The sequence below is a fragment of the Brachycentrus maculatus genome, unplaced genomic scaffold (assembly GCF_059751285.1).
Source record: "Brachycentrus maculatus isolate JH-2025_06_01 unplaced genomic scaffold, ASM5975128v1 h1tg000050l, whole genome shotgun sequence".
NCBI classification, from domain to species: domain Eukaryota; kingdom Metazoa; phylum Arthropoda; class Insecta; order Trichoptera; family Brachycentridae; genus Brachycentrus; species Brachycentrus maculatus.
In genome coordinates this window covers 2,390,040-2,966,755 of record NW_028280804.1, presented here as the reverse complement: position 1 = coordinate 2,966,755, position 576,716 = coordinate 2,390,040, and the positions used below count along the sequence as shown (strand labels likewise).

Sequence of the window (576,716 nt, the reverse complement as noted above, 5' to 3'; positions counted from 1 at the left end):
TATATATATATATATATATAAATATATATATATATATATATATATATATATATATATATATATATATAAATTATACTTACACCGCGGTCCTGACCTTCATAATATCCTTTAAATATATGTATGTACAAAAAAATTTACATACATAGATGAAGAAGATATGGAAGTCTGGGCATTTACAGGGATCACAACCGTCATAGGCTTGGTTAAGTGATTACACAGTACAACTGAGCCTAAGACGGTCTTAAGCCCTGTAAATATCCGATTTTCTATGTTCTTCTTCATCTACGTAGGGATGTCAAAAAAATAAAAAAAAAATACTCTTGATTGGAGATAATCTAAATTTGCGAACAAGTATTTGGACGCACTCAAAATTATGTAAAAAAATATGTGTAAAATTTTGTTCGGTTTTACTTTACTTAAAATGTTATTATAAAATGCCTACCGGGAACAGCCTTACTTATTATCCTGATACTTAAAAGGGGAATATTTTAATCGAATATAGGGCTAAGTCTTCTCGTAATGTAGGGCATGTAGCTCAAAAATGTATTTTTAGGAATGATGCTTGATTTTTCTAGCGTGTTCACTACAACCCGAAATCGACAATGAGTGTAAAAATCTTATCATTGTTAAGACATACATAGATATTATTTTTTGACATCTCAACATAGATGAAGAAGAATATGGATGTCTGGGCATTTACGGAGCTTACGACCATCAAAGGCCTGGCTTAAGTGATCACTTTGACACGTGTAACATTCACCAATTATGAAAAATAATTCCTTTAATTGGAGATAATGTAGATTTGTGAACAAGGATTTGGACACACTCAAAATGTTGTAAAGAAATACAAATATTACGATTTTTATTTTTTAACATCCGTACTCAGTTTACGCAGTACGTCTTGTTTAATGATTTTCTTTAAAAAAATATGTAGAGAGACGTTTCAAATTTTTATTCGTCGAATATCTATCCTCAAACTGGTCATGTCTTATGGTATGAAGTTACTGCGACATATATTTCTATTTATTAACATCAAAAAATGAACTAGAGTATTGAATAAAATAAAACACATTAATTGGGTTATTAATTCATTTAACTTCTTTATATGTTTGGGCAGTTAATGAGTGTCAAATTGCTCAAAGTTATTCACATATTTGCCACTTGGTCTCCCCCGAGACTGATGAATGGCTGTAGGAAGTGGACCGGGCAGGTGTAAGCACATTGTGTGATTGATCGCTCCGCTTCCGATTGTAAGATTGAAAAGAATATTTAAAAAAAAAGACTAGGTCTGGATTAAAATAATTGATGGTTTGACGGATCGTTTAAATTGCGATTTTTCAGATAAATGTTTTATATTTATGTAGACACTGACATCTCTTGTGTAGTTGTTTTGGTAAAACAAATCAACTACAATTGTTTCATTTGAAATAATTTCATTGTGCCGCCTACTTTCAAAATCCGCCAGTTCCAATTTCATAAGGTTTTAAAGTATATGCTCTATCGGAATGCCAATTGTGGGTTTTATTGTTTAAAATATTTTAAAATACTTGAATGTGGTCAGGTTAGGGGTCGTAACAATCGGCGGGTATGTATGAGGAGATGCATGAACGTGGAAGAGGCGAAGAATGTTTGCAAGGACAGAGTGGTGTGGTGCTCTATTCTCTCTGCCTACCCCTGCGGGAAAGCGGCGTGATGGTTAGTTAGTTAGTTTTTTTTTAAAAATATTTTATACTTGAAAACCCTGCTTAAAAATACTTAAAAACAGCGTTGTATTTCAAATTCTGCTATATTCATGGAACTTGCCTTCTGACCCACATCGGCCAATCAGAGAGCGAGGATAAGTCAAAAATTAAGATGACGTCATTATCGGTTCGTGTCTCGTTTTTTTTTTTTTTAATACTGTTAATTATTTTCTAAAAAATGGGAAAATTCTCTATTTCATAACATTTTATCTAAAGATAGACAAATCTTTTTAACGTAAATGTTACTCGGAGAATTTTGCATTTTTTGTTAAATCAACTTACATGGATCTGGCGGATTTTTAAAGTAGGCGACACAATTATTCAATAGTATTATCTAGTATTATTTACAGTTGTATAGCATATGGAAGCGTAACATGGACTATTGGGCAGGCAGAACGGGGTCGTTTGGAGGCGTTAGAGATGAGGTGCTACAGGCGCTGTTAGTGTTTCATTGATCATGCAAGGTACAACGAGATATTGAGTAGGGCTTGGGTGTCTAGATGCTTACTAAGTAAAACAGCACAAAAACTAGCCAAATGGATAGAATATTATATAATATAAAAAAAACAGGCCTGCTTCTTACGATTGCGGAAGGTACGTGCGAAGGAACAAACCACAGAGGACGACCCGCTTAACCTATATGAACCAAATTATCTCCGACATGCGTTGCAGCGGGTACGCCGAGTTGAAGAGACGAGCGGAGGATATAGCTGGGTGGAGATTGACCATGAAGGAAGCAAGCTAATAATGACTAAGATTGTAACACATGAAGAAAACTATCTGGAGGCTTGCTTAATCAATGTATGTCTTTCAATCCAGCAGACGTATTCATCTTATGGGTATTGAAATTATCCAATATCTCGCCCTACCTCCGAGATTTACACAGGCTGAAATGTCCAGAATTGTGTTAGACAGTGTTTAAATTTGCATAATAAATAAATAATATAATACATTTGGATCGGAGAGTCTTCACCTCGGAGGTTCCAAGTCGAGATTTTGTTCTAGAAGTATCTGCTCTTGCCTCAATCCCATAAGTGGCTATTGGTCGAACACATCTTGTATATTTTCATTTTACTTTCTATTCTCATGTGTTTGTTCCTCCACACCGAGTTTCTGAGGCATCCGGATATAACTGCATCCTTATTAATTTGTTTCTGGGTCTCACCATAGAGGTCGCCGTAGCAATTTTCAAATTCATTCATTCAATCTTTTTCACATTCAACTTAATGTTTTCACTTTGTGTAATACGACTTAAAAGCACTTTTTCATAACTACCGGTATCGGAAAAACCGTTCCATAATCAGGTCAACTATAGACTAAAACTCTTTAACCTCTCGTTAGTCTGGCTGTTTGTGATGTATTTTTCATATTATTTTTTGATTCGGCATTAACTTTGTAGAATGACATGATTATTTTATTAAAATTAAACACTTGAATAAAACAATGTACTTTTCACATTTACCTTCTCTATCCTTACTATCCTACCAGCAGACAGACTCTTAAAGTAGAGGTTTTGCATGTAATTCATTGAAGTATATCAGCACTTAGAATATAATTACATGCATGTGAAATATAGATGGCAAAGATACTTTTAAAAAATGTAAAGCTCTCTTGTAATGTCTAATGTAAATTAGCCAAATATCATTATTTTTATAATATATATTTGAAGCACTTACTTTGTGATTTTCCATTTTATAATTAAAATGTAACTTATTATTTTTTGACATCTCATCAAAGATGAAGAAGAATATGGAAGTCTGGGCATTTACGGGGCTTACGACCGTCATAGGCTGGTTTGAGTGATCACTTTACACACGTGTAACATTCACCAATTCTACCCATTATTGACAACCACACTACTCAAATTCATGGAAGTTCTATATATATGAACCAATTTAGAAACCTTGTTCATGAATCACTAGAATTTCACTAGAGACATCTATTGGTGAGATGTAAAGAAGCTTTTTATTGAGCAGAAACTCTTATATTAGTATGTTGTAAATAAATTATCTGGTCAAATTATAAGCTTAATAATAAAAATGAAAATGGTATTTTCTGGCGTTTCTCATGTGTGTGATTATAATCCAGGATTCGGATCTCACATACTAATATAAGAGTTTCTGCTCAATAAAAAGCTTCTTTACATCTCACCAATAGATGTCTCTAGTGAAATTCTAGTGATTCATGAACAAGGTTTCTAAATTGGTTCATATATATAGAACTTCCAAGAATTTGAGTAGTGTGGTTGTCAATAATGGGTAGAATTGGTGAATGTTACACGTGTGTAAAGTGATCACTCAAACCAGCCTATGACGGTCGTAAGCCCCGTAAATGCCCAGACTTCCATATTCTTCTTCATCTTTGATGAGATGTCAAAAAATAATATGAAAATAACTCCTGTAATTGGAGATAATCCAGATTTTGTGAACAAGTATTTGGACACACTCAAAATGTTGTAAAATGTAACTTTGTTTTAAAATTTTCAATTTATTATTATTTTAATTACATTGTATTACATTTTAATAATATTTTTATTTTTATTCTTTTTTGATCACCAACGTGTAATTAAAATTCAAGATAACTCAGCTCCAATCAAATGTAATGCCCCACTAACCATTACGCACAGATAAGCGAAAAACGAAGGGAAGTGAAAATAAATATTTTATAATTATTACTTGTTAAACATAATAATAACCTTCTAACTCATTACAATACAAAAGCACAAATTTGTTGCTCTGAAGCCGTATCTAATTGCGTGAAATTAAAAAAAAATAACACATCAACATCCAGCGATGTTTAATTATATGCTTATTATTTATGAAATAAGACGAATGAAATACGAGTAAAGATAAGAATCTGCGATTTTCGACTGCGGTTGGCGAATAACATAATTAGGCTTTAATTATAATACTGATATGCAGTCATTGCTTTAAAAAAATTGATAGCCAACATGCTTATGAGAGAAAAAAAACACGTAGTAAAGAGCATTTAAGATTACCTATAATATTTTCAATACATAGGCACATGGATATTGTCTGCATAACTTCAAAATACTTCTGGATTATGAACGTGTGTTAAACTCTATCGTATTAGGAGTTACACTTGGATGGCTTGACTCTGGCCAACGTCTGTACACGACGGATTTTTCAGTTCTTTAGACACGTTGCGCGTGGCAATGTGGATAGCCTGGAACGACTGATTGTGATTGGTAGCCCGGAGAGGAAGAGAGGGAGAGAAAGATCCTCCACACGATGGACCGATCAAGTAAATACAGCAGCAGCCACCTCGGTGGTTGGAGCGCTACGTGCAGCGCAGTCTAGGGATAACTGGAGAAGAGTCATTGCTTCCACAAGGGTCACAACCCTCAGTTACGAGCAGTAAGACGGAGAAGAAGAGAATCTAAAGACTCTAGACAACTTTTAGAATTGCATTCTGACCATTACCTGGCTATGGAAATTGTGATAAAATTAGGAGAAAACGCCAGTTGGTATTACGAGAGATTAATCTTAAAGTACCCTATATAGAAAGTATAAAATATACCACTCGCCTTATCGCTACGGATAACTTTGTGAAATACCACTCAAAAACTCTACTTCAAAACTACCAGTTTCCATCAATAACTATCCAAATTTTTGTTTACAAATCTGAGTGTCAACGAGGTCTTCCAGGCGGTCTTCTTCCTTCTGGGAACTCTTGAAGAGGAATTCGGGCCAGTCTATTTTCTTGCATTCTATTGACACGGGCATTCCAGCATCATAAAATTAAACCCTTATCCGCGCCCCAGTGGTGCATAGGGCACTGCATCATATAAACGCAGTGTTGTCTTGATCGCAAACACATGAAGGAAAGGTGATCAGCCCTCCGCTTCAGGTACCAGTCCAGCGTAATATTTAATAAATATTAGAGTGAAAAAATCACTTAATATTTATTTGACCTCCCTGGGAATCGATCCTGGGACCTCCAGAACGGTAGCCAAGCATGCTGACCTAATACTAATTAATGACTACATTCTCCGGACTACACATTTTCCGAATTTCCATGATCCTTCTTTGATCTCTTAACGTCATCATTTATGAAGTTCTTAGAAGAGATTTGTTTCTCGCTGTGTCTGCTCTGGTGTTTATCCCATATGTGGCAATCGGTCTTACATATCGCTCACTCCTTTCAAGAACGTTATAAATCAAAAATCGTTAATTTTGAGTTGTGCATATTTTCGAAATGTCCAGAAAATGTACTATATCCCAGCAAAAAAGGCATATTTTAAACTTAATATTTACCCGCTACAGGGCAGAAAGAGTTGTTTTTGCAGTTTGAAGAAAAGGTATTGTTTTATTACTTTTTTAAATGTACTAAATATTTTTGAAATGGAGAAAAAACCTTCAGGTTTTACCTTAAAAGATCTGTTGCACACTAAAAAGTTTAATAAGTAGCTTGATATTTATTTTAAATTTCAATAATAATCCTGAAAAATCAAGTTTTTTGATTTATGAAGTTCTTGAAAGGAGTGTATATGTTTTGTATATTCTTACGGAAAAATTGGCGGTGTCCATTATTGTATGCAACTTTTAAATCCCTCATGGATGCATGTTTTAAGTACGTTTTGATTTGCTCTGAATAGGCGTATGCATACCAAGTAGACATATCGGACACCGCTGAATCATTCGGACAGGATTTTGAGTGACACTTTAACAGTCGTGACACTCGGCTGGAGTAGGTTTTCAGTTCGGGCTATCTCTATCTACGAATCGCTCAAATCGTACGACCCGTTGTTTTACATTCTACCTGATTGATCCGCATCTGATCACATATATACTGAATCGGGAATTCGGTGTTACAGGCTCTGTATTCTGTGTGTTTGGAGATACCGAGATCTCTAATCTCTGTTATAGGAAGAGTGAAAAAAACGAATGCAGTCGTGGACTTATCGAGGTGAATTTATTACATCATTCGAATTTCTTATAACGAACATGGGGGAGATAAGAGATCAATTTAACGATATTTGTTTAAATCTGTACTAGGTATTTTATTTACAGCGCTTAAATTAATATCAAGCTATAAACCCATTGAATTAATGATTTATGCAGGGGTAATTTTTTTAATAGTAACACGTTTTGTAAAGTGACATCTCCATTTGATCATATTTTGAAGTTCTCAAAAACATGTAAATAAATGAGATTTAAGTTTTTTATCGAAAATTTTCGGTCGAACTGAATTTTTTAAAATAAAATAAGGACTATAGTTTTTTCCACATATATTTTATTTGACCAGTGGCCAGATTTAGTTGTTACCGACATCATCAGATTGGTGGGAGATTGGATACGTTCCACGTTATATACACAATAAGGCAGGTGTTGAAAACCATGATTTAATATATTTTTTTGACAAAATGAATTAAAATTGAATGAATACATGTAGTGAATTATTCATAATAATTACATACAGGTTATGGTAAAGGTTTTAAGTATAATTTTATTTCAATTTATTTTAGAATTGAATTTTTGTTTATAAATTTAATGTACAAGCACTCTAATTATAAACTTTACACAGTATCACTTGTTTGTTTTTTTTGTTGGTATGAAGATATTGCTTTTAGTAATAAGTCCGCAACTGTACCTATATTCTGTACTTAAATAAAAAAAAATTGTTCAATGTGATCGCTTAAACCACCCTACGATAGGTCGAAAGCTTTGTAAATATTTACTTCCAAGTTATCTTCAAAAAAATAGTTTTTATTATAAAATTTTCAGAAATATATTGTATTTAGAAAATATTCGAGCTCCTCTAATAAATTAATTAAGGGCGTATTTAAATATTTTTTAATCATATTAATTTACGTATCATTGATAAAATGTGATTAGGGAACCGTTCATAAATATACAGCAAATTATATTTATTTTACTGCAAACATTTGCCAAAAAAATAATGCGAGTTAATGATCTTCTTAGCGGGATACCTCTCTGGTAGGAATACATTATCGGTTGAAATTTTTAAAATATGTATATTATGCTTAATTAAGGTTTTTTGATTTTGGGCACATCGTTGTAAGCAAACAAGTATGTACAAAATAAAATACAAATGCGTATAAAAAAAACATATTTTTTAATTGCCGTAAATTTTTGGTATATCGCTCACTCCTTTCAACAAAGTCTTGTATAAAAAAACCTTATTTTTCAGGAGATCGTTTTAAAAGCTTAATATGATAAAATGTATTAAAAATAAATATCAAGCCACTTATTGAACTTTTTAGTGTGCAACAGACCTTTTTAGGTAAAACCTGAAGGTTTTTTCTCCATTTGAAAAATATTTAGAATATTTAACAAAAATTATTAAGCAATACCTTTTCTTCAAAAAGCAAAAACATCAGTTTTTGCCCTGTAGCGGGTAAATTTTAAGCTAAAAATATGCAGCTTTTGCTGGGATATAGCGCATTTTCTGGGCATTCCAAAAACATGCATAACTGAAAATTTACGATTATTGATATATGACGTTGTTGAAAGGAGTGACGATATGTAATTGCAACCCGTGATATCGGCATGGGAAAAGTCAAAAAACATTATTGTAATTTGTAATTACATATCGCTCACTCCTTTCAAGAACGTCATAAATCGAAAATCGTAAATTTTCAGTTGTGCGTGTGTGCGGAATGCCCAGAAAATGTACTTTATCCCAGCAAAAGAGGCATATTTTAAACTTAATATTTACCCGCTACAGGGCAGAAAGTTTTGTTTTTGCATTTTGAATAAAATGTATTGTTTACTTTTTTTTTTTTTAAATATACTAAATATTTTTCAAATGGAGAAAAAACCTTCAGATTTTATCTAAAAAGATCTGTTGCACAGTAAAAAGTTCAAAAAGTGGCTTGATATTTATTTTTAATACATTGTATTATATTTTTAAACTTTAAAAACGTTCTCCTGAAAAATCAAGTATTTTGATTTATGTCGTTCTTGAAAGGAGTGCGCGATATGTGTACTTGCAAAAAACTGCATGAAAAAAATGTTTATGAGAAGCAATCAAATTCGTCATGGCCGAATAATGCGATCTGTCTACCCACTTCCATTATCCAATTATGAATAGCTTTTTTATACTTAATTAAGCATTTAAATGAATATGGTTTTTCATAAAAAAATTTACAAGGGTTTTTTTAAATTTCTAAATTCAGTCACATCACCCCACTACTTCACCAACTGCACTGGTTAAGCTTTCCCGAAAGGGTTGAGTATAAATTCTGTCTACTCATGTATTAATCAAAACATGATACTATAATATAGCATAAGTATGTAAAAGAGCTGTGTATTCCAGACGATTTGGTTAATAGACGTCTCACGGAACGTAAGGAACGCCAGGGCTAATATGCGAGATCGAAGATGTCGTTAGGTAGGGAAGGTAGCGAAGGAGAAAATGGTATGCGCATGTAAGGAGAATGGAACCAACTAGACTGCCCCCCCACATTGCACTGTATGGCCAACCCCAAGGTAGACGACTTCCGAGTAGACCACCAAAGAGATGGATCGACAGCTAGGAATAGACATCACAGGAGGTTAATCCCTCTTAAAAACAGATCACAAAGCCTACACCAAGCAGAAGAAAAAGGTGCTATTTATATATTTTTTTTATATCATTAATTGATTAGGTAGTCCCTTTGTGGTAAAATCTATACATTTTTTTAAAGTTTTACTTAGTAAATACCAATATATTATAAGAGCTATACCCTTATTATTATAAGGGTTAGGTTCATGTTAAGTTTCTTTTTCTTCTTCTACTTCTTACTGTATTTAGATTCACTGAGTGATTAGCCCCCTGCGACTTCGATTCCCAGCTATCGACCCATCTCTTTATTGGTCTGCCCGGGAGTCGTCTACCATGGGGTTGGCCGTACAGTGCGATGTGGGGGAGTCTGGATGGTTCCATTCTCCTCACATGCGCATACCATTGTCTCCTTCGTTGCCTTCCCCACCTAACGACATCTTCGATCTCGCATATTTCCCTGATCCTGGCATTTCTTATTCTATCTCGAAGACTCATGCTTCTTAGAGTCTTCATTTCATGTTAAGTTTGCTTCTAGCAATCTCAGCCATCATTGAGGCGCTACCCCCATAGAGGTACCTCTCACACGTACATATCGCTCACTCCTTTCAACAACGCCATAAATCAAAAAACTTGATTATTCAGGAAATCGTTTTTAAAGTTTACGAATATAATAAAGTATATTCAAAATAAATATCAAGCCACTTATTGAACTTTTTAATGTGCAACAGATCTTTTTAGGTAAAACCTGAAGGTTTTTTCTCCATTTGAAAAATAATTAATATATTAAAAAAATAAATTAATAATACCTTTTCTTCAAAATGCAAAAACAACACTTTCTGCCCTGTAGCTGGTAAATATTAAATTAAAAATATGCCGCTTTTGCTGGAATATAGTACACTTTTTGGGCATTCCGAAAACATGCACAACTGAAAATTGACAATTTATGATTTATGACGTTGTTGAAAGGAGTGAGCGATATGTAGCTGGTACGTTGTGCGTTTGTTGGTTTGTGTACCTTGTATGCTGCGTCCGTGATTGGCCTCCCGCGCCCCACATTGTCCGGCGTGTCAGGCCGGATTAGTTCCACCGGCGGCCCCCCGCGGCCGGGCCTCGGCCCCCGCTGGGAGCCCCTCCATTGTGGACCGGTCACCGGCCAGGAAATGTTAAGCACTTCGACCAAATTTAAGAAATTATAAAATTAATTTATAATTGTACTCACTTTAGTTTATTTGGATGCAAATTTAGTGATAAGTGCTGTTTTGCGTTAAGCCCCAACATACGTAAAATCAGAACATAATTTTCTTTAAAATCAGGTAATATTTGACATTATTGTTTTTTTTTCTTAAATCAGCTTTTTTCATTAAAAAAATAAGTTTTTATTAAGAAAAATAAGTTGTTGAAAGGTTGAAGTGAGTTGAAAAAATATATACATTTTTTAATATATATTCTAAAAAACATTTTTTTTTATTTATTCTAAAAAAACGGGCGTTTAGTGACGACCGGATGTCAGTGCAGCCGGACGCTTAATGAATTATATTATTGCGAGTAAGGCCTCAAAATGACATTTTAAGGTATAAAACCGTTGTCATTCAACGAATTATTATACGAAGGAAGATAGAAATCTGGATGGCTTAGGTGAACACTTTATACACTTATGTAACGCTCGCTATTCTAGTCATCATATGTAAGACATTGCATTATTTTTTTAAAGTATTATATATGCTCTGTTGCAGGATTTCTTTCGTATGTTGGTTGCTATCTTGATAGATATGGAAATTTGTCGAGATAATTTGTAAAATACTAATTTGTTTTCAAAGAAATATATAAAATAAAACTAATTGAAGTAAAAAATCAGAAAGCCACATCCCTCTTTATTATGTTATTCGCCTCTTCCACATTCATGCATCCCATCTTATATACCCGCCGATTATTTCGACTCCTGACCTGGAGGCTTTCAAGTATTTGAAATACCTGATCATGTTTTTCTCGGTCTTCCACTGCTCCTTTTCCAACTATGTACATTTGCTTAATAAATTTGATTTACCGTTCTTTCCCCACTCATTCGTTCCATATGATATAAAATATATTTAAATCAAATATATTATAGGCAATTTAAATTAAATAAAAATATTTTCTTGAATGTTTTCCGCAGATACTTTATGGCACATTTTATAAACTTTATAAAATAAATTAACTTTTTTTTTACCACTTTTTTTAATACAATTTAACCTACCGGTTTCAACAATAGCCTTGTCATCATCAGGGTTTATTTTAATTCAAAAACATTAAAAATATTAAAATACTCTCACCAAAAACTTCCACACACTCCGAATACATTTAGGATTTTTACGGAGTGTGTGGAAGTTTTTGGTGAGAGTATTTTGATATTGTTAATGTTTTTGAATTAAAATAAACCCTGATGATGACAAGGTTCTTGTTGAAATCGGTAGGTTAAATTGTATTAATAAAAAAGTGGTGAAAATAAAGTTAATTTATTTTATAAAGTAAATAAAAATATTCTGAAGCCCTGGAGAGGGATCATGGCGATTAGCGGCGTGAAGTTAGTTACGTATGCAAGAATAGTGGAGGTGGAATGGCCATTAATCGGGCCATTCTTCCATTAACGGCCAAATTTAAAATGTAATTATTTGTGAAATGTCAATCTCCTCGTTTAATATTGTGTATATTTCCGTTCATTAATCCGTTCCTTGAAATTGGGAATTCCGCTGAACTTTGGTGCCAGTGATTTGTGATTTTGTACCACACCACTGCCTGCTAGACAGGTAGATACCCCTCCCAGCGGGTAAGGAAGAAATATAGACAGCTATGTATGCCCACTTAGCAAAATGTGGTTGAAACTAATTAATTGTGATATTTTTTTCTGTTGTAGGTACATTATCTGATTTAATTAAAAAAAATGTAATTGATGTTCTGATTGGTATTATGTATGTTAAATTTCAAAGTTTTTCACCTAAAAAAAATACATTTTCATTATTACCCAGCATACGTTAAATAGCAACTTGATTTTCTTTAAATCCTTTTATTATTATTTTTTCTTTAAAATTTGACGTAATTGATTTGTTTTCTTTAAGCATTTTTTAAATTAAAATTGTTTTTATTCGAAATATGTACGTAGGTACTTAGTTTAAAAGAAAAGAGTTATTGAAAGGTAAGCAGTTAACAAAATATACAAATATTTATTTAACACATTCTAAAAAACAAAAAAATGTACCTATTCTAAAAAAAATCGGTAGTGATGTGACGACCAGCTAAGTTTCTGGTAATATCTTTCCATTTTAATTTAAATTTAACTTGGTAAATACCACTGTTTCTTAAAATCCATTGTGACACGTGTTTCTATGCATTTCGCATCATTTGTGTATATGAAAATGATGCGGAATGCATCGAAACACGTGTCACAATAGATTTTAAGAAAAATGGTATTTCTTCTAACCATTACACGTACCCAATGGTGCGTAGGCCACTGCATTGTATCATATCGACGCGTATTATTTTGATCGTTAATTGCACGCAAGCAACATGATCAGCCCTACGCTTCGGGTACTAGTCAAGGGTGATATTAAATAAAATGTAAAGTGAAAACCACCCACATTAATTTTGACCCCCCTGGGATCTCTAGCACCGTAGCCAGATACTCTAATCACTATACTACAGAAGCGGACAAAGTGTGGTATTTACCATGTAAAATTTCAATTAAAAATGCTTTCATTTGATACAGAGGACATTTGCTATGTATGTATTAGGAGATAATAGCATTGAGGATGATTATAAAAATGTGGCTTATCATGCATCTAAATATTTTGAATGTTGTCAATACAGTCTTTTTGTTGCGGGTTTTTAATTAATTGTAATGCCCGTTTTGGCGAATCCAGTAATATGGTGATCGACCTTAAGAGGAAGAAAAACGTATCGGGAGAACATAACTTTGGGAGAGCTTTATGTAGGTATTTATCATTCCATGTAGACACCGACCGGGCCACGCTCGTGTTCCAAACAGACTAAAAGGTGAGAAACTAAATGGACACAGGCTCCTTGTTTCCGAGGGAACAAGCGACACCACAACACCAACCCTTGTACGAATATCCACAGTTCTCGTGTTACTCAGGCCGTCGATAATGTACGAGAAACAAACAACTCGTGGTATTTAATACGGATAACTCCTCACTTACATGCCCTCCTGGAGCTGAATTCGAATTATTGCTTTGATGCAACTATCGGAATGCGTTTACAAATTTTGCATATGTTGCTATTTCACATATAAATACATAATTGGTTTTTATTTTTACTGAAAACAGTATATAAGAAAATATTTGTTATACAAAAGTTGAAACATTATTATCACAGGAAGTTTATTTATTTATTTATATTTCATCGTACGCATAATAACGAATTACAATATTGAGTTTTCCCGTACCGCGGGCACATTTTACAATACCTTACTTATTTATAAAACTTATATATATATATATATATATATATATATATATATATATATATATATATATATATATATATATATATATATATATATATATATATATATATATATATATATATATAATTTCAGTTTTACTTAGTATTTTACTTTTTATTTCTAGTGTACTGAAGTACAGTATCTACTCAATGAATTAGGGCCACCCATTATTTTTTTGAATACTCTGAAATCTTTTGGATTATTATATTTATTTTACATAAATACTTTAAGTTTTCTATTGACATCTAATATCATGTATATTACCTTCAATAATATGTAAAATATACCTGGATAATTTAAGCCTTTATAAAATTTCAAACCCTTTTTCTGAGAAAGGTCCCTAATTAGCACAGGTAGACAGATAGTTGAAAGTTCAAAAAATAGTCCTATCTCATTTATTAGTGAAGTTTCTTCAGTTCTGGTTGTTGCTTTGTTTAGAGAGGTTATATAGCTATCGTGTCTTGTGAAAAAAACTTAATTTTTAATTTTAGTTCATAAATTATAATTTTTTTTTGTAAACACAAGTGTTTTTTTTGAAAAGGACAAAATGGGAAAAAGTAAAGACATTTCTGAGGAAAAAAAGTCTAGTGTTATAGTGCTACTGAAATTAGGAATACTATCTAATAGAGAAATTTCAAAAAAAGAAAACGTTTCTCGTCAAACAGTGGACAGAATTTCAAAATCAATAAAAAATCAGTCACCCGCCACCAGCAATCGGCGAAAGAACTGTCGTAGGATTAGAAAAACAACACCGAGGACTGATCGAAAAATCGTTCAAAGTGCCTTAGAAAACCGTAGTGCATCAGCAAAAACATTAAAAATAAAATTGGAAGAAGAGGGTATAAATATATCGGTATCAACACTGAGGCGACGTCTTTACGAAGTAAATCTGAAATGCAGGCGCCCTGTAAAAGTACCAAAATTGACACCACGAATGAAAGCGGATCGATTAAAATGGGCCAGGCTACATCGAAATTACTCGGTAGATGATTGGAAAAAGGTATTTATTTAAATGTAATTTTCAACATATCATTTTAGTAAATAAACTTATATATTTGAATTAAACTTAAATTTTCATTATTTTTCAGGTCATCTTTAGTGATGAGTGCCGGTTAGAAGCCGTGACAGAGAGCCGTCGATTCGTCAGGAGAACACCAATGGAACGTTACAATGAGGCCTGTGTGGTAAAAGTTATCAAACACCCCCTGCAACAATGATATGGCCATGTATTATTAACAATTTACCTGGGCCGTTGTTTTTCGTGGAAGGAACAATGAACCAAAATTCCTATAAGCAGGTCCTCGAACGAATTTTATTGCCTTTCTACCATACACTCGACCCAACAGAAGGTCCATACACCTTCATGCAGGATGGGGCACCTTGCCACCGGGCTAAATCAATAATAATTTTTTTTTCTAACAAAAATCTGCCTTTGCTCCCCTGGCCTGGAAATTCTCCGGACCTTAATCCTATAGAAAACGTATGGAGCATGTTAAAAAATAAGGTATACTCATTTCCAAATCTGACAGTAGACTGTCTAAAAAAAAATATTCAAAAAATTTGGTCAGAAGACGAAGAAATAAAAAACATGATAAAACAGTGCATTTTAAGTATGCCAAAAAGAATTGAGGCAGTTATTTCTGCCAAAGGTGGAAATACTAAATACTAACTATATTTATATGAAAGTGTATGCATAATTTAAGCGTAATAAAGTGTTCATGTGTAAATAAAATTCAAGGTTGTTTTATTCAAGGTTTTCTCTGAGTTATTCCTGTTTGAATTGAGAAATTGCGCGAAATTCTGCGTGGCCCTAATTCATTGAGTAGATACTGTAGTAGTATTTACCAAGTAAAACTAAAATTATAAATGGATAAATATTACCACAAAGTGACAAATAAATTGAAAATAAAAGAAAATTGTTTGTGACATGCTATCAAATACGACATGGCCGAATGATGCGATTTATTTCAGATCTACCTACAATAATAAATATTTTTTAAGGAAAATAAATTTTCTTAAGGAAAATTATTTAAAAGGGCAATGACGCGTATATTAATCAAATGTTTCTTTTTTCATTACGATTTTTCCAAATTTAAATAAGTGATTTTAAATATAATATTATCATGTAAATTATACAAAAAAGGTAAAGAATTTTCTAGTTTGAAATTGTTGTATTGGATTTAGCAGTTATCCATAAATATTTATGTACGTAGGGCAAAGATGAACTCCCGTCATGTGCACTGTTGGTCCAGTTTATTGGCCATCAGTCGGCAGTTTGGGCAGGAGCCGAGGGTGAAATAAAGTGGTCGTTACACTCTTTTAATGTCGGTCACAGGGCGCCGTGTAATTATTACGTTCAACATTACTCCTTGCCGCTTCTGCTCCCCTGGTATTCCTGTAAGGGTGGTTTCCAGTTCCCGACCCAGCGGACGTAAAATCCCGGGTGATGAGCCATAAACGGGTAATGCCTAGTTAAAGAGGATTTTTATGCTCACCTTTACGAGCTAGAAAGGATGTTAGCCCGCCGAATGATTCAGGATGGAAAAATAATTATCCAATGTAACGTTACTATGTTCTACGCACTCTTTGTTCTACGATTCCCTCCTTGTTAGGTTTGGAAATCATAAAATTTATTTCTTACGTATTTCAAAATTGATACGTCAAAATAAATACTGCTAATGAAAATAAATTAATATAATAGATTTTTTTATATTTCTACACTGCCAAAGTCATTGTTTTATAAATATAATAAACAATAAAAAATATGTACATGACATATTATAGTTCGCAGTAAAGCGCCCTTGAAGTAGTATTATACGAAAATGGAGCTTTATAAATTATCCTGTTTTTGAACTTATTATTATCATTATTGTAGTATGAATGATACAAACATATAAGGTATAACATATGTATATATATTAAAATCTTATTAATAATTGTGTAAATCATATATAATACATATGATAAAAAGCAAACGTTTAAAGAAAAACAGTACCTAATGTAAACAGTAAATTTAGTAAAACATAGTAAAAGTGAGAACAATGATCATACAAAAGTACAGTTATTAATTATATATCCAATCATTTAATATCATGATTATTTTTAAAATAATTAATGTGACAGCTGTTTCACTTTTGCGAGTGTCAAAAAAGCATTTTCACGTATTTAAGTGTAAAATTGGTTAAAGGCTAATAAATAACACATTGATGCTAAGGAATCAGCTGTTTAAAAAAAATGTTTTCCTAAATTATAATATCTTTCAATTTATGTCAGTAAAAAAGTTGTAAATTCGACTCAATTGATTGAGCGTGGGTGCTCTTAGGTAAAAATAAATTAATTGAAATTTTCTCCATGAGTTTTCATGACATCATTTTTTTTTATACTCTATGTATTGTAGAACGATTCCAACACAACTTGCCAGACTCCAGCTATTTTACGGGAGAATTGGTTTTTCATCAAGATATGTCAAGAAAATTATAATGATAATCCAAATAAAATTCTTATGAGTTTTATAAGAATTTTCCACTGTTTTTTCAATATTTAAATTTATATTTTTTAATTCAATGTTTATTTGAATAATTTCAAAAGTAATATTATATTTCCATATAAATAGTTTGTAGACATACGAGTATGATTTTTTTAGTCATTAACTATTAAGGCGGCTAGTTAATTCATTAATTCACTAACCATGTCGTTAAATTGGATCAAAAATATCTTTAATGAACCTTTAATGATTAGTTACATTTGTATAATGTAATTAAGGCAATAGAATTATTAAAATTGAAAATATGAATGAGAAATAAGGAAGTTTCGTATATTTTATCAAACTCCTTACCTTTCAATAACTCTTTTCTTTTCAAACCATGTATTTATTTCGAAGAAAAACTATTTATTTCAATACAAAATCGGTGTTTTAAGAAAAAATTCAATCACGTCAAATGTTATATGGGTTTAGAGAAAATTAAGTTGCGATTTATCGTTTATAGCACTATTTAGTTAGTTTAAATTTTACGTAAAATATATGTACCTGCCTATTTACAAATACACATATTAATAAATTTTAAAAAATTAGATTTTTTTATCCGTCATATGCATCTTTTTATTATTTTAAAATCTACTTTTTTCAATCAAGAAAATGTAATTTATTTTATTTTTTGTAGTTTACATGAAATACACTTCATACAGAATCCTCGGTGACATCTACCAGGGTAACAGAAAGCGGCGGGGGTAACAGCCGTAGATAAGCCGCCGTGAAATTGTATCGTGACAGTTCGCAAATTTGAATTCATCCCAGACGACATGTTCTCCGTGTAGCGGGCTCATGCCATCAGAGAGGATTTGAGGATATTTTAAATGTTTTTTTCCTCCTGGATGTGTAAGCGCATACACTCCTGGGATCAACGACATGTTAGAATGTGTTCTGAGCTAATTTATTACATAATGATTCAAGTAAACGGTTGTTTTTGTGACGGCAGTATTAAAAAATATCTTTTCAAGGATATCACTGTTGTTTACATTTAGTGTGTTCAAATGCAAATTGTACCCAGATACTGGCTTAAATCCCAAAAAGGAGTTTATGAAGGTTTTAGCCCTAATTATTTTACAAAAATAAAAACAGATGAATGTAATTAAATTTGTATGTGAAATGTGAATCGTTCCTATCAAACGGAGAATGAAAATAACTAAATTTTTTACAGTCTACAATAAATGTTAAGTTTCCTGTAAATGCCCAGGTTTCTGTATTTTCAAATTTACTTCTCAAAATTACTTCTATGATTTTGTCGAGTTATAAAAAATGTGTAGCAATTATAAAAATAAAATCAATTTTACAAAAGTAAAACCATTACATTTAACTATACCATGTAAGTCAAAATAAAGGAAACTTTATATGAGTATGTTGGTACCCACCTGTTTTCTACATACATAGGAATTTTTAGATTTTTTAAGGATGATATTCATAACACTATGATTTCTTAGGTAATGAAACTGAGTACCCAAATACTAAAGTATTATATTAAATTTGAATACAACATTTTAAGTATGTCCAAATACTTGTACACAAAATCTGGATTATCTCCAATTACAGGAGTTATTTTCATATTATTTTTTGACATCTCATCAAAGATGAAGAAGAATATGGAAGAATATATATGTACATATACTAATATAAGAGTTTCTGCTTAATAAAAAGCTTCTTTACATCTCACCAATAGATGTCTTTAGTGAAGTTCTAGTGATTCAAGAACAAGGTTTCTAAATTGGTTGATATATACAGAACTTCCAAGAATTTGAGTGGTGTAGTTGTCAATAATGGGTAGAATTGGTGAATGTTACACGTGTGTTAAGTGATCACTTAAACCAGCCTATGACGATCGTCAGCCCCGTAAATGCCCAGACTTACATATGTTTTTTAAATTTGAATATTTATACGTAAGTCAAATAGACTTTAAATGTTTCATTATCATTATCCAGTGTCAAATTTTGAATTTTTTTAAAAACATTACATGGGATTTATGGGAGACAAGGCTAGCTTTTCTAAATGTGACTAGATTTATTTAGAAAACGAGTGATGTATGGTATTATATTACTATATCTAAACCGCAAGTTTATTTAATACAATCACAAAATAATAGTCCGAGTATATACGCATTTGTACGTATTCACTAGACGCTGGACTGCATTCCAGTACACAAGTGTGATATGCATAGTAAATCTATACTTATTTATTTATAAATGCGAGGGAATCTCTCAGAATAGAAGATTTATCTGTAATACGAACATATATGGTCGTTGTTAATTAAGTTAAGCCGCAGGTATCAATGTGTTAAGTCGTACCAAATGGGGAATTACATTCATTTATAACCATAACGAATAAGGTAATGTTAATTCTCTATGGGATTGCAAATAGATTCGGTGTGTTTGATCTTATATACAAGAAGTTTTGAGGCTTAGTGTATGTGTAATATATTTTTATATAATTATGTTTGTTGTATGGTAAAATTAGCATGTTTTTTCCTTTTACATCAATTGGTCCAGCAGTCACTTTGTGGTAATAACTACCAATTTTTTGTTATAATTTTACTTCATTTTTTGACGCCTTAAAATAGATGAAGAAGAATATAAAAGCCATAACATTTACAGGGCTTACGACACTCATAGGCTTGGTTAAGTGATCACTTTACACACGTGTAATATTTACCCATGATTGAAAACCACACTGCTCAAATTTTTTAAATTTCTAGATATATTGATCAGACTCGTAACAAAGTATCCGCGAGTTCACAATAGCCATCTATGATGGGACGACGATAGCTTTATTAGGCAGAGACTCTTTCCATTTGTTTGTGAGGTCCGAATCCTGAATTGTGTTCACATACTTGAGAAACGCTTGAAAATATGATTTTCAATTTATTTTTGCTTTTAATTTGACCAGTTAATTTATTTATAACATTTTGAGTGAGTCCAAATACTTTTTACAAATGTGGACTATTTCCAATTATGAATTATTTTTGATTTTTTTTTTATTTTGACATCTCAAAATAGATCAAGAAAAATATGGGAACTTACATATTCTTATATTAGTTAGTATTTACATTTCTATTTACGTGGTTGGTCAAATTTTGTATTATATTTATAGTGAAAAAGTAGAATACTTTTAGTAAAGATTATAAAAAAATATAAGTAATACTTATAACTAAAAATCTTTTGGCTGTAACTGCTAATCGCAAAACATAAAGCCACCTTATATCTACCCAAGCTCTTTTGCCTAGCGGTAGATTTTCTTAAGTAGATCGTGTTTTAGTATTAATCAGTATTGGAAAAGAAGTGGTTAGTTTAAAAACCAGTAGACATCATAATTAAGATATAATAAAATTTTTACAGTGATTTTAATGCAGAGTTTTATTTTAATTATAAAATATAAAATCACAAAGTTATTACTTAAAATGCAAATCATAAAATATAAGTATTTTTAATTGAGAACTAATGAATTGTTAGTAAAGGTACCTCGTATATGATATTTGAGAAAACACAATTACCTATTAGAATGTAAAACCAAAGCTCATTAAGTTACGCATTAAATAATCTGAATTGAATAGGATTACGTAACATAGAAGGTTCTCTCTATAAGGCTTGAATATGTAAATAGTGACCAGTCACTCTAGGTTGAGGCTTTGTCATTAGTATAATAGTAATGCCCCGCTGGTGAAGTCTCCTCAATCACGTGATACCCGATCCGTCAAGATGATTGACTTTCACTCACGACAAAACACTATAATATTACTTAAGTTGTATTAAAACCGTTATGCTCCAGCTACGATTATACTTCGTTCATGTTGACTGAGCAATGAAACGATTTTTTAAAGCACATTTTTTAAATAATTATTTTAAGGAAGAATGACAACTACTTACATATTACATATATTGAAAGCAAAATACAATTGCGATATTATTGTATATCTTCTCATACCTACCTTGTAATGAATTAAAAATAATAATAATATACTACTACTACTATTACTACTACCATCACGCCGTTTCCCCGCAGGGTAAGCAGAAAGGATGGAACGCCACACCGTTCTGTCCTGACATACACTCCTCGCCTCCTTCACATCCAAACATCTAGTCATACATGCCCTCCGATTAAGCAGACTTTTGACACCGCCAGATTTTAGGTTCTGATTGATCTGATCGTGCCAAGTCTTTTTCGGTCGTCCACGTTCTGTTTTCCTTCTCACATTCGCCACACATATTTTCTTAGTCATTCTCTCGTTATCCATTCGCTCCACATGTCCATACCACAGTAAAGAATTATTCCTAATCTTTTCAATTATTCCTTATTCAGCCTTACATTCATTTCTTATATCTTCGTTTTTAATTCTGTCATACAATGATTTTCCACATATTCGTCTGAGGGAGCGCATTTCAACAGCGTTATGTGTTAGTTAGTTAATACTCGTATATATTGTTGTAAACATACACATTAGTGTGTAACATAATAAATATATTTGGTATCTATCTCTAATTTATACAATCTGAGATGGTTTTAAAAATGGATTTTTAAATGTGTGTGATTGCCGCGAGTGTATACTGGCTGTGAATGGAGTGTAATGCGTCACCTGACGCTGCACACTGCAAGCTGATTATTTATTTGAAAGGAACCTTTCTCCGCCATTTTGGCGGTGCACGGTACTCTTATCTTTTGTTTTACTTTCAATACTCATGTACTCTGTTAAAGTTATCTTTTTAGACCTGCACACCATATAATTATTGCTTTCCCAGAGAAAGAGAACGTCAAGTCATGATGTCATAGCTCCGAAAACGATTTTAATCTCGAGGTAAAAAATACATACATAAGAATACAAGTTAAATAATGATTATTTTTATATTTTTTTTACTACTTTCCATCAATTATATAATGTTATTTCGTAAACATTCATACCTTTTTCTGTACATTTTGATTTCTTTTAGTTATATTGATATCGGTTGACGAAGCCTCATTATTCGATAACGTGTATTTAATATAATAAATATTATGTAATGTATCAAAGAAAAAAATGCAAATTGTACAAAATGTTTTTTTGATGTTGTATTTCTTGCTAAAGGTTTTTTTTGTACTGTCGTCTGTTTATTATTTTAAACACTGTATATAATGAAACAACAACCATGTAGTTTTTTTCACTTTCACTTAATTTATTTGACCAGTGACCGGATTTCGTCGTTAACGACATCACCAGACTGGTCTATCCAGTTGTTGTTCTCATATTTAAAATGCAGTTTTTCCAAGAAATGTCAGTACTAAACCAATGTATTCAATAACACTGTTTAATGTCATTACATGCAACATATGAAAAAAATAAACATTGAAGTGTTTTTAAATATGTTTTAATTTAAAAAAGTAAAAAAACAATCAATGTAACAGTATACATATCACAATCATCACAGATTAAAAACACATTTCTCATTTCAGATTAAAAATATAACAACAACAACACTATAACAAAGTCAACAACGTGGAGTTACGTGCTTACGAAGCGAGCGTGAATATCCAGCAATGGAAGGGATGCATTGGTGTAACTTGAAATCGGGTGAAAGGGTATATTTATATTTACAGAATTTAAAGCACGACCCCAATGTAGTCAAGAAGGTGAAATGGGTTTGGCTAGATGGCTCGAAAAGTGATCAGCCATGAAATAAGAAGGAAAGGTGATTTTTCTTAGTGCTTCCATCCTCCGGATGAGTGTCCGCCACCACCATGTCCTCCCTGATGATGGAAGATGTGCTTGTAGACTGGGACATGAACTGGGTATGGTTTGGGCACTGGGATCTCGATTTTCTTCTCAACTTCCACTGGGTATGGCTTCTCGACTTCATAAGGAACGGGCTTCTCGACACTGTAAGGCACTCGCTTCTCAATTATCTGGGGTACGACCTGCAAGTCAAAAATATTTTATTTAAAATACATTTTAAATAAAGTTTCAATATAATAAAAAACAGACTTCGTTTTTAACCAATTTTGTTTTTGGTACTATTATTGCAACCGGTTTCGACAAATCCCTCATCTTCTTCATAACAAGGCAAGGTATTTATCGAAACTGATTGGATTAATTGGTACCAAAATAAAAGTGGTTAAATGCAACGTTTGTGCTTTAATAATTTTACAAAATGTGCCACAAAGTACCTGAAAAAAACAATGTATGATAAAACTTTAAAGTAACGGATTAAATTCAGATATTATAGAAATTCATGATTGAACAACTTCATTCTTTTCATAATTGAACAACCATATTAAGATATTTTCATTTTGAAATTGGTATATATATTTTTATGACAAGGACCATCAATTAGGATTGTCGTAAGGTGTTGAAATTTCTGATCAGTAATTATAGCAGGTACCTTTATATAAATATGTGAAATTCCCTGTTTGTTATTTGTACTTATAATGTTGAAAATTTCAATCTATTTTGTATTTAAATACATACAAAATATTATTATGAAATACATATTTACTAAATAGTAACATACGTATGAATTGAGTTTTGAAAGTGAAAATTCATAAATTTTCATTTAAACTAAGTTGGGAATTAAACTGAGGCGATCTTAATTGGAAGCTAATCGTAGATGTCATTAAAAGAAAATCTTACTTTTCTCAATGATTGTCATAGGTAAATTTATAAAATGAACTATGATATATTTTTTCAAATGTTATAGGAAATCATATTAATTCTCGTATATTGTCATTTCATTACTTTGTGGAATAAAATAATGATTTAGAAATAGAAGAAATTAATTAAAAAACGCTTGTGCAAAACCGTTTTTTGAGTTAATTTTTGTAAACACGACAGTTTCGAGAACTACGGATGTTCTCATCAACAGGTAAAATAAGTATTTTTTTTATTTTTATTTAAATAAAAAAAATTATCCTTTGAAGATTTTTTATTTTTTTTTTTAAAATCAAAACAAAGTTGAATTCATAGTTCAATAAATTGCTAATTTTTTTTAACTCTGGGAAAATTTATGAGATTGCAGATTTGCAACATTATATGTTATTATGGACATGAAATAAAGATGACAGATGATTTTCAAGAAAAACCTGTAGGATTCAACACACTGACACTGTTATGAATGAAATCTAGTTATAATTCTCAATTTTCTAGTTCATCCAGTTTGTTTTGCCCAGTACATCAGTGTGCGTGAGACCAATTCATAATCCATACATACTCCTATAGTTTATTGGTTCAAACTTTTCTGTTTTTTCCTCGAATCTAATAACAGCAGCGACTATTTAAGCTGAATTTGAGATACTCTGATAGAATGTGTATTAAACGTTGTGGATATTATTAGCAATCGAGTTCCCTAAGGCTTAATATACGATAAATCGCAAATTAATCATCTTTAAACCAAGATAACATTTGACGTAAATGATTTTTTTACTTAAAATACCATTTTTGAATTGAAAATAAAAGTTTTTCTTTGTTATTGAAAAGCAAGAAATATTATTAAAAAACTTTAAAATATATTTTAAATATATTTTCTAAAAGAAAGTAAAATTTCAATACACTTTTTTTTAAATCGCACGCGGTACTCAAAAATTCTGAATTGAAATACAGGGAATTCCCCCTTAATTGGAACTTATATACAACATTTTGAGTGTGTCCAAATACTTGTTCACAAAATCTGGATTATCTCCAATTACAGGAGTTATTTTCATATTATTTTTTGACATCTCATCAAAGATGAAGAAGAATATGGAAGTCTGGGCATTTACGGGGCTTACGACCGTCATAGGCTGGTTTAAGTGATCACTTTACACACGTGTAACATTCACCAATTCTACCCATTTTTGACAACCACACTACTCAAATTCTTGGAAGTTCTATATATATGAACCAATTTAGAAACCTTGTGCATGAATCACTAGAACTTCACTAGATACAATTTACATCTCACCATTGGATGTCTCTAGTGAAGTTCTAGTGATTCATGAACAAGGTTTCTAAATTGGTTCATATATATAGAACTTCCAAGAATTTGAGTAGTGTGGTTGTCAAAAATGGGTAGAATTGGTGAATGTTACACGTGTGTAAAGTGATCACTTAAACCAGCCTATGACGGTCGTAAGCCCCGTAAATGCCCAGACTTCCATATTCTTCTTCATCTTTGATGAGATGTCAAAAAAAAATAAAATAAAAAAAATAATATGGAACTTATATTACATACATTAAAAATCAGTCTCAGCTAAATAAAGCCTACTCAAATCAACCTTAAACACTGCTGCGAACTCGCGCATGAAGCTACGTGTGAATTGTATCATACATACATTTTTAGTGTGTTCAAAAACTTGTCCAAAAACTTTTTCCGGGTTTCTCCACTTGACATGAGACTCGTGATATATAAGATGTAGGAGTTCTAAACATTCGAGTAGTGAGGTTGTCAATCATGATTATAATGGTGAATGCTACACGTGCATAAAGTAATAACTTAAAATAGCCTACGACAGGTCGTAAGACCTGTAAATACCCAGACTTCCGTATTCTTCTTCATCTTTGTTGCGACGACGAAATTGAACTTATCTACTAGAGTGAACAAGTCACGCAACAGACTTTTCCTTGTCGGGGGCTACCAGGAGCGCAGCCTACGTAGGAGATTGCAGACAATCCACGCCTGACTTGTAAAATATCCAGCCTTCACATGTCAAAATGGATCTACTAGAGTGACCAAATCACGATAGCAGACAGACTCTTCCTAGCGCGGGCTACCAGGAGCGCAATCTGCGCAGGAGATCGAAGATAATCCAGTGTAGAAGATTATGAGATAATAAGACTTGTAAATTATCCAGACTTCATGTCAAAATGTATCTACATACAACACAGAGAGACCAAATCACGAGAGCAGACAGACTCTTGCTAGCGCGGGCTACCAGGAGCGCAGTCTGGGCAGGAGATTGAAGAGAATCCACGCCTGACCTATGTAGAAGATTGAGAGTTAGGTTTACCTTGTAGACGGGCACGTGGATGGGCTGGTCGACGGTGACGTGCACGGGGTAGGGCTGGGGGATGGGCACCTTGACGTACTGCGGCACGGCCACGGCCACCGGGTGCGGGATGGGCACGCCGATGTGCTTGGTCACGGGCACCTGGTACGTGTGCGAGCTCTCCGAGTGCGTGTTGGACACCTCGTGGCTGGGCGCGCCCAGCGCGGCGCAGCACGACACCGCGAGGATCGCTAGTTTCTGCAAATATACCAACATTCATTTATAGATTTGGCGATTAATTTGTAGAACTCCATTTTAATTTACGTATTAAATGTTGAATCAAACACTGATTTTTGGAGTCTACTGAGTTGTATTTTATTGTTAAAAAACTTCGAATGTAAAATTCACTAAATAAAACGATCACGAAAACTGTCAATTTTAAATAAATGCATTTTAGAATGGCTTTATTGCAACGATATGTCTTACTGTTTTAGAGATAATTTATGTATACCTGTTAATTTTTTTTTTAATGTTGCCTTCTTTGCAAAATGGTTTTCCTTTTAACTCTACATAAATAATTAGTATTTTTAAATAAAGATGAATTAATATTAAAACCCTATTACAATTTTACTTTTTTTTTAAGTCGGTAAAATGTAATCATGATGTTTGATAATGTCCAATAATGAGCTATACAATAATATTAAGAAGTTTGATAGAAATGCACTTATTGGTCTATGATATTAATATAGACATCACTAAGCGTCAAGTTTATGCTACAGAAATGGTGTTATGCTGGTTTTCACCTTGTTTTATATCGGAAAAAGTAAACACATTTTCTATTTTTCTTTTGTGTTAATCATACATTTTTGACAATGTCCACTGTGTAGTTGTACAAAAATAGAAACAAGATTGATATGATTTCATTTGTTGGTTTAAAATTATAATATAGACATCACTTAGCGTCAAGTTGTTACAAAAATGGTGTTATGCTAGTTTTCACTTTGTTTTATATTGGAAAAGTAAACATAATTACTGCATTTCTTTTATGTTAAATATATGTATTTATTTCATATGTACTACTACAGTTGACAAAAATACAGAAATGTCAAGTGTAACGAGTGATGATTAAAAACACATGTTCTACTTACAAATGCGTAAACCATGATTGATCTCTGATTGCAAGATCTTCACTGTGAGAGTACGATACGAGACTGGTAGCACTGAACTGGTTTAGTGAGAACTGTCTCTGCTGCGATAGGCGATAGATTGATGCTGTCGAAAGAGAGGCGGCCGCTTATAAAGGCGATGGGACAATCTCTTCTCGGTAGAAAGGCAAGAGAGAAGGTATTCCTGCCGACAGACGCACCCGCGGGCAGGCAAGAGCCGAGAAGCGAGAAAAGGCAAACTCGAGAAGCTAGAATAGTGAAGAGCGGGCCGTATCAGGGTTAAATGCCTAGATCTGCCAACAAAATAGTACTGCTTGGTACTTAACCCCTTCTTAACCCCACTGTCGTTTTAGGATGCCGTAAAATTTATTTGTATAAGTATTTATTTTGTAAAACTAAATTACTAGATATATTTTTTTAAAGGAGTAAATAATATTGTTGTTTTCCATTTTTGACATTTCAATATTGATGAAGAAGAATATGGGGTTTGGGTATTTACAGGGTTTACGATATGTTATAGACTAGTTGAGTGATTACTTTACACACATTCACCATTCTACCCATTATTGATAACCAACCACATTACTCAAATTTATGGAAGTCGTACATATACTCGCATGATCAATCTCATGACGTTCCATGATCGAGTTCACAACAGTAATTATAGATTTTCATCATAAATAGTACAAGATGAAACCTGATGAATTTCATCACATCAATTCTTTGTATAAACTAAAAAAGGTAATTTAGTATATGTGTATCAATTAAAAGTATATAACAATAAATCTCATTATATTGTAATATGATTATATATTTGCGTACAGTACTTTTAAATAAAGTATGGACAGTAATTACAGTCATGTTTTTGATGCGAAATAATCTTTTCTACCACATTTCACTCGGTTTGCTGACTTTTATTAAACTCGTGAAATTTAACTAGAATCTATGAATCAATTTATAAAATAATGATCCTTTCAAAATTTGTGAATAGCACGTAAAATTAATTGAATATTTAGTAATAAGAAAAATAATGCATTGCTATTTTAATATATACAGCACCATTTTCACAAAATATCGCTTAATATTTTACTAAATAATAATAATAATATGTAGATGATTTAATACATATTCTATAATTATTTCATCTTTTTCATCTAATTTCGCTCCCCAGGTGGAGCATATGGCTAGTACAAGCCACCCTGCTAAACGCCATTTTCTTAGCTTCCTCACAAGTCAGTCTACCATTCTGAAATACCCCACGGAGTACAGTCGGTCAATGGTTATCAGGGGTCTTTCGGGGCGCCGAAGTCTTCGGGGTTAAATGAATAAACATGAAGGATTAAAGATTTCACCCTCTTAAAAATGTAGATTACTTAGTAAAAAAAACTGCATTTTTTTGTACACGTACTTTCACCAGTATAATTAAAACTATAGGTACACTGGTATTATAACATGGTGATGGAAGGTACACACTAGCTAGTTTTAACTTACATGCCCCGCTGACAGTGATAGGGATTTGAAAGCATGGGGACGACAACGAAGGCGATACTAGAATGATCATGTCAACAGAATGTCAGATGACAGACTTCCACGTATCGCCCTTTAAGGAATCCCTGAAGGACGCAGACCCCCAGGCAGACCTCCAAAAAGGTGGAAAGATAGCTGGGAGTCAACATCCCAAGAGCTACAAGAGGAGGCACAAACAGATCCTTAGGATCTAGAAAAAGAAGAAGAAGAAGAAGAAAACCTCTCTCTAACCCTTTTGCATAGGGCACTGCATCGTATAACAGCAGTAGGTACTCACTATCATGATCCTTAAATACACGAAGGAATGTTTATCAGGCCTGCCCTTCAGGTGCCAATCAACGGTAACATTAAATAAATATTAGACTGACAAATCACTAATATTTATTTTAAGCCTACTGGGAATTGAACCCGGGACCTATAGTGCGGTAGCTTAACGCGCTAACAAATACACTATGCTACACAAACGTAGATGATTAAAAAATCCATTTTACTATTTGATAAAAAGGTTGTCATTCTTGTATAATTAGTAACATATATTATGTGTATATATATGTATATTCACAATAATTCATTTTATTGAATTATATGCATGTTTCTCCTGGATATCACACTTCCGGTCAAAATTTCTTAAAGCGAAACGTGGTTTGGTCAAAAAACGTATTAAATATATTATGTAACTTAAAATTGGTACGCGGAGAATGTTTTATCATCTCTTTAATAGGTAGTAAGTTCAGGAGAATGCAATCTTTTGTACGTGAATCGACAATATGAAGATAATTTTATAGTCGTGGTTCTGTAAAATAATCCCTTTTATGGTATATCTGCAATAGTAAATTATTCGCCAAAAATAAGACGATTTTATAAAATAATAAAATATTGGATGTTAAAAAACAAAACAAACGAACCTCTTCCCATGCATTATTTTTAGGTATATTTCGTTCAAGTTTTACTAGGTAAATATCACCACAAATTTCTTAAAATCTACTGTGACACGGTGTTTGAAAATGATGAGAGTTCACGCACTCGTGGAAGCCTGGGTATAACTGACATCAATAGTAAGGTAGAGAAAAGGCAACTGAGATGTTATGGGCACATAGGACGTAGAAAACCTGAACATATTGTAAACCAGCCGAATTCCATGGATCTTCCTAGAAAGACATCAGGATGGCCAAAAACTTCATGGATGCTATAGAAAGATAACATGATTCAAAGGCATGGCCTCGGTGACGTTGTATATGATAGAAAAACCTACAACCTGAGAACGAGCAGAGCTGACCGCAACAGTCACAAAGACGATAAGTTGGGATGGAGCCAGAATGAAGAAGAAGACTATTTTATTGTATAATATTATTGAAGATTTGTCATTTTATGGTTTGCGATCTCTGCCTTGAGAGTAAACAACGATAATAATATATAACTTTATAGCTGTGTCTAGTTGAGAGCAATGAACTGTCAATATGGGAATCCCCGCTTGGAGCATAGACACCATAACCGAAAAACATCTTTCTTTTTAATTACATACTTATTATTTCAAAATTAACCAAGATACTTAAAAATATGCACTGATAGGGCTTCTGTTGTCTTTTCATAATCTAATCTTCAAAATAAAATATGTATTATTTAATAATTTGAAAATAAAGTTAGTATTTATTTATTTAATTGATTTATCGGATTAAGTAGAGGTTATTCGGTTGGATAAAAAATATTTTCTCAACAATTTTGACAAATCAAAACTAATCCCATATAATATGTTTTTGTTGGCCCTTGCCCTCTTCAAAGTGGTGCATGGGACACCTCTTCGGATTGTCGCGGTGTTCACTTGATCGTTGATTATATGAAAGCAGGATAATCAGTTCTGCGCTCCAGATCTATGACAGAAGAGAAGAATACATTTGATACACATGAACTTAGTGAAGAAAAAGAAAAGGAATACTATTTATTTAAAAAATCGTGTTGAGTGGAAGAATGACTAAGAAAGTATATTTTGAGAATGTGAACGGGAGAACAGAACGAGGACGGCCGAAAAAGACTTAACACGACTAGATTAATCAGAACCTAAAATCTAAGTGTTTAAAGTCTACGTAATCGAAAGGTATGTATGACGTAAAGGGCATGTGAAGGAAACTTGCAGTGTTTGCCAAGAAAAAGGACTGTTGCTTTCCATTCTCTCTGCCTATACCTGCAAGGAAATGGCGTGATGGTAGTAGTAGTAGTAGTAGCCGTACCAACTATGGCACCCGGGGTTACATTCCTGTACTCGAAAAAAAACTAGGAATAAAAATATAATCAACTGGATATCAAAAGGGTACCGGTCAAAATCTCATTTTTTTGTCAATAAGAAAACCGACTGAAAATACAAAAAATGTAAAAATCGTAATTTAAAAAAAAAAAATTCTTACAACATGGCACATCACAAATAGTACTCAGGTACGTTGCGGTCAAGGTATCCCGCATCGGTGAAAGTCATTGCCGAGGCCAATTCTGTTGACGGTGTTAAAATTTCTCACAGTTTAAACATAATTTGCGGTTGTCAAAATTATAATAATAGCAATTTAACAAGCCGTCAAAATAATCTCGCGGTCACTATTTCCTGACAAATAAGCTTTGGGAAAAACAGGGCCAGCGTTGGCGCCAGGAGCGTAGATAGCGAGTGTTTTTGCCTAGAATTTTCACCCATAAATACATGAAATTATAGTAACTTTAAACGTAAAGAGTAAATCCACTCACGAGTAGGCATAGGCTATAAAACTTAAAAATTGAAATCTGAGTAGGGTCATGATAAGCGGTGTTGCATAAGCCGTAGCTAGAGTCACTTGGACGTTAGGTAATTCTAAAAAAGGAGCGTAGATTTTTTCAGCTAGTTAGGAAATTTATTTGAGTACTTATTAGGGATTTTATTTTGGGTATTTTTCAAAATTAAAAAAATATTTTTTCACAACTTAATTTTTACGTTTGAAAAAAATCAACTAAAAATATTAAGGGGCCCACTTTATTTTTTATTGAAAGAGTTTACATAATTTAAAAGTTGTACAGCTGAACAATAATTACAAAATAAAAGCAATAAAAATTGTTTAAAAAAACTTAACCCCTTGTGAAAAAACAAGTCTAACTATAATAGTAAACAAAAACAATATTTTTTTTTTAAATATAAAGATTCCAATTCCAATCAAAATAAAATTCAAATAAAATCCTAAATCAAAGGGATTTAACCTTAAGTTAAGTTCCGTTGTTTATCTTATGTAACGTAAACAAATCGAAACACGCGAGCATTCCTCGGGTTGGCGCCATATGACATAATATTACAATATTGATTACAGATATAACAAAAAATATATAATTTAAAAATCAATTAAAAACATATAGTATTTTTTTTAAAAAAGCTGCATTCGTCAGAATTGGCCATCCTTATGCCAAATAAAACAAGAATCAATTCTTGAAATTCTACAATCGAAAATTAACACCTGTATTGGATAATATGTAGTTTACTTTTACCAAAATGGACAAAAAAGAGATTGCCAACGAAATCGGTGTTAAATAAATTATCAAAAAAAGAATATCAACACCGAAAATAGTCAGCTTCTACAAAAATATTTCGTAATCGTACAATAATTAAAAATAGCGACCCTTTCATTTTGCATTCACAACTGAACTTGATTATTACATAACACTTTCTTCGTTTTTTGGTGCTTGACTTGTTATTACGTTTTTGCAGTGAAAGGATTTCCATACAACAACGCACACAACTGCGAGATGATTAACTACGCATGTATGCAAGCAATATGTACGACTATCAGAGACAGGGCTGTGCCAAATTCACACCGGAACCAATATAAACCGGTTAATCAAAAAATATTATCAATTATTTTTTATCTTTGACTGGAAACACTTTGTGAGACCTCGTAAGAAACACCGATATCCGTAGCATGTGTAAGGTAGAAGATATCGCGAGGTGGGGACGACAACGAAGGCGATACTGGAATTAGCAAGTAAACAGAATGTCAGAAGACAGACTTCCACGTAACGCCGTTCAAGGAAACCCTGAAGGAAGTAGACTCCCAGGCAGATCTCCAAAAAGTGGAGAGATAGCAGGCAGTCAATATCTCAAGAGCGACATGCGGAGGTACACTCAGATCCTGAGGATCTATAAAAAGAACAAGAAGAGGATTTAAAAAAATGTTTTTGTGATGGATTACGTCACGGATTCCTGAGTCAGAATTTCTGGGTTTACCCACCACAATTTGATACTTATTTTTATGAATGAGCCGCTAGGCTCACAGAAATAAATAAAAGTATTTTTTTGTAAATAATAGCATAGTAACATATATGGTATAGTATCAACACAACTACAACAACATAAATGGTAACAACGTAAAAATAACCCTTTTCAAAAAATATATATATTTACATAAACAGAGACTTGCTTCGATTCATCGATATTTTTATTGTTCTATCCATGCGTATCGATAAATGATTGTTTATCTTTCATCATTATGATAGTTTACCTCCGATAGAAAATATCACTAAAAAAGGAAGACTACATGCTACCACAGGACTAATTTTCAAGAATTCTTTAAGGATATAATTTTTAATTATTATTTCTGTAGTTTATTGTGTAACTCAAATATAATTGTATTTTTGATACTAAAATAGACTAATAATATAATAATTTTATAATTCATTAAAATCATGTTGTTTTTTTTTTTTTAAAAAGAGAATTAGTTTTTTTTTAATTATCGAACCGATTCAATGCAATATTAGAAAACATAATCGATAAATTGTTTCTGAAATATCTACAATACATGTATTTTTGTAATTAATTTTTATTTTTTTGAATAATTAAATCAGGTATTTCTTTATAATGTTGTCATTTTATGAGGCCTATTAAGAGATCAAGAGAATAATTAAAAAAAAAACAACATTTCGCCTACTTACTTTCGTTTCTAGCGTACCAGTAATTTTGAAAACCCTGTATTATAAATGATTATTATCCAATATTGCATTCATTGACAGCTGTTTTTGGAGGGGGTATAATGGAGTAGTAACCAGTTTGCACGAGTATTACACATTTGTTTCATACTATCTCTTGAACTGTTCACACAACTCATAGCTTGGTATCCTTTCTTTGGCCGGATTTAATAAGTTTTTTTAAAAATTTTAATAACAAATAGTTATCCTGTACGTCAGTATATATTTTTTCATTCCATGCAATCGCCCACGGAATGAAAAAATACATATTTAAATTAAGTGTACTGTTTGCGAGGTACTAAGATCATTTAGCCCATGACAGTTGTAGCTTGAGACATCTATCAACCATTTTTTCATTAATTGATTCGGCAGTCACTGTGTGGTAAAATCTATCCATTTTTAATGAATGTTATACTTAGTATATACCACTATTGAAACGGCGTGATGGCTATGTAAAAAAAAATATTTTTATAAAAAAGAAACTCACCAAAACGTTACATTTCCATTATAAATAATTTTAAATAGGTAATCAGGAATTTTTGCTTGTAAAATTGTTATGTTTTGGGGCGATTTAATGATGTCACATTGGTTTCACACAGGATTTGTCACTTTTGTCGCGACTTTAATTAATATTTTGATAGAATACAGTAAGCAGAACCGATTGGCATTTAAATATTTTTTGTGCAATATTGGAAATGTAACTTTTTGGTGAGGATCTCCACATATTGCTCACTCCTTTCAAGAACGTCATAAATCAAAAATCGTCAATTTTCAGTTGTGTATGTTTTCGAAATGCCCAGAAAATGTACTATATCCCAGCAAAAGAGGCATATTTTAAACTTAATATTTACCCGCTACAGGGCAGAAAGTATTGTTTTTGCATTTTGAAGAAAAGGTTTGATTATTTTTTTTGAAATGTTTAATTATTTTTTTTAAATATACTAAATATTTTTCAAAAAACCTTCCTAAAAAATCTGTTGGACAATGAATAGTTCAGTAAGTGGCTTGATGTTTATTTTTAATACATTGTATTATATTTTTAAACTTTAAAAACGTTCTCCTGAAAATTTTGTATTTTTTTATTTATAACGTTCTTGAAAGGAGTGAGCGATATGTTTGACATAATTGAAAATGAAAACAGCTTTCATACGATTAGTTACTGTAGGTATACAGAGTTCTTCGTTGTATTTTGAACGATTTGGTTGGTATATTCACAAAATTTCCCACCAGCTTCGATGTTTCTTCTCCATTCTGTATAAATTATTCATATCGTTGGCATGTATGGAGCTCCCGACCGATGTTTTAACCTTTATTTTGTATTATTTGTCTACCTCCATGTTGCGTCTTGAACTTTATAGTGTGTAACCCGACTTTATTTTATTTATTGTGTTGTGTAAAGGTGCCGCCACAAGATACACCTGCTCACTCCTTACAACCCTACCTACCGACTGCAGGTCACATCACCCAAGATGCCCAATCCGAATAGGCACGAACAACCATGTGTAACATACGTGTGTTAATGATCCAATACATTTGAATGAGCCTACAGGCGTCTTTGTTATATATTTACATTACATTTAAGGTCTAAAAGTAACTAACTAACCATCGCGTCACTTCCCCGCAGGGGTAGGCAGATCTATCTTTGCAATTCGTCAGAGAGATCGCATTTCGACTGCATTCAGTCTACTTTAATCCTTCTTTTGCCAACTCCACGCTTCACTTCCAAACATTCATCAACATATAGGTACACTCTCACACACATAGGTACACACTCACACAAACATACACAATATCGTGGGTAAACTGGCAAAAAACGTTAACTCGAAAATGTGCAATTTCGACTAATGATGCAGTATTACTGCGACTAATGTTTTCAACGTTCTTTAAATTGGCAAAATATACTAAGTAGTTTGAAATGTCACATTTATGTGGTTTATAAGTTAATTCAACTTAAAGTTTAATAGTGGGTATTTTATTCAGGCTAAAAGCTTTAAATAACAGGGATTATTCAAACAGGTATTTTAGACTTAGCGTTTTTTGCCAGTATCTCCACGATATATGGTTATATATACGTCCCGTTTTGAACGGGATCGTCCCGTTTTAAGATAGCCTGTCCCTGTATAAAACAACAATTTTTTTTCTTCATATTTGTATTATTTATTCCTCTTTTTTTCTTTATTAAGATTCCTTTCCTTTTTATTAATACATAAAAAAAATATAAAAAATACGTGTTTAACTTGAATATACATACTATGTCCGCCTCCGTGGTGTATTGGTCAGCGTGTTAAGCTACCATGCTGGAGGTCCCGGGTTCGATTCCCTGGGGGGTAAAAATAAATATTAGTGATTATACTTCATTCTTCAAACTCTTATCCGCACCCCAATGGTGCATAGGGCACTACATCATATAAACGCAGTGTTATCTTGATCGTTAACACATGAAGGAAAGGTGATCAGCCCTCCGCTTCAGGTACCAGTCCAGGGTAATATTGAATAAATATTAGAGTGAAAAATCACTTATGTTTATTTGACACCCCCCCTGCGAATCGAACCCGGGACCTCCAGAACGGTAGCCGAGCGCGCTGACCATTGCACTATGGAGGCAGACAAGTGATTATACACTGTGATATTACACTGTAATATTACACTGCAGACAGTGATTATACACTGTAATATTTATTTAATATTACCCTGGACTGGTTCCTGAACCGCAAGAGTGATCACCTTGCTTTCATGTGAGTAATGATCAAGATAACACTGCGTCAATTCGATGCAGTGCCCTATGCACCATTGGGTGCGGATGAGGGTTATAAGTAAAGTAATAATACATACTATTACGTAAAAATTGGTAGATGTCCCGTTTTGAGGACAAAAAAAAATGGTCAGTTTATATATGGTACTTGTTTATAACAATATTTTTTATTTATTCTTCATGTTATATGATATTATTCATTTCCGAGCACATTTATAAATTTGTATTGTAGCTGTATGAGACCAATAGCTGTATCAGACCAAAATATTCGAATACGTATTAAAATAATTATCTATCGACCTAATATAATTTGCCCTGAAGTGCAATGGTGCATGGTCAAGTTTAACGCATTTTTCGAATTATATTTCTTTAATGAAGGGAATATGGCGTCCTTCGCCGTGAAATGATTTATGTAGAAGCGTGATTTATGGGCACCCAAATAAACACATAAATTACGGTGATTGGTTTGCCTCGGGGAATACAATACTAGAGCTTTGATTTTTCTCCAATAGATGTAGCTAGAAAAATATATATTTGTGAACGGCCTTTAAATTGTGGTTCAGAAATATGCTATATAGCTGTGCCTCGATCCTACATATCGCTCACTCCTTTCAAGAACGTCATAAATCAAAAATCGTCAATTTTCAGTTGTGCATGTTTTCGGAATGCCCAGATAATGTACTATATCCCAGCAAAATCGGCATATTTTTAACTTAATATTTACCCGCTACAGGGCAGAAAATGTTGTTTTTGCATTTTGAAGAAAAGGCATTGTTTAATTATTTTTTTTAAATAAACTTAATACTTTTCAAATGGAGAAAAAACTTTCAGGTTTTACATAAAACGATCTGTTGCGCAGTAAAAAATTCAATAAGTGGCTTGATATTTATTTTTAATACATTTTATTATATTCTTAAACTTTAAAAACGATCTCCTGAAAAACCACGTTTTTTTAATATATATGGCGTTGTTGAAAGGAGTGAGCGATATAGCATACGCTTATCGTTTTGTATTGCACATAATTTTAAATTTAAGTTTTACTTGGTACATACCATTTATTGTTAAAATCTATTGTGACATGTGTTTCGATGCATTACGCATCATATTAAGACCGGTGATGATGCGGAATGCATCGAAACACGTGTCACAATAGATTTTAAGAAAAAGACGTATTTACCTAATTAAACTTAAATTAAAAATGTAAAGATATTACCACAAAGTTAATGATGTAATTCATGTTATTAGATTTAAGTTTTGTACTAACATTTCAGCATTTTACATAATAAATAACAAATACAGATATAGTTTTTTCCACGTTTATTTTATTTAACCAGTTACAGGATTTCGTCGTTACCGACATTATCAGACTGGTGGTAAGTTAGGCAAAATTCTATCTTATATACATAACAAACCAAGGGTTGAAAACCATGATTTTACTGTATTTGTTCCGACAAAATGAAATTATGTTGAATGAATTTAAGTAGTGTATTATAATAATAATTACAAACGTGCAATAAAATGAGTTGTCAACCAATGGTTCCAGATACACGCACATATTATTAACATAAAAATATTTTTATTATAAATTTTAAATAACATTTTTATAATAAAAATCACTCTGAAAACCCTTACCATATATATATATATATATATATATATATATATATATATATATATATATATATATATATATATATATATATATATATATATATATATATATATATATATATATATATATATATATATATATATATTTATATAATATATAAAACCCTTACCACACCCCAATGGTGCATAGGGCACTGCTTCGTATAAACGCAGTATTATCTCGATCGATTACACATGAAGGAAAGGTGATCAGCCCTCCACTTCAGGTACCAGTCCAGTGAAATATTGAATAAATATTAGAGTGAAAAAATCACTTATATTTACTAACTCCCCCTGGGAATCGAACCCGGGACCTCCAGAACGGTAGCCGAGCATGCTGACCATTACACTACGGAGGCGGATACGGAACTTATTTGTAATTATTATTAAATGGTAATATACTACTAAAATTCATTTTTTCAGAAACATTATATAGAATCATTGTTTTTAACCCTAGCCTTGTTGTGTATATAGCATTTTTGTCTAACCAGTGTGGTGATGCCAGTAACGACAAAACCCGGTCACTAACAATTAAATAAATGTATTTTTTACACAAATAAAATAAATGTTGTTTTTTTTAAATTTTTAAATTGTATTATTTATTGTATATAGTTACGTAAGTTTTTTAAAAATAATAATTTAATCAATTTTCTAGACATTTCTACAATACAATCTATTTTCTCCAATAAAGAGACTTAGCTATTGTGCTTGGAGAGGGACTTACACCTATTAACCTGTCCGGGAGTATGGCCGTACATGTACGGCCATACCAAACTTTTCTCAAAGGAGTTTGGACGTACATGTACGGCCGATACAAAATATGATTTATGACACGATTTATATCAAAACATGTTAAAAACATGATTTATCGGTATTTCGATAATTTTGATATAAATCATGTTTACTGGGGTAAATATCTTTGTTTATTCAAGAAAACATGTTGTTTATAGCATCGACTATAATATAAAAATTTAAAAGTAAAAAAAAAAACACCAAAACAAATTCACTCCTCAGATACAGTTTTGTCCGGAGAAACTCACACCCAGACAGGTTAATTATTGTATATATTTGTGGGTGATTTAATAAAAAAATATTTTTTGCGTGTTATCATAGAATTTTATACTTTTTATTATATTTTATTCGATACTTTATTTAAAAAGTCCAAATAGGTATTTACCACGATATTGTAGATCGGAATTATAAAAGAAGAGATGTTAATTTTCCGATAGCGATGAAATACTTTTTTGTTGTTTGGTTTCACTCAATCTAGCTGCCCGTTTCGTGCGCGGAAGTATTTCCGTGTCCGCTGAAGGCATTTTTTCACCCGATATCACCCCTTCCTTATCTGCTTAAACACGACATCCTGAAGGTTCGCCTAATTTCAACATGACCATGGAAGAAAAAAAAACATAAAAGATTAGGTAAGATAACAAGGTCTAAACAAACAGAGGAGGATTTCGGTGGCGGTAGAAGTGTGTAAATCAGAGGTAGTCAGTCAGTGATTGAAATTGGGGCAGTGCATTTTACTTCAAAAATGGTAATAATATTAATCATTTCGATAATTTATAAAGCGCCAGTTTCGTAAAATACTCCTCAAGGGCGCTTATAAAGACTTAATTAATAATAATATAATGATGCTAACGATAAATAAATAATAAAAAATAAAAATATGTATAAATGAAATCGTTATAATATAAATTGAAAAGATCTGCTTTAATTTCTAATTATGAAATTCTCTCGTGAAAAAAAATAAGAACTACTCTTACCCCCTCTTCAACCTTCAAAATCCCAAGGACCCAAGTCTAAAATTTAGAATTAGCTTCACATACGGTGTTTGAAAATGATGCGGAATGCATCGAAACACGTGTCACAGTAGATTTTAAGAAATAGTGGTATTTACTAAGTAAAACATTAATTAAAAATGAATAATTTCACCAAATAATCAATCAAACACACTCAATCTGCTTCATTTTGCTCTTTTAAAGATAACTCAAGAGTTCAGCGATGGAGACCATGGGATTTGAAAAAAGGAACAGGCTGGTCTCAAAAAAGATGAGCAGATGACATTGTCCCTGTGGCTAGTATTAAGTGGATTGAAAAAGCCCAAACAAGAGAAGACCGAAAAAAATAGAAGAGGCATAGAGAAAATTAGAAGTGAAGAGACGGCTGACGAATAAGAAAAAGAAGAAGAAAGGTAAATCGACGTTTATCGCAAAATTTTCATTTCTACTACTACCACTACAATCACGCCGTTTCGAGAGGATGGAACGCCACAATCTTCTGTCCTGACATACACTCCTCGATTCTCCTTATTTTGAAATAACCGTTTAATTTTGAATTACCCGAGATATCTGCGTCAACTTGTCACATTGATATGAGTGGGTGTGTGTACCTACTACCCATATAAGTAGAGCTAACATTATTTAATTCCATAACGCATTGCTTGCATATCACAGATTATGTTGCGCATGTTTAAAGTGACTTGTCGCCAAGGCAAGTTAACGCATGCACCTTTATTGCACTAAAATGTATTTTGTTCACTGTTCTAACGCATGATTGGTCCCTACGAGCGTAGTCTGTCTCACTCATGTCATCGTCCCAAGGAATGGAAAGATTCTCATATCATGATAGTACAGAATTATGTGCAAACTAAAATATGCACGGTAACTCATTTCCGCTTGCACGGAGGCATAGAAGATAGCTTTGAAAATACCCAGACTTCCATATTCTTCTTCATCTATGTTGGGTTATCAAAAATATAAAGAGTTTTTCTTCTATTTTTTTTTTTGAAAATATGTGTTTCCTGAAAATAAAAATAATGTTACTTACTCTAATATATGCAGGGGCGTGCATTCCATATATGCAGAAAAGCAGTGCTTATACTAACTTACCCGCGTGACATATAAAAACACTATTAGTACCCTATCCTACCTTACTAAGTAGTACCAGCTTACATTACCACCTACCTCTACTGCCTACCCTTGTAAGTAGTACCTAGTAAGTGTGTAATCAATAATAAGTAAATATTTTAGTAGATATCAGAATTTAACCAACATATGTTAAAAATGTAAAATACATTTCTACATATATGTATCTACGAAAAAAGATAATAAATTACAGTGTCAAAAATAAGGTTTGAACTAAATAACGCAACGTGTTTTCATTTGAATTCAATATTTAAAATGGTAATTTTTATACCTATGGTAAATAGATCCGTTTTGAAACACCTGTTTTTTATTATTTAAATAAGAATTCCGTATAATACAGTTAGTGTGAAGTTACCCTCCTACTGAGGCAACGTTGAATTTTTGTATTGATTAATCAGTATTTTTATTTCTTTCCTCACGCGATCCAAATCGGTAAAGAGCCGACATTTCGAGTTGAAAAATCTCATCCGGAGTCCATTTTACATGGTTTTTGATAAGGAAATATCAGAGATGGATTCGTGGTGACCTTCTAGAAATCAGTTTTGGTGGTGAGAATATTACAAAAATAACTCAAAAACGTTACGATAAAAGATGGCTTTGATTAATTTATTGACTAAGATACGTATTTGAATATTCATGTATTAATTTTAAATCAAACACAGATTTTTTGAGTCTACTAAGTTATAATAGATTTATATTATCCACTGACACTTCGCGTTGGAATTGCATTTTAATATATTATTAGATTAAAACCAATATTTTTAGCTTTTCCACTTTATTTTAAATAAAGTGGAAAAGCTAAAAATATTGGTTTTAATCTAATAATATATACTAAGTTGTATTTTATTAACAAAAACACATAAAAAAAATATATTGTGACAATTGTTTCGCCTTGTTAGGGCATTATCAATCGAATGTTTGATTTAAAATTAATACATAAATTAAAATGGAGTTCTACAAATCAAACGCCAAATCAATAAATATTTGAATATTATTTATTTATTTATTCTCTCTCTAGGGATGATATATCAATATATTTAAGTATATTTATTTTTTATATATTTTCAATATATTTTTTTATTGGAAGGGACAAGGTGGAAAGTGAATTAATTAAAGTCCAGGTGTAATTATCACATTGAAAAACCTTAAACTAAGAAATTATTTTTGTATCTCCTGTATGTTATGTTTATAATCTAATCATTAAAAAAATATATATGTTAAAAACTAAAAAAAAAAAAAATATATAAACTTTGTATTACCATGTTAGTATTCGACTCAACACAGGCCATGCCTAAAGAGCCGTAATACGTATAATAAATGTGTATATGAAATGAATATGTATATTGAATGTATCTATGTATTATGAAAATAAATAAATAAATAAATAAATAAATTTAAGTGTCTCAACTTGAGACAATGCATCAATCGTTTTTTTTTACAGGATGTCTGAGAATTCTAAGGCTTGCGATTTACGATTTAGTGTTTAGGTGCTGGCTTAGGTGATCACTTTTAACACTTGTGTGACATTCGCCATCCTACGTAATATTAAACATCAAAAGTGTAAGTTATAATATAATTAATACGAATTGTTTATTTAATGCATAAGAGGGTATAAATATTCATACTAAGATTCCTTCGTATAGAACTGATAGCTGGAAAGTGTAAACCTTACACGGTAATAAATTGATAATATTATGCATATTTCTATAAATAAAATATTTCCTTATATTTACAATTTACTTATAACCAGCGGTGTGCGTTTCATATAGGCACATAAGCAGTGCCTACTTTGCTTTAGTAGAAAATACCTATATGGAAAACCATGATGGTGTAGAAAATGTATGTTCAACTATTAAAAATATATTTTTTTAAATTACTTTTCAGCAAATAAGACTACAAAGCCACAAAATAAAACTTGAATAAAGGTAGTCGTCTGTGGCATCAATTAAAACACTGTTTTTCCTTCTGCCTGCTCTGATTAAAAGCTACATATATACATAGCGTTGATATTAGAAACATTTATATGGGTAGGTATATTATAAGTATAATCAATCATATTCACAATTTCAGTTTTACGTAAGGCCTTACTCGCAAGAATATGATTCATTAAGCAGCCGGTCGTCACTTCACGTCCAATTTTTTTTAGAATAAATATTGGAATTTTTTAAAATTTATATTGAATTTTTTCAACTCATTACCTTTCAATTACTCTTTTCTTTCCAAAACCTTATTATTAATTAGAAAAAAAAATCAATAAAAAGTTATTAAAAAAAAAACAATTACGTCAAATGTTCCTCGGTTTAAAGAAAATTGAGCTGCGATTCCAAGTATGTTGGGCCTGTATATATCATGTATATCTATCCACATGTGAATATCAAATTGTATGGAAAGCTACAGAACTAAAAATTAGTGTAAATCGAAAATCGCCCTTGAAGTGATTTCTTACGAAAACGGCGCTATATCAATTGGTCATATTTATTATTAGGTATTATCATTAGCAAAAATGAAAAAGCAGGCAAAAGATAAATTTGTTCTCAGACAACATTACTCATATAGGCCCTTCAAGCACTTCAAATGAAGAACGAACAGTCAAAACAAAATTGAAAAAAAGGAACATCATTCATGCATTTGGCAGTTCGTTTCAAAGTGGCAAAAAGGGTGATTTTCTGGTGAACTGATTCATAATAAGTTCTAAGGTAAATACTTACATTTATGTAGTGGTGTATCTACTGTATCTGAGGGTACCTATCCAACGGTGAGTGGTAAGTGGAGAGTTAGATAAGACAAACAAATATTAAAATGAGATGATTCAATCAAATCATAATAATAATTATGCATCAAATTTATTTCTGTGAAAGAAAAGGGCCTGTTCTCCCCTTAACATTCTCAAGATAGAAAAAGGTTCTGCTAGCTTGCTTTTTTCGACCATAGATGTCTCATATGAAGTTTTTCCCGAAATAAAGAATTATGATGAAATGAAGCATATATAAAACTTTTGGAAATTTTAGTACCTAACGCGACCGATAATCATGGGTAGAATGGTGAATGTTAAACAGTGAATAATGTGAATACTTAAACCAGCCAGTGACAGATCCTATAAATATTTTAAATATAATTTTTTCATTTGTATTGAGATATCAGTAAAAGAATCTATTGAAACATTTATTTTAAGTATGTATTTGAAATACTTGATCATGCCAAGTTTTTCTCGGTTTTTCTCTGCTCTATTACCAAGCACATTCGCTGTTATTATTTTTATTTTTATTCCTTACCAGCCGGTTAAAAAAAAACTATTAACAGATTTTATAAATTATTTGATTAATATTTTGTTATACCCGGGTTTTACCCTAAAATCTAAAAATTCAGTTGACTAGTAGATATAAATAGTTAAATTACTTTTTGTTCATTAAATAGGTTCATTTGTGTGATAACAAGACGGAAATATTCATGATGGTTTTAATTTGTTTATAATGTGGTAAATCATTATAATTTGAAGCTGGTGAAAGAAGGAAACCTGTGGCTCACTTCAGGGTGGCACGCGGACCAATCTGTCAACAGGATACGCTGTTGTGGGTGGGGCTCAGCCACCGCCGACCAATCGGATCGCAGGCCATGTTGGTGTGTGGGTGGGGCGACATTGGAGCCGCCGATTTATAGACGTCTCTTTCTATCCCGAGAGAGTTTAGATGAATCTTTTTACTGCTGTCTTTATCGTGCTTGCAGTGTGACCAAGCTTGAACATTTTTATGGGACGATAAGATGTAAAAAAAAAAAATCGAACAATAACTTATAAATAAATATTTTTTGTAAAGCATTGAATGAAGTTTTCGACTAATAAAATGCAGTTTTATTTCAGTTGTACCTACTTTAATACATATTGTAGGTCGGAAGATATTGATTTGCATCAGCAAATCCACCCATGTACTTAATTATCGTAGAAAACGAAAACAGATAGTAAAAACAAACTAAAAATATATGTTATCCTTACAAAATAGAGCTATTTTTAACTGCTTCTGCATATGTATTCAATACTTCAATTTATTTTTTCAAATTTGTTATTTTCAAATGAATAACTTCCAAAACCTCTTTTTCAAAGGCTTCTCATAAGATACGATATTAGGTAAATATAGAGAAAGTAGATATGAAAATTACACTACCAATATAAAGATGTAATGAAAATAATATTTATTTTTCAATATAGATGTAAAAAGGACCATCCTTTAAAGTTTGTTTTATTTTATTTTTCTTACATAAATGTAGTTCCACAGACATTTTCTTTTTTTCTTCATAATATATGTTTTCATTGATTTTTTCAACAAAAAATTGAGTGTTTGATTACAAATCTGTAAAAAATCTCATATAGACCACGGACGGTTGCATTTTACATTACATACTACATATTCAATGAAAAAAAATCCTGTCTGAATCGTTTTTTCTGCGTCATCGAATAAACCAGTTATTAATAAGCCATAAGTATACCGTGTACAATATTTTCATTTTAAGTCTAAACCTCTAGAGAAGCTTAATGAGCTTGAAAAGCTCTCTTTGCACGAATTATATTAGTACTAGTGAGTCTTTTTGCCTAGAATTTTTGCTCAGGAATAACATGAAGGAACATACCATAAAACTTGTAAAATTGAAGCTTTAGTAGGGCCATGATGAGAGGTGTTTCATAAGCTGTAGCTAGATTTCAGAATCTTTAAGACATTCGTATTTTAAAAATAAAACAACGATAACGACATTAATTTTCCATTTATCGTAAAAGTATATCTTTTCATTTTTCTCCAGTTATTAGTTGTTACTTCAGTTCAGCCTCATGACAATATAATAATACCAAAGCTGTTTTTAACATTATTATATTTCGATTAAATGTCATTTATTATTTTTTTCATTTCCAGACGATTATTTTCGAAATGCATTCTCGTTTCCCGTTTCCCGTTCGGAGTATGGTGACCCCAGTGCAGCAGTGGGCGGGCAGTGCTGGAAATGGGAGTAGTGCGAAATCAATGAAGCTTCATAAGAGCGCTCTCACACGCAGCTTAATTTACTAGCTAACGAAATCTGGAATGATGATGATGAAAAATAAATGATGACGAATGCTTTGTTTCCTTAAGATTATATCCCCAACCGCGGATAGTAAAATGAAGAAAGATTTAAATAAAAAAATAAATGAGTCTTATTTTTGTTTCAACCGACTTATCAACGAGGCCATATTACGGACAAGTGGGGGCCATAATGAGGCGATGTTTTGTAAAAAATGGATCTTTATAATTTAGCCAAATATTATTTTATTATTATTATACTATTTTTTAATGGATAATTTATACAGTGGCTTCATACTTACTGTCCTACCTGCAGACAAGCATCTCAAATCCAAATTCCTAAAAATAAAATAAAAAATATTAAAAATAAAAATCGTTAAATAAATTTTGTGATTAAAATTGGGAAAAGAAAATTGTGGAAATTATTTTTACAAAAAAAAGATTAACAAATCGTAGTCGTACAGGAGAAAGTGACCAACTAACAAAATGCAAAATATTCAGGAGGGCCATTTAAGTAACTTTTACTTGGCAAGAAAATAAACATCAATGCAGTCAGTCATTTTTAACAGTCAATATATTATACTTCCAAGTTAAAAATCCTTTGGTTTTTTTCAGGAGATAAGCCAGTAAGATAACAGTCAATGATCATGTGTTTGTAAAAAATGCACTTGGTCACTTTCTCTTGTATGACTACGAAATTAAAATTACTAGTACAATATCTTCAATAAGTAGGTAGGTACCTACCCAAGTATGTTCGGATTGTGTTTGAGTAATTAATATTTTTTTATTGTAAAACATTTTTTTTTTAAATGATTGATTTCATATTTAAAAAATAAAAAAAAAACAAAAAAAAAACATTTGATGATTAAGCATTATAATTATCATCAGTTCCTTTAGTACTGCTACCAACACGACGCTTCCCCGCAGGGGTAGGCAGAGAGAATCGAACGCCACACCACTCTGTCTTCGCAAACATTCTTTGCCTCTTCTACATTCATGCATCTCCTCATACACACCCGACGATTATTACGACTCCTGACCCGGCCGCTTTCAAGTATTTGACAGACCTGATTGTGCCAGGTTTTCCTCGGTCTTCCTCTGCTTCTTTTTCCAACTACATTCGCCTCATAAATTAGGCACTATATGGGAAGAAAAGGAAAATATCGGTAATGGCAAGGGAATTTGAACTTACGTACGCGTACTCTTACTAGCTTGTTTAGGTTGTATAGGTACTGCTTATATTTTATCCGCTTCCGTAGTGTAGTGGTAAGCGCGTTTAGCAGCTGCGTTTAGATGCTGAAAGTCCCGAGCTTGATTCCTAGGGGGGTCAAAATAAATATAAGCGATTTTCACCGACATATTTATTTGATTTGCCCCTGGACTGGTATAAGAAGCGTAGGACTAATCACCTTGCCTTCAAGCAATTTTTATATTCATAACTCAAATTTCGATACCCATCCTACAGATAAAAAAAATAGAAGACATTAAAATTTAAAAAAATATTAAAATTAAATGCTTTTTATATATGTTAATAGAAAAAAAACAAACACAAACAAAATTAATAATTCAACTGTTATATAAATAATAAACAATGAGTGAATGTAAGTCCCTCTCCAAGCACAAGGGCTTAATCTCTTTTTTGAAGAGTAACAGCATAACTGTATTAAAATAAAAAATCAAACACACACAGAATTAATAATTTAGCTGCTATATATTTATAAGTATAAATAATAAACAATAAGTGTAAGTCCCTCTCCAAGCACAAGGGCTTAGTCTCTTTTTTGAAGGGGAACAGCATAACTATAGTATTAAGGTATATTAAAGTAGAAATGTCTAGCTCATGAATTAAATTATAATATTTTATTGTTACCAATTAAATAAAAAATAACTTTCAAGTATTGCTGGACAGTGCATAGACCTTCGGCTGTCCAAACTTAAAACACAATAAGGAACATTTTTTGTCAAAGGTTTTTTTTGCATTTTTGGACTAAATAGATTCTACTTAATCCAAAAATAGAAAAAAAGTTCGTCAAAAAATGTCCGTTACTGTGTTTTGAGTTTGGACAGCCGAGCAGTTCACAGAATAGCACCGATATATATCTCAGAGCTCTGGTATAGGTACTGAGACAGTAAATGGACAAATAAAACTTAAAAGTGCTGTAAATTATAAATCGCCCTTGAGGCGATTTTTTAACTTGGCCATATCTATTACTAATTAACCATCAAGATAACACTGCGTTGAAAGGATGCGTGCTCTATGCACCTTTGGGTGCGGATAAGGGTTAGAAGAAGAATATATAAAAGTAAGTAGGTACCCAAGATTCTTTTGAGGGTTGATTTAACTAACCATCTTTTACACTATTTTATAGACACGTTTCTTCAACGTAGTTGACCTTGTACTATTCAGCCTTTGGTAAATAAATATGTCATTTTTACTGACTATATTTCATGACGGAAAGCACAATAACACTCATAAATTATCATCTTTATATCTGTAAATCTGGCCTTATTATTCATTCATCTTTTGAATAAGGCCTGATTTACATTGAGTCGGTAACTATCTTCAAACACGAGGCAAGTTAGTGCTGACTTGGTACTGTAATCGTGTACATTGATTTCACTTCAGTACGAACGCGTCAGTGCTGATATCAATATTCTCAGTGTTTATTTTCAAAGTCAGTCGACATCGTCTAAACATCAAATCAGTAGTTAGTCAGTCGCTGACTTAGCGTTGTAGGATGTTCAACTTTGTCCACGGTACTGTGAATCCACCTCTTTATTCAAACTCACTTCTTTTTAGATAAATATATATTTTCTTCCGTGAACTCATCTAATAGCAGATATGAAACATTTCTTAACAAATAATTGATATAAAATTAAAATAAAAAAGTAGATATAAAATTCTGCCATTTTCGAGAATCCATTTGTCTTCACGGACTTTAATAGCGTGTGGACTTTTTATTTTAGATAGTAATAATAAAACCATTATCCGCACCCCAATGGTGCATAGGGCACTGCGTCATATAAACGCAGTGTTATCTTGATGGTTTACACATGATGGAAAGGTGTTCAGCCCTCCGCTTCAGGTACCCAGTCCAGGGTAATATTGAATAAATATGGCAGTGAAAAAATCACTTATATTTATTTTACCCCCCTTGGAAATCGAACCCGGGACCTCCAGAACGGTAGCCGAGCGTGCTGACCATTACACTACGGAGGCGGACAAAAGATTTTTAATAGAGTTGCATTTATTATTTAACTTGCTTATTATATACAAGGTTTATAGATTAAGTGTATTTTTGTTTCTTCTAGCTAATGACATGTTTTTATTTTGATCTGTGTTGGGAACAGGAAGGATAAACTAGTGTCGGTCAATCAGGAACATTTCAGAATTTGCTCATTGCTGGACTGATGACTACGTCTAAATCAGTTCTCGGCGCCAGTACTGACGCCAGTAACTGACTCAATGTAAATCCACCTTAATAGACAATTAACTGAAGGTCGACGTAAATTACCAACAAACGACATCGTCACAGAGTAAAATAAATATGTGAATAGGTAGGTACTTGTTCACGCTTTGATTAAGATATTATTTGGAGAAGTTAGTTGTTACTATTTGGCGTCGCCAGACAATGTAAACAGCAAACGCGCTCACTTGGGCAATACAGTAAAACCTCGATATAACGGACTAATTGTGGGGAAGGGGTGTCCGTTAAAACCGAAAGTCCTTTATATAAAAATATATAGGTTTAAAATAAATTTTAAAAACTTGTTTTTGAAAATATGAACACTATATTTAGATATAAATAAACAATACAAGACACTAGCAAAATTCAATTTATTGTCTTCGGAAACTTGTCGTGAAGTCAAGTGACGTTGATGTTTGATATCGAGGTGCTTGCTTTCGGTAATCCTGTTTTAAAAAGGGAATCACGTTTTGTTTGCCCGTTTGAAATTTTGAGACTTAATTTGTGATTATCATGGCTGCTGAAAAACATGCGGCGACATTTAAATTTAAGCATGTATAATATTTATAAAAGTGTCTCAACTTGATGTGAAACATTTATATGGAAGTCTGAGCTTCTCAGGGCTTGCAACCTGGCATTTGTCCGCCTCCATGTTGTAATGGCTAGCGTGCTTAGCTGGAGGTCCCGGGCTCGATTCCGGGGGGAGGGAGTAAAAATCAGTGGCATGCACAGAGCTTTTAATCACAGTAGGCAGCAGGGTTGGGTAAGGATAAAGCATAGTAAGCACTGGTCATGTTTCTATATGGAACGCGCGTAATCTAGAGTAGGCACTGCTTTTCTGCCTATATAGAAAGCACGCCTCTGGTGAAAATAATATAAGTGATTTTACAATCTATTTATTTAATATAACCCTGGATTCGTCCCTGAAACGCAGGAGTGATCACCTTGCCTTCATGTACCTTACTATGTAACGATCGAGATTATACAGAGTCAATACGATGCAGCGCCCTATGCACCATTGGGTACGGATAAGGGTTAGAAGGAGAATATAATATCAACATGATGTTTTAATTATTTCACATATGGCCGGATGTTAATGATATTCGAAGTTCGTTAAATAGAGGTCCGTTATATTGAGGTTTTACTGTACAATGAATGGGTGCGCGGGCGTACAAGATACACAAATGTTTCATAGTAAAGATAATATGATATACGAGTAGCTCAGTGGCTGGAGTCGCGGAGGTCGGTAGTAATGAGGAAGTTCGATGTTTGCGTTTCGCACGCCCCAGCGACTGCGGGTACGATGGCTCCCATGCGTCCTCCTTCCGGTGGGCTGTATGCTGTATCCTCGGGCGTCCTCGCCACACAACCTTATCAGAAACTAGACCCGAAGACTTATCCACGTGTCCATAAATATAGCGGCTACCAGGTCTACTAAAGTTTCTAACTAGGAAAAAAATATTATAATTTTAAATTTAAAATATGGACATATCGCTCACTCCTTTCAACGTCATATATCAAAAATCGCCAATCGTTAGTTGTGTACGTTTTCGTAATGCCCAGAAAATGTACTATATCCCAGCAAAAGCGGCAAATTATTAACTTAATATATACCCGCTACAGGTCAGAAAGTGTTGTTTTTGCATTTTGAAGAAAAGGTATTATTTAATTATTTTTTTAAATATACAAAATATTTTTCAAATAGAGAAAAAACCTTCAGATTTTACCAAAAAGATCTGTTGCACAGTAAAAAGTTCAATAAGTGGCTTTATATTTATTTTTAATACATTGTGTTATATTTTTAAACTTTAAAAACGATTTCCTGAAAAATCAAGTTTTTTGATTTATGACGTTCTTGAAAGGAGTGAGCGATATGAACCAACCTACCTACATTCAAAAATGAGTGAAGAAAGAACAGATTCATGGGAGAAATGAAGTCCGAATCAGAAGTAGAGGAAGATCGAGAAAAACTTGGCATGATCAAGTATTTCAAATACTTGCAAGTAGGTCGAAAAAAAAACGCATATGATTAATATTGTGTGCAAATTTTTATGTTGTAAGTGTGTGTACCATAGTGCTATGGTAGTGACGTTTAGTATTTTTATTAATTGATTCGGCAGTCACTTTGTGGTAAAATCTATCCATTTTGAATTCATGTTTTACTTAGTAAATACCACTATTTTTTAAAATCTACTGTGACCACTGAAAAAATAAAATAAAAAACAAAAAAAGAAACAGCTACTACCCCCTCTTCAACCTTCAACGTCCCAAGGATTCAACTCTAAAATTTAGAATTAGCTTCACATACGGTGTTTGAAAATGATGCGGAATGCATCGAAACACGTGTCACAGTAGATTTTAAGAAATAGTCGTATTTACCAAGCAAAACATTAATTCAAAATAATTCATGTTCCCTGATTCTTGTTTTGAATTTTCTGGAAGTCATACCAATGTACGAACTTATGCAGTGGCAGTTATTATTATAAAATATTATTTTTAGTTTGGTAGTGTGATTTAAATATAAAAGTTTAATTTATCATCATTTTCATTATGATGAACGATGACAGACATTAAAAATATTATGAAATCCGTATTGTCGCGATGAAAGACACGGTAAGATGTTGCTGAATATACGTCTCAGTGCGTAGGAGGCAATTCACACGGCTTCATCTTCATCACAAGACAGAATATACAATAAATAAAACTAATTGTCATGGAACCCAATTTATTTTCATTAACGGCTGAATATTTTGATATAAGATTTAAAATTCAATATTATAAATATGATATACTGTATTTTGATAAAAACCCGCACATCTTTATTAGATATTCAATCGTTGTGATTTCTTTATAGATTTGGCATTTAATTTGTAGAATAGAACGCCACACCATTCTGTCTTTGCAAACATTCTTCGCATCTTCCACGATCGTGCAACATGCACAACTGAAAATTGACGATTTTTGAAATATGACGTTGTTGAAAGGAGCGAGCGATATGTATGATTTCTATTTTATTTATTTCCATTAAATCAGACTGAGCATAGAAACGGGTAGCCAGGTATAGATACTATACAACAAAAATGTATGAATATGTTAGCCTCTATTTTTTAGCCAAATTTAATTCAACTTAATAAATAAAAATTATCTAGATTGGTATGTAGATATTGTATAAATGATGTGTTATATCGTTTTTTTCGTAATAAATCATGAAATAGAAATCTAAAAAAAACGCTTTTATGCACCACATGCTGCTGTATCTATAGTAATAGTAGAATGTTAGTTTTTAATCAATGTTTTACTTAGTAAATATCAAGTAAAACATTAATTAAAAATGTATAAATTTTACCAAAAAGTGACTGCCGAATCAATTAATGAAAGAATGTAAATTTTTATGTAATGTTTATATGTTTTTGGTAAGGGAATGTAATTAATTATGAGTATTTTAATGTTTTACAATTTAATAAACCCTGATGATAACAAAATTCCTGTCGAAACCGGTAGGTTAAAGTGTACTAATAATAAAAAAGTGGTTAAAACAAAGTTATTTAATTTTATAAAGTTTATAAAATGTGCCACAAAGTATCTGCGAAAAAAAAATTCAAGAAATGTGCTTAAGTTGTCATTAAAAAAAATAAATCTGGTAGTCAAATAATTGCTTAGCTTTGCAAACCAGTGCGCTGCTATTTCCTATCGCTTTGGTGTAATCTGCAGCCTACAATGAGAACGTACTATGTACAGTACTGCCTCGTATGACATGCGAGAGGGCTGTAAAACCTACAACTTATTGTGCGGCCATAATTCACGCGTAAAACGGTATTATTGTTAAGTCACTTCTTATCGTGGCGTTTGAATTATGGCCCCCCGTTAACGACTTTATTACCCCTCGATAAACATGTCAATATATTGTCAATCGAAGGTTTTTATACCCGTTCCTGAGTAGATATAAATATACACGTCACAGGAGCGTGTGTCGGATAAAGGATTCCACCGAATGGCACCAGGTAAGTGTAATTAAATCAAACATTGGGTAGTGGAGGTGTCATGCGATAAGGAGTGACATGAAAGTAAATTATTCGGCTGATTTTAGGACCCAATGTCCCCTGTCCTTCATTATATCTTTATTCTTTATAGGGTTTCCTATAAATAGCTTTACAAATGGACGTAATTACGAAATTTATCACCCAATTAATTTGATTGCAATCCCGTTCTAATTAAATAATTTATGTAGATGTTCGCTTGTTGAAAATCTAAAATCTACTGAAGTAATTCAGCGACTTTGCAATTTCGATATAACATGACACTAGGCAGGCACCGTGGCGTAGTCGGATAGACGCTCATCTGCAAATTAGCGTTGCTGGCTCGATTCCCGCCAATTGCAAAATAAATTAAATAAATATTTTTTTTTCAATTGGTCTGGGTGTTTGTGGTGTTTTTTCACATCTACCTTTCCTATCCCTTCCTACGTAACAAACAAAAAAAAATTTCTTCCAAAATGGCAGAGTCATCTGTTGAACGTAAATGCAAACACGCAACACTAGACATTTTTCAGCAGCGGCTGTCACATAGAAATTTTGTTTCATAGATTTTGAAAAAATATTTTCATTGCTACACAAGCATTGAGATGTGGAAGATTAGAAATATGTGTTTTCTATTTGATTTATTTTCCATTCTGACTGAGACACAGCAACACGCGGCCGGGAACAGCCAGCAAGTAAATAAATAAATAAATAAAAATTACGGTGAATTAAAAATGTCAATTTAAATCACATACGTAGCTATTTCTTTTTTTTTGTATTTTATGTGTACCTACATACATACCTACACGTATTTTATTTTATCGATCAAAACTAAATCTTTCATTTATTGACGTAACATTTAACATGGTAATTTATCATTCCACTTCCAGTTGTCTGATTTATGTTCTAGTGACATATATTTATTCTTGTAAGGGAAGTATCAAATGCCAGTTTCAATAAAATGCCTCATATAAACTAATATATTTTAAAATAATAAAAAGTATTCTTATTCAGTAATACTTATTTTTTGTCCAAGGCTGAAAACAGAAACATACAAATTCAGAACGCGACCGGTCGCGCTAGAGGCAAGAGGTGTCTCCGCGCACATATTTTTTAGAGTATCCTGAAAATATTAAGTTTTTTAAAAATAAATTTGTATTTTTTTTAAGCTCCGTACCTTTCAATAACTGTTTTTTTTTCAAAACTGTATATTTATTTCGATGAAATCATATTTTTTTCAATATAAAAACGGTGTTTTAAGCAAAAAATATGTCAAATGTTTTCTGGGCTTGAAGAAAATTGATTTCGGATTTATCGTACGTTGGGCCAAAAAAAAAATGTAAATAATTATTATTGTTCAAATTCTAAAATCTCCTAAGGTTATCCAACATCCATCGCTTGATTACTTGTTCCACGGGTTTCCAATATTTTCTTTGAAAAAAAAATACATACAGTAAGAAATGTTTGCTGTGTATTTCCACTCGTTTCCACTTAACCAGACCTAGACATAGGAAAATGAAGGAGAAAATCATATTAAAACAGGCGTGTATTCGAACGCCACATTGTGTCCAAATTGCAAAGAAATCGGAAAATGACTTGAGGAGGTTTGATATTTTGAACAAACCAATATTTGCATTTTTTCAATAATTGATTCGGCAATCAATTTGTATTAAAATCTATCGATTTATAATTTTAGTTTTAGATGTTAAATACCACTATTTCTTAAAATATATTGTAACACATGTTTCGATCCATTTCGCATCATTATCAAACAACATATGTGAAACACGTATCATAAAAGATTTTAAGACATAGTGGTCATAAAAGATTTAAGAAAAAGTGGTATTTACCAAGTAAAACTTAAATTAAAATTTCACATTTTTATTTATACAGATATTAAACAAATGTTTCATTTGTAAAGGAAAATCTGTTGTAATGCATTTAAAATATTTTCTGTTTTCAATGAAGGTTGCAATTCTAGGAAAGTGTCAATCAAATTACAAAATAGACAGACGGTTTGCATAAAAAATCTCGGAGATATTCTAATTATATTTATTGTTTATTGGACACCTGTCCATCACTAGCGCTGCACTCAGAGGCCAACTGATAGTAGATTGTCAATAAATCATGCACAAATTGCACCAGGAGATGAAGTCGGTCATTACCATCGGCGCCCAACCTGTGGTTCGAGATGTTATTGATATCGCTCACTTCTTTCAAGAACGTCATATATCAAAAGTCGTCAATTTTCAGTTGTGCATGTTTTCGGAAAACCCAGAAAATGTACTATATCCCAGCAAAAGCGGCATTTTTAACTTAATATTTACCCGTTACAGGGCAGAATGTGTTGATTTTGCATTTTGAAGAAAAGGTATTGTTTAATTATTTTTTTAAATATACTTAATATTTTTCAAATGGAGAAAAAACATTCAGGTTTTACCTAAAAAGATCTGTTCACAGCGAAAAGTTTAATAAGTGGCTTATTATTTATTTTGAATACATTTCATTATATTTTTAAACCTTAAAAACTTCTCCTGAAAAATCAAGTATTTTGATATATAACGTTGTTGAAAGGAGTGAGCGATATCTCTACGCAGATGATGAATTGTTGGGACGACAATATGGAAGCTCAGGAATTTCCCTGAAGACCGTTAAATTTTACTCTTTTTTTACCGAACATATAACTTTGATTTTGTTATATGGCGGTGTAACTGTATTTTTAATAAGTTTGATGAAAAATTTATTAACTTTAAGAATGACACACAAATCTACACCTCTTCCGCATTCATGCATCTCCTCATATATACCCGCCGATTATTACGACACTTGACCTGACAACTTTCAAGTATTATTAATATTTGTAACATTTACATTATGCTTAGTATTTTATTTACTATTTTATTTTTATTATTTTATTTATTCCATGTATCATAATTATTATTATTTAAAATTATACGAGCCGTATTAAATGTTAAAATTACTGGTAATTCTAAAGCGCCCTAAAGGTGATTTTTCACGAAAACGACCCTGTGTAAATTGTCCATTACTGCAATTATTATTTTTGACATGTCATTAATTGGTTTACGCGATCGCCTTATACACTGTGTGACATTCACCATTCTATCCATGATAGTTTGCAAATTTCGCAAGATGTATGTACCTACTCGTACATGTAAGTTACAAATACTGAGTGACAGAGACTTTTCACATTTTCAATTCATATTTCAGTGTTACCTCATACTTTTGTGGTTACTTGATTAACATAAAATTATTTATCTTTTCTGGTTTTATGTATCTTTCTAGCTTAAGCTTTTTTTTTTTAATTTCTGTATAATGTTCAAATACATCAGAAGCTAGAAATACGCCACAAGCAAAACAGGTTGGGAAACTCTGGTATTCTAATACACCGAATGATTTGGGTCGTAGACGTTTCCACGTTATGTTTAAAAAAATACATAAGACAAACCACATTATGAAGAATATGTTCCCGAATGAATTTTATTTGCATTTAAATTAATTTATTAATTATGTAACATTATGTTTTACCTTCACACACATTTCTTACAGAACTGCAGAGTACCTATACAACAAACGAACGATAAAATGCATGTAACAGGTGCAATTACACGTTTAATTAATTTTGTAAAAGATGAAGAATATTTATTGATTATTATCATATTCTAAAGACGCCTGGTTTGTTCATTACATATAGGCAGGGGCGTGCATCCCATATAAATAGGTAGAAAAGCAGTGCACATCCTAACTTACCCGCGTGACATATAAAAATGCAACCAGTAACCACCCTATCTTGCTAAGTAGTCCAGATTACCTTGCTACCCCTCTACTGCCTACCCTAGTAAGTAGTACCTAGCTTACAGTACATAGGCAGCCTATATTGATACAAAATACATCTGTACATAATCCTTAATATTGGTTTTAGTCTCTATAGGGCCAGTCAATAACGATCACAAAGCATGCAATTTATGCATGCATGGTTTATATAAATAATAATTATAATATGATTTCGGATGATTTATATTGTGATCTTTTCGTATAATATTCTCAGAGGCGCTTCGCTGTGATTAAAATGGGAAAACTAATATTATTGAAATGATTTGGTAAACGAACGAGTTTTTTTGGTGATAAAACAGTGTAACCTAGGTCAATTGTATCCTAATACTGTATACGTGCCTTAACTTGAGATAAAAAAATATTTCAAAGATGGATGTCTATAATACGATCAGGCTTACGACCTGGTAGCTAATTCTCAACTAATGGCTCAACAATCAGTCATACTTCCGAATCTATAAACTAAGAACTAGGATATGAAAGAAATCCGCCAGCATTGTATATATGGGACATGCAAGTTACTTTTTTTTAATGAATGAATAGTGAGCGTTACACCAGTATATAAAGTGATCACTTAAACCAGGCAAATTTTAAGCCGTAAGTCTTTAGATGCTTAGATTTCTACTTCCTTCTAATAAAAAAACGATATATACATATTTTATATCAAGTTGAGACACCTATGTATAATATTGATATGTCATTCGGAGTGTGAATAACCCAGTATCTGACAAAATAAGTAATACTTGAAAAATGTGTACTTATTACACACTATATGAACTGTAATTTTACTTAATTTATTAAATACATTTATATGTCCTAGGTAGTCAATATACCATAACAAACTGTGTATGTGTACGTATAAGCAGATAGCTAACCAGTATAGTATGTAAAGAGATTCGTTTCAGTTTAACATACACCAAAGGGTGAATCGAATATTTGTGGCATATGCATGTAGGATGATTTTCCTAAGTATTTTTCCATTACTAATATTTTATCAAGCCCTAATTTATATAATCCACAATAAATATCGCATTTTTTTATTTGAATGTCCCACTATGTCGGGATCCGACCGGCCGTAAGAGGCTCCCAAATATTCGGTGGCATAATTCGTTAAGTATGCACTTTACTGAGCAAACGTTTCATTTATGGAGGTGTTTAGGTGACGTTAACAGTCTGTCTACCTTATCACTAGCCACTCTTGAACATATGTCGTCATTTTATTATATTTGATGAATAAACAATTGAACGTTTAGCTCCGTGCGGTATGGTAAATGGTGACTCCCGTACAGAGAGAACCGACACAAGGTGGTCCGAACTCTCCAATTGTGTAATTATTTAATAAATACTTTATTTTTCAAATAAATTTTATGTTCGAGAAATATTTATAATTTTTTTTTATCTATTTTTCATCATTAATTATTGTTATTTAGCCTAACTTCACGTAACCTAACCTAACCTAACCTAGCCACGCTACAGCGCCTGCCTAATACAAATTTCCAAAATTTGAGTTATGTATTGTAGTTGTCAATCATGGATAGAATGACGAATATAACACAGTGTATAGTGATCACTTAAGCCTGCGAATTACATGTCATAAGCCCTTTAAATACCTAGATTTACATATAACCATCTTATTAAAAATTTCTTAATGTACGTTTAGACATGAATAAAGATATTGATTGAGAATTAATATAAGAAATTATATTTATATGCAAACTATCAGGCTCTATGTAGCGAGATAATAAAACTAATGCTTAAGTAAGTGTTTATTGGGAGTGTCTTATGACAGAGCTAATGAAGAAATGCCTAACCCCTGTACCAAAATAGGTTCATCCCAAAATAATTGATTAACTTATCTATGGAGCAGACGTTGTAAAATCATAAAAAAACATCATACTACATTAAAAAAAATTCTAGCTGGTTCCTAGTTCGGGGGATATATCTACCTTTCGTCTACTTTGCAAACTCCTTGTTATATCTAAAATATTAGAGGAAGTTCTTGCCCACAGAATTATAACATATCGTAGTCATTCAAGAGAAAGTGGCCAAGTGCATTTTTTTACAAAAACGTGATCATTGACTATTTGATCTTACTGGCTTGATATTGCCCTTAAATTCATTCACCGTGAAGCGCCCTTGAGGTATTTTTTTACGAAAATGGCGCTATATAAGTTATCCAATTTTAATATTATTATTAAAAATTCCCAAAGGATTTTAAACTTAGTAGCATAATATATTGACTTGTTAAAAATGACTAACTGCATTGATGTTTATTTTTTTTGCCAAGCAAAAGTAACTTAAATGGCCCTTCTGAACGTTTTGTTAGTTGGTCACTTTCTCCTGTACCACTACGATATATTGAAAGCAAAATACAATTGCAATATTTTTGTATATCTTCTCATACCTACCTCGTAATGGATTTAAAAAATAATAATACAAATAACTTATATATGGATATTGATTTAAAATTAATCGAATTTACACTAAAAATAAACTATATTCATTATTCTAACGATTATGTTATGTTTTAATGCATTCATTAACAATTTGAATACGAAATATTTGTATTCAAATTTGTTGGGATGATAGGTCAACGATGGCCTACACGTGTATTAGAAATACCAGACGTATAAGCGCCGATTTATTATAATTAAATTTAAATTTGATTGGATATAATTTGCAACGGGAGGTCATTGATACAACACATTCGTTACGTCAGTCGTCTTATTTATTTTAGGAAACATCTCGTTAATATTAGAGGTGAAAATTTCATTTATGGCCGATGGAAGATAACGTTGCCAAACGTAATAAAATATTAATTTATAAATATTTACGTGTTCGAGGGTGAAACGTGATACGTGATGGCTAAGAGTGATATTTATTTGAAATAATTTATCCAATTTGGTGACGTTTATTTGGTGAATCATATTTGATATTGAAAGAAAAATACATTTTTAGTCATTGTTTTCCCATTTTTTTTTGGTGACATAATATACTAGTATTTTCTGTCGAGAGTTCTTACAATATATTGTTACCATGTTACCGATATCACGTTACAAGCATGTTTCAATTATTTATTTGAATTTTTTTAATATTGATTTCGAATACAATATTATACTTTAAATACTAACTTAAAAGTGGGCAGATCGAGATTATCGAAGGGTATATGTTCGCTTTGTCCGCAAACTTCGTAGGTTATTCCTTTTTTTTTTAAATCTCATAAAAGTTTTAATTCAATTTCAAATCTTATTTTTTTTACTTATAATATTTCATGAAAGCTATTTCCATATTATTTTTTAACAACTTATCAAAGATGAAGAAGAATATGGAAGTCTGGGCATTTACGGGGCTGACGACCGTCATAGGCTGGTTTAAGTGATCACTTTATATACGTGTAACATTCACCAATTCTACCCATTATTGACAACCACACTACTCAAATTCTTGGAAGTTCTGTATATATGAACCAATTTGAAGAAAAACTTCCAAGAATTTGAGTAGTGTGGTTGTCAATAATGGGTAGAATTGGTCTATGTTACACGTGTGTAAAGTGATCACTTAAACCAGCCTATGACGGTCATCAGCCCCGTAAATGCCCAGACTTCCATATTCTTCTTCATCTTTGATGAGATGTGAAAAAATAATATGAAAATAACTCCTGTAATTGGAGATAATCCAGATTTTGTGAACAAGTATTTGGACACACTCAAAATGTTGTAAAGCTATTTCTATAATGTAATCTCATTACAACACCCCAATTAATTCATGTAGCTACATACATAATACAAAGAACCAAATTACCATCTGTATCTGTATAAGCGCGCTTGAGGTAGTTTTTTTTACGAAAATTTCGCTATATAAATCATCCAAGAATATTATTACTATCACAAATCTGTATAAAATTTTTATATGAAGGTATCTTTTTTCTTTATAAAATTTATAAAATAAATAACTTTTTTTTAACCACTTTTTATTGGTACACTTTATTCAACCGGTTTTGACAAGAACCTTGTCATCATCAGGGTTTATGTACTAAATTCTAAAACATAGAAATACTCATAGTTAGGTTGAAGTTAATTATCTCTTACGATACCAAAAGTTCCACGCACTCCGTACACCATATACTCCGTACATCTTTTTTCGTTTTTACCTGCATTCAATAATTTGTTCATAATATTATTTTTATTAATTCAAGAAACTGCCTTTAAGTAGTCATTTTGCCGATCTTCAGACCAGTCAATGGGTTCCGTAAAACAAGAAATATAATATTTATTAATGAAATTAGCATAAATTTATACGAAAACATGTCTGGCGTCCTTATGAGAGATTAACTAAAGTCACTGTATTTTTTTCTTATTTTAAAATTTTTTATTTAATATTTTCAAAACAGTTTTTTTTAACTAAATTCATTTTATAGACATTTCTATTTTACAATTTTAAAATCGATAACGCTGTTCTATCCAATAAAGAGACTAGACCATAGTTAAAATGTAACTTTGTTTTAAAATCACTATAATTATTTTATTATAACTTATATAATTATAATGTCTACCGGTTTCGAAGCTAACCGCTTCTTTATCAAGACTGATTAATACAATTAAATAGTATTAATCAGTCTTGATAAAGAAGCGGTTAGCTTTGAAACCGGTAGACATTACAATTAAGTTATAATAAAATATTAATAGTGATTTTAAAACCAAGTTACATTTTAATTATAAAATGGAAAATCACAAAGTTAGTGCTTCAAATATTAATTATAGACAAGACTATATTATATTTTACGTTTAATTTTTTGCGACGTGGAAGTGGCGATGATTCTTTGCAAATACAGATTGGTGTGGTGTACATTCTATTCTATCTACCTACCCCTAAGGGCAGCGACGAGACTAACAGTCGAACCCTAACGTCGAAGTTAGTTAATTTTATTAAGTTAGTTTTATGAAGTAAGTTAGCCCTAACGTCGAAGTTAGTTAATTTTATCAAGTTAGTTTTATAAAGTTAGTTAGCCCTAACGTCGAAGTTAGTTAATTTTATGAAGTTAGTTAGCCCTAACGTCGAAGTTAGTTATTTTTTTATTTAATTTTTACTTGGAAAATACCACCATTTATTAAAATCGATTCATATTCAAACACCGTAGGCACTGAATGCAAAACATGTTACATTAGATATGTATTTAAGAATTAGTGGTATTTACCAGGTAAAATTTAATTTAAAAATGGATGGCGATATTACCACAATGTCACTGCCGAATCAATTAATGAAATTAGTTTTATTTTTCCTTTTAGGTAATGATTTGGTAATATGCAACATTTTGAGTGTATCCAAATACTTGTTCACAAATTTGGATTATCTCCAATTATAGGAGTTATTTTTTTATATTAATTATTCATTCATGTTAATTATTGATTCAAGAACAATGTTTCTAAATTGGTTTATATAATATATTATTAGATTAAAACCAATATTTTTAGCTTTTCCTCTTTATTTTTATTTGACCAGCGACCGGGTTTCGTCGTTACCGACAGCATCAGACTGGTCTGATGATGTCGGTAACGACGAAACCCGGTCGCTGGTCAAATAAAAATAAAGTGGAATAGCTAAAAATATTGGTTTTAATCTAATAATATATTCAAATGCAATTCCATCACAGTGTTAGTGGATAATATAAATCTATTAAAAAATTGGTTCATATAAATAGAACTTCCAAGAATTTGAGTGGTGTGGTTGTCAGTAATAGGTAGAATTGGCTAATGTTACACGTGTGTAAAGTGCTCACTTAAACCAGCCTATGACGGTCGTCAGCCCCGTAAACGCTCAGACTTCCATATTCTTCTTTATCTTTGATGTGATGTCAAAAAATAATATGAAAAATTATATGCAGTTCAACTTTCCTTGAAAAAAAGCAAATTCTACCTTTTTTAAATTACTTACACATTTTGCCTCATGTTGGCTCATCAACCCCATACCCTGGAAGCCGTTCTCTCTCCTCGTCGGTATAAATATTCCACCTTCGGCTCCTCGACAGCGCTCTTCGGCATAAATAAAGTGAAGCGTCCTTTCTCATGTCGGCTTCACTAATTACTTTCGGAATATCTTGTCCGTAACTTGTCATGTTTATTGGTATTTTAATGGACCAAGGTTCGCTATGGTCAATAAGCGTACTTTGGTGGGTGGTACCAGTTATTGAACGCGTTTTAAAATTATCATTTTGGACCACCTTATTATTTTTTCACTATAATATTTATTCAATATTTTTATTATGTTTTTATTTACTATGACTTTGATGACTTTGTCCGCATCCGTAGTGTAATGGTTAGTGTGTTAGCTACCGTGCTGGAGGTCCCGGGTTCGATTCCCAAGAGCGTCAAAATATATATATTAGTGATTTTTCAGTGTAATATTTATTTAATATGACCCTGGACTGGTACCTAAAGCGGAGGGCTGGTCACCTTTGCTTCATGTGTAAACGTTCAAGATAACACTGCGTTTATATGAAGCAGTGCCCTATGCACCATTGGGGTGCGGATAAGGGTTCATTATTATTGTTTGATTAGTTGCACCTGGCCATGCGTTGCTAAGGCTCAGTCTGGTTAAATGAAAAAGAAAAAATATATAGAAATCACACACTAATGCTTTTGAAGTAATAAAATAAAATAAAAACTATGAAACAGCAATGCAATCGAAGGATTAAAAAAAAACAGCTGTCAAGAAGCACGTTGTCTGCCATGAGTAATGTTAAGTATGGCGCGTGTTTTTCTTACGTCCAATAGAGGGGGCTGCTTTTACAATACAAAATCTGTTTTGAATATAAAAAATATCAGTCACAGAATATAAATATTTCACAATATAAAATATTTTAGAAGCTACCAAGAAGCACGCTGTCATGTATGTCAATATATATTTTTAATAATATAGACCCAAGACTTATATTTGAAATTTGAAGATACGTACATAAAGGGTACAATTTATGCAATTTTTATTTTGATTGAATTAAAAAAGGGGATTATTTTAAATTATTACCATTTATATAAATCTTTATACGGCTGAATTTTTACAAAACTGTATCTCAAATTTGTTTTTTTTTTTTAAAATCGTGTAAATATTAATGATTATGTTATATCAATAACATTATAATCAAGCTCCTTTATTGTAGTACTTTACGAAAATGGCGCTGTATACATAATTTAAAAATGTGATTATTTCTTACTATTATTATGTTATATTATAACTGTTGCTGTTTTTTTTAATTTAAATTATTTATGAACGCTTTTGTCTATAACCAGAAAACATCCCTTGTTATTTTTGTTATTGAAAACAGAAAACGGACTGACTCCTTAATCAGTCATTATTGTAAATAAGGCATCGGCAGAAGAATAGGCGACTTCTGAAAGGTTCCTTATTCAATAAAAAATATGCATGTATAAATTCAGGTACAGAGAATATATGCATCGAAATTCCACATTCATGCTGAGTATTTATTTTCATTAATTGATTTATTAATTGATTCTGCAGCCGCTTTGTGGTAATATTTATCCATTTTATACAAAATTAAACTTTTTCATCTTTTTACTTTTTTTATATATTTTTTTTTGTGATTTCTGTTAAAGTCAAGTATTTGTAGTTTATATTAACACTTTTAATCTAGTTTTGCTTCTTATAATATCTATTGTATTCTTGCCAGTGCCCTTTATTGTGACCTAAATGTAATGTATATCCACACACAGGCTATGCCTTTGTGGGATCTTTTTTTATATTTATATTATATATTTTTTGTACTTGTATATTTGATATTATGTAAAATACAAAATAATTTAAAATAAAGAAATAAAACTTGTTAATGGTTAATACTATTTATTCAAATGTTTTATGACACGTGTTTTGATGCATTCAACATCATTATGAAACACCAGTGTTCAAAAAAATATGTTTTTAAAAAAAAGTATGATTTTAATAAAACTGGTATTTACTAAGTTTAAGTTTAATATGAAACAAAGTATTTAACTCCCAATTTCTCTTTTGTTAAGAAATAATTTATCCTGTATAATTATTAAACGATATTTCGATTAAATAGGAAGAAAGAAATTCAGAGTGAATGGTGCACTAAAATCAGTTTTAGCAAATAAAAATTTATCAGCGGAAGCTAAACTGGCAGTACAAAATGGAGTTCTGGTTCCAACCCTTATGTATGGAAGCGAAGCATGGAGTTGGCAAAAGAAGGATGAAAGCAGACCGAATGCAGTCGAAATGCGATCCCTCAGACGAATGTGTGGCAAAACGATGTTTGATAGATGTTCGAATGATGAAATAAGGAAAGAATGTAAGGCTGAGATAAGCATTATCGATAAAATTAAGAAAGGTGTGTTGAGATGGTTTGGACATGTGGAGCGTATGAGTGAAGAAAGAACGGTTAAACAAATTTATGAGGCGAATGTAGTTGGAAAAAGAAGCAGAGGACGACCGAGGAAAACTTGGCACAATCAGGTATGTCAAATACTTGAAAGCGGCCGGGTCAGGAGTCGTAATAATCGTCGGGTATGTATGAGGAGATGCATGAATGTAGAAGAGGCAAAGAAGGTTTGCAAGGACAGAGTGGTTTGGCGTTCGATTCTCTCTGCCTACCCCTGCGGGGAAGCGGCGTGATGGTTAGTTAGTTAGTTAGTTAAAGAAATAACAGTTTTTCTCAATTTGCAATGGGCACTGTATATTTTTTTTTAATAAGCTTTATTTTTTTATTATTACGTTTTAGTGTCTATTATCAAAACATTTAAGTACAATTTATAGAGAGCATTGATGATACGGTGTTTTGATTGAACAGTATTTTATAAAATAAAATTAAGAAGATTAAAAAAAAACATATATTTGTGTTTACAAAAAATAAAAAAGATTATTTCACTCTCGCAGGTTCTGACTTGCTGGAAGAGATTTCCATGCCTTCGGTCTGCAGCAGCAAAGGCACGCTCGCCAAATCTAGTGCGCTGGTTGCGAACTGGTAAAATCGTCTTGAATGCACAGCTCTTTCAGATTCTCTGGAGCCTTGTTATGTATTGATTCACACATAAGCAGTGGTACTGTTACAATAATCTACTCTAGATACTGCAAATGCTTTTACGAATTGACGGGAAATATCACCTGGCGAATTCTTGCAAATGCTCTTAATTTGCCATGAGGATAGATTGCACACATCGCTCACTTCTTTCAACAACGTCATATATGAAAAAACACGATTATTCAGGAGATCGTTTTTAAAGTTTCAAAATATAATACATACTATGTATTAAAAATAAATATCAAGCCACTTATTGAACTTTTACTGTGCAACAGATTATTTTAGGTAAAACCTGAATGTTTTTTCTGCATTTGAAAAATATTTAGAATGTTTAAAAAAAATAATTAAACAATACCATTTCTTCAAAATAGAAAAAACAACACTTTCTGCCCTGTAGCGGGTAAATATTAAGTTAAAAATATGCCTCTTTTTCTGGGATACATTACATTTTCTGAGCATTCCGAAAATATGCACAACTGAAAATTGACGATTTTTGAATTATGACGTTCTTGAAAGGAGTGAGTGACATGTCAAAAAAAATACGACCAACATGACTTTCTACCCTTCCTTATACGGTGTACGTTATTATAAAAGAAATTAAAGTTTCATATGCACCAAACACATACCATTGTTTACGATCAAAGCAATAAAATTTCGTATTCGGGAAAATAAAAACACAAAACGAATAAAACTGGGAAATGTGCCATACTATTTAAAATAAAATGTTTATTATTATGCAAGAATTCCATATAAGTTATAATAATATACACTTATGTAAGCTCCTTTGATATTAAAATCCTTGATTTTTATTAGTGTAATTAATAAAAAAAGCACTTAAAACATATCCAATTTTATGATATCCTACAAAATACATAAATGTAACATTGCGGTAAACAAAAAAAAATATTTCGACTCCTGACCCGGCCGCTTTCAAGTATTTGACATATCTGATCGTGCCAAGTGTTCCTCGGTCTTCTTCTGCTCCTTTTTTCAACTACATTCACCTCATAATTTAGTTCATTCCTTACTCATTCGTTCCACGTTTACTAACCATCTTAACACGCCTTTTTTCATTTTATCGATGATGCGTATCTCAGCCTTTCATTCTTTGCTTATTTCACCATTTGAACATCTATCATATAACGTTTTGCCACACATTTCTCTCGAACGTCTCATAAAATGCGTTCCCTCAGACAAATGTAAAAAAAATGTTGCATGACAGAATTAAAAATGATAATACGATTTTTAGAAATAAATGTAAGGGATAATTGAAATGAATAAAAAAATCATTACGGTGGTATTTACATATGGAAAAAATGGATAACGATAGAATTACTCAGAAAGTATATTAACCATACATTTGTCTGAGGGATCGCATTTCTATTGCATTGTTGTAATCGTGGTTCTCTTATTTTTGTGGATCACGGCACAATACCCCTTTGTGTCAAAATGTACTTGACAATTAGAGTTTGGACATTAAAAAAAAGAGTCATATAATGGAAAGCCTTCCTTCGAGGAAGTGCTATTTTAAAATCATAAAACAATTCTTCTCATTACGTCCCATATGACCATTTGATCTGCTTGGGTTATGGACTCGAAAAATGTCCACAGATGTCGCCAGGCGTCATGCTGTGCAAGTCTCATTCCAAATGCGTTTTGTTTTCTCCAATTTTATATTTGTGTATTTTTTGTGTTAGGATTTTTTTCGATGGGAAGCATAGACTAGGGAAGACAAGGAGAGTGAATAGTGTAACGGCGGGGTGGAACGGTCGAGTGACAGGGGATGGAGAGAAAAAATATACAAGCCTAGATATGTTATTCATATTTATACTTTTAATATGGTTTGCTAATTCCCTACCCAAACCCATTTTTTGTGGTGATCAACATCAGTTTATGACTACTACCATCACGCCGTTTCAGAGTAGGCAGAGAGAATGGAACGCCACACTCTGTCCTGACATACAGTCTTCGCTTCCTTCACATCCGTACATCTAGTCATACACACGTACCCTCCGATTACGCAGACTCTTGACACCACCAGATTTTAGGTTCTGATTGATCTGATCGTGTCAAGTCAAACCAAACATGTTTTGAAAAATTCTTTTCATCTTTATACATATTTGAAATTATCAATCTTTTTAGATTATATCAGGTGAATATTAATTATAAATATAAGTACAAACAAGTAATGCTTTTTATCCAGTTTTATTGTAATTTGGGAAATAAGATTTTTTTTAAATACTTGACAAAAAAAGTATATTATATGTATACGTAAACTTATATATTATATGTATTACAAATATTGTTTTCATGATAATTTCTAGATATGTATATATATATATATATATATATATATATATATATATATATATATATATATATATATATATATATATATATATATATATATATATATATATATATTTTTATATAATAAAATTACAACTATATAGTAGGTTTTTTAAATAAATTTTATTTGAGCAGTTATAGTAAAATAAAACTGGTCAAATAAAATTTATATGGATAAATCTTTGTACATAGTCATTATTTTACTATTTAAAATGCATTTCATCAAAAAATGTCAGTACATTTACATTTAGACCTGAAGATTGAAGCTTAGCTTCCAAAACAAGTTATAAAATAAACTCAACTGGTAAAAAACAAGTGTTTTCTTTCATAATATCATTAAAATACCCTCCCTTTCATTAAAAAGTCCATTTCCTTTTTACCTGAGAGGCAAAGTTCATGAATTGGTGTTAAAAAAAATAATTCATTAGTAATAAAAGTTATAAGTTTTTTTTAAATACTGGTGAAGAATACCTGCGTTATTTTTTTCTCTTCGCAGAAACGTGTAGAAATAAAGTGTTATAATTATCATTACTTTTATGCTCTACAAAATTAAAAGATTAGTACTCCATAATATAACTAAGTTGTATTTAACTAATTTGTATATAACCGCAAATTTCAACTAACACTCTAAGACTATTGAACCGTTTTGAACTTATAGTGAGTAATAATATGAAACCTATTTTTGAAAGGGAAATGTGGTTGGTTGTATTTTACAAAAATGGTGCTCTATAAATTATCCAATATTATTATATTTTGTTATTGGTCCAAGTCAATGACAAAAGCCTTTATGTGAATAACAATACGTTGCTGGCTTGTAAAAGGTTCGGGGTTCGGTATCTCTATACTTGATTTCTTACACTTTTCACATTTTGTAGACTTTGGATATTACGAGTACATTATTCATTTTATTTCTTATAGTTATTATGAACATTTTTCAGTTACTATTTGTTTTAATTTATTATTTAGTCCGCCTCCGTATTGTAATGGTCAGCACGCTCTGCTCCGTTCTGTAGGTTCCGGGTTCGATTCCCAAGGGGGTAAAATAAAATATAAGTGATTTTTTCACTGTTTTATTTATTCAATATTACCCTGGACTGGTACCTGAAGCGGAGGGCTGATCACCTTTCCTTCATGGGTAAACGATCAAGATATCACTGCGTTTATATGAGGCAGTGCCCTATGCACCATTGGGGTATAATATGCACGTATAAGGGTTTTATTATTATTATATATTATATTAAATTATTTTATATAATACACTCATATTTTTTATCAAATAAAACGTAGGGTATTATCACATTTTTAAGAAAGATATGTCTTTCATAATAAAGTGAAATGCTGCGGATCTGACATATAATTACTATATCGTTAATACTATTACTATATTTATTTATTTCATTGAAATGTTGTTTTACCTTCGTGAAATGTTAGCATTTTATGCCATTTAATATTTTTTCGCATTTCGTGTTTATTGCATGTCTTACATTTCTCTACTTTCGACAATTGAGCGTTTCTGTAAATATGTTTTAAAAAATATATTATATGTAGGTACTTGTTTTTGTACATCCTGTGTTTGTTTGCAGTCTCATTTTTGTAATCTACTGTCACAAACATTTCAATTCATTTACATATTTTTTTGTTAGTGATACCTTATTTTTGATATTCCTGTGCTTGCTCACAATGACACATGTAAAAGATGACACATTTTCTGTAAAATGACCATATTATTAGAAATAATACAATGAAGAATGTAAACATAGTTAAATTTACTTAAAATAAATTATGTGAAAACTTTAAATGAATAAAAATATACAACGTAAAAAAATATTATGCATAGATGCTTGTACTTTTTAAGATGAAATAAGATTACGATTGGAATAAATTCCAGAGTGATAATCTAGAATTGTAGAATGATCCTATTAATCGAAGGTACGCAATCTTTCCGCCTGTTTTCTGGTGAATTGTCGAATCATTTCCAACCAAAGCAGCAGCCTTTTTATTTGCTTCGAATGTTTTAATCGCTCGTCAAGTTGGACAAATGACGACTGCGTCTGACGACTACGACGCGCGACGCTTCATCAATGCAACAATTGCATGTTACCCTGTTACCGATCCAATCGTCTCTGGGATTTGTAAATAGGAACTGATTTGGTAGTTACTTTGGTGGACTCGGTGGTTATTGATGCTGAGGTTTGGTGTAAGTTTCAAACGTTTTGTTCAGTAAATTCCTAACAAGGTACGGTTTTTTTCAAAACCGATCCAGTGGCGTAGATCTGTTTTGTTTAATTAGTGATTTTTTTCTCTCCGTTGTTTTCGCCATAAGCAAATCAATTTTCTATTCTTTTCCGCTTTTATGAGTAAAATATGAGGAAAATATTAAGGAAACACACAAAATTAAGACATGCTCAAAGTATACTAAAAATGGATGACGAGTACTTTTGAAATTCTTTGATATACCGAATCAAAGAAATATTTGACTAAAATTACATTTAGATGTAGCCATATATTACTACAAATAAAATATATATATATATATATATATATATATATATATATATATATATATATATATATATATATATATATGTATATATATATATATACATATATATATATATATATATATATATATATATATATAAATATATATAAATATATATATATATATATATATATATATATATATATATATATATATATATATATATATATATATATATATATATATATATATATATATATATAAATATAAATATATATATATATATATATATATATATATATATATATATATATATATATATATATATATATATATATATATATATATATATATATATATATACATATATATATTTAATAAACTATAAAAATAACTAACGCGTGAGCAGGGCCTAATTAAAAATTGTAGGCACCATTGTGCCGCCACTGTCCTAGGATATTTCTCCCACATACTTCACTCGAAGGGACGGACGGACAGAAGAAAAAAATATCGGGTCCCCGGTGACTTTAACACATTATCTCTCGAGGGACAAAGCCAGCCATTGTGCTCCGAGAAACTTAAATTTCTCTCCACCTTTTCAGCCAAATGTTTGTTATTTAGCTTTGAATTCTTTAGTGTGACCCGAATCCAGGCATTTGTCTAATTTTTATAGCCATCTACCTACGGCCGATTGTTACGTTTTAGGGAAATATGCCGGACACCGGCGCTGGGTACATTCTTCGCATTTTAAAAATACACCAGGACCCATTGATTGGAAAACTACCCTAAATTTTTATACATGCATATTAAAATGTCGAGTTGTGGTCCCGTGATTAGTGTCGCGGACTCTAAAGTCAGAGTTTCTCGGTTCGAACCCACTCTAGCACAATTTGATGCCTATTTCTAATAATGAGCCGCTTAGGCTTACAGAAATAGTACGAAATTGAAATATTTGTGTAAATAATAAAAACACAAATATTTCACAATTTTTGTTTAAAAAAAAATTATTGTTAGTATTAATGTCTATCTTTAATATTCTTCTTCATATAACATAAATTGAGATGTAAAAATGATCATATAATTTATATGTATTCAATTTTAAAATCAAACACTGATTTTTAGAGTCTACTAAATTGTATTTTATTACAAAAAATACATAAACATAATTTTTGATAATTGTTTTGCCTCGTTATGGTATTTTCATACAAATTTATAAATCAAATGGTAAATTTTAAAACCGATTTTTATAGTGTACTAAATTGTATGTTATTATTTAAATAAAAACACTTAGAAATAAATTTATGACAATTGTTTCGCCTTGTTATGCCATTTTCAAACTTTTGTCACATTTAATATAAAAAAATATAATATTTATATTAAAATAGAGTTCTACATTTCAAACGCCAAATCTGTTAAAAATTATCATTTTATGTTGTATTATGGTCAGTTTTTAAAGTAATTTTTAATACTGTTTTATTGTTTCATGACATGCGTTTATCGTACACTTAACATCGGAAAAAGTATTCTGCAAGTACATACATTGAGGTATAAACGTAAATTAATTAAATAAGCATTATCAACAGCAAAAATCGCACATGATTAATATATTTAAGAATTAGAGCAACATTTTTCTGCTGAAGTAGCCACGAAGAAACAACCGCCATTTTATTTATGCTAGTTGCACGGCACCACACTGGGCTTATTACTTTTTCAATTTATCCTTCATGAATAATTCATTTTATATAAATAATAGCAATAAACCTGATATATCAACTTTAGGAAATTCGATAATTAATTTGAACCACCACATAGGGTATTATAATTTAATTAATGCATACGAACATGCGATATTACGCAATATGCATGAACAACTTAAAGTTCTCAGAAGCCTAATGTACTCGAGAGATTGTGCAGTTCCGCAAAATATAATAATTAATGAAATTGACATAAAGAGTGATGATTTAAATTTATCCGATGGTTTAAATTTCAGTCTCTGAATTCCAAACGAAAACGGTCAAAAATTTGTAATATACCTTTAAACATGTGTATGTATATGTATGTGTATGTATGTATATTTATAAATATATTCTTATTTTAATCTTGTTACGCAGAGAAAATCCTTTAACCACTCAAATTTTTCTTAATGTTTAATTTTCTTGTCACAATTTTTTTATGTGCTTATAGCAACAAAAATTCAATTTAGTAGACTTTGAAAATCAGTGTTGTTTATAACATATACATAATGTATAAATCAAAATGAAGTTCTACAATTTAAAAGCCAAATTAAAATTGCCTGTTACCTACTAGCTGAGGAAACGCATTTCAGACGAAAGTGTGTAAAACCATTTTATAAAGAATAAAAAAAAGTTTTAAAAAAAAAATGCATTTTTTGTCACCTATCAAAAGGGATATACTCATAAAAAACACGTATTTGAATGCAACGTTGTGTCAAAATTTTACAGCAATCGATTTCGGATATTTAAGATTTTGAACAAACGAATTTTAATTTACGTACAAAGTGTCGGCAACGTGTGACGTATGATGTAATTTGGCAATTAATAAAAATATGTCAAAAGTCCATGGAGTTTTAAAGATGTAAAGAAGTAACAGAATGAAAGATTATGTAAGTATGGAATGCCTGGAAACACTGAGAGAATTCCTATATCTTATACGATGCACTATATACATGATAAATACGTAATATGTAGGTACTTACTACCCGATCTACATATGTAATATTCTGTAATAATTGGACTTACCTAGATTCAATTCATAACCGGATACAGCTTTTTTCACTCGAATAATTAATATTTGAATCAATTTGACTAAACTCACATAGTTTTATCATATTTGACTTTTACCTCAAGAATAAATCAAATTTAGTGATGTCGCTCGCAAATCAGACCATAGACACACATCAATAAGGACTCAACACGATTTCTAGCTAACCAACTAACTACAAAACACCATTCTTTTAAATTCCTATAGCTTTGTACACTAAATTAAACCTCAATCATAAATAAAAAAAGTCAGGCAAATTATAGACTGGACGTGTGAAGATAGCGGGGTAAATGGCGCATTTGGCTGATTCTCATCTATCACCTTACAGACCGATTTGTATCTCCGTTAAACAGACTATATTATGCTATATCATCTGCCTCCTACGTCCATCAATTACTTCCCAGTGGGGGACTGGACCAAACGTCACGGAGCACTGAATGATCTCTCAGTCCTGCGTCCAAAATCTTATAACAAGACCTCAAAAATTGACCGGATCATAAAGAAAACATCCTAACTTACACTAAGCTCGTAATAAAACGTAAACGAGGTACTGAGGACTTTTCTGCATGGGTGTCGTAAATCTGTCTGTTGTTCATGGCGAAGATCATGAAACATGACCAGTTTTTTTTCTCTTAAATCATGATTTGAATTTATCATACAATACTTGTGATGTTTGTGAGGGCATTGCTCTCTGAAGTCAGATCGTTTGGAGTATCATTAATGATACTCACTGATACGATAATTTGTTTGGTGAAGTTTTGAATGATTGTCAATTTTGAAGTTACGGTAGTGAGTTCATATAGTAAAGGAGGAACTGCCTTCCAATGATTTATGTGGTTTGAACTATTAACATTTTTCTGACAACTTATTTCACGGGGGAAGGAAATGATAGCATTTTCTACAGTCAATAATTTATTCGACATACTTTTCTGTTTTGACTATATAGCACAACTAATTATTGGCGAAAAATTTCAAAAATTACCTTATTTATGCAACTAATTTTTATAATCGTCAACATATAATAACAATGAACCACCTTTTGCGATTATTAAAATACATTTTAACCATAAATAATAATAGGAGAAATATGAGATATCCAAGACGTCGTTGGGTGGGGAGAATGGAACAATCCATACTCACCCACATTGCACTGCATGACCAACCTCAAAGTAGACGACTCCCGGGCGAATCACTAAAGATATGGTTTGACAGCAGGGAAGCAACATCGCATGAAGCTGAACCTTCTTAAAAACAGGTTACAGGGTCTACACATAGCAGAAGAAGAAGAAGAAGAGATCTAATGCATAGGTAAGAAAAAATGTGTGAAGTAAATGATAAAAACACTTTCCTTACAAGTAGTATATGTTAACAATCGGATAACTTTTTCTTTTAATAGAATTCTCTTTTTAATAGATTTTTTCTGTAGTTGTTGGAAGAGAGGATGGAACGCCACATTCGTCTGTCTTGGCATACAGCACTTCCATGGACATATTTTTATTTGCAGCAATCAGAAAGTCTTTCCAGATTTTTTCTAATATGTAACAGTCGTGACGAAAAGTATGTGACGAATTATTTTGAAAATCTGTTATTGATAGTGATGATTATTAAGTATTAATTAGCCTTAAATGAAATTAAAAAAAGGTAAAATAATTCTCGATGATTTAAAATCAGATACAATATAAAACGGTTTGAAAAAGAGCAAATTAATGCAATGAAAATGTGCATTTTCATAATATGCTCTTGAACTAGACCATATTAAATTTCAAGAATTAAAGAATTGTTATGAATTCCATTCCTCAATTCGCTTGACAAGGAATTTCCTGCCAAATTTTTCAAAGAGATTGAGCTGTCAGAAACAATATGGGAGTAGTTGGTTCTAATTGGTAATTTGGTGAAACATTTCAACATTATGTATAACAACGTGTTTAAAGCGAAATTACCATACATACACCATAAATTTATATTATACTCACTACAAGACTCGTACGTTCTTAAGACGCGAGTCCGCACTTTAGGTGCTACTAAAAACTATTTTTTTTAATTATATGAAATGTATGGATACATATTATAGATGCATAAATAAACTAACATGTTAGGAGTCTGCTTACCTCTGCGGGGAAGCGGCGTGATAGTCAGATAATTAGTTATAATTACGAGTCGGAATAATCGGTGGGTAAGGATGAAGAGTTGCACGAATGTGGAAGAGTCGATGATTGTTTTTAAGTGATAACAGATTGGTGTGGCGTTCTATTCTCTCTGCCTACCCCTGTGTGTAAGGCGTTAGTTAGTTAGTTAATGAGAAAAGTAGATTTTAATAATAAAATGATGCAGATAGCGGGAAGGTAATCATTCTTTTATATATGAATTTGTATTTATTCATCATACATTTTTACAAAATTTTATACACTACAGATATTTATAGTCCGCCTCCGTAGTGTAATGGTCAGCATGCTCGCCTACCGTTCTGGAGGTCCCGGGTTCGATTCCCAGGGGGGTTTAATAAATATAAGTGATTTTTTCACTCTAATATTTATTCAATATTACACTGGACTGGTACCTGAAGTGGAGGGCTGATCACCTTTCCTTCATGTGTAATCGATCGAGATAACACTGCGTTTATATGAAGCAGTGCCCTATGCTCCATTGGGGTGCGGTAAGGGAATTATATATATAGATATTTAAAATGTAAAATTTTTACGATAATTAAAAAAAGTTGATTAAATTAAATTTCATTTAAACAGCAATATAACAGTTTATACATAAGAACGCCTTGAATGTAGTATTAATGATATAGCGCTATATAAATCACACATCTTAATTATTATTATTACAAGTAATTCAAATAATATTAAAAATTATAAATAATACTAATTTTGGTTAGCGCATTATTACGGAAAACATCTTTTCATTGGCAAAACTGTTGACATAGACAAAATAATCATAAAATAAAAGAATACATTCAAACTTCAGGGTTGCATTCGAGTCGCTTGACACACGAAACCTTGATTGAGAATCGTCGTAAAAAAATAAGAAGTGGGAAGAATTTATCGTAGAAGAAGTAATATATGGGACTGGGGAGTCGTGTGTACGAGAAGATGAAATGAGGATTTGTTTTGAACAGGAAAGATTAACGCAGGGTCCGTTGGGAAGACACGTCTCAACATTCGAAAGTAAACACCAAAAACATCTGGCCATTAGTAGCGATCGTCAACTTTTAACTGTGCCTTAGATTTTTTTTTTACATTTAAAATATTGTTGTTCATACGTGTATGTTTTATTAGTCATTGGCCAAGATTCGTCTTGGTATTTTTACTAATATAATAAATTGCAAGTTAATTCGTTTGAAGTTAATATATTAATATTTTTAAGGTTTGAAAATATTTTTTTGTGAATATGAAACGAAAATTTTAAGTCACAGCCGCTGTCAAGAAGCACGCAGCCCGGCATGAGTGATGTTTAACATTGCTTGTTTGCTGCTACGTTCAATAGATGACGCTGCCATTGCGGACAAAAAAGAGCATAAAAAACATGCTTTCGTCTGTCACAGGTAAAAATAACTCGGCTGTCCAAACTTGAAACGGACATTTTTCTATAGTACGTTTTTTTTTACATTTTTGTACTAAGTAGAATCTTCTTAGTCCAAAAATGAAAAATAACGTACTACAAAAAAAGGTCCCTTACTGTGTTTTGAGTTTGGACAGCCGAACTCTCACTGGTAATTTTAGGAATTCGTGTTCCAATGTGAAGACGATTCTGAAATGCCCATATCAATAGAATGCATTAAAATAAACAAATCTGAATTGTTCTTCAAGAGAAATCAGATGGAAGAAGACTTCCTGGAAGGCCTCCAAAGGGATGGCGTGACAGTTGGCAGTTCGCATCACTGGAGACGCATAACGGAACAGACAGATGAGGATCTATAAGAAGGAAGAAGAAATAAGAAAAAAGACTTCCAGGAAAAGAAGTCTAGAAAGCTATCCTCTCATTTTGTTTTTTTTTGAGGTCAAAGGATCTTGCATCCCCTATGTCGCTGCGACCATATTAGGTCTATTGCGACCTCTCTCTGTATTTCAGCTCACTGCCAAGACCTAAGTGAGTCATGTAACTCACGACCTGTCTTGGCGATAGGAACTTCACCTTCTCAGAGTCCAGTAGAGGTCCTCCAAGGATGTGACTTTGTTTGTGAGCGAGTGCGTCACAATTGTAGAGAATGTGGATTGGCGTTTCGTTATCCTCCATACAAAATCTGCATACTGGGGAGTCGTGAAGTCCAATTTTTGTCATGTGTTTCCTCAGTCTGCAGTGTTCTGTCAAGGTCCTGGTTAGGATCTTTATTGGTTCTTTGCTAAGATTTTTGTTAAAGTAGAATAAAGCAAAAAAGATGTTTTGGTTATACACAAGATAAGAAAATGTTTTCCATCGCTGGCATTTCTTGGGGAAGGTTGTGCTTCAAATTAAATATGGGTTTTTGTTTTGAGAGAGGAATCCTTTTGCAATTTAGGGTGTTGCAGTGTAAAATGGAACTGCCATCGGTAGAGGACTTAGCAGTAGGTTGATTAATGTGCAGGATAACATATGCCATAGTTCCATTTCAAAATTCTGACGAACATTCACTGAATGTTCGTCAGAATTTTCGCTGAATGACATTCACTGAATGACGAATCGAGGTATATTGTGAACCTCTTTTCTAAGATAAAATAAACGAATATTTTGCTTGTATGTTACTTCAGTGCTATATATTGAGTGTGTCCAAATACTTGTTCACGAATCTGGTTTTCTCTTCTCTATAAAGGAGTTATTTTACATTTTTGACAAATCAATAAGGATGAAGAAGAATATGGATGTCTGGATATTTACATGGATTGTGACCTGTCATAGCCTGGTTAAGTGATCACTTCACACACGTACAACATTCACTATTCTACCCATGATTGACAACCAAACTACTAATTTTTTTGGAAGTCGTACATAGTCGTACGTATCAATCTCTTGACGTCCCATGAATAATTTAACGACAGAGATCAAACAGAGATTGATCATATATCTGATCGTTCTGTTCTCCCGCTCACATTCGCCAAATATATTCTCTTAGCCATTCTCTCGTTATCCATTCGCTCCACATGTCCATACCACCTTAAAGAACTCTTCCTATTAATAGTAGTAACATAAGTAGCTAAATTTAAAGTATGCGATATTCTTTTACATATTACGTATGTTATATACGTATCCCGCTAGCCCCAGAGATAAGCGTTCAAAATTCCGTAGAAGTTGTTATGTATTCATCCATCTTATTTAACCTTTTGGGAGTGACGTTGCGCGGGTCATCTCCGTCCGCAATCTGACCCCGGGTGGAAAGAGTTAAACACGCATACGCGTATGTATCAATCTCTAATCTCTACTATACACTTTTTTTATTTCTATGGGAAAAGTGTTAAACGGCGAACCGGTAGGTGATGGGAATATGTATTTATTTCCGTTTATTTATTTGTCAAATCCGACGGTTGATTTATGATCAGCCGTAGAGCTTGAGTTGTGCAATTACTGTCATTATAAATTTATCATTTTGAAGGTTACTACTACCTACTATATTTATTTGTGATATATTTGACAAGGCCACGTAGAAAAATAAATGAGCTAAAAATAAATTAACACATATCTTGGTATAATAAAACCACAAATAAATAGTTTTTTTAACGTCTATTTTATTTGATTGGTAAATGGTGTTCGCCATTACCGACATCATCAGATTTGTGGGAGTCTAGATACCATTCTAGCCTCCCACCAGTTTGTTTTAGTTCGTTTTGCTCTAGTAAATGTTCCCAATATATGATTAAAAATCTATACTAACATTTTTCTAGGATATGTGAAACTTTATCTGGAATTACCATAAATAAAAAATCTTTCCTACCAGGCTTATACAATATATATATATATATATATATATATATATATATATATATATATATATATATATATATATATATATATATATATATATATATATATATATATATATATATATATATATATATATATATATATATATATATATATATATATATATATATATATATATATATATATATATATATATATATATATATATATATATATATATATAAATATATATACATATATATATATATATATATATATATATATATATATATATATATACATATTTATATATACACATATACATACATACATATAAGGCGCATATTTATACAATATAGTCATAAAATGTAGAGCTTGAAGGGGAGGGTGAATAAACATTTTATTGTATTTAAATTAAAAACCATAAAAGAGGGTATTTTTACTATTGAAATTCTAAATAACACCGGACGAAATATTTCACTAAATCCAATCAAATTAATATACAAAATAACAATAAAACAGAAAAATAAAAGCACGTTTAAAAAAATGACCGCTATTAAACAAATTTGATCGTAATGATACACTGCCAGAGAGGTGGTTTTGGGTTTGATGGTATTTTTAGGGGCCCCCATGATATACTGCCTGTCCGGGCCCCCGCTGGGGACCACCAGGGCCCGTGGCTTGACGGACAGACGTACAAAATTATTTTAATAAACACCTTCACAAAACTCTAAACCGATCCTTTTTTACAGTCAGCATAGAGACCAATTTTGACAGACCGAGCGAGGAATATTGGTGACCCGCTTGACTGGATGTTTGAATTTGTCGGATGGTAAAGTAATCCCTATTGACTGTAATTATAATACCCAGAATGGAGAACAATTAGTGTGAAGTTCGAAATGAAATTAGGAGAATTCGTGAATTCCGGGAAGGTTCAAAATGGGATAACAAAAACAAAGCTTCAAGCCGGATTCATAATGCGACCGTAAAACTTGAAAATATGAATAGAATCAATTCATAATACAATATTTAAAAAAATAGTTTTCGAGTAAAAGTTTCGATACAATTAAATTTAATACACATAATAGATTTTACTTTGTTAAAAGTCCTACGATTTTATCCTCAATTGTTTATCCTTTATTACATCTCTTGTTCGGTCTTGTTCTCTTGTTCTGTCGGCGGGTATGTATGAGGAGATGCATGAACGTGGAAGAGGCGAAGAATGTTTGCAAAGACAGAGTGGTGTGGCGTTCTATTCTCTCTGCCTACCCTTTCGGGGAAGCGGCGTGATGTTTAGTTAGTTAGTTAGTTACATCTCTTGTTGGCGAGAGGACTGCTCTACTGAAACTTGTCGTGCAAATTTACCACCATAAAATAGGTTTACTTCAAAATTAAATCTGAAATTAATCTGAAATTGAAATTATTTTGTGAATTTAAATTCATTGTAAATTAAAACGTATACATTAATATCTGATCATTAAATTGCACAAACAATTATTTAACGGAGGTTGGTAGTTGGTGAAAACGTTTACATGGGAGATAAATAAGTAATACAGATACATCAATTGTATGCGGAAAAAAAAACTTGCGATGGTTTTCTTGCCGCTGTGATCCTTTAGTTCTATATGGATGTAGAATACAAAGACCTAAATATGTATTTTTTATGTTAACTCTAATGGAAATGCATGTACAGGCATACCTACATACATCTTATACATATATTTATTTTATATTATATGTATGATCACACAAAAAATCATGTCAAGTACCTACATATGTAATGAATAGTGGCGTGCGTATCTAGGTTCGTAAACAGTACGTACCCTACTGGAGAAAGTACAGAAAACTTTGATCGTGAAGGAAATATGTTTAAAAAAATACTAATTAAAAAAACAACTCATTTTCTCGTTTATCTTATGTGATAAAAAACCCCATTACTTAATGTTTGAGACATGCAGGAAGGTGTGTATCTTTAAAAAAAATTACATTCATAATAGATTTATATTATCCACTGACACTTTGTGATGGAATTGCATTTTTAATATATTATTAGATTAAAACCAATATTTTTAGCTTTCCCACTTTATTTATTTATTTATTTATTTTTATTTATTATTATTTTTTATTTGACCAGCGACCGGGTTTCGTCGTTACCGACATCATCAACCAGTCTGATGATGTCGGTAACGACGAAACACGATCACTGGTCAAATAAAAAAAAATATATAATAAAAAAAAAAAAAGTGGAAAAACTAAAAATATTGGTTTTAATCTAATAATATATTAAAAATGCAATTCCATCACAAAGTGTCAGTGGATAATATAAATCTATTATGAATGTAATTTTTAAAGTTCTAAGGCTTACTTGTTATGAACATTATTATTATTAGCATAAAATAAGCATCTCAAAAACAGCAATTATTAGCATAGATATAAAAACAATATTTGTTAGATTTAAATAAAAAAACACACCGGAAAGAGTCAAGGATTATGTCTGTTTGGGACACAATATTATACTAGGCAGAGATAACCAAACAACAGGGATTAATACAAAAATAATCCTCGATTGGGCTGCATTCGGTAACATATAAAATATCATTAAAAAAACTCGATCCAGTTCGCTTGATAAGACAGGTGTTTAAAATGTGTATCTTCCCAGTGATGGCTTACGGAGTCGAAACAATGACAATGACAGTCTGCCAACAAACTACGTTTCGCAATAAAACGAGTTATACTATAGGAGTCACCCTTAAAGATCGATTATATTAGTACGAAATCACCCAAAGAGTTGACATTACTAAAATCATCTCTGAATGAAAGTGGGAATGGATAGAATATAGGTTGGTGATGTGGAGACCGCAAGCGTCAACAAGACCTTGAAATAAGTTGACCAAAAAAGTGAAGAAACTATCAAGTATCATGTATTTTATTTTACGTGTAGATAGAAGTTGCATTTATTATTTTCCTTGCTTATAATGTACAACGTTTATATTATAGATCAATTAGCGTATTTTTGTTTCTTCTACCGAAAAACATGTTTTATTTTAATCTATGTTGGGAACAGGAAGGACAAACTAGTGAAAGTCAATCAGGAACTTCTCAGCATTTGCTCATAGCTGGGAGAAAACCACGTAAAACTCCTCAGGAGAAGCCGGACTGTTAACTATCGTCAACAGGCCTTCAATTCAACTAGAAGAGGGTTCGGCATTTTGTGCCCTAGCTTGGTTTACAGTACCAATGTCCTTCTGTATTTTTATCATGTATTATACCACCACTCGTGAGAGTTTCTTATGAACTAACACGGATCTGATGTCGGATAGGTCCTCACCCAGGTTGTTTTTGAAAGCTGAAACGGGGATAAAGCATCAACAGGTGAAGAACACCTTGAGGTGTCTCATCACACGTAAAGCGTCGATCTTAGAGAGCTTGAAACGATGCAGGTAGCTCATGAACCCACAGTGACCCGTAAGGATTTGGGTGAGCTCAAAGTCAGTTTTCTACACTCTCCTGAAATAAAAGGCAAGAACCACAATTAGAAGTAGGATGGCTGCAGAAACTACTGGACAGAAGGAAATGGAAGACTTCGAAAGAAGTTATCGATGAATACGGGCTGAAGAATAATAAAATTTTAAAATTAATTCATAAATCATTTATTTTAAATAAACCCTCGATTTAATTATATTTATTTAATACAAAAAATGTTAACGCAACATGGTAAGTATAATGGTTATTATATTACGCGATAAATAATATAAAACTGACAATTAAGCACTTCTATGAGAAAAAATATACTTTACGTCGTTATGCAACATAAAAATCTAATAAAAAACACTACACGCTGAGAATTTGTATTATTTTTATTTTGTTATGTCCAGTTAATTTTATTTATAAACAACTTTTAATTTCGATTAAATTTTTTATAGTGTATCCTCATTTGATCACGATAAAAAGTCTTCATTATTTCGAGCTAGTAGTAACCTAACCTAACCTAAACTTTTATGATTATTTTTTAAATATACATTTATTTGGATCGAGTTTTATAAAATTGTGCGTGCACCTTTTGTTATATAAAGTAAAATATTTCATTTAAGTAATTCAAAATTTTTATTTTTATTATTATTGTTATAAAAATTATTATTAATATATAATAATTATTATCACTAAAGTAGCCAAACGCGCTTACCACTACACTACTGGGGCGGACAACGTAAATCATAACAACTTTAATTGATCATAAATCACAAAAAATCAAGATTATTTTTGAAAAGGCGGTACACAACAGAGTCCTGGCTCCAACCCTAATGTATGCAAGTGACGTATGGAGTTGGCAAAATAAGAATGAATTAAGACTGAATGCAGTCGAAAGGCGATCCCACACACGAATGTGTATCTAAACGATGTATGATGGTTGTTAAAATGGCGAAATAAGGAAAGAAGGGAAGGCTAAGATAAGCATCGATGATAAAATTAAGAAAGGTATGTCAAGATGGCTTGGACATGTGGAACGAGTGAGGAAAGAACTGTAAAACAAATTTATGAGATGAATGTATTTGTAAAAAGTAGCAAAGGAAGCCCGAGGAAAACTTGGCACAATCAGGTATAATAATAACAAATTTGAGTAATATTTATTTTTATTTTTTAATTTTCGCCATTTTCGTAAAATACTACCTCAGGAGCGCTTGTACATACGAGTAGATACGAGTATGCGCAGGCATTTCAAATACTTGAAAGCGTCCGAGTCAGAAGTCGAAACAATCGGCGTGTATGTATGAGGAGATGCATGAATGTGGAAGAGGCAACGAATATTTGCAAAGACAGAGTGTTATGGTGTTTTATTCACACACAGTGATGGTTACTTGGTTAGTTAGGTTTGAATGACTATCGTTCTCACTCATCGACCAAATTTTCTCATCTCTTTTCTGAAGAATAGATGCTAAGAATCGAAGTCTCATTCACGTGTAACTTACACTTCATGTGTTATTCAGTGGCTGTAAATACAAATAACAATTATTTGTTACGCGATGTGTACCATTTCACGGTGTTGGATGGGACTTGAACCCGGCGTGATTCAAGCTACAATGGTGGTGGTTTCAGACCAAATAAAGGAGCCAAGTGGCGTGAAGGATTAGCCCGTAGGAGGCTGACACCGCTCTCTAAGGATTTGATTTGATCTGATAAACATTTGAATTACTTTTAATGCTTTGGTGATCATTTATCTCTTTAATATTTAATAAAGTGATCACCAAGGCATCAAAGTAATTCAAAGGTTTATCAAATTTGCTGAGAAGTTCCTGATTGGCCCACACTAGATTATCCCTCCTGTTCCCAACACAGATTCAAATAAAACATATTTAATTAGCGAGAAGAAAGAAAAATCCACTAAATGATCTATAAACCTTGTACATAATAAGCAAGGTAAATAATAAATGAAATTCCCATCTAAAAAAAAATACTAGTACATTATTTATTCAATTATTTCGATTTCATACTATTTCTGTCAGCCTAAGCGGCTCGACATTTATATTATTAGAAATAGGTATCAAATTGTGGTAGACTGGGTTCGAACCGAGAAACTCTGACTTAAGAGTCCTCGATGCTAACCACGGGACCACTACCACCGTTGTACTTTACGCTTTATGATGTTATGTAAATTTATTTATATCTGAATGCTCAAATACTTTTTAAAGTCTGACACAGTTGCGTTTTTATTAATTTTGTGCGAGATATTGACTAAGATACTATATTTGGATAATGTGAACGGAAGACGGCCGAAAAACTGTATAGACCTTCTTCTAGCTAATTTAATATGTTTTTATTTGAATGTACTAGTATTGCCACGTTACATTATACCCATTATCTGGTTATATGGAGGCATAATACCCAACACTTGAGCCCCATACAGCTACACTGGCTTACAGTCCTATATCACCTGCTGTAAAAGTTATTACACATTTTTCTATAAGTCCCTTGTCGTAAATCATGCTATCTCCTATCTGATCTTCTATTTTCATTACCTGGTTAGCGTTATTCGGGCACTCACAACTTTTAGGACAACACAAAAGCGTATCAATGTGAAATTGTAAAGATAAATACTTACGAATGTTTTAAAAGCTTACTGAAATTTAATATGAAGATGCATAACTTTATTAAATATTTTCCATAAATAAGTAAGTTTGATAAATTATGCATACTATTTATCTACTTCATGTAATTTATATTAAGGAATTAAATTTATGTATTAATTTTTAAATCAAACATAGATTTTTGATTTCATTAATTGATTCGGCAGTCACTTTGTGGTAAAATCTTTTCATTTTTAATTAATGTTTTACATAGTAAATACCAATATTTCTTAAAATCTATTGTGACACGTGTTTCGATGCATTCCGCATCATTTTGAAAACACAAAAGCGTCTCATTTTAATTGTCAAATTAAATACTGACGAATGTTTTCAAAGCTTACTGAAATTTAATATGAAGATGCATAAGTTAATTAAATTTTATTTAATAATTTCCATAAATAAGTTAGTTTGATAAAATATGCATAGTATTTATCTACTTCATGTAATATTTATTAAGGAATTAAATTTATGTATTAATTTTTAAATCAAACATAGATTTTTGATTTCATTAATTGATTCGGCAGTCACTTTGTGGTAAAATCTTTTCATTTTTAATTAATGTTTTACATAGTAAATACCAATATTTCTTAAAATCTATTGTGACACGTGTTTCGATGCATTCCGCATCATTTTGAAAACACAAAAGCGTCTCATTTTAATTGTCAAATTAAATACTGACGAATGTTTTCAAAGCTTACTGAAATTTAATATGAAGATGCATAAGTTAATTAAATTTTATTTAATAATTTCCATAAATAAGTTAGTTTGATAAAATATGCATAGTATTTATCTACTTCATGTAATATTTATTAAGGAATTAAATTTATGTATTAATTTTTAAATCAAACATAGATTTTTGATTTCATTAATTGATTCGGCAGTCACTTTGTGGTAAAATCTTTTCATTTTTAATTAATGTTTTACATAGTAAATACCAATATTTCTTAAAATCTATTGTGACACGTGTTTCGATGCATTCCGCATCATTTTGAAAACACAAAAGCGTCTCAATGTGAAATTGTCAAATTAAATACTGACGAATGTTTTCAAAGCTTACTGAAATTTAATATGAAGATGCATAAGTTAATTAAATTTTATTTAATAATTTCCATAAATAAGTTAGTTTGATAAAATATGCATAGTATTTATCTACTTCATGTAATATTTATTAAGGAATTAAATTTATGTATTAATTTTTAAATCAAACATAGATTTTTGATTTCATTAATTGATTCGGCAGTCACTTTGTGGTAAAATCTTTTCATTTTTAATTAATGTTTTACATAGTAAATACCAACATTTCTTAAAATCTACTGTGACACGTGTTTCGATGCATTCCGCATCATTTTCAAACACCGTACGGTGTGATTTAGAAATTCCATAAATTAGTCTCGCTGCAACGTTTAACACTGATTGCAGTCGAGTCATTAACATCATGAAAATGATTATAAATGCTTGCAATCTTTAACAATTATTTAATTAATATGTAAATCCTTATCTTCTAGGATTATGTATTTTTACATTCATAAAACTTTGGGACTACCTGAAAATACTTAATTGTTAAAAATACATAAACAATTCATTGTTACAATCATACTTATGTAGACATGTATACCGTGGGATAATTTTCCTTTTTTCTTAAGTAAATATGAAAAATGTTGTATCATCTAGTGCTAATGAACAAAATAACAAATTTATTTAGGTAATTTGTATAGGTACAGAAGAATTAAAGCTTGTTATGTTCATTTGTGCCTGAGAAAGTGAATAATTATTAAATTATTTACAATCCCAACTAACTAACCATCGCATCGTTTATTTGTAGAGATGGTTGGAGATGATAGAATGTAAAACCATTGTCTTTAAAAAAAAAACAATAATTTTGAACAAATCAGAATAATAAAAAGATATATGGTAGATGTTCAAATCGACGTGTCCTACGTCAAGTACCTACTCTTACTACATCTTTGTCAATTTTGAGATATTTGGTGTATGTTATGAACTGACTGTTATCTACAAATATAAAAACAAAAAAAATACAGTAAATTACGCTTAGTTCTCAGGCGTTTAAGACGTTATCTACATTGAATTTTCGAAATGAACTTAACTCCTAAAACTCCTACTTAATTTTCACAAGGCATGAAGTTTTAAAACGATTTAATACATTATTTTATCGTGTTTTTGAATGTATAATACTAGTTTAGAATTTCAGATAAAACCGTTAATTAATAAATAAAAAAAACGTTGAAAAAATCTTCTTAGCTCTCTCCTGTAAGTAACAGATTTGCAGATAGACTACTGTACGTAGGGGCCGTCAAAATTATGTAACAAAGAAAGAATGCAAGGCTGGATTAACATTATTGATCAAATTAAGAAAAGTATGCTGAGATGGCTTGTACATATGGAACTAATGAGTGAGGAAAGAAGCGGCGATTTGTGAGTCGAATGTCGTTGGAAATAGAAGCAGAGGAAGACTGTGGAAAGCTTAACAAGTGGTCACACCAGGAGTTGGAATAATTTGACGATTATTCCAAGTTCTTGCCTGACCACGGCCAATTATTTGGAACACTTGATCATGGTAGGTTTTCCTCAGTTTTCCTCTACTCCTACTTCCAGCTACATTCGCATAATAAATTACTGTTCTTTCTTTACCCATTTGATTCACATGCACAAACCAGCAAAAGTATCGTGGAACGAATGATTAAGATAAAAACAGTAAAACAATTTTATGGAGCGAATGCAGTTGGAAATAGGAACAGAGGAAGAATGAGGAAAACTTTACCCCAGAGAAAGAATGAGAAAAACACTACCCCTGTGGAGAAGCAGCGTGGTAGTTAGTTAGTTGGTTACATAGTTATCAGACCCACGTTTTAATAATTTTAAACATTCGATTATTAGATTAAATCACCTTTCCATCATGTGTTAACAATCAAGATAACACTGCGTTTATATGATGCAGTGCCCATCGGGTGCGGAGAAGGATTTGAAGAAAAAGAAGAATATTTTTATCTAAGTAAGTAGTTTTACCTCTACACGTTAGTACCAAAGCTAATCAAACCAAATAAGCCTGGTCTATCTTATCCATACAGTTTATATGCGTAATACTTCATCATCCCAGTTAATAAAGATATATTTATCTATAAGCATCGCATTACCGTGGATAGTGTATATGGTGGGTAACCCACATTCCTTACCCTTGTGACCTCACAGAAAACATTATGTTTACAAAGGTTGTAAAAAGTTATTACCAATCTAATAAAAGCTCTTTTTACGAGGGAGTATAAAACATTAAATCTCGCAAAGCTATGTAGTGGAGTAAACTCAGGAATACGTATAAGTCACGAGTAGATGGATCTATATCATCCTTATTATGTGTATGTGCATGTTTTGCACCTATGCGTTATAGCTAAATAATTTTTACATTACGTTTGAAGGTATGTAAGTAATATATATATATATATATATATATATATATATATATATATATATATATATATATATATATATATATATATATATATATATATATATATATATATATATATATATATATATATATATTTATATATATATATATATATATATATTTATATATATATATATATATATATATTTATACTATATATATATATATATATATATAGATAAGAAATCACGGAAATTTAAAGGTATCTAAACTTGATATTAAATATGTATGTATCTTTCTTCCCTTTTTTAAGAAAGATGATGGAAGTCTGAGCATCCTAGAGCTTACGATATATGAATGTTCGACAATGGGTAGAATGGTGAATGTTACACAAGTGTATAAAATAATCGCTAAAGCCAGACAAAGGCAACTTTGTGAACCCTGGGATGCTTAGACTTCCATCTTCTTTCATCAAAAGGGAAGAATGATACATTTTTGTAATCAAGTTGACACACCTTTAAATTTACTTTATTTAGAAGTAATGTGTCTGGGTCAGGGGTGTGCTGTATTTTTTTTACTAGGGGATCGCGGGTGGATGAAAAAAATATCTTAAGAGAAGGATTTAAAAAATACTTAATATGCACATAAAATATCATTCATAAACGCTAAGTCATTGATAAAATTTATTTTATTTTCGACATCTCATCAAAGATGAAGAAAAATATGGAAGTCTGGGCATTTACGGGGCTGACGACCGTCATATGCTGGTTTAAGTGATCACTTTACACACGTGTAACATTCACCAATTCTACCTATTATTGACAACCACACTACTCAAATTCTTGGAAGTTCCTTATATATGAACTAATTTAGAAACCTTGTTCTTGAATAACTAGAACTTCACTAGAGACATCTATTGGTGAGATGTAAAGAAGCTTTTTATTAAGCAGAAACTCTTATATTAGTATGTGAGGTCCGAATTCTGGATTACAATCACACTCATGAGAAACGCCAGAAAATACCATTTTCATTTTTATTATTTAAGCTTATAATTTGACCAGATAATTTATTTACAACATTTTGAGTGTGTCCAAATAATTATTTGGACACACTCAAAATGTTGTAGATAAAATATATATTGGCCATTCGTTTCGCCATTCTTTTCAAGCATTCCGGAGAAATTTTGAAAGGCAACCAAGTTTTACGTTTCATAATACATTTAAACCAGCCACTGAAATTTCATTTATGTACTTACTGATTTATCAGAGAATATTGATTCCTCTTGATTTAACAAGTCCAGGTCAAATTTAACAAGGAGTTCACGCGAGCCCCTCCGAGCCCCATACAGTCCACCGCTGGTCTGGATTCCCTTCAAAGTGTTCACCTCCGCGACGCACACACTTATCCTAACGGTGTTTCCACTCTTGGAAACAGTCCTGGAACGCTTCTTTAGTGATGTCCTTCAGCTCCTTCGTCGCATTTGCCTTAATCTCGGGATTTGTCTCAAATCTTCTTCCTTTCAAAGGTCTACGATCCGCTAGCAGATGTAAATTTATAGATTCGTAAACATATTTCATTGTGGAGATGTGTCAGAATCGGGCCTTGGTAGTATTACGTCACATATTATATAAAGTTCCACCGAGATACTGATTAGATTGTAAAGAGATGATATTGGAGATTTATCTGTATGGAAATGAGGAGAGAAATGGATACAATGGTGAAGGGTCGAGAAGCCTCCATTGTATGGTACGAGTAACATATCGCGAGAAAACTGAAAAAAAAGCTATATCACTATTTCCAAAGCGTATCTTTAATACGGTTAATAATTTTTATTAATTCTTCTTTAATATTTTTATTCTTATTCATGTATGTTCACCTCCGTAGTGTAGTGATCAGCGCGTTTGGCTACCGTGCTGGAGGTCCCGGGCTTAAATCCCAGGGGGGTCAACATAAATATGGGTAATTTTCACTCTAATATTTACTTAATATCACCCTGGACTGGTACAAGAAGCGCAGGGCTGATCACATACCCTTCATGAAATTAACAATCAAGATAACACTGGGTTACTACGATACAATGCCCTATGCACTATGGGGTGCCGATAAGGGTTAAAAAAATCATATATATTTTTCAGGTACATTTTAACAGTATGTTTTCTAGGAATGAAAAGATTGATAAAGATATACGAATGAGAGTGAATGCTGAGAATAGAATGACTGTTTCTGAGATTGACATACGTAAAAAATTGCATTAGTTACGTATGTATGTGTGTTAAATAAAAAAAATCACCAATAAACGAAGTAGTTTATGAAATAATATTTCGTTGAAGAGATTGGAAGAGATACGTGACACCGTTTGATTTCACCTGTCCTCGTATAGAGCTCAGTCCCGCAATAATAAATAAATCCCCCTGTCCCCACGTCCCGCCCAGCTAAGGGCCCTGACGATTTGGGGCCCGGCGACAGAAAGATTTATACAAGATGCCCCGAGATATTTGCCTAATCCAGAGCGAAGGCAGGGGAGAATTGAGATTTTTAATTCAAAATTTACTTGTCAAATACCATTTTTTGTTGAAATGTTAAAATATAATGCTACACGTTTTTCGATGCATTCCCCATCAGTTTCAAACACTGTCATTTATTAACGTGAAGCTTATGTGAAGCTTAGTCTAAATAGAAAATAAAATCTAAAAAGACATAGTGATATTTACCAAGTAAAACTTAATTTAAAAATGGATTGATATTAATACAACAATAGTAATAATCATTTTATTTTCAGAAATTTTTACGAAGGTAGCTTGGATAAAAAATCTTCACATATTCTGGAAAACAAAAATACGTTTTCCTTACACAAGGACACTTCATCCCCGGAAACAAATATAAAAAACTGCAACTCTTTGCAAATGGATAAGGATGCACATTTAATGAGTGATACCATAAAGCCAAGCGAAAAATGTAAAGAACATTTTAGAAATAATGTTTCCTTTTTGAACAGTGAGAATATGTCGCCTAGTAAATCAACAGATTCGATTATAATCAACTACCTTTCAAGAGATTTATAAAATCATCCAAGCAATATAGCCAGACATCTCAGTCATCTCAGTTTATATTAAATCATCATTGATGTTTTATTTGTTGTTTAAGCATTCACTTTGTGGTAAGACTTGATGAAATTGTAAATGAAAAATTGTAAATGTAGAACTTCCAAGCATTTGAGTAGTGTGGTTGTCAATAATGGGTAAAATTGGTGAATGTTCCACGTGTGCAAAGTGATCACTTAAACCAGCCTATGACGGTCGTCAGCCTCGTAAATGCCCAGACTTCCATATTCTTCTTCATCTTTGATGAGATGTCAAAAAATAATATGAAAATAACTCCTGTAATTGGAGATAATCCAGATTTTGTGAACAAGTATTTGGACACACTCAAAATGTTGTAAATAAATTATCTGGTCAAATTATAAGCTTAATAATAAAAATGAAAATGGTATTTTCTGGCGTTTCTCATGTGTGTGATTATAATCCAGGATTCGGATCTCACATACTAATATAAGAGTTTCTGCTTAGTAAAAAGCTTCTTTACATCTCACCAATAGATGTCTCTAGTGAAGTTCTAGTGATTCAAGAACAAGGTTTCTAAATTGGTTCATATATATAGAACTTCCAAGAATTTGAGTAGTGTGGTTGTCAATAATGGGTAGAATTGGTGAATGTAACACGTGTGTAAAGTGATCACTTAAACAAGCCTATGACGGTCGTCAGCCCCGTAAATGCCCAGACTTCCATATTTTTCTTCATCTTTGATGAGATGTCAAAAAATAATATGAAAATAACTCCTGTAATTGGAGATAATCCAGATTTTGTGAACAAGTATTTGGACACACTCAAAATGTTGTATGTAAATGAAGACACTTGTTTTTTACCACTTGAGTTATATTTATTTTAACGACTACTTTTGTAAGGTATTAATTGTTCCTAGTTGGATATTTAACTATATTGTATTAAATGTTGAAATTGCTGTATATTGTACAGCTCTCTTGAAGTGATTACTCAAGAAAACTAACTAACTAGCCATCACGCCGCTTCCCCGCAGGGGTAGGCAGAGAGAATCGAACGCCACACCACTCTGTCTTTGCAAACATTCTTTGCCTCTCCTACATTCATGCATCTCCTCATACATACCCGACGATTATTACGACTCCTGACCCGGCCGCTTTCAAGTATTTGACATACCTGATTGTGCCAAGTTTTCCTCGGTCGTCCTCTGCTTCTTTTTCCAACTACATTCGCTCCATAAATTTGTTTAACCGTTCTTTCTTCGCTCATACGCTCCACATGTCCAAACCATCTCAACACACCTTTCTTAATTTTATCGATAATGCTTATCTCAGCCTTACATTCTTTCCTTATTTCATCATTAGAACATCTATCAAACATCGTTTTGCCACACATTCGTCTGAGCGATCGCATTTCGACTGCATTCAGTCTGCTTTCATCCTTCTTTTGCCAACTCCATGCTTCGCTTCCATACATAAGGGTTGGAACCAGAACTCCATTATGTACTGCCAGTTTAGCTTCCGCTGATAGATTTTTATTTGCTAAAACTGATTTTAGTGCACCATTCACTCTGTTCCCAGCATTCACTCTCCTTTCTATGTCTTTATCAATCTTTCCATCCCTAGAAAACATACTACCCAAATATATGAAATCATCTACCTACCTCAAGAAAATTGCCCTGTATAAATTATCCAATAAATAAATAATTGTCCCCATTTAGTAAAATACTCCCTCAAATGCTTTTTGCTGTGATGAGAGAAAAAATGGAAACGATACAGTAAAGAAATATTTCTTTCTTTTCTAAAAAACATCGTCATAAAATGTTAGCTATGCGCTCCAGAGCGATCTATTTAAAAAAAATGTTTTTATTTGATATTTGTTAAAAATGCAGGGTTTCAAGGTTCACATGATATTAACTTAATTTTAATTTATGAAAAAAAACATAGCCTGAATGATCAAATGTTATAACAATAAACTAAAAATGGAACAGGAGAAATCGCTCATTCCTTTCAACAACGTCATATATAAAAAAAAAACTTGATTTTTCAGGAGATCGTTTTTAAAGTTTAAAAATATTATAAAATGTAATAAAAATAAATATGAAGCCACTTTTTTAACTTTTCACTGTACAACACATCTTTTTAAGTAAAACCTGAATGTTTTTTCTCCATTTGTAAAATATTTAGTAGGTTTATTTAAAAAAAAAATTAAACAATACCTTTTATTCAAAATGAAAAAATAACACTTCTGCCCTGTAGCGGGTAAATATTAATTTCATTAATTGACTCGGCAGTAACTTTGTGGTAAAATCAATCCATTTTTAATTAATGTTTTACTTAAAAATATGCCGCTTTTGCTGGGATATAGTATATTTTCTGGGCATCCCAAATAAATGCACAACTGAAAATTGTCTATTTTTGATGTATGACGTTTTTGAAAGGAGTGAGCGATATATTCATCAGATTAATAATTTAAGAAATTGAAATGAATGTACGTATGGTATTTTTTTAAAACGCATTAAACAGTTAAAATGTCAGTTACAACAGTGAGTCAGGGGAGCAGGCATGACGATAGAATCTAAGTTATTGTAAATCATTTTTGTAGAAAGCCCCATCTGATCCGCTTCTGCAGCCGAGTGACGTGTCCAGAGCTTTCATTTGAATCTCGGGCCAGCATCTCTTGGCGGTCAATTTAATGTAAATGAAGGGGTATTTATTGCGAGGAGCGCAGTCGGGCCCAGAACAATGGGCAAGCCGGTTGACAACACCTGACATATCCAACTCCTTGCGAAGGAGATTTGACAACTGCCCCAGCATCTTGACTCTGATCAGATGCAATGGATTGCAGCCGACTTCGCTTGATTTGTAGCTCAACTTTTCGACTGGCGAGCGCATGCAAATCAGTGATGAGCATAATCGACTAATGGAAACGTTCGATCGTGATAACCGAATAATAAAATAATATTTGATTTATTTCTGAAGTAGCACATTTATTACTAGCAAAGCCTAGTCCCTAGTCCCAAAGTCAATTTTAAAACCAAATTGAAAAATATCCAGATCGCTTTCTCGCATTATTCTAGAGTGGATAATTTACAGAAAGGTGTGGCGTTCTATTCTCTCTGCGTACCCCTGCGGGAAGGCGGGGTGTAGTTAAATCAACTAACTAATAGTTAGATAATTTATCAAAATATTTCCAAAACGTGTTATATTTTCAAAAACTAATTCAAACATTTATCAATGATTCAGAGTCTGTACGTATTTAATGATGTGTTATGACATTTTTAATTAGTAGATTAAAATTAATCATTAAATAAAGAATTATGTTTCATTTTCCTTACCAAATCTCATCGAGGACGACCGAAAAAGAAAAAGGCACGATCAGATCTCAAATCAATCTGGCAGTGTGGCATTCCATCCTCTCTGCCTACCCCTGCGGGGAAACGGCGTGATGGTAGCAGTAGCAGTAGTAGTCAAAACATGTTAAAAATGAATTAAGATAATCGAATTGTTCAACTTAATAGTTTATTTTTTGGATACTATTTCAATGGCTAAAATAATCGATCTACACGATCATTCAACTCGCATCACTAATGCAAATCGCCGACTCTTAAATCCCTTCATGTCCATTACTCCGCGAATCCGGAATTCATCGGTTTGCTAGAATGCCCAAGCGCTAAAATCGCGTATCCGAGATGATACTTTACTTTTTTTCTCCTGACGATTTGAATAGAAATGAAACAGTTCTATCAATAACGATATGGAATTCTTCCTAATACGGAAGACGAGGTTTCCCACTAGCGGTTGGTTGTTAGCGGAGGATATGCATGGGACATCTGTGTTTCTCTAGAGCCACATATGATTAGGCTGACTATTCCGGTGGTCTGAGCCTTATGCGGAAGAAATTTAGGAATGTAGCGTATTATTATTGCATTGATATGTTGGGAGAGACTTCTGTCGACGTAGAGATTGAGATGCATTACCCTGACTGTGGGAAAGATTGCCTACGATGTTGGGTGAACCAATACGTACATAACATACGTATAAACTAATCTAACCTAACTCTGATTTTTTGTTGATGTAAGGTTAATTTAATTTAGGTATTGATGATGGTACCGTCAAATACCTCTCTAATTATACACTCCCAATGGTTCATAGGCCACTGCATCGGGTGACATAATTTCGACTTGCAACATACGTACTGCATCGTATCGTTTGTGATATAATGTATGTAATATGAACCTTAGAGGCCTGCAATTAGGTCCAATACACGATGAATCGCTACTTAATTTTCTATAAACCCAGGTAACATTTTAGGGGAATTTACTAGATACTACCATCATGCCGTTTCCCCGTAGGGGTAGGCAGAGAGGATGGAACGCCACATTGTTCTGTCCTGATATACACTCCTCGCTTCCTTGACATCCATAATACATCTAGTCATACTTGCCCTCCGTTCACGCAGACTTTTGACATCACAAGATTTTAGGTTCTGATTGATCAGATCGTGCCAAGTCTTTTTCGGCCATCCTCGTTCTGTTATCCCGCTCACATTTGCCACATATACTTTCTTAGTCATTCTCTCGTTATCCATTCGCTCCACATGTCCATACCACCTTAAATAACTCTTCTTTCCATTATCCCTAGTTCAGCCGTACATGCCTCTCAGATATCTTCGTTTTTAATTCGTTTTATTTCCCTGTTTTTACAAAACCTAGATGTTAGATTGATTGAATTATCGTCAACTTCTTCTGTCCATTATACACTCCATGGTGCATAGAGCATCCGGTGACACAATGTGGACTTGCATCATACTGCCTCGTATCGTACGTGACATAATGTATGACATATGAACCTTAGTGGCCTGCATTGAAAAAATAAGTATTTTCTTCGAAATAAATATATGGTGAAAAGAAAAGAGTTATTGAAAGGTAAGGAGTTAATTTTTTTTTCAATATAAGGTAAGTGGCTATAATACTGACCTAGTTTTTGTCTTAAGCCGGTCCATATTTTTAAAATATTTATTTAATATTAAAACGGCTTGATAATTTTTTAAATTTATTTTTATTTTTTAATGGGATAGTTTTATCCTTACAAAGTTAAAAAAATAATAGTCAAAAGTCAAGTGCATATATTAAAATCCACGCAATAAACAGTTAAAGGCTTTGTATTCAATACTGACCTATTCGAAATGGATTATTTCATAATACTGACTGCTGTTGCCCCTATTACTGACTATGAGTGAAAAAGACAACTCAATTCATATTTTAATATATTTTACCATATGTTAACTGGAGTAAGATATAAGTATTCGTAATGGAAATAAAAGTACTTATGTGACAATTTATTATTTATTAAAAAAAAACATATTGGTTAAACAAAATGTATTGTTAATGTATTTTTTTAAGCTCACTATAAATAAGTAATTCTGGAATGGAATAATTTCCTCTAGCATTTAGTCACACCGGTTCTGGAATTGTTTTTATGATTCCTTCTGAAGTATACTATTTAGTATCCTGTTTTTCTGGCACTTCCAGTTCAGGCATACCACGACCTTGATCAAAGCGGAACCATCCTTTTTGGGATTTATTACAATTCCTAAAAAATTCCCCTTCCTACTTTACAATACAGGACTCATTTTATTTTAGTTTTTACGAGGAAGATTTTTTGAAGACCCTTGGTGATTTTCAGTTTTTTTTTCTTCTTTTCTGCCACTTTATCTTCTGGCACACAGAGACTGCTTAACCTTTCCTGTCCAGAGTAAAAAAAAAACAATCCGCGGGTTCCGAAGGGGGTACTGGCAATACCCCAAGTAAAATGCTAAAAATACAGGTTTTTCACAAATTCGGCTAATGTCAAAATGTTTACCATGCCATTGTTATTCTATTTTTTCCATTTAAATTTGAATTTTCTGCAATAAACAATAATTTTCAAAAAAACATAGTTGTGAAGAAGTTCTCTACGGAAATGACATTCAATTTCGCCCAATGTTTAAGCATCACTGGACACTAGGCGCTTCGGCCGGAAACGATGCAAGCGAGAGGGGGTGAGGAGAGAAAGAGAGAGAGAGAAGCATACTACTCGGTATATACTAGCGGGTTTCTAATTTGTCGTATATTATGGTGAAAAAAAAAACAAAGAATGGTAAAAAAATCAGATAGCGAGAAACAATACAAAAATGACATTACGTTGTATGAACAGTTTGGACTTGGGTTTGGGAATATCTGTCCATCTGTAGCCTGATTTGGAAGTGAACGAATTTTCTTCATTTCTACTGTTGTCTACCATATGTACGGGCTTGACGCTGTTTTAGAGTCAGATTCATCAAGTTCTTGGATTATATAGTTATCTGAGTCGGCGTCGGAAGCATAATCTTTATTTTCTAACCCTAAATGGAATTCATCATCATTTATATACATACATCAGTGTCCGTATAGCTCAGAAGTTGCTCAATCATATCATCTGTCAATTATTTTCCACTCATTGTTAGGGTAAAGTAAATATTAAAATTATGACAATTTAATTAGTGTAAAAAGGTAGATATTTATAAAATAAATATGAAAATGCAATTGCACCAAGAAATTTCAGTAGATAATTTAAATTAATAATAATTCTTATTGGAAACGAAAAAAAACACTCTGTATTTGCCAAATAACGCTTGCGTTCGAGAACACGATTCACACGCGTGCAAATTTGGGGATCTACCGCCGATGGTTAAACTGTGGAGATAGATACAGCGCTAGTAAAGAAATTGATATCCCCTTCGGAACGGGACAGTTAAACGCTGTTAGAACATTTAAGATCGTGGGATTTGGAGGTTTACAAGGAGTAACCTCATTTGGGTGTGCAACATTAGAGCATGATGGTAGTGTGCCTGATATGTATATACATATATATATATATATATATATATATATATATATATATATATATATATATATATATATATATATATATATATATATATATATATATATATATATATATATATATATATATATATATATATATATATATATATATATATATATATATATATATATATATATATATATTTATATTTATATTCTACTAACCCTTATCCGCACCCGATGGTGCACTGCATCTGCACTGATGTTGTATTGACGCAGTGTTATCTCGATAGTTACTTACATGAAGGCAAGGTGATCACTCATGCGAGTATAGTGGAATCAGTTTATGTTTGATAATAAACAAAGTTTTTTTTGTTGATATTATGTTAAAAAAGAAAAAATGAATTGTATTTTAACATAAGAAAAATCACAAAAAGATGGCTCAGAACGAAACTCCTTTTCTGAAATAGTATGTGTTTATAATACTGATCTAGATTCGTTTCTATTACTGACCGCTGAAACTATTTATTATAATTATAAAACCAAGCAAAAATATATAGGTCAGAATTAGGCCCCCATAATCCAAAAACTGTATGCTATCCAAAACAAGCAAGAAATTTACGTATTTAAGAATTTTCACAAATTTATGTAAACTTTAAAAATGCTCTCGTCTTACTCATTACTGACCTATAGGTCAGTAAAGGAAACTAATGAAATTTCGGGTGAATATAATACTGACAACTTTTATTTTATAAATGTATTGTATTAATCATATGGTTATTTCACAAATACTTTGTTTTTTGTAAATTCAATACACTAAACTAACTAACACATATAAAATATTAGTAAATATCAATCATATAAAAATAATACACCTTTAAAATAAAACTTGAAAGATTAGGCTTGTCTGTTAAGGATTTTCCGTGTGCGCGCGCTACTTGCCAGATGTCCAAACTATAACTGATATTTCAAATATGAAAAATCAAAATATTGACTGTAAAACATTGTCATCACATAACACAAGCATGGCTGCAGTGTTGGTAATATTAAAAATTAGTAATAATTGAACCAGTGTCTTATTATCTGTTGTTTCTTTGAAATAGGTCAGCAATAGGGGCTAGGTCAGTTTTATAGACACTTACCTTATATTCTAAATACAGTCGAATTCCAATATATGTCCTTAAAAAAATGCACGTGAAAACACGTGTGGCCTCTTGCGCAGCCGATCGCCTACTGAACATGAGAACCCACTTAACATTGAAATTTTTCAAGTTATATTCTAAATGAAATTATAGTAACCTTAAACGTACAGAGTAAATCTACTTACGAGTAGGCATAGGCCGTGAAACTTAAAAAGTTGAAGCCTGAGTAGGGTCATGATAAGCAGTGTTGCATAAGCCGTAGCTAGATTTCAGAGTACTTTGACGTTAGGTAATTGAAAAAATATATATTCTAGACAAAAACATTGTTATAAAATCACTACAAATCTTATTTTTTTACATCTCAACATAGATGACATCGACGATATTGCAAGGTACCTATCGGTAAGTGTGGTGGACGAATACAGCCATGGGGTTGTCACATCTGGCTACCATCCCCCAACCCTGTGTCCCGATACATTTAAGGTTTTCCCGCGCGTACAGATATTTAATTGAAACCGCGACTGCCGAACACAGTCGGGAAATTTATTGCCGAAGGTCCTCTAATTTGTATTCAAATTTAGTAAAGAGGGCCAAGCAAAGAAAAATGGAAAAATGAGAGGGTGCCTTACAAGGGTCCGCAGCTGGAAACACAGCCAGCCTTGTTCCGAGCTTTGAATGAGGCGATAAATAAAGGGTACAGGTTCGAGTCCCCGCTACTGACGTCTCGCGGCCGCCGCGACACTTCGCAATCTGCGCAGGACACGAATCCTTTGGTTCACTTTTAAATTGTCTCATATTTGAATGGGTACCTCATTTATAACTTCTCTTTATATCATTAATTGATTTGGCATTTACTTTGTGAAATGACATATTGCTTATTTTAAATATTAAAAACTTGTTTTTGTAATCGCCTGTGGATGAAAACATCTGTAGTTCTCGAAACTAGTCGTGTGTAATGAAATAAAACTCAATAAGTGGCATAATAATAAATTTGGATAACTTATATAGCCCAATTTTCGTAAAATACTACCTCAAGGGCGCTCCACTATGGATGAATTGGGGAAAATATTATGGTGGAAATGATTTAGCAAACAAATGTGTTTTTAGTTTTTTTTTTTTAAAGATCATCTCACTCTCACTATTTCTAAACCATTGCATTGGTGGAAGAGCATTCCACACCATCGGCCCCGCAACAGTAAAGGCACGTTCGCCAAACGGTATAATACAAGTGTTTAATTTTTATAATAATTCGTATCCTTCTTCCTTGCCTTCCTTGTTTCCATCAATTTATAGTTTAATTAACATGTAATTGTTGAATGAATGCTGTAATTATTTCGTCATTCTGTGGTTAAAACCCAACATACGATAAATCGCAACTTAATTTTCTTTATACCCAGGCATTTTTTTAAAATTTGATTTGATTCATTTGATTTAAAAAAAAATTATTATGTACTCATATACTTTTGAAAAGAAAAGAGTTATTAAAAGGTAAGGGGTTAAAAAAAGTGGTACATTTTCTATTAAAAAAATCAAATTCCAATAAAAGAGTATATTCTTTAAAAAATTGTACTCAGAAACATATCCGACTTCTAGCGCGGCCATTCGCGCTCTGAAATGCGTCGTTTGAGATCTCAGCCTTGATTGTAATTTATATATTTTTTGTTTATACTTATGTACCGAATATTTTTATTCTATATGTTTACTAAAGATAAGAAATCCGGAAATGGTGGGTCTTGAGTTTAGATCGAAACTCAGTGGAAATTCTAGATAAATCTCAGCTTCGGGGGTTAGTTTTTCCACTCCGCGATACTTGCAACATATTCGTCGTTTTATTCATATCAACTACTTTACTAGATTCAAACGAACTTAAATACACATATTTTAAATTAACGTCCATTTTTATTTTAGTACCTCTTATCAACAGTTTAAATCATAGACAGTCTTAAAATATGAATCATTTGTAACACATGTGGGTAACTTTCCTATTCATTTTATTGTGTTATAGGTTTATTGATATAATGTGCTCAGAGTCTAAAAATTACTATGACTCATTACATGGAGTAAATGCTACATTGTTAAGATCGTCAACAAATTTTAAAGATTAAATGATAACACTTTTATATGTTAGTATCATGACTTCTCTGTATACTCGGTTACATAAAAAAAAATCGTGAAAAGTGTAAGCATGTAGGTACCTACCTCCATGAATGTTTAATTTTGACAAAGTTTCATATTTACCAACGACGCTTGAGGTTTGATAAAGATATTTTTTACTATATCTAATTGAAGATATAAACTACTAAAAACACAATACAATTACAATAAACACAGTAAATTTATGTGTACCTACTGGCCAAACTTTCCTTTGTTTAAAAAAAATAATGAAATATGATTTTTCTCTTGCAAAAAACATAATTGCAAACCTAATTAATAAGGCATATGATACCGTTATATCAATGCCAAAATCGCTAATTCTTGTTCTCCAGTTTTTATTAAAAAAGTAAAAAACGATAAAATAAGGAAAATGAATTCGTTGCTGGCTTGAATTGAAATGATTATAAATGATCAAATGACTATAATTATCACAAAACGTATTAAAGAGATTAATTTTGTTAATGGATCATCCAAGGGTGAGATCGAGGGTCGAAGAGGTGTCGGAAGATTATATAGAATATCCTGGCTCCATAACATACACGAGTGAACAGGAGTACAGAACGTCAAGGAGCTATTTTGGACTTCCCAAAGTAGGAACAAAGACTAATTTCTCATAATTTATAGTCAACTTTGGGGGGATCCGACATGAAACGTAAAAAAGAAGAATGGATCATTGGACTATTATATTTTTATTATTTAAAAAAATATATACATAAAAAACGGTTTTAAGTGTAAAAATGTGTTTTTTTTCTTCATTTCATAGTATAGGTACTTATTATAATTACAAGTCCAAAAACACATATTTAAGTCATGGCCTGTGTGTGGGTGTAAAAAGAATACAAGTAGATATCAGAAATATAAATAGACTCAAAGTGCTAATATAAACTACAAGTATTTTATTTTAACAAAAAACATAAAATCAAAAATATGAAAATGAAAAAAAAATTATAAGAAAAGAGTCGTAAGTTTAAAAGAAGAAGCTATGTACATCTGTTTTTTTTTTTTAATAAATTATTTAAGCAAAATTTCAAATCGAAACAAGTTTAAATAATGTCTGTCACACAGTCTTTGTGGAATGAATTGAACAATGAAAAACGAATGTTGTTGTTAAATCCTCATATATGTATTTAAGAAATGACAGTACGCATTCATGCCGTGCACTAAACGTGGTTATTTGTAATTTATTAGACCTCAGCTTTCATTCAGTTTCGCAAGTTCCAAAGTATTCATTGCGAGCTTTCTTCAGTCTCGGATTATCTTTACGACAGTCGAGTTCCCAACCCGCGAATAGTTCCGCTATCGCGCCAGAGATGGCAGTCTCGGTACCGCGGCGAGCCGTTCGTTTCCCGCCTACTTTACGATTGTTCTGAATTATTACCGTTGACGAGCGCTATTAAAATGACAGCGTTCTGCATCCGACCCGTGCAGCCGTGATTTATAACGAGAAAGATACTTATCTCCGTCCATTTTTTAATATTTCATCAAATACACATGTAAATTGTAGAATTGCCGGTTATTTATGCGCTGGGCGGTCCAGGCGAGATCTAAATACTAAATAGGCTTTCTAAGGCGAATCCGATAGAACGACGTTATCAAATCCGTCCGCTGGGTGTATACTAAGGTGTGATTTGTCTCTTCTTTGTTGCCAGGTTGCCTATTCTAGGAACGTAGTAATTAAAATAAATTATGTTAACCTGACAACACCGAGGTGGGCGCTGCAACGTGAGTTATGTTCCTATCCACACATTTATCTCGATACTTAGCCAAGTACTCGTGGATTATATTTTATCTCGGCTAATTTGTCCGAGTAAACCAAACATTTTAATTTCCACATGCCGGAAGGATTATTAACCGCTAAAACTATGCCGGCACACGGTAGGTAGGTACATATTCACTTACTAACCTTAATTCCTAGGTGTAAATATGTTTTTCTTCTTCATCAAAACTCTTAATTTCCTAACGTCTAAGTAACTCGGAAAACTATAATGCTACGCCTTATGCAACACTGCTTATCATAGCCCTACTTAAGCTTCAACTTTATAAGTTTTAATTGTTGAATACCATTTCTTCTATTTAATTTTTACTTAGTATGGATAGGATGGGTTTTACCACAAAGTGACTGCCGAATCAATTAATGAAACCATTTCTTGTGTTGGAAATAGTGATATTTACCAATTAAAACTATATAAATAGAGTATTGTGTATTTTCGAAACACAATCACAAAGGAGTAGGATCAGGTAAGAAGTTGAGGGGAGGGAATCGAGAGGCAGGGATGATATGATAAGTAGTCAGGGATCCGATTAAATTATGTTAAATTACCATCCATTTTTAATTTCAGTATTACTAGGTGAAGTCCGCATCATTTTAATTTTTAAACACTGTTGTTTTACAATAGATTTAAAGAAATAGTGGTATTTACCGAGAAAAACTTTAAAAAAAAATATAGAAATTTTTCATGAGACTATTTGTTTCTTACGTTCCTATGGTTCAAAATAAACCTTCATACATTTTCTTTCAATATTATGCGGACACATAGTAAAACATAAATATTAATGTTAAAAATACCTAATTGGTCTGATTTATTCGGTAAAAGTTACCTTAACATTTAAAGCGTTGCCCTATCTACCTGATATACGTTTGTATACCTACATATATATCTAACTTGACAAATAAATAAATTGGATAAGCCCGAGTTAAAAAAAATGCAAACTGAAATGAGATCCGAGGTGTGTTGTGCGACGACACTAAAGGTCAAACGGTGATAGTCATCTTTGTCATCTCACAATTCATTGGACAATGGAAATTCGGAAATACGAGAATAATGCGAAAATTATGCGCTTGTTGATAAAGATGTTAGAAAAATACTCAAAAATAAAGATAACTTATTGCTAACGTGGGTGCTGTATTTTGACTTAAAACGTATTTTTTTAAATAGCAAATTTGTGAACTTCTGAACAAGGTAAGCGAGTATATAGGTACCTACATTAATTTATTCATAACATTTTCAATGTGTCCAAGTACTTATTCACAAATCTGGGTTTCATCTTCTTAGGAGATATTTTTACATTTTTTGACATCTTAACGTAAGAAGAATATTGATGTCAGGGTATTAACAGTTTTAATTTAATGCCCGAATTTAACACTATTCAAGTATTTTCATCACCCATTTTTCATAATACATAAAAAATACATAGAAAAATACGTTATAAGTAAATATACAGCACCCAGCTGTATATTTAATTGAAACGTATTTTTTTAAATAGCAAATTTGTGAACTTCTGAACAAGGTGTGTGAGTAAGTAGATAGGTACATTAATTTAATCACTACATTTTCAGTGTGTCCAAATACTTATTCACAAATCTGGGTTTTCTCCTCTTTGGAGCTATTTTTACATTTTTTGACATCTTGACGTAAATGAAGTAGAATATGGAACTCAGGGTATTTACAGTGTTAATTTGATGCCCGAATTTTACACAATTCAAGTATTTTTATCACCCATATTTCACAGGATACCGCATGCATAATGGGGCTTTTAAAAAATGGAGATTAATGAAAATATAATTGTGGTAATCTTAAACTACCAATATAACGAGATTAAGATATATTTTTTGAAACAGGTGCAACATTCATTATTCTGCCCATGATTGATAACCACACTACTCAAATTATTTGAACTCATAGAAACATGCTCAATCTCTTATATGTAGGTATTAATATTTATATATTTTTTTATTCTTGGAATATTAAGTACATATAGTATACCTTATATATACAAATATACCTTATATAACGATATATAATGCCTACTTCTGTTAAGCGGATGACAAAACAGTATTTTTTTTGCACATTAGTTCAATTGTTTAGGTACTTACGGATTTTGTTATTTGCGAAATGATATTTTGAAATAAATCAATAAAATAGTTTCATCAAAGAACTTATTTAAAAAATCAATTATTTTTATTGTCAAAGTTAATTAATATTAACGGCGTAATGAACACTTAATTTGTGGCCTTTAAATGGAAGTAGGTACGATTATTTTTAGTATTAAATTCCACGAAACATTTCTTTTGTATGTAATTTTTTAAATGTAATTCGATTATCGATTCGGTTTGAGTCAGATTTATGTTTAAAAAAAAGTTTAGTGTATATGAGTGGAAGTGTTTAATTAGTTATTTAAATGTTTTATTTTTATTTCAAGAAATTTGTATTTTTGAAAATGTTATATGATAAAAGTATTTATTTGATTACTACTGCATTTTCCAAAGGGAGCTGTAATGTAATACGCAAGTACATCATATAGCAAAAATTACCTTAAAATATGGCCAATTTTTGAATAATCACTTCAGGCGTCCTAGTGGTATTTTTTTTTATAAAAACAGAGCTTATTGAAGTGTCGGTTTTAATTATTTCATTCACATATACCTACTTGTAGCTTTAACCTTGATAGGATAATAGTAATACCACCATATGTTAGTCAGTTGGTACTTACTACATAAAAACAACAACATGAAAAAGGGAACTTTCCCACATCCAACATACAGGATTCATTTTAAACTTGTGATATATTACGGGGAAGTTATTGATCACTAACATCGTTAATTGAATATAAAATACCTACGTAACGGTATTGTTATTTACCTAAGTCAAATATAAATTTAGTCACCAATTTCCATGAATTATATCTATGAAGGAAGCACTAGCTAGCTACATAATTTATCTACATATGTATTGAAAATTACTACTTCCTCTGCTTGTTTCATTCTCTACAATACCTGCATTTATCTATTATCTATTTACCATTTACTAAAATGGGTAAGTATTGATAAACTTTATCAAGAACGGTGATAATTTATGCAATAAGTAAAGAGATGTGTCAGTATATACAAAATGTTATTGGTAGAAGTTTTTAACTGCTTCATTTATATTTTTATCTTTTTTCTGTTATTTTTGCACCTACCTACCTATTTCTGAAATGCCATTAAGAGGACAGAAAAAAATACACAGAAAAAAAACATATCGAAATTATCTTTCCAGGAAAGGTTATTTTTTCACACAACAGCTTGGATGGTGATAGATAATATGGGGGTGTACCTATAGACCTAGGTACATATGTATGCATCGAATCGTATAATTGTTTTCATCTTCTATTATATTTTAAACATAAAATACTCTTCACAAATATCCGCCTCCATAGTGTAATGGTAAGCTCGCTCGGCTACCGCACTGGAGGTCCCGTGTTCGATTCCCAGGGGGAGGTCAAATAAATATAAGTGTTTTTTCACCCTACTATTTATTCAATATTACCCTGGACTGGTACCTGAAGCGGAGTGCTGATCACCTTTCCTTCACGTGTTAACAATCAAGATAACACTGCGTTTATATCATGCAGTCCCCTATGCACCATCGGGTGCGGATAAGGAAATATATCACGTTACTTTAATATTGATTCCTTTAATAAACAAGTTTTTTTTAAACCTAAAATCACAAATTTATAAATGTATCTATATATTTTTTAAATACAGTAATCTAATCAGAGACAAATAACATTTTTGTGGAATATAGAAGTCTGGTTATTTAAAGGGCTTACGACCCTTCATCGGATGTATTAAGTGATTAACTTACATACAATTTAACACTCATTATTATGCCCATGATTAAACATAAAAGGGTTGTTAACAATATATTTATATGTAAACCTTTTTCACTTCCTTTACCTAACAGTTGACATTTATGATTCTTCTATTTTTTCTGAAATAAAAAAAACTTTGTGGCCGATATTGAAGATTGGTAGGATATTTAAAAAAAACTCTTCTTTGCATAAATATATAATATAATATTAATAAACATTTTAATTAATTTATTAATTACTTGATATTAGTTACATAAAAACCAATACATATTATCAGTATATTAATGTATGAACAAATATTAAAATAAAAGTTTGTAATTTTTTTCAAAGAAAACGGTTGTTTTGCTAGTATTTATGATTAAATATCTTTAATTTTCAAATTTGTGACATACATATCGCTCACTCCTTTAAACAACGTCATATATAAAAAAACTTGATTTTTCAGAGAGTTTGTAAAATTTAAAAATATAATAAAATTTATTAAAAATAAAGACACTTATTGAACTTTTTATTGTGCAACAGATCTTTTAAAACCTGAATGTTTTTTCTCCATTTGAAAAATATTTAGTATATTTTACAAAAATAATTAAACAATACTTTTTCTTCAAAATGCAAAAACAACTTTTCTACCCTGTAGCGGGTAAATATTATGTGAAAAATATGCCGCTTTTGCTGGGACATAGTATAGTTTCTGGGCATTCCAAAAACATGCAAAACTGAGACGATTTTTGAAATATGACGTTGTTGAAACGAGTGAGCGATATGTGTACCTACTACACATTTTACACATAACACATATGGGTTGTATTCTTCCATTAATTGAATACATTCCTTTTTCTTTCTGGGATATATGTATTATATATGCACAGGCACCAAAAAAATGTAAGCCCACGACAAAACGAATAAATTCAGTGTCGTAATTTCTATGACCGAATTTCTCAAGAAATTTTACTTAATTAGCCATGATCTTCTCATTAAAAAAATCAATAATTTATTACACATTTTTCAATAATTTCATTGGTCATCCAATTACTTGTTTTATTTTAGTAATTAATATTTTACAGAAAAAGTAATAAATTTGTTGTTTAATAAATTTTCGAATCTTATAAAAGCTTGTTAGACTACACTTTGGTAGTTTTTGGCTAAAATAATTATACATTTCATTATATTTTATATATCTTCTTTTTTGTGTAAACAAGTTATAATGAAATAAATTACTCACATTTTATTAACTACGTTTTCAAGAAATTATTTAAGAAATAATTATTAATTACTATAACTCACTTTGTGAAAGCAATGCCATCTTATTTATGTATTATCGCGGTAAATAGGTAGATAATACATATGTATTTATGGATTTGGCGTTCAATTTGAAGAACTCAAACACATATTTTTCAGTAAACTAAATTATATTGGATTGTTTAAAAAAAACACAAAAATTAATTTGTGACAATTGTTTCACCTTGTTATGGCATTTTTAAACGAACGGCATGCCATAACAAGGCGAAACAATTGATACGAATGTAATTTTATGTGTTTTTTAAAACAATAAAATACCATTTAGTACACCCAAAAAATTATTATTTGATTTTAACATTTAATATATAGATACTACATACTTTGTTTTTCTATCGAAATGTACTACGAAAACGTTGCAAGTCACATTTATTCTGAAAATCTGTCATTTATAGGTATAACTTTGTATACTTGTAACTATATACGTAAGAGTAATTAATATTGGCGAAAAAAGTGGAAAGAACAGGCTGAGGCCAATATTCAGCAGTGTATTAAATATTAAATCGAACACAAATCGCTCACTCCTTTCAAGAACGTCATAAATAAAAAAAACTTGATTTTTCAGGAGAACGTTTTTAAAGTTTAAAAATATAACACAATGTATTAAAAATAAATATCAAGCCACTTATTGAACTTTTTACTGTGCACCAAACTTTTTAGGTAAAACCTGAAGGTTTTTTCTCCATTTGAAAAATATTTAGTTTATTAAAAAAAAATAATTGAACGCTACCTTTTCTTCAAATGCAAAAACAACATTTTCTGCCCTGTAGCGGGTAAATATTAAGTTAAAAATATGCCTCTTTTGCTGGGATATAGTACATTTTCTGGGCATTCCGAAAACACGCACAACTGAAAATTGACGATTTTTGATTTATGACGTTCTTGAAAGGAGTGAGCGAAATGTGAAACTTCACATTCGTTTGAAAATGCTATAACTAGGCGAAACAATTGTCACAAAATTGATGTTTATGTGTTTTTTAACAGTGACTCAAAAAAGTATTTGATTTAACATTTAATATTATACGTAAATCAAAATGGAGTTTTAAAAATCAAACGCTTAATATATAAATGAGTATTATCATATTCACAGTATTTGTAACCTTCTTAGCGTTCATCTCGGTAGATACCAAGGTACGTAAGTAGGTAGGTACCTAGGTGTAAAAAGATAATGAATCTTATTTAGTTTTGTGATCTTCCGTGACCATATTCTGGCAGATGTAACGATGTGCTAACTCGCCAGTTAGCGGGAAGGTGTGAAGCCAACTAGCTACTTACCTTATAGGACATTGGATAGTTCTTTCTACCTGCCAGAAGTCTACCTGCTTAGATATTACACATACCTACCACCTATAGACGTAACGTGTGAATATGTATCTATATATATGATAGGTAGGTTCGATACTTACTTTAGTTATTATTGTTCCAGGTGATTTACTTAATCTAGGTAGAGGAGAGTAGCCATGATTGAACCAGTGCTTTGATTGGACCACATAAGTATAAAATGTAGACATCAATAATGTTTCTTTTAATACGTTTAAGAGAAATATTGTTGATATCTATTTGACTAGTTGACAAAGAGAATTTCTATTATTTGATAAAAACATGTAATTTAAGTTTATTATATAGTTATACTTTTATGTATTATGACAGTTTTTTTTTATTTTTAGATTACCTAAGTGAAAAACAGTAATTTGAATATGATTTTTTAAATTTTTATTATATTATGTTATTTTTGTTAAATATTCTGTTGGTTTTCCAATAAATAAATAAATAAAAAGTACCGAATACATTATATTAATTCATTTATTAATGATGAGAGTGTGTATCTATGATGATGATAATATATAACAATACTCGAGTAAAAATAAAAACGAATATAACCCAACATCACAAGAAGAAGAAAAAATATTATTTACAACCACTGTAATGGTTTTCACTTAAGATAACAACTTTTTTTGTTCCTAGTTTTTGTTGCAGAAATTTTAGTTGCTATCATTGTGCGACCGTTAACTTGTATCATTGAACCGGTCCAATCATAGGAACAACTTTCCACCATGTATATTTATTCTGACTTTTATATAATCCTTTTTAACTAATATTAAAATATAATGTTTTTAAATCCGCCGTAATTGGACCACGTGAGTGATATATGGGTAAATTCTAATCCTAGTTATGAAGATATATTGGTTCAATCATGGAGGCTGTGGTCCAATGAAGGGAACGTAAAAATTCTATATTTTCGAAAATGGTTTATTTTATTGTAGATAAGTGCCTACCTACTATTACTTGAACTATAAATTATAAATAATGCAGGTACAAGAAAGATTGTTTTTATTTAATCAATAATGCTTGATGAGTAAAACTATCACAAGTTAGGCGGTTTGATGATGGCGAATTTTCCCTACGTACACGAAACGCGAAGTGAAGATTTTAATAAGCCAAATGGGTAGCTACATAGGTAGGTAGGTACTTACCTGTCAATATGGATAAAACAGGTAAGTAAGGTAGGTAGATGGCGATATAGTTTGTTTATTTGTTAGGTATATAAATATTTATTAATACCTACAAATTTATGTATCTACGTTCCTACATATATTAGGTAATTTTTAAAAGAATATTTCAAACCTTAAAAATAATGTTGATAATTTTTTTTATTAATATTTCTTTTGTATGTTATATATAGATCATCATTTACTGCATCTCTGCCCACATTTTTATCGCCGTTATTTTTTTGTGGTTAATTATAGTAATTTTAATTTCATTTTATAATAATTATATATGGCCGGCTTAGTATTGTACCCATCACTTAGTCAAGCTGGAATTTTATTATTGTATTTTTTAAGTATATAGTTGGATTCGTAAAAGGTGAACTAATCGAATCGTTGAAAAAATAAACGACACACGCAGCTTAAAACACTATGGATAGGAAAATAATGTAAATATTGGAATGTGCGATAGTGAAGTATGATATGCAGTTCTAACCTAAGTGGTCAGGTAAGGAGTCGAAATAATCGACGGATATGAGGAGATGAACGTGGAAGAGGCGAAAAATATTTGCAAAGACAGAGTGGTGTGGCGTTCTATTCTCTCTGCCTACCCCTGCGGGGAAGCGGCGTGATGGGTAGTAGGCTTAAGTACGATATGGCAGAAGATCGTCCTTCGGCTCGGGGTAGGAAGTCACGGAGGAAGGAATCCCTCCTCGCATATACAAATCATAAATATGCATCGCGATGGCGCCGAGCGTGTCGGAGCCGAGAGCGGCGCAGGGCTCCGGCCGCCGCGGCCGCCGGCGGGCGACTGGCGCGGCGGGGGCGGGGCGCGGCGGGGCCCGCCGCCATTGGTGCCCGCGGGCCCGCCCCGCCTCGCGAGCCGGCGCCCCGCCCCGCGCGCGGCCTCCCGCCAGTACACATCCGACCGCCGAGCGCGCTGGCTGGCTCGCGTGCCGCTCTGTCCCAGGTCTCCGGTCTCCCCGCGCGCGTCCCGCGACTCCGCGATCCCGCGCCACCGCGATCCCGCGAACCCGCGATCCCGAGATCCCGCGTTAGCGCGTTCCCGAGTTCCCCGTCTCGCGGACCCGCCGCCAGGGTCCAGGCGCCATGCGGCTGCTCAGCATGCAGGCGGCCGCCAGATAGCCGCCCCGGGAGCGACTGACCCGCGACAATCCCTCGTATACGCAACAGTGATCTTTAGCCATAGTCCCCTAGATATTAATTCGGCCCTACGAGAGTAGAATGTGGTATTCCGCACGCCAGTGATACCCCGCGATAGACCTTTTCTACCTATTCATAAGTGATCCATATCCACCAGTGTATACTTGAAAAAGCCTATATTTACGTCTGTGATAGCTTCCCCATACAAACAGAACCATCGTTCGATATTGTAACTGTCATTGTAGTGTTTTAGGATATTGCCGCGAGCGTACCGATAGCGCGCTCCGCTGTGTTGTGTAGTGACCCCAGTGAAGTGAAGGCAGGAGAGGGTGTTCATTAGGTTACAGTGAGCTTCCAGTCGTGGCCAGCGAGGCGGCCCTCCCCGCCGCGGCAAGAGCTCTAATGGCTCAGCCGAGGGTATGTAGCTCCAGACTACCAGAGTAGGGCCATCGGGTCTGACGGGACCGTAGTCGTGGCCGTCATAACCCAGTCGGACTGTAGCAAACATGCTGACCATCATAACATGACCAGACTTTACGTTACTCTAAGCATCAGTTAGGGATCTTTTAGCCATAGAACGACGTTAACAATACCATCAAACCACAGCCAGTACAAAATGCGTTAGTATGTGAAAATATGTACAAACGTTACATTTATCGTACATCCCAATATATACAAGTAGCTAAGTAGACTTTAAAAACACGCGTTCTTGTTGATACAATTCATCTTACTGCAAGTAATTTTAACTTAAATACGGCTTATGCAACACAACAAATTCATTCACACGGGTCTATTAACGCGTACCTAGTCGATTTTTACTATCAAGGTTGTTATACATGACATAAATAAAATTAAGAGTGAAAAAAGTGTAAACATCGAATGAAAGCCACGCTTGTTAGGACCAACTCGATAAAATCGCAATAATAATGACAACATTTCTATCGAATAGACGTTTACAACATCTAGTTTAAAAACTTGAATCTAAATCGTAAATATAAAAAAATGAAATAGTGCGATCACTCAACTCAAAACTATGCGATAACGGTAAATCACAAAACACAAAATTTCAGTGAGTTACACCGATAAGAGTAAAAAGGTGTATGTACTTATCTGGAAAGTTATGATTTTAACAATGCCATTTTTACCTGACCAGGTACCTACATTCCTATGTGGGTATAACACGGCGTTAACTTTAAATATCGTAAATTTATTTTTATACCACATTTAAACTCACTATTATCATATATCATATATCTTTGGATCAATTGACTAAAAAAACATATCATACAATTTTGTAGTTTTGGAAAAAAGGATTTAGCCTTAAATAATATTACCTAAGTGCCTATGTTAATATATATTACAGGTCTATTTTTATGCAAAAGGTAGTTTATTTATTGTGAATTCTGGTAAATAACGTTTTAATAAAATAACGAAAGCTTATAATTTGCCATAATAATAGTATAATCTTACCATACTAAGAGAATCACTAATAAAATTTATAGCCTCTGATAAAGATCACCAAACTAACTAAATTTTAAATTGGTGTGTATCATATGGTATATACTTAAAAGATATAAGTTTATCTAATGCAAAGTGTGTGTTTTTTTACAAAAAAAATAATGCCTTGCAATAAGAAGGGATTTTTCTAACACAGATCTTTTGCATACAAGTAATACAATAATGTTTTACACACGGTATTAGAAATTATATTAAATGCATCTTTAATACATGCATATTTTAATATTAATAGTCATATTTACAAAGTAAAAGGTAAAATTAAATATGACGGATATTACCACAAATTGACTGCCGAATTAAATAATGAAATAAATGAGCCAAATTACTATAAGATACATAAATACTTACATTTTACTTAAGAAGAAGTCCATACTAAATACTTAAAACTAGTAACACTCCCCTAATGCAATAAATTCATACTTTTTTTAAATCTTAAAACTAAAAATACCATATTATTGTATAGCATAATATATCTATAATAAATATATTTCATTTAAACCCTCATCCGCACCCCAATGATGCATAGGGCACTGCGTCATATAAACGCAGTGTTATCTTGATCGTTTACACATGAAGGAAAGGTGATCAGCCCACCGCTTCAGGTACCAGTCCAGGGTAATAATATTGAATAAATATTTCAGTGAAAAAATCACTTATATTTATTTTACCCCCTTGGGAATCGAACCCGGGACCTCCAGAACGGTAGCCGAGCGTGCTGGCCATTACACTACGGAGGCGGACAAATAATAAATATATACCTAGCTTTATTTTGTACGATAAATATTAAAATATTTTTTCAAATAACTTAAGAACTTTCATAAGTGTAGCGACTTAGGAATGGCTATCCGACGGATACTAAAAATATAACATAACAAAAATCCGATCGAAGAAACTAAACGAGAGAACTAATATACCACATTTCTATGAATGCTTTAACAAAAAAACACTACCCACCTTTTCAATACAGATAAACGCGATTTCCTGGAATCTTTGAATAAATACAAGATCGCAATAATAAACAGGTAGAATAGAAGAAACTTTTTGAACGCCCCTGGGTCAAGTAAATACCTTACTTTTAAATATACCTTTAATAGCTAGAAAAAGATTTACCCTAGCGTGGGTTGATTCGAAAATTTCTAGCCCGTGAGACCATTGGTCCATTAATTAGTTTTTTTCTGCATATAGATCTTTTATTTAGACTTTGGTCCAGCGTTTAGCTAATCTTAATGGTTAAATTTATTAATTTAATCAACCAATTATAAACTAAATCCTTGTAAACCTAGCTAGATAGACCTCTACCTAACTTGTATTAAAATATATTTGTATATAAAAACATAGGTAACGTTTTTCTCGCTTGAATCAAAGTCGAACTAAATAATACACACAAAAAACAGATTTTTTAACTTAGAAAAATACTTTTTTAAATTGTTCATTGTACACCAAACGTATTTAAAAAAAAATAAGTACAGATAAGTATTATACCTTATATTAATCCCATATTAAACTAATGAACTCTATCGAATAGCTATTTCACCTAGCGACGGCTTTTTAGAGTTGTTGTAATGTAAGGAATATGAAAAAATAAATGGTAATTTAAGTACCTAAATATAAAATAATTTGTAAGAACGACAATAATATGTTCCTACCTACTTATTTATTATCTTACTTAATACCTCCCCAAATAAGATTATTAAAAAAAAAACGCTAGATATTTTTTACAGGAGTAGATTGTTTTCTTTATGATATTTCAAGTTTTATTGGAAATTTAAAACCCGGCGTTCACTCTTTTAAACGTTAATACGAGATTATATTATTGCCTCTCTCCTTAGTGATGTTTGGCGTGTTAGGCTACCATGCAAGAGGTCCCGGGTTTGATTCCCAGGCCGGTCAAATAAATAAATAAAAAAATACTCCAATAGTTATTTAATTTAACTCGGACAGTTATCTGTAGCGCTGGATTTATTTATTACCTTACCTTTATAGAATAAACTATCAAATAAATATTGTGTCAATTTGATGCGGTGCCCTATGCACCACTGGAGGCGGATAAGGGTCAGTAATAATAGTGCAAGTGCAAGATTAATATTTTTGACTTCATTTAAATAACGGCCTACTTGACATTGCATCAATTTGATGAAGTGCTCTATGCACCATTGGGTGCGAAGAACGGTCGATACTATAAGTATATTTTTGTACATAGTTATGTCAAGACTGTTTACATTTTTCAGTTTAGTAATATATATCTTAAGATCAATTCTTCACATGAAATTTGTTAATGGCACTATTTATTCCGTATCAAATAAAAAGAGATTATTAGATTTAAGTTTTGTACTGATATTTCTTAATGATGTCGGTAACGTCAAAACGCGGTCACTGGTCAAATAAGATAAAAGGGAAAAAAACATATACATGTTTGCTGTTTTATTATAAAAACAAAAATAAATTATAAGGAAAAACATTAAATAGGCAGGTAGGTATGTTAAATTAAATACTAGAAATAAAAAAGGAGAAAGATTAGAACAGGAAATGTATCTAAGAATGCTAAAAGAACTTGGAGATGTTGAACAAATAGTAGACACTTGGGTATTTCACTGTGAGGAGATAAGCCCGCAGTAATGCCTCGATCACGACGGAGTCAAATACATTTTTATTCTGAATTTCGCGGTACCCTAGCTTAAAAATTTAATAGTTTCTTTGGATTAGAGTGCCTTAATGTGATTACGTCATTCCGCGATCGCTGATACCTTAGAATTAATTATAATTACTATGCACAAAAGCTCTCGAATATCTGGCAAATCTAGAAAATTGTAAAACGAACACACTCATTACTCTTCGCTAAGCCTTGTTGCCTTAATCAGTGAAATATTCAAAACGAGTAAGCGTACAGGTTATTTTTAATACACATATTTTATTCACGTTATTGCCAAAATATGTTAATGTAACGATAGTCCGAAAACACCATATTTCAATACGTACGAATAAAATCAATCACATTGTTTGGTCAAAAAATACGCGTTTATAAGCGACGTCTTAGGTAATACGTCCTCGAAGACTTTTAAAAATACTAGATAATACCTAGACATTTTAAAATCTGTTAATGTATACCTATAAATGATTTATACACAAGTAAGTAGGTAGGTGTACAATAGAAATGACGCAAAATCAATAAAATTCATAGGTACCTACTATTATTTTATTTTTAAAGTATCTATTCACAAAAATTGTTATTTGTAGGTACATAGGTAGATATGATTATAACTATGTAGATATTTACCTTTAATAAAGAAAAAATAAAGGAATTTTGATTATAATTAAGTTCACATAAAAAATATAACGTGAGATACAATTTTAATTCAAGTTTTACTCAGGAAATACCAGTATTTCTTAAAATATATTGAGGCACGTGTTTTTATGCATTACACATCATTTTCAAACACCGTATGTGAAGCTAATTCTTGGGACGTTGGTGGTAGATTTTAAGAAGTAGTGGTATTTATTAAGTAAAACATGTTTTAAAATTGATATATTTTACCACAAAGTGACTGCCGAATCAATTAAAGAAATGAGAAATTGTTAATAAGAAAAATATAAAGCACCTTTGAGACGATATTTTGTAAGAATGGTACTGTATAAATTATCCAAATATTATTATTATTAGTACTTATAGCATAACACCTTTGTAGGTAAGAAAATTAATTGAAAAGATTGAAGTAATTTGTTATTTAACCGAAACTAAAAAACAGTATTTTAGTTATCAACGTCTACGTACATTTATGAAAATCTTTTCATTTGTTCAAATGAATTAAACAAGCGTCGGTATTTTTAAACGTAAAAATGTACTTAAAAGGTGAAACAATTGTCACAAATATATCATCATAGTTCATTAAATCCCATAATAAAACTGTTTTACTTGAACAACGTATTTACATGAATTGAAACAGTTAAATAATAAATAATAAATAAACTGAAATCAGTTTTAAATTAAATTCGTAATTTTAAAAACAAGACGTAATAAATTAACCCTTACCTAAATATGTATAGGGCATATCTACCATAAATATCTTTGAGTTGATTTTTTTCAGTCTATCCGTGATTACAAATATTTTGCTGCCAATGAAAACCATGACCATATAAAAAAAAACATATATTTTCGTACAATAAAGTGCCATTCTTACTTTCGACAATAGTGCCGTCGGTAATTCTAACATAGTAAAATGATCCAATCATTCAATAATAAATATCAGTATAAATAGTATACAGTATCTTGTGTATGTGTGTGAATATGTGATTTTAAAATAAATTCCTTGATTCACGGAAAACCTTAGTATATTCGGACATAAAAAATACGAAATAGGCTTATTCAAAACAATTATTATTCACGAATAAAATTATAAATAACGCGGTTTACAGAAAATTAAAAAGTGATATTGCTAAGTGATTGTTTAAATCTTGCTAGATTTATATGAAGAAATTCATATCCTGTCTTGTTTTTCCGAAACGAATAATTAGCAGATGTCTAAAGATAATTTATGTATATACATATAAGTAAAGTCGTTTTAATATCATTTTGTACACATCCCTGTTTGGAAATTGTTAAATTGTTAACAAGTGTAACTTTTTATCACTGTCTTTTTTTTTAACAAAGCATCAAACTCTCATATTGGAAGGGATTAGTTTAAAAAATATATATATCTGAAAACCCATTACGACAAAATTCAGTATACTGTAAAATAAACGTATATCGTTTAATAAAATCATAAAATAAATAAATTAGATTGAAATCTGTAGTGGTAACGTTGGCATATAAGCAAATAAAAAAAATCTGGCTCAATAAGAATTCACTATTATTTCTTGTAATACTCTCAAACCAACACATAAAAACTAAAAACGTACTCATCCTACCATGCGCTAAAATATGTTTAATAATTTTTATCGATAGGTTAGTACCTACCTACCTACAAAATAAATAAATAAAAATATTTGATCGGTGCGTACCTATATCTGCTCTTTCAATAAGTCAGACAGGCAACATGTGATAAGTTATAAAATATGACCTATCCAGATTTTTATTACCTATGAGCACTAATTTAGAGTTGCGAGTCATACCTACTCGTCACACGTCATTTTGAATCCCATAAATGCTCTATAACCATAAACGTCATTCATTGTTTATGGTGTTTACTTTTTCATTCAAGTGTTACAAAAATTGATTCTATATATATATATATATATATATATGTATATATATATATATATATATATATATATATATATATATGTATAGATATATATATATATATATATATATATATATATATATATATATATATATATATATATATATATATATATATATATATATATATATATATATATATATATATATATATATATATATATATATGTATTTTATTTTATAAATGTAAATATGAGTACATTAATTCATACGTTTATAAATAATTACCCTCAAAGTCCTTATTTTTAGAGGCTTGTCTGAAGGTAGGATAGTAAGGATAGGGAAGGTGTTGATGTGAAAAATACAATTTAAATATCCATACCAATTGGAAATAAATATTTCTCTTATTTATTTTGTTATTGGCCGGAATAGAACCCGTGACGCCAGTTTCGCAGTCGAGCGTCTACCTATCAATGCTACGGTGCCTAACATTTATATGTAATATTTAATACATAACAGTCAATAATTAGTTAAATAACCTACCTACATTTATCCTGTAAAATAGTCGTATAAATATTATAGAGTAATACAATGTAGCTACATGGAATACCTTCAGATACCACTTATGAAATTGTAAGGCATTATTGCTATGATTTTATTTTTGAAATTTAAAAGGAGATACATGTACATTAGATATTAACGGAAATCAAAATACCAACTACTTGTATAGATGTTTTAACCATTTTTTTAATGACTGTAACATAAATTTTTAATTTAGGGTATTTTTTATTCTTAATGAATACTGATAAAAGCGTTGGATAATTTATAGAGCACCTTATTTTTTAAATAGTAGCTTCTATCTTAAAAAAAACATATGTTTTGATTTTAGATCTTCCGTCGTACCTACTAAATGTATTACTTACTTACATGTATCTTCCTATGACCATAACACATATGTAGAAAATTAGTTACATTACCAAATGCATCTAGAAAAAAATAACTCACTCAATGCGTTAGTTATTTCAGATTACTTCATTTTGGGGTCTATTTTAAAAATTTCTACCGCTAGCCAAATCATGAATACCTAAAATGCAAATATTTACAGCATATGCAAATTTGAGAATTAGTTGTAAATCAGTTAGTTTTTCTTCTAGAGAAATACTTACAAGGAAAATACATTTTTAAATTTTAATATCTTACCCATGGATTTTTTTCTAGATTTATTTTTGATATTGTCATCCAGATCTGTGTGTGTATACGTTATAACTAAGTTCGTATATAGTACATATTTATAAATAATTATAAAAAATGTGCGCTCATAAGACGATATTGTGTGAAAATAGCGATACATTATATAAGGTTTAATATTATTATATTAAGAAAAAAAGTCATAATTAGAACTAAAAAAACTAACTAACAATCGTTGTTTTTTTAACCGAACAGTAGGTATAGTAAATATAAAAGGGTGGATGGGTAAATTAAAAATCACGCATTTCCAAGAAACGTCGATAAGTTTCAGCGTATAATGCGAGGAGTTAGATAGTTAAATGACTTGTGTAAGTACAGTAATACAGCGTTATGTATGAAATTATCGCACTATATTATGAAAGTTCGGAGTTTAAGCTCGCTACGTGAGTGCTTTCTTAGCGAAACGAAACGCGTCGGTAAGCGCGGATTGTAATTATTGGGTTCTCTGCAAAGATTAACCGGAAACTTTTCGCCTTCTTCTGTAAGCTCTGTTATTCTAAAACCATTCCAAACACTTACCATGCCCGTTCTGTCAATATATGGCATTGTGTGACCCAACAATACACTCATTTACTTACGTTCAAACACTCGAAATATTTGTATTTGATGACTAAATTTGTACTAAATTTTCTATCTTTATGTCGGTTATTTTTTGCTTTAACTAAATTTATTTCACTAATTGTTCGGCAGTTACTTTGAGATAATATTAATTTATTTTTAATTTAGGCTTTACTTAGTAAATACCACTAAATATAATGGTATTTACCATATAAAACTTAAATTTAAAAAACATCCATACATTTATTTTTCTGTATGCATTATTGTGTGTTTACATTTATCAGCACACCTAAATAAAGAACTGAAAATACGCATATTGTATTAAATCTGTCACTTTTCACGAGTATGTAGATTCTTTACCTATGTGGGTAATTTGGGTTGTTGCTATTTCCTACGTTATGTTTTAGATACATTTAAAAAGGTGGTTTTTTATGCATTAAATACATTTTTACTCACCTTTCTTTTGTCGCGTTGTCGTTCCATAATACATGTCGCGAACTCTTAAGTCAGTGTTCCATAATTTGACCCTACTGAATGAACCACAACTTGATTCCTTTTTTATTTAAAATAATGAGTCGCTTGATCAATGTTTCTATATTTAGATGCAGTTTTAGTATAAAAATGCAGGACATTACTAGATATACGCTTATACATACTCTGCATAAAACGTATATAGATTTTTTCTTAGTCAGAATTTTTAAAATCGTCATATAAAATTTACAGTATTTATTTATTTTGTAGCCTGTTGTGTGAATAGTGATTTTTGTTCAAAACAAAAATATCAGTAATAAAAGCAAGCAAAAATAAAAGCCTTTGATATTTATATATATATATATATATATATATATATATATATATATATATATATATATATATATATATATATATATATATATATATATATCTATATATATATAAATATATAAATATGTATACCCAAAAGATACTTAATGCAATAGGTACTGACGCTTTTGAGTTACACGTAGTTGAGGTACAAACGTATCTTATCATACGTAGTTCTAAAAAAATGCTTTCATCATGGGAATTGACTTATCTCAATATCTTTCGTTTCTAAAATAAATGTTTTTATTTTATTCAACATTCAACAAATTTAAATTATACTAGAAAAGTACTCAGAAAAAAATAAAAACTTTTATTGATATTTGAACACCTAGTTATTGAGATGAAATTGGTATTTTTTATCGTTTGCTTACGATCCGCCATTGGCGGGTTCAGGAGATATAATGTGCTATTCCATCAATGATTGACAACTACAATATATTTACAAGTGACGGCTTACATTTTTGGTACAAATTATTGTACAATACTGCCATCTACTGTTGATAATTTCCGTATTAAGCAAGTCGAGTTGAAACCTTTATTTATGTATTATATATAGATTATTTTTCGAATTATTTAGTTGGGGGTTTAGTTTAGAAGGGGTTTAATAAATATAAGTGATTTTTTCACTCTAATATTTATTCAATATTACACTGGACTGGTACCTGAAGTGGAGGGCTGATCACCTTTCCTTCATGTGTAAACGATCGAGATGACACTGCGTTTATATGAAGCAGTGCCCTATGCACCATTGGGCTGCGGTAAGGGTTTTATATTATACATATTTAGTTAAGAAAAAAAAACTAATAACGCATTTGTTTGCAATCTCCGTTTCCCCAATAAAATTACAGTGAAGCGCCCTCGCGGTAGTTTTTTACGAAAATGACGCATTATAAATTATCTAAATATATTATTATGTATATAATTTTTCCACATATATTTCATTTGACCAGTAACATAATATACTATTATGTGTAAAAAAATGTAAAACAGCAAAATGATTCACAGTAATACATATTTGTTCTCGATCCCATACCGTACTGAATATTTTCTGAATTCGAATAAAGTTTCTATGATGGAAAATTTACCAATGTTCACAAATAATATCGATGGAAATGTATTGTAAATAATTACAATCACGCAGGCTCTTACGATCGAGAGGCCAATAAAACAGGTAACGAATACATACCTCTCAGAGTAATCAAATCAGTTTACGACTTGAAACAAATTCGATGTCAGTTTGCCTGGCTGATACGTGTCTCGCTGTACTGATCACGCCAAATTCTAAACTCCCTTTTCTTACAGGCAGAATTTCTATACCATCAATAAATAAATCATACCCATTGTACAATTCAATACTGCAAATATAATAATAATAAAATAAATGTATTTTTACATTTTTTTATTATCTTTATGACCGCATTTCAGCCCGTCAGGCCGCACTCAACGTCAACGTATAACAAAAAAATCCAGAACTCTGAATATTTAAAATACGTCATTTTTATATGAAATTTATTTTCTGTATACTTTAGGTATTCTTCTTTGCCTGTCTCTAATGAAGCGGTTAGTGCATTTTGCTATCGTACTGAAGGTCCCGGGTTCATTCCACGGTGAAGGTTGGCAATCATCTTGGCAATTTTTACTTTGTTTAACAGCGATTTCTACGTGATGTTTTTTTTACGTGATTTTCATCACGATGTTCACAAAAATCATATTTAGTTATGTTGTATATGGGTATGGATATCTATGTGATTTATTTATTGAGTTTACATTTACGTTGTAGAATGCCATAGTAATCCCATAAACTGTCAGTTTGATAATGTCCTTGCAAGGCGGCATAGTTGTCACAAAGTAAACATATATTTATAACATGATCGCATGTTTTCCAATCAATGTCGATCAATTAGCCTTAGTTGATAGTTTTATGAAATGGAACAACTTCGTTTTAACCACTTTTTTTTATAAAAAGTGGTTAAAAAAAGTTGTTTTATTTTATAAAGTTTATAAAATGTGCTACAAAGTAACTGCGAAAAATTCAAGAAATTAGTTGATAGTATTTTCGAGTGATATTATTTGCATTACTTGCAATTCTTTAATTTGGAAAAGTTTTGTGATGATTTATACCGATAATAAAAGAGTTTATCTAGTTAAAAGATCCTTTACCATGACTTAAACAATACCAATTATCCGACGAATTACTAGACCTCGTCTTCATTGACCAAAACAATCATCCATCTAGCTTTAATGTTCGAAATTGCACCCGCATCTCTGTTGAGTTTAGACGGATGTATTCGGTAGAGCTTTCCAAATCAATTACTTGACTTTAGTGGGCCAGACTGATAATATGGTATGCCTCGGTGACAGAGTACAGAACAGATAACATACACCGCCGTATTTCATTATTTGAACATAATAATTTAAACATATTTCAAATAACTGTACCATAAAGAAGTATTTTACCTCGTTCTTATTTTTTTGCTTTGCTTATTTTTAGTAACAAAAGTAATCGCGTATTTTTAAGAATAATATTTTCGAGAATCTCGTATCCCATTTGCATACGAATTAAACATGTTGGTGGTTTATTACTAAATCGCTCGATAATGTTACACATATTTTGTTTTAACGCGGTTCCTAACTGTTGTGTACGCGGCTAGATGTTGTGCGTCCGTATGTAATCTAGTAGTATACCAAAGTATATAATAGAGGGTTAGAGCTAATGCCGATTCCACGAAAGCGCCTGAATAATGTATTCATTTCGGTAAAATATGCAGATCGAGAGATATTTCTACATTTTACTCGGATATTATCGTCTCTCGTACATTTTTGGATGTTATGAATTTTTCAATGATTGTAAGAAACAATTAAATCGTTTCTGTCGGAATACAGCGCTTTTAATGGCTCGGCGATGTAGCTATTGTTAACATTCGGAAGATTTAGACACACTGATACGGCTATATACATTTTGGGAGAATTTTTCTGGTATTCCTCTGTAATTAGTCCGGCGCTCATGTCTGTATACGAACAATATATGCGGGAAGTGCGCGGTGAGTGGCTAGCATGTTCTGGTCCCCTGGAAACCATCGGGAGAATATTATTGTGTTCAGTCCGTGACTCGCGAGTAATCGAGTTAAGATAATTATTTCTATATAATGGTTCCTTTGCATTTAATTTAATTGATATTTATACATATACTTACTCACATAGGTGCCTACGGATTTTGAACTTAACGTTATTTATTAGTTAGCTCTTGCCCTTTAGACATGTATACCTACCAATCTACCATCACCGTGAGAACATAAAAAGAATACGAAATATAGTTCTCATAGCACTACTGGTTTCAACGTCTTAATTTCGAGTACAGTTTTATAAACTTACACTAAAATAAAGCTCCTCGGATTTTATTTAGCAAGTTGGGGATTAACCGGTTTAAAGTAAGGATTATTTTTCAACTTTCATGTTTAATTAATGCAAAGTACCAGGAGAAGATAATGTACATACGGTCGCAGCTGATTATCGACCGCGCTGACCGATCAATAAAGGAAAACTGGTGTAGGAACGTAGTACGTTTTGTGTAACCCCCGCTGTCTCCTGCCGACCTGGTACCGCGCGGGGGCGATGCTCCGCTCTGGTGTCATCATCAATCATGGCGGCTGTCCCTCTCACCCTCGATTGACCCCAAAACTGAAAACTCACCAAGGCTCTTCGAAAACGTAAAATCGATTTCATAACCAAAAAATATCTCGTTTGTTTACACAACATCCGATCATATGCATCGCTAAGTTTATCAAAATAATTTAATTGGTTTATTCACTATTTAATGAGAATACCGACGGATTTCTGATTTATGCTACGTTGTATTGGATATATTAGATTATAGTAAGATATTATATTTGTATTCCTTACATGTCTTCTCACACCGTCGTTCGCTTATTATTTCCTGATACGGATATCTCATGGTCTTAATTTAATATTATCGTGTATTTTTCTCGTGAAAGCCCATGTATGGTTGTATATCATAGTAAAATGATTACCTAACGCATACAACAATGCATACGTATATGCAATTAAATATAAATCGTATGCCTAATGATGATGGTAACAGCTCGAGGCAATTAGGGGTTTAATTATTACAAGTTTATGAGACGTTGTCCTGATTACCCACCTGGGATCTAGTTTTACATACTCTTACATATTTTCTAGACATTCATACATAAAAAATCTAAAGCTTTCCCTCGACATACCTTGTTTAGAGTCAACATGTAATTAAAAATGCGATATTCAGCTTAATGAACATCTATGGAAAGCATAAAAAAGTTAATTATTTAATTCTGACAATCAGGAAAATTGGTACAATATTTAATTTAAAAATAATAACGAATTCACCAATTTTAAAAATAAAAGCATTTCAATAGTGAATCCCGTTTCTTTTCATTAATAAGCAATTAAATATCAGGAGGATTGGATAATATTACCTTTATATAAAAAAAAACTTGATACATTGAGGTAGTTTGCAATCGTAAATCGTATTTATAAAAATAAAAAATCTACCGTCACATCGTGTTAAGGACACATTAAAAACCGGACCTAACTCTTGATTAATTTGACGTCATCGAATCTCTCGGTACTTCGTTTAAGAAGCGAGTCAATTTTTCAATAGAGTTTATTTATTAAGATGCGCAATAAATCAAAAATTGATATTAATATTATAAAAACTTAATACGTTACATTAACATAATATTCAATATTATATTATATGATTTCCTCTATGTTGAAAATTAACATAAGCGTTCGTAGGTATAAAAATGTACCACGAAAACAGGATGCTAAAAGTTGTAATTATTAAATTAATTTAATATTGGTTTAAAATAGGAATGCTCAATTTTAGTTTTATATAACATAATTCTACCATACATATCATTTAATAAATCTATCACTGATTTAACATATTAATACTGTTACTTTTCCTATTATCGTTTTTATAGTATTGCATTTTTTATCATAATCATAAAAATTACACAACACAACAACTACATAGATCACGAGTATCAAGGTAACCATACCATATAAGTTGAATATAATCAAAAAGTTTTATTTTTTAATTTTTTATACTTAATCTGGAATATTTTTCGCGGTAACGAAATGTGTTTTACATTTGTCTTATCGCGTTTTTATATTTCGCAATAGAATTAATTCTGTCATTCAGCCATACTTTAGATTTATATAAAATGATAAAATCAAACACTGATTTCATGAGTTTTTTTAACAGTAAAATTCAATTTAGTAGACTCAAAAAAACATTGTTTGATTTTAACATTTAGTATGTAAATTAAAATGGAGATCTAGAAATTAAACGCCGAATCTCTAAACATAATTTAGTAGTTTAAGAAGGATTCTTATTGATGAAAGGTTTTTTCAAACTTTTGAAGGTAAGGTAACGCATTTCGAACACTACCCTCTTAATCCAAATAACGACGAAGATTAAGAATAAATATCTAAGAATATTGCCGTGTGTGTTCTTATCTCAGTCCATCTCAGGTAATCAAATATTTAAATTATGAGACAATCAAGCATGCAAATTCTGTAACTTGTTTCTGCAATTGTCTGACTGCTTGTCATTAGGACATTTTGAGGTGGGTGCACCAGTCACTGCCATTTGATAAAAGTGATATATTTCTTACTAAACAACACATCCCACAAAAAATACAAATATTTTTTTAACGCATAAGATCATCAGAAAAGATTTCAGGGATTTTAAAAATTATATTTGATCAATATAACACTGCGTTTATAAGACACAGTGCCCTATACACCATTGGGGTGCGGATAAGGGTTTTATTTTATTATATATTATCAACACTGGAATGCCCCCTGCGTACAGTACAGTGAAATAAGTAATTTTTTTAAATAATCCTTCACAGTTAATTATTTTTAAACTTATTTTTGTCATCCATATTGAAATTTATTTTTTATCGGGACGTGAACTAAGCTAGCCGGGACACCGGGATATTGTCGGAAAATCGGGACTGTCCTGGTCAAACCAGGACTTGTAGCAAGTCTTTATATATATATATATATATATATATATATATATATATATATATATATATATATATATATATATATATATATATATATATATATATATATATATATTTATATATATATATATATATATATATATATATATATATATATATATATATATATATATATATATATATATATAATAAACGTGTGTTTTATTTAATAAGAACGTTACTATTTTAATTTAATAAATTTAGTAGATACATTTTAATTTCGTCATAAGTGATCCAATCAAAGTGTTACAAAGTCAATTCCGTTAATAACATTATTTTAAACTTATATCTTTTAGCATTTTTTTTAAATAATAAAGTAGTCATTACTTAATGTAAAAAAATCCTATTCGATTATTTAAAGACGTCTTATATTTTTTTCTACTATGTCAGATAACTAGTTTCTCCGATATGATAAAATTTTATAGTCATTCAAAAATAAATCGCCTGTACATCCTCTGCAAAATAATTTCCAAAAATCCACATTTGTAAATGTTGAAATTATCTTTGGTCTTAATGGCGGGAATTAACATAAATATCGAATAATTTCTTGCATTGAGGAGCCACAAAAGGAGACAATGTTATTATATATTTCTGAATACACAACATAAATAAGAAAAAAAATTGTATTTTCGGCTACGTTGATATTTGAATAACTTAACAGACAAATAATAAAGTTTGTTCATATAATTTTTTGGTAGGTATTTTCCTGCATAATAAATACACAAGGCCGACGAAAGAAATTATATCAGACAGTAAATATATTTTTTATGTATTTTTAAGTATTTTACAATACAACCATTTATTTCCAATCCCACTCTATTAGTGCATAAGGCACTAATTCAACTAAACATTATATTGGCTTTTATAAAAAGTACCCGCTAAAATAAGTAGCTCAGTAAATAAACAATAAAAAGCATTAAAAGTTAGTATGAAAATAAATATGTGTAATACCTTGAAATATTCATTCGAAAAATTTACACATTCGAAAGTAAAGTAAGGTTTCAACGTAAAGCAGTAGTTTAATGATGAAAATGAAATTTTAAATGATATAAACAATAAAGATAAATACAATATCCGAAATTTGAGTAGTGTGATTGTCAATCAGGGGTAGAATTGCGAATGTTAGACGTCTTAAAAATGATCGCTTCACCAACTTATAACAGATTATGAGCCCTATAAATATCCAGACTCCCATATTCTTCTTCATCTATGTTGAGATATCATTTAAGAAAATATAACTCCTACGTGAACAAAACTCAAATTTATGAACAAAGATTTGGGCACACTCTAAATATAATAATAAACCCTTATCCGCACCCCAATGGTGCATAGGGCACTGCGTCATATAAGCGCAGTGTTATCTTGATCGTTTACACATGAAGGAAAGGTGATCAGCCCTCCGCTTCAGGTACCAGTCCAGGGTAATATTGAATAAATATGACAGTGAAACAATCACTTTTATTTATTTTAACCCCCTTGGGAATCGAACCCGGGACCTCCAGAACGGTAGCCAAGCGTGCTGAACATTACACTACGGAGGCGGACACTCTAAATATTGCGACGAAAATATCTTCCAATCAATGACTATAAATACTTGAAAATTATAATAAATTTATAGGGTATAGTCATAATTTATATATTTGTATATATATATATATATATATATATATATATATATATATATATATATATATATATATATATATATATATATATATATATATATTTATACATTGAAATATGTTGCACACATTAATGTAGTTCAGAAGCTTACCATAATTAACTTTTTATCCAGAAAAAACTAGAAAAAAATGTACCGCCCACTTTCGCGCCTCGGACTTAACATAATAACAGTAAGTCCGGTGTACCAGGAGATAATAAAAGGGTACTGGAGATTGAAGATATAATAATCGTCAGATGTGTTTACTTTCCGAAGAGGATAGCCAGGAGTGGAGGGTAGGGTAGGTACCCACTAAGATATCGATTTATTGTGGCCCGTTTTTTAACCGTTCAGAATTGCCACATCATCGAAATTGATGGCGTGGTGGTTTTGTTATAACTTTTTTAAAAGCCGTCATCCTTTTAAAAGTGCTCGAAGGTAGACTCCAAGTGGTCCGTTGAAAGCGGGCGATTGAAATCTAGGAGATTTACATCGGTAATACATTTATTTGGTATTTTTATCTGTTAGCTGAAACGCCACGTCAGTTCCTACTCTCCGGATTCCGTAACCTAACTTTACCTAACATAACAAGCCCACATTACAAATTATACTATCATGTTTTGAGCATTATCATTAGCAATTTAAAGCAACAAAAAATCGCTAATCAATCGATTCTATATACTTGTATTGTCGTTTTTTTTGGCATTTGATTGCAGGTCTAAGTTTTTAATAAATATATATTTTACAATTTAATCGAAGCTTCTTTGAAGTAGTATTTTACAAAAATAGCGCTACAGAACATATTATCTAAAACAATGTTTTAATCTTTTAGTACATATAATGTTTTTAACTTGAGTTTCATGGATATATCTTAATCTATCTGGTTAAAAATATATTTATGTATAGATAATTTTTAGGAATTATTTGAAAAAAATCATATCACAATGTTCAGTGCTTATTTGGAATTCATAAAACAATAAATAAAAATTATTAACATCAAATTATGACCTAAAAATTACACTTTTTTTTTCTTTCAGGAACTATGAAAATGTAGCGTTTAGCATTCCTATCACATCTGTTATCTTCACATTTTAATGTAATAAATTACAGAATTGCAAACTGTTTTTAATCATTTTTAAGTTGATTTCGTTAAAGAAATTATAGGTCTAAAAAATAGGGGTTTTGAAATTAATTTATCGGATTCATATAATGATAATCATAATCATATAAATATCCACCTATTTTTATACTAAAAATCCATCTGATTTAGTCGTGTTCAAAAACACAGATGAAAAAGACCTGTGTTCAAAAAGATTTTCGCGAATAAATAAATGAAAATGAAAACACATTAACGAAACTATGAATTTAACCAAATTTTACAAGGCACTTAACTACATATAAATACCTACGCCTGTTAAATATAGGAAAATAATTTTCCTTATTTCAATTTGGTAATTTAAATAATTTTATTTATTAGCAGTCGATTTTCGACAGTCTCTTTAGGTATTATGATTATATGTAAGAATGATTATTAATCATATGTTATTATTTGTGAAATACGGTTGTTTATTTGTAGTGAGAGGAATTTCAGGTAAACGGCCGTCATTTTGGTTTAGAAATTCCCAACCTGTTGCCGTAAAACTAAAATATTAGTATATTTTTAACACCTCGAATGATAATTGGCCCCCGTAAGATATATCATACGACGAGAGAACGTTATGCAAGAATCCAACAAAATAACTTCTCCTTTATTGTGTATAATGGCGTCTATTATTTATCTGACAGGAATGAATTCTCAGCTGGATTTGATTTATAAACCACATTTGCGTACCGCACATGTTTATATTTTTTTCATTTCGGTACTTTGGACAAAAATTATATCTTGGAGAGCGATTTGCATTCAGGCCGTGGGATAATATTATCTAAGTAGGACCTATTCGGTTATAAAGTATTTAAGAGCTTTTGAAACTAGAAATAAAAAAGTAATAACCAATTAAGTATAAACTTAAACATCTACGTTTTTAAATAGTTTTCTTAAAAAATCTATTGTGACACGTGTTTTGATGCATTCCGCATCATTATTATCTACGATATAATAGATTCTTTTATCTATCAATAATAACAAGTAATGTTTCAAAATCATATAATTTTCATATAATATTTTATGAGTAATAAGGTATTTTTTATTTGTAAATTTAAAATTAAAACCATTTTACCTGTGCCTATTAAAGTTATTATAATTTTATTTAAAAAATCAACTAGTATTACCAACATTCACACTTAAACAAAATTATAATTTAATTTCTATCTGTGTCGTTCATTGCTTCACCTCTTTCTAAAAAAAATAATCTGCTATTGAAAAATAAATGTTATACAAGTGATGCTGATTTATAATTTTAACATATTTAAATAATTTAAAGATATATGCAAGTATGGTTTGTTTTGTCAGGATTTAAAATTTATTAGTGTTTTAGCGCAGTGGGAAGGCACTCGATTGCAAAACTGAAACCAAACCTCCCGATCACAAAATATGTAGTAGAAAAGTTTATTTTCAAACGTACTTAAAAAATAAGTATTGTGGCTGCATTTGTGTAAATTTAGTAATCTTAATAGTAAAATTTCTTGCCAAGAATTTATACAACATTAATATATTAAATACTTGATATGTATGAAAATTAATTAATGTGGACCCAATAAGATTTCATAAAGTATTATAATCAATTGAGAATTATTTACTTTAAAGTTTTTTTTAAACTTTGTCTTCTTAACTAATTTACATTATAAATAACAGTTTTACTATTCGTATTTTATTTTGAGAAGGTTAAAATTTTATCTGTTTCGTCAACACCTTGCCTTTTTCATAACTACCTCAATATCTTTTTTATGAAAGAAATAACTTAGTGAAGCAACATTACAGCAAGAAGAACATTCAATAGGCACTTATGGCAAACAAAAAACATGTTCTTCTAGCAGCCAATTTACATAATATTTAATCGATAAAATAATATAAATAATATGATGAACAGTTTTTATATCAAGCTGCTCATTGAAAATACGTATAAGCTTGTACATACTTCTGAAGGAACGATCTGAATCCTGTTATTTACTCACATGTAGTGTCGTATCGTATCCTTTTCTCTGAAAATGGTATGTTAATTTCTGACAACGAGATAGTGGACCAAAAGATTTATTTAATGTAAATTCACACTGCAGATTTCATTGCGTAGGAACACCAAGGTGTTGGGTGACTTAAACTTATTATTCAATTTATGACATTATACGTTCATACATAATGATAATATTATACGTATTATTTATTCTCATGTATGCATTTGAATCGTACTGGTTGTTGGTTTTCAAAATAGTGGAAGATTTTCTACTCCCACCTATATATCATGTAAATTCTTAATTGATTTTTGGTGCATACGACCTAATTGACCACGTTTCAATCGATGGACAAGACATCTCGTTAATTAATAACTTATAACATATGTTTCTGTATTTATTCACCTGTTTATAAGATTGAATTTGTAGCTATAAGTACCAGTATATCTGAATGTCTCAAGTGAAGTAAAATTTTATATTGATATTGATCATTTTAATAATGATCGACAGCAACATTTTATACTAACGATGACCCTTATTATTTTATTGCTATGCCCATTTCTTTGCTGAATGCAAGACTTATGATATTTCTGTCGATAGCTTTTCTTATGTCTATTCTTCTGATAAGTTTTGTTAAATGTGCTTGTACCTCTGGTGATTCTGTTGATTACTGTAAGCAATTTTGTTGATGCCACCCGCTTGAGCATTGCTGACGTATCTTGCTGTTGGTTCTTGTACTTGTTGGCGACTCTCGCTGAATGTTTGACTATGCTGGTACGTTGGAATATTTGTTTACTGAGTGTAACAGCAAAGGCACGCTCGCCAATTTTAGTTCACTAGTTACTAGCTGGTAAGATCACTTCATCAGATCAGATCTATGGTAGTTGTTACAGCCAATCCAATTCCAATTCGTCTAGAGTACACGAGTCTTTAAGATGCACTTGGAATTTAGAGTGGAATTCCTTAATTCTACTCATGAATCTTGTTGACTATGTTTATGGCTGTCGATATGTCTGCTCATGACCATGCAAGGCTCATTATGATGGTCTTGGGATTTAGGGTCTACTTCTCCCTTTTCAACTTTAACCATTTGTCCTGCACTGCTGGATATAGGCCTCTTGGCTGCTATGGCTTTTGTTGTGTCTTATCATGGTCATACATGGCTCTTTCACATGCTCTTGGAATAAATGGTGAAATTCTTTAATTCTGCTGATTAATCTTGCTTACTATGGTAATGGTTGCTGTTATGTCTTCTCATGAAATTTGAGGGTCTTCTTCTTCTTCATCTTTAGCCTTCTGTCCTCCACTGCTGGACATAGGCATCTTGGCTGCTATGGCTGCTGTTGTATCTGCTCATGACCATGTTTACTCTCATCCCGTCCTCTCGCTGACGACAGTCTCTGGTTGCAGTACGATGACGGCCTGCACGGCGGCTACATGGAGGGCGGGCCGGGCGGCATGTACGAGCCGCACCGCGCGGCCGCCATGCCTCTGGGCGCGCACCACGTGCCGCACGTGCCGCACCCCGCCGCCGCCATGCACTACGCGCCCTCCAACCACGTGTCGCCGGTGCCCAACCACGTCATGGCGGCCGAGCCCCACGTGCACAAGAGGGACAAGGACGCGATATACGGGTGAGTCTGCGATGGGTAATGCTTCGAACCAAACGTGCGCGAGACGTAGAGTAAAATCAACTTGACGCCGTCCACAATTCTAAATCTTATTCTTCATATTTTTTTTTATTTTTCCTCTCCTTGGCTTCCTCCCAGCTGAGTTAAGTCGGTGAATGGTCTCTCGGGGTTGGAAGAAGAGACGTGATGGCTTAATGCTCTCAGGTTGCATTCCAAGGACTAAAATTCACTAATTCGTAAAAACAAATTAAAATAACGACATTCGTGATCAGAATTGAACTTTTTGCATTCATTTTGATTTTACTCTATATCTTCTTGTGTATAGGATACAAAGTTCCATTTCAAATGTGTATACTTCATAAAACACTGTTTTTTGTAAACGTCTCTTCTTAATTCTAATAATTTATTACTAGAGTAGATTTCGGAGAGATGGTTATGATAAAAGTGGTTACAAACAAAGTTTGATTTTTCATTTAATAAAGTTTATAAAATGTGCCACAAAGCATATTATTTATTGATTTGGCAACTTAGTAGAATGACATGTTTATTATTAAAAAAAATATTTGTAGAATACCACTCATTGAGTTTTATTTCACTACGCACAACTAGTTTAGAAAACTACAGATGTTCTCATCGACAGGTGAATAGTGAAGTTTTACTATTCACCTATCGATGGAAAGAAATGTAGTTTTTAAAATAGTCGTTTGTAATGCAATAAAACTCATTTCATGGTATTATACAATTTTTTTAAGTAATCCACAAAGTATCAGCAAAAAACATTCAAAAAATTATTCTAGTTGGGGGTCACTTCCATATAAACTGACGTCGCGGCGTCGTATACAAATCTATGTGAAGATCCTCAGCCTGGTCTGATTTCAATGCCATTATTTATTTAAAATATTTTTTACCGTTTTTGCACCATATAAGTATAAAAGGTAAATCTACGGATAAAGGACTCTTACACATTTACTGCAGCGCTTTCAAATATGCATTGTGTGGAAAAAAAGGATAGAGCAGTGCAGTTCAGCCGCTCCACTCCACCACACTTTGGCTCCATATATACTGGTTACAGTTGTTCCACATTAAGTTTTTTTTTCAATGCCATTATTAAGAATACCTTACTGTTGTTTTTCTTTCAGCCACCCTCTATTCCCCCTGCTCGCTCTCATATTTGAAAAGTGCGAGTTGGCTACGTGCACACCACGTGACCCCGGAGTGGCAGGAGGAGACGTCTGCTCCTCGGAGTCCTTCAACGAAGACATAGCCGTTTTCAGCAAACAGGTACACTTCAATTTATATATTATGTATATTAAAAGCATTGTTAATTTTGGGGTACGTTAATATTACATTCTCCTTACCATTCATCGTTCACTTTTTGTAAAAGTGGTATTACACAAAGTGAATTGTTGGGTAATATACCCAAAATTAAACAAAGTTTATTTGGTTGAATTCTACATTTATTTATGTATATGTTAATACGTGACGCGTTTCGTTTTCTTAGGACATGGTTTTGGATAAAAAAAATGGTTTTGATAATGTCCTAAGAAGACGAAACGCGTCACGTATTAACATATACATAAATAAATGTAGAATTCAACCACATAAACCTTGTTTAATTTTGGATATATTATCCAACAATTCAATATGGAATTTTACCAACTGTCTGCTTCCATACATTAAAATTGCCACCAGGATTCTATTGTGTGCTGTCTGTTTAGCTTTCTTTTATTTTTAAATTAAAACTAACAATGTTCAATTAAAATCATAAGATTAAGTACTCTTTTGGTCACTATTACCTTTATACTAAGTAATATATTTACCATGATATATACATGGTATTTATTCTTGAATTAACTTTCATCTAACGAATGTGTTTTGATGCAAAATTTAATATCCTACCAAATTGCATAATCCAATTTAATTTAAAATATACGTTCACTGTTCCATGTACATACGGTCTCTTGATTCAATAGCTTACTCTTTATCTTGCGATTATGCACTTTTATTACGAATCAAATAAATATTTTTACGCTTATTCCTATCAACGTAAAACTGGGTGCTGATATACGAAAATGTAATAAAGATAAGTTATTATCATACAATTCGTAGTAGCTTGTGTATTAATAATAACTTAATATGTATAAATATACATATGCATCCATGGTAAACCTTGCTTGGTGCAAGTAAATATTGTCCAAGCCCTATCCACATCCAATTGGTAGTTAGGTAATTATTCTAATTTGATGAATGTACAATTTTAATTTATAATATCACATACGTAAAATCATAACTGTCAAATGTATACTCTCGTAATGAAAAAAAGCATGAGGTAACAATCATATCGCTCACTCCTTTCAAGAACGTCATAAATCAAAAATGGTCATTTTTCAGTTGTGCATGTTTTTGGAATACCCAGAAAATGTACTATATCCCAGCAAAAGAGGCATATTTTTAACTTAATATTTACCCGCTACAGGGCAGAAAGTGTTGTTTTTGCATTTTGAAAAAAAGGTATTGTTTAATTATTTTTTTTAAATATACTAAATATTTTTCAAATGGAGAAAAAACCTTCAGATTGTACCTAAAAGATTTGTTGTACAGTAAAAAGTTACACAAGTGGCTTGACATTTATTTTTAATGCATTGTGCTATATTTTTAAACTTTAAAAACGTTCTCCTGAAATATCACGTTTTTTGATTAATGACGTTCTTGAAAGGAGTGAGCGATATGTAATTATTTTAATTTTCAAATTATCATTATAATGTATTTTTTCGTATATTATTTTCATATCAGTGTATTTACAGTATCGTATTTATGAAATAATTTTTTTTTCTCACCTGTAACATTATGAAATCCAAAAGTCATTAGGATTTAAATCGTTTATAGGCTTACCCAATCTTAATCCTCTCGCTGTTCAATTTTTAATCACCTTTATGTTACATTTCGAATAACATGATAGTGAATTTTTCTCGAAAAATATTAATCAATATTTGATTATAACTTTTGAGGTATATATAGCCTGTTGATTGTCTTTGAGTAGCGTCTAATTTATCACTCTATATGATATATTTGATTAATAATTGGTGTCCATCATGTTGTGTTTGGCAAAACGTATATTAAATGACAGCAAATTGTAATGTATTGCATTTATGGAATTCACTTATAACATATATTTACATGAATCATTTCTTCCCAGAGAAACATAAGAAGTGTAAAACTAACACTAGTCTGTACGATTTTACTTACATCAATCAATACGTTTTGTACATACAATAAATAAGGACGGAAATTCTAGTTAGTAAATTCACTATTCCTGAAAATCTATTATGACACGTGTTTCGACACATTCAATATCACTTTCAAACACCTGATTATGATTGTTTATGCATCTCACCAAATACAATTCAAGTTCAAAGTTTAAAACAGATGATATTACCACAATGTGACAAATATTTTGCATTACGATATTTTTTTGAACATTGCACACATTTCGTAAACCCTGAAAACATTGTGTATATATATATATATATATATATATATATATATATATATATATATATATATATATATATATATATATATATATATATATATATATATAATATCCTTTATTATATATACTCATTTGGGTTACTTATCTGTGATGTAAATTTGATAACTATTTTTATTTATGATGTAATAAAAATAGTAATTACAAATTATAAAAAATACATATATGTATTGATAAAAACATTTTATAAAGGTAAGTATTCTTATGCTTGATCGCTTTTTAATACTGCTTTTTTGATTGCAGATAAATAATATTACTCTTTGTAACAAAGATCATTAAAATAATTTTTCGTATTAGATACATACTGATAATACTCATATGAACATATTTTAAATTAATAAATTAGTAATGATATAGAAAACAAAAATATTTTAAAACTATTTACTTCCATGTTTTTATTTTATTTTATTTCGCTTTGACGCCAATTTCAAAAATTCACTTTTCAAATTTTTGTGTCTATAAAAGTAGTTATATTTACTGTATAAATACGTATATACATACAAAAACCTTTAAAAAACGCTTTTCCACATAATATTTTTTTATCCCTTAATAACTTCAAAAACCAAATCAGTGATCTTTAATGTCTACTGATAACTCATTATTATGAAGAAATTATATTTTTTCTTACTCACAACTTTTTTCAAACATATGTATTAAGCTCAAATCTTACACGTATCATCAGTTTGTTTGTGGTTGGAAGATATTGCTTCGTAGTATTAATTCCATAAAATATTAATTAAAAATATTATTCCATAGAATATTAATTCCATAAAAATTCAATAAATAAACTTCGATAAAAAATAAAGAATTTTTGTTTTGTACCGATGACCGGCGAGATAAGAACGCACTTGTCATATAAAGGTAAACACTCCTAAAACCGTTCCATGCATATAAAAATATTAGCGAAAAGTATTAAAATAATAAGATATTCACGAGAAATACAGCATATCACCAATTAACCAAGTAAATTTTGAATTAAAAATAATTAAATATATTACCTACAACAAAGTGACTACCAAATCGATTGATGAAACGATGATTAATGCATCGAAACAAATAAAATTGTAAGAATATAGATATTTTTACCGAGATTTAAACAATCAAAAATAGATAAATTTAAAACGAAATAAAGAACGAATACTTAGTATTCAGCATCATTAGTGAGTTTACCAAGTAAATTTTGATTTAAAAATTTAAAGATATTTGCCACAATGACTGCAAAATAAATTATTGGAACGATGCTGGATTCATCGAAACACGCGCCATGTAACATTTTAAGAAATATTGATATTTACCAAGATTTTTTAAACTTAAAAATGGAAAAATTTAAAATAAAATATATAAGCCTGAATGCTTCTAATAAGGTACATTATGGACGAAATAATAATTCTTTAACCATTATATTTTTTGGTAATTATTTTGTGAAGTATTTTATTTTATTACTCTATACATATCGGTTGGACGGTTATGGTAGCGAAAGAGGATATTACGCGATACAAGGCACCCATGCAATATTTACCTGTACCCATCGCGATATTGTATCGATTCATACAATAAACATATGCTACACTGCTAAATCCGTAGATAGCATTTAATTCCTTTGGTAAAGATAAATTTAAATTCTAATTTTCCGATACCGATCTATACTGTACTAAATGGCTTGAATTAAACATGATTGCACTAAGCCCCAAAGATTAAAGTAAAAATAGATTATATTTCTTCATTACTATCTTCTAGATTTCAGATATTTTTTTTTAAATCCCAAACACGTGATAAGTATAATTATCATTTAAGAAATATTGTAAATAATAATAATGATGTTCAGTTTATATAGCGCCATTTTCGTAAAACATCACATGAAGGGCGCTTTACAATTAGCAGTAATTTCAGCATTCAAAAGGACATATGTAGGTACACAGTTATTTTTTTATAGTATTATATCGCGCACTCCTTTCAAGAACGTCATAAATCAAAAAACTTGATTTTTCAGGAGAACGTTTTTTTAAGTTTAAAAATATACTACAACGTAAAAATAATAAATATCAAGCCACTTATTGAACTTTTTACTGTGCAACAGATCTTTTTAGGTAAATCCTGAAGGTTTATTCTCCATTTGAAAATTATAAATTATATTTGAAAAAATAATTAAACAATACCATTTCTTCAAAATGCAAAAACAAAACTTTCTGCCCTATAGCGGGTAAATATTAGGTTAAAAATATGCCGCTTTTACTGGGATATAGTACATTTTCTGGGCATTCCAAAAACATTCACAACTGAATATTTACGATTTTTGATTTATGACGTTCTTGAAAGGAGTGAGCGATATATCAAGATATAAAATTATAAACTAATTTTTAAAATAAGGTAACAGTTACAACGTAGTATAATAAAATCCGAGTATTTGAAATGTTCGGTGCAAAAAAATATATAATATTATATAATAACGAATGTAATCCCGAAACAAATATTTGCTTTTTTATGAGAGTATGCTTTTGCTTACAAGATGCAATCAAGAAATACATTTTAACCAAACTATGTTTCCTTCAGTATCCAATGTTGGCGAATTCGTTAACCTTAAAAAAATTAAAGTAGCCCTTAAGTAAATAATGATAACTAACTAACTAACTAACTAACCATCACGCCGCTTCCCCGCAGGGGTAGGCAGAGAGAATCGAACGCCAAACCACTCGGTCTTTGCAAACATTCTTTGCCTCTTCCACATTCATGCATCTCCTCATACATACCCGACGATTATTACGACTCCTGACCCGGCCGCTTTCAAGTATTTGACAAACCTGATTATGCCAAGTTTTCCTCGGTCGTTCTCTGCTTCTTTTTCCAACTACATTCGCCTCATAAATTTGTTTAACCGTTCTTTCTTCACTCATACGCTCCACATGTCCAAACCATCTCAACACACCTTTCTTAATTTTATCGATAATGCTTATCTCAGCCTTACATTCTTTCCTTATTTCATCATTCGAACATCTATCAAACATCGTTTTGCCACACATTCGTCTGAGCGATCGCATTTCGACTGCATTCAGTCTGCTTTCATCCTTCTTTTGCCAACTCCATGCTTCGCTTCCATACATAAGGGTTGGAACCAGAACTCCATTGTGTACTGCCAGTTTAGCTTCCGCTGATAGATTTTTATTTGCTAAAACTGATTTTAGTGCACCATTCACTCTGTTCCCAGCATTCACTCTCCTTTCTATGTCTTTATCAATCTTTCCATCCCTAGAAAACATACTACCCAAATATATGAAATCATCTACCTGTTCCAAAATCTCCCCATTTACCAATATTTCACACTCAGATCTACATTCATCTCTTTCAAAAACCAAAAAAAAAAAGTAAATAATGATAACTTGGATAATTTATATAGCATCTAAATAGTATAAATGGCTTACTTAAAAATACGTTTTTTTAAACGTTGACAAAATCATCAAAAATTAATTAAAATACCGTTTGATAATTTTACTTAAATTTATATCCATGCCTTCCGATTCGTTTAGTATACAATATGTATTTGACGACGCTAAGAAAAGAAAACGAAGTAAAAAAAAAGTTGTTTGGATTTCAAAAGATATGGGCGTATGATTTCATGATCTTTTGTTAGAGACGAAAAATAATCTAATGACATTGAAGCCATTTGCTACAATTATTTGTTTATAAAAATATGTGCAAATATTTTTCTTTTGTTTGAGACTTTTATTTGTTCAGTCTGTTAAATGTGTGCGAGTTAGAATGAACTGCGTGAGACCAGACCATTGCAGTAAATATTTGCTTAAAATTTCTGATCAATTTTCTGCGTTTTTCATTTGAAAAACACAATTGCTACTGGGGCAAATAATTTACTCAACAGAAAACCAAACATTCCGATGGAATGACCAATTGTGATAGAAAAAGAATTTTACAGTTACAACCGTACTATGGAATTATTTAAATTCACTTATGCGATACTTAAAATGATGTATCGATTTACACGTTAGACTAATCGTAAATTATATGAAGACAATATCTTACAAGTCATTTGTCAATTTATATACGCTTTGTTAATAACTTCATAATGTACATGTATTATAATTTAAGTATTGTACGAATCTGTATAAATAATTAAAAACATAGGTAAGTTATTTATCGATTGCTTTGAAAATTTAACACAGCGTTGCATTCAAATACGCTCGTGTTAATTTATATCTTTTTAAATAATAAAATTGTTTTTATTCTTTTGTTGAAAATTTTATATCTCCTAAAGTCTGACAGGTCAAATGTAATAACAGCTTTCTAACTGCAATGGCAGCGTCATCTATTGAACGTAACAGCATTTCATGCATCATCAATTTTCAGAAATTGCTCATTGCGTAGAGCGGGCTTCTTGCTTACTACTCTCACTAAGCATTTTCAATATTTTACGAAGCTTTTTAAAAAAATTTGGTTTCTTAAAATCTGTGTATTCTATTTTACTTCCTTTCTATTTTATCAGAATGAGCCACAGCAACAGAAAGTATGTAATAATTAATTAATAAAGTAGATTTCACGCTTCGAAATCAGTGTAAATTAACTTAAATGTAATGATTAACAATTGACTTAATTTTTTTTATAATTGTGGAAAGAACACAAATGGTCGTTTTTCATCCTTCAAAGAGCCGCGAGAAATTGCACGTACATATTAAAACTATTATCGTATTGTGTTGAAAGGTATCACAAAACAATATCGTGCAGTCGACCCCTTCGTCGTATGTAATTGAAAAATAATGGAGCAAAATTAGCAATCAATTTGAAGCATATGCATCACTCGTCGCTCCCCATATTGGCTCTCTATCGCTGCCAGCGATCACAAACCTTGCCTTAAGTTAAGTTTAAACCAACAATCGCCACTTCTCCAAGCCCGAAGTCAAAAACTGTTCAACAGCCGCAAAATTCTAAACAATCCCAACACCATTTCGCGAACGTTTGTTTATAGGGAGACCATCCTTCGAAGCCCGAAACCAGATAAGCGAATTTAACCCCTATTATCTGGAGTAAAGCGCCCAAAATAGCATGTGATGATAGTGAATGAATTCTACATTAGAAGTCCCTATTGAGCAGCCGGCACTGCACATGCGTGTATTGGTGCGTACATAAAATGAACGTAAACATTTAAAAGGTTTAAATAATGAATAAGTAAGCAAATTTAAACCCTCCGTTAGAGGAGGGTTGGCTCCCCATCGTTCCTGTTGAATCATTTTTGTTACAGGGTTGCCAGGTAGAGGTTTTAATAACTTACACTATTTTTTTAAAATCAAAAATTGAATTCAATATAAATATAATTCAATACATAAAAATTGAATGGAAAACAAATTATTTATAAATATAGCGTTTAATTTATAGAACTCCATTTTGATTATATTATTTATTTAGGCAGAGAGGGTGGAATGCCACTCTGCTCTGTCGTGACATACACTCCTAGCTTCCTTCACATCCATACATCCATAAATGCTCTGCGATGTTTAATATTTATTTTAATTACAACATTTGATAAAAATAAATTAACCATTACCTACCTCTTTCTGAAGTGGTAGGTATTGGTCATATAACGCCAAATTACTGCCTATGCAAACATGTCTCTCAGCCTTTCATAATATGAATAAACTCGTCATCTTCCACCCTTTTGTCTAACTATTGTAAAAAAACAATTCGGTATGTGTACATATAAATTATTTTAAATCATTCTTTAAATATCTAATCAAATTGCTTCAATCATCCATTTTATCAAAAAAAAAATACTAACATCATCAAGTAATAAACAATCACGAGGCTTTCCTGATGTTTTGGTAGCCCTAGCAAATGCCTGTGCACTGTATGTGAAGGTATGTAAACCTCCGTGTACCCCTAATGTATGTAACACCGTTCACCATATACAATGCGATCTGTAGGGATGCTGTATGTATTGCGATGACCTTTTTGTTTGGGTTGGCAGGTAATATAGTATTAAGCTCCTTCTCGCCGTAGGCATCTGCTTTTATGCTATCTTCTGACTTTGTTCAAAATTATTTTAACACAGTTTTAATGTTTGTGAAATATGGGTTCTGATAAAAACGTGCTTAGCATACTAGCTTTGGCACTTATAGCCTAGAAAGCCTGGGTCCTATGAGAAAACATGTAAGGCACGAATTTTCGATCTATTTTCGATTATTTAATTTCATACATCCACTTATTTTGAGAGACTTAGTTTTTAGCTGCCATTTTTAAAAACGTTTTATGTCATGTGTCGATAATGTGTAAGTATCAACACAACGGTAAAACAGTACAAATATTGAATATTACACCATTATCAAAATAAAACTAACAGTATCCAGTTCAAGTCATCAAATATTTTTGCCTCTCTTGCACTACCGACAAAATGTTCAAATATTAATTTCCAATAACATTGACTATTTTGTCTTGTTAGCAGAACTCGGACCTATTTTCTATTAATATGAACAGAAGGTTTTGCAAAATAAATCGGAAAATTTATACATACATGTGTGGTATGATCGTGCTTGGTGCATTCATGTTGAAATATGCAAATACACGTCACCGAGAATCCCTGTTTCATATTCATAAACGTGGAAATTCTGTAGAACTTTCTGCATATAGTGATGAGGTGACTCCACTACCATACTATTTTAATCCTTTAATTTAGTCCTTTTACTGCTATAGTAAACACCATGCAATGATACCTTCTGAGTTGTAATTGGATAGCTATTTAATTATTTTTCTTGGTATCAGGATAGCAAATGTATTTGATGAATGAACTTGGTGTATTATTATTGGTCATTATATTTTCACATGTGTGGAAGAACAATTATTCATATACGGTATTTATTATTTCGAGAAACTTGTAGCGAAAAACAGTGTTTGATAGATGTTCGAATGATGAAATAAGGAAAGAATGTAAGGCTGAGATAAGCATTATCGATAACATTAAGAAAGGTGTGTTGAGATGGTTTGGATATGTGGAACGTATGAGTGAAGAAAGAACGGTTAGACAAATTTATGAGGCAAATGTAGTTGGAAAAAGACGCAGAGGACGACCGAGGAAAACTTGGCACAATCAGGTATGTCAAATACTTGAAAGCGGCCGGGTCAGGAGTCGTAATAATCGTCGGGTATGTATGAGGAGATGCATGAATGTAGAAGAGGCAAAGAATGTTTGCACAGACAGAGTGGTGTGGCGTTCGATTCTCTCTGCCTACCCTTGCGGGGAAGCGGCGTGATGGTTAGTTAGTTAGAAACTTGTGGCGTACCGATTAACACTCTATATTCAAAGAATATTATTTTCGAGAATGATACTTTTTTATGTAAATTATTTATTGATGCGTGTCGTCAGTTCTTCACATTGAAATCTTCCAAATGTGGTTCTTTTTACACTTGCATTGTTGAAGTCAGTCATCACGCGAGATTCCATCGCACATGCCAGCATGCAGACGCAGACGATGAGAAAAATAAGAGAACGTAAAAAGCACAAAGATCCTTTTGTTGGGCCGCTCGTGTATAGGATACAACAGCTTTTCTCTGGTCCTTGCGCACAGCTTCTATACACCCCATACCTACACGTGTGCAGTGACAAACAGGCTTTATTGGACAAATTACGCTCGGATCTTACTAAAAGCAGGTATATCCGAGAAAATCCACGGAATTTGGATGTCAAAAACGTCAAGGTAATGTAACCTCAAATAGCTTACATAAAAACATTAATTTATTTAAGGAATATATGTACATATATGTACATTTTTATGTTTTTACTGCATTTGAGTTTACTCAAAAAATGTTTCGTAATCAGTAACATTTATTTCATAAACCTCGAGTAGAGTAATAGCGAGTGTTTTTGCTTAGAATTTTCACTTATGAATCACAAGAAATAGTTACTTTAAACATAAAGAGTAAATCCTCTCGCGAGTAGGTAAATGCTATAAAACTTATAAAGTTGAAGCCTAAGAAGGACCATTATAAGCGGTGTTGCATAAGCTGTAGTCACTTGCACGTTAGGTTATTCAAAATAAACTAATAAATTAGAATAACCACTTCATTTTCTGCTTAAAGCATTGAGGATTCTTTCGCTTTATTACTGAGCATAGAGTTATGTACGGTGATTAAAGCAATAGTCAGTATTAATAGCTTTCTTCGTGGCATTTTTCTCCTGGATTATAATAATTCAGCGCACGCAATAAATTCATATCGCAATTAAAACTCTCCTTACGCAGAGCAGCTCAGGCAGCGCATAATAAACGCGAGACGGGGAATCTTTTTACTCTACATCTTCAAGTATGACAGTTCAAGTATATTGATTCATTGCACCGGCCAGCGTTAATGATGATGGCGACATTACCCTCCCCACTGCCGCGATGCCCTTAATGGGATCCAAATATTCGCGTCGGTATATTCATCTTATTTATGAAGCCTGCCGAGGTATTATGACAACTTGTAGAGGTCTTCAATAATTTTCACACGGCCTTCGATGCAAGTTTTATACAAGAAGGCGACTCCTACTATACATATCGCTCACTCCTTTCAAGAACGTCATAAATCAAAATACTTGATTTTTCAGGAGAACGATTTTAAAGTTTGAAAATAAAACACAATGTATTAAAAATAAATATCAAGCCACTTATTGAACTTTTAACCGTGCAACAGATCTTTTTAGGTAAAACCTGAAGGTTTTTTCTACATTTGAAAAATATTTAATTTATTTATAAAAATAATTAAACAATACATTTTCTTCAAAATGCAAAAACAACATTTTCTGCCCTGTAGCGGGTAAATATTAAGTTAAAAATATGCATCTTTTGCTGGGATATAGTACATTTTCTGGGCATTCCGAAAACATGCACAACTGAAAATTGTCGTATTTTGATTTATGACGTTCTTGAAAGGAGTGAGCGATATATACATACGTCATGTCAGCCATTAGCGATTGAATTTACGTGTAGGCAATATGAGAGCATGTTGATTCGTTCATTCAATGCTAAATTAGCTTTGTGATGGGTTTGTGTCGAGAAAAAAAATTATAACTTGTCAAAGGGAATAGAATGTCGATGAATAATAGGTGATTAGGAAATGCGATGGCTTTTTCTGAACATTTTCTGCAAATGCCTAGGCACTGTTCCGTGTATGTCTGCTGTGCTGGTCGGGGTCATGGAGGCGTCTGTCTATCGGCCAACGTCGGGTCGGAAATAGCTGACTAACTGAACTAGCTAACTGTTAATCCCTTTCGCTGTCTACACTGGGGCACTTCTGGAAACTTGGTGACAGTGACAGGGACATTGAAAGCTATAAAATATAAATTCACAGATCGCGTTACAATTTTTTTATTTTCCTTATTTTTTTCAAATTAGTTCTTGAAAAAAAAAATTGCTTCGCAAGAGGGGTAGGCAGAGAGGATGGAATGACACACTCTTCAATCTTCATATACATCTTCACATCCACACATCTAATCACACATGACCTCCGATTACGCAGACTTTTGGCATCACCAGATTTAAGGTTCTGATTGATATGGTCACGCCAAGTCTTTTTTGGTCGTCATCGTCCTGTTCTCTCGTTCACATCTGCCAAATATTAGTTATTCTCTCGTTATTTATTCGCTCCACACGTCCACACCACCTTAGACTTTATCCAGACGTTTAATACTTATGAAATGTAAATTTCATATTAAACATTTATTCGCTCCACATGTCCACACCCCCTCAGACTTTAACCAGAGGTTTATATTTTAAAATATAAATTATTACATTTGATTTCTAACAAATTAACCATTACCTCGTGACCTCCGATTACGCAGACTTTCGACACCACCAGATTTTAGGTTCTGATTGATCTGATCGTGCCAAGCTTTCAATACTAAAATGCTAAATTAGCTTCATAGCCAGAGTGATCAAAAGCAGTATCTCTTAAGTTGATAACGTCGACTCGTTTGGTAGTGCGTTTGGGTAGTGAGCAGTATGCAGCATTCATATCTACCTGTAAAGTGAGTAGCTAGCGAGTATCAGCCCGGCGCCGCCCGGGTCCCTCCGGAGCCCTCATTAGCCGAGGCGCACTCGGTTGGCTAATTAATTGCACACATGCGCACCACGCCTCCCGTTTTAACACTGTACTGCGCATTCCTCGGCAGGACGACCTTTCTCGGCTCGCGATGCGCTCACTCTTTGTTTTGCGCGATTGCGCCGATCGGCTTTTTACCCGCGGTTTAAATCGCTCATAAAAATTAACATCGGAATAACTTCGCGACAGTATCGCGAAGATCTCAACTTATGTCTTCATGTACTCCTGTTATTGTTTTATAGTTCTTCTTCCATTCCTCGCTGTTTTCCATTTTAAAACTATATTAAACGGAGCTATTTATTATGATAAACAAAAATGTTCTAGACAATTTAAGGCGGGATTATCGATAGCCCGCAACTTAATTTTCTTCAAACCCAGGAAATATTTTGCGTAATTGAATTTTATTCTTAAAACGCCGATTATCTATTGAAGAAATAAGTTTTATATGAAATAAATATATGGTTTTGAAAAGAAAATATGGGTAGAATTAGTGAATGTTACACGTGTGGAATGTGATCACATAACCAAGCGATCGTAAGCCCTGTAAATGCCCAGACTTCCATATACTTCTTCGTCCATATTGAAATGTAGGCAGGGGTAGGCAGAGAGAATAGAGCGCCACACCACTCTGTCCTTGCAAACATTCTTCGCCTTTTCCACGTTCATGCATCTCCTCATACATACCCGCCGATTGTTACGACTCCTAACCTGACCACTTTCAAGTATTTGGCATACCTGATCGTGCCATGTTTTTCTCGGTCTTCCTCTGCTTCTTTTCCCACTAACATTCGTCTCATAAATTTGTTTTACCGTTCTTTCCTCACTCATTCGTTCTACATGTCCAAACCGTCTCAACACACCTTTCTTAATTTTATCGATAATGCTTATCTCAGCTTTGCATTCCTTCCTTATTTCACTATTCGCATATCTATCATACATCGTTTTGTCGCACATTCTTCTGAGAGATCGCATTTCAGTCTACTTTCATCCTTCGTTTGCCAACTTCATGTTTCACTTCCATACATTAGAGTTGGAACCAGGACTCCGTTGTGCACTGCCAGTTTAGCTTCCGCTGATAGGTTTTTATTTGCTATAACTGATTTCAGTGGGGGCTTGAATTGTATATTTGAGATTACACTCTTAAAATGAGATAAACTAGCAAAGGCGATCGCAGTTGAATAAACGTACCAGCGATACGCGATGCCAGTGATATAAGGAATTTGGACTCTTGCGAAGTTGTCGTTAAACATCCAACGTGCTCTGTGGAGCTGTTAGGATATCTAGCGCGTCGTGAAGAGCAATAAGTAAGCAGGGAATTGAAAATGCAATTAAGGACCGCGCTGCTATCGGCGGCTTCCACGACCAGTCGTTACAAATAAGTGTTAATGATATCATTACCGGGCACTGAGTGACTCGCGCTACACTTCATCTCTCTCAGGAGCCTTGTTTATAGGCGTCGGGCGCGTATTGCGGCCGCGAAAACTACTAACTTCGCACTCGCGCAAACAACTGGGTGGCAAGCGAAATATAATTATTATTTTTACAGTAAAACGTCGATATAACGGATCCCTATTTAACGAACTTTGAATGTAACGGATGAAAAATCCGGTCAGTAAATATTATACGCATTTTCGTAATTTTAGAGAGCTGATTATAAAAAAAAAACAAACTTCAAAAGTGCTAACAAAACTTCCTTTCTTCAATTTATCATTTTCATATTACATACATAAGTCATATATATATATATAATATTCTCGATGATCAATTTCCATTTCTCATTTTGGGACATGGGATAAAGGTTAAGGAGACTGAAACACATATAAGAATGTTTAGGCAGTATTGCCGAAAGAGCGTGTTGGTATCAAACAGCAACATCACTTCGCGACAAGTGTCCGAACACAATAAATAAAATTTTGTATTATTCAAAATACAGTGTTCATATTTAAAACCTATTTAACGAACACCCCCTCTCAATAAGTCCGTTATAACGAGGGTTTACTGTACTTAAAACGAACTTTCTGCCCCTTTAACATATAAGATGTACACCTGCAAAATATCGTATCCAATACACATCTTTATTTTTTAATAATATATATTACACTTATGTACTTCTGAAATGAATGAAGTCATAAATTTTCGACATACTTCATGTAAATGCTTGAGATTATTTTTTATATTTTTTTATTTCTGTATTTTACAGAACTGTTATATCAAGTCATTCACATATACGAGGATGATAAACTAAGTAGGTACTTGTACTGCTCCAATGAAAAAAATCACATTTGTAAATTTGTGAAAATACCTGGAAGAGGGACAGTAGGGAGAAAAGGGGCAAAGGACACATCATGATAGCAATGACGACTTACATTTTTAGTTATCTCAGCGCTGACAATGTCCAGTTGGGCATATCGCATAAATAATGAATTGAAAATGTGTTTTTTCCATTAAATTCACAATTTGACCAATTAATGCAGCCACCTAATGAGTTGGCAGTTTTCTATTGTGTTTGAAATGAAGAAAAATATGATTAGGGAAACGATATACTAATAAGACGTCCTTCCGGTACAGACAAAATAATTAATATTATAGGCACATAGAAAGGTAAGACGACGCTACCGGGTAATGCAAATAAACTCCTTAATATGAGTCAACTTCAGTCAGTCTACGAAACACATCTTGAAAACATTACTTGGCTATTTATTTTTGGTATCGTTATTTTTACGCGAGGTTCAGTTACGAGTATCACTGAAGTAAATAAACGATTTTAACAGCCGTCGGAAATTATCTGCACCTGATAAAATTCACAGGACAATTTCTTCTTATTTTTGTAGATCCTAAGGATCTTTTTGTGCCTAAGGATAATTTGATTTTATGAAATGACGAATGTGTAGAAAATCATTGTATGACAGAATTTAAAACGAAGATATAAGAAATTAATGTAAGGCTGAAAAATGGATAGTTGAAAATAGGAGTTCTTTAATGTGGTATGGACATGTGTAGCGAATAAATTACGAGAGAATGACTAGAAAATATATGTGGTGAATATGAGCAACAGAACGAGGACGGCCGAAAAAGACTTGGCACGATCAGATCAATCTAAATCTAAAATCTGATGGTGTCAAAAGTCTGCGTAATGGGATGGCGTGTATGATTAGATGTATGGATGTGAAGGAGGCGTGGAGTGTATGTCAGGACAGAAGAGTGTGGCGTTCCATCCTCTCTGCCTCCCTACGGGGAAACGGCGTGATGGTAGTAGTAGTAAATTCAATTACGTCCAACGTTACCTGGGTTTAAAGAAAATTAAGTATCGATTCATCGTGTATTGGACCTAATTGGACCTAATGAACCTTGGAGTTCATATGACATACATTATATCACATACGATACGATGCAGTAGGTATTATACAAGTCGAAATTATGTCACCCGATGCAGTGGCCTATGAACCATTAGAAATGTATAAAGGACAGAGGGAGTTGACGATACCATTATCAATACCTTAATTAAATTAACCTAACAAAAAATAAACAGAGTTAGGTTAGATTAGGTTTTGTCAGGATAGCAGAGTGTGGCGTTCCATGGTCTCTGCCTACTTGGCGTGTTGGTAGAAGTAGAAGTAGTAGATAATATGATTGGTAGGAATGCGTTCTTGAGAAATGAGAAAAGGTCATTAATGATTAACAAAAAACCCTTTCCACGTGGTGGGAAATGGTGCCTAAATCGGAACACGCTGTATCACAGAGGCTTTGACTTTTACGATCTCCGAGGATTTAATGCCGTCCGATCGACTGGTGTTAAACATATACGGCTTAATTAAGGGTTATTTATTGGTGGGATGATTGATTCTACGTGTGAAAGAGGAACATCATACCGAGCCTCGCCACACGTCGTAGATCTTTTTTTCTCGATAATTTATTATCCTTAAAAACAACACGTTAATTATTACACATAACATAATTGCACCGTAATTGAAAACAAAATTTGAAAAGTAATAATAATGCTTAAGTTCCATCCAGATTTTGTGAACAAGTATTTGGACACACTCAAAATGTTGTAAATAAATTATCTGGTCAAATTATAAGCTTAATAATAAAAATGAAAATGGTATTTTCTGGCGTTTCTCATGTGTGGGATTATAATCCGGGATTCAGATCTCACATACTAATATAAGAGTTTCTGTTCTCTCAGAAGAATTAGCAGTAACACAATGTATAATGCATATTGCTCACTCCTTTCAACAATGTCATATATCAAAAAACTTGATTTTTCAGGAGATCGTCTTTAAAGTTTAAAAATATAGTGAAATGTATTAAAAATAAATATCAAGCCACTTATTAAACTTTTTACTGTGTAACAGATCTTTTTAAGTAAAACCTGAAGGTTTTTTCTCCATTTAAAAAATATTTAGTATATTTAAAAAAAATATTTAACAATACCCTTTCTTCGAAATGCAACAACACTTTCTGCCCTGTAGCGGGTTAATATTAAGTTAAAAATATGCCGCTTTTGCTGGGATATAGTACATTTTCTGGGCATCCCGAAAACATGCATTACTGAAAATTTACGATTTTAAAATATGACGTTGTTGAAAAGAATTAGCGATATGCGAATAGTGACACACGAAAAGAATGCAGGGCTGAGATAAGCATAATGGATAAAATGATGAATGGTATGTTGAGATGGTTTGGGCACGTGGAACGAATGAGTGAAGAATCACAGTTAAACATATAAGACAAATGTAATTGAAAATAGAAGCAAAAGAAGACTGAGGATACTTTGCATAATCACGTATTTCAAATAATCATGTTGTCATGTAGTCATGAGTTTGAATTCATAATTTGGTTGGTTGGAAGATATTGCTTTTTAGCGAGAAGCTCGCTAATGTACTTATTTATTTTCTGTACATGAAGTTTCAATAAATAAATAAATTTACGGCGGGTATGTATAAGGAGATGCTTGTATGTGGAAGTAGTGAAGAATGTTTCCTAAGATAGAGTGGTGTGGCGTTCTACTCTCTCTGCCTACCCCTGCCGGAAGCGGCGTGATGATTAGTCATAATAACGTTCAACTCTGTGATGTTGTTTTATTATTTGATTCGTATCAAAGATTTTTATGAGTTAGGTACGATAAACTTTCCATACTAATTCTAGCGCTCAGTTCACACAAACCGCCTTATGCAGAATAGAGATGTACCTACATACATATATTTCCGAGGCATTAATTTAATATACGCGTCCGTGTCAGTTCGTACAACCGACTTGAAGACTTGCTTATGTATTTAAATCACGAATTGATGGACAAGACGGTGCGTCGAACTTGCGACTCCTCTGTCGCATGTCGCAAATATACACAGACTGAAATCTTCACTACCCGCTTCCGAATAAACGTTTAGGTAAAAAGTGACATTATAAAAGTTCCAATTTGTTGACTGGCAAATTTTCTTGGAATTGAAACAAGCGACAGTATCGCTCGCTAAGGAACATTTTCTTTATCTGCAGTTTCAGGGGAAGAAAACCAGTTGTTATATTCTCAGAAGGACATAATTTGTTCTAAAGAATGGTCTCTGTGTCTTCGTAAGAGTTTTGCTCATAAAATTTGCAAAGCTGGTTTAAAACGTAAATTGAATTCTTAAAAAATCTCATATAATAATAATATTAACATATTTTATGTATGCTTCTGATCCTTATACTCCTCATCCAATGGTGCATAGGGCTCTGCATCGAATTGATAAAATGTTAATTAATCGTTTATTGTATGAAGGCAAGGTAATCGGTCTTACGTCTCACGTACCAATCGAGGGTTATATTAAATAAAAAACTACAGTGAACAAAAAATACTATGCCCAAATACTTGTTTACAAATCTGGGTTTTGGAGATTTAAAGTTATTTGTACATTTTTTGACATCTCAACATACATGAAAAAGAATATGGAAGTCTGTGTATTAACTGGGCTTATGACCTGTCATAGAATGGTTAAGTGATCACTTAACACACGTGAAACATTCACCGTTCTACCCATGATAGAGAACCACACTAATAAAAATTTTGGAACTCCTAGATATATCAATTTTATCATGACACAGTATCTACATGTGAGTTCACAACAGCCATCTATGTTGAATTGAGAAAGCTTTATTAAGCAAAGACCCTTTTTATTTGTACGTTTGTAAATTCCGGATTATTTTTACATAACTAGGAAACGCCTGAACACATGATTTAATTTTTTTTATAGAGCTTATACTTTGACCAGTCATTTTTATTCACAACATTTTAAGTGTGTTCAAATACTATTTTATGTATGCACATGTTAAATATAATAATCTTTATGAATTTTGTTGTAATATTTCGTGGATTAAATTTTAAAGTCCCTCGCTTCATATGAGTTATGTTCGGCAAAGAGTTGTTGACTCCTCCCTGGCGACTGGAAGCGATCAGTGTGAAGGCGTTTTGGTCTTGTGTCTTCTGTCACCATCTAGTCACTAGTCACTGGTCCAGCCAGCCAGCTAGGAGGAATGTGTTTTTTGTCCCGAGCCGAGGTGTATTGTCTGCCTGTAGATGGTATTATCCAGGGTCGGTGGGGTTTTTACTCACTTGACATGTTTAGCAAGCAAAAACTCACCGTAGCACGCCGCGGCGCAAAGATACTATCAGGATACTCGTATATAAGGAAATCAGACACTTTTCTAAGGCCGACTCGGCATTATAAATTAACTAATTAGCGATCTCTAGAGAATATGATGATTCAATGCACACGTAATGAGAAAGCGTAGGTAGTTAAATAAATTCCAATTGTATCATGAATGCAATTACAATCGATTTTGTACAATGTTTCATCCGTTTAGATATAAGTTTTGTACTGACATTTCTTGGTAGAACTGCATTTTGTATAATAAAAAAAAAGCTTTAATATGATTTTTTATTTTTGATAAATTGATAAAGTACTACCTCAAGAACCCTTTACTGTGAATGAATTGGGAAAAAGATGATCATGGAAATGATTTAGCAAACAAATGTGTTTTTACTTTTTTTCTAAAGATCATCTCACTCTCACTATTTCCAATCACTGGTTACATTTTTTTTGACATTTTAACAAATATGAAGAAGAATATGGAAGTATGTGCATTTACCGGGCTTACGACCGTCATAGGCTGGTTGGTTTAAGTGTTCACTTTACAAACGTAAAATTCACCAATTCCACCTATGATTGACAACCACACTACTCAAATTCTTAAAACTTCTAGATATATTAATCAAACTTGAAACACAGTATGTGAGACTTCATTAGAGACATCTATGGTGGGATGATGGAAGCTTCTATAAATTATCTGGGTGATCTCCTAATTCGATATAATCCAGATTTGTGAATAAGTATTTATACTTACTCAAAATGTTGTAACTATACAGTTGTTTTTTCGTATAAACATTAGCTATTTATTAGAATACCGTTTTCAACTGACCATCACGCCGTTTCTCCGCAGGTGTAGCAAAAGGGAATAGAACGCCATTCCACTCTGTATTTGCAAACATTATTCGCCTCTTTTAAATTTATGTAATTCACGTAACTCCTCATACATATTTCGTCTATTGGCTTGTCCACTTTCAAGTGTTTGAAATACTTGATCATGCCACTTTTTCTGCTCTTTTTTTTTAATTACCTAACGTCCAAGTGACTCTGAAATCTATCTACGGCTTATGCAACACCGTTTATCATGTCCCTACTCAGGCTTCAACTTTATAAGTTTCATTTCATAGCCTATGCCTACTTGTAAGTGGATTTACTCTTTATGTTTAAAGTTACTATAATTTCATGTAATTCATGAGTGAAAACTCTAGGCAAAAACACTAGCTCTTTTTCTGCTCCTTTTTTCAACTACATTCGACTCTTTCATTTGTTTTACCCTTTTTTCTTGCTCATTTGTTTTTATCGGTTAGAGATTATGTAAAAAAGAATACGCGTTCTTAAGAGAAAAGAAGTAGTGTAAGTAGGTTAGTTCAGTCCATTAGATGAACAATGAAACCCATTCAGGAAATGCAAAGGAATGACAATTTATCTAAGATAAAAGCTTTCACTTCCCGTCGCCGATAAGCCCTTGCTTAAAGAAATATCCAAAATTAGTAAGTGGGACTTTTATTCGGGTGTTCCCGATCAATGGCTGTTTTATCTGCCTTTCATCTTTGTCTGATCTCCTTTCATCGCCATAACAGGAAAGTAGGAATGAATAATGCCTTTTGTCAATCGCTGCCCATTTCCTTAGCAGTTTGCTCGTGTAGGTCGATCGACTGAATGCCCATACACGCATTATATTGCACAAATATTGCATCCGTATACCTGATCGGGGGAACACAATAACGCTATGGCAGTTGTGAAACGGGCTTTATAAACCTAACCCTGCTACTCCATACCTCTAAAATATATTTCTTTATTAAATAAAATTAAATAAATTCTTATTCTTACCCTCATTCACACTCAATGGTCCATAGGGTACTGCATAAAATTTGTGAAATGCTAAGTTAATCGTTAGTCATATGAAGGCAATATAATCAGTCTTACGATACAGGTATCAGTCCAAGGTAAATCAATATAATAATAGTAATAAGTGTGATAAATAAATATAAGACTGATTTTTTAAAGCCTCCTCTCCTTTAAGAATGTTTTAGGCTCTTACAAACAGAAAAAATTGTAATAACAATAAAAAAGGATATGAGGAGATGGAGGTAGGAGAAAAAACGATATTTAACTGACAATAAGGAAAACGTAAAATAAACTATTCGATCTACATTAATTAAATCATATTGAAATGTGGACTGTAGAAATTATTGTTACCTTAAATGTACGTACAACTATGAAATGAGGATCACTTACACATAAACACATATATGTATACTTATATATATATATATATATATATATATATATATATATATATATATATATATATATATATATATATATATATATATATATATATATATATATATAATATATATATACTTATCAGGAAAACCTGGCACAATCAGGTATGTCAAATACTTGAAAGCGGCCGGGTCAGGAGTAGTAATAATCGTTGGGTATGTATTTGGAGATGCATGAATGTAGATGAGGCGAATGGCGTTCTATTCTCTCTGCCCTACCCTTGCGGAGAAACGGCGTGATGGTTAATTAATTTAGTTAGTTAGTAATAAGAAGAAAAAAAACAGTGTTTTTAAAGGTACGCACAGTATTTTTCTGTTCTCTAAAACTATCTGGTTTTTTAGTAGCTGAACGCGCTATGTTGCTCGTACGCATGATGTAAAATCACACAATTGTCCCTTTAATAGGATCCAGGCGATTTGGCATACAAAGGACAATCCTCTGCGAAAAGAGCAGTCCTTTATAAAGGGCTGGAGACCACATGGGGTCACATGGCACTGTGCGACAATTGCTCGCGGAACGGCGCTACGGGGGAACCTCGTGCCCCGCTTAGCGCGAGTCAAAACAATACTCATTTCGGCGTTAGATTTTTATTATTACCTTCAACTTGCAATGGCGAACGGCACGTGGAATATAAATGTTCAAATTATTAGGTGTGGTCCTTGTTGTCGGTTTAAATCATACGAATATCCAGAACAACGACTTGTGTGTTTACTGCAGTCAAAACATACTCATTGGCGTGAATAAAATTACTGTACAAGTAAATTTTATTTTATATTTTTAAACATTTTAATTTTAAAGGTGTCTCAACTTAAAATGCGAGTATTATTCTTCCCTTTTTATGAAAAAAGATAAAGGTCTGAGCAACCAAGTGCTTCTGATCTGGCATTTGGCTGAAACACGTTTCACAATAGATTTCAACAAATAGTTGTATTTACCAAGGCAAACATGCCAAATTTATGACTCTAGTTGCGAGTTGGAGTCAATTGCTATAGCTTTATGTGTATTCTACCTAAAACTGCATATTATTTGAATCCAAAAATATATCATTTGTATGTAATTTACTTAACAGTAATTTCATCACAAAAACGATGCCATATAAAAATAAATTGTCACGATTATAGTATTATCTATTTTTATGTATCAACAATAGCAATGCAAGATTATCATCTACTTAAATTTTAGCATCTCAACATAGATGAAGAAGAATATGGTAGTCTCGGTTATAGTCTGGCTAGTCGCGTGGTTAGTTTCGCGGACTCCTGAGTCAGAGCTTCTCGGTTCGAACCCCTTCTACCACAATTTGATACTTAGGCTCACAAAAATATGTAGTATGAAATTGAAGAAATCTTTTCAAAGACAGAATGGTATGGCGTTCTATTCTCTCTGCGTACTCCTGCGGAAAACGGCGTGATGGTTAGTTAGTTTATCATAATGATTTACTTAAACGTTTTTGTGGACATTATTACGTATGTACGTACCTATGTGCATGTGCCAGATTTCAATATAAAGACGTTTGTCTTGCGATTGTGCAGTGCTTGTAAAAATTAAAACGCCTTTGTTATGAGTTAAACCACATTAAGATCCCACAATATGTGCCCCTTCCCCTCCGATTCCGCGTACTTAAGCTTTCCGTTATGTCGATGATTTACAACTTTGAAAGAATCTGGAAGAACAAAAAAAGGCCTTGTATATTTTAAAGGAAAAAGGCCGTGAAACATAAAACCCTATCCTTTCAAAGCGCATGAACCAAATCCGAGAAAGGGAACAAAAAATGTGAAAAGATTTTGAATGTATATGGCTCCGGCTTGCGATAGGGCTGCCATCCGTCTCGTGTCTAATGTTTCAGACAGATTTCGGAAATGTTTCATTTTATTTTATCTACGAAAGGAGACTTTAATAATCGTAGAATTTCATTTCAGAGCAATAGTAACATCATTTTGAGTCTACAGTATTGACAATTTCCATTTAAAGTGCCAACGTTTAAAAAATAACATCTAATTTAATATTATAGGTGTCTGAACTTGTGATGAAACATCTATCGTTATTATATGAATGAAGATGGAAGTCGGAGCATTCCTGGGCGTATTTGGCTGGTTTATTAAATATTTCAGAGACAATAATTCAGATAAATAAAACTGAATTGTTCTTATTTAATAAAACCTACATTTCGTTTTTGAAAGCTATTGTAAATAACACCTGTTTTAATGTTAAAGATTGCAAAATAGTGTATTTCCCTACATATTTTGAAAATACACATGAGTTCAAATAACATGCTATGATACAAGTACAAATATGTAGATATTCTGTACGTTGCACACCAATTAGTAAAGTGTATATTTTTGTGGCAGAAAACGTGTTTTAAGTTAGTATTTCCATCTCAGACTGGAGTGTTTTTAATGAAAAAATGCGTATTTTTAGACCTTCCTAGAGTCCCTCATGTTTCGACGACTTATTCGGAATATTGCCACCAGCCGAACAAAACAAACGAAATATTTAAAAACTTATTTTCTCCGCATTCAAAAGAGGCAACCAAATCAGTGACTATCTTTTTTATAAATGTGTTTTGGAGTATGTTGGAAAGAGACGCGAACGGTTTCCTGTTTCGTTCTGGAATGGGATACTCGCGGAGTTATCCCATATAATCCCGTCCGGACCGTTTCTGTACCAGGATATCAGGGAGGATGACGGCTCTCCGGCATATCTGAGCCCGTTATAATCTGCTTTTTGGTTATATGCTGGAAAGGTTATCCTAATACGAGAAGCGTACAGGGACGGATTTGTTTTGTTTTTATTTGTAATAAATAATCTTAGAAGTGACGACAGACTTGAACTCTAGCACTGCGCATGCTTTCCATATGCATCCAGATCTCGTTATTACAGTAATACCAAACCTTTTTTTCTATCATGGTTAAGGTTCTTAGTTCCATACTTTGTACCCATAATCCAGCTAATCAACTTCTTCATGACTATAATTAATTCCTTACAAAATAAAATTAATTAAACGTTATGCTTATTTGTTTGTATTGAAAAATTTTTGAGGTGTGACAGTATGTTAATTATCTTAAATAATTTAATGAATTTTTTAAACAAATTCAAGCTTATGAACAGTATTAAACGTAGAATTGAAAGGTAGTCGGTCCTACAAACAGTACTACGACAGTAAATGGACCTTGATATTACTAAATAATATCACATTAGTGTGTAGATATATACTAAATGTATCATATTATAATCGTAAACCCTTGATATAACATTTTCTGAAAAAAACCGTGTCGCCCTTGATATAATATATTCTGGTAAAAAAATAAGGAACGAAAATAAAAATGATTTAGTAAATAAATTGTTACAAAAAAATGTTACAATAATGAAGTTAAAATTCTATGTAGGATTGCATATTTTTTTCATATAAATTTCTACTAATAGGTAATATTTTAAAGATTGCAAAGCACAGCAGAAAAATATAATCTATTTTTTCAAAAATGCTTTTATTTTTTAAAAATATACAAGTATGTTTAGTTTTGCTAAACGTTCCTTCATGTTTTTATTAAGTTTCGTGGCATTATCTCTTCTTTCCATCTATTTTAGATTACATCTTTTAATTTAGTTAAGTTTTCACGGTCAGAAGCCATTTGTGTCTTCACTAAGCTTGAGGAATCAACCGGCTTTGGGAACAGCTGCATTTTTAGACTATTCTACCCACACCAACACACACACACCGCGTCCATTCGAACACCCACATACTCTTTCATGCACACATACATGTGCGTTATGTAGATCCGTATATTCAGCAAAACAATACACACTTTTTGCACCATCCTTTAAACCATAGTTTCCCAAATTGACTGGGCTCCGACTCATCTAACAAAAATTAACAATCTTGGAACCCACCTACTAGATGTCTTAGAGAAAAGAGGGCATAAATATTGATAATATTTCAAGTTTATCACTTTTAAATTCATGTATACAGTGGCGAGGGTACTCAATATTCGCTCGCGACCCATGGTTTGGGAAACCATGCTTTAAACCATAACAAATACGAAAAGGGTTTCCTAAACCGCTTGAATTGATAAACCTCATCAATGATTTTAAAATATCTTTGAGCAATTTTTGCAGCCTGTGCAAATAAGCAAAAAATGATTTTCTTTTAACCGCGAATTTTTTTTAACGGGTACATTTTCTTTTCCTCTTTTGACGAATTTTCCTATTTGCCCGGTTCTTGATATCGAAGCGGGTTCGTCGCCAACACACGCAAACAATCTGTCCGATCGTTGTTCACTGAATCTCGAAGCGTCACACGTGACACGCGCCTGCTTTACGATTTTGACAGTTATGCTTTCGTATACACGGATCACTTTCGTGACACCCGTTGTGTAGTTGATTCGATGTTTTGGTCGGGCTCGATTACACAGACAGCCAATGGTGTTGGCTTTAATTGATTCGGTTCTTTTTCGAATCTGAAGATGCGCAGTCGACTGGTTTTGTAATGCTTTTATTTTATTTTTCATTGAGACTTTTTCTACTGATAATAAATAAAATATAATAATAACTAAAATAAAAGTGGATACTTTAATAATAAAAAATAGCCAAAGTAAAAATATCTTATTTATACTTTATATGTATAGCGGTTTTATTCATAAACGTATGTGAAGTACTGAACATTTTTATTATTTGGAATACTATTGTACCTATTATTTTTTGACATCTCATCAAAGATGAAGAAGAATATGGAAGTCTGGGCATTTACGGGGCTGACGACTGTCATAGGCTGGTTTAAGTGATCACTTTACACACGTGTAACATTCACCAATTCTACCCATTATTGACAACCACACTACTCAAATTCTTGGAAGTTCTATATATATGAACCAATTTAGAAACCTTGTTCTTGAATCGCTAGAACTTCACTAGAGACATCTATTGGTGAGATGTAAAGAAGCTTTTTATTAAGCAGAAACTCTTATATTAGTATGTGAGATCCGAATCCTGGATTATAATCACACACATGAGAAACGCCATAAAATATCATTTTCATTTTTATTATTAAGCTTATAATTTGACCAGATAATTTATTTACAACATTTTGAGTGTGTCCAAATACTTGTTTTTCAAAATCTGGATTATCTCCAATTACAGGAGTTATAATCATATTATTTTTTGACATCTCATCAAAGATGAAGAAGAATACCTATTAACTATTGTACTATTATACTATTGTACCTATTAACAAATGTAAAATTTATTTTTGCAAAATTTCAATCAAATCGCTCGTTCTTTTGTTTACACTGTACAACTATATAAAAAAATTGGGTACTCAAAAATAAAACCAAAACAAATAACCTTATCATTTAGACATCTCAATATATAATAGATGAAGAATATGAAAGTACCATTGGATAGTATTGATTAGTACCTATATTCGAAAACTTTATTTAACTTTTAAAGTTGATTTACCGATTTAGGTACTTATCCTCTTGAGGTAGTATTTTACGAAAATGGCGCTTTATAAATTTTTCAAATTCATTAATATTCTTATAATTATTTTTCCAAATGTAATTTTACAATGTGCACAGGTAGGTAGGTATCTCTCTATCCATTCCATACATTAATTTTATTCGGGGTAGACTGTTTGCCTGGCATAATATTCTGCGACAACACACCGTTGGGTTGGTACCGTAAAAATATTATCTTAGCTTCACACCGAATTCGGGAATATCTTCGAAATGTTCATATCCGTTACGGGAACAAGGTTCCGATGAGCACATTTTTTACAGCGTTTTATATGGGTGTATCCGGTACAAACAGCCAAGTCCGCGACGTAGGCATTCCCCGTTTTCCCTCAAGATAACTTTTAATATCAACAAACATTTTTATGGTGTTGTTGAAGTTTTATCATGCCATCTTGGCCTTAGAAAAGTATTATTTTTTGTTGTTCACCCCATCACCTGCCACGGTGCCATTTTTTGTCCGACACTGCCCCGACTCGAGTTTTATTCCTATCGATTTCAAGGGCTGGATGGAGTCACTCCAATATCCGATTTCTTCAATCGATATCCTTTCATCTTGACAAATTATTTTAATTACTTACACCCCTGTTTGCGCTTGCATAGATAAAATACAGTATGGATGAATCGTACCCAAGTTACAAATTGTATTTATATATATATATACAGTATCTACTCAATGAATTAGGGCCACGCAGAATTTCGCGCAATTTCTCAATTCAAACAGGAATAACTCAGAGAAAACCTTGAATAAAACAACATTGAATTTTATTTACACAAGAACACTTTATTACGCTTAAATTATGCATATATTTTCATATAAATATAGTTAGTATTTATTATTTCCACCTTTGGCAGAAATAACTGCCTCAATTCTTTTTGGCATACTTAAAATGCACTGTTTTATCGTGTTTTTTATTTCTTCGTCTTCTGACCTAATTTTTTGAATTTTTTTTTAGACAGTCTACTGTCGGATTTGGGAATGAGTATACCTTATTTTTTAACATGCTCCATACGTTTTCTATAGGATTAAGGTCCGGAGAATTTCCAGGCCAGGGGAGCAAAGGCAGATTTTTGTTAGACAAAATTTTTATTATTGATTTAGCCCGGTGGCAAGGTGCCCCATCCTGCATGAAGGTGTATGGACCTTCTGTTGGGTCGAGTGTATGGTAGAAGGGCAATAAAATTCGTTCGAGGACCTGCTTATAGGAATTTTGGTTCATTGTTCCTTCCACGAAAAACAACGGCCCAGGTAAATTGTTAATAATACATGACCATATCATTGTTGCAGGGGGGTGTTTGATAACTTTAACCACACAGGCCTCATTGTAACGTTCCATTGGTGTTCTCCTGACGAATCGACGGCTCTCTGTCACGGCTTCTAACCGGCACTCATCACTAAAGATGACCTGAAAAATAATGAAAATTTAAGTTTAATTCAAATATATAAGTTTATTGACTAAAATGATATGTTGAAAATTCAATTTAAATAAATACCTTTTTCCAATCATCTACCGAGTAATTTCGATGTAGCCTGGCCCATTTTAATCGATCCGCTTTCATTCGTGGTGTCAATTTTGGTACTTTTACAGGGCGCCTGCATTTCAGATTTACTTCGTAAAGACGTCGCCTCAGTGTTGATACCGATATATTTATACCCTCTTCTTCCAATTTTATTTTTAATGTTTTTGCTGATGCACTTCGGTTTTCTAAGGCACTTTGAACGATTTTTTGATCAGTCCTCGGTGTTGTTTTTCTAATCTTACGACAGTTCTTTCGCTGATTGCTGGTGGCGGGTGACTGATTTTTTATTGATTTTGAAATTTTGTCCACTGTTTGACGAGAAACGTTTTCTTTTTTTGAAATTTCTCTATTAGATAGTATTCCTAATTTCAGTAGCACTATAACACTAGACTTTTTTTCCTCAGAAATGTCTTTACTTTTTCCCATTTTGTCCTTTTCAAAAAAAACACTTGTGTTTACAAAAAAAAATTATACTTTATGAACTAAAATTAAAAATTAAGTTTTTTTCACAAGACACGATAACTGTATAACCTCTCTGAACAAAACAACAATCAGAACTCAAGAAACTTCACTAATAAATGAGATAGCGCTTTTTTTTGAACTTTCAACTATCTGTCTACCTGTGCTAATTAGGGACCTTTCTCAGAAAAAGGGTTTAAAATTTTGTAAACGCTTAAATAATCCAGGTATATTTTACATATTATTGAAGGTAATATACATGATATTAGATGTCAATAAAAAACTTAAAGTATTTATGTAAAATAAATGTAATAATCCAAAAGATTTCAGAGTATTCAAAAAAATAATGGGTGGCCCTAATTCATTGAGTAGATACTGTATATATATATATATATATATATATATATATATATATATATATATATATATATATATATATATATATATATATATATATATATATATATATATATATATATATATATATATATATATATATATATTTATATATATATAAATATAAATATATATATATATATATATATATATATATATATATATATATATATATATATATATATATATATATATATGTGTTTATATATTGTATGATCGTCGTTTTATATTTAAATATGTCATCAAACCCTTATCCGCACCCCAATGGTGCATAGGGCACTGCATATAAATGCAGTGTTATCTTGATCGTTAACACATGAAGGAAAGGTGATCAGCCATCCGCTTCAGGTACCAGTCCAGGGTGATATTGAATAAATATTAGAGTGAAAAAATTACTAATATTTATTTGACCCTCCCCCTGGGAATCGAACCCGGGACCTCCAGAATGATAGTCGAGCGTGCTGACCATTACACTATGGAGGCGGACAAAAATATGTAGGTATCATATAAATTAGTTAAACGATACCGATTGTGATTTATTTTCAATTCTTTGAAGATTGATATGCAGAATTATGTAAATCATTTGCTCGGTACTTAATATTAATAAGGAAAATATATGCAATATTAAAATTTTATCTTCTTTTTTTATTTTTTAAAAGGTACATAAATAAAATTGGAAAAATGTTAAGTACCCTTGAGACGATATTTAAAAAAATGGTGCCTACAAACTAGCCAGATATTATTATTATCCATACATAATATGAGACCAGTAATTTAAAATAATAAAAAGATTCTACTGGTGATTTCAATTTAATTATTTTCAAACGTAAATACCTGGAGAGTGTATATTTTACGAATTTGTTTAAATTGTGTTAAGATAGCGCATTTCCTAGCTCAGAAGTGAACTTAAAGTTGCTTCTACATACTGTAAAATTTATTGGGGTTGTAAAGGTGCAATAAAAACATTAAATTTCGACACTTTTAAAGTGGCATCAATTGACTGGGGTAACTAATATAATATAATAATATATCTACATGCCCTCGGGGCATTCCAGCCGAAACAAAAATGCCCTCCTCCGTTTCTCCTTCCTTAAGTGACAGTTTTATGACGAGCAATACAAATGCTGTTTTTGCTTTTTTTTATTTGCAGGGCAATATACATTTATGAGCATTTAGGTAAAATAACACAAAAAAAGCTCACTTCCTTGTTTCAAATTTATGACCACGGTCTCTAGAATGGCCATATGCAGATATTCGGACACCTTACCTCATTTGCTTCTAAATAAAAATTAAAAGAAATTCAAGTATGCATTTAATTTTCATAATATTTTACAGTAAACAATTACTGTCCATTCTTCTACTTCTAAACCTCATCTGAACCCAGTGGTGCATAGGGCACTACATAGTATTTTATAATTATCATAAATCGTTAAATACATGAAGGAAATCGTGGATCCCATCCCTACGTTTCTGGTACCAGGGTATCATTAAATAAATATTAGAGTGTGTAATAACTTATTTTGATCCCTTTGAAAAGCGAACCCGAGAGTCTAGTACCAAACGCTGTGACCACTACACTACTGGGATGAATTATTGTCAACGTGTTTTATTTATTTTACATAGAAGCGAATTTAGTAAATACAGAAAACCTATTTCATATTTACATTAATGATACTTGAATGTATGATAACTTAATTATAAAATTCAGTCATTTAGGCGAGTGTAAGATTTACAATGTGGCAATAACACAATTCATCATATTATTTTTTGTGTCATCTCCGACTTTCCGTCTTTTGACGCGTATTTTTCAATGTCACACTTGTCGTCTCTCTCTGCCATGGGTAGGTTGGCGAGAAGGCGATAATGGGAAATAAGCGAGGGATGTCATAAAGCAATAAATAACTACGAGATTAAAAAACAGATTACTCCGAGACAGACATAATCATCTAAACTCATTCTCTCCTTGTGTCTTGGAATCGTTAAAGACCAGCTCTTTGTGCTCGATAAGCATCTCTGTGTCGAGGTGATATTGCGCGTCTGGGGAAATATTCACAAATGTTGCCTCAAATAACTGGTTTTACTCCGTATTTATATATTTATTTATTTAAACTTCATACACAGAAAATAAATAAGTAACCAACCAACTAAAAACAGACTAGTGATATTGGTTAAAACGTTTGATACCATATACCTATAGCTGTTTGCAATCAGAGGGTAGATAGTAGGTACCTACTTGAACATTGAAATAAAACATAAATTACAAATTGATGATTATAAGGCAAAGGAAGAAGGCAGTTTATGGAAGGAGCTAGAGGGAAAATTAAGGGAAGAGGTTTGATGGACAGTTAGGAATATGACCAAAGATAGTAATGTCTCAGACTTTTCTTTAAAGTTATTAGAGAAGGTACATTTTTCACAAGGAGAGGTAATTCATTCCATAGTCAGGCCGTTTGGAGAGAGAAGGAATTACTAAAGAATGTGTTATGGCGAGGATGGAAAGTGTTCTCACTTCTTCTAGTATTTCATATACGATCACGGGATTAACTCAAATACATTATCGTCTCTAAGATTTTGATTATTTTTTGCTGGAAACCAATTATTTACAGGTATAGGAATTTTTAAAGGGATAACTCGGCTTTGGAAAACCATCCATCTAATAAATTGTGAAAAAATGTCACCGACCCTCTAAAAAGATGCCCTGTTTAGATCTCTAGATCGCTCGATAGGGCCCCGGTCCTAAATTGCTCCACTCGGCCCGCCTCTGCGTCTGTCCGAAGCACACTTCAATGATCTCCAATTGAAATTTATAATTTAAAATGTCAATGAGTGGTAATTTAGTTTTAGGCAATGTCAATAGACCTTTAGCAGTTTAAATTGATACATTTTGGATATAAAAAAGAGTGCTGCGAGGGTGCCGTTCCAATAGCCAAAGTTCGGTACCACAAACTAAGCTAGGATACAAAATGCCGAAATTTCTTCTTCGACGGAAGGTCTGTTGACGACAGTCAATAGTCCAGCTTCTCCTGAGGAGTTTTACGTGGTTTCCACCCAGCTATGAGCAAATGCTGAGAAGTTCCTGATTGGCCCACACTAGATAATGCCTCTTGTTCCCAACAGAGATTCAAATAAAACATCTTTAGAAGAAACAAATATCCACTAATTGATCTATAAAACTTGTACGTTATAAGCAAATAATAATGCAACTCCCATCTAAAAAATATATTTAAAAAAATAGGCAAAGTTCGGCTGTTGGAACGGCACATATATTCTGCTTGAATGGAGAAATGTCTCGCTGGCAGTTTCCATTGCACGTCACAGTAATAAACTTGATTGTATACATATCGAAGCTGGTGTAAGTCGGTACTCCTAATCGAGCAGGTTCAATGGTCCCGGGGTGGAGAGGGGGTCGCCATGTTTACCTTCCCCTCCCCCTCCCCCTCCCCTGCCCGTGCCCGCTTCCGGCGCCCTTGCCCCCCGTTGGCGAACCTCCTCCTCTGTTTTGTTAACCTGTCAAAAGCAGAACGCGGCGGTCGTTTTCCGGGAGTTTTTTGAGTTATTATACTCTCTCCCGCGTACTCACACTAGTGTATAAATACTTAAAGTAATAATAACACAGCCGCGGGCATTTAGTGCCATGTCTGGTTGCGTACAAGTTGCGCTAGTCTGGCCGGCCCGAAGTCGAGCCCTAATGTGAGTCAGCGTAATGATTGTGATAAGTATAAGAATACGGGAACCACCGCCACCGTTTCCCTCATCATGCTCGCCGGGTATAATCGTTAGAAATTATTTTCCCCCTTTCTTCCAGTCCTGTGTAGATTTTCGATAAAAGGCGAAATACTTACGACTTCGATACTGACGGTTTAATGGTAGATAAACAAATAAAGCTCGCGTGTATACGTACACGCCAGTGTCGTGTATACATACAATAGTGTTAGCAGGGCGCGGACGGCTCTTCACGGAAGAGCTTTACGCTATACGCTCGCCGAGGTGAATGAAAACTTCCAACTTTTAGCCATTTTAACGAAAAATCGATTCTTGTTGGCCGTGAATTACGCGAAGACACCATTAGATAATCACCTATATTTAAAACCTTGTCAGCATGAAACATACAATATATACTTGGTTGGGGTCAATAATATGTTATGTTGTAGTACTTAATTAACCTCTTATTCTTCCTTTCTTTATCAAACTTTTCGTCTTTGTAGACTGTTAGGATCAGCTCTCCTCATCCTCAGGTTGTAGGTCATTCTATCATATACAACGTCACCTAGGTCATGCTTTCGAGTCTTATTATCTTTCTATAGCATCCCTTAATTTTTGGTGTTCCTCTAGATGTCTTTCCAGGATGATCCATGAAGTTTACAATATGTTCAGGTTCTCTACATCCTATGTGCCAATACCGTTTTACTTGCCTTTCATCTACCTTACTATTGATATCAATTACACCCAGGCTTCCACGAATACGCGAACTCTTTATTTTATCTCTTAGGGACACTCCAGCTGACCATCTAAGCATTCTCATTTCAGCAGTTTCTAGAACATAATTAACCCACTGTTAAAATGTGCGTCTAAACTCTGCGGTTGTAGGCAGATCAAAAAGATCTTACTAAGTAGGTCGTTCATTAGATTTCGCCGGCCTTTTTTAAAGCAACAGATAGATTTTCCAATCAGGCTGAGTTGGAAATATTAATAACAAACTCATAAAAGGCCCTCAGGACTCTTGTTTCATCCCATCTGCCTGGCCGTTAAACAATGGGGGAATTAATTAAGTCGCTTTTTAGACAGCCCGAATTAATAAATGTGAAAAGGATATAGAATATTTATACTATTTTAAAATATTAATGTCAAAGGATGCGAGTATCTTGTTCATCTATAAAAAAGGCTTACAACAATAATTTTAATTATTCATTTCTAAATTTGTAACAATATTAGTTTATGAGGTATTATAAGTGTCGATTGCTCCATAGTGTAGTTGTTACGGAAATTTTATGGAAAAAAATAAACCATTTCGTATTTATAATAAATCGATATGGAAAAAAATTAATAGACTTACCGAAGTTATTTAAAAAAAATTGTGTTATATTAATGCCGCGATATTTTTAGGAGTTAGAACATGAATTGGTGTAGAACATCACGCGGCACACATGAGTAAAACTAGAGAAAAATGGTTTGAATCGTTTAAAATGTATATTGCTTTGCAATATTTCATGTGTATTTAATTTATATATTTTTAAATGTTGATGCTTTTTTGGGTAGTTTTGTAGGCACATTACAAATAAGACACGTGCGATCTCACATGTTTAAAATTTGTACATTTTTTATCAAATATTTCAGAGAAGATTAGTTTTTTTTTAAATATTCAATTTCAGGTACAATATTGGCATGAGAGTCTTCCTAAGCCATTTCTTATGACCAGATAAAAAAATAAAAGTAATTAATAATTATTTTTAAGACCGGGTTCACGCAGGCCCTGGCACGCATACACGACCTTGATCCGAAATCTAAAGACGCCGTTGAAGAGTTCCAATAAATCATCAGTTGAATAAATTAATATCCAACTCTCTCGGCTCGAAGCAAGTGGCATTCTGCCTTCGAAGTTGTTAGATACAAGTCTACGTGTCTCCATTGTGTCCATTCGCCCAATGACGGGCGAGGAATATTAAGTAAATATGCACAATTTGTAGAGGTATCAACTACACTCGTTAAACTTTTACGATGCATTAAAATTAAAAGTGGCTTTAAATGTAAACATCAACTTGTGGGATCGGATTGTTTTCACCGAGTATTACAGTCGGATTTTTATTGATATTACGCTGTATATTTGGTGATTTGAATACAGTGATTGTAAATAAAAAAAATGTCCATGGAAATTTGTTTTTATTTCATCAAACACATAATTATATATTACAATAGTGTGCCCTCACCGAGTTATCCCATGCCGAGGGCACATTTTGCTATATGTATTTATTCATAAAATTATTCAGTTTTCAATTTTCAATTCAAACCCTTATCCGCACCCCAATGGTGCATAGGGCACTGCATTATACAAACACAGTGTTATCTTGATCGTTTACACACGAAGGATAGGTGATCAGCTCTCCGCTTCAGGTCAGTCCAGGGTAATATTGAATAAATATTAGAGTGAAAAAATCACTTATATTTATTTGACCCCCCCTCTGCAAATTGAACCCGGGACCTCCAGAACGGTAGCCGAGCGTGCTGACCATTACACTACGGAGTCAGACAAAAACACTTCGGCTGTTGCTAAAATTTTATTAAAGAAAATAATTTTCATGACATGCAATGAAATACGTCATGGCCCAATGAAGCGAACTATTTCAAATCTACCCATTTCCATTTTACATTTATGAATGGTTCTTTTCTTCATCTATGCGTGTCATGTCAGATTCTCCTGATGTCGAGTATCACTCGAAAGTGATTGTTCTTATCTTAAGCTGCTCTAAACGGTCCTGATCCTCGTGCAATCTCGTATATTCCTTAGTCAGAAGATATGTCTTATGCTCATACATCGCATTTATTCTCTTTTAGTTTAATTAATATTTTAATGACTTTATGGATAATGGAAGCAGGTTGTACAACTTTACTGCATAAAAATACTTATGTTCCAATGTCTTAGCATTCTTCTTGTACATATTTACATACCTAATATTACTTATTTACATTTTTATTCATGAAGTTTGATTGAATAACATTTTTAACCATTAAATGATTAATGCCATACATACTTTGGTACCTTAAAATTTAAATTAATAACGTGTTAAGAAATCTACAAAATTCGACAGGTGCTTCCTAGGTTCCACACCTTTCCAACTACCGAATATCTGTCAGAGACTTATCTGATTTTCAAGTTATAAAAAAATAAAAATTGAAGTTTTTGCCGCGAGGAATGCTCTTATCATCTGGGATCAATAAAACTATACGATGTTAATTTTTTAATAATAACCATTTGATTAATATTGCCACTTCACGCAATTATAAAAATTCGCCATAAAAAAGTTATAATCGAGTGCCGTCAATAAACTCCACTCGACGTCATATATTAAATTCTAGTTTCCACAGATTTGTGAAAACGTTTCTTTATGGGTCGTTAATATAATAAAATAATAACGTGAATAATGATCCATTCGGAAACCGTTTAATATCCACACATGTTTTACAAAACCAAACTCAATTTCACAGTCCAAGTAAGTTCAATTCGATGAACGAATATGTAATTGGTTATCCAATTAAATACAATTATCGTGAGTCGTGCTAATTTTGTATTTTAGCAGGTTTGCTTTAAAATCACTAGCCTTATGGTTTATGCTTGATGTCTAATTAAAAAAGATGTATTTTCATATTAAATGTAACCTCCTCAGCATTTTTTGTCTGTTATATGTAGATAAAGTACATTTGTATTGAAAAAATACGGGAATAATTTTTTTATTTAGCCATGGCTACACATTTCTTTGAGGTTCTGTGTTTAATTTATTCAATTACTGAAATTATCAACTGCACACTTTTAAATTACATGTTTTACGAATTATATGTAATTCCAACTGATAACAAAAAGTTTTTAAACTTCAGTCTTGTGTTATTCTTTATAACTGTTTTTTTTATAATACATATGTATTTAGTAAAGAAATCGAAGTTTACATACGATGGGATTATTTCGTTTTTAATGATGTGATTTTTTAAACGCATGAAAGCCTTTTTTCAATGTATCAAAAAGTTGATAAATACATAATGAACAACTATGTCTCCGTAGACAAATAATATAATAATAAAACCCTTATCCGCACCCCAATGGTGCATAGGGCACTGCTTCATATAAACGCAGTGTTATCTTGATCGTTTACACATGAAGGAAAGGTGATCAGCCCTCCGCTTCAGGTACCAGTCCAAGGTAATATTGAATAAATATGACAGTAACTTATATTTATTTTACCCCCCCTTGGGAATCGAGCCCGGTACCTCCAGAACGGTAGCCGAGCGTGCTGACCATTACACTACGGAGGCGGACAAAATATAATAATGACAAATAATGAGCAAAATAAAAATAGCGTGTATTAGACATATTTTCGATATATGATTACCAAGACTTTTACATGACTTACATTTTAGTACCATAATATCAAGTACAAAATATGTAATCAAATAAAAAAAAAAAATGTATTGTTTTTAGTACCTACTTATGGGGAACGAGGATACACTAGGGTTTAATTAAAGTAGAATTTTCATAAGTCAAATTTTTATTATAATTTTTATGTGAAACAAAATTTCATCGCAACAGGAATATACAGTTTATTATTTCTTTTTTGCTTTAACCGACAATGTTAAAAAAATAAAAAAAAATTATATAAATTTAATTATTTTTTTTCCAAAACATGTTACACACATAAGTTATATATTATATTCCCGATGAGTAATTTGTATTTATCATTTTGCATTTTTATTGCATTCAATTTTTTTGGTAAAATTTGTCGCATCTGGCACATCTAAAAAAGATATGAAATTTCCAATATTGTGTGCATTTGCAAAAAGTAGACAGCAAATCGCTCACTCCTTTCAAGAAAGTCATAAATCAAAAATCGTCAATTTTGAGTTATGCATGTTTTCAGAATGCCTAGAAAATGTACTATACCCCAGAAAAAGAGGCATATTTTTAACTTAATATTTACCCGCTACAGGGCAGAAAATGTTGTTTTTTTCATTTTGAAGAAAAGGTATTGTTAATTTTTTTTTTTTAATAAACTAAATATTTTTCAAATGGAGAAAAAACCTTCAGGTTTTACCTAAAAATATCTGTTGCTCAGAAAAAAGTTCAATAAGTGGCTTGATATTTATTTTTAATACATTGTGTTATATTTTTAAACTTAAAAAACGTTCTCCTGAAAAATCAAGTTTTTTGATTTATGACGTTCTTGAAAGGAGTGAGCGAAATGTAAAGAAACACAAAATCAATCTGTATTTATCTCTCATATTTGGTTGGTTTTAATATATAGCAGTTATAATAATTAAAATATAGGTGGCATAAAAAGTATTTTGCCTATTCTCTGTGATGGAAGTTGGGCAGACCCGGCGGAATTCGGCGGCCAACCGGTACTAACTCAGATACCCATTAGTATACAAGTATAAAGGTATACCAACCTGCCTACAGGGTGAACAGGAGAGCTCCCGGCTCATGTTAATACATTCTCAGAGGCAGAGACGTGATGTTATTCGAACGCCTCCTATAAAAATTAATTTAAACCACCTATGGGGGCTATTCTATCGACCGCGGTTAAGACTTTAACACCCGTTAAAATTTTATCTATATCAGCCAAATAATATCACGAGCATTAAAAAATGTATGTGTGGAAGCGAATAATGGTGTTGGCAAAAGAATGATAAAAGCAGACTGAAATGCGATCCCTCAGACGAATGTGCGGCAGAACGATGTATGATAGATGTTCGAATGGTGAGAAAAGGAAAGAATGCAAGGCTGAGATAAGCATTATCGACAAAATTAAGAAAGGCGTGTTGAGCTGGTTTGGAAACGTGAAATGTATACGTGAGGAAAGAACGGTTAAACAAATTTATGAGGCAAATGCAGTTGAAAAAATAAGCAAAAGAAGACCGAGGAAAACTTGGTACAATCAGGTAAGTCAAATACTTGAAAGGGTCACGAGTCGAAATAATCGGCGGGTATGTATGAAGAGGCGAAGAATATTTTCTATTCTCTCTGCTTACCCCAGCGGGGAAGCGGCGTGATGGTTAGTTAGTTATTTAAAATGTAGTTAATGATGCATTAAAAATGCATATTTCTTCTCGAGCTCTTTTCAAAACACTTTTAAACTTTTATTAAAATATAACGTACTTATCATTAAAATCACCTTACGTTAACAGTGCTATCTTACATAGTCTAAGCCGTGATTAAACTATAAACATTATATTTTTATCGGAGCAGATGTGTCCGCCACTTTCCGCGTTTTGGCAAGTCATGCCGTGAGCTATTATTACTGACCACAAAAATCTTGTTCGGTGTTAATCTGTTAAATTTTTAATTTGTTTGCTGTGGAAGCACGATGGGATCGCATTTGCGATACATACTTAACGTCTGATACCGATAACTGAGAAACGGTATCGATTTCTATCAATATGAAGATGTAAAAATATTATATCTACAATTAAACTGATTTCTGTGTAGATAAAAATACAAATAAAAATGAATAATTAATTAAATAAAAATGAAAATGGTATTTTCTGGCGTTTCTCATGTGTGTGATTATAATCCAGGATTCGGACCTCACATACTAATATAAGAGTTTCTGCTTAGTAAAAAGCTTCTTTACATCTCACCAATAGATGTCTCTAGTGAAGTTCTAGTGATTCAAGAACAAGGTTTCTAAATTGGTTCATATATATAGAACTTCCAAGAATTTGAGTAGTGTGGTTGTCAATAATGGGTAGAATTGGTGAATGTTACACGTGTGTAAAGTGATCACCTAAACCAGCCGATGACGGTCGTCAGCCCCGTAAATGCCCAGACTTCCATATTCTTCTTCATCTTTGATGAGATGTTAAAAAATAATATGAAAATAACTCCTGTAATTGGAGATAATCCAGATTTTGTGAACAAGTATTTGGACACACTCAAAATGTTGTAGATAAAAATACGTTTATAAGATTATTATTTTAAAATAACTTTACCGCATTCTTCAATCCGTAAAATTTTATACGCCTGCATTTTTGTATTTATTTTTTAAATGTAAAATGTCATGACGATGCTGTCATTTTTAAGGAATAAGAAAATGTTTCAGTTTGTCTCGAAGTTAAGATTCAAATTATTGTAATATTTTATGTCCTGATTGTTGAAGAAGTGTCCAAGACCTTGCCATGCCTTTTATATAATTGTTTTTTTTTTAAAATTAATTATATGCATATAAGATAACAGTTCTAGACCACAGAAAATTGGGTATTGGATTAAAATGTTTTTAAAGGATCAGAGATGATGTAAATTAAGTGAAGTAGCTCGAGATGAAGGAAATAACTGCTTCGTGGAAAAGGAAATAGAGGAGTAATATAGGGAAACGGGAAAAAAATCAATGACTGGAATAAACGACGCTGCACACGAATATTATTAAAAGATATGTATTTTTTTACATAGTAATGTGTACTCTCTTGGTGATAAATTTGACACCATGACCACCTGTTTTATGAGAATAAGGGATAACAGAAGACATTTTATTTTATTATATAATAATAATAGTAATATTAATAATAATTTTGGATGACTTATAAACCACCATTTTCGTAAAATACTATCTCAAGGGCGCCTATAAAGACGTGGACATATGATGATGATAATGATAGATAAAAAAATGTCCTCAATCAGTCAAGCACATAATCTAAACCAGTTAACAAAGATCTTTCTTGTGCTCTAAATATGACTAAAAATCAAAACAATTTTGTCGTTTTTTAATAGGAACGATTTTTGGTTTATTTATACACAATAATTTAATTTAATTTTGAAAATGTCAGTCAAGTCCGCCATGGAAGAGGATTCCAATTTCCAAAGATGGTCCTGAGATAAGAATTTCGGATGTGGAGAGTTGATGGTTTGTGGTGACTTGCGCCGGCTTAGTGGATCATTCACATAAACGAATTTTTAAGGAAAAAATGCCCACGGCGATTATGGAATTTAGGTATTATATTTATAGTGTTGCTGTTCACCCATAATGGGTTTTTCTGCGACTGTCCGGTGTTGAGCTAACCCTTCCACAAATTCTTTTGTCCGATGCAATTTTAAATGGATCCTCTAGAAGCTTAAGAAGCAGATTATAATTTATACTTTTGGACGAATCCCTTCGGAAATTGGGCTCAGGTAGAATCTAGTTAAACCCTTTTGATGTGCATATGTTTTTTTTACAATCCCACGTATTTAAGTTTCATTTATTTATTTTTTATTCCTATGCAACGTACTTTTTTTATTCAGCTGAATTTCTTATTTACTTTGATTTGTGAAATATCACAAGAAAACAAATAAAAATATGTATTGAACAGTTGGCAATTACTGTTACAATTTTTTATATGGAATTCTCGACATTTTGCAGTCAAACGATATTTTTTTACGAATGATTTATTGGCACTACTAATTCAAGTACCCAAAGGATAGTTAAACTTCCACCTAAATTTTATTATTTTGTCCAAGAACAAACAATGCAAAATATAATATCACAGCAAAGCGCCCTTAAAGTAGTATTTTATAAAAATGGAGCCATGTATATATATTATCCAATATTAAAATAATATCATGTAAATAGTTCTTTCACAAATCTTATGTCGGTACATTTATTACGACGATGTAAATTTATTGTTTTAAAATGTTTCTAATAACTTAATAACTCACCTGTAATATGATACCATAACTTTTAATTATCAATGTGATTTTTTAAGTGTTTACCATCAATGAATTATTTTTCATTATTCAATCATCGCCGAATGATTGAAGATATTAGTTATAATTACCGCAAGCCTATCAGTCAGCTGATCGCAACGGGCCACGTGTTGTAGGTACCCTCTGCCGAATACTGGCGGTACGTGTTATATGAGGTTTTTTTTAAATTTATTATTCATGATATAATGATTTGAAGCCCGGTCCCATACTCCTGCAGAAGCCGTCCGCACCCATAAAGGCGAGGAGCCGACCTAATGAAATGTTATAAAACTCATTAAGTGGGAGGGCGAACCGGTGGAAAGCCGCTACACACTATTCAACTAAAGTAAGCACACTAAAAAACACAACCTTGCCTTAATAATGCTCCACGTTAATTTTGTCAACAGAATATTCATCCCGATCCCCGCCTTATCGAGCCTCGCATAAGCCCCATAATTCCGTGCACTCGAACCGATTAATATTCGAATAAAATTTTCATCTTAGAACCCTGTGAATTCAGAGTACGCTTCTTTTTTTATAAAATGTATTTATAAAATTATAAGGTCCGGCGGGGACAAGGCCGGTACGCGTTACGGCGCAAGTTTCCGGGGTTTATTCACGCGATTATGCGACTTATTTCTACTGCGGCCACGGGTCATATTAGCTCGGAGAGATGGAGGAATTTGGCTCGGCTTGGAAATAATTATCGAGGTATTACGGGCCTGCCTTTTAATGGTATAATAAAAAGCGTTTTGTCCGAGAAACGAATTTTGGAGGAAATTAAATCGGTAGGCGACCGTTCGACCAGCCTTGGCACACGACTGTAATCAGATGAATTATGGTCCTCTAGATGATGAGTCGAGGGTCGAGGAGCGGGAGCCCTCATCATTACACGGGAGGCAGGCAGCACAGGTGCCATCTCCGCTACCTGACAATCCCTAACCATTATAGGACTCATCACGGAGGAGGAGTAAGCGGTGTTTTGTGTCCCTCAATTTATGTGACCCGAAGCGTCATTTATTTATAAACTTTGCCACTTACCGGGTGTTATTTCGGTATCCGCAGCTCTAAATTCGTAATGACAGTGGTTAAGATTTTTTACGATCTTGTTCTCGAAGTGATAAATCACATAGGTACTTAAAAATCAAAACAATATTTTATATACCAGATCGGGAAAGGGGCACATGCATGCTAATATTTTAATTACATAATCTATGTATCCGCTTATTGAATTATAACCTGTTTATCCAAATTGGGCATAATAGCTCACTCTATTAAATTACACATAATAACAAACATAATTGTGTACATTTTATAAAACCCCATGTTTGCGATATATTGATTACTTCAAGGACATGTGTTATTTCAATTCCTGGTTCAAGTGTTTTTTGGTGTTGATGTTTTCCATGGTAAATGTAATGATTTATGTTAAAACTGCATTTAAGAGACTTGTTTTTATATATCACATACTGTTTTTAATTTTAACAAATAACAAGTGATAAGTCTAATTTAAAATATATTTAAAAAACGCATATTTTTTATTCGGTGGATATACGCGCTTTTGATATGTGGATTAGATAAAAGACAACGGAAAATATATCACAGCTCTTGTTATTGTTTAATATTTGCGTTTTCTGTTCGAATATACCAGCTAAGGAGTATGACAGTTGTTTTCATTATGTGTACAATTCGATTTAGAATCATAGCAAGGGATGTTTCAGTATTGGAGTGCCTGTGTGGCATGTTGCACAAAACCCTATTGATGTCTTTCACGCTGGCGTGCCTTTCTATAAGAGCTATTCCTATAGTATTCTTCTGCATTAGTCTCGCGCGCTGTATTGTACAGTTCGTTCAAATGTATAAAAACTGGGCATTCTTGACTAAGAGCTCTAGAGATAATAATAATAATCAAACCTGTTAGTAAACAAATAAACAACACAGGGCGTCTCGAGACATCCTTGAAATTACTTTTAATTTTAACGATGTACTTACCGAAATTATTGTGTAATTGAAGCATCATGTTTATATACTCTGAGTAGAGGTTTTTTTCTCTTCGTATTTTTTTTATTTTCATTTGTTTTACTGTTGATACTGGTGTATTGGCATGATGATAGAAGTTTGATACCTACTATTAAAGTTTATAAGTTGAAATTTTAAGTACATAATTATTTGTTTGATACAATTTGAGCTATAACCGTAAATTTAAAGATAAATATGGGATTACAGCTTTACATCAGTATTTGTTGTTGTTGCATGCATCGGTTTAGAAAATTAAAGGGATTTTTTTTTCGTTTATGCTCACTGTACTGTGTAACACCCCCAGAAATGGTCCATCCCTTCCAGTTTGCTCACAATGTGGTATCACAAAAAAGGGAGAATGTTTGAAAAACTCACCGGGAAGAAAGCTACCACACAATGTCAGCACAACGAATAGGTGATGCTCTTTTCCAGGTACATTCATCGGCAACTACCTGCTCCTTCTGGCCTTCTCCCGACGTGTGAATCCTCGTAAATTTATAGTTTATGCGTTATGATTATTATCAGATTTAATATGTTTGACGCTGATTGAAATAACGTTCTTGTATAACTTGTTTCGGATTGTTTAAAATGCCAAAACAGTTATAGACATTAGATTTTTTACACGCGGAAAGTATGCTACGCTTTGTTCCATCTGTATGTACTTAGTACAATTACTATCAGAAAAGGCCATCAGACTATTTTGAGAAGATCATTATAAAAGTTTGTTTCGGTTTTATTTTCAAATTGAGCACGCATATCAAAGTATGTCCTCCATTGTTCGTAAACAACCGCGCTAATGAGTTTCCTCCCGTGTACCGTGTAGGTACCGTGTTCGAGTACCTGTGTCTAGGTCCGAACAACAAAGCTCGCGCAATCAGAGCCACGTTTAATGTGGCCGAGAGAAGACAAAAAACCCGAATTTGATACGAGTAGGTGGCGCATTAAGAGACCTATAGCATTCCAGGTAAACTAAATAATGCGTAGGAGGTTCCACAGCGTCGAGACGATTACCTTCCCGCGCTCCGCTGGGCGACCCCCTTCGAAATTACTGTAATTTGGTCATAGCAAGGGAAAACAGAGGCCAAATTGTCAAAAATATAGATAAAGGCGGAACAATGGCTGCCGGCACTAAATAATGACCCCTAAATGGGGCTATCTTGGAAGTTGTGTGAGGTTGACCGCTTGTTTGCTTTTTGGTGACAATGATTATTTTTTTCTTTCAAAGCAATGTACATTTTATGGTTGTTCGATAAATGTAAATATCTTTCGTTTTTCTAAATATTTTTTTAGATAATATACAATACTTATTCTCTGAAATCGATTTTAATACATTTATATTCGACACCTCTAGTGTAGTATTTTTGCATTAATAATATGACAAATTAAATCTGTTTTATTGCATTTTTTTAACAAGATTTTTTTCTTTTCAGATACGTCAAGAAAAGCCCTATTACATAGCAGACCCTGAAGTTGACTCACTTGTAAGTATATTTTCACAATTCTTATTTGAATTTAAGTATCATCGCCCTTCTTATGTTGTCCCATTACCTTTTAAAATTAGCTTTACTTTAAAATTTCACATCCTGAATCCTGCGATATTTTACGTAACCGTTCTTATACACTTACTATGTCACCGATAGTTTTGGTTTCAAATACAGTATTAGTGTTGTAATTTCATGGAAACATTATATGTATTATGTATAAATACATAAAGAAACGTCATGGGGCGAATATTGTTTCGACCACCCGCGCAGTCGAAGCTATTTCGACACGGATACTTAGCCGAATTCGACCAATAAAACTAATGTCGTTTGGTTACGATTTGAAGAGAAAAACGGTGCCCAAAAAATAAACGCATGCGATTTCATTCGCCCGAGCCCGACTGGCGACGCGAAACACTAAACTGTAGGCAGGATATTAACAAATCAGTTTTTTCTAAGGGGAGATATTTGATTTTAATAACCTGTTTTTATGGTACACTATTATTGATATTACCGATATGCGAATTCTTCAGCGGAAGACATTACGAAGATGTTAGATTACAAAATAAACCGAGTTCTCAAAACGTAATGAAATTGTTACCATCCAAACAGGTTCTCCGTGCGATAGTTGCGTGTGTTTTCAAACAGAAGATAGGATTTTATTAATATTATCTGATGTTTTTTATTAGCGTTGAAAGAATACTTTATCTCATATGAGCACTTTAAAACATTATCTCCGATACTTTACACAAGAACCCACAGTTGTGAATCAACTTACGAAATACATTAAATTCTATATTATTTTCTGATCGAAATCGTTATATTTTTTAAAGTTCTTGTATTTCAATTTTAATGTGACATTTACATTCGATTCAAATAAATTTGCATACTCGAAACTGAATGACGCCATCGATTAGAATGTTTAATATATTTTTTGTTGTGTATAATATACCATCATTAATATTTCCAGTATTTGTTGAGAAATCTTTTATACATTATACGGAAATCTCGCAACTCGTTCGTTATGGACCGGGATGATAAATATTTTTTTAATCTTGCCATTTGAACCTGAAGTGGGTATTAGGAGAACATAACACGTTGTGGTGATGCACAAAATGCACAACCTTACCGTACTTCTGCAAAGCAGCGTATCGTCGTTAAAATTTGGCGCTCGCTTATTTTATTTTCCGAGCTTTATTGTTTGGGCCTCTAAATGTTGAGCAGTTGTTGGTTTTTCACGGGTCAAGATTACCGTAACCCATTAAGCTTCTTGGCGGTATTCTTCACTGGTCTTCACATATTTGAGTCGGTGGCCCTTTCCCGACACTTTATTGTCCTTTTACATACATAACATAAGTAATGAACCCGATCAATTACGGATAATTTTATTTGTAAAAAAAAGATCTTTACAATTTTTACTATGTCAGAAAATTGTTTATACATGATGGGAAGATCTGAACTTAAAATAACGGAAGAGGAAGTCACCCATACATATGTAAGGTTCGAACAAATAACACGGCTTATCAGGAGTCAAGCAGTCGCGAGGAGAGCAAATATTAAATCCAAACTACGTCCTATTTTTTTCGTTCTCAAGATTGTTGTACACAAGCCTAAGATCTCCCATTTTGTTGTGGCCCTAATAACACAAACTGTGGTTTATCGATGTTTGATGCCGTATCCTTAGCAGTTGTGTACACAGAACAGTCTCTGTATAATATTTTAACAGACACGGTAAACAGTAAAGTTGTAAGCATACTACTTTTGTTTACAAACACGTCCTTGACTATATCGATAAATACGGTTTAATACATTTCATTTTTAATATTATCTCGTGTCAAAAAAAACATCTGTAATTTCGGAAGATTAGATTTTTGTAAGTATTTGTGACGATAAGAAAATGTTATATCATTTTTGTATCATCAGCGCGATACGTACTAACCTACAGTATATAAATACGCGATAAGCTATATCTCCCGAACTACTGTTTACTTTTTTATATTGATGGCAACATATTGAAGTGCGTGGAAGCAACTACCTGAATTTATTACACGATCCATATTTATATATTTTTTATCTTTACTTAGCTTCTCACTGCTAGTACTTTCTTCGTGACATTCACCTACATTTGATGTGTGGTGTCAATATAGGTCATTGTTAAAATTGCATAACATACATTTATATAAAGCGTTCAATATAACAAATTTCAAATATATGATTTTCTGGAAAAGAAGAGAAAATGTTGAATACACCTTACGCTCATCAGTTTTGTCCAACATATACAAGAAAACTATACAATTACTCTAGACTAAGATACTCAATTAAGTTAAACATTTTTTTTACCAATTTTAATTGCGTATTTCCATATTTAATTAAATGCATCGGTGCATTTGTAATAAATAATAATTTGCTCATTCAACAACTTCAATGTTTCCGTCCACAAAGTGGTTGCTTTTGAAAATCTACTGAAACGGAGAGGCGGGAAGTATTTTAATATTAGGTATGTGCGAGTGTGGAAGGTATGCATACGTTATAGCAGGTTTCGTGAACCTGTGGTTACGTGCCGGGGTATGTAGATATAGCGATACCCGTAGTATGCACAGAAGAGTGGTGCACTGGCTCCCGAGGTACGGAATTCACGCAGGTCGGTTCGCCGTATGAATATTCATGGAAAGTGCGAAAAAACGGCTAATTTGCGGCGGACAATTCGTCGCAGGGAGAAAATCCGTAATGAGGTGTCTAGGAATGCCAGAGATGTATTAAAATGGGTAATTTGTTTTGATTTATCATTCGTCGGAGCACTTGGCTATGTGTTATGTTTAATTAGACTGGATGTGTGCGTGTTCTGATGAATTTCATCGCGCCAGCTGTAAATGGATAAGTTGGCTGTATGATTTATTAGGAGAGCGCGTTATGATTTATGGTGTAAAATGGGCCGGCGAGGGAAGGCGATCTGGGGTCACGCGAATCAGAGGATTCTATCGCTTTTGTCACTTCATCTGCCTCGAGAGCAATGCTTCGGGAAGTTTCTCCGACTCCGAAGTCCCCCTGAATCAGCCATCTTTATTTATTACGTTTATTAAATGTCTTAACACCAATTTCGTGAAAATACTTAAAATTTATATTTTTCCAGATGGTACAAGCAATCCAAGTCCTGCGGTTTCATCTCTTAGAATTAGAAAAGGTAAGAGAATAATTTTATTTTATTTTTTAATAGTATTCTGTATTGCATGATTTTACATTTAAAATAAGTTCAATCACACATCGAGATGAGAGTATCGAGATGAAAGTCGTTAATAAATCAGCCATTGTTTACGTAACTAATATAATTCCAGAACAACTAAGTCCTGTTATTGGGCTATAAACTATACCCTAAATATGAATTGTACACGGCGCAATAATTTATTAGGATTCACTGTGTTTTGAAATGAATCAACGAGTACGCGTTTCAAATTACATTTTAAAGTGCTCACAGGAGCGGAAAGCAAATTCGCATTGACAGCTTTTGTTCAAAATATAATAACATTATTTATTGCGAAATTTAATAATGCCCTTTCAATGTTTGGAAAATTATTCACAATACAGGGTCTTGTTTTAGTCGTGAATTAAGTAATGAAGGCCTGGGACTATTATTACGGCTACGAAAGCAATATAACAACGACTGTTATAGTATAAAAATATTAATATACGGGATAAGAATTGCGAGAGGAGTGTAAAAATGTTCATTAAGAAATACAAAACTGTATGAAGGTAATAAAATTATACACTCGGGTCGTTAAAATTAAAATAGAAAACCATAAAAATCATTATCATATCATAATTGGGTATCTTATGTATTAAATTATAAACTTGTATAATAATGAGATCTCGGGTCGGAATATTCTCGGTCAGTTCGGCTACACTTTAGGATTGATGGAATATATTTACAGTGTTGAAGGTTACGGAGGGAGCTTCAAACGCATCTCACTGTCCGTCCGACGTCCGTTACTTTCGGGAGCACGAAAAAACTCGCTACAGAAACACCTGTTTGACATCCTCGCTCCCCGCGAAACACGAATTTCTGGTAAAAACCTAACACTCCGATCGGACAGTGTTCATTCTTAGCGAATTCCTTCCCCGTGTAACAGTAACTCGTTCCTGGATTAGAGGAAACATTTTGAATAAGAGGAATTGTCTCCTGACGTGTGACGGGAGCAACTCATGGACTGACAGGGGATGACAGCGATGCCGAGTGATTGTTTGTGCTCCAAGCCCGAGCCGACATGACTCCACTTCTTCGACTCTTCATTTTTCACATCACATCTCTCGGCCTTTCAACGCATTTTGATTATCCCATCCTCACTTCATCGCAAACTCAAAATATAATCAATTAATCGCGTATTATAATAAAAACAATATTTGGTGACAAACCGCTTTGTACGAGTGTTGCGATAACAAATGTAAAATATGTCAATTATATTATGATCCCGTGTTTTTGCCGAGAGCCGTTTAAGTGACAGACTCTCCGAGAATTTGTTACTCGTGTAATTAAACCATCAGTTAGTCCTCTCGCTAATTAAATGATTGTAATTACTAGTCACAGCCATGTTTTAAAAATGCAGTCGTCAAACAAGGAGATAAAGTACAATAGGACTGTTTCGTGTCTCTCTGCTATTACTCAAATGGGCGCAAATTAATTAAATGCTTGTTTGCGTGTTTTGTGATTTCCCCGATACTGTCAAAGAAAAGAAGTCACTTTAATATTCGGGATTCTCATCAGACACGGTGCATTTTTATGGCTCGGGATAATAAATTTTTAATTATTTTTGCTTTTTTATACGCATACCATTGAGAAATTCTTCCTGGTTCATATAAATTGGATAGTAAATTTAAGTGCGTAAAATATAATTGGCACGTAGCTGATTTACAAGCCAGATGAACACGTGACCCTTGCATCCGAAAGAATTCGATGTGATTCGTCTGCCCGGGTATCCGGAGCGCATAACAAGTGTCAGATAGACTCGCGCACCTCAACACTCCACCCGATCACTTGACACCCGTCCTTCCGCCAAGATGCCAAACACTTCTTCCTTCCGAGGCGCTGATTGACGATGCGCCGACGCGACGTCTGAAAAACTTTCCCGCTCACCAATGAGCACCTGTTAACTTAGATTTCAACACAATTAGTGCTCTTTTCATCATTGCATTCACGTGACTTTCAGGACTATTGTTACCACATATGACTAAACATAATACTAAGTAATTTTTCACAAATTGAGAATTCACATGCTTCAGTTTTAGAGCATAATAATGCTGCTCTCAAAATATATACATATTTTAAACGCGCTTTTTGGATTTCCGTACGTACACCAAGGTATATTGACCGTCATTTTGTGGATTTTTATGGGCCATCACGATTTACATATTTATGTAATTTTGTTTATCGAGTCGTGAGCTGTTATCAACCATTGGTTAATTTTTTTTTATTAAAACATATTATAACGTGAATATCCTTTTCTACATATTTTTTTTAATAACATATAATAAATAATTGATTTGTGTATTGTTTCTTTTAGTTATAGTTTTAATGTTTGAATACAAATGCTAAGAAACTAGTCATTCATAGTTTAGTTATCTTACATAGTGAATAATTAAATCAATTAGGAATCTGTTTCATTTTGTATGAACTATACATACATTATATAAATCGTTATAATTTATTTAATGTACCTAGAGACTTTCTTGTTTCGTTTTATTTGTGAAAACAATAATAATGGTGTATTTTAAAATACCATTTAGCACTTTTTTATTCATATCAAAAATCTGAAATGGTATGCAGCAGTGGGTAACTATAACAATTTCAATTCAGTTGACGATGTGTCTGAACCGGTTTACTTATACGAGTATGTCCGTCGTCCACCTTTGCCTCATAGTAGCGACACTTTGGAACTCGTACGATCGCGGAGTGATATAAAACTTAAATATTATATATTATTTATACCACATGATAGATACCCTTTGATTTTTCTGCCTCCGTGGTGTAATGGTCAGCACACTCGGCTACGGTATTGGAGGTCCCGGGTTCGATTACCAGGGAGGGGGGGCAAATAAATGTAAGAGAATTTTCACTCTAATATTTATTAAATGTCACCCTGCATTGGTACCTGAAGTAGAGGGCTGATCACCTTTCCTTTATATAAGTAACGATTAAGATATCACGATTACAATTAAGATAGAAGAAGAATAATTATCTCAACATACATAGATTAAAAATAATACATAAGTCTGAGCATTTACATGGCTTACGTCCTGTCATTAGGTTATTTAAGTGATCACTTTATAAACTGTGTAGCATTCACCATTCTACCCAACATTGAATACCACGCATTTAAAATTTCGGATGTTATATTGTAGTTAAGTTTCTGATGGAAAGAATTTTCCATATTCTTCTTTTTCTTTGTTGAGATATCAATAATAAAAAAAAACTTGATATGTCGCGTTAATTCTTCAGTTTTAATTTAAATAGTATTCAGTTACGAGAGGCAATATTTTTTGCTGTACAGAATATCGAATTGTTTTTCAATTTCAAGTTCATCAAACCTGGCCGAGTGATGTGATCGATATATAATATATTCACCTATATAGTGTGTATCGATCGCGCAGATACCCCGAGGACACAAAACCATTTCGGTTAAATATTCCGTGAATTATCTCCCCCACCACTTAACAAAATGTCGGACCGGGTATATTTAATTCGATCATAGTTATAAAGAGTGTAATTTTAAATTCAAATGACGTGTTTCGTGATACCTATAAGTCTTTTTCTCTCCTTTTATTCGGAGGAATGTTGGGCATCGGCCAATAAGGATCCGGAGAACATAATGACTCCGAGGTATTTTGCCCCGGAGGTAAGAGCGCGTATAACAGACTGATGCTATAGCGTATAGCGTACGAATGGGGGTTTAGTATGCTTGAGAATATTTTTAGAATAACATCAGATTACCTATATACTCTTAGAAACTATATTAATAGATCGAATGCAATGTACCTACCACCGATTCTATAACAAATTGAGAAAGTAAAGCATGCATGATTCATGTATTATATTCATGATTCATGTATTATATATTCCTGGTCAGACCAGTCTGATGATGTCGGTAACGACGAAACCCGGTCGCTGGTCAAATAAAAATAAAGTGGAAAAGCTAACAATATTCGTTTTAATCTAATAATATATTAAAAATGCAAATCCATCACGAAGTGTCAGTGGATAATATAAATCTATACTGACATTTCTTGGTGGAACTGCATTTTATAGAATAAAATAACACTATTTAGTTTTTTTCACACTAATTTTATTTGACCAGCAAAACAGACTGGTGATGTCGATGATCAGTCTGATGATGTCAGTTACGACGAAAATTATTTGCTGGTCAAATAAAATTCATGCGGAAAAAACTTCACAGTTGTTATTTTATTCTATCAAGTATTGCATATTTTTGTGTGCCCACTTCTTGAGGCATATATTAAAATATTCTTGGTATTCTGCGTTCCGTGTACCTTTCAATAAAAGAGCAAATCAATAATATTTTACTACTCTTATGCGAGTAAACTCTCTGGGTAATATATTATAGGATATGTATACATACACAATATCCATCTAGAGAAAAGGGAATATTAATGACCAAGTTGAAAAGTATGAAGATATTTGAATAAAATGAAAATGGCGCTCTCGTTTTGAATATAGTCCCATAATTCTGGCATCGAAACGACATGGCATGGGCATGTTGGGCATGTGGCAGTTGTCGCACTGTGGGTTAAATGGCAACTATTGATTGTTTTCAATTTTGTCTGAGAAACACACAATTTTTGTTATATCTACGATTAAAACTTAACTCGGTAAATATCAGTTATTATAATAGATACTATATTGGCACGCGTTTAGGTTGAGATTTAAAAATTGCGCACTTGGAAGGGGTTATAGATTTTTCAATAATTTTAAAGACTATACTTATTTAGTTTTTTTTGTTATTCATAGAGGCATCAGGACGCTACAAGCATTTATATTTTTCTTATATACCTTAATTACGATTTACAATGAATGTAAATTAAATTACACGAATTTGCACATACATTCTTTTCAATTACAATTTTGAAAAAATGTTTTTCTTTGTTTTTAAAATATGCAGATACAATGCCTATTTTGAATTTGAGATACATCAATATAATACACGGAGAATGAAGGAACTGAAAACGTTATACAATTTTGAAAACTGTTATATATGTAGGCAAAAATATTAAGGTGAAACGGTAGAAGTAACTGAATAATTAAATGAATAAAATAAAATAAAATAAACTTTGAAGTAAATTATAAATAAGGTTTTTACGAAACATAAATGTTAAAAAAAACTGAGTGCTCATTGTAACTAAAAGAAACGTAGATTACTTCATTTTTTTGTTCATAATTTGTTCTTCCCAAAATGGTCGTTTGGCCCACAGTGCAGCGCGGCAAGCGACCCAGCACCATCCGACGGATGCGCCCCGACCCACTCTATGCTGCCAGCCGATATTAACATAATACTTATACGCGAGTTTCATTCTATTGGACAAAATTTATCCTGGGCTCTCTTTATGGGAATTTTATGTTAATTCTCTTTTTATAAAATCCTCACTATCAAACGACCAACTAGCTATTGATCAAACTTGGGTACATCAAAATGACGCAACTGTCGTGTTATACGGAATAGGTACCGCCTTTTAAAGATATCTGAACTAGTTAGCGACTAAATTTACGCACGACCCAACGTGCTCGAACGGAGTCTTACGACTTTTATGATTCTGGTATTGCCTACTTATCATAGAAACTAGTTAAACGCTTATCCAATAAGTGACTTATGTTCTCGACGATAACTGCCCAGTGAATTGCCGTCATTCGAGCTAATAAAAGTCGTTCGAAATTTCGTTAATCATTTTTAAGATGTTAAGAATAATAAAGTAGGTACCGCTGTGCGGCGATCGGACGAGTATTTTTCTCACCTACCGGATTGATATTGGATACGTAATCGGAGCCGTCCCGCGGAATGGCCGAAGATTACCGGAGCGCTCAGTGAGTCGTCTTCTCAGGATGTGCAAGGATGCACAACCGCGAACTCTCCTCCGAGGATGAGATGCTGAATAAATGGAAGTTAATTTCCCTGCAGCACGACCGAGTGCGGAATCCAGCCGGCCAGGAGTGCAGCGGCGGGTGCATGCGCATTTTACATAATGCGATCACGGCGTATTCCGCAAACTAATGAATTCAGAATTGGAGCCACCACCGATAGGTTAAGTGCCGTCAAGCGGTGTTGCCCATTCATGGAAAATGCAAATTGTGTATTTATGTATGGCGGGCATTTTGATGTCGCAGTCGTGAGCGCCTCGTTTATTTAATATCATGACTCTAAATGGCAATCCATATTATGATAAATTGTAACCGGAGAACATGAAATGTGCCCGCGCTCCGTGTGAGACATGGCTTTGTATTGTGAACACTGCGGCGACACCATCCGAATCTTTTCCGCTCTTCCTCTTTGTAGAAAATCTTAACGAGTTACGTTAACTGCGAACATACTAGCGCTTATTTATCTACACCGGTACGTACGACTAGGCATCTCAATAGCCGTTTTTTGTGATTCGTGATTGTTATTATGACTGATGAGATAGTTGTGCCACGAGCAACTCTGAAGTAATCAGAGCCAACAAAGAGAATATCACAATGAAAATACAAAATGTTTTTAATAAAACGATCCCTCGTAACGGATTAGGCCGTTCTCCGTTATGAATTTGGCATATCTTTCTGGTGGATACATTACCAAACAGGAAATTTGATCCTTTGACCAAAAGTTGACCGCAAAATAATACGACCCACACGCAGACTGTCACTAAATACACCTGAAACTTATTCACCTACCTACCCGTGTGTGTAGGTATACATGTATGTAGGTAGATACACACAGTGGGCTATTATCACGGAACTCGGTTATACCTGTAGAGTGAAACTTCCTACCAAACAAAAATATCGATATTGATATTGTATGAAACACACTATAATTTCGATCTATTCAATTAAAACGACAAAATATATGCAGGTACAGACCCAATATACGATTGTTGAATATCGATAAAATTTACGCTTTTCGTAGTTTATCTAAGGGAAAACACACAAATGAGAAAACATGATGACCATAGAGATGTTTCCTTATACCCGGCATTACACACAGAACGTATACAACTCTTCACAGTTTAAAGGTTCCAGTTACCACAATTTGTATGCAAAAGTAATACGTGTTCTGACCGCTAAACTATGGTTGAAAATGACAACCTTTCTTATTTGCATCACCTTGTTACCCGTCGCATGTGGTTATTACATGAGCTTCGAGTGGATACAAACCCACAATTATTTTAATATTTTACATGCAGTTTTACCGATTACAATGTTGGGTAAAATATTAATTGCTCAATGATTCATGTTCCAGTGAGTTTGCAATAGTATTAATGCTTGCCATCTGCATATTTTTTAAGCATTATATATGAAGATATCAACCAATTTAATCGACTGCGTGATTGAACTTATTTTGCTTGTGTATTAATAACTATTCTACCATAATTATGTTTTCAATGTATGTTTTTGTTAGATACTGTTTGTGTCGTCCAGATGGTTACTTCAAAATATTATTTACCAATTTAAAAAAAAACAGTTTGAAATCAATATGTACTTGAGCAGAATCTTTTTATTCCAATTAGCCATCTGCATCTTTAAAACGGTCAGATTTCAACTTCAACTTAAACTACCAAGAACTTGTAATATTGTTGTAATTTATAAATAATAATACCATCCACAATCAATAATTATTACAAAAAATAATTTAAGTGTGTTCTGCAACAGCTGTAGAATTCACAACTGTCTTAATTTGAGAAACCTCCTTTTTATCTCTAAAGTCCTAATTTTTCATCATCATCTGACAATGTACCTCAAGAAAGGATTGAACTGGTTTTGATGTTATTGTGCATTCAGAAATCAAATAAAATATAGGAACCAATATGTGATCGCGCCAAAGGTAAGTTTTTCGTTCCTGAGCTGCTGGCGATTGCTCCATCTTCATCTACACCCAAAAGGTAAGACTATCCGAGGTAGGAGATACCATGCGCTATTCATCAGTCGCGAAACATGAAGTAAAACGATATCCTGCTCGTAAATTGAAAGAAATACGTAGTTCTTTTTTATTTGAATTCTGAATGGACAATTATACTTTACGTACATTTCTGCCAATCGCGTCTGGCATCGTTTCCATTACGTTTTTCAAAATGATCACGATCGGTTTTTAAAATATCGGTTAAAAAATCAAACGTCGATACTCAGTTCCGGTTTCGTTCCGCTACGAGACGTTGATAAAACTGATTTCGGAATCAAATTATTCAGAAGAAAAGACAGCGATACGAAAATTGTCGCTTTAGGTAGAACCGTAATCAAAGGGCGCTTTTTGTTTATAAAATTTGCACCGGGCAAATGAAGCGCTTTCGTGATCAGTTTGAACGGCGAAGTCCGAGACGATGTCGCGCGCTGAGTTGCGTTCACACGGGCTAGTTCGTACGCGGTCGCGATCCGCGCTCCGCGCTCCGAGCCCTGTCCGCGGTCGCGTACGGACGCGTGTGAAGCAGCCCAGGGGCTGTCCCGAGTCGTGGCTTGTCTGACCGCAGCCGTGTGTCCGCAGGTGCACGAGCTATGCGACAACTTCTGCCACCGGTACATCAGCTGTCTGAAGGGCAAGATGCCCATCGACCTGGTGATAGACGAGCGGGACAGCGCGCGGCCGGGCGAGGGCTCCACCAACGGGGAGGGCGGCGGTCGCAGTAACGCCGACTCTACCTCCCACACGGACGGCGCGAGCACCCCCGACGTAGTGAGTACCCCCTTCAGCACTCCCCAACTCCTCACGACCAGTTACAATCACGTGGTGCACCCGTGCTCCTAATGTGGCCCTAGTAACCCCCCTCCGGTATCCGCCGTAGCGTCGTGCGCCCCTGTTCCTTTACTCGAGGCCAACTTGCAAAAACGAAGTCTGAACGGGGGTGCTGCTCGCACTTTCAATTATTTCTCACTATTTTTATACTGCTTTTGTAAATTTATTATCATCGACGTGAAAAGTGTTACCCTATTTGTCTTTCCCCTACACCTATTCCTCGTTTCCTTCTTCCTCCACTCCAATACCTACATAGCATAAGATGTTTGAAGTATACGACTTGTTTTTAAGAAATAAAAGAAACACCTTTCCTAGACCGTCCCAAATACATCTCTGACATGCGATACGATTATGGAGTTTTGAAAATGTCTGTTGGTAAGTACTTAAACATGATTGTATGTAATTTAATTCTCATGCGGTTTGCATATTTTCAGAATCATTCGCATATCGGAGATCCCCATCCCCCTTTTCACTCGATGATGTAAATATTGTAAACCATTGTTTTGTTATTCCGTCAAAATCTTCGTTTTTGCAATTGGCCCATCCCTCCACTGTTGGACGTAATATAACCGGGAACATTGCAGATCGCTATCACTGCTACCAGTGACAAGTAATGCACGAAGCGTCACAGTGGACTCTCGATATTCCTTACCGCAAAGTATCCCTACTCCTTCTACTAACTTTTGACTATTGACTATTGTAGTGATTGTATTAACTTATTCTTGCTCATGTTGGTTGTAGCTGGCACTGTATTTATACTGATCTAATATTTCTTTATTTATCTTTTTGTTGTTGTTACCTCTTATTGTGTTATTGGTTGTTCATGTGTATAAACGTTGACGATATATGATTTTATAAATATTACCGATAGGAATGTGCATATTTACATTATTGATTGGAAATAATTCGCAAACTGCAGTTTGCCTACACTAACGATAAGTCGCTTCGCGTTCCATGTAAAGTAAGATGCGACCCTGTGGCCTGCAGGTTAGCGGGCGCACCAGCCGCCACCCGACACTTCCGGGTGGTGCTGTTTAGGAACCTTTGTCGCGTAGAGTAAAAATGGAAAATTAGAATAATTGTCAATTAACCGATAATGTTTCAATGATACCTGTCCCGTGTCTGCCTACCGGGAGCAATTTGGCGGGAAGCCATTTGCGCCTTTATCGAATGATGATACAAAAAATGTATACGAAAATTAATAAGGGTTCAAAAATATTAACTATTTTACATATTTCACGTAATATTCTTGCTTAACATAATTATGGTAAATGTAAATTTAAAAATAATATTTTTTTCTATAAAGAAAAATATTGTAAATCTGAGTGTTTACAACCGTATACGTAAAATGAGACAATGATAATATATTAAGGCATAAGTACTTAACCGTAAGTTGTATTATAATATTTTACACATTTTGATCTCATTTAAGATTTCTGCATTTAGCACTAGGACAAATTAAATTACGTATTTAAAAAGATGCGTTTTGTTTCTCTAAATTTTGAATGTTTTCACAAGAAAATAAATATAATATATTACCATGGCTACCCAAATTAGGCAGTTTACTGTCTACTGCATTCAAAAATTAATATTCAGATACTTAAATACAAATAAAACTGAATTTTACACAGTTTTGTCCGATGATCATATGAGAAATGAGGATGACAAAAGCATTTTATTAAAATACGTAATTGACAAGTATACGAGAAATATTTTTAATATGCAATTTAAGACAAATAATAAATTTGAGTTAAAGCAAACGTCTGGAAAAATGTATACAAGTATAGTTAATACTGGTAAAAAAGCCAGAAAAATACACATAAAATATTTAATTTGTTAACTCTATCTACGTTTAGTGTGTATCGATTAAGAGAACGTATAATTTAACTGCATTTATGTATAATATGATAATGTATCGGTAGGTGAACGTAAATGGGCATTTTGTGGCACATAAGTGACGATATGATTTGTGATTCAATCAGAATATAAAATTATTGGTTTAACTAAAATTCTCCAAACTGTTCATCAAAGTTTTGTTTATAATTTTTTGTCGCTTATAAAATAGAGCTTGAGTTGTGTTTAAAACAAATACCTGTTGAAGATGTTTCTAAAAAATCTTCTTCATTTTGTTTAATTTTGTTAAGGACAATGGATCCATTTAAGGAAGTATTGTATATTATTATAAAATAGGCTTTAATGATAATGTTCGTGATACATTTACCCGTAACGGTTCTTATTTTTCTTTTATACTTGGTTTAATTTGGATGTATGAAGGATGTGGATGAATTTTAATAATGAATAAACGTTATGTTTCAATGTAAATTATACATGTGTTTTCATTCCATTCAAATGGTTGATTTCATACATTGTTATACTGCTCATTGCTGTCTACCTAACTGGCAGGACATTGGGATTCCTCGCCTCCAGTGACATGCTAGTAGCTGCGTATTACCCTAATTCGATTGTTATGGTCGTGTCAAACTGGGAAACACTAGGGAACTGGACTAATATGAATTTAATAACGATTTAATACATGTACAATCAGGCTTATGTACGAAAAAATCACCTAATTAGTTTTGTGTAAATCTATTTTAGATGATGGAATACAACATTCAAATAACAGTTTCTTGTCACGATACAAGGAAGGGAAATGAAAAAAAATGCCAAAAATGGATTCAAGGCGAAAGTTCGAAAATGATATTAACTTCTTATTCTCACGCAAATACCGGGTGATTTGCATAGAATTTCTATTTCATTTGCAATCCGCATGATATAATATCGAAAAAGACTCGGAGAGAAGGGCCCTGTATGAAATTCAGGCACCTCGAAATAACAATTAGAAACTCATGCATATTTAGTTACTAATAACGAGCTTTAAGCTCCGCGAGAAAACACCAGAAAATCACGTTCATAAAAAAATATTTTTACGATATCAATTAACGTTTGAAATATGAGACTCGAAAGAAAATAATTTATATTCGAACGCACTTAAGTGAGGAAAAGTTACCCCTTTTGGCTTAAAATGTAAAACACCAAAGTGCTAACGAAAGTAAAGAATCGTATTCTCCTTTTAATGCTGCTTTAATTTTACGATAAGAAGAGGGCGAAATTAATTTTTTCCCTAAAATATAAAACATGAAAGTAACTGCGGGTATATACTGCCACCTGGTGGTGAAATTGTTATCAGCGGAAACCCCCGGATTGGGGAATATATTCCTTGCGGGGCGGTTTTGGGGTTGGAATACTTCCCTTAAGCCGAGTTCTGATTGGACTCTTTTTTCATAACAAAAAACCCTCTTTCGAGGAAGGGATTTGGTTACTACTAAAAATACTGCAGACATATTGAAAAATATCCCGCTCTCAATTAATATTGGTAAAAAAGTGAGATTCATAAATTTATATACTCGTAAATATATTTCAACGTGATTTTTAAAATTTTTAAAATGCTTTAAGACTATGAAATTTCCCACTTATTTTAGGCAGTGAGGATGAATCGTATGTCCTGAAATTTAACAGTTAGTCTGAAAAGTTCGTAGGCTAAAATAGTAAAAAACATTTTTCTGGTTAAATATGATTTTTTTATTTCATACAGTTGCCTTCGAGGGCATTACAACGATTATAGTGGTCACACAATTTTGCGATACCATTTTTTTTAATACTAATAATTTCCCTTTAGCCTTATAATAAGCCTCAGTTTCGGCGATTATTCTTAGTTTTATCAATTTCCATATTTTTTATCATAAGCATTTAATTTTCAGATGTGTTTATTCTTGATGTAATAAGATTATTGATTTGCCAAATCTCGTACACACTTCTTTTCTTAATTTTAATAAAAGTACTTTTGTGTCGGGTTGTGGTCTCATGGTTAGTGTCGTGGACTCTTAAGTCAGAGTTCCTCGGTTTGAACCCACTCTACCACAATTAAATACCTATTTCTAATAAAGAGCCGCTTAGGCCCACAGAAATAGTATTAAACAAATATTTATCTTTTTTAATAAAAAAAACATTGAAAAATCCAAATATTAACCTCAGCCTTAAAAATATATTTTTGTTTCTCAATTTTTAGTCTAATACCGTATACTCTCAAAAGACACGCGTTTAAAAACAAAATAACTTGTAAAATAAAGTTTTAAAATATTCACAGTATATTGAAAAAACATCCCCAGTCAGAACTCTTCTTTAACACCGGGGAAGAACCCTGGCTCTGAATACATCCGAGACACGCTCTTCTTCCTCTGTCTAGAACGCATAACTTTTAGACGTAACCGTTTTTAAAATTGATTTTTTATGGTGCGTCTTGAGAATTCTAGAGCAGACGGAAATATTTGCGCCGCTGTATCACACGAGGGGGAAACTTTTTCTACGCGGATTTTATATTTTATTTTCCATTTCCATCAAGTTTTGATTTTATGGTCCAGGGATTTTTCGAGAGTAGTAAACCTTATTCTTATTGTTAGAAAAAGACGATTTTTACCAATGTTATGGATAGACACCACCCTTTTCATCAATACACCTCACTAACTTTCAAAAATATATAGAACATTTTAAATGTGTCCAAATACTTATTCACAAATCTGGATTATCTCCAATTAGAAGTTTTTTTCTTAAAACATTTTTTTTGACATTGATGAAGAAGAATATGGAAGTCTGGGCATTTACGGAGTTTACAACCGTTCAAAGGCTTGGTTAGAATTAGTTAGTTAGAATACCCAGACTTTCATATCTTTCTTCATCTATGTTGAGATATATAAAGGTAAAAATAACTCGTAAGTGGCGAAACGTAGATTTATGAACAAGGATTTGGAAGTACCCAAAAATGTGATTTATTTTTATTTTATTATTTATTTATTTAACATGACGAATATGTACCTCGATTGATAAGGTGAAATTTATTGCTTATGAAATATTGATAAGAAATACAGGCAATGACTTAGTTATATAAAAATAATGAGAAGAAAGTACAAACAGTGCAAATTATATGTAAGTCTTCCTGTTTCTTCAATATGTTTGGTGATTAACCTAACGATGTTAATTTCTAGGAAAGTTTACACGAATTTCTAGAAATATTTCAGAGATGTGTTAAAGGTACCTAGTAGACAATCAGTGTCATTATATCGCCATTATCATATGAAAGTTTGAAGAAATCAATCAATTTAGGAAATAGTCCATTTGACAAAGTTATATTACAAACAAATTGAAGTAGCATTATTACTAAGCGAGTCATATATCATACATAATCTAGTGTGTTGTTTTATTATTTAATATTTGTTAGAAACAAATTGAAGCTGATTCTTAACTCCATTTTAAAATCCGTATTTTTTTGTTATAAATGATTAAATAAAGATTCTCGGAATTATTCGTACATTAACAATTATAACAGATGCCAAGTTTCAATTTAAAGTCAACGATGTCCAAGACGTGTTCGGAATAAAGAATCCGAGAAATTCATCAATGTAATGGATTGTAAAAGACAAAAGCTAACTTATTACTGTACGAACATTAAAATACACAACACGGAATTTCATGGGTGAACGAGGATATACAGTATTAAAAATTACCTCCCCGTACATGGGCATAAAGATACGGGGCCGTTTAACGTAATCAAATATTCACGGCGGGTGTTGTTTAAACCTGCCGAAAATCCTATCCATTAATACTTTTATCAGGGGGGGCCATTCATTAACGATCGGAAAGGCAATTAAACCGGACCCCAAGCGAGCCAAGGGAAGATTTTGCATTGGAAATGAGTGAGGGTTGGCCGGTAGAGCCACCGCAGGGTCCGCACCCCCGCGACCCCAGATGCACCCTCTGAGCTAGAAGTGATAATACAACGACGGATTCACCCAATCGGCAATAATGCCATGTTTTGCATACAATTATATTTTAATTTGACGACACGTCCAAAGCTCCCTACGATATTTTATAGGCGCTGAAATTTGCTTAGAAACTGGGAATAAGTTCGTTACAATGTAAGATGGATGTGTCACATATTAAAAATACCATGTAATATTATAAAGAAATCAAAGTAATTGGATTATATTATTACATGAAGAAGACGTTAAGTCATAAATTCAACATTTTTACAAAACAATATAGAATGTGTTTTTCTTTTTCAAATTACAGAGCTCTATTTTCATGGGATACTACCTCAAGGAGGTTCAATTAGTCTGTAAAAGAAAAATCCATGATCAAGCAGAAATGGATAATTATGTATAATATTTGACATTCTTTTAGTATCTCAATGAAAACATTACAATGAAAATAATCTCACCCTTTTAAATCTCACAATGTAACTATTACATTCGTGATAACTGTAAAATATTAATGAGAATATTGAGTTCATTGTGATATTTTTAGTCTTAAAAAAATTAGATCAGACAGAGATTTTAATAATTTAGTTAATTTTTGAAAAGCTTATAGGCAATTAAATCCGTAACACTAAATTGAACGATGTATTATTTAACTCCATATTCTAAGAAATCAAAATATGTATCTAAATATCGAATTAAAGTCATTTAAATACAATGTTTTAGAATATACTATCAAGTATTTATGCAGTGAAAACAGTGCTATTTAGAATCTTTCGTATTCTCAACTCATATATGTAAGTGCTCGAATATGGCAAAATTAATATAACATGACGAGACGCAGCGAAATGTACATTTCCAACCTTTTCAGACAGTCAACGGCTCGTTTATAATTCCTTGATTGGTCATTTACTTCTGATCGGCCATTAGGTAATTCTCCGACTACCCCCTTCCGGCCTGACCAACTAATTTCGTCGATGTAAGTAGTACGATTTGTACAGGTGGTTGGCTTATGAGCGGGCGAGGATTAGTGCCTCTGAGTTCAATTGCTCGAAACGGCTTAGCCATTCCGCCCCTCCCGGTACTGCCGGCACATACACCTCAGATGGGTTGATGAACAATAATCTGGAAAGGCTTACTGTGAAATTAAAGACCGTAGATGAATCTAATTGTGACTACAGGTATGGATATGTTTAAACGATTTCCAGGTCATTTTTTTAATCATAGCTATCTGCAATCACAAGCGTTTTCTTGGTACCAGAAAAAATATTAATCGTACAGTGTATATTTTGAGTTATTTTAAAATTAAAAGGAACATTATGATCAATTTCGCCATGTGTTTTCGAAATTGTGTTTTGGTACGTAAATATGTTTAGATCGAAGTGATATAATGTCATTTTTATAAGGTCTTATAATGGTTTACTTTTCCAATGGTACATTTTGGTTTTTCCATATAACATGTCTTTGAAAATACTGTAGATAATATGTCAAAATCTCTTAATTGTAAATTTACCTTGCATATATTATCGGAGTAAAAAAAAACTAAGGACATTAAACAAGTATAGTTCGCATTACTTTGATAACGTGCCATGAGTAAATAATGGTAGTAGTTACAAATTTGTCTCATTTTTTAAAATATCCTCTCTATATTTAAAAAAAAATCATTTGTATTTTATATATTCTCGTTTATGGTTCAGTTTCCGCTGGCTAGAAAGCCGCTTCTTCCAAATAAGCCATCTCGGTCCGTATTCCCACGCAGAAGCAATAATAACACAGGTTTGAATTTCATTATAATTGGACGAGCAACCATTATAGCACCCTATTTTTCACATTCGGAATCCTCTCCGAAAATTACTCTCGGCTTTCCCGCTATCTGTATAGACGCACACAGCCCCGTGACGGACACACTCTCCCGATATTATATCTTCAAATCCTATTAGGAGATTTGCACACCGACCGTTTCCCTAATTTAAATACCTCCTCCCTCTGCGATTCCTACGGAGGCGAGAGGGTGCATTAATCCACCCCTGGACATTTCCGAACCCCGTTTTGACTTTTCGTGATTTCGTTAAGCAAATATTATGACGACTTTTGCTTAACGATCGCCGTTAAAAGCAGGCGGTAATGAGCCTTATGACGCACAAAGAAATTTCGGATTCGTAATTAACTATTTTTGCTTATTATTCTTAATTACGCGACTAATCTAAGCAATACCTTATTTAGAGCGCCGATCTAACAACTACGTAACAAAAACACCCTGAAAAAGATCTCTGTAATAGTCCTCGAAACCCAGTTTACTAAAAAAGTATTCAATCAATAATCAACCAGTGATTGTGAAAATTTTCATTCATATTTACCGATTTAACTATTCTCAACGTTCTCTTTAAACTATGGCGCGTTTTCTTGTATATAATTAATAAATTCAGACAGAACTCTGCATTCCGTTTGTTTAACTGTGAGTATTACACACCGTCTTATTAAAAACTCAATAAATTGTTAATAATACCGTGGAGAAACATCTTACTGTTCCCATACTTAAGATTAAAGTAACATTGTATTTTTATAACTGAACAACAGTATGATGATACTAATCTTAATTAGCTCAGAAAAAAACTATGGCACTGAGAAAAATTTGCATACATACCTCTTAATTTCGGTCTTGTAACTATTTGAATACGCGATGCGTGTAGATTTTAATGTTATACTTATTGTACAATTTAAGTAGTATAGTTGATACAGTGGAATTCGTGAAAATGATTACGGCTTAAAGTTATGAAGAGCTTAACACGCAAGAATGTTCCCGTAAACAATGCAATACACCTTCTTTTTTAAATAAGATTCGTCATTTTACTTATGGGAATTTACTTACACCTAGCGGCGATATTGTAAAATCAAAGGGATTAAAAAAATACAATAAAGCAATTTTCAATATACAATTTTGATGAGAGCATTTGCCATATATTATATGTAGATACATGTTCTCAAAACTAAAACTTAATTTAAACATTATTTCAATTACATTATTTACTTTATTCAATCCAGGTAGTTGGCATAGATGTTATGATGTGTGATCATATGTATAGATTATATTCACTATGCATGGTCCTATACATATACCAATAATAGTATTTCCGACATTTTAATAATATATAATGTAGCTGTTCAGCCGCCGTAACAAAATGATCACTGTCTTCATGTGGCAAGTCATGTAAATGTATCCAATTGACATATAATGCCTCCATAATGACCCCTTCTATGTACTAGGTATGTTCCTAACACCACCTCTGCTATCCTCGGACCTTCTCAGAGTAAATCAGATAAGGTCCCCCAAACAATACGGTTACAATTCTAAAATCATCCTAATAACCGAGTTCATCGTTTGGAACTTTTATTTATGAACTTTTTAACCACTCAGATAGTACGTTTGTGAAATAATAAGTATGGTTTTTCAATTTTATTGTAATTAATGTATGCGCGTACAGGTAGGTCGAATTTCAGCCAATCCGGAGCCCAGAAGTAGCGGGCGGTCACCTCTCCGTTCGTCTCTCATATATTATTATACCCTGTGCATACAAATAATTGCTGTTGTAAAATTCGGTCTAGTGATTCAGATAATTCTGTACACCGTCTTTACAATAATGATATGTAAAATGGGGACTACGGCGGGCCGTATCAAAATTATACCACAGGGCGATCAAGAACGCTTTGCCGGCTATAATACCGAGGAAAATACTCGTGGGTAGCTGGTAGCTAGTGGCTGGTACACACATAAAAATAATGAATCGTTGTATGCCGCATCAAATATGCCATTACATTTCATGCGGTAATGAATAATTTAAATTAATTGTATATTATTTTATATAATGCTCCCGTTTTTAATACCTTCGTTTTTACATCCCAAATGCTTACGGGTTGGATACAACTTTGATATTAAATATATTATATATATATATATATATATATATATATATATACAAATATATATATGTATATATATATATATATATATATATATATATATATATATATATATATACAAATATATATATGTATATATATATATATATATATATATATATATATATATATATATATATATATATATATATATATGTATATATATATATATATAAATATATTTGTATAAATATATATATTAAGTACTGTTTCGGCAATGTACTTTGAAATACAGTGTTTAATTTCAAGATGTGGAATAATATCTGTGTGCGAAACAATAAGCCTTATGAGTTAACGGGGTTCGAATGGCTTGTTATTCCCATAAACTCTTGTGCTGTAACTTAACGTTAAAATAAAACACAATGAAATAAGGGAAACTAAAATACCGACATCTTGAATTTCGTAATTAATTTTGAACACGAAGCAGATCTTTGGTTGGGTGTAGTCCTCTTTACATTTGAGTGATTTCAAACGTAAAACATGGCCGAGTAATTTTATCCAGGGCAATTTATCTATTACGAGTGTGTTTTAAATACCAGAATTATTTATTTAAAACTAGGCGGTGGAATTTAACATAATTGTTGGATTTCAGTAATTAAGGATGTGCTTATTCTGTTTAATTAATCTCGCTCTTCTATGCTAGAACTATTTTAATATAGCGGAAGTGCGTAGTTCGGTATTATGTTAAGAACAGAGCTTTCGAATTTAATTGCTAAAAAAACTTGATATTACAAATAGTACACCCAGATATATACACGAGAATACTAGCTTCATTATGTACATACTAGCACCTATCAGTAAATTTTAATATTAACTTAATTTTATCAAAATATTCTCAAATAATGAAAAACGTGTAATAATAATTTATATGAATTGATAGTTATAAAATATTTTTAAGAAAGAAATATTTTAGGATTTATTTAATTTTATAACTTACAATTTTGTGGATTTATTGTTGAGGGCCATCACAGAGTAATATTTTCATAGATATCTTTTACTTAAAACTCTTGACTAAAGAATGATATATTTAAAAAAAAAACATGCTGAACGTATAGTAAATTTCACAAGCGTTTTACTGTTAAACACCTATAATTTTTATTTGTAAAGCTATATGTAAATATACTAACAATAATTAGTTTTAAATATGATGTATTCAATGGGTACACATCCATTTTTTTATTCCATTGGTCAAAAAACAAGTGGATGTGTACATAATATTTTTATTTATTCAACAGTATAAATATATATTGTTGATGTTTCGATTTGATGAAATAAAATCACCGTTACAATTTATAATTTAATATCTATAAATTTATCTTATATTTTCCAAATAATAATAACAACACGTAGCTGAAAGCAATACTCCGGTACACACCTGTACATGTATATTATTTACTTAAAATTAAATTATTAATAAAGGGGTAGCTGTGTTCCTGTATCCTGCCATTGCGCTGGTGGGGCGGTAGTAGGACCTGTTTCCGGTTGCGAGCATCGCGTTTCCGGGTACGCCATTTTGGCGGAAAGCAGGAATCCCCGGATCTGTGTGTTAAGATAAACGGCGGAATAATAGAATGAGTGATGACACAGAAAATTTTATTAGACTAAAAATAACAGTCGAATAAATTAACGAAATTATAATTTGTTCAGAAGAGTAGTTATCAGAAATAATTTGGTTATTTTGACTATGTAGTTTGAAAATTAAGTAGATCGAGGCTGTGCGGATATCTTTTTTTATAAATAATCCTTGTAACTTTTGAAATAAACTTTTTTACTAAACTGATCCTATTTTAAGCCACAAGTTATGTTTTTTCTTACTGTTTTTAGTTTTTTAAAGTAGGTGATGCCAATGTCCGATTCACCCCGTCAACCCTGGGGAATCAAATAATAAAAAGGGCAATTTGGATGGCAGGTTAAATTTAAGTCGAAACAAATATTTACTGATACAAAAAATGTAAAACTTAAATTTAAAAATAATGTTTTACAAAAAAAACTATTTTGTATAAAATTAAAAAAAAAACAGAAAAAGAAAACTTGGTTCGCATTAAAAAAAATATTATAAATAAACAATTATTAAATATTTTATCACAGATAAAAAAATAGCTTGGTGAGAGACGTTATACTACGGTATTCGTAGCAAACAAACGAAAGTATGCAAAACTATACAATGATTTCAAGAACAAACGTCAATTAATTTGTTTCATCTGAAATAGGAGAATTAAATGATTAAAGAGAATATAACCGTTCGGGGAAACATTCACTTCGGCAATAAACATAAGGCAAATTTAGCAAGGCAGAATCCTCGAAGAAAAGGGTTTTCGCTGATAGTCGTTTTACAAGCAATTTCAGCTCAATAAAATGATAATGTCGGAACAATAAAACGCCGTGCGCGGTTTTCGCGTTGGTGAATCTCCTTCGAGGCAATGAAGGGGTGAATCTCTAAATGCCCGTCCTCGAGGGATGAGCGGGGCGCTGTAGGGATGGTACGACAGAACCACGGAGTGGAAAGGTGTACTAAGAAATAAAAGTGAAATATCTAGAAATAAATTGAAATGGTGAATACGTATGAAATATTTATTTCTACAAAATGTTTTTTAGGATTTTAAGTAAAGCAAAAATCTGTACATTTTTTTTCTTATATCGTAGTCGTAAAGGAGAAAGTGACTAACTACCAAAACGTAAAATGCTCAGGAGGGTCATTTAAGTCACTTTTTCTTGGCAAGAAAATAAACACCAATGCAGTTAGTCATTTTTAACAAATCAATATACTATACTTCCAAGTTTAAATCCTTTGGCATTTTTTTCATGGCAATATTAAGCTAGTAAGATATCAAATAGTCAATGATCACGTTTTTGCAAAAAATACACTCGGTCACTTTCTCCTGTATGACTACGATATATGGAATTCAACAAGATGGCCGAGAATCAACACAGGATCGTCGTTCTATGAAATAGAAAAATGTTAGCAAACAGTACTTATACTGCATAGTGAATTTACAACTACTTAGTTTTTTTCCACATTTATTTGACCAGCGACCGAGTTTCGTCGTAACCAACCAGTCTGATGACGTCGGTTACGGTGAAACCCGGTTGCTGTTCAAATAAAATTTACGTGGAAAAAATTATGTAGTTGTTTTTTTTTTTTAAATATATAAAGTACCTTTACAGCAATAAATGTCAGTTTAAAACTTAAGCAAAAAAGTTAACACATAAGTCAATTGCAAATTCGATTTCAAATATTTTTTTAATTAATACTTAAAACTAAGTAATAAAATAAAATTTATTTAAAAAATGCATTTTATATCAATTGAAAAACTAAAATTCTTGCGAATCTACAAAATATTTAAAATGTAAATTGAATTTTATCTCCTGTTTATTGGTAGTTGACGTTTTCTTTCCTTAAATCTTTTTCAGCATTCTGAAAGCTTTTCTTTCAATTGGATTCGGTGCAGTCTAAAGCCTTCTTTACTAGGGGAAGCTGCAGGAGCCGTAAAGACGACAATCTCGCCTTTAGAATTCAAACCATGTCTTCCCGAATGTTCGACAGACTCCATCAAATTACCAATTGCAGATCATTGAATTTCCAGACACTTTTATCTTACTCTCGGTTTGCGGAGGTTTGATAGACTTCGTTTATCGTAAAATAAACCCAAGGTGTACGTGTTTTTTCTTTCCTTCGATGGCTCTAAGCTAATCATAAATATTTTATTGGTATAAAATAATCATCGTTACTTTTTACACAGTTTTACAAAACAACACACCCGGTTTAAATGAATTATAAATATTTACAATACCTGTGTTAGTGCGTGTATAAACATAATTAAGATAACCACGAGCTCTGCGGTGTAAATATTATATGGCAACATATATTGATTATAAAAAATGAGATTTTTGGGCATACATTACTCACATAGTAATTGTATCGGACGTTTTGGTTCAGGTAAATTCAGCTTTGTATATTTTCATGCAATCAAAATAAATTACTTGGACGTTAAAATTATAGAGAATTTCGAACACTTCTATGAATCATTTACACCTTAATTGAGTCAGCTTTGGCCAAAGGAGGTTTCTAGTGTTGTTAGATGCCTCTGATAGTGATTTTCGAGGTAAATTATTTCTTAATTAGATACGTATTGTAAATTTAGAGTTGGCGAAGCAATTAAAAACATACGAAAGCTTTTTTTATGATTTAAATATTTCATTACACGAGATTTGGCCAGGGGAACATGAGAGGTGTGGCCTCGTCAATCCATGGGGTGTTTATTGGCCTGGCCGAGTACGCTGAGCAATGATAATAAGAGAACAATCGTAAGACGTCTGCGCGCCGCGAATATTTGATTTGGCCATAATGTTTCCCGCTCGCACCAGGAGCGCACTTTGCTGAAAGAGGTGTTACCTCGACTCGACCTTGTATAACCACCGCCCCTTATTACATTGCAGTTATTGTCTATTGTTTTATCATTTTGCTCACCTCACTATAAAGTACAGGAATATTTAAGGGTGGTCCTTACTGAACCGTACTACATACTGTACATATGATGTAACGGCAACCGCATGTACCTAAAGCGTTTTAGTTTATACACGTGGGTATGTTGTATATAGTCAAACCAAAATGGTGTCCTGTCGGGTTTAGTGAAGCTATGTATAGAGCTTTTCCTCTTGAATATTAAACGCCTTATACAAAGCATGATTTAATACTCACTCGCTGCAAACCGGATTCGATCGCGTTGTCTACAGAATGTTTAAAGTGATAATAAAATCACGGAGCATTCGATAAAATGATCGATGCTCCGCGGATAAGCATTTAAATAATTTATAGAGCCATCTTCACCGTGGGGTTGTCTCCCCTCCGTCGGCCGACCACGCCTTATCCACATAATAATGAAATCTGTCTATTGAAAGGAGCCCACAAGTTAGGCGGTGATTTTCCCAGCCGTGTGTTCTGCATACTTTCCGTCCGATGAATATTAATGGTCGCCCATTTCTGTTTACATTTTGGTCTTTCGTGGGAAACCGCTCAAATATAGCCACACACGGATGGATGGATATTTGTAATTTTGTCACATATGAAGCGGGGGGCTCCCGTATTCCGGCGATGGTTCAAACCACCCACGGATTTTGATCAATCTGATTGTCAGAACACGGAGACCGACGTAATTGATAATGTCTCCGAACGGAGTGTGGCATGGACACAATGACTAGGATTGGACAGGTGGTTCCGGCTGGTCCGAGGACCAACCAGACCGACCAGCTGGCGTGATTGACTTTTACTGCCGAGTATTAAACCTAGTCAAATTCCTGACGGCCAAATATGTATTTTTATTCACCTTTTTACGACTTATTCAACGGTTTTTGGAAAATAATACGACTCATTTAAGGACGCAGTAAATTATATATATTTATTTGGGTAATAAATGCATTTTCATTTATTATTTCCTTCGAAAGGCAAATATTTCATTTTCTCATTTATAACTAACTACAGAGACATCGGAATTTAATACAACCCTAGATTTTTTAGTTCGTAATACAACTTTAGCTTTTTTTCATACATTTTAAATACTTTTTAATATCCTATATCTGATTCAAATATGCGTATCTCGAGTAAACTAAGGATATTTTTCTTTCATTATAAGCGTATTAGTGACCGCTCATGACCCATGCCTTTTTTCCATAAAGTGTAGAATTGATGTGAGACAGCAGTTAGATGTGACTGATTTAATATTCCTCCCTATCTGGGTGAGAATAGTATAAAATATCACATATATTTCCTGACACGAAATAAAATCTATTAAAATTCTTACATAAATAAGAATTGACCATTTTATAGGGCATAATAAATTATTATACAGTGTATGATGTTAGTACCTACTATTATTATACATGAAAGGCTTTTGTTTGAATAGCATGTTACCTAAACTTGTTCAAATATAAACTATACTACGATTTAAAATATATAAAATTATGATTAATTTATAAATTATAACTTTATCAACGTAAGATTTATTACGTATAATCAAACTTTTCGCGTGAATTCAAAAGGAAATAGTAAAAATAGAAAGAAATTTATTTCAAGATAATAATTTAAGCATATTGGTATAGTATTATTTTTATAAATGTGTACATATGTCGTTATAAACCTAACCTAACCTAACCAAAAGGGTATGTACGCGTACGTTTCCTATTCGAATTTAAAATAAAATTATTGCTTTACTAGATCGTAAAAATGTATCAATCCAATTTGCATACAAAGAAAGTGTTAGACTCAAAGAACGCCAAAATGTTTTTGCATCATATTATTAATTTTTTCACTCATGGTTGACATGACAAGTAATTTATTTGCGAACGAATAAGAGACATAATTTAAAAATGATTTTCTTCGGGGTATTAATGTAACATGACGAATTGGTCCCGATCCTCGAAATATTGTCATCCTCGTCTCGTCGCGGGCTCGAGGCGGCGGGGGGAAGTCGGGCAATAAATAAACCGCAAAGAGATTAATGTTCTGCGACGCATTTACTCCGCTGGCAGCCCCGCAGTTCATTATCTCTGGGCAGAGATGCAGCGGGGAACGGTACTCACTCATCCCCTAATGCGGGACCATGCACCGAGGAAGGAGACGTCACCGGCCTTGCAACAGTGTTGACATAAAATCAGACTTCCTTCAGTCAACGCGTGAAAGACATCCCTATATTGTAGGCTCTCAATTGGACTCGCGGGATGCACTGAAAAATGGACTGGATCGATCAGTCATGCCGACACCTATTAGTGAGGTTTGACAATCCGAAAGCTTTTATCAGCATTTAACATTAAAAACATTGACATTAGGAAGACATATAAGAAAATATCAAAATAAAACTGTTTATAATAATTGTCATTATGTAAATAGGTAAAATAAAACATTTACTGCACTTAAAAATGCTTGAAAAATGACATTTCAACTATTTTAAATTTAGGTTTGGTTTCTAAGTAGTTGAGGTATTCCGCCTCCGTGCCAGAGGTCCCGGGTTGGATTCCTAGGGGCGGTGAAAATGAAGTGAAAATATTAATGATTTTACACGATAATATTTATTTTACACCCTGGACTGGTTCCCGAAGCGCAGGAGTGATCACCTTGCCTTCATGTAAGTAACGATCAAGGTATCACTGCATCAATACGATGCACTGCCCTAAGCACCATTGGGCGGGGATAAGTGTTAGAAGAATTCTAAGTAGGTACCCTTGAGATAAAATGTTGTATTGATTCACCGCTTTATAATGTATCCATTAAGACTATTCCATATGTTTCTAGAATAATTTTTATTAGGTACACTGACAGAATGCAAAACTTCTCAATTCATTTTAAAGAATTAGCAGTTAAAGATTTTTATCTTGGTTAGAAGTAGCATCGTGGTAATTATCGCATTCGCGAAAACACTGATATTTAGGACAGTAGGTGACGTACATATTTATTGTGATTTATGTATATATATATATATATATATATATATATATATATATATATATATATATATATATATATATATATATATATATATATATATATATATATATATATATATATATATACATATATATATATATATACATATATATGTATATATAATATACTCGGTATTTCCAAGACGGGCAATAAATTCTTTTAACGTTTGTCCGTAAATTAGATTTGTGACAAGACACCTCGGTGGTGTGGTATTGGCCAAGAATCCGTAGGCAGAGATCGCGAGAGCTCGTAATATCTCGTTTATTTTCAAATTAATATCATAGAGGTATTTATATTCCTCGGATAGATTTTTGCCGGATGAGAGTGTCACCTTTGTCGCTTCTTAACTCCGCCGTGATGGATACCGCGCCGCGGAGAGACCTTATTAGTTATGTTGTCCCTGTTAAATGCACCAAAACTCGGGGCAATTAATCAGTTTTTTTCACTAGTGTCGTTACGATTTGGAAGTAGCTTATCTCGTGATATATGCTTCACAATTTATTAAAGTAGCACCCGACTTGACGCAAGTGTATTTTTCAATGTACGGTTTACAAATTTTCTTTCAGTTAGATATTCAAGCTCGCATCTTTAATATTTCATCGCTAAACTTAATGAATCGTTCTTTTGCTGACCGCCCTAGATCTCGGTGAAGACAGATTTCTTCAATATTTCACAATAAAAATACCAATTCCTGTATTAAACGCACTACAAAATACTATTTTCATGTTGATTTCTAATTTTACTACTAATTGTTTTAGTGGATTAAATAAGTCGACGTATAAAAATACTAATTTCTGTATTAAACGTTCTACAAAATACTATTTTCATGATAATTTCTAATTAAACTTCTAATTGTTTTAGTAGGTTGAATAAGTCGATGTATATGCATGCACGTTTTTTCTTCAATATTTAAATATTTCACGAAAAAAATACTTATTTCTGTATTAAACGTTCTACAAAATACTATTTTCGTGATAATTTCTTATTAAACTACTAATTGTTTTAGTAGGTTGAATTAGTGGACGTATTTTTTCTTCAATATTTCAATATTTCACGATAAAAATACTAATTCCTGTATTAAACGCACTATAAAATACTATTTTCATGAGGATTTAAAATTAAACTACTAATTGTTTTAGTAGGTTGAATAAGTCGACGTATATGTATGCACCTTATTCAAATAAATTCAGTTTTATTGTCGGAATGACAGTTTTATTGGTCCGCTTTAAAGTTTCTAGACATTGTTGAGCGAACCGATATGTATTTTAGTGGATAAATTCAATTAATGAATTTAAAATGTATTGTTTTTCCGGGGCAATTACCGACCTATTGTTGTATCACAATCAATGGTATAATGCGATATTTTCGACAGATAGAAAACGGAAACAAATTTATATCTGAAAACTTCCTCATTGAAATTTCTAGAAAAAATTAAATTAAATTACACCCACATTTTCAATTTTTTACTATGATTTGAAATAAAGGATTTGAAGCACATTTATACAGAAGTAAATAAGTTTTATAATATTAGTAAATAGGTGTCTACGATGGGGTGAACCTTCCACCAGTAGAATATAGTGAGAATGAGATGATCTTTAGAAAAAAACAACACATTTGTTTGCTGAATCATTTCCACTTCTTCTTTTCCCCAATTCATTCACTTTGAAGCGCCCTAGAAACATTTTTTTACGAAATGGCGCTGTATAAATTATCCAAATTTATTGTTTTAACTAACTAACTAACTAACCATCACGCCGCTTCCCCGCAGGGGTAGGCAGAGAGAATAGAACGCCACACCACTCTGTCTTTGCAAACATTCTTCGCCTCTTCCACGTTCATTGTTATTGTTATAATTATTTATTGAGATCATTTAGTTCCACAAGGTAAACGGTAAATACATATACAAAAAATTGTAATGCGATCGTTGGATACCACTTAGAGCTGTGACGATATTTAATAAACAGAATGACAGGAAGACAATAAGACCAATGAATTGATTATGTCATATGTTGGATCCCAATTTAGGCCCGACCATCGCTTGTTCGGATTCATGGTCGCCCATGGACGGGCACATGAACAGGGACATGGGACAGCGCGAGAGCGGCAAAGTGGTAGAGTGGACAGTGACCCCCTTTGGTGTAATAAGATCAATCGGACTAGTGAGATGACATCAATGTAATGCGTGGGCCATACATGTTCCTGCCTCAAGTGTCGTGTTAGCGAGACTTTATCTCCGCACACTACACACAATAACGGCGTAATTTCGTTATGGCTCTGTGCACCCACACAGCGAATGGAAAAACTAATAAAATGATATTCTACAAGATCGCGGTTCCGTTTTTATTTTAGCGATCTCAACATGCCCAAAAGTTTACCCGATAGAACGACAAATTGATTTCTGTTTATGTGTTTATTTGTATCGTTTTTGTGTCGGTTAAATATGTAATTTCCCGATTAAAAATGTCTGGGAGTCATTTCTCGCAGCCAATCACTCGAAAATACGCATTTTTTATCAGCCGGCAAAACGCCACTCATCTCCTCGAAAAGAAGAGGGATGGAATAATAATGAGTCGAGAAAAAAGTCAAAGAAAACTGTGAACGACGCGACGGTACAAATAAGGGGATAATTGGATCGGACGGGCGATCAGACCCCTGCAGCGAGAGGTTGACTGAATATTCCCTTGCATCTTTCTGTACATCCACTTAGCACTGCATCCAGCTGTGCATGTTTCCAATTGGTATTTTCTCTTTTCTTCGACGCTTTGAATACCTACTGGAAGTATAAAAAGCCTTCCTATCCGTCTAGCACAATCGTACCTGCGCCTGTACTTCGAATGACCATTAAACTTGTAACTCCTTTAAATTAATTGCGTGCACGCGGTTGGTTCGATCCTAACATGGAAAGAAAACATACAACCAAATTACAACCGATAAAAACCGTATCCATCCAACCTCCGAGCATCATTGTATTACTTCTTATAGAAGTTGTTTCGCTACAAACTGCTTCATTTCGTCTTCCTCCGCAATAAACCTAAACGGAAATAGCCGCGGGGCACCCCTCCAATTTATCCATTATTTCATCTCGATTCGAGGATTCCGGATGTAATTTTCCCCGTTGACTGTACTGAGATTTTCCGGATCTACAGATGTAACTGTTGTTACGATTTGTCGGGAAACTGCCCACAGCGGGAGACGGCTGTAGGGGTGCAGTTGAGTTTTACGATGTCGTTCATTTTACGTTTCACTCGTGACAAATTTTATACGAGTCCTCGGTATCCGATTAAATAATCGTAATAAGGTTCCTTACACTAAATAAGACGAGGGACTTTTTTTAAAAATGGGAGTTGCATTTATTATTTACCTTGCTAATTATAAAGATCAATTTGTGAATTTTTTCTTCTATCTAAGAAATTTTATTTTTATATATGTTGGAAACAGAAGGATAAACTAATGTGGTCTAATCAGGAACTTCCCAGAATTTGCACATTGCTGAAAGAAAACCACGTAAAACTCCTCAGGAGAAGCCGGGCTGTTTACTGTCGTCAATAGGTCTTTCGTTCCACTAGAAGAGGGTTCGGCATTTTGTGTCCTAGCTTGGCTTATGGTACCAGTGTTCTTCACTACATTTTTCATGTATGATACTACTTTTTGTGAGAGTTTCTAATGAACTATCGCGGATCCGATGTCGGATAGGCCTCACTCAGGCTTCTGCAACGCGCCTCAAGCTGTTGTCTTTGAAAACATGAGGGATTGAATGCTGCTTTGAATATGAGATCTCCGCTTTACCTGAACTTGTTTCTGAACAAGATTTTTTTATAATTAAAAGCAATGACTTTTGTATTATAATAAAATTGAATGGAGATTTCAAGATTTCCAGTTTCTTTATAACCAGTGACTAATTTTGTCGGTCTCACCGATGTCATAATTTTATGATGTTCATATTTACATACATAGATATATAGGTAGGTACATTAAAACCTGAAACACTATGATATGCAATGAAACGCGCATATTAGCAGCCATCCAATTTTCTGTTAAAGTATAATATAATTTCCGAGATACATAAAAGATAATGCCTAAAGTAATAGAAGCGGTTTATCCTTATAATAACGTGGTCTTCTGTATATTACTACAATATATACTCACGAAACATTCGTATGTAAATAACTAATATTTTGTCGCTTGACATAAGTATGATGAGTATTATATTATCAGCATGCAGATCGAAATTACTCACGTCGTTGCTTACGTCAACATTTTCATCTACGACTCGTGTATAAATAATGTTCATGTTTGCATACATGTGAAGGTGTAATGTTCTAAATGTTCACACATATATATCTTCTTCTTCTTCCTAGCTACATCCCAACATCGTCTTTGTAGACTGCTGAGGTCAGCTCTCCTCGTCTTTAGGTTGTAGGTTCTTCTGTCGTGGACACGTCACCTATGCCATGTCTTCGAATCATGTTCTTTCTTTGCAGCATTTATGAATTATTTGGTCTTCCTCTAGATATCTTTCTAGGAAGATCCATCCAAAAATGTATATAAGTGAGTAAATAAAAGCATCCGAGTGTTGATCAATGCAAAATTATAAATGCACCAGATCTTTATTTTGTATAATAGAATCCGTAATAAAATATCTCAACCTTAAAGCAATCTTGTTTCGCCTCAATCAAGAGCACGAGAAATGAAAAACGAGTTGACAAATGAGTAAATCAATCGCGTTGTCATTTACTCATAGCCAGGGTACAATAAGATCCTCGGAGGTATACAGACGATGTGGTGCTGCTTGTATGATAATGTATCGTGTGATCGTGAGGGGTCGCCGCGGGGAACAATACCTCCTCTCTCTTGGTTCGTCTGTAGTACCTCAGTTCGGATGAACCAGCGTCACAGCGGGACAGCAAAGTGATGAAATGAAATCATACTTGCGAGAGGCACCTTCCAACAGCGGCCTAAGAACCTATTAACTTTAAATATTGTGCTTGGAATACTATTCTATCCAGAATTCCTTAACATTTTTTGGTATGAAAATTATTTATTGATTATTGGTATGAATATTAGACATACACCTTTCTATTTGGTTTATATTATGTTGACAAAAATATTCTTTGTTGAATACCACAACCATTTATCCCATTAGACTTCATACCCTACACCATTAGATATAAGATATATTTATTTGAGTGTAGGTACATCCAGAAAATTTAGAAAAAATATATTTGTACATACATAAATAAGTTGTTTGGAAATAATCTCATGTACATCAATAAAGGTTTTAGCTTTGAATATTCTCAAAAATGTCAACAAATGAAAGTATGTGAATAGCATCAAAAGGATTATAAATTATACTAGAAATTAATATTTCCTTTGAATGAGCTTATTGGTCTCTTTTAATAAAAACCTATTTATTGATAATGTTTGTGTATGGCAAAGTTAGACGTAGTTATTTACGAACAAGCGAATAGTACCTTATCTAGTTTTTGGTATATTTTTGGTTTATACGAAGGGTTTAATTTGATTAAAATCCTAATTTTTTTGTCAATATTAGAATACGGCTGAAAACATTTCAGCATTAGATGAAGTATCTAGTGGAACATATAAGTCGTTCGATGTTTTTGGAGTCCTGGAATGTCACGTAAATCGTGAATTAATTGACATTTCGTCACTTAAAGTTTAATAATGGGTAACAGATCATTCAAGAAGATCCTGGGAGATCCTGGTGGGTAGATGGTTCCTTTCCCCTGATGTCGGGAACTGAAGGAAGGCGACTGCTGAACAGCCATCTGATGGATCGAGGAACATGATTGTATTGTCGCGAGAGAATGTGTGCTGAGATGAGAATGTGGTTATGTGTGATAGCGAACTATGTAAATACGTTATTTTTATGATGTTGACATTTTGAAATATGTAAAAATGTTCCGTACCTTTATTCGAGTGTGTGTGAACCTGGTTCAGTTACAGCCGTTCTTAATGGCGCTGAGAAATCGAAACGACTAGACATAAATATTCATTAATTGATAGCGCAAAGTTAATGTGCCTTGTATCGAATTTATTACAAAAATAAACATACACTTTCTTTCGCTAGATTTGGTTACCGATCTTATTGACGAATAGCAAATATCAACATAGCTATTCCTATATTTACACGTTCATAAATTACTTAAGTGGTTTTATTACCTCCCATGTAGGTACTAAAGCGGTACAATACTCATGCATCAACTTATGTTACGAGTATTCGTGAAGTATGTAGGTACTTGAGCAAAAAGTACTCCGTTACGAGTATCTCGTATAAAGAAACATAAATCTAAAAAACAACGCTTTATTCTTATCGAATCCTAATAATATTGTCGTTGAGCATTCGGACTCTAGAATCTTCAATGGGCGTGCTTTCCTTTCAGCTGTATAAAGTATAAACGGCGAGCAATTATAAATAGGCCGGCGGTATGATAATCACATTCGCGCACCCATCTTGATTATCTCACAATAGTTTACCAGGATGACAGCGGACCGAGGAGATGTTTCGCTGGAAATGTAAACTAGCCAGGCTCCACAAACAATTAAGTCTTGACAAACAGCAGAAGAACCAGCGGAGTTGTTGGTGCCGACCTCGGCCATTCCGGCTGCGAGAGGAATTCTACTCAGCCGCCCACGATGAAGCTTTTTTTGCCCGAGCACTTCGCTTGTGCAAGATGAAACATTCTGCGGGATTGTTTAGAAGCGAGATCCAAAATGGATCAACTGAATACGAAATATTATCATTAAATTATTATAAATAGTCTAGCCTGCTCTCGTGTGTTTATATACGCAATTCGTGACAATTTCCTTGGCGACGTTTGACATTCCTCGTATAACAAATAGTATTCATATTTTTGCCAACTGGTATGTTATTTTGAAATCTCGTTTACTTAAGTTTTCCATTAAAAATACCAGTATAAGTTATTTTAACAATATAAATTACACTTTTCCACCATTTGCTAGGTTAAAATAAGACCCTCGAAGCTTCGTGTAGCAAAGTATATAATGCAGTCCCTGTTAATTGATTATAAAAATTACCAAATATCTCGGGTAGAAGGTACACTTTGTCAGTCGAAATTGTTATAGTTTAGCAGTACCTAATAAGGTTAACCTCGCCGACTCCCAACTCGTGTATCGGTAACAACAATGGCCGACGATAACGTCCCACGTCCAATGACAGACAACCGTTTTGACCCGCTCTCGTGTAATGATGCAACGATCGGACTGGATCAGTGCATCCTACACTGGCCTAACACGAAAACCCGCGGCCGTAAAGAATCCCCAGGATTTGAATGATGGACTTCGCGGTGCAACAAAGGCTCGGTGGCTCGGGAGATAGTGCGACCCCTGCTGGCTTCAAGACGGGTTGAAGGAATACTCGCCTGGCCTAGGGAGCGGTCGGCCTTTTTACTGTCCATAGAACTCGCTCTGTTCGCTGCTAACAAGACAGAATATCGGACCAAACACTACTCAGAAGTAACCTTTAAAAACATATTTTCTAGCTTGCGTCATCGAAACATTTGCAATCGAAAACTGGATAGCAGTGATATAGTGTTGTATAATTCATACTACCAATGATTAATTGTGTGATGTCTTTAGCTACTGGAAAGAAATATTAAAAGAGTTTCATCCGTATACAAAAATGTAAAAAAATATGTCTGTTATAATTTACATGTTCTTGATTAAAATCGCTTTTATTATAGAACTATTGATACAAATGTACCCTATGTTAATGGTAACGATGCTTATAAATACCACGAAGACAGTGATCTTATTCTCAAAAGAGTTATCAGCGAAAAACCTTTTGAAGATTGATATCGTTTGAAATGATTGCCCCTGACATTTCAGAAATGTGGATAAGATTTATATATACCGCACACAAATCGATTAGTGGTATTAAGTTGTTAAATGGTTAATTTATTTGTTTGGCAAAATAAATATTTAAAAATTTGATTTTCCTGATTCAAACAAAAAAGTTTTTGTAAATAAGGCAATTAATTTCAACAACAAACGATAACTATTGTGTTATTCATTTGGGAACAGCCATTCTTCCATCAGATGAAGTTACGTGTATCGGTATGTACATTATTGACTACAATATTGTCCTAAAAACATGCACTGTCTATGAAGAGGTGTTCCACTTTGACGGACGTCGGTCTATGAGTGTGTTGTTAGTTGCCAGTTGCTAGCTTAATTGCGCCATCCACGGGGAGTCGAGTCTGCCCGCGGCATCGCGTCTCCTGTATCGTAACCAATCACTTTTTTCTTCGCGAGATGGATGGGGAGCATTACAGATCTGTATGGGGCATTTGTTGACCTGTCTGCAGAGTCTGCTAGTGTGGCCACCTAGGTAGACGCGGAGACGAGAGGAAAACATGTCTCTCGACTAACTGAATACACAATATCCACCCGCTGAGTGTCTTGCTAACTCGGCTTCGACATCGGCTACCGCTTGTGAATCTTGCGATCTTCGCCTAGTTTTTAGAAAAATAAAATATTATCGCGATGATAAGTTTGTGTAATTAGATTTGACAAAACTTGTTAATTTAATTTAATAAGTAATCATCAAGTGTCAAACTGTAATTTTGGAATGGAGAAACCGTGTTTCAACGTCTGATAATATACTTGTTATTTGAAATGTTTTCGTCTGTACCGATGTCTTGATTTATTAGCTTTTGTCTCATCCCGGCTGTCGTACATTTCGCCATTAAGTAAATATGTAAAGCGTTATATCCGAAGGGGTAGCCGGTGACATCGGACCAGCCAGTCGCATTCGCATTTCGCGGCCATTCTCCCGAGATGTCGCCATCCCCGTCGCACGATCTATTTCTGTCAGCCGAAGACGACGAGTATGTGAGTTAGCGTCATGTTGTCAAAAATGCTGGCACTTCCCTGACAGTAAACACTAAATTAATTTGGCACAGCCGCGTATCGGATGCCCGGTACCCGTGTAGCCGCGTATCCCATTGGCGCGCATTCGGTTGTTTATTCAATCGGTCGGGGAAAAAGTAGCCATCGCAAAAATATTCCTATCATCCGTTTTGTAGCGCCCTTTGATCTGACTTATCGGAAGGTTGATATTGTAGATTTGATTACCATTTCAAATATCGTATATTTACAAAAATAATATCAGAATGATGTGAATATCCAAAGTATAATATAGGAATGTCCGCCTCCGTAGTGTAATGGTCAGCGCGCTCGGCTACCGTTCTGGAGGTCCCGGGTTCGATTTCCAGAGGGGGTCTAATAAATATATATGATTTTTTCACAATAATATTGATTCAATATTACCCTGGACTGGTACCTGAAGCGGAGGGCTGATCACCTTTCCTTCGTGTGTTAACGATCAAGATAACACTGCGTTAATATGATGCAGTGTCCTATGCACCCTTGGGGTGCGGATAAGGGTTCGAATGAAAAATAATATAGGAATATGAATATTTTTATGTAAAAAAAGTTTAAAAAAATGTAAACGCGATTTCAAGAAAATAAATCAGACATAATTGATATTAGGACCATCGCTCACGGGTCTTAATTTCAATTATATGTCTGATTGCTTTTGCAGACTGAAAGCCATCCGATGTCGAGTTGAATTATGTACAAAAGTGAGTATTGTTCTTGTGGAAGAGCAGGTTGCGGACTGTATGCGGCAGCGGGAGTATGGAGATACGACTTGTGTGTGTGTGCGTGAAGTCAGTTCTGGCGGCGGAATGCAAATTGTCTCATCGCAGGAGCTATTTTGGACGTCAGATCTCAGTCGCGGTCGAGATGCACTCTTGGGACGGGAAAAAATAAAATCAACCGCGCGGAGACAGCCATCGAACACGAGAAAAAAAATCTCCGAAGGAAAACCAAAATGAGAAGCGGTTCAGATGTATCCTCGGCGGAGACGAGTCGAGATTTCGAGACTCGATTATGTTAAAAGTATTAGATCGACTTTCAAAATGATCGCAGCCATAAAAATTCATTTCGCGCATAAAGATTTTTTTCTTGAGATTTTATTCCTTTAGGGTACCGTGTGAGATTTTATCTTATTTCGAAAGTTGACATAAACACTATCTTCGCGAATGATCTTAAATGATACATCTGATTAATATTACATACGGTCGAAGCTCTTCAAATAAAATAAACGGATAATCTCGAAATAATTTTCATCGCATTTATAGCGTCTTGCCATTCAGCAAATGTTGAAGCCGTATAAAGATTCGAAATAAAGAAATAAATTTACATTAAAGAAGTAATTTCGATCGTTTTTGCGATTGTCTTCGAGGGGCAGCCGAATACCGCGTGCATTCGCTCGATTCCCGAGGGCGATATTCGTCCCTTTTTGCGAGAAGTCTTCAAGCAGACGGAACGGAATTCCATTGAGCGGATCTCTCGTTGCTCCTCGCCGAGAGGAATGATACGAGGATAAAATGGATGGCAGCTTTTCGGCTATAGGACATTCTTCTAGGAATAGATGTGACACCGGCGTTAATTATATATTCCTCCACTTTTCACTTTCCCCTGTCACGAATATAGAATTCTTCGCTTCACAAAATGACAATCTTCACAAAGAATGACAAGCCGAGACTATAACGCGACCAAATAGAATACGAGCGAATGATTAATAGTGATACGGATAGGTACTATATTATCGTGTTTAAGAAGTATAATTATTTCGCTCGGCGATGAAGACAAAGAGTCGGAAAGATCGAGACGAAAAAATTGTAAAACGAAGGTTGCTCGGTAATTATCACCGTTGCCAGATAAAAAGGGCAGAGGTGTCGCGAGTCCAGTTCATCTTGTCCGGCAGCATCCCTCGGATAGACACACCTAACTGTATTTCGGTAAAAAGTGTCACTCGAATAGTCGGGTCGGACCGAAGCATGCGACCAGGCGCGCAGCATTCTTCGGAGATCGGTCGGGAGCTCTCATTAGCACCCGCCGCATTATAATGTGACCCAAGCTGCGCTGCCGATGGCAATAAATTAACGCGGATGTCACCAGAGACGAAGTCCTCACATTCTAATGCAGATGTGTGTACGAACACTTTGATTCGTCATAATAAGTCTTCCCTTTACGACGTTACCCTATTCATAGAGGATCAGAAAAACAGATCATCGGATGTGTCTCTGGAAAACATTTACTCGAGCTTTCGAATTTATAACTGCGCGTGACTGTTTTGACGGAGATTATTAAATTGTATTAAGTGTTCCGCGTGTGCAATTGAATAGGTTTTCTTTCCTCGGCATTAACGTTATCTTACATAAAGCTGAAATGTCGACATGCCACAATAATTAAGCTGACAGAGAATTTTGGCACAGGCGTGACCCAAATTTTCGATGCCAAATAACAAGCGCGACTGCTTCGTACACGTCAATGGTTAAATTTGTTCCTAAGTCAAATGTGGATCTAGTTAGGTTGGTAAAATATCGAGTAGGTATATTAACTGTCATTTTTATGAATTAACTATAAATATATATGTGCATCAAGTTAAATTTCATCTTAAATCAAATGGAAGGTAACTAACTACCTATTATATTTTTTGACTATGTTAAAAAAAACTCTAATACGGGGATTGCGTCATTTTAATGCTACACTCGTGGGAAAATCTTAATAAAAATGTTGCGGCTGAGAAACTAGATCGAGAATAATAATTTAAAATATGTAGACTCTGATATGATATATCGTATAGGTACAAAGTTATGTATTTTAGGTATGTGAATTTTTACATCTTGAACGTGCGCAATACTGTGTCGAAATAGCTGTGACATTTCGAAATAGTGCACATTTTGTATCGGTATTCTGTGTTACTGCTAAGTTAAAGCAAATAGGTAGATAAATAATCATTCTCTCGCTCCGCTGCATGCGTTCCTCAGTTGAGATGGACAGGCCAAATGTTCCGACTGACGTTGGTTCTCTATTGCATTTTTCGTTGACATCTGAGTAATCGTGTTATTAATTCAAGTAATAACGCGCCGGTCGCTCGTTAAGCTTAATAAGAGGTAAGGATTATCGTACGAGGAATTGTGAATTACCTCAATAATAATTGATTTTTATTAAACGCAGAGAGGTAATGTAGTAAATTTGTTGTATTTATTACAATCGTGATGAAGGTCGAGAAATTAATTAGCGGTGCCCGAGAGCGCATCGCACACTTAAGAACCAATTGCATTCTCGGTACTTTGACTTGCGCATTACACAAGAGTAAAGTGTTGACCGATGCCAGGGTATCGGCGCAATTAGAGTGTTTTATTCAGCCCTAACCTTCCAACTACGTGTAATATATTATAGCGCTGACATCGTCTAGTTCTTGTACGATTTAATGTTTCAATTCTAAATTAGAAACACCCAGTTCATCCTTAAGTGTGAATAGACCGCTGTTGTTATGTGGCCATTGACCATATCACCCTTAAATGCGTCAAAATTCTAACATTTAGGTATATTCGGTTTCCACGATATATTTTGGACAGCCCGTTTAATAAAACACATCAAAATAACAATAAAACACACGCTTTATTAGCGTATAAAACATGTCGTAATTTTAGTTTATTGTGGTCCAACTTCGGTGTCGAATTTACACTGCTCTTTCTCACATTCAAATCGTATGACAACATCCATAAATTGTGTCTAGTCTTCCAGTTCTACCACTTACTGTTAATAGACCCACGTGCGTGCTCATACATCAAGCTGATTCTGGGTTGGGAGATGAAACATGACTGACAGTTATCACGGCTACACGCTGAATTGATGAAAAAATTATTACACCAGCATTATCTCAAACGAACTATCGATCGAATATGTTATATTAAACATGCTTGATTTTTTTAAGGAATCAAAGTGTCACAATGCGCATTTAATAAACAAACTAGGTGACAGATATTATAATCGATGGGCAGCTTCGAGAATATTATTTTTAAATAGTTATAACTGGTCTATCACCACAATCTAAAACACATAACTTACCTACCTACGTGTCGAAGCTAACGAGACATTGTGTAGAATACTGCCGCGTTGTGTCGGCAGTATCGGTTCGTTGGACGTGATGTTGGGCTTTTACTCGAGATAAATCTATCTGCCTGCTAAAATTAAAATATTTACTTCCCGAGAAATGTTAATACACGTCGGTAGGTATGTTCGCTTATTTTGAGCGGGAAAAGAAATTAATTTGGAGCGAGTGCTTTCGAGTTGATATATGGAAATGTGTCATCAAACATTTTCAGTCGTATTAAGTGACGTTGTCAGAAGCTGGCGAGTGCCTCAGTCCATATACTGAAGATTTTTAGGAGATAAATCTCTTCAGACGTGCGTATGGATCCGGGAGAAGAATTCCGACAAGATATAAGAAAATTCCTTTTAGAACTACGGCTATTGAAATGAAAACAGCGGGAATGTTACGAAGTAAACTCTGTACGAATGTATTACTTTTTTTGTATTTTTATTAAACTTCTTATACATTATAAACATATACATTTGCTGGCTTATTGTTAAATATTAATATTTTCAAACTAACCAAAAACAGACTAGTGATAGTGATGGAAAATAAAGGGCAGATAGTGCTCGTAGATAAGAATAAAGGAAGAGAAAAAAACAAACGCAAATAACAAATAATTGAAGTATGAATGAACAAATAATCACAACAGTATATTTTAATGAGATTTTAAATTAATGAAAAATAATGTAAATGATCTAGGATCGGGTAAGAAGTTGAGAGGGAGTGGTGGAGATATTAAGAAAGAGATGATATGATGGACAGTTAGGGTTCCACGGATGGATATGCTTCAGGCGTTTCTTGAAAATCATCAGATATGATGCATTTTTGAAATGAAGAAAAAAAACTTTCAATTGTCTGAATGACGTAGGTACTAATGAAATGTGATTTTCCTCCTAAGAAAAACGAAGGTACATAAAGTTGACAAGATATTTAGGTGCCTTGGGGTTGTGAAGAATATTATAAAGTAGAGAAAGAGATCGTATAAATCAATTTAGGACGGAAACTTTTTGATTCCTCCTCTTTGTGATAATATGCTCAAAAATAAGTTAGATTCGTGTCACAAAACGCGTATTTCCCGTAATAGGAATGATTTATACTCGAAGGAGAATACCTAAACAAATCCGATCGGTAAACAAAAAATAAAATAAAAAAGTCAGGTGACCGCTTTTTACTATAAAATTTTATGTGTTATCAGAACAGGTTGGATTCGGAGACATGTTTTATTTTATTTTTGTAACGAGCGAGGGATACCTTTTGAAAGTTTCAAAGGAGACTATTCTCACTTGGACGGTCATGATATATTCCAGCGATTGTTCAGCTTGGAATTTATGAAGGATCAAGTTAGTCATAAGTCCTTTTTTTACCTTTTTTATTTTCTTCTTTTTATTCATCTGCGGCCATTGGAGTATCCTTTTACTTTGAGGGTGGAAGACGACCCAGGACAGATATTTATTTATTTATTTATTTATATCTCTGGAAAGTATTAACTGTCTTTTGCCTTGAATAAGTTGGTCATAGAAATACATAAAACATTAGAGATTGCTTCAGAATAACGTACCAATTTTATTAAAATCCCCATTCTTCCACAATATTTTTTTAAATATATGTATTTTATACTCAAATTAAAAAAAAATTGCATTTAAAATATTTAGTAAAATATTTGGAAAATATGAAAAAATAATGTTTTAACATATTAATAGATATTATATAAACGCCTTTGGGGTAGTGTTTTACGAAAATGGCGCAGTACAAATTATCCAAAAATATTATTATTATTAAGTAAACATTTAGATCAACTTAAATAATAAAAAAATAAAATGGGATAACTTATATAGCGCAATAAAATACTACCTCAAGGGCGCTTCACTGTGAATGAATTGGGGAGAATATTTTGGTGGAAAAGATTTAGCAAACAAATGTGTTTTTAGTTTTTTTCTAAAGATCATCTCACTCTCACTATTTCTAACCATTGGTGGAAGAGCATTCCACGCCAGTCCCGCAACAGCAAAGGCACGCTCGCCAAATTTATTGCGCTGGTTGCGAGCTGGTAAGATCACCTAAATAATAATTCATCAAAAATATATAGACTGGTACATAGTACCTATCAGAAAGGTTGACGTATTATTAATATGGTCGATAATCATATAAATGGAAGGTATTTATAAGCCCTGCTGCTCAGATTCTTGGACCTAGGAGTGTAATGTTACTGTAAGTGTAAATTAATGTAAGTGAAAAACATTACTAGAGCACACGGTGTTACATACCCGTACTTGTACTAGCTCGTGTAACTTGGACACAATTATTATGTACGGAAAATATAGATAACTTGAGTTTCGTGAAGTTTTACATCAAGCCTCTAATATAAATATAAATTTCATACATAGTGATTTTATGTATGAATTAATTTAAAACATAATTCTTATAAATTTTCTTTATCTTTCTATTATGACTAAGAATAATATTTTTATTTATTTATGGTTCACAAACAATGACAAACATATTACAATAAATGAAATACAGTGCAATACAAATTGTTTGAATGTTTTTCATCAATTAGATGGGAACACAACAAGCTTACAGAAACAATAAAGGTGCAGGTTACATACATATATAAAGAATAGAAATTTAGTTGTAAAAAAGGGTAATAACAATTTAACGTAATGAAATAAAAAAAAATAGTAAAAATTAAAGGTGAAATTAATCTATGCTTTGAACATTTATTTCCAATAAATATTTTATAAGAATACACATTTATTTTAAAAACATATATTCAGTGTTTTGACTCCTTAGTATTCCTCTCATATAATATAAATTCATGTCCATTTGTGAGTTAAATGTACAAAATGATTTTTTTTACATTCTTTTTATATTGCTTTAAGAGCTCACAGAATTTTTAGCCCTAACAAGGCTACCCAAAAAAACTTTATAAATAGAATGAAAAAAGGTATTCTCTGTCGAATCGCTACTTATCTTTTTTACAAATCTCTAGATCATATATTTGAACATAAGAGAACGCATTCAGTTTAGGCTTGCTATGCTCTATGGCACTTCCCTGTATTTTGTTTAATTCCTCTCCTATTTATTTTCACATTTGCGCTATAGGTTTATAGTTCAAAATATGTTAAAATATTTTAACAATAACTGACAATTTGAAAATATTATAAGTTAATTATTATGATAACTAAAGCTCTGTTCTTTTTCAAATTTAGTGTAATCTATAGAAATGAAAATTTAATTATTAGTTTATTCAAAATCTAAAATCTTATTCACCGATTGCTTTGAAATTTTGAGAAAACGTTGCATTCAAATTTGAATGCAAAATTTAAATGCAATAATACACTGCGACCGGTAAAAACAAGTTATTTGAAAAACAGTTTTTCCGTAATGGCAGCGCCATCTGTTCAACGTTGTAGCAGAATACGCAATACTAGACAGCTTACCGCTTTACAGTTGCTGTCATTTAGCATTTTCTGCATTTTATCAATGCTTTATTTCATATATTTTTAATATTTTCAGTACCTATCTCATAAAAATTGTGAAATTAAACTAGAAAATAAGTTTTTTTTATTTTATTTAACCAGACTGAGCCGTAGTCAGGTATGTAAATAAATATTTCCTTCGTTTCTATAGTAGAACCTACCTACTAAACGCAGATAAATCAACCGGGGAAGGTGTTCCATTTCAAAGCATACAGATTTGAGGGTTGCACGCTGCTCCTTTGACTCGAACGTACAAAGGTGTATTGCCCTCACGCGTGCGTCTACCTATCCCAGAAGACTCTTCTCGCGCCTGAGTACATCCAGCAGCGTCTCTGTGACCCTTACCCGAAGAGAAGAATGCTGTTGACTCTGCAATATCTCCCATCTAAATCTAGATATAAAGAACTCCAAACAGAATTAGGAGCGGAAGACTCAGGTGCGCCTATTATTTTTTGCTTATCGCACTCGGTTATTTGGTCGGTGAATGCTATTAAGATTCGGTACGCGATCAAATACCGCGGGAAATTATACCAGAACACGACCAAATATATCGGATCGAGTTTTATTTAATTCCTCTGACTAAATTACGATGTTAGGTTCATAAATATTTCTTTATAGACCGATTAATACGACTCCCGGATAAACCTGTTCGTAATTTCATAAAAAAACGAGTTTTTTCCGAATTTGAATCGCCGAGTATTTTACGTTTCACTAAAAAGTGAAACAATGTTCCGTACGCACGCAAAGGTAACGACACGAGACCCATGCCGCGTTACAATTTGGAACCGAAGGCGTCCGGGGTCATTCCGACGTAAACGTAAGATGACTGTTACGTATAAATCGGAATGAATATTTGATCGTATCTATCTCTCGAAGTATTCCGGAACCGAGGCTACGGAACCCGGTAAATAAATAATATCCCTGTGTATCTACAATATATCTATAAGGTGAGATCCCTCACGCCGACTTGCGTAAATTGTTTCTACATCCCCCGCCTCAGACCTTCCCGAGATCCGCCATTCGGAGACTAAACCCGAAAATTCCTTTTATTAAATTTCCTCGTGTATCGCTCGTTTATATATTTAGGCTTCATAAATTTTTCCTACGCGTGCCGTATTGGAACATCGCTTGTTTACCGAACGAAATTTGTATCGACGACTCCTCGATCTAGCGACGCAGGGCCGACGCATTCCGCCCCCGCCAGAGCGCGGTACACAACCACTTATGCAATATTCAAACCCTCACGCTATTGGTATTTTTTCAGACCTCGGTCGCGAACCGTCGCGTTTGCTTTATCGCTAGAACCGCAAGATCTTAAGTCCCGAGCGTTTATATTTGACGTACGTCGATCCGTTTCGTTGATACGAAGGGGGTTTCGACCTTCTGACATTCGAGGGGTGGGAGAAGATTTTAGTGATGTAATATGAGGGTAGCGTGGGGCTAAATTGGGACCAATTACCAGTAAAACTCTCTGCTAAGCCACAATCCCTGGACTCCCCTCCGCGCGAGGAGCGCTGGCGCTGGCTCCATTACCAGATTCCAGAGGCGTAACACCACTTGCGCTCAATGTCTTCAACTTACTTATATTTTTACTAGCAGTATTGAATAACGTAACTTCACAAACTAAAACCAAATGTTGGTTTTTAACCACTTATTAGTGGTTAAAAATAATATTTTTATTTTATTTTATAAAGTTTTATAAAATGTACTACAAAGTTAATGCAAGAAAAATAATTCAATAAACTTTCCTACAGAAAAACGGATTACATCCTACAGCGTGTCATAAATAAGGCTTTTTTTAAGTATAACAGTTAATTCAATTCTAAACTGCATATGTAGTTACATACGTGGATATTATAAAAAGAAACGCATAAAAAGGGTAAATGTAACCATTACATTACTAGCAAAGATAATGAATGGAATGAGAGTTAGTATCAAATTATATACCTTACATAATTCTACATTCTAATTTCATTAATTTATATTGTATTTTTTGTCACACTCTTCATAACGATGATTTATTTTTTTATAACCCTTATCCGCACCTAATGGTGCATAGGGCACTGCATCAAATTGACGCAGTGTTATCTTGACCATTACTTACATGTAGGGAAGGTGATCACTCTTGCGCTTCTGGAACCAGTCCAGGGTAATATTAAATAAATATTACGGTGTTAAATCACTAATATTTATTTTTACCTCCCCCCCTGGGAATCGAACCCGGGACCTCCAGCACGGTAGCTAAACACGCTCACCATTACACCACGGACTAAAAATACGGACTAAAAGGCGGACGCTAAAAATAACTAACCATGTTTAAAACATGTTATATTCTATAGGTGTTTGCATATTTTTAAGAATTTTAACGTGTGTAAAGGATTTAGGTAGGTACTTAAATAATGAATCAATAAGTTTTTTTTGAGAAGGAGTAAATATTTAGATCGTATTACTCCGGTGGTTGGTGTTTAAAAATATGAAATATAAAAACAATTTCTCTGTCATGTCTCTCCGTACCGCGAGAGAGAAAATAAACAACGCGAACCCTTACCGCATTCAGTATTTCGAGGATAGTTAGACGAATGCATGCGGTGGATATAAAAATAAATATGACTACCGAATGCCAGGGGAGCAGAGGTACGCGGCGATGCAGGAGAGAGGTTGTCGCAGGAGTAACAGCACTGGAATCGCTCCTAATGGTACATCTGGGGCTACTGAATGTCGTCTCATCTCCGATGGTGCATTTTTAAGTAAAAGTTATGACCAAGCTCTGCACCTTCCCAAATCTTAAATGGAGTTAATACTGAGTTATTTTGCCGTAACAACCTTAAGAACTTATAATTTGTGTCCTGAGTAGGAGCTGATTCCTTAAAAATTGACATTATAATCAGATTTCACAAATAATAATAATCGTGACTGTACAATAATAATTTTACAGGAATATTTATTCACGTTAACAGGTGTTTCGGCTTAAAAATACAAATATCTCCCAAATACTGACGTAATAATGTTGCCCTTATTTCACCTTGTACATTCATATATAATATTTTATTAATACTATAAAGGACATCCCGCAGTCAACATGTAATTTTATAATCATTAAAAAAATTAAACTTAAATATTAACCAATAGCTTTTACCATATATGTTAATTATCTTGAAATCATTTTATTATTTCACTTCATACATATATTTAAAAAAATCTTAAAAAAATTTCCATACTAAGGTGCTAGTGTCATGTTTTTATATACACACATATATATGTATATATATATATATATATATATATATATATATATATATATATATATATATATATATATATATATATATACATATATATGTGTGTATATAAAAACATGACACTAGCACCTTAGTGTTATGTTTTTATATACACACATATACACCATATATGTTAATTATCTTGAAATCATTTTATTATTTCACTTCATACATATATTTAAAAAAATCTTAAAAAAATTTCCATACTAAGGTGCTAGTGTCATGTTTTTATATACACACATATATATGTATATATATATATATATATATATATATATATATATATATATATATATATATATATATATATATATATATATATATATATAAATATATATATACATATATATAAATATATATATATATATATATATATATATATATATATATATATATATATATATATATATATATATAAATATATATATATATATATATATATATATATATATTTATATATATATATATATATATTTATATATATATATATATATATATATATATATATATATATATATATATATATATATATATATATATATATATGTATATATATATATATATATATATATATATATATATTTATATATTTATATATTTATATATATATATATATATATATATATATATATATATATATATATATATATATATATATATATATATATATATAAATATAATATATTTGTGTATTTTTTAAATAAATGTTTAATATGTTTTGTAAAAGTCTGAGAAAATCATTTAAATATCCAAATAGAATTTGGTAACATAAAATAATTTTGTAGTTAAAACACCATTTATATGTAGTAAAAAAATTTGAGAGTCCATCACAGCAAAAAAATGAGGGGATAGGTCAAAAAAATATTGTGTTTTTTTTTTATCTGTCCAAAAATAAATAAATTTTATAATAATTCGCGTGACGGACGTGGAGTATGAAATTTTAGATAGCAAATGAACGGTTTACGCGTTCAGAATAAATATTTGGTTTAGGCAGTGAGAAAGCCAAGGGCAAGGGCTCAGGAGAATGCATTAGGCCATCGGGCGGCCCTGCAATATTACGTCACCAGACGACATCTGATCTGGCATTATCGCCACGTGACCTCTAGATGATCATGTACACGACCCATCAAACACATTTTTCTGCAATTAATTTGCAACTAGAAGCTTGGATGCTTATTTTTTTAATTTCATGAAAATCACCCCTCTTTTTCCGATGTTTATCATGTGTGTTACTTCTACGTATGTAATTTTACGAAAGTGGATATAACAGAAACAGAACGATGCAAATGTTACGGCCCTTTTTCGGTTTTCAATCTGTATTCTCATACGGGCCCGGAAACTTTTTGGAAAACAAACTTTATTGTAAAGTAGAATATTGAGAGATATTCGAAAAACTTTCTTGGGGTTGAAAGAAAATATTGTAAGTTATTTAATAAAAACATTTCTTGTTTAGTTTTCGTTCTTTACTACGCTCTTCGCGATAAAATATTGATAAGAATAATTACATCTTGCATTAAGGTTTTAATATAGTTTCCATTTAGTACGTAGCATAAGATTGATAACAGCGACTAGAGACGATATTAAAAAAAAAGCGCTATGTAAATTAGCCACATATTATTATTATTTTGGTTTTGAATATACTCTCGTTTAGTGGAAACCAAATCACGTGAATGTAGCGTTATCTTGAAGTCAACTAGTGAAGCAAAGGAAATTGCACTAACTACTTTTATATGTTAATGCAGTTAAAAATTAAACACATTTTTGTTGTTGGAATGGTACCCACATATATATTTATTAGTTACCAAAATACTGAGGCAATTTATCTGTGAAATTTTCATTTTATTTGTGTCTTAGCCATTGCTGCTAGTATTTGGCATTCTTTCCCCATATCGTTTCCCGTATGGCAATAATGTGAGCTCTATCACTTAAGTCATCTTATCATATCACATCAAATATATGTATTCCACTTCTCTCTCAAATCTGAGGCCCAGGACTGATCACCTTTCCTTATTAGAATTAATGATTATGTTAACACAGGGTCGATACGATAGGGTGCCCTATGAACCATAAAAAGTACCTGCTACTTGTTATACGCCCAATAAATAATTATTTTTATTATTAATAATAATTCACGTATAATATACGTAATTTGACTACTTATCTGATGGAAACTCTAAAGTTACTTATGTATATTAGGAAAGCTATTTCCGATATTGAAATTAAGCTATTCTGTGCGTGGACCGTATATAGAAGGGGGAATAGTTCTGCGCGAAGGAAAGGTTTAATGGATTGTCAGACCTCGGGGACCATTAAAATGATATACAGCTTGCTTACTTTTCACTTTTTCGTCTGATTTTTGTTTTGCGCGCTAGCCATTCTTTGGACGTAAACAATATCTATAATATCCATATTTCTCATCTTCCGGATGTCGTATGATCAGCATTGAGATTTTTTTTTCCGCATTTATTTAAATAATTTATTTTTTCGCAAAACCATAAGTTAAGATTAAGTGTCGTATACAAAGGTAATTAAAAAATAAAATATTTCGCGGTAGTTAGAAATGATTGATTTGTAAAGTGTTTTGAGGAAGTTATGATACCAACTAACGTTTTCTACAAAAATAATCGAAACAAACATCAAAGAATCTGCTCTCCCATTATTTCGACACTCTAAAACTTTGAACTGATAAATAAATGTGACACTTTTATTTCTGAGAGCTTATTAGATTTGTAGCGATGTATCGGGCGCGCATGAGAGTGGAAGAGCGCACTGACGTCTGCAGATGGCGGCCGATACGTGACGGGGGACGCCCATACGATATAGCGATAGAAACACTCGCCAATACCACCCAAAGAGCTCGAGACGATTCTGCTCTCCTGTGACGCTGTAGTAATGAAGATGTCAGTTTTGCAGCATCCGCGAGGTTGACAAGGCAGTTAAAATTTTCTCATAAATATATTCCTGACACAAAACCGACGGAGGCGGTCAGCAAAACAAGGCATTATTTTTTTCATATTTTAGTAAGATTTGTGATGGTATTATTACAATAAAGATAGAACAAAACTTTGTCGTCCAGCCGCCATTCTCCTAAAACACTTAGCTTATTATTAACGACTCCCCCAATTTCTAACTTTGCTCTCGTCTGCTTTCATTCTTCATTTTTCATGCCTGATTTATCTTTTCACTTTTGCTTAGTTATCGGGCGTTTTACGAGAGAAATAATTAACTTTTCAATATAATTCTTAATTATAAATGCTTTTCAAATATCGTAGTCGTACAGGAGAAAGTGACCAACTAACAAAACGTAAAATTTTCAGGAGGACCATTTCAGTCACTTTTGCTTGGCAAGAAAATATACACAAATGCAGTTAGTCATTTTTAACAAATCAATATACATACTATACTTCCAAGTTTAAAATCCTTTGGCATTTTTTTCAAACCATATTAAGCTAGTAAGATATCAAATAGTCGATGATCACGTTTTTGTAAAAAATGCACTTTGTCACTTTCTCTTGTATGACTACTATATGAATATATTTTACTTACATACATACTTGCAAATTAATTAACATCGTTAAAATTTCGGAATTCGTGATGAATATTTACTAATTTTATATTTATATCGATTGTTTTAATTATTTACAAATTATTGTAAGACTTTGATGGAACTCGGATAAGCCCTAGTCTTAGAAACGTCATTCTGAACATATTCTGTTTCCTGCTTGGTTAAGCCTTCGGAGACGCGAGCTTTTGGGCTTAAAGTCGGGGCTCGATGGAAAACAATGAAAGTTCTTGCTAACAAAAACAATCATTTGCGAAACCACTTCGAAACTTATAACTTATATAACCAACACGTTTCCTTATACCCACGGCTTTTACTCGGTCTGATTCGATGTATAAGTATATAAAATTATAGGTTATTCCTAAATCAATTATGTGTGGCAAAACATTGTTCGAATGACGAAATAAGGAAAGAATGCAGGACTGCAAATTTCTTAATTTTATCGATAATACTGATATAAGTACTATCGATAAAATTAAGAAAGGTGTGTTGAGATGGTTTGGACATATGGATCGTATGAGCGAGGAAAGAACGCTTAAACAAATTTATGAGGCGAATGTAGTTGGAAAAAGAAGCAGAGGAAGACCGAGGAAAACTTGGCGCAATCAGGTATGTCAAATACTTGAAAACTTGAGTCGTAATAATCGTCGGGTATGTATGAGGAGATGCATGAATGTAGAAGAGGCGAAGAATGTTTGCAAAGACAGAGCGGTGTGGGGTTCGATTATCTCTGCCTACCCCTGCGGGGAAGCGGCGTGATGGTTAGTTAGTTAGTTAGTTTTTATAAATAAATTATAGAGGATGCTTGAAATTCATCAATAAATAATAATCGAGCATATTTAAAAATAATCTCGGTGGGTGTGTGTTTATTTATATAGTGAACGAATTATATCTGGTCCACCCTGATCAAGGGAGTTAAACGGGAGAACAGAAAACACAATCCTCACCCTTTATACTTGAAGCGCTCAGCTGTCAAACCGAAAGCGAGCTGTCAAATTCACGTGTTAAGTGTGCAGTATGAATGTTATTAGGGTAGCATGTAATGCGCGGAGGTTGATTATTTGTTCTGCGGCATGCGAATTGTTTGCACAGTGAATGCATTGTACTGACTAGGTAGTGTATACGTCACACATACTCGCTTATGTTTGCCTAGTACAAACATTCAAAATAATTGTGAAAATTCTGAAAAAAATCAAATAAACTCTAAAAAGCTCGTTTTCACTCTCTCTACCTTTGTCTCAACAACGAACATTTTAAATAATATTATGTTTTTCAGTATTGTTTACTGCCTTAAATATTCATACATCAAAACGGAAAATGGTTTAAAAAATAATCTCAATTGTTAACTACTTTTGTAAAACTCTCCTTATCATTTATCGTTCACTTTGTGTAATACCACTTTAAAAACCACTAGTTCGTGACTACCGGTTTCTGAACAATCATTCCATTATCAGGTCAAATGTAGATTAAAATGAAATTGTAACGGTCTGACATTTGAACATAAATAAAATACAAATATAAATTTTGTATTTATACATATACATATACATTTATATAAATATATATATATATATATATATATATATATATATATATATATATATATATATATATATATATATATATATATATATATATATATATATATATATATATATATACAAATAAACGTTGTCTGTGTCAAACACCTCTCTTCATTCCTTATTTCCAATACGACGGCCGATATACATAAACACTCGATAGTCGCTAATAACAAAGAATAATTCATCAGTGAGCACAATTAATCCCTCACCACATACGCTCACTGTTTGAGAGCTTTAGCAGTGTACGACAACAAACATACAAAGACTGTTTGTTGTTCCCTCTTCTTCCCACCGCAAGCAACTAGTCCCCAGCCCCGGGGCCCCCTCGGCCCCCTCGGCCCCTTGGCCCCCTTTTATTCCGAGCCCTCCCTCACAACAATTCCTGTTCTATTTTGAAAACAGCCCGAGGTACACCGCCAAAACAATGCTCAGTCAATAGTCATTGAAGGGCCCCAACAATGCGAACGCCTATCTATGCAACATACCTCGTCATGTGACGCTCCGCGGGCGAGCGAAACTGCCTCTTCGACCCTCGAATACGAAGGGATGCTGGGCTAAATTTGCGTGTATGTGTTTCCCTCCTTCCTCCGTTTTCACCGGGGGCCGGATGAGTTTTCTCACTGGCAATTTCACTCTTTGTTCTTAACTGCCCGTATCCAGAAAGCCAGGGCCGGCGCACGCGCGCCACGCGCGCTCCTGATTCGGCACGCGGCCTGGCGAGCGCGCGATATGGGGCCCGCAATAATAATTACCATTTCAATCCCGTGTGATTATTATGGTGGATTTAACTGCGGAACATGCCAGGATTAGTGACCTCGTTGCACGTTTCAAAAAATATATTATTATCATTACAATGAATGTTTAAAGGCCCTCGAGATTAAATCTCGTTCGCGTCAATAATTTCAACTAGCGACAAAATTAAAATAAACATTATTTTTTAACATCTCATCAAAGATGAAGAAGAATATGAAAGTCTGGGCATTTACGGGGCTGACGACCGTCATAGGCTAGTTTAAGTGATCACTTTACACACGTGTAATATTCACCAATTCTACCCATGATTGACAACCACACTACTTAAATTCTTGGAACTTCTGTATATTATATTTGAACCAATTTAGAAAAATTGTTCTTGAATCACTAGAACTTCACTAAGACATCTATCTATTGGTGAGATGAAGAAAAGCTTTTTTACTAAGCAGAAACTCATACGATTCGTAAACGATGTAGCTATGAGATATAAAAAAAATTATATGAACAATAACTCCTATAATTGAAGATAATCCAGATTTGTGCACAAGTATTCGGACATACTCAAAATGTTGTAATTAAAAAACACGTTACCCACGTAAAACGTCATATTTAATCGTGGGTATGGGCCAGGCGACCGGAACGGATTTCAAATAAGTACCTCGATATATCTATATTGAGTTTTCTGTGTCAGGATTTATCCATTGGTTTCCTTGTTTGGCTTTCTCTCTTTCAAGTCGATATAACAATAAGCCCCGCCATAGAACGGTGAACTAAATTAATGGTAATGGAAAAGTCAGATTTTCTCCGCCCGCGCCCGTATTTTTCTATTTCAACCCGTGAGTGAGGGTAGCTTCCTACCCACCTACAAAATACACACAGATACACGAGTATGTGCATACATATACCTCTAGAAACATACGAAGTTATCTATCTGGGTACCACAATACGTTCAAAGAAAAAAAAATATCATTAATTGATTCAATAGACACTCTGTGGTAATATATATCCATTTTTAATTTAAGATTTAATTGATAAATATTACAATTTTTATAAATCTATTCCGACACGTATTTAGATGCATTCCACATCATATTCAAACTTCTTATTAACTAAAATGAGTCTAAATTTTAGTGGTCTTTACCAAGTTAAACTAAACTAACTAACTAACCACCCCGCCGTCATCATCGCCGCTTCCCGCAGGGGTAGGCAGAGAGAATCGAACGCCACACCGCTCTGTCTTTGCAAACATTCCTCGCCTCTTCTACATTCATGCATCTTCTCATACATACCCGACGATTATTACGACTCCTGACCCGGCCGCTTTCAAGTATTTGACATACCTGAGTGTACCAGGTTTTCCTCGGTCAAACTTAAATTTGAAAATAGTTTTCAAATGTATGTTTTTGCTTTTTCGACTCTACCTTTGCAATTTGCGACTGCTTTTTTATATGCAATAAATAATATATTCGTATTCTTCGTTAATCTAGATACAATTGTATAATTCGTTTTGATAAGATTTACTTGTAATAATATAATAGGGGAAGAAAAGTTTTTCTCATCTGTAATACGTATTCGTACACAGTTGACACCATATTTACACGAGGGAAGATTTGATGTGAATCGCCATGATTATTTTTAAAGAAATTTTGATAGATATTCAGGAATTGTCGTGTTTTTATATTGTTTGTCTTTGTTTAAGTGTGGATTTTAAAGGAAAAATGTTATACTCGTGTGAAAAAGTGTAAACGCATTGAAATACGTTTTTTGAAAACTAAATTAAGTTTTCGTTGAGTTGACTTGTTGTATATATATTACACATATAAATGGAGTTACACTGGACGTAGGTATCAAATCGAAATTTCGCCCAAGAAGGGCATTTGGAGGAATTCCGCCCACAAATACACAATGGCCATTAATTCCCTGGATGAGAATACACAGATGTATCTGTGGAGAAACAGAGCTCTAATCAAATATCTGGACAGGATGAGGACAGATCCCCCTTTTTGTTCCCAGAAGAGGCGGCGTAAGACGAATGGCTCTGTAACAATACAAACAGCCCGAAATCTCCCTTCTACTGCTTCATAGAAAGTGTTATTTGTTTGTTGTTGATCGCCAAATTCAATAAAATCCCCGACGCCATTAGCTATTTTAAGAACTCAAATCGTTAGCTCCAAATCAAAGGGTACAGATGAAGCACGGGAATACACATATATACAATATATATATATATATATATATATATATATATATATATATATATATATATATATATATATATATATATATATATATATATATATATATATATATATATATATATATATATATATATATATATATATATATATATATATATATATATATATATATATTTATATATATATACACAAACATTTTTTGCTTATTCACATAGCTAATATTCTTAATCAGAGTATTTTAATCCAGGTTAATTCGCTTACTGATAAAAATAAATTAAATATTTTTTAATACGCCATCTATCACTTCATTATATTAACATTCATTAAGGTAATTTCGTTCATTTAATGCATTGTGCCAACAGTTTTTTTAGGTGTGCCTTTTACTTTTAACAACGCGAAGGTCGATTCGCGAGGTGCGAATGGCCATTGTAAGTCTCATTTCAGTAGGTGTGATTACGGTTGATAATACTTAGCTTAGTGAAGTATGAAATAGTAGCCCGGCTAGATAAGACCTAATCCCCGAAAGTAACGTCTGCGATAATAAGTGAGCGAGTCCGCGAGTAAATATGGTGATATACGAAGAATAATTATATTCAAAAGTTATATTCATTTTTAATAATGTTCTGATTATAAAGCCAAAACCTTCATAAACTGGGGAGAAAAACGAGGCAACTATGTGTTTTCAGCGCTCGTCTAAACTTTTTCTTGCCTGTGTGAAATCATAAAGCATTATTATACCGAAATAACGAACCGCTGAGCTCATCTTCTCTCCTGGTAATTCTAGGTGCTGCTAGCACACATCCCAGACACCTCGTAACAAATTTCTCACCGTATTTTTTACAATATTTTTCATGAAAGTCGGATGGGAATTCCCACAGGAGCTCTACCTAGTTATCTCGAGGCCCGAGATAGAAAAATAAAGTATAATGTCGCCATTACCCTTAGCTATCTACGGCTCTGTCGCCCCGTTCCGCGGGAATACTGTTACTTGTTATTTCTTCGAGCGTCGCCAGTCTGATGCGAGCGTATCTATAACAGGAAATTGTGATAAACTGCTCCCGCCGCGAGGGGCCGAACGCACAACTGGTGACATGGTGTAATTTTAAAACCTGAAATTTGACTTTCAGAGTGTTGCTTACGTGCCTTTATTTTTTAACCCCAGCTCATCCCTTCCGACAAAACTTGTTATTACTTTTCTACATTACTCCTTTGTGAAGGTATTATAATATCGTGCCAGTACTGAATAACTTGGATGGCTTACACGACTAAATTTCTAGTTGAAAAATTTACCTTCAAATTTTTGAAAAACATTTCTAACGTGTAACAAACAATAAATAATTTGTAATTCATTTGAAAATACATATGTTATTTAGGCCAAGGGTTTTTTATGTAAGAAATTCTCGTACATTGTCAAATAAGCAATCATGTATTTATGACTATAAAAATTTATGTCAAAAATTTACCCTCAAAATTTGAACTACATTTCAAACACGTGACAAACAATAAATAGTCTCTATATTTTTTAAAATATTTACATTTACATAATTAAGTAAAAAATTATTTTGAGTATGTAATACTCTACTCGAACATTGACAAACGAGTAATCATATTTACGTCTATAGCCTGTAGCACTAGTTTACACAGTATGAACATATATGTATGTTATATGAACATCTTATCGTCTTATCCTCTCCGAATTGACAAATCACATTGTTACCGACGACAGCTAAGAGAGGTTCAAAACGTGTAATGTCATGCGATAATCGCGAAATGTCAATCATCTACAACCTTTTAAAACATGCATATGCTCTACTCCTGTATATTCCGTTTATTTATTTACTATTTTAACCACCTGTATCGAATGCAATATATATTTTTGATAAAGGAAAATCTAATATTAGGACAAACCCTTATACCAACCCTTTAAGAGTAAAATGTGAATGTAAAGTTGTAGATTTTTGATATCTCAACATAAATGAAGAAGAATATGGATGTCAGGGTATTTACAGGGCTTATAGGCTGGTTTAAGTCACTTTACACACGTGTAACATTCACCAATTCTACACATGATTGGCCACCAAAATACTCAAAACCCCTAGATACCCTACCGACACATCTATGTTGGAAAAGGGCTTTTATTAAGCACATCTCTTTCTATTTGTATGTAAGATCCGAATCTTGGATTAAATTCACTCAATAAATTAAATTCATCATTTAAGAAATAGTGGTATTTACTCAGTAAAACTTTAATTAAAAATGGATAGATTTTACCACAAAGTGACTGCCGAGTCAATTAATGAAATTAAATTCACATACGAGTATTTGAGCCCCGCCTGAAAACACGATTTTTAATATTTTATGTAGCTTATAATTTGACCAGTTATTTTATATGCAACATTTTCAGTGTTTAAAAATTCTTGTTCACTTCGGATACAACATAATCCAGATTTGTGAACAAGTATTTGGACACACTCAAAATGTTGTTCGTAAAGTTAAATGCTACAATAAAAAAATACCCGAAAACGATTGATGGCAGTATTGTGCTACGAATATAATATAATCGTTGTGATTCAATGCGTTTAATTCTATTCACTGTATTGTTAATATTTAATTAACAATAGTTCAAGTGCACATTGACTAAATGTATGACTTTTCTGACAAAGGTTTTTTTTAAACCCTACCCTCACCCACGCCCTAGGTCCGAATAGTCCAGGGTAGAGAAGTTTCGCAGGTATTGCGTTCGGTTTCCTGCTATCGGCAGCAGAACAAAGCGTAGTAGAACCAACTGGAAGGGCTCCGATTAAAGGGTTGCTGTAATGTTCGTTGATTCGGGGAGAAAGGACCGCGTGCCGCATATCGAATTTCGCACCAGGTGATCGCTGTAACCCATTGTACGATATCTTCGCTTTGTACACTGAGGTACGCTCGGTTACAATACCGGCATTATTTTCGAGGATTCGTATGTACCCGCTCTTGGTTCTAATTTTACAGAAAGCTCCGGTCAAAACTGAACAAAATAATGTTTTACATTATTTTTGACATCTCACCATAGATGAAGAAGAGTATGCAAGTCTGAGCTTTTACAGAGCTTACGTGTAACATACACATATTCTATTTGTAGATTTGGCGTTCAATTTGTAGAACTCCATTTTAATTCATGTATTAAATTTTAAATCAAACACTGGTTTTTAAGTCCACTAAGTTGTATTTTATTGTTAAAAAAACACATTTGTGACAGTTGTTTCGCCTAGTTATGACATTTTCAAACGAAATACAACATAGAAGACTCAAAAAATCAGTTTTTGATTTAATATTTTATACATGAATTCACCAATTCTACCCATGATTGAGTACTTAAATTCATGAAACTTCTAAACACTCTAAACACTCGTCTCATCATAGATGTCACTAGAGACATCTATGATGAGACGAGGAAAGTTTTTATTAAGCATTAACTCTTTCATTTGTATGTAGGCTCCGAATCCTGGATTATATTCACATACTTGAGAAACGCAGGAAATCATCATTTTGTATGTAAAATAATATTGCATCGGGACCATTTTTCCTTTCACGTGATTACATACCATTGCATCACCGCAGTAGGTCAATGGCATTCGGGTAAAAATCTAGGGAATGCCTCGAAATATTTATAATGTTGTAAAATGAGGTTTATTTCTCACAATAAAGTCGTAAAGTACTAATTTCACCAGTCGCCGTACAATGTGATGATAAGCTACGAAGCTATATAGACAGCTTTACGGCGGTCATAAATTATTTTTTTATACTAGTCCGTTTTATGCTGCCTTGATATTGATAACAGGTAGTTAAATGCTGTACACTTACGTGATATTACGTATGAAGATATATTTTGATATTCAAAATTTATAAATCAGGGGATGGAAAATCTCAAGAGACATTGTGACGGTGTGACATTTATTCAAAATAATCTGACGTTTAGATAATCTAGAAAAAATAAATAAATAAAAATAGCAATCAATAAAGACTTACCCATAAAAATCAACCAATTAAATTAAACCATAAGTCCACTTTAAAAATATTCCCATTTTGATTTATTTGCCCTCTAACTCTATTTCAAATTTTAGTTTTGTATAAATGTCAGACCGTAACAATTTTACTTTAGTCTACATTTGACCTGATGATGGAATGATCATTCTGGTAGTCACAAAGTAGTGTTTTTTAAAGTGGTATTGCACAAAGTAAACGATGAATGATAGTGGGATTGTTAAATACTATTGAGCCTGATGATATGATATGACCATCCATTATAAGCTTTTCAATGAACTTCCTAAATATTATATTAATAATAATAGAACCCTTATCCGCACCCCAATGGTGCATAGGGCACTGTGTCATACAAACGCAGTGTGATCTTGAAGGAAAGGTGATCAGTCCTCCGCTTCAGGTACCAGTCCATGGTAATTTTAAAAAATCACTTATATTTATTTTACCCCCCTTGGGAATCGAACCCGGGACCTCCAGAACGGTAGCCGAGTGTGCTGACCGTTACACTACGGAGGTGGACCACTACACTATTTTAAATGTTAAATTAATATATTTAAAATAAATATCAAGTAAAATATTTTATTTACATCAATAACGACATTCGTTTATTGAATTTAAGAATTTTGTGTCCAAAATATGTGAAATGCACGGTGGTTTTCGGGTTTATCGTAATGCGTGCCTTATCTTAGTTTATAGGCGATAACTGATAAAAAATCAACAGTCATATGAAAACATTTTTTATGACTCCTAAACTTGAGCTTCATCGAGCAGGTAGTTTTTACATGATCAAATTTGTAACATTTTTTAACGCCAGCTAGCCGTGTTGCATTTTTTTTTCATTTTATACTTATGATGATATGCACTACACATAAATAAATATATTTGTATAATTATAAAAAAAATACAGGGTATCTATGTATGAGAATTTTAATCGATATGCTGACGGTAGTACAGTAAAATTAATCGTCTTTGTCTATTAAATTTCAAAAATATAATGCATTCTTCACGATGCATTTTTCCAATTTTTTAATTCTTTGTATCTCATTTTTTTTCAACTACATTTCCTTATAAATTTGTTTAACTGTTCTTTCCTCAGTCATATAGTACGTTCCACATGTCCACACCAATACACCTTCCTTAATTTTATCGATAATTAGTTAGATAGTTATAATATAGTATATCTAAGATCAGAAATAAACTGATAAGTTAATTATTTTATAGCGTGCAGACGTTTGGTTATTGGAAATGTTTACATATTATTATGATGTAGGATCTACGTATGTTAAATTATACGCAGAACACCTCATATTGGTTCTGCAAGCAGAATAAACACATTATCTGTTGCGCGGGCTCTTGTTGTACGATATCTATTATGGCGGGATTAACGTGTCACTACCACATTACTGATATACAGTACCCAGTACTCATCTTGTTTTACGGACACATTTAGCGCAAACATCGAATAATTATATTATCCTCCGGTCTCACGGATCGAGACGGCTTTGGGTGAAAGTTAATCGTTTTCGCATTAAAATAATTGCAATAGCAAGCAGGGCTGACTGAATGAACTATATTTCTCGATGGAACGAATCAATACCGAGTTAAGATACTTAATAACTCGAACGAATAATTGAACAATGCATATGTAGGCTGCGGAAAGGTAAAACGGTTTAAGCCTTCAACAAAAAAGTCTTTTCATACTATGAATATTCGGAAAATATCACCGTTATACATTAAAAATATACTCTTACAGCCTACATTCTGATGTTATTTAAATTCAACTAATTATAGCTTGATGAAAATGTGCCCTTTTATAAAATCATAGGAATTGAAAAAAAATCTAGATATCATTCTCTCTGAAGGTATAAAACCGGTTTAAAATAACAGAAACATATTTGTTCTTACCTTTTAAAATTTTGATAAAAATTATTCAATTAAATGAGTATAAAAATATACGATGATGTATTTTTTGTATAATTGTGTTGTAGCTAAAAACTCATTAAAAATTGTAAAAAAAATCAGTCAAAAAAATACCTGCTGTGACAAAAAAGCAAAGCATCACGTAATTTATATTTAAAAAATCTTTAAAGAACCTGCGAAAAAAGTCTAGCGAAAATGACCAAAAAATGGTATTGAATTTATTGTTTAAAAATTACATTTCTAATGATGTTGTTGTTGCAAGATATATGGACTGAAGCATTTATGATTCTATTTGGTTTTTCATATAAAAACGCGATGTTTGTATAACATGTAGTTAGCTCTACATTTTGATGTGGCCTTTTCTAGTTATTTTACATAAAGGGGGGTAGAGACGAAAAATCATATTTCTATAGACAACGGACCCCGTTTTCCCTGCTTATCTCCAATTTTAATCCAGGATCCGTTACACCGTCTACAGGCAAGCCATGTTTGCGCACGTCTATTGTTGTATCGCCTTTTTACATATGTTGATACATGTGTTTGCATAAGAGATAAAAAAATAACAATTTCCCTAACCCAATGTGTCCGCGCGAGCGTGAAGAGCGCCCAAATTTAATGTAACCAACCGTTATCGGCGATACTTACTATTTTTGCCAATGACATAATCAGGTGCCTGGGGCTAATTTGAACATGAAATGTAGTAGCTGTTGATCTAATCGCTTAAATATTGAGTTTTCACATCGTAATTCCGTAATCCTTCGATATCTGTATTTATACGTTGGAATTAGGGAGATAATGTATACAAGATTATTAATATTGATTTTATGGTCTAAAAATCTTAAGATAATGTTATTATATTGATAAAATAAGTGATAAGTGGGATTATATTTACAAAAAATACATGTCTTAACAATACACTGAAAAGTATTTTTTACGCATTATTTTAATTAAAGATCATAATTATTTTTTTTACCCAACCAAAAAAATATTACGGAGGTAGGTACCTAATTTGTTTATACATGCAATATTGACAATAATTACGTTTAATATAAAAAAAGAACTTCAATACATTTTTGTTTTAGATTTTCTTTTAAAATACTAAACGTTTTCAAAGAACGAATTATTTTATTAGTCTGATTAAACATTTAAAAAAAAAAATAACTAAATAACGTCAGGAGAACGAATTATAATCTTGCAGTCCTTATTTTTTTGTGCCATAATATGCTGTATAACAATGTCTAACAAACTAGACCTTCTAAACGTTTTTATTTTAAATCATTAGTCAAGTGCATACCATTGATAGTCTTAGCTCTACTTTATTTTCTAAAAAGTAAGGACATTGACACAAATTATTATAGTTTTTCCATCTACCATATCTGATAAATTTTCATGTAATATATATTTTTTTAAACTAATATCGGTTTAGTATTTTCCTAATACGATAGTAAAATATGTATCCCTAGTTATCAAATAAAAACTAAATTAATAGATATGCAAAGTACCTAATGAAATATGCCATTTAGAGTCCTAACGTTAACTGATCGAGTGACAAAATGACATAGTTGTGATTAAATAGCACTGATTGTGACATGTTTTTTTGACAAAATGATAAGTAAGACTTCTTTGATTTGATCAATCATCGTGTTGGAATCAGAGGTACTTGTTACATGACAGATATAACACGTATTTATAATAGATACATATTGTTCTTTATCGTCGATAAGAATTCGACTAAATAATAAATACGATATTGTAATATTTTAAAGTTTATTTGCGCCTAAAAAACGATGAGTTAATCAAATTAATAAATACTTTGAACGAAAAATAAAACAAGAAATTATATTAAAATAAGTACCTAATAAAATCAATAGATACATTTATTAATTTTTAAATCAAATAAAGATTTTTTGAGTCTACTAAGCTGTATTTTATAAACAAAAACACATAAAAAATTAATATTCAACGTCAGTCTATTTGATCTTCACATCCGTTTGAAAATGCCATAACTAGGCGAAACAATTGACACAATATTAAATTTTATGTGTTTTTTTTAATAAAATACAACTTAGTAGACTCAAAAAATCTGTGTTTGATTTACAAATTAGTACATCAATTAAAATTGAGTTCTACAAATTAAACGCCAAATCAATAAATAAAATCGATAGAGTATGTCATTTTATTACCGCTGCAGAGTAATTATGAAAGTCGTATGATTTTAAAACTTCAAATACTTCAGTATATGCATTGTCTGAACATGATTAGAGTTTAACCTTTTTACGAGGAGTCTACACAAAACAGGATTAAGCGAATCTTCCTTTACCTCATGTATTCTATCCTCATCTATTTTAAATCATCGTTCTTTCTAACAAATTATCATCTCACTCGTAATTCCAAAACACAGCCAAAAATCGTTTTGTTTAACAATTGGGGAGTCCTCCAATTTTTCTTCACTTTTGATCACTTAAGAAAATTGAGTTAGTTCCATATTTCCTTTTTAGACCTAATACTTGCTGTTTTTTCTAAATTTCCTGCCAATATTGGATGAAAACATATCATTTTCCTTTTTGAAAATGTCAAACACAAGCGAAACGTATAAAAATAATTGCGAAAACTGACAAGTGGATGACGAGTGATATTTCAGAGATGCTTTTCTGTTTTTCTTGTTTTTTTTTTTTTAATTTTCCGATAATCACTTTTGTGCATACAATAAAGAGTCTTTAATTCAATTTAAAAACATTATTTCAACTATGTATTTAATATGAAATATAACATAAATTAGTAATGAAAAGTTGTTTTTCACGTTCATCATAATCACATAAATAGTGCATTTTGATAATTTGCGTCAAATATAAACAAATTAATTAATATTATACTGTACGTATCACCAAAATATAGAGATTTTTTATGCAGATGTGTACGTAGTAAAATTAAAGTTTTAAGTGTTTCCGGTATTTTCCTTTAAAAATGGCGTATTGTGATTTAGACTTTAGTTCGGATAGGTAGTCACGATTGTAGGCCAACGTTTAAATGTATATATGGATATATAATTTGAATATGGACTTCATTTGACAAGGACGAGTCATCAATTACGGTGACGTCGGACATTTTGTACGTTCATTCATAAAGACGTTATTTGTGTCATCAGTGAATGGATCCATGTCATTCATACTTGTTGGCAACTTTGATTGAATGCGGAGCTGTGCGCCGATACAAAATAATATATTCTACATGGTTTTTCGCTTCTCACGATTTTTTCTCTTCTCATTTCTGCTGCTTATTTGGACGTACCAGAAAATGGTGCCCAATCCCTTGGTGAGTATCCAGAATTATTACCTGCTAACAATTAGGCTTTATAGGAACTCTTTATTTTTTAATAGTTTATTTTTTTACTTTCTTTCATTTATTTCCGTTTCTGTCTGCTTTAAGGTGTTAAAAATATTATTGCATTGCCTGAAAATATTGAAATATTGCCTGTGTAAATATTATACGATGTAGGTTTAATTTAAATGTTAGAAAATACTCATATATACAATATCCTTTGGGTATGTACATACCTATTATTATTAAAATAACTCAACTATGTAGCTTTTTGTACTTCGATTATAAAAGTGAAAAACGCCATAAAGTTTTTGTTCTATCTTATAAAATGCAGTTCTACCAAGAAATATCAGGATAAAACATAAATAAATATGAAAATTATTTCAAATTATGTACCATTTCTTACAGAAATGCTATGAAGATATAAAAATGTTCTATAATTTGATCATTACTATTTTAGAAAATCGGCGCAGCAAAAATGTCAAGATAATTGCAAACCAAACGCATGTTATTAAACGACCTTCAATGATTATTAGACAGTCATTTCTTTCATTAGGTACCGTAATGACCTACTGCAGTTCTTCAGTGAACTTAATATACTCAACGGAAATATTTCTGAGACAATGCATTTTGTAATTGACCATAATTTTCTTTTAAAGACAGCAATATGTTTACGCTCTCGTGACTCACACCGAAGCGCATTATTAAACAAATTATTGGCTTATCACATGGGATTGTCCTAATTTTATTGAGAAAAGTATTTGAAACTGATAATAAATATCTAAAAAATAGCACATAATTTTATTAGGATAAATAAATGTAATTCTTAATAAGAAAAGATCTAAAATTTGATAAATTATTGGCTTATAACATAGGATTATACTATTTTGATTGAGAAAAGCATTGAAAACTCAAAATGAGAAATTTTGAGCAAAAAACAGCCCATCTATCAATTTATTTGCCTACTTTAATTAATAATTTATATTTGAAGCACTAACTTTGTTATTATCCATTTTATAATTGAAATGTAACTTTGTTTTAAAATCACTATGATTTTTTTATAGTGATTTAAAAACAAAGTTACATTTTAAGTAAAAATTAATTTAATTCTGAATAAGTAAAGACCTAAGATATGACAAACTATTGGCTTATAACATGGAATTGTCCTATTTCAATTGAAAAAATAATTTAATACTGGCAATGATATCTTGGGCAAAAAATAGTGCATCATTTTATTTGGATAATTTTATTTAATTCTGAAGAAAAGACTTAAATTTTTACAAATTATTGGCTTATAACACAGAGATATTATAAAATAGAGGGATTGTCCTATTTTAATTGAGAAAAGCATTTATAACTCATAATGAGATATCTCGGGCAAAAAATAGCGTATGATTTTATTTGGATAAATTAATTTAATTCTGAATAAGAAAAGATCTAAGATTTGATGGGCGTTCCTACCCCGCACCTCCATCTGTCAAACTTCATTTCGCAATATCTTTTGAAAGTCAGGTAGCTGGCAACATCGATATATTTTTTGCCGGGATTTGCATTCATGGAAGGTACCCGCTTCTCCGTGTTTCTCGGTATTTGGTGTTTATCTAAGGCGAAGTGAAGTTAATAAAGTCGCCGGTTCCCGCCAGGCGTCTATGGTTTTCGATTTTAAAAATAGAACCCCCGTGGCTACGCGCCCTGTCACTCAAAAATAACCAAGGATTTCCTAGGAAAAGAATATTGGTTTTAAATGCAACATCGTTTTAACGAGCCCGGAGCGCTTTGTGCACGCTCACATATTTTCTCTTTTATGACATTTTTTGAATGCCTCAAATATAAACCTTTTAAAACTTTTCACGAAATGGCCACCTGTAAATTCACAAAACAAATGTGCGTTTTGTTCGCGCAGAAACCAGATATATAATATATTTTATTATATTTAGGAACAGCCAAAAATATGGATACGTGTTCTTAAGTACAAATGTACATTATTTATTTATTTCAAGTGTAAAAATTGTACATCTTTAAAAAAACTGTAACACAAAAAAAATCATTTTAATTGATACCATTACTCTTTGCCTTAATAAGGGAATATTTATACTATAATTTTAAATGTTTGTATGTATAAGTAATAAATATAAGAATAAAAACTCAAATTATACAAACAGAATTATAGGCGTAGCCGAGTACAGTATTATTAAATTTAATAAGAAACCAATACAGTTCCAATCCATCAAAACGATATTGCCTATATTTTTTTGATTAATCCTTTTGTTCAACACCAGATTCAAGGAAAATCACTTTTAATTCGTAATTGTGTAATCAATTCCGTACCGTCGAAGCAGTTCATAAAAATAACACATTTAATTATGCGGTTAGGTTCATTTAGCATTTTTTCTTCAATTGGCTATTGTAGTAGGTGCGTTTAGTGCCAAGAAAAACGAAACATTGCATCGAAAATAAATATGCTTTGTTTTGTTTTCACCAGACATCTATCAAGATACAAAGAAATCCATTTAAACCAAATGAAAAAAGAAACGTTTGATGTTTGGTCGATGCTTGCCTTAAAGAAACTAATTCCAGCATTCCTCCGCAAGTTTGATGGTTGTCTCGGATTAAAGCTTATTTTCGGCTCTTATCTCAGCCTCCAGACATAAGTGAATGCTGAGATTTGACTTCCACATTTCTTATTACAATGTAAAGAATTTACAATGTACGTGAGTATTAGCGTTTGGCAGTTACTCCCCTAGCTAATATCGAATATATCGAAAATTTTCTGTTGTGCATGTTTTCGGAATGCCCAGAAAATTTACTATATCCCAGCTAAAGCGGCATATTTTTAACTTAATATTTACCCGCTACAGGGCAGAAAGTGTTCTTTTTGCATTTTGAAGAAAAGGTATGGTTTAATTATTTTTTTAAAATACTAAATATTTTTCAAATGGAGAAAAAACCTTAATAAAAGTTCAATAAGTGGCTTGATATTTATTTTTAATACATTTCATTTTATTCTTAAACTTTAAAAACGATCTCCTGAAAAGTCAAGTTTTTTGATTTATGACGTTGTTGAAAGGAGTGAGCGATATCTTTACTGCATTCTCGAATGAAATTTATTCGTCAAAGATTAACACCGATTTAAAAAAAAAAATGGGGATTTTAAAATGATAAAATGTCAATAACGTTAGCCTATTTTCATGTCAAGAATTTGAAAAATACAAGCCATCTATTTCACAATTCAAATACAACTATGTAATAAACAAACATAAATCATTAATTGATTCGGTAGTGACTTTTTGTTAACGTCAATCCATTTTTAATTTTAGTTATAACTACTTGGTAAATACCACTATTTCTTAAAATCTATTGTGACACGTATTTCGATGCATTCCCAGGGGTTTCTCAAACCATGTAAAACATTAATTAAAAAAAATAATACACATGCAAACCGCAACTAAATGATGCTAGATTTACAAAATACTATAAAATATTCTTAACTTTCATTCAATTTACAATTATTTTATTCTATATCAATAGTGAACAATGCTTCTCCTTTGTATGAAACAACGTTAGTTTTAATTATATTACACATTGTTTGACATGGTGTATGTGACTGAATTCTTATCCCGTTTCATTGACATTTAAATTAAGTCGAAAGGATTTAAGTGACTCCATTTTTTCTTTGTTACTCCTACAGCAATAACTCACTAATAATGATATCACGTTCAACAATACAATTCAAGTGTTAAAATACTTATAAATATTTAGTAGCCGTTTCACAAAATTAAACAAGAAGTAAAAACGTTTTAAGTTTTAAGTAAAAACATCTTGTTTAATTTTGATATTAAAAATACAGAGTAACACAAATTTGTTTGTACTACTCTACTCTATATTAAATATATCGTTTTCAAGTATTATATTTATTACATTAAAATAATAGGATAATTAATTTGCATTACTGTTATAATTTTTTGTATTATTTTAAATATTTTTTGTTGTTACAAATCCCCAACTTTTAAGTGACATTTTTGTAAATACATTTTTTTATCATTTACAGAAAATATTACATAAAATTGTTATACATCCTTGAGGTGAATTTTGGAAACCGATTACAATTATATTTAAAAATATGCTAAGTAAACAACTCGTATCACGTTTTAAAATTATGTAGATTAGTAGATTTTGACAAACTAAAGGGATGTTCAAACAAATATTTCTTAAAAACCAATACAAATTACAACCTTAAAATAAAAATATGATCAAGACTGTCTATATTTATAATTGTATATACGGTTAGGTACTTGAAACAAGAAAACACTGCCTGATTTTCAAATAATACATCATGTATTAAGTAGTATAATGTAGCATGTAGTAGGTAGATACACATGTATGTACGTACGTGACGGGAATTCTTCACGGTTGTCTCTTGCGTTATGGGGGTGTCGACCGCCATAGAAAAAATCCAGACCGTAGAATATTTTTAGGGAATTAACACCACATGTAGTGAAATGGAATTACCGACAGAAGTGGGAATTGTCGGTACATATTGGGGATGCTTTTGCCCACATGTGCTGCTCGCCTTCATGCTGAGATGTGAACTGTCAATCAAATACGCCGAGGGAATGTATTCTGAATTTTGAGCTATTTCGCCCATACACATTCGCCGGAATCGAGGCAAAATTCTCAAAATAACTCAGTTGATTTACCCAGCTTAGCATTTTGTTTAAAACGAATATATCAAGACGAATTGTGGTTATGTTTAGGTAGGGTTTAGATGTAATTCTCATTATATATATTATAACTCCATTTCCGCTACACAACTTATATCGTGGATTAAGATTTTCGTAAGGTATTTTGATATAATTTAGATAACTCAATCATTTTAACACTTTTTCTATGGTTTAATTAATTTAAAAAAAGGCAGTTTGGGAATAAGATTTAAAAATAAAATGATTTCTTTCCATTCTTGATTCCTGTAGTTTATGATGTAAAAATATCATTTTAATTTCTGAAAATATAAAAAAAAACACGCGATAACCATAATAAAAATTGTGTGAATTAATATTTATTAAATTTATTCGCTTACTACTTTTATAGAAAAATACTAAATCAAAATTTAAAAATAAGTAACGGACTTTGTCATTTTTTACACATACTTTTATAGTTCTTGGTCATAAAATACAATAGATCTCTATTTTTAATAACTTAAATACACGTTTATAAAATAACAAATAAAACTAAAAGTCAAATTTTTCATTCCTCACAAGTTTGTTAAAATCGATAGTTATTTATAGTAAAACTTTCTTATTCGAGTAAATTAGAGCATTGACCTTTAAATTTAATTAATTTCAATATTCATTTTTACAATATTATTACTTAATAGTTATAACTGTTTATATTAGCGATTATAGTGTACTTAATTATGCTAAAACGGCTATTATTTTATTAACGATTTTTCCGTGTACATTTTATTACCAATTTATGTGTTAATAAATATTTATAATCGGCACTGATGCGTTACTTTAGGTGAGTTTCATGGGCCTACCTACAATATTAATTTACAAATAAAAATAAAAAAGACACAAATTATAAATAAATGATATAAAGGAAAATAAAAACATCTCTTTACATACATAAGTATCATCATACGTAAGTAACTACAATAAAATCGATCATGAAAAATATATTTCTTGGCGTGGTATCTCTAGTGAGGAATACATTATAAATACAAGTATATTTATAACTATTTGTAAAATATAAACTATGTGTATAAAAATAAAACCAAGGATTTCTATAAGTATTGAAAATTGATTAATGTGACACTTTGTATGTTCATTTAATTATTTAATTTATATAAGCGTCTGAACGGCTTTGAAGATTAAACATATTGAGCAAAAGACAATAGAACAAATAAAAAAATAGCGTAAGGTTTTATATATTAAAAGGTTAAAAATTATCCAGCTTTGCTTTTTTTAAAAATATTCTAATAATTAATGTGAATTTCGCATCTCAAAAAATTTTGTACACGCTTGCAGATTTAGAGTAAAATTGTTGGAATAACTAACTAACTAACTAACTAACCATTACGCCGCTTCCCCGCAGGGGTAGGCAGAGAGAATCGAACGCCACACCACTCTGTCTTTGCAAACATTCTTTGCCTCTTCTACATTCATGCATCTCCTCATACATACCCGACGATTATTACGACTCCTGACCCGGCCGCTTTCAAGTATTTGACATACCTGATTGTGCCAAGTTTTCCTCGGTCGTCCTCTGCTTCTTTTTCCAACTACATTCGCCTCATAAATTTGTTTGACCGTTCTTTCTTCACTCATACGCTCCACATGTCCAAACCATCTCAACACACCTTTCTTAATTTTATCGATAATGCTTATCTCAGCCTTACATTCTTTCCTTATTTCATCATTCGAATATCTATCAAACATCTTTTTGCCACACGAGGGATCGCATTTCGACTGCATTCAGTCTGCTTTCATCCTTCTTTTGCCAACTCCATGTTTCGCTTCCATACATAAGGGTTGGAACCAGAACTCCATTGTGTACTGCCAGCTTAGCTTTAGATTGTTGGAATATGGATATATAATCATCTTAGCTAATAATTTACTCATTATAAATTATTTTTGCTATTAAAAACTAAATAACATTATCTGTAATTAAAATGTTCGAATTCAAAGAGAGTTAATTACCAGTTATGTGTTTATTCGAGAATATTTGTTAAGTAGATACGAAGATAATTATTTGATCTAATAGCAATTCACCAAGTAACGCTGTGTTTTCCAGTTACTGTTTGAGCATTGAAGCGCAGATCAAACATTGTAATACCGTAATTACTGCTGTGAAGCTCAGTAGAACTAATACATGTTTATTTTAAAATAAAATGTATCGAATTATTTAGCGGCAGCTGTCATACGAAGGGGTGCTCACAGATTGCTAACGCTTTGGTCAGTACTAATAACAAGGTAGAAGAATTCCAAATGTATTCACGTTAACATCAGGAAAAATAAACAACTGAAACATTGTTATTAATCACATTTATTTTTAGTTCTATTCTCCAATCTGTTTCGATAAGTAGTACCTTGATGGAGAAAAGTAGCAACTAAAAATGATTAAAAACTATGTAAGTTTCAATTTAATTTTATTAATTTTTAAAAATGTTTCACAAAGCGTCTGAAAAAACATTAAAGATATGCATGTGTGTATGTATACACACATTACCAAAGATGATTTTTTTAAAATTTTTACACAAAAGTTTACTAAATTCCAAAATTTACAAAATAAATTTTTAATGGTTTATGACTTTTTTCTAGTAAAATATCAACATTCAGCCACTATAAAAGAGCTGAAAAATATTTTCGGCTGTATAATATGATGCTTTATTTATTTTAATTATTTTATATTATCCTCAAATTATCAATAAATAAAAAAATGTCACAGTAGATTTTAAGAAATAGTGATATTTAAAGTAAAACATTAATTGAAAAAAACAAGTGTAAAAATATGTTTGAAATCATGTTTTACACATTTTCTCAAATTTTGAAAACGTGATTTCGGAAATGTCCAATTTATTTACGAGTATGCATTTCATGGACTTTCCTGGATAACCACGATTCATACCATATTGGTGTAATGATTTTTTTTATATTTTTATTGATTAATTTATAACAACGATCTATATTCCATGACAGGTGGTAAAACATCATATCAATGCAATGGCACTGCGACATTTGTTCCTGTAACGTGTAATATTATTTTAATTTCATAAACAATTCCGTCACAGCAGTTCCACGGTTCATTTAGCTGAGTAAATAATAATAAACCTGGCCGGTCCCTTAGGTCGTTAGCAGCCGACACTCGCCGCGTTACATTTATTATAATACGATTATGTTCAAACATTTGCAACGGAAGTGACCAGTACACGAGAAGTGTAAAGAACACACGTGAGTGCTCACTCGGGGACCTGCCTTCTTTATTTTATAACGCTCTTTTAATATTTGACGATCTACATAATTTATAAACACTGACCAAGGAATCGATAATATTTATTTGTATTTTTTTTAATATATGTAGTTACAAAAATAGCACAAATTAATTTATTAACTAGACATTTCTACTTATAAAATATCATAAACTATATACAGTATTATAGTTACGCTGATCTCTCAAAAAAATGTCTAAGCTGTTGTGCTTGGAGAACGACATACACTCAATATTTATTGTACAAGGATTACAATAGTCTTTTTTCTGAATTCTTTTTTTTTCTCTTCAATATATCATGCTTTTTTATATTGTAGTATCCTCCATTTCTTAAAATTCTAAAATCAATTTGGAATCTTAATGATGTACTTTTTTACGTTTAATTTTTTATCATTTTTTAGTTTGTTCTTCAATAACTGCTATTATAAGAAATCTACATTGGCAAAAAAATATTTAAATGAATGTAGTTGTATTTTCTAATTTAGTATATATGTATTATTTAGTACATATTTAGGAAAAGATCATCTTTGAGATCCCAAAACGATTTTGCAAAAACAGTCACATAATTTCAATTTCAATTTCATTCATAAGTATAAAAAATTAATAATGAGCGTCCCTCTCCAAGCACAAGAGTGTATTCTTTTTATTGGAGGGGAACATCGTTACTAGTATTAAGATATATTAATTGTAGAAATGTCTAACAAATGAATTTAATTACAATACTATTTTATTGTAACTATATTAAAATATTAAATAAATAAATATATAATCAACACACACTTTCTTCGCGTTGATAAAGCAATCTGATTTATCTTCAGTGGCCATAAAAAATACGCCTTAAAAACACCTAATAATCGTCCCTTGGTTCTACCTAAGAGTTTGAAACACAAAATGATCGTGTTCCTAAAGTGCAATGATTACACGTTACCCAAAATTACTATTTTCTATGATGGTTTATTAAAAGCTCCTGACGAAGTGATTATATTTAATACGATATAGTAAGGCCGCTCGTAAATTTGAATTGTTGGCTTTTACTTAGTTGACGAGGGTGTCATTAGGACGTTTCGGACATTTTTTATCCGACAAAAACAGGTGTGCTTTTTGTGTGATCCGAATTTAAGGTGACTTAAAATATCGGACTTCGTTGTCCATCTGTCGTATCGAGGGAAGTTGAATAAAAATTTATTTCAATTTATTGATCAAATTAAGTTTGGTCATAAATTATTTCAACATTAACTTTTTTCAATCGAGTTTTTTCGAGGAATAAAATGAACGGAAAAGAAGGATATTTTAGAAAACGAAATATGTACATATGAATATTTGGATATTAACAGAGCTTGCGACCAGTTATTAGTTGTTTATAAAAAAACGTTTTCCATTTTTACGCTTTATATTAATAATTCATTATTGATGATAATTTATATATTTTTGTGTTCAGTATCAAAAATATTTAGAGTGTTTTATATAAGTACATATCTGTACAAAACTCCTAGATTAAACCACATATGGGTTATCATAAAGATTTTATAGATAACTCAATAAAGATGTAGATGTTTTTGAGACATGGAAATCTTGGTATTTAGAAGCTTTACGACTTGTCATTGGATGGTTTAAAAAGATCACTTTATACTCCCATATTCTTAGGTTGAAGTCATCGGACCAGTTGTACAAACATACTGATCTACAATACATAGATAACATATATATGTATTAAGCAATGCGAATAAGCCGGATTTAGTCGGCATCAGGAATATAAGCTTCTTGGTGTTGATGATGCACTTATGAGATTAGTTAGTCAGTTAGATTATCAAGCGTTTAAATCTGCTCACATATTAAGCTTTATGACGACACTATAACTTGTTTAAAGTGAAAATCCAACGGACATTAAGGTACGTTCCGTTAAGGCCCAGTATTCGTTAAGTCGCAACATAATTTTCTTTAAATCCAGGTAACTTTTTATGTATTTTTTTAACTCCTTACCTTTCAATGCCTGTTTTCTTTACAAAACCTTATTTTTATCATATTTTAGTGTTTCCAAATACTTGTTTACAAGTCTGAATTATCTCTAATTAGGAGTTATTTTTTACATTATTTTTTTGACATCTCAACAAAGATGAAGGAGTGTATTGAAGTCTGAGCATTTACGGGGCTTACGACCGTCGTAGGCTGGTTTAAATGCTCACTCGTTATACGTGAACATTCACCAATTCTACCCATGATTGACAACCACACTCCTTAAATTCTTAGAACTTATAGATATATTGATAAAAAATCCCTTATTTTTTTCAATATTTTTCTATACAAAAACGAAAAAAATCTATTGCTTTTAATGTTACCTGGGTTTACAGAAAATTAAGTTGCGACTTGACGAATACTGGGCCTTAAGACAATAATTACGCGCAGCACTCCGATGCCAAATGTAATTTTAATAGTCGCGTCAGTTCATCGCCTTTCCTCTAGGCATGGCTACAAACGTACCAAGTACTCATAGTAATTTACATAATGACCAAAATATAAATAGCGAACGCTTTGTGTTAACACCTGTGTCCTTTCACGTTGGAGATATTGATCAATAGCAAATGGTTTTATTATTCTCTTTGTGAGGCGATTTACCGATGAAACCAGTGTATTTCACTTGGTCGCTGGTAATCATACAATACCTTAACTCAAATTCATTCATCGTCAAGTATATTTTCTACCCAGTCATCCAGTTAAGCGCATTCATAGAAAAATACAAAATAATCACACTTATTAATGTTGGTACCTACTTAAACGATTTACAAATGATTTAAAACTGTAGCTAGCTTTTGTTACTTAATTTGCCTAGCACCTAAGCTACATTATTCAATTCGGTCGTAATACAATAAACCTTATCTTTATTGTTAGAAAATTACGATTTTTAGACACCATCTTGTTCATGAATATACTCTCTAACTTTAAAAATATATAGAATTGTAGTTTGTACATTTGATTAACATCGTTTTCGAAATAGCATCAATATTTATACGTAGGTATCAGAAAAATAATTACATTAAATGATTCGGCTGTCACTTTGTGGAAATATCTATTAAAATTTGCTAGGTAAATACAATTATTTCTTAAAATCTATTACGCTCGTGTTCCGATGCATTTAACGTCATTATCAAACATCGTTTATGAAGCTTTTCCTTTATTTGAGAGTTGTGCTGTGGGGACGTTGAAGTATGAGGAGGAGCATAAAATTTGAATAAAAATAATAAAAATAAATAAATAAATTTACCACTGAGAATTAGACGAACCTTGAATATTTTGGTGTTGTTTTTTTGGTATTTTGTTTGAATGTTTTGCAAAACACTTGCTTAATAAAATGCCTAAGGTAAGAATGATGATATAATATGATACACTTTTTATTTTATTTCTGTTTAATACAATGGCGTTGTAATAATAATGTAAAAATACCTAAAAAACATATTAAGCTGAAAATTGATAGTCTATTTCTTATCTAATATAAAAATATCTGTATTTGCACTTTTTTCCTGTAATTTAGCTGAAAATATATAAATATTTCCCAAATAAATATTGATAATACTCGACCATTTTTGCATTTACTCGTAAGCAAATAATTTCCAATAAAAGATAAAGAATTTTCACTACTCCGTGCTGTTTTTAACACTTTTATACCCATCTGGTAATAAATTATGACTTCTCTTCTTGCGGATCGTTTCCATTATGCATTATTGAGATACGATTCGTTTACTTCTCTATTCCAGTGCACTTTGAGGCTGTTCATTAAAAGTGCACATTCTTTCACTGCACTCAAAACAATAGCAATTGAATACTGGTATTTTTCACCTTGTGGGTCTTACTTGATTAGCTCGAGTTTTGCATAAAATTGTAATTGACTACTTTTTCTTTTGTTAGATTTCTCTCGTTATTTCAATATTGATCCACATGTCTTCATTTGTCGATTTATGGGATAATTAGAAGAATAATTTCTCTGCTTTATTAAAAAAGTATTTTTTCCTCACGATATGTACTAAATTAACTAGTTGATAATTAAACTGGTTAATAATTTTATTTTAACGTTAGAAAACTTATTGCTTTTATTGGGAGATAATGCTAGCGATAATTAGAATTTTAAGAACGATTTATTTTTTTTCGGTGGAAAGATTTTTTGTTGTTATCTCTTGTTAAGCTCAAATCATGTAATTGTTATTTAATTATGTCATAATTATATCATTTTTGTTACAATAATAAAAAAATTACAAAAATTCTTTATTGACTACAACAAAGTATAAAAAAAATAAACCAAGAACTAAAAAATACAATCAGGCAACTATAAAAAAGTTTTTTTTTTAAATAAGGTGTTTGAAAATGGTGAGAAATTCATCGAAATATGTGTCTCAATAGGTGTCAAGATAAAGTGGTATTTACAAATTAAAACATTAATTAAAAATGCATAAATATTACCACAAAGTGACTGCAGAATCAATCAATGAAATTGTAAGTAAGTTGTTTGGAATTGAAAGCAGTGAATATGTAGAATTTATTAAAACTATAAGGAAATATTCATATTATGTTGATCGCTTCGTTATCCAATTTGTGTACCCCGCAGTAGCGTCACTTCGTTCATACATACATCAAATTACATTACTACATAGGTGGATGCATATAATACACCACCCCTTGCTCGAATTTGACTCGATAATGTAATGATCGCGCCGCAAAGTGAAGTGTCGTGTATCCGTCCCGAGGAGCGGGGGATCGAATCCCGGACGGGAACAGCGCCATTAGATCAGCCGGGAGATGAGTGGCACACCCTCGTAACCGACAAATGAAACACATGTTATAAAATATTCACAAAAAACATCGCGCCTCAGATAAATCGAATACTAGCAATACGTATACAAAATGGGTGTTTCTATCTTTTTATGCATTCATGACAAATCTAGAAAAATCTGACAACGTATATTTCAGAAATAATATGCAAAAATATACATTTTTATTTTCATGAATTGATTCGGCAGTCACTTTGTGGTAATATCTATACATTATTGATTTGTGCTTTACTCGGTAAAAACCACTATTTCTTTAAAAAAATGTGACACGTGTATCGATGCATTTCGCATCATTTACGGTGTTTAAAATGATATGGAATGCATTGGAACACGTGTCATAATAGATTCAAAGAAATAGTGGTATTTACCAAACAAAACTTAAATTAAAAATGGATAGATATTTCCACAAAGTGACTGCCGAAACTATTATGAAATCAAATAAGATTATGAGTGTGTCCAAATGCTTGTTTACAAATTTGGATTCCTCCACTTAGGAGTTATTTTGAAATAAATAGCTTTCCTCAATCCAACTTAGATGGTTGTTATATACTCATATGCACTGTATTACGAGATTGATCAATATATCTAAGAGTTCAAAAAAATTGAGTAATGTGGTCGTCAATCGCGGGTAGATGATGAATGTTGCTTTTGTGCAAAGTGATCACTTAACCAGATCGTAAGCCCATATTCTTCTATATTCCATATCTATATTTTATATTCTTCTATGTTCCATATTCTTCTTCATCTTTGTTAAAATGTCAACATGTTAATTATCAGTTTTTTTTATGCTTAGTTTCTGATACCCTTAGCTTGGTACCAGCTATATTCCCTGAACCCCCCAATGTTCTCTTCGCTGCTGGTGTCGAGAATAGCACTTTCATTCTCTATACACTTGCACCTACATGTGCGACATCTGTCTTTACAAACGCAGACTTTTTAAGATGAGATGCATTTGTCTATGCATATTTCAGATTACGTTGCTGACGCTGCGTAACCGCCGCCCTGTATGGGATATTCCCATTCCGCAAAGGAAATTTGATTTGTGGTTGAGAAACCTTCCCCTTACTACCCTTTGTTTCACGAACCGAACCTTTGATGCGAAAATAAGGATGAAATATTTTATGATATTTACACCTTCATTCCTCACAGAAATAGTATGAAATTGAAATATTTGTGTAAAAATAAAAAAAATGTTTGCGATTATGTAAGTACAATCTGTATTTATATAATTCGTCAAAATGATAGTTTTATTTTATTGAAATAATATCTGAATGTAATTCGTTTTAGTAAATAGCTTGACATGACACATCATCAAACTCACAAGTTTCGGGATCATTTTTGTAAAAAAAAAAGCCCTGGCTATATCTTACAACCATCAAAAATAATTATTAGAAATAAAAACGAAAAAAAATTTGAGTTTTTCATGATTAAACACATTTTGGAATAAGTTTTTCTACAAACATTTCCTAACATATTTGTTTCCATGTGAATGAAATATAAATATCGAAACAATCATTACAATCTGAATAAATAATTCTCATTTGATTGATTCTTGAACGGATTAATAAAATTTAGATGTTAATAATAATAATAATAAAACCCTTATCCGCACCCGAAAAGAGAAGATAATATTTTTTTAAAGTACTTAACTCTAATATAATAAGGTTGAAGCATGGTTGCCAGGAAAGATTTTCAAATATATAAAAGAAAAGTGATGTGAAAGTAATAATAATAATAATAAAGCCCCTATCCGCACCCCAATGGTGCATAGGGCACTGTGTCATATTAACGCAGTGTTATCTCAATCGTTTACACACGAAGGAAAGGTGATCAGCCCTCCGCTTCAGGTACCAGTCCATGGTAATACTGAATAAATATTACAGTGAAAAAATCACTTATATTTATTTTGCCCCCCTTGAGAATCGAACCCGGGACCTCCAGAACGGTAGCGGAGCGTGCTGACCATTACACTACGGAGGCGGACATTTAGATGTTACGACGGATTAATTATGCATGGAAAAATAATGAATTTGAGAAATTGAAATGAGGTAGGCCTTATGATATCAATAAAGTAGTATAACAATAAAATCATATACGTTAGTGGTGTAAAAGTTATAAGGAACCGGTTATCACATTACGTCCAGTTGCTCCTTCCTGGAATGCATTTAAAAGCGTTAATTACACATTCTTTATTAAGTACAAGTAAAAAATGCTTTAATTAAACACCCTACTTTTATCATCGACAATACATACTTATAAAAACTTATTCGAAATACTTTATTGTAAATAACTTATACTAAATGTAAAAAAAAAACTCTCTCATCGATACAGGTATCATTAATAGGAATAATTTTACTATGATCTTTATATGTACGTATATAAAAAGTCGTAAAATAAATGAATAATAAAATGTAGGATCCTGGTAATAAAATTAGCTAGTGCCTTCATTTTGTTGAACTGGAATGATTTTCAATTAGTCATTAATTACAATTGCATACTAGGAATAATTTAGTGAATAAACGTCTGCCCCTTGTTAAAATTCTTTTCTGGAATTTATAATCGAATATAAAAACGTATTAAGAGTTTAATTGTTAATCATCAAATTATTAAGTAAATATGTGCCCTTTTTGAAATATTTTAATACTCAATATAATATATTCAATCAGTCGAATTTATCATTTTTTTTAAATGTAGACATTACAAATTAATTTAAAAAAATCTAAATAAACAAATACGTAAATATTCGTTAGTTAAATATATTCAATGCTTTAAATATATTCACCGATTGCTTTGAAATTTTGACACAACGTTGTATTCGAATACGCACGTGTTTTTGAGTGATATTTTCTATCATTGGCATTAAACCAAACTGAGCCATAGCAACGCGTGGCAGAGTACAGCTAATTAAATAAATAAAACTGAATAGTCCATATTAAAAACACAGAAGTTACGTTGAGCTGAGCTTATTCCAAACATCATTCCTAAGTTAATGGTATCATATATTATTAGTTTACAACAATAGTTCTTTTAAATTAAAAAAAAATAGATACTTTATTAATATAATAATATTACATATTTTTAATTTTGTGAAATAATATCAGACGGCATAAATAATTAAGCAATAAATCATTAAAAAACGATCAACGAAAACATTTCGGTAAATTGCTATCAAGGTTAAAATGATTATAGTATTTAAATTTTTAAGCACCATTTAATTGAAAAATAATTTAAAATATGGGGAAATGGAAGCAATTTTTATTATATCAAAATTTAATTAGTGTTGAATATATATACTTATTAATTATCAAAAAAAATTGAGTCAGAATGTAAATTATATTAATGATAGGTATGCTAAGACAGTCGACGTATCTATTAATAATATAGTTTGTTATTGCACATGCAAATTTGATATCGTACATATTTAGTACGTAAAATACAAAACAAGCAGAAATATTAAATTTCTCATTTTATTCAATGAACAATTTTTTTTTTTTAAATATCAATATTTAATAATAATTGTATATGTTTTAATAACTTTCTCGTTTTTAAATCTCTCATATATATTTATTGCGATATTTTGTATGTTTCATACTAAAAAAATCAAATGTATCTAATAAATCTAACCATATAATTCCCACACATTCAGAATATCCAGGAAAAGTACCTATCTTACGTATGGATTAGGTCATTATTGACATCAGGACACGAATTGATTATTTATATTAAAAATTAACACTTGTATAATACCACTTAAGGAGTTTTAATTTATTGCACTCGACTAGTTTCGAAAACTACAGTTGTTTTCATCTACAGATAAATAGTAAAACCTGTAAAATAGTAATGGATTCACCTGTAGATAAAAACAACTGTAGTTTTCAAAACTAGTCGGGTGTAATGAAATAAAATTCCATTAATTGATTCGGCAGTCACTTTGTGGTAAAATCTATCCATTTTTAATTAATGTTTTACTTAGTAAATACCACTATTTCTTAAAATCTACTGTGACACGTGTTTCGATGCATTCCGCATCATTTTCATATACGGTGTTTGAAAATGATGCGGAATGCATCGAAACACGTGTCACAGTAGATTTTAAGAAATAGTGGTATTTACTAAGTAAAACATTAATTAAAAATGAAATAAAATTCATTAGATGGTTTTACAACAAGTGTTTACATTTTTATAAATAATCAACATGTCATTCCACAAAGTTAATATCGAATCAATAAATAATATCATCACGGATTTATAAAAATGTAATCATGCTATTCAAAGTACGTCATTTTGTATACAAGTTTCCTTTATATGTAGTAGCCATTTGAGTATGCGGTAGCCAATCGTTAGTCTTTACGAGCCGGGGTAGGCTGACCCACATCCGACACCTGGGACGGTGGTACCTCGTATCGTGGTATCCTGGTATCGTGGTATCGTGGTATCGAGGTGGTTGACCAGATCCACCACCGACCGGTATTTTTTCATCACCTCCAGTAGCCGGCGAGCACCATTCTAGGCTGTAAAACGCGTACTGTCTTCCCATGTATGATTTTTTTTAATAATAAAGAAGATATAATACTTTTTAATTAAGGCCCGGCCTCTTTCGCGTAGGTACAACCGGTTCATTAAATCCCTTTCATAAATATTATACTCATTTATTGAAAATTATTACATGTACAATGTTGCCGGGTTATTTATATAAAACAATCTCTTGCAACCAACCAAAAAACTGTCTGCAACATATATGGTTGATTTATGTATTAAATGTTAAATCAAACACCGTTTTTTACAGTCCACTAAGTTGCATTTTATTGTTAAAATAATGTTTGTAATCGTTTGAAAATGCCATATCTACGGGAAACAATTGTCACAAAATTAATTTTTAGTTTGTTTTTTTTAAACAATAAAATACAACTTTGTAGACTCAAAAAAAATCAGTGTTTGATTTAATATTTAATACATTAATTAACGTGTACTCTACAAATTAAACGCCAAACCTATAAATAAATGTATGCTTGATGTTTGCACATTTTTAGTCGTTTGAATTACTAGACGGATATTGGTAATAAAAATTAATATAACCGATAAATGCGTTTAAATAATTTCAAGATTATAGTGTGATTAAGGAAAATATATTTAATTTTATTATTTAACGATAGATAGAAACAGTTTAAACACATATTTATTAGGTTGTTTAATAGACAATATTAAAACATTTATAACATTGAACGTTAAGACTGTAAAGTTATTAGTGTTTCATAATATTTATAATACATAATTAAAACTTGTGTGTTTGAACTCACCTTAACATTTCACATTTGCGACTAGAGTATCACAACTCAAAATTCGTGATTTTTCCGAAGGCGCATTTGAAACGTTACATCTTTGTTAAGTAGTCATAAAAAATACACGTGTGGTTAAGTTTTGATAATTATTATTAACAGCGTTATATAAAGTAATTATCGTGTTAATAATTATTCGTCCGCCTCCGTAGTGTAATGGTCAGCACGCCCGGCTACCGTTCTGGAGGTCCCGGGTTCGATTCCCAAGGGGGGTAAAATAAATATAAGTGATTTTTTCACTGTAATATTTATTTAATATTACCCTGGACTGGTACCTGAAGCGGAGGGTTGATCACCTTTCCTTCATGTTTAAACGATCAAGATAACACTGCGTTTATATGACGCAGTACTCTATGCACCATTGGGTGCGGATAAGGGTTTTATTATTTTTATTATTATTATTATTCGAACATAAGTTCATATTGTCAAGTTTTTTTCCTAAAAAAATGGTTGTATACTATAACTCTGCGAAACAATTCGGTTGACTGTAAAGTCCGTTAGACCAAGAAAAAAGAATAATAATTTCATTTTATACGGCTATAAAATCGTAAACGATTAATACCCATAATGGAAGATAGCAAACGATAAGGCATCTGCTGCACAAATGTAGACCTTATGTAAATTGCACCGAAGGAATTAAATTATCGGGCGATACGGCCGCCCCTTAAACACCATTGAAAACTGATGAAGTAGACTACCGTATCGTATAAAAACTCTTAATGAAGCACTCGGCTACCGGATTTGAGGCGTTTTGAATAATAATTTCAGTAAGAATTCCTCATGTGTTATTTTTGGATTAATTAATAATGAAAATGATCGATGGACGGATCGCTGCTGTAACAGAAGCTCAAGTACGGAAGGTACATAATATAGAAATATTTTCTAGACGGCACAGAAAAAACACCTATAAATTTTTACATCGTTCCTTCATAAGGCTGTATCACGAATGAAATACTTTGGCGTATTATATGAGTACGTTTATTTTGCAAACATAATAGTTACCTGTTTAAAAGTACATACATAAATAAAGATATCTGGGTGTTTTCTTCATACTCATCTCAAACTCGTATATATTTTTGTAATAAACAAAACTAAATCCTAAGTATAATTTAAAAGTACATCCATCAAGTAAAAGTTCCGGAATACACTTATTTTCCGGAACTTAATACAATTTTAATATCCTACAAATTAAAAACTGATTTTAAAAATAATCCTGTAATGTTAACCTATTCAAAAAGGTGTGTTGTGATGGTTTGGGCATGTGAATCGAAGAAAGAACAGTAAAACAAATTTATGAGGCGAATGTGGTTGGTAATAGAAGCAAAAGAAGATCAAGAAAAACTTGGCAAAATCAAGTATTTCAAATACTTGTGCGTGGTCAGGCAGAATTATACAATATATTAATAATCGGCGGGTATGTACAAGGAAATACATGAACGTGGAAGAGGCTAAGATTGTTTGCAAGTACAGATTGGTGTGGCATTTTATTCTCTCTACCTACTCTTGCGGCGAGGCGGAATGATAGTGATTTAGTTAATTAGCTATTAACATTTAATGAAAAAAAATGGAATCAAATAAATGCATTATATTTATTACGATAGATATTTCTTATGTTTTTCTTCTTTTTAATAATAATAAAAATTACAAAAGCGATAATAACAACTTTTTATTTCAAAAATATAATGCGATAGTAAAAAAATATTAAAAATGTTTTTTTATTGTAATTCTAAAGGTTTAAACAATTCTTGTGACGCCACCAGTGTACTACTAGGAACAGAATGTAATGTATGCTAAGCACGTGTGTCCTTGTGTAAGACCTTGTGCTTTAGAATGGTCTGTTCTGTATCATAAGTACCTACCCACTACCCACACATCCAAGTACATAAGTACTTACTTTCTCGTATGTGTATTTTTACATATATGCAACATAATAAGAAAAAAATTGTTCAAAAAAAAAACTTTTAAAGATTTTACATACGGGTAAAAAGTATTGTATAATAATTAAAACAATATTTTTCATGATGTGATATAGCTATATATATATTTTTCATAGTATATCCCAAAAAAAATAAGATGAGAAATTTGAAAAAAATTATAATTAAAACACTTGTTTCTAACCACTTGAAGATACTTCCATCCACGGGTTTGAAGAACTAACTATCTAGTTTACATATTCTCGATCCAATACGGTGCCCTATGCACCATTTGGTCGCAGGGAGGTCAGTGAGAAAAGGAACGTATATAAAAAAAAATACAAAAAATAATCATCTACCCTCTTGAGTTTTTTTCAGTCAGAATCTTAGATCATTTGTTTTTATGTATCAAAATTTCAATCGAATTAAGATAAAATTTTAATTTGGAGACAGATATTTGTTTTTACTACTCCGTTTGTTTTCTTTTTACTCTAGCAACATTAATTTTTATCTTTATCGTCTATTTTCCATGGCGTTTTCGTTTTAGGTTTTAGAATGTTAATGCCATTTTAAGGATTTACCATCAACTAACACGTCGTTTTTGACATTTTCAACGTATACGAAGTGCTAATGCAAATCATGATTTATTTATTGTTTAATAACCATTATTTACTTATACTTTAATTCGTGACATGGTAGTCGGACCATGTTTCAGAGTTAGGCGCCAGCTTGTTTATAATAACATGTCGAAGTTGCCATATTAATAAAATATTTAGCTGTTTTAAATACGAGGATAACTTAATCCTATTCAAACAATGGATTCGTTGAGAGTTGATACTCGCCAAAGACGTTAGTATAATAGTGGACAACTGAGAAAACGTTATTGGAAGTTTCTTAAGAGTAAAAGAGACTGCTGCACACGATTATTTATTGTTGTTAAATACTGAAGTTATAAAATTCAAAACGTGTAACTCGATAGTAATTTATTATTCCTTACTCGATAACTGGAAGGTTATTTAAATATGATTAAAGGGTTGATGTGACATTTTATCATTTCATTTTATTTGTTTTTACAAAATAAAACGAATTTTAGCCATAACAAAGAGAATATATTTTAAAAATTTTAATATGTAATAGGGGTACAAAAGTTTAAAAAAAAAAAAATAATTAATTTTCTCGACAATTCTACTTTTAAAATCATAAAATTAATAACGCAGTAATTTTCCAATAAAGAGACTTAGCTCTTGTGCTTGGAGAGGGACTTAAACTTATTATTTATTTTATGTATTAAATATTATTCAAACACTGATAGTTTGAGTCCACTAAGTTGTGTCTTATTGTTAAAAAAAAAAAAATTGCAACAATTATTTCTCCTAGTTATGGCATTTTCAAACGAATGTGAAGATTAAATGATTAATTACTTACTTATTGTTTATTGTTTATGTCTGTTGTTTTTGACTGAAGAACATGGGTAGAATTGGTGAATGTTACACGTGTGTAAAGTGATCACTTAACCAAGCCTATGACTGTCGTAAGCCCTGTAAATACCCACACTTCCTTATTATTCTTCATCTAGGTTGAGATATCAAAGAAATGTAACCCTTAATTAATTTTGAACGTTTTCCTTCCAGCGGCCGCCCTCATCATCCCTCTCATACGGAGGTCCCACGAATGAAGATGTCCGTTCACCCGGATCAGGTGGAACCCCTGGACCCCTCACGCACCACCCCCCGCAGACGCTCGACGCTCCCGATCCAGGTTTGTTCTGAATTCAACCACATCATTCCACTATATCATGCATTCCATCGATTAATTCTAGGAGAAATAGTATGCAGTTGATCTTTTCAATTGAAGCAAAAAGACAACTTTCCGAAATTTGAGTAATGGCTGTCAATCATGAGTAGAATGTTACAGTGTATAAAATTATCACTTCAACTAGCCTTCATCAAAGCCTTTTTTTTAAAAATTATATATGTTTAATTATTTCAAAAAAATCTTCATATAAATTACTTCAAAGGAAAAGAAATCCAGCGTTTGTAAAAGCAAAAATTCGGACCCACTTAAGGCTGAGATCTCGAATGTTCAAATTGAGAACGCGACCGCCCACTCAAGGGCCTAGACGTCTTTCCGCGAAATTAAAAAAATATATATTTAAATATCGGTATTTGACGTTTTTTTTCTTAAATATGTGTTTAAAACTCTTTTCTTTTTAACAATAAATATTTCATTCTAGGAAAAACTTATTCTTTCAATACAAAAACGGTGTAAATTAATTGAATGAAAACGCTGAATGAAAAATTCAATTGCATCACATTTACCTGGGTTTATGGAAAATCAAGTTGTTTACTTTATAAAATAAAACAACTTTGTTTTAACCACTTTTTATTGGTACACTTTATCCAACCGGTTTCGACTAGAACCTTGTCATCATCAGGGTCTATGTAACGTTTAGAATTCAGTACATAAACCCTGTGATGACAAGGTTCTTGTCGAAACTGGTTGGATAAAGTGTACCAATAAAAAGTGGTTAAAACAAAGTTGATTTATTTTATAAAGTTTATAAAATGTGCCACAAAGTATCTGAAAAACATTCAATAAATCAAGTTGCGATTTATCATATATACAGTCTCGATACAACAAAATTGTATCTTTGTTTAAAAATATTGATTCAAGTAAATGGGAATAATTAGACGTCCTGGAATTAATCGATTCTCCCGGTGTGCGTCGAGACGTGCACAATTTGACATGCATTGCCATATCTTTCTCAACGCCATTCTCACATCTAATACATAATTCCCGATATGATGTGTTTGATGGATGTGACGACTCTGAGGTGAGGTGTGCACTGTTGCATTAATGCAGGGTAATATCGGTGGTAGTTACCGTGTCAGGGTTGCCACAAACGAACGGTTGAAACGGTTTCTATAATAAGAAAAATCAACACAAAAATCATCTACTCAATACAATTAATGCATTAATACATAATAATAAGTCTTTAGTTAGGTAAAGTTAGGTTTAACTTGGTAAATACCACAAATAGTAAAACTTAAATTAATTTAAAATGGACAGATATTACAAAGTGACTGCTGAATCAATTAATGAAAAGAAAGTTTTTTCTTTGAAACTGGTGGACGAATTAAGTTTAAATTATCTATACATATATGTAACTTAATTGATCCCAAAACGGCTTATAAATAAAAAAAATGTTATTGATAAACCGTTTTCGGATCAATTAATTTTATTTGCTTATTTAAGATTTACACTGACACTGCATCTAAAGTTAATAATATACACACATACATATATGTCCAATAAAAAAAATATTGCACAAAAAAACAAAAAGATGAATTTTGTATACCTACAAATAATAATTCTTGTGGAAGGTAATTTTTTTAAAAATATTTAGATATGCAAGATTTTGTCAGAACTATGTATGAACAATGTTGGCATATTAAATTATTTTAATGGTAACGGGCCAGTAAAGCATAATGCATTTTTTAAATTAATCAATATCGTTTGAAAAAATTATTAGAGCCTTTAAGTAAAATTCTCATAATGACTCTCACCCACACTCTACATTTAATGATGCATATGCCACTCCTTTAGATCGATGCAGTGTTGTCAATCTTCAGTAGATCATCAATTATATTGAGGAATAGAGATCTCTTCTGCTCTTGGATCTTGGGTAACATTAAATTTTTTTTGACTATATAATAACTTCCATTAATGTAGATGCACTAATTTTCTAAGCATAATACTAAACGCACATACCACTATACTAGATAAAATTGTAGGTGTAATGAAAAATATATGTTTTATACTGGTAAATTTTGGTGAGGCCCTGGAGAGACGCATACACTCCTCCATTGTGTGCAAATCGATGTATTGTTGGTAGTCGTGCTGAAATGATGCATCTAGAATTTCTATGGCAGCGCGAATAATGCTCCCTTTGCAATCAAACCTGCGAAATATAGCATTCGTAAATCGTCTCCTAATAATGTATTCACTCGCGACTTTTATGATTCGTTTAAAAAAGTTGAAGTGAAGATATCAATCTTAGTTGAACGGGATTAATATGTAACCGGTTGTATGGCGCATTTGTAATTTTTGTTTAATTTTTAATACAGTATAAAATACTACGTATTCTATCATAATGAACGATTTTTTTTATATAAATAGTATAAAATAGAAAAAATACTTAATTTTGTTTGTTAAATAGTTGTAATTTTAATAATAATAACAATTATTTGGACAATTTATATGGCGCCATTTTCGTAAAATACTATCTCAAGAGCGCTTAATATTGAAACTCTGAAGGAAAGCTAGTAATATTTGTATGAATTCTTTTCGTTTTGAGTTGTTTTCAATATATTATTTTCATGCAAAATTTTCTTTTTAAACATATAAAAAGGATTTTTTTCTCAAAGCTTGTATTAGAATATCATCAACATTATATCCACCACAAATCTAAAATTATTCATGACGGGCCAGGCTAAAAAATCAAGGAAAAATAATATAAAACGTATTTCGCGCGACCTCTGACAGAAATACAAAAAAAAACAGTGGCGAATAAAGCGTTCCATTCATAGAATATCAAATATTTCCACAGCGATTATTCCATGCACAACGGCAAACAGTCTCGCCACATACCTAGAGAGAAACAAAAGAAGTTAATAAACAAATTGTTTGTACAACAATGTTTGATATGTACATACGTTATGGCAAACTTGCGACAATGCTCAATTTCAATTAGACATTATTTTGACAGCTGTGAATCTGGTTCGCCTGAGTAATGACAGCGTAACGTAATCAAATAACACCTCAATTTGACAGACATTTTAAAAATATGTGTTTGTTTCGTAATAATTCCACGCGTCTTATAACCAGGCGGGTTGTTTGTTTTGCTTATGCGATACCATATCATTTTAGTGTCAGAAAAACAATCGATTTTATCAGTTGTATGATTGATGCTCAGGCAAGGGAGGTTCCCACTGAGGTAATCAAATTGTGGCGACATTGTAAATTGGTGAAATTACCACGATTTTATTGCCGTATGTATCCCTGATTACTGTACAATATAACTTCGGCATTGTTGTGATATCCAACCTTCTGAATACCTGTCTAATAATGTCACTTTAAATATTCTAAATTTATTCTAATCAGTTCATAATCAAACTCACCGCAACACCTAAAAAAATATTTCGTTATTACTTACAAATTTTATTGAATTATCTATTTTAAAAAAATAATTACGCGTGTCGTGATATTGAATAATTTTATTCCGACATAATGATGACATATTCGAGTGGCAGGTTATCAGTCAGTACACTAGCCGCTAGCCGTGATAAGATGTACAAGATTTATGGGAAATTTGGCAAATTATATGACCGACCAACGAAAGGAATGCTCGCGATATTTATGAACCCATTTATGTCAACAAGAATTAGCCGATCTGACTTATGACCACGAACGCATATAAATTATTTTTACTCGGTAGCTGTCATTTATTAGTATTTGTTTGAAAACATCGTTCAGATTATTGTTGCTTCACGAAATATAACTGAAACAATTGTTTCACACTATTGACGCACGTCACCTTTAATTATTTCATATAAACTAGAACAAAAAATGTTCTAAGAGAAACATTATAAAGATTCTTTCCGCTTTCTTTTAGCTGTTCAGTATGGAATAAAAACACAACTAGGCTGTTAAAATAATAATAATAAAAAAATATATATAATTAAATTTACAAAGTACCATTTTCTTATAATACTACCTCAAGACTAGTTCTCGACATTGTCATTTTGTCGATGCAAAAAATGAGAATTAAATAAGGTTTTTAAGGCTTGTGATAATAACGATGCATTTTATATGTATATATATATATATATATGTATATATATATTTATATATAAGGATACTGAACAGTGCTCCTTTCGATATATTAAGCATTCAAATATATTAAATCAAGATACGGTCTTAATCTTTGTTATCAGGCTTGCAGTTCATTTTGGTTATACTGTATGTATTAATGCATACTAAAATATATTTTGGTATATGTAAATACCAATTATACGCGCAATTCATATTGTACTTGCATTACAATGTATATTATTTTTAATATTGACCGTCAACTGTCTTTCTCTTATCCTGAGCCAGCGTAATTTTAATAATGTTCTTTATTCGTGTAAGTACATAAAACTGTCATCATATTCTTGCTTCTTTGATTTGTGGGTTCATAAATGTTTAATAATGATAAATAGAACTAGGAGACTCGACGATTATTTCGAGGTTATCGCCACAAAGGTGCAAACGGCGACATATTTCTTGGAATGTTATATCATAGAACACGCAATACTGATTCTATTTTCATAAAAGAACATGTTAAAAAATATATGTGATATGTGGATATGGATAGATGTAAAAAAAATATTTCCTGATTCTCTGATAGGAATTTGAAACAAGTGACATGCTGTGCTTTGCACCGAATATCGGCGTATTTTTCCTGAAATTTTCTCGTAAACTTACCTACGAAACGGTTTCCAAAAGTGACCTTTATGATAAAAGTTATTTATTTGTCATTTCAGCAGTACTTAACAATTTCAATATCAATCAGATTTATACTTTTATCTACATACATAAAATTATTTCGATCCTTGCCCACTGAGCACTGAGTCGATTTGATGCAGTAACTTGATGATTACTCTCACGAAGGCAAAATGATCATCCTACACTTCAGATATAAGCCTAGGATAGTATTAAATAAAGATTACAGCTAAATTAGTATTTTGTCCTGCCTGTGAATCGAACCCATAAAATAAATGCAATACTGCCACTGAGAAGTGAAACATTTTAGATTCTAAAAACAGTTGATGTTATACATTACTTTCTTTTCATTTATTGACGATTTTATTATTTAATGATTAGAAAGTGGTTATGTGGAATTAAAATGAAGAATAGCTCTATAAATAAAGAGTTTTTTTATTCATCAATTTCCATTAATTCATACTCTAAGAACGAAAAAGTGGTATTAACCAAAAACCTTAATTAAAAATGGATTAATATCATCACAAAAAGACTGCCGAATCGATTTATGAAAAATGTTTAATATTATTTAGACTTCCAAAATAATATTTTTTGTGTATTACCATGAGCTTTTGAAAGTCGAATACTGGTAAAAAAAATTGTTAAATGTATTTCATAAAATAAATATATGAAAATTATTAAATTTTAAAGAATAAAAAAAATGTAGGTAAAAGATTCTCCAGTTCCTACTTGAACGAACCCGTTTAGCTGTCTCAAGTCTAGACATAATTTATTATATCGGGGAGGCCCGGTTCATTTATTTTAATAAATTATAAACGATTCAATTACATTTATTTTCGCAATAAATAATTAGTCCTCTTCCGAAGCATTGTGATTCAAATGAATTATCGGTCACAAACGTCAATTAAAAAAATAAATGTCACTATCGGGAGTCAAACCTTGATCCGTGACTGGGTCGCCAACCGATGGTTTATCATTGTTTACTCCATTTGCGTCATTAAAATGACATTTTTAGAGGATGATAATTACTCCACGGCGGCGATAACTCTAAAAATGTTTACTATCAGAAATAACTATATTATTAGTTTGAACTAAAAAAAATTAAAAAAAATAAATTCAATGAAAGGAAATAGTGATTGGTAGTTTAATCATTTATAGATAAATAAAAATCATACTCTCTGACAAGAGTTAAAATTTAAAAAATATGAACATGCATTTATCGTTCATTACATAGTGAAAAGTAATATCTCATAAACCACTTAATGACATCATTACAAGGGAGTCAAAAACGGAATGATATCTTGATTTTTACTTCATATTATGGCATACTTATATATTAATGTAAAAAATAAAGAAATATCTCAAATGTCATGGTTTTATGCAGGTTTTTGACTCCTCTATTTTTTTTCAGTTGACTACATGATGTTGCTTTTTCATGAGCTATTTTTTCTGTATGTATTATTCAATTTCCGCAAAATTAATTCATTTTATAATTGCTTTGATAGTTATTATATTTCGCTTGGTACAAAGAAACTCTCAAGTTTAATTCTTTAATAATTATTAAGATTTAAAAACTTATTCGAATATTTTTGTAATTTTACAAAAAAAAGTAATACAATTTAAACACGCAATACAGATGAAATGTGTTTTTTTTGCTTCTACTACGAAATTCTCACGTTATATAAAATATATAATCATGTTTTTTAGTATATTATATACCAGATTCAATTTAATATCCGATGGCTGGTAGTTTGATTCGGTTTGTAGTTGTATTGTTCTTATATTTCGGATAGATATTATGCAAATTTCATAATGGAATAACCCTTTATAACGCTGGCAAGTATTCAAATTTCCGTGTTGCGGGTGTGGGAACGCCAATTATAAATTGTTTTATTCATTTACTGTTTCGACTGCAGGGCAAAGTATTTCGTAATATGATTATGGAGCAAGGACCTCCCTCATCCTCTCACACATCTCACGTATACCTCTGAGAATATCCGCCCTCCGTCGGCTCATCAAATTATTTGATAATTTCATAATAATTATGTAACGCTACTAGGGCCGCATGAGATTCCCCAGGCAAGGCAACTCTCTCCTTGCTGCTGTGAATTGAAAATCGCATTAATATTTACCCCGGCGCAGTCATGTCTCCCTGGTAACCACCCTCGGGAATAAGGCATTCCTATTCCGTGGTAAAATGTTTCCGCGAATGCCGAACAGTTTACTGCCTTATTCAAATCAGAAATAAGATATATAATCCCGTGTATTCTCCATTCGACATGTGCCCTTACGCTTTGGGATACGAGGGTGAGAGTGCGGACCACTTCAGCTAAACGAAATACGGTAAATGAATAATTGGCGCTTAAACAAAAATCATACCGCATGAATTTTGTATGGGAATAAGTGAGGTGGTATGTCGGGACAGTGGGTGAGAGAAGAGAGGCGATCTGTGTAGTCAGGCAGGTACGTTATGACATCATCATTTCAATTTCATAATATGTATATATATATATATATATATATATATATATATATATATATATATATATATATATATATATATATATATATATATATATATATATATATATATATATATATATATATATATATTTTTATTTATATTTATATATATATATATATATATATATATATATATATATATATATATATATATTTATATATATATACACATATATATATATATATATATATATATATATATATATATATATATATATATATATATATATATATATATATATATATATATATATATATAAATATATATGCAATTGTTATCAAATTGTAAGCAAATCTGATTTGAGTAACAGATTTTGAATATTATGAATATAATATAAACTTGGATATAAGGAATACAACAGACAATAAGGAAATGAATTTTTTTTTTGTAGGTACATACAAGTAAAGATAATTTTAAAATGGTGACATCACATTGACATATCGTAGTAGCATACAAGTATATAATATGTGTATAGATATTTGATTTTAGGGATGATATTTCCGATAATATTGTGACTACATTTGTTTTAAAGAGAAAGTATAGAAATGTGTGTGTGGTTAATTGAAAAAAGGTTTATACTTTGGTTTCACGTTTAGTCAAATAAATTATCGAATTACTATAACTTTCCATTATTCAGTTATCAAAGTACGGAGATATAGCGCTTCGACTAATATTTCTACCCCAGACTTTCAGAAGTACCAACGGAAAATATCGAATTATAACTGGATGACTTTTATTTAATAAAACCGCTTTTTGTACCGGGGTTCTTTCCATACTGTGGCATTATTTGGGGGGTAACCAAGTGCCCACTTCATGTTTCAATTGACAGTTCCCGTATTATTATGTGACTTCATATCAGCTTTGAGGAAGGAGCGAGTTGAATATTCAATTTGTCATATCACGCGTGGATGTTCGCGATATTGAAAAAAATATTTAAATCGATACGTTTGATCGTCATTGATTTACAGCGCTGTAACCGGGAAAGTTGTCAATGAGCTCACAACATTCAATAAAAATATTTAGCATTACCGATTACATCAGAAATTTATGTATACTTAAGATTTTTTAAAATTATATTAGTTTAAGCGTAATATATTGTTTTTTTTATATTATTATTTTTATTTATTTATTTTTTTAAATTATTTTTTGACATCTCATCAAAGATGAAGAAGAATATGGAAGTCTGAGCTGACGACCGTCATGGGCTGGTTTAAGTGATCACTTTACACACGTGTAACATTCACCAATTCTACCTATTATTGACAACCATACTACTTAAATTCTTGGAAGTTCTATATATATGAACCAATTTAGAAACCTTGTTCTTGAATCACTAGAACTTCACTAGAGACATCTATTGGTGAGATGTAAAGAAGCTTTTTACTATGCAGAAACTCTTATATTAGTATGTGAGGTCCGAATCCTGGATTATAATCACACACATGAGAAACGCCAGAAAATACCATTTTCATTTTTATTATTAAGCTTATAATTTGACCAGATAATTTATTTACAACATTCTGAGTGTCCAAATACTTGTTCACAAAATCTAGATTATCTCCAATTACAGGAGTTATTTTCATATTATTTTTTGACATCTCATCAAAGATGAAGAAGAATATGGAAGTCTGGGCATTTACGGGGCTGACGACCGTCATAGGCCGGTTTAATATATTGTAATATGACCTTCATTCATTACTACTACAAAAGATAAGTGTATCTATAAATAAATAAAAATACTATTTATTGATCCGGCATTAACTTTGTGGAATGACATGTTGATTATTTAAAATTAAATACTGGAATATACCACTTGATAAATTTTATTTATATATACGACTAGTTTCGAAAACCTACAGATGTTTTCATCTTCTGGTAAAAATTAAAATTTAAATCAGTTTTAATTTTTACCAGAATATGAAAACATCTGTAAGTTTTCTAAACTAGTCGTATATATAAATAAAACTCGTATATATAAATAAAGTGGTATATTCAAGAGTTTAATTTTTTTTAAATAAAAACAGTATGTAAATTGAATGAAAAACTATAATTGAATAACGTATATTTACTCTCGACTCTTATCCGCACCGAATGGTGTATAAGGTATCAATTCGATGCAGTGTTACCTTGATCGTTAAGTTAATGAAATCTAGGTTTTCGATAAGTCTTTTGCCCCAGATTATATTATATTGGAAAGGTAAAGATGAATTTTGAAGGACATGTCTTTTATGGGAGATGAAAAGTAGGTAGGATGGTAAGAAGAAGAAAAATGTCATATGTAAATTTAACAAGCGCGTAATTTTGATGTACGTAAAAACCAACTAACTAACCATCGCACCGCTTCTCCGTAAGGGAAGGGTCAATCTTCAACAATCTTCGTCTCTTCTTCTTTCATGCATCCCCTCATACTTACTCACCGATTATTCCTTGAATTGACATTTTTATTTCAAATACTTTTTATTTTGGCAAAGCACCCACAAAGAAATTGGATGAGTTATTTTTTTTTAATTTAAGTTAACCACTATTTTTAAATCTACTGTGACACGTGTTTCGATACATTCCGCATCATTTTCCGAATTTCATTGCGGTGTTTGAAAATGTTGCGGAATCCATCGAAACACGTGTCATAATAGATTTCAAGAAACAGTGATATTTACTAAGTAAAACTTAAATAAATAAAAAAATTGTCTCATCCAATTTCTATAAAAATTATTCATCAGATATCAGGAGAGCAGATTATATCGTTATTGTTTGTGTGGTGGTACGTGTTTCGTTTTCAATTTTAAAGTATTCATTAGCCTTGGATGGGCGAGTAATGGTGGTAGGTAGCCAGCTACCTCCCCGATAGTCGTAGTTACTAGATACTATGTAGATACCAGTACCTACCCCCCGTGACTGCAGTCGAGGGGTGAAGAGGTATTCAGTGGTGTTAGATAGGAATAATTTTTAATCAAATAATTTCCCCCTTTTGGTTTTCGAGTGGGGAGAGAGGGGGTTGCTGGTTTCAGGACGCGGACACTTTGAATCATGCGTTCTCAATGTTTTCGAGACACATTTTTGGCAAAGCGACCAGCTTTTTCAATGCTTTGCCTTGAAATCTACACGTCACATTGAAAATGGATCCATTTTAATTTTGAACATTCTGAAAAATGTCTTCTTTTAAAGCGGTCGCAAATATTTTCATGAAACTAATATGACCCATTTGAGAGATAAACTATTTTTTTTAAATCATAAATTTTTCAAGATTTCTTTCACATGCATCAATGACATAAAATCTGCGTTGAGTAATGTGGACATGTTTAAAGAGTTGGTGCAGCATTCGCGATAAAGTTAGTAAAAATCGTGTTTTTGTTATAACAGTTCATTTAATATACAATTAAGTAAAGTGAAGAACCTATATATGAGAAGTTTGAATAAATAAAATAAACAAAAATGCAAAACGTTTGAGAGTATTCGATTTACTTAACTCAAAACGCATGTGAATAGTGAATGGTAATTCGTCAAAAGCGGGGGACCAGTTGTCCTCAAACTAGCGCAACAATCGGAATACGGTCGTAACATGTCAAGCAAAAAATTGCAACAAAGGGATGACGTTTTTCCCCATTCATCTCCCGGCATTATAACATGTCGGCCCAAACTTGCGTTGGCAGGGATGCATACAAGAATATCATTTTTTTACCCGTCAGATGTAAGTTGACAATAACCATTCACGGTTGATTAAAACGTTTTGTCGTTCGGGTCTGCACCTTTTTGGCTCATTTTGTAGCTCGACTTATTCACAATTTCAGTTTTGATTCCTGTTATTGTTATTCCGTTTGTCGGCCGTTCATTATGCGCTTTAATACGTTTATTTGTATGTCTGAATATTATTTTGTTATTCCTAGCTCTTAATTGCACACCTTGACTTTGAAATATACATTGTTATATTAAAAGTCACCGTTTTTTTTAAATATATTTTTGCCTTTTAAGTCACGACTGTAAGGATTTATTATAACTAACTAACTAACTAACCATCACGCCGCTTCCCCGCAGGGGTAGGCAGAGAGAATCGAACGCCACACCACTCTGTCTTTGCAAACATTCTTTGCCTCTTCTACATTCATGCATCTCCTCATACATACCCGACGATTATTACGACTCCTGATTCAGCCGCTTTCCAGTATTTGACATACCTGATTGTGCCAAGTTTTCCTCGGTCGTCCTCTGCTTCTTTTTCCAACTACATTCGCCTCATAAATTTGTTTAACCGTTCTTTCTTACCAGAACCACCTTAACACACCTTTCTTAATTTTATCGATAATGCTTATCTCAGCCTTACATTCTTTCCTTATTTCATCATTCGAACATCTATCAAACATCGTTTTGCCACACATTCGTCTGAGGGATCACATTTCGACTGCATTCAGTCTGCTTTCATCCTTCTTTTGCCAACTCCATGCTTCGCTTCCATGCATAAGGGATTTATTATTAAGTCTCTTAAACACATCATTAAAATAAGTATTTTTATTTTCACTAGGTATTTCTGTATTTAAGGTATCCGAACTTTGATTAAATCAACTCTGTTTGAAATTTAAATTTTACTCGGTAAATACTAGTTTTTACTTTTTATAATAGTAGTATTAAAGGAGCAAAATTTAAATTTCAAATGCATTGATAATACCAGAAAGTAATTACGGAGTCAATCAATAATATTATTTAAATCCGTCTTGTTTTTATGAAATGTACAATTTCAGATAGACCTTTATGCCAAAAAATCTTTTTAAATAAATTATTTAAATTATTTTCATCTTAAACTCACCTATGTAAGTTATTTTTTTACTTTTTGTATAAAAATAATTACAAATGATCTGTTTTATTACATTTTCATTTAATTAAAAATATTATCGAATTGTTATATTTATGTATATCATATAAAACTGCAGTCAAATTATGATAATATGGAAAAATAAAATAAAATAATGCAATATTATAAATAACATATGTATTTTAAGTATGCATTTTTATGTATGCAAGGGGCTTCGCCTAAGGCACACTATTTGAAACATTAAAAACAATTTATAACTAAAATCAAAACCACAAAATTCGAAAACAGATAAATAATAAAATAAGTCCTTTTATTTGTTCACTCTCAGTATGTTGTTGAATCCAACATCACAACACGACATAAAACATCCACCTCTATAGAGAATTCGTCATATGACGTCACGACCCCCGCACCCGAGCTAGGGGAGTGTGGGGTGTTAAGTGTATCACACAACCAGCGTTATAATATCAAATAATTTGATAATGTATGAATAGGAAAAATGCGCAACTATAAAATAGGGGCAATTTTTTGCCAGCGTACCTTTGGCGTTTTGTTACGCGCAGGGTTTCGTATGTTGTATGAATAATATTATAATGGATTTAAAAAATATATTTTTTTAACAAAGATAGTTTTTTAGTTTAGTTTTTTTGTCATGAAGATTTTTTTGATTTTATCAATGTTTTTTATTTAAAAAAAATAAGAAGTCAAGTTTTTTTAATCTGCCATTTTGTGCCACCTTGTTAAACATTTTTACATACTTTTAAAAAGTTTCATTTTGAAATCGAAATCAATATAATTTTTTGAACGCAACAGTATTTAACGAATATGGTGCTATACATATTATATTGTCAATATTTTTACGATTAGAACTCAAAGGGGGAATATAGTATACTTTGCAATCAAATATTTTTGTTTAAATTGAAAATACTACCTGATTTGAATCTAATCATATAGTTTTCTTTTAGTTATTTCATTTCACAATTTAGTATATTGATGAATGTTAATTTTACAAAAGGATGTTAATCCTGCCAAATGAGTGTTTTATACGATTATTTCAACAAAATTTTAGATTGCAACAAGTTTAAATAATTTATTTCCTTATCATATTATCATAATGAAATGCATTGAAGTTTTAAAACTTTGAAAAATTTGTGGTTTGCCGTGAGTTTATGTTTATGCGGGGTCTATGTTTTAATTTGAATTTAAAATATAAATGTACAAAACCTAACATGTGTGGTTTTTAATTTTCACTACACTTCACTAAAAATACATTTGAAGTTAATGAATTTGATAAAAATCAATATCAGGTAAGGCAAGGGGTCTACAAGATAAAAGAGTTTGGGAAGCTCTGATTTAAAGTAAAGGCTTTTAAGTACACTGTTCAATCATTAGTTAGGTCTATTAAATTTTTAAAGACATATATGTTGGCGCATAAAAATATATACGCCTTGAGGTAGTTCTGTTGGAATTGTAAAAAACATGTACCATATCGCTCACTCCTTTCAACAACGTCATATATCAAAAAACTTGATTTTCAGGAGATCGTTTAAGAATATAGTAAAATGTTTTAAAAATAAATATTAAGTTACTTATTGATCTTTTTACTATGCAATAGATCTTTTTAGGTAAAACCTGAAGGTTTTTTCTCATTTTGAAAAATATTTTGTATATTTAAACAATAATTAAACAATACCTTTTCTTCAACATGCATAAACAACACTTTTGGCCCTGTAGCAGGTAAATATTAAGTTAAAATTAATTAATTAATATTAATTAAAATTAATAAAATATGCCGCTTTTGCTGGGATATTGTACATTTTCTGGGCAGTCCGAAAACATGCACAACTGAAAATTGGCGATTTTTGATATATGACGTTGTTCAAAGGAGTGAGCGATATGTAAGCACCGGGCTCAGTAGGTACCTAACCGTAAAACAAAGATTTTTTGTTGTAGCCTAGAAATTCACGCTGTGATTTCAATACGGCGATTGTTTTCCAATCAGAGTCGAATTAAAACCAGCCACGAACGAAACCAGTCGGATTAATTGTAAATAGTATTTCGGGTTCACGCCGCGGTCGGTTTTGGGTTCGGTATCGCTCGTGATCTATCGCGTTCCATCACGCGAGATCGTACGAGATCACGAATCAAATGGGAAAATTATACGCAGATGAAGGCTTATACGATTCGCTATTAGGACGATTCAAGAACACGATATATTCAATTTGTCAGTCTGATCGGATGGAACTGCATCAGGTTTGTGTATTTGTATTTTTTCATTTAATGAGCAATTATTAACAACATTTTGAGTGCGTCCAAATACTTAAATACAAAATCTGGATTATCTCCAATTACAGGAGTTATTTTCACATTATTTTTTGACATCTCATTAAAGATGAAGAAGAATATGGAAGTCTGGGCATTTACGAGGCTGACGACCGTGATAGGCTGGTTTAAGTGATCACTTTACACAGTGTAACATTCACCAATTCTACCCATTATTGACAACCACACTACTCAAATTCTTGGAAGTTCTATATATATGAACCAATTTTGAAACATTATTCTTGAATCACTAGAATTTCACTAGAGACATTAAAACGAAAAAAATAATCCATTATGAGAGTACTAGTGAGAAATTTTCAAAATTAATATCTTCTTATCATTAATGCATCAGATGCTTCGCATATACCTATAGAAACCTTTGAGAAGTTAAAACAACTTTTTTGACCTCATTAACATAGCCATATTTTGAACGTAACAGCAGTACGTATTTTTTTTCTCTATTTAACCAAATAACCATAGCAACGCCTAGCTAGGTATAGCTTGCATCACATAAAAATATTATAAAGAAAAATTCTACACACAGATTCATCGATTTTTTTATCGTTGCTCAGTTGAGTTTTGACCTATAAAAATAATATCGAGGATATACTCATGTGTGCATGATTATCTTTTGACACATATAAACGTGTATAAATGTCCATCAATATTTTTAATATTTGAAGCATATCCTTCAAAATTATTATGAAAAGTAAAAGCTTAAAATTTACGTGATATAAGGCATTTAAAAAAAATGCTAGTACCAAAACGGGTCGACCAAAACACATGCGATAAACATTTTGTGTAGTTGTTAGTGTGTAAACAGTGTCATGGTAGAGACGTTTAGTATTGTTTGCATACTGGTGTGGTGATTGTCCTGACGAAGAGATGGGTACGTTTTAAAACCAGTAGACAACAATTGCAGCTATTGGGTATATATACCTTTCTTTTTAAATTGTATAAATTCGTTCAAGTCAAACAATTATCTTTACATACTGGCTGTATGTCAATAATATATATTTTTTCACACTTAAATTATTGTCCTTATAACTGTCAACCTCCTCTATCAATACAAGGAGAGCATAAGCTCGACATAGCGTGTACCGCAGAGTGCGTATTGAATCCAGCGCAGTGTCCGTAATTATTGGGAAATATTTTCATCAAACAACTTAGGGACCGGTGGTGCGAGATTTTAATAAAGTTTTCTCCCGAGCAGTGAATCAGGACATAGCCTGTTGAAGATGCCTCATCCAATTCTCTTCCGCCCTGTCGCACACTTCACTCCTCATTACCTTCATACCGGCCCGTTCAGCTAGCGTCGATAAATAGATACACCCGACTCACGAGCTACCCACTAGATCTTCTCAATACTTCGTACTTATGCACAAACGCCATCTTATATTATAACAAAAGTTTCTCGGTGGAGCTAATGAAGTTACCAACGGTGGAGATTTCATGTTTGAGAATGTTACTAGTATCTTTTTAGAAATAATATTGTGAAATTGATGTTTTTGAAATTTGTGGAAATATTTATTTTTCAACTTATCGGCATATACTTATTATTTACACAGTAAAACGCATAAGTACGAATGAATAAAGAAAGTATTAATGATATTTTAAAAATAATTCAATTTACTCTTCATATTTTTAATTTAAAATCCACTTGGTGAATACTTTTTCTTTAAATATATCGTAACATGTGTTTCGATACTGATGCAGAATACATAGAAACATGTGTTACAATGGATTTTAAGAAATAGTGGTAAAATTCAAGTGAAATTTTGATTATAAATGGCTAGATATTACCTCAAAGTGACCGTCGAATTAATTAAAAAAAGTTTTTTTCTTGCATATATTGGTTTATGTATGTACTCATTTAATACTAAAGTCCACTTACTATAATATTTAGTTTTGGTCATTATTTCCTTATTGATTTGATAATTTAGACATTTTTTCATATGCAGTCAGTTTCTTCAACTCGTAAAGTATCATCAAATGAATCTCGTTCAAATTGAGAGTAATTGTGACATATTTGAGTCAGTTACCGAGCAAACACTTCAACTGTAGAGAATAAAAGAATATTATTTTATTTATCATCCCTCGCAAATAGTATTCCGTGCGGATTTATATATCACCCTAGTGAAAATATTCCATCAGCTGAGAGCGGGGACGGGAGCATTCCTTACTACCCTTGCTGGGGTTCTATCATCCCTCTGTGAGGCATCACAATAAAATAAAAATACCATAAAAATGATTTGTGTGACGAATGGACGAAAGGAATTCTCCGCCAAGCAAACTTTGTGCGCTTGTGTGTGAGAAGAGAATGTAAAGGGGGGTGAAACGCTTTCAGGACACATGTACTAAGGGATGAAGCATATTGTTCGTTATTTATGGATTGTTTGTTGTTTTAATTGCGCTTTGAATAGTACTTTTGGTATGAAATATAAACATGATCCCAATCCCAAGCACAACGAAAAGTTTTTCCCAGCACTAAACTGATGCCGCTGGCGTAAACCTAGTTGTAGATTAGTTTTTCTCTAGTCATAAATAAATTATGACACTTAATATCATAAACAATATCTTCGAAGAAAAATAAAAACTTTTGACTACTATTGTTAGAATACTTTAAGTTTTAGGATAAATGTTAATTAAACTTATTGCAAAATAGGACTGTTAAACGCATTTAAAAACTTACATAATATTAGTACTGAATGCAATGTAGTAAATAATTCGTCGCTTATTTGCACTCAACATTCGCGCGATGGAAATATTCGCTGGTAGATTTATCGAGGTTACCAGGGTAGCAGATAGCTCCGGGAGTGTTTTCTTCGCCAGGCGAGCAGAACCGTCCGCGGCTCCCTCCCTGTCCGGACGCAGTTCTACTCTTCATTCACCTCCTGCATTTCCTGTTTCCCTCTTCCAAAACGTCACGTTACGCCGCATTTGTTGCGGACTTTGTACGTTTCCGCCTTTTTCTCCACTGGCTTGTATCGTGTTGCGTGTTTTTGATATTAGATGTTCTTTTCCCGACTTATTTTATCAGGCGGGGCGAATCTTCGAGGATTTTAAGGGATTTAGCGATTTCCGAATATACTGCCCGCAGTTTTATCGTTTCCAATGCCGGAAATATTTCCCATTTGTATAAACTTATGTAGTATAGGCCCACCATCCCTACTCAAATAAAAAATGTATGTAGGAGTAAAACCAACACTTTATTTTCGTATGAATATATACATGAAAATGTAAAAAATTCGACAAAAATATTTTAGGTGGTATATGCATGTGGAGCGAATGGATAACAAGAGAATGACTAGAAAAGTATATTTGGCGAATGTGAACAGAATGAGGACGACTAAAAAAGACTTGACACGACCAGATCAATCAAAACCTAAAATCTTATGTGTCAAATGTCTACGTAATCGGAGGGCATGTATGACTAAATGTATGAATATGAAGGAAGCTAGGATTGTATATCAGGACAGAAGATTGCGGCGTTCCATCCTGTCTGCCTACCCCTGCAGAGAAACGGTGTGATGGTTGTAGTAGTAATAGTTTATACAAATACATAAAAACATACTAACAATCGCTTTGTAATCAACCATGACAGCACTCTTGAGTATATAAATTATGATCTTTGCCAATTTTCCAATTTGTATATATTGTATTATAATTGTATTTCAACGGTTTTATTCTTTTTTGTTTCAGGTAAGCTTTCAGTCTATAAGAAGTTATTCTGAGTCAAAAGTGAATGCTAGAGGTAAGTTTCTTTAGATTTGATTAAGGTAAATACTTGCCACGATAAGCTCCTAAGTTTCCGAGATTTCGACTCCCGCTGCAAAATTACTAAAGTGGGTGTCAGTCATAGAATTCAGTCTAACGCCTTCACTTCTCAATTTGTGATTGTACCATTGTAGTAAGAAGCTGCCTGATATCATCAACAAGCGAGGAAACTTGGGACATATTCGAGAAAACTTAGTTCAAAGAAAGGGGTGAGGTCTTAAAACGGTGCTTCTCTATTTCTAATTAGAGTCAGCCATTATGATAATTATTAAATTCTGGATGAAAGTTATTAGGAGAATCGAAATATATCGTGATCGAATAAAATATAAAAGTTAGATTATCGTTGTTTTTATTGCAAGAAAAATTGAAAGTATATCTACAAAATACAGACAGGTAAACAACTATTCATTCCAAATTTATTTGATATTAAAATGTAAAAACACGTTTCATATGGTATTTTGTATTTTATCCACTATTAATGATATAAACGTTTTTAAACAGGAGTGAGATTTATCAATGTAAAAATAACATTCGATTTGTTTTTTTTGGGTGTTTTATATATGTTTCCTGTAATGCTAGTTTCTTTTATCGTAAAGGTTATATGTAGCTTTTCTGAGGACAAAAATAATAGAATTTTAAAAAACCACTCATATTCATATATTCAAAATTATGTGTAATATGAAGTATGGCATTTTATGGTCTCTGCCTACCCCAATAATCTAGGTACTTCGTTAAAAATGTACCCACCCTTTCTTGGAAAAGAGTTTGTATCTCTTTTACGCTGTCATCTTCCCCTAGAGAGAATTTTTCACTTGTTTAATTTTTAATAACAGATAAAACCCGCAATTTTCCGAAATGCACCGAGAATAATTTGCATTACAAGCCGCCCGCGCGTTCTGGCCGCCATAACACGGGCCGTAATAATAAACTTAAAGTGTTATCTCGTTGTAAGGAGTTTAGGGCGGGGGCGGGGGGCGGACAAAGGATGAAAGGAACTTTGTCCAAGTTTAGGCGGATTCCAAGATGACAATGCCTCCCGCTGACACAATGCCAGTGTCGCTCATTGTCGGACGGCCACGGATGCGTGATCTTGATTCCCACACTGTCGTCTGAAGTGACACTCGCCGACACCTAGCCTTACCTTAGGCCAATGCAGCGTTTAGCCTTGCCTTGCACTATTTCAGAATTTTTCGTACCGCTTTGAGGCATCCATCGTCTAGACTCTAGACCATATCATCAGAGATATACGTTACTATTTTATTTTCAATACCTACCATCCAGGAGTCCTTTATGCCGAGATCTCGAGCATTCAAATCACTGGGATAGACGTCTTTTTACTGTCTTTTTTTTTAAAGAACATGTATCGGAATTTGACTTTTTTTTAAAGAATAAATATTGAAAAAATATTTTTACTCTTTGGTTTTCAAAACAATATATTTAATTCGAAGAAAAACCCATTTTTTCAATACAATCAATAAAAAAACTTAATTTCGTCATTTGTTACCTGGGTGTAGTGAAAAATAAGTAGCGATTTATCGTAATTTTGTCCTAACACATAGACTTTTTAAGAAGAAAAAGTATCTGTTGTAGAAAATTGCAAACATGCGAGATACTAGTGATCTAATCCAGTTCACAACGCGTAAAAGTGAACGCTTGATTATTAAATTGTCATTGACAGCAATAACTGAACATATGTAGATAATAACATTATTGACACCTTCAACAACTCTGTTAAATTTACACAACACGTGGAAGGTAATATAATAAACTACACATTTTATACTCGGTCCCGATTACTTCGGGAATAAAATCCAAGCGTCGAATAAATTCTACAAGCAAAGAATAAAACCCCAAACCGTAATACGTGCGTAGGAAACTCCCCTTTTATCCATAGCTGCCTTATTTTTTTGGCTTATTTATTTATTTAAATCAGAGGAGCGACCGACCGCCTAATAGACGTTGCTTTGTGCTGATACAGAGGCTAATTTTAAAGGTTGACAAGGTTTTTTCATCTCCTTGATCTAAGAAACGTGACCGATTTGATGCAATTAAAAGCTAAATCGAAAAATTTAAACCACATCGATTTTGACTTCTTTCAAGTCAGATTCGCTTTGATGTCGAGTAATGGAGAGGACTGAGCGTTAATTAGTGATTCTACCTGCAAACATAATATTTTCTTCGGTTATTAATGTCAAAAAATGCTCGTTAACTTTTATGAACTTTTTTGTATTTGCTTTTTTAAAAGGTACCAAAATAGACTCGAACCTTCTAGTATCTTATGCAACAGGGGAGAAAAGTAATGAAGTGCTTAATAATAAAATACTGTAAATTAGGTTCTTTGAAAAATGAAAAAAAAAGTTTAAATTGTCTCAAGCGCTACTTGGCGTGTTATGAATTTCAAATGAACTCGAAAATGTTTCACCGAGGAGGTGTTACGAAGGTAGAATATTCGCTAGTAAAATTTACATATTAGAAAAAGTGAATTATGTATTGTTTTACTTGTAGCGAACAACATTTGCAGGCGTGTGTGATCATAATTTAATTTTTTAATCGGTTGATAATTGCGAGACTTTTTTCCATGAATTCGGACATCGTTTCAACTTTCGCGACACAAAATTTTGGAGAGAAAAAAACTTTTAATGAAATCGCCGGAACTTTAGGATGTATCACGGTATGTATTTTTGTTTCTCGGTTGGCGATTTATCTATAAAATATTTCCCGACAAGTTTGTAAAGTGTGAGTTCTTACTTCTCACTTTGCTGACCTGACACAAACACACAACTTTTACTTTCCTCCAGATAAAATTGTCGTGTCGACAGTTTTTTCTGTTTTCTCGCAGAGTGAAGTATGTACGGCAGAAACAAGCCAAGTAGAAGTTCCATTATGTATTAGGCTCGCAGGAGACAGCGGAAGATAGTAAACGGGGAAACCGGAGTGTAAGGATGCCATTTGTTTTTATCAAGCTACCCTACCTATCTTGCTGCTACCCTGATCCCCATGGGAGACTCAACGCTTCGTTTTTCGAAACCTTTTTTTCCTCATTCCCTCAGTGATCCCCCTTTTTGGTAACAATGAAGAAGAATGGCGTTTTAGTGTGTTCATAGAAAACTCTTCTTTTATTTCATTTCTGATAAGATGGGCAATTTTCTCCTCGCCATTATAATGTGAGATCTTCATAAATTCCATTAAATAACAATCGATTCCAACTTTAAGGCCGAAACCCTGTCCCTTTTCGGAATAGATTTTCTACATTGTTTTATTACAGTTAGGTACACTTAAAATTCTAAAAAAACACTCTTTCGCTCAATTTACGTAGTTATATTCAAATTATCGACTTTCTTTCGGATGGCGGTATTTCATTTACATATAAATATCACGCATTTCACTCGGGTAGCGCACGATCATAGCGTGTCACGAAATATTAAGAGGGAGGCTTTAAAGAAAAAAATCATAAAAACAAACTTAATTCGATAGTGTACTAATAATGATGCCCGGATTCGGAATTAGAACGCGTAGGAATTTTTAAACTACACCCTTTCCTAGCGCTAGTGGGAAAATGTGTGTATTATAGTTAGATACGCGAGTCCGTACATCGGGCGGGAGGCAGTGGGCGGGCGGGAGGGAGAGGGCGGTCAAATCGCCACTCCTATGGGCGGCAGAGCGTAAAAGCAGCACCGAGTAGGAAACTTCTTCCTAACAAGCAACCGGAGATGGGTGTGAAGTCTGGCGAGAATGAAAATAAGAAAGTGGAAGAAGCGCGGAATAACGAGGGACCGGGACGCGGAAAACAACACGAGGAGATTTATGGCTCTTGGAGGCCGCGGGAAGATATTCTACTCGGATCGTGTGACGTCACTGGATACCGTGCCACTCGCGGCATCGGGTACTCGAGATGAGAGCTCCACGTGACAGATTACGGTCCAACCTTTAATAAAGTTTGTAACGTAATATGTAAAACACGTTACTATATATGCTAAATATCTTCAAACCCTTATCCACACCCAGTGGTGCATAGGGAACTGCATCATATTAACGCAGTGTTATCTTGATCGTTAACACATGAAGGAAAGGTGATCAGCTCTCCGCTTCAGATACCAGTCCAGGGTAATATTTAATAAATATTACAGTGAAAAAATCACATATATTTATTTGACCACCCCTGGGAATCGAACCCGGGACCTCCAGAACGGCAGCCGAGCGTGCTGACCATTACACTACGGAGGTGGAGGGTGGTATGCTAATTATACGCACAGATAATAAAATTTACCTTTCTGAATTTATTATATCGTCCAACACACCGGCATTTTATTATTGAATAGCGAACTGTGTTTTATTTTAATCGAAAGAGTATTTGAGGCAGTCATCCAAAATTAAATTGAAAAAACGGTACCAGGAGAACAGGAAAGCAGAGGAGGAGGTGAAGGAAGCGAGATACTAGAGTCTCCAGTCGTGATAAATCACCTTCGGGAAATTAAAAGCAGAGGCAAAAACAATGCGTCGCGGTGCGAAATGAAGTGGAATAATGCGAACAGTACCAGCGCCGGGGTTGTCAAACACGATACGGGAGGGCCTATACTAATATTGGAAATTCTTTTATTCGTTTCTAAATCTTTTTTCGTCATATTAAAAATCTAATTTATTTTTTAAAAATACCAAAAGCTAGTGATTTAAAAAAATGGTTTAATACTGAGATATTTTTTGGGTTAATTATACGATAAATCTTAAATGAACATCGAGCTTAATTGCTAGTATCGTATGTGTAGGTGTTACATAATTACGATATATGTTATATATTTCAATTAAGAATGCGTATGTAATCTGTCGAAACCTATCATAGAAATCAATCGTCACAAAGTTATCGAAATTTCCAATATAAATTAAAGTATATATTAAAATAAGTCATTGATTTAAAGAGTCTACTTAATTTTTATTTTTTATTTTTGGAGTTTTATAAATTAAATGCCTAATCTTTGAATAAAATAAACTTTATTATTAAATTACGGTAGGCAATATAAGATACTCACCATTAACCGTTAATTTTAAATATTAAATTTAAAAAAAGGAAGAATACTATAAAGATTGTATTCATATTTGTATAAAAACGGTCCCGTTATTAAAAATAGGAATCATGTGGTGGTAGAGTGGGCTAAAACATAGAAAGTATGCTCAGATTTAGCGACATTAATCCGACAGTAGGTAGATAGTAAATATAGCCACGCAAAAAAATGTGTTTTTTTTTATCTGAAAAAGAATTTAACATAACCACTTAGTTTTAAAGGTCATTCATTCGGATAATTTCTTTATTCTATCCGTTTATTTTGCTATCTTTTTTGTCAAAATTCCGCAAAGTTAGGGCATAAATTCACAAAATCTAAAAAGTTAAAACTGGCAAATGAAAGAAAAACTTCACCTTACCTCTCGACCCACGTAAAACGAGTCACGAGATGGATCAGATACAAGAACAGCGTCGGGTAAATTAGGTGCCAGTTTTTAATTTATTTTTGCGTTATCTTTCTGTACCCCACCCCCACTCCCCTCACGGGGTAGTCAGCATCCCCCATCTTTGACTAAAGCCCGCTAAACTCGAGGGACCTAAAATCGCATCAATCAAGATAAAAAAAACGGCTAAATAAATATCCTCCATCTTGGACCGTTTTGATAATTATCTGGCTTTAAAATGGGGATTTAGCGCCCGAGTTTATTTCGGATAACAGAAAATGAACTCGGTATTCATTGTTTGTTTATCGAACTTTCTAATTTGTATTATTTTATTTTATTTTTTTAAATTAATAAAACAAAATTCGATATCAAATTGCGAATGCACTAAAAAAATTGAAAATATAATTTACCAATAAACATTCATTAATTTTGCTATACGTTGAATAAAAACATAAATTAAATAATATTCGGAAGAAAATAATAGAAAAATGAATGGCAAAATATAAATATTTTTTAAAATATTTTTTAGAGGGGGGTTGTTAATATAATGTATTATAGTTTAATTTGTTTCACTTTCTGTTTTTATGATATTAAAATGACATTTACACATTTTACTATTGTTACAATTTATATGTATACTCGTATTTTAAAGTCTGTATTACATATATATTTTAATTTATGTATTTTTCAATTTATATTTAGGTGCGTTCATGTGTATAAATGTGAGAATATGTATTTGTCGTAAAGTGAGTTTTCTAAAAAACTCATAGGAATATTAAAGGCACGTATATATATAAAATACAATTTTTTTGTCAAATAATATTTTTATTAGAACTCTTAAGGACCCCAACTACATTAAACAATGTTAAACTTCTATTTAAGCATATCAACTCATAGTTCGATTGATTGCTGTTCATCCAGTATTTTAAAAAAACGTAGTTAAAATTAGAATATTATCTACGAATAATTACGATGTATAATCTTATGAATATTTATTTATTGATTTATTTTTTAATTTGTAGAACTCTTTTAATTTATGTATTAATTTTTTAATTAAACAAATAATTTTTGAGTTTATCAAAGTGTATTTTATTAAAAAACACAATTAAAAAAAAAAAAATTATAGCATAAAAGTATCTAGAATCACATTGATGTTCAGATTTACACAGTTCTCTCACATGCTGATCTGAACTCCTATTGTCAGACTGGCCAAGTTCCATGAAGATACGAGTAAGTATGCCAACAGTCATGTAAGTTGAATGAAATCACAAGACGTTTTACTGTTATCGTTGTGAAATGGTTTATTTCCGTTGCCATTTCTGTTGACCCTTTGGTCCCGAAGGATTTCATTACATTGGTATTTTAAAAAAGTCGGGCTCACTCGGTAGCGATGTACTCCCAGCCGTAAAGATGGCGTTTCTCATCATTATTTTGCACTTTTACGATCCTCATCGCCAAGAGAATGGAAAGAAAAACCTATGCATAAATGTTGCTTCCAAAGCTTAACCCATTGACGTCGATTGTGACCTAATCCTTTCACATGGCATAATTTTTTTTTATTTGAAAACAAATTTGCAAATATTTGTTGCCTCTTCGATACTAAAAGTAACATACGAAAAGTTATCCATTCGCATGTAAATAAATTTCATACAAATTTTATTTAATTTAAAAAACAGCAATTGTTTGGATAACAGTGCAATTAGTTATACATAAGTTAAATGTAACATAAACAGTAGTGAAAAATCAATGCAAGAGAAAGAAACTATGATTTGTTGCTAAATACAATGTATTAAATCGAAGAAGAACTTAGCGGAACAACATGGTGTTTTAAATATAATATAAAATGCTTGTTAATGAGAACATATGTAGTTCTCGAAACTAGCCGTGTTTATATTAACAAAACCAAAAGCGATTTTATACAGGTAAAAATACAAATTGTTTGTATGTTCACCTGTGATTGGGAACATTTATACGTATAGTTCTCGAAACTAGTCATGTTAGATTAATAAGCTTTAAAGTGGTCTTATTCGGGTAAAAATACAAACTATTAGTATTTACACATGTTGATAAGAGCAGTTCTCGAAACTGGTCGTGTTTACATTTATAAACTCAAAAGAGATCTTTTATTGTTTTATTTATATATTTCAATAATCTGTTACTTTTTTAAATATTATTTGTATTTTCTATATCGTAGGGTACGTAAACGAAAAAAGTTCGAACTCAAAAATATTTGGAAAAAATAACCAAATTAAATTTTTATGACAAATATCAGAATAACACGTTTTTAGTGTCAAATAAAGAAAACAGTTTCATAAGAAATTTTTTTCCTAACACTAGAATTAGAATGAAATAAATCCTCATTGAGATGAAACCACAAGTTAATTATTCGCGGTTTGAAATCTCGCCGCATATAGTGGTTAGTACGTTAACGCGTTTTGCGGTGGTCTCGATTAAAAGAATGAACTGAAGTAAGAAGATAAAAATGCAATTATTTCTACACATCATAAATTTTTGTACTTCCGATGCCCGTGAGGCAGAAACGCGTGCGAATCATTTAACACTTCCAAGTTTATTCATCCCACTCAATTTCCGTGCAAATATATTATAATTTTTACTTTTATCTATTGGGTATGTCGCCTGCATCGGTTACATTTTACTTATCTTTTATACGTTTGGCGTTTAGTTATTAGAACTCCATTTTAATTTTTGTATTAAATGTTAGATCAAACGCTGATTATTTGAGTCTACTAAGTTGTATTTTATTGTTAAAAAAACACATAAAAATCAATTTTGTGACAATTGTTGCACCTAGTTATGGCATTTTCAAACGAATATCTGAATGACATTCGTTTGACAGATACACCCACACACACACACACACACACACACATATATATATATATATATATATATATATATATATATATATATATATATATATATATATATATATATATATATATATAAATATATATATATATATATATATATATATATATATATATATATATATATATATATATATATATATATATATATATATATATATATATATATATATATATATATGTATATATATATATATTTATATATTTATATATTTATATATGTATATATACCAATTTCATCGTTGTAACTCCGATGGGAGTTATGTTTTAACGACCCTTTAAAATTTTAACCAACGTCAAAGAATAGCTACCGACTCGGTTATACTTAAGTTAATATTTAACATAATGACTCTATTAAAATAACCAGCTCCAAATTACTTTATTCACATCAAAAATAATATTTTAATTGGTTGTTACCAGTCGAATAAGTTTACCGTTAGCACACATAATTTATAATAAAATAAATTACATCAACACTCTTTTCGCTTCTAATTAAATATGATTGAATACCACACGTAATGAATTATTGATTCACGTCATACTTTGTAAACAAACCTTTTGCGTGTTTCTTTCGTTTACTATAATAGAAATTACACCATATTGTCACATAACAACAATACTACTTTGCAGTACAGTGAAACCTTGATATAACGGACTAATTAAGGGGAGTGGGTGTCCATTAAAACCGAATGTCCGTTATTTCAAATTAGGATTAAAAAAAATTTTAAAAACTTATTTTTAAATGTGAACACTGTGTTTAGATGCAAATAAATAATGAAAAACACAAAAAAATATTTATTGTCTTCGGACATTCGTCGTACAGTGATGTTGCTTTTTGATATCGACACGCTTGCTCTCGGTAATCCTGCTTTGAAAAGCGAATTAAGTTTTGTTTGCACTTTTGAAGTTTTCTGTTTTTATTGTTTTTTTTTTATAATCAACTCTCTTATATTTTGAAAATTTGTATAATATTGTAAAAACTTATTTTTCTGACTAATTGTCAATAATTTTATTAGATCGTCGAGATGTGATTACTAACTTACCACTGATAGATTTTTTGGCAGTGTTGTTGTTGCTAAGGCTAGGTGCAGTTTACAATAAGAACGGCATTATATCTCAATCTCCGAGGTCCGTCATATCGAGGTTTTACTGTATTAAATGTTTAAATCAAATAATTTCCGTTTTGAACAGACATACATTTTTTTTGTAAAACAAACGTTTTTTTTTAAGCCTCACATTTTAAATCGCTTAAGAAAAATAAGTACCAAATTAACGAGTCCGATTTCTTTTACTGTATACAATGTCGATGAAATTCTGCTCTGTCGGTAATGAATCTAGAGAAAAAATTTAGTCGGCCATACCGAGCCACGTATATATGAAGTTCTTAATTAAACACCTTCATTAAGATGCACAAAAATGTATGCCGAGATCCATATCAACAATGTTTTATTTTTTTAATAAGGTGTACCATTTCATTTTCCGACTCGCGTTACATGGAGTATGATTTTTTCCAATCAGCTATTTATATTATGTAAAGGCAAATATGCACATGTGTCTAACAGGCATTAATTAAGTTGTTACACACGTTTTATCAATCCTGACTAGAATACAAAGTACGTTAATTACTCTATGGGAAGTCATTGACGCGATGCTGTGATAAATTGAGTCACTGATTTCTCCAGAAAAATGGAATCATGTATGTATCAATGGAAAATATGTGTTGGCAAAAAATAAACAAGACAATGTATTATATTACAAATTATTATCTTCATTTGATCGAATCCTATATGATACGAGTTGGTACATATTAGATATGCACCATTGAGTTGCGATTAAGGATAAGAAAAAGAAAATGTATTTATGGGATTTCGGCATATTTAAGAATCTAAGAATATGCAAGTCTGGGCATTTACGGGGCAGGCACCCTAAATGCCCAGACTTCCGTATTATTCTTAATCTTTGATGAGAGGTCAAAAAATAACATGAAAATTAACTCCCATAATTGAAGATAATCCATTTTATTTATTGTTTCGGCATTAACTTTGTGGTAAGACATGTTACAATGATTAAAGAAAACACTTCGTTTTTTACCACTTGAGTTTTTTATAGACTACATGTTTCAGAAGTTAAACTTCCATCATTCAGGTCTGTATAGTAACTAAAATATAAAATATAAAATTGTTCTATAAATAAGGAGAGGGGAAAGTAAGGGGAAGGGGTTAGTTAAGGGACGGAGTTTGAAAACAAAGGAAAAATGGAAAGCAATGGTGAAGAATTTTGAAACAATATATTATTTAATAAATTATTATTAGAATTCAGGTTTTTTTGGATTTCTAAATTTTATTATACAAATAATAATTTACATAAAATCCTCGAAAACTCAAAATCTAAAATTGATTTATTACATAAAAGTGGTGTTTATGAAATTTCTTGTGGAGATTGTGATAAAAAATATATTGGCCAAACTGCGAGAAATTTAAAGATTAGAATTAAAGAACATCATAGCGGTCTTGTTAGTAATTATTTTTCGGAATTTGCAAATCATATAATAGATACTAATCACTCATTTCACTCTCATAAATTAAAATTATTACACCTTGTTCCATATAAAGGCCAAATTATGAATTATCTTGATTGTTATTATCTTGATATAAGTGTTTTCTTTAATCATTGAAGATAATCCAGATTTGTGAATAAGTATTTGGACACACTTAAAATGTTGTAAATATAATATTGTATGTTTGATATACAATGTTGAAGCAATAATTTATCGGAGTCATGCTCGTTATTGTACCCGTTAATAATATACACAAATAATACATGAATTATCACAGTAATTGCTCCAGTCTTCCACACATTCATTAGCGCGGTATTTTCTTTGTTAAATCTCACATTTATTCTTTGGCTGATACGCCCGCGAGATTTATTTTATACTATAAATATAATAAGTCAATCTTAATTATTTGCTTAATATAAAATATAATATTAAAATGTAATTCTCTTAATGATTTTTTTTACCAGAGATATTTATTTAGGAAAATATTTTTCAACTAAATTTTATTTTGTAACAATAATGTGCAGTAAATAAGTTTTTTTTCATAAAATAAGTAAAAGTGTGCCATTGAGGCTTTCCGAAAAATAGTTTTCCAATACAAATGTAAGTATTAGTGTAGAATTATATGCATAAAAAAATAACACATTTTTTAAAATACATTATTTATCTTCTGTTTAATCAAAGCATCAAATTCATAAAAATGAGGTAGTTAAATAATCTGAATTCTTTTGCAAAAAAAAATGATACTTGTAATTTTTTTAACTTAATATAGCCATTAGTGAACGGATATTGCTTGCACATAAGTAAAGACGAAATGAAAAAAATATAAATTACAACAAAATGTATAATTTTATGAATTAAGGTAGGCAAAGGAGTAGGATCAAGGAAGAAAGGATAATAGGAAAGAATGCAAAGGGAGTGTTTTAAGGAAATATAAAGATGAATTTTTCATGCATTTTTTTAAGATTATAAGAGATTTCGCAATTTTATCGTGTGAAGAGGTAATTCTTTTCGTGATCATACATAATACCATTAAAAATAATGTAATATGTGCATTTACCGTACGTATTAAAATGCAGTTTGCGAGATAAATTGTCTTTCCATGTAAAACACTCTCCCATCATAATAACGGAGGCTGCTTGCTGGCTGCTTTGTTATTTTGCCACACTAGCCTTTCGTTACTTTAATCGCAAACAATGGCACATCTTCCTCATTACTGCTCGCTCAATTGTTCCACTTGTCTCAGGTATAATTCCTGCGAGGTGTTATTGTCCAGCTTTGTTCAGCAACAAGAGAGCGTAATCACCCACAACTCATTCTGCGCTGTTGCGAATTTCTCCTACAATACAACATAAACTATTACCCACGCGCAATAATTATCCCGGAGAGCATGCTCACTATACACTACGCGCTACTAAACCAACACGTGAATAAATGTAAGGAAGGCGTCGTACAGAAACAGGGAGGTAATAGTACTATTCCCTTTTTTATCTTAGTCGGATTATGGTACCGTGGTTATTGTCGGGGATTCTTGAGTAAGAGTTTCTGGGTCGATGCCACATTTTCATAAGTATTTTTAATAATGAGCCGCTAAGGCTCAGAGAAATAGTATGAAATATAAGTATATTTGTAAAAAATAAAATCACAAATATGTATCATTTTAATAAAGTAAATCAAAGGACTCAAACTACAATCTCTCAAACGAATGTGTTTCAAAACGATGCATTACAGATGTTCGAATGGTGAAATAAGGAAAGAATAAAAAAGCTGTTTTATCTTTACCACCACAATCCACAATTCATACTGGGTATAAAACTACGATTTCTTTAACCAATGTGTATCAAAATGTGGCATGACAGATGTTCAAATGGTGAAAAAAAAAATTAACATTGATAACCCATTTTCTTTCTCTAAACAAAGTCCTATATTTGGGGTTGGCTCAATTTCCACGCCAATGTTATGGATTGTTCTTCAATAACTTATAAAATCATATTCAAATAATTGTCAGTTTTTTTAAGAGCACAGCATTTTCCATTCAACATCTCAAAGTTTATATTTCAGATTTTGCTATTGGAAATGATGTAAATATTTTGCCCTTTTTCAGCGTTCAATGAAATTTGTGTCGTAAATATAATGTGTTTTCCGATAGTTATAACATTATGTTACAAACGCCCAAGTAAATATAATCGCAGTGTGTGAAAAATAAAGTATCTTTATGTTAATTTATAACATTTCAACAAAGCAGATATGTATTCAAAAGACACCACATAAGTGTAAAGCAATGTGTGTTTTTTTCACAGTTAACAAATATTAATTTATTAATTTTATTTTGGATCATGACTCGACACAATACACACAGCATGATTATCTCTACAATATTATAACAAGTGTTTGAGATTGTCGATATTGAATTGAAAACATTTTAAAATCAATAAAAATCAACCAGTACAGTATAAAAAAGGAATATATTGTACATACTTTTAATCTACAACATTTTGAGTGTGTCCAAATACTTGTTCACAAAATCTGGATTATCTCCAATTACAGGAGTTATTTTCATATTATTTTTTGATATCTCATCAAAGATGAAGAAGAATATGGAAGTCTGGGCATTTCCATATTCTTCTTCATCTTTGATGAGATGTCAAAAAATAATATGAAAACAACTCCTGTAATTGGAGATTATCCAGATTTTGTGAACAAGTATTTGGACACACTCAAAATGTTGTAAATAAATTATCTGGTCAAATTATAAGCTTAATAATAAAAATGAAAATGGTATTTTCTGGCGTTTCTCATGTGTGTGATTATAATCCAGGATTCGGATCTCACATACTAATATAAGAGTTTCTGCTTAATAAAAAGCTTCTTTACATCTCACCAATAGATGTCTCTAGTGAAGTTCTAGTGATTCATGAACAAGGTTTCTAAATTGGTTCATATATATAGAACTTCCAAGAATTTGAGTAGTGTGGTTGTCAATAATGGGTAGAATTGGTGAATGTTACACGTGTGTAAAGTGATCACTTAAACCAGCCTATGACGGTCGTAAGCCCCGTAAATGCCCATATTCTTCTTCATCTTTGATGAGATGTCAAAAAATAATACTTTTAATCTGTTAGCCATATAAACAAATATCTATAATAATTCCGTTGTGGTAAAAACATCAAGAAGCTCCATTTAGTATAAATACTGCATGTTTCAGTAGTAATATTGTAAGAAGAACAATGAGTTGAATATCTTGAGTTCTTGGGTTTTCTGAAGTGTAAAATTATGTTTCGAATAGACAGGACAAAAGAGATTTTTATGGTAAGGTCATGGAGGAATTTCCAGTACACGCCGCAGTCGAAAAACCGCAGTGAATAAGTATGCATATTTTTCTAAATTTACGATTTTCGTTCATTGTTTCTTCACGATGTGACGCGGTATTTAATCACCATTTTCACTTCATGTCCATTTTCACTTCATATTTCACTTCATGATAACCAGAAAATTCAACTTGTCATCGGTTTACCTCTGATCATCGCAATACCGCAAAACACAGCAAATTCCATCACTCATCATTGTGAAATTCTCATTTGTATCGATGGATGTCCCCTGTGTATAATTACAAACGGTCTTACAAGATTCTTTAATGTACTTCCGTGACATTGTTTTATTATCAGCGTGACTTTAAACTGGTAAATTGTGAGATCAATTTATTTAACAATACCTTAGACTAGTATCTAGAGGTTTGTTTGTATATTATGTGTAAGGTACCGAGTGTATTAACGTATAAATTAATTAAACTTTCGTCACTCTACGTTCTCGGAGATTCAAATTAAAGCGTGTGTCCCTCGAGTGGCGTGGAAATTCTATAACGAAATTTTCGATTCGTCTCGCGTACCGTACATTTTATTACATCGAATACCTCCTCCGGAGTTCTGTTATCCTGGTACAGTGTCCGCCCCACACCACCCCGGGTTACATTGTTACACAAACAAGTAACCGAGAGGCATTTCAATATTAAAATACCAAACCTCCCGTCCGCCTTATAAGCAGATCTGACAGACTTACACAAGACGCTTAAGTACACAAATTCCCCTTTCATTTTCAATGAATGTTATCACTGCGATAGCGCAGCGGAGGCGTACACTTTTCTTTTGGCTACAACCTACGAGTCTTTAAGTATTCTCACTTAAGTAAACTTAAGTAAACCTATAACTTAAAAAAAAATCAAATACGAATTTACAATATTTTGAATGTGCCCAAATACTTGTACACAAAATCTGGATTATCTCCAAATACAGGAGTTATTTTCATATTATTTTTTGACATCTCATTAAAGATGAAGAAGAATATGGAAGTCTGGGCATTTACGGGGCTGATCTCACCAATAGATGTCTCTAGTGAAGTTCTAGTGATTCAAGAACAAGCTTTCTAAATTGGTTATATATAGAACTTCCAAGAATTTGAGTGGTGTGGTTGTCTATAATGGGTAGAATTGGTGAATGTTACACGTGTGTAAAGTGATCACTTAAACCAGCCTTTGACGGTCGTCAGCCCCGTAAATTCCCAGACTTTCATATTCTTCTTCATCTTTGATGCGATGTCGAAAAATAATATAAAAATGCATATTATTTAAAAATAATATATTTTGCAATAAAATCTAACGCCAAATTATAGAAACAATCAAAACGCACTTACGCCAACGTTTGACGAGGTTATTACGAGATTTTAAGTTGCCGTAAGTTCAGAAGTACCCGACCATTTGCCGTGACTGGCGCGTAAAATGTTTACGGTGATGGGCGGTAAAGGAGAAAAGTCTAGTTGGTGAATTTTTTTATGCGCCCGTTTTATGGCGGGGTAAACGGGACCCTCACGGCGCCCCGAGGAGGCATTGGAGGTAATGCCCGACCCGCACTTTGGGGACCTCTCCGCAGACGGGGAGGAGGGAAAAATATTTAAGACCCTTGCGAAAATCGGGTACTTAAGTGATTTCAGTGCTGAGGTGAAAATATTTTTTATACAAATCAAATGGCACAACTCTTGATACCTTGCATAATTATTTTACTATTTTACATGTTTGTAACATAATTTTAGAAAACATGTACTATTTATCAAATTTGACACTCTAAAATTCGACAATCTATGTATTATGGTTCTTTTAATGATATTTGTATCACCAGGAAATTATGTAATTTTTTTTATATGGTGAAATGAATTATTATCTTTATTGGTTCCATACATAGATATACCTAAATGTAATTATTTTGTTTTTTATTTGACTTTATTATTTGACTAAAATTTACACTCGAGAGTGAGCTATAACACAGAGGGAGGTCACAATTGACCTAATATGATCGCCGTGACATAAGGGATGCAAGATCCCTTGATCTCTTATAAAAAATATATTTAAAAAAAATACATATATATATTTAAAAACAGGGATACTAACCTACTTCACATTTCACAATTGATGGAAACGATTTTTATTATAATTTGAAATTGTATAATATATTTGTGTAATTGTTGATAAATTGCAAATGAAATGTTGATAATTCGCATGAAAAGAGCTTGAAGATTCTCACTGGGGTTATAGGGCTCTCTATAAAAATGTAATAACTAACATAAAATACTGGTTCGTACAATTTGTCAGTCAATTCGATAGAGTATCGAGAGCTTCCTACTTCCCGGATCTGTTGGTAGGAAGTACCAAGGTTGAACTATAAATGCGAGTTTACCGCTTTTTTATGCGGCACTTTGGGCGTAAAAGTGAAATAAAAGACAGACATAGGGCACTAAATGATAACGTGTCGTAATACGTGTGCGACCCCTGGCCGAGACCGTAAAATCGAAGGGGTAGTTGTGTTACGAGGACCTCTGTGCCCATATTCCTTCATCGTGTGAACTTAGGATGCTGTAAGCGTACACAATGATGTTTCCCTCAAATTTCAGATGATATAACATTTTTTTCAACATTTTGAGTGTGTCCAAATACTCGTTCACAAATCTGAATTATCTTCGATTAGGAGTTATTTTTTATAAAATTTTTGACATCTCAACATAGATGAAGAAGAATACGGAAGTCTTTGCGTTTACGGGGCTTACGACCGTCATAGGCTGGTTTTATGTGATTACTTTTCACACGTAAAACCTTAACCAATTCTATTTATGATTGACAACCACACCAATCAAATTCTTGGAAGTTCTAAATATGTATGAGATCCAATTTAGAAACATTGTTCTTGAATTTCACTAGAGACATCTATTGATGAGATGAAAAGAAACTTTTTATTGGAGCAGAAAATATATACTTTATGTATTAAATGTTAAAATATAACACTGATTTTTAGAGTCTACTAAATTGTATTTTATTGTTAAAAACACATAAAAATATTTTTTTGACAATCGTTTCGCCTTGTCATGGCATTTTCAAACTAATGTGATTTAGTAGACTGACGGTCCTTATATACCTATAAAATTTTAGGTACTTATGTAATAGTTTTAACATGTGCAGTAATAATACGGGTAAAAACAATAGATAATGGGGTACGTACACTTATATTAAGTTTATTTTAATATATTTTACAAATTTTACTTAAAACACTCAATAAAGTATGCTAAGTATAGTTAAAGATTTAGTGCGTCGTGGTGAAGAGAATTTGTAATTATATATTTATTCGTGTAAATTGTAAATGGTCCCAAACACATGAACAAACAATTTTATCGCAGAACAAACTTGCTCGTGAAAAATTCAATGCAAAGTATCTGACGTTTGATGTTAGCAGAATCAGCAACGGTAGTAATGTTTACTTAATAATTACCGACGACATCCATAACACTAGGCGCTAATATATCATTGAAACTTGATTGCGAATTTTATTGAGCGTAGTGCTCTCGGTCGAGTCGTAATTAAGAGCATTTTGTTACTAACGAGGCTAAGTAAGCACCTCAGTCGAGAAAACTAAATTCCTCAGTCATAAGGCGATATTTGCAGGGAGCAAACACTCTGTCCCGGCATGGAGCATCTGAGCAAACTAAAACTTCTCCGGAGACGTGTAAAACTTCGGAACGGATGCCCGGACCTAAGATTATAAATGACACGGAATCTTATCAAACACCTAAAGCTTTTTATCTCTTTATCGTTAAAACAACATCTCGTCGTAGTGTCGCCTCCGTATCACGAGGTAATCTCAAATGTGTATTAGTGCCTTAATACACGGCTGCTACGCAAATATTGGCCTTTCACTGTTGTTGGACTTGTACCTACTCGCGTTATTGTGGAGTAGAGAATTAAGGCCCTGTCAAGTGTGGCGCTACCGAATGCGCGCTGCTTGATCCGGGCACAATAAATAACGGCGTAAAAATTAAATTAAATATTCCATTTGGACTCGACTTGAATCAAAATGTAATACACTCATAACTGCGCTCGTGCAGTGCCAATAAAACAGGGCAACATAAACAGAAATACATTTCTGCATTGTATTTTAAATCGTAAAATGTATTTTTACGGAACATTAGGAAAGGAATGTATAAATACCGAACGATTCCACAAATAAGCACCCTTTGGTATCCAACTATATGATTATGCGCTCCTGCTTCTAGATGATCACACTGATCGTAAGTCGCCCCCGGTACGTTCAAGTACCGTGCGGAGATTTTACGACGAGTCATAAAAAGGCCATTCGCATAGTGTGTAAAGACATCTTTTCTTTTTTACGCTCCTAATAATATTATCGTATCTTAGACCTAATATTCACTCACCAGGAGAACATATTGGGCGGTAGACTTTATTGCCGTTCTAGTGTATCTAACGATCTCCTCTCGAGCACTCGGAAACGTTCGTACTTCATTGAATGATCGTGTTTGATAAACTCTACGAGTAAACACAGCTTCAGTTCAACTAATGGTTTCGGCATTAACTTTCTAACACTTCATAATTACTTATGATTTATTTTACTTTGCTAAAAGTGTAACTATTTTATGGTTTTGAATTTTCACTAATAGTCTCAGGAGAACAGTCTTTCTATCGACAGGTGATTTGAAACTAAAATCTTACGAATACGCAAACATTGCTGGGTACTAACGTTTTATTATTTTGAACCGACATATCGCTCACTCCTTTCTAGAACGTCATAAATAAAAAAACTTGATTTTACAGGAGAACGTTTTTAAAGTTTAAAAATATAAAACAATGTATTAAAAATAAATATTAAGCGACTTATTGGACTTTTTACTGTGCAACAGATCTTTTTAGGTAAAACCTGAAGGTTTTTTCTCAATTTGAAAAATGTTAATTATATGTAAAAAAATAATTAAACAATATATTTTCTTCAAAATGCAAAAACAACACTTTCTGCCCTGTAGCGGGTAAAAATATGCAGCTTTTGCTGGGATATAGTACATTTTCAGGGCATTCCGAAAACATGCACAACTGAAAATTGACGATTTTTGATTTAAATTTTTGATTTTAAAAAGGACGATCATAAAGTAGTTATATTTTCAACAAGTGGCGTGCACAGAGAATTAATTAAGGTAAGCAGTAGAGGTAGGTAGTTGTTAAGCTAGCTACCTACTACTTACTAGGGTAGGCAGTAGAGGTAGGTAGTAAGGTAAGTTGGTACTACTTAGGTATGGTAGATACTGGTTGCGTTTTTATGTCACGCGGGTAAGTTAGTATAGGTACTGCTGGATAATAAAATGGAACTTTAATTTTTATTTTTTAAGAATTTTACTTAAACTTTGTATAGAAATTGTATCCAATTTTACTGGCGATTTTTTTTAGTGAGGATTAGATCATATCGCAAGCGACTATAAAAGTCAGACGGAAAGTAATTTTCGCGTATTGGTGTCTATATTATTCTGTCTGCGGAATGAGCTTAGTGAGTGTGGGAATCCCAAACCGCTTTTCCCCCGGTGTCAATATTTAAAGCGTTCTTTTGGTCGGACGTGTCATGTCAATGTCAAAGTCTGAGCGAATAATATAGGGCTGCATAACTCAGAGTGAATTCCTCCGAAGGGATGATACCGGCGCTCCCGCCCGCCTTTTGGAAATCCACCTGAATAATACAATATACCGCGCGAGGGCGGCAGGAAAATAACGTGGACTTTTTCCCGGATATTTCTGATATCATATTTGAATACTTTTGAAACAGAAATCGTTAAATATTAACTTTACCTCAAACTTGAGAGCATGTTGAATATGCGATGAGACAACTTTCGTTTTCGAGTGTGTCTATCTATGTAAGTACATACGTGCCTGTGAATTCTTAGAATAATATGCGGGGCGTACATAAATACTTGTAGGTACGTCCAAAATAAGAAAAGTATTTTATTAAAATAATGTTACAGTTAACACTCAATAATAGTTTATGTATTAATTTTAAATCAAACAGATTTTTTGAGTCTACTAAGTTGTATTTTATTAACAAAAACACATAAAAAAATAATAATGTCACAATCGTTTCGCCTTGATTCGTTTGATAATGCCCTAACAAGGCGAAACAATTGTCACAATATTATTTTTTATGTGTTTTTGTTAATAAAATACAACTTAGTAGACTCAAAAATCTGTGTTTGATTTAAAATTAATATATAAATTAAAAAGGAGTTCTACAAATTAAACGCCAAATCAATAAATAAAGCTCAATGATAGTACTTAAATAAATTAATAAAATTACTGTTAACAGAGACTATCGAGTTCCGTCAAGACATAATTTTCAATTCCAATACTATCAGTTCCCCGTTTGTCCTCCGGAAAAAAATAATTAAAACCTTGTTCTCATACTGCTTTCAACTGATTTCTCTCTTTTTATTGTAAGTCTTAAAGACCTACGTACATGTTTAAATTAAAATAATGCATTTGATAATAATCATTTGAAAGGAATACTTAGTCATTCTACATACGACAAATATTTTTAAAATAAACAAATTTTCGCTGTAAATTATTGATTCATTCGATGTAATATTCAAGAGTAAAAAAACGTTACACCGTTTTTTCGACATGTGTGCGTTATGTAATAATGTAGAGTATTATTTAATTACTAGAGCTTTCAGCGTCGAAATTAATTAATTAATAATATTCAAGTAAGAGTACAGAACGTGAAATGAGAAATATTGTCGATCCTAGATCGCGTGACTCTCGAACCTCGTCCAACCCCCTGTCCCATTGAATGTTGAGTCGAATCGATCATTCCTTCCCCACTAATAGAACCATCTTACTTATTATTGCGCTTTTCTGTTCTCCCATTACGTGCCCTCTCCCGAATTCCTCCTGGATAGAAACAAAAACCACCACATGCATTGCACACAAATTACCCCTTCAAATACACAAAATACGCCTATCACTTTCTCTGTTTATCGAGTGCATTCGAAATATGGGTGAAATCTTCTCTCTTCTTCAGCAGGGATGTTGTTCGCTGTTCGTATATTTTAGGCGCAAGATCCGGGTTAATATGTAGGGTGTGTTTCGTGCGATGCAGGAGTTTGTAGAGTGAGATTCTGCCGTCTGTTATTATTTGGTCTTTTGTTGTTTGTTGCTCCATGAAATTGGAAGGTAGGGCCGAGGCTAGGTGTATGTAGGTGTTTGCAATTATCGGTCCACGAGGGAAGAGCGACCCTCCAGCGCGGTACATTCATTAGTTTATTATTTCTGGTTGGATCCATTCGTTTTCCAATTAGACGAACATTAATCATGCGGCGAAAACATTTTCCTCTTCTGGTATTGTTTCGGACATTCCGAGCCTTCTGGGGCAAGTTTACGGCGTTACGAATTGCACATTAATTGTAGAATTTATTTTACAATAATATTATTCTAAAAATTAAACAGTATTTATTAAATATTAAATAAAAAAAACACTGATTTTTTTGTATACCGTAGAACGGGGCTACTTGAACTTTGATGTGCCCAGTACAAAAAAATATTTAAATCTGTATTTGGTCTACAATAATGAACGTATCGACATGATTCGTTGTTTCCCTGACAGGTGACACTTATACGTTCATTATTGTAGACCAAATACAGATTTAAATTATTTTTTTGTACTGATCTCAAGTAACACATGAAAGTTCAAGTATCCCCGTTCTACGGAACCAAATTATATATTTACAAATTTACAAATTATAAACGGTATTTCATTATTAAAAAACACATCAAAATATTTTTTTAAACAATTTATTACATAGTGTTTGATTTAACATTAAATATTTAAATTAAAATGGAGTTCTACAAATTTAGCACTAAATCTATATGTTAAATACTTGTACAATACCACTTATTGAGTTTCATTTCATTACACACGACTTATTTCAAAACCTACAGTTGTTGAATCATTAATTTAACAGGTGAATAATTTTAATACACTAACATGTCATTCCACAAAGTTAATGCCGAATCAATAAATAATACAATTGATATATTAATAATTAATATTTATATATATTTTTAAACTTTTAAGCGACACTTATTTTTTATATTTAACATACTACCTAACCAACAATCACGCTGCACCCCGCAGGGGTAGGCAGTGAAAATAGAATGCCCATCACTCTGTCTTATCAAAAATTAATCGCATCTTCAACATCTAATACAATACATACCTGCCAGTTATTCCTACTGACTTGACATCCCCCATATATAAATTATTTTGTGAGGGTTTTTTTTAGTTAAGCTTTTGCAATTGGTTTTCGACCAGCCCAGCATTCACTCTCCATTTTAAATTTTTTGTATTTATTCAGAGATAAAAATTTTGTTGCTTTCTTGTTTGAAGCAGTGGCATGTCTGCTGCAGTAAGGGGGCCCCGTGAGTAGTGGGCGGAGTAGTCACACCCCCGCGACCTGTTGGGGCGCTACGCCCTCTGACTTGCCCTTAAATGTTTACCTTTGCGGTCTGCAAGAGTACCTAGAAACATCCCTAAAGAACCACTAAGCGCTTTATTAAAAATACTTGAGGATAAACTTGGATAGAAAATTACCACAGGAGTGAATATATTTAAGTGATTATACGTAATACTTGTTTGCTTCCGTAGCGTAATGTTTAGCACGTTTGATATCGCTGGTTCGATCCTCGAATAGATCTCCAAGAAGTGATTTGACAGTTTTATGCATCATTCCTTTAAACACATGAAATGTAATAGAATATAATGTATTGGAATGAAGAAGATTTTTTTATCAGGTTGTAGATTTTGAATTGATATATTTTGGATTTTTCACATTAAATTATTATGATAATAATCACAAATTATACAGCACCGTTTTCGTGAAAAATCACCCTAAGAATGTTTTCCAATTTCCAACATCCCATTTACGTATTTTACGTTTTAATAGCTTTCCATGTAGTTGATCCCTCGTTTGCATCAAGTAGTGCATAGGACACAGCATTAAATTAGTCAAATGTTAATTTGATCGCTGATTATATGAAGGCAATGTGATCAGTTCTGCATAGTTCCTTCAGGTACCAGTACTAGGTAATTTCATATTGGAGCGAAAAAACATTTTTATTTACTTTAACCCAAAGGGAATTATACTCGAAACCTCCAGGATTGTGGCCTAATGTTTTAACCACTACACTAAAGAGACGAACCAACATATATATGGCTAAAATAGTTAATCATACAATTAAACATGTGAATAGTAAAATATTGATATACGTATGTGGCGAATGTGAGTGGGAAAACAGAATGAAGACGGCCGAAAAAGTCTTGGCACAATTAGATTAATCAGAACCTAAAATCTGGTGATGTCAAAAGTCTGCGTAATCGGAGGGCATGTGTGACCAGACGTATGGATGTGAAAGAGGCAAGGAGTGTATGCCAGGACGGAAGAGTGTGGCGTTCCATCCTTTCTGCCTACCCCTGCGGAGAAACGGCGTGATGGTAGTAGCAGTAGTAGTAGTAGTAAAAGTAAAATACAATATGAAATAATGACTTTATAATAAATATTACGTGCCATGAAGAGATGTTTGATTACACTAATATAATATCTTACTCTTTCATGATTTCGTTAGCGATATCGTTCAAAATAAAAATGATTATTTAACATGTTCGATACGGTCTATGAGTCAGTTTTATGAATGGAATAAAGCGGTATAAAATGATATGAAACGACTTCAGAAAAGTAAAATCATAACAGAAATATGATTGATGTACACCTTTGTAGATCTTTTGATCTGGCGCTCGGCGGGAAACTGTGAAAAGTGCGTATTCTTACAGAATAAACAAATTTACCGCCATTACATCACATATGAACTCGGCACCAGTTTATTTCTTTTTTATCTCCTTTCAAACGGGATTATAAAACTTTAAAGGAAATGATACTGGGAACAGAGTGTTTACTGGAGGATGAAAAAGTGTTTGTAGTGAGCCGCGGCCGCTTTGTTTAAAGTTTAGGTTTGGGAGATCTTCTACGGAGGGGCTATAGTTGCAAAACCATTCCCGATCTACATCAAACAATGACTCGTGACTACTGCTAACTGATCGGTTACTCAAATCACATAACGTCTAGAAAATATGACTGGGACTTGTGATAACATTTATTACTGTAATATCTCAGATAAAAACTAAACAACTAGATACTGTGTAATAGAACAACAACTTTATAGTTTTTTTTTCACATTAATTTTATTTGACCAGTCACTGGGTTTCGATACTCTTAATATTGTTATGAACACCGCTTTCAGATATAGTGGTTTTTACCGATGAAAATAAATATTGGATAGATTTTACCACGATGTGACTGCTTTATTTATTAATAAAATAAAACCGTCCATTAAAACAATGTAAAGTATTATATTCTATTATTTTTTTTATAAAAATGTACAAGAATTAAAAACAAAGTCAAGATTCTCTCAAAAACGATTTTTAATGCAGATGTTTAAAAAATGTTATTTGTATCGTTAAAATCATATGAACACATTGAGCCAGCCAAGATTCTGGCAGTTAAACTTTGATAATATTTATATTTGGTTCACCTTAGGTTTTGACCACAAACCTTAATATTGCCCGACGTTAACGACGCTCAAAGAGTAATTAAAGCACGGAAGAAATTTTCATTAGAATTCAGAACAGTTGGGAAAGCGGGCGGTCTTTGAAAAGCTCTGTAAACAATTGAACATCACGACAAACAAACACCACTTCTCAAACTTTACAATATATCGATGTCCACGCGCACCAATTACGTTTTATATAATTATTTTTTAAACGAAAGAAAAGTTGATGTGATAAGTACCAGAGTGCAGTGAAACATCATATTTATTCTTTAATCGTGAAACATATATATTTTAATCTAACTAGAAACTTACTGATCTTAAGAAAATGTCTTTTTGTTTAAGGTTTTTCTTTTCAGTTCAATTTGTGTGGTTTATATTTCTTTACCGTAAGCAAAATTGTTAACGAAAAATAAATTAATGTTTATATTTTAAAGGTTTCTTTGAAAATATTCATAAAAGCGTTTTTTAAAACGTTTTTATTCTACTCCTGCACCCAATGGTGCATATTGCACTACATCGTAGTGATCCAGTATTATTTTAATTGTTAATTGCATGAAGGCAAGGCAATCAGTCATGCGCTTCTTGTACCAGTCCATGGTGATATTAAATTAATATGAGAGTGAAAATCACCCATTTTTATTTTGACCCTCCAGGAAATCAAACCCGGAACCTCCAGCATGGTAGCCAACTACACTACAGAAGTGTAGTAGTCCGCGCGTTTTATTATTTAAAAAAAGCCAAACTTTACAGATAAAAACTGAAATTTTGCCCACTTATTAACAACCTTAACAAATTTTTCTCTAAAATAGTACATGATAAGTAAGCAGGTGACTAGAATAAGTTATTATTATTGTATTTGTAGACTTGTTGAATTTTCGATTGGTCGAGAGTTGGGAACCGGTGGAGTCGCGACGCCGACGCCACCAATGGGCGTCGGCCAATTTCATAGACAAGTGAAGATATAAAAGCCGCGGAATGGCGTCTGCGATGCGGCGAGGCTTTACCTAATTTTAATTTTACCGCCGAACTATTAAAGCGACCGTAACAAAACCGACCAGCACTCGTAATGCTCACATCATAAAGGCCCGGACACACGTGGTCCGTTGGAACGGTAGCCGGTAAACCGACAGTAAAATCAAATCGTGGTGTAACGAGGTTCGAGTAATTGAAGCATCGTCGTTCGAGTGCTCACGCGAAGGATAAACATTTTGCCAAGTATCAATGAACCCATTAAATAGCGATTCATTCTGATTGGCCACGGCCAAAAGCACCACCTGTGGAAGGGACCTAACGTCAATGCGATGACGTCAATTAAACGTTCTGCAAACTGCAAATGTGTGCTGTTTACATTTTTAAAATTTTAATATCTTTTTTAGCAATTATTTCATCAGGTCAAATTAATTTTTACAAACGCTACTGTACATTGGTGATAGGAAGCATGCCACGCGTAAAGCTCTTGACGTTATGTGGTTCAGAAACGAATCTTTAAAAGAAGCGGATTAAATTCGTTAAATGATGAAACTTATAATATTTATACAAAAACACGTTTCTCACTTGTATGTTTTTGAATAAAAATAAAAATTTCCGTTTGAAGAAAATCTTAAGTCTCTTAAAGTTATACACTAATTGCTTTGAAATTTTTATGTACTTGATTGTTCTTACCTGTGACAAGTAAAAACATGTTTTTTGTACATAACATAAAAAAAAATATTCGACCGCCTTGGCAGCACCATCTGTTGAGAGTAATAGTAATATCCGTAATACCAAACATGAGTTGTTGCCAAGGCGTTTGCAGAAAATGTTCAGACATTGGATTTCCCGCTCAACCATTTTTCACCTACATTCTATTACTGATCCCTCTTACAAGATCACAATCACATTCCTCACAAATAAAGTCTAAATTAAAGTAATTATAAAAAAGGGTTTTAATGTATAAATTTGTATAATTTGATATTGTTTAAGGATTACGTCCTGTTATGTTAGTGCCTCACGCGCCGCGGCGCCTCGAGCCGTCGCAGCGGCTTATTGAGAATTTATATGGGAAATCCGAGAATTGCGTGTTTATTATTCGTGCGCTCATCTTCGTGTGTGGCCGCCAGATGCCGCTTTGTTGCTATCTGACAGCTCATGCAGCTTCATATTCTCCTGATACTATAGGGAATACACGTCTCCTAGAACTCTTGAATATAATTACATATTACTAAGTATATGCATTGAACATACGTTGCTTAACAGTTTCATTGGTTGAATTTTTTTGTAGAAATATGTTATAATATATATCATAACATACGATATACGTCCCTCAGATGAATGTGTGGCAAAATGATGTATGATACATTTTCGAATGGTGAAACAAGGAAAGAATGCAAGGCTGAGATAAACATTATCGAAAAAATTAATAAAGATGTGTTGAGATGGGTTGAAAATGTAGTACAAATGACTGAGGAAAGAATGGTAAAACAAATTTATGAGGTGAATGAAGTTGGAAAAAAGAAGATTGAAAATGATGCAGAATGCATCGAAACACGTGTCACTATAGATTTTAAGAAAAAGTGGTATTTACCAAGTAAAACATTAATTAAAAATGGAAAAAAGGAACTTATGTAGATAAAATTAAGCTTTTGTGCTTAGGGAGAGACTTACACAGGATATTTATTAGGTGTAGATAATTAAGGAAAAGTAAAATTTTATTGTTTTTTTTTCAATATCTCGTGTATAAAAGACATTTTTCAGTAGTTTTAAAGCTTATATATGTATATTTTTTTTATCCGCAAAGAAGATATTAATACGAATAATTCTCAAATATTTATAATTTTATTGAAATGCTTGGTTATTGCACATTGGTTTTCTAAAATCATATCGTTTGTATTGTGTACATGAAGATTTGAATTTACAGAATATTTACATAATGCCATGGCGTTTGTTAGTTTTCCTTGAAACATATTTTTTACGTATTCGACAAATTCGTCCGATTTCATTTTCTAAGCTCGGGCATTGTTTTTTTCCCTCCGTTCATATTTCATTCCGTTCACCCGGCGATACAAATTTGGATGATAAAAAAAGAGAAATGAATGTGAAAATCACACGCGAGGAGTTCTGGGTTACCAGACAGATAGATATTCATAGTACACGAATCGTGTATTTCACCATCTATGTTTTGAATTTATTTGGATCATAGAACACATAAATTAACGTCAGATTGTGAATCATTAGACACGGCGGGCGTTAAATTATCAAAGACAAAAGAAAATGGCCAAACGGCTTTGGTCAAGTTTGGTTCTTCGGCTCTTTAATTCGTGACGATAAGCACGTGTCCGAAGCGTACAAATATACACCAAGTACAAAGGATCAACCGATTTTAATTCCCGGAATCGGTGATACAACAAATCTATGAATGCGTAACATCAATGGCTGCAACAATAAACCGCAAGTTGTTAATCAATACTGTGATTATTTTGACGGAAGACGAAATACATCTTGTTGAATCATTTCTTAATTAAGTGTGAATGCAATTTCATCAGGCGCCTCCAAAGTATTTAGTCAAGATGGGTGTGATATGGCTTGGCGTACAGCGAATTATAAAACTTCACTTCACAAAAAAGCTATCTAAAATAACAAGTTTTGGTATCGTTTACGAAACTATCATTCATTATTAATCAAGATCTAAGTGTTCAATGATATTTACACCGTAAAATAAATGGCGAACTAACAATGGCGTACCTGAAATTGCAACAAAATGAAATTACTTCTTAAAGCAAAATCGTTAAAAAAAAATAGGCGTTTATCTACTTTGATTTTTTGTGATACTTTTTCAATATTTATAATAATCCTTACAAAACCTTTTATAATCGCAGGCAAGACCGAGTGTCCTAACATTTGTTACTCTTATCCTTTACCTAATAGTTCTCTTCTTATTCTTCCTCTGTTTCATTTGCATTGTATCAGTAATTTTGTTTTACTCTGAGGTCATTAACTTATGTCTTCTGTATCCCATCAAGTAAATTGCATTCCTAAATCCACGAATCTGGGGCGCAATAGTTATCAATTTGCCACTAAATAGGACTGATCACCTTGCCTTCGCGCAATCAACGATCAAGAAAACACTTTTAGATGCGATGGAGTGCTCTATTCATCATTGGGTGCAAATAAGGGTTAAAAGAATGGTAAAATATATGTATATATATATATATATATATATATATATATATATATATATATATATATATATATATAAAAATATATATATATATATATATATATATATATATATATATATATATATATATATATATATATATATATATATATATATATATATATATATATTTATATATATATATATAACGTGGTAATATTTTCCTTTTGAAAATTAAGTGTAAATAATATGTAAAGTGGGTGTATAATAATAAAATAAACAATGTGTTGCTTTGTAATTAAAGTTTATAATTAAAGTTTATTCTTAATTTATCTTTATAATAATTTTTATATCTATCTATCTATCTATCTATCTGATTCTGACCGTTAATAATATTATCGGAAGTCTTTTGTTTTATTCTGAGCGACGCATGCGGCATCTGGTGGTAGAACTGTTTTATGTAGGTACTTTTTGTAAGTACTTAATAAAATGTATAGGTAGGTACCTAGGTATTTTATTACATATATATAAATATATATATAAATATATATATATATATATATATATATGTATATATGTGTGTATATATATATATATATATATATATATATATATATATATATATATATATATATATATATATATATAATATGTTGTTAAATTATTATCCTTCTTCTTGGTTTCAACCCCACCTATTGTCTTTGTAGACTATTGGTGTCAGCTCTCTTCATCGTCAGGTTGTAGATCCTTCTCTCAAGGACATCATTATAATAAGGCCATGCCTTCGAATCATGTTTTCATTCTGCAGCATCTATGAATTCTTTCTTCCTCTAGATGTCTGTCGAGGAAGATCAATGGCGTTTGCCAGGTATACAATATGATGAGGTTCTCTGCGTCCTATGTGCTTATGTTATAAAATCAATCGCATCATAAAACAAAACACATACGGTTTTGTCATTATTACCACAGTTGTTGAGTTAAACCAAATTTTTGTTCTGTAAAATAGTACCGAATTACTATGTGGTTCAAATTTCCGTCTGTGTGCTTATCACCTTTTTCACGTATTCACTTGGTAATATTTTAGTTAACCCTCCCTTATAGGATATGCGACAGAAATACAGTAGTGCGGTGAAGTCCTATTTGTGAGTAACAGGGGTGCTCCCTGATCCGATATTATTAAGGGAAGATTGCTACGACGAAACCGAAGGGAGAAAAGTAGGATTTCTACACTTAATGACGTGTTTTTTTCCTTAGTATGCTTTGTGAAATAAAAATAACAGATTGTAGATAGATTCTTCGAGTAAAAAAATAATTATGTTAGATTTTTAAGTCATAGTTTATAAAAATAATTGGACAAAAAAGTAACACACAAGAAGAAATAGGGATGATCATAAGCTTAAATCAATTATATTTCAAGATTTATAATTGTATTCGATAAACATTGAAAATTATGTAATTATTTTATTTGTAAATTTGTTTTTAATCACCTTGGAACTGCTCTCTAGAAACTAAACTACATCTGTTAATTAAAAATTCAAATGTAGTAACATTTTGACTAAGTCAATTAAATAATCGATAATTTTGGAGTGTTACAAAGTAAATTCTAACACCATTACTGACAATATTAATATTTCATTACAGTTTTTTTAAATGATAATGTTATTTGAGAAATATATTTTAAATGTAAAATATTTAATTGCTGGGTAATATATCCAAAATTAAACAAGGTTTATTGAATTGAATTCTTCATTTATTTATGGATATGTTAATGCGTGACGCGTTTCGTCTTATTAAGACATTATCAAACACTCTTAATGTCTTAACCAACTGTCTGCAGTTACAATAAATAAGTAAAGTTATTTGAAGAAGTACAGAAATAAATATTGTATTATTTGTAAATAAAAATACAAAAGTTGTATGCATGCATTGTTTTTCAGTGCTTTTTCGCATTGTAGTAATCGCAATCTTCGTTAGACACCTCCACAAGTTTTCTTCAAATACTCGTGTAATATGAACCCTGTAGCGTTAAACTCTTAAACTCCAAAATCCCACAGCATTCATATCTCCGAAGAGAATCTCGAACCCATAACATCCCATCTCCATATAACATCGGCACGATAAGAACCAATTAAACCACGTGACGTGACGGAACAAGAAACATCAATCCTCGGAAACAAAGGAATCCGCAGAATCGAAACGGAAATAGTACAAAGCCGTACATCAATCGACGGTCTATAGAGATACGAGTGTCTGCGTACAAGGTACAAGGTAGAAGGTTCCCTCCTTAGGCCCCCTAAATCATTTAGGCCCCGGGCACAACTGCAGATCCCGAGCATAGCCATCTAACATTGGCACAGCCCCTCCGGGAGGAGGTAATCCTCAGTTAATAACAAGGAAAAGCCATGGGGATAAGGCGCCCCTGCTAGCGGCGCGGGCGGGAGACAGCCGAGGTGAGGAGGTAAAGATGATACTTAAATATTGTCTATAGGGCAAAGTGTCAAGAAGAAAGTGTAAATAACATGAAATTTGGGTCCTTGTCTTTGCCATTCTCTCCATCTAAAACCGCACGAACGCCCTTTTGCGACCCCAATGGTGCATTGGGCACTGCATCACATAAACTCAGTGTTATCTTGATCATTAACACATGAAGGAAAGAAAACAATAATAATAATTTTTGATGATTTATATAGCGCCATTTTCGTAAAAAACTACCTCAAGGGCGCTTATACAGATATGGATTGTGATATGAAAATGATAATGAGAGATAAAAAATATTAAAGAAAAATGTCTTCAATCGGCTGAGTCTGAAGGGTAGATGGTGCATAGGGCACTGCATCATATAAAAGCAGTATTATTTTGATCGTTTCTATATGAAGGATAGGGGATTGGCCCTACGCTTCAGGCACCAGTCCAGGGTAATATTGAATAAATATTAGATTGAAATATCACTTATATTTATTTGACCATCCTCCTGGAAATCGAGCCCCTAACCTTCAGCACGGTACCATTACACTACGGAGGTGGACAAGAACCAAAATACATAAACAAAACTATACATATTTTTTTCGCACAAACTATAAATCATTAATTATCATGCTAACGTTATAAATAAAGTTAAATGTGTAATTTTTTGCCTAGTCGATAATTTAATTAATTCGGATAATCAACCTTTAATCAACGGCGACCGCAATCCAAAAAGATCACGGACTTTTCAATATTTGGCAATGTTTAATCAGGTTTGCTTTCAATAAGACTGTAATAAATTAATAATTAAAATTCACACAAATAAATCTAAGGCAGCTTAAATATTATGTAAATTTTAATCTTTTTCATTTTAAAACTAACATCAGACGCTGTAATTGAAAATTATAAATCTCGCAGTATACAGGATGGACTATTGAATGGTAAATAAATCTATGCTGAATACGGGTGTGAGTGGGGCGTGGCAGTTTACTGTCAACGTTTAGAATTAATTTGCTTTGATTTAATGACTACAGCAATTGCACGCGAAATAAAGACCTAACTTTGCCATTCGTTTGCATTTTACTACGGTCACTGAAAGTGGAGATTGAACACTATTTTTTGTTTGTAATAAATAGCATGGAAAGTAATGTCTAAATTTTGATGGTAGGGGAAAGCGATAAAACAAAAGCAAGTTGATATAATTAAAAAATTAACTGTTTTTTTTTGCATTTACGATATTTTTAGTATGTTCTCATCACTATGTTTATATAAATGTGGTTTAATATGGATATCCTGGCATTACACACGTGTTTTTTGTCAGCTCCAGTCACATAGAATTTCCAATGTTTTTGATAGCATAGATTTTTATTATAATCATTACTACACAAGCATTGTGAAAAAAAACATATTTTAAATATTCGCTTTCTATTTTCTTTCTAATTCTATTTAAACAGACAAACCAAAAATTAAAAAAAAGAAAACTATGAATATGTACTTATGTACTCCTAATTATATTAATTTTTTAATAACAACATGATTATGTCTGTTTTATAAACTTTTTTTTATTAATATATTATATTGTATATTATACTTTATGAATATTGAGAATATTTTATTTTGTTCTGAATATAATTTTATTTTTCATTTGTTACAGGTAAGAAAAAAGTCCTTTACGCCTTTAATCGACGCAGCAAACCATAGAATATCGCATGGTAAGATTTACTTTTTTGAAATTTAAAAAAAAAAAAATTATTCAGCGTTGATATGTTAATAGTCCCACATACATATATTGCATGATGCTTTGTTTGATCTGGGCAACGCAAATATAGAGTACATAATATGTAAAAATATTGTAATGATTTACCGATGTCAACACAATGTGGAATATTTTTTACAATGTTATATTGTTCACATGAGTCCTACCACTATAGGGCTGCCATATTTTCCCGAGATCAAGTCGAAACATTTTAAATGAAACTGAAATTCAATATTCAAGGCCCGAATTTATTTTTGGATGGTGCCAGGAATTTTTCAGTCATGTTTAATTTCATTTCAGGACTTTCAGTTCTCCTCAAATTACGTGAGGATTTTTTTTCATATTTGAGATTTCAGCATTTAGGATATTAACATTTTTAGCGTTTTTTTTATGAATAGATGTGTGACTGTATGAAATTTAAGGTTCAGTAAGGATAATTAAACTTTTCAACCTTCAACGTCCCAAGAACACAACTCTAAAATTAAACTAAGCTTCACATACGGTGTTTGAAAATGACGCGGAATGCATCAAAACACGTGTCGCAATAATTTTTTAAGAAATAGTTGTATTTACTAAGTAAAACTTAAATTAATAATTGATTGATTTTACCACAATGTGACTGCCGAATCAATTGACGAAATAATGTTAAATATTGAGAAAGGTTCTCTTTAGATTGTTTGGACATGTTGACGAAATGGATGACGAAGGAATGGCTAAATACAAAATAGAACGAAAACGAGTAGAAAAGATTTGTCACGACCGAATCAATAAGAACCAAACCAAGAACATAAGATCTGATCTTGTCAAAAGTCTACATAAACGGAAATATGGCAAGATGTTTGGATGCAGAGAAAGCTAAGAGTGTATGCCAGGACAGAGTCTGGCGTTTCATCCTCTTTGCCCACTCTTGCAGAGAAAGGCGTAATCGTAGTAGTAGTGACGAATGGTAACCCTATGTTTCTACGATGAATGTATTATTTATAATTCGTATAATATGTCTGCTATACAAATTTATGCGTTAAAATATATGGCAGAATATTGAAAACCTTCTCTTTTATGTTACCACAATCTCATATTATGATGATATTCATTTAAATGTTGTAAGTGCAAAATATTCAAGTGTCTATACTCGGAGTAAATTTCTGGTCAGCATCGATGATAATGTACATTATTATATGGAACTCGATAAAATATACGACATCTATTTGGAACTGATGGAGTACGAATAGATAACACTTGTAATCCTTGAATTTATTTAATGGGAATGTAGTCCATTTCCATTTATCATTTGCAATATTTGAACGTGAAATTGAGGCCAACGTGAATCTATTAGATATCAGAAAATATACAAGTAATAGTTAAGTGCCCTTGAGGTAGTATTTTACGAAAATGGCGCTTTATAAAATTATAATTATTTTTATAATATACAAACACTCCTGTCCGCCTTTCGTTTAAATTTGTTTTAATTGTATAATTAAATTATGTTGATTAATTTATTATTTAACACTTCTTGCACATAATACACGATAACTCGGCTTACTATTAAGCACTTATATTGTAAATTATTTCATAGCAATAGACCCAAACAATTTGAACCAAAAACTGTTCAGTAATAGTCGTCAAGGTTTGTACCTTTCACAGACGTTTGAAACTAGTGTACATATAGTGCTTGTTTAAATAATAAATAAAGTATGATAAATTGCAGTGAGAATTGTTGTATAAATGCTATAAATTGATGATGGAAAGGAAAGAAAGGTATAAGGAGTTGTATAATCAGAGAAGGAAGAGAGACAAAGGCAGAGAGAGAGAGAATCTGTATGAGAGGATCCATGAATCTTGAAGAGACGAAGATTGTTTGCAAAGAGAGTGGTATGACGTTAGATGCTTCTGTATCAGATCTGGGAATGCGGTGGGACAGCTTTCAGTATGGCCATACATTGTATCTTAATGAATCGCAAAGTTTAATAAAAAATACTTGAAAAACATATCATTAATATAATTTTATATAAAACCCAAAACAATAATTTCTATAAAATGAGAAAATAACAATCAACGATTATTGCGAAAAGGGTTAACGGAATACGGTTTAATAACCCAGAAAACAATATCAACATCTTACACAGACATTTAATTGAGTAATAAATGGCTAATATTGGCGTATTGACTCTAACAAGGTTCGTGAAATACCACACCAATCACTTCTGATCGCCGACTAAGTAACCGATTCTCGTGTTGTCCATATCGTTATAACATAATCTATCTAGGGTAGTTGCCGTTACGTTCGCTTATAATTTTACGATCAAATAAGATAAGTTACGAACACTTTAGGAGCCCACGGAGTTTTGCGGACTGTCGACAAGAGTCCAGATACGGTGCTGATAGTGCCAACCAGTTCATAATTCAAAGCCTCCGTCATGTTTTAGACTCGGATTTACGTTTAGATGTCGTTAAAATAACCAGTTTCTTTCCCGCCGGATTGCAATAAGGAGGATCATGCAAATTCTGGCCGTTAAACGGTTTTATAAATGATGGCAGTATTCTGCGACACTCGGTAAAGGTCGCGAGCTGGCAGGAAAATGTATTTTGGCAAATCCAAAATTAACTGCATCCAGGCGGACTCCTCATAAACAAACATGTTTTTTTTACATTTACTCGAGAAATTTGATTACACTTCATCGTTTTATTCTCTAAAAGACAAATAAGTCAACCTTCCAGTACTAATCATCCAAAAATTACGTAATCCGAAGCGGAGTACCAAATGACCCCAGTTCATATTTGTATGGAAATCGTAGTACGCAGCTCACAGCGAGCGCCAACTCGCCACCATTTGAGTCATAGAAGGGAGGATCGCTCCAACGTGCGTTCAAGTGCCGACTGAGTGAGAGCGAAATGATAAACGAGAGGCCAGAAATCGGATCAAACAAAATAAGAGTCAGTAGTCTAAGTCTGTACGAGCAGGCTAGGTCAAGCAAGAAGAATACTGTTTTCTAAGCCAATGGGCCGAGTTACAGACTTAGATCTAGACTCTCCATCCACTTGCATGGTTCTGGCGTAGCTTCGTAATGGTCTTTAAGACCAGGAGTTGCTGCATTATGCAGGGGGAGCAATCGTCTGATAATAAATTAACCAACATTTATTTTGAAAGCAAGATAAACAAAAATGATTAAAACATATAAACTCTAAATTTGCCTTTGATTTCAAGTCATAAAAATATTATTAATACTATTGCTCGCGTTATGTTTTTGAAAAATCGTACATTTACAATGAACGTACTACTTATGGTTGAAGAGTAGTTGCCCCGGATCTGAAAATGAAATTTTATGTGGGGCCGGCCACCCTGTAATGTAAGAATTTTTTAAGTCAAACAAATATTTCTGAAATACATGCAGAACTTTGTTCGATGATGCTCAGTACTCAAAAGGTTAATTATTTTCCACTTTATGGTAAAATCTATCAAATTTTAATATAAGTTTTAATAGTAAATGCCGCTATTTCTTCAAATCTACTGTGACACGTGTTTCGATGCATTCCGCTTCATTTTCAAACACTGTATTTAATATGCATTTCTACTAAATACTCACTTTTTCAATCAATTAAATGTTTTTATTTGATTATTTCGCATGTATGGGATTTTCATATAAACATTTAATTTAAATGTTAAAGAAATCAGAAATATAACGGAAATTGTAAATAAAAATAAATTAAGTAATAACTCTAAGATAATATGTTGATATTCGCTAGTAACCGTGTGATGTTTGTAATTTTTTGTCCGCAATGAGATATTGCGATTTCAATTGAAGACAAAATTTAAATAAACAGCGATAATTATTCATATTATTCAGATAATCGCTTATTACTTATTCAGGCGACTAAAAGTCTTAATTAAAATGCAATAAATCGAGCTGAGGAGGCGTGTACTCGTATTCAGTACACACATTATCACGAATATTTCATAAATGCATACCAACTTGTCAAATAACAATATTTGTCAAAAGCATGACAAGCTCAAGGCTCTAAATTAGTATAACGTTTACAAAAAATACAAAAAAATACAAACTAATGATATGTGTTTTATATTGTACATAATAATTTGTATCAGCTCATTTTTAATGACATCATATAAATATCCACAACATTTTGAGTGTGTCCAAATACTTGTTCACAAATTCTGGATTATCTCCAATTACAGGAGTTATTTTCATATTAAGAAAGATAAAGAAGAATAAAAAATAAATACTGTGTAAAGTTATCACTTAAACCAGCCTATGACGGTCGTCAGCCCCGTAAATGCCCAGTACTTCCATGTTCTTCTTCATCTTTGATGAGATGTCAAAAAATAATATCATATGAATATATTTATTTCATCATATACATTGGAACTTCTATATGTATTGTTCAAATTCAAAACAAAGTGATTAAATCACTACACTATCATTAGAGACAGCTATAGTAGATTGGTGAATGTTGCACGTGTGTGTTGTAGTCACTTGACCAGCCTGCAACAGGTCCTAAGTCCAGTAATTACTCAGACCTCCATATTCTTCATCTGTGTTGAAATACCATTTTTTTTCATCAAAAGTTTCTTTGATTAACTAATAAAATGATATCTTACTTTCTACACGTGACATTATTAGAGAGCTTTCTATATAAAGGTAGATTAGTGAATGTTGCACAAGTGTAAAGTGATCACTTGATCAGCCTGCGACAGGTCATGTGTCCTATAAATACTTAGACTTCATCTATGTTGAGATGCCATTTTTTTCCTCAAAAGTTTCTTTGATTAACTAATAAAATGTTGTCTTACTTTCTACGCGTGACATTCTAAGAGAGCTTTTTGTGAATAACTCGTTCCATGATTCCCCGTGATAGCGAGTACAGGCGGGATAAACCTGCATCTCCGTACTATCTGTAACACGCTATTGCACTTAGCCGCTCCCCGAAGATAGGAACCTACTCCCTTGGAGCGACACTTTGGTGTCCATATCGAGCTCCGAATGTCATATTTTTGCATTATCATCGCAATACGCCTCGAAAAAAGATGGGCAGTGTAATTATTGATAGCTTGCTAATGGGTATTGGAAAATGTACGCTAATGTCCTAAAATGAACAAGTATCTTAAAGATAAATATGGTGATTTTTGCTTCTGTTCTTTACATTGTTTTATATTAGCATTTTACCTGGCAAAATTTGTATTTGTATTCTAGTTTTACGTTGCGGTTTTTGTGTAGTGGATGATTGAATTTTTTATTTTAAAAAGTTATTTATCATTCTTTAGTTGTCACTGCCAAAATGGTAAAAAAAATGTTTAAATTTCGCAAATATAAAAAAAAACACTAACAGTTGTGCGATCGGCTGTAATCCGTCTATACCAACAATCTTCGCCTTTTCCACACTCATGCATTTATTTTATTATTACATACACCGATTATTCCGACTCCTGACTACTTTCAAGTATTTGAAATACTTGAAAGTTAAGTCTTATTATTATTATCCCTCAGTCTTCCTCTTTTATGAATAATATTTTTTCTTATTCCACTCAATAGCAATTGATTAAAGATAATAAACATTATATAAATAAATCTAATATGACACATTTTGTCCGCCTCCGTGGTATAATGGTTACCGTGTTTAGCAACCGATCTGGAAATCCTGGGTGCGATTCCCAGGGGGGGGGGGTGAAAATAAATATTAGTAATTTAACACTCTAATATTTATTGCATATAACCCAGGACCGGTCCCTGATTCGCAGGAGTGATCACCTTGCCTTCATGCAAGTAACGATCAAGATTACACTCCGTCAAAACGATGAAGTGCCTTATGCACCATTGGGTGCGAATAAGGTTTAGAAGAAGAATATAACCATGTTTCAATGGTAAAACATTTGCGAAATTGTGAAAACTTACATTTGAGAGTTGTGTTACTGTTTTTTTTATGTATATCCTTAATGCGAAATTTCATATCCGTTCTATATGTTTTCTGGCGCCTCGCTCGTCCCTCAGTGTGACGCTTTGCCCGCCGTGACGCTCTGCCCCTCCATCCCATTGGCTCGACTCCCGTTTGTTTTTGCCCCGTCACAGCTGTAACGGCAGAAACTTGTCCATAGTCTTTTGGCTCGATTAAGTTATTGATTATTCCGTGTTTCTTTTTGTCCCGACTGACGTCGACTCTACTGGCTGTGCTTTGTGCCTCCATACATTGTACTTACGTCGATACATTCTATGTATGGGTGCATTATTAGCCTTCTATCTGCTGATGTAGAATGACCACACTTTATTGACGTTTCAATTTTATTAGAAAGCTGTACTTAAAGATGTTAAGTTTTGAAATATTAACATAGATGAAGAATAGTCGAAGTCAGTCGGGACAAAAAGAAACACAGAATAATAAAACGCAGAACATATGGAAGTCTGGGTATTTACAGGGCTTATAACCTGTCATAAGCTAGTTAAGTGATCACTTTACATACGTGCAACATTTATCATTCTACCCATGTCAAATTTGAGGATATACAAATGTAAAAGATACTAAAAAGTGGAGAAAACCATGATTTCTGAAAAAGCATTTGGACACACTCGATACGTTGTGAAGAAAAAGCTGTTAATAAATTAATTAAGTTTTGGCAGAACGTTGTTCCAGTATTTTTTTTAAGTTCCTTGATTGTCATATTTTTTATAACACGAATTTACATTTAAAAGGTTTTATTTTTAAGTATTGACAAATCAACCCAAATACATTGTTATTGGTCACCTACACGTGCATACTCAAATCTTCTTCTGTAGTTTAAATCGTAAGGATTGGTTATGAAAAAAAACCCTACATCTTTTCTCCTACTCATGTCAATCTGCAGCGCTCATCTTCAGTCTTATATAGGAGATATAACTTATGCCATTTAAACGAATAGTTTTACTGAAAAAATCACAATTGGTCAATAATTATAGTATAATTGTTACGTCTGATAATTATACGAAGTAATATCTCTATAAAGTCGATCAAAGAGCAAGCCGAGTATATCTGTGCGATGGATCTTTAATTGATAAATTAATTATAAGAATAGCGAGATAAGTGTTGAACTCAGTACCCCGTTACGTTGAGGAATCCTTGAGGCTTCAGCAATGTCACTGTACCGGATCAAGAGTGTAAGAAGGAGAGATAAGAAATAATTAATAGAAGGCTCAAGAATTTATTTCCTATTGTGGATAAGAAAATATTGTATAATACTTGCGACATACGTATAAATAAAATCTGTAATTCCATCCTCAGTACCCTGTAATATACATTGTAATATTAAGATAACAGATCAATATGAAATAAACCTTACGAAGGTGTTTAAATTCCTCATGTAATTCAATCGCATTCAATAAATTAAAAACGAAATTATTAATGCATTATTATGCTTCAGTTTCATTACAGCTAAAATAATACAATTTAAAACATTTGCGCACAAGATGTGACCAAGTCCTATGTACGATTGCATTCTCAAAATCATTATTTTGTTTCTTATTGAAATCAAAAAGTTAATTATCAATAATATCAAGTCGGTTTATACTCGTATATGTAATTTCAAAGTTAAATCCATCGCTTTTTATTTGATATAAATGGTGATGATGTAATTAAACATAAAAATTAAAGACAGTAAAATATATTTTTAGTGGTTAAGCATACTTTTACAATTAATTAACACATTATTTTTATTTCATTCATAAGTTTAAACAATAAACAATGAGTTTAAGTTCCTCTCCAAGCACAAGAGCTTTAGCTTATTTGGAGAGGAACAGCGTTACTATTATTAAAATATGATAAAGTAGAAATGTTTGGCAAACGAATTAAACTATAATATTTAAATGTAATTTTATTTAATAAATAAATAAATTAAAAAATACAAATTGATATGTAATGTACCTTAAAAACTTTTCTATATGAACATCACAAAAAGGGTGGTTAAATTCTAAAGTTTTTATTTTATTTATACATGTATATATATGAACACTCCATAATGCAAAAGCATTTTGTATGTATTAATTGTTAAATAAAACACACATTTTATGAGTGTACTAAGTTATATTTTACTGTTAAAAAACACCTTTTTTTAAAAACTTTTTTTTACAAACTGAGAAAGATTATTTAACTTAATTTACAAACGATATAACATTATTTTAAAAAGAGATTTATACCAATCATATTATTACTTCCACTAAGTGTATCTTTATTTTCAATCAGTAATAACATCAAATGGAATTAATGTTCACTATAGTTGAATGCCATCAGCTGACTGCATCTGCAGTCCGAAATTCCAAGGACTTAGCTGTTTAACGATCTGTTGGCGAAGTTAACATATTCCTCTTGCGTAATTGAAAATCATTTCAAATATTTGCATAGCACTGTTTATTTCCTCTAAAGCTATCAACACTGCAAGCAGAAACCTATCGTTCAATTAATTCTGAATAAAATAAACAGGCCATATTATTTAATCTTGAATATCCAATCAGCTTTATATATCTTGTAAAATGATTAAATTTACTTAAGCATATTTTACTTCTTATAAGAACCTGATCTGAAATCATTCCCTTCAAAAATATTATAATTTTAACTTGCTACATACATACATTAACTTCAAATTTTCTTATGTTAATTACATCAAAACAATGATACTCTATATAGGTACAAAACTGTGACAAAAAATCAACCTTATTTAAATAGCATGATCAAAGCTTTAATGAAAATATCTACTTATAAGAAGGGTATTAATTAATAAAATACCTACTTTGTTCTTTAATTTATTACAAATAGTTATTCAATATGTTTTCTCATCGTTTACAAATCTCTCGTCTTTCAATTCAATTAAAATCAGAATTAAATTATAAATTCGAAGCCTTTAAGTAATATTACTCCTCCATTATTTTTTCTGTTAAGTGTAATTTATTTATTACGTTAAGATCTTACATTAACTAAGTAATTAAAATCGTTTAAAGCATAAGATAATTTAAATGTGAAAAATTTATACCGCCCTTGAAACGATATTACGCAAAAATAAAGCTATATTATGATTTAGCCAAAAAATATTATTAAGGCGGATTAATCGATAGCCCACAACTTAATTAAGCCCAGGTAACGTTTTAAGTAATTGAATTTTTTTCTTAAAACATTTTTGTGTTTAAAAAGTTTTTTTTCGAAATAAATATATGGTTTTGAAAAGAAAAGTGTTATTAGAAGGCAAGCAGTAAAAAATATGTATAAAAATAAATTTTCAATAGATATTTAAAAAAAAAAAACTCCAAAATAAACTTACCATCACACCGCTTTACCACAGGGGTACGAAGAGAGAAAACAACGCCACACCAAAATGTCAGTATAAACATTTTTCGCCTCTTCCACATTTATGCATCTCCTCATAGATATAATAATAAATAATAAAACCCTTATCCGCACCCCAATGGTGCATAGGGCACTGCGTCATATAAACGCAGAGTTATCTTGATCGTGTACACATGAAGAAAAGGTGATCAGCCCTCCGCTTCAGGTACCAGTCCAGGGTAATATTGAATAAATATTACAGTGAAAAAATACAAACAGTACATACAACAACAGTACATACATACAACAAAATAAAAAACAGTATATACATACGGATTACTCCAAAATATATATTTTTTTAATGTCCGCAGATACACGTGTGGCTCCTCATGCAGCCGGTCGTGTTCTGAATCGTAGACATATTTGCGAGTACAACCTTAATTTATATATAAAAAAAGTAATGGTGCAATGATGAAACCTTGAGCTTTAATTTTTGATATTGGTGATTGATATACTGATTCGTGTGGATACCGGATTAATGTTAAATTTAAACACATCGTTAAATTATATATGTTTTCTCATAAGATTTGTAAATGAATCGTGGCCACCATTGGTGTATTAGAATGAGATCTCTAGGGGAAGTCATGTCTGCGATCATCAAACCACGCAGCGGGTGGCTACGCAACAAATTATTTTACGTGGCTTCTCGGTCCTGGGTTCGAATCCCGCCCACGCCACGGGCGGGGTACTGTAAAATAAACTTTATTCCATATTTAACGACGCGTTTTTTTATGTCGTTGTTTAAAACGCCGTTGGGGATAAATACACCGTGTAAATTATACAAAAAAAGCCTACTTCCATGAATGGCCCCATTTAAAAACGTTTGGTTTTAGCATTTAGGTAGGTATGTTCATATCGTATAAGGTTGATTTATATTCGGCCATTTTACTTCTTCACACATTTGAAAAGAGTATCATTTGATAGGCAATATATATTTTTTTACACATACGAGTATATTATATATTTCGGGCGTAAGGATTTTCGTTGAAAATATGAAAAAAGCGGCAAAATGATGTATAATAGATATTCCAGTGGTGAAATAAGGAAAGTGTGCAAGCCTGATATAGGCATTATCGATAAAATTAAGAAAGGTGTTCTAAGATGGTTTAGAGATGTGAATTGAATGGGTAAGGAAAGAACGGTATAATAAATGAGTCAATAGAAGCGTAGGAAAACCAAGGAAATATCGGCATGATCTAGTATTTAAAATACTGGAAACTGTTCAAAGAAGGAAAATATGCAAGGCTGAGATAAGCATTATCGACAAAATAAAGAAAGGTATTTTAAGATGTGAATCGAATGGTTGAGGAAAGAACGGAGAAATAAATATATGAGGCGAATGTATTGTAAATACAAGCGGAGGAAAACCAAGCAAATCTTGGCATGATCAGGTATTTGAAATATATACATACATACTTGATAAAGTGGTCATGTTGAGAGTAGGAATAATCAGCGGGTACGGATGAGGAGATACGTGAAGATTGTTTGCAAAGACAGATTGGTGAGGCGTTCTATTCTCTCTGCCTACTCCTTCGCAAAAAGCGGCGTAATGGTTAGTTAGCTAGTAAGTATTGATGATTATAAACTTTGATGGCGGAGGCGTAGAAATTAAATAGGAATGAAGGTAGGTACTTAATGGATTGACTGCATGGTAAATGATGTATTGAAGGATCTCTCTCCGAGACTCGATTCACCCGATACTGCGTACATCGGCATCGATGCAATCAAGAAACAATAATGATAGCGTATTGTTGGTGCAGCTTTTATATTAATCCGACCTACACATAACGAGGATACCCTTGTAGACTAGGAAGGCGACCCGCTGAGACCCGGGTAATGATGTTTGTTGATCCGACGATGTTCCGATATTATTTATATCGCCGTGAATATAAATATCATTTATTCACGGGCGCGAGGTCAGCCGTGGCTGTGAGAAAGGATCGGGTTCCAGGGCGTCAGAGGGCGCGAAGAGGTCGCCGGTGATTTATTAACGAACTCCGTACAGAGACATCGAGACGATATGATTGATGCACGATCGAGAGACTTTAGCGAACCGCCTGCACTCCGGCCAGGTGAATGCGAATTAACTTCCACGTAAACTCAATTAACTTCCAACAATGTATGTCTCCCTGATTGGTGAGAAAATAATTCGTAAGAAGACTAGTACTAATTTTCTTGCATGTTACTCACTCCAGCTTATTCTTTACACATATGGGTTGTGTCTTATGGGATTGGATTCTTCGCTCGATATTCCTAAGATCACCACCGAAATCTTTGAACCGGTAGTCCGGCACTATGTGTTTTATGATCTGCTCAGGTCTACAATCACAATCAGGGTTATTTTTTTTCCCTTACCTCCAGAGCAAGAAGTTGCAGCAACCCTGCTCCGTTCTTATTCTGTTCTGCTGTACCCATGCCCTTCGGAGCAGATCAAAACCCAGTACTGAAATTTTGGGTCCACGATTGAAGAAGTCTACTTATTACCTTGTATTGTTCGCTTCAAGCTTGGTTTATGATTTCGCCAATGCTAATTGATATCGGAACTAAATATGTCTAAGTTGACTCGTTCACAGCTTTCGAGATATCGCGAACAATCACAAGATGCTGACAAAGTAGGAATTTTTTGAACGCTAAAAATATATTTAAAATATAAAAATTATTTTTCACTTTTTTCTTTGTGTGAAGCAATTACGCGCGGCTCATGTTTATACTCGCTTTGAGACAAGCGAGTATAAATATAAACACGAATCGTCGAAGGGACTAAAGCTGAAGATGAATGTATAACTTATGTATAACTAAAGAGTGTGAAGTAGCAAATTATGAATTTATGCATGTTTTTTTGTATTTTTTTTTTATTCATTACCCATTAACATACTGACATTTTGTGTCAAGACTTCAAGGATATACTTTCTAATAAATAACTTATAGATACTAAAAGTATAACTATTAGTAGTAGTACTTTTGAACCATTTGACTCTTTGTTACTTTTAACACATACGCGCCTAGCGCGTATTCTGCATCGCAGGAAATTCTAGGCATACGCGCCTGACGCGTGCGCCTCATACGACGTGTTAATTAAAAATTTCTATCCCTTTCTCAAGTTCGCCAGATACCCTAGCAACGTTATTGCAACAGGGAAATTGTTTGCGTGGAACATGTCCAATGCACCTACAACAGGTTTCTGTAGATTTATCATAAAATATGCAAATTAATTATTATAAAGAGGACATTTGAAATGAAAGCAGATGTGGTGCAGGCTTTATATTAACCTGCACACATAACGGGAAACATATCTACTTATCTTTAAGACTCGTAAAAAAGTATTCTCATAAAATATTCATTTTCGACATTCAAATGAGGCTGACCAAAACTTCCTTGTATATATTAAATTAATTCCATTTTATTATTAACATATTTAAAATAATATATTTATATGATGCTGATAGTACAATGTGGTCAAATCCGTTTATTTGATTTGAATATATGTGCCTGCCATATGTGTATTTTTTCTATAAAACAATGCTGATTATATTTTTGACAAAAATTTAAATGGGAATTTCTTCGAATGTATTTTGATGTTAAATTATTCAATATTTGTTAGAAGTTACATAGCAAAAGTTTGTAGGATCCCCAATTTTTATGCTTGTTTTCCTTAGAATTTTAATTAAAATAGGATAAATAATATAAAATATATATTGTAGGTTTCTCAACTGAGACAAAGTATTTATTGTTGAAGTACGTATCTAGGGCTTACGAACTATAATTTGGCTGGCTTAAATGATCACTTTGTACGCTTTTGCAACATTCACCATTCTTCCCATTATTGAACATACATGTTGCATTCATTTACAAAAGATGTATAGTATACCATACATATATGCAATGTTGTTGGGTTCATTTAGTATATTAGTTGTTATTCGATAGATGTGGAATTATGGCCGTCGGTAGTACCATCAGTTGAGAATTTGTGAAGTATATAATTTTCTGCAATGGATTTGGTATATCAAACGTAGGATGATTAATCCAGTGTCTGATGGAATAAATAAAATGCCTAAAAATTATAATGCCTAAAAATTACAATTTTTCGGTTTACTTCAATCGATGTCACAGTGTCCTCAAAAGAGCACTGATCCCTAACTAGTATAAAAAATATATAAGAATATTTTCATCTTAAACTTCAGTCATTGTTATTATTTTATCTGATCCTTCTTGTTTATTCTACGGTGTATATATTCCTTAGAATTAAAGTCTATATTACCTGTATGTCTTTCAATAACTTCAGTGGTTTCTTTGATTTTTTTTAAATATGTATTTTGTAAGTTGTAAGAAACAAGAGTGAATAAATGACATGAGACATTCTTGATCTGCGGCAGCATCCATTGCACCGGTGAGACAAGTTTAGCTTAGCGCGTAGGCCGTGCCATATCTCCGATTATACTTACATGGGACAACAATCATACCTACGCGCTGCGTTGCCGAGGCGGATATAATATCGTGTATGAGGCCGCGACAACACCAGGGCATAATGAGGCGAGAGTGCATAAATGTGTTACAGATTAATATCGGCAGATAGCGAGGGACGAATGCCTCCACGACACTCCTACTCTCCTGGTCAAGGCCTTGGCGCCTGAACCCCGAGACAAGACGAGTTGTCGCCGAATTCGGCGTTTTGATAATTATATTATGTTTTATTCCGGTCATATTTTATGCAAAATAAATTAAATTCCATCATTGATACATACTTTTCAAAAATAATTTCACAAAATTTATTTCAATAATCATTGAATTCTTATTTATTTTTTTAATGACTGTAAGATGAAAGATACACACTCAATGTGAAAAACTTAATTTCTCTAGTAAAAAAATAATCCCACTCTCTTTTATATAGAGATTTTGCGTTTATTTGCAGAACTCCATTTCAATTTATATTTTAAATATTAACATCAAAGTTTACTCTAAAAATCAGTGTTTGATTTTAATATTTAATATATTAATACCACTTTTTCCTAATTATCCTACTTGCAAATCAACATTACAAGATTACAATAAACCAAATATGGGTGATCGAATTAAAAGACCCAATTAAATAACGGCTTATTCAATAGATTTCGTTACTCTTGATTTGCTTATTTATTTGATCATTCAAAATTAATCGCATCTTTTTATAGCTTCTAATATATTTGTCAATTTGACATGAAAAACTTAAGCTAGAGAGATAATATATATAAACCGAGAAAAAGTAATGAATACCAGTCCAATCGGGTAATCGAAAAAGTAACAGTTACCCATTAGTCAACCTCGACCATATTCCCTAAAAAGTAACGAATACCATCCCAATCATGCATCCGAATAACAGTTATCCATTAGTCACACCTCTAAAATAAATGATACACAAAAATTTACCATAATTTGACTCTGTTACTTTCTCAAATGCTTCAATTTAAAGATAAAACTAACTCATCGTGTGTCATTTATATATTTATGTACATATGGTATATATTTACATAGTATGGAAGTATATCCCAGAGGAAATGCAACGTGTTAACTGTGAAATGTGACAATTTTAATATAGCTTCTATTTTTTTTCCTCTGGACGGGTCGGCAACCGATTTCAAAATGCCAAAGTCAAATTACCCACACTGCCTACATAACGATGAGTTCTTTAACGTGATATGGAAATGTGGAGCGAATGGATAACGAGAGAATGACTAATAAAGTATATGTGAGCGGGAGAACAGAACGAGGAATGCTGAAAAAACTTGGCACGATCAGATCAATCAGGACCTAAAATCTGGTTGTGTCAAAAGTCTGCGTAAGTGGAGGGCATGTATGATTTGATGGATGGATGTGAAGGAAGCGAGGAGTGTATATCAGGACAGAAGAGTGTGGCGTTCCATCCTCTCTGCTTACTCCTTCGGGGAAATGGCATGATGGTAGCAGATGGCCTATATAACGCTTTGTTATTTGGTATATAAAGGCTCCATAGACATGCTCAGGTTTACGTTTAAATTGACAAATACACGTTCTTTGTAAATACAAGTAATTAAAGTTTCTTCTTTTCCGTCTTATTCCTCATTACTGAGGGTTGTGGCCCTTGTGGAAGCAATGACTTGACTCTTCTCCAGTTATCCCTTGACTGCGCTGCACGTAGCGCTCCAACCATCGATTTATTTATTAATGTTTAAATGATATAAAATCTGCATTTTCATAATGAACATCATCCTGGCTAACATGGGATTGATATTAATTCCTTGTTCCTTTCCTGTACTCACTGCTGACAACATCAGTGATACATTACCCCATTTCATCTGAACACCTTGATGATTGCAAGAAAGCTACCAGAGTGTTGCTATCTTCACCGGGTCAATTAAGATAAGATTGAAGGGCTGCCTTACGCGACATTTCTCAAACTCGGTGAATTTTTATTTGCGGTAAAGTTATAAAGTACCGAATGTGTACTCAAATGCGCTTTGATGGTCGCGGAAGATTTTTAAGACCTTGTTTCGGGTTTACTGCGCGGCCGGTTCGCGACGTTATCGGACGTACTCGTAAATGTCATCGTTAATGCTGAATGCTTTGTATAAATATATCATTGAAGGTTAATCCTTATGACAGCCATATAGTCATCTCAGTTGTCAATGACAATAATAATATGTATCTTATATATTGGCATGTAAATATATGCAATTTTATAACATTTTGAGTGTGTCCAAATACTTATTTATTTATGAACCAGTATTTGAACACACTCAAAATGTTGTAAATAAATTATCTGGTCAAATTATAAGCCAAAATAATAAAAATGTAAAAGATTTTTTCTGGCTATTCTCATGTATGTGATTATAATCCAGGATTCGGACGTCATATACTAATAAAAGAGTTTCTGCTTAGTTAATAGCTTCTTTTCATCTCACCAATAGATTCTCTAGTGAAGTTCTTGTGATTCAAGAACAATGTTTCAAAATTGGTTCATATATATAGAACTTCCAAGAATTTGAGTAGTGTGGTTGTCAAAAATGGGTGGAATTGGTGAATCTTACACGTGTGTAAAGTGATCACTTAAATCAGCCCATGACGGTCGTCAGCCTCGTTAATGCCAGACTTCCATATTCTTCTTCATCTTTGATGAGACGTCAAAAAATAATATCCAATTTTCTCGATAAATCAGTACATTTTTTTAACATCTCAGCATAGATGAAAAAGAATATGTAAGTCTGGGTATTTTTAGAACTTATGACCTATCATAGGCTGGTTAAGTGATCACTTCACACACGCGCAACATGCACCAATCTACCCATTCACAAAAAGCTCTCTTAGAAAGACACGCGTAGAAAGTAAGAGTACATTTTATTAGATGATTAAATTGTTTTTTAAATATTTGTTTTGACTATTCAATATAGTTGAAGAATATGGAAGTCTAGGCATTCACAGGGCTTGTGATTTGTCATAGGCTGGTTAAGTAATCGTTTTACACACGTCCAATATTCACCAATTCTACCTATGATTGACTACCACACTACTCAATTTTTTGGAACTCTCAGATATATTGATTAATTTTGTGACACAGTACATATTCAGACATCCATATTCTTCTTCAACTATGTTGAGATGTCAAAAATATTATTTTGAGTTCCCATAGCACTTTAAGTAATGAAAGTATTAGGGATTAATAAAATAAGAGTTGGTGTTCGTAACGCAATATTTAAAAAAAAAAGTTTAATTTATCAGAACTAACCCTGCAGATTAATTCAACACCGATTTTCAATTACTTGATTGAGATCTTCTCATTAGAATGGCAAATTACCGATTGGAGGCTAGCGCTGCCGTAAAATATTAATTTGAAAAAGCAAATAGATTATGGGATTGTTACGACCACGGTGGACCTGCGTGTCAAATCTATCAGGGAGTCAGGAATGAAAAGGGATCGTAAATTTCATTAGTGAATTAGAGTGAGAGAGGTCGTTAAAGCTAAAAAAACAGACAGGTACACGTGTTGCGGCCTGCTATTAGGACGGAATTTTTTAATTATAACATGCCGGCATTTAGGGACTCCCTGACGCATAATGACTTATCATAAAAGTATAGTTTTACATGCGTGACTAGTGCGATAATACTGGATTAGTTCTGTACATATTTGACTCAATCCGTACTCATCTGCAATATGGTAATTAGTCAGATTATAACCCAAAATTTCAAATGTCACAAGAACAAACCTTTTTATTATGTTTTTATTAAAATGAAATATTCTTACCCTCGAAAAAATCTTTCATTTTTAAATCTTGAAACTTAATAGTTTATAAAAGATTGCTCGATTGAATTTTTAATAAAAAATCAGTCTTTTTGTCCTAAAAAGGTTTACTTTACGAAGGAAATCTACTTACTAAAACCAATTATTTAAACTGAGTACGATCTCTTTATTACATTATGAGAACCATTTTTCCAGATAACGCTTTTTACAGATAAAATAAATATTCATTACACTGAAAGTTCTCTCAAATTAAATTGTGTACCCTTTCTCGAAATAGCTCCATTTTTCCGATTTCTGTGTTAGATTATCACTCATGATTAAAATGGAGGGAGGGGCTGATATTGAAATGTCAAGCGGACAAAATACTTTGACAATTTTAATGTCCCAAATCACGCGAAAATACGTACACTGCCCTGTTGTTCGGCCACGGAGTAACAGGAACTCATGAAGTAGTGAGGGTAGGAGGTAGAAAGAAAAGGTAGTAGTAGACTTACTGTCACGCCATGTGCCATAGACCACACAATTCTAATATTACTTTACATATTGTAGATTACCGAAACATAAATAGATAGATACTTTTATATTATTTTCGTTATTTTATCAAATTATTTTTGTTTGTTTCAGATGCCATGGGTAAGCTTCATTTGAATTTTCCAGAGCAAAGATTTCATCAATTACGACAATGTAACGTGAGTTTTTAAATATATTTCATCAAACTTTTTTGGTTTATGTTTGTATAAGACACTTTATCAGATTATTTAAAAATATTAGTTTTGAAAGATAGGTAGGTACTGACTGGATCTAACTGAAATTATACTTGGTCTAGGTAGGTACAATACGAAGGTGTAATTATGTACGTTAGTTTCTACACAAAATACGTACGTCTTTATGCATGAATGGTTTTCACTAACCATCATGCTGCTTCCCCGCAGGGGTAGGGAGAGAAAATAGAACGCCACACCAATCTGTCCTTGTAAGCAATCTTTGCTTCTTCTACATTCATGCAACTCTTCATGCGTACCCACCGATCATACCGACTTCTAAATTGACCACATTCAAGTATTTGGAATACTCGATTATTACAAGTTTTCCTCGGTTTTTTGCTTTGTGCTTCTATGTCATACTAAATACGCCTCATAAATTTATTTTACCAACTTTTCTTCACTCATTCGATTCACATGTCCAAACCATCTCAATTCACGAACAGTTTTAATTTTCAAAATTTGTTATAAAATCAAAAATGCACCTCCTTTAATTGCTCCAATTAAAACAGAAAATGTAAAAAAATACATTTAATTTTTCTCAAATTTTATGAGCGGTATAGTTTAAAGAAACCTTCATATTTCCAAGAGATGAGATAAAAGATATAAGAGAAGTATTCGAATACTCGAGGAATTTATTCACAATATTGCCTCTCATAATTTGGTGATTTGCCCTTGGCGAATCGATTGTCGATGGTCAAGAGAACGGCCATCATTACCATTTTATGATCAGTTTCTTTTAAGGGTCGCCACTCGGTAGCAGCTGCCTGGATAATGATCTCCTAACTGAAATGGCTGACAAAAGAACCAAATCTTCCAAGCCCGCCGTTTCTTATAACCCAATACCCTTTTTACTCTGAGAAAATAAATCACCAAATGCTATTTCTTATTTATACTGCAAAAATCGAAAGGAAAGAATGCATACTGGTGAAAATAAAATATGAAATGAGCGCAGATTATGGCATTTAATTTTTTTAAAGGAATAACCCGCAACGCCTATATTTTAGAGGCTTGTCTACAGATAGGATAGTTAGGAAAGGGATGATATATGTGAAAAATACATTACAAACACCCGGACCAATTGAAAATGAAAACTTCTTGAATTCATTTTCTTAATACGCGGGAGTCGAACCCACAATGCCAATTTCGAAGCCGAGCGTCTACCCAACTATGCCACGGATCCTAAATAAAATTTATATAAGAATTGAGTCACGTTGATTATTAAAACTCATAATAAAAGTATTTTTTTTGTATTTTAAAAGTATTTTAATGTAACACTCTTCTTACCATTCATCGTTAACCTTGTGTAATACCACATGAAATTTGTGTAAAATGCCTCTTTTAAATGATATTACGTAAATAGAATGATGAATGATAAGGAGAGTGTAATAATAAATTTGTCCATACACTTTGAACATTTAAATAATAGATTATACTTTTTGAATAGATCAATTCATCGAACGCGTGATGGTTTTGAAACGATGACATTTTTTATGTGAGAAATTTTTGAATGGCCCTTCTGACTCTGTAGTTTCACCTACCGAAATGTTCACGTGTTTCCTGATTCACACGATGCGATGTTTGACAATATCTACGTGCGCGAGACGGAGAATGATCGCTGCAGTAGTCATATTAGGAATTGATTTCATTATGAGCAATTCACATACAAGTCTCGAGGATTTTTTACTATGCGCGCCAAGGGACACTTTTTATTATTTATGCAAATTGTCCATCAAACTCGGCTCCTTTTAATCCCCGCACATTCTGTTTCCCTAATGCTCCATGAGAAACAATTTTCTTATAATAAGCACACTAACATAAACATCGCAGGCTCAGTCATAATAGAACGGTCACAGTTCCCAGTACACTTATTATTCAGCTCATACATCGCCTTGATGGTCACTTTATTGAGAGACAATATATATTACTGCGTAGGGGAATATTTTACTTATTGAAACAGTATTTTGTACCGGCATTCACTGAATCGATAATGGAGACATGAGTTTTCACCCGTCGCATTTACGAAGGATAATTTATGTGATTTAAAATTAGATTTGACGTTCATTAGGCACCATATGGACATAATGCTATGTTACATATCAGTATTACATAATTGAAATTATATTTTGGCTCTATTTGTATGTTAGTAAATATATTTTTAAAGGCTGTGAGCATCAAAAGTCGGTTAGAATTGAGTTCATCCAGATTACTTACTGAGATGGCATTAACTTTACAGAAAAGCGTGAATTTGTGTTTTTTTATTAAAAGAGAAATATTTGTGTTTTTTTTTCTGTGATCCTTAGCAGCTCATTCTTAAAAATATGAATCTCTGACTCGAGAGTTCGCGACACTAACCACGGGACTACAACGAGACACGTGATGTTTTTAAATATTTAAACACAAAGTTTTAAATACTTTAAAAAGACTTTTGTTAAACCATTTTTAGGTTAATAACTATGAACATGGCTAATTTTGAGAACAACAGATATTTTAATCATCAAACTGATTTGTGTTTTCAACTTTATGAGAACATTTGTAGTTCTTGAAACTAGTCTTGTTTTCAGTAATATATTCAAAAGATATCTTAAACAAGTGTTTCAATTTTTTTTATAAATTTGAGTCCATCTATAGTTTGACACTACGTAAGCCGATGAAGGGTGTTTAGTAGACATACCTTATATATAAATAGCATCCGAGTTCATACAAAATGCTCTCAAAACTAGTCGTGATTACAGTATTACATTCAAAAGAAGTTTTATACAAGTGTTTCGTATTTTTTCTATATTTGAGTCCATCTTTAGTTACTACATAAGCCGATGAAGGGTGTAGTAGCCATACATAATACAGAAACGCCATCCCCGGAGTTCATACAAAATGCAGCGGTCATCGCAATCCGTATTAGACGAGGCGCCTCGGAGCAGAATTTTAAACAGTCCTTTCCTCTTCCTTCGGGCTTCTCTCTCCAGTTTCTCTATCGGGGTGCAGTAATATGTTCCAAAGAGAAGTGCCCGCTTTTTATTTGTGATAAATGATGCGAATATGAATGATGGCGGGGGGCGCCGGGCGAGTTTATTTTTAACGATTACCCTCGGATAATGGGGCCCCGATCGCTTACGCTAAAGGCAAGGGTAGCGTATTTCACGTTCCGATTACTCCTGAACCGTGAATTTGAAATGTTCTGAAAAAAGGTTCTGAATTAAAAAGAAAAAAAAAACAATGACCTCAATCTTTGCTAAATACTTACAGAACGTCTTTCCACGCTAACGTACCTACCTCTTAGTTTAGGTTAAATGTAATAATCATATATATGTATTAAGGAAATCCATTCAACACAGGAATATCATAAGAAAAATCGAGGTTTTTTCTATCATGTAAAATACAAGTAACCATCACGTCGCTTTCCTGCAGGGGTAGGCAGAGAGAATAGAACGCCACATCACTCTGTCTTTGCAAACATTATTCGTCTCTTTCATATTCATGCATTTCCTCATACATACCCGCCGATTATTTCGACTCCTGATTGACCGCTTTTAAGTATTTGACATACCTGATCATGCCAAGTTTTTCTCAGTCTTTCCTGTTTCTTTCCTCGTAATGTAGGTTAAATGTAATAAATAAATATATAAAAGTATAAATATATTAAGCAGAGCAAACTGGCCTATTGAATCATAATTGTCCAATCAAATGTATGAAAAATTCATCTGTATTGGTCCGCGTTAAATGGTAAGTGACCGATATAAATAACAGAATAAATTTCAGCCCAAAATCAGACGATTCAAACGTGATCGTACGAAAAAGAGGCATATGCCTCTTTCTGTGACAAAAGTATTAAGAATTGATAAAACATAAAGAAGAAATGAGAATCGAGGATATATTTTCGTGTATTGACACCAGCTGGAAAATAAATAAAATTCCCAAATATATATTGCCTCGTGAAAGTCAAAATAGCATTTCTGGAAAGGCATTAATTCCAGCGTAATGGCCGCATCTCGAGTCATTTTGTGAGAAAAAGTGAAAATTTTAAATGAACTCGTTTGGGAAGGGAGCAAAAAGCTGCGACAGAGCCAACCTGCTCGTAAATATTTTGAATTCATATATTTTTGTACCCTTTTCTTAATAATTGAAATATACAATAGATGATGAGAATTTGGACGAAGTTTACTTTAGAATGTGGTTTTTTGCGATGTTAGCCTTTGGAATACGATTCAATTAAATAATATAATGATGATTTTACTACTACTACTACTACCATCACGCCGTTTCCCCGCAGGGGTAGGCAGAGAGGATGGAACGCCACACTCTTCTGTCCTGACATACACTCCTCGCCTCCTTCACATCCATACATCTAGTCATACATGCCCTCCGATTACGCAGTCTTTTGACACCGCCAGATTTTAGGTTCTTATTGATCTGATCGTGCCAAGTCTTTTTCGGTCGTCCACGTTCTGTTTTCCCTCTCACATTCGCCACATATATCTTCTTAGTCATTCTCTCGTTATCCATTCGCTCCACATGTCCATACCACCGCAAAGAACTCTTCCTAATCTTTTCAATTAAATAATACAGGTACATATTAATACAACAACTATTTTTTTTTTTCATTTTTGTTTTTTTTTTACCAGTAATCAGATTTCTTCATTACCGACATCATCAGACTGGTATCGATAACGATAAATCCCGGTCACTGGTCAAATAAAATAAAAGTGGAAAAAATATAGTTTTAATTATATACAACGCAGTTCCACCAAGAAATGTTAGTACAAAACATAAATGTAACAATAAAACAGTTTGAATTTTAATGTAAAAATTCGATGTGGGTCACATGGTTCTCTTATGTCATTTCCTACCATCACGACGTTTCGGGGTAGTCAGAGAGGATGGAACGCAACACTCTTACCGTATATTTATTTTATTTATTTATTTTTATTTTATTTTATTTTATTTATTCGGGAATTGTACAGCTTACATATAAAAAAATGATATAAAACAATAGTTACATTAACATTAATAAACATTACATTACATTGACAAAAAATAGTTACGTTAAAAAAAAAGCCAATTAAACAATTCCACAATTATGTTATAAAACTATTAAAAAACATTCAGAGATAACGAAAAACAAAAAAAAAATAGATTAAGCAGGAAAGGAGAAGGAAAGGAGAGGAATTAATAAAGGGTGGTTACAGGATTTTTTTTTTTTCTAGTTAAGAAGTTAAAAAATATATTTATAAATATACATACATATATATGCATACGCATACATACACACATATATATACAAATACATACTTATACACATTCAGTTATATATACAGAAAAAAAATAGTCATGCACCGTTCACCCCCCACCCATAACATAACTAGGTTATTGGTGGAGAGTAAACAGAGCATGAGAACTTTCTACTAACCTCTTTTTTTATTATAGCAATACTTTTCCCGAAAATATCGATGTCATTAAATGTCTTGTTGTATGAGTCTATGATTCTATTAAGGGTGGTATTTTGTGAAAAAACTGTATTGCACTTTGGTACATGAAGAAGGTGAGTAGAACGCGTTCGTCTTTGGGGTACTCTAAAATTAATACGGGCTACTAGGTCAGGGGAATCAATTTTGTTGGAAAGGATCTTGGTGAGCAACATCAAGTCAGCCACGGTTCGTCTATCAGAAAGAGTTTGCAAGTTATAAAAAGCGCATGCTTCACGGTAATCCTGAAAATTTAGGTGAGATCTACGATTTAAATTTTTTACGAAAAGTTTTTGGATTCTTTCAATTTTATCCGAGTGTACTTGATAATAGGGTGACCAAATAGGAGATGAAAATTCAAGAATACTACGCACGTAGGAAAAATAAAGTAGTTTCAAAGAGTTAATATTTACAAAAGGCTTACAGGTTCGAAGTAAGAATCCAAGTGTTTTATATGATTTATCAATGATGCTTTCTATGTGTGTAGTATAATTAAGTTTACTATCAAGAAGGATGCCTAGATCACGAACCGTTTGTACAGACTTGATGTTACTGTTATTGAGATTATATGTGTAATCAATAGTATTGACCTTTCTATTAAATGATATTTTCATGCATTTATCAGAATTTAGAGATAACATGTTGATTTTACAGTACTCAGACAGTCTCGAGAGGTCTTCTTGCATTTTTAGACAATCATGAGGACTTCTTATGTTCGAATACACCTTCATATCATCAGCGTACATAATAAATTTAGAATTGAGAAAACATTTCCCAATGTCATAAACGTAAATATTGAATAAAAGAGGCCCCAGGTGACTGCCTTGAGGAACACCCGATGGAAGTAGGGAGAAATTAGAGGAATGTCCGCCAACAACTACTGCCTGACTTCTCTTATGGACATAGGACATGAGCCACTCAAGGAGATCACTATGAATTCCAATTGATGCTAATTTATTTACAAGTATCGAGTGATTGACTCGATCGAATGCCTTGGAATAGTCAGTGTAAATCACGTCTGATTGGGATCCCATGGCCATATACTCAGTTACGTCAGTTGTGAAAAGTGTTAAATTTGAGAGTACTGAACGATTTCGCATGAAGCCATGTTGTTCATCCGGGATGTGAAAAACAACATCGTGTAACAAGTGCTTATAAATAAGTAGTTCAAATATTTTACCAAAGACCGGTAATATCGAGATGGGTCTATAGTTTTCGACTTTATGCTTACTTCCACCTTTATGCACAGGAATAATAAGTGCCTTTTTCCAATTATCAGGATAAATGCGTTCTTTTAAAGATCGATTGAATAATATTGAGAGTGGAGTAGCCAGTTGTTTAGCGCATTTAACCACAAATAATGGAGGTATTTTGTCGTGACCAGCACCTTTGTTAACATCTAATGTTTTTAATGTTACAAGCACGTCAGTACTTGAAATAGTAAAAGAAGATTTAAAAGAATTACATGTTTGTTGTAAAGGTATATGCATATCATATACTTCAGTTGAGTCACTTTCAGTATAGACGGAGTTGAAGTATTTAGAAAAATTGTCAACGACTTCCTGGGCATTAGTAGATACTTGATTTTGGTATTGCATGTTTAATGGGATATCGTTGGAGTTGCGTTTACTTTTCACGTAGGACCAAAAAGACTTGGGGTCATTTAAGATAGCTTGTTCACAATCAAGAATAAATTTCTGGAAACATTCCTTTTGGACTTTTTTTTGTCTAGTTCGGAGTAAGGCAAAGGTTTCGTAATCACGAGCATTATTGTAATTTTTCCATTTTTTGTGGTATTTAGATTTCTCTTTAATTATTTTAATAAGTGATGGGCTGTACCAGCGAGGGTAAGAGTTATTTTTTAGTATTTTGAGTGGTGAAAATTCATCAAGAATACCCTTTATAGACAAATAGAACTCGTTAAGAGCAGAATTTACACAAATGCAGTTAGAAAATTTTTGAGCCCAGTTTATAGTAGAAAGACTGTTATTGATAAATTCGTATTGTGCGCGCTTGAAGTTATATGTTACGTGCTCTACAGAAGGTATTGGTGAAACGATCAGAGCATTTATATCGATTATGAGAGCTGGGTGATGACCGTCTTCTTTTACTAACGTGACGTCGCTGTGCTGAACTCTGAGTTGCAGATTATTAACAAGCACTAAATCAAGTATACGACCGTTTACGTTAGCTATGTCGTTATACTGGCGCAGGTCAGAGAGTGACATGCACTCAGTTAAAATATAATCGGTATTACAACTAATTTGAGGCAATTGAGATAAAGTATCGGGATGATATTTCCAAACAATATGCGGAAGGTTGAAATCTCCCATTATAAGAAAATGATCATCAGGATGATCTACAGAGAGCTGGCCCATAATATCGCAGAAATTTTGTAATTGAGAAGTATGACTAGGGCCTCCAGGTATATAAACGCACGCAATATGGAGTTGACTACGCCGGTTGAAATTACTCGAAGGTATGGTAATCCAAGTGCAGTCTGCTTCGCATAACCAGTTAACGTTGTGCTTAGCGCGCATTGTTGTGCATTGTTCGTCGCACCGCGATATATTATACTCGTACTTATAAATTAAATTAATTTAAGTTCATATTTTTTAGTTTTATTTTTAATACTTGAAATAATTGATAAGTGTTTCTATATATCGAACTACGTAAAATAGTTAAAAAAATAAATTAAGAGGGGTGCGTAACTCATTTTTGTGACCGCAATTTTTTTTTAACGGGCCGTTCAAACGCCAAAAAACTGAACGATAATAATTCCGCGAAACGTTATCGTTCAGTTTTCGAAACGTCACACCTCTCCCCAGGGCACTTGGCGCGAGCTGTCATAGACAACACGCATTATTGCGGTCGCTCCGTTATTTTTCGATAATTTTTTACATTATTTCGCACTCAATCCGCCCCGCCGGCGGTGGCGCGACGCGTCATATCGGAAATAAAATGCACACAGCCGGTGGCGGTGAAAGGGAAAAATACAGGTACCATAGATACCTTCGTAGTTGGCCGATAGTCGAGCTTTGTGAGCCGTTTTTCACACACCAACCGCCACACTGAATTATTACGAATTTGTCACGGCGTTATAACCCGTCCCTGGGTTTGATACATGCCATACAGTAAAAAATTATATCAGGTAATCATAAAACATATTCTATTGAAATTCTTTCAATTGGATTATTGTAGTAAATTTAAAGCTTCATTTTTAGAGGGAATTAATAATATACAGATTTCGTATTGATCTTTCACATAAATGCATATGAAAGTCTGGAGCTTTGGACTTGTCATTTGTTAATTAAGCGATTCAAATTATGAGTTAAATTTATTTGATGAAGTTTTGTGAGGAATGAAGAGATAAGGCGTAGGACGCAGCAAATCTTGGTCACAACTGTCATCAAGAAAAGGCGATTCAGTTGGCTTGGCCATATACTCCGCATGCCCCCTGAGAGCCTTAATCAAGCTTGCCAAAAAATGTCCTTTTAATTATTTTATTTTTGAATATTTCATAAATGAACCAAGTCGGAAAGGAACTATGCTTTTTTGTTGTCATATATTATTTAATACTTTGAAAAACACAATTATTTCTGTGTATTTTTTTACTGGAACTAATAAAAAATAATTAACTGGAACTAAAAAAAATGTGTTTTACTTTTATTGTGTTTTGAAGTCCAAATGAATTTCATGCACGTGACAAGTGTATTGTGTAAAATTGGCGCGTCTCTTGGAATAAATCCAATCCACATCTTCCTCTCTCCTACTACCCTAGGGGAAGCTTGCACACCGCAAATAGATTACGTGATATCTGCAGACCTAGGGGATGAGCGTGGTCCAGGCGAGACTTGAATATCCAAAGCGTAACACTAAATTATCCATCCTTTTGCTAATGATGTACATCATATCTTCTGTACCCCTGGGACTCGTATTGCGATTCGGAGAATTCACTTTGACAGCTCGAGAATGGGAGGAGTTTTAAGTCGTCTAACAACTCATTTGACTCTCATACACTGAAATTATTACACTCTGTTACAAATAAAGGTCAAGTCAAGAATAATTTAGAAATACAAAAAAAATTTAATTCAAATAAAACATCAATTAATAATATACTGTTTCAAAATACGTTACCATTATTATCAATGTTTCCTTTTACAAACAATCTTGTTCCTTAACCCCCCTCTCTATATTTATTTACCTATGTATACACCTACATATATTTTTGTTCGTTAGTTTTAATTTGTACCAGAAGATGAAAACATCTGTCGTTTTCGAAACTAGTCGTAAATATAAATAAAACTCATTAATGTGGTATATTCAAGTGTTTAATTTTGATAAAAAAAATCGTCTAACAACCGTAATCTTGTACCTCCAGTGTTTATTAATCAAGGGTTGTTGTATCAACAAAATAATTTTTAAGGTGACTCAACTTGATATGAAACATGTATCTATCTTCCCTTTCTTATGACAGAAGATGGAAGTCTAGCCATCTCAGGGCTAACGACATGGCATTTGGTTGGCTTAAGCGATCACTTTATACACTTGTGTAACGTTCACCATTCACCCATTACTGAACATCCATACTGCATTAATTCTTGATTCCTATATTTATGCAATGGTCTTAGATCCTTTCACATACCGGAAAAGTTTTCAACACATTCGTGAATTATGACCAATTATTCAATAATGGGAATGGTGAACATCACTTAAGTGTATAAAGTGATCGCTCAAGCCAGCCAAATGCTGGGATGCTCAGATTCCATCTTCTTTTTCAAAAAAGGGAAGAATGATACATGTTTCATATAAAGTTGAAACACTTTTAACCCTTCGTTGGATCGTGTATCAAATTTGTTACATAGCCAAAAGTTAAAACTATATCAAAATCTTATAAGGATAACCATTGCATGTCGTTGCAAATTTAATACAGAAGTATTTTCTCGATTTTTCCTCGTTAAATGTTTTTCTTTATTTTTTATATATTTTTCCTCTAATGTTTAGAGTAAGATACAATACAAATATTTTTTTTAATTTAAAATTAAAAAGTCATGCAATGAAGGGTTAAAATTGATATCTCATCCGTAAGGTGAATAATCCAGTATCCGATATAATAGTAATATTAATATTGAAAATTATTCATGTCAAAAGTTCTAAACCAAATGCAGCTAATCCGAAAACCCAAATAATCATCGTAAATATTAATTACGTAATATGTTAGGCAACTATTGTTTAAGTTATTGTATTCCGCCGGTAAACATGTAGGTTTGTGTGTCCGTACGAGGTTTTAATAAATCTTTTTGTCAGCAACATCGTTAATGAGTTTTAACGCCTACTATTAAGAATCTCGACACAAGATCATAAATCCATTAGATTGAACGGCGATACACTACCATAATAGTTATACATTTTTGATACCACTCGGATGTTTTGAGGTAAATCATCCAAAATGATCACACTAGGCTCGTAATTAATTACTCTGATAAAGTTAGCACGATTAGCCAGCAAGAATTTAAGAGAAATCAATGGCACTAAAGGTCACCAGAGAGTCACAGAGCGAGTCTTTTTGCCTAGAATTTTCACTCATGAATTACATGAAATTATAGAAACTTTAAACATAAAGAGTAAATTCACTCACAAGTAGACATAGGCTATGAAACTTTCCACTCATGAATTACCTGAAATTATAGTAACTTTAAACATAATGAGTAAATCCACTCAAAAGTAGTCATAGGCTAAAGTTGAAGCCTGAGTAGGGACATGATAAAAGGTGTTGCATAAGCCGTAGCTAGATCTCAGAGTCACTTGGACGTTAGATAATAAAACAAAAAAAGAGTCACAGAGCCCGTAAGGTAACTAACTGTCTTTGAGGAGGATGGCACGAGAATTACGTCACAGATCTCGGTGTAATGTTTTATCCCGGGAGATTGTTTAAAGCAAATAACCAATCGAGTGATTAATCGATTCACCGTTCCGCGATGATGGGAGGCGTTGACCGACCACCGAGATGTCTTCTTTACTTCCACCCGAAGAGATGTTATCTCGAAGCCGCAAATCTCAATGCGCCGCCTATAGTGGCACGTAGTAAATCATTTCAAATGACCCGTCTACGCCGCCATAATTTATTATCTTTCTGCTCTTTAGGTGCGCTAACATGCGCTAATAGCTTTCCATTGCAAACGTCATCTTTAATTATTTAATAATCTCGGTGATCGGGGTGTGCCGGCGCGTTTAATGTCAATCCTTTTTACGAGCTACGTTTGGGCGGGTGGCAGCGGCGGGAGCTGGCGTTACGTTGAGCGGTGAGCTTTTTATGAAGCTGCGACAACGAACGGCGCCAGGAACCTCCTTGTGCTTTTAGAACAGACGTTTATGGCAATAGAACACGTACCTGACGTCACAATATTGAAAAAATGTTCCCTAAATTTCATTTTCATCAGAGATAATTTGACTTTATGTAAAATGATATGCTATACATTATCTGTAATGCTGTGCGAAATTTGACATTTACGATTAAACAGAATCGTATTTTTAAACATTTTAAACAGACCATTAATACTAAAAAAGGTTTTTTTGTTTTTGTTTAGATTTCGTTTAGTATTAAAAAAGGAGGACCTTGCCTTTGTGCAAGTAACGATCAAGATAACACTGCGTCAATATGATGCAGTGCCCTATGCACCATTGCGTGTGGATAAGGGTTAGAAGAAGGAAGAAGAAAAACAGTAGCAATAGCAAGAATTTAAATAAAAATGGAAAATTCTATCAATTTTTTTATTTTTAAAAAGTCACATAAATAATAGAATTATCGTTTGTTTGAACCATTTTTTTATCATTTATATAATATATTTAAAATAACATGTTCGTATGCGTGGCCACCAAAAGTTCTATCATATCTAGCTATGGCGAAGCAATGCCGGGTTCTGCTAGCAATAGTAGATATATAAAATAGAATATATCCAGTAATTTTGGGCGTGCATCATGCACGATGTTCTCATACACCATATACTCGCGCGTATACCATGTAGGCAGGCATTTAGGCAGTCTGACATCTCACAAATGGCCGCGTAATGTCACCGACTGACGGTAGCGCTTGGCGGGCCCCTCAAATGTAACTGGCGTCATAACTCTGTTATTACTGCATGAAATAAATTATTATTTATCGCAGTCATTCTGCTCGTGACCTACACCAACGAGACACATATCCAGACCAAGTTAGTATTTTTATTTTCCTCCATCAGCTGATCACATAAATTACATCTTTTACTACCGTCGCGAGACTCTACAGCCGTCTACCTCCGGCGTCGCAAGACGGCGTAGGTGCGAATGGGACGTACAGTGTGGCACTAGTACTCATAGTCTGAAAAGAACGTATAATATATAAAAAAAATCTTTGATAGCATCGCGAGATGTCAGAAGTGTAGTAAAAATGATGTATAGTTGAGTAAAATGGGGTGACTCGCAAGATCTTGTTCGTGACAATTCTCTCTTACAGTACCCAAGAAACTCGACTTGGCTACATCCTGGATTCTAAGAAAAATTCATTCCTAACTTATATTGGATTCTATTAACAAGAAAAGTTTTCATAAATTTAATTTGTAATTAATAAAGTTGTGACCACATATCGGGTGTCCAAATTTAAAATACAGCAAGGGACATTTTTTTGTAGTAGGTTTTTTTGCATTTTTGGACTAAGTAGAGTCTACTTAGTCCATAAATGCAAAAAAAACCTACTACAAAAAAATGTCCCTTACTGTGTTTTAAATTTGGACAGCCGATATAGTGAGGCTTATTTTATATGAAAGATCCGGGGTTCGATTCCCTGCTTGTATCATAACCTGATTTCCTCTTTAGGATATCAATATACGAGTATTTATCGAAACATTTTAATATTTGCGCAGGTTATAATAATTTATCATTTTTGAGTGGATTATACACTTGTTTAAGTCGTTTTAAATTAACTAACTAACTAACTAACTAACCATCACGCCGCTTCCCCGCAGGGGTAGGCAGAGAGAATCGAACGCCACACCACTCTGTCTTTGCAAACATTCTTTGCCTTTTCTACATTCATGCATCTCCTCATACATACCCGACGATTATTACGACTCCTGACCCGGCCGCTTTCAAGTTTCAAATTAACAACGGAAAATTTTAAGTAGGCACAATTATGTCACTATTACTGATTACACATAGCAAATTGACATTGTGTGATATTTATTTAAATATATTGCAGATAATTATTTTTAAATACAATATAAATAAAAAAATTATTGTTGTTTTTTTATATAAAAATTAGAAAGCGTTTTGTTCAATAACTGATATGTAGCATAGGGAAAATTTGAAGGCTGTAATTAGCAATATTTCAGATAAAAATTGTTAGTTATACATGCAAGTATTTGGAGTAGTATTTTTATTATTTACGTGAATGAGAGATATTGAAATTAATTAATAAATTGTAATAAATTAATAATTACGGCTGCAGGTAGGAAGTAATATAGTATCAATGTGCTAAAATAATAATAATAATAAAAAAATTCAAAAACTTATTCTTGTCATTCAAGTCGTCAAAAATGTCATGATAAACGAATCTTCCTAATAGTAGGATGTCACCTCCGTACTAAGGACTTTGAAAATTTGATTGTCATTTCATTATGATTGTCCTGACAGTAGCTGTCAGGATCGAAGGAATTTTTATCACTTGAACAGTGCTGAATCTAGCGCCTTGTAAAACATCAAAGCAGTAATATAGGCCACTGAGATTTTACAATGAATTAGGTACTTGTTATTAAAAAAAAATCGTCAATGAGTATTAAAATTGTAAAAATGTATCATTATTTTTTGTTTGTTTATTCAATTTAAAAGAATTATACTGAAAGCATCAAAACACGAGTAAAAATTAAATTAAAAATAAATAAATATTACAATGGACAAAAGTTGTAAATAATCTAGAATAGGATTTTGTTGATATCTCAGCAGAGAAAAGCATGATAGGAATATGCAAGCATGAGTATTTACGACCAGTCGTGGCTAGTTTAAGTGATCACTTTATACACTGTATGGATGTGAGATTCTTTCCATTTATACGTGCTATGTGTCGGCTATAATTACTTAAAACAAACATTTCAACAAAACAGATAGCATATTTGTCCAACGGAATATGTTACACAAGTTTTTGAAAATCATAGTAAGGAATATCGTTATTTAACCACGAATAGAATGGCGTATAGTGGTCACTTAAACCATCCAACATTAAGTCGTCAGCCTTGTAATAAAGTTTTATCTTTATTTTGATCTATAAAATCATGATTTCGCTCATCTTTTCGATAAATTTGTTTGTAAACAAACCTGTGCATTGTTGCTGTAAATGACGCGATGTACCACAAGTCGGCCCCGTTGGGTTTTTCTGTCTACGAGTGGCAGTGAAGGTTTTCCTACCAAAAGTTCGTGCATGTATGTGTCTGTGTCTGTGCGTGTGTCTGTGTTTGTCACCCCACCCCACCCCACCCCACCCTTCCGCCCGACCGACGTCTGCTAGTGACAGCTTAATGCCGTCTCACTTAATCATCCCTGTTTCCTTTTTGCCCGACGAGTCTCCTGTCCCTCTTGCACCTCCGATACTGTATTTTGTGTTTCCACCTACCGCTTATTTCTTCTGGAATATTGCCGTTTTTTCTACTATTTTTACTACAGGCTACGTCATTATGGATTTTTCACTTTCCTGACGTCAACAGCCAGCCCGAGCTCGTGGCATTGAACGGTAACAGCAATCGATTCCGGTCGTTCATTCACAAAATGTTTCTAATATGTTACTCGTATTTTACTAACTTCTTCCTTCCTCTATCAACACCTATATTAGATCTTACATTTGAGACCTAGCCTCATGTGTATGCAGCATCCTCTGCATTCTCTATCCAAAGTCTAGGGTTTTAAAGATTTTTATACGACACATCACCTGCCTCCTCTTTTCCAACATAGCTTTTACTTTTTTCTCTCTATATTATGGTAAGTTATCATGTCACAAGATATGTCTTTTCATTTTCCTTATTCTGTGTTTATTGTTTCTAATAAGTTTATTTTTTCCTTCACTTTTCACAAAAACCCTTTCGTTAGTCCCTTTTTCCAATCAGCTAATTCTTTCCATCCTTCACCAAAACTCAAATGCTTTTAATCCTTATCTATACCCCTTGGTCATTGTTCAGTTCCCCTACCATAGAGTGTATTTCTCTAGACAAATGTAAACATATTGTTTTATTGGCTTTCCTTTTTATCCGGGAAGTGAAACTTATTTAATCCAATTTTTGCCAAATCTCTTCTTTATTTCACGGGTGTATCTCTATGATTGTGGTATTCCAATTCCTTGTCATGGATATCGATGGGAATTTTGTGCAAAACAATAAAAGATTGAGAACCAAAATATTTAAGATTTATTATATTGTATCAATATATAGTCTGTATTTTTTAAAAACCGTATCATTAGGTTGATAAAATGTTTAAGTTGTATTTCGCTTTCGGTTAATGCTGTTATATCGTCTGAAAACTTAAGAAACAATATTTTTATTGAATGAAATTTTGGTATTTTTTTTTAACTCTATAAGATTATAAAAGTAATGCTTCATATGCCAATAAGATGTATTACACATGTTTTAAATGTTAATAAGAATCTAAGCGGAATCGCATACATCGCACATTGCAGAACCTGGTGAATTCCTAATTTTGTAACTTCTAATGAAAGACTTATGGCGAAATAAATGGTTTTATTTGATTGGATCGATTTAATTTGTTGTCCAATGTGTAAGAATTCGCTCAAAGCTGCAAATACTTAAGCACTCAGCACGCCGTTGTTTTTCGTTCATTGCCGTGTCAGTTTTTTCTTCTTCGTTTTATTAAAGCGTTTTTCAGCGAGAAAGACAGTCCTCCCCGGCAATCGACTTTTCGATGGGCGGCCCCGCCTACGGACAGGGGTAGGGCGGCGGCCGGTGCACTTAAACAATAAAGCTTTGCTTACATCAGTCCGCCCCTACTTTGACGTCTTAATACCATGCCCGTCATTAAAGTGTTGCATTACGCCCAACGGCACTCATCTGCTCCGCTACTATTCACCAGTCTCTTTCTGCAAGTTGCGTTGTTTTACTTTGAACTTATTGAGATATCTCGAGCTTTCGAGACCATCCTCCGTACAAAGAGCAGCTTTTGCCTATTAGTGAAAAGTGCATTTTAAACATCGTGTCTTTTCTGTATAAGAAATAATGGATGCGCTTCTTTGTTCTTATATTAGTGATTAATACCGTCCATTAAACGGGCTATAGATGTGAGAAAACTTTTCAGTGTTTTTTTTTTATTTACTCGTGAAAAATTATCATTAATTTTTTCTGCAGTCACTTTGTTGTAATACATGTACATCCATTTTTAATTTAAGTATAACTTGGTAAATACTATTTTTTCTTAATATTTATTATGACTCGTGTTTTAATGCACTCAACGTCATTATCAAACACCGTATGTGAAGCACTATTTTATATATTTTAAAATATCATATTTTTTTAATATTTCTAATATTTCTAAAATATGAAATTATTTAGCAATTAGAACTTAAATCGATACTCATGAAAATATATTAAATGTTTATATTCCATACAAAATATATAACGTAGTACGTTGATCCAAAAATCAAGTATATATTAATCTCTAGGAAGAAACTTATTGCTTTGAGATCGGTCGAGATTGTAATTTAAGAAGATTGAAGCTTTAGAAAAAATGGTAAAGGAAGTAGTGAAGAAGAAATCTAAGTCAAATAAACGCATTCTTCAAAACTTTTTTGGTATTTCGAGGATGAAATTTATGGAAATCGGATATTTGTTTTCTAGATAAAGATGTCGATAAGTTTTCCTAATATTTTGCAGATAGTTTTGAATAAATTGTGCGAAAAAAAACTATGGACTTTTCACGCATTTTGTAAACGTAAATTACAGGAGTCACGATTTTTAAGAATCTAAAGGTTTTCGAATTAATTAAATACTTCTTCTGTTTATATCATTGAATTGCATCGAACCTTTAAAAAATGCCACATAAAAAATATTTTCCATTATAGCACCGTGTTTATATTTTTAATTTCGCGTCATACGAAAATAAGTATCATTAATATTCCCTGTAATGTATGCAAAACAAATTAATGATTAATTTGTATTCGCGCGATGTCCGAAATTGGCACGTTCGTACTCTCGATTACTTTATTAACGTAATTTACAGTCGTACTTTTCTCACACATAGTCCTATCATTGCTTCTCACCTCGCCGATCAGTCAGTCAATGTTAACGATGAATTTATTGAAATTGTCCTTTGCGACCGACACTCCAGCACGCATTATTAAATTAAATGACACGCCAAGTAATAAATTTGTAGCAACCATACCTGGCAGGCAGTGGCGTGCATGTCATATAGGCACATAAGCAGCGCCTACCCCGGTTTAGTGGAATAAAAAAAAGAAATCTGCGATAACGAAAGAAGAGTGCGTTTGACTATTATATATATTATTTAAACTTCAAGTTTTCTGTTCTCGATATTTTTGATATTAAAAGGTTTTACTTTGTGGTTAGTCATTTTTACTTTTATATTTTTTACAAAAATGTTTATTATTGTAATATTAGTATATAATCACTCACCGATATTTTCCGAAGTTTTCTCAGTTATTTTAAAATACGCATTATTAGAGTTATGACAGAAATGCACGCCTCTGCTGGTAGGTATTGGTGTAAGGTGTATGTTATATGTGTGTGTGTGTGTGTGTGTGTGTGTGTGTTTGTGTGTACTTTAAGTGTGTGTTCACAGTTCACGTGTAAGGGTATCAATACGCAACGCACACATGCATATTATAATCTTATTAATTGGCCGTCTCTGCCATCAGAGTGGCCAATGTCCCTTTTCATGCAAATTTTGAACGATTTCGATATATTATTATCGAAGAATTTTCAGAATGCTTTTTTTTTACCCTCAAAAAACAACTTGAAATAAAAAATTGTTACATGCACGTTTTCATTGGCAGTTTGTAATGACGGACCCAATTAAGTAAAATATTTTATTTTATCGAAAGGTTACCTACTTGTTTTAAGCTGTGACCAAAAAAAATATTACTAAGATGAGCCGTAGACATTGGATTTCTTTCCAAAATATTTTCGATTATTATTTAAACGTAATTTTACAAACGCACTCGTATGTCATATAAATATGTTATGTGAACATTCCCTACTTTGAAACAATGAACTAATAAAACAATATTTTTTAGTTTACGTTTTACTTAGTAAATACCAATATTTCTTAAAATCTATTGTGACACGCGTTTCGATGCATTTCGCATAATTTTCAAACACAAATACGGGAACATGATGCGGAATGCATCAAAACACGTCAAAATAAATTTTAGGAAATAGTGGTATTTACTAAGTAAAAAATAAAATAAAAATGGTTACATTTTACCACAAAGTGACTGTTGAATCTATTAATGAATATTTTCTTTCTTAAACCTCGTTTATATCACATTGAAGTTATGTTTCAATATCCTAAATAGATTATTCTAAATTTCAATATACTAAATAGAATATTCACTATAAGAAAAGTTTGTCTCAATTTATAAATTAAATTAAAAACGGAGTAGAGAAGTCATATCGCTCACTCCTTTCAAGAACGTCATAAATCAAAAAACTTGATTATTCAGGAGAACGTTTTTACAGTTTAAAAATATAACACAATGTATTAAAAATAAATATCAAGCCACTTATTGAACTTTTTACTGTGCAACAGATCTTTTTAGGTGAAACCTGAAGTTGTTGTCTCCATTTGAAAAATATTAAGTATATTTCAAAAAATAATTAAACAAAACCTTTTCTTCAAAATTCAAAAACAACATTTTCTGCCCTGCAGCAGGTAAATGTTAGGTAAAAAATATGCCTCTTGTGCTGGGATAAAGTACATTTTCTGGGCATTCCGAAAACATATACAACTGAAAAATGACGGTTTTTGATTTATGACGTTCTTGAAAGGAGTGAGCGATATAAGAAATCACATTTTAAGAATCTAACGAATGTATTTTTTTATAAAGTAGAATTTCTTATAAAAAATCTTTACAAATATTTTTATAAGTAAACTACTTGTGTATCCTAGACCATTCCCCGATAGTCATAAATTTAAATTCATTCATTCTAAGAAAATAATTAAAATTCAGTCTTTCATCAATGTCAACATCTTGTACTGCTGTTTAACTTTCAGGCACGTTCGTATGGAAACATATAAAACTTAACGTGATCTCACATCTGCATGAGAAGCACGCCTGAAAGCACAACTCAATTCCGCAGATTTAGACTTGTCGAGCTGAAAATCTATTGACGCTTAAAGCTTTTATCGCCTCATTAAATTTACATTATTGCTAAAATATGCCTTTAAATAAACAATATTCCAGCTTTCCTTCCTTATATATTAAACACCTAATCAAAAATAATAGTAGACTAGAGTCAAACTGCCTGCTTGTCTATCAAAACCCTTTGTTTATATTATATACCCACAATCGCTAAATTTTTAGTTATGATTTTGTAATGCAACCTTAATTAATTTATTAAAATCTCTTAATATGTCACAGTTATAGTCGCGTGAGTTTTTTTTTGTTGATTTTCTTGTCATTGACCCAAAAAATTAATATATTAAAATTCAGAAGATGCGAGTTTATTTTGTGAGCAAAATTCAATAAAATAATGGAAATCCCGTTGACTTTAAAGAAATTAATAAGTAAATTAAATAAATAATGCAGGTGACAATGATGCACTTTATTAAGAGTTGATATCAATTTACATACAACAATGTTAGCTGTATAATATTCATAAATTAAATATGTATACGTCTCGTTCTACAAAAGAAAGTCCGAGTATCATGTTATAACAGCATCAATTAAGTATGATCTTTATGGTATGGTTATAGATATAGAACACATAAGCCTTATTAATATGCGTTCTCAGCACACCATTATATGCAGCACGAGATACCTACACTGAAGACATTACAAAGTACTCAAAACGTTTCTCTAAATGAAAGATATAAACTTCTGATAAAAAGTTCAATTCGAAGACTTGAATCCGTAATGGCCGCGAGTGGCTTAATCGATTAATTTGATCAAATTAATGGCGCCGTATGGAAGGGCCAATGTCGGCTGTCGTTCGTTTCTAGCACACATTCTACAGCGAACGTTTCAGGAATATTTGTATTAAATATTTATCCGCGTACAAACCTCGTCACGCCAAACGGGTTGAACATTAGTGTGGCAATTATCTTCGGATTCTTGTTATAAACAACATAAATGAGTCCTTTGTAACGACTATATTGCCGTTGCTCTTAGGCTGTACCTACTGACGAGGCGAATAATTTATTCATGAAACGTAATGTGATATAAGTATGCCGTAGACCAATTTAAATTCCCTTTTTTTTTAAACCTACTGTTCAATTTTACCGACCCCTACATAAATATTTATGTGATTTATTTATAGTCGGAAATCGATAAAAATTGATTTCGTTTGCGGACAATTATTTATGATAGCAATATCCATGTAATGGAATCAAGAACTTGTAATGTAAACAGTGTTAAAATTCCATATTTTCATACTTCCGTAGTGAAAGCTTTATAATAATTATGTTTGATACTACTTTTTAGCAGAGCTCTAACGAAATTTAGAAAATAGTTTCAAAATTATTTTTCTACCTATCAACTTTTCTTTGTAACGTTACATATCGTAGCTTTTATATAAACATAGGACAAGTAAAATACTTTTTAAAATACAGATGAAGTAAAGGTTCTCAGTTTGAAGAAGGAGGTGACGAGAAATAGTATGTAGGAAAATTATAATAGCAGCAATGACTACGTTTGCAAACTCGTACTCGTTTGTAAAACAAGCTACCACTAAGCATTTGTAGTTTTTGTTTCATTTTAGAGAACATAAGACATTCATTTTACCATTGATTTATATTTTTTTTAATCTACATTGATTGTGATTAAGTAAAAAAGTTGTATGAGGGCCTCATAAACAAATACATATTTAAGTTTTGTACTAACGTTTCGTAATAAAACTGTATTTTATGTAATAAAATAAAAACTGTGTAGTTTTTTCCACATTAGTTTTATTTGACTAGTGACCGGGTTTCGCTGTCTGTATGATGATGAAATGTGAAAGAAACCTTATAGTTATTATTTTATTATTTAAATATATAAGATATGTGGAAATATATTTTAAATACATACATATAAAAACAATATGTCGATTCAAATAATCCTGATGGTTGCCCCATAGTTTTTCGTCATTTTTACTGGACCCATCTTTTTCTATTGAAATAATTACTATCTATTTTCATTTAAATGATTTTGTTTTGTATGTGTCTATTACTAGTAAATAAAAAAGTAGTAGATTCCCATAAGATTGGCGATGGTACTGGCCTCTTCTGTATGCGAACCAGGTACTCTGCCTAATTACTGATATGAATATTTAATACCAATTCCTGCTTGTGCCCGCTGCGGTAACCGGACCGTCCTAATCTGTATTCACGGTGGAAGGAGCGCTCACACGAGGAGACGGGGGTGATGCGTGACGGTAATAACTAAAACGACACCATTAATTCTCAACTTACATACGAATTGAGCAAACACCAACCCCCAGAACTGAAAGACAGTCTCTGAAACGGGTGATCCCTGTGCAACAAGGCACTAAGAATACCAACAAATGGACACTCTTCTTTACATGAAAGTCCAATTCCCACAGTGGAGATACGATTACTTATCCCGGTGCAGTGCTCATCTACCGGGATTTAGCGTCCTGTCAATTACTTAAAAGGGATGGAAAAGTACATATGTAAATTAATAAGAAGAATAAAAGAGTTTCTGCTCAGTAAAAAAGCCTCTTCATCTCACCAATAGATGGAATTTACTTTAGCTTTGACATATTTTACAACATTTTGAGTGTGTCCAAATACTTGTTCTCTTAATCTGGATTATCTCCAATTCCAGGAGTTCTTTTCATCTCATCAATAGATGTCTCTAGTGAAAATTCTAGTGAATCAAGTACAATGTTTAAAAATTGGGAAATATATATAGAACTTCCAAGAATTTGAGTAGTGTGGTTATCAATCATGTGAATGTTACACGTGTGTAAAGTGATCCGTTTAATCCAGCCTATGACGATCAAAAGCCCTGTAAATGCCCAGATTTCCATATTCTGCTTCATTTTTGATGTGATGTCAAAAAATGATATGAAGTATTTAATTAATTCGAAAACCTTTAGATTGTTAAAAATAGTGACTCCTGTAAATCAAATTTACAAAAATACTTGAAAAATCCACAGATTTATTTTCTTAAAATTTATTGAGAACTATCTCCGATATATTAGGAAATTTTATCGACATCTTTATCACGTAAACAAATATCTGATTTCCATAAATTTCATCCTCGAAAAATCAAAAAAGTTTTGAAGAATACGTTTAATTGACTTAGATTTCTTCTTCATCACTTCTTTTACATTTTTTTCTGAAGCTTCACCATATACATTTATGTTGAGATGCTAAAAAATAACTTTCAAATCAAAATTAAAGCTTTTATTTCTAGTTGAAAGTGTTAAACTTGAAATCCATTGTATTTTAGTCGAGGTTTAAACAATTTTGTTTTGAGCGTAGGATATTGGGAGCTTAGTTCGTTTGAAGCAGTATCGACAGATTAGCTTATTTCGTATGACAGTCATGTTTCTTATTTAAATCTGAATAATCGAATGCCAATAGGAACGGGACGTCACGTGACTGGTGTTCCTACATTATTTATTATACGAGTAGGCATATTATATAAAAATAACTTTTTATCTACCATGTAAAGCCGCAGATCCATCCTTCGTATCGGTTAGAATATCTGTCTACCTTAGTAGTAATACTATTAAATTATTCAATAGATGACGAAAATCATTAAATTGTGAATATTAGACTTGTTTTTTTTACCACTTGAGTATTATAATACTAATGTCCACCTCCATATTGTAGTGGTCAGGGCATTTGGTTACCCTGCTGGAGGTCCCAGGTTCGATTCCAGGCGTCGAAATAAATATGGGTGATTTGGACTCTCATATTTATTTGAAATCACCCTAGACTGGTACAAGAAGCGCAGGGCTGATCACCTAGCTTTCATGCAATTATCGATCAAGATAATACTATGTCGCTACGATGCAGTGCCCTATGCACCACCGGGTGCGTGTAAATTATTTATATTTTAATAATGTCTTACCACAAAGTGAATGCCGAAACAATAAATAAAAAAAGCTTTGGATTCAAGTTTTATCAATAAATGCATATTGATCAATGATACCAATAATTTTGAGGTTCCCGCCTGAAAAAATGAATATGATGACAAAATTGAAATTCGTTATTCGTCCCCTAATTTTAAACGTGTTTCGGAGTCGAGAATTTGAACAGAAGTATCTTAATGAATAATTGTTTATTGATCGACTTTTAATGAAAGTGTTGTCATCAATAATTCAAACAAACAAAACACCCGATAACAGGAGTACAGAGCGGAGATAGAGATCTACCGATTGTTCCACATTGATACGGCACTTTTAATTTTCATGCGTGACACTTGAATGCTTCTTTCATTACCGAAATTATTTATTGGCCTTTCAAATTACTGCTCGGCTCGTATTGTGACGTGTTTTTATTTAGGGACATGAAAGTTCGGCATAATAATTATTATGTAAATTAAATAATCTCGTGAAATTTAGTTTTACATGCGTACTATGTCAGTAACGGTGGCTTGCTTTCATTAGTTAATTATAAACATTTTTTATGAAATTAAATAATTTTGAAAAAAGGTTTTTCGTGAAAATTAATGAGATACGAACGTAACACATACGTTTAAAACATAATAATATGCAGCACAAAAATGTCGTATATCGAGTATGTAGGCAAGAGTCGTATCTCTGTGGGGCATTATTATTACGTATGTGTGTACATACATTGAATATAATTGGCGTTCATTTGATTGCGGGTTTTAGTTCCTCTTATAGGGTCAGTGCACACCTGTTTCTCTCTCTCCCAATATCGAAGCACTTAAACATCGTTAGTGAACAAGCTCTCCGTCTCCTAATTGAATGGAATCTACTGATCAGTTCTCGCGATTGAATTGAAATCAAACAGTCGAACCCGGAAAGAATGCAGTACATTATACAACACATAAAGTTGCAAGAGAATACCGCTGGAACGACTAGATAATAATAGGGCCGCATCAGGAGAACATGACAGGTGTGGCAGGTATGCTTTAACTTCTCCCTAATTTGGGTGTGAGAGGTGTACAAATCAAAAGAGGGCGATTGAAAATGACTAATGAAAATCAAACTATCTTTTTGTTCCGTTTCTGCTGGCCTGATACTTAATCGAAAAAAATGTCGATTGCATTGAAGTCGTACATTACCCCATTTATTCTAATAAATTATTTCGTTACTTCAATCGGAAATATATTAAAAAATTTATAGCAGGTTCTGTAAGACTCTAGGTAACACATTAGCGATGACGGATCGTAATGATGAAATGAGCAAATTGACGAACTTATTCAAAACATAAGTGGGTGTATAGAGAATGAGATATGTACCCATTAATAGATAAAAGCTTAAGTAGGCAGTTAAATTTAATGAAACGTGTCATTTAGATTTAAAAACGTGTTCCGATGAAAATTAGTAGAATTTCGTAGTGTAGTGTTTTGAGAATGAAAAGTGTGTGGAGCAACAAGTAAAGCCACAAATTCTCCCAAAAGTTATGTAGCCGCGAAGCAGGCGGATAATAAATTAGCCACGAACTTAGTTTTTCACCCCGCAAGCGCAAGAAAGGCCGATCTGAAGTAAAAGTGAAATATAGTCGGCACTTCTGTACCCGAATGAATCTCGGCTCGGGCGAAGAATGGGCTCAAACAACACATCGAGCAGTTTAAAGCGGCAGATCTGCCCCTTTATACTAGCGGAGTACTACGCTCGATACAGAGTGTGTGTAGTAAACCATTATCTGTTTTGGAACCACGCGAAAGCGCCATTAATCTACATGACATTTCAGAATGTTGTTTAGTTGTGTGTTCCCGTTGCGTCGCGATCAGCTGATGGGGCCTACGGCGGCCATCTTTGATTTACGCATTTTACTGCTATCTTCACTTCCCTTCGGGATATTATGACATTTCCAGAAGACCTGACAACAGCCGTCACTTAAATACACGTGCTAATTAAAGTTAATTATTTAGATGCTCGTTTCGGAATAAAAGTAAAAGAAACTCATCAAATAAAAAACCGCTAATTCAATGTAAATTATTAATTTTAAAATCAATCGACTACTATGCTGGAATTCTCGAGTATTCCACGATGGGCCAAAAAAAAATGTGTTTTTACACTCGTAAATTTATTTTATAATACCCTGGACTGGTACTAGAAGCGCAAGACTGATCACCATGCCTTCATATAATAAACTATATGAACGCATGGTGATATTAATCGCATATATCGCATAAATTTGATGCAGTGCCCTAATCACCATTGAGTGTGAATAAGGGTCAGTTGACTGGGTATGGAAAATCATTTTGTTTTTCGTACTTGAAATTTAAAAATGGACTCATCGATATTTTTTTTAAACTCTTTTACCTATAGCTTTTCTCTTTTTGAGTAAATTATTTTTCAATTTTGTGTAAACACGGCTTTGGGGCATATTGTAAAGCAATTGATCTATAGAGTCCCAAAAGAAGACGGAGGCGTATATAAATGCATAGATACATGATAACAGAAATAAAGGTATAATGAAATGTAACTGTGTTTTAAAATCACTTTAAAAAAAAAACAAAGTTACATTTAATTATGAAATGGAAAATCGCAAAGTTAGTTCTAATATAAATGACAGAAATAAAGGTATTATTTTTTTTAACAATGGAAAGTAGTATAGGTATATATAGAGAAGTATCTACCCAATATTACAAATAATACTTCTTTAAATTGTTTTTGATATTTTTACTATTTATTTATTTTTTTATAAAAATTCAAAGTCAATAAATTTAAAGATTTGATAAAAGCATTCCCATTAAATTTTAATTAAACATAAGTTCATCTAACTAGATAAGTAAGTAAAATAAAGGACCCATCCAATTGGCGTACATCTCGACCGAATGTAAATTTTTGTTTTGTATATTTTTATTCAAACACCTCTTCAAGTTTCTGCGGCCCTAATAGCAGGAGGAATTCTGCTGAATAATGATATTTAAAAATGTTATTATTATCACCATGATTCGGCAATTTGTTTGGATAGGGAGGGACAGGGGGATGAATGGGACAAGCTCGGGTGAAAAGCTCGTAATATCAAGTTCATATAATATCGATAAAATTGGACCGTAAAAACGTCAATATAATATAGGTACCTACAATTATTCTTGCAACCTGAGCTTTTGCATTTTTGCGGGATTTTTCAAATATTTATAAATAAATTATTTAAAGTAGGGAAGTGTACGTAGGCTGTTTATAGCAGTTATGTAGTTACTTTAAAATTAAATATTGAACTGTATTTTAAGTGATTTTTTGTTTTTGAAATCCTCAAAAAATTCTTCATATTCATTCAATTCATTTCAATTAATTATTCAAAATAAACATACACATTACAAACCACAACAACTCAAAAGTGTTTTCGAAAAAAAGAGCTTGTACATATTCTTCTTACTCTTAACCACACCAGATGGTGCATGAGGAACTGCATCATGAAACGTAGTGTTTTCTTAATCGTTGTTAACATATGAAGGAAATGTGATCAGCCCTCCGCTGGGATCAGTCAAGGGTAATATTCAATAAATATAAGAGTGAAAAATCACTTAAAATATATTTATTTGACCCCTCCCCTGGAAATCGAACCTAGGACCTCCAGCATGGTAGTCGAGCGTGCTGACCATTACACTCCGGAGGCGGAGGCTTGTACATATAAGAAGATAATACTTTGATACATTAAACTTACACATGTATAGTAATAATTGGATCTTACATATTTTATTATTGTAACAAGCAACCCTTGTAAGTATCGCCCCACATTACTCGCAGTGACACGGCACAAACTGATGTGCAGTATACATCCTCTCTCCCTTGCTACCCCGCTACACATTGGCACACCCCAACAAATAACAGAAATCATCCCTGAAAGCCTATTTTACAAGGAAATACACAAGTCATAATTTGAATATTCAACACGATAATGTGTTTACTGCGTAATTGTATGCAGCTGCTAACATCAACATCGATTAGGGATAAATTTATCGTAAAAAATATATATACATATTTAACATGTGCTTACACCTAAACATGTTACCTTGAGCTGGCATCTGAAACACACAATTTATAACCTCCACTTTGTATATGTATTCTGAACTACCTGTACCCGGAAACGCGACTGTACTAAATATAGCCTAAATATCTTGAGAAAACTTAAGATTTTTAACAAACAAACATTTTCATTTTTATGTATATAAATATATCTTTGAAAGCATGATTAAAAAAAATAGACTTATATTTTGACCAGTTATTTTATTCATATGTTTTGAGTGTGTACAAAGTATTTTTTTACAAATCTGGATTTATTTTTTATAATATAAAGAAAATGTGACTAATATAAAGTTCGTTTTTTTTTATAAATAGAATTTTATTATTTTATTTTTAATATGTGACTATTAAATATTGCATTTTATATTAAAATATTTATTAAAATGAGTAATACAATAAATTTTATTGTCACTCAAACGATGCCTTAAATTTTATAGGGTTACTCAGAAGAATGCCCGAATTTTTACGAGGATATTCGAGTCCACCGATAATAAAAATTTCGCCTATAAAAAAATCCTTCATAAAAAACGTGCGTAGGCTCTAACATAAGGTGCTTATGCGTAATAAACGAGTTAACCCTTCAGAACACATGTACGATCATAAAGTTGAAGAATAAAATACTGTCAGGTAAAGGGATAAGCATTAACAGACCACAACAATTCGGAAGGAGAACATAAAAATATTATATATTCAGTAAAGATTTACCACAACTCCAGAAAACAAAAGTTTTTATTTATTTACGAATTAATTGATTACCAATAGTGCTTTAAAAGCTTTTTCAAATTACACAAACAGATGTGAAAAAAAGTTTGCAAAGACAGAGTGGTATTCCGTTATATTCACTCTGCTTATTCCTACGGAGAAGCTGCGTGATGGTTAGTTAGTTAGTTAGCTTTGTATTATACAAATATGCATATTTACTCTTAAAAAAATATTCGAGCACATTCATGAAACGACGTGTGAATTATATGACATCTAAATGAGTTCCAAAAAATTACGTACTGTGGTTGTCAATAATGGGGGGAATAGTGAATGTTTCACGTATATAATGAGAATACTTAAACCAGCCTATGACGGGTTGTAGGCTCCGTAAATACCCAGACCTCTATATTCTTCCTCGTCTGTATTGGTATATCAAAATAACGAAGGAAACCCAGATTTGTGAACAAGAATTCGGACACATCAAAAATGTTGTCAATCATAAATTAATAAAAATTAAATTTAACTTACGAATCGTGTGATATGAAGATTAACATGGAAATGATAATAATAATCAAAATAATATACTTTAACTTGTGTCATAAAATAAAATAATAATGAATAATTTAACCTCATAAAAGTTGAAATTAAAAGACGTATAAACAAAACGTTATGCTTTAAGAAGCTCGTTATTTTAATGTAATTGATACTAACACTTATATTCAATTCTAAGCGATCACAAAAAGAATCACAAGTGTCATTTCGTGTGACGTAATAAGAACCCTTTATGGTCTAAACAAAATGTACTGTATAGTCATTTTATATAGCCCTTTGAGCAATGAGTATAGGGTTATAAAAACGTAATAAAACCCAGACTTACAGCGAGTTAAACACACTATAAGAGAGTGTGCCAGGGGCCATGCTCGTATCTCTATAATTCCCATACACTCCGCCATATCTGATCCTGTAAACAATGAGAAAATGGAGATGGCAATAGGGTATCAGGAGGAGAGGAGTCGAGAGGAGGTTTACGTTCTCAAAAACGCATATCCATCATTGGGACGATCGTAAAAATAAAAACAACGGGTCGTTTCGTAGTCCGTTTTATGGCGAGAGTCGGACAAGGGTTACGACAGCTGAATCCGTCTCACTTCTGCATTTGTATTGTACGAGTATTACTACAGGCTTTATACGATATATCCGTATTTTATGTAACTGTTTTTGCACATAGAAAAAAAACTAATTTAGCATTAACAAAAAAATTGTGTTTATTTTGTATATCAAAAGTATTGTTAACTTTGTGGTATGGTAATATAACACTCTCCTTATCATTCATCGTACACTTTGTGTAATACCACTTTAAAGTCGTGGATGAATGATTAGGAGAGCGTTTAACATAGTGTAAATCAACGACTCATAAAAATACCCGTAAAAGAAACTTTGCGTAATTTACAAAATTTGTTAAACATTTTAAAAGGTCTCATTAAGAGTCCTCTAGTGATTTGTTTTTATTTTAAATAACATATTTGTAAATAGTGCGGTTCAGTTGGCAGAGTATCGACCGGTGTTCGGTTGCACAAATGGGGCATGGCCTACATAAATTTTGGGTATAATAAAACAACCTTGACATTGTGTGGCAGAGCTCGCGCTTGTCAACAGCACGCAAATAAACCTGTCAATATGTCTCTCGAGGCTGGCTGCCGCAATCCGGAAGCGGAAGAAGCGGGTTCCATTGTGCCCCGAGATGGGCGCGGTCCAGACCTGTCAATCACAGGAGGGAGGTCTCCTGCCCGAACGTCCCGCACGACTCGTACGTCAAATCAGCGACATTTCTGGAATCGACATCTGACGAATTTCCTGCGCCGGTTTCCCAAACGCCGCAACAGGATTCCCATTCCGAGCTTAACGCGCACTTATTTTTAGTGCGCATAAAAGCCATTATGGCGTGTAATATAAATGCCTTTTACTGTCTGGTTGAACTTGAAAATAAGTTCGTCTTCGCGAATAGTCGAAGAGACTTTCCCGGAATGCGCGTTTCAAAGGAAAATGATTCGCGAAAGAGCGAGTTGTCGTTTGTTAAGGGCGAGATTCCGGTAGCAGGGTGAAGGGAATTGAGACTTCCCGGTTCGCGGGGGATCCGACAAAATTGCATCGCGACGGCGCGGGCGTCCGTACCGTCGCTCGTACGTCTAGGAGGGAAAGAGAGGTAACCTCCGGGCGAAGCTTAAGCTGACGGAAAAGGGAAGCAATCTATAATCGTACATAGCTCACCTATCTTCAGCTCTTTCTACGGGCGCCTACGGGGATGCCTTCATCCCTTTCTTTTCGGCGTTCTCGGGTAAATATAGATTCGGGCTTAGGGCGTCGGCGCGACCAGAGACGGTCGGTCTAGATGAGGATAGTCGTCTGAGTTTACGTGTACGCTAAAGTAGCTTCAGCTACGTCAATAATGTTCTTTTGGGGATGCCGATTAGAAAATCGATAGCCTGCAATTGAATGTTGTATACGCACGTATCTAATGAATACTATCCGTAGTAACGATAGTATCGTGTATTTTATTTACTCAACAACCAAATAATTCATATTCACCTAATGAAATCATTTTTTTTTCTTAAAAATATGAAAAAAATTATTTAACGAAGATAGGCTAAAAACATCGTATTGTTTTGTGTATTGTTAACTTTGTGGTATTGTAATATACCTCATTATTTATCGTTCACTTTGTGTAATACCATAATAATAAGTGGTATTATACAAAGTGAACGATGAATGATATGGAGAGTGTTAGATCGAATATGATTGAAGTTTTTATTTTTATTTTACTTAAAAATATTAATCTATTCTGTAAATTAAGTAGAGGTAAATTTTATACATATATGGGGCAAAGCAAAGAAGGTAATAAAAAAAATGTTTAACTTTTTTAGATTATCCGACGGCGCTCGAAATTTCAGCTACCCCGAAATGTATACAAATATAGAAAGCAATAAATTATTTCGCTATTTGTTCTGTAGCCTAAACGAAAAGCGGCCGTGTGCGCGCGGCAAATAAGAAAATGCTGGAAGCGCGATATATACGCGGGTAGGTTGTACGCAGCCTTGGCTTAGCCGCACACTCGGGTGGAGGTATAAAGCAATTTTCTTAATGGTATCCCGATATCTCCCCGGCAAGTTATGTGTGCTACGTATGAGATAGCGGCGGGGAGACTTGGCTACCGAGAAAGAATATAATAAGAAAAAGGCGGAAAGAAAATACGGCACACGCGGAGCGGAATGGAAATATGATATTAAAGTTGGAGATTTCAAATTTCCTTTTTGTTGTGAGCTATTTTCATGAATATTTAACTGGAGTCAAACGTTGAATAATAAATCGCCAAGAAGCTGTTAAATAGATTACTCCTTAATATTTATCGTTTTTCCTTCTAAAATTATAACAATGTTTATTCTGGCCAATCAGCATACAATTCTGGGACACGGTTGGAGAGACGGTGTATCTTTTCAAGGATACGACGTACTAATCATCGTGCTATCTTCTTATTTACACATTTCTTGACGGGCATCTATCTCTTTCAATTGTTTATCCGTCAAGCGGACGAAATGAGAAACGAAATCTAACCTGCATCCTGACTACTAAATTATCATATCACAACCGCAATGTCTCCACAAAACCTTGTACGAGTACTGTTACGCGACCACCTAGTCACTGCCTCTAATCTCCCCCTTTTACTACCTACTATTCTTCCTCTTTTTCCTTTCTCATATAGCAGTAGTGCCGTAAGCATTGAGCTTCTTCACTTACGTCATTTATGGTATATCTCAAGTATAGTGAAACGTATTAATATGACAACAAATTCACCCAACTGCGAACGTATCTGGAATATCATAATTCCCGGTGTAATACTATCTCTGTTCTTAATATGTTTACTTTTGCAATACATAATACTATTTTATATAATATTCAATAAAAAAAATTGTTTTAATGTTTTTGGCGTTCGGTCTTCAGTCATTCTCCGAGCTGTGGATCGTAGAATCACGTTCCAGGATCGTAGACTGATTACAGATAAGTCCTACGGCGGAATGCTACGACAGAGATACGATCCGATATTGCCAATAAAATGTCTGTCTCTCATGGTAACCTCCATATACATTCTACGCTCCTATTCCGAATGAGATAAAACGTTTATAACTTACGTTTTCCTCCATTATAATATCCGAGACATGCATTCGTAAATAATCCAAGATTTTATTACATCAATTTTATGTGTTTTGCGCATCAAAAAAGATGTCAGCTCAAATGCTTGTTCCGCATAGGTTTTTGGCATAAATTCTTTTTTGTACAGTTTGTTCAGAATAAATAAAAAAAAATAATATGTTTAGCTAGTTGGTATTTAAATACAATGATTATGATCTACTCAAAATATTGATGGTAAAAAAAACTGTTGAGAAATATAACAACTGTAAAAAACTATGGTTTCAGACGTCGTAGGTCGTAGGATCTTGTAGGTTATTATTCTTTGGTTATAATCACCCTTAATTAATAAAAAAATATTTATTTACTTGATATACAATTTTACAGAAAGTAGTAGTAAAACTCACCCACAAAAGGCTCTTGTAACATAATAAGTACATAGAGCTTCTTATAATCAATTAATATGGATGTTCAATTATAAGAAAAGTGGTGAATATTACAGTGCATTAAGTAATCAATTAAACCAGCTTATGGTAGATTACAAGCCCTAAATATACCCAGACCTCCGTATTACCTTCCAAAAAAAACATACCTGTATAAAAATCTAATTAAATGCTCATACAATATTACAAATTGGTGCACTCATGATAAACTTAATTCATTCATTCATTCAAACCCTTACCCGCACCCCAATGGTGCATAGGGTACTACATCATATAAACGCAGTGTTGTCTTGATCGTTAACACATGAAGGAAAGATGACGAGCCTTCCGCTTCAGGTAAGTTCAGGGTAATATTGAATAAATATAACAATGCAAAATCACTTTTTTTTACCCCCCCTGGGAATCGAACCCGGGACCTCCCGAACGGTAGCCGAGCGAGCTAACCATTACACTACGGAGGCGGATAAACTAAATACTCAGAAAAAATATTTCTAGAGTTTTCATCTTGTGGAAGAGAAATAAAACAAAAATTCAAAAGCGGAAGCTCATCTATCGCTTTCCAACCCTCTTTTTCTACATTGAAGAAAAAACCGGTATGAGGGTTGCAAGCTTTATTGCTACTACCTTTGATATTTATAATGTCTTTTATTTTAGATAGCTTTATTAAGATAACATACTCAATGTACATATTAGTAACATGATGCTAGTAGATGGTAATAGATTCCAAATGAGTTTTTCAGCTTATAATTATAATCATATAAATGTAATTTCTATTTCAGGAAAACGTTTATACGTATAGGACCCATTGAATTCTCGTTATAATTAAAAATGTTTTTCAAATCCATGTGTTAATAAGTGCTTTTAATTTATTATTTAGAATTGGATGAAAATATTACCAATGCAACGAAAGGTCGTTTTAGTAATTTAAATTCTGAATAACGCTTTGCGAGTTAATACAATCTGAGAAATGCCATCATTATTTATATGTTCCTGATTATATTATGACAGCGAAGACAATGGTTTGATCGATCCTGCCTCGTTAATTCAACAGTTCTTGGTCGAGTCCTGCAACCAAAGTCCATTAGAGTTATCATTTCTTTAATGTCAAGGATAATAGCGTTAGTGAATAGCGTATTTTAAAAGATAAAAAATAAAAACACGTACATAATTTTTCTCTGTGAAAAGAAAAAAATATTTTTCCAACATGAACGTGGTTTTCGATATTTTCTTGAATATTTTTTAAAACGTAGTCGTTTGGCTTTATTATCAACTAGAATAATATTTGCAACGCACGTATTTATATGCTAAACTATCACATTTATAATGAAGTATATGAAACGCTAGACAAAAAATACGAATGTAATGTCTTAATAAATATAACACACAAAAAATATACATGATTTTTTCTATATAGACTATAAAAACAATTTCATAAATATGCATGTATATTTTTTTATCATTGTTTTGTTTAATTTTACTAAACACAATGTATGCATATAAAGTAATGTCTATTTGAGTAAAGGTTGTATTTAATCGAAACCGATTAGACCTCACATAAAATGTCACTTTACATATTGATAAGGGCTCTATTTTGACTTTATGGCCATGTAATTTGTTCTTAGGGACCGCTTTTTTAGTGTGATGGTTCTTATGATTTGTTTTTCTCTTATGAAACTCGTTTCGAAGACTCCACATAAAGTGGAAAAAGAATCCTGTGTCAAAAAACAAACAATATTTTTTTAAAAACATTCTATAAAATATTTTTTTCCCCAAAAAATAGTTTAAAGTTTTTTGTTAATTTTGTCTTATTAATAAATAATAGGTAGTTTTATTACCTCTCTTAGGCTGATAAAAATTAAGTCTGTTAAAAAAACATCGATTTTGATTAATATTAATTTAATTAAATAAAACAGTTCTGAAACAGTACAAGACATTGAATAATTAATCGCTATCAAAATTTTTAGAAATTCAATTATATCTGCTTACACGTAAGTATATATTAAAAAATACAAGTCTGTCTCCAGTACACTTTTTCATATTTAAGCATTTTTTTCTGGTAAATGTTATTTATATTTATGTATATTATTAAATAAATATCATATACATTTTATAAATTTTAATATACCTATATTTTAACTACAATCCATTTATAATTACTAGAATTTACATGATTATATTGCATATATTTTTTTATTGCAATTATGACAAACATTTCTTATAAATCCACCAATCCTTCATAAATTTTAGCATCGACTATGTACCTACCAAATAAATCAAATATCAACTTTTATAGTGTGCATTCCCTAATATAATTCATTAAATACCAAACATATCACTTTACCGAAATATTTTGCTGGTTGTAATTTTTATGGTAAATTTGTGCAATATTTTTTGTGGCAATCCGTTACTTGAGATTGACATATTATTTATAATGAGCCATACCATGACGTCATATCCAGTTTGAAGCTCTGCAAGATCAATTGACCCTCGCTATGGGTATTTATGATCAAAATATCACAACTTAACACATATTCAAAACAATAGGGATATTCGGATTCAATTATCACTATTTCAAATGCCAATTATTAGATGATAGATTTTTGAGTGCCTAAATGAATTAATATTCTGAATTGCATAGTAAGAATGAGATGAAATTGTCACCTAAAGATAACTTGAATTTACCTAATTGGTTTCGTTTTCTCTCTATTCTTATCATTTGTCCAGAGTGAATGTCAATGAGTTGTTCTATGTCATCATCAATATCTTCATTTGTTTAGACCTTTTCAAGTCAATTTTGTTTTTTTTTTTTAAATCCTTTTTTACTGTAACATACTCTTATGTATATGTTGCACAGGTCCTATGGTTAGAGCTTAAGTTGACTGCTAGCTTAACGTTTTATAAAAATCAAAATTTCTTGTTTCCGAAAAAATATTGAGCCTAATTGAATAATAAATTGAATATAATTTTAGAGTGGACGATTTATATTTTGTTTTAATCTCTTGTTTTTTTTTCAATAAAGTGGGTGTCGTGTACTTTGAATGGATTTTTTAGTTCTCTTTTATATGATAAGATAACTTCCGAGGCACCCTGCGGTCCAATTGAAGCGGTGACCGAATCAGAGTCCATTTGGTCCAATTTAGACGGCGTATCAATTGCCGGCGACGGGAGCATTGGCCTCTCTGGTCCCCTTGGTTCCTTTGCCCTACTCCTCTTATTTCTTATGTTCTCCTGATCCTCGCACTCCAATTGATACTCTTAATTTGACTTTGTTTCTCCTCCTTAAAAGTGACTCCTGCTTCCTGCGGTTCATTCTCATCGCTGACGGATAAATCAATGAATTCAATGATTGAAAAATATTTTTTTATACACAATGAAACGTGTCTTTTGAACAATTTAATATATGCTCATATGTACTTATTAATGATGTTAAGATTAACAAAAAAATGCACTTTATAAAATATCTAAAAAAAAAATAATAAATGAAACTCTTTATACTTATAAAAATAATTTATGTATATACCATTTTTGTGATTAGTGTTATTTCTACATTTTTATTAGTTAGGACTATATTAATATCATCACTGGCACTAGTTGTACGTGAAATTTGTTAAAGAAAAATGAAGAAATAGTAGTAAAATTTTGATGTTTGTATATTGGTACAAGATTTTACATTGAAAACATGTCGAAATAATTTCTAGTGTAAAAAATAGGTCCTCGAATTAAATCATCATAGAAGTTCCGTTAAACTAGAATCGCAATTTGATATGCCTATCAAAGCAAAGAGCAGACGTAGAGACAATTGGATACGTCTCCAAACGTTTATTACATCGAGAATAAACTCTCCGGTAATATAAAATGTTCGATGGATTACTCCGCAAGTACTCAATTTCGTGACTTAGTGGTGCTCTCTCCTAGGGACACCGCTCCTTATCGAAGTAGACTACAATTTGCACGATCGATTTATATGGGTTTTGAAATTTTGAAATTGTGACTTCTTTATCTCTGGACCATCTATCGCTCGGCTATTCTAAATGTCAAGGCTGAACAGGCCAGTAAAAATTTGGCGCTTTGACAGACGTTTTGAATTTTCAGAATTCAATGCATGAATAAACAGATTCGTACAAAATTCGGCGACAGCCAAAGTACTCGTTTGCATATTGAAAAGCGCAAAATTTTAATATAAGAATTTAACGCGCATAACAAATGCTCAAAGTGCTGAATGTCAAGGTCACGCATGTCAAAATGACGTTAACACGTGGATTTTTTTAAAGATTTCACGCTGTTCCCAGACGATCGCAGAACAATTCGTTGGTGAAGGATTTTTTTGGGAAGTCGGTACTGCCGAAACATATTGCGTCTAGGTTAGCCAATGTCAGTTGTCTCGTTCATATATGTGTATACTCGTACATTTATGTGTATATGACATCACGTACGGTCATGGAGCGCATCGAGCGATGTGCAATATGCACGCCGAAAGTGCAGCCCGCGTGTTGGAGGTCGTGTGCGGAGAACAGGAGATCATGGGAGAAGATTGGTATTGTGACTTTACAAGACACTAACATCCACAGACAAGACGTCACTATCCTCCGGCGGGCCTCGGAGAAAAATGACTCAAGGATGACTTGCAAACGTGTCATTCGACTCGACTTATAATGAGCCGCGTGGCTTGAGAGCTTTGTGGAGAAGATAAACACCGTTCAGACAGTCAAATAAGCGTATTATTTATTGTATGAAGAGCAGCGGCTTCCTCATGGCTAGTACATCGGTATTTGGACTCAATTATACGATCGTACAGGTGTTCGGCGCTATAGGGGGCTCTCCGCCGGTCGTGTCTTATTGAGATCTCAAATGATGTGAAAGAAATCTTAATAAGTATTTTAAATGAATTCGTTATGAGAGCGTTACGGATAATGCATTGTTACACGCGTCAAACTGATGGCGGAATATTCTCAGAAGTGGCCGAGAGACCTCGGCAAGATTCAATTCTCTTCTCGAGCACACGACATTCATTTGTAATAAGCTCGCATTATGTCAAGGTATACAAAAGTTCTCTGTCAGATCATAAAGGAACCTGACGTCTCACTCGAGTAATAAGTTGTATGCATTTAGCTTAACTGCTAACTGCCAAGGAATGGAACCGATTTTACACAGTTCACTTTGTAAAATGTACGAGTATATTGCTAACGAGGAATCTATAAGCTCATTCCATATGTCAAATGTACGCTTAGCTGTACCAGGTATTCTTGAAAAATAGCAATAAATATTTTGACATCTCTTATTTGAACTTTTTCCAATAAAGTAATTTAGATTATGCTTCGTCGCGATTTCAAAATCAAATGACAATATATACCATGTTAGTGTATGTAGCATATTTCCAGTAAAGCTTACAACTGAAAATAAAATGCCTAAAGCATAGAACGGTCAATGCCTCCGTTTATAGCAAAAAGTTTTCAATTTAGAAAATTAAATTAATTTCCGCGATCGTTCCGATGCTGTCCGGTACAAAGTTGTCTTCTTACTTTATGTGATCCTGGTGAAATTCCCTTTGAAGGAAAGGAGATGATGTAACATCAACAATTTCAAGAATTTTAGTAGCCCAAATTTTCCCCCTGTCTTTTGAATCAAAGAAGCTTCGTGAAATTTTAATTGCAGACTGAAATTTTATTACTATCAATAAAGTTACTGTTCAAATTGAATCGATAACCCCTCAAACCTAGTTTAAATTAAAACATAATAACAATAATAATAGTTTAATTAGCTCAAAGGCGCTTTACATTTTACTTAGTTCTTATTTATCTTATCCGAACATTATTGTAATCTAAATATAATGAATAAACTACTATACACTAAAAAAGAAAGGAGAAATATCTGTTGAAAGAAGATTTTCCTACTTTTTTTTGAAAGCTTTGAATTTATAATTTAATTAAAATTTAGAATTAATTGAAATAATGGAATATTTGAAAAAGATGGGTTCTTAGTTATGTAGGTACCTTTATAAGATATCACGATGACAAGTATATTTTTTTGCATTCCAAAACTTTTATTTTATATGTGATCTAGTTCTTATGAAAAAATCATAAATATCTTCAAACATAACGTAATTTAATTTTCATAGTATTTTCAAATAATGGATTTAACTTTTTTCATTTTTTTTTGTTTTCTGTTAAATCAATTATTTGATATTAGCAGTTTTACTCTATTTATATATTTTGTATCTATTGTATTCTTCTTGAATCCTTTAATATAACCTAAAATAAAATGTTTACCCACACACAGGCCTTGCCTTTGTGGGATATTTTTTGTAATAACTGAATATAAAATTTTGTGCTTGTAATTATATTATATTACAAAATGAAGGAAAAAACCCAAAGGAATTATTATCAAGAAATATATTTATCTGTAGATATGTAAACAAAGATGAACCAATTTTTAGAAGCAAATTTATGTGCACATAAAGCTTACTCTTTATACTATTTTGAAAATTAAAAAGACTTTGTTTTTTTATCCACTCACATTTTTATTAACCAACCAGTTTCGGCAACAACCTCTTCAGGGTTTAATTTATGACTAAACATTTATATTTAAAAAAGACTACTTCTTTAATTTTTAACTTACTACTTTTTTTAAATTTTACTTACTAATTTTATCAGTATTTTGATCAAAACTATTTAAAAGAATGGAATGTATTTTGTTATTTTATTTTAATTCAAAACAATTCCTATAAAGGACATTGATTTGCATTGTAGCGTCCAGAAGCGATAAATTGCAGGCTGATATTGGTGTTTAGCTTGTTATTCATTATACAGTCAACCCCATCCTCTCCATACTGTATAGTGTAGTCCTGCGTATCCGTGTTCCCGTTCGTCATTCCTTTGTCACAGCGTTTTGGTCCTGAATTCTCGGAAATTCGCGTGAATATTTTAAACAGCGCTGCATAAAATAAGCGAACTGTCCAAATTCCATGCAGTGTTGGGCTGAATAAAAATTACGTCCCGAGAACACCTGAATAATTTTATTTAATTTAAAATTCCGATATCGGATCGCCAGATGTTTTTGGAACTACGTGAATCCTGTCGGGTGCCTAGCCGAGGCGCTGGTTGAGATATAAATTGTAGATTAGGTTTTTTCGAGAAAACAAGTTCTGTCACTTGTTTTTGTCCCCCGAAGATTCGGATAAAAGATAAAGATTTTCTACATTTTTTTGACATCGCAACGTAGATGAAGAAGAACATTGAAGTCTGGGTATTTGCAGGACTTACGACCGTCATAGGCTTGGTTAAGTGATCACTTTACACACGTGTAATATCCACCAATTCTACCCAGGATTGACAAACACGCTACTCAAATTATTGAAACTTATTTATATATTGATCAAACTCGTTACACAGTATGTGCGAGTTCACAATAACCATCTATGGTATGATGAAGAAAGCTTTTATTAAGCACAGACTCTTTCTATTTGTGTGTGAGGTCCAAATCCTGGATTATATTTACATACATGAGAAACGTTTTAAAATATAATTTTTTAACTTTATTTTAGCTTATGATTTGACCACTTAATTTATTTACAACATTTTGAGTGAATTACATCACTGAAAATGTTGTAAATAAAGATTTTCAGTTGTAAATAATGAAATATACAATCCATTTTGTTATTCGTTCGAAGGTTTCAAATTTATAAAAATCGAAGTGAAACGTTATTGGACTGTTTCTTCCTTACGGAAAACTTTCAACAAACAAAACCGCACGAAAGAATGCCTCCCAACTTAGAGCCACAAAAACGTCACACTAAAGTTGGGTTATTTATTTCGGTATGACATGATAATTTATATCGTTGTCCCCCTCCCTCCCGGGCGGCGGTCTCGCCGTCTGAATGGGCCATCAGCGGGTGCGAGAGGGACGAAGGTAGTAATTGTAATAATTTATTGTAGGAGGTTTATAACAGGACCATGACCTAGTGTAAGCCGCCATACACTTTCTGCACTGTTATGTTCGCCTATTATTTCTACGCGGCAAGTGTGTATCTCGGTATGTAGACAGATAATTCACAACAAACTTTCCCTCGAGAAGTTCATCGGGCTTTGCTACCAACTACCGATGTGTTTCGGAAAAAGGGATTTAAAAAGATGTTTCAATACAGGTTTTTTTCCTCATTTTAAGATAAATTCTTCTGAGGTAATTCGATGTATCTGCGGGTCACGTGACAAGGTCACGATATAGTTGCGGAAAACGTTCTCGATTCAAAGTAACTCGAGATCCGACAGAGATATCGAATTACGTTTTGCATCACTTTCGTGGCCGTATCTCAAGAAATTCCTCAGTAGGTACCTACCTCTATCATGTAAAAAATAATCAAAACTGCAATGGAATAAAAATATAGTGGGTGAAAATTAATAAGAATAAAAATTTGTCATAGTATAAAGAATGACTTTGAAGATATATATGACAAATTTGAATGGGAGAACAGAACGAGAATGGCTAAAAAAGACTTTAAAAAGATTATATAAAAAGATCAATCAGAACCTAAAATCTGTTTGTGTCAGAAGTCTTTATATTGGTGGGCATATATGGATGTGAAGGAAGCTAGAAGTGTATGTCCGGACAGAATGGTGAAGCGTTCCATCCTTTCTGCTTACCCCCGCAAAAAACGCCGTGATGGTGTTGTAGTAACATAAGTTTAAAATCGTTAAAAAAACCCCAGTAATACAACCGTTTCGATTTATTGATTGCACAATCTTTTCGAATCGACGCTGCCATCTTTGGACGAAAAGTTCAACTTCATTTCACGAACGGAGGATAAGTGGAATCTTGATTGTGTATCGTATGAGAATAGATGAAGGCATCGTCAATTTCTTCATTTTAATGGGACCACCGGCCACCGAGATGAATCCACGGGTTATCGGTACGAATTAACATAACGACCGGGGCGAATGCCGAATAAAATATCTTCTTTCAAATTCATTCCCAAATGTCAAACAAGTAAGATGATTCTCTGTGATTAAGGGAGTCTTAAATTATTTTACATCTCAAGAACATAGAAATCTGGGCATTTACAGGGCTTGCGACCGTCATAGGCTGGTTTAAGTGATCAACGTTACACACGTGTAAAATTTACCAATTCTACTCATGATTGACAACCAAGTTACTCAAATTCATATAAATTCTAGATATATTGATCAAACTCGAAACACAGTATGTCAGAGTTCACTAAAGACATCTATGCTGGGATGAGGAAAGCTTTTATTGAGGTTCTTCAGACATGTTGAGATGTCAAAAATTATTTTAAAAAATTTAAGATAATCCAGATTTGTGTATTTGGACACACTCAAAATGTTTTAGAGGAAACTTTCTTTGAAATAGTAAATGGTAAATGATGAATGTTGAATGGTAAATGGCGAATGTTGAATGGTAAATGTTGAATGGTAAATGGTGAATGTTGAATGATAAATGGTGAATGGTAAATGGTGAATGGTAAATGGTAAATGGTAAACACATCGAGTTCGGCTGGAGAGGTCGGTGTGGCGCGGGCGTCGCGTTAGTCCGGCATATATCACGAGATAGTGGCGGAGCAATACAGTCCGGGAAGTCGAGAACGAGTTTTTTCGAAGGTTATGATTTACGGGCCGGCATCGCAGCCAATCACGGACGAGCATCGTCTCATCATGGGATGGACCATTATATATTTTTTCTCCGTTTTTTCCAAAGGTGGAATGCGTTTTTTTACGTCCGGCCAGATTTTTATGAGAGTGGAATAATCCGTGTGGATATACGTGTATATTTTATTGCAAGGGAGTAGTGGCATTTTGGAGGAAACAGTCTCGATGAGCTCGTTTTACATTCTGACGACCCGCTGAGTTTATTGTCCTTTTATTATTTTTTTATACTCGAATTACAAAACCGATCGACTGTTTAATTTGTTTTGTAATTTACGCGCAGTGTTTCGCGGCTGTGAATTTGACGGAGTCGACGAGACAGTCGGTTTTATTACTCCAGAATGTGTATTATAATAATAAATGTATATCGAGGTTTATTTATAATTATACGACGGCAATCAGATGAGGAACGAGAGCTTTTATTGCTGGCCGGGAATGTTCGTGAATATTTATGCCTTCTATGCAGTTCGTGATGGTGGAAGTCTCTATTGTTATGTAAGAGAAATTTTATTTTCATATTATAGGCGTTTAGCTCGGGCCGTAAAACATTTTATTTTTCGTCGGGCATTAACAGAAAAACCAATCAAATAAGGAAAAGACCGTAAAAATGTTTTTACAGTGTGGTTAAAAAGTAACGATCTCCAGGAGTAAAGGGTAACCCATAAATGGATAATGTGCTCAAAATGTATCATCCATAAAAAGAAGTAGATGTGTCCCTTAAGGTATGAGAATCAAGAATACGAGAGCAAATGATTTATGGGGACCTTCAAACTTTAAATAAGGGGTGCTCGTGTTTTGTCTATCATTATCGTTAAAAGGAAATATTATTTATGTTTTCTTTTTTGCAATTTTACAGAACTCCTCAACCTATCACCTTTATTTTCACCAACTATGTTGTTGTGATCATGTCATCCTGTTCCTGAATACATATCATCATGACATGACTTTTCTTACACTATTTATTTAACCTTGTAAAAAATTTCTATCCTGATATCACATTATCTCTCTTAATCATCGTCCATTTATTGTATTTGATAGATAATTCATAATCTGTCGTCGATATCTTTTGTCTTTTGCAAATCTCACCTAAATGGGGTATTTTTTGTTTTTTTCGTTGATTGCTGACAGCCGACAATAGTTGGAATTGTGGCCTATAGATTTGATACACCTTTCCTCGGTAATCTATGAAAATGGAAAGAATGAGGATGCATAGTTGAGTCGTGTGAGACGAGGAACACCGAACCATAATGGCTGAGATTATAAACAAACGGTTCGCAAGCGGGTGATTTACTGTGGGAACGTGCCGTTAAAATACATTTACTGCTCGAATGAACGCAGGTAACCATTTTAGCACACGTCTTTTAAATTTAATAATCTTCGCATCTTTTATGTGTCTGTGAAAATATTCAGATTTTATCGTAGCCATGATGATGTAATTATCGCTACGTAATTTAGGATAGTGTTTAGATATAGATAAACTATATAAAAATCTTCGATAACATCAGTATCATTATACAAATCAGACACGGAATCGCTTTATATAACACGACGAATACATTTGAATATACTAAGCTGATTAGAACAACTTCATTGTCGGTGTTGAAATACAAAAATATATTCCTGTACTGACCCGAATGATAATAAATACTCCGCGCGTTCATTACGGTAGAAAATGTAACCTTAGACCGTTCACCCCAGTAAGAAAATATGATATCAACATAAAAGCGAAAGGAAATTTGGTCCCGGGCATAGATTACATTTTTTTCCACCCGCCCCATAAGCGCAGTGTCACTCGTGAGGGGTGCCGGCGTTACTCACCCCCGAAATACAGCGCATAAAAAATATTATTACTACCCTACTGAATTGGTTTGCTCGGTAAATATTATATGAGGTGAAAGTATGAACACAACACTCTTAAATTACTATAATTGCGTTTGGTTAGCCAAACACCATATTATTATTATTATGATATTCACTAGATAGAGACTTTAATACTATATTATGCATTTAAATTACTACCTAGTACAATAATAGGATATTTCTTACGTTTAAAACCTAATTTTAAATAAAGAAAAATATAAATTTTCTAAAGTAATCACCAATGTTTAAAAAATTTGACACAACGTTGCATTCGAAAACCCACGTGTTTATACATACTGCGACTGGATAGGAAAAAACATGTTTTAAACAGGTTTTTACCGCAATGGCAGCGCCATCTGTTGAATGTAAAAGCATCACACGCAATACAAAACATGTTTCTTTGTAAACAGCGGCGCATCTTGGCAGGTGCTTTTACTAATATTGTTGTTTTCATAGATTTTTGACATTTTCATTGCTTCATAAGCATTGTTGATTACACATGTTATAAATTTGTGCTTTCTGTTTTCTTTATTTTTCTTTTTACCAGAATGAGGCACAGAAATGCGTGACCGGGTATACCTAGATTAAAAAACATTTTTATCCCAGCATTTTGTCAGCGTGGAGGTTTAAATCTATTATTGGTTTTCTGAAATTTAAGGATTCATATAACTCCCTTAGTCGATGAGGATTTTTTTTCGAATATCGGGATATTTTCTAGGTCATCGGAACACTACTGTCGATAACGGTGACATGTCCCGACATATCTGGATCAATGGCAACCCTAAAGTAGTACCTGTTAAACGTTTTTAGTTTATTGTCGTAGACCTAGCCGAATCGATATAGGACTCGTGTTCGATATTCCAACGAGTCAAACCAGCTCACTAAGGAAACTGAATAAATTAGTAGGAATCGGATGAACTAAGGGTAAAAATTACCGTCCATATTATATTATATTCTATACGTGTAGTCCGCCTGCGTATTGTAATGGTTAGCAAGTTTGGCTACCGTGTTTAGGGTTCTCGGCTTGATTACTAGGTGAGTTAAACTAAATATAACTGTTTTTCACTCTCAGATTTACATACTTATTATAATCTTTAATTTAAGTTTGACTAAGTAAATACCAATATTTCTTAAAATCTATCATGACACGTGTTTCGATACATTCCGCATCATTTTTAAATACCGTATGTGAAGCTAATTCTAAATTTTAGAGTTGTGTCCTTGGGACATTGTAGGTTGAAGATATATTATCACCGTGAACATATTATCCCTGATATATTATCACAAGAAGTGCAGGACTAGTCACCTTGTCTTCGTGCGATTAACGATCAAGATTATACTGTGTCGATACGATGCAGTACCCTATGCACGATTGGGTATAGATAATAGTTAGAAAAAGATACTGAACTGATGTCCACAGCATTGGTAAGGAGTGCGAATGACACATGGTCCAATAACGCTATTAGAAAGAGAAAAAAATATTCATGAAACCATTTTCACGGAAAAATTCAGGTATGGTGTTTTATCAAGATTTTTTTTTATGACGGAATGGATTCGGAAATTAAAATGAGTGAAACATGGTATGAAAAAGTTTTGCGTTATAACCTTTGTACCGCCTTTGGACGTGTGGATATCTCTTGCTATGCCTTATGGCTCGGAATAAATGAGAAAATTGTTAATGGTGTATGATATTGCTTTCTCCCCCAATATTCTCCTCCCCTGTCACCTTTTTAGCCATTATTTTCTTCGTGAGTAGTTTACTCTCACGGCAATGTCTCTGTACGTAATGCTAACGTTAACAGTAGGTGTGCGTATCAACACTTCCGATGTACATACATATGTATTATATCATGCTGTAGAAGAAATAATGAAAATAGAACATACATTTTTTATTCCTTATCAAGTTTTTCAACTGTGAAAAGAAGCTTCTAAAATGGGTCTTCTAATGCGTTTCATAGTTTCTACAGTCTTCTGTGTATTTGTTAGTATTGAGTAGTACTGTAGGAGTAAAGAGTGAGGATAAAATGTCACATCATCAGATTTTGCCTACGTTTCTAGCTACTTCCACATTCGTACATCTCTCTTTATACATTTTCATTTTTCAGTATTTAATAAACAAGTCTTCTGTCTTTCTTGGTTTGTATTTAAAATTTCATTTGACTGGTAGATTTCATTCACCATTCTCTCCTCACTCATTTGCTCCACGTGGGCAATTCTACGTTTCTCGTGTATTTTTTTGTATATTTTAATTTTTTTAAATGTATTACAAATAAAACTTGTTTTATGAATATTCATAAAAATACAAAGTGTAAAAATTAAAATAAGCTACATAACCGATTCAAAAAAAATATGTTAAAGAAAACTTGACACCATGTTCATATCTTATATGCATAGGAAATAAATTTAATGTTTTCAACAATCAAAAATATTGAATAATTCGTCAGTATGACAATACAGACGTAATCAGTGTTTAAATAGTGACTTAACAAATAGATATGTGTCTGCGATCCAAATTTCGTATTTTTTCTTATGTTTGAATTTAATATTAGGATACAGAATTATTTCGATAATAAATGTAAAAAAATATTTTGAAAATTTCAATCAACACTCGCATAATACCAAAAATCAAAGTATTTTATTCCTTATGACTAGAGTATTTGACAGTTAATAATAGTTTTACAAATATACCCTTAATAATTAAAGGAGATACAAATTTGAACCGAGCAGATTACACAATTACAGTGTAGGCACCAAGGTTTATATTTTCAGTCGTGCAGCGAGCGGTTAGATGATTTTCGTAATACTATATCATTATGGCCACAGAACCATGAAACCTTCTGCCTTATTCTAGAATGCTATAGGCCCGAGATAGATTGAGGGATTCCCTGTATATGGACTTCTCTTCTAGAATACTATAGGCCCAAGGCGAGGGGTCCCCTGTATATAGACTTCTCTGCTCAAGGCAAAAAAAATTTTTTTTTAAATATATTATAAATGTTTATAAAACATCATTATAGCACTTCATGACGAATCTATAATAAATCTCATGTATTTTAAAAACAAACAAAACATTAAGGAATTATACCCAACATAAACAATCATCGAAATCGTGATCATCGTTTAATATAAAAAAAATCTCACTGTTTAAGTTAAAAAGAAAAAAAGTATTGTGTTGATTTTTTTGTGTTCCTATCAATAAGTGTGTTGATTAGTAAATTATTTTATTTATATATTTTACTACTCAGTGTAGATTTGTAGCAATAAATCAATCACTTGTTACTAGACGACTGGATGAAAAACATCAAAGCATGTGATTAATTTGATAGTAAAATAACACCATATATTTTATTTATACCACATAAGATTATGCCACATAAAAATTGATCGGCATACCTACACATAATAAGTAAAAATCGTACCTACCTAAGTAACTACTAACATTACCAAAATTGTTTGATTTAAAAAAAATATTTCGATTCTCAAAACATTGTTTTATTATGGGAGCTAACGTCTAATGGGAAATGCGGTAATATAATATATTTTTATTTAAAAACGTCTAGAAATCAACACTAAATAACTACCGAAACAAATCAATTTAGTCGCAGTAATGTATTTTATTTGGTTGTTAAAATTACTCGGTAAAAAAGAGAATGATAGTATTTTGTAATGGAGGTTTGTAATTGGACTTTATTTGAAACTAATAACACCTGTATTCACGATTGTGGATTAGCTGATAAACCGCTGAAGTGGGACGGAGTGTTCGTGAGTTTTTGTTGCCTTATTTATTTTCGTCTCGCTCGCCCGGTGCTGACCTCTCCCTCACAATCTGTTCGAAAGGCTTTGATTACGGGTTATACTGAAGTTCATTTCAAACGTTCAATTACTCCAACTCCAAATGCGATATCCACCCGAAGCTATGTAAAGTTGTGTACACGATTCCCTTTTATGTTCTCCGGGTATTTTTTTCTTCTTATATTCCGATCGGACCAATGAAAACGTGTAAAAAAAGTTGCTCGGATATTTTGTAAGCTATCAAACGAGTTGGTCAAAAGATCGTTGCGAAGCAAAAATAGCTTTCGAGAAATAATATCTTTATCAAAGGACGGTGAATCCGTTTGCGCTGAGAGGCAACGCAAGCATTGTACCATTATTTTACAAATAACTTGTTCTTCAAAAAATACTTTTGTTTTATAGTTATGTTTAATAATGATATTCTTTATCATACACATATCGCTCACTCCTTTCAAGAACGTCATAAATTAAAAATCGTCAATTTGCAGTTGTGCATGTTTTCAATATGTCCCAGCAAAAGCGGCATATTTTTAACTTAATATTTACCCGCTACAGGGCAGAGAGTGTTGTTTTTCTTTCTTTTTGAAGAAAAGGTATTGTTTAAATATTTTTTTAAATTTACTAATTATTTTTCAAATGGAGAATAAACCTTCAAATTTTACACAAAAAGATCTGTTGCACAGTAAAAAGTTCAATAAGTGGCTTGATATTTATTTTTTAATACATTGTATTATATATTTTTAAACATTAAAAACATTATCCTGAAAAATCAAGTCTTTTGATTTATGACGTTCTTGAAAGGAGTGAGCGATATTTGCAATTTAAATTTACAATAATATGCTCTCACTATGATTTCTATTTTACAATACTTGTTCAAAATAATAATTTCATAATATATACATACATCGTATACATAGTTAAGCTGTCTTTTAACTGTTTGTTCACATGATTTTGATTTGAGTTCTCATTTTAAATTATGAGTAAACTAATCTTTTTTCTTTGTTTTTGTTAATTAATAAATATGTTTTTGTTTTTCAGGAAAATGGTGTCCGAGAAGGGAATGGTCATCACCTCCAGACGTAGCGAGACGGGTCTACTCTTCAGTATTTTTAGGAAGTCCGGGGGAATACCCAGGTATTTAAAAAAATAATTGCTACAAATTATAACTTATTATGCTCTTTGCTTTTCATGTAACATAGCTAAAGTCTAGTACAATTGCGATCCGCGTCCATAGTGTAGTTGTGAGCGCCTTTGGCAGACGTGTTAAAGATCCCGATTTCCAGAGTGGTCAAAATATGTGATTTTTCACCAAATAAATTCAATCTTATATTCTTTTGAATGGTACCTGAAGCGCGGGACTGATCACCTTTACTGATAATTTTGGATGGAAATATTTCATGTTGGGCATTCGCAGGGTTGATAACAAGGCTGGTTTAAGAAATCACTTTATACACTGTGAGTTATTCACAGTAGGTACCATAGATACCTGTAGATTTTTTTTAAAATTTCATATATTCCTTGTTACTGGGACCGTTTTTATGCGAGTTCTGCTACCGCCATCTGTGTATTTTCGTGGGAAGTAATTATAGTAAAAACTTTTACTGATTAAGTGAGATTCTAATAGAATTATATCACGTACCTACTAGGCAACGCCCGAAATCTTTTTTTATATTGCTTTTTTTCTTCGTCTTTGTCGAGTTGTCTGTAAATAATCGAAATGGCAAACTAGTATTTATGTCAAAGGTTTGTAGATGCTCAAAATACTTCATAAAAAGAATCACAATAAAAAATAAAAAATAAAATAAATATGATCAATTATTTGAAAATTAATGGTTTTGTTCTAAAAGTTTATTCTTTTAAAGGCATCGTCTCTCGCATAATCTTATTCACTATTATTTTGTATTTATTTCCTAAATAGAATTAAATAGTTTTTTTTATGATACATTTAAAAAATGTTTATCTTTTTGAAGCATTTGTAAAATAACTTGACTGCTCGCTTGAATATTTCCAAAGCGCTAATTTATTTATTTTTTATTTATCCGAGACCGTATTCATATCGAGTTTCAAGAATAATGTTCAAGAAGGGACCAGTTCCTGGCAAAGCCAACATCTGCCTGCGTATTATAAAGTATAAAAATAAAAAATAAAAACATTTTTATCAAGGATTTTAATCCTGTTGAAATATATACCTCCGAAGGTACCCACATGATACCGTCAAATATTTCTTTTGTCCTTTTTTAAATAAAATGTATCTGATATCAATGTACCCGAGCTTGAGTTTTAAAATCAACATAACGATTAATAATTAATACATTAATAAACTTTAAAAATACTGTAAAAAATATTAATGCAATTTTTTTTTTTAAGTATGGAAATAAAAATATAAACACTTTTATCAAGGATTTTAATCCTTATTAAAAGTGTGATTTAAATATAGGTATACCTAAAGTGACCATACGGCCCGTTTTAAGATCCTGTCCCGTTGTCCCCAAGTAATGTTTTGGGACGTCGAAATGTCCCGTTTTCTAAAAAAGAGCAACACACGGTAACAATTTTTTTCAACAATCAACATATGAAATTTAAAAGATGGTAGTTTGTAGTATAGCCGTTTCATAAAAGTTTGCTGAACAAATCCTAGCTTGATTTCGGTGCATATGGCGCCCGTAGAAAGAGTTGCGGATGACAGAAAAAACACAATTACAAGTCAGAGTACTTAAAGCGATGTTGTTGGTTTAGATAAATTATAAAAAATCCTGCCAAGAATTCCATTCTTATTTAAAAGCAAACCCACTTATAATTTAGAAAATATGTTCATCAGAAGAATATAAAACCACATTTTTTCATATTTACATGATTTACTCATTTTATTTTCTTTATCAATATTCATTTAATTTTATTAATACATAAAAACAATGAAAAAATACGTGTTTTCTTGAATATACATGCTATTACGTAAAAATTGGTAGATGTCCCGTTTTGAGGATAAAAATAAATGGTCAGTTTAATCATTCTTTGGGCTTTTTTAACAAAGTGCAGCATACGAGTATATATACGGCGGGTGTGGTTTTTGTTAAGTATATGCGATTTTTTTTTAAACATTTCTAAAGTCACGACAAATTGTTTACAATATTTAACAGTAAGAAAAATTATTTAAATTAATTTGTATGTTGATAAATTAGGGGATTGAACCGGGAACATTTCGAGTGACAGCGAAATTGTAAAATTACAGAAGTAAAGCATTAAATAAAGCATTTTAAATACACATTTTTAATCACATGTAAAAATATTGAATGCTTCAAATGACTATAAAAAATTTAGCTTGTACGTTTCTTTCAAAATTTTCAATTTTCACCTGAGAATAAGGGACGGTGAAAAAATCTAAAACATTGAAATTGAATTCAAAAGCGAGTACATGATATTTATAACTCAACTTCTGAAATTCTCTTTCAACCAAATTCTGTCCGTTTTCCGGCGAATTTCCTCGTCACCCGAAAGTTGGGAAACAAATGAATAGCTAAATATTTCAAAACGATCCGACCATTCTACGATTGTTACGGAAAAGTTTGACTTTTATAACGTCCATCCATACACACGGCCAAGGCGACCGCTCCATTCACGCGTATTTCATATTGTGTATCCCCGTCCTCTTCCCGCCCCTTACGCCGTGGCGTCCCTCCGGTAGGAGTGAAAGAGACAAACTCACTTTTCGAGAAGCCTACTTATAAACGGAGAGAGTGACGTGTGATAACGCTGAAAAAGGATGCCAGTTACCGTAAAAGAGGGAAACTCGTACCGCGTAGAAAGGGATGCAAGACCCCGCTAGAACGAGACGCCCGCGCGGTCTGATATAAAACGAGAGGAATTCTGATCGACGAGCGGGACGCATGCTCAAGGCAGAGAGGGACGCAGATTGACGCGCATGCGTTATACATTTCGCACTCCGAGAGTGCGTGAGGGATGGGAGTACGAGCGAGGTGTGGGTGAGAAGGAGCGAGCACGATAAGTTGCTATGGCAACCGTCACGTGCCCGCCTCGTTGTCATGGCGACGATGAGCTTGCGCGCGTCATGTCGTCGGAAGACGTCGCGGTGAGCGCACCTCTCCATAGCGCTCCGCACTGCCCTTGTTTACAACGAAAAACAAATAATTAAAAATAAAAATAAAACATGATTTTTCATTCCTTTCCCTCCAAAACTTATTGCCATATTACAATATTTCGACTCTTGACCTGACCACTTTCATGGGTATAAAATACTTGATCAAGCCAAGTTTTCCTCGGTCTTCCTCTGCTTATATTACCAATCACATTCATCGATAAATTTGTTTTACTATTCTGTTTTCACTCATTCGATTCACATGCCCATACCATCTCTACACACCTTTCTTAATTTTATAGATATTGCGCCTTGCATTATTTCCTTATTCGACCACTTGAACATCTATCATACATCGTTTTGCCTCACATTCGTATTTTCCCTTCATTTAGACTGCATAAAGGAATAAAACGGTTTCCTTATATCAGTTATAATGCTTTATTTAAATTAATAAAATATAATTTTCGTTTCATATTTTATCGAATTCCCCGTATACTTCATAGACTTCCAAACATTTTCGATATGAATATTAATCAGTAGGTACACGTTATATAATTTAGCGAATTCAATGTCATAATATTATATTAAAAGGAAATACGTTGCTAGACTGTTATTAGGTTCAGAGAGACAAGCGGGGGTATTTGTAGAAGGTATGTTAGGGGAACGGATCCTGTCAATGACAGGTTCTCGCTATCTTGGTGCCAACCATAGGAGGGAAACCCCTACCGATTTTTATGCATTTCAGGAAATCATAACCAATTCATCAAAATATTATATTTTTCCCTGTCATAAATGCTTCAAATTGGTACACATGTATTTTTGAAGAAAAAAAACCTCAATATTTGTGTACTTTATATATTAAATATGTACTTCTTTCGCACAGCCTTAAATAACATAAATGGTTAAAACCAAATTTTAAACATAATAAAAGGTATCCTTAATTGATTCGGCAGTCACTTTGTGTTAATATATAACCATTATTAATTTAAGTTTTACTTAGTAAATACCACTATTATTTAGTAAAATTTAGACTTCTCATACGGTGTTTGAAAATGATGCGGAATACATCGAAACACGTGTCACAACTGAGTTTAAAAATAATGATATTTACCAAGTACAGTTTTAATTAAAAATATTAAAGGTGATTTTTTTTCACCTTACAATATAAGAATGTCAAATTAAAACATGTTATTAGGATTTTCATGACATACAACATAATATAATCTACCTTTGTATGAAATATTAATATGAAAATATACCCAGAAAACGCAATAAATATCAGAATGATGTATTGTATTGCGGAATATTTCCTTCTCATTCATTCGTTCCCTTTGACAAATAAATAAGCAAACTGTCTCGTAACTTTAATAAAAACACTTTTATTACTACAAATATTTCAATATCAGAACGCGGGGAAGAAACAAGGAGAAAAAATACGAAATTGGAGAAACGGTAAGGAATGCCGGTATTCGGTATGGAATTTGCCCTTTTCGGCGGTAGTTTCGTATACCTGATATTTACCTGTAGCGAAACAGCAAAAGATAGCCTAAAAAATAAAAAGGCCATATTTTACTTTCTCCCGCATCTGGCTCTCGGGTAGAATTATTAAGGGTACCGCCCGGCACTTGATTTATACCCGAAGACATATTTGGACTCCAAAACATCACGGTCCATCATCCCTCCTCAGGGGTGGGCGGCCGCTGGGGTGGGTGCCAAATGCCAATAATAAGAACCGACTACTTACATACCCCGAAACGAAAAGCATCTTTTGCGAATAATATTTCAAAACCCTGTTTTTGTTTATAACTATTATAATGTTCTAATGAGAAAATTTTCTATGGATACAAAAGGTATATGATTAAGATGTTACAGTTTTAAAAATAATCATGATCCTTCTTATATTATACTCCATAAATATGCTTTTACAAAAATACTGTATTTGTAGTAAAATGAGTGGAAAGTGATTCAATTAACAAATTAATATTGTAGTGATAATTTGCAACGTTTTATTCACGAAATCTGAATACCGATGTAAGGGCGGCTCGAAACGTGATTTGAACCAGGTGATTTTAAACAACAACAAAAAATATTAAAAACCTTTAAAACCCCTTTTGGTGAATCAAATCGGTTGAAGGCAATACATTTAATTTTAAACCCCACCAATTTTTATTTAAATAGTAAACCAAGTATTATATATAAAGTTGACAATAAATCGTAGTATTTTTTGTTTTCGTGTAATGACCTATTAAGATCGCACTGCATAAATTGAGTTTAGTACCCTATATACAATTTTATAGAAAAATGAGTCAAAAAAAGCAAAAATCGTAAAATATATCACTAACTCTTGGTTGGTAGTATTGGGTTTGAAATCGGTTTAAAAAGGGTGCAAAACTGTTGTATTTAAACTGTTAGTAAATTTGGTATTTTTTTAAACTAGAAAAGGTTGATGTTCCATTGTTTTCCAGCTGATAATGAATTGGATAGATTCCTAAAATTTTTGCTTTTCGTTTCTTGCGAGTAAATTACTATTATTTTATTTTGGTTCCTGTAACCTATTCTTAAACGCCCGAAGGGAAAAGATAATTTATTGTTTTATACCGCGATGATCTGGATTGACGGATGACCATAAACTATCCGTACGTTTTTATTTAAGTGAGCCGTATTTTACGTTAATGGGTTGACCACACGTTTAACGCAATTTAAGTACTTTTTTCTTAAAGCATAGTTCGCTTACCTACCTGCAGCATTTTAACATTTGATCAGTGTTTGTATGGCAATGATTGTAAAAATAACATGTCATAAAAATAGGTACCAAAATCAATTGATACTCGTATTAGATATTTTCATGATTGCTCAGTTGATTTCGTTGATGCATGAAGGAGTTACAAAAATGGAAATATACATGTCTTGAAAATCACAAGTTATTAGAGGCCTCATTGGAAATCACAAGACTAAATCACAAGACTAAAATAAAATATTATAAAAAAATAAATAAGCATAAATATTTTTTTCCGACATTGTTCGGAAACTTGTATTATCTTCTAACTCTTATCGTTTTGAAACAGTGTTATCTTGATTTTTGTTTACATGAAAGAAAGGTGATCACTCCTGCCCTTTGAGGACCAGTCCAGGGCGATAAGAGTGTAAAATCACAAATATTTATTTTATATTATTTATTGATTCGGCATTAACTTTGTGGATTGAACTGTTGATTATTTTTTAAAAATTAAACACTAGTTAATGTATTAACCACTTAATGAGTTTTATTTTTATACACGACTAGTTTCGAAAACTTACAGATGTTTTCATCTACAGGCACAAATTAAAACATTGAGTGGTTTATTACAAGTGATTAATTATATATATATATATATATATATATATATATATATATATATATATATATATATATATATATATATATATATATATATATATATATATATATATATATATATATATATATATATATATATATATATATAATATATATATATATATATTATATATATATATATATATATATATATATATATATATATATATATATATATTATATATATATATATATATATATATATATATATATATATATATATATATATATATATATATTTATATATATATATATTATATATATATATATATATATATATATATATATAATATATATATATTTTATATATATATATATATATATATATATATATATATATATATATATATATATATATATATATAATATATATATATATATATATATTTATATATATATATATTATATATTGCTTTAGTTTTGAACTTTTACCATTATTTTTTCTGCTACATTGTATATAATATGTATATAAGTTACATGCATATATAACTCAATATAATATCCTTCAGGCGTTAGTACTGGTCGAATAATGGATGTGTCTACGCCGAAAAGCATACGAAATGTAAATGAGCTCTCGACCTCATCCTTTTATTCTATAAGCAAAACCGCGTGGTAATTTAAATATGATTATAATATAAAATATATAAAGTATCCGAGCACTTGTTTTGGCAAGATTCGCAACAAAGTTTAGCTGTATAATATGCTCGTTTTATTATTTTTAATACTGAAAAAAACTATATAAACTTATGCGTTTATAATATAGAACTTAAAGCGTCAAGATGATTTGACTTTTGCTAATTTACAACTTTTCATTTTTTAATTTTGGATCAAAATGTTCATGAATTATGGGTAAAACTCTAAAATTCAATATAATTAATTTTGGTGAACTTTGATTTTTAAAAAATAAATACTGAATATACACGTATGCAATGAATTTGTCATTTTTTTTCATCACACACATATTAAGAAATTACTATAATATGTCCTCACAGAGTTTTTCCGTGTTGAAGGCACATTCGACAATAATTATTTGTAATACTATTTGGCAGAATTGATGTAATACATGCAATTAAATACATGGCTGAATGGTCAATCTATTTTAAATCTACCTACTTCCTTCACCTATTTATGAACAACTTTTTTTTATATTTAGTTTTTTTTATTAACCTTTTGGGTAATGAAAGCATGTTGTATAACTTCATTGCATGTTTCATTAATTGTTTCGGCAGTCACCTTGCGGTTAAAATACATCCATTTTTAATTTAAATTTCACATGATAAATACCACTTTTTCTTAAAATAAACACAGTTGATAAAACCTTCACTTTTAACGCAGAACCAGGAAATTTTCCACTGTCAATTTAATTGAGCTCATTTAAATGATTTGATTATGTTCAGACTGCTTTATCGCCTGTACTGGAAGTTGTTTTCTTCGAAAATTAATAAGATAGGTTTATTGCTATTAAATGTAATATTTATGATTATGATTAGAGAGTTGTGTACGCAACTCGTTAAAATCTTGGAAGCATTAAATCAAAATATAACATGTGTGCTCACGGCACCCTAGTATGATGTGACCTCCATCACCGAAAATATTAAATAACAGAACTTAAATACCGAAAATGCTGGGAACCGAGTGAATGGTGCACTAAAATCAGTTTTAGCAAATAATCTATCAGCGAAAGCTAAAATGGCAGTACACAACGGAGTTCTGGTTCCAACCCTTATGTATGGAAGCGAAACATAGAGTTGGCAAAAGAAGGATGAAAGCAGACTGAATACAGTCGAAATGCTATCCCTCAGACGAATGTGTGGCAAAGCGATGTTTGATAGGTGTTCGAATGACGAAATAAGGAAAGAATGCAAGGCTGATGCAAGTATTATCGATAAAATTAAGAAAGGTGTGTTCAGATGGTTTGGACATGTGGAACGTACGAGTGAGGAAAGAACGGTTAAACAAATTTATGAGTCGAATGTAGTTGGAAAAAGAAGCAAAGGAAGACCGAGGAAAACCTGGCACAATCAGGTATGTCAAATACTTGAAAGCGGCCGGGTCAGGAGTCGTAATAATCGTCGGGTATGTATGAGGAGATGCATGAATGTAGAAGAGGCGAAGAATGTTTGCAAAGACAGAGTGGTGTAGCGTTCGATTCTCTCTGCCTAACCCTGCGGGGAAGCGGCGCGATGGTTAGTTAGTTAGTTAGTTAAATACCAGAAAAAATGAAGTATGTGTTCACGGTACCCGGCGAGCATGCGACATCAAGAGGTCCCATTCATATTCAAATGGACCTCATTGCGGTGATTTTGAAAGCTGTTTAAGATATACCTCCGTAGCTAATTGAGCAGGTGGGTCGTGGGGCGGCCCGAATGCGAGACACGCAGGTCGCATATAAAAATAAAAATTGTCTTTTTAAGTACATTAATTACATTTTTTTCTCCGCCGCTATCGGAGGGATCCTTTTAAAAGATGGTTTAATTTGAAAATATGATTATAAATTAAAATATTCTAAATGTGAACTTTATTTTAGATTTCGTAATATGATATGTCCGTAGTGTAATGGTCAGCACGCTTGGCTACCGTACTGGTGGTCCCGGGATAAATTTCTAGGGGGGGTTAAAATATTAGTGATTTTACACTATGATATTTATTTAATATTACCTTGGACTTGTCACCTTACCTTCATGTAAGTAACGATCAAGATAGCACTACGTCATTACAATTCAGTGCCCTATGCACCACTGGGTGCGGATAAGGTTTAGAAGAAGACTGCATTAACTATTTTTGTTTCCCGTAAATTATTACTGCACATGTTAAAACTATTACCTCAGTACTTAGAATCGTATAGCTATACGAGTATAAGGACCGTCAGTCCATCCAATCTTCACATTCGTTTGAAAATGCTATAACTAGGCGAAACAATTGTCACAAACAAACATGTATTTTTTTACAATAAAACACAATTTAGTTGACTCAAAAAATCTGTGCTTGATTTAACTTTTAGTATTTTATTAATTGTTTCGGCATTAACTTTGTGGTAAGACATGTTACAATGATTAAAGAAAACACTTTTTATAACACTTGAGTTTTAATTTATTATTAGATTAAAACCAATATTTTTTTTAGCTTTTCCACTTTTTTATTTGACCGGCGACCGGGTTTCGTCGTTACCGACATCATCAGACTGGTCACCAGTCTGATGATGTCGGTAACGACGAAACCCGGTCGCTGGTCAAATAAAAAAGTGGAAAAGCTAAAAAAAAAAAAAAATATTGGTTTTAATCTAATAATAAATTGAAAATGCAATTCCATCACGAAGTGTCAGTGGATAATATAAATCTACTTGAGTTTTATTTAAGACTACTAGTTGACTTGAGACTTGAGTTTTTATTCAGACCTGAATGATGGAAGTTTTGCTTAATATGCGTAAATATAATACATAAATTTAGAAGAATTTGATATGCGCAGCGACGCGCTTGAGTATTGAAGGAAAGCTTCTATGTAAGTTAGCTGATTACCTTCGTCAATGGGTTGTTATTTGTAATGTCGCCGCTGCAGGCTTTTATTGTGATCACCCTCCTCGGGAGGACAAACTTTATTACGCGGTGAAACAAGAGTCGCCGTAATCGCGGAATACTCCTGCGCTCCTGGAAAAAGGGCTCAATTGTTCGCAGGGAAATCGCCGAAGGGTTCGGCTTTATCCGCCACCCCCGCGCGTATTAGTTCGGGTCTTGATTTCTATGCGGATGTTTCAACCTAAAACCGCCCCCCTTTTGTAGGACGTGTATTTCTTTCATTGTGAGATGCCTTTTTTCGGTTTTATTTTAATAATTTCAAACTGCGCGCCTCTTGATTTATGCGAGGGCGCAAAAACAAAGCTCGCCATTGTTCCCGCGCGCGCGCTAGGACGGGTCGCGGAGGTAGCGACTGGCGACTACCAAGCCAGCCTCGCGCCAAATGGGAGCGATCGAACGGAACTTTTTCTCTGCTATTCCTTCCACATTTGATTTATTTCTTTATTATCATCATTTACATAATTACAAATTACAGATTACGGCAATTCAATTAAATTTATTTATTTCGATTAATATATACATTACAAACTATAAAAAAATAATCGTATACATTAAAATAAAATATATGCAAAAACTATTGCTAAAGGTGTAGAAGAACCCCGCTTCGGAAAACTCCTTCAGGCACATGGAGAGATCAATATCCAATAAGTTTTTGTTCAACATGGCGGTAGCTCTTCCTACAGGCATAACCATAGGCAGGTTGGTCCTGTGTATTAGAATATGAAACAATCTATGTCGACGCTGTCTTAGGTAACTTTCAGGAACATACAGCCTAATGTTTCGGATAATTTTAGGTATATCAAACATACCGCGCAACAATCGATAAAAATGCGTAATCAAATACACATTCCTTCTAGTCTCTAAACTATTGTAGCCAAGCATACTCTGGAGAAACTCGGTCGGGTACATCCAAGCAATGTGCTCTCACTGAGGTTTCCCGTGCCGTGGGCACATTTTCAAAATAATATTTATTTATTATTTTATTTAAACTTCACGTGCAGAAAAGAAATAAGTACATCGGTGGGCTTAGTACTAAAAAGCAATATCATCCAAGCAACCAAAAACAGACTAGTAATATTGGTCAAAACGTTTGATAGCGTGTAAGAGTATATGGTAGCTGTAATAATATATTTTATAAAGATAAAACTAACCGATAAGAACTGACTTTTTAGAAAAAGCTATCTATCTAATTAACTTACCATCACACTGCTTCCCTATAAGGGTAGACAGAGAAATATAATGCCATACCTGTTCTGTCTTTGAAAACACTCTTCGCCTCTTCTATATTCTCTTTATACATACCCGACGATTATTTCGACTCTTGACCCGGTCGCTTTCAAGTATTTGACATACCTAGTGCCAAGTTTTCCTTGGTCTTCATCTCCTGTTTTTAACTACATTCGCCTCCGAAATTTGTTTATTTGTTTATACGTTCTTTCCTCACTCATTCGTCCCACATGTCCAAACCATCTCAACATACCTTTCTTAATTTTATCGGTATTAAAATTGAAAAAACAAAATTATTAGTACGAATTTGAATAGATAATTACAATTTTTTATACTGTTATAGATATTATCTATCATGTTTTATTATTTAATATATGTTAATACATTTTTGACATCTCGACATAAATTAGGAACAGTATGGAAGTCTGGGTACTTCATTTCATTTTCTTCATCTATATTGAGACGTCAAAACGTTAAGATAACTCCTCACAAACCCAGATTTGTGAACAAAGATTTAGCCACATAAAATCTTGTGAAACATATTAGTTTCCTGATTTTAGTTTTCACCATTTCATGAGTAGGTTTATTTGACAAATAATACATCTCAATATAGAAGAAGAATATGGTAGGTAATAAAGAAGAAGAAGATGTATACCATAGTATTTAAAATAATGTGTTATCTTTAAATTTTTAAATTAAAACACGAACGTAAGGTATTTTAAGGAAAAAATAATCCTCATATTTACGCTTTCTGGCGTTTTAATCTCATTGAAAATATGAAATAAATATTATTAACAATTTTATGTCTGGCGAGCCGCTGTCATTTGCCAACGCTTTTCCTGACTCCCGGGTGTGGAATCCGTTTATGAAAAAAAAATACTGAAAAAAGAGGAATATTTAATCCCACCCATTTTCCAACGCGGACGCTAGGAGCGGAGGGTATAGAAAAGTACGCCTGGCTTATGTGATATGTAAATATAAACGTAAAAGTCTATTTTATAACGTATGCCCCATGTAATAATTGCTAACAGCTGGAAGTAATATCTTTTTCCTACGTACACATACCCGTACACAAAGCTCGCCGTGTAGCGAAACACTGAATTCCACCCGAGCTCAAATTGTTGAGAGTATTTTTACATTTCCAACGGCAGAACTAGATGGAAAAAATAAAACGTATTGCTTTCAAATTTGGCGAAACGGAATGAGAGAGATGCAGTATTATTTATCTGCTAATGATCATCCGTTCCTTTTACAGCGTTCTCTGGACTCTGACTAAACATATTCTTGTGAATATAATTTATGTTTGAATCAGTAACTTTGTGATTTTCCATTTTATAATTAAAATATAGCTTTGTTTTCAAATCACTATAAATATTTTATAATAACTTAATTGTAATGTCTACCGGTTTCGAAGCTGACCGCTTCTTTATCAAGACTGATTGCGTTAGCTTCGATACCGGTAGACATTATAATTAAGTTATAATAAAATATTTATAGTGACTTTAAACAACGTTATATTTTTGTGTATTGTTAACTATGATGTATGGTAATAAAACACGCTTCTTATCATTTATCGTTAATTTTGTATAATACCACTTTAAATTTTTTCTTAAGTGGTTTTACATTTTAAAAAATGAAAGTGGTATTACGCAAAGTGAACGAAGAATGACAAGGAGAGTGTTTTTCTAAGTAAACAAACATTTCAAAAGTAAGAAAAACATATTTTTGCTTTTATTTTCTGTATACATTGGTCAGGTAAGAAATTGGAATAATCGGCGAGTGTTGTTATTTTAATAATTACTTTATTAATAATGTGCGGCGAAACGTTGTATGATAGATGTCCGAATGGTGATATAAGGAAATAATGCAATAAATAAGCATTATCCATAAAATTAAGAAGAGTGTGATGAGATTTGGGTATGTGAATCTAAAAAGTAAAGAAAGAACAGTAAAACAAATTATGAAGCGAATGTGATTGGTAGTATAAACCAGTTAAATATGTTTTAAAAAAGACATAGGAAGGTTTTATTTGTGTTTTTAAATAAATATATTTTTTAAATACCTAAAAGCTTCTATTTCACAAGGTTTTCTGCAAGTTATCTTGTGAGAATGGAGATTGATAAGAGACAGATATGAAAAATTCACAAACAGCCAAATCATTTGGAAATACATAATTTTTTAATAAGTAAATTATCATAATTTATGTAGCATGAATTATCAGTTCATTTTGAAGATAATAAACAATTTGTTTAAAAAATAAACATCAAGCTTTAGTGTATATTTCCTATCAGCTTCATCTGAAGAGTATCTCCCCTGACCTTTTTTGAACCTCTTGAATAGAATGCCTGCAATACACGTTTCTATGGCTTAAATGCACTCGACGACACTACAGTATGTTCTCCCATTGGAGTAATGCAACACTATCGCCGGCGCGCAGTACCTACCCTCCTCCCCCACGAGTGGTACACGGCACCTACCCTTCAAGCACTGGAGGGAAATATCTGTGGCTACTTGAAGATCCTCCTGTCAAGTTGGCACTCGGGTGCTCTTGAGGATAGACATGCGAATCCTTCGATGCTATTTAGCCACAAAAAAACAGTCTTCAATGTTTCATATTTTTCCCATAAAATAAGAAAAAACTAGTTTTGAAAAATGTACTGAAGTGTGTATAGTACGAAATATATTTAAAATTATATAAACGAACGTATTATGTGTTATTTTTCTCGATTTTTTCGAAGTTCTAACATCAAGACACATAAATGTATGCGTTTTCAAAACATATACACATCGCATTTCCACTTTTTGCTATGATGTTTTTTTGTTTTTTTTTTTTATTTTTTGTTTGTTAATATGATATCTTCACTACTAAGTGGAAAATTGCTTTCTTATCTTAAAACATTTTTTAAAGAAAGCGAGGTATAAAAGTACAACGCTTATTATGTGTATCCTAGTCAATCTTGGTTGTGATTATACTCCAAAACAAACCTACAATAATAAAATTAATTAATGCCTAGTTGAGGTTTATGAATAGTAAATGATAATCATAGATAATCATGGTATAGAATAATAAATGACAATCATGGTTATCATATTGTTTTTTTTTATATTATCCTGTATATATTATAATTTAATGATGAGATAATATAATTTCGTAAGCACGAGAAAACATTTCAATAGAATTGATTACGTGAGGATATAGAGTGATTCTTCATATTGTTTGATATATTTGATGGAGGTTAAACATAAGGGAGCTAGGCGTTTATAATCTCCTTAGTTGGATTTATATTTTATAATTTATTGCGAAGAAATGGAGATAAAAATACAGACTGTCTCTGAGCAAGTATGATTTTCATAATGAGGTTTTCCAATGTTTTTAGTATTTTTTTCTCAAATACAAGTAATATATAAATTCTGCTAGTGTCTAGTATAGAGTTTCATTTACTTCATGATACTGTATTTATGCGACGTTATCTTGATCACCGATTGAATTAACATCTTTATGTGCTTCGAACCCGAGACCGAAGATGCTAGTTAGAACACTAAGTAACCGACTTGGTTACCTTATATATATCCATGATATGAAAATTATACAAAATGTTTCTCTTGAAAACTTTCGAATGTATACCGTAATGTATAACGAGATAAATATAGGTTTTTGGGAATTAACTCTCGACCACATTCTAGAAATTTGAATAAGATTTTCGGAATAAAATTCTCGGAATTTTCTAATAATGACGTATATTGTCTGTTATGAGAGTAGGAGAGTATTTATTGTAGGAAAACAAATAATAAATCGCCGGTTCCGTAGAAAATTCAAGCAGACATCCTCTACTACGGAACTTAGCTCCATTTGCTTGTCAACACTTTCCAAATTATTCAACCAGTTTTCTTCGCCGGTAAAACATAAATTTTAACATTTACTCTTCGGCGAGTAGTGTTGATTATACGAGCAAACAGAATATAATGAAAACAATTGAAGCTTTAAAACGTTAACACCTGTTCCCCTTGTCAAGCCACTCAGCGCATTTTGTCTTTTCGCTTGCTCGTGAGGAAAAGCATTTTCCCAAACTTGCTAAATTCAGACCAAAGTAGTCATAATATGCATATAAAGATATCCTTTAACTTCATTAAGGATCTCATCTGCTAAGAGGGGTTATTCAAATATTTCAATCAGTCATTTTCGATCAATGGCTATAATCGTGCTTCAAAATTATTTCAGTTACCAATTGTTTTTTTCTGCACTATTACAACTAGCCCCGATTTTATTTTTAAAAAGTTAAAAAGGGAATATCAATTTTATTGCTGTTGGCCGTTGAAGTCATAACAGGCTTTCGAAATATAAGCGACATTATAGAATAGATGCATTTGAGTGACTCGCTGGACGTATAAATTAAGTGGTCAGAATAAATTGGGATGTACTCTTGTACAGACTTATGTTAATGACTTACATTGCGCGCAGTTGATGCAGGGCAACAGATTCCTTTGCCAACCGACACATCATTTGGGTTGATCCTATAAACACATAAATTTTACTTATGTTCTGGTTTAAACGCCATCAAGTCGTAATAATACAAATCATTCGAAATTGAGTGTCCCCGAATTCCCGGTAAAACTATTATTATCGCAGGACGCGCGTGCATATTTTCAAACGAATCTCACTAACCGGCAAAATCAACAGAGATTAGATTTGACGATATTTTTGCTTCGTTACATCATGTTCTAGAAATACCGACGCTTCAAAAATATGTCACAATCGTAAGAGATAATTAAGTCATAACGAATGTGATTAACGACACTATCGAATGGGCTAGGGAAACATTGAAAGCTGTTTTATTACAATCTCGAGATGATTTTGGAGCGTGTCTCGCCTCGAAAAATTGGCAAAATGTCATCTTGTAGTGATAATAATTACGGAGAGGAACATCTCCACGCACGCCGTGACAGGTTTACGGCTCTTGGCAGCGGGTTCGGTGTCCTCCGCGCGGCTCTATGCCGGACATACAGCAATAATAATAATATTTCCTCCGCCGCTGCGCTGCTCTCCTGGTCCTCCGTGACGCGCGTCCCGTAATAGTATCGCGCGACTATAATTAGCGCCGAGTGGACGCGTAATAGGGGCGAGATACCCGACGCCCACAGACCGAGCGAGCGAGAAATATCGCCGAATAATGAGTCTGCTTGACATGATTTATACGGTGTTTGTGACAATTTATAAAAAGTAAAAACTGATTTAAGATATATGAAGGTGTTTAAAACGTTATATTTACTCGGATCGTACGTATCAGAATACTCCATCTAACACACACAGTCTCCGATAACTTTCATTTTTATGTCGTGTCCTATCATTTTTTTCTACGACGAATTTAAGTTATTGAACAAAGGCCTCCCTCTTGGACTTCCACAGTTCTCTGTTGGCCGCGACTCTCTTCCAGTGCAGGCTCGTCATTTTTATAATTTCATCGAAGCATCTTGTCTGGGGCCTACCCACGCTTCTACGTCCTGTTCTAGGCCTACAGTCAAGCACCTTTTTGGTCCATCTATCCTCAGACATCCGTGCCTCATGACCTGCCCAGTTCCACATCATGACGAATTTAGGTCGCCATTATTTTGAAAAATTTAAACTGAATTATTACCTATAAAATTTTTTGTAAAATATGCCGTATGTATTTCGCAAAGGCTTATAATTTTTGCAAATTGTCCTTTTTTATAGCGTGTAATAGCCGCGAATAATAATATATTAACTATCCGATGGTGATGGGTTTAAATTGACTTAATTTCGACGCTCGAGGGGAATATTACTTCGTCTCCTTTATCTTATATGTATGGAAAAGTAAAACTGGAATAATTTAATCCGTAGTTTTATATCAAAAGTTTCCGGTTATCGAGATCGAACTGGTATTTTCAATTCAACATTAAAATGTAAGATCGTAAAAATAAAATGTTATTGGCTACCTATAAAACATCGAAAAATGTTTAAGGTGTATAAATCGATGAGGATTGACGGGTAAATAATTTAATAAAATTATAATAGTGGCAAATTGTGAAATATGAAAGCTAATAGAGAGACAAAAGCATCCTTTAATCAATACATTTTCATTAAAAGTGTTGCTAGTATTTCCAGTACGAGCAATGTTAAATAACATCGCGTCGCAACTCGCTTCAGAAAATGCAATTTGTTAAACCTTTTAGCCAGTAATAGTAGTGTCGTGGATACTGAACTATCGGTAGCGGATAACGGGCGATAAGGCGTACGTATATGTGTACTAGCGAGGTGTGAGTATGCACATTTTAGTGCGCCACCTCTGTACATGGTGCATTCGATAGATAGTGCTTAAATGCAATATTGAATATTGAACTTTTATAATAGTCGGTCATAAATATGAGTGCATCCCCCTCTGATATGCATCGCTATATTTTAATAAGGATTTATTTTTTTATTGGACAAATTATAAAGCGTAGTTTTCGTTAGAAATCACCTCAAGAGAGATACTTTCACGATATTCAGAATGCAATGTGCGAATCAAAATAATTCAGATATCTTTAAATTATTATCAAAGAAGGCGTATTAAAATGGTGGCTCTATTTTTCCCCTTCCTTGACTCAACCGATTGACGACTTTTTTTTTAAATATCCTTTTAATCTATCATTATCATTTTTATATCATACTTCACGTCTGTGTAAGCGCCTTTGAGGTAGTATTTTACGAAAATGGAGCTATATAAATTATCGAAAATTATTATTATTATTGTCTTTGAGCAATTTAGCAAGGTATCCATGTATTGTGTTTTTTGTTTGGAGTTCGTGACGGCTAGAAGAAATAGCTTATCAGTTACCCATTGACAAGAACATGAATCGAGTTTTTTTTTAACCCGCTATCTTTAGTATCTTCGTAAGTTCGTTGCAATCTCGGATATATTTCGCCAGTGGGGTCGTCGATCGGACCCATTTTCGAGTTGCACGTAAGAAAACAGTCGGAGAAGGAACAAAAGAGGTGCACGGATGGCGGTAGAGCACAGTGCAAGAGCGTGGTGTGTTGAAACAGCCGAATCTGGCGTTTGTGATCTGCGGAGACTGCGTATAATTGCTCACGACCCGACCCGGGCAGCATAAGGTCTCGCGGCGATTGGCCAAACTTGATGGACAGAACCGGTCATTACACTTACCTCGGGGCGGCTCGGCGAACCTGCACCGTTAAATTATCTATGGTTACCTATTACTTATAATGTTGTTCGGTGCGGAGTTTAAATCTCTTTGTTGGTCTTTTGGAGCGCAGTCCCTAATCGGCGCACCTTCGGTGGGCGTCTCTCTTCTCGCCCGCGACTCCGCGGTATCTCCTCCTAACACATAATTGGAACCATCGATTGGCCGTTCCTTACTTTACCAAGTCTTTTTGTCAACCTTCATTTATTTTTATTTTTTTTAATATCATCATTTACATAAATACAGATTATGGTAATGTGTCCTATTTTATTTAAGTTTTACTTTGTAAATATCACTATATATTAAAATCTGTATTTATTGAAATTTGTGTCGGGCTGTGGTCCCGTGGTTAGTGTCGCAGACTCTTAAGTCAGAGTTTCTCGGCTCGAACCCACTCTACCACAATTTGATACCTATTTCTAATAATGAGCTACTTAGGCTCCCAGAAAAAGTATGAAATAGAAATATATGTGAAAATAATAAAAACACAAATATTTCTCTTTTTTATTTTATTTTTAATACACATGGTATGTGAAGCTAATTCTAAATTTTAGAGTTGGGTCCTTGGGACGTTAAAGGTTGAAGAGGAGGTAGGCGCTGTTTCTTATTTATTTATTTTATTTATTTATTTTTTCTTATCAGTGGGAGCATAGATAATAGGGGGGAAGCTTTAGTTATTGTCAGATTTATATGTATATATATATATATATATATATATATATATATATATATATATATATATATATATATATATATATATTTACATAAATACATATGTTCATACTTCGCACTCCTGAAAGCCGTGCCGCAATATTATAACATATTATATAACTACAACCTTCTTCTTTTTCTTCCTGCCTCCATCCAGGAGTAGACAGTTTAGTTTCCAGACAGTTGGAGTAAGCTCTCGTTGCCCTCAGGTTGTAGATCCTTCTGTTTAGTGCAACGTCACCTAGGCCATGCCTTCGAATCGTATTTCTTATAAATACTATGCCCGCATCACAATTAAAACTACACAAATATCCAAATATTTATTATTTTGTTATCACCAATTTGCTCCAGAATACACTCTCAATTGGTTTTTATATTTTCTCGGTGGCATGTGCCTGTCAGTCAAACGTTTAAAAATGCAATCGACTCCATACATTAATAAACGTATCGAAGCACTTTTGAGCATGACGAAAATAAACGAAGTAAATTTATTTGACCGTTTGTGCGTCTGGACCACCGGGAAATAGATTTGACTACTGTACAAATAAATATACCTCATCCTAGAAATATTGTTTTCAATTTGATCGACCAGAGAATGACGTGTTCTGGAAATCAAACCAAGACAGGTAGTTAATAAATATACTACTACTACTACCATCACGCCGTTTCACCGCAGGGGTAGGCAGAGAGGATGGAATGCCACACTGTTCAGTCCTCACATACGATCCTCGCTTCCTTCACATTCAAACATTCATACATGCCCTTCGATTACTCAGACTTTTGACACCACCACATTTTAAGTTCTGATTGATCTGATTGTGCCAAGTTTTTTTCACCCGTCCTCGTTCTGCCACCTATACTTTCTTAGTCATCTCTCGTTATTCATTCGCTCCACATGTCCATACTACCTTAAAGAACTCATTTATCTTAGTATCCCTAGTTCAGCCTTACATTCCTTTCTTATATTTCGTTTTTAATTCTGTCATACAATGATATTCCACACATTCGTCTGAGGGAGCGCATTTCAACGGCGTTCACTCTGCTTTCATCATTCCTTTGCCAGTTCTATGTTTCCATACATCAGTGTCGGTACCAGCACTTCGTTGTGAACCTCCAGTTTGGCTTCCATGGACATATTTTTATTTGCAATCACTCAGTTCAAAGCACGATTTATTCTATTCCCTGTATTTACTCTTCTTTTAATATATTTATGTACTTTTCCATATAATTAAATATAAAATAATTTTTAAAAAAACATTACGACATCGAATATAATTAGTGCTTTCGGAGAATTAATTACTCACCCTTTTCCTTGAAATATCATTTTAAAGAATCAACGAATCTCGAAACTGAAGCGAAAGTATTCCCTTTACAAAATACCCAAATCGTTCGTTAAGAAATAACAAGTGATATTCTTCCCAACAACTAAGCAAATGGGGGATCCATTAGTCTCTTATAAACAGAGTCTAGAAATAGCGTCACCGCGCAGCGGGAATAAAAAAAAATTAATCCATAGGATGCGTAATGTAAAAAACGACGAGCCCGACTCTTGAAACCATTCCGCACTTGTGATTTACGACATGGTATATTTCATTAGGAGTAAACACCCGCTATGTATCGATACGGGCCCACTTACAGACTTGCATAACGTAAAAATGGGCCACTTGAATGATGGATTCTCGCGCCGCTCTGGGACCGTCTCCCGTATTTTGCCTCTCTAAATCTTTCATTGGCGCTCTAAAACTAAACACCCGAAATTATTTATTGACCCGACAGAGGGACGGGAAAACGAACGTGACGTTCGTACATCAAAATATTAGAGTTTAATGAAGATACGGTCGCTTTTGAGATTCGGTTTCTACGACTTCAACCGATGAAATTTAGTCACTTCACCAAATACTTTTTTTCAGAAATGTACTTTTATACGTTCATATTGCAAATATAAATGTAAAAATTAGCATCTTCAAAATTTCAAATGTCCTCAAGATCTTTAAAAGTTGTTTTGAAATGTTGAAATAACTTTGCAATCAAATACTATTAGTTTTTGTTGTTTTATAGCATTGTGAAACGAAGCGTATTAAAAATATGGTATTTTTATATATTTTTTATCTTCTACGTATTTAACTAGATTGAGTGTCGGAAATGCGTGGGAAGGGAACAGATTGTCAGAAATATAATTAGAAATAATAAAATTAAAAGTTATATAAAATAAACATAAAATATCTCGGTCCTAAGCCCTATAATTACCCAAACATCCATATACTTCTTCATCTAAGTTGAGATGCCAAAAATGTAGAAATAACTCCTATGTGGAGAAACCCAGATTTGTGAACAAGCATTTGGATACACTCAAAATGTAAGCAACAATTATTTTCTTTTTTTTGCTCCTTTCTTCTACTTCACTATCGATGTCAGTTACTCCAGGCTTCCTGTATATAAAATACTTAAAGCAATATATAACATTAAATGTGAAAATAAGTAGAAATCATGCCTTGAGAATTTTTCTTCTTCAGCCACGACCTTCTCAACAAAATTTTACGTAAGTACGAACAACTAGCAAGAATCCCTCACCTATTCACCGAAATCTGAAGCCGTTATCCTGAATCACCAATTCCGCGCTACTAGACGCTCCCGGGTGTCTGATCCTCGTCTGCTCAGCAATTACATAAACATTTCCTTTCACTCGAACCGATGTCTCGTAAACTTTACGTACCGATACCCGACAGTGGCATGCTCCCGCGACCCCGAGACTGAGACAATTCGGCAGTATAAACTCCGATACACATCTCTCAAAACGAGAGCCGAGCATCAAAAGACGGGTGCGAATTTCGTCATCTCTCTAAACGAGGGGTGAAGGGGCGTAAAGGAAGCCACCTCGTAAAAAGCAAGTGCCACTAAAAATGATCGTAACAATAAAATCCGCGTTCTGCGCGCCTTGTCCTAGCGGATGATCCCTTTACACGGGGAGACATTACTCCCGAGACACGGCGGCTTCATAGTGGCAGTACTATACTTAGTATGTGTTACATAGCCGTATTATCATGAATGAAATTCGTTCATCGATTATTTGCATATATTGTTTTTTATATGTGTTTATTCATTCTTATATTTTTTTAATATCACCTTAGAATGGTAAGTACCTGAAGCGTAAGATTGATTATCTTGCCTTTATGTAATTAACAATCAAGTAAACATTTTCAATATTTTTTTTAGATAATAACAGATAACTTTTATGATTTAGTAAGGACGTCTCACGTATAGACGTCATAAATTTGGTGAAGGTGCCTTTGCTGTTGCGAGACCAATGGTGTGGAATGCACTTCCAATAGTAGTTAAAAATATTGAGGGTGAGATGACCTTTAGAAAAAAAAATAAAAAACGCATTTGTTTGCTAAATCATTTACTATCTCATTTTTTTCAAATTTCATCACAGTCAAGCGTCCTTGAGGTAGTATTTTACTAAAATTGCGCTTCATAAATTATCTAAATTTATTATTATTTATTAGCGCATTCACCGAGCCTTGCAAAACGAATCTACCACGAATTCAATTTCTTCATCAAATTTTAACTGCATTAATTTGTTTAGGCCAATTATTTAACAGAAATCGTTTTAAAACTATAAAAACATTAATTTTTTAAAAAAACATAAGGGTATACCTACTTATAAACTATACAAAAACAATTATTTGCTATCATCACGAAGTCGCGAAATGCCGAATTCGCTCTATTTAAATGGGTCACGATTAAATAGGTGGCCTATTCAAATATTCACGACCATTACCTGTTCTATAAAGGGATTTAGATAAATATCTTTGTTGTCTTTCCCCTATATCTTTGATTATTTAAGGACATTTACCCCTTGACTCAAACAAAAAGCCATTAACTACACATCGATGCATTACTCTTCCAAACATAAAAGGGTTTGCTAAAACAACAGCAGCCGAATCACGGGGCGAACGGGGAAGCAGAAACACGGAAGGGTGAGAGGAGCATTATCCCGGAATAAACTACAATTAAAATTTAAATTAAAATCAATGCTCGAGCGAGCCGTGTACGTCATTCTCGGTATTACGTTTGTATGCTCATTTGTTAAAATGGGGGACTGCGTAATTTTCGGTGCATCAGTTTGCCAGATCTCCGAGGTCTCGTAATGGGTGTCGATAATGTTAGAAAGCGCTCAGACATTAGCAGATAACCGAAACGAGGCTGGCTACCAAAAACATCCGAATCGTCTTGGAAATTTCATTTTAAGTAATTCAATTTCGAGCGAAATTGTTTCAATCGATAGGCTCTTTTGGAATTGTTGTAAATCAAGGAAAGCGCTAAACAAATATCCATATAATTTTTGACAGTCAGAGAAATGTGCACCTTTTACACTGACGCGGAAGAAATATTTTGGTTTGAGATGAGGGACGGTTCGAACGTTGTTCTGGAGTAGGCCATATCTCCCCATGAAGTGTAATGGGGGTGCGGTGAATGGGCTTGTAAGTTAATGAGTCACGCGCGGGTAGGAGAGGCAAATTATTCGGGGGAGAAGAGGGTGAACCCGTTTTTTGTGTTATTTTCTGGTGTCGATTCGGTTCGACGAGGTGACTGAGGGTTTTCGTTGGGAGAGAAAAGAGAAAGGGAAAATGGGTTAAATACTCAAACAATTTTCCATTAAGTGTCATTAAAATATCGTCCCCATGAAATATTGAAAAATTTTAAAATATTTTTAAAATTAAATTATTTTCTTCTTTTTCTAACCCTTAACCACATCCAATGGTGCATAAAACACTGCATCGTACTGACGCAGTATTATCTTAATCGTTACTTACATGAATGCAAGGTGATCTCTCCTGCACTTTAGGGACCAGTCCAGAGTAATATTAAATAAATATTAGTGTGTAAAATCCCTCACATTTATTTTCAACCCCCCCCCCCCTAGGAACCCGAGACCTCAAGACCTCCAGAACGGTTGCTAAGTACGCTAACCATTACACCACGGTGGCGGACTAAATAATTTTTTATTTTATATTTTGTTGAGTAAAATCCCTTATGCCAGATTTTACTTACTTACTAAGCGTTTTACTCTAAGATTTTTTGAAAAGGGAGGTCTAAAATATTATATAATAATTGTGGTAAAAGTTAAACGCAACTTTTCGTCTAAATTATAAAATATTTTTTCAGCTAACGCTGAGGATTTCGATTTACTCAAGTCCATTAAAGTCTAAAAATACACCATCTAAAACGCGTCTGATTTGAATACTGAGTTGATTAAACTAATTCCCAGTACAACACCGTGGGTGAGCGCGACGTTAACCCATTCAATATTTCCTTCCAACTAATCAATCACCTCCCCGCGTGCCCCCTCCCCCTTCCCGGTGCATCCAGAAGAAAGGGGCGCCAAATTGCATTATGCAGGGAAATTTCATATGTATCTATCCAATGTGCACTTTCGGGGAACGATTTGAACTAATCCAGTGATCCATCATTACATTAGCGGGGACCTACCCTAGCATATCCATGTCGGTCTGCCGACTCCCGAATCGCGCCGAATGTCATGGAAAACTGACGTTTACAACCCATTTGCGCAAGGTCTGTTATTTAATTCGTAAGCTGCGCGGACTTACGACAGTTTGAAACGGAACGGGGAATGCAAACAAAAATAGTTTACCCCGAAGAAGGACACATGTGACTTATGGAATTCAGATGTTTTCTTTGATACGAAGTCTGCAGTATAAATGAAAATAATACCTTATTTATGTATTCTATAGTATTTATTTAAATTAAATTAATTGAGTCGGCACTCACTTTGTGGTAAAATCTACCCATTTTAAATTTATGCTTTACTTGGTAAATACGAATATTTCTTAAAATCTGTAAAAATAATACGTTGTTTGAAAATGATGCTGAATGCATCGAAATAAGAAGTAATGGTATAAACCGAGTAAAACTTTAATTAAAAACGGATTTTTAAATTTTATTTTAGAGCATTGGATCTTAGAAGAATTTCTGACCAAATTCTTCTTTAAGGTTTTGACTGTATTCAATGTTAAATAAATCTTTTTTAAATGAGATGATTTGTTTTTCAACGTTAAATGTTAAATTGAATTAATTAAAATGACTTCTAGTGACTGCCTTAAATATGCAGACTGCACCGCGTGTACCGTTGCCCTCGGATAAATATAAATAAATATAGGGGTATCTATCTACCCGGGGAGCAGAGGTGCGGGGAGGTGAACCGAAGCTTTTAGCCGCGCACTATGCGATATAAAGTATAAACGCCATAATCCGATTTGGGCGTCATCCATCGCCCGGGCGCGTTGATTTGATTTGTTTGCCGAATGAATATTTTATTTTTGCTTTATTGCGTTAAGAGTTGTTGCACACCCCCTCGCATCCTGCCACCCTGGTACCCCGATACGGGTGCGGAATGCAATTTTGTGACACGGTATACTGTATTTTGCGCTAATGTGTTTTCTTCCCTTGATTGATGTAGGCGGGGAGCGGGTGACTTCGGTTCGTAACAGTAATGCCTTAATTGAACTGGATGCGGGAGTGAATAAGTGAGAAATGAGGAAACTACACATTCTTGCACATACAACTTAAATGTATCCCATTCATATTGAACTGAGCCGTTCATTTCATTAACTCTTTATTTATTTTTTATGTTTAAAATAACTCATTTACTTACTTAACCATAATATATTGTATTGTTGGGTAATATATCCAAAATAAAACAAGGTTTGTTGGATTGAATTCTACATTTATTTATATATATGTTAATACGTGACGCGTTTCGTCTTCTTAGGACATTATCAAACACTGAGTTTATCACGAGTGTTTGATAATGTCCTAAGAAGACGAAACGCGTCACGTATTAACATATACATAAATAAATGTTGAGTTCAATCCAATAAACCTCGTTTTATTTTGGATATATTACCCAACAATTCAATATGGAATTCTACCAACTGTCTGCAGTTACAATAAATAATATATTATACTTATTGATATGGCGTTTAATGTGTAGAACTCCATTTAAATTAATGTATTGATTTTGAAATCTAGCACAGATTTTTTGAGTCTACTAAGTTGTATTTTATTAAAAAAAAATAGTGACAATTGTTTTGCCTAGTTGTAGCATTTTCAAACGAATAAGAAAAAGTACTTAGAAAAACGTTACACAAGTGTATAAAGTGATCACTTAAGCCAACCGAATGTCCGGTCGCAAGCCCTTAGAGCTCAAACTTCAATATATTTTAGCATATAAACTATAAATCCTTCGTTCCAGACACCTATAATTTATATTGATATATCATTCGTAATGCGAATTATTCAATGTCTGATAGCAAAAAATATATTGTAAAAAAAAACTGATTTTTATTTACAACAAAGGTGTGTTTACAAATCTTGAATATTTCTAATTAGGAGTTATTTTTAAATTATTTTTTTGGCATCTCAACAGAGATGAAGAAGAATATAGAAGTCTTGGCATTTACGGGGCTTACGTCATAGGACCTATGACGGTCGCAATCCCTGTAAATGCCCAGACTTCCATATTCTTTTTTATCTATGTTGAGATGTCAAAAAATGTTAAATTTAGTTGGATGATCTTATTATTGGATTTCATTGTGCCACACAATTTATGATAAACCATTCAATAAAAATAAATCAATTTAAATTTGTTAAAGTTACTTTGTGGTAAAATCGCGGTAAAATTTATGGTAAAATACGGTGTTTGAAAATTATGCGGAATGCATCGAAACACGTGCCATAGTAGATTTTAAGCAATAGTGGTATTTACTAAGTAAAACTTAACTTAAAAATAAAATTGTTTTATTTCGTTTAAATTTCTTAAATGTTTTTGTACAACAGTAAAACCTGATATAAAATTTTCCTAATAAAACGAATTTTCTTTTAGTACTCAAATTTGAGTGTTTGCTTTACGTTTTACCATTTTTACCCCTAGATGCGGTAAAACAAGAATCGAACAATCTGCATTTCTTTTAATGGTGAACTTAAATTCAACACCGAGATCCCGACATTCACTCAGATTCAATTACAGGACATTAAAAGTTTGCTTCGAGCATAGCATTACCACCGCGAGACGTGACCGCGGGACACGGTACAGGGCTAGCCCGGGCTCCTCCAACTGTATTTTTTTTAAATTTATTTATTATTAAATACTTCAATTAATATTTTAATATTTAAATATTTTATTATTAAATGTCCGCCTCCGTAGTGTAATGGCAAGCATGCTCGGCTACCGTTTTGGAGGTCCCGGGTTCGATTCCCAGGGGGGTAAAATAAATACAAATGATTTTTTCACTCTAATATTTATTCAATATTACCCTGCACTGGTACCTGAAGCGGAAGGCTGATCACCTTTTCTTCATGTATTAACGATCAAGATAACATTGCGTTCATATGATGCAGTGCCCTATGCATCATTGGGTGCGGATAAGGGTTTGAAATGAATGAATGAAATTAAATACTACATTTTGAGTGTGTCCAAATACTTATTTACAAATCTGGATTTTATATGTTTTTTTTACGTTAATCTTCACTTAACCATACCTATGACGGTAGTAAGCCTTGTAAATGCTCAGACGTATCCTTCTTCATCTATGTTGAGATTTCATTTTTTTAAATGTAAAATGAAAGTAATTTTTTATTTTGTTTCATAAATAAAATTACCTTTATTTTTATTACAATTTAAAACTGAAATAAAAAATGGTAACTCAAAACTAACCAACTAACCATCACACCGCTTCCCGCAGGGGTAGGCAGAAGGAATCGAACGCCACACCACTCTGTCTTTGCAAACATTCTTTGACTTTTCCACATTCATGCATCCTTTCATACTTACCCGACCATTATTACGACTCCTGTCCCGGCCGCTTACAAGTGTTTGACATAGCTGATTGTGCAAAGTTTTCCTCGGTCTTCCTCTACTTTATTTTCCTACTATATTCGCCTCATAAATTTGTTTAACCATTCTTTCCTCACTCATACGTTCCACACGTCCAAACCATCTCAACACACCTTTCTTAATTTGAAATTTTTATATTTTAATTATAAAATGGAAAATCACTTATAAATTAAACAAGTAGTACTTCAAGTTAGTACTTCAAATATAAATTAAACAAAATAAATTTGTTTTTTTTTAATTGTTTTATTTAAGTTTTACTTGGTAAATATCACTATCCAAACTATCTCAACATACCTTTCTTAAACTCTTCATTGCAAATATATATTTCATGTACATTTTAAGAAAAAAAAATAAACATAGATTTAAAAAGCACTGCTTCGTGGCTCGACGTGTAGTTCCGTGGCGCGTTATCTGTCGTAATTAGTTAAAACAGCATTTTAAATGCAAAGCGCACGGCAATTCCGTAAGGCGATAAGAAACAATCATTAAAGGTGTGCCAACTCCCCCGGGATGGGGTGAGGACGGGCGCGAGGGTGTCGGGGGCGAGGGGGGTGCAGGGGGGAGGGCTGCATTTCTAATGGCGGCTATTGACGTCGGGAAATACGAGTCTCCAATAATGGCCATTTGTACAAACAGAGCGCCGTACGTCTTAAACCATACATAATAGAAAGTGTGTTTTAGTATGTAGGTACACAAAAAAGATTGGTTTAGAAAAATATTAAAAATAACAGTATTTCTAATCTGTATTTGATTTCAAAATGTATTTTTATGCAGTTAAGTTTTCCATCTTACCAACGAAAAAATCTACCCTAGTCATTTCAAAAAAATCTTACAGATGACAAAAAGTTTACATATTGTTATAGATACATAAAGAGTTATTTTTAGTATATATATAATAAAAACAAGATTTTTAATACGTTTAGCAAATTCTAACAATAACAGTATTTCTTGTCTGTCTAAGCATTGTATTTAATTTTCAAAGGTGTTTTGATGCAGTTAAGTTTTCCATCTTGCTAATGAAAAAATCGACCTCAATCATTTCACAAAAATCCTACGAATGTCAAAAAGTTATTCTTCTTCTAACCTTTATCCGTACCCAATGGTGCATCGGCTACTGCTTCATATAAACGCAATGTTATCTTAATCGTTAACACATAAAGGAAAGGTGATTAGCCCTCCGCTTCAGGTACCAGTCCAGAGTAAAATTGAATAAATATTACAGTGAAAAATCAATTATATTTATTAGACCCTTACATCTGGGAATAGAACCCGGGACCTCTTGTACGGTAGTCGAGCGTGCTGACCATTACACTACGAAGGCGGACAAATTTATTATTATTTTAATAGGTTTAGAGAAATTGTCAAAATAACAAAAAGTTTACTATGTCTGAGTTTCTTTATATTGTTTTTAAATTTCAAAGGTGCAGTTACGTTTTTCATCTTATTAATGAAAAAAAAACTTACTTGAATTATTTCACAAAAATCCTACAGATGACAAAAAGTTCACATTTTGTTTTTAAAGTCGCGTCCATTATACATATAAATATATACATATAAAGTCCTTTCTGTATGCTATGGTGAATATTGCACATTGGTAAAGTGATCACTTAGCAAGGCAATGCTTGGTCGTAAGTTAGTCCGTTGTCCGAATTAATTTATCAGAGCGAAAAAATAATACTTCATTTTTGAGTCTTAATATTTTCTACTTACTAAAGGTTACTAGTTTAAACAGCCAATATCAGGTCAGGTATGCTTTATAAATGTCAAGACTTCCATATAACCTTGTCGAAAATACTTTTTCGTCTTAGCGAAAATAAAAATATATATAGACAAATATAAAATAAACTCAATAAAAATATATTTATTTACACAATTTAAACAGCCTTAATAAAGAAAGGTTACAAACATTCTTAGTACATTTATTATCTATAAAATAAAAATAATAGTAAAAAACAAAAAAAAAAACAAAAAAACACTAATTCCAAAAAGGTACATATAAATTTGAAAACGCCTGGTTGTAGGCAAAAGGTTATACAATGGTGACGAAATATTGTTTACTGTACTCCTAAAACAGTTGATGAGGCTTTATAGTTTTATTACTCTGAATCTTTTTTCGTATTTTAGATTTTTTAATGAATATCATGTTTAATTGTCCACTTACTTGTTTCAGGTGACGCGAGTAATGCGAGTATCGGGAGCGGAGAAGGCACGGGGGAGGAAGATGATGATACGAATGGAAAGAAAAATCAGAAAAAGAGAGGAATTTTCCCTAAAGTGGCCACCAACATCCTCAGAGCGTGGCTCTTTCAACACTTAACGGTAAGACTATTTAATTTGATCATGAAATTAAACGGACCATTGGAACGAAGAAAAATTTATGGCCAGCAAACTCAACCGAAATTCTTACCTCCTGCATTTAATTTCGTATATCCTTCCAAATACATTTTAATGAATTTATTAAAACTTAAGACTGTCGTAAAATTTATTTTACGGCAATGTAACCGATTTTCATCCCCCATCCCTTATGAAAAGTACCAGGGACGCAGGTGTAGCCGGAGTAGGGGCTTTGCCTTTTCCCATGTTAATAATGCTACGGCAGAAAGACCAGCCATTGCGCGTTGTATATACTATAGAATGCTTTATAATAAATACCAACTTCACCCTTAAAGTACTCTCTGATGGATCGCGGCTTATAATGTACTAGAAAACCACAAGGGAAATGGTATTTAAAATGTATAATAACAAGCCACATATAATCTTATCGATTTCTTACAAAAAAGCTTAAAGCTTAAATTTGCGGAAACAGAATTGTTTCTGAACTGTACTAAATTAAAGCGCAAATATTGTATTAGATATATACTCGTACATATATTTTTTATGTAGAAATGAAAAAAGGGCCTCATGTGTTTCATTACAACTTCGAGCACCGCTTTACATATATTATAAATTTGAATTATTTTATTGGCTAAATTAATGCTTTTATTTTTGTAGATTTTATTAAACTGATATATAACAATGAGTTTTTTTATAAAAAACAAAATACTGGCAAAGGAAAAACGCACGGAAACATTAATATATTTGGAAAAAACGATTTTGATTTCTGCGTACTGCAAAATAAATTAATATTGCACATAATTTAATATTATTGTAAAACAAAATAATACAAAAACTATTCGAACGAATTATTTATTGATTTGGCGTTTAATTTGTAGAACTCCATTTTAATTTATGTATTAATTGTTAAATTAAACACAATTTACTAAGTTGTATTTTATTATTAAAAACCACATAAAAATTAATATCATGACAAATGTCCTAGTTATGGCATTTTCAAACTAATGTGAAGATTGAATGGACTGAAGGTTCTTAAATAGCTATACAATTCAAATAGCTATACAGAACGAATTGTATCATACAATCCATAAAACTATTATACAATTCAGTGACAGTGGAATATCGATGTTAGTGTATGTCATCCTATTATTCATAAGTAGTGAAATGTACATAATACTGTGTGCTAAAGATAGTATCTCCCTTAGAACATAATAATGTAATGTTACCTGTTGAAGGCACCCCTTTACATATAGTCACATTTATAGCCCATCAATTGAACGGCGTCAGAGTCCTATTTACCGCGATCTTATTGTCATGACGTCATGGAGCCAGGGTCTAACGGAGGCTTGCCTATTTCCGTTGGCAGTCGTCTATATTTCCGTTCCGGGTTACTCAGGCTTTGCCTTCGCATGACGACCGTATAGAAGGGAAATGGCATTCTAGCTCAGGCAGTAATCTACTGTGATGCGTCTCTAATACGAATTGAGATCATTTCACCTAGTTCTTCAAGATCTTTTTTGAATTTGATATAAGCAAGTAATGAAAAAGTTGATGTTATTTTCGCTTCTCAATTTTTCCTTTCATAATGTGGGAAATTGGAAATTTCTTTAAGGAATATATATTATTTTTTAGTTTGATTGGAGAAAAGATGATGTTATGATTTGTTTATTTTGTTCCTTCAGGTTTGGTTTTACATAAGGTTTTTTTCAAGCCGGGAAATGATTTTGTGATACATTTCATGTCAATATAATGTGAAAATAACTAAATGGTAAAAAAGTCAATATAAATATGTGTCGTTTTGAATGCAAACTGTATTTTCAGTTATGATAAAAAATACGTATTTTAAATCTGTTAAAAGCTCAGAAAGACTTAAAAACTTTTTTACAATATGCTGAAAATGATTTTAGGTAGTAAAAATCAAATAAAATATTTTCCTTAGGAAAAGATGACAGAAAATTCTTAAAATAAGAATTTTTCGGCAAAGTTAAATTAAAATTTGGCAATTTCAAGTCAAGCTCTTCCGAAATAAGTAGGAGAGAAGAATCCCTCGGATCCTTCTTTAGGAGGAAGGTGGCAAAATTCCGGCTAACGTTGCAATTTCATTACAGTCTTAGTGTCGTGGACATAAATCAACGCGGAGAGCAGGAGGGTGAGGAGGCTGCGCCAAGAAATTGGAAAGATAGAGCGAGAGCGCCACGCGACCGTCCCTCTCCTTCCCCGAGCGCGCATCAGAATCGAAGATAGTCGAAATCCTAGTTGATTTATTCTTTATTCAAATCTTATATAAGAATGTTCGATGTATTGAGACCTAGAGGATCGAGTAATCCAAACTTCGGGAATACCTATAGGTACCTATAAAGTTTTAGAGGGTTTTGTGAAAAATGGGGTGGTAAGGTGTCGCACGAAGAGATGTTCAATTTATTACTCCCAAGTAATTTAATCGAATTCTATAGAAAAGTATGTGCGCTCTTGATTATGGAAAGTTGCTCATGCAAATTTCAAATTATTCTGTTTTGTCAAGAACTCGCGACCGGAAAATTATATTAGGTACTATCGCGAAATCGCAGAATTAATTACGACTTAGGATTAAAATTTAAAGTTAATTTTCCTTATACAAATGAAAATCGGCGTTTTAATCTACGTAAAATCTTATTATTCATATACATCACTATGATTCTTACTTCATTTATACGTCTCTTCTCAGTTCTAAAGCGGATCTTTACTTAATGCATGTACTTGTGAATAATTTTTAGCGCTTTTTTTTACTTAGCGCCATGCTTTCGTCGAGTTATCGTAGCGAAATGTAAAGAGGGGTGAATCCCTTATGTATGTCCGTACGGAGCCATAACTAGGCGTTAAAATAACTAGAAGAGGCTATTTAAGTGTTCTGAACAAAATATACGGCTTAGAACATCTTTTTTGCTAAAACGGAAATCTTGTGTCTCATTACTCGCGCTTAAGAAACAGAACAGAAAGAATTACGAGTTGAAGGCTCGAGAAGAAATATTAGGGGGAGGGTGGTGGGCTAACGTAGCGAAGAAATTAACTTCTTGAATAACTAAATACGTTTAACTGGCGAAACGGGTTCGGACATTTTAAATTAACTCAGACATACGAACTGGCTGCCCGATAAGGCACAGTATTCTCTAGATTTAAATGTTAAATAATAACAGACAACACTGGCCAACAATGATTTTGTAACTGAAATTTTGATGACTGATTTGGACAAAGTTAATCGTTCTTATTCAAAGTCTATATGGTGACAAGCTTGAATCACTTCATATTTTACAACATTTTGAGTGTGTCCAAATACTTGTTCACAAAAATCTGGATTATCTCCAATTACAGGAGTTATTTTCATATTATTATTATTATTTTTTTTTTTTCCCAGACTTTATTCTTCTTCATCTTTGATGAGATGTCAAAAAAAAAATAAAAAATAAATAATACTTCATATTTTGATGTTACAGTCATATCATTGTTTGTATGGACCCCATAGTTGAAACCGTAATAGTGGTTGCTATCTAGACATGTTTTAGTCTAAGGTCTAAAGGATTCAAAAAAAGAATAGATAATTTTGGAGTGACAGTGGAAATATATTAACTTATTAATATTGAATACGATAACATTGTATGTTTAAAATACAATTATTCATAAATAATAAGATAAACTTTAGTCAATATCAGAATAAAAAATATCCATGACCAAAAAATCTGACGTGCTTTTTTTTGTTTTCGTTTTTAAATTCAGGAATGCAAAGTGCATAAAGATCAGGTATTTTCATGCCAGTAACAAAATAAAAGTTGTAAATTGGTGGTCAGTGTAATTATCCGAATTTTCTAGACATTTTGAATCCTCTAAGTCCTTTATGGTGGGACACCCAATACCCGTGATGAAGTCGGTTATTGAAAAGGGGTAAGATGAGTTGCTTACTTAGCGCGGTACTTAGTTTGCGCGGCGCTAAAAGGATATCGGATTATACTAATAGTACTCTTCTTAGAGGCTTTCGGCGTGTCGCCTCTCCGGCTGATGCACAATAACAATATTGTAGATGGGCCGATAATTCAGAAGGGTGGAGGCTCGATACTTATATTTTAACGTCTTTTTCTCAACAAAATAATTTAAATGATATCTCAATTACAGATTAATTTCACTCAGCTACCCTAACTATATGAATATGTATGGCAAAAGTTTGATTTCTTTTATGTTAACAATAAAAGCGTAAATAATTAGTTTCTTTGGAAATACTCAGAAAGAAAATCGCTAATTTGTATCAGGAAGGCAGACGCAGACAGAGATAAGCGAGCATAGTAGGTAGGAGCATGAACATGAACACCATCAGATCGGCCGAGTCACGGAACGCTGTGTAATGTTGCGTAAGTAATCGAGCGTCCATTAGATATTAGCTATTAGCGGTCCGTTGAATCACTTAGACTAGTAAGATGATACGAGAAGAGCTTGTCCGATTGAGCCTTGACATGTTGGCTAAAGGAGATATGCCCGGCACTTTCTTTTGTGTACATTAAAAAGGGTAAAGTATTATGTAGCAACGATTGCCGCTTGATCGATGGTACGTAATTAATTTCCGCTCGACTCTATAGACATCTACCGTCTTCTCATACAGGCCGACCGGCGAGCAATGAATTAAAGTCCTTAAAACTGACTCCGGTTCCGAGATAAGGCGGTCGCCAAATATAGCGTATAACGAGGTTTCAGCATCGAGAAAACCGAAGAGACATACTCGTACATATATGGTTAAATGAGACCGCTTATACGACGCTGAAGTAATAATGAAAACATAAATTGCGATTGACACAAATAGGCTGCTACAAAGTTGATCAAATAGGCTTTCGTGAACTTTTTCTTTACAAAAAGTGATACTAGTTATTTAAGCTTCGGACTGCTGTGTATCGGTCAATGTATACTGCGTTATCGCATCTCCATTCTCCGTAAGGGTGGTTCTCTGGTACTACTCCCCCTCGGGCGACTATCTGGAGACATGGCGTATAAAAAATAATATATCATTGAGGATTGCAGTATCAGGCGGGATCCCAGCGAGCCCATCGGGCTCATCCCTGGATTAGGACCCACGACTCATTAACCCCTCCCCTCCGCTGGACACACATAAAGGATGACCGCCGAGTACCGAGGGTTTCCAAACTACCTCATGCGGCGTTATAATATGAAGGCATCCATTTATAACGAGAATAATCCTCGGAAGCTAAGTGCAATCGGTGACGACGTATCATGACTTTTCATCCTCATGAGAAATATGTTGATGATTAATGTCAAATATTACCAGAGCACCGACTTTCTTACACAATATCTACTTTCCGTCACAAATGATTCAAAAACCTTTTTTCCTGTATATATATACACTGAGACACATTTCAATTTTATTTTAAGGGAAATATGACGTGATACTGCTAGAATTGATTATTAATAATAATAAATAAATCCTAGGTACATGCATTTTATAGTTTCCAATATTTTAAAACTATATTTTGCTTTGTATAAAGTTTTGTTTTACATTAGAAAAGGGAGGCTATCCATAAAGTACTTCGAACCATCTGTCCACTGTTCTTTCTCTTTCTCTGACTTTCAATTTCAAAAATTTTAGTTGTCCTTTTAAATACTAATTTTAAATTGTTTTAATACAATTACAATGAAATTTAATCCAGGAATTATTAAAAGATTGATGACATAAAGCATTCGCATTTTTATTGAATTATATTTAATTCAATATAAGACATTGCGACACCAGTTTTTCCACAGGAATAAGTTGGTTGGTTTACATCTCCTAGTTTCTGCTCTCCCGAGATCTCGGACTTAGACCACTAAGGCTTTTACCACGTCACCGTTGGGACGAATAACTTCTTATCTTAACAACCGCAAAGGGGACGATGATGGTATTAGGGAAACATGCAAAATGTTTTCAAATGGGATTTCAAGTCGCACAAATCTCACCAGAGGGTCGTCTTATTCTTTTACTCGAGCTTAAGAAATTATTTCAATGAACGTTTTAGCTAAGAAAGATACCACTCTTTTGTGAACAATTTGATCGACACCTAAATATAAAATAAATGTCAAAATTTCACATGGTAAAATCGATTTATAGTTATATTGAAAAAAAAACATTGATAAACATAGGTATATTTATTTTATAATTTAAAAAAAAACTTTATTTTTAAATCACTATAAATTTTTCATTATTACTTAATTGTAATGTCTACCGGATTCTTTTTCAAGACTGATTAATACTAAAACACTATCTACTTAACAAAATTCATCAGTAACCGGTAGACATTATATTTAAGTTATAATAAAATATTTACAGTGATTTTAAAACAAAGTTATACATTAATTATAAAATGGAAAATCACAAAGTTATTGCTTCGAATATAAAATGTATTTATTTATATTTTGAAGTGATAATACGATTAAATTAAAACTTGGGCTATCTAGAATCTCTCTATTTTCTTTAAAATGCTTAACTCTTTATTTCGTAACGCTACCTATCCCTATCTTGTATAAATTTGTAGAATAAATTCTGGAAGAAGATCAATTATAAGATAATAAAAGTAAATAACGTGAAAAGCTAGCTTGAAACCTATCTCTTGAATAAAAATAAACCTTAAATTTCAACCTGCACGGGAAGCAGCGCCGATAAGAGAAGTCAACACTAATATAAGCCTCCCCGGGGATCAGAAGACGTAGAAGGGTTATACCTTCCTATGTATATAAAGATCAAGACAGGGGCGAGGGATCTTTTTGCCTGCATCCATCTTTGTTTGTGAAGCACAACATCCCTACTATTACTTACACCTAGGTGTGAGGTAAAAAGGATGACTACTAACCGTGCTGACCGAAGAAATTAACAAACGACAGTGCCCTCGAGTAGTTAGTTACCTTTCGCAGTGCAAACACTACACGTAAATACATGGATAACCATTTAGATCATATCAAAAATTATCTCCCTAGCTCTACTAAGTCTGGAAATGATTGTATACAAACTTTACTGCATTTTGAGTGTGTCCAAATATTATAACTGTCTGTATTATCTCCAATTACGAATTTTTTTATGGAGATAATCCAGATTTGTAAAAGTTGTAAATAAATTAACTGGTCAAATTATAACCTAAAATAATTTTTTAAATTGTATTTTCCAGCTTTTCAAGTTTTTAAAAATATAATCCAAGATTTGGACCTCACTACTCATACTAATAAAAGAGTTTCTGCTCAATAAATAGCTTCGTTTCATCAATAGATGTCTCTAGCGAAATTATAATAATTCAAGAACAATGTTTTCGAAATTGGATCATATATATATATATATATATATATATATATATATATATATATATATATATATATATATATATATATATATATATATATATATATATATATATATATATATATATATATATATATATATATATATATATATATATATATATATATATATATATATATATATATATATATATATATATATATATATATATATATATATATATATATATATATATATATATATATATATATATATATATATATATATATATATATATATATATATATATATATATATATATATATATATATATATATATATATATATATATATATATATATATATATATATATATATATATATATATATATATATATATATATATATATATATATATATATATAAATATGTACATATCTTTGATGAGATGTCAAAAGAAAATATGAAAACTCCTATAAATATATATATATATATATATATATATATATATATAAATATGTACATATCTTTGATGAGATGTCAAAAGAAAATATGAAAACTCCTATAATTGGAGATAATCCATATTTGTGAACAAGTATTTGGACACACATTAATAATTAAACTGGTCGCTGTAATATGGTCGTTGTCCACCTAGCCAGGACTTGAAACGAAACGAAAATATTTCGTTGGCCTTTTGATTGCCGGGACACTTCTGTCCATTTGATACTCGGGATGTATTACGTGTCTTCTATCGGGCGGCCGTAAGCCCTGCGGCCGGGCTCGGGTACGACTGTGCGACTGTGGGGCCATCCTTTAATTCCAGCTGACAGGTGACCGCGCTCCCCTGGGAAGGCCTCTCGGTGGTGGCGGCTTAACCATCCTATTTCTGCTGCCCTGGTACTTGTACAAATTCACCGGAATTACAATCGTCATTTTTAAGCGAAATACACCCCTAATACTTGCTGACCTTATTAAGGAAACTACAAGCATGATTCAATATTGCTACACAGATATTCAAAATTATATTAAATGTTTGAAAAATATATGAAATTGATTTTATTTTACAACATTTTGAGTGTGTCCAAAATCTGGATTATCTCCAATTACACGAGTTATTTTCACGTTATTTTTGACATCTCATCAAAGATGAAGAAGCATTCGTTCATTGAAAATTGGTTCATATATATAGAACTTCCAAGAATTTGAGTAGCGTAGTTGTATTTAATTTATTATTAGATTAAAACCAATATTTTTAGCTTTTCCACTTTTTTATTTGACCAACATCATCAGACTGGTGAGAGGCTTTACAAATTTGTATGTTATATATAAAAGAAGGCAGGAGTTGATAACCATGATTTGATATAATTTTATGAGAAATTAATTTAATTTTAGTGAATTTAAGTATTGTATGATATTTTAAATATTTTTTTTATAAAGGTTTTTTGTATTGAAAGCACGATTTTATATAAAGTTAAAAATAAAAAAAATAAAAAAAATTAAAAATAAAAAAAAGTGGAAAAGCTAAAAATATTGGTTTTAATCTAATAATAAATTAAAAATGCAATTCCATCACGAAGTGTCAGTGGATAATATAAATCTATTAAAAAGTAGTTGTATTTGTCAATAATGGGTAGAATTGGTGAATGTTACACGTGTGTAAAGTGATCACTTAAACCAGCGTATGACGGTCGTCAGCCCCGTAAATGCCCACACTTCCATATTCTTCTTCATCTTTGATGAGATGTCAAAAAATAATATGATACTATTTTATTTGTGCATATTTTTTTCGGAGAACGTTGAAGTTTATCAACCATCTCAAAAAGGTTGTTGTATGTAATTAACAAAATACGATTCCAATGATTAATACACTTTTACTTACTAACTAACCAGCACGCCGCTTCTCCGCAGGGGTAGGCAGAGAGAATAGAACGCCACACCACCCTATCATTGCAAACATTATTCGCTTCTTCTACATTCATGCATCTCCTCATACACATCCACCGATTATTCCGACTCCTGACCTCTTTCAAGTATTTGACATACCTGATCGTACCAAGTTTTTCTCTATCTTCCTCTGCATCTTTTTCCAATTACATTCGTCTCATACTATTGTTTTGCCGTTCTTTCCTCACTCATACGTTCAACATGTCCATACCATCTCACACACCTTTCTTAATTTTATTGATTATGCTTATCTCAGCCTTACATTCTTTCCTTATTTCGCCATTCGTGCATGCATAAAAAAATATTAACTAATTTATTTATTTAATTATTTAAACTTCATGTACAGAAAAGAAAAAGGTACATTGGCATGCTTATTGCTAAAAAGCAATATCTTCCAAACAAAAACAGACTAGTGATATTGGTCAAAACGTTTTATTCCATATATAGATGTCAGACTCCGTAGTGTATTCCCGGGTTCGATTCCCAGGGGGGGTTCATGATCAAGATAACACAGCGTTTATATGATACAGTGCCCTATGCACCATTGGGTGCAGGTGAGGGTTTGAAGAATGGATGTTTGCAATCAGAGGGTAGATAGTACTTGAACATTAAAAAAAAAACATAAATTGCAAATTGACGATAGTAAGTATAGTAAAAATAATACTTTGTTGTCTCCTGTAATGAGTATGATTGTACACACATCTCGAAAAGATGGCGGCCGACATCTAGGCCCGTGTCGCGAGCCTGGCGGTACACGGTACAGTTTGGCGGGGTCCCTTCGAGCCAACCCTTTCGCCGTTCGGCCATAAATCTTCCCGCGGATCGGCGCGGAGGGAGCGGCATCTGCAATCGGCTAAACGAAATAATTACACGTCGGAATGAGCTCATCAGAACTCGCCGGAATGAATCCCCCGGGCCGGTGGTAGCGCGCTTTTGTTTTCTGCGCAAGATTTCCCGCCTAAACGCTTCTGGGAGCCGGGCCCCGTGGGGAGGGGGAGTTATACGACTATTTGCAAATTATTATTACATCGCATGTGGATTTATGTGCAACGTGTTGAACCGCAGAAGATATGATTAAATTTATTTGCACCCCGCGCGTGTGACGTAATCTACTGTTATCGCCGCTAGATTATAAGGAAATCTGTATTGCGTACATTACATCTGGCGACTTGTATTCTCTTCTTTATCATCACGGTAAATTAAAATACATTCGAATTGCAAGTACAACAGTGGGTAGTGCTTTATATGTACGGGTTCAAAAAATAGTATAAAATGTCTAATTTCATTAATTTATTCGGATACGAATTTTGATGTACTCCGCATCATTTTCTAACACCAAACGGTGTTTTAAAATAATGCGGAATGCATCTAAACACGTGTCACAATAGGTTTTAAGAAATAGTGGTATTTACCAAGCAAAACTTAAACAAAAAAATAAAAACAAATATATTTTGTATATTAAAAGTATTCTTAACTTTGTGGTATGGTAATATAACACTCTACTTATCATTAATCGTTCACATTGTGTAATACCACTTCAAACAAGTGGTATTACACAAGGTGAACGATTAATGAAAAGGAGAGTGATATAAAAATAAATGTTTAATACTGAAGTCTGTAATAATAAAGTAAATGGAAATTCAGTTGCGATTTCTAGGGGTATTTAATAATTTTATTAGTTAATATAATTTGTATATGTACCATTTGTGATTTACAAGATAATAAAATGACGTATTACTATCATATTTGAGTAATATACAAGAAAAATATTTTTTTGAAGTTTCTCGAAAATTATTGAAAGCTCATTTGAACCTAAATAGAATCCGAACGGTTTTAGCGAAGATTAAAGTTGGACAGAGAGGGCGTCTATATGCCTGGATTAAAATGCCAACTCATTTGGAAGGAATTAACTGGACTTAGTTGTTGGATGGTCAAGCGATATTGCTTATGAAGCTCTCTCTCTATGAATATATACGTACGTACATGAGAGAGCTAAGTACAACTTTTTATCGTAATAAAAAAAAATACAATGTTTTTATTCATCGTTGGAGTAACTTTTAGATTATTGTAAAATCCTTTATCATTTTAGTATTCTAATCACATTCGTACCTAGAAAATCCGATCTCACGTTGAAGGCTGAGCAAACAAAAAAACTGCTGTTAAACGGTTGAAAGATAAAAATCTTAATGTCCGCTTTAGCATTCACTGGCCTACGGTCGCATGGATATTGGCCGATAAAATGACCGGACCAAGTCTCAAACCGGCGTATCTCTACGACATTGTATATGCTAATACCTGACCGACAAAGCGGCATTACGGCAAAGGCTCTGAAAAATAGACCATAGAACCTGCTCAGAGCCAGTAATTGGTAGAATATAAAATAAAAGAGTTTTTTTTAGCTCTTAAGTATGTGAGGTTTGAATTTCTTGCGGGTCGTAGGAACATATCGGAAAATGATCGCATTTTCACAGCCCGGCGTTACAATTACATTTCCCGTCCACAATGGCTTGCACTTTGAAGTAACGAAAAGTCTAATCGCGATCTCTCACATCTACATAGGAGCACACTCGTTCAAAATCTTTTATACAAGTTTATGCTCGCGGGACTCGGAGTTCCATTTCGAGTCGGTCTCGTTTTGGCCGAGCTTAAACGGGTTCTATAGCATTTATTGGATATAGAGGCTGTTAAGATAGACATCTAAATAGCGAGTGAACCCTCCCGGTTCTGGAGAGTTTAGGGAAAATGGGAACCAACCATAAGAATGAATTTCCTCCCGAGTACTTCTTCCTTCCTTCCTTTGGAGAGTACTTGACAATGATTTATATTGACACGTGTTGTTCACACCTTGTCGTTGTTCACACCTTCCGACAGTCGAAAACGCCCTTTTTTATCTCCAAGAGACAACCGTAGAAAAGTACATAATTTTAAATAACTACTCTGAAAATATCTCGAGATACACATTGAAAAAACTAATTTTAATATTTTAAAATTTAAAACTCGTTTTTAATAATATATTTTATTTCCAGCTAGTAATTTTTAAATACTTATTTTTTATATCGAAATTTCTACCGATACATATGCTTATTTTTTATTCCATAATGACAATATATGTAAAACATTTAAAATACAATGTTAATTCATGTAAATTAAAGTTCTTATGTATTAATTTTCTCACAAATTGATCTTGCATTCACCGGTGTTTGAAAACGATGCGAAATGCATCGAAACGCGTGTCATAATAGATTGTTTCTAAATAGTGGGATTTTCCAAGTAAAACTTTAATGTAAAAATATGAATTCTCTTCTTCAATACACACGAGTATAAAACCTATGTATAAATAAAAAAGGTTTGAAATATTTTGTACAGCTGAAAATATCCCGCATTTCTAAATTCGGAATAAAAGTGTACTTGCTTATTGAAAACATTTTTTTGGATTGTGAGGGAAAATATGCGACCCAAGTATTCGTAGACTTTTATGCTCTCGGTATTTTGTTTTAACACAAAGACTGATCGTAAAAATATGTTCAAACGTGTATTGCGTAGTCATGAATTGAATGCATTTATTCAAAGCACACTTATGATATTAGTAAAACAATGTTGGGGAAATTGTCTCAGGAATTTGCAGTGGAGTTTTATCTCCTTTAGTGCGATGGTCTAAACACAGAACTAAATCGTCGAGACTCGGGAATGAATAATGATCCAAACGTCGCACCACGAAGACATTTCAATCAGAGTAAGTGCGGAGGAGGATTACAACAAAATGTTCTCTCTTCTAACTTTGTTCTCCGGAATAATATCTCTCCCTAAATGTGTTTGTTTGAATTTTAGATTAAAAGAGATCTTGAGTTTTATTCGAAGTAACACGAGGTACTAGCAGATTTATTTATTTACAAATCGAGGACTAGCATTAAATTTTCCTAATGCATGTGATTTTTACACTTTTATACGCGATTTTTGAGATATTATTAATGTATTAACAACGTCTTCAGTGTGTCTGAATCAGAATATGGAAGTACAAGCTTATATTGTTCTAGAAATCCCGCATTCATTTCTATTAGACAATTTATATAAATATTTTTAATCTTATAAACATCTTATTTGTGTATGAGTTTTTAAATAAAAAAAAAAAAAAAATATATATATATATATATATATATATATATATATATATATATATATATATATATATATATATATATATATATATATATATGTATATATATATATATATATACATATATATATATATATATATATATATATATATATATATATATATATATATATATATATATATATATAAATATATATATATATAAATATATATATAAATATATGTATATATATATATATATATATATATATATATATATATATATATATATATATATTTATATATGTAAATATATATATATATATATATATATATATATATATATATATATATATATATATATATATATATATATATATATATATATAAAGAGAGTTTATTACTTTTTATTACATTTTAATCGTTAGTATAGCAGTAAATATGTTTCAATACCAAAAACTAATTCTTCCGTGTAATTTATTTAATATGATTTTTACATATTTATATAATGGTATATAGTATTATTTTTTGAGATATAACAAAATGAAGAAAAAAAAAGTATAACGCTTACTTAAACTTGATATATCAAAAACTCTTCCTCCTTTGCAAACCGTAATAAAAAGTTACATAAATTAAACGATATAGTTTCACCACATTATTTTAAGTAATTTTTTCATTTGTAGTTATTTGGCAGTCTACTGCATTCTGTAAACATTCACTGTACGTCCGTCTTGGAACGATTCTCCTCATTTGCAGATCACAAATAACGCAAGCGTACATATGCCACATGATTGTGAAATATTGAAAGGATGAATATGGAATCACCCACCATCCGATAATTCAACAGATTCGTATACAGCTAAATCACCTGTATTAATTATTAAAACCTGTAACCTGAGTAAAATCATGTATTTCTGTCACTTTGTATTGAAAATGTATTTTAAACTAAACATACTCGTACTTATACAAAAACTATTTTTTGTATACGAGTATGTTTAGGTTCTATAAAAAAATCCGTACCATCCCAAAAACAAATATCAATGATTTACATATAGAAGACAAAAAGAATTTAATTAAAGCAAGTATTCAATAACTATTGAAAGCTTTTCTCATTTAATATCATAAGTCATGTAGATTTTTAGGTGCTTGAATGCCTTTTTATTCAGCATAGAGGTTGATATAAATTTAGTTTTGCTCGACTGTTGACCACCGCAAATAGCCCTCCAGGTTGTTCTTTCGAGGGACGATGTTTTTCCTCCCGAAAACTTTTTGTACGTAAATGCAAAAAGGTTTGTAAATAGCAAACCGGGGGGCGCGTACCCCTGTATAGAGGGAGGGGGTTATTTATTGCCTCGGCCCCGTCAGCTGCCGGTTCGATGGACGCTCTGCCCATATGTTGACCGTAATCCTCTAATTTCCACCTTCTGCGGACTCATATTACCCTGGTATTTGCAAATTAAAAATATCGTCAGCGCTTAGCCAAAAAATAAATATTGCGTTTATTTTATCGTTTTCCGCGAGCACCAAAACGAATCAAAATAAATCATATATATAATTTCTATATTAAAAATACACACGTAACATATTGAAATTTTATTAAAACTAAAATAAAACAATATGTGTGTTTGTATCATCAGTAATCTGCATAATAAAGTGATAATAATCTATTACGCTAAGAAGTATTTTAATGGGTAAGATTATTCCATTTATAAGGCATGCTTTACCGAGGTTAATTAAAAACTATAGAGAGGATGTACCTATATAAAGTAATGCGACTATATCAAATGAATGATTCCTTTTGGTTGTATTATTGGTTTAAGATTCAATGCTTATCCCTGATATCAATTTATTTTATTTATTGTGAAATGGGTAGGTACTTTTTCCCCGTATTGATTTTTTTTCAATTAGTACACACACCGCAAATGAATGTGTCTTTTTATTTGATGACTCACAAATATGGAAAGTTTTTAATTTCAAATCAGATAATTACGATCCAGGTACAAATATATATTTTTGTCTCATGTTATTGCCGATAATCATCTTAATGTATTCAAAATATCTCGGAATATTTTAAGGCACATTATCAGTAAATTTGTTTCATTCCCGATAAATCAAGATGGCTCATTAATTCACGTTTTTATCTCTCGGGCAAATACATGATTCCGTGCTCGAATGATGGACACCGCAAAGAACCAGATTGGTTGCGTGTGCGATAGCTGATAACGAGAGAAAGAAACTCCGATGTAATGGATACATTTCATTGAGAACCATTTAATCAAATTTGTCATTCGATTTCGCAATCGTTGATATTTTTACTTATAAGAATTATCATTATCAAGTATATTAATACTTCATACTCATCAAACTATTATTTAAAACTTATTATTGGGACACTTGATTTTGCTTACGGGTTTATAGCAACAGAGAGTGATAACTTAATAAGTGAGTAATAAATTATCATTCTTATACAAATAAAAGCAGAAATGCTTTTGGAAAGGTGCCTAAACTTATGTTCAGCTTGCGAAGCGTTTGTCGTATAATCTCATCCAATATTCATTGAATGTTTTAGCTATTTGACGTTCACTAGTTAAGTAGAATGGTAGCCGATGAAAGCCTATGATTAATTTCAGACTTTTCTGGCCCTCTAAGCACTCTCACGCTTCATCGCTTGGGTATTTACGTACGATACGAGTAGTTTCTTATTGGAATCTCAGAATACGAACATTCGTCCAAGCCGCTGGTTGTTGATATATTTATTTGTGAACACAGAGTAGGGTGTTAGTAAAACACGGCTGTTGAAATTTGTCGTTGAAAGCGGCTCGAAACCACGTCAGCAGTTATCTGTGTAAAACATACGATGCTTCAAACAGAACGTATGAATTACATACTTCCCACGCGAGATCTCAAAAATTCAAATCTCTCTAATTGTTTTACTATTGCAACAATCCAGCTGTTGGGATGACGGTCACATCCCTTGGATTTACTCATCAAAACAATTATACATCTTATTTTGTAAAGTAACTAGTTGCGTTCCCCTGAAGACCGACTGAGTGAGATAGCAAGATTCTGACAGTGACATATCGGTACATGGCCATCGGAAAACAGCATTACCGGCGGCATTAGACAAAAACTCCTCCGTGCACACTACGAAACGTGCATTATTGACATCAGCGCAAGATCCCTCGTTATTTTTGTCGACAAGCAGTTTAAAATTTGTACCCCATGTGACTTTATACGCTAAAATTGCGCATTTTAAATTAAATTTATTTCTAGACATAAATATCTAACACATTTTAAAAACATTTAAGTATCATTTTTACACTTTAAAAATAAATTGATATACCATAAACGTGCGCATGACTCGTGATAACTCAATTGAGAAAATATTCTTAGAGTTTATGGAGAGACAGGTAAATGCGCCCTATTCCACCACCCACCACAATTATTTATGCCGTTTATGCAGCGCATTCCTCTTCTCGATAAGGCAAAATACTGCAGGTACTGCGTTATGTGCTATGTGACGTAGAATAAAAAAATCTTTACACGATTCGAACCTATCTGGCAAATTGACACAACGAGCCGCCCGCGGGGCTCTCCGCGGGGTACCCGGCGCGCAGAGGTCGCGAGCGGTGAGTGGCGTGCGCGGCGCCGATAAGCGCGCCACTCCGTCACAGGCTCTGACGGGGTTATCGGGAGGCCGACTCCTCTACCTCTTGTAGCGCTTGCTCCCCGGGTAGGATGGGTGACCTCACTATCCGATTTTGCTTGCCGTTTTGTTATTTCAGTATCATTACCGGTCGCTCTCCTTCCATTTTATTATTTTCTTATTAAGTTTTCCAACATCTCACATTTAAAAAGGATAATCACTAAAACAAGTTACCAATATTTAAATTTAAATAAACATATATATTTTCATATTTTAGAAGGTACTTTAAACGTTTAACATGCCATTCTTATAAAGTGGGGGCAGTTGTCACGTTTTGTTACGATCAAAAGCGTAACCCGCGGCACCCATGTCAGCCTCTTCAACGGGTGTACGGATATTTGCTACGGGCGACTCTCCTAGTAAAATATGTATCCCAACCTTCACAAAGGTAATATCTAACTCTGCTTAGATATCCCGGAGAAATATATTAAAGGGAGAGACACGGCAGGTGCGGTGGTCGCTATTGGCTCGTCTCTGCATGAATGTTGAATATGCGTAGAATATTATTATGAAATGCCATAATTTGTAGGCTGCTACGCCGACGTAGGCCTCTACGACTGAAAGGGTTCCAAGGGGATATGTCTATTACACTTGTAAAGGATGTGCCCCCATTGTTTTGCCGCCGGCCTATCAATATACGAACATCAAAAGGATTATCCCTAATAGTTACAACATAAACTGACTGTTCAAAATTAGCATTTAATAATAATTAAATCCAAATAACCATTTGAAAGCTAGCATGGTGAAGAAATGTTTATATACATAATTGTGTGACGATTAAAACTTTGGTATTTCTGAAAACTGAAAATGCATACGTTATATTGTATTTAGTTTCTAGTTAAACTCACTTTATATTATTTGCACGCTTCCTTTCATGGAAAATGCGGTGTAAAATTCAACTTAATAAATAAGCATTGATAAGGTCTTGCATTATGCAAGCAATTGCATAAAAATGGCGCCTTTGGGTTTATTATGCGCCTTGGTTATCTTTAATCTCAGGGCGGTCAGTTTGCGCAGCAATCACCGGTGGTGTGTACTTGTTCCTGGTACTTGCAGGTCGGCAACACGCATCGTCATCTAAGAGCCTTATGTTCTCCCATTACCTAGACTCGATGGCGTGCCTATTAATACTTACTTTTAAAGTTAACTATTTCCAACAAAATTAAGGTATTCCTTATATTATAACTATATTACCTCTATAATAATTATTTCTTCATTTTTTTGAAGTGTTATATAACAGGTGTATAATTTTCAAGCTTAAATTGTAATATTAAAAATGTTTCCATATAAAAGCTATATAGTTTTGCATCACATAGCACGTTGTGATGGTTCATTGAATAATTTCAAAGCCATTTTCTCAATTTACCTGTCAGTCGATTCCCGCTGTATAACTTGCAGTATTTCTACAATGGGAACAATTCACGTGGAATTGCCACCAAACGTCACATTAATATCATTTGATAATATGAAATCATACATAATTAGATGGAGAATGGCTAGTTATTGTTGCACTGCTGTATTTAATAATGTATGTAATCATTACGATTTATTCTCAAAAGTTTATTAATATTTTTGTAAAAAAAACAGAATACCTTATAATTTAAAATAACAGATAGCGCGCGCATAAATCCAGATTTCATTTAACTACCTACTTATGAATTTCAACTTTAGATGTCGCCAATGAATTTTTTTAACATAACCATGAACTCTGTTTTCACTTATTTACAATTCTTAAAATTTGAGCTATAAAATCGTGAATAATATTCACCATTATCGGTGAATATTACACAGAGTATAAGTGATCACTTAAACTTCCAATAACTGATCGTAAACCCTATTAATATTCAGATTTTTATATTACAATATCTATAAATTTCTTCATCAATGTCGAAATATCAAAAAAATCTTAAAAACGGCTTGGTGAAATATTTCTGAGAGATCTGACATTTTTGAAGAAAATCTCAGACACTCAAAATATATTAATTTTTTAATTAAGATTTAGTAGTTATAACGTTTTGCAATGCATGCACTGTAAAAAGTTAATGAAATCGATTGATTAATATGGAAATGAACTCATATTGAAACGAAAATGTGATAATTTAGCCTATACTTGCACGATATGAGCTCCATCGTCGCCGGTACAGTCAGACAACACACGACGCCTGTCAAAACGTCAAATTTCAGTTTTCGGCGGCGTAGCTTTTGTACCTCACTCCAAGTCGCTTCTCTACGCCTAACGCTACGATCCACGCTACAAACGGTGTCTACGCGAATGTTGAAATATCCGAACAAAGCTACGTCAATTCTAGCAGGAATGAATTTTAAATGGAAAATTGCCATTTGATGTAACTCATTTTAAATAAAAGCGGGCACAGCCAGACATTTTGCATCTGAATTTTCATTTCCAATATATATCTTAAGTTGAGTGACACCTTCATAGAACATACTCACTTTTCCCACATGTCGATATATTTTAATTGAATGTGCTGTTCATTTCCTATATAGAACACACGTACACAGATACGTCAATGCAAATAACAAATCGAAGGTTTTTTTGTATGTACTTTGTATATTCTATCTACTTCACGTAGTAAATAACTATCCTTTATTAACAAGTGATAAGTAATGTACTAAAGTTAAAATTATATATTTGTGTTAAAAAAAAGTTTCCAATAGGGTGAAAATATACTCAAACCTCCTTGTTCCACCCATCAATTTCGTTTCTCTCTTACAAAAGCGATTTCAGCGTTTCACTTCATTTGAAGGGACAAACAGAAACTTTTAATTTGATGTCACGAAACAAACCCAAAGGATTGAGTTATTAAAATGCTTATTACTAAATAAAAGACAGTGATTAGTACCTCAGTGGCAATCTTTCAAAGTAATATTTTACTCTGCAAAACTTTAACCTTGTATTATGAAACTTTTGATTGACATTTCTACCAAACAAACATATATATTTAAATATGTCCATACGTACGAGTACCACAAAGCAGAAATATTGTGAAAAATATGCTATACAAAATTATTATAATTGATTATTTATTGATTTGCCGTTTAATTTGTAGAACTCCATTTTAATTTTTGCATTAGTTTTTCAATCAAACAGATTTTTTGAGTCTACTAAGTTGTATTTTATTAACAAAAAAACATAAAAAAATAACATTACGACAATTGTTTCGCCTAGTTATGGCATTTCCAAACGAATGTCATTTGAATTAATTGATAATAGACTACTTATTATCCTTGTTTATAAACACTACGAGTTTTTTTTTTGTTGCAAAAACTCAAGTAAACGTTTTTTCAATAGAATTCTATCAAAATACTTAATTTTAACGAATAGCGAATTAATGACCTTTCTGTTTGTAATATAAAAACTTTTTCTTTACTCTTTTTTTGGTCCTTGCCCTTTGAACTATGATATACTTAATACCAGGGGGTGATGCATAGCCCAAGGCGACTCGTTAGGTCCAAGGCGTTACCGTTCATCCCATGACAAGCCGGTCAATTGAGCACCGTCAGCGTAGCGCTTGCGACACGCCTAGACATTCGGCAATACCTCCCTTCTCCGCATGTAATCCTGATATCATCACTTATTTTCTAAGCTTTGTCATTAAAATACACTGCTTGTTTGTGTGCAAAACGTGCCTTATTTTTTGTTGTGCTCATTCAACAAAAAGAAAAGTTTTTTAATCATGTTTAACTGTTTTACATTGAAAAAAAGTGCTTAAAATATTTTTTATCAATTAAGGAGCCTCGTTCCAAACCTTTTTATAAAATATTTATTTTACTCACACCCGATAGGCTCTAAATTATATTGCATTGTGTTGTTTGTATCGTAAATTAAATGTTGTGTTTCAGGTAGGTATTAGGTACTAGCTCACGTGAAAATTTATATAATATTTTTAATTAGGTATCAATTTTCATATATTAAAAATAGTTTTGTAAACATAATCTTATTCATATGAAAGAACTTTAATTTACGCATACTTGTACGTCGCAATACTTTTTACAATTTTGAAACGTGACGAAATAGATTTTGATTTTTATAGGGAAAATTTCCGTTTAAAGGGAAAAGGTTACACGTTTGATGTAATGAACAGCACACCCCTAGATACGTGTTCCGTTATCGAATAAACAATTTCTGGTAAGCCTCCTCTTTCCCCTTTCAGTTCCTCGGCACCTTTCTCTCCCTTTCGTAGTATCTAAAAGTAATGTAACGTAAAAAGCAGGCGAAAATTTGAAAATAAAAATGCATAGGGGACCAAATTTCGTTATTTACCAAATTCTACAAAATTAGATGAAGTGTTCTAGGATAAAAACGCTATTTTAAGTATCCATCTAACGAACGGGGGAAAAAACTAATGCGAAAATAAATGTGTCGTTTGTATCTGGATAAATAATGAAATTAACAAGTTATTTACTTGCCTACTTGAACACGTTCGCTCTTAAATGAAGCATATAAAATCCTCAAATGTCTTCGGCTTCTTCTGTCGGCTACCAGTTTCAGTAATTTCATCGAATTGTCAGCAGTGGACGTTCTGGGCGGTGGGAACCTGATACCCTGTAAAATAGTCAAGCTTGACTAAGGTTCTCGGGAAGCATACGGAGTACATGGCAAAGTCAACAGTATAGCCAAAGCATCACAGGCAATTCTGATATTTTAACAGTACCTTAGTTTGAAATTACTTTTATTGTTTATACAAAAAAAATATAAATGTATATCTGGAGAAACATCGTGAATAATACATTTTTCATATCGAGAAAATATATTTTAAGAAAATGTTATTTAATATCATAGTAAAACAATGTGTTTACAAAGCTTTTGTATTGGGGTAGCAGTATTTAAATATGAATTTTTTTTCAAAAGATAATGTTTTCACAGTTTTCAGCTTTTTTACAATCGATTATTTGAATTCAATGAAAATTTTAATTGCAAACTCTTTAAAGTGGGAACAAATAAATACTACAAATATTTCGTTTCGTAGGCATTTCTAATTTTAGACGGTTCTTCTCTATTATAATAAGGTAGGTACAAAATAAATAAGACTAACTTTTGAAAGCTATGCACATAGGATATCGCTGTGGTGCGCCGTCACAGTTCCTGAGTGACACGTGTGAAATTGGTTACATGCATTACACGCGGATCGCAGAATACACTCCGAGTTGTACATACCAACATCTCCTCACCCCGTGTCGTGCTGTGCTCCTGATATTAATGATTTTAATTTCAACGGAATAATGGATTTATAGACTATATATTTAATTTATTCCTCTCGAATACAATGTGAAATTACCATAATAATAGTGGAACAAATTATTAATTTAAATTATGTCAGCGAAATTCAAGAGTTATCTTATTTAACCTTCCATTCTTCCACTAGGGAAAATCCTAAATGAATCGTTTATTTCATTGTGTTCGCGAGGTCGCATGCCTATCGATATGGAATTGTTTCCAATGGTAAAACACTAAATTTATAGTATTAACACACGAAGTCGCTTTGTTTAACCAATAACCAACGAATGCATCCAGATGATAGCGCATCCCATCGCGTTATGCATTAATTGAAACATTTTATTTATCATTATTGTATTGCCATTAGCTATTAGTTTTAAAAAATATGAATATTTTTTTAAGGCTCTAGATAGTATAAATACCAAAATCTAAATTAAAAATAATCACTTAAAATAAATATGATTTTTGCATCATAAATTTGTGTATTGATTAAATTATAATCAGACCGATCTGCGGTCAAATATTATAATGAAAAAAGTTGACAAGAGAACGCAATAGGGCGAAAAGGTCCGCAAGCTTTTTGGATGAAATTTTTTTTTAGATGTATGCGAACTTTATAAGTCTTTCCAGAAAATAAGTAACGTATATCACTGAAGACAAAAAAAGTTTAAATGAAATATTCATTGTTCTGTTTATAACAGTGCTTTACAATCTGTCAGCAAGAGCCGTTTAAATTGCTTCTATTACAAGAATAATATTTTGAAAAAATATATTTAAGTCTCAACATTTTTTTAAATTCACACACGGCTAAAATGAGTACATGTATTGTGACTTTCCATAAGAAAACGTAAAAGTTTTGTTGATTTGTGTACGTTTTTATTAATTGACAAAACGTTCAAATCCAGTAATACCATTTATTTATAATGTTAAGGGTATTGCAACACAGTATTTTAAAAATGAAAAACTATGAATATAAAAAGTGGTATATTTTTTTATGATAGTTTTTATTTCAATATATAAAGATAAAACATATTTTTCACGTATTTTCAATACCTTGGTGAATATGTTCCTATTCAGATTACACATGATGAGCAAAGATCTCGCCATGTTTCGTATATTTTTATTTAATTTCTCTCTACATTTGTTTACGAAAAACTTAAGTTTAGCTCTATGTAATATATTTTGCTACAGATTTATATTATCCACTGACACTTCGTGATGGAATTGCATTTTTAATATATTATTAGATTAAAACCAATATTTTTAGCTTTTCCACTTTATTTTATTTGACCAGCGACCGGGTTTCGTCGTTACCTACATCATCAGGTCGGTAACGACGAAACCCAGTCGCTGGTCAAATAAAAATAAAGTGGAAAAGCTAAAAATATTTTTTTTAATCTAATAATATATTATTTTGCTACAGACAACTTAAAACACATAAAATTCTCATTAAACTACGAATAACCGTTGTCAATTTTTGCGATGTGAAAATATATATAACATTTTTCCGATACGAAATATGCATTAGATCCGTAAATATTGTTCTTGAAGATTGCGTCCCACAGATTGAGAATACATTTATCGTACTGCTGTATGGAAGGGTTGATTCGTATTGGGTATCTCATCTCTAGTTACTATTCATGTATTCAGCCCAGCGTGTCCTATTATACCCCGCTATATACTGTGCTACGTACGGAAAGATTGCTTCAGCTTCTATGCTGCGTGTAAACATTGCTCTTTATGTAGCCAGACGAGACGATTCAGGGTTTCTTCCTTAATCATATTCGGTGCGCCCTTCATATTCGTTCGGGCAAATTCATTATAGTATACAAACATACATATCATTTCAGTTAATGAAAATAATATTAAATGAAAACAAAAAGAATTCGTTAATAATTAAATTATCTTAAACTAAAAAATCAATAAAATAAAAATATACGAGCATATACAGAAGTGCCTTCAAAGTTCAAACATAGACTATCCCATTTTTAAACATTTTCAAATGGTGTTTGAAAATGTTGCGGAATACATCGAAGCACTTGTCACAATACATTTTAAGTAATAGTAATGGTATTTACCTAGTTTTATAAGCATATCTAGTTGAAGGTAGGTTAATCAAAATTGGTGAGCAGTTCGAGTTTGAATATCTTATCCATTCATCTGTTAGAAAAGCCTTGCAGCCGTAAAAAGCTACAAAAAACTAGAGCGGCCTATTTAAATACGCAAACCTTTCGAACAAGAAACAATGTGATGGTTCTATAGTCCTATGGACTCGTATACCATTGCGCATTTCCGAATCGGGACGATAAAATTAAAATAAAAAACAGAAAGCAAGGACAAGTGCTCCTCTACCCTTCTGCCGCCCGTTTCATGTTGACTCACAAAACAATGTACGAGGGCCTCCACGGCGAACTGATTTCGCATTCAGATTTCGGCAAAGCCTTTAGTTTCTGTTTACCGAAAGAATGATATATCCACGTTGCGTTCTGCGTCCCCAGTAAATGGATTACAAAGGCTGCAGATTTGTGGAGTGGGATTAAATGTATTTTTGATGTTTGTCAAATGTTGCTTTAAGCCAAAATAACCTAGCATAAAATTTCCGTGAAAAATCGGATGAGAAATAAAATTGTGTTTATTACATTTTTATTATCTTTGGAAACTCAGGAATGGTACTGAAATAAATGACCTATTATTTTTTGTTAAATCTTTTTTTTAAAGCTTGTAACGCAATGGTGGGAAAATTTTGTGTCACATTTCTGCGTTTAAGAGCTGTGCTCTTGTTGATGTAGTAATTTTGAATCTAGCTAGGCTCTTGTACGATACGATTCCTTTTTTATTGGAAAAAGCTTCGTCTTAATTTAATTCTGCCCATTTTTTTGTTAGTTTTTACTTATTTTTCGTATATTTAACCCGCTGACGCTGAAGTTCATTTACTTATATTGAATCACAAAAATTGACAAAAGGGCGAAATCAACTAACTTTTAATATTTCTCTATTCCATTTTAAAAAGATTCTTTGTCTTTAATTTTATACAACTGTAGAAATTATATCTTAAAAAAACGTCATTCCTCAAATCAAAAATAAAAATATGCTTTAATATGTAATATATACCTAAACCAAATTAAATGATTTTTCTTGTTTTCTATTAAAATTATTTTGTAACATGTAACGTTTTATCTCAAACTCTTGCTTGCATTAAACTATTGGAGCAATGATTTTCTACACACAAATATTATACTAAACATGTAATTTTAATTAGTAAATACGTAATTAGTGATGACTAGATCGTCGTCGTCATTAAATATTAAGTTTTGCATTAAATACACATTTAAAACCTGAATGTTTAATTTTCACGTACATAGGTACTTATTACGGTTTGCAGAGTCTCAGTTTAAATAATAATCTTCTCGTTCTTCCATACGACAAATAACAGTCGACGTTTTAAGACGGTTCGTCCTGGCAAAATACGTCTTTTGGGGTAATTGGTTCGCATGGAGATTTAGGGTTGTCGCGTGCTGTACTTGTCAACTCTTGACGACTTGACGAACTGCCGACAGGAGGAATCTGTATGCATGCCCATCTTTATGTACCATTCTCATACTCACGACATTCGAAAACCGATGAAACCTTAGTATATTACAAGTATGTAATTTAAAAAATTCTAGATTTTTTAAATATCCAATATTTTCTTTAGATATTTTTAAACAAACATTTTCCTTTAGATTTTGACAAGACAATCGAAGTCTTAAAACTGTTCTGCTTCACCGAATGAAAACACACTGCTCTTTTGTGTTTATTTCAGCGTATCGTGGCACATCGAGTTCGCGGCCTTTTACCCATCCTAACTACGTGTCATATCGATGTTCGTCCATCCATGAACTGGAATGACTTGAACCCCGCGAGACAATGCAAGCCTCGGGGCTGTGTGCGATGAAGAGACATGAATATCTTCCACTTTTATGCTAGCCTGATACATTCTGCGGATCAAGTTATCGAAATCAAATCCTTATCCTTTAATATTATTTTTTGTGATCGTAATAATTTTGATTCTTCGTTATTTTAATGTAATTTTATTTATACGGGTTCGAGATTATCCCTTTCGAAATATATTGTTTTTCTTGGTTTTATTTTCGAATTGATCTACAAATCAGTTTGGTCCGTATAACGCATAACGGGGCTGTAAAAAGATTACGTTTCCTCCCATTTCTATATTTCTCCAATAACTTACCCAAACCACACTTGATTTTCTAAGATTTGATCCGGAGCGCAGATAAAGGAGAGGGCTTGTATAACCATTATATTAGCATACCATCGGAACAGTCAAGTTTGGGGCTACGCACTAGCCCCAAACTCTTGGTTCCTGCGGGCCTAGTGCGGACGATGGGGTTACGAGTCTCCCGGGCGGAATAAATGTCCCCCGCCTCGCAATTCTCTTGTCTAACCCTTACCTCTTTCATACTTATGTGGTCGTTTCTCCTTTTCAAAAGAATTTCGGAGTTTTTTTCCCTCCGAGGTAAATACTGGAAAACTCCTCTATATTGCTTTTATTGAAGTTGTGTGGGTCGGTTGCCTTTTTTTCTCGGGCACTCTTAAACAATTTATTTCGGTTTTTGCGAATTTATTATTTAAATGAATGAAAAGGGTCCAATGAGCTTGTGGTCCATGTTTTAATAAAATATAAATTAACAACAGAAAAAATCCACTATATCCATAATTCACAAATTTTCTCTCATACAAAATATAAGTTCAACATCAAAAACGGTTTTTGATTCAAATAAGGAAGTGATGGTCAGTTTTATTCCCTTTAGATTAACCAATAAAACCGCCAATATTCTCCAAGGGGTTGTATGATGGTAGAGCATACTGATTTTTACGACTTTCGAAGTAGGTACCGTCGTTATTGGCTGATTGGGATGCACTGTAAAAAATCTACTACATAATTTTTGTAACTTCATTTACACTTAATAAATCTAAAATATATACTGTTATACATGTCATATGTTTACCTTGCAGACAATATTTGAATCCAGCGCTTTCAACACTCAGCCATCTCCCGAGAAAACCACGTCCGACCGTAAACAATGCAATTCCACAGCTACAGACTCTTACGGAACGATAATAGATAGTACCAGGAATGGCGTATTTGTTTCTATGTTCGAATTTTCGTTATTGTAATAGAGTGTTCCATAGTTCCCTATTTCGATATTCGTGTTCTGAAAATTAAACTACCTAAATAAATTAATAAAAAACGTAACAATTCATTATCCATAAAACGATCTAGTAATTAAAAAAGCCTTTTATTTTATACTTGAGATTTCATAAAAATACTCAACCCAAAAAGAATGTGCTTCCGTAGTTTTGTTGGCAAAGATCACATTGAAAGACCCTATTATCCCATAAAAGCGATTGTTTTGCATTAACGTATTATTCCCCTCAGCAAGCCTGCGTACTACAGATAATAGTTTTCTTGCAAATGAACCGATTTGAATGCATCTCTCAGTGTTTTATATGGGAACATCTCTTCGGGACTTAGCTGCGCAGATTGAGTTGTACGAACGCTACGTACCTATATAATGTATTACTCGGGTACGTGTGCAGTGTATGTTCTGTAGCTGAATGTTTGCGAGGCAAAATGCTGGCGAGATGCTGTTGTAAGGCATTCTGCCGACCAAAGAGGAATTCAGCCGCTCTCGAAAGATAAACCGAACAAATGACGGTGTCGTGTCCTCAGATTGGAGATGTTCATTGGAATTGAATTGCCATAAAGTATCAATCTATAACGACACGATATTCTACATATTTGAAATGCCTCGTCGCGACTGGTTTTCAAACACATTATTCACCATTTTGAATCGAGCACACCTATCGCATTCATTAATTTTCAATTAAGATAATTTTTGACTTGTAATATTTCGTAACAATGTCCTTGTTTTCGTGAAACGTACTTATCATTGCGCCTCTTTTATAATCGTCCGCTAATAAATATTTTAAACGACCTCCCAGAATAAAGTTCGGTTGGTTTTTCTTCATCTTTCGGTGCATTTATTGTTTTGTCGTTTCTTACAAATACCAAACTAAAAAACGGAATAATATGAACCAAACTCGGCAATCATAAATACAAGAAGATGTCATACTGTATATATTGAATGTCTGCGTTCTTACTCTTCAATAATGTATGATTATTTTTTAACATTCTCTTAACTTACGTAGATAATACCGCGGCCCATTATTTTTTGCAAGATAAATGTTTTAATATGTATTCTCCTACCAAAGAAATATCGTATAAATACATTGTATACTGATTTGGTTGTGGGAATTTCGTGATGTAAAAACACTTTGTTTATTTTGTAATAATTGGGCTTTGTTACCAATATTATTAACCCTAAAAGAAAGGTTACCAATCAATATTTACGGTTGATAATAATTTTACATTATATCATTTCAGAATAAGATAAGTCTAAAACATAGAGAATTCTTAAAATGATGTATCCTGTACATGAATTCATTTTTAGTATAATATATATAGCTTTGTCGAAGCTTTTCCAAGAAATGTTACTAAAATAAATATTTACGTTCATTGGCTGAACTGTTTGAGGCTAATAGCAATTGGACGCGGGCGATTGCGCATTGCCATGACAAGTTCTATAATCGTGCAATATGTATTCAATAAAAATGCAGGCGTGTGTCAACTGGTACCTTCGGTCGTTTTACATTTGAGTAAAATAGAAAATGGCAGAATTCCTCCTCAATTTATTCACACTCCGTCCGAGACGACGTAACAAATCGCAAAGTTTATTGCATTGCGGTTGTCTCGAAACGAAATTTGATATGCCGCTCGGAGGAGCCCACGCGCCACCCCCCGCCTGTTCTGATGATCAAGACTGGATTCCACCTTCTCTTTGATCAGATTGTCACGACACATATTATATTGCGAGTTATCATCTTATTAAGTCTGCAATTGTTGGACCAATTGATCATTGTTCCCACTGTAAAAAAATATATAAAATTATATAAAAAAATAAATGTAAATACGAAACAGCTCCTAACCCCTCTTCATCCTTCATAGTTCCAATGACACAACTCTAAAATTTAGACTTAGAAAATGATGCGGCAATCATCGACACACGTGTCACGATAGATTTCAAAAAATACATAGTGGTATTTACCAAATAAAACTTTTATTTAAAAATGGATAGACATACCACAAAGTGCTGCCGAATCAATCAATAAGAATCACACTTGTTGAAAAAACACATAATCCACGCAAACGTATTTAATAACTTTTCTTACACTTTTTTGCACAAGTAAGTGCATAAGCCACTACAATATTTAAATTTTAGTTATAGTTCTTTCGCTTCCCATGCCAATCATAGCTAACCTAACCGAAAATATTCGTACCTTCAAAATAGCTACTGTAAAATATATATTCACAGGAAAATAGCATGAGAAAATATTCGTTTTAAGTAATAAATAGCATGAGATTTTAATTATTCAGCTTCTCGGTAAAGAATTCTTCCACGATTCCGAAAGAAAAAGGCAAACATTTTAAATTTGCAATATTTTCATATAACTTTGGTGCTTTGCATCTACCAGGCGAGCATACGTAAGCAGAAGGTCGTCAGCGAGGAGAAGCTTATGTATTTGTAAGTTCTGTACAGCGGAATAACATAAGTGACGTGTGTGCGCGATGTGCATCCCAAGTCCCAGGAGTGTACTAGTTTACCTCACTGTGTTCCTGGTGGTGCTTGCGGTTCACGTATATAAAGGCTGAAATCTACTTTCGCCCTTATTCCCGGGATTCGGAATTGTTTTATGGATATATCCCACTCGTACACTTTCAAAACGCACGATTGAAACGTGTATTTTATTGGCAATCCCTCTTTGATGTAAAAAAATATATATTACTACCTTATTTACTTTATAATTGAATAAATATTTTATGTTACAATAGAATAGATATATGTATTTTTTTAATTATGAAAAAAATATGATTCAATATTTAGAAATCAGAATAAGTTACATCTCTGAATTCACCAAAAACACTAGACCACAAATGAAGTTTTATCTTTTTCATGTATTATATACCTTATATTTATAATTCGGTTTTAGAAGTGAGGAAAGGATGAAATACAGACTTAGAATAAAGGGAAACTAGGAAATGCTACCTGTATCAGGATAACAGAAAGGGTGGGAGGTTATGGGTAACATGGGGCTAGAGGTAAAATAGAGCCATTCCACCCCTGGGGAGTCTGGAGGACGAGAGGTTGTAGAAGGGTTTTTTGATAACCAACAACCACCATGAATGTTAAAAGCGGAAATTATTATCCCATTCTTGTATACTGCCATTTTGAAGACGCATGCAGATTCAAAGATTACGGAACAAATAATTAAATAAATAATAAAATTCGGAATAATCGGCGGGTATGTATGAGAAGATGCTTGAATGAGAAATCGGCGAAGATTGTTTGCAAAGGCAGATTGGTGTGGCGTTCTATTCTCTTTGCCAACCTCTGTGGGAAAGCGGAGTATTGTTAAGTTATAAGTTTATTAGTTAATCAAATAAAATATCAGTTTCTGATTCAATGGTTACTTTTCGCATAAAAACAATACTTTTAAAAATAAAATTTGCTGATAAAACATTTATAAATTTTATTAATGTTTGTGATATTGATTTAGAAGTATTATTATATATTGGATTAAAATTAAAACAAAAAGCACATTTTAAATAAAAGTAACATATAAATTTTGTTGAAAACCATTTACCATACAAAAAAATTTTTCAAAGTGTCATCAGAAGGTTTATATCTGTATTTTATTTATTTACGTTCAGAAAGTTTTACTTTTATATGAAGTCTTTGAAAATAAATACAGCAATTAACAATTTTATAATCCAATTAGATACTGTTTTAGTTCGTGAAAAATATACAATTTGTAATTAAATCACTCTTTGAAAATATAAAGATATTTATATTTTTTATAAGTAGTTGATTTTTGTGATTACAAAATATCTTGATTGCACAAAAATTTTATTAGATTATTTCATAACGAATTTGATATAAAAGTTAAGATGGATAAATATTCCCTCCTATAAAAATCCTCAAATTCTCAATACTCATTTCGATATATCTATAAAATTTGGCTAAATATAAATCCTTTCCTTTTCCACAGCACCCCTACCCCTCAGAAGACCAAAAGAAACAATTAGCACAAGATACGGGGTTAACGATACTTCAAGTCAACAATTGGTAAGTACAAACATAAATAATTATTTCAGTAAGTACTATTTAGTAGAAACGTAATTTATTTACAGCCGTAAAGTGCAAATTTTAGTACGCACGTCCTAGCTCTGCGATCATTATCGTATAAACACTTGGGATGTTTATCGTGAGTGACATTTTATTTATGTCATTGGGAGATTTCGAAAAATATTTAGGTTAATTCTGGTTTGGATTTAGACTGGATTAGTTTCCATTTTGCATTAGTTATCTCTAATACGCATGTCCGCCTCCGTAGTGTAATACTTAGAGTGTTTAGCTGCCAAACTGGAGGTCCCAGATTCAATTCCCAGGGGGGTCAAAATAAATATGCGTTCTTTCACACTAATACTTGTTTAATAATTACCTTTGACTGGTATCTGTGGAGCAGGATATATCACCTTCCTTCATATAATTAACGATCGACTTGATATTACATCCGTTTGATGCAATGCCCTTTGTACCATTACCACTAAGATAAAGTAAGAATTCCTAATTAAGTGGTTAACGATTATTTTCTTCTTCTTCTTCATCTTGTTGTAGGCTTTGTGGCCTGTTTTTAAGAAGGGATTAGCCTCCTACGATGTCAATTCCCAGCTATCGACCCATCTCTTTGGTGGTCTGCCCGGGAGTCGTCTACTATGGAGTTAGTTGTACAGTGATATGTAGGGGGGATGGTTCCATTCTCCTCACATAAGCATACTTCTCCTTCGTTGCCTTCCCCACCTATCGACATCTTCGATCTCGCATATTTCCCTGATCTTGGCGTTTCTTATTCTATCTCTTACCGGATATACTTCTTAGAGTCTTCATTTCTGATACTCTAAGCGTGTTTTTTGTGCCTACGATGTCCGCTCTACTTTTGATTCCATACGTCACGATGGGTCGGACACAAGTTGAACATAATGAAAATCTGATAATTAAGTAAAAACATAGAAACCACACACTGGAGATAGTAGTAGAATAAAGATATGGTAGATTGAAATACTCATATAATAGTTACATGTTTTAAGTAGTCTCAGTATAGTTTCATACCTCATGCTGTCAGCTGCTTAATTTACATTTTTTCTTCACGATATATCCGTTCAACCGCCGAGACATAATATTGTACTAAATCCTTGGTGCAATTATTGCGTCCATAAATTCAGCTTGTTTTGATAGGTTAAGTATTATTGTAGCCGGGTAAATTTGGCGACACGTTGTAAATGTTTTCTTTACTCGAAAGATTCACTGTCGCAAGCTTTTAATGCAAATTAATAAAACTCTTGGGATATTAAGCCCAAAGCCAAATTCAACACATATAAACGTTTCATTAATTGATTCGGCAGTCACTTTGTGGTAAAATCTATCCATTTTTAATTAATGTTTTACTTAGTAACTACCACTATTTAGTAATAGTGGTAGTTACTAAGTAAAACATTAATTAAAAACATATAAACGTATCTAAATACATATATTCAACAAACATAAAAGTATCAAAATATATTTATTCATTAGCATATAACTATTTTCTACGAAGTATAATATATATATATATGTATATATATATATATATATATATATATATATATATATATATATATATATATATATATATATATATATATATATATATATATATATATATATATATGTGTGTATATATATATTTTTTTTTTATTCAAAACATATTATATACGTAAGTCATATATATAATATTCCCGATGAGTAATTTCTATTTCTCATTTTGGGATATGGGATTAAGGTTAACAAGACTGGAACACAAATAATAAAGTTATAAAAAAGATTATTTTAAATGACTAATACATGGCAAAATATAGAAACAATAAACAGGTATAATAAAAAGGCATAAGAAGCATATTTAAAATAAACAAATGAGAAAATAAAATAAAAGAGAAAAAAAATGAGGTAAAAACAAATTAAGAAAATACGAGTAATATATATATATATATCTACTAAACTGCATACAGTATATATCATTCCATAACGTTTTTTTTCAGATCATTTATTTTAAATCCCCGAATGGGTTCTATTTTAAATATGTCAGGCAGCTGGTTAATTTGGGTATAAGCAATATATTTTAAGGACCTTACCATTACCATCGTCTTTTTCAAACTTTTGTGTTTTCGACTTTTTTTTAGTGCTTATATCTCGTGCTTTTATATAAAAATGAGTACATTCAAAATATTCCGCTTAACATAAATATATGAAATGGTAAATTTGATGAAGTTGTCGAATTTATTTCAACTTGTTAATTCATTTCAATATGTCAATGAAATTTTGATAGTTGTAGGTAGGTGTTACAGAAGCAGAGTACATACTTATCCAAATTTAGTCACACATAAAATAATTCACTTCTTACTTACGTTTTTATTTGTATTTGCGTTTTATATTAGTATATAGATTCATAATATAATTTTAGTTACATGAAGAAAAAAAACAGTTAATTTATAAAATTTACACTGTAAAAAATTAATTGTTGTATACTCTAAGAAAATACTATAATAATTTACTAATTATTTGAAGGGTATTCAAAAGAGTAATGATTACTTCTCTTGATTCCTTCTCTACCGTGGACATAATATGATATATTTATTAATAAATATGGCGAAGATTTATACTGTGTGAAGTATAAACTTATAATCTTGCAATAAAATCCTTTTAATCTTGCAATAAACGGTCAGCGTAATAATCCATTATTTTAACGAGCAAAGTCATAACTGCCTTGTAATTTTGTATATCGAAATAAATAACCTAAGTATAATTGAATGAAAGAAGTAATGCAGTTACTACCGTTAATTATCATAAGAGGTAAATTATTTTCGTGTACCAACATCAGATTAACTGATAATAAGCACTTATTAAAATTATTATATACTTAATACTTTTAACATGTTTGTTTATGTATGTTTATTTCTTTTAAACTTTTTTTTTCGGTGAGTTAAAAAATATGAATGGCATATTTTGTTTTAACTCACTGAATCAAAATTGTCATCATTCATACAGTTTTTGCCTGCAGTATCATAAGTTTGACTGTAAAAATATTTTCTTAGCTTTTTTCTTTACTTCAACTATTCGTGGCTCAACAATTTAAAGAATTAAATTTTTACCTGGTAAAATTCCTGTTTTTTTATTATGTTATCAGATAAACAAAACCAGCATGTCCTAACTTCACTTAGTGAGATGAACTAAGAAGGTCTAGTATATCCTTTGATTTCTAAAATCTATTGATTGATATGCCAACATAAGTACAAGATGTGAAAATAAATTACATGTACATACTTATGTACATATTTTTTAAAATTACAATTGATAATTTGACCTCCCTAACAAACAAATAATTTCTTAATACAATCATATTAAAACATCAGTAAAATCATAAACAGAACACCACTTTTGCATATTGTAAATACGTATAACTTTCCTTTGAAACTAGATTCAGTCAAATTTCATTGGACCATTTCTGCAAAACATAACAACTTCCACAATATTATAATGTTACATAAAGAAGTGATGAATGACAACTGCATATTAATGTCTCAGGTTAGTTTACTACGAAAGGAGTGAAAAAATAGGTAAATATTTATTATATTATTACGAATTTTATAAACGAAATAGTAAACATACATATCGCTCACTCCTTTCAAGAACGTCATAAATCAAAAAACTTGATTTTTCAGGAGAACGTTTTTAATGTTTAAGAATATAATACAATGTATTAAAAAAATATCAAGCCACTTATTGAACTTTTTACTGTGCAATAGATCTTTTTAGGTGAAACCTGAAGGTTTTTTCTCCATTTGAAAAATATTTAGTGTATTTAAAAAACTAATTAAACATTACGTTTTCCTCAAAATGTAAAAAAAACACTTTTTGCCCTGTAGCGGGTAATTAAGTGAAAAATATGCCTCTTTTGCAGGGATATAGTACATTTTCTGGGCATTCCGAAAACTTGCACAACTGAAAATTAACGATTTTTGATTTATGACGTTCTTGAAAGGAGTGAGCGATATAATATATACTTGGATATATAGGTACATCTTGTTTTGAAGCAAGTTATTTAAAGGGATCTTTTTGATACAATGTTTAGTAATATGTACAATCGCATTTGATTACCATCCTACGACCGTGGAGCATCTCGTTAATATGTGCAAGGAACATACTCCCCACTGTGTCTCTATTGCCAGACTAGCTGGAGGCCATCAAGGTGGCCTGACTGATTGTCAGGTAACAGGAATGCAGAAATATGGGGAGAACTTCACATCGTTATATCGAATAATATTCAAGTGCAGACGTTACGTTCGTATTAATTAAAGAAGAGAGAAAATACATAACATATTTGTTATAAGATTATTGAAAATATTTTTTATATCCGATAAACATATCGCTCACTCCTTTCAAGAACGTCATAAATCAAAATTCGTCAATTTTGAGTTATGCATGTTTTCGGAATGCCTAGAAAATGTACTATATCCCAGCAAAAGTGGCATATTTTTAACTTAATATTTACCCGCTACAGGGCAGAAAGTGTTGTTTTTGCATTTTGAAGAAAAGGTTTTGTTAAATTCTTTTTTATAATGATGCTAAATATTTTTCAAATGGAGAAAAAAACCTTCAGGTTTAACTCAAAAGATCTGTTGCACAGCAAAAAGTTCAATAAGTGGCTTGATATTTATTTTTAATACAATGTATTATATTTTCAAACTTTAAAAACGTTTTCATGAAAAATCAAGTTTTTTGATTTATGACGTTCTTGAAAGGAGTGAGCGATATATCTTGTTAATTTATCCATGCATATTAAAAATTTATTGATGTCACTGAATTGGTATGATTTCGTAATTTTTAAATTTAAAATTTAATTTCGTAATTTTATATTTCATTATCGTCTCAACTCTCGATCATTACATTATTCTTCTTCTGTTTCTCGGCATAAAATATGTTGAGAAACATAAAATATGCCACTCAAGCCAATATTAGAAACGTTATTTCGATATTTTCCCCACTTAATATCTATTAATATTTTATTTTAAATAACGTATGCATTGATATTTTATTTATTTATTATATTTATTCTTTGATATCTCAAAAGCCATGGTAAATAATCCGTAAAATAATATACGAAAAACGGACTTCGAAAAGTACTGAAGAGAAGATTTTCAAACCGGTTTTCAATATAAAATCCTTGATGTTAGATGCAAAGTTGAAATAATAAAGAAACCTCGGAGAATATTTCGAAGTAAGACATAAGAATAAGATGGTGTATCGGGACACCAGAACCGCAGCGTGGGTCTTTAAGGTTATAGAAGGGTTACGCGGAGATCAACTCGTTTATATCTTACTGTTCTGGAGAATGTATCTCGGCATAAATGCCTCTTTCGCCTTTATGACATCCTGGTATGTACTTAACGACTCTATGGGATATAATAATCGTGTAACGTCTTCTCGTCGTTTAAGGAAAATTTAATTCTGTCTTCCGGGTACAATACGAGGGGGTTTCGTAATTGGCCAGGGTTTTGAGATCAAATAAATAATTTTGGCTAAATTAATATTTTACAACGTTTAAAGTAGTGTACGCAACCACAGAATGGATAACATATTACTAAACTATGATAACAAAAAATGAAATTTGGTTAAAAAAAACTGTATAATTTAATATTAATGATGACCCATGCGGTTCGAAAATCCTACCTAAGAAGAAATACAACCGGGTGAGATCGGTAGGGGAAAATAAAGAAAATATTTGTTAATGGATTACCAATAGATTCCCAGGGATTCTCACTGCTGACAATTTGTTGTTTTCCCTCTTCCTGAATAATGCGTGTATTGTTTTGTATTGGGGGAAATAGTACTTAGACGCGAATCGTAGCTAGGCACATTTTTGTTTCATGTTTTCTGTCGTAAATCGACAAAACATAGGAAATTCATTAATTGATTCGCCATTCATTTTGTCGTAAAATGTATCAACTTTTATTTTAAGTTTTACTTGGAAAAAATAAGAAAATTATATTACGTTTTATGAAAAAGTCGTATAATTGTAATTGTTCGACTTGTACGTGGTAAAGTTATTGACACTTTGACTTGTAGTATACACAGAATGGAAGGTGTCTGCGGTTCTTTTGTTGTAGATGTAATGAAAAGTCAATGGCTCTCAATGTACAGCTAGACAATGCTCCCCGCTGAAAGTGCACCGCTGTATAAACATGTGCGCTCGCTGAAAAAGCAAGGGTTGATGGCTGCAAGGGGAGCCTTGTTCAAACAAGTGTCAGTATTGAAAACCTCGCGGGAGTAATTCTGAAGGTAAATATTTTATTACTTGTGTGTAGTGTCGAGATTTATTGTGTTAGTGCGCCCAGTTCCACCCGCCCCGTAATTGTTTCTTCTCCCTGCTAATGGATTATGAATTTTTAGAAGGGTTTGGAGCAATTGGAAACCGCCCGCGGGCTGCAGATGTGTGCGTCGCTGCACCTGATGCTAATTAAAAATATCTCTACAAGTAGGCACCTTGCCTGTAATGAATTATGGTTGATCTAGTTCAAGTAATCTATCATTCTACCCTTTCGCTCCTCCTCTTGCACAATGGTTATGCCAAATACCGTTACATACATCCGTAACATAGAAGTATAGATATTCAGACTAGTAATATAATATATCGCGGAATGAACAAATATCTACAAAACAAATTAAATTATCCTGTTAGGAATTGGTAAAACATAAAGTACGTAGGTATTTAAAAAATATAAATTGTTTTATTAATGCGTTTTTCGTAATATTTCATCAGAAAAGTTAGCAATGATTTTACTTTCATTATATTATTTTTTAACATCTCAACATAAACGAAGAAGAATATGGAAGTCTTATTAATTATCCCAGGATTATTACTTTCATTAATTGATTCGGCAGGCACTTTGTGGTAAAATCTATGCTTTTAGTTTTACCACGTAAAACTAAAATTAAAAATGATTTCACTAATCGATGATTTTATAAAATGACAAATTCATTTACAATTCATTTAAAATATATCCGCTTTTTTATTAAATTAATAGATATTATTTTTTGTAATTGTAATTGGAGAAAATCCTGATTTTGTGAACAAGTATTTGGACACACTCTAAATGTTTTAAATAAATTAATAGGATTTCTAGGAAAATAATCTACCAATACATTAAAAATCCATATGAAAATCTAGTTTATATTATATGTTTTAAGAATTTCAATAACATGTCGTAGTTACAATATAAATAAGTAACATAATTAAATATTTTCTAGCCTTAATTGCATTGATCCCATTGTGTAAAGTAGTAACGATATTGTGCAAGCTCTTACATCTCCCTTCAGATGGATCCCCTTCCCATTGCATCCATTCCTTCTCCATATAAATACAAACAAAGGCTAATCACATTTGCGTTAACTCATTGTCTATTGAGTGTTGGTCGGCTACCAGATACCTTTGTTATCCTGGGGAAATGGATTTGATTACACCTCCTTCCACTCACCCACTTACTGCAGGGGAAACTGTAAACTAGATGGAATTAGGATTAAACTCTTTCTACACGATGTAAAAATAAAAATAAATCAACACATTCTCAAAATCCCTACTTTTATTCTCAATTAAATGTAATAAAAAACCTTGCCGTATGTTTTTGCAAGTTTAAAGTATTATTTTTGTGGTAGGAATAATCGAAATTATATCAATGAATGCGAACTATTAGACGACTGTGCGTCGAAACGATGTATGATAGATATTCGAATAGTGATATAAAAAAATAATGCAAGGCTAAGATTAGCATTATCGATGAAATCAAGAAAGGTGTATTGAGATGTTTTGGGCATGTTTGGGCCCGAATGAGTGCATAAAGATTAGTAAAACAAATATATGATGCGAATATAGTTTGAGAAAGTAGCGGAAAACGTAGAATAATCGGAGTTTACATACAGTAGATGCATGAATGTAGAAAAGGCGAAGATTATTAGCAAAGACAGGATTATGTGGTGCTCTATTCTCTCTGCCTACCCCTACAGAGAAGCGGTGTGATGTGTAATAAGTTTATATCAATTAATTCATAGAATATTTGCTTTCTAATTAGAGATTAAATAATAATAATGAAAGCTTGTTAATGAGAATTTTGTTTAGGTTGAGAAAATATTATAAAAAGTTGCATTTCGTGTTAGATTTTGAGCGATAAACAAAAGTTGCTACTGGTTCACGCAACGTGATTTTTATACAGTTTATCAGAAATTTACGCCTGAGTATTACGCTTGAGAAAATATTTACATCAAATAACCCATCTATATCTTTCGGAAGAGAAAATAAATATTAACGTCTGGATTATCGGGTGTTACTGGCTCCCAAAACACGGCCAGCTGACGTCGGCGTCGTCTCGCCGGCTTCTGTATACAATCCGAAGCCACAATAAACCGTCATCCAGATCTGCTACCCTGATCGGTAATTACTACAATTAATCAATCCGCTTTCCATTTCCCTTGCGGCCTACGCCTAGAAAGGGGAGGAAGTCGAATAGAACGACCAGGGCAGCAGAGGGTATGGGAGGTTTACAGATCGCAAATACAAGCGAATTATAGAATCGAGGACGATTATGATTTAGGTATCAATGAATAAGCGAAAACTAGACTAATGAATTAGCAACTGAAGAAAATGATGTAAATATATGTAGAGATACGCATGAAGAAATAATAGTTAGATGTATATATATATATAGTATTATGACTTCGTTAGGAGTAAGGACGTGAGGAGAAGAACTCAGCAGCCCCTAATGCTAGAAGTCTTGAAGAGGAGAACGTAATAATAATGGTAATAAATTTTCATCATTTACATAGTGCCATTTTCGTAAAATACTACCTCAAGGGCGCTTCACTGTGAAGGAAATGATTTAGCAAACAAATATGTTCTTTTTTCTAAAGATCATCTCACTCTCACTATTTCTAACTACTGGTTAGAGCATTCCACGCCACCGGTCCCACAACAGCAGATGAACATGGTTGGGACATGTCCTTAGAATGCCATCTGAGAGCATTAACTCCTCATCTGTATTCTTCCAACCCCGAAGATTCTTGCTACCGTAAGACCGCTGATGAGCAATTCATCGACTATATTCAGTCCAACTTTGGGATGCCGGACTGACCTGGGAGGAAGCCAAGGAGATGACGCGTGACAGAGTGATTTGAAAACATCTCGTGTTGGCCATTTGCTGAAAAAGAAGATATATTGAAGGATTATTCGATTGAACATTGGAAAAGTTCGAGATATTCGCAATTGACAAAGACATCTCCCTGCTGAAAATTCCCTCACTCGTAGTCGTCATTCCCCGTATTGCTCACAATGGGCCCGGTGTAACGTTACAGCCAGACAATGGCGGGTAATGCGTTCCTCTGCGCGGCTAATTTAGTTAGCGAAGGGCCGGGCCCTTCAGCGAACATGCATTATGTATGGATCCACGGTACACAGTTACACAGGTAATGGGACAATGACTCTGGCGATGGTGGTACCTGATATACGGAACCCACCCTACCTTCCCTCTAATCTAGAGGTATCTACTTCCAGAGTTTTAAACCTATGTCACTGAAAAATAAATTAAATAAATATATATATGTAGACTAAGATAAACTAAAAGCTTCAAAAGCTGTTTAAAAAATTAATAAGATTCATTATCTAGTAATCTAAATCGAAAAATTTGATCAGTGACGATTGGATTTTTGTTTTATATAATTATCTACATTAAACGAAAATCCAACAATAACACATTTTGAGTGTGTCTAAATACTTGTTCACAAATCTGGATTATCTCCAATTATAGGAGTTATTTTTCATATTATTTTTTTGACATCTCAACATAGATGAAGAAGAAGATGGAAGTCTGGGCAAATGCGTAAATACGGGGCTTACGACCGTCATGAGCTAGTTTAAGTGATTACTTTACACACGTGTTATATTCACATATTGAATGACAACCATACTCCATATTCCATGATTGACAACCATACTGCTCAAATCCTTTTTTTAAGTTCTATCTCAATATATAGACTAGAGTGACTCGTCACTACGAGTGATTACTAGTAGGTACCTAAACGAACAAACAAATTCGCCAGGTTGACCGTACTGGTAAAACCTCCCAAATAGTAATCCCTGCGTACGGAACGCAGGAGAGTCCATAAAAACCTGCGCGAATATAAAATTTTCCTCTTTTCGAAATTTGTAGGGTAAATTAACTAAAAAAAGAGCTTCGAAAGCTGTGTAAAAAAAACTAATGAAAAACGTAATTTGGTAATATAAATTAAAAAATTCTAAGATAATTGGATTTTCATTTTATATAAATATTATATATAATAGTGTCATATAATTGTTTCCGAAATTTGTAGTGGGTACGAAAAATATTTAAACGAAATTTTGTAATTTTTGCCTCGAGAAATGTTCATACTATCGCACCTAATTTATAACTCGTAGTATAACGTAGAATGTGTAAGTATGTAGATATTGTATACAGACATATTTGAAATGGATACCACACGGTACTAACTTATTCAATACGTTTCACGTATGTACTCGTTTACCTCCACACAATTTCTGTTCTCCTATTCCTTCCAATGTATTATGTATGGTAAGTACGAGGGAGTATTAGCAAGCAAGATGTTACAGAAACTCTACGACCCTGTATATTATACGTATATACGTTTTAGACATACAATACGGATATATACGATTATAAATAGTAATTTAAAAAAACATTATCCCTTATTCAGAAAAATTAATAATCTTTTTTTTAATACATTTTAGTTTTCAAAGATTTTTTGATTTCTCAACAAAGATGAAGAATCGTTTATTGAAATTATAATATGGAAGCCTAGTCATATACAGGTCTTACAACATGTTTAGTTTAAATGGTCACATTATACGAAGATTATTATAATTTAGCCAATTACGTATTGTGAGCCCTATACCTGAACATTTGTTGAAATATATAAAAATATGTCGTTAAAAGATTCTTCATATATGTTGAGAAAACAATAAAATAAAAAGACTTGAAATGAATTTTAGAATTAAAATGAATAATATGAATTATAAAGAAATTTAAATATATTCTTTAACGTAAACGTCACCCCTACGTTATTGAAAAAATCTTCATTAACAATCTACCTTTTTCGTTATTAAAATAAATACAAACGTTTTCCTTGCTAATTTAAAACAAACGCTTAAAAAATCCTGAAATAAGATCACTAGGTAAGAACTTCAAACACGAATTATTCCAGACTTCTACAACAAAGTGTGTTAAATTCTAAACTGGCGCATGGCGCTTGCATTTTTGTTTATTATCAATACCAAACTGTTTGTGTTCTTTCAATGTTAATCTTTGCTCTGAATATATTCATTCCGTTTATTTTTCAACTGCATCCTTGCATAACATTCTTCAACTTAACATTTCTAGTAAATAAACTGAAGAAGCATTTTCGACCAATATTTGAATCGGTTTGCAGGAACACATTATTTGAGTTGCGATTATACATACATATAACATATACCAGTCCATTATTTTTAAGAAATTTAGCATTTTTTAGAACTTCACTTCCAAATGATATATTTTTTTAAATTAATTTTAAAAGATAAAAATCACGATACTAATACAAAAATAAGATAAAATAAAAAAATGTTTAAAATAACAATCATTTCAACAAACATAAAAATTTGGGCATTTACGTGGCCAAAAACATGTTTTTGATTGAGTTAATTGGCCATTTTCTCCTCCTTGTTACACTTACCAATCTGCTTTTACAATCAATATATATATATATATATATATATATATATATATATATATATATATATATATATATATATATATATATATATATATATATATATATATGTATATATATATATATATATATACATATTAAACATCCACATTCATTTATTTCACAATTTTTGAACATCTTTTACAACAATAATCAATCTACATCATATTCTCCTCCTTGTTACACTTACCAATCTGCTTTTACAATCAAATATATATATATATATATATATATATATATATATATATATATATATATATATATATATATATATATATATATATATATATATATATATATATATATATATATATATATATATATATGTATTAAACATCCACATTAATTTATTTCACAATTTTCGTACATCTTTTACAACAATAATCATATTCCTATCGCCTCTTTTGTGGTATTTATAATATCATAAAAGAGGTCCCTTGGTTACAAAACTTTTATTTGTGTATAAAGATTTCGGCGTGTTAAAAATATTTTGTATGAAATTTTACTTACATATGTTGTTCTAACATTTTTTGTCAGCATTGTGTGAAAAAAATCATAAGGATCTCTACATTATTCCCAGGATCGCAAAAGTGGGTTAGAATACAGCATAATACTGAAAACAAAAAGACTGGTAGTTGGAATAATGCGGACTCGCTTAGCGTAGAATATGAGCACCATTACTTTCGTATATTTCCACATTATTATTGCATGTTAGCAGTCTCGGGTTCTTGGCGACACCTGGACTCAAACAGAGAATATGCAGTAGCGTCTAGGTATTATAATATTTATAACCGTATTCCATTAAAATCCCCTACATTTTGTATGCCTACAGCCGAGCCTAGTAAACTAAACTCAACACTGTACCCATATTGTGAAAACAGTTTTATTTTATATATTCATCGCGATGTATTTTATTTGAACTGGATTAGATTCACAATATTTCTCTCACTGTACCGTATATCTTTAAATATTTTATAAAGTTATCACGTTGAAATGATAGACATAATAAACATTTATAATTAAAATTATAAAAGGGTCATTTTTAAAGAAAAACTAAGATTCATACTTGTATAATTAGACTACGGATTTTTAACAACATTTTGAGTGTGTCCAAATACTTGTTCACAATATCTGGATTATCTCCAATTACAGGAGTTGAAAATGAAAATGGTATTTTCTGGCGTTTCTCATGTGTGTGATTATAATCCAGGATTCGGACCTCACATACTAATATAAGAGTTTCTACTTAATAAAAAGCTTCTTTACATCTCACCAATAGATGTCTCTAGTGAATTTCTAGTGATTCAAAAACAAGGTTTCTAAATTGGTTCATACATGTAGAACTTCCAAGAATTTGAGTAGCGTGGTTGTCAATAATGGGTAGAATTGATGAATGTTACACGTGTGTAAAGTGATCACTTAAACCAGCCTATGACGGTCGTCAGCCCCGTAAACGCCCAGACTACCATATTCTTCTTCATCTTCGATGAGATGTCAAAAAATAATAAGGATTATTTGTCTAAACGGGTTATAAAATATAGGATATATGTTTGTTTATTTAAGTCAAAAGATATTTTTAAAACACGTCGTTAGCTTAAGTAGCGTAAGTATGAAAAACTTGAATTGCGAAAATTAGTTTCAGCTATTATGTATATTTGAAATACATGTTACACTAAATGGGTTTCATCTGTTTAAAATTGAATGTTATATTCCGAGATTGAACATACGCGTCGTTGTGAGTAGCAAAGTGGAATAATACGTAGACGTACAGTGTAAGTAACGGCTTGTGCAGCCATATTTCATCCGACCAAATATCTTCGCTGGTCGCAGGAGGAAATAACAGTGGTGAGGAGACACCCGCGCCCTCTCCAGACAACATTTTACCTTTTGCGGGGTTATGGCAATTCTATAAACCTCCCACAGATGGCACCACCCTTACTGAATCACCCAATTCTTATATTAGACTCTTCACAATACGCAAAATACCCTTCGAAATCAAGATAATTTTGCCTTTCTTGTCTTCAAAACCCGAGAAGTAATTTCACCCCGTTTTATGGGCTACAATGTTGCCGACATCCGATCATTCGTCGAATCGCTCCATAATACACCTTAAATCTTACGAGCCCACAAATGAAATGCGTTTTTTCTATCCTACCGGCAGTAAAATTCGCCGTTTTCCCGCCTCCGAGGGTGTAGCGCTGTCAAACGATTACATCGACATCAACCCCCTCCCACGTCATAATAAGGAAATAAGTGCAGCTTATCTCGTCCGTAAGACCCGGGAACGTCCCATCAAAATCGTAAGACTTAAAAGGTCTTGCTATAAAAAAAAAGTAAAAAAGAAACGGTCCCCGCTATACTGAGGGAAAAAAGTGTCCAAAATTTGACGACATGATTGCTGTTCGTGAGGGGAACTCTGCACTTACTTGCGGTTAAAAAATCAATTACACAGATTACAGTTTTTATTGATGGCCAACGTACTTGAGTTATATGGTTTAAGGTGATTCTTTGAAAAAATAAATTAAATTATTTATTTAATAAATAAATATTTTATTTGTTAAGAAATTGTTTAAATGCGAAATGGAAAATTGAGCGAAATATCATATTTTTTTATATTGATATTTTAAAATATGTGAGGGTAGAGTGTCCCGATATAACTTATTTCTCATTTACCCCTGGTCACATTTCTCGAAATAGTCAGGTCGAGCGATGATGTCCCATTTCGGTGTACTTTATAGGGCGGCGTGCCCATCAGTCGGGCCATCCAATCTTTATATCGTAAAAAAGCCCGCCACCTTCCCGCCCATAACTTTACCTATGCATGAAGAAGGAGGGCGGACCGAGCCACGTCTTGAATATGTAATTTTACAATCAGGTGAATGAGGATGATATGACCCATTTTTATGGTTTCGTATATCCGAATTTCAAGTAAAACGCCTTAAAACTAAACTTGCAGTAATATTTTCATGGACGTAAAACACTTTTCATTAAGAGGAAACATCGCTGTTTAACGCTCGTTCTCTGTATTTTAAACGAGTATATTTTCATCATACCATAATTGCTTTAGTTATACGTTATATTTTCCGGGAATATACAGACAAGATCTTGAACCACCTTCATCCTTATACGTTATCGGAGACGTTCCACGTAAACAACACGACCAATTTCATTTTTAATCTACTCGGTCCCCGTTGCGATCTCATCCCAAGAAAAACGTCTCCATCCGCCATTTGGGAAAAATTTTACCAGGAGAGAATAAGATGAAGGCTCTGCGAGCACTGCATGAAATTACGCTTTACAAGTTTAGCACTTCCTTTACGAGGCGGTATAGCGCCGCGGGGAACGAGGGGCGGAAGAAACCGTGACGCAATTCTGCTTCCCTGATACCATCCGCCGCTGAGATGATGGCATGTAAAGACAATGGACGCCCATAAAAGACTTAATAAACATAACATTTTTAATAAAACAATTGTGCGAAATTATGCTTTATGGATCCAGCGAGATTTTCTCTAAAATATAAGCGGGAAAATGAGGGGACCAGTTTAATACCTTTTATTATTATTTTCTGGAAATCCTTTAATATTCTCAAGCTTTTTTATAATTAAAAAGTTTTTTTATCTACCATATAACTTACCAACTAAGCATCATTACTTTTCTCCTCAAAGGTAGAAAGAAATAATAAAATAACGTATCATTTATTATTTTCTCATATAAAGCTATAATTAAATATCAGAACCCAATATGAATGCAGATTAAAATAAAGCTATTATTACATAATAAATTTCACTCAATTTTCAAAAGCCTTTAGAAAAATCATAATAATTATCGCAATTATATTAATCTTCTCCAAAACTAGATTTATTTTGAATTGTAGTGTAACGGATTTCCCCTCCTTCCCCGATCTAACAATAGAAGGTAACGCCGAAGTAACGGGCGCCCCGGCGCGTTAGTTGAATCCAACGGCTGGAGATGACGTCGTTTCAGTTTTACGACGCCCCCGTTCTACCAGGCTCACATAAGTTCCTCGAGGTACGTGTAACTTATATATTGAGCTTTTGATTGAAACAAAGGCACACCGGTTGGATTTCATAATATATAATTTGATTATATATTTCTCGTGGATGTGAAATTCATGAATAGTTTCATATTAACCGTATGATTTTCAAAGACGGGATAATTAATTTAGTACGTCTACATGTCGTATTTACATATGTTGTTTATGACTATTTTAATAATTATGGCCCTATTTTCTCTAACCTAAAGACGTTTAAAATTTGTCTTCTAAAACAAAAACAAAAAATCGAGAGAATCAAAAATATGACCCAACATATTAATTATGAATCTATATAAGTATTTTAAGTTGATTTATTTTTGATATTGTGAATAAAAAAATTAAAATAAAAGGTATTTAAAAAATATCAACCAGAGTATTAAAATTAAAACTAAAATCGATAATGGATAAAAAAAATCAAGGAGGTATACGTTAACATTTTTTATAATTTTCCAGCTTATTAGAAGATGTAAAACAATGTAATAATTTAGATTAAACGCATTAAATTAGTACCTTATAAAAAAAAAATAACAATAAAAACTTAAACTTTTTTTTTTACATGTGTAAATTGTAAATTGAACGTGTAAAAAGAACCCCTACCTCATCCCTACACATCTTTTCCTGACCTTGGCACCTGATCCCAGGTTTATGCGGCGATCAGCAATCCAGGAGAGGTTGTCTGAGCTCTTGATGGTTCATTCCATTATGTTCGTCGATCGTTTATTCACTTACCCTGTTCATCTTTGCACACTGCTTTGATGGCGTTATAAAACACGGGGTGTCGAACATCGTCTCCGCCCGACTTTACTGCCGAAAACAACTTGCCGGATCTTTGCCCTAGGAAGAAAATTATTATCAATTTGCTTTCATTATTTTACATGTTGACTAAATAAAACAATTAACTTACACCGATTTCACTAATCTATTATACTTATGGTATTGAAAAAATGCCTTTTCTTTAATAATTATTATGAAACATTATTATTTATAAAGCATAATTGGGGATAGTACCTTTATTTAATGCGTATTATTATTAATTTAGCAGATGACAGTCGACTTTAGTCGACTTTTTTAAGGTAGTCTCGATTTTATCCTGAAAAATCATTCGTTTGAACGAAAAAAATCGACTGCAGATCATCAAATTTGAAATAAGCCCAAAAAAGTCCACACCAAATTTGTTTACTTTAAATACGTCATTAAGATACCGAGCTTCATTTGTTCGTTCTATTTCTAACTGCGAGAAGCTTTACATAAGCAATTTTGAATGAGAAAAAATTAAGCAAGATCATGTGCATACAGAAAGCATAAAAACAAATAAAACCCTTAACCCTGTAGGTAGGTACCTAACTTAGGTCAAATATGGCGTTTGTGGAATAGCATTATTATGGATATTCTAATGATTCTCTTTTGGCAAATGTTTTGGTGTAAGAAAATAATATCATTGAATAACAACTATACGTTTATACAGCATTCAATTAAAAACATTTAAACAAACAATAAAACTAGATTAGATATGCCAATCAAATTTAAAAATGAAACACTTGTATATTTGTGAGACCACTTTTTAAATGTTTTCTCAGGTGAAAATACAAACTGTTGATGAGAACATCTGTAGTTCTCGAAACTAGTCATGTTTACATCAATAAACTTTAATAAAGTGGTTTAATACAAGTATTTTGTTTTATATTCAAATCTTAATGTTATTCCATAAAGTTATTGTCAAATTAATAAATAACACAGATATGTCAGTACTTATAACCAATGTTAACATAAATTGTTTACATAATACATTTATAACATCGTTGAATAATTTTGCAAAATAAACAATTAGTGATGAACAAAAATCACCAATTGATGCAAATATAGTATTTATTGAGTAAAATATTTGTCATATCTTTATTATTTGTTTTTAAATTAAATGATAATGAATCAGAATAGGTTCAGTTATAAATAAGCCGCTCTTAATGCATCGAGGGTGGTTAAGTATATAAAAAATGTGCGTAAATATTACAACAGTACAGGAATGGGCAAACTCTTCTCCACGGGAGAGGGGGTAGAAACAATTAACAGTAATTACGGGGGAAGCTAATTGTAGGCAGCTCTGCAAGGCCTAGCCAGCTGGAGCAAGGAGTGCGCCATCTTTAATAATGGAGGCGTACTTACTCCTTTGCGTAGAATTGTATCATGTAAAATGCAGAGGGAAGGAAATACCTTTTAAAATTTAATTTTAAATATATTATGAAATAATGGACTGCATATAATGATTATAATATTATCATGTTACATTAACTCCTAGTCTTTAAAACCACATTTTTAAAATATTTTTCATAGTGGAATTACGATGTAGGTACTGTCATGACAGATATACATTTATAAAAAAAAACACTTTGTACTTTTACACTATATTCATTTGAATTTCAATCGGTTCTATCATCGATTAATAACATTTTTTAAGCCCCATCGAGATGGTGTTTTACGAAAATGGCGATGTTTAAAATATCCAAAAATTTTATTATTACATATACCTACTTGTACTTCGTGGAGAAGATTAATTCAGAATAAGCAAATAACATGCGAGTTTTTTTAATATATTTTAGCACTGCTGTTTTTAATCCGGCTCCGTAGTATAGTGTATAAAGCGTTTGGATACCGCGACGAAGGTCCCGGAATCGATCCCCAAGAGGGTCGAACCAGCTCTAATATTTATTTAATATTACTCTAACACCAGTAACTTTTTAAATGTATTTAAAGATCAAGATAACACTGCTGTTGTACGATGCATTGCCTAACGCATCATTGGATGCGGATAAAGATTTTTTTTAAAGAAAAATAAGAAAAAAATAAGTTTTTTAATCTGTATATTTTCATGTTGTATTGTTAGTTCCTACAAAATAACGCTAACTACAATAAATAAATAAATAAACCTTATTATATATTGAATTTAGGTACTCAGACAAAAATTGAGAATTGTACGTACCTTATGTATGAGTACTACTTTATTTTTAATTATTATTTTCTGCATATTTTTTTTCTGTATGATATCTTATCTTGAAATCGATACTACAAATTGTTTAAATACCATTTTTAATAAAGGCTATAACAATTATTAAAATAAGTAAATGTAATAATTATGGTTATAATTAAATTTGCATTTTCAATCAATACTTGGTAGATAAATTTATTTAGCGTACTTACATATATTCAAATTCATCTACACTTAAAAACCGGTTACATAATTTTAAGGATAACAGGAAAAATAATAGTCATTATTTATTTTGTACACTGTATTTCTACTTGTAATTTATTTGAGTATAATCGTTGATGTTTAACCCTTTGATGTATATGTAATTTTCACTTTTGGTTGCAGCCAGTTCTGAATTATTTTTTTGCAAAAGGAGTACAATAGGAAATAGATATACATTTCGTCCTCAATCCTATTTCTACGTATATATTATATTTTCGATACAAATACAAATTTATTTTTAAAAATTACTATTTGAAGTTTCCCTTTTCAATTTTTACTGATGCCATTTCTGAATGTTACTCAAACTACCCCTTAGAAGTATATTTACATGGTGGGTCCGGCAAACGACTTCCCAGACAGCACTAAAACTGCACTTTCTTATTCTCAAAGTGTCCATTACGAGGTACTGTGTCCACTGGCCTACCTTTATTTGGATCAAGTATTCCTACGTGCTTTCACTATCTACATACATATGTCCTATGTATGTATATAGGACACTTTGATACCATACTTTGATACCAATATACGAGAATTAATCGTTCCTACAGGTATTTTTAAAAATGAACAAAAGTAAATAATTATTATTTTTAATAACTAACTAAACAAACTAACCAAATATCAGAGAATAGCAGAGAGAATAAAATGCTAATTTTAATCTCATCATACATACCCACCGATTATTCTAATTGAGGCCTTTATTGCACAATAAATTTTGAAAATGTATTTCTTTTCTGTGATATTTATGCTATTTCTACTATCAGTCATGCTAAAATAGTAAAAAGATATATCAATTTTTTAAATGGACAATTTGGCTCTCTACGCTTATACGCTTATACCATATACGTTTAGTAAACCCAGTACATTTTCAGAAAAACGTGAATCAAATATACACTAATTAAAGAAAAAAATACGACTTTAATTTACATAGGTAGTACAGCATTTTATATAATTGAATCACGTATTAATATTAATATCAGGAAGCGTAGAAATTTTCGGTGTAGCATCATCAGTCCTTGAGGTAGTATTTTACGAAAATGACGCTATTTAAATCATCCAAAATTATTATTATTAAGGCATAAAACGTTAATTAATAAAACGTCATTAATCCTGTAAATATTCAAAATTTTCTGTAGTCAACAAGGCGATAAGTGAATGTTATCGAAATGTATATGTACTAGTATTTACATCGAACATTCGTGTAGGATTATTTTGACTAACACGCGTGACATGTCCGTAAAACCCGAAATGTGTCTTAACCCTGTGAATCTCACACCTATACATACGGACGAGTATACTCGTAGTTACGTGTGGGAGTTAAACGGGTACCCACCGGTCATTCCGGGGGCTGTTTACGATTGCAAAGAGGCCGATTACACCCCACTTACTTCTGCCACCCTGTTATCCCGTAAACACAATGATGTAATGTTATCCTATTTTTACGTTAAAACTCTTTGTACGATATCGCATACTCGTGAAAGGAAAAAAGATAAGTCAGAAATTAAGAGTTCTATAATTTTTACATTATTTTTGACATCTCAACATATGTAGATGAAGAAGAAGATGGAAGTCTAGTCATTTACAGGGCTTACGACCGTCATAGCCTAATTTAGGCGATCACTTTACACACGTGTAACATTCACCATTCTTCCCATGATTAACAACCGCAATACTCAGATTCTTGTAACTTCTATATATGTTGATCGAACTCGTAACACAGTTTGCGCGAGTTCACAAGAGATATCTATGGTGCGATGAGGAAAGCTTTTAGTAAGCAGAGACTCTTTCATTTGTATGTGATGTCCGAATCTTGGATCAACATATATTCACATACTTGAGAAACGCTTGAAAACATAATTTTATTTAAGCTTATAATTTGACCAGTTAATTTATTTACAACATTTATTATGTTTCCAAATATGTGTGTAAAGTATCACTTAAACCGGACTATGACAGTCGTAAGCACTGAAAATGCCCAGACTTTTGTTACGACATTAGTTTGAAAATGCCATAACAGGGCGAAAAAATTGTCACAAATTGTATTATTATGCGTTTTTAACAATAAAACACAATGTAGTATACTCTAAAAATCAGTGTTTGGTTTTAACATTTAATATATAAAGAAATACATTATATTTTATGTTCGTTAATTTTTTAACTATAATTTCGTGACTGCATAGCCGATTTATAAATATAATACACAGAGTAATCATTCTAAAATTGCTGAAATAATCTCGCATTATTTAGCAGTCAGTCGGAGCTCTTTTTTCTCACGCTGTTACACGATTCGATAATATAACGATGTGAAATAATGTCCGTCGCCATTTTCTATCCATTATGGAATGAATGTACCTCCACTATAAAGATGAGGGCGTAGGTATTTCTGTATGAAATAGGTTCTGTATATAATATGTAGCTACACGGGTATACGTATATGGAATTCTGTAATCTGTAGAATTCACCTGGTACCAAGAGAGTAGAAGACACACAGAGATATAAGCGTTACGTGCAACTATAATTGTGAGATGGGGTGGATCACCTTTTGGGGCTACTATTCAAAATAATGTTTATTAGTGTAATTAATTTATATTCGATCTTGCAAAATTAGTACTTCTGGATAAATAATCAACCTCTAGACCCTTATATTGTTATAGACATTATACATTTTGGCATTAATAAGCACGAATTTGTAAATCAAACCGATGGAATATTAATTTTATATGATGGATAATTGCCTTCTATTTAGTATCGTATTTATTTCATAAATCTAAGAAAAATATATCATTGAACTAATTAAGTTACTTTGACGGTATCGTCATTTTGAGAACTTTACTTTAGATATCAAGTGTTATTTTTATAATATTTTACTGTTTTCAAAAGCTTACAAAGATGTTCGTAGACTATATGTAATTTTTTGTCGTCGAAGGTCGAACAAACACATATATTTCAGGTATTTATTTCTCAAAAATATTGTAATTTTGTTAAAACATTCTTCGCAGTACCCCTGAACGGTGAGTGTCGCAAAACCCCCTCCCCCCTTCCGCCCCGCATTCCCTCCACAGCCACCCGAATGATAAATTGTCGCAGCAGCCGCCCCGTCCCCCACCCTCCCCTCCGCCCCTGTCCCTCGCTACCCTCCTTATCTATCTCCTCTCCGTTCTGCTCCCCCGATACCCGCCGCCTGATGAAAAAGGGAAACAATGAAGGTGGCTGAGACGAATTCTGGGGGTTGTTTAATGATAAACTTAATTTAAAAGTGATATTAGCGGCAGATAAAACAGTTTTTAGCTGTTTCCTAACAATGGTGAACCTATCTTACATTTTGTTTAGCGTGTTAATCACAAGTCATAAAGTAATGAGATTTGAGATTCGTTACATTGATATCTACATATGTAATATAAGCTTTTTAATTCGTACGTATACCTCAACGTATACTCAAGACACAACGTTTTGGGTGCCACCAAATACTTGTTCATATATCTGGATTATCTCCAATTAGGATTTATTTTTCATATTTAGTTTTGAGATGTCAAAAAATAATCTACTCAAGATGTTAAGAGTACCGAAAAATAACCTCTATTTTTTTTTACTTTCATCTCTAGGTCATACTTGTAGCAAAAAGTTTTCTCTGCAATTAACCTACATAATGAAAACTGACAACAATTTGAGAAAGAAATGAAAGAATTCTCGGGTGAAATGCGCGAAACTTATATCGGATGTCAGTATTCAGGACCTCGGAAAATACATTTCACATTCGCAAATTTCCTCGCAAATTTGATGTATTTTCCTTTACACAATGTTCGTATTCAGTGCACCGAATCATTGCACAGTTTTGTCCCCGCTTCCCCTCGGTCTATTCACCCCACTTCCCCCATTTCCCTTTGCGAGTTTCTTCTCTCTTATCTGCTATTTTTTCCAATTTACGAGTCAGCCCTTTTTTGGCAGATGCCGATGGATTGCCGCTGATTAAAGCGGAAAAAGAAGTGGGAGAAATAAAAGCGAAGAATAGAGACATTTGAATTTGAAAAGAATTCGATTCCAGGAAATAATTGCTGGCAGAACTAAATCACGCGCTCCTACTCTAATCAATTAAAAACCTACAGGTTTATAACAATTATTTCCTTAATTGATTCGGCAGTTTCTTTGTAGTAATATCCAGGGCTTTTTTTTTAACAAAAAAGGTCCCGGTACTCACTAAAAAAATATCATTTAAATATCCATTACAAAACCATGTTTTATGATTTTGACGCAATTATATATATCTATAGATTGTAATTAAGTTAGTTCAAATATTGTTTCATGTAATTAATTTTGAAAATTGAAAAAAAAAATCCGTAAAAAAGGGTGCCGTAACGCCGTTCCACCGCGTTGCATGAAAAAAAGCCCTCGTAATATCCATCTATGTTAACTTAAATTTTTCTTGTTAGATACTAGTGTTTATTAAAATCTATTGTGATACGTGTTTTGATGCATTTAATATCATCATATATTTAGTACAATATTTGATAATAATGCTGAATGCATCAAAATAAGTGTCTCGGTAGAATTTAAGAAATAGTAATATTTATTGAGTAAAACCTTAATTAAAAATCATTACAATTAATTCGATTGCAGCTTATTTTTATTGGTTAAAAAGTTATGTAATAATAATTAAGATAAATAATGTTATGGGTTTTCTAATGAGCTGAGTGTAATTAATTATTACACGACCGTTGAATGTATCCTTCCAGCCATCACGACTCAATTACAAATGTAAACAAACAATCCAGAGTTTAATTTAACAATGCGAGTTATCAAAACAAACGGCTTAACAATTACAAATATACCGGTTTAATCATTGTTATACTCATATCCTTCCGAAATGGTTGTACAGCTCTAATAGTCCAAATTATACATGACCTAATAAGACGACGCCATTAATTGCTCTTCCTTCCATAATACAGCACCGTTTTCTCTCATTAGTCCTCTGTGCCCGGGCCTTTCTTGTTATAGCACCCCCTCTACACACTATCATATTACCGGGACGTAATGCGGCCCTCTTGGTCAGCCGGCAGGACCAGATTAGGGCAATAATTCTACGATTAAAAAATATTATTAAAACTAAAATACTAGTTTTATAACTTTGCCCGGTCGTTAAATTCTCGTAGCTAACATTCGCAATTATCGTATAACTAAGTTAATATTCACCCTTTCAGGTAGTAGGATACTTTGCAAACATGAGCTAGATTCTGAAACTGCGCCCTCAGGAGTGATATGCCCCATAAAATTACGTCTACGGCCCAAAGACTACTTGTTTAATGAACTGTTGCAAAAATGTGCCCATTCCCTGTACACCTCTGATTGTTCTAGCAATGGAACGGAATGGCTATTAATTTCTTCACGTGTGCTAAAATAAAACATTATTAAAAAAATATCTCGGGGAAATATTCAGAAAGTAATATATAAATATTTACGACCGTCCAACTTCGTAAAATATTCGCCGGGATTATAATAAAAAGTTTCTAAATTTTATAGAACTAGTGATAAAAGATGACACGATATTTCAAATCAAAACGACAGGTGAGGAGTATTTAACTTCAATATGACAGCTTTTATTTTTCACGTATGTATCACTTAAAAGGATATCGCTAGAGCCAGTTTCGTACGCCATTTTGGAAATGAATCGCTAACGTTTATTGGTAGTAAATGTCGACGGACGCGATAACTATTTTATGACTCGTTATGTTTATGATTTCTGAGACATTTGATTGTTAATGATTTCTTTATGTCGTGTAAACTTTTTGACAAAACGGATATGTTACCTGTCGTTCTACGCAGTTTAAGTAACTTTTATGGACGCATTAAACTGTTTGTCTCTGATATAAGAATATCCAATTATCAGCGTACGTTAGTCTGAGAGCTGTCACTTTTGATATCATATAACGACTAATAAAGTACATTTAATTAACTAACGACTATATTCTATTATCTCTTTCTATAGGCCATTAGCAAGTTAAATTTTACACCATTGTTGAATGTTGGTATCAAATAAGTGGCAGATAATACGCGTCGCCTTTTCAATTATAAAATAAAAGTAATATTTTAATGATGGAATGTACGTATTTATTTTTCATGTTAATTATTCATTTCTCACAACAGATATTTGAGTACGCAGAGTTTTCGTTTTATATGACAACCATTTTCTAAGCTAACTAAATTACTAACCATCACGCCGCTTCTCCGCAGGAGTAGACAGAGATAATGGAATTTCTATGCTAAAAGTATTTTAGTAATTGATGAACGACACGGAAAATTGTAATGTCGCGAGGCGCCATCAGCGGGCGAGTGTATGTCCCACAATGCGCCATCTAGCGAAGACTAGTGAAGGCAATTCGGGAACGATAATTATTATATCGTCATTTAATATTACACCCCATATAGTCCGGAAAATCCCGCTGTTTTATGGAGCGGTCTCAAACCCGGGCAAATCGAAAATGGGACCGCTTCGAAAATCTTCCCGTTTCATTTTCCGGCGATGACATTAAGGGCGATTATTGCCCGCAGGCCGGGGCTCCCTTATGTGTTCCTGATACCCAGCCCCTGCCGTGATCATTGTGTGTTCTCAACTGTGAACTTCAGTCACTGGAAAACCATTTCCCCGCCACCGACCGACTTTTACCATCACCGGCTTCGGAGTTTGTATTAACTTTCGTTATAGCAAATGGCCCTATACCTGGGCCATTACTGTTAGCACACACTGCGGGGATTTCTCTAGGGTTTTTACTCGGCTAAATTTATGCCCTACTCACGCAAGAAAAAATAAAGAAAATTATTTCTTTCGTAACTAGAAACATTATAAAACCGTAATGAATGTACGTAAATATATCTTCTACTATGGTACGCTAAGTACCTTACTTGAAAACACTTCATTTTTAAAAAGTCTATCAAATGCATTGGATCCAATCTTTTCATTATTTGATTCCACAATCACACACAACCAAGACTTAGCTTCACATGTGGTATTTGAAAATGATGCGGAATGCATCGAAACACTTGTCACAATAGATTTTTTTTACAGTGGTATTTACTTAAATTAAAAATGGATCAAATCATAACAAAAGTTTTATATAATTTGTTTGGCATCAAAAACAGTACAAGTGAATCTTTATTAAAAACCATAGAGATCAAAAAAGAAAGAATTTTTGTCTATAAAAATAATCATAAATTCTTACTATCCTTAACAAATTACATAGATAAAAAAAACGTTTTGATGTTGCTAATATTATTTATTTGCGATGCCTTGAATTTACTGGTTAAGAAATTAATCGACTGTATCATATCAAATATACTGTAGATACATATTAAAGCCGCAAAACATATGGCATAATAGATCGATTTTAAGAAAATCCTATAATTTTTATTATAATCATACTTTTTTTATATTTTGTATATCAAGAGCATTGATAACTTTGTGGTATGGTAAAACACTCTCCTTACCATCCATTGTTTACTTTATGTATTACCACTTTTTTAAACACTTGTTTGTGACTTCAAACTATTTACTTATTTTTTACTCTTTCAAAAAATTTTTTTAATAGAGAAAGACTCATTTGTGATTCATTTGTCGTCTTTCTCTCTTTCAATAATTTTATTTGTATACAAATGTCAAATCGTAATAATTTTATTTCAATGACCTGATGATGGAATAATTTTCCGAAACCAGTAGTCGCAAATAAGTGTTTAAAAATGTGGTATTACACAAAGTAAACAATGGATGGTAAGGATAGTCTTTTTTATATGTTTTTTTAAATTATTATTTATTTATTGAAGCTATTGTATTTTCGTAAGCCGCAGTTACCTCTGCATTAATTTAATTTGGAGATCGATTAGTAATTCTTAGATTTAGTTTTGAGCAAAGTTTCGAAGCACTCCGGCCTGACGTAAAGTTAGATACATTTAACCGAGTATCCCAACCCAAACTTCTCAGCGGGCTGAGTAGAGCGCTGCCATCTATCGGGGCGCGCAGTAAGTAGAAACCTGAAAAACTTTTCATGTGGCGGAAAGCTTTTGAGTATATTTTACAGTTTCAGGGGATCGTTCTTTATAAACTTTGGCGTTCCTTCTCTTTGCAACGCTTTGGGGTATTATACCAACCGCGGATATATTACATAAACATAAAATAATATACACGGAGAATCGATATATCGTACCTACCTATACGTGCCTATCTTTACGCTTATTATAACTAAAATTAATTTGATTTTTCTTTCGATCAAGACGCTTAAATTAAAAAGTAGTATTGCGTTAATCGTAAATTATATAAACATAAAAGAATAATAATTATTTAAGGGTACATACTTGAAACTAAAAAAAGTATTAAATAAAGTAAATTTGTTTTTTTGATTTATTTGGCAGTCACCCAGTGAAAGGATGTTTCTGCCAGTGTCAAGTATTATTTATATTTTCAAACAAAATGTAAAATAAATTTGACATTATTTTAATGTTTTAATGTATGAATGTATATAATTGATTAAGGGTTTAAATTGCCTTCGAGAAATAATAAACTTACTTACTATCACGTAGCTTACCCGCAGGGATAAGCAGAGAGAATAGAAACCACTCTCTCATCGCAAACATTCTTCGTCTTTTCCACATTCATGAATCTTCTCATACATACCCGCCGATTACTTCGACTCCTGATCCTGCCGCTTTCAAGTATTTTACATACCTGATAATGCCAAGTTTTCCTCCGTTTTCCTCTGCTTTTTTTGCTGCTCTGTTAAAGGTTTTATAATAAATTAAGGGTGTAAAACGCCTTTGAGTCATTATTTTGTAAAAATGGCCCAATTCGAATTACCCAAATATTATTATTACAAACACTTAATACACCCAAAATATCATCTAAACTGTAGTGTATCATCATTCAATGCATCATCGAGATCAAACCAATTAGAATAAAACATTTCTGCATATGTGTATCGTAGTCGTACAGGAGAAAGTGACCATCTAACAAAACGTAAAATGTCAGGAGGGCCATTTAAGTCACTTTTGCTTGGCAAGAAAATAAACATCGATGCAGTTAGTCATTTTTAACAAGTCAATATATTATACTTGCAAGTTTGAAATAGCTTTGGGATTTGTTCCAGGTCAACATTAAGCTAGTAAGATGTCAAGTAGTCAATAATCACGTTTTTGTAAAAAATGCACTTGGTCATTTTTTCCTGTACGACTACGATATGTTTATGTCCATTTTTACTAAATGTGTAATAATGATGTATTTAAAAATGTTAATTACTCACGTAATTGTCCTCCCCGAGTAAGCTTTCACCTCCAAACTTAAAGTTCACATTAATATCGACTTCTGACATAATCAGCCGGGCCCCAAGTGTAAACAAGTACACTGGAACTCCGCGCCAGTACGTTCATCCGATCCGGCCCTCTCCAGGCCGCCCCCGCGAGGAGGGGCGGCTCCGGCTCCCAGGGGCCGCATTAGGGCGGCGACATTAGCCGGCGATATTACCTATTAACTCACCACACACGAGCACAGACATTAGAACATAAGAATCGCATTTTGAACAATTGGCAAGTGCTACTAACGACTTTATGAAATTTTCTTTATATTCGCAATATTTTCAGAGTTTCCAAAATTTTATTGAAAAGTTATTGCTCTACTACTATATATTATATTATATCACATTTGTTTGCTAAATCATTTCCACCATAATATTTTTCCCAATTCATTCACAGTGAGGCGTCCTTGAGGTAGTATTTTACGAAAATGGCGCTATATAAATTATCCAAATTTATTATCAATATTATTATCTTCCGCCTCCATAGTGTGATGGTCAGCACGCTCGGCTACCGTTCTATAGGTCCCGGGTTCGATTCCGCAGGGGGGTTAAATAAATATAAGTGATTTTTTCACTGTTATATTTATTCAATATCACCCTGGACTGGTAAATGAAGCGGAGGGCTGATCACCTTTCCTTCATGCGTAAACGATCAAGATAACACTGCGTTTATATGACGCAGTGCCCTATGCACCATTTGAGTGCGGATAAGGGTTTTATTATTTATTTTATTATTTATTATTATGTTCTCCTCTTCAAGACTTCTAACATGAGGGGCTGCTGAGTTCTTCTCCTCACGTCCTTACTCCTAACGAAGTCATAACACTATATATATACATCTAACTATTATATCTTCATACGTATCTCTACATATATTTACATCATTTTCTTTAGTCGCTAATTCATTGGTTTACGTTCAATATTTTTTTATTTATTTGACATCTTAATATAGGTAATATAGATATTATAGAAGTCTTGGCATTTACAGATCTTTCGACCTAAAATTAACTGTTTTAAGTAAACACTTTATACAACATGTAACATTTACCGATCTCATCTCATATAATGTCGCAGACTTTAATGTTCAATCAATAAAAAAATGTTAACATTTTTTTTTGACATCTCAACATTGATGAAAAAGAATACGGAAGTCTGGGTATTTACAGGGCTTATGACCTATCATAGGGTGGTTATGTGATCGCTTGCAACATTCACCATCCTACCCATGATTGACAAACATACTACTCAATTTTTTGGAACTCCTACATATATTATATAGTCTCATGACACAGTATATATGAGTTCATTAGAACCACCTTTGTTGGACTGAAAAGCTTTTATTTAGCTGAGTCCCTTTTTTTGGATGTATACAAGTTCCGAACCCTCGATTACTTTTACATACAGGGAAATGCCTAAAAAACATGATTTACATTTTAAGGCAGCTTACTATTTGACCAGTTATTTTTACAACATTTTGAATGTATCCTAAGTGAACAAATCTCAGATTTGTGAACTAGAATTCGGACACACTCAAAATGTTGCAAAAAAAATCAAATCAAAATCAAAAATTAATTATTTTCAATGTTTTTTTGTTTTTTAAGTGCTGTGAATACCAACGAAAAATCAATTATAGGGCTTTGTGTGTTGCAAATACCTACCCACTTGCAATTAAGTTTCTGAAATCTTTATTGTTTGTTTTCAATAAAAATAGTAATAATTATTGTTCGTAATTTTGAGCCAATTTGCATTCAACAAACGCCGCCTACAATAATTACCACGTACACTCCATTTCCGTAATAACCTACCATGAACATTATCATTTTCGTACGCGGAATGCTTAGGTGATGTTATATCTACTAATTGTAACACACCATTATTTCTATGTACGATAGGATTGTATCGGCTACAACTATCGCAGCAATAAATCCACGTTCGATACAAATATACCGATTCTAATTATTTCGCATTATGTATTCTCCTCACTTCTGTTGTTGCTATTCTGTATAAGGTACTCGCTGGACCATAAAAGTGGCTTTACTAAACTAAAAATATTGTAAAAACATGAACATAAATAATGAAATAAAGGGTATTACATAGTCACATCGTAGTTTGTAGTGTGGAACCATTGGTGCATAAATATTTATGTGCGGACGTCGAAAAATATACTCCACATTTTGAAGCGCGTTATCCGTTGCTCTTTCAAAAAAATTTTGGAATATAATTATTTTTATACATCGCTCTTTTACGTCAAATATGATTTTTTAGTGATACTGCGTCAAAAATACGTGAATAAAATAATTGTTAACACTCTCCATATCATTTGTCGTTAACTTTCTATCCATTTAAAAAGTGGTATTAGACAAAGTGAACTATGAATGATAATAAGAAAGTTATATTACCATACCACAAAGTAAACTTTGCTTTTAGTATACGAAATATAAAATCATTGGTGTTTTATGTTTCACATTACACCGATATACCCATGGTGTTTTTTTAGTACACAGTTGATAATCAAATCATGCTGCTATAATATATTTGTATAAACTATAAAATAGCCATTTAAAAGACATTTTTTGAATACATATATCGCTCACTCCTTTCAAGAACGTCATAAATCAAAAAACTTGTTTTTTCAGGAGAACGTTTTTAAAATTTAAAAATATAATACAATGTAATAAAAATAAATATCAAGCCACTTATTGAACTTTTTACTGTGCAACAGATCTTTTAAGTAAAACCTGATGGTTTTGCCTTCATTTGAAAAATATTTAGTATATTTAAAAAAATAATGAAACAATACCTTTTCTTCAAAATGCAAAAACAACACTTTCTGCCCTGTAGCGAGTAAATATTAAGTTAAAAATATGCCGCTTTTGCTGGGATGTAGTACATTTTCTGGGCATTGTAACAACATGCACAACTTTGAACGAAAATTAACCTTTTTTGATTTATGACGTTCTTGAAAGGAGTGAGCGATATCAGAAGTAACAAATCAGAAATATAATCCTAACGAAGTAAAAAATTACTACTTTCTAATTTTTCTGTATTCACTGTTTACCTAAACTTACATACTTGCCGAAAATAAACATGTTTTCAAAATATTTACTAATGAAATGCATCTCTTATAATACATAATTACATAACTGCTGCATAATTTTTATAAAATCGTATTTAATTAACAATAATAATAAAAAAATAGTATGTATAATAATTATATATTGTCAGATTTTAAATGATATACTGTTCGTGTTGGAATGACTTCTAGATGAAATGCTTTTATTGAAAAGACTTTGAGAAAACTATTTTTAATAAAAGCATATTTATAAATTATATATCTTGAAAACATTCTTTGAAGTAGGTACCGAATAGAAAATTGACCAAAACCATTTTGGTGAGTTTTGAAACTAACATCCTTATATACGATGTGCAAAAAACAAAGGTTCGATTTATGACTAGGGTGACCTCGGCGAAGTCACGTGGTGGTATCGAAACAACAAACCCGTGTTTCGAGTATGAAAAATCCCATTATTCCCAGTTCAAACACACTTTGGGCACCGATCAATGACGCAGTTTTATCACACCCCGAGTGGAGCGTTCAATTATTCTCTTTGTAAAAGCAACAGAGTAAAACTGGAAACATGAGTATTTGGATTGCTAGAACTTGGTTGGTTTTGTGGAATCGTTATTTGAATGGACGTGGATATTTTAAATGTTTTACTTTTATTTGCATAAAATATTTATAAACTGTGTTAAAAAAACTTTCTAGATAATCAATATTAAAAAAAAATATGTTTCCTTCGAACCTAAATTTCATTTTTCGGATGATTATATCGGTAATTTATATGTTAAATCACGTTGTTCCTTAAAATAGTCTCATGTGAGAAAATGAATTATTCGGCGGATCCAATTCCATTAAATTATTTATTCATTTAGCATTAGTGTAATAACACGTTGAATTTAATATATACTTTTTTTTAAAACACTTGTATATGATCACTTCTGAGTTTATTAATGTAAACACGATACGATGTTTCGAGAGCTACAAATGTCCTCATCAATAGGTGAAACTCTTACATTATAATTAACTCAAATTATGTCTTATACAAATATTTTAATTTTTTATTTAATCAGATTCTATTCGTTAAATGTGTATATTTAAATAAAATAACCTCTGATAAATAGTTTTAAAAATATAATCATTGAACTGGCAGTCACTTTGCATATCCATAGGATATCTTTCATAAATATAACTTTAGATTATAAGAAATATTAATGATTTTTTGTTTTCAATTCAATCAAAACATTATTATTATTTCATTTATTAATTCGGTAGTCACTTTGTAGTAAAATCTATCCATTTTTAATCAATGTTTTACTTAGAAAATAACAAAATGATGCAGAATGCATTGAAATACGTGTCACAGTAGATTTTAAGAAATAGTGGTATTTACTAAAACTTAAAACTAGTAAAACATTAATTAAAAATTATTATTATAATTTAGTTTTTTTTATTGAGATACTTTCATTCTCCTACTCTGGTTTTCCAGATCTTAAATATGATTGATTTGAGTTCTATACACAGTACATTATCTCACAAATCACAAATCGTCAACTCGAAAACTCACAAATCGTTTCAATATTGGGTCTTGATTTACGCAAAATAAATCCGAAGGGAAAAAGAAGAACACAATCGAAGCCGAAGACCAGAAATGAACATTTACTGAATGCAATTAACTTATGAACCATAACAATACACAGCCGAAACAAAGCGGTCATTGTTTTACAAAGACCCCATATGTGCAATCGGCAATGAAGGGCATACCTTACGGTCTGGAACATAAAATGTAAGAACTGTAAAACAACAGCGAAATACTACATTAGCATCAAAATATTGTTTTTTTTTCAATACTGTACTTGAATTTTTTTTTTTAATTGATTTATCACAAAGTATAAAAGTACAATCTATCTACTGATATATATTTAGATTTCATTGTATTTAATTTTTTTTGATATCTCATCAAAGATGAAGAAGAATATGGAAGTCTGGGCATTTACGGGGCTGACACCGTCTTAGGCTGGTTTAAGTGATCACTTTACACACGTGTAACATTCACCAATTCTACCCATTATTGACAACCACGCTACTCAAATCCTTGGAAGTTCTATATATTTTAACCAATTTAGAAACCTTGTTCCTGAATCACTAGAACTTCACTAGAGACATCTGTTGGTGAGATGTAACAAGTATTGATGAACAAGTATTTGGACTCACTCAAAATGTTAATTTCATTTATTTTTTCATCATTTTTTTAATTGATTTTATTTTTACAAAATACATATTTAATTTATACAAAGTAGTTGGTAAATATACAAAATATTTCAAATAAAACGTTTTTACCTTTCTAATGAAGTAGATACTTGTATTTAGAGAGGGAGTTCGTTTTACAATTATTATTTTTTTATTTTAACAAAGTAAATTAAAAAATTAAATCAAAAAATATTCCTTGGTACGGAGTCGAGGTCGGGGTGAGTCTTATATGTTTAAATTTAGTTTTAAAGGTTTGATAATTTTTATTGATTCTAAATATCTTATTCAGATTGACACTAAGTTCAACAATATGCCAAATATACCTAATATATTATATAGTCCATAAATAAGTTCTTAAATATATACTTTTGATGTTGTGATGACAATATAGTCGCTAATAACTATTGTGATGTCTTTCTTCTTTGTGTGTTATTTTTAAAACGCTTACTTAAAACATGTTAGTTTTATTTGAAATATTGAATGAAATACTGTGAAAACTCTTCGATTATTTATTCAAGGAAGGCGATCTTTTTTATAAGATTTTTTTAAGAACTTTTTTTTATGTAGTTGAACAACACCACTTATGTGCTCATTTTAAATTCACGTGATTATTTTTCACAGATTGCACAACCTTAATTTGCTTCGTGTTTTTTTTTCTGCTGTGGATAAAGTATTTCGTAAACGTCGAGTACATAACTTGACTAATTTGTATGTTTTGTAAATAATACTTTTTGAAAGAAAACGTTGGAGAATTAATTTCATTCGGGCATTTTAAATGTTTTAATAAACAAACACGAAAGGCAATCTTGATCTTTGGATATTGAAAATGATCGGGCGAAGCAACCCAATAAATTGACCTTCCCGCACATGTGTGTGTGACCGCGAGAGGTGTAGATACACGCACACTCGGGCGTTTATGGAATTCCGTCAGATTGTAGTTAAATCTTGATATACAGCCTTAAGCCGCACTGACAATGAGGAGAGAAGATCAAACCAGAAGATATCACCTCGGTGTATAACGTGCCTATACTTTAGCGGAGGATTGTCCGCTCTTAACGTAGAAAGAATACAAGTACGAGTTATGCCGACGTCTTTAATACAGGGCTTAGTCCCGTACCCCGCCGTACGGCTTTAGTCTGCGGGGTTTTATTACTTTAATATAACTAATACATTACTCTATTGAAGAAGCGGACACGGCGCGTCTTAAGTCGAGATCACTCAGACATTTTGCAATGAAAGGACCAGATCTCCGGACGGTGTATGAAGGATGAATTATCGCCACCACAGATTTTTATCTGCACTCGAATTAAAAGCATCTTGATTAATCATCTGAAACGCGACCAACCGCAGAGGCTCGAAGAATGAATACCTCCGAAGGGTCCGGACGCTTTTCATCCTGTGAAATAACTTAGACATTGTGTATTCCGCTACATTTCCATATGATGAGTGATAAAAACAGTCGAAACTCTTCCAACATGTTTTGCTTTATTTCAAATATTAAAATCAAAACACTGATTTGAGTCTAATAAGTTGCATATATTTTTTAAATGTAGTTAAAAAATCGTTACAATTGTTTTGATATATTGGGGCATGATCAAACTACTGTCCTTGATTTTATTAATTCACTTTGTTATAAATTATAAAACTTATCCCCCCTAACAAGGCAAAAAAATTGCCACGTATTCTTATTATTATCATTTTTGATATACTTAAAATATAACTTAGTAGACTCAAATCAGTGTTTTGATTTTAATATTTAAAATTTTATTTTATTTTTTTAATATAACGCCAAATCAATTGGTATATTTTGCTTAATTTATATTATTTATGTACCTACTATATCAAATGTTCTCTTTTGTTACAGGTAAGTTACAATACATCCCATGACATCTGTTTTCTCACACTACTGAGTAAGTTAGTTTACATATATAATAAGAATTATTACCCTTCGAAAGTTATATCTTTACCGACTTTATAAAAACCGACGCAATAATAACGATGAGAAAAATTTTCTTATTTCTTTACTTTGATCTGAATTGATTGCCGTAAATACAATAAATACATACATAGTTTAACTTCAACGTGACAAATATAAAAAATCGATTTATTTATGAAATATTAAAATCAAACACTGATATTTAGAGTGTACAAAATTATATTTTATTATTAAAACTACTTAAAAATAAAATTTGTGACAGTTGTTTCGCCTTGTTATGGCATTTTCAAATTAATGTTGGTTGAATAGTTTTGACATAACAAGGCGAAAAGATTTAACAAAATTTATTTTTATGTGTTTTAAATAATAAAATACTATTTAGTACTCTAAAAATCAGTTTTATTTTATTGTTCAATATATAAATTAAAATGGATTTCCAAAAATTAAACGCCAAATCCATACATAAAAGTGTGATCTAAGAAAGTATTACTGCGATTTATATAGAAATTTTAATCGTTTTCTTTTGTTGAACTGATGAAACGCATTGTGGAACTCGGGAACGTGCTACGGGGTCAAATCCGTGCAGGTAGGTACCTACTCGGAGCTAAAGGTCAGAATGTTTTACCTATCGCCTTTCGATTACTACAAATTGCTGTAATTTGCCAGCGAATTAACAATTATGTTGAGAAAGGAAAGGATTATTTAGGAGAGGAAAAAAGACGATGGTCTTTTGTTGTGAAATTCTTCGGGCATGACCGAATTGTGGCATTTACTGAGACGAAAATTACAGCCAAATTCCCCCTTTCCTGTGCTAAACTGTGTTGGCAAGGGTAGTAATATTTGTTCCCTATGAATGATTCTGTTAACTTTTATTTAGAACGAGAATACAATGCGGTGGTTCCGGGCCGTTTTATTTTAAAAATAACCAGCTTAAAAAATAATTTTTAGGCCGATTTTTGTATGTCCACCTACATAACGTAGTGTTATTATTCAGACCTGACGATGGAAGTTTAGCTTCCGAAACTAGTAGTCATTGATAAACTAAAGTGGTATAAAAACAAGTGTTTCCTTAATCATTTTAACATGTCTTACCGCAAAGTAAATGCCGAAACAATAAATAAAATAATGGTAAGCATATTTATCTACCATGCTGGGTGTCCCGGGTTCGATTTGTAGGTGGGTCAGTATAAATACACGTATATTTTCACTGGAATAATGATTTAATATAACTCTGGACTGGGAAATATGTCTGTATTCACTGCGATCGGCTCTGCGCTTCAGGTACCAATCCAGGGTAGTATTGAATAAATCTTTGTGTAAAAATAACTTCTATTTATTATGACTCCCCCGGGAATCGAACCCGGGGCCTCCAGCTGGATAGTAAGCGCTGACCACTTATGGACTTACAAAGATGACCAATATGAGTTACGTTCGGATGACAATAGACATACATTGACTTCATTGAATATTACTAGGTTTAATTATTTCCTGTAAGGACTCGTACAAACCCGTAATATCAAACTTACATCAACTTGTACAAGTACGAGTATGGAAACCCGATTGCCTTAGCCTATGCTGCTTTCTTATTTTTCTTCTATATCATCCCTTTATCAATATCACTTTTATATCACTCCTCCACCTTGAGCTTCATTCTTTACTCGAGTCATTTATAACCCATGAAATAAATCAAGAATCCGAAGCTCCGGTCGATGAAGCTTGTCTTAAAAAACTAACTAACTAACTAACCATCATGCCGCTTCTCCGCAGGGGTAGGCAGAGAGAATAGAACGCCAAACCACTCTGTCTTTGTAAACATTCTTCTCTTCTTCGACGTTCATGCATCTCCTCATACATAACCGCCGAAGGTTACGACTCCTAACCTGACCACTTTCAAGTATTTGGCATACCTGATCGTGACATGTTTTTCTCGTCTTGTCTTCGTATAATCGTTAATTATTCGAAGCTTGTCTTCGTATAATTAACGATCAAGTTAATAGCGCATCAAACCGATTCAGCTCCCCTTTGAACCATTGGGTGCAGATAGTATAAGAGAGAGAAGAAATAATGATTACTAACGATTAAGAGATTGTTTTAAGATGAATAATTTGACCATTTTCTTGGTGAAGAGCATGCACGCGATGTTCGATGAATTGTCAGTTATAATAGCCTCACCGGGACATTGGGACATTTTGGCAGTTACAGTTAAGTGGACTTCCCCGATTTATCGTGCCGGCCTGTCAAGGCGGATGTTCTCCATTTAACACTTTTGGGTCATCCTGTATTTGTTCCATTTGCGTATATACTGCGGGCACCATGCCAGACCGAGAACTGTTTTTCAAAACAACCGAATTCAATTATTGCCATTTCTACCGCCTGTTGGCGTCGGCCTGCATAATACATACACATGTACATACGTCTGTGCACACGTACTCTTTACATACATACGTAGACCTTGTACTTGATGGAGATGGGGTGATTACCACTGCCAGGAAATATGATGAAAAAAAACTTTACTAGATAAAAAAAAACATTTCATAAAAAAATGTGCAAACGGATTTAACGAATATCTCGAGCCTATTATTGAATAATTTACAGTTTATTGATTTATTTTTTATTTTTTACAATACCTATATTATTATATTTTTTAAAGAACGCCGAATGCTGTTGTGAGATGTTAATTTACATTATAAAATATATATCTAGAAATTACAAATACAACATAAAATAAAGTTAAATAAACACTTTTTACATAAATAATATATTTCAATAAAAGATAAATTGCAGCAATAATAACGTGTTAGCATTCTTTACTTAGGTGGGGTAACTTTTTATGCTTGAATTACTAGGCATTCTCAAAACTTAAATTGACATCAAAAAATAATTTATCGTGAAAATATGGATAGTTGTAATTATATATAATGATGCTTCAAAACTCTCATTTATTTTAATCGAAATATTCCAATGATAACAATGTGTAATGAAATAATGACTTTTGTGTAATTGAAAAACCGTTGCGTCAACTACGTAATTTTTGTGTAGCACCATACAAGTATAAACGATTTTCATTATGACTCATACATCAACTATGCTTAATGCACAAATGATCTTTTTAATTAAATAAAAATGCACAAACCCAAAACGGATTTTGAACAATATTTGGGCTTTTGATTCTAACTAACCGGCATCGACTCTGGTACTGATATATTTATTTTTAACTTACATATTACTTTTAGTCTATTTACTGGAAGAATAAAGTAATTAAAATAGATTTATTTTATTTTATTTTTGTTTACAAACTTGTTACATATTTACAAAGATATGTGTGTCTTTTATCTTCGTTACCGAAATAATGAAAGTAAGGAACGTAGAGTAAAACAGCATTTAAAGCTTCACTAAACGCGTTTTCACGGTGCAAAAGATCAAAGAATTCACATCAAAGACATTTTCCGTTCTTCCAAAATATTTATCTTCGGCGATATCCAAAAATGTGGAGGTGTTCCGACATTCCAGGAAATTATACAAATTCTTGTGATTTCTCATATTTTCATAGCTTTGCATTTCGGTAGTACAAAGGGAGTAACTACTTGTTTTAATTTTCCAAACGTACTTAAACGTTTCTGTTGAAAATAAATTTATATTCAGGAATTAACGTCAAATAAATTTAGCTAAATTCGTGTAATGTAATCCGAAGAATGCAACCTTTAAGACGTGTTTCTTCTCTTAATGTAATGAGTATTTTCAGGAGTAGCTATCCTACGTATAAATAGTGTATGTAGGTATTTGTTCCAGTATCAGATCTCCCCCGACCCGCATCTTTTCCTGTACTCCTGGGAATACTAGCACTGCACCAAATTGAAATAAACATTCCCGTTTTACTATTTTTTCTCCCCAACTCTATTGAGATATGTTCCTTACATAAGCTGTCTCTTTTCTAGAACACCTTGCCTGACTTTTTCATAGTCATAAAGTAATCATTTAGAAAAAGGATTATCGATAATTGTTTAAACATAATTTTAAGAAGTTAAGAAAAAATAAGAAATAAAATGTATATTTTGGACGTTTTTCACCTTATAGAGTTGTCACCTTACCTTTTGATACTGACTTTTCATACAAACTGAGTCACTTCATCATCTAATACCGCTTCGTTGACTTATATTAAAGTCGTTATTTTATTAAAGTAGTGAGTACTCGGAGTAAAGTAAAGTTTTACCTTTCAATATTCCAGAAAAGATCATAAAAATTGTACGACGTACCTTCGAACGACGTCGGAATATGAGATTTAATTTTGTCCGTTCCTTTTAGTTTGAAAACTTTCTCCTAACGCTAATAACATATTTATGTGAAGATTCCGAGGAGCACATAAGTGCTAAGAGACAGAAAGACACGGCGAAGGCTTCCGTACCTACCCTATTGGATTCCACTATATTTTGGGATAGCTCGGCTTTCACGGTCTCTGAGGAAATCATTGGGAAGGCAACCAGAAAATTTACCGCATCTCTCCCAGTGGAAATATACCTGCAGATCTATCTGCGACCCGCGTACTCGGGATTCCTCTTCCATACTTATTCTTCCTTCCGTTAAATACTTTATTTCATAATTTACAGAAACATTGCGTACTTTTAGCGCGTTTCACGCTAAGTATTATTTTTATACTTATCTCTTAAACGAGATATGTAAATGCCGTAATAGTGTTAATAAATTGGCATAACGAGGAAGGTGATCAGCTTTAAGAGGATGAATTTAAAAAAACGACAAACGGTTAAATGGGTGCTTGGACTATCAGCATAACAAGAATTGCATTTTTACAACGTTGCACTTGCGCCGTTTTCTCGATACCCGCTCTTCGCGGTAGTCACATCGAATTTGTTTATGATAAGGATCACATGTGGCCATCGAGCTGTAATGAGAATCCTGTTGGTTCAATGACACTGCGAGCTGCAGAGGTCGGCTCAACTCCGCTCGAGTCTTGTTCCACGTACCTGCCAGGTTGCAACACCTCACCTATGTACAGTTAACGACTACTATTTACTATATTTATAATACATTTTAACAAACATACCTGACGGGTTAAATATCTACTTCTAGAACCTAAAAGAATATCAAAGCAATCTCCAGCTAATTTTACTGCATTAGATCGAATATTATAAATATCCGGATATTTTCATTTCACTATATATAAATCGTTTTATATTTATTAGTTGCCTTAGAATTTTTTCTTGCCTTTTATGTATCTCTTAAAAATTAAAGTGGATATGTATTGTTCACAATAAATGAATATACTTAGTTGATTTTTAAAAACAAAACAAAAGATAACTATTTCATTATATTGTAAATTTTTCGAAGATTTTAAGACTCACACACATTTTTTGCACCAATAAAAAAAAACAAGCGAACATTAATTTTAAGTGCTTGAGATAGATTCTCTACTTTCTCTTATTTTGGTAAACTAATAAATAATATTTTTCAATTATAATATGTAACCGGTTCCATTTTTATATGTAAAATTTTATTATGAAATTACTCGTTTATTCCTCGTTTTTTTACTATGACATTATATTCCCCGTTTTTTTCCTCGAATGATATATGTATTCATCGAGTTTTTAATATCCAAATGCAAAATTTCACAGTTTCTGATGAACCTATTATGAGTTTTATTTTATTATTTGTTTTATTTTATTATCCGTCTGCCTCCGTAGTGTAATGGTCAGCACGCTGGGCTACCGTTCTGGAGGATCCGGGTTCGATTCCCAGGGGGGGGGGTAAAATAAATATGAGTGATTTTTTCACTGTAATATTTATTCAATATTACCCTGGACTGGTACCTGAAGCGGAGGGCTGATCACCTTTCCTTCATGTGTAAACGATCAAGATAACACTGCGTTTATATGACGCAGTGCCCTATGCACCATTGGGGTGCGGATAAGGGTTTTATTATTATTAATAGTTTTATCACTAAACTATATAAGTCATAAGAACAATCGTGCCCATAATTTGCGGTAACCGCAATATTGGTACACATGTTTTACAGCGCCACACCTGTGCTTCGATGTATTGTACAGAGAATAATTAGATTATACATTGTACTGATACATACTGTTAAACTATACACTTACAATGTATGGTGTACAGTCTCGATATGCGAACACACGCTGACATGATGATTGACGGATCTCTACTTGAATAAAGAGAAATGGACGCGGTTAAAATACTTTGAAAATTGACCTTCAGTAATGTGCATTATTATAATCGAAGTCCTATTATTAAAAATTCTTTCAGCCTTTCTTAAAATTTCTATTTATGTCAAAGTCAGAAATAAATTCGTACACGAAGTAAATATGAACCTATTTTTTAAATGACAGGCGCCGTGGCGTAGTTGGGTAGACGCTCGACTGCGAAACGGCATTGCGGGTTCGATTCCCGCCAATTGCAAAATGAATTCAAGAAAGATTATTTTCAATTGGTCTGGGTGTTGATATATTTTTCACATTTCCTTCCCTATCCTTACTATCCTATATGCAGACAAGCATCTAAAAACGACGCTTTGTGGGTTATATTCCTTTAAAAAAATTATCCTATTTTTATTAATTAATCTGTCCGCCTCCGTGGTGTAATGGTAAGCGCGTTTAGCTACCGTGCTGGAGGTGCAGGATTCAATTCCCAAGGGGGGGGGAAATAAATATTTATTTAATATAACCCTTGACTTGTACCTAAGCGGTGGATTGATCACCTTTAATTCATGTAAGTAACGATCGAGACAACACCTCGTCAATATAATGTAGTACCCTTTGCACCAATGAGTTCAGATAAAAGTTAAAATAATATAAGAATATTAAAACTATTACTTGAAAGATTATTTTTATAGTATGGTATGTGTGGAAGTAAAGGAAGCTAGGAGTGTATGTATATCAGGACAGACGAGTGTGGCGTTCTATCCTCTCTTCCTACCCCTAGGGAAACTGCGTGATGATAGTAATGCTAGTGGTGCTAATTTTTTAGTAAAAAAAACGTTTAATTTTACTGTAAGAAATAATGTTAAAAATAAAATTCCCTGTTGAAATTCAATTTTTATTTTTAAACATAATTTAAATAATACAATAAGACTCGGGAATTTAAAGGTTCGTTCATGAATATTGATAAAACTCCTAATGAATATTTTAATGTATTTCAATGGAAAACTCTACCGTTTTCAATTGATATGACTCAGCAAGTCGACTAGCGACTCAAAACAATGAATATTCAGCGAACGGAAGAGGGAAACAAGCGAAACCGCAAAGTGGACCAGTTAACTTCCAACCCTTCTTATTATGTTAAGAATAATCATAGGTCACTTAGGGTTGATGGCAATTGTCATAAGGCAGCGAGGCCTTTTGTGGAAACAAAAATTCTACATTCCTTCCCTTATTGTAATTCGTAATTGGGCAATCGGCAAAACCGCAATCAGAGGCCGGGATTGACTTGATAATTTATTCACTATTACTGCTTGTGGTTAGGCATTTAAACACGAACAAACCGGACACATGTCAACAAAAACTTTTTTTTTTTGTTCAAAAATAATATCAAATCACCTTCATTAATAAACTAAATATTTATATACAACGTTTTGAGTGTGTCCAAATACTTGTAAACAAATCTGAATTATCTATCTAATCAGTAGTTATTTTTTACATTATTTTTTAATATTTTAAAATAGATGAAGAAGAATATGGTAATCTGGGCATTTACAGGGCTTACGACTGACACAGGCTGGTTTAAGTGATCACTTTACACACGCTTAGCTGTAGCTGTTTAGCTTTCGCTGATTTCAGTGCATCATTCACTCTGTTCCCAGCGTGCATAATGACGTCATCCACATAAATGACATAGAATAGTCAATCTTCTAAGCCTTATGCTCACCCAATGGTGCATAGGGCACTCATCATACTGACGCAGTGTTATCTTGATCATTAATTACATGAACGCAAGGTGATCATACCTGAGCTTCAGGAACCAGTTCAGGGAAATATTGAATAAATATTAGAGTGTAAAATCACTCATATTTATTTTCACCCCCCCCTTCTAGGAATCGAACACGGGACCTCCAGCACGGTAGCTATACACGCTAAACATTACCCCCACGGAGGCGGTGTATGACTATCATATTTCTTAAAATGTCGTATCCGTAATCCGGCTGATGCCAATCCGGTCATATTTAGTATCCAGTCCGGTTTATACTAAAAGTGACCGGCTCGGTATCGGCCTATCGATGATTTGGGCCCAAATCAATTATTTTTCCTCGGATCGCGCGGCAAATACAAACAGACACGCGGTCACGCGAACGAAATCGCGCCAAATGAATAGCCAACAGCGGACAATGTACCTACACACTATACAGTACACGGCTGTCCAAACTTAAAACACAGTAAGGGACATTTTTTTGTAGTACGTTTTTTTTTGCTGTTTTGGAATATGTAGAATCTACTTAGTCCAAAAATTAAAAAAAAAACGTACTACAAAAAAAATGTCCCTTACTGTGTTTTGAGTTTGGACAGCCGTACACACTACTGACTATATATAGAACACACAGCATACAGTTCACAACCATCTGCGTAAAAGATTACGAAGAAAAAACTTACTTTAATTTTCATATCAACAATTTTATTTATTTTCTTTTAAGGTAGAAACAATAAAAGTCAATAAAACATCTTTGGGAAACACAACGAGACACAAATTCAGGGAATATATTTAAATTTCATTATTATAAAGATAAATATTTTTATTTTCGCCTCCATAGTGTAATGGTCAGCACGCTTGGCTACCGTTCTGGAGGTCCCGGGTTCGATTCCCAGGGGGGGTAAAATAAATATAAGTGATTTTTACACTGTAATATTTATTCAATATTACCCTGGACTGGTACCTGAAGCGGAGGGCTAATCACCTTTCCTTCATGTGTAAACGATTGAGATAACACTGCGTTTATATGAAGCCGTGCCCTATGAACCATTGGGGTGCGGATAAGGGTTTTATTATTATTCATTATTATTATTATTAAAATACTTCAATTTCATATTTATTTAAAAATATGACAGTGACTAAAACCTACCTCCCACTGATGAATGAAAAATTGATAAAGATTAAGGTAATACCCCCTCTTCAAGACCCAAGGACACAACTCAACAATGTAGTATTTAAGTATTACTTAGTAAACACTACTGTTTACAAAGTAAAAAAATGTGGTTTTTACTAAGTTAAACTTTGATTAAAAAATTTAATGGATTTTACCACAAAGTGACTGCCGAATCAATTAATGAAATCGAATATTTTGACTTAGCTTATCCACAATTATTGAACATAAAATTCCTTTTGATTCTACATTACTCGAATAATATTTCTGATGATAAAATACTTTTTCATACTTCTAATAATTACAATTCATTTTGTGCGTATAGAATATCGTGGGTTAAGTAATAAAAAAGGAGAAATTTACCATCTGGGAATTGAACAAAAAATACGAAAATAATTGGAAACACAAATAATAGTACGTTACACCAAATGTATTCATACAAAATATATCTTTACAATATTATAAAGTATTCTTATAATGTATTACAGTGTATTCGCAGGGATCACGATTTTACAATAAACACGAAACGTTTTAAATTGTGTTTTAAAGTGTTCGCAATTAGGTTATTTTTACTACTTATAAATGTATTTTAAACTTTTTTAGTTTTGTATTCAGTTGTCTGGAAGTTGTCAACTTATAATTCTATTTAAATAATAATATTAATCAGTATGTAAAATAATGTAAAGATTTTTTTTTTAATCTTTTGCATTTTGCTGTCAAACTACATGTCTCTTATTGACCCCGATTCGTATTAATTGGTGTTTAGGGAACGCATCATATCGATACGGAGTTAATTTTTTCAGCAATTTCATTTAAAAAAGCAAGGTGATCAGTCATATAAAGGCAAAGGGGTATATCTGTCTCAGACCAAATTTTACAGGGGAGCAAATACAAACTTGTGAAATTAATTTTTTTTTTCGGATGGCATATGTACATATCTTGAAATAACTAAATTACTATTGCAACTACAGCTATTTCCTTTTCCTAGATTATGGAATACACTATTTTAGACATTTCGTGGAACAAACTTAGAAAATGAAAAATTTGACAGATATACCTCTTTGCTATTACACTACCGATATATTTTATGGTATTATAATGACATTATCAAAATAACTCATTATTAATTTGAGTTTTACCCGGTAAATACCACTATTTCGTAAAATCTATTGTGACATATTAGAAATAGAGGTATCCAAGTGAAACTTAAATTCAAAACGGAGACATATAAGCACAAAGTGCCGAATAAATCAATATATTTTTTAAATAATGCTATAGAATGGGACAGAAAATGGAGGTGGGACAGTAGTAACAAACTTCTAATAATCGAAAGAAGAGAATAACATGCTAGGCTCAGGGTATTCAATATGAATATAATATGCAAATATTGAATTTATAAAAATGTGTCAATAATAGTGTTCGCCTCGTAGAGATTTTTAATATTTATTTTTAATTTATTTTACTTATTTACCTTCATTCGACACCTATATATGTATATATATATATATATATATATATATATATATATATATATATATATATATATATATATATATATATATATATATATATATATATATATATATATATATATATATATATATATATGTATATATATATCTCACTACTCGATAATAGAGTATATGTAGATTCCAAAAAAATGTAATACATACACTCGCGCATACAATATATGTAGTTATGTACCACTTTAATTATATTCAAGTATCCGTGTGGTGAATGTTTTGCATGCGTTCCTATTATTATCAACAAATAGCGTATTGTGAAACAGGTATTGTCGTATTTATCTGCAATTGTAATGTTTAAACAGTAATTTTCCTATCCAACTGTTGACAGTTTGCTTATATAAGAGTTTAATTGGTAATTATTGGTAAAATTAAAATGCTTCAGTCATACATAATAACTCCTTGATGACCTTGTTTGAGCATATAAATTGCAGCCAATTAATATATTTACAATGAAAACCTATTTAAGTTGATAAATTCTAAAAAAATCCTTAGGATTTATCAACAAATAAATTGATTTAATTCTTTTTCTTTTTCTTTTTAAAGACACCTGAAAACCAATAAAACCGCATCTTATATGCAACCGTTTTAAGTATTATAGAAATGTAGAAACACGTAAATATTCTACGAAAGATTCTAATTCTAATCATACAATTGGTTTCAATTATCAGTCTGGCAGGACGGCGTGATGAGACTAAGAGGTTAAGGTTACCTTTTCGGTTTGAACGTTACTTTTTCTCGGTTCATAAATCATTCCACTATAATTTTTTTATGTCAAATTATCAAATATATTAAGAGCTATGAATACGCAACAAAAAATCGAATTATGTGCACTGGTTTGCGTGATGAATTTTAAATGATCGATAAAAAAAGCGAATTTAGTTAAAAAGTCGTTATTTGATTTTTTAATTCGATCGCCCATGGCTAGAGTAGGCTCATGGCACATAGAGCCCACTACGCAGTAAGACGTTAGGTAAACAGACATCCACAATGTCTGCGGTAAACAGCGATGACAATGGCTATGCACTTCTCTTCGGCTGTGCAGTGAAGATGCCGATAGTAGATGCAAAGGGTGCCGATCGCGTGACTTGAAAGCGCCGGGTTCGATACCCGGACATCCCAACGAGGCAGTGTTTATTGATTTGTTCGCCTTGTTATGGTATGCTGCTTTGTTTTGCTCGTGCGGTTGTTTGATCTGAAAGCTTGTTCCGATGAATCTTTGTGCATTGTAGTAATTGAACTACGCTGAATGTAAAGTAAATCACTCAGTCTTCCACTAAATGTATCAGTGAGCTTTATGTTTAAATAATGCCTTGGTTTGTTATGAGTGCTCATGAATCAAAATTATATATATATATATATATATATATATATATATATATATATATATATATATATATATATATATATATATATATATATATATATATATATATATATATATACATATATATATATATATATATATATATATATATATATATATATATATATATATATTATATATATATATATATATAAATATGTATATATATATATATATATATATATATATATATATATATCCACACCTAATGGTGCATAGAGCACTGCACTAAATTAAAGCAGTGTTATTTTGATCGTTAAATACACGAAGGGAAGGTGATCAAGCCTACGATTCAGGTACCAATCCAGAGTATTATTCAATAAATATGTGAGCGAAAAATCTCCAGTGTGTGTTTGTGTGTGTACGTTTATGAAAAACCCGTGGGCATTAGTATTATTTTAATATATTATCAATAACAACCCTTGATTTATAAGCAGTGCTTTTTAAAATCATTTATTATCAAATGTTTGCATACAGTCTGTCGAGTTTTCTGTCGAGAGCTTGCATCTCTGACATATCATACATGTACGCTTTCTAGAAGTGATAGGCTTCCAAAAACACCAGAATATTTTCACAAGTGTCAAGATATTTTTATTTAACAAACATATAACACTTTGCACGTACATTTGCTCTGTTTTCTGTTTCCTCGCAAGAAAATGCTTTTATTCATAATGCTTTATCTGCCCAACCGTGTATCATCCGGATTGGGGTATTCCATGGGAAGGGGATTTTTTAACACGCACTCCTCGATTTATGGTCTCCTGTCACAAGGTGTTATAGAAAATCATACATAATTCCCATTATTCCGAAAATTTTCCTAAGTTGCACGCTCCGTGGTGTTTTCAAGCGATGTACGTTTTCAACAATATAATTTCTTTATTGTTTCCTACATTTCTCTTAATTTATTGTTTTCCATCTGACTGTTCGCGAATGCTTACTAAATATTTCTAGAGACGATTTCCCTACAATTTTTTTAAAATTCAATCTCGTTCTTTTCTCGGTACTTACTTCCAGACCTCGATCATAATCAAACTGTAACCACCGTTAAAGCGTAAGATCGGTCGTAAATTTTATTGGTCGTTCGTATCAATCAATTGCAGATTTGACGAATATCGGTATTTTCTCTAAATATAAAAAAATAACAATTTATTAAACAAAATATTACATATTTTAAGATTGTTTAATTCAATAACATAATACACTAGCACGTTGTGTGCACAGCAAAATAATTATCAGTACCTACTTACTTCCAATGCATTTTAAACAATGCCATACTTGAATTCGTACTTAATATGATTACAGTATATAGAATACACTGATATTTTTTCTACGCAATTTTTCGAAACAATTTTTCTGATTGGTTTGTAGTTTCGCAAGAAAAACTTTATATTTTCGACTTTTCATCACACTAAAATTGTTGCCCTCTTAAAAGAGCGGTAAGATCTCCTAAACTACCCTCTGCATATGCCGAGACGATATGTAAATCATTTCGGCGGGCTGTATATCTTTCGGTATTGTTTCTACCCTGTCGGCACGAAGTTTCTATCATAACTCACGCGTGTGTCGCACGCACCGATTTACATGTGTAAACCTTCCACCTCCTCACCGCTCCTGATAGCCTGGCATCGCTGTGTAAACAAAATCTACGAAAAATACAGAAATAAATATTTTTTCTTAGATAAGCATAAGTACGTGTTATTTTCCGAGAGGGTGCGCAGTTTCGACATTAATTTCATGATATAAATATATATTTTTATGAAGGTTAGTTTTTAGTAAAATATTTTAGTATTTCTACATTTCTAGGTAAAACGGTTATTTATAAGATGTGTTTCTATCGGAAAATTGGAAATAATTTTACATTTTTTGATAAACCAGAAGAATATATCTAAGTCTGCATCTTTTAATAATAAGTGCTTCCTACTATAAAAAATCAATAGTCAAAATAACTATATAAACATGGTTTCACTGCCTTTAAAATGAGTGTACTTACCCATATTTTACCACTGAATTACAGTTTTATCTCAATTGGTTTTGATCAACATTATTTTGAAATTTAATTAATACCTAGTAATTTGCCCTCATAAAGCATTAAATACAAATGAATTTTTAAAAAATCAAGAGATGCATGAATGTGGAAGAGGGTAATAATTTTTGCAAATATAGGGTAGTATGGCGTTCTATTCTCTCTGCCTACCCCTACCAGCAGCAGTTAGTTAGTTTAGTTAGTTAGTTAATTTTAAAAATCTTACACCCCAAAATATACTGATGTTAATTTTTCTTCTTTCGAGTTAAATATCAAATGCTCTGATTATTGACTGTTCGTTATCTTGTTTTATCGCTGGACGATTTCATGCGTGTGCTTTTACGTTTAGATTAATTGATATCGTTTCCACACACAATTCCAAATCCGTCCAAACTAATAAATTTTAAATATATTTCAGTCGTACCGCCCGCGCCTAGGGACTCCTGTTATAATTTATTTATATTTTATATATCAAGGTGTGAAGATAGATTAATACATTATATTTTTTCTGCCGTACCGTGTTCTCATTTCTTTATTATTAAGAATATCACGTAACGTTAAAATTTATAAGAGATAATATTTCAGCTAGACACACCAAAAAAACCTGGCGTATAATTTGATATGTATGCTGTGTACCTATTCATCATGAAAAAATACTTTCCGATTTCTTTAAGAACATTATACTTCATTCCTTATGTTTTGTAACGAATGGCCGTCATTTTAGAGCTTCTTATTTTGCACCTTGTCAATATAAAAGACAATGGCGAGCTATAAATTAAACGGACATTAAAAGAAACATGTTCTCTCGTTTAGTGCAGTTAGGTACTCGAGATTAGTCAGGTAATTCATTACTCACAACTTAACATGACTGAAGATACTCGTTCGAAGTCAACAGTCAGTAATTCTTTTACAGATATGATCATCGTTTTCGTGTCGGACATATCGTAATAATATTACAATATTTCCTTCATAAATAAAATACGTAAATAATTGATTTGTGATTTTATTACAAGTTCCGTCAATAGACATAACTTAAGAATCGACAGTCTCATGAATATCGGAAAAGGCTGTTCGAGTTATCTAGGTTATATTTTGTCCCTACATATTTAGGAAAGCGCTACGCGATCGCCAAAAAATTTCTGATTCCAATTTTTATTTATGGTCCCGTGCCTAAATTATCGCTGGCATAAAACAATATTGGCGGGAAGATGGGGCTGACATAACCTCCAATCCGGCAGGTGGATGCCGCCGCGGAGGAAACACGAGTTTCCCGCCGGTTCGGCATATTGAATTTATGTTTGCGGTTATGGAAAATAAACAAATAGGCGAATAATGTACGTTCGGAAGGCTGGAGGTAAAATATTGGACGAGATATAGAGGTGGCCGCGGACGTTCGTGAATAATATGGGCCACGCTGGATTCACAATAAATTTACATCGTTACAACCGAGGCGATACTCGGCTACACGAGCAGCGTTACCACACCATTATTGTTATTGCTCATCTGAGACGTTCCCGCAGAGATTTATATGCGCTACCTGTACGGAGTTTACATTTCCTGATAGATCATATGCATGCCATGCTCATTAATTACCACTCATAGTAAGATTCCCAATTGGATCAGCATTAAAAATATCTTTCTTTCACGTATTTCATCTGCAAGATTAAATAAAATGAAATATTCAATAAAATTGGAAACACTTTTAAAATTTTAATGCCACTTATTTTTTTACCACTTGAGTTTGTTTTATTATGACAACTAGATTTGGAAGCTATGCTTCTATCTTCAGGTCTAAATATAAACAATTATATAATCAGCTTATATTGTTTTCAAATCTACTGATCATTCCGCACCATTTCATACGGTGTTTGAAAATTATGCGGAATGCATCGAAACACGTGTCACAGTAGATTTTAAGAAATAGTGGTATTTACTAAGTAAAACTCAAATCAAAAAGTAAATGTTTTCATTTTTATTTTAATAAACATTTTTATCTCTTCATTCTATTTTTTTATTAGAATTAAGTAAATTTATATTTATCGAAACTTAATCACTAAAATATCGCTCGCTCGTTTCAACAACGTCATATATTAAAAATCGACAATTTTCAGTTGTGCACGTTTTCGGAATTAGCAGAAAATGTACTATATCCCAGCAAAAGCGTCACATTTTTAACTTAATATTTACCCGCTACAGTGCAGAAAGTGATATTTTTTGCAGAAAAGGTATTGTTTATTTTTTTAAGTATATTAAATATTTTTCAAATGAAGAAAAAACATTCAAGTTTTACCTAAAAAGATCTGTTGCACAGTAAAAAGTTCAATAAATGGCCTGGTATTTATTTTCAATAAATTTATTATATTTATAAACTTCAAAAACGATCTACTGGAAAATGTACTTTTTTGATAGTTGACGTTGTTGAAAGGAGTGAGCGATATGTCAAAGCTGAAGTAAATTTTATCTGAGAATATGAAAACAATTCAAATATTCGAGCGTCTTAATCATTGTGATATTTTTGAAATTCTTTGACCCGAGGCAGCTTAGGATGAATGTATATATTGATCTGAAGACACGACTAAATTGTGTTTATGTTCACAATAAATCTATCCACGATTGTCATCCGAGATGTCGAGATAGCGGAGAGGAATCCAGGCCCAGAATTATGAGCATGGTCCGTGCATTTTTTCCTCTTCAAATCCTGTTGTCCCGCGGACACCTGTGACTGGAGAGCCCTCTCGCCCCGCGCGACCGCGCTCAGAGGCGGGGAGTTACACACCTATATTAAATACTTATTTAATACCACCATATTATTTTTTGTCCGCCTCCGTAGTGTAATGGTCAGCGCGCTCGGCTACCGAACTGGAGGTTCCGGGTTCGATTCCCAGGGGGGGTCAAATAATAATATAAAATGTGATTTTTTCACTCTTATATTTAATCAATATTACCTTGGATTGGTACCGGAAGCGAAAAGCTGATCACCTTTCCTTCATATGTTAACGATCAAGATAACACTTCGTTTAAATGGTGCAGTGCCTTATGCACCATTGGGGTGCGGATAAGGGTTTGAATGAATAATAAACATTATTATTTGATAAAAAACGCGCTTAGAGTGTCAGAAATGAAGACTCTAAGAAGCATATCAGGCAAGAGTCTTCGAGATATTTCTATATTTATGATCCAATTTTGAAACATTTTACAAGAATCACTAGAATTTTCACTAGTGACATCTATTGGTGAGACGAAGAAGCTTTTTTATTAAGCAGAAACTCTTATATTTGTATGTGAGGTCCGAATTCTGGATTATATCACATGCATGAGACTTGTTATTCTTCAACTATGCTGAGATATCGAAAAATAATATGATAAATAACTCCTATAATTGGAGATAATCCAGATTTGTGAACAAGTATTTGGACACACTCAAAATGTTGTTAAATACCACCATAATATAATGTAACGTTATTTACTATGGTACGTAAATTGATCTTCGTAAAACCACCAACACAATTCTGGTACTAGCAAATTTAATAAAGAGGCGCCGTGGCGTAGTTGGGTAGATGCTCGACTGCGAAGCTGCCTTCGCGGGTTCGATACCCGGCAATAGCAAAATGAATTCAATAAAGATTTATTTTCAATCAGTCTTGGTGTTTGTGATGCATTTGTCACATTTATCTATACTTACCATCCTACCTGCAGATAAGCCTTTTAAAGAAGTGGCTTTTTGGGTTATTCATTTGGAAAAAAAAATATTTCAGAATCGATTTCCAAACCTTCATAGTACCTGATAAAAGCTGTTATCTATAAGAGGTAATAACGAAAACTTATTTCAAATTCTTTTGAAATTTTGTACACATGTGTATAAAATTCCCAGTTTTTTTAAAATCTACTCATATCATAAAATAACAGAAAACTTAATGCTAACAAAAGCAATTGTATTTAGTAAGTTTATAGACGCAGTTCGACAGTGAAATTGTAAGACAAAACATTTATTATATTAAATTAATTAAACTCCAGTCCCATTTAATTTTAATGAGTAATTTAATTTCATATTATACACGTAATTAATATAAGTGACACAATATAACAGTCGGCTTTAGTAGTGTATTGGTTAAAGAGTAGAACATTTGCTTATCACCGTATCCAATTGAATCGTTCAAGCCACACGAAAAAACCACCGTTAAACTAGCACTTACAAGTGGACATGGTACACGATACACCACTATCACACTTATAAAGGAAATAGCTCAATTAAAATAATTATACAAACAACCATAATCCAATGTACGCCAGTGACATAAGGATCCTCTCATACCTGCTACATCGGACTCGAAACTCTTGTGCCTATCAAAAAGATAATGTGTTTTTTTTAATCCCTTTGAGGATGTAGTGTTGCCCGAGAGGCCAACGAGGTCTGCATTTTTTGTCATTATATTCCCACGGTGTCTAACAGACAACAAACCCCTCCCACCTCACGCCACCCCACCCGTTTGTGCGTCCAAAAATTGCTGGATTTAGTGCCAATCGTCAGTGGTATCTCAGACATTGCCACTTTCAGAAACCATGTTTGGTTTCATAAGACGAATGGTGTGATTTTAAGAAAACTGTTATATGTAAATTCCTGCAACAGAGTCTCTTGATGGAATAAAAAATTATTACTTTAGAGTTCCGTGATATCAATTTCATTGTAAGCTTAGAGTACTAATAAATAGTTTCGTTATTATTCATTTATTTAAATAACAGTTTATTATTACGAATATTTTTTTAGCTATTTTTTTTCAAAGGAGTATTAAATATTCCGTACTTTTGATACTTATTGTACAATGCACAATGGAAAGCAAAACTGGAATTAGTCAAAAGAAAGCGCGTTAGCTACATATGGTAGATAAGTTTAACTAAAAACTTTAAAAATTATTTTTTTTAAAGTTTTTTTTTCGGTATTATTAACTTATATGTGTATGACAATGCTATCGAAATTTGATAGTAAATATTTTATATTTAAATGTGAATTAAAAAAAATACATTTTGGTATTTATTGTTCTGTAGTGTAATCCGAAGATGCAGTACCTACGTAATTTTTACTTCTTAGTTATAAGCATCCTTTGCCTGATCCCATTTCATAAGATATAAATTTAAATAATAACGCATTTTACTTACTATTCTTTATAATCAACCAACTCGTTAGGTTTCAAGATTTACTTTAAAGATATGTATTTTGAAAAAAAAAATATTTTTAAAAAACTGCTAAATTAAAAATCATACTTTTATGTTTTGTACTGACATTTCTAGGTGGAATTACATTTTAACGGTTACGACAAAACTTGGTGGCTAGTCAAATAAAATTTGTTTTTAAAAAAGTTTATAATTCTTATTTAATTGCATAAAAAAATATTTACAACATTTTGAGTGTGTCCAAATACTTGTTCACAAATCTGGATTATCTCCAATTATAAGAATTATTTTTCATTTTAATTTTTGACAATCTCACCAATAGATGTCTCTATCTAATGATTCAAGAACAACGTTCTGAAATTGGTTCATATATACAGAACTTCCAAGAATTTGAATAGCGTGGTCGTCAATAATGGGTAGAATCAGTGAATATTACGCGTGTAAAGTGATCACTTAAACCAGCCTATGGCGGCAGTTAGCCCCGTAAATGCCCAGACTTCCATATTCTTCTTCACCTTTGATGAGATGTCAAAAAAAAGAAATTTTATTTATATTACAATAATTGTTTCGGTCTGGCAATAACAATAATTACTTTAATTGATTCCCGTGGATCATTTATCATTCTGGAAATGACCGGATCTGCCGAGCAATTTATGTTTATTATCTCATTATCTACTGAATATTATTAACTTAATCAGTATATATTTACTGTACAGAAATATCGCGCTTTTTAAACGCTTAAAAGTTCAAGATGTTATTAAGACGCAATCACTGAAAGCGCGCCAAACTGTACGCGAATATAAATATAATAATGATGAATTAGAGAGCTATAGCACTACATTCTACAAGTACCGAGTGATTGATGACCATCTGATCACAATATAATGAACAGGTGGAATCATAGGTAACAAGTACAAATTACCCGACGATATAATTAGTAATCACACGTACTCGTATGGTTATATCTTATTTTACTCTGTCTATATTTTAAACAGAATTATTAATATTTTTGGACAGAAATATCTGTATTATTAACATACATAAATATTTCGATTGATGGTATTTTTGTAAGCCCAAACGGCTTGTTTGAAAAAATAATCTAATTGTGTCAATGGAGGTCGAGCCTAGAGCCTATGACTACTTATTGACTCAGCAAGGGCGCTTGTGGACTAAACGGAATTTTACCGTCCGTTTTTTTTTTTCAAATAAAAGCGACTATGACAGTTTAGCGTGATCGAGTTTACGCGTACCGTGATCGAACACCGATCGAGCGCACCAATACAGAGGAAGACAAACAAGTGCACAAGCCAATCATCCGTTTTTTATGCTAATCGGACTGCCGGACAGTAAAATTCCGCGTAGTGCACAAGCACTCTAAGAGTAAAAAAGTAGTGAAAATAAACTGTTTTTTTCAAAAATATTCATTATTGACCTTGACTCAATCATTTTTACATTTAATTTCAGTAATATGTACATTGCATTTATATTTGATTTTGGTTTTTAATGTATTATCCTTTCTGAGGGGTATTTTAATTGACTATTTTAATTTGATGGTTCATTTTCATACTTTTTTTTGTATTGTGGTCGCTGTTCTATATGGATAGACCATAATTTCATTAATTTCCTTTTAATACCAAAAAAAAAAAAAATCGCATGAATGGAAGTAAAATAGCACGTCGATACTTAAAAATTTTACGATTAAAATTAAATAATAATAAATTATTTAATTAATTTAAATTGATCCATAAAAGGTTTGTAGTATACACCAGCGGTTAAGAGAATTGCATCGTCGTGGTTAAGTATAATAATAATAATTTTGGATAATTTAAATAGCGCCATTTTCGTAAAATACTACCTCAATGGCACTTACACAGACGTGAATTATGATATGAAAATTAAAATGATTTTTTTATATTGATTCGGATTAAAAGTGCATCGCAAGATGCAAGGCGCCTTACGATCGACAATAGCGCGAGGCATCGATGACGCGGTCCGCCGAGCGACCGGCGCTGGTCATATAGCTTCCAATGCATTCCTCCTCATTTCCAAGTGAGGAGTGTCCCGCCGACGTCCATCCGTCCCTCTCCGACACCCGCCCGGGCACCGCGGGGGAGAGGGACCTCCTCTTGTCTCAGCCCTCCCGCCGGGGGAGGGTCGCGAAGGAGGGTGGAGTCTCCGAGCAAAACAAAAAAAGTCAGGGATAAAAAAAAACCTGTTCTGAGCGGCCGCTCATTACAGCCGAACACGAATGTCTTTGTACGCTGCACCTGTGTGCGAAAGAGTTGATTTGAAAATATACTCTCTTATTCATAGGTTCCCAAAGTTAACTAAGCTTCGATCCACCGAACGAATGTTTCCAATCTTGGGACCCACCTCTTAGCTGTAAAAACTTTTACCTTAGTACCTAGAATCGTAAAGCTATTTAAGGACCGTCAGTCCATTTAATCTTCACTTTCGTTTGAAAATGCCATAAGTAGGCGAAACAATTATCACAACATTGGTTTTTATGTGTTTTTTAACAGTAAAATACATCTTAGTAGACTAAAAAAATCAGTGTGTGATTTAACATTTAATACATAAATATCTTAGCTGTAAGTATATTTCAATGTTTCGGGGTTATAAATAACTGATTGAAATATCAAATTTATCACTTTTTACCTATTTTTTTTAAATTCATAAATACGGCGGCGAGGGCCCACTCAATATTCGCCCCATAGTTTGGGAACCATGCTCTCATGTATGCGAGTTCGTCTCGCCGACACTCGAGTAGGTGCACGTGAACTGATCCATTAGTTTTTTAGACCATTAAACTGTGTAAGGCCGAATATAAATAACACCCCTCCGGCAACCCGCTGGCCGTCCGACCGAACTCATTACCTCGGAAACACATTTCCACCGTTTATTATACAGGGAAGGAAAAAATATTCCGCACAAAAAGGCAAGACACCCATTCGTGGTTAGAAGATGCCGGAAAAATCCTAGATATCAACCTCAAATACTCAATTTCTCTGATCAGATCCTTTGCAATACAAAAAAACAGACATACCATTATTACTAACCGAAGTTTCTTATGAAATAATATATTCGTATGTTAATTTTCCCAAAAACCGTGCTCATGAATTCATCAAACATCCAAAAAAGAACATCTACTTTAATTTCATTTATTAATTCCGTAGTCACTTTGTATCTATAATACTCGTAATGTCTAACCATTTTTATTTCAAGTTTCACTAAGTAAATACTACCACTATTTCTACTCTCTTCTAATTATATTTTAACTTCTATATATCTTTTAATTAAATGTGTATTGTATTATATTGTATTCATTTAAATTTTTCTTTTGTACGCGTGTTTCGTTGCATTCAGCATCATTACGATATGACGTTTTTAAAAAATAGTGGTACCTACATATCAAATAAATTCCAAATTAAACATGTATAGAAATTACTGCAAAGTGACTGCCAAATCAATTAATGAAATTAACATTTTCGTTTGACTGATTCCACTTGATTAAAAATCAATTGCAGCTATTAGTCAATATCGAAAAAAATCTTCAACAGCATCAACATTACTAGCAAATGAATGTTATAATTATAGTTATAGGTGATGCCGTTTGTTAAGTAGCAAGAACTATCCTGAAGCAATGGTTTATTGATCACCGAGTCCCAATATATTGGGTACGATTAATATTTATGAGGCTAAGCTTATTACTCAAATATTACGCATTAACATCTTAAATTCTCTTAGGCAGTCCATTTATGTGCAGCTGACTTGTAATATTTTACACGAGTTGCATAAAAAAACAACCTTATTTTAAATGCTACTAAAAGCGTATCGACGGTTGCATATTAAATGTACGGCAAAATTATAAAGATTAATTATTTAATTTAATTTACCGACTGTGAAATAAAAACGTCCGAAAAAATTCGCAAATTCAAAATTGATGTGTGTCCTCGTTTTCGGTAATTCATTGAGAAATTTTAAATATTCAATGCCATTTTTTTAAGTTTACCTAGTTAGATAATCAAAAGTTACCAAGCAAAAGTTCTGTATTCATTTTGCTGCTAATGATATGTATACATATTAATTAAATAGACATCGTGTGAAAGGCAGTTTTCTTTGACTTGTGGACCAATAACGAATTAATGTTTGCAAAATTCGTCTAATTTATACGAATAGTTTAAATGATTTTTTCGGATAACTTTACTGTACCCAATTAATTGCAACTCAGCGGTATTTCGTATAAAATAAACATGCCCGATTTTATATTTCATTTGTATCCATCTGTAATGTTTCAACTCAACTTAGTTCACCATATCCATAAGATATTTTGTTTTTTTTTCTACAGAAAGTAGGCGAGTGAATAAAGAAATAAATTATTATCATTAATACACAATTAAGACGTTCTTAAATGTATTCAATATTTAAATCTACAAAAAATTATATCATGCGATTAACTTTTTAATGATTATATCCGTTGCTCAATATTTAAAGGAAAATTATTATGTCATCTAAAAAAAAGAAATACTGGTTAATTTTCTCTCTGATAATTATTTAGTTATACTCTATTTACTTTTACCTGAAACGCAGGGCTGATCACTTTCCCTTCATCTATTTATTTATTTATGTATTTATTTCAAAACATATTACATGCATAAGTCATATATACAATATTCCCGATGAGTGATTTCTATTTCTCATTTTGGGACATGGGATTTAGGTTAACAAGACTCAAACACAAATAATAAAGTAACAAAAAAGGTTTTTTCAAAATAACCAAAACTAACACATGGCAAAATATAAAAACAATAAACAGGTATAATAAATAGGCATGAGAAGCATATTTAAAAAAAATAAATGAGAAAAATATAAGGTAAAAACATATTTAAAATAAGCAAATGAGAAAATATAGCAAATGAGAAAACACAAAAAACATAAGTTAAAAACAAAATAAGAAAATATGACTAAACACTACATGTATATCTTTCCTTTAAAAGTACTTTTTCAGATCATTTATTTTGGAAACCCGATTGGATTCTATCTTATATATGTCAGGCAGCTGGTTAACGATCAAGATCGCACTGCTTCTACACGATGCAGTGCCCAATCCACCATTGGGTGTGAATAAGGATTAGAATAAGAAGTAATTATTTATCAGCTCAATTTTTTCCATGACAAAAATCCAACGTCTTAATTGTTTTATCCCCTGGCCATTTAAGGATAATCTGAAGCAAAAAAGGTCTAGATAAGTAATCAAAGATCTGAATTTGTAATTATGCACTTGTTAATAGACAACTGCCTTAATAGGATACGATTATAACAGTTTTAATTATTATAAAAATAAATAAAAATATTAATCGGATTCGTATATCTTCAGAACAGGTTTTAAATTGTAATGTATTTTACCAAACCTAGCTTTTTTTATTTTTTCAAACGTCCGCTGCCTCGCGTACTCAGCGGGAAGTGTCTGCCTTTAAAACATTCACAGAATGTGGCTATCTTCTTACGTCGTATTTTTTAAACACCACGTTTAAATAATTATTTCTTTTCTTCGGTCGCAATAAATATATTAAATCGCTCTCTCGTGTTGTGTGCCGGCCATTATATTTCGCAATCACGTCCGTAGAATAGATAATCTCACGATCGGGCATAAAACTCTACTTTCACGGTGGGGATTATTTAATAAAATACCGGTTTTATTGTTAATATCGACAAGGACGCATCGGATCAACTCGGCATTAACTTATGCAACGGATGAATTATGACGGGCAACTTTTCAAATGTTAGCTTTACTCACCGCCTTGATTTTACGATATCATGTTTTTAAATAGTAAACAATTTGTAAATCGAAAATTACTTACATTAATTAAGCGATAAATTTAGTATTGTTCATATATACAATGTAGTATATATGAACGTATATGTATATTGTCCGCCTCCGTAGTGTAATGGTCAGCACGTTCGGCTACCGTTCTGGAGGTCCTAGGTTCGATTCCCAGGGGGGTCAAATAAATAAAAGTGATTTTTTCACTGTAATATTTATTCAATATTACCCTGGACTGGTACCTAAAGCGGAGGGCTGATCACCTTTCCTTCATGTGTAAACGATCAAGATAACACTGCGTTTATATGACGCAGTGCCCTATGCACCATTGGGGTGCGGATAAGGGTTTTATTATTATTATTATTATATATCCAAAGAGATGAGAATAACATATTTTAATACCTGACAACAATAAATATAATATTATAATAATAATTATAAGCAATTTATACAGCGCCATTTTTGTGACAAATCACCTCAAGGGCGCTTTACAATTTAGGTATTTTACATTTTTACAGTTTTACATTTTCACAATTTGATATTGTCTACGGGTAAAAGTAAAAGTGGAATAATACATTTTATACGAGTATATAACCGGTAAACTAACTATCTATATACGTATGTTTCAAAAATACCAACAATGTAGGTAAATCTTCACATTCAAAAATGTTAATAATATTAGTATATGACCACTCACCGAGTTTCGGTGAGTGGTCACATACTAATTATTAACATTTTTTGTAAAAAAAAGTCAAAATGAGTAACCACAAAGTAAATGCTTTAAATATGAATAATATTGAGAAAATAATTTTTATGTGTTTTAAACAGTAAAATACAACTTGACTATAATACTTGAAATACAACTTATAATACGACTCAAAAATCTGTGTTTGATTTAACACTATATACATAAATTAAAATAGAGTTCTACAAATTAAACGCCAAATCAATAAATATGTTAATCTTTCTTCTTTTAAATGTAACTAACTAACTAATTAACCATTAAGCACTACTCAGTCTTTGTAAAATTCGTCTCTTCTTCGAACTTACTCATCGGGAATATTATATATGTGACTTATGTTTGTAGTATGTTTAAATAAATAAAATAAAAAATAAAAATATAGCTATAATACAAACGAATACATATATCATGAATATATTCTACCATTACCTGCATATCACCATGAGGCTATGGAACGTGAGGCGAAGGCTCTACGGCCATATGTGTTTTTACAAAGAGTCGGGTATCTCATTAGGGCCTTATTCTTTACGAAAGGCTGTGTCGGGGGCCACGTACCTTGAACCCGACACCTTAATGTCCCGATGCCGATACCGGCCCGCTCGACCAAATTAACACTTGTTCTTAAGTACAAATCGATGTCATTGATACCATCAGAAAAACATTTTCAGCATTAATAGCACAAGCAATTTTGTTTCTGAAACGTTTAGTAAATTATTTGGAATTATATGTAGTCCGAAATATGACAGGTTCATTATGATAAATATAACTGTAATACTAGACCATTTTTATTTATATTTAAGGCTAGGCTTCTAGGATATATTGTTTTATTCATGATCAAAACTATGATACATCGCTCAGTCCTTTCAAGAACATCATAAATCGAAAATCGTCAATTTTCAATCGTGCATGTTTTCGGAATGCCCAGAAAACTATATTCCAGCAAAAAAGGCATATTTTTAACTTAATATTTACCCGCTACAGGGCAGAAAATGTTGTTTTTGCATTTTGAAGAAAAGGTATTTTTTAATTATTTTTTGAAATATACTAAATATTCTTCAAATGGAGATAAAACCTTCAGGTTTTACCTAAAAATATCTGTTGCACAATAAAAAGTTCAATAAGTGGCTTGATATTTATTTTTAATACATTGTGTTATATTTTTAAACTTTGAAAACGTTCTCCAGAAAAATCTAGTTTTTTATTTGTGACGTTGTTGAAAGGAGTGAGTGACATATTAAAAGGTGTATTTTTATATAATATCTTAACCGATCTGATGGACGATTTGAAATTTTTTAAATCGTAATTAAAGATCCTTAATTAAGTACGAAAAATTACGCAGTTTTATTTATATCTCAACATAAATGAAGAAACGATTTATTGACATCTTAAATGTAAAACTTAACAATAAGTATCAATATCTGGTGAAATTTTTAAAGTTTCTCTCACTTCATACATCTCTTTAATTTGAATGATACATCTGTCAATCATCGTGATCACTTAAACCAACTAGGTTGAATAACAAGCGTAAGCCGTCTAAATGATCAGACTTCTCCATAAATCACCAGCTTTATAACTTTTACATATGTGTTGAGATATGGATAATATCATTTTTGCACAAAAATTTAAACGTACTTATAATATTTTTAACTACACATTGAAATAGTTTTGCACGGTTACGTTTTACCGTTTTTTTTTCAAATGTTCATAATATTAACAGTAATATTGTTTGCAAAAAATGAGTTATTTTAAATATCTTTGCAACAGGAAAGCATAATTTTACGTTTGAATAATATACAATGTCAGACTGATACATTTGTCCTTTACTTATACGGGTCTTAATGTGTTAATATATTGTACAATAAATTTGATACCCGTAAAGTGAGTACACACGTTATGTATGGTAGTTATATGTTCGCTCTACCAGCCTTCATTATCGTGTACATACTTCACATATCGCTTTTATAAAAGAACTCATTTTTTCAGCGTTGCATAACAGGATAGTGATATTATTAATTCAAAAAGTACAATTTTGAAAAGAAGCAACTGTTCATTAGACGGAGTTGGAAATGGTGTTTTAAAAAGACATGAAAGGGGTTGACCCACGGACTGCACGACGGTTGCCTCCCCAAAGTTATTTTAAAAGCGTAAAGTGGATTATATAAGGAAAAGACACGCTCATTACTGGCTTTTATGAAAAACTTTCCTGATGCTATCCTTTAAATATTCTATCTACATATATGATATTTCTTTAAAGAAATACAATGACATTACGTAATTCGGCGTTGGTATAGATTAATAAAAATAAAAATAAATATTTAATATAAAATTGTAAATGTTAGAGTAGGTAAAAAACTCATTATTTTTTTACAGTATTTTGTAAAAATAAAACTTTCCAAATTAGCCAAATAATGTTATTATTTTATTTAAAACTCACAATTTCATATGTGCCCGTAAAAAAACATAGATGCTTGTATTCACGACATTTTATTTAATGTTTAATTTTAAATTTTACGCTTAGTATAAAATCATTTTATTTTAAGAAATAAACATCAATTTTTCTACTGTATTTTGTAAAAGTTGCACTGTACAAATCAGCTAAATTTTGTAGTTATGATATTTAAACCTCTTAATCAAATAGTAAGTCCGCAAAAAATATAGATGCTTGTATTCAAGACATTTTATTTAACGTTGAATTGTAAATATTAAACTATAATGGTTATAAATCATTTAGTTTTAAAAAAATCAGTTAACAAACCACCCAAATGTTGCTATTATTGTGTCTAAACTGCATATGCTTGTACTCATGACTCTGCAGCTACTATTGTAGCAACTTCACGGCCTTTTGAGTCATTCCATGATAAACCTCGCTTTGCGGATGTATACTTAGCTACATAAAACTTTTACGGAATCAATTCGACCGAAAAGTGGTTTGCCGTCATCAAATATGCATATTGCCTATTCCTTGGCAATTTGACTTCGCCACTCGCGAGGCAAAACATTACACTGACAACTCGAAAAGGGCGGTTTGGTGGCGCCAAGCTACCCCGAGCCCCCCAAAGAGTCGGCAAATTGTTACTGCACGTTTTCCGTGTTACAGAAAAAGAAAATATGGCATAATTATTTATGAATTATAAATTTAAAATGCCTCTTTGACGTTCATTAAAGCTTTGATAACAGGTTTAAAATGACCGCTTTGAAAGTAGGTACCGACTTTTTAAGTACAACATTTTTTTAAATTATGGATTGGCATACTGTAAAATGATATACAAACTATAAATTTCAATAAATATATATCCATCCCCATTATACTTTTAGTTTCATTCCCGATTGAGTCACTTCAACACTAAGAGCTTTTTTATATTGGAATATTTAACATATTTTCTTGGACTTTCCCAAACGGAAAATACTTACTTTCCTTTATTTTTCAATGAAACTAAAGCTGTATTATTCGATGCAGCTCTTTTTACATCATTGGATTCTAAATAAATACATTAAAAGATAAAATAGTTGAAATCATCGTTAGAAAACAAATAATTAATTTCATTCAATAAAGGATCAAATTTCCCTTGTTTTGGCAAATAATATATGTATTTATTATCGAATATTTCATCCTTTTTCATTTCGTATATATAGATACAGGTAAATTTATATTGCATTGAAGTGATAGATTTATTTGATATTTTCTCACCGAGATTACCTTCGAATTATTGATATTTTGCATAAATATGCCTGTTGCCATTATAAAGTTTTTATACATTTAATATAATATGTAAATATAAGTCCAACTACACATGTAATCAAACGCTTTATTTATGGTATTCGCATTAAAAGTTCGTTTATAGCAGGTACATTTTTTGTACGATCATTATTCCTTTAACAACCATACCGATTTGATTGTTTAACTATATTGTTGCATAGAAATATAATGTTCAGATAAAATATTCGAGTCATGGTACCTTTCCATTCACTGAGCTTGACCTTCACATATTTTAAATTATTTACACATATCAAAGATACTTTTTTCAACAAGCACAAAAAATATGTTTGAGTGCATATTATGTAATCATTTCTAAGAATGCTAGGAAAGTGTTATTGTGTAAAAAAAGCTTGCAGCGTATAAATTACTAAACATGTTTTCTTTGTTTTCAGGTAAGTTGCTGTTTTTGGATCTGCAAGTTTGATACGTAATCTCCTGTCAGTAAGCTTTTTTAAAATAATAATTATTTTTATGTAATTTATTATGTAATGTAAACACAAATCAGGCAAATGATGTATATCTTGGTTTCGTTAAGATTTATATTTAAAATAGTTATGTACTTTAAATTTCTCAATATTTAAATTCAGAAGTACCATTAAACGAAAATATTATCTGATAATGATGCCAGTGCTTTCAGAATAAAAATAAACTTATTTCTTTCAACTATATGCTTTAAAAATATATAAATAGTTAAGACATAAACATTAAAAAAGTATACGATGTTATAGTAATACATTACTGAAGTAAGAAAGATGGTAGTAACATATTTTAAAATTCAGCTTTAATTATTTTAATAATAAGCTTTCGAAGCAATACAGCTTCGATCTCAAGTATAAAATAAAATGTATACATGTATTGTGATTTAAAACAAAATTGTTTTATAAGTTATACTGAAAGTAAGTGGATTTGAAGTACCTACAGTTTTTTAAATGAATAATGTCATATTTAAAAAAAAAATACAGTGTTTGAAGTGCTGTTTTTTCAATAAGGCCTTATGTCAATTTATGGTACTATTATTTTATTTTATATCATCCTCACAAACTGCTTACACCAATGACTCAACAAATTTCAATCCTTTTTTTCCATTTTGTTTGGGTTCATATATTATATTCCTACAAATCTGATACTATCGGAGGCGTTTTTTTCTCTTTTATTATGAACATTTTGTCGTCCTCGGCATTTTTTTTGTTCCTTCACTCTTCTTATAGAGATTCCTTGGTCGGCTGTAGGAATTATTCTGGAGTCCGTCCCCTCAAACCAGATTTTTTGAGGTTATGCACGTATGACTGGTCAGTTTGGTACTCGAAAGGAATTCGAGGAATATCTTCTTGAGATATACAAAAAATATCTTGCATTCCTGCCTTTAGAATTTTTCGACATATTATTATGTTTACGATTTTTTTTCGGTTGACAACACTTTTTTCCCGCGCTATTTCTGTAAATCTTGATAAATCTCTTGAATATTTTAGGTAGAACATAGTAACGGTATGCAGATTTACTAAAATATGCATAACTTGGAAATTCATTAGGATATTTGCATCACAAAGACACTGAATTCTTAGGGAAAAAGAATCTCAATCTTTTCAATGCTACAAAATACCAACATATATCTAAATACTAAATACGATGTAGGAAGATAGTTTTATGGTATGAATTTTGAATAAGAAATACGATTAAAATCCTTTATTCATTATGTATCGCTTTTTTTTAAAAAAACATCACATAAAAATTTATTTAAATTCAATTAACATATATGTTAATACAGAAAGATACTAGTGATAATCGTGTAGCTATTTTTACGTACAACTTATTTATAAATGTTCGTTTATCCAAATCTTAAATCTCCTAAAGTTTTTCACCAATCTCTTGTCACAACGATGCAATCGAATATGCGCGTGTTTTTTTATGTGTCATTTTCTTTCTTTTTCATTTTACCTAACTGACACATAGCAATGCATGGCCGGAAACAGCTTAATTTTCAATATTAACATTAAGTGTGTGTAGTAAAAAAGGAAAGAGAAATATGAGTAGTAGATATGTGTGTGTATATATATATATATATATATATATATATATATATATATATATATATATATATATATATATATATATATATATATATATATATATATATATATATATATAATACTTTGTGGTATTTGCGATATAAATAATGAATGCGAGGTGTGATGATGTTATAATTGTACAGAACGTTAACACGTTTTATTTTGTGTAATAATTAAACGGAATGCACTAGTATTGGAACACGACTTGGGAACAATAAATTTGAGTAGCGCTGCACAGTGACACCGGCTTATTATTCAACAATGCATGAAATGCGCTGACAAACGATGACAGCGCAACGCTGATCTCGCGGTGCATTGTATTATATTATTTAGGAATGCGCTTCGTCTATGAGAGGTGTCCATCAAATGACATATCGGAACATCAGACCTGTCTCGCCAATTAAACAAAACAAAGGACTCTACAAAGGTACGTACGGAGTCACAACAAAGTAATGCTACAGCTCATTCTAGACCCGAGAAGTTGCGAATAGAATGCATGCATTGTTGCTTCACAATGGTATTCAACTAGGAAAACAATGTTTATTGAAGAAAGTACGCTCTTCAGAATATATGGAAATAAAACATCAACAGAAAATTGGTACATGAAATTGTAAAGACTTGATATAATTCTTTTATTAACGGCCGTATCCAATTTTTATATAATATTGTATATTACACGTTGGATTCTTTATTATAAAATAATATGTTTTCCCTTTTTAAGTTTATTTTTGGGTCGGAAGGTACTTATCTAAACAAGGATGAACATATAAAAACAAGGAATTATGCATTAGCCTGAAATATTGTATTTATTATTACTTTATAGTTAGAAAGTGACATATTCCGGAAATCGATATGGTCCACGAAATCATTGGCGGGTTTTGCATTGCAAATTTTGTAATTTGTCGCAATGCCATTTGTTTGAAAAAGTTTCTATTTGAGATATTTGTATGCGACTAGATATGAAAGCCTGCATTATTAATAAAATATATAGGCTATATTTAGTCTGATACGGTTCAGGTAAAGGCTTTCTCGTGAAGTTAGCGACCGCAGGGGTGGAGTGAGGCGGAAACAGCCAGCGTTCTGCAAACATCGTGATTGACTGTATTGGATCTTTTGATTCGCCGTTTTCTATTCAATTCATATTGTAATGAATAGTGCTCGCGGTTTTACGTCAGTCCATTAAACATCTCTCTTTCTCCCTCGCTACCCCTTCCCGCGAATAGCTCCGTCCCTCCCCGATACATCTCGGAGCGGCTAATGGAAAAGCCGCATTTGATTTAGTAGTAGAGTGAATGGTGAGTATGGTCCATTTAGCAAGTGTTATAAATGGGATACACAAGAGTAACAGGCTGGCATGAATGCAGCGAAGGTAGAATATCGATACAAAGGCACTGCACGTACCTTCGAACAATCATTCGTCAAGATCTTAAAACTCACTTATTTTTACCAACCACGATAAATTATAATACATTATAATTTAAATAGGGTTAAACTTAGATACGACTCCAAAAATTACTTACTATTTACTTTTAAACGAGTAATATTCTGTGTGTGGGTTTTTTTTTTAAATAAAGTATTTATTTTCCTCAGCATACTGAAGTAATAAATATCTCATAATCGTTAAACGATAACGAGACAAATAATATTTTACAGGACATTTGAAGTTTACTTCATGAACGTAGTACATTTTATTAAAGAATGAAAAATGTTTCATCATTAAATACACATAAACGATTATTAACATGTATTCTTGCATGTATGAATACATGTTTTCATGGATATACATACGTAAATTTCATACTAAAAACAAAAAAATATATAAATTTGATATCTTTCAAACGTTAAAATATATAGGTGTGATACATAGGTAAACACATTCATACTTACAAAATCTGAATAAAATCATTTTACATTACTATATCATGGGAAAGGAAATGAAGAAGAAATAGGTAGGTTTCAATATGAGAATACCAACAATAGGTATAGTACCCAGGATTATAAACTGGTAAAAAAACACCAAAATAATCGAGAAATCGAGAAATCTGCCTGGTATTTGGAAAAAATATACCTAGACCAATTTCGTTTGTATTACTTCATTTTTCAATGCTTAATAATGATGTTAAATCAATACATACAAACATAAATAAATATTTTCAATAAATGTGTTTTTTTGCAAATCTAATATTGTTGTATTATATATATTTTGCCATAAATTATGTAGATTTTCGTATGTGCATATTGGATGTCGCGTGTGTGGACATACCTCACTCGTGTGAATTTAATCACGAAGTACGGTCGCCCACTCTTGCGACTTTCGTATTCCGCGCACAGAGATGTGCTATTCCATCAGGAGACTGATATCGCGCTGGCATAATCAATCTTGGAACTAAATTTGAAATTTAAACCGTCATATTATTTCCCTTATCGTCCCCAGCAGCGAGGCGACTGTATCAGGAGAGCAGAACGGAGCAGGAGCCTTATCGCAATATTCTTGTCACATAAACTTGTCGGTAGAATCTGTTACGAGTGCTGCGAGATTATCCGTTGTTGGGAATATAACTAACTCCGCGCGGCGGAAGGCCTCGTTAGCCTGCATTATTATACGACGCTTTATTTCGTATAAACTTTACACCGACTAATCAAAGTAGTTGCCTTATGAGATTAAACTTCTGATTGAACATACAGTAATGTCGTGCTATCTTATTTAACGTTCGTTTAATGTGAAGATGAGAAAAATCACTATTAGCACTTAAGTGGCGTCGCAACACAGTATTTTCAAACATATTTATACTAAAGAATGATATACGGTACAAATTTGTAAAATAAGATCTCAAAATATTTGCAAAATTAAGCAAAAATCATATTTTGTCATAGCGAAGCACCCTTGAAGTAGTATTTTATGAAAATTGCGCCACGTAAATATCCAACAATATTATTATTAATTTTAGTACCTATTACTTCAAACGAAAACAAAAAAACAATGTTTTTTTACACTATGTATCTAACAAAAGGTTTTACGGTAATTTTTTTGTTTTTATTTTGTTATTTTCCGGTAAGGTATCTTAAGAATTTCAAGATTTCTGGGTAAAATTCTTCAAAAATTACATAAATATTCGTAATTAGATGTGGGGGACAAAATTAATAAGCATTTTTCACCATAATTACTGTGTCACTTTGTGGTAAAATCTATTCTTTTTTAATTTTCGTTAAACTTGGTATTTACCACTTTTTTCTGAAAATCTATTATGATCATTTTCACACACCAAATGTGTGGAATGCATCGAAACACGTGTCACAATAGATTTTAAGAAATAGTGGTATTTACTTAGTAAAACTTAAATTACAAATTATAATTGTTTATGGTGTTGCACGCAGATAACCTAAAGTTTTTATTCACTTACTAAAGTGATTTCCCGCGAGCTTTCGCCATTTTTCGTCTCCGAACAGGCCGCGCCTTGAGAAATGGCTGGGAAGTGTTCTGCGGCGATAACTTTTGACACGGCGCGTCACATCTATGGAGATTCGGAGGGCGGGGGTCCGAGATATACATAAATGTGGTAGGGGATGATACTACCGTACTTCATAATAAATAAATTATCACATTTTTTTCATTTAATTAGGCGACTTATAACTATAAGCTGATTGAAATTCAATGGTAGTCCTCAATCTACTTTCTCACATTTTATTAGCATACAAAATTATTTCCAATTTTAAATCGTATGGTATTAAAATAAAATATTTTATTATTTATTAATTTGGCATTAATTTTGTTTATTTTTTGAACAAACACTTGCAAATTAGTCGTGTGTAATGAAATAAAACTCAATAAGTAGTATTACATAAATGATACAAGATTTTAATTAATATAAAATATTTACAGGTTTTATACAAATATTCATTTGTAAAGTACCTACTTACAAAAATGCATTAAAACTTACTGCTTTGCTCCTTTTTTAAGGATACACATTCGTTGAACCTTATAATTCCAATCTTGCTTCTTAAGTACCTTGTTAAATGTTTTTGTTGCAATATACATCTATCAATATAATACATACAGTACATTTTTTAGGGAATAACCCAAAGAGTATCTATTTCAAAAGTTTGCGTGTAAAAAGGATAGTAAGTATAAGAAATGTATAATAAATTATAATAAAACCCTTATCCGCACCCCAATGGTGCAAAGGGCACTGCGTCATATAAACGCAGTGTTATCTTGATCGTTTACACATGAAGGAATGGTGATCAGCCCTCCGCTTCAGGTACCAGTCCAGGGTAATATTGAATATTACCCTGGACTAATATAATGACAGTGAAAAAATCACTTTTATTTATTTTACCCCCCTTGGGAATCGAACCCGGGACCTCCAGAACGGTAGCCGAGCGTGCTGACCATTACACTACGGAGGCGGAGAAATGTATAGGTACATGAAAAATATTACACAAATACTAATTTTAGAAATTAACGTTTCGAAATATTATATCAAAGAATCAAAATACTCTCAATATTATTAATATTTAAAGCATTTACTTTGTGGTTAGTCATTTTTACTTACCTATTTTTTTACAAAAACGTTAATAATATTATGTTATTATTATTGTCTTGATGAATACGGTACGTCTTATAAACCGGTAGATATAAAAATCTCGGTGAGTGGTTATATACTAATATTATTAACATTTTGTTTTTAAAAAATAAGTAAATCAAAATAGGTTTATTGGGAAAAAATAAGCTTAATCGAAAGAAATCATTCCTTTAATTTAGTTATTAATTATTGGTGGAAATAACGTAAAAAGTGAAAAGATGTGATTAAATAGAGTTAAAGTTCCCTTGTTTTCCCACTTAAGGGAGCCCACCCACCAGCTGAGAAGGGAACGGAAGTACTAGGTGTATTTTGACATCACCCCGGATGTGGACTAAGCGCACCAATTTGAATATCCCGACCAGGAGATTACGCACGCACTAGTACAAATATTTACCTCGTTATAAATACTGGGTACATACCTTTACAATGTATGATTGTTTAATGCGACGAATAATCAAACAATGCCGGCACTGTTGACGTCACGAACGTAACTATCGATATTGCCATTAGCAAATCTGGGGACCGATGAAATTGGGATTTTAAATACACGAAAATGGGACGTTTATTATCTCATGCAATCCCCTAATTTGATTTCATCCTTTCTCATTAGTTCAATCCATTTTATTGCTCAAAAAACAACATACAGCATAAGGAAGTTGTCTGTGCTTTACGAAATCGTCGACTTTAATTAAGATAATATTGCAAAAATATCACTTAAAATAATAGGGAATTCTGCTTTATTAATATTCATGTAATTTTATGTAAATAAATATAAGAATAATGGATTTGGTAAAAGAATTATGAAAGAAGACTGAATGCAGTCGAAATGCATTCTCAGTGCGAAAATGTGCGGATGTACTCAAAGATGCGGCAAAACGATGTGTGATAGATGTTCGAATGATGAAATAAGCAAAGATGCATGGCTGACTTAAACATACTTACTTGTACTTGATTAATCGGCGGGTGTGTATGAGAAGGTGCATGACTTTTGAAATTGCAAAGACAGAGTGGTGTGGTGTTCTATTCTCTCTGCCTACCCCTGCGAGGAAGCGACGTAATGTTTGGTCAATTATATATATATATATATAAATATATATATATATATATATATATATATATATATATATATATATATATATAAATATATATATACTATATATATACATATATATACATATATATATATATATATATATATATATATATATATATATATATATATATATATATATATATATATATACATCGGTGGTTAGGGGTGTTTGTGTCGCGGCTCCCGGGCAGTGCCAGGGCGCAAGGCAGCCGAGGAGCGCGAGCCACCCCCGGGCCGGCTAACAAGCCGCGGCCAAGTTCGCGATGTTCCCGCCTGACTGATGTTGCGCCGGCAACTTCTCCAAACTTGCCAAGACGAAAGGGGTTCTAGTAATTATGATCCAGGTTTAAATCTTGACGTGTTGCCCGCGGCATTGTTTCATTAATCGCAAAGTTTTTCGCGTCTAACAAATTACAGGAAGTGGAAAGTTTTTTTTTCTCTATCTGGAGCTCCAACTTCCCCGGCGCTTTGTGCTGTCGGATAATGGAAATTACCTGTCTATTTTTCCAGTTAATTAAGAGCAAGGTACCCGCGGTGATGCTGAACTTGTCGGTCGAGCTACATAAAACCCTTTCATGGCGGATGATTCGAATATTTTAGTACGCTCTTTCTTAATCAAACTGTGACTTATATGTACTTTTAACGTATTTTTACTTAAAAAGCTTCAATGTTTAAACTTTTATTATTAAGAAGACATCAAACTTTTTTTGTTTTATGAAAGGGTAAACAATAAGAAATTCACACTTTACATTATTTAATACTCCGATGTATTGGTATTTCAAAATTGAAGTGATATTCATAAAGAAAAAATAAGAAAACAGTACTTATCGAAAATACTAAATGATTTCTAGAAAATCTATACCTTTATATTATAGTCTATGATATTAAAAGTAGCATGTATGTCCACACATGCTACTTATTATCATAATTTACCATGCTTTTGAACATGCTCTTTAGCTGTATACATTTGCTTAAAATAAGTATGCTCATTAACAAACCTGTTCAGATGCGCTTAGAGCAGGACCCTGCCACTCGCGCTGCAGGTAGCATGCTTGAAAATCGAATGACTATCGATTTATTAGCATGCTTATTTCTAAGTACTTGTACACATGCTAATAAGTAGCAATTGGTGTTGTTTTTGCATTTTGAAAAATAGGTATTGTTTTTTTTTTTTAAATGTACTTAATATTTTTCAAATGGAGAAAAAACCTTCAGGTTTTACCTAAAAATATATGTTGCATATTAAAAAGTTCAGTAAGTGGCTTGATATTTATTTTTAATACATTGTATTATTTTTTAACCCTAAAAACATTCTCCTGAAAAATCGAGTTTTTTTTTAGTTAATGACGTTCTTGAAAGGAGTGAGCGATATGTCTTTCTGTCTGACAATATGATTTTGTACTTATTAAACCATTTCTTAAGGTAATCAGCGTCGGTTATAAACTGGAACGCTCTTGTGACGTGATGTAATCTGTCCGGGAGCAGTATCAGTGCGATTGTTAATGCAGCTCTCTCCTCCTCGGGCGAAGAGTTGCCAATCAATCAGTCGGCGGCAATCTTGCTCATCGGCCGCTAAACAATCATTAAAACATTTGTGCGATAGACTCGCGCATTATCCCCCCGGATCTGGGTTCAGGGATCCCCTTTCTTCCCTCGTTCCGGCCCACCCCCGGCAGCGGTAGTACCGCGCCGAGAGAGATAAGAGAATTGGCCTGTCAAGGCAGGATGATATATTTGACCAACATTTCCATACTGTGTGCTCTGCCACTGCTAGCGGGTGTGCCAAAAGCGTATAACCCCATTCTCCCCCGTGCGAACCCCTTCCCCCGCCGCCTACCTTCCCCGCTGGTCCTGCGTAAAGCTATTGAACCTCGCTCTACATTTCGTATGTTTTCCAGAATTACTTTTGTAATATAAGGTAAAGTGCCATTATATATATTTTTTTTCAAATTCATGCACCTTTAAAAAAATACCAACCCGCTTTGCAAATACAATAATGAACATTGCACTGACCCATCAAATAAATAATAATAAATAAAATTACCTCTGAAACATTTGAGCAATAAACCATCGAGTGAGTAAATTGTGGCGTTTTCAATACAATAAAAAAATCGTATGGCATTATTTTCATTTTTTTATCAATTGATTCGGAAGTCACTTTGTGGTTATATCTATCCATTTTTAATTTAAGTTGGTAAATACCACTTTTTCTTTGTCACAATAGATTTTGAGACACAGTGGTATTTACCAAGAAAAACTTAAATTAAAAATAAAATATTTTCACACTTATCGACCACGGTAGTAACACTTTATATAGAGACGAAGAATCAAACCTTTGGAGTGTTATTCAATACATACCATCTACGTCAATGTCAAAATCTCAATTAAGTTGTGCCAATCGCCACATAGTATAACCACAATTATATCAATCAAAATAAAATTAAAATAAAAAAATGGTAAACTAAAACCTAGTGATAAGTAATGTGTAAAAGTGTTATTACGTATGATTTTATTACAGATGTTTTCTGAACTAGCCGCTTCCATCTCGTGCCATTTGATGACGCTTTTTGTCGCAAAGTTAACAATTTCCAAGTGTAATTTAAAAGTTTGTTTATTCTCCATCGCGATTATTTTGTGCACGGCACGGAGGAATTTCCTCCTGGAGCATACATCTTTCCCCAATTTTCCGCGTTGATTCTTTTGTTTCGGGGCGGGCCAAGTCGTATTTCGCCGGTCGACTCGTTACCTATTCCCGTATTTTCATTTTGTTGTATTTTCCATTCATCCGTGCGCCCTCCGGAACGGGTGTTGGGCCGAGAAGGTGGTAAGATCAGTCGTGGATCAAGGGTTTTATGTGCTGCTTTCTTACATACTACTATACTCACGTTCTAATAAAACACAAAATACTATATTCAATATCAATTATTTTCCAATGAAACTACACAATATTATGTACGAGTATTTAACCCACTAGTCAACATTTAACTGCATAAACTTTTATATCAAAGTATGTTGAAAAATAATTGTCACAGCGTGCAAGATTTTACACTAGTACTCTGTGACAATATTTTTTGAAAAATATATATAACGATATTTTCGTAAAATACTACCTCAAGGGCGCTTACGCAGACGTAAATTATGATATGGAAATAATAACGATAGATTTATAAAAATATGAAGAAAAAAACATACATATCAACCCGCCGATTATTTCGACTCCTGACCTGACCTCTTTCAAGTATTTGAAATACCTGATCGTGCAATTTTCCCTCGGTCTTCCACACTCCTTTTTTCGACTACAAATGGTTTCACCGTTATTTCCTCTCTCATTCGTTCCACATGTCCAAACCACTTCTACACATCTTTCTTAATTATAATGATAATGCTTTTCTCAGCCTTGCATTCTTTCTTAGAGAAAGTTTTGATATTAAGATATATTTATTATGTAATGGTTACAAAACACTCGATTCAATTTGAAAATGATTTTTTTCATGTATGGAAAAGCTACAAATAAAAGTATTAATAAGTTCCTGTAAATAAATTTTAAAAGTAAAGTGTTGATGCTATAGGCATTTAAAGGAAAATTTATCGTTTTTTTTTTGTTTTTTCGTTCGGATTAGGCGGCACGGGTAAGCCGTAAGCCGGACCTGCCGTAGCACGGGGTAAGGCTACGGTTTTATTTATTTCGGGATTGTAATAGCAAATGGGGTGCTCTCCCCTGCCCGCCCCCGCCCGCCCTGCCCACCCCTGCACTCCGGTTAGGTTCGGTTCGCGATGTTTTCGCCGCTTTCCGTTTTTCGGCCATTTTACTCAAGGCACTGGGGAATGTTTAAGACTTAATGCAAACGTACGGGAGAATGATAAATTTGCGAAACGTTCAATACCTTTTCCCTCGTCCTGCGAGTGTTCGGAATTATTAAAATGTGCTTAAAAAGGATTTTTTCCTTAAAACACGGGCGCATTCCACTTTATCACCATTACAATTACAGGCAAAAACTTATGTACATCATTTAAAAAAAATCTTTTTACGAACAAATCGCAAATGTACTGCTTTATGAATATGTTGACAGACAGTAAAGAAATAATATGTTATTTTTTGACATCTCACCAATGATGAAGACGAATATTCTCCTTCATTTTTGATGAGATGTGAAAAAATAATATGAAAATAACTTCTGTAATAGGAGATAATCCAGATTTTGTGAACAAATTTCACTCAAAATGTTGAAATGAAATGTATTCAAAATGGGAGTTGTATGATAGAAGTTCCAATAGTTATACATGTAAAGAAAGAATGCAAGGCTGAGATAAGCATTAACGATAAAATCAAGGTGTGTTGAAATGGTTTCGGCATGTGAATCGAATGTGTGAAGAAAGAATAGTTCATAGTTCCATGTGTCCGAAGGAGTTTTCCGAAGCGGGATTCTTCTACACCTTTAAGTCTTCTTGCTTACTTTTACCTTTAATATATACGCCTTGAATATTGTTTGTTATGTATATATTATTTTTTTTATTGAATAAATTGAATTGAATTGAATAGAAACAGAGAAAGTTCGAGAAAATCTTAGCATGATCAAGTATTTCAAATACCTGAATACATTAAAATACCGAAAGTGGTCTGATCAAGAGACGAAATAATCGGCGTGTATGTATGAGAAGATGCATGAATATGGAAGAGGCAAAGAGTGTGTACAAAGACAGATTGGTGTGACGTTCAATTCGCTCTGCCTACCCCTACGTGAAGCGGCGTTATGGTTAGTTACAATTATGTGTATTTATTTATTTTATAATAAAAATATTTTTTTATGAATGATTCGCATATGTACTGCTTTACTAAAAGCTTGTTGACAGGTAGAAAAGAAATAAAATGTTTCCAAAATTCAATAATGTTTCTGCTAATACAATCTCGATGTTTTTCAACTGACAGCTTCAAATGACCAATTTTTACCCGTATCAAACGGATGAGCACGATGATAAAAGGATTTTATTTTACATATTTTACCTCATAGATTGTATGAACTCCTGATTATCGGTTTTTTAACATATATGTATATATATATATATATATATATATATATATATATATATATATATATATATATATATATATATATATATATATACAATATATATATATATATATTTTTATATGTATATATATATACATATATACAATATATATATATATATATATATATATATATATGTATATGTATATATATATATATATATATATATATATATATATATATATATATATATATATATACATATACAATTTATATCTATTTCAAACTTGACCACGTGAGTGTAAGATATTTTTGTTATTTATGTTAATTAAACAAAAGATTAAAAATCAAGAAAAGTATTCTCACATCTGCGTTAGTTTTCTGAATGAGTACCTTTTTCGTCCGAAAGCAGAAATCCATCGGTACTTTTGGCATGAAATATGTGTATTCTGAACACACTTTCTCAGTGCTCTATTATTTCGTGTCGTATCGTTGACAAAAACATCATTTCTCCAAAAACATCTTTATACGTAGGTACTTTATTATCTCATATAAGTCCGTATCCAGGACGCATTAGATACAGAGGATATACCGCATTATTGCCAGCGACCACTATGAAAGCATTACTTTTATCCGTCCTCTTCGGAGGCAATAAATCAGTCGCAGAGCTTTTGTGTCGATGGTCTTAAAAACGGCTCCAACTGAGTACCAACCGAGTCTATCCTCCCCTTTATACAGCCCTGATACTACTAGGTATATTCCACAGTATACACGAGTATTTTCTCCGATAGTGCCAATGTTTACAGAGGATAAAAATATTATTCTACCGAGTAGACTTGTAGACTCGACCATTTTATAATCCATTCATTCTTATTTTTAGTGTAGCGAACAACAAAAATAGGCTTTGTCAAATAAAATCGATAGCCTTATACACACATCAAATCCTATAATACATAGGTATTTGTTATGGCCAATCGGCATTTCTTTTTACCATATTATTTACCCGTGTTGCAAACCTAGCCCAACTTAATATCAAGTTCTTAAAAGGCAACAGAAAAAGGCTTTTCTTTTTGTAACAATATAAAAAGTAGTATTTTCTTCTTACGTTATACCCCCCGATTGTCCTCGCTCGGAGGAGAAATCGTGAATTATTGTCCTTCATGCGCTTGTCGTAAGTAACGATGAGACCTTCTTATACGTATTATCTTCGTCCCTTTCTTTTCGTCCGAACCCCGAGGGATGTTTTCGTATTTCTTTCGTTTGAAAAATTTAAGAATCATAATTTTGAGAAGCCACATTACCTACTGGCCTAAGGAAATTGTCTTATTCTTTCGAACAAACATATTGCGCACGTACGTAATTAACTATACATTTATAACACTCTCCTTATTATTCATCGTTCACTTTGTGTAATACAACTAAAAAAGTTTAAGGTCGTATTACACAAAGTGAACGATGAATGATAAGTAAAGTGTTATATTACCACACCACAAAGTAAACAATGCTTTTAATATACAAAATATATACTTGTACATTCATTATTACCCAATGCTTTTTAAACATTATTTTGTAAATGTAGTTATAAGTATTCTTATCACTACAATCGCAAATAATATAAAAATGATCAAGTAACCCCGACACTTTAGCAAGAGTGGTATGTTAGCTTTAGCACACATATGTACCACACTGGGATGAGCTAATAAGACATACTGGTCACACATAATAAGACAAGACACACAGAGTGCCAGGCTTCCATATGAAGCTGATGAAAAGCTCCAAAAGTCTTCATAAAACTGCTTATGAAACACAAATGGAGGCTAGACATGTGGTAGCAGAGATGAGATCAATGTTAAGATTGCCAGGGAGCTGATCTTCCTTACTTCATGTTTCCAGATTTTCCCGCTGTTTTTAGAATATTTCCAATAAATTTAAAAAATATATGGTTATTTTTTGTGATTATAAAATACTATATAGTTATTAATAAAATATCATTGCATGATTCGGCATTCAATTTGTGATAAAAATTATGCATTTTAAATTTAAGTCTTTCTTAGTAAATACCACTAAATCTTGAAATCTACTGTGAATGCATCATAACATATGTCACAATAAGTTTGAAAAAATAGTGATATTTACCAAGTAAAACTGCAATTAAAAATATGATTGACTAATTATTTTACCCATGCTTATTTAAGCTGTAATATTTATTAATATAATTATTAAAGGTGATTGAGTTTCATTAGTTGATGTATCTGCTTCCAATTAGAAATTTCAGTAATGAAGGTGACGCTCGACACTGCGAAAGTTCCCTAAACCTTTGTGCGACGACTTAGCGCCAGTTGGGCGATGGCTCTGAGCCGATAGTGGCTCGCCAGAGCTTAATCCACTATATTATATTGCCCATCAGGTATTGGACGTCGTCTTAAGTGCATTTCGCAATTTCCTCCGGGCCGAGGGAGGAAGCCCAGCCCTCTCCGCCCACGATATCGTATCTGTGGCCGGGCTAATAACCGCCACGAAAGTCCTTATATCACGTCCACTCTGTGTCTCAAAACTTCTTAAATACTCCAAAAGTTGGGCGTTAATCTCTTATGTTTAGACTGCTTATGACCAACCGCTGAAAATAATTGTAAAAAATTGTATCGATATTTTAGTAAGTTTTTGTAACGATATAGAACAACGCTTTTGAGTGTAATGAATATTAATTATTTCATGTATTAAATGTTAAACTAAACACTGATTTTTTGTGTCTACTAAGTTGTATTTTATTGTTATAAAAAGACATTCGTTTGAAAATGCCATAACTAGGCGAAACAATAGTCACAAAATTGCTTTTTAAATGTTTTTTACTCAACTTTATATAACTTATATTATTGTATTAAGTTAAAAAAAAAAAATTTTTGAACTTAATACCGACGAAACCCTGATCAAATAAAATAAATGTAAAAAAAAATGTAGCTGTTGTTTTATTATGTTCATTTTATTATTACTTAGAAATTATTGAACCAAATATTTGAAATACGTAGTTGATATTCCAAAAGAAACCCTATTGAAAGATAATAACTTTATATTTTAGTAAATTATCAGTATATATCGTCATTCAAGTAAGTGTATTATTAAAATGAATTATTGCAAAATTTATTAGATCTGACAGTTGATAGTTACATCATTATTTCTTTCCGTTACAAAGTCAATAACTATTTATGAGTACTGTTGCAGATTTGGCCCGTATGCTTCCTACTTGCCGGGCAAACATCATCGCTCGCAAAGTATTATCGTTAAGTACATCCGGACCGAAGATGTTCGGTAATCAATCATTCATTAAACACATTGTCACTGTAGGCGCAGGTACAATTACTGGGCCGTAATGCGAGATGGTATCAGGGGATCAGCATTGTAGGGCAGGTGTTACGCGTGCGCTTTTCGATGTTTGTTTAATGAGCAAACTGGTCAGAGAATGCGATCATTTCTCAGGCTGTCATCGACCATCAGAACGGGGAACTTAAAGTCACCGAAGGCGTAAAATTACAATTTTGCCGCATAATTTAATATTTTTTTATGATTCCTATTTGTCACAAAAGTGTTTTCCTGATGCATTGTTAACTTGATTGTTGATATGCTAACTTTTTGATGTGATTGATCACATCAATAAGTTAGCATATTATGTTTAGGCGAGTATTTATTCTAAGGATTTCGACCAAATATCACGTGTCCAATTCGAAATACTTGAAATATTGAAAATAATTGACTTATTATTGTTATTTCTTTCAAATAAACACCATTTATCACTGACCATACTACTTTTATTTCAGATAAAAACGGTGCTATAGCCACTTATTGTACTACCATTTATTTGTATGAACGTGACCATACTGATTTAATTTACTTAATACTTATGTAACTAACATTAATGAAATGAAGCATCATTTCCTAAAAATATGACATGATGATAGTCTTTTCTATAAAGAAATAAATGTATGGAATTGAAACATGGAGTTGTCAAAACTGTTGTATTCACTCTGTAATCGTTTATTAATTAGTTTTATAACAGATATTGAGACTTGTTTTTAGAAAAGTTTTTTGCTGAAATAAATAATTAGTTTCGGACATTTACGCGTGATTTTTCTTAAGACATTATGTTTGTGCACATTTTTGAAGCAATAAAAACAGGGTCCTAAGTTAAAATGATAATAATAATTTATCGAGTCCACCCTCCCCGAGTTGCCCCGCAAGCATATTTTCGTACGTACCTAGTTTGCAGTAATCATATTCTTGTTTTATTTTCCAAATGACTTGTAATATCCACGTCGTTATGGCGGCAGTGAATGATATAAAATTTCAATTCAGTAACGCGGTCCTCGGATAATGATAATGGGAAAAACTTCGCCGAACTTGGAACACCAGCGGGGACTTCCCGGATTTACTTTTTAAGTACTTCTCTCAGAAATGAAACGTACAAAGATAATTTCATTTCTTTTCCCAGTTACACTTTTCCCCATTCTTTTCTTTTAACTTTGGTTATTTTTATCGCACTAACTTCGTTCCTAGCCATCGGAAAGGGTGGGCCAAGACTTCGATGTATTTTGTGTTACCTCAATAAAATGTTACAATCGCTCCTCGATTCGAGTTCACGGAATATTAAAGCGAAAACGTACAGGTTTTTCTTTAACTGTTTAGCTAGTAATGCAGCGTAAAAGCCGTTATTGAAATTTAATTGTTAATCAAAAGTAGAACATCTTAGTACTTCAAAACATATGGACCGACAACATAGCCGCTATGGGGGCTAAAAACTGTCTGCAAGCAGTAACATACCGAAAAAAATGGAAGCAATAGTCAATATTCAGCAGTGAAGGACAGAAGACTAAAGAAGAAGAAGAATAATAATTACATTAGTTTTTTCACCCCAATTTATTCCATCAATTTGGAATGAATTTTCTCCATATTTTTATTATTTTATCATTTTAAAGTAATCGATATTTCTTTTATTATGTACATCTTATTCAATACGCGGCAACAGCCCTCTTGTATAAAATAATCTTAAGAAATTCTTTCAAATAACAGTACATGTTCTTCATTAATTCAGATGAAATTTATATTGTTATATAAAATAGCTTTCGACAAAGTCTATTTAATACGAGCTGCTCCCATAAAGCTCACCCGATGGTGACAGCAATTCGAGAAAGTTGGACGAAAAAAAGTAATCCCAAAAAATGGCAGGCAATTATAAAAATGAAGAGATAAAACATGAACGGTTAATCTGCCCTCTCGCCTCCCCACTATTTCCATTCCTTTCCCGCAAACAAATGTAAATACCTCTCGTTCTAAATATATTTTTTCAACTTTCCTTCTTCCATTTATCATCCCTTAGGAAATATGTAATCCGTGGAATAAAGCTTCCCCTTTTCAGTTATTTTTTTATTGCTATTTTACTAAATCCCGCTTAAATCTGTTTAAAATTGAAATGATAATATTTACTTTGCATATTAATTATTTTTCAAATATGGATATATATGTATTTTTAGAATTTACGTTTGTAATGCTTGAGGAGCACAATTCGGATTTGAAATTTAATGTAATATGAGATGTCTCCAACCATTTGTTCCCGACTACGCCGCTACGCTCGTGGCACGTGTCAAGTCGTACTTTGTGATTGGAAAAACATACACGCTTTGCAGATCCGGAATGTTAATTCCTTTTCAAATGACAAATTAATGCGATCCCTAAATAATATACAAGAGTTTATTCATAATTTACCAATCTATTCTTCTCATTTATTAAAATTAAAATCACCAATTATAGGCGGTGCGTTTAACTACACTTTCAGCATTTATTATACAAGTTATTTATCTTTGACTTTTACTACATATACTTATTACTTAATAATACTTTTAACATTGAAACAAAAATGGTTGAAGATACACCTTTATGTTTCTCGTGTACTTTTTATTTGACCCATTATCATCTCGGCTGTCCAAATGCAAAACACAGTAAAGGACATTTTTTTGTAGTACGTTTTTTATGCATTTTTGGACTAAGTAGAATCTACTTAGTCCAAAAATACAAAAAAACGTACTACTAAAAAAATGTCCCTTACTGTGTTTTGAGTTTGGACAGCCGATCTGTCTTGATTACATTATTCGCATACTTATTTGGTTGGAAGATATTGCTGTACGGCATTACGCCTGTCAATGTACATAGATATTTTACAAGACACTATAAAGGCGATGGTATAATATGTATAACTACGATATAACTTGTAAAAATCGAAAGGGTGTAAAGTTCGATATATATATTTAGTACAAACTACATCTTTACAACATTTTGAGTGTGTCCAAATAGGTACTTGTTTACAAATCTGGATAATCTCCAATTACAGGAGTTATTTTTCATATTATTTTTTGACAGACTTCCAAATTCTTCTTCATCTTTGATGTGATGTCAAAAAACTACATATGTTTACATTTAATGATTTCTTATCAATTAAGATAGCTAGCAGTGTTCTAAATACGAATAAAAAGCTTTGATCTCTCTTCACTCACAAGGGTAGGAAGAAACAATTAACTTTGACAACAAATGAGTTACCTACACGCGTGCGCAGACCACAACACAATGCTTGTTCATCAGGGTAAGAGAGAGGAAAGTGCACTACCGTACACGGAAATCAGGTTGTATCTCATTTACGGAATATTTCAGAGGGTATTGGTCAAGTAGGTCTTCCTCAAATCCGATCGAACTCCTCGCGTCTTTGTCTCTCATCTCGGACAGAGAGAGACGCGATGATCGAGAACGGGCTCGAAGTTCGGCTCTGGGGTGTGTGTGGTGTATGCATGTACGTAGGTTTATTGTGTGAAAACAAAGAGTGAACCGAGTACCGCAGGATGGGATGAATATGGGAGAGCCGAGGAGGGTTGGGGAGGGCAGCGATGTAATTGGCCATTTATCAAACGGGAAAAGGGGTTACGGACTGCAGCGGTCCGGCGGAACAGGACCGCAGCGGGATCTCTGTCACAGTAATCGCATTTCAAGTTCCCTGAAACTTTTTTTCCGAACTGAAACTACACGTTATTATCCAACTATTGTACATAACAGCGGAACAATCTCCAACTCCAAACTAATCATTTTATAGTGAAGTAATTTTGTAATCATTTTCGGCGAAGCCTCCTGAAAAGTGTACATTTACATCCCTATTTTTTTCGATTCTCCAACTTTAAAATATTTTTTAGTGAAGTTGTAATCATTTTCAGCGAAGTGTCTTGAAAAGCGTAACATATTCACATTCTTATTTTTTCAGTCGTATTCAATGAAATCGGTGATTCTACATATCTACGTTTACGATTTTTCATCACCATTCTCAATTTGAATAGGCAAAACCTTTATTTTATTTGCAATTGACTGAAATCGTCTATATAGTTTTCAAGTATTTTAATGAGATTAAAATAAATTAATCTTAACGGAAAACAAAATTCTCATTCCACTCTGTTAATAATTTGAAACTCTCCCTCTTCGGCTTGTTTTCTCCTAATGTTTCTCTCACCATCCCAACACCAGGGCGACAGCAGAGGATTGGAGGTTAGCTATCCTTAGGGTGCACATGACCCCCGTAATGCTACATCCGCCACAGTAGATAGGAACATTCGTCCACTCGAGGTCACTGACAACTCTCGTGGAAATAATAATCTCATTTGTGCGCAATCGACAAAACTCCATCACACTTGTGAGTACTAATACAAGTCAAAGGGTTGACCATTAGGGACACTGGGGAGGGGCAAGTCCGACTGAACGGGAAGGGTAAACTCAGTAAGATGTTGTAATTACACATTCTCGATTCTGGATCGTGTCACAGTTGCGAGTGCGAAAACATTCATTAAATCCCCCTTCTGTGTAAGCTACCCTTTACAATTTATTTATTACTGAATACAAAAATAAACACAATATGTTATCGTTTCATTCATAAAATTAAATCCTTAAAAATATCGTTTCAACGAAGATTTCTTTGATAAAATGAATAAAATATCATAATTTATAATATTTGCGGATCTCATTCGTAAATAACATCGCGCGGATTCCTTTATAGGTATGTTTTCTAAACAAACACTCAAATTTTAATGGTGAAATAGCAGGAGAACAAGAGGCGGAAGAACGTGGGAAGAGAGTGTCGGGTAGATGAAACAATAAATCATTAGCGAAACCTGGTAGCGAGACATCGCGGGCGAGGGATCAGTTGGCTGGATGGAATAAGGAGAGCAGAATGCCGGGGAGGTTGTAGGCACTCTGGTAGCAATACTAATTATTTCTGTATCGCCGGATGATGAGAAAGGGTTGCAAGCCACCCACAGCTACAAACACTCGTTTGCTCCTTGCTAAATTAAATGCTACCAATATAAATTTAAATGGAATAATCACACCGTTCCTTTTACAAGAAAGTAATATCACTTTTCGAAAGACATTAAATAAAAATTCTTATTTAAAAAGAATTAACTATTTACGCAATATTTGTACAGTTATTTTTCATTTATTTAAATGCACTCATTTCGACCCTCTGCGTTGTAATATTTTTAAACAGAGGCTATAACTCACAACATCCACTTTATTAAGCTTTCTTATTATAACGCAATACATATTCGTATCCTGTAAATACTTCTCTCAGGCCAGCGATATATTCCCTGGGCTACTTGCTGACGTTTCATTAGATAAAGTATGTATGTTTTTCTGTATTTCAACTATATTTTCAATAATTAAATATCAACGTTGTACTTAAGACAATAGAAATAATATACTTATATTTTTTAAACTTTTCTCATATATAATTTTTATTTTCAAATAAGAAATGAACTTTGTTTGAAAGCATCCAAAAACGAAAAAAAATGTTCAATTTAATCTTGTTTTCTTTATACTTACATAATTTTATATTCCACAAACAAACATTTCCCATTTTCTTTATTTTATTTGACAAAATCCACTCGGGAAGTGGAAAAGTTTTCGCTCCCAAAACAAATTAAAATTATTTTTCCGTACTTACTTACGTCTGGAGACCGAAACTTGTAGCAGGCTACCAGGCCGGCAGAGGAGGACGGAGGTTGCTACCAGGACGCAGGGATAAATTAGGAGTTTCAAGCACCTGCGTCGCGTTTTGCCCAAATTAACTCGCGTCTGTATTAAGCGACCGTTATAACTGCCAAGCACTAGCTCTACGCAAACTTCTAGCTTATTCATGCACAAACGTATGTTTGAGTTATAATTTTTATCTTAAAATATTCAGTACAATTATAATTTTACATATTTAAGTAATATTCAAGATTAATTCATTAACAAAATAAATTGGATTCACATAAATCTCTAATCAATAGTGAAGCTTGCAGATAACAACAACCAACGTTTAAATTTGATTGTGAATAGGTGAACGCTTTTACTTCTAAATTGCTCATAGGTGCTTTACTTTTTTTCCGTGGTTTACTATGTTGAAAACTTTAAATGTTTATATGATAGAAAATACAAAATAACAACAACACATACATAAGTGTTCAGTATTGTGGATTTGAAGAAAATGGTTTAATGTGTTATCTGGATAATCTAGAATGTTGGGTTTGTCCGCAGAAAATTTGTATATCAAACAAGAAAAATGTACATTTTATCAGATTGTACAGACCAAAAGTCAGTCAGTTATCCATGCCAAGAATAAGGCAGTCGCGTCTGACCGTTTTCGTCCGCTATTCTAAAATTCGCCGTAATTAAAATTCTTCCAGTATTTACGCCAATTCTACCAGGCTTGCAGAGCCTCGCGCTGGTACACATTAAATACCTGCAATTACACTGGTAGCTCGTATGTGTGTCTGCCCGACTCACTTGTTACCTCCGTCCGTGTCATGTTATCCTGTGACTAATGGCTCCACACTCAGACTTGAGCACTCCTCCCCCTCGACCCCTAGCCGGCATGACGGAATTCCCTGATGTGAATTTGGTTAAAATTAACGTCCATATAAACCACATTAGCGAAATTACTTATACACACAACTCAAAATGTCGACCGTCTCAAATGAGGCTATCCCAGCATGTGGTCATGTTTAAGAACATTGTCGGTTATTCGGAAGAATGTTAAGCGTTCTTTTATATCGTTATATTTATGGTTTTGATCGTAATCACGAAATAATAAACTTCATACTGTCATAGTAGCACAGCGTGAATTCTGTAAACCCGAGGCCCGTTAATGAACGAATTTTCACTCGCTGTTCATAAAAACATTCAAAACTCATAAACTAAAGATCCCTTAATCATTTTTTCGTTCAGTAAACGAGTTTAAGATTTATTTTTCGTCGATATCTAACCTTTATATCTTTATTACGTTGCGGAATGTTGTATTATCTTCGTAAAGTGCCCGATTAACACTTCAGGAAAATGCTAAAATATTTCATTTATTCCTCAGAAGAGGTGTGAACTTCAGGTATTCCGCAAATTGTATAAAATTTGATAAAACAATACAGCGTCAGTTTTACACCAACTTTTACCGGATGTCATTATTTGAAACCAATTATTTCAACTTAAAATAGTACGTTAGAAAGAAAACTTAATACGTTAGCACCTAGTAAGTTGTACAATGTAAACACATTAAGTACCCACAGTCTGTAATGAAAAAAGTCTACGCTTATAATTATAAACCATTCCTTAGATACGTATGTATTATATAATATATGGACTTGCACTGTATTCTTCTGTGTTCATTATATATGTTCTTGTTAGCGTTGTATACTTAACATGATTCTTGGTATTAAATTCCAAGCATTTTCCAATTTCCGCAGACTGATACTAGGCTTGTCTTATCATTATGTAATATTGCGAGGAAATGCACAATTATGACGCGCAACACGGTTGATCCACACACTTTAGGTACGCTACTTCGGAGCAATATATCAAATCTACAAAGCAATTGGTGGAGGGCTCTAATAAATTGGCCTTCGAAGATTCGAGAACATTACGACTTCCTGACCCCGGTGCTAATAGCCTCGTTTAGCAATCAAACTCGCCGAGTGCAAATTACTTCCACCACACCATAGGCCGTGGGGGTAGCGGATTCTAATTTGCCGAGAAACAAATGTGTTTTTCAAATAAGTACGCATTTAGGCTTCACATCCGGAAGCAAAAACCGCACACAAATGCACTACTCGCATTCGTAATGACAGAGAGATGATTGAGAGACATCTTTCAATCATCAGAGCAGTCTTAACGAAGTATACTGATGTATTAGATGAAATAATTTATAGAACAATAAACTCTTGTGGTAAAAAACAAGTGTTTTTCTTTTACAACAATAAGTAGTATCTACAACATTTTGTTCACAAATCTGAATTATCTCCAATTTCATCTCACAATGTTTCAAAATTGGTTCATATTTATAGATCTTACAAGAATTTGAGTAGTGTGGTTGTCAATAATGGGTAGAATTGGTGAATGTTACACGTGTGCAAAGTGATCACTTAAACCAGCCTTTGACGTTCGTCAGCCTAGTAAATGCCCAGACTTCCATATTCTTCTTCATCTTTAATAAGATGCCAAAAAAAAGTTAAATCTATTTAATCCCTTATAATATTTAGCAATTACTTTTTTCCATCTGGTGCGTTTGAAAGACAAAGAATAATATTCTTAAATGACGCATTGTTTTCTGCGTCCGTAAAATTAAATACCCGTAAAGTGTGTAATATTATCATTTTATAAAAGCTCATCCCGCTCCCAAAGGTTAAATAGACGTATTTCCCTCCTCTCTAGCCGCGGCTCGCCACTGTAAACATGCCTCCGCAATATTTATAATGAGTATTTTATCTGTTAATCTCTCATATTGTGTTACCGCCGGGCCCGGCCAGTGGCGGGTGTGCTTTCTCTCTCGAGGGGGTCGCTCGGTGCTTGATTACTGATAAGCAAACCGAAATATTCATTTCACTCAAATCCGTATTATTTTCCATTCGGGCTAGTTGAAATATTTGTGATACAATATTTTGACCGCCTCCGTAGTGTAATGGTCAGCACGCTCGGCTACCGTTCTGGAGGTCCCGGGTTCGATTCCCAGGGGGGTCAAATAAATATAAGTGATTTTTTCACTGTAATATTTATTCAATATTACCCTGGACTGGTACCTGGAGCGGAGGGCTGATCACCTTTCCTTCGTGTGTAAACGATCAAGATAACACTGTGTTCATATGAAGCAGTGCCCTATGCACCGTTGGGGTGCGGATAAGGGTTTTATTATTATATATTTAAAATTTAAAATCTAAGAAATGGAAAACGTGTACGCATTAAACAAATAGCTTAAGTCATTTTAAAAATGACGGCCAACACAAAAAAAAAAACAAAAAAATTATATAAAATCTAGATTTTTTAGTGGAATGATTTTTTTGAGTAATGTCCAAGGTTTGATTTGCTACCTTCCAAAAGTCCCTCCGTACTGTAGTGGTTGGCGCGTTTGGGTACCGTTCTGGAGAGACCCCCGGTTCGATTCCCAGGAGGAACAAAATAAATTAATGTGATTTTACACTGCACTATTTATTTCATATTATTTTCAATTTAAATTTTACTTGATAAATACCACTATTTCTTAAAATCTAATGTGACACGTTTGCATTCCGCCTCATTTTCAAATACCTTGTCAGGACTGATCACCTAGCCTTCTTTTGATTAAGGATCAAAATAACACGTCCTGATACGATACAGTGCCCTTTGCATCACTAGATGCGGATAAAGGTCAAAGAAGGAGAAGAAGAAAAATGCTTATTTTGAAGCACAAAATACATTCCCTATATAATCTAGGTAATACATTATTTATATAATTCGTTGTTGGTTGGGTCAATTGAATTTTGGTGGTATTTTATTTAATAGTAAAACCCTTATCCGCACCCCAATTGTGCATAGGGCACTGTGTCATATTAACGCAGTCTTATCTTGATCGTTTACACATGAAGGAAAGGTGATCAGCCCTCCGCTTCAGGTACCAGTCCATGGTAATATTGAATAAATATTACAGTGAAAAAATCACTTATATTTATTTTACCCCCCTTGGGAATCGAACCCGGGACCTCCAGAACGGTAGCCGAGGGTGCTGACCATTACACTACGGAGGCGGACAAAAATTTTATTTAAGGCTCTCAAAATACCTGATTATTCATTAAGGATGAGTAAAAGTATCTCGTAAAATTCATCATGGCGTTCTGTTTGTCGAGAGCTTTATCAGCCAACCTTGCTCCTTAATTTTGCATCCGCTGGCGTTGGTACATTTTCGGATTCCCAAATCTAATTTAAATATTTAAATTTTCATTATCTCTTCTCATTTGTTTACACATATTCCGCTCTGCGGACGATGCTGCGTGCGGTACTTCGTGCCCATAGAGCAAAACAGTTTCCTCTATGCGGTGCGTAGTTTAAAATTTGAATCCCAGAATCATTAATTTGATAAATGGTCGCTGGTTTAGTTCCCGGGGGGAGTTGCCAACATTTCCCCTCTCCCTTCCCACCATCCCTCCTATGACTAGGTTCTTCAGTGCCCGATTTAACATGACAATCTCTGAACACCCTCTACTATTCTGCTTGCCTAGTACTAATTAAGATTGTGTTATCTATAAAAAACACTATCAGATCGGTTGCAAGACTTTTTAATGGCTTTCTGAGTTATCTCATAAAATTGATCAGGAGCGGAGAAAAACGAATCGTCAACACTCACTTAAGTAACAGAAATAATAATTTGGAAAACATATTTAACTATTAGCGTTTAGAATTAGTTCTTGGTTTGTACGCTGTGAAGTAAAAACGTTTTTATAATGTGTAGGACGTATGACTTTTTCCAACATTTATTTTAGGAATTTGAGTATTTAAAATTAATTTAACAATATTTTGGTATCTTATATGTTAAATAAAAATATATTGATATTTTTTCCGTTTAAGTCGTTTATGAAGACTATTCATCAAATACTAAAAATACTAGTTAAAAATGTTTATACCAATATTCAACATTTATTTTTTTTGGTAAATATTTTGACATAATTTAATGATGCCGTTGTGACTCAAAATAGCTGTAAAAAGGTAATAAATTCACGATAGTCTTAATCGTGTTTTATTACATTTAAGTTTTGTAATGACATTTCTTGGTAGAATTGTATTTTATATAATAAAAGAACAATATAGATTGTACAACTTTTATTATATTTCACCAATAACAGAGTTTCGTTGAAACCAACATCACAATACTAGTAGGAGGCTAGAGCAAAATTCTCTTGTACGTACAAGAAGGCAGGGGTTGAAAACTATGATTTTTTTAAAATATTTTTCTCACATATAATTTTTTTTTTTTTGTCGAAAAAACTATATATTATCTGAGATGTTTACTTACTACATACCGATGTCTATTTTCATTATGATCTAATAAAGGAATTTCTTACAATTTTTATTAATGAAATCTTTTTGTAATATTCCTATAGTTTCAAGCACGCTGTGCATTGTTTGAATGAGAGCACTACTTGTTTATAAAATAATTCGCACAAATATATCGCATATAATTATAAATATTTGGTTCAGAGCATGAGCAGATTGTTTGTGTTAAACTTGCGATGCGGATGGGCGATGAGAGATTAAGCGGTCGATTCTAATTTTCTCTCTCGCAAGAAACCCATACCTAAAAATACGATATTTTCCTCACAACAAGAGAAATTCAGAGGCCAGTAGCAATATGTTTTACCCTTGTGCATTTTCATCGTATGTTGATGATATTGAAATCTTATTCATATCCCTTAAACCGTTGTCGCACCTCAAGATATTAATAACTTCCGTGTAATGGCGCGCCCTCTTAGGTCGCAAGCTGTCGCCGTTTCGCCGTACAAATTGGGTTCGGCAATAGGCAATAAGGGCTTCTACCACTCCTGCCCTCCTGATACCGCCATACGGCGCCCTGTTATGGCATTATCACCGGCTCCTTGTAGCTATGGGGTTGACCTAACGTTTGACCCCAGCAGTGGCAGCCATAACGGCCAAATGACACCAGACTCGACTCTGCTTCATGTCGAGGGGGAGACGGCAACCCTGGCAGAATTAACACCCTTCTGACATTTCTACTCGCCTGTTATCGACACCAAAATTTGCTTAAAAATATATAAAATATTACTCAAATTCAATCGGAAATAGAATTAGAAACGTAAAAAATATTGTAATTTATTTACTCTGCTTTAATAAGTAGGTACTAAATGGTGTTATAGTTCTATGTTTTTTTTAATGTTCAATATGATTTTTACACATATTTACCAAATAAATATAACATTATTCCTACATATCAAATGATATAAAAACAATTTAAAAATATTTATTTGTAAAATATCGTATAATGTTTATATATTGTATCAGTATAAACGTAATATTATGTATTTAATTCCATTGTGTAATATTACTCAAGAAATAGTCCCCTGTTTGGTTGGCTAATGAGCTGGACAACACGTGTAGCGGATTTCTGTTCTCCTAATCCATACAACACACTAATATCCCAGTAACACAACCCTGTTACCCAGCGTGATAGATTGCTTTCTCCAATTTAATGTCCTCAAACCAACGAGCTGGTTCGAAATCTATTTTTTATCTATTTATTTCAACAATAAGACCATAAATCTAATGGCACAAATACATAAACTTAAATTCAGTAAATATTCTATCTGCTTATTCTATATAAATTGAATAAGTACAAAAAGCCGTTATGAAGTCGCGAGAAAACAGTTAATTTCTTAAAGTACCTATCTAAATAAATATATTTAAATTATATAAATGCATCGTTCAAATTCAAATAATAAACCGGTTTCGAACCATGACTACCGATAGTATGTACATAAAATTATTATACGTCTAGCTATAATAGATTTATATTATCCACTGACACTTCGTGATGGAATTGCATTTTAATATATTATTAGATTAAAACCAATATTTTTAGCTTTTCCACTTTATTTTTATTTGACCAGCGACCGGGTTTCGTCGTTACCGACATCATCAGACTGGTGGGAGGCTATAAAAATTGTTATGTTATATATAAAACAAGGCAGGAGTTGATAACCATGATTTGATATAATTGTTGTTTTTATATAAAGTTATAATAGAATCAAATCGTGCTCTCAATACAAAAAACCTTTATAAAAATATTTTTAATATACAATACTTAAATTCACTCAAATTAAATTAATTTCTGAACAAAATTATATCAAATCATGGTTATCAACTCCTGCCTTGTTTTATATATATATAACATAACAATTTGTATAGCCTCCCACCAGTCTGATGATGTCGGTAACGACGAAACCCGGTCGCTGGTCAAATAAAAATAAAGTGGAAAAGCTAAAAATATTGGTTTTAATCTAATAATATACTAGCTAAAATATTTACGTTTCGAAATCATTAGTCTCATACTCATAGCAAACTTTCAGTTTTCAGTGAACTATTTAGCATTCTTGATAAATTGCTTCGGCCTGAATGATAAAGCGTTGATTAATTATTAACTTTTTATCAAGTTGATTGTTGAGGCGGATACGGCGCAAATTAATGACACAAATTAAATGACATATTACATCTCTAATAAAACGGTCGGGTGATTAATATTTTAATTATTTGTTTTTATAGCTGTCTGTTGTGACGGAAGGAAAACTGAGCGCTCGGTCGAGATGGAGAGAATGAACACGTCAACATTTGACAGTGTAATGATAAAACATTCGTGCGCGCACAGACATATGCCAATCATAAACTATTGGGGCAGGTCAGACAGTCTACTTTGCTCACCGGAATGGGTACCATTATCATTCTCCCACAAATAAATACGAGTATTCCCTCATAATACAACACGGTACCAAATGTTTACTAATCGCTGTCTGGATTCAGTATCATAAACGTTATCATTTTATTTAAACTTTTAAGAATAACCAACGATTCCTGAATATAATTCAATTTATAGAATGGTTAAAATAATGTATACTGATAAGAAAACCGTGTATATTTTCGTATGCGTGTCTCGACCAAAGTTGACATACAAACGCATAGCTTGTATACGGTGTTTAAAAAAATTCTGACGTTACCTCATCTTAGACCAACTAACAAAGATACATAATACACCTGACAAAGTAAAAGTATTTGTTTTATTTCTACCCTTATCAGGTATTTCAGAAGTAGCAAAGTACAGTTAGCGTATTTCCATTTTGCCACTAGTTTTTCATAGGGGAATTGAGTTGAACTGAAATAAAAATAATGATAACAAAAAAATATTTGGGAAGTTGTGTTTTACTTTAGCTTTTGTCTTTGGATTTAATTTTGTACCACAAAAATGAGTGGGGATGTCATTCGGAGTTCTGCCATGTGTACAAAGCACGGATATCAAGCTATTTTGAAGTACTAAAATGAAAAATTCTCATTACGATAAGGCATAAGGAGAATCATCATAATTTCCGTTTTAGGTCAATCCCGACCCGAATCATTTTCGATATGCGTTAGGTATGCCAAATCTAAATGGAATTTCTCCGATGGCCGATGCCAGGGCGGCACGGGGCAATGAGAGGGCGGCCCAGGCTGAATACTAAATGCGCCATCTACATAATAAATACGGTCCAAGGGAGGCCCAATCACGCGGCGGCACCGGGACACGCGCGCCGAGCACAAATCATATTTCAATCTCATAAACTGACCAGGGGAGCAGGGGCCGCGCTGGGGGATGGGGCCGCACGTGATGTTTGATTCGAGGCGGATGATGGTGAGGCCGTTATTTAGGAGCGAATGCGCGCCGCATGGAAACTGCCCGCAAGCAGCCGCCCTCCTCTGCGCTCCTGGCAGGGCGGCCGGGCCGGCGCTCCTTGCTCGAGAAAATCACCGCTTTTATGCGCTTTGCACCTCGGATTACCATGCCATCGGACTGTAACTTCTCACCACGCCATCTAAATTGAGATTCAAATGCATAAATATATCCTTCACTTTAACATGTCACCACAATCTACATACGACTTATGCAATACCGTATAATCACTCTTGAATCAAATCCAATGACAACTTGATCAATTTCAAAAATTGAATGAATCACGACTTACCATCTTGCCGCTTCCCGAAGGGGCAGGCAGAGAGAATAGAACGCCACATCAATCTGTCTTTGAACACAGTCTTCGCTTTTCAGCCCTCTTTCAGACAACTTCTCATACATACACGCCGACTGACCCGATTCCAGACCGGAAATACTTGATCATGCCAAGTTTTCTTCCGTCTTTCTCTGCTTCTCTTACCAACCAAATTCACCTTATAAACTTGTTTAATCATATTTTCTTCACTCATTCGGTTCACATGTCCTTACCATCTCAACACACATTTCTTAATTTTATCTATAATGGTTTTCTCAGCCTTGCATTCTTGTATTCCATTGAATAAGAAAGACAATGGAGAAAAAACATTAGGCGGGAAAAGGAGAATAACTAGGGCTCTCCGGGTTGCACACCCGTACTTATACTAGTTGCACGACTCATAAACTGCTAATGTGAGAAACCTTGAGGCTACTTTTCCAGGGTCCTCCACCCGGAAAATAGGTTTGTATTTTTGTAACTTAGTATTAATCAGTCTTGAAAAAAAAGCGGTTAGTTTTAAAACCGGTAGACATTATAATTAAGTTATAATAAAATATTTACAGTGATATTAAAAAAACTTATATTTTGATTATAAAATGGAAAATCATAAAATTATTGCTTGAAATATAAATTTTATGTATTTTTTTACTATCTTGTCCAGTAGAAAATTACCAAGCAATGGAATTAAACAATCAATTACATTTTCAATTTTCAAGATTTATTGCTGAAGATTTTAAACGAAAACGACTTATAAAAGAAAAACACTTGTTTTTGTACTTAAAAAACAAGTGTCTTTCATTTATAATTTCATCATGTCTTACCACAAAGTGAATACCAAAACAATAAATAAAAATGCATTTTATATATATATTCAAAGCAATAACATTGTGATTTTGCATTTTACAATAAAAAAAACTTTGTTTTAACATCACTATAAATATTTTATTATAATTTAATTATAATGTCTACCGGTTTCAAAGATAATCGCTTCTTTTTCAAGACTGATTTAATACTAAAAGTTACATTTTAATCATTAAAAAAATCTTCAAATTAATCATAAAAAATACTTCATTTAGGTAATTGTTTTCGTAAAACAACAGATACATGTATATTTCGTTTTACGAAAGATACAAGTACATTTCCCAAAAACCGAAAGGTCCCAAGTTCGGGCCTGCTGCGTTGACGGGTGGGGCCAAAGGGCCCAGTCCCGTAGGAAGGCCTACCAATTTCGCAGATTTCCAAAGGGTATTCCGGGAGACATTCCTGTTACGTGCCAAGACTTCCGTCAAATTATATTATGGATTAGTTAAGATAAACATTTTCTTGCTGCCTTACTTATTCAGTAAACAATCGGATAAAGCAACAGTATCTCTAACTTTGGAGCCTATAATTTGTTTCAGAACTCTATCTTTACTGTATAAATAAAAATATAAATTTCACATTGTTCAAAATTCTCAAATATTTCAAAGTTATACACCGATTGCTTTGGAATTTCGACACAACGTTGCATTTAAAAAAGCTCATGTTTTTATTTATCTTTAAAAATATAAATAAAAACGATAAATTATTCAAAATCTTAATCTTTTAATGCTATTCACCAATTGCTTGGAATTTTTTACATAACGTTGCATTCTAGTACGTGCGTGTTTATATGTATATATATATATATATATATATATATATATATATATATATTGTATATTTATATATATATATATATATATATATATATATATATATATATATATATATATATATATATATATATATATATATATATATATATATATATATATATATATATATATATATATATATATATATATATATATATATATATATATATATATATATATATATATATATATATATATATATATATATATATATATATATATATATATATATATATATATATATATATATATATATATATATATATATATATATATATATCTGCAACAAGTGTTTTAACCGGTGACAGGTAAAAATAGATTCTTTTAAAAACAGCTTGTTGACTACAATGGCAGCGCCATCTGTCGAACATAACAGCAACACACGCAATACTAAACATTGCACATAGTAGACATCGTATTTTTTTACTGCTTCTAAAATACTATAAGTGTACCATCTACCCGTAAGCATTGTTAAATTAAATGTATAAGAGCTTTATTTTCCATTTAACCAGTCTGAGCCACAGAAACGCGTAGCTAGGTACAGCTAGTTTTAAATATAAAAAAGACAGTGAAGATGAATTAACAGGAATTAATTTGAGTTTTAAAGTATAAGGTTCCATCTGAGTAAAGACACTAAGCCGAAAGCTTTTTATTTTGAAACAAGGAGATAACGACTTGAATTTATTTCTTAATTAAATGCCCACCTTTTGAAAGCATTTCGCAATATTAAAACGGTCTAATCACCCCTTCGCCTTTCACTAAATTAATTAACCGTATAATTAATTAGAGAAACATTTATTAAAACGTGACATTACAAAACACTTAAGGTACTACCTTCTCAGCGTCTTAATTTCCATAATGCCGCCCGTAAAAAAAGTCATTCCACGGCTTCAGACGTCCGGAGAAGTTATGATTACCCGGCTACCATATTACGGAGTCGGTAAATTTACTGCAAATATTTCGTAGGCATTCCGAAATCCGCCCGAGGGCGCGGGTCGCAGCGATCAGGCCGAGCAAATTAACCCTTAATTAAACAAAATCACAACTTATGGCCCGGCTTCTCGGAGAATACCAGTTTGTTTTCTAGCACTCGCGCAATTACCTTGTGCTCTGGTTCAAGAGGGGCTAACAACGCTGCGAGATGCCTGAAATCCAGGCTGCTAATCTATGCTTCCCTGGTAGCAACTCTAATATCCACTAACGTCTATTATTTGCCTTTGTATATTTTTGTAAGAAATCTCATAAAAACTGAAATTTATTGCAGTCAGACATATATACATTTGCAAGACTACTTGTTTATAGGGTTACATAATGTTAAATTATTATTTTAGTCGAACGGAACGAATAAGAGAATGGGTTTCTCTTGCGTAATACTCGTAAGTTCAATTGAAAGTGTACGCAGGTACTAAAAGGCCGTAAGATTAATTCCGTCGCCGTATATTAGCCGCCGATTGCTATTAGGAATGCCTTACGGACTTTTACGCGCGGATGTGTTCTTTTTTATTTTACCCTCCCATACCAAAGGGCAGCCACCACTTTATCCGTACGTGTCAAATGCATTAAATAGCCTATTTAAGTCATATCGGCCATTTCATCAGGCAATTTCTAGGGGATTTGAAATGAATTCGTTGGTAAGCTTTCGGCGATTCCAGCTCCCGGCGGCATTACCGCAAAACAAACGCTTCGGAGTCCGTGGTCGTCTAATTCCTACGGTTGGTCAATAGGAACTAACGACAATAATGATGTTTATTTGCCTTCGCACAACCAACAAACGAAGCCATTCCGACCGGTATTTCTCCCTCTCTAGAAATATTTTCTTGGATAGCGACTGCAGATCAGAATATATTTTAGCTTACAGATATATTTCGTTATTAAACTCTGCACATACTGTTATTTATTTATTCCAAACCTTGAAGTGAATTGTACAAGCCTTATTACAAGCCCATATAGCATAATCATTCTACAAAATCCAATGAAACTATATATTAACATAACATAAATGTATATACATATATATATATATACATATATATATATATATATATATATATATATATATATATATATATATATATATATATATATATATATATATATATATATATATACATATATATATATATATATATTTATATATATATATATATTTATATATATATATATATATATATATATATATATATATATATATATATATATATATATATATATATATATATATATATAAACATATATACAGACATAAAGCACCCTTGAGGTAGTATTTTGCGAATACAGCGCTGTTTAAATTATTCAAAATTATCATTAAGATGAGAAACCGATGCAAACGTGATTAATCCGCCAATTTTATAATACGCCGTGATTATCCTTAATGCAACGTCCCCTTCGGAGAAATAATGAATTCTTTCTGAATGCGTTTACTGCACCCAGGAGGGGATGGGGGTAAAGTGACGATACATCACATAGCACCATATTGATTGTGTTAAAAAAAACATGCCCCAACGACGCGACTTGTGTTATTTCCAAACTTACAATTATAATCCCCCCTTTGTAACTCTTTGGGTCCATTGCAGCATGCAGATGACAGGGCGACGATTTTGTGAATGATGATTCACGCAAAAATAATTTACTCTAAGGGTACATAATCAAATGCTGAGTGCGTAATGGAAAAAGGAATTATCTATTCAGTTTTTACAACAAATTACATACTCAATAATTGTAGAACTCAGCTTGGACTGCGACATTTTCTGAGTGATTTACGCACAGTGTGTGTATAAAATCAATTATTGGCAATAGAGCCACAGCAGGATGGATACAGTTCCCAATGTAAACTCAGTAGACAAAATCATCAAACCCCTTGACTTTTTGCATTTTACTATTGTTATGAACCTTTGGAATAAAAATAAATAAATCAATAAATAACAACAGCGATGTATTAATTCATTTTATAGAAGAAAGGTTTTGTAATTTTGTTTAAAATTATTTTAAAGGGTTATTTCATAACACACTTATCTTTTATATACTCGTAGTTGTATATAATTTTTATTTAGTATAAGACAATATAGTCTGAAAACGAAACAAATTTATTGGAAAAGCTTTCTTTGTTTTTTTCTTCATAATTTAGTTTTGAATGCATAAATTCATTTAATTACAAATAGGATAAAATTGTTATAATGTAATAAAGTGTGCTTTTAACAAAATTCTAACATTAAATTTGAATAAGATAAAGTAAAATACGAAGAATTTTTGCTACTTATCTACAAAATATAAAGTATAAAAAATAGATGGACACAAGAACGCTTTTGTCATACAATCCATTATATATTTTGATAATTTCACACGCTCGATGCACAGCAACCCTTGACTCGTGTGCGTTTGTATGCATAATATTCCAGTGGGGTGGGGCGCCCAACACACATGGAGCTTGTGACACAATCACATGTGTGCCAGCTCCCATATTCACGACATAGTCAGATGCATCTCTGGGATGTTTTTCTAGGCAATTTGATTGTCGGGTACATTAATCACGGCAGGGGCGCGACTCTCCCCAGCATCCCCCCTTATGAACATGCTCGTCTTCCGGCGAATGCCAGTCCTAGTATATAAATATATTTATATGACGAGTTGGATTGAAAACATACTCAATTATTTTTATAATTAAAATTTTGATAATTTCCACAAATTAATACAAAATTTGTGGTTTACTGTGATAATGAAGATATAATATTGATAAATGTGTTTGTAGATTCTTCTACATTTTTTCATATACTATGTTGCCACCCGAGATCAGTGAATTTCGGTAAACTCTGGGCCAATATTTCACTTGATAAACGCACTTATTTCATTACCACAGTTACCATTGTATGCTTAATCAATCATTATATATATATTTATATATATATATTTATATATATATATATATATATATATATATATATATATATATATATATATATATATATATATATATATAACCAAATACTAATGATTCGATTTTACTTGTCCGTAAATATGATTGTACTACAATTATATCTGTAATAATGAAAATACATTATACAGGCGTTGATGTTGCTCGTTTTGATGTTTCCTCTGTTCATGAAAACATCTGTAGTTCTCGAAACTAGTCGTGTTAACATTAATAAATTCAAAAAGTTTTTTAAATTGTTTTATTTTTACGTTTATGTAATCATGTTTTTCCACAAAGTTAATGCCAAATCAATAAAAATAAAAATTGTATTTTAAAACCAGAAATAAGAAAATTATTTATTGTAACTGCAGACAGTTGGTAGAATTCCATATTGAATTTTTGGGCAATATATCCAAAATAAAACAAGGAATAAATTTGTTGGATTGAATTCTACATTTGTTTATGTATATGTTAATACGTGACGCGTTTCGTCTTCTTAGGACATTATCAAACACTGCTTATATATACACACATTACCAAACAGTGTTTGATAATGTCCGAAGAAGACGAAACGCGTCACGTATTTATATATACATGAATAAACGTAAAATTCAATCCAACAAACCTTGTTTTATTTTGGATATATTACCCAACAATTCAATTAAAAAAATTAATCGATTTTGAATAAATTACAAAAAATTTCACCTAATTGCGAATATCGATAAGGGTGATAATGTATATATATACGAAATGGCAGGATTTTTTCGTGTTCGAGGAAAAAGAACTTTGGTTGTAAAAGCGGGTGAAAGCTTTAATATTCAAAAACAGATCGCAAGGCACTTTACCGAATTTCACTTACGCTCTTAGATTCCATTTTCTTTTACCCCATCCGATCGTTACCGCAGGAATGATTTCGAAATCGATGTTATTGTAAAGTGGAATCACAGGGGATTAGAAGCATAGAGGAGAAGGAACAAAATCTATCTCGATTCACAATCACGGGTTATGGTGAAATTATTCATAAGGCCTTCTGCACGATACAAGGGAAGTAATGTCTTCATACAGCGAGAACATGAGAAATCTTTATTTTATGCACCAACGTAGAAATCCGTGGAAAACCGCAAAGAAAACATGCTTCAGAATGTACCTAGCTATTTCAAATTTAAATCCGTTTCAAAGAGATACGTTTGTGCGATTTACATTTTATATTCATACGTATTCTCATATATAAGATGTTGAAACATTAAAAAATGTATGTGAAAATGTTACTTGATTATTTCGTCACATTTTTAAAAAACCTTTATATCTGTTAACCCAAATAAGATGATTTTATAAAATTATAAAACAAAATAAACATTCAAAACAATTACTGTTTTATACATAATAAAATAAATGTATCAAGAACTACGAATCAATGTATTTTGTATTCCAAGAAAACTATCATTTTTATGTTTTTGAAAATAATAGCGCAAGGGAGATGATATTCTTGGTGGCATGTGTTGATTTATTATTATTTTATTCATTCACACATGTTTTATTCGAAAAAAATGCAAGGCAACTAACTATTTGAACATGCATGACCTAACTGTCTTTTCTGTATCGCTTTCCCCGCATATGATGTGAATACATATCGTGTTTCCTGCAAATCGTTCCCGGTTACACTCTAGAGACATTTGTAATTTTTTACAAAATATCATTTACTCCAAAACGACTCCTAAGGGAGAAAGGACGATTTTCGAGTAAACTTGTGAACAAATCACAATACAAATATGAATTATCCGACTAGAAACGTTATAAAATGTAAACATCATAAACGTAATATAATATAGTTAATAACCTACTTTTAATTAAATAAAAAACAAAACTATTTTTTTTTACATAGAGTATAAAATTTATATATATACGTAGGTACTTGTCCTATGGAATTGTCGAATACCGAATGAATTGTCTCAACGTTTACATAAAATAATTCATTAAATCCAGATAATTTATAAAGAAAATGTCAAATCATAATAAAAGCTGAAATTGGGGTAAATTATCTCGTTATCTTGACATATGTATTATTTTATGAATTGATAAAGAAATAAATATACTCACAAGTCAACGAGAAGCTGATTTTTTAAACTTTTTCAGGTTGTGAATAATACGAAAATTTAGCTCAAAATCTATCTACCATCGTAAATTTCTTTGCAATTAGACACATTAATGTAAATTATCTGGAGAAAGTTTTAGATAAAATAACGAACAAAATTATGTAAAGTAAATAAAAGTAAAATCCTGTTCCAATAAATTAGGAAAACGTGAAATCAGTTTTATATCTCTTAGTACAGGTTTTCTGAATGATCGAAATGTATTTTACTAATAGGTGACGTGATTAATGGTAATTAAATAAAGCGTTTCTAATAAATAAATATAAATTTCTATTATGGTAAAAAACGGTGATAAATATTATTAGATAAGTGTTTTAGTTTATAACCAACAAATAATTAAATATAGATTTTGGTGTTATTTTTTTTTACTTAGAGCCGGCTCCGTAGTGTAATGGTCTGTAGTGTATCAGTCCGCCTCCGTAGTGTAATGGTCAGCACGCTCGCAGATTCCCAAGGGGGGTAAAATAAATATAAGTGATTTTTTCACTGTAATATTTATTTAATATTATTACCCTGGACTGGTGGTACCTGTAGCGGAGGGCTGATCACCTTTCCTTCATCAAGATAACACTGCGTTTATATGACGCAATGCCCTATGCATCATTGGGGTGCGGATAAGGGTTTTATTATTATTATTTTAGAGCAAATACCGTTGTGATTTTAACTATCTGTAATCGAAATAATATATATATATATATATATATATATATATATATATATATATATATATATATATATATATATATATATATATATATATATGTATATATATATATATATATATATATTTATATATGTATATTAATCAATATTATGATATTAAAAATAACCTTCTAATAATTTAAGTTGCATCTTTTCTCACATTCTCATTAAAAAAAAATATTTCTGTTTCCAATATTACCGATTAAAAATATTCAGTAGTAATTGGTAAAAATACCTTTTTTGTTTACTAATAACTTTTATAATGTTTTGAATTGCCTCAAGTACTAGGTATTTCTCAATAAATTATCAATTATGAGGTTTCGTTATAGAATTCAAAATTCAGCTATATAGCGGTATGATGTATGTGTATACATTTACATATATAATATAAATCTTGATGAAATACAATCACTTAAAATATAAACACTTTTTTCTTTATTTGTGTTGTATATGTATATGAGAATCTTTAAAAAATACTTGTTTGTTTGTTACATGATTAATTTATGTGAATTATTTTATTTTCAGGTTTATCAATGCTCGGCGTAGAATCGTACAACCAATGATCGACCAATCAAATAGAGCAGGTGAGCCTCTTCTTACATATATTAACTATTAATTAATTAATTAACAATTCAGTAATCAATTTCCCTTATTAGTTTAAGCCAAGTGAACGTCACAATTAACTGCGTGTTACAATTAATTTGTTTGAGAAATTATCGGATACTGTATCGAGCATTTGAAGCGAATTTCATCTGGTACTGTACAATCAAATATGTATATGGAGTCGTATTATTTACCCTGTAATTATAATGGCACAATACTGGTAATAATCAGGCACAGAGTATCGATTGACAATCTCCTCCCAGTCATGCTGCCCTGTTACCTAGGCGTGTGGTATGGGGGGAGGGGTTGATCATGGTAGAGCATGCCCGTGGGACGCGGTGTGATCACTAAAAGCTTTCAAACCTATCCGGAAGAGTAACTCTGAAGAAGCCTTACACATAAGTATATTATGTATGTAAGTACATTACATAAATAGTCCGATACTTACCTTCGGCCAGTGCGTCTCTCCTAATCCTTTTACGTGTGGCCTCAAACGTTTCACTATTTTATCTTTATTATTCACCCTTCCTCTATATCAGATTCAAATTGTTATCCAAAGTCTATTTGTCCAAGAAAAAATATTTTTTTTACATTCATACATTATCAAAAGAGTAGCGCTACTTTATAAGGGTACAATTTTTATTTTAAACTGTACCTATTCTTGGGAATTCATAGGTCAGAGTCCTTTATTTCTGATTATTCAACTCCTGTGGAAATATAATAACGTAACGTTATAAATAAGTAACTCTGTGGTAAAGAAGTGTTAAATATTTTGACATAGATCAACATAGATAAAGAAGAATATGGAAGCCCGGGTATTCACAGGTCTTACGACCTATCAAAGGCTGGTTTAAGTAATCACTTTATCCATGTGTAACATTTACCATTCTACCTAATTTTTTTGAAAAGTTAAATTGTTTAAAAATCAAATAATTCCAAAGCTAATCATGTTTTAAATTAATTTCATATTCTATGAGCATTTTTATAGCCGTAGTTGAAAATGGATAAAAGTACCCTCATTGATACGTGTTTCTCAACTAAAGTTCCTAATTTATTATCGAGCTGTAACACCGGGTTCTGACTTTACTTATCCGTATAAAAGCATTATTGACATACAAACACATTATTGCTCCGATGTTTACCAAGATTCCGCCCTAGAGAGACCCGCCCTTCCCGCCTACCTTGGCGGCCATAAAGTTGGATCCCATCAACTGCTAGCTAGTAATTGTTTACTGCGCTCTAAAGGCCACTAGGCGGTAGACGAGGCTTGCTCCGGTACCTCCATTCTAGACTATTCCTTCACAGACCACGTTACACCTACTTGGAGCCATTCTGCAGTTATATTATACATTACTAGCTTTATTTCCTTCCTTATTTAGAGCATAATGGTGTCAAGAAATATACTAGAAAACGTTTTTATCTTACATCATGATATTCTTTCACAAAACTCTGAATATACATAATTAAAATTATATTATAATTCTAAAAATGTCTTCCTGGATCCAATAATTGAGTAGATTTCACAAATACGTGAAAAGAAAATAATCTATATACACACCTGTAATAAATTATCAGGTTTATATAGTAATTATTATTAAAACTATCCTTTAAATTATATCGAAATGTTTAATAGCTACGCTTATAAATATAGCTCACTCCATTTAAATTGTTAATGAAATCAGGTTTTATTCGAACTTTTCATTATTTTCCCTATAGACAGCCCATTTCATTTTCTTTTCATACCTCCCTTCGGAGGTTTCAATCTGTTCAGCCCTTATTAAAAAGACTTTCATTTGGCTGTACCACGTATTGAAGGCAATTACTTTTCTTCGCGCATAAAAACCAATAGCTCTCCCTCAGACGAGTATCAGGAGGGCATACACGGGAGAAGGAAAGCTACTCAGTCGCACCTCGGGTCGCGTCTCCTGAAGCCGACGTCTTCGACTATTTTAGATTTATTGGCGACGTGAGAATGGCCTGCGGCAATTAGTTCCGAGCGGCTAATAGGGAACTTGGGGACCGTTATCTGGCAATAGAGCGTAGGAAGGCAGTTTAGCCACCTCCTGTTCCCCCTGTTTCCCGGATCACTCTCACTCCTAGTTATTCTATTTCGAAGATAGTTACTTACTTAGTTACTCACTCATACACATATGTTCGATAAAGTTAAATATGATCAGTAAAAAAAACTGTTTTTGATTCTAACGCGAGATATATTTTCCAATATTCATACTCTTAGTGGATGTAATATAATTATTATGTGTCTGAAATTTATGGCGAGCATTGCAAATCAGACTATGTGGGTAATTTTTTAGGGGTTTGGTATGTGCAAATGAAACCCTTTTCTTTGACAGCGTACATGTTCATATACGATAACCCTGTTAAAATCTAGCCATTTCCTCGCTTCCCCCGCGCACCGCTCCGCGCCTCCCCGCTCCTGGCGCCCCCAGGCCGGAGAGTGATGGATAACCCAGAACGGGTCAACGGTTTCGGACATTATTCTCTTTTTCCCTTTTTTCTGTTTCTCTCCTCTGACCAGAGAGCGCCCTCCCTCGCCCGTATAACTAACCATAACTAACTAAGGGTTGGCCGGGATGGATTGCAAATTGTGCTCAGGATGTGTATGACTTTCAAAGGATTTTTTCGCAACGTAAGCCCTCCTCTTTCATGCTGAGCTCCCGTTTCCACAAGAATAATTGGAACTCAAATTCCCGACACAAACATGCCATCCCATTGTTTTATTTTTATAAATTTTGAACTTGTAGCATCAAACTACACGACATTCCACGTTTTATAATGAAAAAATTCATTTAACCCTATTTTTTTTATTTTTGCCTTTAAATTTATTAGTTTTACCCATATATGTAACATATATACTAAAAGTTATATTGCATATATTACTATTTTATTAATATAAATAGTGATCCTAAGATACCAATAAGCATTTACAGTAATTATAACGATTTATCACACTGAGTACACTATGATTGTAATGTAATTAATTAAAATTCTAATCATCCAATAAATCTACGGAAATCAAACCATGATCCATTGCATCGTGCTCATGTACAAATTAGTGATTCATGATTTATCATTATTAGCCATAAGCTAACAATGACCAACGATAACATATTGCGGTTAACTTTGTTAATGTTAGGCTATTGTAGATTGATGTGCGCATTTACAGTAATCATGAATTAGGGAAACGTTAAAGTAGGGTTCAATTCAACAGCATTTATGAGTACTCGTATTATTTTTGTGCTATGCATAGAGAATGAATGAATATTGATTTATCGTTTCTAGTATTCAGAAAGCCATTATCACACCTTTGAACGTAGGTACCTCGTCCAATGGAGCTTCCACCGTCTATGTAATGAATTTATCGTGCCTGTATAAATTGGTGGATAATGCTAGTTTATACGGAGGGCAATTATTAATCCGCGTTAGCCTCAGCTACGTGGTCGTACTCTAGCATCACGTATATTCGGTTGCATTAACGTTAAAATTTGTATAAATTAACTCTACAATCTTACTCCATTTTACTAACGATAATTCCTGGAAATTAAACCTTTTATCATATATGTAGATACACAGTTATAACTATTAAGACTCAGACTCGCCTTGACTATTCATTGAATAAAACGTACATATCATAGAAATTTATAATATTATTTATTTTAAACATATGTATAGAGCTAAGTGTAACCGAACAAAATTTCCAAAAAATATCGTATTTTATTTTTTTTTACCCTTCTCTCATCCTTATTACATCATTTATCAAAAATAAGTTAGTGATATTTACAATTTTCACTAAAATCAGCAACAAAAAGGTTATTGTGCCAAAATAATTAATGATTAGCTACCGTGCAGAAGGTCCTAGGTTTGATTCACAGGAGGGGTCAAAATAAATGTAATAAATTCTTCACACTTATATTTATTTGTCGTCAATTCAGGCTGGTACGTGAAGTGCAGAATGGACCACCTCATCGATTTTTTCACAGCGCAGATATTATTTTCATATTATGAATGGCCTTTTAGAAGGTAGGTAAGTAGATACGAGTACACACGTACATTTGAAAATACAAAAGTCTTTTCAATGAGTTACAAAAATATTTTAGATGAGTTATTTAAAATAAAGTTACGATAATCGACGGATAGTGCATAATCCGAGCAGTTAGGTAATGTCTCTCCATTGTAAGGAATGTTCGTATTGGTTCCCTCTTCCGTCAGAAGTCTTCGTCTCCCTTTATTGCTTCCTGTTATCCTGGTAACTGCTCCAGCCCCTCGATAGAGAGCCATGCAGTAGTAATAACTCTCGTAAATCAATGGACCGTGCCGGATAATGGACATTATTATGGTTGGCTGAGAGACAAAAAGAAAAGCAGATTTATTAGATCCAAAAGCTTTGTGAAAGATTTTTTACTGGTTCCTTGATAAAAAGCCTTTCAAGGCGTCATACGCGAGTGCCAAGTGGCAACTACCTTTCCATTTATATTTCTTGTCGCTTTTAACTAAATTTTTAATCCTCTTCGTGGTTCGTTTCCTAATGCCATTGATTTTTTTATTGGGCTGTCTATTGATCTATTTTAGATAGTTATAACCCAGACCGTACTCTCTAGTTACTAGATTTTGAGATTAGCAGAAATATTATCATTTATAGTAGAAATACATTTATCATATATTTAATTACAAATTACAAATAATGTATGTCCCCACACGGGTTTTCCTAGTTTTTCACATTTAACAAGTTCTTTTTTGTAAAATTATATGAATAGAAAACTGTTTATAATACGCAATCATATAAGACATACCCAAATGATGCGATTTATTTTAGATCTATCCACCTGCATCATACATATAAATGTGTAATGAATAAATTTGTTGTTTATCATAAGTTCATAAGAATACCTCTTTTACACATATGTAATTTCGTTATTTACTGACTTATGGATAATGGGAATAGGTTGTAAAACTTGGTTACATAATTTTTTTGACCAAAAGCAGTATGTGTTGGGTTTTGTTTGATGTGTTTCAGTTCTATGTACGTTTCCACGAAGTGTATATTGATTCTGAGCAACATAAATCCGTAATAATCATAATCAAACATGTAAATCCGGCAACGTATTGTACACGTTTGATTATACTTTTTTTTAATCTGCATTATTAAAATTGGCACAGCACTTGTTAGCGTGATTACTTCGTTTTGCTCGAAGGGTTGGTCTGTAATGCATTTTGACCATTGTGAGTAACCTCTTGATTCCACCCGCAGCATGTCTAAATTGTAGTGACTTTTCCGTTCGCAGTGTTCCCGCACGCAGGGCCCAGCGGGGCGTACAGTCCCGACGCGACCATGGGCTACATGATGGACGGCCAGGCGCAGATGATGCACCGCCCGCCGGCGGACGCGGCCTTCCACCAGGGCTACGCGCACTACCCTCCCGCGGAGTACTACGGACACCATCTATAATCGCCGGCCCTGCTGCCGGCGTTCCACGAAGGTGGGTTCCAATTTCATTTCGATTGCTTGTATCCTCAGCGCTTCTGATCTCCTGGTATTTTCATCATACATATGGAATGTGGGTGAACCTTTTTTGCAAATATTTTGATACTCCTCCGTGCCTACCCGTTATGCAAGTCTATGCTAGGGGTGTGGAGGCGTCTATGAATCTGCCTATGTTGGATTAGAACTCGGATCAGCCGACTAACTGAAGTATTCAACTGCAAAATCCTATAGCTGCCAACACTATTGTTTTTCTAAATTTGTATTTATTTTAAGTTGGCATTGAAGCTATTAAATTTAAATTTCGAGTCAAATCAGGATGTAGTTTTTTTATGATTATCGATACTTTGTTCATAATAAATAAATAAATGCGTTTACAAAAGTAGTCTGTCAGGAAGCCTTAGCCTTTTGTATCAGATCTGGGAATCCAGTAAGATTTTACAATGTATCATCATTTCTTTTAAGTCAGACAAATGCCAATAGGGGTCATAGTTTCTTTTTTATAATAAAACTTTGACCTCCCCATACATTAAAATTATAATATGCAATACTTATTTTATCAGAAAATTAAATTTAAAAAATCTATTTTCTGAATAAAAATGCATCCAGGCCTAAACAAAGTTTTATGGTAGAATGATTTAAAGAGCATGTTTGGCATATATGAATGAAAACATGTGAAGTACACGAATAAGAAAACTCAGTTACCTCTCATATGGTCATGGCAAGCGTCTGCGTTATGCAAATGCATGTATGACTAAATATATGCATAGAAGTTGAGGATGCCAGGACATATGCGTGTTGTTACTACTCTCTGGTCAGAACTATGAGAAGTTGACATAATACTGACACTGTACATAGGAAACTAATAAGCTTTTCTTTTCTTTCCAGGTGCTGACAACGATTCCTAAAAATGAAGCGCTGAAATACTCTTCGTCGAAGTGTAAAGATACCAGTGAATAATAAAGTAATATAGCATAACATTCGCGGGAGACACTGTGCGCGTGGTGTTCGCGTAATAAACATTGGAGAATCGATATTCGTTATTTAGTGTTCGCGCAAAATATCATGTAAACGGCCGGAACGGATATCAGCGGAGTGTCGGATGAATACAAAACGGAACATTTGAAATGCGCTGTGTTTAACAAATACTTTGGTATTTTGGTCACAAACACAAATGATATCATATAAATGTGATTAATCCACTGTACAAAGAAATGTAAATTATGTTTTTTTATCAAATCGTGTTTGCGTGTGTGGTTTGACTCGTCATGTGATCGTGGCTTAACTAATAGCATGTTGAAATAACGCGGCATCATTAAACAATAAGGAATAACCCAAGATTCAGTATACAACGAACGGAGGAGACAGTTCTGTGATCACATCACCGGAAGGCGGAGAGTGCAGCGAGTGGTCCGCAGTATACGAGTACGATTACCGGCAGGATGTTCACGGACCGAAGTAGTTTGTGACAAACGAAAGGCCAAAACTAAACATGAGGTGCAATTTACTACAGCCGCGCTAGACCCGCTCTCCTACAGCGGGCGGCGAGAAGCGGGTCGTCGGATCGGGGCGCGGTGTATTAGTTAAGACTTCAATATTATACGGTTCATATGTAATTTAATATACAAAAGGTTATTGCATAAAGTAAAGTGTGTTAGAAATTACAAATATGAATGTAAATCGCAAATACCCCTACCCCTTTATAAATAATAAATAAATCTTAAATTAATTCAGTAATGTTAAGTTACGCTAAGTGATATTTGGATAGTGTAAGGAGGGAGTAGGTAAGTGTGTATAAAGGGAGAGTAGTGAAATGTCAGGCAGAGGATCTCTGGGCGACCTGATGGCTGCTTCTAGTGACGTCACTCATGTACATACATCCTTCCTAGGAAGCAGCCTAACCATTGCTGATTTATCAAACATTGTATACGTAAATGTCTCTAAACCGCTTTTTCGTATTGTACATCGCGGAATCTTATTCCCACTCATGGTATTCATTTCTCTATTGTCATTTCAACGCAACAATATTTATTTTCGGAAAACTACCCCCCTGTTTTTGGCCGTGTATTTCCTAACTCTTTAAATTCGAGAAATGCTTTAAATATTGTTGTAGTTAAGATAAATGGTTGATTGTTGAAATATATTTTGAGATCTTTCAATAGACTTACCGCAGTAAAGCACAACGCAAGAACCATTTTATTTACTACCAATGTGATACGATATTTTATCAAATATTGCTATAAATATTATTATTTCAATCAATTGACTAAGATGTCTGTTAGTAGTTATCTAATTAAAAAACAATATTTCTTCTAGAATATTTTCCGCGTTGTTTAAACGATTTGTAAAATTCATGCGTTGTGTTTTATAGACTGGCATCTAATGATACGAGTATAATACGGAAGTATAGATTTTACTTAAAAACGAACTCCTATCTCCAGACCTTATACTGAAATTGTGTATACCAAAATCTCTAGAGGTTGCCATTCACACATCATTAATATTAAATGAAATGTGTGATGTATAATTATACTGAAATTGAAAATATTTAAATGCTTTCGAATTTGTGATGTTAATGTAATGATATTTGAAAGACTCTTATTCGTACAATATTACTATAGCCGTTGATTTCGGGTCCCACCGTTATTATAGCTGTTATCACATTTCAAGCTAAGAGCACTCGTATACTATGGAAAACGATAAATTATATCCTACCATTTCAGTAGGATAATGTCTGATTCCTTTTAATTTTCAATATAACGGAAACTTGTGAAATGATCGATTCTAATATACCACATCTACGTATACATAGACAAAAAATGTTAACATTATTTTTGTACAAATTAATTTAGAGTTTTCGGTAAGAAATCCGTTAGCACAATAATATAATATATTGTATCAATTATTCAAATTATATCATTGTCGGCATTTATTTGCAAGATCGTAATTTAAGTACCTGAAATTGTTTTCTATTTAAATCGCATTTTGGAGGTACGCGAATGCAACTGATTCTATCGAAAATGGTCGTAATTTTTCATTTTCTCTTGGAGACAATCAATATGTATACGAAATTACTCTTTGTTTATCGACCTTACTCAATCAAATGTATCCAATAACGTGTATTATAACTATACAATTATTAAAACATATTATGTGGGAAATGGATCTCTCAACAGGGTAATCAATTATCAGAAAACTGTTTTATTTTATATTCTAATTATACTTAGAAATGTCGTAATATTACCTTTGTTTATTTGTTTTCCTAAACGCCTCCAAAATATTTCACGATTTAAGTAGAAAATATAAGTTGATACTCCGATAAAATTATACACAAAAGCTCACCGCTTTTAATTCCAAACTGAATGCCATTTTGTGTTGGTTTCCAGAATACGACAAGAAATATCACCAATAAAATAAGTACACCATACCTAGAAATGATGAATCGTTATAAAAATTTCATCATAAGCCTTAATCAATGTATACGAACCTTCAAAATAATAATTTGTTTCGAGAATTATTATTGAAATGTTTTCAATGTTCTAACATTACTGAAAGACAAATGATATACATATACTTAAATATTATATATTATTCTAATACATTGTTTACATTTCACAAGATATAAATCAATATTTACTGTTTATTTATCCGTCATTATATTTTCACAAAACAGCAATAATTACAGTATGTTTTATCAATAAAAATTTCATTGAAATGTCGTGTACTTTGTATATGTATATTATTTCACAAAACTGTTTTTGATTGAATAATTTATTACTATATTAAGAACGTAACAATGGCTGATTTATTGAAAGTATTTTTGCGTTCCTTATCAAAGAAATTCGAGAAAATAATAGTTGTTTGTAAATTACCATTTTTGTACATGTTTGTTGAATATTCGTGATGGGGTCATGGAGAATATGCATTCAAAGGATTATTGAATAAATACATTAAAATTAGATCAAATGTTCCTCCAAATAATGCAGCCGAAGATTCTGAATTTACATGTTTTAAAGTAAAATTAACTTTCTTTGATTGCATACTCTCAAAGACTCGTGGTATGATATATTTTCGCATTTCGTTTACTAATGCGTTTCCTGTTTGTATTATATTTTTCTTGTTTGTTTTTTCTTGTATCTATGTATAAACTATTGTTTCGCACAAACATTGTATTTGTTCGTCTATTTTAAATCTTTATTATTTTTCAACGACAAACAAAGTGATACTATTATTTTCAGAACACGATGTTTTCAAACAGAAATATAAAACTAATTATTTAATATGGACGATAAAATGTGAATGTATGATTTTTTTATTCAAATTTAAAGATAATTAGTTTATATGCTATAAACTTACCTCTATACTGAATTATACTTATTATTATATAAATATTAAAATTATATAATTATTGATAGATTATAAAGAGAAATGCAAAGTGATGAATGTAGATGGCGGGTGAGTGAGAGGTTATCCTCTGTATAGCAGTTTTTTTTTGAATGATGGAAACAATGAAATTTGTTAGCATTATAAATGCTACATCTTGTGTAAAAAATTATTAAAAAAAACATTAAAAAATTATTTTTGTTTCAATTATACCCAAAGACTCCTATGTTAAGAATTTAACAATAAAACATTATGTGTATTTCTAACCTGACAGTTAAATACATTTATACATAAAAGCATTTTTGAAGAAACATTTTTTTTCATAAGTAGAGAAAACATATAATTGATAATGCGAAATACCCAAAATGCTAATTTTTCTTCAAATCAAAAAGTATTTATTTTTATACAGCACGAAAATCGTGATTTTTTTTTAAATTCACACACTTAAATATCATATTAACAATTATTGAGAATACAACCAAAACACGATTTCGTTAAAATAGTAACTTGACCCTTATCATTAATATTACAATTTATATTATAAGTATTAAAAATTTTATTTTTAATTAGAAATCTACTTTGCGGCATTTATTTTTAAAAAAATATACATATAAATAATTACTTACAAAAACATTATTATGTTTTTGTATTTAATTATTTATTAATATTTTTTAATATATGCCGCAAAGTTAGTTTTAAATTAATATTGAAATATTTTTTTTTTATATATTTATATTTTAATTAATATATATTAAATTCTAATATTAATGATAAGGGTCAAGTTATAAACATCACTAAAAAATGTATTTCTTTGTTACTAAAAATACAAGAATACCAGGAGCACATATTGCGTAAAGAGGAAATTGAGAAAGTGTTTATCGACTTTTCTCTGATGTGGTCTTCAACCCTTGTGCAGTGCAGATTTTCTGCTGCGTTCGGAGCGCGACGGGGGCACCGGAGGTTGACAAATGGGCGGCGCTGTATCGCGCCCGGCCAGCGGGATGGAAATGCAACTTTAGGCGAATCGAAGGGGGCCGATTCAAGGATGCCATAAAAAAACTAAAATAATATTAATATTCTATAAGAAAAATTATAACCAAAAAATAAAATAACCTGTGATATTCTATGAGTTTAAATAGTGTTAATTTACTATTTCGATTAATTAAGAAAGGTGTGTTGAGATGGTTTGGACATGTGGAACGTATGAGTGAGGAAAGAACTGTTAAACAAATTTATGAGGCGAATGTAGTTGGAAAAAGAAGCGGAGGAAGACCGAGGAAAACCTGGCACAATCAGGTATGTCAAATACTTGAAAGCGGTCGGGTCAGAAGTCGTAATAATCGTCGGGTATATATGAGGAGATGCATAAATGTAGAAGAGACGAAGAATGTTTGCAAAGACAGAAAGGTGTGGCGTTCGATTCTCTGTGCCTACATCTGCGGGGAAGCGGCGTGATGGTTAGTTAGTTAGTTTGTTAGTTAATTTACTATTTTATCAAAGGAATTTTTAAAAGAAAAATATATATTAAATCATCATACTGAGATTAGACTGAATGCACGAAAGTTTAAGCATATTAAAAAAAACTTACATTTTAACGACAAATCACAGTATTTCAAACATGAATAATTTCATTTTATATTTATATTATTAAAGTTATCTGACATCACAATAAACAAAGTCAAGATAAAGGGCACAAGAGCAATTTCAAGAATTAAAAAAATTAAAGGTAAATATGCACGACTAAGTTTCAAAGATATTTTTTGTTTGAATGTTTCATTTGCTATGGCAATTCCCAAAGATTTGAAATGTATTTAAAGGGACAGAAAAAGAAACTCCTACAAATAAATCAATATTTATATGGGCATAACCATAAAAAACAGCAAGATCAAAATAACGTATTATATACTTACGTTTGGATAAGTTTTAAGATTTTTTTTTATTAATTTATGAAGTATTAACTATTCAAAATAGATTTACATTGTTAAGATTTGAATTTAAACCCCTAAGAGTATATTTTTTTACAGTTTTTTAAAGTTATCAAAGCTTTATTATGGATAGGGTACATTTCTATAATAAAGCTTTAATCGCAATTCTTTTATTAATTGATTCAAGAATTATAATCATATTTTCATTTTAAAAAATCTTCAAATATACTCGCATCATTCACCAAAAGTAAATTCGGCAAATCTTTGATCTAACACTCTCCTTATCATTCATCTTTGATCTTGTTAGTATTTTTGGTAATGCCTATATAAATATTGAATTACTTGTAGCAGTTTCTTATTCTGTCCCATTCAATAAAATTAAACAATGAAAAAGAACTAAAACTATGTGGTATTCCAAATTTATTTTGATTTAACCAGAGCCCTGCACAGGCCGGCTGTTATCGCATACTCTAGCCAGTCTCTGTGCGTCATTACTCAATGTCGGGCTTCCTACCTATCCTCCACTCATGTCTCCCCATTCGCTAGTCGGGTTGTGCGAGTCGCAGAATCCAAAGAACACCCCCTCGAAATTCGTCACAATCGAAAGAAAGGCATGCTGATGATTAAACATTCCGCATAATAATATACATACAGAAACCAATCATAAATTCACGATAATTTAAGCATGTCCATATTTTTGTTATTAAAATGAATATGAAAATTTGGGCACATTTAAAACATTGTGAATTAAAACTGGGCTGGAAATAAGTCACTCCCTCCGAAATTCGTCACAAGAAAAAAAAAAACAATAAAATTTTCCACATAATAATAAACATAGTTCTCTATAAATTATAACTTAAATTTTAAGTATATGAAAACATCTGTAAGTTTTCGAAACCAATCGTAAATTCACATTTTTTGAGCATGTCCACATTTTTTTTAAATAAATAAAACCAAAAATTTGGACACATTCAAAATATTGTGAATAAAATTACTCTGAAAAAAAATTTTATGACATTTTCAGGCGTCTCTTAATATGTAAAATACATAATTGCATACATTTTATGAAGGTTTCGTAAGTTTTGAAAAACTTACTAGGTACTGATTTCAACGAAACATAACGCAGACAATGTTTTACTTGAAAATGCAGTTGATCTTTTAATTTCAATCCAAAATTTCAGTAATGTGGTTTTAGGCATTGGTAGAAAAGTGAATGTGACACAGTATACTGTATTTATATATATATATATATATATATATATATATATATATATATATATATATATATATATATATATATATATATATATATATATATATATATATATATATATATATATATATTTATTTACTTTTTCATCCATGTTGAAATGTCAATAAAAATAATACATTATCTCTTTTACTTAAATGAAACTATATGTAATTATTATGACTTTTATTTTTCTGGTTTATTTCGAGTATATTATTTTAATTAGTGACTCTGCACTGCATTCAATCGTATGAACGTTATCTAGAGATCAGATTTAAACTCGGTAAATACCAAATACCCACCTATGCAGTGCCTGCATCATACCTATTCTCTCATGTGGCTTTAAAATATGACATAGGCTTTAAAAGCTATTAATTTTATACCACGCTTTCAGAATATATGTCTACAACGAATTTTATTTATGATGTACTTTGTAAAGAGCTAAGAAATTAGGCAACAAACTTAGAAAACTATGGTCACAAATGTTGCCAAAAAAACTATTGAAATGGATCAGCCATGTAATCTACATGCCTCCTGAGAGCCACCATGAAGCTTGCCTCTTTTACAAGGCATCAGGAATTTTTAGAATTACGTCCAATGCTCAAAATCCGTCTGCAATTATTATCTGAACTACGGGACACGGATTTGACTTGGGAGGAGATAAAGGAGATGCCAGCACATAGGCGACTTCATATCGACGGCCCCTACGTAAATTACTCTATCTGCAAATCTGTTACTTTACAGGAGAGAGCTTAGAAGATTTTTTCAACGTATTTTTTTCTATTAATCTACAGTTTTATCCGAAATTCTAAACTTGGATTATACATTCAAAATATATAAAATAATGTATTGAATCGTTTTAAAACTTTATGCCTTATAAAAATTAAGTATTTAGCGTTTTAGGAGTTCAGTTCATTTCGAAAATTCGATGTAGATAGCGTCTTATACGTCTGAAAACTAGGCGAATTTATTAAATTTTTTTAATGTTTATATTTGTAGATAACGCTCAGTTAATAACATACACCAAATATCTCAAAATTGACAAAAATGTAGCACTTTACGTAGGGCACGTCGATATATTTCACATAATAATATGGTAAGCAGCCAACGTTCTAACTTTTAGCTTTTGGAATGAGTTGTGAGGTATGTAATCATTTATTCGTGCTGATCCTGACGAAGAAAATATCGATATTTTAACTGATTTCACAAATACTTTGATTAATGTTTTCAGTTGGCCTAATCTAAGATTAGCAAAAAATATCAAGGACAACGTTTTATCACCACATTCAAATAAAAATAACAATATTGATACTGATTATTTTAGTATAATTCAAATATTGATTATTTGATTTATTGATTCGGCATTAACTTTGTGGAATGACATGTTGATAATTTTAAAAAAAGAAACATTTCAATATACCACTTAATGAGTTTTATTTTTATATACGACTTGTTTCGAAAACTTACAGATGTTTTCATCTACTGGTAAAATTAATACTTATATATTAAGTAGATGGAAACATCTGTGAGTTTTCAAAACTAGTCGTATAGAAAAATAAAACTCATTAAGTAGGGTATTAAAGTGTTTATTTTTTTTATTAATTGATTATTTTAGTATAGTTGTCTCAATGAGATGAATCGTCATCATTTTTATAGGAAAAAAGATAAAAGTCCCAGGCCTAACGCCCCGGTATTTGTCTGGCTTAATTGATCACTTTATACACTTGTATAATATTCAAGATTCTGCTCATTGAACGTTACACAAGTTTTAAAGCGATCACCTTAAGCCAGCCAATAAGTGGTTGTATGCCCTTTAAATACCCAGACTTCCATATTCTTCTTCATCTTTGTTGAGATATCCTTATAATATATCTCTAGAGGAGAAACAGAAATTTGTGAACGATGATTTGAACATAAGTGGTCAGGCCAGAAGTCGGAATAATCAGCGTGTATGTATAATGAGATGTAAGAATGTGGAAGGTGTAAAAATTGTTTACAAAGATAGATTGGAATGGCGTTCCATTCTCTCTGCCTATGTCTATGGAGAACGGCGTGATGGTAAGTGAGTTTTTACTAAATGTTTTTATTATTTCTTAATCCTAAATGGTAATTCTAATAGAAGTTTTTAAGACAAATAAACTAAATGTTCTAAAAATCCTTGTACGTAATAGGCAAGGAGAATTTTATAAGGCAACTAATAATTTTATAATTAACGTGTAACGGCCAATCCCATGGCAGACGACTCCCGGGCAGACCACCAAAGAGATGGGTCGATAGCTGGGAATCGACGTCGCAGGAGGCTAATCCCTCTTAAAAACAGGCCACAAGGCCTACAACAAGATGAATAAGAAGTGTAAATTTGTTTTAAAATCACTATAAATATTTTATTATAACTTAATTTTAGTGTCTACCTACCGGTTTCGAAGCTAACCGCTTCTTTATCAAGACTGATTAATGATTAATCAGTCTTGATAAAGAAGCGGTTAGCTTCGAAACCGGTAGACATTATAATTAAGTTATAATAAAAAAATTATAATGATTTTAAAACAAAGTTACATTTTAATTATAAAATGGATAATCACAAGGTTAGTGCTTCAAATATGAAATAAAAACAACTAATATTTTTTTATTTTTAAAAAAGGTATTGAGATCACCGCAAGCTAGTAGAAGAATAATCCTGAAAGTATTTCCGAGCCTGTGAGAGCAATCGCAGTGAGCTTTTTATATGCAAGTTAAACTTTTGCTCCCAAACTCGAGAACAAAACGCCCGGCTGTCACATTCCCTCCCGCCGTCGCGTCTTATTAAAATAATAACATTCCCAAAGTATTATCGGGTAATGTGATTAGCCGTAGCTTACGCGGAATCGTACATAAATTAGCAATTCCGCCGCGCCACCTGTATCAACTTAAACTAATTATAAACATAGAATTGTATTTACCTCCGGGAAGAGCCGGGCGCGCACCTGACAGGTTTATTGGCTAATTTAAGTTTTGCGTAAGGAGTGAAACAGGTAACGATCTTTCCAGATGCCATAAATACAGCCACTGCCGCCCGCCCTTCCCGCGCCGCCCGCCGCCCGCCCTCCCGCGCCGCCCTGCCGCCCGCCCGGCCGCCGCCCTCCACGATTCCGAGAGAACACTAATTAAGGGAAATATTTGGAAGTGTAAATTAACAACTGCCTATCTCATGTATGCATCGTACGGTATCTGCGATCGATAAACTTCCTCTAATCAAAACTATTCACCTGTAACCAGATTAATATTAAGCATTACAAAGTTTTTTTTTTAAGTATTAATTTCGTCAGCCTCTGTAGTGTCATTACACATTACACACCATTGTCAGCACGCTCGGCTACTGTTCTGGAGGTCCCGGGTTCGATTCTTAGAGGAGGGTCTAAAAAATAAAAGTGATTTTTTCACTCTAATATTTATTCAATATTACCCTGGACCGGTACCTAAGGCGAGGGGCTGATTTCTGATGGCACCTTTCCTTCGTGTGTTAACGATCAATATAACACTGCGTTTATATGATGCAGTGCCCTATGCACCATTGGGGTGCGGATAAGGGTTCGAAAGAATGAATTAATTTATGTTTTGTATATTAAAAGCATTATTAACTTTATGGTATGGTAATAATTTTTAATAACTATCCTTTTTTAAAGGAATAACCCGCGAATCCTTTACTTTTAGAGGGTTGTCTGCAGGTAGGAAAGTAAGGATAGGATAAGTAAGGTAAATGTTAAAAATGCATCGCAAACACCCATTTTTAATTTAAGTTTTACTTAAAACATACCATTATTTCTTAAAATCTAATGTGACACATATTTCGATACATTCTGCATAATTTTCAAACACCGGTTATACGGTGTTTGAAAATAATCGAAACACGTGTCACTCTAGGTTTTCAACAGTAGTGGTTGCCGAGTAAAACTTAAATGACATTTTATTTATAGTTGACAATTAAAAATTATATTTTAAATAAATTGAGTTTTTTTTTCAAGTTTGCAAGCAAAAAGTTCAAGTCTAGTCAACCTACTGTACCTCGTAATATTTGCTATTTTTATTGCTAAATAATACATCATAAAACTTATTTATTTTTAAATCAATAGATAATTATAGTAATTAACTTAAAAAATCTCTCGTAAACGAGTGTAGACTTAATAAAAAAATATTAAAAACTTCAAAAATAATATCCAAACAGCAACATTTTGTAGGAATCAATTTGTTAAACAACGTAATCAGTTTATTTTCATAAATTATCACAAAAATATAGTAAGAAGGATTTCATTTATTACATTGTTTTTTGACGTTTTAATTTACATATTTTACAAATATAGCTTTATTTAATTTATTTCACGAAAAAAAATCAACAAATAACTGATAATTTCTTTTGAGAATGAATCACTTGAAAATCGAAGTATCAGGATAACAGGAATATGGTTTTGTTTCAGTCTATCTCCCGCGTTAATTTATTTTGCATGCTAAGTCCTTCAGGTAGCTAAACACTTCTCCCGTGTTCGTGTCAGAGCCTCGTTACCCCCGCTTTTAGTTACACTTGTCCAATCACAGTTCGCTCCTGAAATCACTCCTAGCTCCACCCCTTTCGGATTCAAATTTTAAAAATGCACGATTTCAGCGATAGTTTCATTTAAATCGACCTTTGTGCCGCGGCGCTACTTATTATGTATGAACTACACGTGTATTTCAAATCCGAGAAAAGTTGCGTGAAAATGTAACCGACTACAATGGCGTTCGTGTTTGAATTGTAACAGATTATATCTATGATTAAATACCTTTCAGTAATACAAATTTCTCAAATACATGGTTATATTACAAAGGCGAATTTGAATTAGTATTTTTTTAGGATACCTGTTTTACATGCATTATTTATAACGAGTACTGTCATAATCAAAATAAAACCTTCACTTGGTCGACTAGAGAGACATATTATCACCAATGTTTTTATCAGTCTTTTTCATTGTACGGTGGATAAGATTTTGATTTTCCTATAACGTATGCTCGCTTACCGAAATGAAAACGCAATTCTTCAAATAATTAGAAAACAATGATAAAATCGAAAAAAATATTCTAATTACTAAAAAAAGTTTAAATAAAGTGTAATACTGTAAACACCAATTAATTTGTATTTGAAGGTCGTTAAAATATATTTGTTCAATCAAGTTTTTTTCATATTAATAATTAAGAAATATGTTTATTATGTAAATGAATAAAACCCCAATAACATACACTGCTTATAGACATGCAATGAAACCCCTATGCCATTTAAAATAATTTAGTGAAAAAAAATTTTTTTTTTTAAATATATATTTTAATCTCATATGTTAGATTATTCGCCGCTAGGATGATGTTTCCTTTTTACATGTGTCTCAACTTAAGACTTGATATTTCGTTTTTATACGAAAGACGATGTAAGTTTAAACATCCCAGGGCTTACGACCTGATAGCTGAAGTGATCACTTGTGCAACGATCACCATTTTTTATGTTTATTAGAAGTATTAATTATGAAATATATAAAGTTATCTCTCGAGCCAGCCAAATGTTAGATTGTTAGCTCTGGGATGCTCAGACTTTCAACTTCTTTCGTACATAAACGATAGATGTTTCGTAAGAAATTTAAATTATTTATTATTAATATATTTTTTTAATTTCTTATAATATTATTACTATCAATTGATGTATGAACGCCGTAGGAATTAAACAAGTATTTTTGAAACTGTATCTTAAAAAATCTTGCTGAAAAAATACACAACGATTCGACACACCTACTTGTAAACAAACAAAGCTCAGTCACAGAGCGAAATTCGCGCAGCATCCCTAATTCGTTCGGCCATCAGTCCATTTTATATCGACAGATAATATCATTAAAGGCATTACTGTCGGCTTTTTCGCATTTTTCCTATTTAGCCGGCGGAATTTATTGGGCTGGTGAAAGGGGCAGCACAACAATGCTTCACCGCTAGCACAAAAACACCGGCCTATGTGAATATTTCACATATAATGAATGCATTTAGTTTGTCTAGCGTCATTCCTGGTCAATGCGGATCACGGTGCTTTACTGGCCTCGTACACTACATCTAAATGGAATATCATTACCTATTCATATTTTCACAAATTTAACAGCAAATTTATTAAAAAAAACATAATTCTAATTCTTTATTCCTGTATATATAAATATTCGTATGTCTTACGTACTTGTATTAAATCACATGAATTTTAAATAATTTGTTTCATTCTTTAGCGAAAATTTTAAGGACTTACTATAGATTATTGAACAGATCATAGAAAATGTCATGAAATGTGAAGCGTTATACTTCATTTTTTGAGCATGTTATTCTGACTTAAGAAGAATTAAATTAATTTAAAACAATTTTTTAATAAAAAGTTTTCAAAACTGCTTCGTTATATTATAATACATCCAAAATTCAATCAAACCCTTATCCGCACCCCAATGGTGCATAGGGCACTGCATTACATGAACGCAGTGTTGTCTTGATCGTTAACACACGAAGGAAAGGTGATCAGCCCTCAGTTTAATGTACCAGTCCAGGGAAATATTGAATAAATATTGGAGTGAAAAAATTACTTTGTATTTAGTGAAGAAAGCACTCATATCTATTTGACCCCCCCTGGGAATCGAACTCGGGACCACCAGAACGGTAGCCGAGCGTGCTGGCCATTACACTACGGAGGCGGACGAAAATAGTTAATAAAAATTAAACTTTATAAATAATCTGATAACAACCGTCGGAGAGTTAAATCGTAATATATCCAAAATAAAACAAGGTGTGTTGGATTGAATTCTACATTTATTTATGGATATGTTAATACGTGACGCGTTTCGTCTTCTTAGGACACTATCAAACACTCGAGTGTCACGTATGAACATATACATATATAAATGTAGAATTAAATCCAACAAACCTTGTTTTATTTTGGATATATTACCCAACAATTCAATATGGAATTCTACCAACTATCTGCAGTTACAATAAATAACTTAAAAAGTGTAATTTTTTGTTATGCGACCCTATTTTATTTTATTTGCAATTGCAAAACAACTTTCAGTCGCTTTCTCTTCGCCCAGGAGCGCATCACACTGCGTAATAATGGATAATAATATCTGGTTGCGTTCGGTCGATGAACAATTTACACCGCGGCCGGCCGATAGAGGGATGGGTCGGCATCGGCCTGGCTGACGCTGGGCGGCCGGCGGAGATGGGGAGTGGGAGGCGGTCCACCGGGCGTCAATAAATAACGCGGGACAAACCGCGGCCGGCAGTCGCGTCGTCCAACTAACGCTAAACTAACTGTCGGTCACTCCTGATTCCCTGGTACCCGGACGTCACGCAGTGCTGATTTGCCCAGTCACGGAAAAACGGCCAAGTAAAATGTTTAATGACCGCCATTTAGGAAACCCAGCCAACTAATAGCTACCAATATACCTACAAAAACAAATAACTACGAAGAAAATACCCTTAATTTAATTTAATTTTCTCATAAACTTTATAAAAGTAGTTAACTTCGTTTTCACCACTTTTTTATTAATACAATTTAACCTACCGGTTTCGACAAGAACCTTGTCATCATCAGGGTTTATTTTAATTAAAAAACATTAAAATATTCTCACCAAAAACTTCCACACACTCCGTAAAAATCCAAAAAAAATTAAAC

General features: G+C 32.5%; 2 protein-coding genes across 3 annotated transcripts; one reads left to right on the top strand and one right to left on the bottom strand.

Moving 5' to 3' along the window:
- Positions 1-22,731: 22,731 nt before the first annotated feature.
- Positions 22,732-27,577, bottom strand: LOC148312113 (uncharacterized). Its single transcript, XM_088277948.1, has 3 exons — positions 27,388-27,577; positions 26,261-26,497; positions 22,732-23,197 (listed from the first exon to the last, which is right to left on the bottom strand). The coding sequence occupies exons 1-3, from the start codon at positions 27,400-27,402 to the stop codon at positions 22,982-22,984; spliced, it is 468 nt and encodes a 155-aa protein (XP_088134074.1). The 5' UTR covers positions 27,403-27,577; the 3' UTR covers positions 22,732-22,981.
- Positions 27,578-113,187: 85,610 nt separating this feature from the next.
- hth (Meis homeobox homothorax) lies at positions 113,188-563,158 on the top strand. 2 transcript variants are annotated; one of them, XM_088277922.1, is made up of 14 exons: positions 113,188-113,853; positions 135,029-135,252; positions 136,389-136,530; positions 181,530-181,580; positions 184,711-184,761; positions 193,307-193,495; positions 269,588-269,714; positions 339,354-339,362; positions 389,008-389,103; positions 419,236-419,384; positions 450,823-450,899; positions 555,892-555,950; positions 561,270-561,464; positions 562,355-563,158. In XM_088277922.1, exons 1-13 carry the CDS (start codon positions 113,839-113,841, stop codon positions 561,431-561,433), a joined length of 1,353 nt encoding a protein of 450 aa, XP_088134048.1. In that variant the 5' UTR covers positions 113,188-113,838; the 3' UTR covers positions 561,434-561,464; positions 562,355-563,158. The 2 variants fall into 2 exon arrangements, with proteins under 2 accessions (XP_088134048.1, XP_088134047.1); XM_088277921.1 differs by lacking the exon at positions 339,354-339,362.
- Positions 563,159-576,716: the final 13,558 nt, after the last annotated feature.

What these genes read in the sequence shown, in the direction of transcription:
- LOC148312113 (XM_088277948.1), bottom strand. An exon ending in TCCACGTGCCCGTCTACAAG is followed by an intron (nt 23,198 to 26,260) that starts GTAAACCTAACT and finishes TTTGACTTGCAG; the next exon opens with GTCGTACCCCAGATAATTGA.
- hth (XM_088277922.1), top strand. An exon ending in ATCTCTTAGAATTAGAAAAG is followed by an intron (nt 184,762 to 193,306) that starts GTAAGAGAATAA and finishes GTGTGTCCGCAG; the next exon opens with GTGCACGAGCTATGCGACAA. An exon ending in GGCTCTTTCAACACTTAACG is followed by an intron (nt 419,385 to 450,822) that starts GTAAGACTATTT and finishes CCTTTTCCACAG; the next exon opens with CACCCCTACCCCTCAGAAGA.